This window comes from Natator depressus, chromosome 5 (genome assembly GCF_965152275.1).
Source record: "Natator depressus isolate rNatDep1 chromosome 5, rNatDep2.hap1, whole genome shotgun sequence".
Classification (NCBI taxonomy): domain Eukaryota; kingdom Metazoa; phylum Chordata; order Testudines; family Cheloniidae; genus Natator; species Natator depressus.
In genome coordinates, this window is record NC_134238.1 from 101,879,348 (window position 1) to 102,307,482 (window position 428,135).

Below are 428,135 nucleotides of genomic sequence, written 5' to 3' on the forward strand. Positions count from 1 at the left end.
ATCAGTATGCAGGATAAATGGTTTGCTTGGGTCAGCAAAAACTAGGACTCGAGCATGAGTTAGGCAAGTAATGATTTCTCGAAAAGCCCTTTCACATCTCTCATCCCACCGTGCAGTGATAACACCTTGGATCTTTCACAAAGTTTCTTCCTCAGGCGATCTTTCCAGTCCTCGGACACTGGTGAATCTCCAAAGTCAAACTTTGCTGGGTCTATTGTGGGAACTTGAGTTTCACACTGGGGTTTTACAATCGCCTCAGGCTCAAAGAAGTCTGCTATCTTTTGTCCTTGCTTCACAACAACATCACGACTCGTTTCATTAGCAATCAGTATAGTCACCCTTTCCTGGGCTTCAACAGGTAGAGTTATGACTCCACTGGGGACCAGCACTCCTTCAGGGAGCTCTCCTCCCATCGGCTGCTCTAACATTGCTAATGTCCATTTACTGCCTTTCAGACAGGTACTCATGACAAGCACTTCTTGCTCCGTCCTTGCAGGCACTACTAAGGGGGTCGTGCCCGCGTACTTCAGTGCCCCAAGCGGTAGCTCAGATGTGTCCCTTTTAGTGCTCTCAATTTTCCTATAGGCTTCAGCACAAAGCATATGGATCATCAGGGTATTCAGGTACTGGTCCCCAGCCCGCCTCCTGCAGTAATCCGTGAGTACCTTGAAGAGACTAGAGTTGGTCCCTATCAGCACAGACACATCAGAAGTCCCTTTAGGGTCAGGGCATATTAAGGCAGCTGTGTCTACCTCTTCTCTTACCCCAGCAACCTCCTCTGGGAATTCCAGGTGCACTATGACATACCCTTGGTAGGGGTATTCATCCATGCTGAGGCCACACAGGCCAAGGCCAGTCAGTGGCTGTATAGGCAGGTGCCTAAGCATCTGCTGGTAGAATGACTGAAATATAGTAGTCACTTGAGATCCAGTGTCAAGCACTGCTTTACACTCCACCCCTTCAATCCTCACCGTGACCTCTGCTCGAGGCCCTATCAGTCCTGCGGGGATCCCAGCTAGACAGTCTTTTCTGGGGGAATCTTCAAATCCTGCAGACCTGGGGGGTCCCCGTCCCCAGACCCTCTGGCAGCTACCGGATCTCTCCCAACTGATCCTCAGCTTTCCATACACTAAGGAGGGGTTTTCTTCATTACGGCACTTGGCAGCACTGTGTCCATCCTGACCACATCGGTAGCAGAAGAATTGACCTTTCCCCCTTCGCCTGGGTGGGATGGTGGCTCTAAGTGCGGGCTTCTCAATCGCCACAGTTTGAGGCTTCTTATTCCTGGAAGTCTTAACTTGGTCAACGGTACTTTGCAGCTCAGCTATCCGTTCCGTCAGGACCTGCATTTGTTGGGCAAGTTCCTCTCTGGTGCTCACCATCAGTACACTGGCCGCTTGCAGTGGTGTTGTGCTGGCTGGATCCGATGTTTGGGCTTCCCAAAATTCACTGGCAGCCTGCCTTTCTTCCTCCTCTCTGACCTCTTTTATCAGCTGGGAGTAACTTGGGGGATGTTCCCGTCGTTCTCTTAGCTGGAGATGAAGTAGAATCGGGTTCTGATACTGAGTTCCTCTTACAATTTGAGCCAGTCTGGTCTGATCCATCTGCTCAGCAGTCACTGCTCCCCTCATGACAGCTCTCTGAAGCAGTCTCTCCAGTCTCTGTATGTAGGCTGAAGCCTTCTCGCCCTTTTGTTGTTGGGAATTAAGGAACTTACAGTAGCTGTCTTCAGGGCCCTCTACGCTCCCAAAGTTGTGTTCAAGGGCCTCTAGGCAGTCCTTCACACTGACCCCAGGGTCAATGAGCTTCAGGGTGCGAATCACATCTAATGCTGGGCCACCAAGGCTCTCTATGAGGCATCTTCGCTTTTCTGCATCTGGTACGGCCCACTCTTGCAGCATTTCAGTGGTATGCTCTAACCAGGGTTCAAACTCCTCCTCCCCAGCAAATAATCTTAACTTACGACAAGAGTTTGACGCAGCATGGGACAGCACAACCTTTTCCAATGTTTGCCCCAGAGCTTTTGTCCAATCATCAGCCGAGGCTGCAGCCTCTGAGCTAGAAGCTGCTGAGCCAGGGCCCAACAAACCTGACAAATGAGCCATTATACAAACAGTAATTTCCTCAAAATATAAGCACAAACAAAAAAAAATATAAATTGTTTTCCAATCAATGTGGATCACTCAACAGGTGTTTGCGAGGGATACTGACCCAGGCATCCCGGACGAGCCCCCCAAAATGTAACCTTTCTGCCCGTCAGAGTTGGCAGCAACAAGGGCCGGGTTCAATATCTAGGGGATCCATTCCAATAACACAATGCAAACCAGCTTGAGCCCCCACCCAGTGACCTGGGACAAATATATACCACCCCCGCTGGGTGCCTCCAAGAGGCAATACTTCCCCTCTCGCAAGCACATAGTCTGAGTGTAGCAAAAAGCCTTTTAATAACAGAGAGAAACAATGTGGCATTATGTTGGGGAAACACCACCAACAGGATTCATAACACAATCCATGAGCAAAAAACCCACCCCAAGCAAATTGGGGCATGCCCCTTTCCCTTTGGTTCTTGAGTCCAGCAACCCCAAATCACCCAAAGTCCCAAAAGTCCAATGACCCAAAAGTCTCTGTCCCTGGTCAGGGCAGCCCCAGAGTTCGAAAGTTTATCTGCGGAGCTTTACCTCCCACCCTGGGTGGAGCTGGGACGGGGGTAAGAGGCACCTTACATGATCTGAAGCTGACCGCCCCACAGCTCCATAGGCCTTCGCTCCGCTCCGCTCCGCTCCGCCAGCCGCCCCACGAACTCCTTCGCTCCGCTCCGCTGCCCACAAGCAGCTCCCGCCGTCCCACGAACTGCTCCACCAGCCGGTCCACAAACTGCTCCGCATCCCACCAACAGCTCCCGCCGTCCTACAAACTGCTCCGCCAGCCTGTCCACAAGGCACTCCAGCCGTCCCACAAACTGCTCCACGGTATAGCTTCAGGCTCCCCCACTACTTAACACAATGCTCAGTGATTTCAGCTCTTAGTCAGTTCAGCTCTTTGGTGAATTCAGCTTGTAGTAGGGGAGCCTCAGTGCTGGTGCACTATTAGCCCAAAGTGAGCTCAGCAGCCTGTAACTAGACTTCTAATGAAATCAAAATTAGCTCTGATATTCCACAGTGGAGAGAGGAGGAAGCACAATTAGCATGTAAGGCCCTCACCAAGGGGTCCATGCCACCAAGTATTAATACTTGTCCCCAGCCTCTCTCAATTCACACAGTTTTGGAACCCATGACCCTTGCCTAGCGAGTGCTACTTAGTTGATGGTGAGTCCCTCCATCATAACAAAAGGCCAAGTACAGTTCCAAGCACAGTTCCCATAATCAGGGTAATAACAATTTATTCTTCCTGCCCCAATAACAGAGACACTGGGGATCCCACAGCAGCCAAAGTGACCATTTGGGCAGCTATGGCCTCAGTCTAGGCGGGGTGGGTGTGCCTATGCAAATGAGATCGGCCCCTGAAGTTTTTTTTTCCACAACTTGCCACACCTCACCACCAGATGTCAGGGTGGAGCTCATCCTGACACTGCTTACATTTGATTTTGAGAAACTCCATGAGGAATGAGGAATGTCTATGCTGAAGTCAAGCTAAAAAGGTAAGTCATTTTGTGACTCTGTCAAAGGAACAAGGATTTCATGTTTGACAACCCGATACTAATTTGAGGACATGACTGGGGATTTTGAAAGTCTAATACATTATGATTACTTCTGGGGGAATTCTGCGCCACTGCACAATGCAGAATTTTGCAAAAATTAATGGGTTTTTGCACAGAATTTCCTTCCCCCCCCCCCCAGAAATGGGCTGAAGTGCTACTGGCTGCCACTAGGGGCTGCTGGACCCGGCAGAGCACATAGAAGACACTGTCAGGGGGAGGGGGAGAGAGCTACAGGGTTTCTGGCAGCTGCGGTTCCCCACACGCCCTGAGGGAAGGAGGTGGCAGTGCGCAGGAAATGCCACACAAGCCTGGTACTGAGCATCAGGCTGTTTCTCCCTCTGGATCCTTGGGCCCTGAGGAGTAGGGGGGTGGGTGTCTGGGCTGGGTGTCCTGAAGCTGAGGCTTGGGTGGGAGGGGTGCAGGTATCTGCGCAAGGCGGGGCCCTTTGACTGGGCTCTGGGGGAGAGGGGTTGTGGGTGTCTGCCCCCCCATCTAGGCTCTGGGGGCAAGAGGGGCAGCAAAGCAGTAACTGGGTTTCTTTAACTCTCCTGGGGGTATTTTTGTGTGTGTCTGTATTGTTACAGACATACTTGCTGACAGGTATTTTGAAATAAATTACCAAAATAATTGAAACTGGCGTGATTATGTAGTGTTATTTTTGACAAATGTGCAGAATTTTAAAATGTTGTGCGCAGAATTTTTAATTTTTTGATGCAGTATTCCCCCAGGAGTATATGATGTTAGGTTACCTGCTGCTGTCAAGGTTATAGGATCTCACCAACGTGGGGTTCAATTGCCAGTGATTTGAGTTTTATTGAAGGGGATGGTTGTCACTCCACAATCAACAGGAGAGATTAGCAGGGGGTGGGGTGGGAGGATCACCTGGGTGATACTAGGTCTGGGTCAGTCAGATGTCCTTGGGGGAATGGGTAGAGAAGACACTGCCACAGCGTAGGGAGTTTGATTTGTGTGCCAAGATATCAGCTGGACTGAGCTGGGAGCTGCAGTGGAGGGGTTTGATCCAGAGAACAGGTGGACTCAAGAGGCAGGTGAAGACCAACCCAGCAGCAATGAGGATGATGGTTCAGCCAAAAGGAATCAGAACCCAACCCTCTATTACTTTGCAGCACACACAGCATCAATGACTGCAGTAAATGGTTAGTTCTTACTCCACAGGGAACAGAAAGGTTGGACAGGGGTTAATGGAACTATTAATTGGGTCAGAAAGCATTAATCTGTACATTTAGGCTGTGGAAAGAAGTTACTCACCTTGTGCAGTAATGATGGTTCTTAGAGATGTGTGTCCCTATGGGTGTTTCACTGTAGGTGTGTCTGCGTCCCTGCACAGCTGATCAGAGAATTTTGGAAGTACTGTTTGTTGGGCCCACACATTTGCTATCTCGCTTCATGCTGCACCATGAGGCTAGCCAGCGCACATGACCTAACCATCCTCAGTTCCTTCTCCACCACAGAGTCATAAAGAAGAACTCTGAAATAGAGGGGAGGAGGGAGGGTTGTGGAGCACCCATAGGGACACACATCTCGAAGAACCATTGTTACTGTACAAGGTGAGTAATTTTTTCTTCTTCTTCAAGTAATGTCCCTATGGGTGCTCCGGGATAAGTGACACCTGAGCAGTACCCCTCCTGGACAGCTGGGGCTTCGGAATTGGGTCAGTTACAGATGACAGTACTTTGGAGCCGAAAATGGCATCAGAGGCAGAGGCCCCAGTGATTGCGTAATATTCTGCAAAGGTGTGGGCTGATGCCCATGTTGCTGCTGTGTAGATCTCTGAGATAGGGACATCCTTAAAGAAGGTGACAGATGAGGAGATTGATCTTGTGGAATGTGTACAGATCGAATCTGGAGGGGTCATGTTCTGAATTTGGTAGCACTGCATGATGCAATTTGAGACCCACTTAGTGTCTTTGGACTCATATTGCTGAGACCTTGGATCTTTCCACCATAGAGAGGAAAAGTCTAGGTGACTTCCTAAAGGCTCTTCTCCTATCAAGGTAAAATGCTAGGGCTCTCCTAACATCTAAGGTGTGTAGCATAGTTTCCCTGTTATCTTGGTGAGGCTTGGGATAGAAGATTGGAAGGTGGATTGACTGATTCATGTGGAAAGGGGAGGCTACTTTAGGGATAAACTTTGGATGCGGCCTGAGAGTAACCTTGTTTGGAAAGGTTTCAGAGTAACAGCCGTGTTAGTCTGTATTCGCAAAAAGAAAAGGAGTACTTGTGGCACCTTAGAGACTAACCAATTTATTTGAGCATAAGCTTTTGTGAGCTACAGCATCCGATGAAGTGAGCTGTAGCTCACAAAAGCTTATGCTCAAATAAATTGGTTAGTCTCTAAGGTGCCACAGTACTCCTTTTCTTCTTGTTTGGAAAGAAAACTGTGTAGTGGGGATGCGTCATCAAAGCTGCTATCGCCCCTATTCTTCTTGCTGAGGTAATTGCTATCAGGGAGGCCGTTTTCATTGATAGGTTAATGAACAGGTGGCCATGGGTTCAAAGGAGGGGGCCTAGTCAGCCCTTTCAGAACCAGGTTTAGGTGCCACAAGGGGGTAGGACGTCGAGGCTGTGGGAAGATGTTTATTATACCCTTAAGGAACCTTTTAGTGGTTGGATGTGATAGTACTGAGTACCCCTCTATGGGCTGGTGAAACATTGTGATAGCTGCTAGATGGACCCTGAGAGAGCTTAGGGGTAACCCCAATTTTTAAGGGTCAGAGCATATTCCCAAATATGTGGAAGATGCTGATACTGGAGCGATTTGTTGGGACGTGCACCAAATCTGAAACCTGGATCATTTCTGCAGAAAGTAAGTCATGTGGAGGACCTTCGACTGTGTAATAGAACCTTTTGTAATTCCCTTGAGAATGAACTTTCTAGGTGCTGGAACCATGCTTTGAGGTAGAGAATCCCCAAGTTGGGATGTAGGGTACACCTTTTGTCTTGCAAGAGGAGATGGTTGGTTGGAAGGGAGATCAGGGTATATGTCGTAAGCTGTGTCAGGTAAGGGTACCAGGTCTGTCTCGGCCAAATAGGAGCAATCGTGAGCTCTGTACTTTTTTATTTTTAGCAGGACCTTCGGCAATAGAGGAAATGGGGGAAAGATGCAAAGAAGGTCCTTGTCCCAGGGGAGAAGAAGAGCCTCACCAACAGAGTGCTATCCCATCCCCGCCCTGGAGCAGTAGAATTGATACTTCTTGTTCTGGTAAGTGGCAAACAGGTCTGTGGACGATGTTCACCATCATGTGAACAAGTCGTGGACTATTGGTGGGTGCATTTCCCCCTCATGATCATATGTGAAAATAGGCAGCACAAAATGGAGGCTGGGGGAGGCTAAGCCTCCCCAAACTTCACACCGTGGGGTGGGTGGGGGCAGTGACAGGTTTGGAGCCCCCTGGAAAAATCTCCCCCCGCCACAGCCCTGGGGCTGGAGGAACTCTCGCTCCACGCCACAGCCCCAGAGCTTTTCTGGTCTGAGGGCTGCAGCCGGGGGAGTGAGCCTTGTAGGGGAAGAGGCAGAGTGGGGGTGGAACAAGGGCAGGGCCGTGGGGGAAGGAGCAGAACAGGGACAGGGCTGTGGGCGGAATGGGGGGTGGGGCCATGGGGGAAGGGGCAGAATGGGTTGGGGCCATGGGCAGGGCCACTGGCAGAAGGGGCAGAACAGGGGAGGGGCCCCAGGCTCAGAGCTCCAGCCAGGGTAGAGAGAGCTCCACTGTGCTCCCAGCCAATGCTGAGAGCTTGACCCTGACCGCGGCTGAGCTCTCAACCCCCGCCTCACCATGGTCCCAACTGAGCTCTCCACAACCATGGGGGTGCTGAGAGCAGTAAGCAGGGGTCTGGCCTTGGCCCGAAGAAGCAGGTCAGGGAGCTAGGGTCCCCAAGGGGAAGCTTCACTCACCGCCAGTTTGCGGGAATTTGCAACTGAGCTTGTACAATATTGAGTGCCCGGGACGTAAGCCACGGACAAGGTGACGTTGTGAAAGATGCACCAGTTCCATAGCCTCATTGCTTCCATACATAGGAAAAGTGACCTGGCCCCTTCCTGCCAGTTGATGTGGTACATGCAGGCAATGTTGTCTGTTCGGATCTTTGTATGTGATCCTGCTATCAGCTGGAGGAAATGGCCGCAGGCATTCCTGACTGCTCCCAGTTCAAGGAGATTGATGTGTAGAGAGATCTCCTCAGGTGATTATTTGCTTGGCGTTATGAGGCCGTTTAAATGTGTGCCCCATCCTATGAGTAGTACGTCAGTGGTAAGGAGCAACGATGGTGATGTCTGCAAGAAGGGGATCCCTTTGCATATATTGGCTGGGTTCTCCCACCAGTTCAAGGAGTTTTTGATCCTGATAGGTAGTGACAGGGGTTTGTCCGACTGTCTCTGTATAGTCTGTAAACTGAACTGAACCATAGTTGGAAGCATTGCATGTGGCGTCTGGCATGCGGTATCACAGCCGTGCCCACCACCATATGCCCCAGCACTTGGAGGCAGAGTCTGGCTGGTACATGAGGACTGCACTGAGCTGTGTCTATGAGTGAGACCAGGGATAGGAGCCTGTGTTGAGGTAGGAAGGCTTTGGCCTATACAGTGTCCAGGTTGGCTCTTATGAATTCCAGCCATTGCACTGGCATAAGGGTTGATTTCTGGGTGTTGATCTGGAGGCCCAGTTCTGTAAACAAATGTATCATGGTGTCGATGGCTCAATCAGCCTCCTGGAGCAACAGCGCTCTGAGGAGACAATCGTCCAGGTAAGGGTAGATCATTATCCCTTGTGAGCGTAAGTGAGCGGCTACCACAGAGAGAACTTTGGAAAATACTCTCTGGGCCTCTCAGGGTTCCCTCCCCACTCTGAACTCTGGAGAACAGATGTGGGGACCCTCATGAAAGACCCGCTAAGCTTATTTCTACCAGGTTAGGTTAAAAACTTCCCCAAGGCACAAATTCCCTTTCTTGTCCTTGGACGATATTGCTGCCACCACCAAGTGATTTAGACAAAAATTCAGGGAAGGGGCACTTGGAGCCCTATCCCCCCAAAATATCCCCCAAGCTCCTTCACTCCCTTTCTTGGAGAGGCTTGAGAATAATATACCAACCAATTGCCTTTAATATAAGTACAGACCAGACCCTTTATCTTTAGGACACTAAAATCAATCAGGTTCTTAAAAGAAGAACTTTATTATAAAGAAAAAAGTAAAAGAATCACACCTGCAAAATCAGGATGGAAGGTAACTTTACAGGGTAAATAAAAAGATTTAAAACGCAGAGGATTCCCTTCTGACTCTGCTTCCCAGTTACAAAACAGGAATGAAATTACCTCTTAGCATAGGGAAAATTCACAAGCTAAAACAAAAGATAATCTAACGCATTTCCTTGCCTTACTTACAATTTTTGTAATCTTAGAGGAATCATTTAAGGTATGTTTTCAGGAGATGTTTTACCTACCTGGTCTCGCCCTCCATCCGGAGAGGGAACAAAGAAAGAGAGCACAAACAACCCCGCCTCCGATTTGAAAGCATCTTCTTTCCTTATTGGTCCTTTTGGTCAGGTGCCAACCACGTTATTTGAGCTTCTTAACCCCTTACAGGTAAAGATTCAGTACAGCTGCTCAGGAGGGATTTTATGCTACCCTTAGCTGTATATTTATGACTGGACCAATGAGAGTCCGAAGGACTGTACTGGTAATGGTTCTGTCCCAGAGTGAATCTGAGAAATCATCTGTGAGTCGGTAGTATTGAAATATGAAAGTAGGCAGCCTTTAGGTCGAGGGCCAAAAACCAGTCTCCCTGTTCCAATCATTGAATGATTGTTGATAAGATGATCATCTTGAACTTCTGAGCTTTGAGGAACTTGTTGAGAGCTCTGAGGTCCAGAATGGGTCTCTAACCTCTCTTTCTTTTGGGTATTAGGAAGTAACAAGAATAGAACTCCTTGCCTCATAGATGATGAGTTACTGGTTCTATAGCGCTTAATTTCAGGAGTCAGTCTATCTCCTGTCGCAGTAAACTCTCGTGAGAAGGGTTCCTGAAGAGGGACGGGGAAGGGTGTTGTGGAGGAGGTAGAGAGGTGAACTGGATGGAGTACCCAGATTGGACAATCTCTAGGACCCATCTGTCTGACATTGCAGAATGCTGCCAAGTGGTGGCCAAATAGGTGCATGGTCATAGATAGTAGTGGGGAGTGGTCTTGTGGTGTCTCAATCTGACCATCAAAAGTGGTGCTTAGAGGCGGGGGCTGGGTTGAAGATTGTGGAATAAACGGCTTACGTTTTGGGAATTTTCCCCTTTTTCTTTGGGGCTCATAAATGGATCTGTGATGGGAATTAGGACAAATAAGGCCTGTGTTGGGATTGCGGGCTGAAAATCTCTTTTGTTCCAGTGTATAGATTCCCAGTGACCTGAGGGTGGCCCTAGAATCCTTCAAGGTGTGGAGGAAGGCATCTGTCTTCTCAACAAAGAGCCTCACACCCTCGAAGGGGAGGTCTTCCACCGTGGTCTGCACCTCCTTCTGGAATCCTGATAAGTGGAGCCAGGATGCCCATCTCATCACCACAGCCAGGGAGATGGATCTGGCTGCCCTGTCAGTGGCATCAAGGGCCGAGTGATGTTTTTGCCACTAGTTGACTCTCCCAAAAGATGCCTTGAAGGATTCTCACCCTTCCGGCCGCTTACCAGTAAAGTCATTCTGTTTATTGTAATTCGTGTAATCGTATTTGCTGTGAGAGCCTTGAGAATTTACAGCATCCAGGAATTGGGTGGCAGGTGGGAGAAAAGGAATTCTGATTCATTGGGGAGAACGTAATATTTCTTGTCTGCATGCTTGCACGTTGGGGCTACCGATGCCAGGATTTGCCACACTGTTGTAGCTGGGTCCCTCGTTGATTGGGAGGGTAATTTTTGAGGAGGTGGTGTGTGTCTTTGACCTCCTCCAGTATGTGGAGGGTATCTGCTACTCTTTTTGCCAGCTCCTGGAACAGATGAAAATTGTCTGACGTGGATGGGGGTAAGGGCATGACTGTTTTGTCTGGGGCAGAGGAGGATATGGCTTTAGGTGTTACGTCCTCCTCTGTGTCCCATTTTTGCTCCTCCATTTCCCGAGGCTCTGAGGCCCTCGATGCTGTGGCTGAAGGAGCGTGCCTGGAGGGTTGTCAGGCAATGCTTAAAGCTCACGAGGCAGGCTAGCAGTATGCTACCCAAGGGTCCCAGTATGGTTATTGCGGTGGCATAGCACCTGGTGGAGGTGCCCATGGATGGCTGTACCAAGATGGTGGTGGTGCCACCATCTGCTAGTACATTCCTGGGCCCTCTTAGTAGTGGGTTCCATATGGAGCTTGGAAGGAGTACTGTGAAACCTCCTCAGGCTCACTATCCGACCCCTGACTTGACAGTGGAGGGCCATGGCATGATTGCAGGGATATGCCCCTTGCCCAGCCAAGGCTCAGTGCCATGATCTCGGTACTGAGGGGTGGAGAACTGGGTGTCTCCGTCATGCCCAGGTCACTGGCCTGATGGAATTCCACCGATGCCAATTGTCGTGGTAGTGGTGCTGGGGAAGATGGAGACCTCATTTGTACCAATCTCTACGGTGCTGGGTGGGCTATTGTCACTGGCAGTACCGATGTGGATTCGCGTACTGGGAGCGTCTCCTTAGGGTGTTTGCCCTTATCTCTCAGTATTGAAGATTCGGTGCCCATGGCCAAAGGGTCTGTGGGCCCATCAGTGGCACCGGATACTGACCATCGCTGTGAGGCATGGGTACCAGATTGTGGTCCCAGTGCCAGCGGTGCTGAGGATACCGAGCTAGATGGTGATCGCTTACGGCTATTGCTGGGCTCAGTGAGGGGACTTCCCACTCTATTTTTTTACTTGTGGGAGGAGTCCTCAGTCTGTTTCGTTGACCCACTATTCTTCAAAGTTGAAGGCTGGGGGGAAGACTCATACCCACCGGACAGTTGAGGTCACAATACTGCCTCCATAAAGATGATTTTTTGGCAAAGCTCTCTGTCTTTGCAGGATCTTGGCTGGAGCTGCTGGAAGAGGGAGCACTTTTGTTGGATGTGGCCCCCTCCAAGGCAGCAGATGCACTTGGAATACTTGTCCGCAACTGGGATTGCCTCACTGCAAGTGCAGCTCTTCTTAAATACCGGAGAGCTGGGCATACCCTTGTCCAGGGGGGTGTCCCGTCCCCCCCAGCACCGGGGGTTGACAAAGGAATGAAATCCTTCCTTCCTTCTTTTTTTTAGGCAACAGCCAAATAAAAGTAGAATGAGGAAAAGAAAAAAAGAGGCTTCAAAGGAAGCTAAAAATCGAAGTTCTCCGATCAGAAGCACAGGGATGCAGACACACCTACAGGGAAGCACCCATAGGGACACTACTCAAAGGCTACGTCTTCACTACTCGCCGGATCAGCGGGTAGTGATCAATCTATCAGAGATCGATTTATCGCATCTTGTCTAGACGTGATAAGTCAATCTCTGAATCAACGCCAATACTCCACCTCGGCAGGAGGAGTAAGCGGAGTTGACGGAGGAGCCGCCATGGTCAGCTCGCCACCGTGAGGACTGCTAGGTAAGTCGAACTAAGATACTTCGACTTCAACTACGCAAATAGCGTAGCTGAAGTTGCATATCTTAGTTCGAACCCCCCGCCCCAGTGTAACCCAGGCCAAAGAAGAACACTGTATAACTGTTGGGGACTGTGCATTTGTAACTTCCTGTAGGGTTTCTCCCTGGTATTATCCCTTGATATGGACTGAGCACTTGCACTACTTCAACAGAATTATCGCTTTGTCGGGAGCACTGTCCATTTCTGGGCCTACTTCCGACCTCCCTGGGTCGCTGGGGTAGTTTCAGGTGGATGGGCTGGGACATGGGATCCCCTCACTCAACACCAGGGTCTCCTGCCTGCCAAATATAGTATTTTGTCCAAAAGAAGACAGCACCAACTTAGTTCAGATTGTTTTATAAGGTACTTTTCATCTGTCCAAGGAAGAGTGAAGTGGCCACACATTTCACTGTAACTGAAAATCATTCACTTTCAGAAATAGGTTTTCTGATGCTAGAACATACATACATGAAAAATATTTCAAAGGTTCCCAGAATCATATCATGGTTCCTAGGTTCTCGGTAAGTTCACTCAGGAAATTAAATTTTATACTAGTCAAGCCAAAGCCAAAGGGCAGCCTGTTGGATAAGTTATAGAATCATAGAAATGTAGGACCGGAAGGGAGATTGAGAGGTCATCTAGGCAAGTCCTCTGAAATGAAGCAGGACCAAGTATACCTAGACCAGGCCTGACGGGTGTTGTCTAATCTGTTCCAGTAATGAGGATTTCACAACCTCCCTTGGAAGCCTATTACACTGCTTAACTATCCTTGTAGCTAGAAAGTTTTTCCTAATATCTAACCAAAATCTTCCTTGCTGCAAATGCAGTAAATTTCTTGTCCTACTTTCAGTGGAAATGAAGAACAATCACTGTACTCTTTATAAAATACTTAAAGACTGTTATCAGGTTCCCTCTCAGTTTTCTTTGCTCAAGAAGTTTTATGTATGGTTTAACAAAATATTTCTAAGGTGCCTATAATTTTGGAATCTAGAAATTGTCTTGATAATTTTGGTAAACCTTAGTTTGGGAAGAGCTTTTACTCCCTGCTGCATAATCCTTTTGCTCTTCTCAAAACAGCTGTGAGTAGAGGACACATTGTGTAGTTCTTGGTGAGGGGAGGCTGTAGAGAGGTTAATCTAGTGTCTGTTTCAGTGGAGGCCTGTATAGCTGCAATGGGCAGTCTTCTCTTGGCACATTTCAGACACCACACAGTCTCAGCCTCCTAGTCATGGACCCAGACCTCTTATCTCCACTCACACTAGTGATCCCAATTTACTCACTTTACAGTTGTATAAGTGGCTACACAAGGTTAATGGTGATGGGAAATTAGACCAATGAAATTTTAAAGTTCAAGATTTGGTTCTTTCAAGGACTCTGTTTGTCAGGTATGCACATTGAAACACCTACCATATCTGTTGTATAGGTCTGATTCCTTCCTCCTGAGAATCCAGTCTTCGACAGCTGGACTCAGATCAGTTATTGCAAGATTGGGCTCCGTGTTCACTGGTGCATCTGAGGAAGCATGCAGCCTCTTTTCTATATCTGCCCCTGTGAGGGCACACATAGAAGGGACTGATATATCAATTATTCTGTGAAGATTTATTGAAAGAGACTCCTTCCAGTACTGCCCATCTCTAAAGAAGTATAGTATCATGACAATAGCTCAGAAACCACTTTGTCACTTACTGAAATTAGTGATGTAGCCTGAGACTCAGGAATGCATTTTTATAAATATAAATAAGTCTCAACAGCTTTTGTTGACCTCAGTACAGCCTTAATCACTATTGGCCATTCAGCATCCTAAAAAAGTCTCCCTAGCTGTGAAGGCATCTATAATTACTTATAATTGTTTCACAAACAACAAGTCTGTCTCTTTTTCACCCCCAACTGTGCTGGCAGTTCCTCTTGTTCACCATGACCCCTGCCCTAGGAACTAAAACACAAGTTGCATTCTTAACCCTCTGCTCTCTTCTGTGTACCATATCTTCTTCTGACTGGTCATTACTTTTTCCTGTAAGGTTAACTACCACGCTTATGCTGATATTCAGCTATACAGATCTTTCTCACCCCTTTAATGACACCCCCTGCTCACAGTGACCAAATAAATGTATAGTTTTGTCTCCACTTTCTTCAGATGCAGTAAGAGTCTCTAATATAGAGGTGATTCTTTAATACAAGAGTACAACTCAATCTCTTAAATTGCCTCCATTGTCCATAATCTTGGAGTTTATTCTTGACCCTGAACTTGCTTCTCCTACATCAGTAAATATACTGATAATTATTTCTTCATTAGCCATTTGTAATGCTGCTTTGCCTACATCTACTGGAACTCTCTTCCATATAAGTACCTACCATACATTTAGGCAAAACCAAAAGTCTCCTGGCTTTGACACTATGAATTCATACACTATGGATTCCCAAGTCCTGGCTCTCCAGAAACACAGAATGCTACTTCTCAACTTCTCATGTATATGAAACAATGCAAACATATAATTCCATCCTCAAAGAACCCTGTAGTAAGATGAGGCCCTGAAACATAAACCCTTGGTATCAGAGGCCCGGTATGAGGCCTGAGGCCTGAACCAAAGTAATGGTCAAGACTTTGCTGACATAAAGCAAAGTTAAGCTGTGAGCCACAGGCAGGCCTTGCTCACAGAAGTTGGCAAGAAGAAGGCTGCTAATTGGACGTATACACATATCTAAAGGGTATCAAGTACTAATAGGATAAACATATGCTAGGATGGTACCAGAACACTCCGATACTTGCACATTTCACACAGATAACAAGGAACAGGTTGACCCATCCTAAAGACAGGGGCAAAAGGGTAATATGCTGGATAGAGTTGTTTTGTTCGAACCAACATGTACAAGGTAAGAGGCGACACCTTACTGCGTAGAGAGCTTGTACCTTGCTATCTAGAGGGGTTGCACCTCGATAAGTCAGGAGTGATGTGTAACTTGTTTGTACCTGTGTAAGAATGCATCCCTGGGGCGGTGTCTTTGTCCAGCCGAGGGGGCAGTGAAGTGTCCCACCACTGACTGAGCTGTGTCCATTGTCAGGGAGCACATATGTACTAGCAGAACTGTAGACATCTAATCCGGGTAGCTAGAGACTGTGTTTCATTTGGCAATAAACCTGGCCAGGTGCCTTCGTACCTTATCGGAGTCTGTGGTCATTGGGGGTTCTCTCGGGGTTTACTGTGTAGCTATCTGCAGAGCCGGGGCAGCACACAGAGGGAACACGCCCATGCAGCCAACTGTTCTCAACACTGAACAGAGCAGAGCACCACACCGGTGACGTCTGACAACAAACCCTACTGACTTCTCTTCCATTTCACATTCCAATTTACAAACTGTACCAATATGATCGATCTCTCTCTCTCTCTCAATATAAAGGAACAGCCGCCCAAACTGATTTGCGGCCACCACCCCTTTCCAGTCCTGGCTTCCCTCAGCACAGTCCCAGTGATAAAAGAAACAGGCCAACTTCTTTCAGCCTAGCCCAGATTTTAAAAAAAAAAAGGAAAAAAAAGTTGAGTCTCAGCTTCCATCTGGCATATCTTCTCTGAGGAGCAAGGAAGTAAGTTTCAGAGATTTTCTTCCCTGACTCTAAAGTAGTTCTTTACTTCAGGAACCCTGCTCCCTAGTTCCCAACCAAACAGGAAGAGGAGAGATTTTGTCCATTCAGAATCCCTCACTGTAACAATCTCATCACTTCTTATGATTTTTCAGCTGAGGCAGCACAACTGTAGACTCTACCTCCCCACTGCATAATTGGCTCCAACTGTTTATTCCTTTCTCCAGGTTGACACCTCTCTCTGGAAGAGGCTTTACCTGTCCAACAAGTAAAAGGGTTCAACCTCTTCTAGGTTCAATTAGTGATAGGGTATATACATCCCAGTACCATCCCGCCTAATGCAGCGATCACTTGCCTCCCTTATGCAATTCCTACCATCTGCAACAGGCTTCTTATATCTTTCTCTTTCTGCCTTATCAGCTCTTCATCTCTTTTCAAGTATCTGCTGAAAACCCTTTTCTCCCCGCTTACCTACACTTCATTTCCCCTACTTCTGGCATCCTTACTGTCCCTGTTGTATATTTCTAATTCTATTTAGGTCAGTAAATATTAAATCCATAAAACTTGTGATACATCTGTCATAGGTGGAATATGATATGGAGTAAAGATTATTATCATCCTGGGTAGATACCAGCAGTGTGCTATTATCTAACTCAGAGTCCTGATGAGAGGGGCCTGGTTGCTTGTGAAACATGGAATGTGAAGGAGATTCATACTGGTGCTCTTGAAAGCATGTCAGCTGTAATCAGTGGAAGCAGGAAGCTTCAGGAAGGAAAGTTTGAAGTAAATATGATTTAGCCATTTGCAAAACAAAAAATGGACAAGCTCAAATGAGTAAAGGGGGAAAAGAGACCTAACTTTACAACAACTTGAGAGAGTAATTCTAGATGGATGGAACCAGCTAACTCCAAGCATAAAACCTTAATGGAACTATAGGATTGCTTTAGCTCCTGTGGTGTACTGAAATATCATGTCCTCCATCTCTGAGGTATTCTGTAAAAGATGGAACTAATTGCTGATGATTTGAGCTGAAAATGATTCATTGCCTCAATGAAAAGCTGCAGGGAGAGTGAAGATGTGGGTACAACTGCCATTCCTGAGGGACCATACAAAGACAAGGAGTGGGAAAGAGAAGCTGCTGAACCTACCCCTTTGCAGGATGATAAGGCAGGAGGAAGAATAGAAAGAGAAAGTCCCCAGAAGAGAGTTGAACCCCACACTGACCTGTGCCAACAGCTAGGAGGAATGCAAGTACTATCCCCCTTCTAGGGCTGCTCCCCACATTCTTTAGCAACAGACTGAATTCTGTAGCATAATTCCGAGTTTTATAATAAAATTCATAGAAAGGTCTTTAATAAAACAAACAAGATTTATTATTAATTTTAATATTTCCGACTTGTTTTTTCCTGCCACAGAATTCAGTACTGTCTACAAGAGAAAACAGGAACACTTACTGTAGAATTTCAGTCTGGTGTGCTGCAGAAAAACACAGAAGGAGCTGCTCCTATTTCTGTGATCTTAAACACACATATGTGTTTTGTATTACTGCTTATATGTTATGTGACTCTATACCAAGATCCAACTTGGATGCATACACCCAATGGAAGAGTGAAATCTGAATTTCCTGTTTGTAGCAAGGGATAAAAGTTATCAGGTATAGTTAGGAATAAAGGTGAAAAATAAGAATTAATGTTGTAATACTGGGCCAACAGGCCTCAGGCTTGTAAGATATTTAGCTTAGCCAAACAAGGCCTCAGGCCTAAAGAGAATCTCACATGAGTAGCTAACTGATAAGTGATCCTATATTAGTCACAGGAATAGAAGTGTTAACTGCTAATATTTAAGAAATACATATTGCAGTGTACCAGTTAAAGTCGTTTAGAGTATTTTGCAAACATAGGGTGTCTACAGTGTGCTAACCACAAGTTGTTATGGTGACTGGGTGATGTAAATGTTAAGAGTATAAAGGGAGATAATAAGAGTCTATGAAAACTGGAGCACCCAAAAAATAGTGCGTGATTCACAAAACTGGGTGACTGGGCAGCAAAATGGCAGATGAAATGCAATGTTGATAAATGCAAAGTAATGCACATTGGAAAACATAATCCCAACTATACATATAAAATGATGGGGGTCTAAATTAGCTGTTGCCACTCAAGAAAGAGATCTTGGAGTCATTGTGGATAGTTCTCTGAAAACATCCACTCAGTGTGCAGCAGCAGTCAAAAAAGCAAACAGAATGTTTGGAATTATTAAGACGGGGATAGATAATAAGACAGAAAATATCATGTTGCCTCTATATAAATCCATGGTATGCCCACATCTTGAATACTGTGTGCAGATGTGGTTGCCTCATCTCAAAAAAGGTATATTGGAATTGGAAAAGGTTCAGAAAAGGGCAACAGAAATGATTAGGAGTATGGAACGGCTGCCATGTGAGGAGAGATTAATATGACTAGGACTTTTCAGCTTGGAAAAGAGACGATAAAGGGGGGATATGCTAGAAGTCTATAAAATTGTGACTGCTGTGGAAAAAGTAAATAAGGAAGTGGTATTTACTCCTTCTCATAACACAAGAACTAGGGGTCACCAAATGAGATTAATAGGTAGCAGGTTTAAAACAAAAGGAAGTATTTTTTCACACAACGCACAGTCAACCTGTGAAACTCCTTGCCAGAGGACGTTGTGAAGGCCAAGACTATAATAGGATTAAAAAAGTAACTAGATAAGTTCATGAAGGATAGGTCCATCAGTGGCAATTAGCCAGGATGGGCAGGGATGGTGTCCCTAGCCTCTGTTTGCCAGAAGCTGGGAATGGGCGACAGGGGATGGATTACTTGATGATTACCTGTTCTGTACATTCCCTCTCAGGTACCTGGCATTGGCCACTGTCGGAAGACAGGATATTGGGCTAGAAGGACCTTTGGTCTGACCCAGTATGGCCGTTCTTATGGGTGTGGAAGTTCAAGTGAGAAAAAGGGGTTAAAGCCTTCCTAAATATGTATGAACCCATAGGGTGTCAGCATACCACATTATAAAAGTTCACACTTCACTCAAATACTTATCCATCCTATACTCATATAATCAATGTGTGATAAATAGATTTAAACTGCATAGGATTATAGATGAAATAGCATATGAATTGACCATAACCCCACATAATATGTTAAATGGATGATAAAATGAACTAACCTGGTTACACTGGTCCTAGGTCTGGATATCTAAAGCGCACTCCCAGCTACAGAATGCCACTGTTCCATGGGATGTGCCACCCTTATGTGGGGCTCTACAGCCCATCCCTGTTTGAATTTCCTAATTTTAATGCACATAGAATCTGAACCTTAATGCCATAACACTTTTTTTTGCTTTCATCCTTCCCGCCCTTTTTGTTTTAAAAGAGACAATTATGCAAGCATATAAATAAAATTTACTCCTGGACAACCAGAGGAAAAATAAGTAAGTAAAAAAAGTGTTCGGCAGCATAATAAATCCAGCTCTTAGTTGTGTTCTCTCTTCTAAAAACAAACAAAGACAAAAAAACACAAGCCAAAGAAACAACAAACCCACAAAAAAACAAAACACACCCCATACACAGGATAAAAGAAGTGTATTTTGTGCTAAATGCAAAAAATCAAAACAAATATATTTTTAATGCAATTTGTAAGTCTTACCACAGGAGAGTGATGTTGCATAAAGACCAAATCCTGGTCTCACTGAAGTTAAAGGCAGAATTCCCATCAATTTTAAACGAAACCAGGATGTGGCTCTTACAGCATAAAAACTACTAATGAAATATGAAACAAAGTGATAAGATACCGTTTGTTATACAGAGCCATGAGGGAAAGTATTTGTGACATGCCATGTCCAAGAAGGTGGTATGATATTTTAAGACCACAAGTAAAGATCATCCAACTATCAGATTAAATATAATTTATAAATTTAATTCCTTCATAGGCCTTGTGTTAGCTTTTTATATAGGGATGAATTTCACCCATCATCTTTTCAATATGTCAGTATATATTGAGTGTGACTTTTTGGAAAATAAATGTCAGATCATGGTAAACTTTTTCAGCCTATAATTAAACTGAGGTTAAAAAATTCCTGAAAAATGTAACTGTTTAAAAATATTTCAGATTAGGCATTTAGGCATATTTCCATAGAAAATATAGCTGAAAGTATATTATATTTAAGACAATTTTCTACATTTTGGAGGGGAGGAAATATATTATGCTTCTACCTGTGAAGAAGAGGCAATCATTTCATTTTTGGTTTCAGAGTAGCTGCTGTGTTAGTCTGTATTCGCAAAAAGAAAAGGAGTACTTTATAAATTTGTTAGTCTCTAAGGTGCCACATCCTTGTGGCAGTAAATGGAAAGATTAAGTTATAAGAAAGGTACATATTATAGTCCAGTAATATCAAACCCAGGATCTCCCTGTTGCTATTAGTTACATTTATCTTCAGGCACAGAATCATCAGCTGCATAAAACCTTTCAGTTGAGAAAAAATTGGAGCATAGATAAAGTATCACGTACCAACAATTATATTCCATGTTCTGAGTCCATTTGGAAGCTCAGCATAGCCATGAAATTAAATTTTAACCACATTAAAACTTTTCTATCATATGCAGAGGCTTTATCAGACAGATTTTTGTTGCCAGACTTCCTTCCACCACTTTAGAATTTTATATCTTTCCTATTCTATTTAGCATACACTAGCCTTTCTGACAAGTTATCTCCCGGTCTCCTTCTGCTACCTATTATTATGAGTCACACAAAAGGCATCAGCAGTGCCTCTTTGGTAGCTAGTACTTCATAATTTGTTTTTTTCAGATTTATTAAAGACCCTCCTAGCAAGCTGTCATGGTCAAAGTGAGTTTGAGGAGGAGCTCTCACTCCCTAGAAAATGCCTCATGCAGCTAGCAAAATATATTAGCCTCTCACAGCTAAACTCCGACCTTTTGCCTTCTCTTGGCAAAGGTGTTCTGAATTGAAAAATGAGAGTGTGAAAGATGGGTGGTCTGGCACCTTGTAACCAGATTGTTCTGGGCAGGTAGAACTCATTAGCCATGGTAGGCAGTCTACCTAGGAAAAGTGACTGATTTCAATTCAAGAAGGTCAGGGTTGACTGCCAGTTTGTAAAAATTGCACCAATCACACATGGGTTCTTGTCTTCAGGGAGTGTATCACTACATACGAGGGTGTCCCCTGTAAACAATGCACAACAGCTTTGCCTGATGGCTGTGGAAAGTGGGAAAAGGCTACCACATTCTGGGTACATGTAGTGAGAACTACATTTGGCTTCCGTGAACATGGGAACAATAATTGGGAAATCAAGAAGTAAAAGATGTTGAAAAGTAGTAAAGTGCCCACTGCCTGTATACAAGAGACAAAATGGAAAGGGAGTCAAAAATCCATGAACATAATATAATGAGTCGACATAACAGTTTGCACTTCCCAAGGTTGACAAAGAGTGTTTTGCAACATCAGCGCTGTTCATTAGCTTCATCATAGCTCTGAAATTTCCTCTTATATCATGTTTATAAGATCTTTGAAATTCAGAAACTAAATGTTGTGCTAAGTCTTCTGTGAAACAGACACCAGCTATACTATCGTCTGTGTTTGTGGCAAGAACACGATATATACCCCTATTTACTTCTATAACTGTCACAGAAAGCGATGCTCCATTCAAGCTTAAAAACCAACACATTGCTTTTCCCAGTGGGTGAATCTTGTCCAATTCCATATGCAAAGAGCGGTGCAGATGACTCATGAATTAATCTCAGAACATTAAATCCAGCTGCCCAAGCTACTTGCCCAAGGGCATTTTTCTGGTTCTCTCCAAACTCAAATGGTACAGTCAGGGCTGGTGTAACCATGAGGCAAACTAGGCAGCTGCCTAGGGCACCAAGATTTGGGGGCACCAAAAAGGGCTCCGGCAGGATGAGCGGCAATGAGCTCGCAGGTGGAAGGCGGCCGGGCGGAGTGGGGGTGGGCTTGGGGTCACCCCCCCCCATGCTGATCACTCTCCCCCCACTTCTCTCCCTGCAGGTGCCAGCCCCGTGCCGGGGGGGGAGGAAAGGCGGGGGGGGGCTGTGTGCTGGGGCGGGAGAAAGCGGAGGGAGGTTGAAGGGGGCTGCATGTCTGGCTGGGCGCTGTGAAGGGCGGGGTTGTGTGCCTGGCTGGGGGGGCTCTTTGTGTGCTGGGCTAGGCTTTGGGGGGGAGGTAGAGGACCAGCGGGCCAAGCCGGCCGAGGAGGGGGCTGTGGAGTGAGGCGGAGTGTGCTGGTTTGGGTTTTGGGGGTAGGTGGGAGGGACACAGTGTGCCTTGCCAGGCTCCGGGGAGAGGCACGGGGGTTGTGTGCCGGGGGGCTCTGGGGAGGGCTGTGTTCCGGGGAGAGTGTCGGGGGTGGGTGGGATAAGCGCACTGCTTCACTACGGTACAGAGTGGCAGTGACTTCATTTTTCTTGTCACGCGCAGCCATTACCCATTCTGACAGGCTGTTTATAATGCTAAGTTTACTAGTTTTTGGAGGTTGTCGACTGAGGATAACTATTTTTGTTGAGTTGTTTCAGATATAAGACTCTGGCAATTGCTGCTACATCATTTCGCTAATAATTTGTGTCAATTGGTCTGTGAGTCCGGGGGGAGGGGAGAATGGGGAAAGGGGAAGGGCGGCGCAAGGTGGAAGTTTCGCCTAGGGTGCAAAATATCCTTGCACTGGCCCTGGCAGTAATAACCACATCATTGACATTGGAACCCAAAGCAGACTGAGCAATTTCTTTCATTTTACTGAATATGAGTTTTGCAACTTCTTCCGGGCAAACAAGTTTGTTATCTGTTTCATACTGGAGTTTTCCATTCTTCTCAGTGACTGGACATTTGCTTTCTGCAATATATTTCTCAGCTTGTGGGTCACCAGAGCTTCTCCCAAGAATCTTCTTTACTTTCACTACTGTGTTTGCAATATTTCTTCCTCTACTTTGTTTTGCTGTCAAACCAACAACCTCTTTGTTTTTTGAGTAAGCAACAACAGCTGGCGTGACTCTATCACCTGCATCACTGGGAACCACATCTGCATGGCCATCCCCTGTATAACCTATGTGCCACAAAAGCATCTTCCAGATGACTCAGGAGGCATCAACATGGTTTTAGTAAATGGAAATCATGCCTCACCAATCTACTAGAATTCTTTGAGGGGGTCAACAAGCATGTGGACCAAGGGGATCCAGTGGATATAGAGTACTTAGATTTTCAGAAAGCCTTTGACAAGGTCCCTCACCAAAGGCTCTTATGCAAAGTAAGCTGTCACGGGTTAAGAGGGAAGGTGCTCTCATTGATTGGTAACCAGTTAAAAGATAGGAAACAAAGGGTAGGTATAACTGGTCAGTTTTCAGAATGGAGAGAGGTAAATCGTGGTGTCCCCCAGGGGTCTGTTCTGGGACCAGTCCTATTCAACATATTCATAAATGATCTGGAAAAAGGGATAAACAGTGAGATGGCAAAATTTGCAAATGATACAAAATTACTAAAGGTAGTTAAGACCCAGGTAGACTGCGAAGAACTACAAAAGGATCTCTCAAAACTGGGTGACTGGGCAACAAAATGGCAGATGAAATTTAATGCTGATAAATGCAAAGTAATGCCCATTGGAAAGCATAATCCCAACTATACATATAAAATGATGGGGTCTAATTTATCTGTTACCACTCAAGAAAGAGATCTTGGAGTCATTGTGGATAGTTCTCTGAAAACATCCACTCAGTGTGCAGAGGCAGTCAAAAAAGCTAACAGGATGCTGGGAATAATTAAGAAAGGGATAGATAATAGATCAGAAAATATCATGTTGCCTCTATATAAATCCATGGTACGCCCACCTCTTGAATACTGTGTGCAGATGTGGTCACCCCATCTCAAAAAAGATATATTGGAATTGGAAACGGTTCAGAAAAGGGCAACAAAAATTATTAGAGGGATGGAATGGCTTCCGTATGAGGAGAGATTAATCAGACTGTGACTTTTCAGCTTGGAAAAGAGATGGCTAAGGGGAGATATGATTGAGGTCTATAAAATCATGACTGGCATAGAGAAAATAAATAAGGAAGAGTTGTTTACCACTCTTAACACAAGAACTGAATGAAATGAAATGACCAAATGAAAATAGGCAGCAGATTTAAAACAAATCAAAGGAAGTATTTCTTCACACAACGCACAGTCAACCTGTGGAACTCCTTGCCAGAGGATGTTGTGAAGGCCAAGACCATAACAGGATTTTAAAAAGAACTAGATAAACTCATAGAGGATAGGTCCATCAATGGCTGTTAGCCAGGATGGGCAGGAATGGTGTCCCTAACCTCTGTTTGCCAGAAGCTGGGAATGAGCAACAGGGGATGGATCACTTGATGATTACCTGTTCCGTTCATTCCCTCTGGGGCACCTGGCACTGGCCACTGTTGGAAGACATGATACTGGGCTGGATGGACCTTTGGACTGACCCAGTCTGGCCACTCTTATGTTCTCCTCCAGCATTTATAATAGTGTTAAATGTAAAAAAGTTTTTTCAATTTATAAGGGGGGTCGCATTCAGATGCTTGCTATGTGAAAGGGGTCACCAGTACAAAAGTTTGAGAGCCACTGGCCTATCCCCATGATACATCATACCCTCTGTTGTTCACGTGACCAGGATACATCAATTTTTATGACAAAGTAAAAGTTTTGGGCTGTGTGAGAGAAGATATTTATTTCATATGAGTCTACCATGTAATGACATTTAGTGCCAGTCTAGTGATGTTTTCTATAGAGTTAATCTAGTTGCATTTTTATTTCTCTTTCTTACTTTGGTAGTTGCCAGTAGACGATATTTTTCCATTTAAGACCTATGTCCTTGGGTTTAGAGACTGGTGCTAGGAGCAGTTAATTAGAGAATTTCATGCACAGAATTTTTTCACGTGGTAATGTTTTTGCTGGCCTGGCAGCACAATACCTTTCAGCATGCATATGCTTTAGTTGTGCTGTGATTGGCATGTACTGGATTAAAATAGCATATACTTGCAATTTAAAAAAAAAAGGCCTGAATCTTTTAAATTAAAAATAAATGAGTTCTGGTTTTAAGAACATTTTAAAGAGAAATTCTTTACCAGATCTTGAACTCTGGTGTAGAGTTAACAACATCATAGTAAGAGTGAAGATTTTGTAATCTTTAGCCACTCTTACTTCAGAACTGGTTTAAGAAAAGAAACTATGATATGCACCAGGCAAAGACCCAAGGAGGAGAACTTGAATCTATCGTATTAGCTGGGAGTAATATTGTTGAATGCTCTTTTTATATAAAACAACAACAAATATTCAATTTGGTGTCAATTTATGAGCGGACAATGTAGAGAACGTGGGGTGAAAGTATGATCGTGGTTGCTGAAGCCAGTGAACAAATATGCTGCTACATTCAAAGCAAGCTGAAAGTATAGGGAAAGCCCTGCTAAAAGGGAGTTACAATAGTTGAGCCTTTTGATCATGGTCTGCTGTAACAGTTTTGTTAGGGGATAAATAAGGGTGCAGCTTGTTCTGTTTTTTAAATAAAAACTTAAACCACTTTCAAATAATGTCCAATCCATGGAGCATTATCAAACCATGTCCTTTTCCAAGGAAAAAAATTGGCCAAGAGTGATGCAATAATTCTCAAACTGTTTCTCTGCTTCTGAATGAGTCTTTGTCCATAAACTAGGACACTGAGAAAGAGAGTCTCTTCACAGCAAAGGCTTTTACCTAGCAGAAAGACTCCTACTTTTACAGAGTGCAGTACAAGGTGACTCTGAAGCATGAAACTGGCAATATTATCCAGGTATTCTTCCGGATTAGGGACTGAACTTTCAGGTGTCAAAAGTGATTGCAAATGATTGCAATATCTGAGCCTTTAAACAAAGGAGAGGGGAGAATATCTCACACAGAGCGGAGTGCCATTTATAGGAGGAAATATTATAGCTGCTAAATACAGTACATAAGAACATAAGAATGACCATACTGGGTCAGACCAAAGCTCCATCCAGCTCAGTATCCTGTCTACTGACAGTGGCCAATGCCAGGTGCCCCAGAGGGAGTGAACCTAACAGGTAATGATCTAGTGATCTCTCTCCTGCCATCCATCTCCACCCTCTGACAAACAGAGGCTAGGGACACCATTCCTTACCCATCCTGGCTAATTGCCATTAATGGACTTAACCTCCATGAATTTATCCAGTTCTCTTTTAAACCCTGTTACAGTCCTAGCCTTCACAGCCTCCTCAGGCAAGGAGTTGCACAGGTTGACTGTGCACTGAGTGAAGAAGAACTTCCTTTTCTTTGTTTTAAACCTGCTACCCATTAATTTCATTTGGTGGCCCCTAGTTCTTGTATTGTGGGAACAAGTAAATAACTTTTCCTTATTCACTTTCTCCACACCACTCATGATTTTATATACCTCTATCATATCCTCCCCTTAGTCTCCGCTTTTCCAAGCTGAAAAGTCCTAGCCTCTTTAATCTCTCCTGATATGGGACCCGTTCCAAATCCCTAATCATTTTAGTTGCCCTTTTCCAAACCTTTTCTAATGCCAGTATATCTTTTCTGAGATGAGGGGACCACATCTGTACGCAGTATTCAAGATGTGGGCGTACCATGGATTTATATAAGGGCAAAAAGATATTGTATGTCTTACTCTCTATCCCTTTTTTAATTATTCCTAACATCCCGTTTGCTTTTTTGACTGCTGCTGCACACTGCGTGGACGTCTTCAGAGAACTATCCACGATGATGCCAAGATCTTTCTCCTGATTAGCTGTAGCTAAATTAGTCCCCATCATATTGTATGTATAATTGGGGTTATTTTTTCCAATGTGCATTACTTTACATTTATCCACATTAAATTTCATTTGCCATTTTGTTGCCCAATCACTTAGTTTCGTGAGATCTTTTTGAAGTTCTTCACAGTCTGCTTTGGTCTCAACTATCTTGAGCAGTTTAGTATCATCTGCAAACTTTGCCACCTCGCTGTTTACCCCTTTCTCCAGATCATTTATGAATAGCTTGAATAGGATTGGTCCTAGGACTGACCCTTGGGGAACACCACTAGTTACCCCTCTCCATTCTGAAAATTTACCATTTATTCCTACTCTTTGTTCCCTGTCTTTTAACCAGTTCTCAATCCATTAAAGGATCTTCCCTCTTATCCCATGACAACTTAATTTACATAAGAGCCTTTGGCGAGGGACCTTGTCAAAGGCTTTCTGGAAATCTAAGTGCACTATGTTCACTGGATCCCCCTTGTCCACATGTTTGTTGACCCCCTCAAAGAACTCTAATAGATTAGTAAGACACGATCTCCCTTTACAGAAACCATGTTGACTTTTGTGCAACAATTTTATGTTCTTCTATGTGTCTGACAATTTTATTCTTTACTATTGTTTCAACTAATTTGCCCGGTACTGACGTTAGACTTACTGGTCTGTAATTGCCAGGATCACCTGTAGTGCCCTTCTTAAATATTGGCATTACTTTAGCTATCTTCCGGTCATTGGATACAGTAGCTGATTTAGAGGACAGGTTACAAACCATAGTTAATAGTTTCACAATTTCACATTTGAGTTCTTTCAGAACTCTTAGGTGAATGCCATCTGGTCCCGGTGACTTGTTACTGCTAAGTTTCTCAATTAATTCCAAAACCTCCTCTAGTGTCACTTCGATCTGTGACAATTCCTCAGATTTGTCACCTACAAAAGACAGCTCAGGTTTGGGAATCTCCCTAACATCCTCAGCCATGAAGACTGAAGTAAAGAATTCATTTAGTTTCTCTGCAATGACTTTATCGTCTTTAAGTGCTCCTTTTGTATCTCGATCTTTCAGGGGCCCCACTGGTTGTTTAGCAGGCTTCCTGCTTCTGATGTACTTAAAAAAAACATTTTGTTATTACCTTTTGAGTTTTTGGCTAGCTGTTCTTCAAACTCTTTTTTGACTTTTCTTATTACATTTTTACATTTAATTTGGCAGTGTTTATGCTCCTTTCTATTTACCTCATTAGGATTTGACTTCCACTTTTTAAAAGATGCCTTTTTATCTCTCACTGCTTCTTTTACATGGTTGTTAAGCCACAGTGGCTCTTTTTTAGTTCTTTTACTGTGTTTTTTAATTTGGGGTATACATTTAAGTTGAGCCTCTATTATGGTGTCTTTGAAAAGTGTCCACGCAGCTTGCAGGGATTTCACTCTTATCACTGTACCTTTTAATTTCTGTTTAACTAACCTCCTCATTTTTGCATAGTTCCCCTTTCTGAAATTAAATGCCACAGTGTTGGGCTGTTGAGGTGTTCTTCCCACCACAGGAATGTTAAATGTTATTATATTATGGTCACTATTTCCAAGCGGTCCTGTTATGGTTACCTCTTGGACCAGATCCTGCGCTCCACTCAAGACTAGATCGAGAGTTGCTTCTCCCCTTGTGGGTTCCTGTACCAGCTGCTCCAAGAAGCAGTCATTTAAAGTATCAAGAAATTTTGTCTTTGCATTTCATCCTGAGGTGACATGTACCCAGTCGATATGGGGATAACTGAAATCCTCCACTATTATTGAGTTCTTTCTTTTGATAGCCTCTCTAATCTCCCTTAGTATTTCATCGTCACTATCACTGTGCTGGTCAGGTGGTCGATAATAGATCCCTACTGTTATATTCTTATTAGATCAAGGAATTACTATCCATAGAGATTCTATGGAACATGTGGATTCATTTAAGATTTTTATTTCACTTGATTCTGCAGTTTCTTTCACATATAGTGCCACTCCCCCTTCTCCCCTGCATGACCTGTTCTGTCCTTCTGATATATTTTGTACCCCGGAATGATTGTGTCCCATTGATTGTCCTCTCTCCACCAGGTTTCTGTGATGCCTATTATATCAATATCCTCCTTTAACATGAGGCACTCTGGTTCACCCATCTTATTATTTAGACTTCTAGCATTTGTGTATAAGCAGTTCAAACACTTGTTACTGTTTATTTGTCTGCCCTTTTCTGATGTGTCAGATTCTTTATGTGAATGTTTCTCGTCTGATCTTGCCCATACTTTATCCTCTCCTTCTGACTAAAACCTAGAGAATCTCTATCAATAGACTCTCCTCTAAGAGAAGTCTCTGTCCGATCCACGTGCGCCTCTGCAGCAATCGGCTTTCCCCCATCTCTTAGTTTAAAAACTGCTCTACAACCTTTTTAATGTTAACTGCCAGCCGTCTGGATCCACTTTGGTTTAGGTGGAGCCCATCCTTCCTGTATAGGCTCCCCCTATACCAAAAGTTTGCCCAGTTCCTAATAAATCTAAACCCCCCCTCTCTACACCATTGTCTCATCCATGCATTGAGACTCTGAAGCTCTGCCTGCCTACCTGGCCCTGCGCGTGGAACTGGAAGCATTTCTGAGAATGCCACCATAGAGGTCCGGCATTTCATTCTCTTTCCTAGCAGCCTAAATTTGGCCTCCAGGACATCTCTCCTACCCTTTCCTATGTCATTGGTACCTACATGTACCACGACCACCAGCTCCTCCCCAGCACTACACATAAGTCTATCTAGATGCCTCAAGAGATCCGCAACATTCGCACCAGGCAGGCAAGTCACCATACGATTCTCCCAATCATCACAGACCCATCTATCTATGTTTCTAATGATCGAATCTCCCATTACTAACACCTGCCTTTTCCTAATGACTGGAGTTCCCTCCCACAGAGAGGTAACGTCAGTGCAAGATCCCCCAACATCATCTGGAAGGAGGGTCCCAACGATGGGAAGGTTTCCCTCTGTTCCCGTTGACTGCTCTCCTTCTCTGGGCTTTTCATCCTCCTTAACAGCGCAGGGGCTGTCCGACCAGAGGTGGGACAAATCTACAGTGTCTCGGAAAGCCTCATCAACATACCTCTCTGCCTTCCTTAGCTCCTCCAGTTCCGCCACCCTGGCCTCCAAAGCCTGTACACGGTCTCTGAGGGCCAGGAGCTCCTTGCACTGAATGCACACATACGCCACCCGCCCATAGGGCAGGTAATCAAACGTGCTACACTGAGTACAATAAACAGAATAGCCCCCACTTTGCTGCTGGGCTTCTGCCTGCATTTTCTCCTACAGTTACCTAGGTTAATGATAGGGTTTTTGTTTAAATCAAGGAGTTTTGATTATAGTTTAGTGTAAAGGTTTTAAAGAATGGCAAGTGTACCTCGCCCCCTTCCCACTCCCCTTCCACACTCCCTCTCCAACCTCCCTGTTAGCAGCCCCTGTTCGCAAAGCTCCCTGGTCACTTGCTCACTGCTTTATAAAGCCCTGGCCTCCTTGATAGCCCCGCCCCCTGATGAAGGCTCAGCCAATGAACACAGGCTTCTAGATTTCAAACCTTGCTTAGAAGCTGACAGCTTTGGGAGAGATTCCTGGTTCTGAGGAGCTGTTATATTAGCTGCTTACTACCGCATCTACTTGATATTATGGTGATAGGCACTTCAGAAATATTTACTGATATATTAGCCACCCTATCCCAGACTCTGAAAAAGCAGGAATCTGCACTTACAGGAAGTGTGTAAAAACACCACGTTGGGCTGTGGAGATCAAGGAGTAGTAAATAGATTTTATTTGCTCTACACAGTGTTTTTTGCTTTGGGAGGGAGAAATTGTCAAGCGGTGTGACAGCTATGACAGCACTCAGCCCACCGCTTCCTGCAGCTCCCATTGGCCAGGAACGGCAAACTGCAGCCACTGGGAGCTGCAGGGGGGCTGTGCCTGCGGACAGTCAATGTAAACAAAAAGTCTCACGGCCTGCCAGCGGATTACCCTGATGGGCCACGTGCCAAAGGTTGCCGAACTCTGGCATCGTGAGAGGTAAACATATGCACCAATGACCAAGTTGCTGCCCTGCAGATCTCTTGTATAGGGACCTAGGCCAGGAACGCAGCTGACAAGGCTTGTGCCCTTGTGGAATGTGCCATAAGAGTTGGGACTGGGACCTGGGCTAAGTTATAGTATGTGCAGATGCAGGATGTGATCCAGGAAGACATTCTTCGAGATGAGACCGGGAGTCCTTTCATCTGGTCTGCTACCACCAGAATAGTTGGTTTGACTTACTGAATGGTTTCGTGCGCTCGATGTAGAATGCTAGTGTTCTCCGAACATCCAGTGAGTGCAGCCTCTGCTCTTGGGTACTGGTGTGAGGCTTAAGATAGAAGACGGGTAGAAAAATGTCTTGACCAGTGTAGAATTGTGACACTACTTTGGGAAGGAAGGCTGGTGAGGCCTGAGCTGCACCTTGTCCTTGTGAAAGACTGTGTAGGGTGGACCAGAGATCAGAGCCTTTAATTCAGATGTCTGCCTGGCTGATGTGATGGCTACCAGGAAGGACCCCTTCCATGACAAATAGAGCAGGGAGCAAGTTGCCAGTGGTTCAAAAGGGGGCTCCAGGAGCCTGGTGAGGACCAGGTTAAGGTCCCTTGCAGGAACCGGTCGCCTAATCTGTGGATATAGGCATTCCAAGCCCTTGAGGAAACGGCCTACCATGGGATTAGCGAACATGGAGCATCCAGACGTTCCCGGGTGGAAGGCTGAGATACCAGAAAGGTGCACCTTGATGGATGTCGCAGCTAGGCCCTGCTGTTTGAGATGCAGAAGATACTCCAGGATGAGTGGTATGGATGCCTGGAGTGGAGGTGTGTTGCCGGGCACACAAGCAAGTGAATCTCTTCCACTTGGCTAGAATCGTAGCCCTGGTGGAAGGTTTCCTGCTGCCGAGTAGAACCTCTCTTACCAGCTCCAAACATAGGAGCTCCATGGGGTTTAACCATGAAGCTTCCAGGCCGTGAGGTGGAGGGACTGGAGGTCTGGGTGGTGGAGGCGACCGTGGTCCTGAGTGATCAGATCGGTTCAAAGTGGTAGCACGATCGGGGTGTCCACTGACAGCTCTAGAAGCGTGGTGTACCAATGTTGACGGGGGCCACGCTGGGGCCAGCAGAATCACCTCCACTTTGTCCCTGCAGATCTTGAGCAGCATCTTGTATATGAGTGGGACCAGTGGGAACACATACATGAGGCTGTCTCCCCAAGGTAGCAGAAACGCATCCATGATTGAATCCGGGCTGTGTTTCTGGGAGGAGCAGAACATTTGGGCACTTCCTGTTGCTCCAGGTGGTGAATAGGTCGACCTGGGGAAATCCCCACCTTTGGAAGATGGGGTGAAGAACATCTGGACAGACAGACCATTTGTGGTTGCAGAATGATCTGCTGAGGTGATCTGCCAGCTCGTTCTGCGCTCCTGGGAGATAGGACGCCTCCAGGTGAATGGAGTGGGCTATGCAGAACTCCCATAGCTGGAGGGCTTCTCAACATAGGGGGAAGGAATGGGCTCCACCCTGCTTGTTGATGTAGAAAATAGCAGTGGTTTTGTCCGTCATCACTGCCACGGTTTGTCCAGCTGGGACTGGAAAGTTTAGCATGCTAGTCGCACTGCTCTGAGTTCCCTGATATTGATATGAAAGGAGAGCTTGTCCTGTGACCACAGGCCCTTTGTTCAGAGATCTCCCAGGTGTGCCCCCAACCCAAATCTGACACGTCCATTACTAGGGACAAGGAGGATGGTGCGCTGTTGAAGGGGACACCTTCACATACCATCTGAGGTTGAGCAACCACTGTGGGACTCAAGTATGTGTCCTGGCACCATCACTACCGAGTCCAGCCTATCGCGCCCTGGTCGGTATATCTGTGCGAGCCACGCTTGAAGGGGTCTGAGCCTCATTCTCGCATGCCTGACTACATTCGTGCAGGCTGCCATGTGTCCCAGGAGACTCAGGCATCCCCTTGTGGTAGTGGTCAGGTACCGACTGAGGCTTTGAATAATGTCTGTCATGGCCTGGAAACGGGTCTCTGGCAGGAACGCCCTTGCCTGTACCAGGTCCAGCAGCACTCCGATGAATTCTACTCTTTGGGTCAGTGATAAGGTTGGCTCGTTCACGTTGGGGAGGAGTCCCAATCTCTGGAAAGTGGACCTGACCAATCATACATGAGACTCTGCATGCTCCCTGGTTTGGCCCCTGAGCAGCCAGTCGTCTAGGTGGGGGTATACCTGCACCTGCCTCCTCCGGAGGAAGGCTGCTACAACCAACATGCACTTGGTGAATACTCGGGGGGCTGTCGACAGACCAAATGGAAGGACTGTGAACTGATAGTGTTTGTGGTTGAGCACAAACCAGAGAAAAGATCTGTGTGCGGGTCAAATGGCTATGTGAAAGTACGCGTCTTCATATCGAGGACAGCATACCAGTCTTCTGGATCCAAGGAAGGGATGATTGTGCTAAGGGAGACCATGTGGAACTTCAACTTTACCATGAACTGGTTGAGTCCTCGCAGGTCTAGAATGGGTCTGAGACTCCCCCACTTTGCCTTAGGGGTAAGGAAGTATCAGGAGTAGAATCCCTTCTACTCTGAGGAACCTCCTCCACTGCTCCTATGGTGAGGAGCACCTGCACCTGCTGGATAAGGAGTTGTTCATGAGAGGGGTCCCTGAAGAGGGACAGGGAAGGGGGGTGGGAGGGTGGGGAGGAGCAGAATTGGAGAGAATATTCCACTTCTACCATGCGAAGAACCCAGCAGTTCGATGTTATTTGGGAACAAACACGTTAGAAGTGGGATAGAGGATTCAGAAAACATGGGTATGGATCCGATGGTGTGGTGGGTGCACCGTCCTTGGGCGCATCTTCAAAAGGCCTGTTCAGAGCCTGATGGAGGCTGAGATTGGCCATGACCTTGCCCTGAAGGGGATTGGAAGGTTTCTGCCTGCAATTCCTGCCCCTTCGTCTATAAAAGTCCTGCCTCAGCTGAGGAGGATATGAGCGTTGTTGTTGTGGTTGGGGCTTAAAGTGCTTGCGTTGGGTTGCTGACATATTCATTCCCAGCGACTTCACGGTCACTCTGGTGCCTTTCAAGCTGCGCAGCTTGGAGTCCGTCTGCTCCGAAAAGAGCCCTTTCACTCCAAGGGAGGGTCCTGCAGGGTTTGCTGCACTTCCGGGGGTAGCCCACGTGCTTGAAGCCATGATGTTCTCCTCATGGCTATGCCTGAGGAGAGGGTATGGGCAGCCGAATCTGCTGAGTCGAGAGACGCCTGCAGAGAGGTCCACGCTACCACCTTCCCTTCCTCTATGATGGAGGAGAATTCAGCCCTAGAGTCCGCAGGGATCAGTTCTTTGAGCTTGAACATGGAGGACCATGAATTGAAGTTATACCTACTGAGGATAGCTTTCTGGTTAGCTATCCTCAGCTGGAGGCCCCCGTGGCATAGACCTTTCTAGCAAATAGGTCCATCCGTTTTGACTCCTTAGATTTGGGGGCTGATCCTTGCTGTCCCTGACACTCTTTCTTGTTGAGTGCCGACACTGCCAGAGAGCATGGCTGCAGGTGTGAGAATAAGTGTTCATAGCCCTTGGAAGGGTCAAGGTATTTGCGCTCCACGTCCCTGGTGGTCGGCGGAATTGAGGCTGGGGTCTGCCATAGGATCTTTATATTGTTTTGAACAGTTTTGATCAAAGGCAGAGCTACCCGTGATGGACCTTTGGGAGTGAGAATATCCACCATGGGGTCCTCGGCCTCGACCACCTCCTCCGCTTGCAACCCCATGTTGCGGGCAATCTCCCTAAGGAGGTCCCTTATGGTCAATTGGAGGAGGGCCTGAAGCTGATGCCCCTGCCACAGCTTCATCAGGGGAAGAGGACGAGGTGGACAGAGGGTGTACTGGGTCCTCCTGCCCCTCCGGCTCCCTGACCTCCTCTTGGTCAGTGCACGTCCCTGTGGCGGTTACATCCTGGGACGCTGTAGCCTGACTCTGCAGCTGGTCCCGTGTTGGGGTCGCCTCAGCCATGACTGGAGCCTGAAGGGGAGGTTGGGACAGAGTGGCCTCGGATCCCCAAGGCATAGGCCTGTCCCTAGGAGAGTGGAGTAACTGGTCTTCTGAGACTACCAATCTCGACCCCGCCTTGAAAAGGTACCCTTAGCCTGATGGTAAGCCACTGCATCGGGGGTTGCCACTGTGGCTGCCAGGCCAGCAGCGCCCTCCTTTGTTGCCTCTCGGACCTATGTCGACTGCGCCTCGAGTAGTACAAGTCGGCATCAGAATCCGAGGAAGCAGATCCTGATCGCGAGGACCATGGGGGCACCAAGGGCCCATGCACCGACAACCAGTGCCATGAAGAAACAGGAGACCGGTGCCGGGATGATCTCACTGGGGTGACCGGTGCCCGGGATCCGGCGATGGGGACCAATAGCGGGTATCCAGTGCCGGCGATCAAGAATGAAGGCCCGGTGCCACAGGTCAGTGCTGATCCTCTGATGTCACCGTGGGTCGGTGATGGTCCTCTGCTGGCACTGGTGATTGGTGCCAGTCTGGCTTTGGTGCCAGGGAGGGAGAGCGTCATGTCGCCAGTGCTAGAGGGGCTCTTGTGTGGCTTGGTGCCAGGGAGCAGTGACACGGCGAAGGCGACTGAGAGCAGTGCCAGGTATGGTGCTGAGCCGGGGACTGCGAGTGCCGCATCATAGCGGGCTTGCCTCTAGACCAGTGATGTGCAATCTGCGGCCCACGGGCTGCACGCACCCCGTCAGGGTAATCTGCTGGTGGGCTGCCAGACAGTTTGTTTATATTTGCACGGCCGCCCGCAGCTCCCAGTGGCCGCAGTTCGCTGTACCCAACTAATGGAAGCTGCAGGAAGCAGTGCGGGCCACAGGGATGTGCTGGCCACCGCTATCCCTGGGTGCAGTGCCGGGGAGCACCAGTGCCAAGGGTCTCATGTGGTAGAGTCCTTCCTCAGCACCGTGTCACGTATGGATGCTGGAGCACTCCGTACACACGCACCTGGTGCCGGGTTCTGGCAGACTGCAGCCGGCTGTGGGTGGAAAGCGGGTTCCATTAACAGTTGTTTTAGTCGGAAATCACGCTACTTTTTGGTTCTTGGCTGAAAAGCCCTGCAGATTTTGCATCTTTCCATTTGGTGCGCTTCCCCCAGACACTTTAGACAACAGTTGTGGGGATTACTGAGGGGCATAGGTTTATTACAAGCACTGCAGGGCTTAAAGCCTTGGGCTCACAGGATGCCCCGGAGCCCAGCGGCGGGTTAGGGATTGGGGAGAGACCCTGCTCCCAACCTACTATCTAAACTATCTATACTAAATTAACTATAACACTAATTATAAACTCTAATGACTAACAGAAGAACACTAAGGGAGCACTTGCTGAGCAAGTGAGTACTGTTCCAATGGCCATCAGGGACGGTAAGAAGGAACTGAAGGGGGGTCGGGTCAGCAGGATCATATATTGAGCACCACGAAGGTGCCACTCCAGGGGGCTCCACAGCCATCCCGACCGGAGCTGCTAAGGGAAAACTTTCTGACAACCGTGCATGCAGCACGCACACAGCTGATCGGAATTGATATGAACAAGTACTCGAAGAAGAATAAAGGATAGTGACAGAGGCTTGTGGATAAAGAAATTAGTATGAAATTTGAGGATGAGGTTCTATGAAGGTTGAGCAACAACCAAACTGACCACAATAATATCAGTGAGGCTTAGGGGGAAATATCCAAATTTATTACAGAAAGTGCAGCTGTGTCCAAACCAATGGTGGGAAATTTCATGACACGGAAATGTGGTGTAGTCCAACGATGTGTAGGAGGCAATAAAGAATAACTAAATGTTTAAGCAATGGCAGAAAGTAAGAATGGTGGGAAGTTATGAGAAATGCAAGCTGGTAAAGAAGATAGCCAAAAGAGCAGTTGTGGTGTTACTCACATAATTTAGGGCTCTCACCCTCTACCCTCCCTGGGCCCGGGATTCCAATGGCCCTCTACAGGTTAGCAGGACCTTTTCCCAATGAACAAGCCTTCACACAGTGAACATCCTTAAACATGTACATGTATGTATTATCAATTAATCAGCAGAATCCACCCACCAAGCATCTAATGGTCACCACTCCCAGTAAAGCAGCCAGACATCTTCCGATGGCCAGTCAGGGTCACATCTCATCCAGCGCTCCAGCTTCTGCACAGTATGTGTTGTACCAATAAATTAAAAACCAGCAGGATCTTATTAAAGGGAAAAAGGCAAAATACCACATTTATTGTGAATACAGAAAGAATCATAGTAAGCAGTTAGTTACAGCTGTAACATTCCATTCAATCTCATCTTTATTCACTCATTCATTCATACAAACACACACACACACACACACAGGTTTATCATAGTAAGCAGTTAGTTATAGCTGTAACATTCCATTCAATCTCATCTTTATTCACTCATTCATTCATACAAACACACACACACACACACACAGGTTTATCATAATAAGCAGTTAGTTATAGCTGTAACATTCCATTCAATCTCATCTTTATTCACTCATTCATTCATACAAACACACACACACACACACACAGGTTTATCATAGTAAGCAGTTAGTTATAGCTATAACATTCCATTCAATCTCATATTTATTCACACATACACACACACACACACACACACACAGAGGTTCTGCAAGGTTGTCATCATAGTTACCAGCCTTAGAGTTGCTCATGCCAAGCCACTGGCCAGGTGGCCTGGACATGAGGAGGGAGCAGGGCCTTGTCAGATGCTCATCTGATGCTCCTGGAAGTTGGTTTGCAGAATCAGACCCCAAAGTTCTCACTTTTTAGAGTCTATTTTTATAGGAATTTCTTCCTATGCCAGTCTATGGGAATTGCTTCATCATGCTGTTGCTGAATCAATCAGCAGATAGCACATTCCTGACGGCTCCAAGAAGTTATCTTGTTCTTTGGTTCTCCCATTCTTGAGGCTGTTGGGTGGATTCCAGTCTGCCCTCCGGGGGTCCTCTGGTTATTTCCACTTGACGCCTTCTTCAGCCGATGGACACTGGATTCTTAGGCTGGCACCTCCCTGATCATTCAGTTGTTATCCACACCAAGCATCCGTCCACATACATCCTCTATCTCTATTTTAATCACAATTGTTAATACAACAAAAGGGCGGGGAGTCTCTGGGTGCTGTTTCTGTTGTTAGAGTATTGCTTTGAGTCTCTGTGAATTGCTTTGAGAACAGATTCTGTCTTAGAATGTACTAACACAATTAGCAGCTTGCAAGTTTCACACATAGAGGGAGAGAAACAGTACCAAAAACCAAGAGACCTCTTAATTAGTAATACCCTGGAATTTAAACTATGGGGAATCAAACTCATTTGTGATTTTAATACAGAACTTCTTTAATATGATCCAACATAATCCCCCTTTTGACACTAAGATTTATAATCGTCAGTGTCACTTTCTATGTAGCCAATTCAAGAGAAGGTACTGTGAGGCAATTTGAGTTTGTGATTCCAATTCATGCCACATACATGATCCTAGTGATGTATCTTTACTACAAGGTTCTGGGGCAACAGGCAAGGTGAGGCACACCCACTTTTGAGGAGTCCATTCGGTACAACCTCTAGTGTCCAATAGCTTCCCTCCCTCCCCAGCCCACTGGCTCGAGGTCCAGGGTAGCCAGAAGGATCCCACGTGTAATATGGGGAGTGGGCTAACCTTCAATACCTTTGCCTCCAGGGACTGTTGGTGTGCAATTTTGACAACAATTTCTCCCATTAACAAGTCTGGTTTTACAATACTGGAAACATATTGCATCCATTCATATTGATAAGTGTCAAACAATGATCTCTTTCTTTTTTAACAAATGCATCAAACCTTAATATTTCCCAATATGACCCAGAACATTTTGTGTTCCAAAGTAGCTAGTGCAAGTTTCTGCATTTCAGTGCATCCCATAGCTATGGCTGTGTAGTTTCCTATTTCTAATTTTTTTTTTCTTATGCATAAGCCATGTGGTAGTATTAAGCCATTGCCAAAGATTCCATCGGGCTTTTAGGTTACCCAGACCAATTTGGACCAAGTCTACGTTGGCATGTACTTGTTTTTGTGTCAGGCTGTCCTGTAGCTGGGACAGAGAGCTTAATTTATTTTTAATTACCTGCAGGTCTTTAGTTTTTTTTTTTTTTTTTTTTTTTAAAAAACACACAACGGTGCTAGCAACAAGACAAAACACAAGACAACACATAGAACACAAAACACAGTTTCTAGTAGATTCATAGTATTGGGTTGCTCTTCAGCTGGCATCAGCTTTTCCTGATTTTCTGAAAGACAAAAAGAACATGTTTCTACCCCTTTTGGGGTGGCAGATTATTGCTTAAAATATTTCTTTTACAAATACCCTTGCTGATTGCAGGCAAAACAGAGGAATTGCCCCCACATTTTCCTGTTTTTGTTCTATAGGCAGGCCAGGTTTCAATGGCTTTTATCTTTTAAGGGTTATGGGGAAATTATTCCACTATTTAGTCATTAAATCCCTGAGGTGGGGTACCTCAGTTTCCCTTCTTATACAGCAGACCAAGTTTATAATGTTTTTCCTGCTGTGTTAAGCTTTAAGTTTATTTACAGGTAATAGCTGAGAAGCATCATTACCATACAACCTTAAAGGGTTTTTCCAAAAATCATACAGACTATACATTGTTGCAGGGGTACTTATTATCATTAAATTTATTAAAATTATCTTGTAATCCCATGCCTTTTATTTAGACAATTTGTTTGCTGACCAGGTATGTCCTTTATCTGCAGCTCCTTTGTGCTGCTAATTCTTTCCTTCCTTTATCATTTAGGTAATTTGCATTTTCACAGAAGCTTCCTGCTTTTGGATTTAAAGCCATCAGCAGCTCACTAAAAGGGACACCATCAACTTTCACCAGAGTTTTGATTACTTTTAACTTCTGCTTCCAAAACACACAGCAATCTGAAAAAGAAAACCCAACCTATTGTGGCTCCCTTTGGAGCCCTAATAGCATTTTAATTAAGTAGCATGGTATGTTTGCATTTCTTTTGCCCCTTCTACAATATACCCTGCACATGTTCTGGGGCAAATGCACATTCCTTCCATAGTTTAACTTCTATAACATTATCCATATCAATTTTTACATAAGGTGTAACTATTTCTTTTTTTTTTGCTTACAGAGTTTTCATGTACCTTTATCAAAGTGACAGTCTGATTACTCAGAGCCATTTTAAGACTCAGTGTTTCTAACATTGCTTCTTTTTGTTTTGTGCACCTCACCCCTGCTGTTGCTTCAGAGGGCCACTGTCTTTTTTAAATTTCGTATTTATTTATTTTTTTTTACTACAGCTCTCATCTGCTATTTTGTTACAAAATCAAACAAACAAACAAAAACCAACCAACCAAACAAAAATAATCCAATTTTTTTTTCTATTCTCCAGATTTTGACTGCCCTGCTGCAGCCACAACTTAAAAACATTTTAAATTTTGTAAAGCATTGAGTTACCTTTTAAGGGTTAAATGCCAAATCCCAAAGCCAAACAGCACTAATTACCTGTGTCTAGCAAAAAGGTCTGTCAGTTTTGCAACTTTGAATTAAAGAGTCAAATGGATTTTTAGTGGCATTATTTAAAACAAAAACAAAACCAACTGGTCCTTAGAACTTTACATATTTACACACACACAGATAGATACATACACATTTTCTTTTCTTTAACATCCCTTCCACGTTGCTCTGTTTTTTTACATCTTACATTCCCTTTATACATTTGAGGCAGTTAAGTTCCAATAGAACCCCCTTATGTTCTTTTAGCAAATTTGACTAAATTGTCCAGTCAAATGATTTTAATCAGTTTCTTTTGCCTGGCTAATTTACAGACATTCCTTTGGAAAAGGGCCCATTTTTCCCTCAGAATGGCTGCAAAGAAACCAAGAATGCTCTTTCTCTAACACTTTTTTTTTCCTTTTTAACATTTTCACAAAGTTTAGCTGCTTAATTCCCTCCAGCCTCTGCAGAGTTAACTTTTTTTTTTTTTACTCTTTCTCTTTGTAATTATGCCTGGGGGTGCCATACATAGGACCTTCTCCCCCTTTACCTGCCTCCCTCCAGCCTCTGCAGAGTTAACTTTTTCACTCTTTTTGTATTCCTGGAGTGCCTCTTTCACTATTTTCAGCTGGCTTTGGGTATTTGTAGCCAGCACCTTCCAATTGTCTGCTCCCTTTTCCGTTTGTGCCTTTTCCTCTTTACATGAAGACAAGCGGAGGGAAGAATCCTTACATGCCTCCCACAACAACCAAATTGCTGCTGCATCTCTTTTGGCAGCACTAGAAGGTTTGTATATGAGGATATACTGAGCCAATCTATCCTCTAGGTCCGAAATAGTGCAGAGATCAGCTAGGGCTTGTTTAGTCCAAGGACTGTGCCCAAATTTTTGAAGGTTTTGTTTAAAAGGTGTAATTTCTTTAACAAAAGGTGAGGTTGGAGTTCCTTCTGACTCCATTCCTCCCTCTGGTATTGGCTTACCCTGTTTTCTTTTAAACATCTTAACATGGATATTTCAATCTCTTTGTCACTGCTGGTATTACTTAGCAAGTGACACAGCCTAGATTCTGAAATCATAGCTTAATCTATGCGTTTTTCCCCTGCTACCTTCCCGGAGGCCAGCAGGTCCCCTGCTACCTTCCCGGAGGCCAGCAGGTCTGGTTAACCTATTTCTCCCTGCTACCTTCTCGGAGGCCAGCCGGTCCGGTTAACCTGTTCTTCCCTGCTACCTTCTCGGAGGCCAGCAGGTCTGGTTTAATCTGTTTTCCCTGCTACCTTCTCGGAGGCCAGCAGGTCTAGTTTAATCTGTTCTTCCCTGCTACCTTCTCAGAGGCCAGCAGGTCCCCTGCTACCTTCTCGGAGGCCAGCAGGTCTGGTTTAATCTGTTTTTCCTGCTACCTTCTCGGAGGCCAGCAGGTCCCCTGCTACCTTCTCGGAGGCCAGCAGGTCTGGTTTAATCTGTTTTTCCTGCTACCTTCTCGGAGGCCAGCAGGTCCCCCGCTACCTTCTCGGAGGCCAGCAGGTCTGGTTAACCTAATAGAAATGCCTAGCTCACTAGAGCTGGCGGTGTGCACACCAATATTTACAATAACTGAGGTTTTTTACCAATATTCCCCCTTTCGCAATTCTCCACCAAAATGTTGTACCAATAAATTAAAAACCAGCAGGATCTTATTAAAGGGAAAAAGGCAAAATACCACATTTATTGTGAATACAGAAAGAATCATAGTAAGCAGTTAGTTACAGCTGTAACATTCCATTCAATCTCATCTTTATTCACTCATTCATTCATACAAACACACACACACACACACACAGGTTTATCATAGTAAGCAGTTAGTTATAGCTGTAACATTCCATTCAATCTCATCTTTATTCACTCATACAAACACACACACACACACACACAGAGGTTTATCATAGTAAGCAGTTAGTTATAGCTGTAACATTCCATTCAATCTCATCTTTATTCACTCATTCATTCATACAAACACACACACACACACACACAGGTTTATCATAGTAAGCAGTTAGTTATAGCTATAACATTCCATTCAATCTCATATTTATTCACACATTCACACACACACACACACACACACACACACAGAGGTTCTGCAAGGTTGTCATCATAGTTACCAGCCTTAGAGTTGCTCATGCCAAGCCACTGGCCAGGTGGCCTGGACATGAGGAGGGAGCAGGGCCTTGTCAGATGCTCATCTGATGCTCCTGGAAGTTGGTTTGCAGAATCAGACCCCAAAGTTCTCACTTTTTAGAGTCTATTTTTATAGGAATTTCTTCCTATGCCAGTCTATGGGAATTGCTTCATCATGCTGTTGCTGAATCAATCAGCAGATAGCACATTCCTGACGGCTCCAAGAAGTTATCTTGTTCTTTGGTTCTCCCATTCTTGAGGCTGTTGGGTGGATTCCAGTCTGCCCTCCGGGGGTCCTCTGGTTATTTCCACTTGACGCCTTCTTCAGCCGATGGACACTGGATTCTTAGGCTGGCACCTCCCTGATCATTCAGTTGTTATCCACACCAAGCATCCGTCCACATACATCCTCTATCTCTATTTTAATCACAATTGTTAATACAACAAAAGGGCGGGGAGTCTCTGGGTGCTGTTTCTGTTGTTAGAGTATTGCTTTGAGTCTCTGTGAATTGCTTTGAGAACAGATTCTGTCTTAGAATGTACTAACACAATTAGCAGCTTGCAAGTTTCACACATAGAGGGAGAGAAACAGTACCAAAAACCAAGAGACCTCTTAATTAGTAATACCCTGGAATTTAAACTATGGGGAATCAAACTCATTTGTGATTTTAATACAGAACTTCTTTAATATGATCCAACATATGGTCATGCAGGGGTTAAGATTTCTAGCAGCTTTGGTCTTGAGCTGTGTCCCGGAGTTAGGTTCCAATGGGCCTCTCTGCTGACCTTCATTATATAGTTAAAATGAGAGTCCTTATTTACACCTTAACCAACTATTTTAATCAAACATAACTATACAGTAATGCTAACCAATCATAGCACTTGTTGAGCTAAAACAATATTCCTAGCAACAGCACAACCTCATAATTTCTACTTATCAGCAAAAGCAACTTTTTACAAGAAATTAACACAGACATCCAGTAAGAAACTTGCAGAAACTCAAGGTTAGCTGTCCATTCTCCCTTCCATTCCCATCAACCTGCGATTTTACTGAATCTATCCCTGTTGGTAAGCTGCAGCTGATACGTCTCTATCTGTCTAAGCAAAGGCCACATGGCGGCGGGTATAATAGGCTGGGGAAGGCTGTGCCTCCCCAAACAGTCCCTTGTGGCTCTGCCTACGCTCTGCCCTGAGGCCCCCTCCTGCTTGCCCTTCCCCCTTGGCCCCAGCCCAGGGAGGCTGCTCCTCTTCCAGGGAACCTGCTGGGACTGGGGTTAGGGCAGCTGGGACTTGAAGTGCTCGAGGCTTGGGCTGCCCAGTGCTGGGGGAGGTCCTGGTGCTGGGGCTGCGCCACCCAGCGCTCCAGGGCTAGGGGCACTGGGGCCATGCAGCCCAGCACTCTGGGGCTGGGGGCGGGGCCACACACCGGCCACCAGCCCACCCAGTGCTCCAGGACTGGGGGGGTGGAGGGAGCATGCGCTACCCACCCTCGCCACCCACCCTCCTGCCTAGGGTTGCCAGGTGTCCTGGTTTTCAACCAGAATACCTGGTCAAAAAGGGGCCCTGGCAGCTCCAGTAAGCACCGCTGACTGGGCCGTTAAAAGTCTGGTTCGTGGCGCAGGTAGGCTCTCTACCCTGCTCTGCGAAACTCCTGAGAAGCTGCCCACATCTCCCTCTGGCTCCTAGGTGGAGGGATGGCCACGGGGGCTTTGCACGCTGCCCCTGCCCCCAGGAACCGCAGCCAATGGGAAATGAGGAAGCAGCGCCTGCAGGCACGGGCAGTGTGTAGAGCCACGTGGTCACGCCTCCATCTAGGAGCTGGAGAGAGATGTCGGCAGCTTGCCGGGAGCTGCCTGAGATAAGCACTGCCCAGAGACCACAACCCAAATCCCCTCCTGCACTCCAACCCCCTGCCCCAGCCCTGAGCCCCCTCCTTGTAGCCCATAGGATTATTTTGCTAGCTATTATATCCTACTAATCCAGCCAGCTGTATCAAATAATTTGTTTCTTTTTCTGAAATTAATCTATTTCATTCTTATATTTTATCAGTATTAATTCCTTGAATTTAGAATGTGTTGAGGCATGTGTTTCCTAATAATAAGTTTTACTGAAATGCTAAAATGCAAGAAGCCTACCGGTCTGTAAGATCCGGTAAGGTCTGCTATATAGCAAAAAGTATAATCAGTTAAGAATATGTCAGTATAAAAGCTGGCAACCTTTGGCACAGATAAGAATGGTCCCTGAACTTTGGGGAACCAAAGGGAGGAACTATCCACATCACTTAGCAGATTTATCCGGCATCTACAACCGGTTGGTAGCCGCAGGGTACACCACAACTTGGAGGTCACCAAGAGAGCCTAGGTTGGCAGTTTTGGAGTGAGATAATCCTTATTAATATATTTAGAAAATAAGTGTCATAATCCACTAACTAACCTATAGGAGAAGGGTACCCATACATTTCTTAGGGTACGGAAGTAAGCTAAGGGTACAGTAGGTTGGGCCTGAATTACATAGTCTCAGGATCCTATAAAATACCTTGTAAGGAAGAGTCAGAAGGTTCTTCTAGACTCTTGTAACTCCTGAAGCTTCATTTTCTTGGAGTGCTTTTTTCAGTTTTCCTATATTCTGTAGACTATCTTCTATCGTACTATCAGCTCAGCTTGTGTAGTATAGTATAACTACTCAACATTCCTAACTATTGGGGAAGCCAGCACCATCGTGTTTTCAGGCATGCCAGGAGTGAGGCTGGTCCTTCACCTCCTATTACAGCTCCTCAAGAAAGGGTGTGAGTATGTTAGGTTAAGGTACTTATAATAGAAATGTTACCACCAGGAGTTTTTGAATTCTTTTACTGTTTTGCAGTTATAAGTTTCATAGCATTTATTATTCTTATGTTAATTTCAATAAAGTTTTTAATCAATTTGGTATTGTCCTCAGTATATGTGTTCTTGCCAAGCACCCCGAGAGTCCCCTCCCAATATAGAACTCTCTGAGTTCTTGAACTCTGTAGTCTGAATTGGATAAGAACCTATAAATCTTCTGGTCAGATGCGATCAGTGGTAACCCATCAAATTCAGGAAAACATCCTGCACCCCAAACCCCGACCCCACCCCAGAGCCCATACCCCCAGACAGAGCCCTCACCCCCTCTCGCATCCCAACCCCCTACCTCAGCCCAGAGCCCCGTACTGCACCCCAATCCTCTCATCTCTGGCTCCATCCCAGAGCCCATACCCCCAGACGGAGCCCTCACCCCCTCTCGCATCCCAACCCCCTGCCCCAGCCCAGAGCCCCCTACTGCACCCCAAACCTCTCATCTCTGGCCCCACCCCAGAGCCTTCTCCTGCACCCCAAGCACCAGAGCTCACAGCCGGAGCCCTCACCCCCTCACCCGCACTGCCCAAACCCAGTGAAAATGAGTGAGTGAGTGAGGGTGGGGGAGAGCGATTGACGGAGGGAGGGGGGAATGGAGTGAGCTGGGGGCGTGGCCTCAGAGAAGGGGCGGGGCAGGGGCGGGGCAAGGGTGTTTGGTTTTCTGCAAATAGAAAGTTGGAACCCCTACGGCTGCCCGGTGTTCTGAGGCTGATCGCTCCAGGGCTGGAGGTGCTTGGGCGGCCCAGGGCTTGGCGGGGGCTTGCAGCCTTGGGGGTCTCTCAGCTTTGTCAGGGGAAAGGAGCAGGAGGGGCAGGGCCTCAAGTGGAAAGGGTGGGCCGGGCCGGAGGCTAGCCTTCCCGAGCCCATGTTTCACCCACCGCCATGCAAGGCAGAATTCCCTTGACTCTAGTTTTTGATTCCAACTTATGGTGGCTGAGCATACAAGGTGGTTGCAGTTTATGCTAAGTCCGTACATAAGATGGCTGTGCGAGTCAAATCCAGGCCTCTCGTTACAGTGGAAGCTAAGGGTCAGGCATTTAAAGCCTTTATATGCGTGTGACACCCTGTACCTCGGGGGAACACCCAGCACCCCCATGTTCATCCTTGTAAAATGATTGTGTGGTATCCAGTGAAAAATTTGTCCTGTCAGGTGTCTTTGGAAGGCTCATGATGCACTGAGCATGGTTGTTATAGGAATTGTTACAGTAATTTTATAGCTTATAATTTCATGTATATAGTTATGGGGATGAAAATGTATCCTCATGGCTTAAAGCAAGCCCAGGAAAAATCTCTCCAAGAACAGAGAGGCAGTTCACACCTCATCAGCGCAGGTATGGGACAAATCCAGCTCAGCCTCACAGGAACAAAGGACGCTGGCCTAGGCAGCAACAAAAGAATCTGTTAGACTCTCGAAGGAGTAACCCCCCTTCCTTTGGTCAGTTTGGAACTGTGATGAGGTAATGCTCATGTGACTCTGGGGGGGTGGGGGGCAAAGCCAAGAGGGAAGAAAGGACATGATAAAAGGGAGAGATGTTTGCCATGCTCTTCCTCTCTCTTCCACTGACGTCTACAGACACCACACCAACCGACTGAAGCACTGATCAAAGGAGAGAGCCTGGCTGAAGAGCAACCAGCCAGCCTGTGGTGAGAAGCATCTAAGTTTGTAAGGGCATTGGAAGTATTGAGATCAGCTTAGAATGCATTTTGCTTTTATTTCATTTGACCAAATCTGATTTATGTTTTGACTTAGAATCACTTAAAATCTATCTTTATAGTAATAAATCTGTTTGTTTATTCTACCTGAAACAGTGCGTTTGGTTTGAAGTGTGACAGAGACTCCCCTTGGGATAACAAGCCTGGTACATATCAATTTCTTTGTTAAATTATGAACTCATATAAGCTTACAGCGTCCAGCGGGCATAACTAGACACTGCAAGACAGAGGTTCCCAGAGTTGTGTCTGGAACCGGAGATATTGGCTAGTGTCATTCGGTTGCAAGTAGCTGGGAGCAGCTTACATGCCAGAGACTGTGCGTGAACAGCCCGGGAGTGGGGGTTCTCACAGCAGAGCAGGGTAAGGCTGGCTCCCAGAGACAGGGATTGGAGTGACCTAGCAGATCACTGGTCCAGATAACACCAGAGGGGAACGTCACAATGCGGTACTACTAACAGCTGCAACTGTTTTATGTGAGCAGAGCTCACTAAAGGTCCCAGTTATCTTGCCTGTGGAAAACAAAGATCAGGCCCCAGAAGCAGTTCTGGTCATTTGAGCAGCAGGTAGAGTAAAAGCAGTAGCTGGACCTAGCCACAGCAGGCAGAGCAAAGTGTCATCAGATTCACTCACAGAATTCACAGCTTCTAAACAGGAGGGCAGCAGACCAAATAGCAGAGTGAAACCAGTTGCGTGTACTACAGTGGGAGAAGGGGAATTCACAGCAGTTTAGTTTATGTTATGCCCAATTTACTGCATATTCCTTTTGTTGATATAAATAGCAAGAAATGTCTCCCTCTTTTTGGATTTTGCTGTACAAAACAGATCCTATACAGAGATCTTGTGTGTCTCTGATGTGTGGAGAAAACAGGAGTTCCATGTGGATTCTGGCTGACCTCTTCATTTACTCTCACACTACTCCTCCCCTTCCTGCCGTTACTCATACTGTGTTCCCGTTAGGGAGACAGTGTACTTATTACTAATATCTTCTATTTCTTAAGAAGAGCATCACTGCCAGTGAGTTATGTTAGCTAACTGTGACCAGAGTTCTAGGGTAGAGCCAGCTGTGGTCACTCAATTAGGATGAACTGCAAAGAATGGGGCAGACAGTCCCCATAAAGCTGGTGGATATTCCAATACGTAGATTTACCAAGACAGCATAAAACAGCTTCTTTATTACCTTACTGGATACTCATAAATCCAGACAACACAGTTCCTTTAAAGTGATCCAGCCTCAGGCCTCCATCCAGGTACCCACGTCAAATATGATGAAAATTTCTGTAAATCTTATTTCATCGTATAAAAGAAAAGGTTCTGCTAATCCCAAAGGATCGGACACATTACCTCCCAGGTTAACGAATGTTCAGATCTTACCCAAATACACGCTACAGCCAATTCTTATTAACTAAAATCTAAAGGTTTATTTATAAAAATAAAGAAAAGGTGAGAGTTCAAATTGGTTAAAGGAATCAATTACACACTAATGGCAAAGTTCTTGGCTCAGGCTTGTAGCAGTGATGGAATAAACTGCTGGCTTACATCAAGTCTCTGGAGTACAGCCACAGCTTGGATGGGTCATTCCGTTCTTTGTTCAGAGCTTCAGTTTGTAGCAAAGTTCCTCCAGAGGTAAGAAGCAGGATTGAAGACCAAATGGAGAAGATGCAGCTGCCTTTTATAGTCTCTTGCCATGTGGCCTGTGATTCCTTTGTTTCAAACACAAGCTGCCCAGCACATGGTTTAGAAGTCTTGGAGTTCTTTTAAGAGAAATGCCCCTGCATGCCTTGCTGAGTCATAAGGTGTATCTGCTTTCCCGCAATGGGTGAATTGTATAGCTGACGGTCCTTAATGGGCCATCAAGCAGACTAGGCAGTGCTGATGCCAAACTGTCTGGGGTGTTACCCAGAAGCATAGCACGAGTTTGAAATACAGACGTATCTATAACTCATAATACAAAGGTGATACAAACATATAAACAAGATTATCATATCTGGCAAATTATGACATCTTTGCAAATATCTTACATGGCATATCTGGCTGATTACTTTGTGGGCATTACCCCAGGAGCAAACATTTGAAATCCAGGGATAGAGCTGTCAAGGTTCCTTCCCCACTCTGAACTCTGGGGTACAGATGTGGGGACCTGCATGAAAGATCCCCTAAGCTTATTTTTACCAGCTTAGGTTAAAAACTTTCCCAAGGCACAAACTTTGCCTTGTCCTTGAATAGTATGCTGCCACCACCAAGTGATTTAGACAAAGAACAGGGAAAGGACCACTTGGAGTTCCTAGTTCCCCAAAATATTCCCCCAAGCCCTTACACGCCCTTTCCTGGGGAGGCTTGAGAATAAATAAGATGAGCACAAACCAGCCTTGGATTTTTAAGACCCAAAAAACCCAATCAGATTCTTAAAAATCAGAACTTTATTAGAAGAACAAAAAAAAGATAAGAGAACAACTCTGTAAGATCAGAATGGAAGATAATCTTATAGGCAGTCAGATTCAAAACATAGAGAATGCCTCTAGGCAAAACCTTAAGTTACAAAAAGACACAAAAACAGGAATACACATTTCCTCCAGCACAGCGAATTTACAAGCCAAAACAAAGAAAACCTAATGCATTTTCTAGCTAGATTACTTACTAACTTTACAGGAGTTGGAGGGCTTGCATCCTTGATCTGTTCTTGGCAAAGGTTTCACACAGACAGACAAAAGCTTTTTTCCTCCACTCCAGATTTGAAAGTATCATGTCCTCTCATTGGTCATTTTGGGTCAGGTGCCAGCGAGGTTACCTTAGCTTCTCAACCCTTTACAGGTGAAAAGATTTTGCCTCTGCCCAGGAGGGATTTTATAGCACTTTAAATACAAAAATGACACATGCATACAGATAGCATAATCATAACCAGCAAAACATAACCTTTTTATAGACACCTCACTAGACAACCTTTGTACAATATTTGCTGCAAATATATAACAGTGGTTGCAAAAATGATCTATATGGTCATATTTTAATCAGATAACGTCACACTAACAAAACAGAAAAAGCACCTGTGTGCTCTGTCCTTTTAGAGCTTTTTCCTTGTTTAAAAATCAGACTCTAAATCAGTGGTTCCCAAACTGGGGTTCGCGAAATGTATCAGGGGGTTCTCAGAAAAAATTCTGTAATGGTGGACAGAGCTATCGCTAGGGACCCCGGGCGTGCGGGGCAGCAGCTGGGACCTAGGTATGTGGGGCTGCAGCTGGAGCCCTGTAGCCATTGGGGCGGGCAGCTGGAGTCCCGTGGAGTGCAGGGTCGGCAGCCCAGGCACCGAGCACCACGGCAGGCAGGGTGGCAGCCGGGACCCTGTCCTTGGCAGACAGGGGAAGTTGGGCGGCATGAGAGGCAGAGTGGGAGGGGGAGCCATGCTGTATCTGGGGGGGCCATCCAGGCTAATTTGACCCTGGCCCCCGCACCCCCCTGATGGTGGAAGAAAAAGTATTTGCGCGCCAAATCAGCCGGAACCAAGGTCATTGTACCCAATGTGGCAGAAACGACTCAGTTAGTCCATACTCCGTCATTTTCTGTAGCGTGCTGTTTTGCTCCAATGAGACGTGAGTGAATCGTCTCATTTTCTAGTTTGTTCTTTGTTAGCGTTCTCAGTGTGTTATTTTTATTTGAACTGTTGTGCACCCAATATGGACTTGTGGCTGAAAACAGAAAGTGTAAAGACACGAGAAAACAAACGTTCGACATCAGCTAGCGTTTCGTCAAGTCCAAAGTGTGGAAAATGTCAATGATCATGATGGTCCTGGAAAGTTGCTTATGAAGAAGCAAAATAAGACAACGATTATATAAAAAATGGCTTTACATGCTGTGACAAAGTTCCTGCTCTGCCTTGGTGGGTCTTGTGCTTATTGGCGGATTTGCTCACTTTGGAGCTTCACGGCAGCCCTCGGCCTGGCCGTTTTTCTGAATTCACAGTCCAGGTCGACTCCTCCTGTGTCTGACCAGGACTTGGGAGGATTTGGGGGGAACCCGGGCCCGCCCTCTACTCCGGGTCCCAGCCCAGGGCCCCGTGGAATGCAGCTGTCTAGAGTGCCTCCTAGAACAGCTGTGCGACAGCTACAACTCCCTGGGCTACTTCCCCATGGCCTCCTCCCAACACCTTCTTTATCCTCACCATAGGACCTTCCTCCTGGTGTCTGATAATGCTTGTACACCTCAGGCCTCCAACAGTTCGAGTTCTCGCTCCTAGCGCCTCTTGCTCCCAGCTCCTCACATGCACACCACAAACTGAAGTGAGCTCCTTTTTTAAAAACCAGGTGCCCTGATTGGCCTGCCTTAATTGATTCTAGCAGCTTCTTGATTGGCTGCAGGTGTTCTAATCAGCCTGTCTTAATTGTCTCCAGAAGGTTCCTGATTGTTCTGGAACCTTCCCTGTTACCTTATCCAGGGAAAAGGGACCTACTTAGCCTGGGGCTAATATATCTGCCTTCTATTACTCTCCTGTAGCCATCTGGCCCGACCCTGTCACAATGCATTCATGGGCAGCGAGTTCTACGGGCCTGTGGTGCCTGGGCACCAGGAATGCCTGGTACCCAGGTACCACAGGCCCGGCTCCAGCACTGTTTGAAGCCGGGTCTCTCCCTTCGCCCCACCTTCCACCCCCGCCCCTGCCCCCCCGCTGCACATCCCCCAGGCCATTTAAAACAGCCCAGGGCCCCCACTCACCACTGGCAGCGCAGCAGAGCTGAGCAGCTTCCTGCCTGCTCACTCCACGTGGTTGCCAGCCCCTCCCTGTGGCCCCTAGGCAGAGTGGGTCTGTGTCCCACCCCAAACGCCCCTGCGGCCAATGGGAAGCTGCGGGGGCAGTGCCTGGGGGGTAGCAGCTCATGGAGACTTCCGGTCCGCCCTGCCTAGAAGCGCCAAGTAAGCGCTGCACCCCCCAATTCCCTCCCAGAGCCTGCACCCCCTCTCTCCACACCCCCTCCTGCCCCCAAACTCCCTCCCAGAGCCTGCAACCCCTCCCTCTGCACCCCCTCCCATCCCCAAATTCCCTCCCAGAGCCTGCACCCCTCACCCCTCCTGCACCCTAGCCCCTCCCCCAGCCTGGAGCCTGCACCCAGCACCCAAACTCCCTCCCAGAGCCTGCACCCCCACCCCCTTCCCACACACCCCCTCCTGCCCCCAAACTCCCTCCCAGAGCCTGCACCCCCACCCCCTTCCCACACACCCCCTCCTGCCCCCAAACTCCCTCCCAGAGCCTGCACCCCCACCCCCTTCCCACACACCCCCTCTTGCCCCCAAACTCCCTCCCAGAGCCTGCACCCCCACCCCCTTCCCACACACCCCCTCCTGCCCCCAAACTCCCTCCCAGAGCCTGCACCCCTCACCCCCTCCTACACCCCCACACCTTGCCCCAGCCCGGAGCCTACACCCAAACTTCGTTCCAGAGCCTGCACCCTCCCTCTGCACCCTCTCCCATCCCCAAACTACCTCCCAGAGCCTGCACCCCCATCCCCAGCCGAGAGCCTGCACCCATACTCTGCCCCAGAGCCTGCACCCCTCCCCCCTTCCTGCACACCCACGCCCTGCCCTAGTCCGGAGCCTGCACCCAAACTCTGTCCCAGAGCCTGCACCCCCACCAAAATTATTATGAAGAACAAGTTTAAGCTTTGTTATAGTTGTGCGTTGTTTGCCTGGACTGCTCATGACCCGAACGCTTGTGGGAGGAACTCTTTATTTGAGTTGGCTTCTTAAATACATACCTTCATGCTGGTTCATGTCTGGTACTCCTTGATGAAAAATGTAGGAGCCTTGTCCTATAACAGGCTTAACTGAAGTGATACGAGCTACAAAAGTGAAATCTTGGAAGACTGTTGCCATTTTCATAATGTAATGATAAATAATAATGTAATAATAAATAGTGTGCAATAAATGTGTCATAAAAAAAACCAAATTATTTCCAAGATCCCTGCTTCTATAATTTATGCTCAGGTAAGGGAGAAAATCCATGGAAATATTCATTTTTAGGAGGGGGTTTGCAAGATTTGATATTTTCATGAAAGGGGTTCGCAGGTTGTTAAAGTTTGGGAACCATTGTGTAACCCTTCTGCCCATCAGAGTTGGCAGCAACAAGGGCCGGGTTCAATATCTAGGGGATCCATTCCAATAACACAATGCAAACCGGCTCGAGCCCCCACCCAGTGACCTGGGACAAATATATACCACCCCCGCTGGGCGCCTCCAAGAGGCAATACTTCCCCTCTCGCAAGCACATAGTCTGAGTGTAGCAAAAAAGCCTTTTAATAACAGAGAGAAACAATGTGGCATTATGTTGGGGAAACACCACCAACAGGATTCATAACACAACCCATGAGCAAAAAAAACCCACCCCAAGCAAATTGGGGCATGCCCCTTTCCCTCGGGTTCTTGAGTCCCAGCACCCAAACGTCTCTTGAGTCCAGCAATCCACAAATCACCCAAAGTCCAAAAAGTCCAGCCCCAGAGTTCAAAAGTTCATCTGCATAGTGTTACTCCCCAGTCTGGCTAAAATGTGCCTGTGTGGGGGGAAAGGGGTAAGGGGCACCTTACGTGTCCTGAAGCTGACTGCCCCACAGGGCTCTGCTCCACCACGACCAGCTCCGCTCTGCACCGCTCGCCGTCTCACGAACAGCTCTGCTCAGCTCGCCGTCTCACGAACACACCGCTGTCTCACGAACGGCTCCACTCCACCACGACCGGCTCTGCTCTGCACCGCTCGCTGTCTCAAGAACAGCTCTGCTCAGCTCGCTGTCTCATGAATGGCTCCGCTCTGCACAGCTCGCCGTCTCACGAACACACCGCTGTCTCACAGACGGCTCCGCTCCACCACGACCGGCTCCACTCCGCACAGCTCGCCGTCTCACAAACACACCGCTGCACTCTAGATCTTCTGGCTCCCCACTACTTGACACAGTGCTCAGTGATTTCAGCTCGCAGTGATTTCAGCTCATAGTAGTGGGGGCCTTAGTGCTGGTGCACCTTAAGGCCAAAGTGAATGCAGCACAGTACCTGTAGCAAGACTCTTAATAGACCCCAAATTAGCTCTGACATTCCACAGTGGAGAGAGACAGAGGTGCAATTGGTGCTTCAGGCCCTCACAAAGGGGCCCACACCACCAGGTACTAATACCTGTCTCAAGTCTCTCTCCATTCACACAGTTTTGGAACCCATGACCCTTGCCTAGCGAGTGCTACTTAGTTGATGGTGAGTCCCTCCATCATAGCAAAAGGCCAAGTACAGTTCCCATAATCAGGGTAATAACAATTTATTCTTCCTGCCCCAATAACAGAGACACTGGGGATCCCACAGCAGCCGAAGTGACCATTTGGGCAGCTATGGCCTCAGTCTAGGCGGGGTGGGTGTGCCTATGCAAATGAGATCAGCCCCTAAAGTTTTTTTTTCCACAACTTGCCACACCTCACCACCAGATGTCAGGGTGGAGCTCACCCTGACACTGCTTACAATTGCTATATACTAAACCCCCAGTACCCGATTTACCATGGTGCCATGACGCCAGGCCCATGGTCCAAAGGGGGCCCAGCCCGCTCTTCTCCGCCCCCCCGCTCTCTCCTGTGGCGACAGAAGCTTGATGCTTCCGGTTCCTGCTGCAGCAGGGCAGGCTCTGCCACCAGCCAAGCTCCTTCCCCGCCTCTTCCCACAGCGTGCTTCCTTCCTTCCCCGCTCCCTCTCCCTGCCGCCGATCAGCTGTTTGCCGGAAGGAGGGAGGGAGAAGAGCAGAGCCTCAGTGTGCTCGCCGCTCCAGGGAGGAGGCGGAGAAGAGGCGGGGATGGGGCCTTGGAGAAGGGGCTGGAATCGGGGCATACCACCTCAAGCCCCCTGCCATGAGCACCCCACAACCCCAGCCCACACCCCCAGTCCTCTGCCCACCCTGACCCCTGCATCCCTCTCACACACCCCCAGCCCCCTGCCCTGACCCATGCACCCCCCTCACACCTCCCCAGCTCCCTGCCCTGACTTTTGCACCCCCCACACATACCAGCCCCCCCACACCCAATGCCCTGACTCCTGCACCCCCCACATATCCCCACCTGCATCCTGAGCACCAAACAGGAGCTCCTGCACACACACACACACACACACACACACACACATTCACACCTGCACACCTCACACCAAACAGAAGCTGCCCCAGGTAAGCGCTCCACACCCCAACCTCCTGAGCCCCCTCCCTCACTCTAGCTCCTGGCCAGACTCCGCACCTCAATGTTTTTTTTTTACAATATTTGGAAAGATCATTAAGTGTCCGTCGAGACCCTCCGTGATTTTCAAGTGGTCAGTGGAAAAATAAGTTAGACTACAAGAACAATCAAGGTACCACACTTTATTTTCATTTACTTACTATTACTTATAGGAGGAGGAGAAAGAAAAAAAGAATGAAAAACAGGGGCAGGGGGAGATAAGAGAGAATGTTCTTTTTCTTGGCCTGGTCCCAAGGAGGGGCCGCAAAAATGAAGCTGAGCACAGGGCCGGGGGGGCCCCACTAACTCTAAATCCACCACTGGCTGTCGCGTCACCTGGGTTGTAGATACTGTGTCAGCTGATCCCCACAGTCTCCAACCTACCTGGGCAGTACAGCAAACATGGCCCTGTGGGAGGAGGGGCAGCTCAGTGCAGAGAGAGACAAAGAGAATGGGCTAGAACCAGGTAGGTACCCACTTTATGTGGGCAGGGGTGGGGAGGATTCTGTTTACCCCCTCCCCAGCTCTGTTGCCCTTGCAGTTTACCCCAGCCCCTCCCTTGCTCCATGGACCAACCCTAGCTCCAGCCCCATGTGCTTTTGCCCTCAGCCCCTTTTACAATCATTTCCCAGGGGGGCACACAAATATGTTTGGCGCCAGGCCCACAAAAAGTTAATCCGGCCCTGTAAACCCCAAATCTTGTTTGAAACATAAACCCTTGTATCAGAGGCCCTGTATGAGGCCTAAGGCCTGAGCTAAAGTAATGGTCAAGACTTTGCTAACATAAAGCAAAGTTAAGCTGTGAGCCAGAGGCAGGCCCTGCTCACAGAACCTGGCAAGGAAAGGGCTGATGCTGCAAAAAGATACATACCTAAAAGGTACTGGACACTAGATATCAGAACACTCCAATACTTGCACATTCCACACACATAACAAGGAACAAGCTTACCCATCCTAAAGACAGGGGCAAAAGGGTAATATGATGGATAGAGTTGTTCGAACCAACATGTGCAAGGTGAGAGGCGGCACCTTTCTGCATAGAGGGGTTGTACCTTGTGTGACAGGGCAAGGCCAGATGGCTATAGAAAAGTAGTGGGAGATAGATATATTAGCTCCAGGCTAAACAAATCCCTGGTACCAGGATAAGTGAAATGGCAGCTGCTCCAGGTCAATTAAGACACCTGGGGCCAATTAAGAACTTTCCAGAAGGCAGGGAGAAGGCTGGGTTGATTGGGACACCTGAAGCCAATCAGGGGCTGGCTGAAATTAGTTAAAAGCCTCCCAGTTAGTCAGGTGGGTTTGCATGTCAGGAGCTGTGGGAGAAAGTTGTGTTGTTGGAGAGGCTGAGTAGTACACACCATATCAGGCACAAGGAAGGAGGCCCTGAGGTAAGGGTGAAGTGGAGCTTGAGGAAGTGAGGGCTGCTGTGGGGGAAGTAGCCCAGGGAATTGTACATGTTATGTTCCTGAAAGGTCAGCTACCATAGCTTATACTATTAGGGTCCCTGGGCTGGAGCCTGGAGTAGAGGGTAGGCCTGGGCTCCCCCCCACACCTTTGCCCCCTGATTAATCACTGAGACTGGGAGACAACAGAGACTGTGCAAGGAAGGATAACTTCTCCTCACCTCCCTCGCTGGCTTATGATGGAAATGGCTCAGACTGTGACCCTTGTCTCTAGAGAGAGAAGGGTTACGTGCAGGGTCACAGTGAGCCTCTGAGGCTAGCGAAATCTGCCAGGAAACGTGGTACCCGTGGAGGCAAGGACAGAGCTTTGTCACACTTGTTACATAGAGGGGTTGCACTTCAATAAGTTGAGTGATGTGTAACTTGTTTGTACCCGTGTATAAGAATGCACCCCTGGGGTGGTGTCTTTGCCCAGCCTAGGAGGCAGTGGAGTGTCCCGCCACTGACTGAGCTGTGTCCATTGTCAGGGAGCACATACGTACTAGCAGAACTGCAGACATCTAATCCAGGGAGCTAGAGACTGTTTTTCGTTTGGCAATAAACCTGGCCGGGTGCCTTCGTGCCTCATTGGAGTCTGTGGTCTTTGGTGGTTCTCTCGGGGTCTACTGTGTCAGCTATCTGCAGAGCCGGGGCAGCACACAGGGGGAACACACCCACGCAGCCTACTCTGATCAACATTGAATGGAGCAGAGCACCAAACCGGTGGCATCTGACAACACAGCTTAATGTTAAACAATAACAGGGTCATGCTAACACCTTTAACACTTTGGGCCCATATACTCCATCAAAATTAATACAAGAACTCCCTTGTTCAGGATCCTTTCCCTTCATGTCTGTGGTTTATGTATGGATCAAGCACAATCTGGCTCACAATAAGTAGGAAACAACTGTAATAACATTTGATATCTATTTTAGAGCTCAGAGAAATACACAAGCAGCTAGGCAGCATTATCTTTCGTATTTTTAAGAAGGAAGTATTCTTGGAATTGGAAGACTCTAGTACGATTGTTAGCATAGACATGATCACGTTGTGCAGGCCAAATCAATACAGTCATCAGCAATCTTTTCAAAGCTTATTAGTTGTAAAAGGCCAGATTCTATCCTCAGTTGTTCCCAGACAACACCTCTGAAATCGAGGAAGTTAAATAGGTGTTAATGAGGCCAAAAGTGTGCCCAAATGCTTTAAAGTGAGGACAGACTACAGTTTTGAATGGCATACAATGCAAGAAAAGAAGAGCTTTATTGCTCAGCAATAAATCAAACTCATTAATGACAGTTTGGAAGTATTGTATATCCTATGGAAACAAGAAAAGAAGCATGATAACAATGGATACTAGTTCTTAGAAAAACTGATCCTCAGAACTGCACATTCCAAGAAAAAAATGCATTGATAGATATGCCATGTCAGACTTTGTCTGCTTCAGGAAGCTGCTGTAAAACAGTCCCTAAAACCAAATATAATTACTAACTTCACCACTTTGAAAAAAACATTAAGTTGAAGAAATGTATCGGAGGAACTTTTGATGCCAACACTTCATTGTCACAGCCTAATTTGTATGTTTGCATTGAATTAGGAGTTAGACAATATTTAATCTGCACTCCTTAAAATCCATTGGGATTAGACCCGAAAGATCAGAGCCAAACCCACACTTAACATTTTGGTTCTAAGTGAGATCCAAAATCTAAAGATGCCTGTTTTCCAGGTCCAAGTGAGCTGGAATCCAAGCTGGTGGAAATTTTATGAGATCAGCTGTTCCAGATTTCTACCATCTGTAGGGTTGCCAACTGTCTAATCACACAAACCCAAATACCCAAGCCCCCACCCCACCCCTTCTCTGAGCCCTTTCACCAGGCTGGGGCAGGGGGTTGGACTGTGGGAGGGGGTGCAGTCTGAGCCTGGGGCAGGGGAGGGAGTTTGGGTGCTGGGGGAGCTCAGGGCTGGGTCAGAGGGTGTGGGAGGGAGTTTGGGGTGCTGGCTCCAGGAAGGGGCTGAGGGCTGGGACAGCGGCTTGGGGGGCAGGAGGGAGTGAGGGATGTGGGCTCTGGCCAGGAGGCGCTTACCTTGGGCAGCAGCGCAGCAGGGCTAAGGCAGGCTCCATGCACTGCTCCTGGAAGCGGCCAGCACGTCCCTGTGGCCCCCTAGGAGGAGGCTCCACATGTTGCCCGTGCCCACAAGTACTGCCCCCACAGCTCCCATTGGCTGCAGTTGCCAAGTGCAGCCAATGGGAGTTGCGGAATCGGCACTTGGGGCGCAGGTGGAGACTCCCTGTCCCACTCCAGGACCCAGGGACGTGCAGGCCACTTCTGGGAATAGTGCAGGGCCAGGGCAGGTAGGGAGCCTGCCTTGGCTCCACTGTGCCGCTGGACTTTAAGCGCCTAAAATCTCCCTGTTTTGCTTCAGTAGCCTCCAGGAGATGGAGCCTGATTCCAGGAGATTCCTGGCGAAACCGGGAGGGTTGGCAACCCTAACCATTTGTGGACCAGCTCTTCCACCAACATAAAGCTGGCAAGGCATCGGAATCAAATTGTCCATATTTAGATGCTGTATTTTTGTGCTTTAAGTTTTGATTTTTTGCACTTATTTTCCCTTTTTTTTTTCATAAAGTGGGTGGTGTGTTGGCCATGCTCCTGTTATATTACTCTTTCACCCACTGAAAGGCTGTGAATCAGGCCCTAAAACTGTTGCATAATCTTTGCAAAGTTTAACAGGCTACTCAAACTGCATTACTAGTATTGACCTTGTTTTCCTCATGTGTTTTTCTTTTTGTACTTCCTGGAAGAAAGCCTTATTTCTAGCAGTTGGCCCTGTGGGCCTTTAGAAAAGTGTCTGGCACTAGCAAAACACTGGGCATTTCTTTCCACCATTTGGGTAGATCTACAATAATTGGAATGTGGAAAAGGTTGCCCTGTTTTGATCATTTCCAAACCCCATAGAGTCCTCTTGCACAAAGGCTATTTAACTGGACTTTTGTGGATGTGTGGGAGTATGAATGCAGCAAGCACTCATGATTTCATCCTGTGAAAGGACTAGGTCCACATCCAACTTTTTTTCTTTTATGGTCTGGATCTCTGCCACATGTCCACCGAATAAATTGGCTGTAACTGAGCAATTTCTGAACCAAATTACTCCAGCCAAGGCATTAGCCAGCACAATAAGGTAAGCAAGGATAGGCTACAACAGGTTTCTCGAAGTGCTTCCCTTAAAATGGTTTTATCAGACAGCAAGTTTAGAAACTAAAAATGATTCTACAACTGGCTTTAAAATGATTTTGTTTTAAGATTATTTTTCACTCTGAATTTCTTTCCCATTTTTAATCTGTGGATTTACTAAAGATTAACTAACTGCAAGATAATTCAGCTGATCAAGACTGTGCTTCAGGTTGGTATAGGTTCTATGTAATCTACTGTTTAATTGTAATATTTAAAGGCTTACATCAAACCCAAAGGAGTTACTGATCACCTTTGCTAAATAGGATTTTTTCAACTTGAGTATAAACTGCTCCTCAATCTCATTTAGTGAAAAATGCCTGTCCCTTCTCATGAAGAGATTTAGTTATGAAGTTACCTTGGGTTTATATATAGACTGAAATAACATTTGGATCATGTTGCATTGGAAGTGAGTTCCAAGGCTTTTAAATTCTGCTTTAATATACAGTATTCTATGTTAGTTTACAATAGAAATACTATCATTTTGTGTGTCGGGGAAATGGGAGCAGCTGCTCAGGGCAAAGGAGAACTGTAGTGGGGATAAGGAAAGCTGCATAATCTGGATCTGTCTTGTCCCCCTCCTTAGATGTGCTCCTGCAGATGCAGCGAATGCATCAGGCAAATTTTTCTAACGCTCTCTTCTTCTGGGATGACCCCGTTGAAATCAGTCAGGGGATCTGTTCAGATTTATTTGGCTGCAAAATCGAACACTTAGGCAGCCCAAGTTAATCTTCTTTGCTCCCTTGATACTCAGCTTATGTTAATACAAACAGAACAGCAGAGGTGGTTTTACTGCTCCTGGAGCAAACTATGTATCAGACTTCCCACCCTAAGCAGTACATAGGTCTCTGGTTAAGGTAGTGTGTGTGTACATCATGGTCTCTCTGAGAGGATTCGGGGTGGGGTGGGGGGGGCGGAGGGGAGAAGGGGAGGAAAGAAGGAGGAGAAAATGGACAGGAAGAACAAAATAACAAGGAAAAAAAGTGTGACAGAAAATAGAAGGCCAAAAAAATTACACAGGAAAAGAGACACAAAATAGATACAGAGGCTAATAAAAGCCAGGAATAAGAGACAGAAAATAGAAAAATGCAGAGAAGGTGATAACTGCAGGGGGATGTCTTGGTGATAGTGGTGGGGAGATGGGGTTAAGAGTGTGCCCGTCAGTCTGTCTCAATGGGTCTGTGAGCAAATCCAGTTCCAAAATCCTTGTCATAATCAACAAGAGCTCCTTTTACTACAGTTGTAAAAATGTTTTTTGGGGAAAAGGCTTGGTTATTTATTCTACAAGGCCAACAAAAAATGAAGCTCCATCACACAAGCTTTCAGTTCCTCCAGATGCTTATTTAAACAAGGCTCACAACTCAATTAAACAAAAGTGCATGGATTTATAACAGTCTTTCAGTAATTAGGAGTAGTTTTTTCTCTTAGCAACAGCAGCAAATTTCCTAAGAAATTGTCCACTTTATATATTTACTTTTGAAAATTAGTTGCTGTCTCCTCAGGGAATACCTTTGGGTCCTAGTTTCTCACCATGGAGTCAGATGCTAACTTCTTTGACAGGGAGGTTGGGAAATATAAGTATCATGACTTTTTGAGTCCTGAATGGTGTGGGCCACTATTACAGTGGGGCTCCAAAACTAAGTTTGGGAGCCACTGTTCAATTGTATTAAAACATTTGGAACTATTCTAAGGGTAGCTCCAGTATGTTAGTGACTAAGGAGTATTGTTTTTGTAAATTTCTTCATTAGCACAAGCTAACAAGATTATTTGGAAATTCAGATGCAATGCAAATTTTAATCAAATGCATAAATTATGTGGAATGGTTTAATAATTTGGAAATGTGGGTGAATGTTATTGGTCACAAACATTGTTTTGCTCAAAAATGGCATGTATGACAGTCAAACATTCCCAGGAAAGTTTTCGGATCCTATTCCTTGCAGGCTAACACTGTATACCTCTCTGAAAGTGGAAATATTATTGCTGTGAAGACAAAATACACTGTGTCTTGAACCCCACTTTAGGAATTTAGAGGGGGCAACCCAAGATAGCAGTAGTGTATTGTAAACAAGTTTTAAATGAGTGTTTAACTGTACTATAATATCCTACTGGCTTCCATTATAATGTGATCACTAACAATGACAGTGCATAGTATGCAATTAACTAATTCCTCATATTTTCAGCTTTGAAAATTTTCAACTGCATTAATACAATTGAGTTAACTTAATCTGACTGAAAAGCCCCATAAACACACAGGCTAACATGTTTGAAGCAGACAGACAAGATGGGTGAGGTAATATCTTTTATTTGACCTACTTTTGTTGATCAAATAAAAGATAAGAACATAAGAATGGCTCTCCTGGGTCAGACCAAAGGTCCATCTAGCCCAGTATCCTGTCTTCCAACAGTGGCCAATACCAGGTGCCCCAGAGGGAATGAACAGAACAGGTAATCATCAAGTGATCCATGCCCTGTCGCCCATTCCCACCTTCTGGCAAACAGAGGCTAGAGACACCATCCCTGCCCAGGCTGGCTAATAGCCATTGATGGACCTATTCTCCATGAACTTATCTAGTTCTTGGCCCTCACAACATCCTCTGGCAATGAGTTCCACAGGTTGACTGTGTGCTGTGTGAAGAAATACTTCCTTTTATTTGTTTTAAACCTGCTGCCTATTAATTTCATTTGGTGACCCCTAGTTCTTGTGTTATGAGAAGTAGTACAAACCATTTCCTTATCTACTTTGTCCACACCAGTCATGATTTTATAGACCTCAATCATATCTCCCCTTAACCGTCTCTTTTACAAGCTGAAAAGTCCCAGTCTTATTATTTTCTTCTCATATGGAAGCCATCCCATCCGTTCAGATTTATTTGGCTGCAAGATTAAACACTTCAGTAGCCCAAGTTAATCTTTGCTCCCTTGATACTCAGCTTATATTAAAACAAACAAAACAGGGGCAGTTGGTTTTACTGCTCCTGGAACAGTAAAATACCCCTAATCATTTTTGTTGCCCTTTTCTGAACCTTTTCTAATCCCAGTATATCTCTTTTGAGATGGGGTGACTACATCTGCACACAGTGTTCAAGATGTGGGCATACCATGGATTTACATGGAGGAAATATAATATTTTCTGTCTTATTATCTATCCCTTTCTTAATTATTCCCAGCATTCTGTTCACTTTTTTGACTGCCGCTGCACATTGAGTGGATGTTTTCAGAGAATGATCCACAATGACTCCGAGATCTCTTTCTTGAGTGGTAACAGATAATTTATTTTATCTGTACTGTATCCATCATTTTATATGTATAGTTGGGATTATGCTTTCCAATGAGCATTACTTTGCATGTGTCAACACTGAATTTCATCTGCCATTTTGTTGCCCAGTCACCCAGTTTTGAGAGATCCTTTTGCAGCTCTTCGCAGTCTACGTGGGTTCAACTATCTTTAGTAATTTTGTATCATCTGCAAATTTTGCCACCTCACTGTTTACCCCTTTTTCCAGATCATTTATGAATATGTTGAATAGGACTGGTTCCAGAACAGACCCCTGGGGGACACCACGATTTACTTCTCTCCATTCTGAAAACTGACCAGTTATACCTACCCTTTGTTTCCTATCTTTTAACCAGTTACCAATCCACAAGAGCACCTTCCCTCTTATCCCATGGCAGCTTACTTTGCATAAGAGCCTTTGGTGAGGGACCTTGTCAAAGGCTTTCTGAAAATCTAAGTACACTATATCCACTGGATCCCTTGGTCCACATGCTTGTTGACCGCCTCAAAGAATTCTGGTAAATTGGTAAGGCATGATTTCCCTTTACTAAAACCATGTTGACTCTTCCTCAACAAAAAGAAAAGGAGTACTTGTGGCACCTTAGAGACTAACAAATTTATTTGAGCATAAGCTTTCGTGAGCTACAGCTCACTTCATCGGATGCATCCTCTGGCAAAGAGTTGCATCTGATGAAGTGAGCTGTAGCTCACAAAAGCTTATGCTCAAATAAATGTTAGTCTCTAAGGTGCCACAAGTACTCCTTTTCTTTTTGCAAAATACAGGCTAACACATCTGCTACTCTGAGTCCTCAACAAAGTATGTCTGACGCAATATTACAACATCCACCCTGTCTCTCTAATATCCTGGGAAAACTACAACTATACTGCATACGTAATTGAATCAGGGATGATTTGAGAGTCCTGACTGGCTTCATTGGAGTAGTTCCAGAGCATCGCCCGGTGACTCAGTGACAACTGGTGGTAGCTCTGGGATCCCCATCCTGGGTCTCCGGTTATGAAGGACACCGGTCATAGCATAGGTGCAGGCAGATGAAGCAGCCTTACCTGCCCCAGAGGTCTAGGCCAAAGTCACACAGCCCTATTCCCACCACGAGATATTGGTGCAGCACACAGGGAAACCAAGGCACACACAAAAAGAAAAGGAGTACTTGTGGCACCTTAGAGACTAACCAATTTATTTGAGCAATTGGTTAGTCTCTAAGGTGCCACAAGCACTCCTTTTCTTTTTGTGAATACAGACTAACACGGCTGTTACTCTGAAACAAGGCACACACAGTATTCATGCAAAAATATTAAAACTTACATTGGCTCAACAGTAAGACTCACATACAACACAACATGGGAAAATCCCCACTTAGTCACAATGTCCATGAAAGCAAAACACTGAAGTAGATCATGCAGAATCAACTTCAGATTATCAATTACATAAAACTGATGAGTTAAACCAGCAACCGGTCCCTCACCTGGAATAAGTAAGGTAGCCCTTCATCTTAAATTAATAAAAAAAATTAATCCAGTATGCAGATAGAATCACCACAACACAATCTTTCTTGCTTTTATGGCTGCAAAAATATCAATCAATTCTGTGAAGTCCAGCTGCTTGCCAACTGGACTTTCAACAGAGCTAAAGCACTCAAGCTCTACTGCGGCATTTGAGACTGTAAATATGTCCTTATGGGCATTAACTTGGAGAAAGAGGGTTCAGCTAAAGCCACAGAGCGATGAGGTGTTCAGCCCACACATCAAGAAAAGGTCAGTACGTGTCCGAGAAGCCAGTTAGCCTGCCTATTTGCACAGGGAGGGTGGGCTAGCCCTAATTAGGGATAAACAGGGGTGGGGAGTTAGATGGGCCCGGGACGGGGGAGCCCGGGCTCCAGGAATATTCAGGGCCGGGTCTCTCCCCCAGCCCCGCCTGGAGCGTCCCCCGGCTCCCGCCCGCCTGCGCGCCTCCCCCGGGCCCCAGAGCGTCCCGACCTGGTTGAAAGCGGGCGGCTGCCCTGCAGCTCCGCGCTGCTCTCCCTCGCCTGAGCTGCCGGCCGCTGCGGCTGCCCACGGCGAGGCTGCAGCAGGGGAGCAGCGTCGGCGGCAGGCTGAGGCAGCTGGCTGCTGCCGCCGCAGCTGAGGAGCGGGAGGGGGCACACGCATGATTGGCAGCCCTCTCCTCCCCAGCACCCACCGGGAGGCAACACCAAGGGGGCTTCCAGCTGGGAGACGTCGGGAGTGGACCGGACTCACCTGAGCAGCTGCTGGGGCTTGGGTGAGTGTCCGACCCTGTGATCCGCCCCCCCTCTCCCCCCCAGCCCACAGTCACCGCTCCTGTCCCATGCTGAGTAAGGGGCAGCCCCATCCCCCGTGAGACTACGGTGACAGGCAGCAGGGGAGGAAGCCACATGTAATGGCAGCTCCCTCCCCCCCAGCACCCACCCACCACAGGGGAGGCGAGGGAGGGGGCGCCTTCCTGGACCTGAGCAGCTGGGGCTTGGGTGAGTGTTGTGACACCCTCCCCTCCCCCCCCCCACCTCCACCACGCAGCCACCACTCCTGCCCCACCCTGGGCAAGGGGCAGCCCCATCCCCCACCCCCCAGTGAGGGGCAGCAGCAGGGGAAGAGGCCACATGTGATGGCAGCCTCCTCTCCCCCCCCCCCGCCCCGGCACCCACCATAGCGGGAGGTGAGGGGGCTTCCTGGACCTGAGAGGGGCAGTGACAGTGGTGTGAGGTGAGCGTGCTGCCGGGGTGGGGTAGGGGGGAAAATGGGGATTCCTCCTCCGGAGCTTGCTGCTGCCGGCGGGAGAGGGTTGGGGGGAGTTCTCCTCTCTGGCCCTAGCCCTGGGGCAGCCTGCCTGCACTTCAAGCTCGTCATCCCCAGCCCCATCCCACCACAAAGCCCATGCCCCTAGCCAGAGCTGTCACCCCCTGCACCGCAGCCCCAGCCCTGAGCCCCCTCCTGTACCCCTGCCCCAGCCCAGACCCCGCACACAAACTCTCTCCCAGAGCCTGTCCTCCGCACCCCTCCTCCTGCCCCAGCCTGTCCTCCGCACCCCAATTTCCTCCCAGAGCCTGTCCCCTGCACCCTAACTGCCTGCTCCAGCCCTGACCCCACACCCCAACTCTGCATTACCCTCTCACTCTCAGTCTCCAAGAAAAATGGGAAAAAGAACTTAGCCTTATCATGACAACAGAAACATGGGAGAATATCTGGCATAATGTGAAAGATTCTTCAAGTTCTTTATCCTTGCAATTCTTCCAGAACAAGATATTAAACAGGCACTAATGGATTCCAGAACATTTGCTGAAAGCTAGATTGGCAACATACTGAATGTTGAGATGCAAACAGTCCCAAGCCAATCTTTCACACATCCTCAATACCTGTCAAAAAAGTGCATGTGTTTTGGAACACCATATTCAGTGCTCTCTCAAACTTTAACTGTTGCTATCTTTCCTTCTCCAAGCTCATGTATTTTAGGAATGAATAGGTAATACCAAAAAGAAAAGGAGTACTTGTGGCACCTTAGAGACTAACCAATTTATTTGAGCATAAGCTTTTGTGAGCTACAGCTCACTTCATCGGATGCATTCAGTGGAAAATACAGTGAGGAAATTTATATACACACAGAACATGAAAAAATGGGTGTTTATCATGCATACTGTATGGAGAGTGATCACTTAAGATGAGCTATTACCAGCAGGAGAGTGGGGGGAGGGGGGAGAGAAAACCCTTTGTAGTGATAATCAAGGTGGGCCACTTCCAGCAGTTAACAAGAACGTCTGAGGAATGGGGGGGGAGGGGGGATTAAACAAGGGGAAATAGTTTTACTTTGTGTAATGACTCAACCACTCCCAGTCTCTATTCAAGCCTAAATTAATTGTATCCAGTTTGCAAATTAATTCCAATTCAGCAGTCTCTCGTTGGAGTCTGTTTCTGAAGTCTTTTTGTTGAAGAATTGCAACTTTTAGGTCTGTAATCGAGTGACCAGAGAGATTGAAGTGTTCTCCGACTGGTTTATGAATGTTATAATTCTTGACATCTGATTTGTGTCCATTTATTCTTTTACGTAGAGACTGTCCAGTTTGACCAATGTACATGGCAGAGGGGCACTGCTGGCACATGATGGCATATATCACATTGGTAGATGTGCAGGTGAACGAGCCTCTGATAGTGTGGCTGATGTGATTAGGCCCTATGATGGTGTCCCCTGAATAGATATGTGGGCACAGTTGGCAACGGGCTTTGTTGCAAGGATAGGTTCCTCGGTTAGTGGTTCTGTTGTGGGGTGAGTGCTGGTGAGTGGTATTTGCTTCAGGTTGGGGGGCTGTCTGTAAGCAAGGACTGGCCTGTCTCCCAAGATTTGTGAGAGCGATGGGTCGTCCTTCAGGATAGGTTGTAGATCCTTGATGATGCATTGGAGAGGTTTTAGTTGGGGGCTGAAGGTGATGGCTAGTGGCGTTCTGTTATTTTCTTTGTTGGGCCTGTCCTGTAGTAGGTGACTTCTGGGTACTCTTCTGGCTCTGTCAATCTGTTTCTTCTCTTCAGCAGGCGGGTATTGTAGTTGTAAGAATGCTTGATAGAGATCTTGTAGGTGTTTGTCTCTGTCTGAGGGGTTGGAGCAAATGCGCTTGTATCGTACAGCTTGGCTGTAGACAATGGATCGTGTGGTGTGGTCTCGGTGAAAGCTGGAGGCATGTAGGTAGGAATAGAGGTCAGTAGGTTTCGGTATAGGGTGGTGTTTATGTGACCATTGCTTATTAGCACTGTAGTGTCCAGGAAGTGGATCTCTTGTGTGGACTGGTCCACGCTGAGGTTGATGGTGGGATGGAAATTGTTGAAATCATGGTGGAATTCCTCAAGGGCTTCTTTTCCATGGGTCCAGATGATGAAGATGTCATCAATATAGCGCAAGTAGAGTAGGGACATTAGGGGACGAGAGCTGAGGAAGCGTTGTTCTAAGTCAGCCATAAAAATGTTGGCATACTGTGGGGCCATGCGGGTACCCATAGCAGTGCCGCTGATTTGAAGGTATACATTCTCCCCAAATGTGAAATAGTTATGGGTGAGGACAAAGTCACAAAGTTCAGCCACCAGGTTTGCCGTGACATTATCGGGGATAGTGTTCCTGACGGCTTGTAGTCCATCTTTGTGTGGAATGTTGATGTAGAGGGCTTCTACATCCATAGTGGCCAGGATGGTGTTTTCAGGAAGATCACCGATGGATTGTAGTTTCCTCAGGAAGTCAGTGGTGTCTTGAAGATAGCTGGGATTGCTGGTAGCGTAGGGCCTGAGGAGGGAGTCTACATAGCCAGATAATCCTGCTGTCAGGGTGCCAATGCCTGAGATGATGGGGCGCCCAGGATTTCCAGGTTTATGGATCTTGGGTATCAGATAGAATATCCCAGGTCGGGGTTCCAGGGGTGTGTCTGTGCGGATTTGTTCTTGTGCTTTTTCAGGGAGTTTCTTGAGCAAATGCTGTAGTTTCTTTTGGTAACCCTCAGTGGGATCAGAGGGTAATGGCTTGTAGAAAGTGGTGTTGGAGAGCTGCCGAGCAGCCTCTTGTTCATATTCCGACCTATTCATGATGACAACAGCACCTCCTTTGTCAGCCTTTTTGATTATGATGTCAGAGTTGTTTCTGAGGCTGTGGATGGCATTGTGTTCTGCACGGCTGAGGTTATGGGGCAAGTGATGCTGCTTTTCCACAATTTCAGCCCGTGCACGTTGGCGGAAGTACTCTATGTAGAAGTCCAATCTGTTGTTTTGACCTTCAGGAGGAGTCCACCTAGAATCCTTCTTTTTGTAGTGTTGGTAGGAAGGTCTCTGTGGATTAGTATGTTGTTCGGAGGTGTGTTGGAAATATTCCTTGAGTCGGAGACGTCAAAAATAGGATTCTAAGTCACCACAGAACTGTATCATGTTCGTGGGGGTGGAGGGACAGAAGGACAGGCCCCGAGATAGGACAGATTCTTCTGCTGGGCTAAGAGTATAGTTGGATAGATTAACAATATTGCTGGGTGGGTTAGGGAATCATTGCTGTGGCCTCTTGTAGTTAACATTAAGAAGTTGCAGTAAATTTTTAGTGGCCAAAAGAGTTAATTTGAGAAAACGGAAATCTGCAATTCCTCTCTCTCACACAGATTGGCTTAGCGAGCTCTCTTCTGTTGCAGCAATAGAAAAAATGACTTGGCCTAATAGAAATGCTTGGGAAAAAATGAGGATGTCTGGTCACACATGAACCTGCTGCATACTTTTGCAGTTTAGTATATATTAGTCCCTGATATTCCTAGGGTATGTTCTCATTTTATCTGTTTAGTCACTTTAATAATTGATACCTTGCACCACCACTATGGGTTCAGGGTTTGTTTTGTTTCAGGTTTTACAAATGAACATTGAATTTTGTTATTTATATGGTATTTCATTTAGTTTTGTTTATTTTATATACAAACAATATCACCTTGATCAATTGGGCCATCAGCCCTCACAGACAGAGCGCAATCACAACACCCTATTCGTGTTGTTGTAGCCAGTCCTTCAGCCACCCACTGGCCAAGCTGTCAGTGGCACTGGACAGCTGATTGGCATACCACAGCACAGCCCAGAACCCCTGAGCTCAAGCGATCTGCCAGCCTTAGCCTCCCAAGTAGCTGGGATTACAGGTGTGCGCCACAGCACCCAACACAAAAAATATCAATAAGGTTAAAAAAATGGAGCTTGAAAGTTCATGGGGATGTGGCCACATTGGATCTTGCCCATTCTGTCTTGTGATGAGGTTGCTTTGGACTTCTTCTTGGACACTTTATAAGGAAGCTGAGCTGATACATTCATTATCACCATCATCTTCATGCCAAATAGGAACATTTAAATTGTCATTGTTTACCTCTCCCGATTTTAGAAGTTGCAGACATGCTCCTCTCTTGTTCAGTAAGACTCTCTTTTAGTGCAGACAGTATACTTTCCAGGCACAGCATTTGCTGTTCTGGCCAATGCTGTGTAAGGCTTAACACTCATCAAGTGGTTTTATCTATCGATACACAATCCTTACCACTGGGGCAGGTAAGTAAGCATTATTTATCACCAATTTATATATAGGAAAATGAAACTAAGATCTGGATTTTGCCACTGAATCACATTACATACTTCGCTCTTCAGGAAACCACATTGGCTACAGCATTGTGGCCATGGATGCACTAAATCCTAAATAATCTCTTTCCTTCTGTACCTAGGACAAAAAGCCACCTAGGCTTGCTGATGTTGCATAGTAACAACTCTGGTAACCTGCCATTTTCACTTTTCAGCCCCAACAGACACTTCTGCTTTTTGGATGGCAGTATGGTTGATAGTTTCCAATATTACAGTTAATGAATGCCACGTCACCCCTTATCAACATGACACCATGCTTGGTGCCACCAGGGTGGTGCCAGCAGTATACTTCCCTATATACTGTGTGGGATGTTTTCAGTCTGACTCCTAAAACTGAATTTGAGTAATCTACTGCAATACTTCATGCTGGACTTCATGCTAGAATGCATGTCAGCTCTGATGTAATAGGCTCCATGGTAAGCACTGATCTCTCAGATTTTAATCCAGACAAGTTTGATTTTACTATTTAGTAGGGCTGTCGATTAATCACATTAACTAACTCATGCAATTAACTCAGAAAAATTAATTGTGATAAAAAAAATTAAATGTGATTAATCGCACTGTTAAACAATAGAATACCAATTGAAATTTATTAAATATTTTGGATGTTTTTCTACATTTTCAGATATATCAATTTCAATTACAACACAGAATACAAAGTATACAGTGATCATTTTATATTATTTTGATTACAAATATTTGCACTGTAAAAATGATAAAAAGTTTTTCAGTTCACCTCATACAAGTACTGTAGTGCAGTCTCTTTATCATGAAAGTTGAATTTACAAATGTAGAATTATGTACAAAAAAAATCTGCATTCAAAAATAAAACAATGTAAAACTTTAGAGCTTACAACTCCACTCAGTCCAACTTCTTGTTCATCCAACCGCTAAGAGAAACAAGTTTGTTTACATTTACAGGAGATAATGCTGTCCACTTCTTATTTACGTCACCTGAAAGTGAGAACAGGCGTTCACATGGCACGATTGTAGCTGGTGTCGCAAGATATTTACGTGCCAGATGCACTAAAGATTCATATGTCCTTTCATGCTTCAACCACCATTCCAGAGGACACGCGTCTATGCTGATGATGGGTTCTGCTCGATAACAATCCAAAGCAGTGCTGACCGATGCGTGTTCAACTTCATTATCTGAGTTAGATGCCACCAGCAGAAGGCTGATTTTCTTTTTTGGTGGTTTGGGTTCTGTAGTTTGCATATCAGTGTGTCGCTCTTTTAAGACTTCAAAAAGAAAGCATGCTCCGCACCTCGTCTCTCTCAGATTTTGGAAGGTACTTCAGATTCTTAAATCTTGGGTTGAGTGCTGTGACTATCTTTAGAAATTTCACATTGGTATCTTCTTTGCATTTTTATCAAATTTGCAGTAAAAGTGTTCTTAAAATGAATATGTGCTGGGTCATCATCTGAGACTGCTATCACATGCAATATATGGCAGAATGTGGGTAAAACAAAGCAGGAGACATACAATTCTCCCCCAAGGAGTTCAGTCACAAATTTAATTAACACATTTTTTTAACAAGCGTCATCAGCATGGAAGCGTTCCTCTGGAACGATGGCCGAATCATGAAGAGGCACATGAATCTTTAGCGCATCTGGCACTTAAATATCTTGAGTCACCAGCTACAACAGTAGAAAATATAAGCAAGCAACAATTTACTAAATTTACCCCAGCTTTATCTCAATTGTTAAGACTTGAGAAGTCAATATGTTAACAATCTTTGCAAAATAAAAACTGGTTCTAATCTCTAATGCAAAGTATTGTGACTGAACTATCATTTATATTTAGGACTAGAAGAGAGTTTCAAGACAGATTACCAGGATTTTCCAGTGTCTTCAACAATGATATTGCGCTCAAGATGCCAAAAGCCTTCTGAGGTGAAGATTAGAAAACGACAAATAAGATGTGGTAAAAAGAAACAGAAAAAATCAACTGCATCTCGGATACCAGTGGACCAGGAAACTACACGTAAATATCAAAACCTAAAGAAATCATCAAGTAAATGTGAAGGTAAGCTTTTCTTTACTATAACTAACGCGTGTGCCTGAGAGAGGTAATGTGCAAAGCAAAATTCAGGACTGAATTCAGTACTGAAATTTGGGCTGAATGGCCTCAGAAAACAGGCTGAGAAGGACATTCAGCACAGAAATACATAAGAACGGCCATACTGGCTCAGACCAAAGGTCCATCCAGCACAGTATCCTGTCTTCCAACAGTGGCCAATACCAGGTGCCCCAGAGCGAATGAACAGAACAGGTAATCATCAAGAGATCCATGCCCTGTCGCCCATTCCCACCTTCAGGCAAACAGAGGCTAGGGACACCATCACTGCCCATCCTGGCTAATAGCCATTGATGGACCTATCCTCCATGAACTTATCTAGTTCTTTTTTGAACCCTGTTATAGTCTTGGCCTTCACAACATCCTCTGGCAAAAAGTTCCACAGGTTGACTGTGTGAAGAAATACTTCATTTTGTTTGTTTTAAATCTGCTGCCTATTAATTTCATTTGGTGACTCCTAGTTCTTGTGTTATGAGAAGGAGTAAATAACACTTCCTTATTTACTTTCTCCATATCAGTCATGATTTTATAGACCTCAATCATATATGCTCCCTTAGTCGTCTCTTTTCCAAGCTGAAAAGTCCCAGTTGTATTAATCTCTCCTCATACCGAAGCCATTCCATACCCCAATCATTTTTGTTGCCCTTTTCTGAACCTTTTCCAATTCCAATATGTCTTTTTTGAGATGGGGCGATCACATCTGCACACAGTGTTCAAGATGTGGGCATGTTATGCTTATAAGAAGCACACGGGATCTTTTATAGGGGAAAAGGCAATATGCCGCGTTTATTGAAGATACAACAATTAGCATATACATTCAATCACCCCACGCACACACACAAACACACTGTCCCACCAGTCGATGTTACAGTTACCAGTCCAGAGTCTGGATCAACCTAGTGGCCAGCTAGGTTGATCACTGGTAGGGAGGAGCTGGGTTCCGTTGGTCACAACACGATGCTCTGGGGAAGTTTTGGCAGGATGAACCCAAAGTTTCACGGCAAGGCACCCTGTTTATATAGTGATTTTCCTTCACTGTGACCAATGCGTTTTGCACCATTATGCTGTAATCAACTGTAATTTGACGAGTGCTTGTTTTCTTAAATTGTCCTTCTCATTCTTTATCACAGCTATGTTGTCCCCATTGATAGGTGCCTGTCTCATCTTTAGAGTCGTCAATCTGCCCGCATCTGTTTCTGGTTCCTCCCTCGTACATCTGGCTCAGCGATGGCCTTCACACTTATCTCTTAACACACACATTCCTCATTCACACACAAAACAAAATTAATTTACACAGAACATTTTGAACAGGAACATCAAATTGCAACGCAAAAGAAAAACAATCCTTGTATTCTTTTACTTATTTTAAAATGCTAAACCTACAACAAATTGGTGTCCCTCTTAGGTCTGTTACTGCCTTTGAAATCAGCACAGACACAGATTCTGGCTGATGCATCTTTACCAAATGACCCATTAGGCCATTCCTTTCTGCCATTCAAAAAGGGTGGCTGGCAGAATATGATCAAATCATACACCAATGCATTTAATACATGTGTAACGATGCTGGCTTTGGTGGGACACAACTGAGAGTGCCAATTCAGGACAAATTGCTTAAAGCAGGGTAGTTACAGCCCAAAGCTGGGGTTTTTCTACCTCTAAGGCAAACCAAACCAGCCAGACACAGAGGACTTTGGTTTTACCCCACTGGCTAACCACAAGTCACACAAGCAATTCCGTTAGACACTCCAGTTTCCCAGTATCCCCACAAGTGCCACTCGTAATGGGGACAAATGGTTATGAAAACCAATACCCCTGTCATAAATATAAAGGGAAGGGTAACCACCTTTCTGTATACAGTGCTATAAAATCCCTCCTGGCCAGATGCAAAACCCTTTCACCTGTACAGGGTTAAGAAGCTAAGATAACCTCACTGGCACCTGACCCAAAATGACCAATGAGAGGACAAGATACTTTCAAATCTGGAGGGGGGGAACAAAGGGTTGGTCTGTCTGTGTGATGCTTTTGCCGGGAACAGATCAGGAATGCAGACTTACAACTCCTGTTAAGTTTGCTCAGATTTGTCCTCTAAAAAGAATGGCTCAGGTGTGGGAATCTCCCTTATTTCCTCTGCAGTGAAGACTGACTCAAAGAATTCATTTAGTTTCTCCGCAACTGCCTTATTGTCCTTCAGTGCTCCTTTAGATCTCGATCATCCAGTGGCCCCGCTGGTTGTTTAGCAGGCTTCCTGCTTCTGATGTACTTAGAATTTTTTTTAATTACTTTTTGAGTCTTTGGCTCGCTGTTCAAATTCTTTTTTTGGCTTTCCTAATCATATTTGTACACTTAATTTGCCAGAGTTTACGCTCCTATTTTCCTCCCTAGGATTTAACTTCCACTTTTTAAAGGATACCTTCTTGCCTCTCAGTACTACTTCTACTTTGTTTAGCCACGGTGGCTCTTTTTTAGTTATTTTACTGTGTTTTTTTAATTTGGGGTATACATTTAAGTTGAGCCTCTATTATGGTGTCTTTAAGAAGTTTCCATGCAGGTTGCAGGGATTTCACTTTTGGTGCTGTACCTTTTTAATTTTTGTTTAACTAACCTCCTCATTTTTGCATAGTTCACCTTTCTGAAATTAAATGCCGCCGTGTTGGGCTGTTGAGGTGTTCTTCCCACCACAGGAATGTTAAATGTAATTATATTATGGTCACTATTACCAAGCAGTCCAGCTATATTCACCTCTTGGACCAGATCCTATTTAAGTATCTGGAGCAGCCTAAAAATGACCGGTTCCAGCAACAAACATTTCCCAACACACACCAAAACAAAGCTCACTACTAAAACAACAAGTCTAAATGCACTTCCTGTCATATCAGTATCCTGAGACCTGTCCCAGAACCAAAAGTAGAACTTGAAATGTCTAGAGCAGGTCAATTCCTTGTGGGAAGAGAAGTGACGGAGGCAGGCACTCACCATATGCTTTCCTAGTCTGTTTATTCACTATGTGTGTACTCAGTTCCTGTTTACCCTAAACAAAGAGGGTAGAAGCATCAGCAAAGGTTCCCAGAAACAATTGTACCTTCACAACTCCAGCAAAAACAGAGGTTTCATTATAGTTAAATCAGTGTATAATTGGAGTAATGCCGTGGTGAATTCAACCCAGTATTCTCAGCACAATTCGTTAATTCCCACTGCATTTCTGGATCCCCTGAAAGCTTCCTGTTTCTACCCTGTTCCTTCAGTTGCCTTATGTTCTGGCCAGAGCACTGAAAAATCAATGTTACCTTATGGTACTCATTTACTCTTCATCTTGTGCTGGCTCTGAAGTTACATTTTGTCCAACTTAGTAACACCCCCTTCCTTCTGTATTCCAAAGCATTAAGTCAAGCCCAAGAAGATGCTGCTTAATTCACCCAACCTCGTATTCAATGCCATGGTCCCCCTACACATTAGATATCATTCTCCTGATGTCTCATGGCACAGGAGATCTATTCAGTATAGGGTATGATACAGGACAGATGAGACTTAGTGCCTCTGTCATAAAATGTCTGACTGTCTTGGGGCTGTGTTTAGTATAGACTCGGCCAGTATTGAGTAAACAAACATCTTACCTTAGTAGAGGGTGAGAAAATGCTAGCCACAGACCAGCTGTAAAATCAATAGAGCTCTAAGGTATGTACACAAACTCTTCACAGACCTCTACCCCTTTTTAGTTTGGGTTTTAATATTGGAAACCTATTTTAAAAACTACTTTCCCATTGATTAATGGGATTGGCCCCAGTATTTTCAATCAGTGCTTGCACTCTCCTTTCTGGACGTTATTCTCATTTGTCTGATGTGCTGAGTATCAATATACCCCAAAAGAAAGGTATGACGAGAGACTGAAAGAAGTGTGCATGTTGGACTTTGTTTAGAAATGTAATACATTTCTTTCCCCTGATGCTGGCTGTGTGTATGTCTCTTCATCCTTAATTGACCTTCAAGTCACCAAGGTGTGAAACTCTGAGGAGGGTAATCAAGTAAAGCACACGCTCTGTGAACTGTTCTGCCTTTTGAGCAGTTTCAGCCATACCTCTATGCTCTTGCCAGTTTCCAGTTTGACCTACTATATCATTGATGCCTCAGATTGAGGATAATCGGGTTTTCCTTGCCATGATCCATTGCATTCTGCTCCTTTCTCTCTTTAAAATAACTCTTTGATTCTAATACTTATTTGCAAAAAGAACAGGAGTACTTGTGGCACAAGTACGCCTGTTCTTTCTGTGGATACAGACTAACATGGCGGCTACTCTGAAACCTAACATCTATTTGTATCCTATTCCCAGGACTAGGGCTTCCTAGAATTCAAATACCTTTCCTTGTAGCACTTACCTAGGAAGATTTGGGATCTTTCACCAGTGGTGGTTGGTCCCCAAAATAAGTGCTGGAGTTGCAGGTAACACCCCAGGCCACTACTTTGCAGATGGATCTTATTTTCAAAGTGCAAAACTGGAGCACTAGGCTCAGGAGGCTACAGGGATGTGTTTTGCTGCAATGGGAAAATGGGAAGAAAGGATAGGTGGTCTCTCTTTCTAGCTCACCTCCTCTCTCTTTCAGAATGGAAAACTGGGACACTTCTCAGGGAAACACAAGGTGGAAGAAAATAGTTCTGTATCCCTCCTTGACACCTTTGCTGTTTTCTAAATCCAAACCTCTCCCTATCCAATCTAGCTCTTACTTTACTGTCTCTCACCCCAACACACCTGACCAGTTCACCCACACACTCATTCACCAACGGACTCCATTCCACCTTGGATTCAACCCTACTAATGCAACCTCTTTATGCCTCATGCTCCCCAAACTAGGGTGACCAGATGTCCCGATTTGATAGGGACAGTCCCAATTTTTGGGTCTTTTTCTTATATAGGCTCCTATTACCCCCCACCCCGTCCCAATTTTTCACATTTGCTGTCCAGTCACCTACCCAAATCCCATCAGCTTCCTGCAACACAGTTATCCACCAGCTCCTTGGGCCCTCAACCTTTGCACAGCTGACACTCGGAGGCTTAGGACACACACACAAACTTTCAGGACGAGAAACATTCTCCCACCTCCTTCCTGACACCCATCACAACCACCAGGCTCAGAGCCTTCCAACTACTTGTTTGCTTCGGAAAAGCTGGAACAGAGTAGGGTTGCCAACCCTCCAGGATTGTCCTGGAGCCTCCAGGAATGAAAGATCAACATTCAATTAAAGATTATGTCATGTGAGAAAAATCTCTAGGAATTTGTTCAACTAAAGTTGGCAACTATAGAGCAGACAGTCATGCTCTGTGCCTCCTCCCACTTTGCCCCTGCAACCTGTATGCTGCAGCACCAGGTGTCTCCCAACATACTCTGGGATAGCCTCTGGGATTGGAGTAGCTCCGGTATCTCCAGTAGCCCGCAATGGCTGCAGGTGGTTCTGCACCCTGAGGTACATCAGCCATTCTATACTGTTGTGTGACATTATTGGTGGGGCTTAGCCCCTACTGACAAGCCATTTCTGTCTTTTACTATTTCCTACAGGTGGTGAATTTAAAACTAAAGTTAGCATTGGGTTTGGTTTTGTCATTACAAAGGCCAAAAAGATGACTGAAGTATAGTCAAACCCAAAATCATAGCTGCCTGAGCCCACTCTGTTACATTCATGTTGCCTGTGGTTCTATTTTAAGACTTTGTTTAGTTTTTCCACTTTTCGGGGTTGCCATAGGAATATTCTGTTAGGTAACCTTTCTATTTTTCTGTGACCAGCAAAACTAACTGAAATTCATTTGTGACTAGCATACCAACACTATGACAGAAAGAAATGTTACATACTGACAAGGGACTCAAAAACGCTGCGTTTTGATTTAGACGAGTATGGTCATTGTAAAATATCAATTGAGGATTCACAATCCACTGAAGGTACAGTTTCTCTTTCTATATCAAAATAATATATATTGTCTAACGGGACACTTCCATGTATTTCCATGTACTTGCTTTCACTTACTCTGTATTATCAGTCAGCATTAGAAACATTTGATCCCACTAGTATGATGCTTTGGTAGTTACAGAACAAAAACAACTAGTACAGGCTTAAAGTAAGAACAGTATAATTTTAAATGAAAAGTAGATTATCTTGTTTATTGGCCACTAGAGTACAAGCATGTTTGTTTCTCCCCCCTCCACCTACTGGATTGCAATCATTTGGGAAGACTGCAGAGAGAAATAAAAGGAGATACATAAACTTTGATGTGCGGCTATATATAACTCCTTCCTGACCTGTGACTGGGCTTCTCTAATCAATGCACAAAAATGGCACCCCAGCTAGCATTCAAAGAATAGCTGCTAGACATTTTGGGGGAGGAAATGGTAAAGGGAGAAAATACAAATAATGATTGAGTTGAGCAGCCCCAATGCGTTGAAGGGAATGGAAGCACTGGTTGCGCTATGTGCGCCTCTAATGTGCTTCACAGGTTAAAAGCAGTAAATACTCAAGACTCCTTTTATTTTACCTTTTTCCTAGGGTAAAACAACCCTCTCCCTGAATGTTTATCCATTTTGAGGGGTTAAATATAGAGCTAAATGCTGCCCTCGTATTCCATGGACAGAGAGGAGCTTACAATCCTAGATCATGGCGGAGGAGGTGTGGAATGGGAATTTGACAGGGTTCCAGAATTGGGATGAGTTTGGGAGGAAGCTGTTCTTCGCTGTATGCCCTCCCCTCCTCAAACTGCAGATCTATACAGTGCAAGACACTGTAGACTTAGGGCCAGCACGTCACCTGGGGTAATTGAGCATAACTCCTCCCTCATGGGAGCTATGTCAATTTACTGCAGCTGAGGATCTGTATCTGATCCTACCTCTGTACAGCAGAAGGCCCCCATTGTTGGGGATCTAGAGGCAGCTGGCAGTTGAAGAATCAGCAATCCCTGCGTAGTTAGGGTTAAGTTGTGTCTCCTAGCTACAGCTCTACAATGTCTACTAGAGCTGCACCACCGCAACAGAAGCTCTAAGAGGCATCCAAGTTCACAGGAAGCAGACCTGCTGCACCATGATGGAGAAGGGAGCAGCATGTGCTCCCCTCCACACTGACCGGGTCTGCCATTGCAGAGAGAGGAGCCACAGACTTTTGGAGGGGCTGGTGCAAAGTTTGTAACTCTGAACAGCTGGAGGAGCACAGTGTTTGCAACTGTGGCCAGGCCCTGAGTGGGGAATGCAAGGTGGGGCACAAGCTACCTTCCTACCATTATACACTCACATAAGAGTTAGTCACAATTTGGCCCCTTATTACTAGACTGGTGCTTAAAACTCAGATTAGTCTCACACTGCACTACTGACCTCTATCTTCAAGGATTTATTCTGTTATAAAAGAAAATGAATAAATACAATTGTCATACTCTCCTCCTCCCCAATACAGATATCAGGACAAAAATGGTACACAACTCCATTTAGGTAGGCCTACACTTAAGGCAGCATATAGAGTACAGACACTGTATGCCCAGCTAGAACATCAGGGTAGATGGTGAGGCACTGCTTAAGCTAGTGGAGAAAGACCAGGACCTTAGGGTATACATGGCTGCCTACATGCCTAAGGAGGGCCTCCCACCTCTACATTACTTTTAGCAATGTAGTGTCCTACTGCCTCCCTGCTGCCAGAGCCCTTCCCCAGAGCCCTTCCCCACTGCAATGAAATGCTCCAGCAGTGGAGAAAGGCTGTGGCAAGGGGGAGGCAGTGGGAAAAGGCCAGCAGCTCCCTACTGCTGAGCCTTTCCCCCACTGCCTTTCCCCTGCCAGAGCCTTTCACTGCTGCATGCAGATACACACTGCAGCCTCGGCACAGCCTGCCTTTTCATTGTCCTGTGTAACTACACCTACTCTGCAAGTGGTTGATAAGGCCATTGTAAGTGTATATGAATTCAAAACCATGGTTAAGAATTAGAAGGAAATGAAGCCTGACTCCTATTGTTAGTGAATATTCCAGGAAAACTGAATGTAGAGTTTTTGCAGAATACTTTTTAAAAAATCTTCTTAGTTTGCATCCTATGTATGTTTAATTGCAAAAATATTCTTTATATTTTAGATATTGCATGGTTAGACATATTCACAAGCAACAAACTGAATAACTGTGGTAAGATTTTGGTTACTGTGGCCCTGAGAGCAAAACTATATTTGTTTATGTTAGAGTTTTGGTTTTGAAAAGGTTTTTGATGGACCTTTAAGGGAAATACAGCGGGTTAGTAATGCAACAAGAAGGTGTCGCTGATCTTAGAGATTCCTGTCTATCTTAAGGTTTTCTATAATGCTCATCAGTGTAGTAACAAAGCACTGCTAAGACTAACATTAATATTCAGAACATTAATAATATTTAGCACTTATATAGCACTATACAAATATTAGTTACCAAAACACGCTCGTTAGGTAAGGAAGTCCTTATTAAACCCACTTTATAGGTGGGCTAAGAGAGTTTGAATGATTTGTTTAATTCCAGCATTCAATGAGGCAGTGCTATATTTACAACAAGTTCTTGGCTTCCAAGCTCATGCTCAAGCTTCAAACATATTCAAAGGTGATATATAAATTAGACTCCCTTAGATCTACTTACACCAGAATACCAATGTGTATGGGAGTCTTAGGTGGTGTTACAAACATTTGGGCAGCTGGAAGAGGACGAAAAGTGAGGATTAAAGCAGGAGATGGCTTCCTTTAACTTACATCCTCCTATCATCTGCTTTTATTGCTACATTTCTCTCTCCTGGCCTGTAGGAATGTGAATTAGTCTTATGGCTTCCTTACATGCAGTTGAACTCATTGATGTGCAATTTGCACATCACTTCTGAATTTGGCCCATCGAGTGAAAGGGTATAACACAAGGATAAAGAACTTGAAATATCTTGCACATTACAGGGGATATCCTCCCAGGTTTCAAATTAGTATAATTTACCTGCTGAGGTACAACTAAATGGTGTACTTTATACCTTCTTCTTGCAGATTTAGTCCATCTAAATGCCATTATCTTTATTTAGATGTACTTGCATATAAATAGACTGTGCTAGAACGTGCCCCACAGTCTACCAAGGATTTTAGAGGGATTCCATGTAGTTAAAATACCCAGAAGGCTGACTCAGACATAATTCCTTCCAGGGGTCTCCCATAGAGTGCACACCAGCCAGTCAGAGGTTCATTGGATGGCACAAAGGATGAATTTGGTCCACTGACTCCAACTGGTTTTTAAAGAGTACAAAGCTCTCCAGAGCAACAACAAAAAAATCTCTTTAATTGCACTGACTTGTAGAACTTGTAAAGGTATGGGGATACTATGGGGACAGACATATTCTAAACAGAAAAAATACTGCCTGACCTGGTTGGACTTAGCCATACTCTATTTACTATAGGAATTCCTTTTAAAGAAAGAACTGTATTATTTGTGGGACCCCTATTTGGTAATTCCTGCAGCTGGCCTATCAACAACCCTCATTTCAGTCTACCATTTCATATAGATTGGTAGAAGGTATTCTTGGTTCATATCCTTTTTGCTTATGATCCTTATTTATTAGTTTTCCCAGTTTTTTAACCTAAACCGTGTTTTTGGTCTTGAGATGGCCAACAGAAATGGATATTTTTCACTTACTGTTAGAATTAGTTAAAACTTTGCACTGTCCTATTATTTCCCTCGATTTTATGCTGTTTAGAGAATGTCATTTCAAATAGGAGTCAATCCAACCATCCCATGAATGACTCAGAATCCATGGTGTACACATCATTCATTTTTATAAGGAGGATATAAAGCCATGGTTGTTATATATGCTTTTGGTAGCTCCCAAAGTACCTTACAAAGGTGGTCAATATCTGGAGTGCTTAGGCATGTTACTATTCTTGTGTCTATCAGTATACAGTGAAAACTGAATATTGCCTCTGCAGAAGATTTTCTAGTTATGTTTCAATTCACAAAAAGAGTCTGTATTTTAAATTTATACTTTAGCTCCAGTGGCCAGAAACGGAATTAAAAAACGTTGTAAAAATTTGGTGACCATGACCCAGCGATCAAAAAATAACTTTCTCCTATTGGGCAAGAATAAGAAACAACTGTACCTGAAGGTAAGTAGTAGTATATTTGCCCCTCATCTTTTCATCAAACCGTCTTTGCCTTTCTTCATCCTTTTTCAGTTTTCCCAATCCCTTTCTGCTCCCGTTAAAGGAAATCAGAGCTCAGCTGCTTATGCTGAGCTCTGGTGTTTGGATGCTGACAGCCTCCTATCTCTTTCACTGCTACTCTTGGTAATGTATTTTAAATCTCAGAGCACACTTATGTATATATGGCATGCTCTGAGATTTAGAATACAAAGTGCATACAAAGCATCGAGTAAGCTAGAAAGCAAATGTTAGTACTTCGTAGCACATCATTAGAGCCCAGTGTGGGAAGCTAGGTTCTAGCTTCCTGTAGAGAGGGAGAGATTGCTGCAACAGGAGGTGATGTGCAGGAAGAGAAGGGAGGAAAAGAGGCATAAGGTACTCCATGTGAAAGAGGACGGCTTGGGAGTGGAATTCTCTTCTCAGGACAAACTGGAGTTTCAATATTCAGACAGGAATATTGATCTAAGAAAAGAAACCACAGATCTGTGTGCTAACATGCTTTTAAATACTCTTACCCTGTGTAATTAGAATTTTTTGTTTTTGTTTTGTTTTGTTCTCCAAGCCATTGAGGGTTTGTCTAGATTAGGGAAAGCAATCAAGGTTTGGTTACCCTAGTGTTATAAGATAACAACTTTAACCTTGAGTTAACTGGTTCTGATTGACTCCAGGAGAATGTCTAAGATGGATCTCAACCAACTAAATTGAGGCAAAAAGGTGTCAACAGGTATGTATGCTATGGGAAACAGGATCGCTAACCCTGACTGCTTTTCTTAGTGTAGGCAAACCCTGTGTCACTTCCTCATGTTAAATTTGAAAAACCATTTTTTGTTTCTTTTTAATTTACAATTCACTTTCTATGGAAAGCATTTTGTGAGAGAATGAGTAAAGGCATTCCTATTAAAATACAGGAGAGCAAGCACTTAGAAGGGATTTACCTGATTCAGAGATTAAATGTCCACAATTTTTTTTGTCTGAAATGGGTACCACAGAATCTAGAAAGATTTGAACCTTGTGCTCCAACTGTGGTCACTGGTAAATGAACTGTTTTGAAGTTCCAGATCATAACTCAGCATTCCCTGACATGGTTCCAGCTTTCAATTAATATGTTTTAAGTTTCTCAAAACTGACAACCTTAGAAAGTCCATGGGCCCTATTCTCCTCCAGCAGGATATAAACATTTTCCTTGGGCTCAGTGGGCATAATTAGATCCCCATGGCTGTAACATACTATGGGAATATAATAAAAACATGATTCAGTCCCATCTATGCTGCAAGATGAACTATGTTTTGAACCAAGTTGAGGAACTCTCTTATTGTAACTGGTCTCCATCCAGTTCATTCTGCAGTATAGGTGGTCACTAAGTCTCTTAAAAATTCTTTAAATTTCCCATAAGAGGGATTGGAATAATTTTGTTTAGAATTAGTCAGGCATTGACGGTACAACCAATGGTTAATACAATTCAGAATAGGAAGGGAAACACCAATTTTGGTGGCTGTCTTCACAGGTCTTGAATCCAAATGGTAAGACAACGGAGGCTCATATGGTGAAAGAAGACGGCATGGAAGTGATTACAGGTGGAGCTCCTGACCCCAGGCAGGTATGTGGCCAGCCAAATATGTGTGGTGTGTGTACACACCTATGCAGTGGGTGGAACTGTACAAGGGGCACAACCCTGATGCTTCAATCCCATTTGCTACAAATGATATCATTTACATTTCACCAATTATCTGTACTCCTATTCTTTCTGATTTTTAACATTAAGTGAAAGAGTAATGATGTCTCACCTGTGAATTGGTGGTCATCTTCTAGGAGTGCATCCATCAGTTCAGAGTCAATCTTTAGGCTTAGACGAGAACAAAGAAGATACAGAGAACTTTCTCCACAGTTGTCATAAATATAAAGGGAAGGGTAACCACCTTTCTGTATACAGTGCTATAAAACCCCTCCTGGCCGGAGGCAAAATCCTTTCATCTGTACAGGGTTAAGAAGCTAAGATAACCTCGCTGGCACCTGACCAAAATGACCAATGAGGAGACAAGATACTTTCAAATCTGAAGTGGGTGGGGGGGAACAGAGGGTTCGTCTGTCTGTGTGATGCTTTTACTGGGAACAGATCAGGAATGCAGCCTTACAACTGTTAGTTAGTAAGTAATCTAGCTAGAAATGCGTTAGATTTCCTTTTGTTTAATGGCTGGTAAAATAAGCTGTGCTGGATGGAATGTATATTCCTGTTTTTGTGTCTTTTTGTAACTTAAGGTTTTGCCTAGAGGGATTCTCTAGGTTTTGAATCTGATTTCCCTGTAAGGTATTTACCATCCTGATTTTTACAGAGGTGATTCTTTTACCTTTTCTTTAATTAAAATTCTTCTTTTAAGAACCTGATTGATTTTTCATTGTTTCTTAAGATCCAAGGGTTTGAGTCTGTGTCCACCTGTACAAATTGGTGAGGATTTTTATCAAGTCTTCCCCAGGAAAGGGGGGGTGTAGGGCTTGGGGGGATATTTTGGGGGAAGATGTTTCCAAGTGGGCTCTTTCCCTGTTCTTTGTTAACACGCTTGGTGGTGGCAGCATACGGTTCAAGGACAAGGCAAAATTTGTACCTTGGGGAAGTTTTTAACCTAAGCTGGTAAGAATAAGCTTAGCAGGTCTTTCGTGCAGGTCCCCACATCTGTACCCTAGAGTTCAGAGTGGGGAAGGAACCTTGACAACAGTAATTCCAGAGGACTGCGGTTGGGCAAGCCCAGACATGTGAGCCAGCAGAGACTTCCAGTACAAAAGCTGAAGTCCACATCACAGCTGGAACAGAAAGAAGAAAAGGGAGGGGACTCTGGCCTGATGGATATACCTCTATGAGAAGACCAACTTACAGGGAAGGCAAAACTGTCCCATTCTCAAGAGCAGTGCACTCACCTGAAGTCAGAACTACTGGGAAATAACAAGCAGTAGACCCAGAAAAGGGAGGTTGACAGACACCAAACATAAACCAGAAATTCAGAATGAACTACTCCACTGCAAGACCTTGAGACTTAAATCTGTATCAGTAGAAGACTATGAAACAACATGGTAATGTCTTGTGAATGTATGAACAGGCAATTGGGTGTCAGCTTACCACATTTCAGTGTAGAAAGTCTCGTTTTAACTGGCCTGTAGGTAGAAATGGATAATGGATATTTTGTGGGCACACAAAAATACATTAGTATGATGGCTTTGGCATATTTTCTCTGAACAGACATCCTAATCCAGTGGAAAATGGAAGTTTCAGACAACTTAGTTTATTCTCAAAAGCATTTATATTATGGTAGCACCCTAAAGGCACAACCAGGTTAACTTAATGGTCTTCAAATTTAATTGACAAGGTGGTCTTTTATTGGACCAACTTCGATTGGCAAAAAAGACAAGCTTTTGAGCTACACAGTCCTTTTTCAGGTCTAGATAAATTTAAATGTCAGTCTCTCCACTTAAAGGCAATAAGTTTCAAACTGCATGGGTTCAGGTACAGAACTGATCCCAGAAAAGTTGGTCTGGAGAAATTGGAAAAAAACCAAGATGGACAGTTGCCATTTCTAACAAGTGAAGGAGCATGTCTCCTAAGCCAGAAAGGAGTGATAATTTTGACTCGATCTCTCTTGATCTTTCTGGTAACCTGAGAAAACAGAGGAACAGCAGGAAAGGTTGGTTGTGTTTTGTTTATTTCCTCCCCTCTATTTTAAGATGTTCCTGGGAGCACTTTCTCTTTCTAGGACAGAAGTCCTAGAAAATAGTTTCCTTTGCATTTCTGGAACAAATCTCTGAATCAGAGACAGAGTAAAAAGTGAAGTCCAAGGAGCAGAGGGTGAGAAAAATTTCCCTTTCTGAGAAGGACAAAGCTTTCAGAGGTCTGAAGTCTCTTTGACAATTTTAAGAGTTATCTATTACACTTTAATTTGCTTCTCCACTGGTGTAGATAAAGAAATGCCAGGTCAGGATGATCTTAGTCAGAGGGAACTGTTCCCAAGGGAACTACATGGGGTAAAACCAGGGCAGTTGGGATCTCATGGCATGTAGTATAGGGCCAGCCAATTCCAATAATACAGGGTGTCCAATCTGATAGTAGACCCCAGCCTCGCGAGAATGGAGGGTGTTTACAAGGATTGTCTTAAAGGAGTGGGGATGGGAAACCTGAGAGGACTCACTGGAACCAGAGCCTGGAATAGTATGCCATCAGACACTGTGTGTGGTTGGGGGAGGGAGATTGCCAAATCCATACCTGTGTGTTGCTCTTTGTCTTGCTCCTTCTCTTCTCAATGTTATAGTATCAAAAGCATTAAGGGAGGGGTAAGTCTGGCAGTGGTAGGTGTAGCATATGAGTCCCATCTGAGAAGGTGCACTCACTGATGCCGGTGGCATGGTCTTCACCTCTCTTAGAACATTGGCCTGAAATTAGCAGCTGGAGGCAGTTCTTGAAGGCAGCAGAGGAAGGAAGAGAAGGTAAGAAAAGAATAAGATGAAAAACAGAAAGGGTCTTGAGCAAAGAAATGGCCCTGAGGAAAAATGTTGCTGCTCTTAATGGTGGCAGAAGAGTGCTTTAGGTGTTTGGGCCTACCCAGCTCCAGTGCCTTGGATACCTGGCAGGAAAGTTTTTTCACCGCTATCTCTGTATTGTCCTAAAGGTGAGCAGGTCTTCCCTGAGGTTCAGACTCTGTACTGACAGACGCACTTCACCTGACAAAGGGAAAAATATTACATTTTTAAAAAATGAAATAAGTTAGCAGCATTTCCATTTTAACTTTTCATGGCAGATATCTTTTAGAAACACAGGCCTTACTATACATGCATCACTTTGTGTGTTTTTCGTAGTTGACTGAACAAGACAACCAGCTGTTCATCATGCATAACAACCAAGAAGATTCAGTTAGGTTTCAGTGTTATAAGGATCAGAACTACTACCTTCATGTGAATAAGGACTCCGTTGATCTATGCAAGATGGAAGAAACAGATGGTGATACAGGAAAAGACTTCTATTTCAAGGTGGCATATGTGTGATACATAGTTCCCTAGGCCTTGCAATGTCTCAAGTATGTACGAAGCCCCTAAAATGAGCCAACACAAAATAGAAATGAAGGGAGATTGAGATCATGTGGGGATCAAGTTCCTTAGTTTTGTATAAAGTTTTTCGATAGTCTCTGTTTCGAGATTCACTATTTTTAATGTCTGAGAGAGATCAGTTTGTGTTTTTAAATATACTGTACCTGAGTGACATATGTAACTTAAAGGGGGGATGGCTAGCAGTGTTTTAGAAAAAAGCAATTTCTTGGTAACTTTTTTTTCTTGACTTTATACTTTAAAGGAGGCTGATTTGGGAAGTGGGAAACACAACAGCAGAGACCCCAAGATAGGAAGCGAGAATCACAGAAAAGATATAAAATAGAAAACACTTATTACATTTTGTAATAAGAAAATTTGTTTCTTAAATGTCTCACATCAATTCACCTGAAAAACATGGAGAGAAATAATTATTCAGCAGCCACTACATGTACGTGAATATGTGTGCACTATGTACTTACTTTACTGAGGCTTTGCTGCAGTAGCCATTCTGCTCCCACCCTGGAGATCTGAAAAAAAAGAGCGTAAGGACAGAGGGCTAGTAGTTAAAGGCTAAGAGCAAAGCTATTCCACCTTCTTTACCACCCCCCAAGTAAACCCATTTGCATCTCCAAGCTGCTCCAGCCCCAATTCTTCATCTTTCCACCCCCCACCAAAAAAACCAACGGCATGGCCTGAGAATCCCACTGCATTAGCGGGAAGAAGGCAGATTGGACATCATGGAAGGATGTGCTCCTTGTGAACTTTGGTCTGGTCAACTCCTAACTCTGAATCCTAGAGGGAAATACAATAGAGAAGGAAATCTTTAGCTCAGGTACAGAACAAAGTACAAAACAGTACAAACAAAAATTGAAATAAGTGTCTGAATAAATGAAGTCAAAGAATAAACTCACGCTTCTTACCTTGGGCTTGCAGCAGGCCTTGTGCAGGACAGAGCCATCTGAAATAGGCAAAGGAACAAACCAAAAATATGAAATGGTTGATCTAGACATCAAGGCTCTGATTCTCCATTTCCCAGCACCTTACTTCATTATTTACCCATGTAAAGTGGGTGTAAAACACTACCATTTGATTTCATAACCTCTTAAACTCATTTTGCTCTGGTGTAAATGACTACACAACAGTGAACCAGGCCTTAAATATCAGACATTACACAACTACTCCAGGGTACTATACCTGGAACTGCAGGTTTGGTGAAACAATGCACAGGTCCCACAACATTTGCAGAGAGTGTTCTGTGTGGATATAGTACACTGTGTGCACCTGGAACAGGAAACCTAATGTGGACACTCAATTGTACTAGGCTAAGTTGCAACCAAGCAATTCTCTAGTAGGCTTCAAAGTTGCGTGAGACCATGCAAGAAGAGAAACAGAACTTAATTTTCACACATCGCCATGCATAATGCTACTGCTGGGCTAACATCTGTTATACTCTTTAAATAGTAAGAATGTGTGCAAAGTTGTGAAGAAACCTAACAACTTTTGCTGCTCAATAAACAAGAGATTCTGACATAACCCCTTCATTTTGACTAAAAATTCTTATGGATCCAGGTATTTGATCAGACACCATTTAAATCAGTAAAAGACAGCCATTGACTTCAATGTGCATTGCACTGGATCTTAATGATTTGAAATGTCCATTGGATGAAACACAGACTTGAGTGACTTTGATAAATAGTTCTGTTATGTTGCTCACCCATTAATTAAACTAAATGTCATTACACAACAGTATGTCACAATACGTTTATTTTGAGAAAGAGGGCAGGAGAACAAAGACCCTAATTCAGTTTGAATATTTGAAAAGTGCTTCCAAGTGCAGGTATTTTGGATTCATTCTGTGCTTTTGGAGCAGGGGTGGGCAACCTTTTTGGCCAGAGGGCCACATCGTGGTTGCAAAACTGTATGGAGGGCCAGGTAGGGAAGGCTGTGCCTCCCCACACAGCTTGGCCCCTGCCCTCTATCCACCCCCTCGACTTCCCACCCCCTGACTGCCTGCCTCAGAACCTCCAGCCTATCCAGCTCCCCCTGCTCCTTGTCCCCTGACTGCCCCCTCCTGCCCCTAACTGCCCCCACCCCAGGACCCCACCCCCTATCCAACCCCCCTCTCCCCCCAAGCCCCTTTCAGAATGCAGCCCTGCGAACATGGGCGGAGGACTCAGGAGGAGCAGGGGCAACTGCGCAGCCGGAGAGAAGCGGTGGTTTGTCCTTCAAAGCACTGCTTCTCTCTGGTCGGCTGCACGGCCGGCCGCTGCTCCTCTAGAGTCCGCCACCTGCGTTTGCAGCACTCCCATCACCCACACCTCCCACCTGCTCTCCTGAGGCTGTAGGTGAGCCTCCATCCCTGCTCTCCCCTGCCCCCACAGTGCAGCCCCCCCCCTCCCCTGTGGGGAGTGCACCAGTGCTGAGCTGCCCGAGTGCCTGGCCCTGGGGCCCCCTGTTGTTGGGGGACCTATGTCAGGGCACCTGTGTTTACGGATAAATCTGCCCCTGAGTTGTGCTGCCTGGCCAGAGCCAGCCACACTGCCATGCTGCCCGGCAGGAGCTTGCAGCCCCGCCACCCAGAGCGCTGATGGCACGGTGAGCTGAGGCTGCCAGGGAGGGCTGGGGGCTAGCCTCCCCGGCTGGGAGTTCAAGGGCCGGGTAGGATGGTCCTGGGGGCTGGATGTGTCCCATGGGCCATAGTTTGCCCACCTCTGCTCTAGATCCTGTTGTGCCACTGATTAAGATTAGCAATATGATGGTCCTATTCATGTAAAAAACACTCTCTCTAGTGGCTAAATTCCTGGAACTGATCCTTCACTGGTTTTAGGATGAAGCCGGTAGTGAGTTGAAGTCACTGGAAAGATTCTTCCTGACTTCTGTGGCCTTCGGACTGGGCCTGTAGTAAAAGTTTGAATTGTGGTGCCACATGTACAGTATATAGTTATTTTGCACTTGGATTGTTTACATGCACAGCTTCATTTTTTCACTCTCTCCTATTTCAAATTAGGGCTGTCAAACAATTAAAAAAATTAAACAATAGAATACCATTTATTTTAAATATTTTGGTTGTTTACTACATTTTCAAATATGTTAATTTCAGTTACAACACAGTGTACAGTGCTCAGTTTATATTTATTTTTATTACAAATATTTGCACTGTAAAAAAAATATTTTTCAATTCACCTCATACAAATATCATGAAAGTTGAACTTATAAATGTAGAATTATGTACAAAAAAAACCCTGCATTCAAAAATAAAACAATGTAAAATTTTAGAGCCTTCAAGTCCACTTGTCCTACTTCTTGGTCAGCCAATCACGCAGACAAACAAGGTTAATTACAATTTGCAGGAGATAATGCTGCCTGCTTCTTGTTTACAATGTCACCTGAAAGTGAGAACAGGTATTCGCATGGCACTGTTGTAGCTGGCGTTGCAAGATATTTACGTGCCAAATGTGCTAAAGATTCATATGTCCCTTCATGCTTCAACCACCATACCAGAGGACATACTTCCATGCTGCTGATGGGTTCTGCTTGATAATGATCCAAAGCAGTGTGGACTGACGTGTTCATTTTCATCATCTGAGTCAAATACCACCAGCAAAAGGTTGATTTTCTTTTTTGGTGGTTCGGGTTCTGTAGTTTCCACATCAGAGTGTTACTCTTTTAAGACTTCTCAAAGCATGCTCCACACCTCTTTCCTCTCAGATTTTGGGTGGCACTTCAGATTCTTAAACCTTGGGTATAGTGCTGTAGCTATTTTTAGAAATGTTACATTGGTACCTTGTTTGCATTTTGTCAAATCTGCTGTGAAAGTGTTCTTAAAACAAACAAACAGACTGCTAAAACATGAAATATATGCAGAATGCGGGTAAAACAGAGCAGGAGACATACAGTTCTCAGCCTCCCCCCCCCCCCACCAGGAGTACAGTCACAAATTTAATTGACGCATTATTTTTTAAACAAGCATCATCAGCATGGAAACATGTCCTCTGGAATGGTGGCTGAAGCATGAAACGGGCACACAAATGTTTAGCATATCTGGCATGTAAAAACCTTGCAACACTAGCTACAAAAGTGCCATTCCAATGTCTGTTCTCACTTTTAGATGATATTGTAAATAAGAAGAAGCAGGCAGCAGTATCTCCTGTCAATGTAAACAAACTTGTTTGTCTTATTTCAGAGTGGCAGCCGTGTTAGTCTGTATTCGCAAAAAGAAAAGGAGTACTTGTGGCACCTTAGAGACTAACCAATTTATTTGAGCATAAGCTTTCGTGAGCTACAGCTCACTTCATCGGATGCATTCAGTGGAAAAAAAACTGAATGCATCCGATGAAGTGAGCTGTAGCTCATGAAAGCTTATGCTCAAATAAATTGGTTAGTCTCTAAGGTGCCACAAGTACTCCTTTTCTTTTTGTTTGTCTTAGCGATTGACAGAATAAGAAGTAGGACTGAGTGGACTTGTAGTTTTTGTAGAAGTAGGACTGAGTGGTCTTTATAGTTTTACGCTTTTGTTTTTGAGTGCAGTTATGTAACCAAAAAAAATCTGCATTTGTAGGTTACACTTTCACAATAAAGAGATTGGACTTCAATACTTGTATGAGGTGAACTGAAAAATACTATTTCTTTTATCATTTTTACAGTGCATATATTTGTAATAAAAAATAATAATATAAAGTGAGCACTGTGCATTTTGTATTATAATTGAAGTCAATACTGAAAATGTAGAAAAACATCCAAAGTATTTTTAAAAATTTCAATTGGTATTCTATTGTTATAAGTGTAATTAATTGCAATTAATTTTTTTGAGTTAATCGTGTAAATTAACTGTGATTAATTGACAGCCCTACTTCAAATATTTAACAAAGGCCTTTTCTTTTTAAATCACATTTTATGTTTAAGGAAATAAACAAGTATAAAACACAGCATTGATAGTTCCTGTAAGGATTTAGATAGATATTGGTTTTGGACATTGTAATTTCACTTATAACCTTCCAGAAAACACAGAGCAAATGGTAAATTCATTAACATAATCTGTAAACAGAATTCATAGTAAAATAGGTGAATTGCTGAAATCTGATCTAATTTATGTATGTAAAAAATGTGAACCAACACTTTCAAAAGTGCCCAGTGATTCTGAGGGCCCAACTTGATTTACTTAGGGTCTGATTTTTCAGATGTGTTGAGGCAGAGCACATGTGAAAATCAGGTAGCTCAAGTTAGGCAACCAGAATTAATGGGAACTTTTGAAAATTTAAGCCCTAACATTTAGCAGTATGAAAAATATATATTTTATGCATTCAGTAGTTAAATAGAGATGTAAAATTTCGTATAATTCTGAAAATATTATTGGTAGACCTGTAACAATGTGATATACAACATTTTACTTTGCATGTACTATTACAAACAGATATTTGGTATAAAGTTTGTCATCTAAATCAAAGGTTTTTAATAAACTGGGCACCTTTCATAAGTGTATTGGAACTTCATTTTAAATGCAGGGCCATCCTTAGGATTTATGGGACCCTACGCAGTATTATTAAACTGGTGCCCCTATGCCCGACGGCAGCCCGGGCTCACAGCCCCGCAGGGGAGGGACGAGGCAGCAAAGGATTCCGAGCTGCCCGGCCCACCTCACAGCAGTGGAGAGTCACAGTTCCCTGTAGAGACCCCCGTATCCTCTCCCTCATGCAGAATGTGCAGCGCTGGCACATTCGGCTCTCTGAATACGGCCCCTGCCTAAGGAGACTGCAGTGCGCACTGGGTGGGCAGGAGCCGACCTGTTCTTACCTGCTGTCATAGGCAGTGGGTGAAGCTGCCGCTTTGGAGAGGCTAGCTCCCCAGCCCACCTGTGGCCCTGCCCATACTCCACCCCTGCTTTGCCCCAGGCCCTGCCCCCACTCTGCCCAGACCCCACCCTCTCTTCATTGTCTCCCTCCTCCTCGCCGATCACCCACTTCCAGTCCAATTCCTGAACCCAAATGAAGCAAATGACATTGGAAAAAAACACTCTTCTGCAATTTCTTTCTAAAGAAAACGGAGCATGTTTTCCACTGCATGCCAGAAGGTGAAGACTGGACATGCAGAACGTACCTAATTAAAAGCACTAAATTTGGGAATAAAAAATGTCAGTCACAGGTTTTTTTTATATGCCCTGAAGTTTGTCAGAAATTTATTTGCAAAAACTTTGTACTTAGGGCAAGTCAGCTGTCCTGCTGAATACAACATTAAATATTATGGAATACATGATGCAGCTCTTCTCTGTTTTACATTTTTTTAATAGGTATTTCTAAGCTGATTTTATATTTTAAATACTCTCTTAAGCCTTCATAAAGTAATCATTCCAGATTACTACATATTTAACTCACTGAGCCCTGGTCTACACTAGGACTTTAGGTCGAATTTAGCAGCATTAAATCGATGTAAACCTGCACCCGTCCACACGATGAAGCCCTTTATTTCGACTTAAAGGGCTCTTAAAATCGATTTCCTTACTCCACCCCTGACAAGCGGATTAGCGCTTAAATCGGCCTTGCCGGGTCGAATTTGGGGTACTGTGGACACAATTCGACGGTATTGGCCTCCGGGAGCTATCCCAGAGTGCTCCATTTTGACCGCTCTGGACAGCACTCTCAACTCAGATGCACTGGCCAGGTAGACAGGAAAAGAACCGCGAACTTTTGAATCTCATTTCCTGTTTGGCCAGCGTGGCAAGCTGCAGGTGACCATGCAGAGCTCATCAGCAGAGGTGACCATGATGGAGTCTCAGAATCGCAAAAGAGCTCCAGCATGGACCGAACGGGAGGTACGGGATCTGATCGCTGTATGGGGAGAGGAATCCGTGCTATCAGAACTCCGTTCCAGTTTTCGAAATGCCAAAACCTTTGTCAAGATCTCCCAGGGCATGAAGGACAGAGGCCATAACAGGGACCCGAAGCAGTGCCGCGTGAAACTGAAGGAGCTGAGGCAAGCCTACCAGAAAACCAGAGAGGCGAACGGCCGCTCCGGGTCAGAGCCCCAAACATGCCGCTTCTATGATGAGCTGCATGCCATTTTAGGGGGTTCAGCCACCACTACCCCAGCCGTGTTGTTTGACTCCTTCAATGGAGATGGAGGCAATACGGAAGCAGGTTTTGGGGATGAAGAAGATGATGATGAGGAGGAGGTTGTAGATAGCTCACAGCAAGCAAGCGGAGAAACTGGTTTTCCCGACAGCCAGGAACTGTTTCTCACCCTGGACCTGGAGCCAGTACCCCCTGAACCCACCCAAGGCTGCCTCCTGGACCCAGCAGGCGGAGAAGGGACCTCCGGTGAGTGTACCTTTTAAAATACTATACATGGTTTAAAAGCAAGCATGTGAAAGGATTACTCTGCCCTGGCATTCGCGGCTCTCCTGGATATACTCCCAAAGCCTTTGCAAAAGGTTTCTGGGGAGGGCAGACTTATTGCGTCCTTCATGGTAGGACACTATACCACTCCAGGCCAGTAACACGTACTCGGGAATCATTGTACAACAAAGCATTGCAGTGTATGTTTGCTGGCGTTCAAGCAACATCCGTTCATGTGTTATCCTCAGGAGAGTGAGATATAATCCATGGTCACCTGGTTGAAATAGGGTGCTTTTCTTCAGGGGACACTCAGAGGAGCCCATTCCTGCTGGGCTGTTTGCCTGCGGCTGAACAGAAATGTTCCCCGCTGTTAGCCACAGGGAGGGGGGAGGGTTGAGGGGGTAGCCACGCGGTGGGGGGAGGCAAAATGCGACCTTGTAACGAAAGCACATGTGCTATGTATGTAATGTTAACAGCAAGGTTTACCCTGAAAGAGTGTAGCCAGTGTTTTATAAAATGTGTCTTTTTAAATACCGCTGTCCCTTTTCTTTTCTCCACCAGCTGCATGTGTTTCAATGATCACAGGATCTTCTCCTTCCCAGAGGCTAGTGAAGATTAGAAAGAAAAAAAAACGCACTCGAGATGAAATGTTCTCCGAGCTCATGCTGTCCTCCCACACTGACAGAGCACAGACGAATGCGTGGAGGCAAATAATGTCAGACTGCAGGAAAGCACAAAATGACCAGGAGGAGAGGTGGCGGGCTGAAGAGAGTAAGTGGCGGGCTGAAGAGAGGGCTGAAGCTCGAATGTGGCGACAGTGTGATGAGAGGAGGCAGGATTCAATGCTGAGGCTGCTGGAGGACCAAACCAGTATGCTCCAGTGTATGGTTGAGCTGCAGCAAAGGCAGCTGGAGCACAGACTGCCACTACAGCCCCTGTGTAACCAACCGCCCTCCTCCCCAAGTTCCATAGCCTCCACACCCAGACGCCCAAGAACACGGTGGGGGGGCCACCGGCCAACCAGCCACTCCACCACAGAGGATTGCCCCAAAAAAAGAAGGCTGTCATTCAATAAATTTTAAAGTTGTAAACTTTTAAAGTGCTGTGTGGCATTTTCCTTCCCTCCTCCACCACCCCTCCTGGGCTACCTTCGTAGTCATCCCCCTATTTGTGTGATGAATGAATAAAGAATGCATGAATGTGAAGCAACAATGACTTTATTGCCTCTGCAAGAGGTGATCAAAGGGAGGAGGGGAGGGTGGTTAGCTTACAAGGAAGCAGAGTGAACCAAGGGGCGGGGGGTTTCATCAAGGAGAAACAAACAGAACTTTCACACCGTAGCCTGGCCAGTCATGAAACTGGTTTTCAAAGCCTCTCTGATGCGTACCGCACCCTCCTGTGCTCTTCTAACCGCCCTGGTGTCTGGCTGCGCATAACCAGCAGCCAGGCGATTTGCCTCAACCTCCCACCCCGCCATAAACGTCTCCCCCTTACTCTCACAGATATTGTGGAGCACACAGCAAGCAGTAATAACAGTGGGAATATTGGTTTCGCTGAGGTCTAAGCGAGTCAGTAAACTGCGCCAGCGCGCCTTTAAACGTCCAAATGCACATTCTACCACCATTCTGCACTTGCTCAGCCTGTAGTTGAACAGCTCCTGACTGCTGTCCAGGCTGCCTGTGTACGGCTTCATGAGCCATGGCATTAAGGGGTAGGCTGGGTCCCCAAGGATACATATAGGCATTTCAACATCACCAACAGTTATTTTCTGGTCTGGGAATAGAGTCCCTTCTTGAAGCTTTTGAAACAGACCAGAGTTCCTGAAGATGCGAGCGTCATGTACCTTTCCCGGCCATCCCACGTTGATGTTGGTGAAACGTCCCTTGTGATCCACCAGAGCTTGCAGCACTATTGAAAAGTACCCCTTGCGGTTTATGTACTCGCCGGCTTGGTGCTCCGGTGCCAAGATAGGGATATGGGTTCCGTCTATGGCCCCACCACAGTTAGGGAATCCCATTGCAGCAAAGCCATCCACTATGACCTGCACATTTCCCAAGGTCACTACCCTTGATATCAGCAGATCTTTGATTGTGTTGGCTACTTGCATCACAGCAGCCCCCACAGTAGATTTGCCCACTCCAAATTGATTCCCAACTGACCGGTAGCTGTCTGGCGTTGCAAGCTTCCACAGGGCTATCGCCACTCGTTTCTCAACTGTGAGGGCTGCTCTCATCTTGGTATTCATGCGCTTCAGGGCAGGGGAAAGCAAGTCACAAAGTTCCATGAAAGTGCCCTTACGCATGCGAAAGTTTCGCAGCCACTGGGAATCGTCCCAGACCTGCAACACTATGCGGTCCCACCAGTCTGTGCTTGTTTCCCGAGCCCAGAATCGGCGTTCCACAGCATGAACCTGCCCCATTAGCACCATTATGCATGCATTGGCAGGGCCCATGCTTTCAGAGAAATCTGTGTCCATGTCCTGATCACTCACGTGACCGCGCTGACGTCGCCTCCTCGCCCGGTAGCGCTTTGCCAGGTTCTGGTGCTGCATATACTGCTGGATAATGCGTGTGGTGTTTAATGTGCTCCTAATTGCCAAAGTGAGCTGAGTGGACTCCATGCTTGCCTTGGTATGGCGTCCGCACAGAAAAAAGGCGCGGAATGATTGTCTGCCGTTGCTCTGACGGAGGGAGGGGCGACTGACAACACGGCTTACAGGGTTGGCTTCAGGGAGCTAAAATCCACAAAGGGGGTGGCTTTACATCAAGGAGTAGTTCAGGCAGGACTTCACGGAGGGTTCCAATAAGAAATGGTGCACCTAAGTTATTGTTCTTATTGGAACAAGGAGGTTAGCCTGGCCTCTGATTGATACATGGCTAGATCTACCTCGCAGCACCTTCTCTGTGAGTGACTGCAGTGTGACCTAGAGGAATGAGTCCCCTAGACAGGGCAGGAGGCAAATGAGTACAAAACAAATCTGGTCTATTTCTTGTTTTGATCCACTCCATCTATCTTTTACATCTTTGGCTGGCAGCAGACGGTGCAGAAGGACTGCAAGCCATCCACATCTCATGGCTGCTCGGCAGAAGATGGCACAGTACGACTGCTAGCCATCCTCATCTCTTGCCTGCCTGGCAGAAGATGGCACAGTACGATTGCTAGCCATCGTCATCTCTTGCCTGCCCGGCAGAAGATGGCACAGTACGATTGCTAGCCATCGTCATCTCTTGCCTGCCCGGCAGAAGATGGTACAATACGACTGCTAGCAATCCGTATTGCCTGCCTGCTCACCATTAGACGGTTCAATACGACTGACTGCAGGACTAAAGAGAATGATCTGGTCAAGTCACCAAAAATTTAGTCCCTGCGCCCATGTCTGCCCAGGCGCTCCCAACCGACGTGGCCAGGAGCACCTCGGACATGACGAGGACGGCTACCAGTCATACTGCACCGTCTGCTGCCAGAAGGCAATGGGTTGCTGCTACTGTGTAGCAATGCCGTACCGCGTCTGCCAGCACCCAGGAGACATACGGTGACGGTTACCTGAGCGGGCTCCATGCTTGCGGTGGTATGGCGTCCGCACAGGTAACTCAGGAAAAAAGGCGCGAAACAATTGTCTGCCCTTGCCTTCACGGAGGGAGGGAGGGAACGGGGGCCGGACAATATGTACCCAGAACCACCCGCGACAATGTTTTAGCCCAATCAGAGTGCTCCATTGTGACTGCTCTGGACAGCACTCTCAACTCAGATGCACGATTGTTTGCCGTTGCTCTGACGCAGGGAGGGGCGACTGAGGACACGGCTTACAGGGTTGACTTCACGGAGGGTTCCAATAAGAAATGGTGCACCTAAGTTATTGTTCTTATTGGAACAAGGAGGTTAGCCTGGCCTCTGATTGATACATGGCTAGATCTACCTCGCTGCACCTTCTCTGTGAGTGACTGCAGTGTGACCTAGAGGAATGATTCCCCTAGACAGGGGAGGAGGCAAATGAGTACAAACAAATCTGGTCTATTTCTTGTTTTGATCCACTCCATCTATCTTTTACATCTTTGGCTGGCAGCAGACGGTGCAGAAGGACATATTGCCTGCCTGCTCACCATAAGACGGTTCAATAGGACTGAGTGCCGGACTTAAGAGAATGACCTGGTCAAGTCACTAAAAATTTAGTCCCTGCGCCCATGTCTGCCCAGGCGCTCCTGATCGACCTCACACAGGCGACCAGGAGTACCTCGGACATGACGAGGACGGCTACCAGTCGTATTGTACCGTCTGCTGCCACAAGGCAATGGGTTGCTGCTACTGTGTAGCAATGCCGTGCCGCGTCTGCCAGCACCCAGGAGACATACGGTGACGGTTACCTGAGCGGGCTCCATGCTTGCGGTGGTATGGCGTCCGCACAGGTAACTCAGGAAAAAAGGCGCGAAACAATTGTCTGCCCTTGCTTTCACGGAGGGAGGGAGGGAAGGGGGGGACTGACGATATGTACCCAGAACCACCCGCGACAATGTTTCAGCCCCATCAGGCATTGGGATCTCAACCCAGAATTCCAATGGGCAGCGGAGACTGCGGGAACTGTGGGATAGCTACCCACAGTGCAACGCTCCAGAAGTCGACTCTAGCCTCGGTACTGTGGAAGCACTCCGCCGAGTTAATGCACTTAATGCACTTCTGTGGGGACACACACACTCGAATATATAAAACAGATTTCTAAAAAACCGACTTCTATAAATTCGACCTTATTCCGTAGTGTAGACATACCCTGAAACAACGACATTATTTTAAATTAATGAGTTACAGAGGTTTAGTGTATTCATAACAATGTTCATTACTTTTAGAAAAAGGGAACACTAATTTACTTTGTGTGATCTCCATAAAAATAGACGTTTATGAAATTTCACCAACTTTAAAAAATATGTTTCCAAAGATTTTTAGACATAACAAAGGATTTTATATCTTACTAAGGTACTGATTTTGCTAGACGGTTCTCTTAAAACTAGTTAATCAAATAATCAGAAGTAAAGAAAGGGAAAACTCATTTGTCCAGCTATCTGGTAGGAAAGGGGTGTTGTCCCTTTAAGGGCTCTCTTCAAGGATTTTTGAGAGATGTGATTTATCATCTTCAGCAACACACTAATGAAATATTTTTAAAGCAAGTTTTAAACTAAGGTCCTGTAGACTAACATGTTCTCAGTAAATATTAGAGTAATGCACAACTGTTTTTGTCAGTAAATTCAGAAACTGACAGTATATACCTGAAAAAAGAAAAGGAGTACTTGTGGCACCTTAGAGACTAACCAATTTATTTGAGCATGAGCTTTCGTGAGCTACAGCTCACTTCATCGGATGCATACTGTGGAAACTGCAGAAGACATTATATACACAGAAACCATGAAACAATACCTCCTTCCACCCCACTCTCCTGCTGGTAAAGGCCAAAAATAAAACAATGTAAAACTGTAGAGCCTACAACTCCACTCAGTCCTGCTTCTTGTTCAGCCAATCGTTCAGACATACAAGTTTGTTTACATTTGCAGAAGATAATGCCACCCGCTTCTTGTTTACAAAGTCACCTGAAAGTGAAAATGGGCGTTTGTATGGCACTGTTGTAGCAGGCATTGCAAGATACTTACGTGCCAGATATGCTAAAGATTCATATGTCCCTTTGCTTCAACCACCACTCCAGAGGACGTGTCCATGCTGATGATGGGTTCTGCTCGATAATGATCCAAAGCAGGGCAGACCAAAGCATGTTCGTTTTCATCATCTGAGTCAGATGCCGCCAACAGAAGGTCGATTTTCTTTTTTGGTGGTTCGGGTTCTGTAGTTCCCACATGAGAGTGTTGCTCTTATACAGGGCCGGCCTTAAGAGACATGGCACTCTGGGCAAACTTGTATTTTGGCAGCCCCACCCCCATCACTCCTGACCCCCACAGGCTCCCTGGGCTTTCCCGGCCACATCACCTCTGGGCCCCACTGCCTCCCCCAGTGTTTAATTTGTATTGAAAGAGATGCCAGAGCTCAGCCCCAGCATAAATTAAGCACTGGCAGGGTGTCCTGATACTGGCGGGTGCTGGCTGGGCGCCCAACTCTGAAGGCAACTCCACCGCCAGCAGCAGCGCAGAAGTAAGGGTGGCATGGTATATAGCAGGGGTGGGAAAACTACGGCCTGTGGGCCGGATCCAGCCTGCGAGCTGTTTTATGCCGGCCAGCGAGCTCCCGCTGGAGAGTGGGGTCAGAGGCTGCACCAAAAGGTGCAGCCCTGCTCCGGCCGGGGTGCTGGGTCGAGGCCGCACCACCCAGCTTGGCCCCGCTCCAGCACTCTAGCCAGGGCACAGGATCGGGGCTGCACCATGTAGCTCCCAGAAGCTGCGGCGTAGCCCCGGTCCGGATCCTACGTGCTCTAATGGTCCCCTCTGGTGCTCCAACGGGAGCTACAGGGGCAGTGCCTGCGGATGGGGCAGCGTGCAGAGCCACCTGGCCGTGCCTCCGCATAGGAGCTGGAGAAGGGCCATACCACTGCTTCTGGGAGCTGCTTGAGGTAAGCACCATTCGGAGCCTGCACCCCTGAGCCTCTCCCCAAACCCGATCCCACTCCCGCTCTCCAAACCCCTTGATCCCAGCCCGGAGCACCCTCCTGCACCCCAAACCTCTCATCCCCAGCCCCACTCCAGAGCCCACACCCCCAGCTGGAACCTGCACCCCTTCCCCCACCCCTGCCCCAGCCTTGATCCCCCTCTCCCACCTCCGAACCTCTTGGTCCCAGCCCAGAGCACCCTCCTACACCCCAAACTCCTCATCCCCAGGTCCTCCCCAGAGCCCGCACCCGCAACGAGAGTGCTCACCCCCTCCCACACCCCAACCCCAATTTTGTGAGGATTCATGGCCCGTCATACAATTTCTATTCCCCAATGTGGCCCTGGGCCAAAAAGTTTGCCCACTCCTTGTATATAGTGTACTGCCAACCTTACTTCTGTGCTGCAGGCTTGTGGTGCCTGGTGCTCGGCTTGTGGCTCAAGACGAGCTTCGCACTGTCACAGGAGCTGCATCTTGCCAGAGCCCACGGCCCTCCTGCAGCCATCTGACCACTCCTGGCTCACTGGGGTGGATTTTCAGGGGTGGGAGGAAACTTTAACCATGATTCCAGGGACTATTTAGGCACCTGAAAACTCTAGGGCTTTAGCAGATAATTTAGGAATTAGCTGATGGGAACAATCTAACTGTTATATAAAGAGAGAAAAAATATATACAAACTCCAATTAAAGCCACGTTTAAAGTTTATATGTAAATTTAGAACAATCAGGAGATAATACAGCAAGATATTCCTGATCCCAAACCTTGAGGTATCAATTCTGGAGCTTTAACACAGATATCAGAAACACGTTTGATACTTTGTATACTATCTTTAGTAGCAATAAATACAATCTGCTTACTTTCTCTAACAGGCATATGAAGGTTTAATGTATCTGGCACGTAAATACCTTGCAATGCCGGCTACAAAAGTGCCATGCAAACGTCTGTTCTCACTTTCAGGTGACATTGTAAATAAGAAGCAGGCAGCATTATCTCCATAAATGTAAACAAACTTGTTTCTCTTAGCAATTGGCTGCACAAGAAATAGGACTGAGTGGACTTGTAGGCTCTAAAGTTTTACATTGTTTTGGTTTTGAGTGCAGTTTATATACATATAAAATATATATTTGAGTGCAGTTTATATACATACATATATATATATATATATATATATAAAAATCTACATTTGTAAGTTGCGCTTTCACGATAAAGAGATTGCACTACAGTACTTGTCTGAGGTGAACTGAAAAATACTATTTTCTCATTTTTACAGTGCAAACAATTGTAATAATAATATAAAGTGAGCACTGTACACTTTGTATTCTGTGTTGTAATTGAAATTAAAATATCTGAAAATGTAGAAAAACATCCAAAATATTTAATAAATTTCAATTGGTATTCTATTGTTTAACAGTGCGATTAAAACTGTGATTAATTGCTATTAATTTTTTAATCACGATTCATTTTTCAGTTAATCGTGTGCATTAACTGCGATTGATAGTCCCTTGTTCATATTTCTAAAAAATACAGAATATAATGTAAGCACATTCCATTGTATAAAGCACTGAATTCTGCACATCCATGTGTAACACCTATTACAAAATCCGTCGTCAACAGAAAAAATGACTAAATCATGTATTTATGAAAGAAAACAATGCACAGTAGAAATAAGTTATTCCAATAATGTTACAAAATCATCATCTAATATACCTAGTGAAATAAATCAGGTAATACTGTACATGTGAGTTGTGTATATGGTTACAGGGATGGTCAATATGGCTAATGAATAGGTTTTCCTTCACAGGTATCAAAATTCTGGCCCACTGGCTGGGTACATTCTACTTGATCAGTTTAAAATTGTATTGTAATTCAGCCCACCAGCAAGTGCCACAAACAACACTAGCACTTCAGTGCTTTGCATGTACCGGCTGGCTACAAAGTGAAAGTTACTAGGATTTTATTACTCTAGTCAGGTTCTCTAAATAGCATGCTGTAAGGCAAATTCTGTTTTCAGAGCAAATGCACTCAAGAACTGTTGAGGAAAGCTGACTAAAATGCTGGTTAATGTCCCTCTTCAGCTGTTCCATTGGTAAGTGCACTTCTGCTGTCTTGCAGACACCAAACATGAGGGAGGGGTTGGAAAAAAGGGACTCAAAAATGCAGGAGAGAAAAATGTAAATAATCTGACAAAATTGAGTGAAAAGGGGAACATGTGAAGAGAGAGGACAGAAACTGAGCAGTCATCAAGAACAAATGCGGAGAGGATGAAGTACAAGCAAGGATTGAATGAAGGGGAGAGGATTCTCAAATTTATTATCTGTGTTCTCAAAGGCAGCCTCAGGAGGTGTGTCTGTGTGGATTTGTTCTTGTGCTTTTTCAGGTCCGCACAGACACACCCCTGGAACCCCGACCTGGGGTATTCTATCTGCTACCCAAGATCCACAAACCTGGAAATCCTGGACGCCCCATCATCTCAGGCATTGGCACCCTGACAGCAGGATTGTCTGGCTATGTAGACTCCCTCCTCAGGCCCTACGCTACCAGCACTCCCAGCTGTCTTCGAGACACCACTGACTTCCTGAGGAAACTACAATCCATCGGTGATCTTCCTGAAAACGCCATCCTGGCCACTACGGATATAGAAGCTCTACACCAACATTCCACACAAAGATGGACTACAAGCCGTCAGGAACACTATCCCCGATAATGTCACGGCAAACCTGGTGGCTGAACTTTGTGACTTTGTCCTCACCCATAACTATTTCACATTTGGGGAGAATGTATACCTTCAAATCAGTGGCACTGCTATGGGTACCCGCATGGCCCCACAGTATGCCAACATTTTTATGGCTGACTTAGAACAATGCTTCCTCAGCTCTCGTCCCCTAATGTCCCTACTCTACTTGCGCTATATTGATGACATCATCATCTGGACCCATGGAAAAGCAGCCCTTCAGGAATTCCACCATGATTTCAACAATTTCCATCCCACCATCAACCTCAGCGTGGACCAGTCCACACAAGAGATCCACTTCCTGGACACTACAGTGCTAATAAGCAATGGTCACATAAACACCACCCTATACCGAAACCTACTGACCTCTATTCCTACCTACATGCCTCCAGCTTTCACCCAGACCACACCACACGATCCATTGTCTACAGCCAAGCTGTACGATACAACCGCATTTGCTCCAACCCCTCAGACAAACGCCTAAAGATCTCTATCAAGCATTCTTACAACTACAATACAGGGGAGTTTGAGTGGGAGTTCTGTTGGAGGAGAAGGTATTTGTATTTGTATTTGGTTTTGTAGTATTTGTATGTGTAGGGGCTTTGTGCTGGGAGAGAAGCTGAGCCCTGATTAGGGGGTGGGGCTTCTCTGACTAGGGGTCCTAAAAGGTAGCCAGCCAGTCAGGCAGCGGCACAGGAGTTAGCAAACAGAGCTGTAAACAGTGGAGTTTGAGTGGGAGTTTGAAAGGGGAGTTTGTCTTGTGGTGCTTGTTTGGGGTGTGTTCTTTTTTTTCTGTGGGTGGTGGTGTTTTGGGTGTGGTTTGTGTTTCCCAGATTAATAGGATTTAGGTGGGAAGGCTATGACAGATACAGAGGCAGCAGTGGGAGTGACCCACGTCGTGGAAGACACAATGAGGATGACTGGATGTGGAAGCTGTGGTATGTACATGATCCTGGAGGGGGCACCTGGTAAGTTTTGTCTGTATGAAATGCCGTCTGATAGAGCTGATGGAGGAAAAGATCCGAGGTTTGGAGATGCAGGTGGAAAGTCTAGTAGAGTTTAGGAAGAGGTTTGAGCAGATTATGGAGCAAAGACATGAGGTATCTGAAGGGAAAAGCTCAGACTTGCAGATGGAAGCAGGACTGGGGAATTCTGAGGGGAGACTGGGTGAGGAAAGTGGTCAGTGGAAGCATGTGACTAAAAGAACCAGGCAGAGGAAAAGACGGGCTAGTGAAGGAGAAATAGAGCTCAAGAATAGGTTTGCAGAATTGGAAAATGAAGAAGGAGCTCAGCAGGTAGTCACTGAAGGTGGAAGGACAAGGAAGAAGAGAAGAGCGGCTAGTCCTATAGGAAAAGGGCAAGAGTCAATGGAGACTACACCAAATATGAGCCCCAGGAGGATACAGGATGGGTTAAAGAGGATTACAAGGGAGAATAGGAATGGAAAGAACTTGCAGCCAGAGGGAACAGGGGATAGACTGGAGAATAGCACCGTCACCAGGAAAAGGCAGGTCTATGTGATTGGGGACTCTTTACTGAGAAGAATAGATAGGCCTGTAACCAGAGCTGATCGAGAGAATAGGAGGGTGTGCTGTCTTCCAGGTGCTAAGATATGGGATGTAGACCTGAGGTTGAAAAGGATTCTAAAGGGAGCAGGAAAGAATCCCCTAATTATCCTTCATGTGGGAACAAATGATATGGCTAGATTCTCGCTGGAAAGTATTAAGGGAGACTATGCTAGGCTGGGGAAGACGCTTAAGGAAATCGAGGCTCAGGTGATCTTTAGTGGGATTCTGCCTGTTCCTAGAGAAGGGCAACAAAGGTGTGACAAGATTATGACTATCAACAGATGGCTTAGGCAGTGGTGCTATAAGGAGGGCTCTGGGATGTATGGCCACTGGGAGGCGTTCATGGATAGAGGACAGTTCTCGCGGGATGGACTTCATCTGAGTAGGGAAGGAAATAGACTTCTAGGATGGAGGCTGGCACAACTGATTAAGAGAGCTCTAAACTAGAAATTTGGGGGAGATGGTTGGGAGATGTCCAGGTAATCTCCACGCCAGATTTTAGCATTGACAGGGAAAAAAACTAAGTAAGAGAGGATACAGCCGTGGGTAGGAGGAAGGGCAGTGTAGATATCAGTCTAATAGGTTATACTGGCTGTAGAATGACCGTGCCTAATAGGGTACAGAATGTGAGTGAGGCCAAACAGCAAAAATTAAGATGTTTGTACACCAATGCAAGGAGCCTAGGTAACAAAATGGAGGAACTAGAGCTACTGGTGCAGGAAGTGAAACCAGATATTATAGGGATAACAGAAACAAGGTGGAATAGTAGTCATGACTGGACTATAGGTATTGAAGGGTATGTGCTGTTTAGGAAAGACCGAAATAAAGGTAAAGGTGGTGGAGCAGCATTGTATATCAATGATGAGGTAGAATGTAAAGAAATAAGAAGCGATGAAATGGATATGACTGAGTCTGTCTGGGCAAAAATTAAATTGGGGAAGAAAACTATTAGAGCCTCCCCTGGGATAGTGCTTGGGGTGTGCTATAGACCGCCGGGATCTAATTTGGATATGGATAGAGCCCTTTTTAATGTTTTTAATAAAGTAAATACTAATGGAAACTGTGTGATCATGGGAGACTTTAACTTCCCAGATATAGACTGGAGGACGAGTGCTAGTAATAATAATAGGGCTCAGATTTTCCTAGATGTAATAGCTGATGGATTCCTTCATCAAGTAGTTGATGAACCGACTAGAGGGGATGCCATTTTAGATTTGGTTTTGGTGAGTAGTGAGGACCTCATAGAAGAAATGGTTGTAGGGGATAATCTTGGCTCAAGTGATCATGAGTTAATTCAGTTCACACTGAACAGAAGGATTAACAAAAATAAATCTGCAACTAGGGTTTTTTATTTCAAAAGGGCTGACTTTCAAAAATTAAGGAAATTAGTTAGGGAAGTGGATTGGACTGAAGAATTTATGGATCTAAAGGTAGAGGAGGCCTGGGATTATTTTAAATCAAAGCTGCAGAAGCTATCGGAAGACTGCATCCCAAGAAAGGGGGAAAAAATTCATAGGCAGGAGCTGTAGACCAAGCTGGATGAGCAAGCATCTCGGAGAGGTGATTAAGAAAAAGCCGAAAGCATACAGGGAGTGGAAGAAGGGAGGGATCAGCAAGGAAAGCTACCTTATTGAGGTCAGAACATGTAGGGATAAAGTGAGACAGGCTAAAAGTCAAGTAGAGTTGGACCTTGCAAAGGGACTTAAAACCAATAGTAAAAGGTTCTATAGCCACATAAATAAGAAGAAAACAAAAGAAAGAAGAAGTGGGACCGCTAAACACTGAGGATGGAGTGGAGGTCAAGGATAATCTAAGCATGGCCCAATATCTAAACAAATACTTTGCCTCAGTCTTTAATAAGACTAAAGAGGAGCTTAGGGATAATGGTAGCATGACAAATGGGAATGAGGATATGGAGGTAGATATTACCATATCTGAGGTAGAAGAGAAACTCAAACAGCTTAATGGGACTAAATCGGGGGGCCTAGATAATCTTCATCCAAGAATGTTAAAGGAATTGGCACATGAAATTGCAAGCCCATTAGCAAGAATTTTTAATGAATCTGTGAACTCAGGGGTCGTACCGTATGATTGCAGAATTGCTAACATAGTTCCTATTTTTAAGAAAGGGAAAAAAAGTGATCCAGGTAAATATAGGCCTGTTAGTTTGACATCTGTAGTATGCAAGGTCTTGGAAAAAAAATTTTGAAGGAGAAGGTAGTTAAGGACATTGAAGTCAATGGTAAATGGGACAAAATACAACATGGTTTTACAAACGGTAGATTGTGCCAAACCAACCTGAGCTCCTTCTTTGAGAAAGTAACAGATATTTTAGACAAAGGAAATGCAGTGGATCTAATTTACCTAGATTTCAGTAAGGCATTTGATACTGTGCCACATGGGGAATTAGTTAAATTGGATAAGATGGGGATCAACAGAAAAATTGAAAGGTGGATAAGGAATTCGTTAAAGGGGAGACTACAACGGGTCCTACTGAAAGGTGAACTGTCAGGCTGGAGGGAGGTTACCAGTGGAGTTCCTCAAGGATTGGTTTTGGGACCAATCTTTTTATTACTGACCTCAGCACAAAAAGTGGGAGTGTGCTAATAAAGTTTGCAGATGATATAAAGCTGGGAGGTATTGCCAATTTAGAGAAGGACAGGGATATCCTACAGGAGGATCTGGATGACCTTGTAAACTGGAGTAATAGTAATAGGATGAAATTTAATAGTGAGAAGTGTAAGGTCATGCATTTAGGGATTAATAACAAGAATTTTAGTTATAAGCTAGGGACGCATCAATTAGAAGTAACGGAGGAGGAAAAGGACCTTGGAGTATTGGTTGATCATAGGATGACAATGAGCTGCCAATGTGATATGGCCATGAAAAAAGCTAATGTGGTCTTGGGATGCATCAGGAGAGGTATTTCCAGTAGGGATAAGGAGGTTTTAGTACCGTTATACAAGGCACTGGTGAGACCTCACCTGGAATACTGTGTGCAGTTCTGGTCTCCCATGTTTAAGAAGGATGAATTCAAACTGGAACAGGTACAGAGAAGGGCTACTAGGATGATCCGAGGAATGGAAAACTTGTCTTATGAAAGGAGACTCAAGGAGCTTGGCTTGTTTAGCCTAACTAAAAGAAGGTTGAGGGGAGATATGATTGCTCTCTATAAATATATCAGAGGGATAAATACCGGAGAGGGAGAGGAATTATTTAAGCTCAGTACCAATGTGGACACAAGAACAAATGGATATAAACTGGCCACCAGGAAATTTAGACTAGAAATTAGACGAAGGTTTCTAACCATCATAGGAGTGAGGTTTTGGAATAGCCTTCCAAGGGAAGCAGGAGGGGCAAAAGATCTATCTGGCTTTAAGATTAAACTCGATAAGTTTATGGAGGAGATGGTATGATGGGATAACATGGTTTTGGTAATTAAATATTCATGGTAAATAGGCCCAATGGCCTGTGATGGGATATTAGATGGGGTGGGATCTGAGTTACCAAGGAAAGAATTATCTGTAGTATCTGGTTGATGAATCTTGCCCATATGCTCAGGGTTTAGCTGATCGCCATATTTGGGGTCGGGAAGGAATTTTCCTCCAGGGCAGATTGGAAGAGGCCCTGGAGGTTTTTCGTCTTCATCCGTAGCATGGGGCACGGGTCACTTGCTGGAGGATTCTCGGCTCCTTGAAGTCTTTAAACTATGATTTGAGGACTTCAATAGCACAGATATAGGTGTGAGGGTTTTTGCAGGAGTGGAGAGTGAAATTCTGTGGCCTGTGTTGTGCAGGAGGTCAGACTAGATCATAATGGTCCCTTCTGACCTAAATATCTATGAATCTATGACTGCTAAATTGGAATTAATTTGCAAACTGGATACAATTAACTCAGGCTTGAATAGAGACTGGGAGTGGATGAGTCATTTCACAAAGTAAAACTATTCCCCCCCCCCGCCCCCCGTTCCTCAGACGTTCTTGTTAACTGCTGGAAATGGCCCACCTTTATCACTACAAAAGGTTTTCTTCCCCCCGCCCCCGCTCTCCTGCTGGTAATAGCTCATCTTAAGTGATCACTCTCCTTACAGTGTGTATGATAACACCCATTTTTTCATGTTCTGTGTGTATATAAATCTCCTCACTGTATTTTCCACTGAATGCATCCGATGAAGTGAGCTGTAGCTCATGAAAGCTTATGCTCAAATAAATTGGTTAGTCTCTGTCAAAGTCAGATTCAGGACTCACATAATTTGTCAGACCACTCTGTTTATTAGCAAAGCGCTTTGCCAATGCACCCAGATGTGAGCCCCTCTCCGAGACTAAAGATAACTTAATTTATACAGCTAAGCCAAAGCCAATTTAACATAAGAGACAAAAGGAAGCAGAAACTGACAAATATACATACATATCTTATTTGCATACTAACGTTTACCAATCTCCTAGCTCAGTAGGAGCTCTAAGTTAATTAGTTTGAGGACCCATTGTCTCACACGCCTTAATGTTTCTCTTCCTGACAACTATATTTCAACAAACCCTTCAAGTAGCATTTCTTTAATGAATTATAATTTCAATATAATTCATTCTATTTTCACATCTCTGAGGTGCCACTAGTACTCCTTTTCTTTTTGCAAATACAGACTAACACGGCTGCTACTCTGAAACCTATTGGTAGAAAGTTACTAACACAGCTTCCTGCTCTGAGTTGCTTTTTTGCTTCACTTTCAGCTGTGACTTCTAAATGTCAACCAGTTCTACATCAACAGGGATCTACAACTGAAATGTATAGTATTTGAGAAGACTATGGACCCTGATATCTGGACTAAGAGTTCAAAATGGAACCTTTCAACGTGAAAGTCATTGAAAAGGAAATGTTATATATCATATACATTTATCTACTAATAATAGTATTGTGCAAGTATAGAACGCTTTTCATTCAAAGACATCTTCACAAACAATTAGGCAAGCCTCACTACACTGAGGCAAGCATTAGCACCCTTTATAGATACAGAAACTCAGGCACAGAGAGATTAAGCTACTTGCCCAAAGTCACACATGAGTAAATGGTTTCAGAGTAGCAGCCGTGTTAGTCTGTATTCGCAAAAAGAAAAGGAGTACTTGTGGCACCTTCGAGACTAACAAATTTATTAGAGCATAAGCTTTCGTGAGCTACAGCTCACTTCATCCGATGAACATGGCTGCTCCTCTGAAATCTAATAAATTTGTTAGTCTCTAAGGTGCCACAAGTGCTCCTTTTCTTTTTATGAGTAAATGGCAATCAGTAACAGAACCCAGAATTCCTGATACCCAGTCCTGTCCCAATTACTAGAGAATACTTCTTCCCTGTATCTGAGTCTTTCAGAACACTTATGTTAATGTAATAACTGCCTAATAAAGTAAAAATAAGGGCTAACATTGGCATCCTGATCCTATAACTTCTGTTTTAGACATGTTCTCAGGAGAACATGATCTCATCTCTCTGCTAAGAAGCAGATTTCAAGATGTCACAATCTCAGTTTCTTTCAGTACAAGTGATTGTTCCAACGATACATAACTGCTTCTTACCAGCAGAGTGTCAAAATTCAATGACTCTGGTAAAGAAGAAGGACTGGAGGCATTGCAGGGGCTGGCCAGTAAACATTTATATGGCACTGAAAAGAGCTTGAAGTTAAAATTAATGTCAGTGTCAACCAGAACAGTTGCCAGGGCCAGCTCTAGGATTTTTGCTGCCCCAAGCAAAAATATTTTTGGCTGCCCCCGTGTTTTTCTCGTGCCCCCCTGCCCCCGGCTCCTCCTCAACTCTGCCCCTACCCCAGATCCCTGCCTTCTCCCCCACACGTGCTGCATTTCCCCCCACCCATTGCTTCCTGCGGCTCCCCCCCGCAACCCCCAGTCCTAGCTCACCTCCGCTCCGCCTGCTCCCCTGAACATGCCACCGCTCTACTTCTTCCCCCTCCTTCTCAGGCGAGGGAGAGGCAGCACGTGCAGGGGAGCAGGTGGAGCGGAGGTGGGGGGGGGGGGAGTGCAGGAAATAACGGGGGGGTTAGAGGAACCGCTCCCCGCCCCAGCTCGCCTCCGCTCCACCACGCCGCCTCCCCCCCAGGCTTGCTGCGCCAAACAGCTGTTTTGCGCGCACCAAGTCGGGGGCGGGGGGAGAGAGAAGCGGAGTGGCGGTGGCATGCTCAGGGGAGCAGGCGGAGGCGGAGCGGAGGCAAGCTGGGATGGCGGGAGAACATTTCTAGGGGTGGCAGGGCGCTGGAAAGCCACCCCTAGAAATGTGCTGCCCCAAGCACCTGCTTGTTTTGCTGGTGCCTAGAGCTGGCCCTGATGGTTGCTCAATAATTTTGGCAACTAGATCTCACAAAAAGGTAATGTGTACACAGTACAAAAATCAATGCCTGTAGCATGAGTTAAATAAATACAATATATTTAGGGTCCGATGAAGCCCGTGTTCAGCAGTGAATCCGCAGCCACACAAAAGAAAGTGATGAGGTGCACAGTTGATGGCTGCCATTCTGCCTTCTGCTACAATAAAGTAAGGCTGGTTGGGTTGCCACATTTAGGAAGAACATTAAGAATTCCGGAATGGGAGGAAGAGAAGAGGTCATCCCAAGGAGGAAAAATCCATCTGGTGCAGAGGAAAATGCTAGGCTGGAAGGAAGAATCCATTCAAAAGGGACTGAAGTTTTGGGCTGGACTAAACTGTTTAGTTTAACTTCACTCTGGTCTCATGGGACAGCTGAAAAGAGTCCTGGATTGTCTTCTTTTTCATTCCATGTGTTCTGTACTATTTATGTCCAATGTAGTGTTATCTTTCTCTGTAGAAAGATTTTAAAATACTTATTCATACATAATACATAAAATACTTATTTCAACAACAGTTGCTGTACCATCCAGAGTCATGTACATGCATCCTCCAGTTCTCATCATGTTTTTTCATGATTTACAGCTTCCCCACATTTCCCTGGATATACACTGTACTTCAAAGTACACTGGCTGGATGAAGAAATGCCACAGTCAATGAGTTATTCCATAGCCTGAGAATTGTGAAAGAAGAATGTGGTTGCAGGCATGATTTTATAGACAATTATGTTGTTATAACACACTGTAATAATAATAATACACAACATTTTTGGAGCACCTCATAGGGTCAAATCTCTGTAGAATTATTAAATATTAATCCTCACAACACTCTTGTGAGGTCAGTAGGTAAATATTACTATCTTCATTTTAAAAATGGGGTGACTGAGGCAGAAAAGTGAAGTGACTTGCCCAAGGCCAAACAATAAATCACTGGCAGAGCTAGGATTAGAACTCATGCCCTCACAAGCAGAGCTCATTTCTCCAGTACTGTAGTAAAATCTGCTGCAGTATTTCTAATATCCATACGCTATCCTTTTGACTTTGAATAATACTCTGGAATAAGGAAATTACAACTGTTACAGCTTTTATTGCCATCAGGAAAAATAGCTTTTTAGGATTTTGGGCTATTTTGAGCTACTCTAGGTATAAAACAGATACTGAGACTTACCTACATGAAGATAATATTTTGACAGAACAGTAAAAACCGCACACAGAACTTGTATGATAGCTAGATAAGGAAATATTTCATGGCCTTTCTTACCAATGGTCTAGTCATTCTGATATTATAGAAATAAAAATCATGAAAATAGCCTAATAACAATTGTCATACTCATGCTGGGAAAATGTACAGTTCTAAATTCTCCAGAACAGATACTGACATTTTGGAATTAATGTGGGCATGCTTTACACTATAGTTATCACTTCTCTAATAATACTAATGAATAATAAAGCTAATGCATATCCAGATAGTCACTGACACCAAAAAACACAGATATAATAGATCAAATTCATACCTGGAGTAAGTCCATTGTTAGGCCCCATAACACATTAATAGTACATTACGTCACTACATTACTTAGATTTGGCCATCACAAGCGACTAGTTATGCACTAAAATGATAATTTGCAAGTGATTTACGTTAAAGTAATTTTATTGCAAAGTTTATTGGGTACATTATTTGAGTACAGACAAAGGCCATTTATTTGGAGGGAGATAGATGGGGCAGAGAAAAGCTATAAACCTGGAAGAAATAAAAGTAGGTAGATATTTCTCTGCTGAATTACAAAGCTCAGATCTTGAGTGAAATCCTGGCCCTATTGGAATTAGTGAGTTTTGCCATAGACTTCAATGGGGCCAGAATTTCACCCCTCAACTAGCATTAGGATACTACTGCATTTTGTGCTACTCCTGCTCTTATCCAAGTAGGAGAACATTTTAGACGTAGTAGTATCTCCTACTAAACAAAATGCAGAGGTAAATCACAGGTACCTAAGATTAAAAAAAAAAAAAAAAAAAAAGTTTAGGAAATACTACCGGTCTCTGTACCAAATGCTTGGTCCATTTGGTAAGGAGTGGGGCTGGGCTAGGGGAAGAAAAGTGTGTCTGTGCTATTTTTCCACTCACCTGATCCTGGTCCAGGCTGGGGGTATGCTTTGCCCCAACTGTATCTTAGAGAAGCTTTACGGGTTTCAGAGTAGCAGCCGTGTTAGTCTGTATCCGCAAAAAGAAAAGGAGTACTTGTGGCACCTTAGAGACTAACAAATTTACTTGAGCATAAGCTTTCGTGAGCTACAGCTCACTTCATCGGATGCATGCAGTGGAAAATAAAGTGGGGAGATTTTATATACACAGAGAACATGAAACAATGGGTGTTACCATACACACTGTAACGAGAGTGATCAGGTAAGGTGAGCTATTACCAGCAGGAGAGCGGGGGCGGAGGGGAGGAGGGGACCTTTTGTAGTGATAATCAAGGTGGGCCATTTCCAGCAGTTGACAAACGTGTGAGAAACGGGGGTGGGTAGGGGGAATAAACATGGGGAAATAGTTTTATTTTGTTTCAGAGTAGCAGCCATGGTAGTCTGTATCCGTAAAAAGAAAAGGGATGAAGTGAGCTGTAGCTCACGAAAACTTATACTCTAATAAATTTGTTAGTCTCTAAGGTGCCACAAGTACTCCTTTAGTTTTATTTTGTGTAATGACACATTCAATCCCAGTCTTTATTCAAGCCTAAATTAATTGTATCCAGTTTGCAAATTAATCCCGATTCCAAAAACAGACTCCAACGAGAGACTGCTGAATTGGAATTAATTTGCAAACTGGATACAATTAATTTAGGCTTGAATAAAGACTGGGAGTGGATGTGTCATTACATAAAGTAAAACTATTTCCCCATGTTAATTCCCCCCCTCCCCCACTGTTCCTCACACGTTCTTGTCAACTGCTGGAAATGGCCTACCTTGATTATCACTACAAAAGGTTCCCCCTGCCCCCGCTCTCCTGCTGGTAATAGCTCACCTTACCTGATCACTCTTGTTACAGTGTGTATGGTAACACCCATTGTTTCATGTTCTCTGTGTATATAAAATCTCCCCACTGTATTTTCCACTGCATGCATCCAATGAAGTGAGCTGTAGCTCATGAAAGCTTATGCTCAAATAAATTGGTTAGTCTCTAAGGTGCCACAAGTACTCCTTTTCTTTTTGCAGAAGCTTTGTGGTTACCCTCAATTATGCCACTAGGAAGGGTCTGTAAAGGACCATTCCACTGGCTAGGGATTGTATGGATTCATGTGTAGGATGGGGATCTTGGTTAGAGTCCCCTGTTGTTTGCATCAGTCTGTCACACAGCAATGGGAGAGAAAAAATCATTTTAAAGATAGGAAAATGTAATTGTAAAACCACAAAATTTGGGAGAAGGAAGTCAGGGGCAGAGGCAAAATCTGAAAGTGCTTTTGACACATTTGAAATTGACTAGATTTCAAGTAGATTTGTCCCTTAATCTGAAATATGATTAGGGTTGTCAACACTTCAGGATTGACCTGGCGTTTTTAAAGATTAATCTTTAATTAAAGATTATGTTATATGATGAAACCTCCAGGAATATGTCCAACCAAAACTGACAATCCTAAATATGATCTAACAGGCTGAAAATGTAATCTAGGAACAGCATAATGCCTGTCAGTGGTTATATGTGATTTAGGAATGTAATTACCAGACAATATACAGTAACTTTTTATGTAGCATCTGCATTCTTTCATATAGTGTACCAACACTTTACAGTGATAGATAGAATACAAAGAGAATGATTTACAGTACTGAGAATGCAGTGATTCTCATGCAAGTTTAAACTAGTGTAAATGGTGGATTCTCTGTAACTTGAAGTCTTTAAATCATGATTTGAGGACTTCAGTAATTCAGCCAGAGGTTACAGGTCTATTACAGGAGTGGGTTGGTGATGTTCTGTGGTCTGCAATGTTAAGAGTAGATGATCATGAGGGTCCCTTCTGGACTTACAGTCTATGAGCCGGCAGAAGGGGAAAACGATGTATGGAGATGAAAAAAAAGAAAAAAAAATGATGAAAGTTAAAAGCAGACAATGATGCAAATATGCTTTCCTGTTTTATGGATTAACTATGGGGAGACAAGACATGTAGTACACAGTTCTGTGGGAAGAGTGAAGAGCAACAAAAGAAAAAGGAGAATGGGCATTTCATGAAATGTCATCTTACCTTTCAGCCTTTCCATTTTACGATTATATATAAGATAGAGATTCAGAAGTGCCTGGCTAAATTTCTCTCCGATATCTCAGGAGGAAGAATTGATGTGTAACTGAGAACTTGAGTTGATCTTTAAGTTTTCTTGATCTAGAAGAAAATCTATAATTATGCAAACCCACCTGTAAAAAATGGATTTTAGTGTACGTCTGTCTGAGGGCACACTGTGAAGATGTTTTATAGCAGGTGGATGAGCGAATATATGTGTATAGAAGAAAACTCAAAAGCTGAGCTGAGCTGCACACTAGGCATTCCTTCCTCTCACTCTTCATTGAAGAAAAATGGAAAACAAATTAAACACAAAAAGGGGAGCAGGAAGTAGGAAGGCAACGCACATACCACTCATCACAGTAGGTTGATTAATGTTAGTGTGTATTAAGGGATCAGCTTTCCAAAATGGAGAACTTGCTTCAGTGAGTTCTTTAAGTAGGAGGCAGTTCTTAGGAAGTTTTCTTCCTCATCCCACCTGTGTCATGTGACTTGGCAGCTGGGTTGGGCATATAAGAAGCCAATAAGGAAAAAAGAAATGCATCGTGTACTAAGATTAATAAGAGAGAGCCTGTTGCCCTTAAATATGAAAACAATTTCTGCTCTGTGAGCCAAGCGTTTGAATGAGTAGAGACAGATAAGCAGTGCTTACCTTCCAAGAAAGCCCAGATGATTGATCATTAGATAGTACTATAAATTCACACCTGATAAAAACATTAAATTAAGTATACAAATGAATTTTACCATCAGCAACATTATAACCTATGCAAATTATATATGGATGAACCAGTTTGGGCCAGATAGAACCAGTTCATATTTTTGTCTCTACCCATATTACAAAAACATCAAAGCACTCAGTCTTGATTCTGAGTTACATAACTTCAGGTTTCAGAGTAATAGCCGTGTTAGTCTGTATTCGCAAAAAGAAAAGGAGTACTTGTGGCACCTTAGAGACTAACCAATTTATTTGAGCATAAGCTTTCGGGAGCTACAACTCACTTCATCGGATGCAAATGTGCCATTCAAAGAATACGTTTTTCTTTGGCTGAAGATATTCTGTGATTTTAATTCCAGTCAGCCTCAGAAAGCAAGGATTCTTCAAAGCTGTCAACATGTTCTGTAATTTTGGATTTACAGAGGGTTGGAAGTAGGAAAGGGTGTAACAGGAATTGTTTTTCATGTACTGTCTGTTATTCCAAGTTTCAGCAACAATCAATCCAAATGTTTTCTCTCATTTCTGAGAAATACTCAGAGCCTCTATGGTTTTTCCATTAACTGGCTTCCTTATTGCCAAAACTGTAATATTTGTTTGCTAGCCAAATTTGACACAGACACAGGAACACACACTCTCAGGACCTGCCTCAGACTACTTGTACTACTTCTTGTTGACTAGTCAAGTGTATCTTGATACTCATGACTAGGTAGCTCCACAGTGTATTACTTTGCCCACCTCACCACAGATCTGCAGCAGCTGAGCGGGAAATAGACAGTTCTGCCTGCTGCTCTACTAAGCTTAGAGCCTCCAAGGCTGCTGGACCCATACTATTGAGTAGAATGCTACACAGAAAAGGCCTAAGTTTCAGAGGTGCTGAACTCCTACAGTTCCTATTGACTTTAATTTGCATAAACCCATAAACTCTAAGCAAACCATATATGTTAGTATTTGTTCATGAACTGAAGCCAGCTATACCTGCTTTGCACCAATCATGGAGTCCCACCATACCAGGGGACTCTTCAGCTGGTTGTTAAAAGCCAGCACTATAGGACCTTAGGGCTGCCAAAGCAGTGCAAAGGGGCTAGAGTGGGTCTCTGGACTGAGCCTAAAGTTTGAGGCCTAGAGCACATAGTGACTTTTAAACTCATCTGATGCTTATATATGCTACATGATAATACTCTGTAAAATGGATTACTTTAGTAATAATATAACACTTTGCACTTCTACAACACCTTTTGTGTAAAGATCTCAAAACACTTTACCAATGTTAATGCATGAAGCCTCCTAACTCTTCTGTAGGTAAGTATGTTATGGTTTCTCTTCAGAGCAGTGTGGCCTAATAAATAGAGCACTGGACTGGGATTTAGGAAATCTAGGTTCTGCTCCTGGCTCTGCCACTGGCCTGATGGGTGACATTGCACAGGTCACATCACTTCTGTGCCTCAGTTTCCCCATCTGTGAAATGGGTCTAGGGATACTTACCTTCTTTGTAAAGTGCTTTGACCTATGCAAAGGAAAAAAGTGTTACATAAGAGTTAGGTATTATTATATTGTTATTATTTTAATTTGCCAATGGGGAAACTCAAGCATAGGGTCACAAAGGATGCCTGTGGCTAATATTTCCTTTAAAAAAAATCATTATATTCGTGAACTGTACAATTAGCATAAAACATTTTATTCCACATGGCCGAATACCCTAGAATCCAAAGAGGACTTTGATGCATCAAGACAGGTTAGCTTAAGCCTGTGTTAACATACCCTGAATTTATTTTGTGCTAGTATGGAAATGTAAAATATATTCTAGCATGTAGTGAGGTGGAGTGGCCTCCCTCCGAGCAGAAGAGTGAGGGACCACTACATTCCCCCTGGTGAGCGGAGCTAAATCCACCCTGACTCACTGGAAGTCCTGGGGTGGGACAGGAAGTACAAAAGGAGAGCCCCGGAGCTCAGTTGGGGCTGGAGCACCAGAGGGAGCAGATGGCTCTTCCAGGAAGCTGGGATCTCAACAGGATCCCGGACTAGGGGTTTCGAGTGGAGCTGTGTCCTGCAGCCAGAGGAGACAGATGAGTGTCTCAAGGATCTGCCAGGACCGCCGTCAGATGAATGCTCTGAGGAGCTGTGGGGACTGCTGGCGGCCGAGTACCCTGAGAAGACAGAGAACCTTTGGACTACAGAGCCCTAAACCCAGACTGTGGTAGGATGTAGCCCAAGGGAACCAGACTCTGGCCCGGTTCTGCTGCTGGAGTGTGAGTCAGCATGTTGCGGTGGGATTCCCCAATGACCCAGTGGTGGAACATTCCACCACTATTAGGGCCCTGGGCTGGGACCTGGTGGAGTCAGGAGGGGTCCCTTACCACTGTTCCCTCTAAACTGTGCACATGTGCGCGCGCACACAGATCCTAAACCCTGCGCACACAGCAAAACACCGCACGCACAAAAATTTACCCAGAAGAAATGCAAAAATTAGAGGGAACACTGCCCCTTACCCCTGCCACTCCACACCTGGGGTGGCAGCCTCCCCACCTTTAGGCCCAGAAGCCTGTGTTTATCAGCCATCCACTAGAGTAAGAACTTCCATCTGTTTGGTGTCCCGCCCTGCCTGAGGGTCTGGTCCCCTAGACTCCTTTGCTACTCTGCCCTGACTGCAGGCCAGAGCTATAGACTGTTTGTGCTCTGCCCCGCCTAGGGGGCTCGAGCTCCCTTATAGACTGTTAAGTACTGTTGGCTCCAGCCAGAAAGTGCTGGGCTATAGACCGGGGTCCCCAACGCAGTGCCCACAGGCGCAATGGCGCCCACCGGGGCAGTTGTGTGCACCTGCAGGACACCGTGCTGCCGAAATGCCGCTGCGGAGCACGGCCGATGGAGAAACACCAGCTGAAATGCCACCGAGAAACAGCACCACTTCTCGATGGCATTTCGGCGGCGACACTTCTTTCTGCTGCTGCTTCTTGGTGGCATTTCGGCGGCGGGGCGTTTGGCGCCCACCACAGTCTTTTGGGAATAGGAATGTGCTATTCCCACAGAAAGGTTGGGGACCACTGCTATAGTCGGTTTGTGGCCTCCCTCCCCACATGAGAGTGAGGGACCACGACATAACAATTATCCTGTTTACAATCCATGGACAAGATTCTCTGCTGTTCCCAGGACCTGCACAGCAGACGATGGACACAGTTGTGGCTTGACACTACTCTAACATGTGCTGGCTGGTAAGAGCCCCCAAAAGGAGCCTGTCTTCCAGCAGAAAATGGTTGAACCACAGTAATACTCCGCCACACCCCTTTCTGCCAGCAGCTACTTGGAGGGTGGCATACAAGATGGCTATGGCAGCACTGTGCCAGCTGAGAGCTCCTCCATGCTGAGGTAAATTCTTAGCTCTGATCTGGCCAGTTTATGGTCCCCATTCACCATCTGAGGAAACTGAAAGAACTGTACAGGGGGAGAGAATCAGGCCCTATTTTCCCAGATAGCAGTTTAACTTCTTTAATAGAATTGTTCATACACTAACTTTGAAACTTGTAACATACTAATATATGTAATATTGTAAAAAATGAAAGGACAATAATCTACCAGAACAGAAAGTACATTTTCAATGTTTGTTTCCTTATCTTCTCCAATCTGCAAACCCAATTTCTTAAACTTCCATGTCCTTTAAGCTTTGTTATTGTCCTTTAAACACAGAAATTTCCTCCCAAAACTTTACAAATAGGTGAGAGAAGTATTGGTTTTGGATTACTTCCTCACAGCTCTCAATTAAGTCAATACAGAGGGTCTATTTGTTGATCTTTCTTCTCCTCCAACACATAAAAACCCAACTTTGGCAACAGATTGTTCTTCTGGTCAATACTACGAAGAAATGAATAAAAAGAGAAAAACAAGCAGCAAGGAGGCCAGAGGATAGAGTTATTATGAGAAAATAAAGTACATTTTCCATTTGGTTTTGGTTAGCAGTAAATGTGGCATACAATATGTACTATATTAGGTGGTGAAAGCCTTACTTCTTGCTGAAGCTTGAATTGTTTGCCACCATCAATTATAGTAACTGCTCAGGGGAATTAAATGCATGTTATTGTTCTTACTTTGACGTTTGATTTAAAAAGTAAAACTCTTGAAGAAAGTACTACTTCTTAATAAAAATATATTAAAATAAGGAACTTTTATATTGGCCTAAGCAGAAAGAAAAAACAGGGCAGGTAAATGAATGATTAAGAAGTAACGGATGATGATGGGGTGTAATGGGTTAGGAACCGGGGGTTGTGTAAATATAAAAACGAGCAGTGGGAACTTACACTTGTTTCTTGTCTTAAAATCTCTCGACTGCTCGACGATGCCTTTCTAGAGGACCCGGAGGCCCTGGACAGCGTTGCATCAAGCAGCGAAGATGAACTGGGCCCACCTTGTTTTTGCTCAACGCCGATACAAATTGTTGAAGAGGACTCCGAGGATGACGGCTATGAGGAGGCTTGGCATGGAACTAACTGAGCCAGTGCCACATCGTGAGCATAAAAAAGTTATGCAGACTATTGTACGCGTTGCTGTTTATGCTGTCCTTAATCACTGCCTTAGGAAATAGCTTTCTGAAGATTGTGAGAGCTGTGTCATAGATACACCAGCCCAACAGCACCATGACTGTGAGACTTGGACTTCAGTGGATATAAACTGCAAGCTCCAGGGCCTGCGTGCTGAGCTGTGTTTGGAAAGCTTATTTAACACTATTATTGCCGTAGGTTATGCTATGCAATGTCTTTGCCTCACCCAAGAACATTTGGCGCAAGGGGTGACTTTGATAAATGCTGTGCAATTCAATGGAGACCCTGACCGTGTTTTAAAGAAAATGACCAAATGGGAAGATGCCTGCTTACAGAGTTATATTGACTGTCTAGTCTGCACAAAAAGTTACAGAACCCTGCTTAAGAAAAAGACTATTTGTAAGAAATCTAAAAGTATTAAGTTAGAGAATGGTGAGGGGACAAACATGCAATATAAAACTTGGTAGCTGTAAATTAAAAAAAAAAGAACTATTGAAAAGGGCTTTGTGACTATCTGTGTTTCTGTCAGAAGGCCTTCGGCCCTTAAGTGAGCTAAAAGTTTAATGAAGCATCTTGGTTTGTTTTCAAGGAGCTGTATGTCTTTTAAATAAAAAATAAATTGTGAGAACCTAGCTCTTGTGTTTTTGTGTAAAAGAGACCCATTTACAGCAAAAAGCTGAAATGTATGTTGTGGGAGGGGAAAATATTCCTAAAAATGTGTTTACAATAAAACAAACAAACAAAAAACAAACCAGGGATGGTTCAGACATGTGTTTGAGTACAATAGAGCCAACTTATCCTGTTGAACTGAATGGTTTTAACCACACCCCCACTGAATAGCCAGGGTGACTGTGATTACTCAACCTTGTTGCCATAGGGTTAAATTTGATGGGTGTGGACCCACAGAAAGGGAGGTGGGTGGGTGAGGATGGTGAGTTCTGATTAATATGAAATGAAAAAAAACCTCAGGAATTCGCAGATGCTATTGGACAATTTAAATAGAACCCCAGGAGTTGGTGGAAAGCTACTGGACAGTTTAAATCCGACCCAGAAGTTGGTTGAATGCTATGGGTCACTCTTTCTAGAAAACACCCCCCACCCCAAACTTTAAACATGAAAGAAACATGTTTAAAAAAAAAAAAAGCCCCAAGACATTCATTGATATCTTCAAAGGGCCCCCACTGCAAGGCTGTGGTATTGCAATCACGCAAAAACAACTCCAGTTCCTCAGTGGCCACCACCACACCAAGCCCTGAGAAAACTGTGAGTGAAAATGTCCACATTCACAAACCTGGAGCACAAGCTCTAGGGGTTGTGAATAAAAAACCAAGGACTGACAAACCATTCTCCCAGCACCATAAGCTCGTCACGAGTTCCCCCATATTCTAGTATTTGGGAAAAGAATGATGCTTCATTCAGAAAACTGATGGATGCTGTATCCTCGGGGGTTCTAAAAGAACAGTATTCTAAAAAGATTTGGGGAAAATATGACGCTTCGTTCAGAAAATTGGTGGTTGCTGTATCCTCAGGGGGTCTAAAAGAAAGGAGGACTGGAAACCACATCAAAAATGCAAAAGGTCTGGCGGGTGACTTTTTGAAATATACTTCAATTTTTCCAAAAGGTGGCTCTGAGCAGGGGTGACTAGCTGTGGAAAGGGGCCTGGGTAAAAAGGGCAACCTCAAGGATACACATCAGCTCAGGTGTAAACAAAAGGCGGGGACAGCTCTTGGGGGATAAACAGACAGCTGCCAAAAAGTTCCAGGCCAGGGTTGCTGTAAAAATTTTTTAAAAGGCTAAAGAGGTTATGAGGAAAAAAACCAAAACGAGATGCCCCCTACTGGAGGCTCTCAAACTGGCTCGTCTGAAAATGGGGAGCCGGAACCCAACTCTCACACAGAGTCTGATTTAGAAAATTCCCCAGAGGGCTCTCTAGATGGGTCCCCGTCTACTCCTGATGACCCTCACACAGGCCCCTCAGAGTCTGACTCTCAAATAGCCTCTGATGTAGAAGATGCTGCTGATGGTCCCATAGAGGAACCCCCAAGTAACCCTGAAAATGCAGAGGTGTATATGGAGAGAGCGAGAAGTTGGCAACGTGACTTACCTAGATTTGGGGGGGGGGGGGTCGGTGTATTGTGAGGAATTTCGTTTTGTCAATCTTGAGCGAATAAATTCAGCTCAGCAGGTTGTTGAAGCCATACACAGGGGGATAGTGTTACTTCTCGATGACGTTAATGGTAGGGTAGGCCCTGAGGATTATGTTCGGTTATGTTTAGAGAGCTGAAATTTAACTAACCCTTTGTTTTCAGTCAGAACAACTAGGGATGAACTGTCTGCTGAGGATTTCTTATATCAGACCTCAAAGCTGCTACAGAGCAAGAGAGAGCTGCATGTTGATGGGACGTTGCACCTCGTTGTGACAGTTGTAAAAAAAACAGAGGTGGGGGCGCGCGCGTAGAGTTTTAAATTCTATCCTCAGCAGTCAAATCACCCATAAAAAGAGACCATGTTTATTAGACCTGACTTACACCGGTACCAATCTATGTTTTGCGGGTGGACTCTTGGCCGTTATGTCCGACCGTAAACCTACGGACGCGGAATTGTTAGCGGGGGTGAGAAAGCTGCATGAGAAACTGGGGCAGTCAGATCAAAAAAAGGTTATGCTCAGTGATGTAGCAACGTTTGAACACATTTATGAGTCAACATACAGGTGGTGCTGTATGCTATGAAAGGCAGAGGGGTTTTTTTTACCCCAGTGTACCCCAAGACTTTTTTCATCTTGTTGCACAATGAGCATTACTATGGGGTTCTGGATGTGAAAAAGTTGTTTGGTGTGAAAAACTGTGAGTTTTGCCACACAGTGTACAGTCACAACCACTCTTGCAGGTATCGTTGCTGCCTCTGTTTGAGCATAACGTGCTCGCACAGCATGGGTGTGCAGCTGAGGTGTCCTAGCTGTAGACTGTATTGTTGGTCCAAAGAGTGTTTAGACAGGCACGTCGACTGTGCATCGAAAAAACAAGTCAAATGCCTGTCTAAAATGTTGTGCGATGAGTGTCAGTCTTATGTGGACAAGTGGCACAGGTGTAAAGGGAGGCGCTGTAAGCAGTGTCAAGGTTTGATCGCTGGTGATGTAGACAGCCACCTCTGTTTTGTAGACAGCATTAGAAAGCCCGAATCATCAGAAAAGTATATTTTTTATGATTTTGAATGCACGCAGAAGACTGGGTTGCACATGCCCAATTAAATTTTTGCTTGCTATGTCCCTAAAGCCAGAAAAATCCTGGGAATTTAAGGGTGACGAGTGTCTTTCTATGTTTGTTAAGACCTTTATTGGCAAAGAGTTCTGGGACTACACGTTCCTAGCACACAATTCCAAAGGTTATGATGCGTAATTCATCGTTAGACAGTTACTGAAGGAAAAGATGTGCACAGAACTAATCACTCAGGATAGTAAACTAATGTGTTTGGAAGTTAAGGCCCTGGGCATTTGTTTTATAGACTTTAAACTTCTTGCCCATAAAGTTTAGCAAGCTCCCACAGGCGATAGGGTTTCAAGGGTGCAAGGGATATTTTCCACATTTTTTTAACACTTTAGAAAATCAAAATTATGTGGGGCCTATGCCCAGTGTGGAGCACTGTGGTGTGGAAAGTATGATGCCCAGGTAGAAAGCAGAGTTTCTCAACTGGTATCGGGACCACAGATACGAGATGTTTGACTTGCAGAAAGAGCTTGCGTATTACTGTCAGCAGGATGTAAAAATTTTGAGACAGGCTTGTATCCTATACAGAAAAGAGATTATGAAAATGACAGAGATGGGAGATATAGTAGAGAAAGAACCTGATAAAACTGAGTATAGATCCATTCCCGTACATAATGCTGGCATCTGTCTGCATGGCTATGTACAGGTTTATGTTTTTGGAGCCTAAAACGGTAGCTCTTCTCCCTCCAGACAACTATCACAGGCAGAAAAAGAGATATTCGACCCCATCTATTCAGCGGCTGTTGTATACCTCTCACAAAGAAAATATACAAATACAGCATGCTTTACAGGGTGGGGAACTACAGGTAAGCCCCTACTTTTTAGACGGTTATGCCAATGTTAACAGGGTATGCAAGTTGAGTTTAACGGGTGTTTTTTCCACGGCTGTATCACCTGTTATTGTGAAAAAGCACAAAATCCTATGACGGGGACAACTTTAGGGTTTCTTTATTACAAGATGCAGCTCAAGACAGACTATCTGAAAAGACTTGGTTTTGTAGTGAGGACTCTCTGGGAGCACGAGTGGAAGGTGATGTAAGAAACAGACAGGGAGCTTGCAGATTTTTTTAAACAGAGCCCAGTTGCCCCAGCCTCTCATACCTAGGGATGCTCTTTTTGGTGGGGAGGACAAATGCTATCCGTCTGTATTAAAAACCTAACCCTGGGGAAGAAATCCACTATTATGATTTTACCAGCCTGTATCCTTTCGTAAAAAAAACAAAGAATACACTATCAGATACCCCGATATAGTTTATGACAAATTTGGACCCCTTGCAAATTCTGGAATTGCAAAAGTTAAAGTGTACCCCCCCGCAAGGCCTCTTTTTCCCATTGTTACCTGTCAGAGTGGATGGCAAGCTTATGTTCCCGCTATACCGAAACTGTGCAGAAACCGAGCAGCGGGAGACATGCACCCATACTGACAAGGAAAGGGCTATCCTGGGGACTTGGTGCACGGTGGAATTGAACATGGCCATAGCGAAGGGGTATGCAGTGGCTAAAATCTATGAAATCTGGCATTTTAATGAAAAATCTGATGAACTCTTTTCAGAGTACATAAAATTACACCTCCGCCAGAAACAAGACAGGGTATCCCAGCTGGTGCACAGACGAAGAAAAACAAAATAAGTACGTCAACAATTTCTACCAGAAAGACGGCATGGGTTTATGCCAACACAAGTTCAGGTCGAACCCTGCTAAACTCCAAAATCGATAAACTGTTTTTAAATTATCTGTGGGGTAAATTTGGCCAAAGAACAAACATACCCAACACCAGCATCGTGAGAGACCCTGACGAACTCTTTCAGTACCTGTTTCCCCCCCAATTACGAGGCTTCATCCTGCGAGTTTATCGATGATGAAACCACGTGTGTGTCTTGGAAGCACGCAAAAGACCGTTATTCTGTCTCTGGCAATACCAACATCTTCATAGCCTGTTTCACCACCGCTTATGCCCGCTTAGAACTATACAACCTCTTAGACAGGTTGCAAGAGCGGTGCCTGTACCACGACACTGACTCGGTGATATTTGTGAAAAGGGAGTGTGACTGGAATCCCCCTCTGGGGAATTATTTAGGGGACCTCACGAGTGAGATTCCCACCAGATCAACACATCACCGAGTTTGTGTTGGCAGGCCCGAAAACATACGGGTATAAGCTGTCAGGAGGAAAGGCCTGTATGAAAGTCAAAGCAAACTGTGAAAAGATCAACTTTGACAGTTTGAAAGATCTAGTCCTGGACTATTGCACGGGCCTGCGAGAAAACACCTCAAAAAAAGATAGAGGTGCAGCAGCCCTCTATCGAAAGGAACAAAAATCAGTGGCAAAGAGAGGCAAAAACCCTTAAGAAAACAGAGTCGTTTACAACAAGAGGGTCCTAAGAGAAGGGTTTAAAACCCTGCCCTATGGCTTTTAAAAATGGATACGAGGTGGAAACATCCCTTTTCTGCAATTCTCGCGGGGCCTAGCAACTGCGGGAAAAGTTACTTTATAAAAAATGTGTTGGATAATGCCAAACAAACACTGTTATGCTTGAGAATATTGTGTGGTGTTACAGTTGTTGGCAACCTCTGTATAAAGAACTACTCTGTAAATATCCCTTTATCAATTTTGCGGAGGGGCTGCCTGATGCTTTTGACGATGACTGTTTGTTTCCTACCAATAAAGTTAATATGATTATCATAGACGATCTGATGAACTCTGCTTGTGAAAGTGAAGAAATCAAGAAAGCCTTTACCAAGTACGTGCATCACAGAAACCTGAGCATTATGTATATAGTTCAAAACATATTTTGTCAGGGAAAAAAGTCGCACAATTAACCTGAACACGAAGCACATGGTTCTGTTAAAAAACTCCAGGGATAAATTACAAATTGCTATGCTCACTCGGCAAATGTACCCCGGCAAAGCTCAATTCTTTCTAGAAGCTTTTGAGGATGCTACCAAAAGACCTTATGGCTACCTGGTGGTGGATTTAAATGCTTCCACACCAGAAGCTTATAGACTAAGAACTGATCTTTTCCCTCCAGACTGGCCAGCGGTTTATACTTTGAAAAGAACAACAGCTGGGTATAAAAAGAGATGAATTATTGGCAGGCCCCTTTTTAACAGCCGGGGTTGCTGACCGAAAACATGTCTAGCTGCGTGAAGAGAAACCTGGTCCTTTTAAAATTACTTAGCAAATCGTCCCCACAGCAAAGGAGGGCTATACTCTGTTCGGCCTCTGACGATTTAGTAAGCAGGAAGGCTTATTGGGTGGTGCAGTCTCCATCCTCTGTTGAGACTGTTAAGTAGTCATCTTTCCCCACTTGCTCTCCTGAGGCTTTGTTTACTTTGCATGTACATGTACTTTTCTTAGTCCTTGGTCATACCTTACTTTGGAGACACATTCAAGCAGGCAGAACTACATTCCTTTGTCTGGAACAGGTGTCGCTTTCCAACACATACTTAATATTTTGTACACACCTTATACATACACCAAAAAATGATTTTCAGGACAAGCGTGTTACCAGTTTGTAGATGATACCTTACATGACACCTTTTAGATACAGATTATGGCAACAGAGTGTTAGGAGTAGTGAGTATGTCAGGCCTGTCAAGAGTTGCTGACACAGAATAGTGAACCACCAATGGGCCTCCATGTCACAGCTGCACAACACAGTTTGAATCTTACCTAAAAAGATGGAGGAACCAGGAAGGTTTCACCATGATTAGCTGACATGATGCTGAATACAACTTCTCTTTGTCTATGTTGACCACAAAGATATTCATTGTGCTGTCTAATTCAGCTATTTTTAAATAGGATAAAAACCATGTCTAAAGTACACAAGGGATTTTTAGGGCACAATAGCTGGTGAACATGTAATATGGCATATTGCAGCAATTCCAAAACTGTATTGGTTCATGTGCTGTCACCTTAAATAAATTTATGTTTGAAGTACCATATGCAATTTTTTTTGTACACATTTGTGTTACACCTCAATAGGTTTAAATTAAGGATTTCTGATCTCTATAGTAAAATAAATGAATATGAAAGCCTAAAATGTTCCATTATAACATCCTTTCAAAAACATCTTATGTTTTCAGACAGTGAATCAAAAGGAAATACAATGAAGTAGCCATTATTATTATTATTATTAATGTCTTGTGTTATTCAAATTATAAGAAATAATTAAATATGTCAAATGATATCTTGTTATATTCTTGGAATGCTGCTAAACTAATGTCAATGGCTTGACTTTTTGATTTGTCTAATTTAAATTCAAAGTTTCTGCTAATTCTATGTGGATTCTTATTGAACCTGAGCCAAAGTTCATATTGTTACAAAAACATTAAATATCTTGGAGAACGAACAACCAAAAAAACAAAACAAAAAAGAATGATGTACTTGCTTCACAGCACGTTGTTAATTTATGTCAGGTGAGATATTTGTGAGATTCAGCTGAAGATCCAATTCTTTATGGAGTTTCATCCTATACTTGTTTTAATAGTGATCAGGACAAACAAACCAGTCTTGCATAGTATGTAGCACTAAGGGCACCAAAAATTTCAAAGCTCTATTGATATCAGGGCAAACTCCTCTCTCCTTCTCAGCCAAAAGGTCACTGAGCTCTACTTTGTTGAGTTTGACCTTGAATCCACCATCACATGATAGTTCAATAAATTCTTCCTTTTCCTTTGCTGAAAAGCCATCTGACAATCTTCTATTGAAAATGGGTCCCTGACCCAATTCTCACTTGCTATGCTGTTGGGAAAGTATTCATTAAACTTGGTGATCAAATTCAGGCAATGATCTCTATGTCAGCAACGAGGTCAGGATGAATTTTCAATTAGGACATTTTCCAAGGTAGGGAGTGATTGGCAATTTCCCTTTTCTCTTTCTTGTGCTATAAAAAAAGGTTACTTACCTGCACGGTAACTGTTATATACTGACCACATATATATATTTTCCACTCTTGATGTGCGTGCACCCAGCCACTCAAGCTGGTGACTTTTGGTTGGCAGTATCTAATAGGATGGCACATGTGTCCTCGTGCCTTCAACCAAGGGCTGCTTCATCTGACTCTCAGTTCCTTTGCCACCAAAATCTTACTTATAATACTTTCTAGTAGATGGAATATATATGTGGACAATACATCTCAAAAAACAACAACAATTACTGTACTGGTAAGTAATCCTTTCTTTCTCCTTCAAGTGACTGTCCACATATATATTCCATTCTTTGTACTCCCAACCAGTACCCAGGATGAAGGTGGGGATGAAAAGTCTATTTCAACAGTGACTGAAGAACTATCTTTCCAAAGTTTGCACTGGCTCTGGAGGCTTCCATGGAGGCATAATGTTTAGTGAATGTATAACCATGTAGCATCTCTACAAAAGTTCTGTATGGGAACATTACTCCGCCATGGATGTGGCCTGAGCTCTAGTTGCATTTGCAATAAATTCTTGATGATGGTGTATCATTAGCTAAGTCATAACAAATTCTGCTGCAGAAAGATCCAACTGGATATTTTCTGGGCTGAGACAGGATGACCCTTCATTTTTTCTGCACAAGCCACAAAGAGACTTGAAAAAACTCTAAAATGTTTTGTTCTGTCCAAGTATAAGGAGAGCATCCTATGGATATCCAGTGAGTCCTGCTTTTCTTCATCTTTGTAAGCATACAGTTTCAGAAAAAAAAATATCAGAAGATGTATGACTTGATTTAGGTGGAATTTTGAGACCATCTTTGACAGGAATTTTGAATGAGGCTGTGTCATAAATATAAAGGGAAGGGTAACCACCTTTCTGTATTCAGTGCTATAAAATCCCTCCTGGCTAGAGGCAAAACCCTTTCACTTGTTAAGGGTTAAGAAGCTAAGGTAACTCCGCTGGCACCTGACCCAAAATGGCCAGTGAGGGGACAAGTTTCTTTCAAATCTGGAGGGGGGGGGAAACAAAGGTTTTGGTCTGTCTGTGTGATGCTTTTGCTGGGAACAGATCAGGAATGCAGACTTACTTACTAGCTTAAACAGGAGTTGTAAGTAATTTAGCTAGAAAATGCGTTAGAGTTCCTTTTGTTTAATGGCTGGTAAAATAAACTATGCTGGATGGAATGTATATTCCTGTTTTTGTGTCTTTTTGTAACTTAAGGTTTTGCCTAGAGGCAAATGTTTTGAATCTGATTAACCTGTAAGGTATTTACCATCCTGATTTTACAGAGATGATTCTTTTACCTTTTCTTTAATTAAAATTCTTCTTTTAAGAACCTGATTGATTTTTCATTGTTCTTAAGATTCAAGGGTTTGGGTCTGTTCACCTGTACAAATTGGTGAGGACTTTTATCAAGCCTTCCGCAGGAAAGGGGGTGTAGGGCTTAGGAGGGTATTTTGGGGGAAGATGTCTCCAAGTGGGCTCTTTCCTGTTCTTTGTTTAAAACGCTTGGTGGTGGCAGCATACAGTTCAAGGACAAGGCAAAGTTTGTACCTTGGGGAAGTTTTTAACCTAAGCTGGTAAGAATAAGCTTAGGGGGTCTTTCATGCAGGTCCCCACATCTGTACCCTAGAGTTCAGAGTGGGGAAGGAACCTTGACAGGCTGTAATGAGGTCTGGTCCTTATAGAAGACCATATATGGAGGTCCTGCCATCAGGGCATCCAGTAAGGCATAGAAGAGTAAGCATAAGGGGATGGAGGCCAATGTGGAGGACCAAGGACGTATGTCCTTAGTAAGGGACTTGTGCCTGTGGTGGTACGATTCAGCTCTAGAGTCTTGTCCAAGGGTAAGAGGGGGGGGACAAAAATCTGGATCCCTGAAATCTAGGCAGAGAAGCCTCAACTGGATCAGTACTGCACCACTTATGAGGTAATTTTTCAGCTGATATACAGTGTTCAGTTCTCACAGGTGTCCAAGGAACCCTTCTTGTGTGTTCAGTTATCCTTATACTCCAAAAACACAGAGGTTTTAGGGCTTCAAGATGGAGCTCAGCACCTCTTTTCCACAGAAGTTTTGTGGTACTTCTTTCCTCTGTTAGAGGCAGAATATTTCAGCAAAAGACCAGATGAAGAAGTCACTGTCAGACTACTTCTGGAGGAGGCATGCTGCAACAGTTGGGAAGTGGGCGGCCAGACCTAGCAGTCAGAGCCAAGGTCCACAGTCATGAGCCAGAGTCAAGGATCAACTGAATCAGGACACCAGGATGTCAGAAGCAGGAGACAAATTGGAGATCAGAACAATGAGTCGGGAACCAGAGGCAGGTCAGGATACCAGGAGGTCAGAGGGAGGAGAAAACTGAAGGTCAAGAACCACATGTCTGATGCCAGGAGTCTAGCTGACTTGGGATGCCAGAAGATCAAGCTGAGGAACCAGGAATGGATAGTAGGTAGCAGGAGTGGGTAGCAGAAAGCACAAGGCATGCAGTTCAAAGCAGGGTGGAGCCCAGTTGTTCAGACAGCTTCCTGTTCCTGCTGTTGGCTTAAGTAGGGCCAGCTGTCCAATCAGCCACTCTGGAACTCTGCCAGTTGGACTTCAGGGGCAGACCCTGACAATGGAGCTGGGCTTTGTGGCTGCCAGGTGGAGGGTTGGCTGCTCCCATGAACCTTGCAAAACTGTATTTGAGACACATACTCCAACTGGTCAGTCCCAGGCTGGCCAGGATCAGAGGCTGAGAGTATTGACCTCTCCATGAGGTGTATCTTGAGTCACGACTCTCTAGATATTTGAGTCTACTCAGAGAAGGATTTGCATACAGCACATCTGTCAGTGATTCCAAAGCATATTCCAAAGCAGATGAGGCACCTCATCTGCCTGTAATTTAGTTGCATAACTATCCTGCACGATGGGAAGTTCCTGAAGCCTGGGAATTTATGCACAGCCACTTGATACCATACCACCACTTGAGGAGTCAAGCAAAAGAAAACACAGTCTCCAATCCCCCCCCCCCAAAAAACCCTGTCAAAAATACAAAAATAACTAGCATCCTAACATTCCCATGCCTCACTCCATATCCCTGCCTCTACCTTCTGTGATGTGTCTCCAAGGAGATGCAGTGCAGAATCTAGCCCTTAGATTTTATTACACTGGTTGTTTTCTACTAAAATCACCCAGCAGGGTCCTAAAATGCCTTAATAGTATCTGAAATGGATATTAGATTTCTACAATCTATTCAATAACCCTTAGGAAACTTTTTTAAACACCATTCTTCTTATCTCAAGTGGCTTCCTTATATATTAGGATACAAAGCAAGTTTTCTAAAGTCACAAGGTAAACAATAAGAGAAAAGGACTATTAAGGTCAAAGCTCACAATTATTGTCTTACAAATCCTTCCACCTTAGTTCAAGTCCCTGCCCATATAAAAGGTGCACAGATGTCTGAGTACTGTTTTATTAATTACAGTCTGGCCTATATAACTTTTCACTCTCACTTTTTTATCTTCTGTAGAACCTTGGGTTACATTTATCAGAGAAGCTCCAGGATCCTTTTTACAAAACATTCCCTGCTTTATAGATTTGTTATCTCTGATGACTGGTTTGTAATTAGCACAAAAATTCCTGAGAGCGCCTGGCATGTGGACTGTGAAGAGAGGTTCTGAAGATAGATTATATATAGGACTGATTCAAAGCCCCATTCAAGTCAATTGGAGTCTTTTCATTTACTTTAATTGGCTTTGGCTCAAGCCCTAAGGTAACTAAGGGTACATCTACATGGCAAGCAGAAACCTGTATCAGTGAGTCTCAGAGCCAGGGTCGACATACATGTACTCGTGGGGCTGATGCTATAGCACTAAAAAGAGCTGTGTAGATATTCAGGCTTGTGTTCCAAATCCTAGGGACGGGATGGGCTTCACAGCCTAAGCCTGAATGTCTAAGCAGCTATTTTTAGTCCCACAGTGTGAGCCCAAGTCTGTAGATCTGGGTCTGCTGCCACAGGTTTCTGTTTGCCATGCAGGTGTACCTAAAGGGTCCAGTCCTGAAGCTCTTACTCAACCAAAACTCCTACTTAAGTCAGGAGACAGAGGTTTTAGGGCTTTGAACCAAAAGGTAATTCAAAAGAATACTGATTTACACCCTGTGCATCTCCATAGAGATTGCAGATAGTGTAGATCAGACCTAAATTGAGCCAAATATGTTCAGAAAGAAGCAAGAAAGAAAATGTTTTCGTTCCCAGAGAAAAAATAAATAACTTAAGATTAGGAGGAAAAAGGGAGAGGAAGAGAATTATTTGGAGAATATGTGGTTTCTGAAATATAGTTACAGTCTGACCATCCAGATGTGTTAGTGTGCGTGCGTGCGCGCACGCACGCACGCGTGGATTTTGGAGAAGTACCCTTTTTGCTGAAACTCAAGATAAGTGCCCCTGTTAATTTACAAGGCTTCTCCCCCCACAACATTTGTTTTGCAAAAGGTGATGAACTTGAGTTTGATTTTCTATTTTCCAAAGAATTTAAAAAAAAAAAAAAAAAAAAAAGAGGGTGGCTTGTCACATAGAGGATTGATATGCTCCCATGACTGAGATGATTAGATACACGGTAACTTTACAGTGGAATTATACCTGGCCTATACCCGCTACTTCAGAGGAAGGCAATGCCTCCTGCAGTTTGCTTAGCCACTTGTGTAATACTATATCATGAAGGTAGAGGGGGAATATCTTTCTGTCTCCTAACAGACATTTAATTTATATCTGAAAGTTAAGACTTGCAAGGCCTCAGAATTTTGATCCTAGCTTGAGTAATTGCAGATGTCCCTCTTATTCACACATGTGATATGCAGTAGATTGGTGTCTCTATGTGTCTTGTTTATGGCGTTTGGGTTACACTGTGGTATAGCAAAAAAGGAAATTTTACAAATTTAAAATATGAAGTATCACAGCCTCTCAAAAGGCAAGGCAGAAATGTTCTTGCTGGACTAATGTTTCATTTGTTTGCCCTATGCTTTTTTTTTTTTTTTTTTTTAGTTACCTGCAAATACTTATCTGCCTCAGTCACATAAAAATTCTCACTAGATTAGTATTTCACTGTTTTATACTATATTTTTCTCTCTCAGTAAGTCAGCTGTTTTTTTCTTCTGGTTGATGGGCCAAAGTATAACAAAAAAAAACACACAAGTGAACACACATAGTGTCTGTCTCACCTTTTATATGATTGTGCCAGGCTTGCAATAGGAGCAGACTCTGATCCATCTTCTATTAACATCAATGGAAAGACACATTTTGTCCAGTGGTAAAAAAAATTAACACCTAGTACTCCCAGCCTTCACAATATCCTGTGACATGGGCTAAAATTTACATACACATATATGCACAAACACATTGGAGTAGATTCTCCCCTGCATCTGAGCTCTCCTTAACATAGAATGGGGGACTTCAGAGTCAGTCACTACTCCCTGAATCTGGGGTTTGATCTACTCTAACTTACCCCAAAGGCTGAAGTACCTAAGGATTTATTTTTGTGGAGAGTTTCCCTCCTTCAGAGGAATTCTTCGCTTGCTGTTTGTGGCCAGGATCCAGACCATTTATGCTATCTGAATGGTACAAAGGGATTAAATGGTAACAGAGAATCTGTCTTAAGTGCAAATCTCAACACAAATCCAGCAGTTGCTATCCATCACAGTATACACACAATATAACAGGGGTGGCAAACTGTGGCTCGTGAGCCGCATGCGGCTCTTTTACAGTTAAAGTGTGGCCCCCTCCCATTCTCTGCCTACCAGACTGGAGGGGGAGAGCTCAGGGCTTCTGCCCTGCGGTGGGGTGGTGAGACTAGGGGTTCTGCCAGAGACAACTGGTGCCTGCTGAGAGCGGGGGGCACAATTTAAAGGTTTGGACCCCCCCCACATCTTCAGTCATGTCCCCCAGACTCCCCCCTTACCCTCAGTGGCCCCTCACACCTGGGAGCTGCAGATAGCTCTCTGTGGAGAGGCAGTGGGAAACAGCTGGGAGCTGCAGGGAGGGGCTGCTGCTTTAGCTTGGCAGGGAGAGGCAGCAGCAAAAGCAGTGGCTGTCACTGCCATTTACCATTGCCTCTCCCCACAGCCACAGCTCCCAGCTTGCTGCTCCAGCAGCTGCTGTGCAGGGAGGCATCTGGGCAGCACCATGTGATCAAGCAGGGCTAGCAAACCCTGGCAAAAATCTGGAGGGGCACATGACCCCCTTACCTCCCCAGGTTGTCTCTGGCTGCTGTCCAACGGGGAGGGGGGTCTTGGGACTTGAGCTGAGCAGTGCATGCCTGCCAAGTTTCAGGGCTTCAGCAGGAGCAAGGCTTCAGCCCCAAACCCCAACAGGTACCTCCCTCAGGACTGAAGCCTCAAGACCCTCCTCCCTGAAAGGCTGAAGCCCCGACCCCTGGCAGACACATCCTGCAGGGCTGAAGCCCCAAGACCGCCATCCCCTCAAGGCTGAAGCCACAGCAGGCGTGCCCTGGCTTCCAAAATTCTGAAGATTGTCATATGTGGCTCAGAGGGTAGTAAATTTGGCCACTCCTGCAATATAATATCCATTGTTAGGTTGCTAAAAGGCTTCTGTTAAAAGAGGGGAAGGATTTATGATGTTTGTTTGTTATTACTATTAGGGAGGACTAGAATTATTCTAGCTTTAATTGCAAGTAAATTCATTAAAAAATTGTAAGATACAGCAACTTAAAAATAAGCCCTTCTTTGAATTTTTTAAAATATTGTCTTATTTTCTCATCCTTCTCTGAAAGATGTTAATTATCCACACACCCAAATTCCTGCATTGCCAAATGAATATAAACATTTATGCATGCAATATTTTTGAAGAATTTAGAAAATAGTTATTAGTCTTATTCACCATTAGTGACTGGGGCATTGATCACCAAAATCACCATTTCAAATGTTCAATCTCAAAAGTTAGCACTTTGAGCAGCCCTGGCACCAGATACTAGTTGTAGAAGGGAAGTCCTGGACAGGCACTTGCAGAGCTATTAAAGTTTAAACCACGTGGAAGACTTTGTATATTGTCACAAAGAATTTAAAAAACAGACGTAAAGAATATATTTGAAGTCCAACAGTAGCTTGATTTTTAGGTATAATAATCTTGGCAGTGTCCCTTTTAATTAAAGCAAAGACATTTAAACCTGTACTACTGGTCACTTGCTAATTGTAGACACCTGTCCTAATGATCAATGAACTCTCAAGACCTCGTCCGTCATTGCCTTATGGCCCTTATTCCTCTAGAGGAGGGGACTTTCTGCTGAGCACAAAGCCAGCTCTGTGTCCCCTGCTCACAACAGAAGCCCTACTGCAGGGAATGTTTCAGGACATCCCCACACCCTGACTCTTCTGTTCTATTGCAATGTCCATAAAAGCTACAGCAGTGGGGTGGTGGATGAGGGGGCTTAAGGCTGACCTAGTCTGGACTGAGGGGCAAAGTGGTGGCTGGCCCCAATCAGTCATTTAATTGAAACACATTTTTTAATGCAATGTATTCTTACATTATGAACAACAGTTCCTAATAAAACGATAAGACATACTAGTAAGGAAAATAGAAATACTGCCTTGGGACTTGTGAGGTGCATGTGTTAACCAAGTGAGCCCGGAACTCTCGCCTTCCTGGTGTACATGTGTAGAATATTTTTAACATAACTAATATATGGATTTGCCTCTCTTATTTGATGAGGTCTCAAACGTGCACTGTTGTGGGCTATAAATGTCCAATTGTCAAACCAGAATGTTTCTTGTAGTGGATTCTCTATTACTTGAAATTCCTAAATCAGAACTGGATGTCTTTCTAAAAGATATGCTCTATTCTCATCACACATTATTCAGCTTCATACAGGAATGAATGGGTAAAATTCTATGGCCTGTGTTATACAGGAGGTCAGACTAGGTAATAACAATGGCTCTTTCTGACCATAACCTACATCTGCCCTGATTTAGATAATCAGTGTCCCTAGTCAGACTCTTGTCATTGGGCCTGATCCTGGAAACATATGTAATTTTACTCATGTGAGTAGTCCAGTTGAAATCAATGTGAATGCTCTCATGAGTTGTTATTATTAATTAGGTTACTTATATGTTTGTGGGATTTAGTCCTTTGTTAGTATTCATCCTTTTCCTTATGATTGCTTCAGTGCATGGAAGGTGAATAGCAATGTATGAGTGACAAATTAGTTGTGGCTGAGATTGCAGTTCCATTGTAAACTCTTGTTTTCTGAGGTTTCTGACTGTGAAAAAACAATTATTTCTGGCCTTGGTACACAAAGTCTCACCTGTAAATGATTTTTTCAATTCTTTTTAACAAATGGTCCAGCCATTGGGAATGTGTATTTCTAGCAGATTCAGAGTTGTTTTTTTTGCTTGCGTAACTCAAAAATAGCTGTGTTTTAGAAAAACCTAATTTGGCAAGCAAATGATCCTTACTGAGGACTAATCACTTCATGTATTAGGAATATACATTTAAACAACAAAAATATAATTGCTTGAAAAACTACAGTGTGCATTTCACTGTTTTTTCAGTTCTTAGCCAAATGAAATGAAAACTGCATTTAATATCAACGCAGAAACAGGAGATCTGATTTTTAGATGAATCAGTAAACAATTGAGGCCATTTCTCTGACAGCTACAAACTAAAGTCTTGGTTCTACAAGGGACCCTACCTATGAGCATTACCTCAGTCCTATTTGGACTGAGCTTCAGCCAGTTAGCTCTCATCCATGCCACAATCTCCTTTAGACACTGAGCTAGACGATAATCAGGACTGGCTGGATCAGGAGAGAGACACATAGACCTGAGTGTCATCATCCTACTGAAAACACTGCAGCCCATATCTTTAAACTAACCCTCCTAACAACTTCAATTACACATTGAACAGGAGAGAAGCCAAGATGAGTTCCTGCAGGAACTCCAAATAATAGCGCTCCAAATTAAGGTGAACAACCTCCACATATTACCACCCCAGAACGGTACTATCCATTACTGCAGTCTGCAGGTGAATTCACAACCTCTCATGAGCAAAGGTGTTGAAGGCTGCTGACAGATCTAACAGCATCAACATGGACACCTAATTTTATGCATGTGTTTAATGTTAATCCCACAGATTTCAGTGCACAAATATGTAAATCTTTTCAGGATCTAAATTAACAAAACTGCAACAGGTGAACAGATGAACATGTTGGGATTCTCTTAGGAAACGCTGTTGTAGTTACAGTATCTGTTACTTTGACTGGCTGATTTTGGCTTCAGGTCTAAATCATGGTGGACCCCTTCTCTTCAGGGCCTCACACCAGTTATCCTGGTTTCAGACTGAGATTAACAGGAATCCATTCCCTTATCTATACTAGATACCTACCCCATTCTCTTAAAGATGCCTTTGTTTAATTACCGGAGACAGTTAAAAATAAGACAGTTAAAAATTAATGCTGGATAGAGCTACTATACATATAACTTGAATATCCAGTGCTGATTTTTATAAATTCTTTCTTTGGTACTCCAGACAGATTAATATTTAGGATATCTGTGACAAATTCTTCTTTCAGTGCACAATCAGAACAAACAAGTTTTTGTGTATACAAACTACACAATTTGTGCTGGCATATCTAAGTTTTAGATGGCGGACATAAATTTAGATACCAGGTTGAGGCCACTTTGAAAATATGGCCCTTAATGTGCATGAAATTAGCTATATTAGGGGGGGCAAAAAAGATTTGTGTACTATCACTAGATCTCCATCCCAGGGTTCATGAAAAAACGGTTACCTACCTTCTCGTAACTGTTGTTCTTTGAGATGTGCTGCTCATATTCATTCCAATTACGTGTGTGCACACCATATGCACTGTCACTGGAAGGTTTTTCCCCTAGCAGTACCCGTTGGGTCGGCTGTGGAGCCCCCGGGAGTCATGCCTTCATGACACCGCATGTTGGGTCCTGCCAACCTGCTGGCTCCCTAGTTCCTTCTTGCCAGATTACTCTGATGGGCGGGGGGGGAAGTGGTTGGATTTGGAATGGATATGAGCAACACAACTCGAAAAAAACAACAGTTACGAGAAGGTAGGTAACCATTTTTTCTTCAAGTGCTTGCTCATATCTATTCCAATTAGGGGATTCCCAAGCCTTACCTAGGAGGTAGGATCGGAGTTCATGGAATCGCTGATTGACGTATTGCTCTGCTGAATGCTGCATCGTCCCTGGCATGCTGGGTGATAACATAATGGGAAGTGAAGGTGTGGACCGAGGACCACATTGCTGCCCTAACAGATCTCCTGGATCGGGACCTAGGCCAGGAAGGTCACCGAAGATGCCTGAGCTCTGGTGGAATGCGCTGTCAGAACGGGGGCAGGGACCTTTGCTAGGTCGTAACATGCCCAGATATAGGACCTGATCCACGATGATATCCTTTGGGTGGACACTGGGAGGCCCTTCATCCTGTCCACCACTGTGACAAACAGCTGGTACAAACTTGCGAAACAGCTTAGTTCGTTCAATATAAAAGGCCAGTGCATGCCAAATGTCCAGGGAGTGGAGCCTCTGCTCATAGCTATTGGCATGAGGCTTCGGGAAAAAAACCTGGAAGGAATATTTCTTGGTTGGCGTGGAAGTTCCTCCCCACCTTCGGGAGGAACGCTGAGTGAGCCTGAAGTTGCACCTTGTCCTTGTAAAAGATGGTATAGGGAGGGTCGGATATGTGGGCCTTGAGCTCAGACACCCTCCTGGATGAAGTTATCATGACCAGAAAAGCCACCTTATAAGACAGATAGAGTAGTGAGCATGTCGGTAGGGGCTCGAATAGAGGCCCCATCAGTCTAGAGAGTACCAGGTTAAGGTCCCAAGCTGGGGTGGGCTGCCGGATTTGAGGATATAGTCTGTCTAACCCTTTAAGAAACAGTCACATCATCGGATTAGCAAAGACGGAGCGGCCATGTTCTCCTGGGTGAAAAGCCAAGACAGCGGCCAAGTGAACCTTTATCAACGAGTGTGACAAGCTCTGCTGTGTCAATTTTAGCAGGTAGTCCAAGATAAAGGGAACAGACAATTGTGTCAGAGGGATATGGCTCTGCGAGCATCAAATCACAATTTTTTTCCACTTGGCTAAGTAGCTAGCTCTGGTCGATGGTGGAGAGACTTGAGATTGGGATGCTGGAGATGGCCATGATGTTGAGTAATAAAGGCCTGAAACTAACAGCTGGGGGATTGGACTATCCAGTGATAGCTCCAGTAGCATGGTGTACCAATTACTTGTGGGGGGATTCTGAGTATCTGCAGAATTCATCTGCCTCACATAATTTTGTATTTTGCCACATAAAAAACATTTTGCCTAAGAAGTGATGCAGTTCCACCTTTTGCCCACCAGAGGCTGCTGTGGTGTCAGAACAGCCAACTGCGTTCATGCCGGCTGTTCTAGCAACACAGCGGCCACTGGTGGGCAAAAGGCCAAACTGCAGCACTTCTTAAGCAAAATGTTTAAGCGGGAAAATACAAAACTCTATGGCCAGAAGTAGAGTTCATCACAGCATCCTGCCCACAGAGCCAGGTTAGGACAGAGTTGGGCACACAGTGCTGCTGGAGTATGTGTGTCACAGACCAGGGTTCAGACTGGCTAGTGGGGGGGTGGTGGTGGTGGTGGGGGAATAGACTGGAGCATGGACTCAGGAGCTAGTGGCGTGACAGCGTTGAGCCTGGGGATGGGGGGTGCAGAGACCCATGGGGATGAGGGGTGCGGGGATAGGGGCAGATGTGCCTGACTGAATGGGAGAGAGCTGGGGTCAGCCGGGGTCTGCCTGGGGGAGGCTTCCCAAACACCATAACAATCTCCCCCCCCCCCCACAAAGAAAAACCTCCCACACACACCCAACACCCTCCAGCTTCACTCCTAGGCTCCTTCGCTCTTCCGTTACCCCTGATTCCCCAAGCCTTTGCACTGCTTCTGACAGATGCAGGAAATACAGTTCTGTATTGTAATTTAAATGAATTACACAAAGTTCTGTATTAATATGTCTAGTAAGGAATCTATTTAAAAAAAAATCTGATTTTTATTTGATCTGTATTGTTACAGACATACAATTATTTTGGTAATTTATTTCAAAATATCTGTCAGCAAGTAACTGGCATGATTATATTGTTATTTTGACAAATGCAATATGCCGAATTTTGCAGACTTTTCAATTATTGTGTGCAGAATTTTTAATTTTTTGCCGCACAATTCCCCCAAGAGTAACCAATGCTGATGTGGCCAGGCTGGTGCCACCAAGATCACGGAGGCTCTGTCACTCCGGATCTTGAGGAGGACCTTGTGAACGAGCGGAATAGGAGGGAACGTGTAGAAGAGGTGGTCCTTCCATGGAAGAAGAAATGCATCTTCCAGTGAACCCAGGCTGTGGTTTAAGAAGGAGCAGAATCACATGAACTTCCTGTTGTCCTTGTGGCGAACAAGTTGATCTGGGGAACTCCCCACCAGTGGAAGATATTATTTATTACGTCCGGGAGAATGGACCACTCATGATTGTGAAAAGACCTGCTGAGATGGTCCACTAGCTTGTTCTGAGATCTAGGGAGATAGGATGCTTCCAGGAGTATCGAGTGTTATATGTATAACTCCCAGAGATTGAGGGCTTCCTGAAATAGGGGAGAGGAGCGTGCTCCCCCTGTCTGCTGATATAAAACATCACTGTTGTATTGTCTGTCAGGACTGATATGAATTTGCCCTGCAGGTGAGGCCAAAAGATCTGACACGCCAGATGAACCACTCTCAGCTCCCTGATGTTGATGTGAAGCAGCACCTCCTCTGGAAACCAGAGGCCTTGAGTTCTGTGCTCTCCGAGGTGTGCCTCCCACCCCATGGTTGAGGCATCGGTGGCCAGACATAATGAGGGGCAAGGTTTGGAGAAGGCACCCCTGCACACACCATGTGAGGGTCGAGCCACCACCGAAGAGACTCGAGAACCCACGGTGGAAGAATGACTACTTTGTCTAGGCTCTCTCTGCTTGGTCGATACACAGATGCTAGCCAAGCCTGGAAAGGTCTGAGTCTTGCATATTGCACCACATATGTGCAAGATGCCATGTGACCCAGGAATTTCAAGCAACTCCTTGCCGTGGTTGTAGGGAATCGTCTGAGGTCTTGTATGATGTCGTGACTGGCCTGAAAGCAGGACTGAGGTAGGAAAGCTCTTGCCTGTCTTGAGTCTAGCTCCACCCCATGAACTCCATTCTCTGATTAGAGGCGAGTGTTGACTTTTGAATGTTTAGGAGGAGTCAATGAGTCGAAGATGGATCTTATCAGACTGATCTGTTGATTCACTTGTGTCCTGGATTGGCCCTTCACTAGCCAGTTGTCAAGGTATGGAAATACCTGAACCTGCCTTTTCCGCAGGAAGGCAGTCATGACTCACATACATTTGGTGAACACCCTAGGTGCCAATGACAGGCTGAACAGTAGCATTGTGAATTGGTAATGAGTGCCTCCCACTACAAACCTTAGGAAGTGCCTGTGGGGCAGAATTATGGAAATGTGGACACATGCGTCCTTCAAGTTGAGAGGGGCATACCAATCTCCTGGATCCAGGGATGGGATAATAGCGGCCAAAGAGACCATGCAAAACTTTAGTTTCTTCATGAGGTTGTTGAGGTTGCGCAGGTCCAAGATGGGACTGAGGCCCTCCTTTGCTTTTGGTATTAGGAAATACCGGGAGTAAAACCCCTTGCCCCTGAGCTCCAGCGGAACCTCCTTCACAGCTCCTACTGATAGGAGGGTTTGTACCTCCTGCGTAAGGAGTTGCTTGTGAGAAGGGCCCCTGAAGAGGGATGGGGAAGGGAGGTGAGGGGGGCTGAAGAGAATTGGAGAGAGTATCCCATTTCTACCCAACGGTCTGAGTTAATTTGGGACCATGCCCAGTAGAAATGGAATAGATGTGCCGAAAAGGGGAAAGAAGGATCCAGTTGACTGGTTGGTATGTCGCCCTCGGGTGCATCCTCAAAAGGTCTGCCTAGGGCCTGGTGCCTAAACGACGCAGATCCCCAGTTGTTCGGCATTTGGGGTTGGTGACAGCGGTTCTGATTTCTGGGTCGTTTGCAATTATGGTCCTGTCGGGGCTGGCTCTGGTATGGCCGTGGCGTGTGAGGAGGCCTAAATTGTCTATGCTGGGTGGCCGGAGTGTGCAGCCCCAGCAATCCTAGAGTGGCTCGGGAGTCTTTTAAGCTATGGCGTTTCAAGTCCATCATTTCTGAGATTAGTGTAGCGCCCTCGAATGGGAGATCCTGGATTGTCTGTTGGATCTCCCCGGGGAGGCCCCAGGCATACAGCCAGGAGCAATGGCGCATCACGATAGCCAAGGACATGGGGCACATTGCAGAGTCTGCTGAGTCCAGCACGTCTTACAGTGATATTCTGGCAACTGTCTTACCCTCATCCACCAGGACCGAGAATTCAGAGTTAGTGTCCACTGGGACAAGGTCCAAGGATTTGGACACTGCGTCCCATGATTTAAAGTTATATCTGCTAAGGATCACCTACTGGTTTACAAGGCGAAGCTGGAGCCCTCCGGTGGAGTATATCTTCCTCCCGAAGAGGTCCAGCTTCTTTGTGTCCTTAGCTCTAGAGGTAGGCCACTGCTGACCTTGCCTCTCAGAAGAATGGCCATACTGGGTCAGAATGGCCAAAGGTCCATCCAGCCCAGTATCCTGTCTACCGACAGTGGCCAATGCCAGGTGCCCCAGATGGAGTGAACCTAACAGGTAATGATCAAGTGATCTGCCTCCTGCCATCCAGCTCAACCCTCTGACAAACAGAGGCTAGGGACACCATTCCTTACCCATCCTGGCTAATAGCCATTTATGGACTTAACCTCCATGAATTTATCCAGTTCTCTTTTAAACCCTGTTACAGTCCTAGCCTTCACAACCTCCTCAGGCAAGGAGTTCCACAGGTTGACTGTGTGCTGTGTGAAGAACTTCCTCTTATTTGTTTTAAACCTGCTACCCATTAATTTCATTTGGTGGCCCCTAGTTCTTGTATTATGGGAACAAGTAAATAACTTTTCCTTCTTCACTTTCTCCACACCACTCATGATTTTATATACCTCTATCATATACCCCCCTTAGTCTCCTCTTTTCCAAGCTGAAAAGTCCTAGCCTCTTTAATCTCTCCTCATATGGGACCCGTTCCAAACCCCTAATCAATTAAGTTGCCCTTTTCCAAACCTTTTCTAATGCCAGTTTATCTTTTTTGAGATGAGGGGACCACATCTGTATGCAGTATTCAAGATGTGGGCGTACCATGGATTTATAAGGGCAAAAAGATATCACATGTCTTACTCTCGATCCCTTTTTTAATTATTCCTAACATCCCATTTGCTTTTTTGACTGCTGTTGCACACTGCGTGGACATCTCCAGAGAACTATCCACGATGACTCCAAGATCTTTCTCCTGAATAGTTGTAGCTAAATTAGTCCCCATCATATTGTATGTTTAATTGGGGTTATTTTTTCCAATGTGCATTACTTTACATTTATCCACATTAAATTTCATTTGCCATTTTGTTGCCCAATCACTTAGTTTTGTGAGATCTTTTTGAAGTTCTTCACAGTCTGCTTTGGTCTTAACTTCCCTCTCGTTAACAGCCACTACCACCAGTGAGTCGGGGGGGTGGGGGGTGGAGAGAGGGGTGAACAAATATTTGTTCACCCTTTGAGGGAATGAACTATTTCCTCTTGACCCCCTTAGCTGTAGGGGCTAGAGAGGCCGGCATTTGCCAGAAGGTCTTTGTATTCTCCTGAATAATTTTAAATCAGGGGAAGAGCCACCCGGGTAGGCCCCGTGGGGGACAAAATGTCCACCATTGGGTCTCACACCTTGGTGACCTCTTCCATCTGTATCCCCAGATTCTGAGCGACCTGCCTCAGGAGTTCAAGGTGGGCTCTACTGTCAGGAGGAGGCAGCCCCAAGGAGGTTCCTGACATTGCCTCGTCTGGTGACGATGACAAGGAGCCCTGAGCCAGGGAGGGTCCGTCCTGCCCATCCAGCTCTTCAAACTGCTATGGCTCCACCCCCAAATCAGTGTCCACCTCGGTGCCAGTTGCGGTACTGATCATTGTGCTGGTCACAGTGCCTTCTGCAGCGCTGGTTGTAGTGCCCATGCTGGGTGCAGTGCCAGGCCTGGTGCCGTTCCTGGGCACAGTACCAGGCACGGTACCGGTGGTAGTCACACTAGCAGTGGCTGATGCCCGAGAGGGGTCCCTGGTCCTGGACACAGTCCTTACCTTGGATGTGACAGAAAAGGAGCACCAGGAGACGGACCCCTGGGACTGATGGTATGGCCCACTGGGTCCAGAAGGGCCACTGTGCCAGCATGTGGGCTGGTACCTGCCCTTGTGTTGGCCACAGAACTGGAGGGAAGGTCTGCGTCATCTCCGCAGTCTGTGAGTGCCGACGGCTACGGTGTCAGCTCCTCTGGGACACAGAGGAGTCTACCACAGATTCGGACTCCAAGGAGTCCGAGCATGGAGACCACAGCAATGCCATGCCCAACGGCTGCCGGGAATATGGAGGTCGGCACCGAGTCATAGCAGGCTTGCCCTTGGACTGCACCAGTGGTCTCTGTGGTGCCTTGGGCATCAGGGCCAGTGAACTCTCATGCTGGTTGGGAGAGTGCAGACTGGTCAGGGCTATATGGTTTCAGGCACCTCGAAAGTCTCCAGTGTGGAAGGAATGTCCAAGTCTTCCACCTGGGTCTTCTCTGGTGGCACTGGACTCAATGACCCCTGCTAGGGGCCCCGAGTCGACAGTGCTGGCTGTTGAGCCAGAGGGGAGAGGTGGCCTGGCAGAAGTCACACTCCCTAGCAGAGGGTGGCTCCCGTTCTGTTGCTCGAGAGGGGGAGCGCCACCTGTCAGTCTTCCTGTACTTCTTCCTTAGCACAGGTGACCATGATTGGTGCCGCGATTGCTCCCATACAGCAGACTTCAGTGCCAGGGAGTGCTGGTGCCAAGGGTCTCTGACCCCAGAGCCCTTCTGGTGCCACATCCTGTATTGAAGCCGGTGCGCTGCACACTGATGCCAAGGAGCCTGGTGCCATGTCCATGAGGCTCAACTCAGACTGAGGGCACAGAGCTGCTTCCATTAGCAGCAGCTTCAATCTATGGTCCCTTTCTTTTGTGTGTGGGGGCAAAAACTCCTGCAGAACTTGCTCCTGTCCGTTTGGTGGGACTCCCCCATGCACTTTAGACAAGCCATGTGTGGGTCTCCCTTAGGCACAGTCTTTTGGCAAACCCCACATGGTTTAAATCCCGGGGTCCGAGGCATACCCCGGGCCCAGGAGAGGGAAGAGGAAACGGGGTTGGGGGGAGAACCCCCAGTAACCCAAGTTCAAATACCTAAACTAACTGTAAAATTTTACAACTCTCTCTTCAACTATTTACAGAAACTATGCTAGAGGATCGCTCATGAAGACGAGAGACTAAATGTTCCAACTGTCACTGGCTGTAAGAAGGAACTGGAGAGGCAGCGGGTCGGCAGGGCCCTATATGTGGTGCCATGAAGATGTGTCTCTGGGGGCTTCACAGCCTACCTGGCGGGTACTGCTAGGGGAAAAAACCTTCTGGCACACACCTAATTGGAATCGATATGAGAAAGCACTCAAAGAAGAATCTGAGTTTCTGAGAGGTGAAGGTAACAATGTAGACACAGTGTATCTTGTTTAATGTGGCCATTTAAATGATTATTTTCTTATTTACCTTTTTCTTAAAGAGATTTCAGCAAAGATGGTAAATAAAGTAGGTGGTTCTTTGCCTCACTGGCAGTGGGAATGATTGCAGGAGATTCTTGTTAAGTAGAAGAAAAGGGTATTGGAACAAATCTACTTCAGCCCACCCTACGGCAGCTCTTACATGTCCTGGAGAAATAGGTAAGACTGGCACTGGATGTCAGTATTACCCAGATAATTATAGTTACATTAATGTTTCTACTATAAATCTGTTTTTGGAGGTTTATTATTTTGCAATAAAGATTCATACTGAACTTAAATTTTCCACATTGTTTCAGGAGAAAAAAAAAGTGTTTTTAATATTTAAAAAATACTTTAGCAAGGACTTGATGATGTTAACAGGAGTGTTTCCACTGACTACAATGGGAACTAAACTAGGTCCCAAGTTATTTTAGAAACAGAAATGAGAGTAAAAACCTCTTTAATGAGTTGCTCTATGCAATTTTGCAGGCTCTAGGACTCTAATCTAAACTAGACATTTGGAGTAATATTTTAAAACAATTGAAAGATGGATGCTCAGAAGATAGTGTGATGCTGGCAGAAGAGATTCCTGCTCTTGCCAAGGCTTTAGGCCTCAGTTGAGCACTGACAAATTCATTGCTAGAAACCAGTCTGTTTCACCTGTTTGTTAGTATGATTAAGATGGTAGTTTAACATATAACAGTGTGTTTAGTGTTTAAACTTTATGAAATGCTTGTAATTTGCTACATGCATTACTTTCACTTACAATTTCTTTATCACATGTTATAAGGTACTATTTAAGTTTTTGTTTTGTAACTTTAAAAAAAAGTTTGCACTGAAACTGAACCCAGTCAGGAGGGATTGTCTTCTGCCCATCAAGATGGCCTATCAAAACTAAATGGGCCATTGTAGGACATCACAATACAAAGACTTCGTTAATTGCCCCTTATTCCTATGAAGGGACTACATGCAAAAGGGCTCATCCCATCAGCTTGAATTCTGGAAAAAGTAAATAAAAACAGCTGATAAGAAAATGTTTAATTTCTTCTGCTATTTGGACTTTTATAGGGCCGAGCTACAAAAGAGAAGAAGTACCCTGGGTTAACTTGGGTAAGAGACATTCAGAATTGACAGATTACTAAAACTGTCATCTTTTGGATGACTGTAACTCATTTGTATACATATACTTGCCTGATTTAACCCTGTAATAACTCTCATTTTTTTTTCCTTAGGTCTGAGGTTAGCAACCACTGTTGTGAGCCACTCCAGACAGCATGACAGGTAGTTATTACGCATGCCCAGTAAATAGTAAAATTGGATGTAGGGTTCTGTTACCCCCCCAAGTATAAAACTGTTAAAATTAAAGATGACCTATAGATTTGCTAGTCGTGCAGATTCAGTAGGATTGTTTCATTGGTTGGAGGATTTTTATCAAATCTTAAATCAAGATGGATGCTTTAGAAATGCTCCACTGATTTTAAATTAGCTTTTCTATCAAATCTTGATTCTGATGCAATACTAATTCTCAATTGAAACTAATAGAAGATTTCTCTCACATACAACCTAACTTAAGCAATGAGTCCTGTGGCACCTTATAGGCTAACATGTATTGGAGCATAAGCTTTCGTGGGTGAATACCCACTTTGTCGGATGCATGTAGTGGAAATTTCCAGAGGCAGGTATAAATATGCAAGCAAGAATCAGGCTAGGGATAATGAGGTTAGTTCAATCAGGGAGGATGAGGCCCTCTTCTAGCAGCTGAGGTGTGAACACCAAGGGAGGAGAAACTGCTTTTGTAGTTGGCTAGCCATTCACAGTCTTTGTTTAATCCTGAGCTGGTGGTGTCAAATTTGCAAATGAACTGAAGCTCAGCAGTTTCTCTTTGAAGTCTGGTCCTGAAGTTTTTTTGCTGCAGGATTTAGGATTCACTGGAAAAGTTCCTGCAAAACCAATGGAGGATTTGACTCACAATACTTTTAACAACTTTACATGAGCTGCTTCCAGTAGCTAACACTTCAGAATAAGGTATGTAATCCTCACAATACATTCAACCAGTAGTGCAATGCTGCCACAGCAATGGTGAAGGTTCCTGCCTGGGCCCCATCAGCTATCAGTTCTGTTCTGAAGGAAGAGATGCAGTATCTGAACAAAAATTTTACTGTGCAAATATCACATATTCAGACTGGTATAAAATATGTATTTTAAAAGAAATTATCCTTAAAAGTCAACACTAACATTCTCTCTACATCCTATAAATGTAGAGTATGAATAATACACTAAATGCTTTGTCACAATAGCTCAATGTTTAGTTTCAATAGGGCTCCATTTATTAATTAGTATTGCTATTTAGTTATTTATTTGCAAACCTATAAACACTTTACAGAATTACAAACTACTGTGAAAAAGTGGCCAATGTTCACATGGTGGGTCCTTTGCTTTTCTTGCAGGGGTGGGTGGGGTGGGACTAAGAAACCTCCCTTTTCCCCTACTCTTGGGTGCCAAAGGCCCCGCTAGTGGCCCAGGAAGGTGGTAGAGGAGGGAAGCAAGGGAGGGGTCTGGATTTGTTCCTCACTCTGAGTCCCAGCCCCTCTTAACCCCTGCAGGTTTCTTACCCTCTTCCTCCTTGGGTGGGGTTACCTTCAGTCCTTAGATGCAGAGGGGAGGGAGTCTCCCTTACTTAGGTTCTCTGGTCTTTCAACTCTCACAACACCACTCCAATCTTCTCTCCTTCCTCCTCCTCCCCTGAATGCCTGAAGCAGGGGGTTTTTATTAGGTTCCTGACAGGGCCTTAATTGACTACAGGTGCTCCGATTAACCTGTAGCAACCCTCCCTAGTCTACAGGGAACCATGCCTTAATTAGCCTAGGGCTTATATATTTCCCCTCGACCATTCTACCACTGCTCCTTGGCCCTCCTGTATCACACTACATATTAAAATTCACTTTAACTCTCAAAAAAAAATGCAGCCACATGTGGGAAACAAGATAGCGATATCCTTAATTTCACCCAACTGAGTGATATGCTAATTATGTATTTTATGACCAAACCATGACCTAGACAAGAAAAATGCACAAAGTGCCAGGAAACTTCATGAGCTTCAACTGGCAGAGTTTTGCACAAATCATTCTGTTGTGGAGAGAAAGATGTAAGAGTAGCTGTGAGGAAATCAGGACATTCACAGAGGGTAGATGTGTTTCCTCAGAAGCCCAGTGCCCTAGTGCTATTCCCTGGATCAGCCCCCCTCCCACACACCATGACAAGGTTCTGAGGGCAGAGTATAATTTTCAATAACATAATGCAGACAGTACTATCCTTTACAGGGAAATCCTTGTAGATTTGGAGGGTAATGATATTGTGGAGAGTGCTTCTCCCTTGGCCCCGCCTCCTCCCTGCTATACCACTTTAAAAAACTTAGGAACTCCAAATGTACAGGAGTTGCTTACAGATGTATCTGTGAGTTAGAGAAAGGAGGGCTTCATGGAGCTAAAGCTCAAACATATCCTCCCCTCACCACTGACAACAAAAGTCCGATTTCTGTACTTGAAGCCGGGCGAATGAACTGACCCTTAATGACTCTTAACCCCTAAACTTAATGTTACTTCCATCTATTTCTTAAGTGGTTATTAACAGATCTTTAAATGGATGACCTTATTTTTCTATAATAGGCTGTTATGTATAGAAAATGTTTATCTATACTATAATTAACTATACTATAATTACTATAATCAACACAATGATTTTACTCACAAGTTAGGCCTCTTGATATAAGGGAATCATCTAAAGGATCTATGTGCCATTACATTTGTAAATAAATCTTGAAAGAAAATACAGCACCGCACATGTGTAAACAGGACTGGGGCCACAGAATGTATCTGAATGCTAAAATAAAATGATTAAAATCTTGGATAGGCTTCTGAGTTATCACAATGCAATCAGGTTTGTTTATTTCTTGTAATATGTTTTTCAGTGATACCTTCATTGTAGTAAATAGTGCCAGAGACCATTAAAAATTAAGCAAATGGGTCTTAACAACCATACACAGATAAGAAACTGCTATTTTCTGAGCTATTAGTCAATTTTAAGATTGACACCTAAAAAACTAAAATTGACATCCTTATTCACTCTACAGTTAATTAAGTGATTTTTAAAAGAAATGAAAAGCACACTTGGTTAAATTAATTCTTAGTGTAACTCCAATGAAATTAATGTACACAAGGGAATAATTTGGCAATTTGACTCAGTTTTAGTTAAACGTTTATTAAATGATAGTGCCCTTATTTTATGTCTCCCTATCTTTGTGCATTGTCTGATACAACTACTGCATCTTGTTTTAGGCTTGGTCTACACTAGCAACTTACGTTGGCATAACTATGTTTCTCAGGGGTGTGGAAAATCCACACCCATGAGCCACAGTTATACTGAGCTAACCCCCGGTGTAGACAGGGCTTCTCCCGTCAACCTAGCTACCGCCTCTCATGGAGGTGGAGTACCTACAGCGACAGAAAAAGCTCTCCTGTTGGTGTAGGTAGCTGGTGCAGCTGGGCCGCTGGAGCACTGTAAGTGTAGACCAGCCCTTAGTTTAGGGTTCTCCTTACTTTCACTGAGTAGCACCTTGTTCCTTGGTAGTCCACTTGATTTCAACCTAAGTAAGGGTGGCAGAATCTGGCTCATAGACTATAATCTTTGCAAGACAGGAACTGTGTCTCACTGTATGTTTATATAGCCTCTTGTTACTACTTTGTTATTCAAAAGCAGTCACTTCTCTATTCCCTGGGCCCTTACTTAAGGGCAGCTCTTCTCACTCCATTCACTGTCATTCTGAACGGCATGGAATCAACTCGCTCCAACATTTCAGCCCTTCTTGTCTCAATAGCAGCAGAGAGGAAAAGTATATTGTTCCATGTATATCCATTATATATACAGCTGCAGGAGGACACATGTAATGGTGGCTTCTCTTCACAGGTACATCAAAAATATGGAAGGACCACAGGACCAGATGATTGTCAAAACCAGGACCCCTACCATAGTTCTCCTCACGTGATGCAAGAAACAGTCAGCTCTACGTAAGTAACACACAAGTATTATTACAAATGCTTGGTGCATCTCTGCAACAAGTGTTTACTTTTACTAGGCTTGATTCTGATCTCTCTTAAACCAGTGTAAATTAAGATTAACTTCAATGTAGTCAAAGGGCCTGATCATTCACTCACGTCAGTTTTACACTGGTGTAAGTACATTGGTTTCAAGGGTGTTAAGTATCTGCCAATGTAAACATTTTTGTACAAAATTTAGCTGCTGAGCAGTTCTGTGCACATGCCAGTGGATTTTAGGTTTATTTTTTTGGGGGGGGGCAGTTTCCCACAGAAAGGAAGGGGGGGAAGCAAAAAAACCCTAAAATACACCAGAATGTTTGCAGTGGCTCTCAGACCTACATCTTGTTTGAAAAAAAATCTTTACATCCCTTATAAAGATTTTGTCCCCCTCTCCCTCTCTCTTCCCCCAAAGCTCCCTTATAATTGTCCCCCTTCTCTACAATGGCTCCATGTTCTACCTCAACAGCTCACAATTTCTCCTTTTGCTCTTTCCTTCTGTTAACCCTGTGTCCTCTTAGGCCTCCATCCTTCTATCTCTCCACTCGTGTCCCCAGGGCTCATCTATGGCTTCTTTTGTCTGCTCCCATGACTCTGCACATTTTCTCCATCTCTCCCTCTGTCTAATCCCTCAGTGTCTGTCCCCAGCGTTACCGAGAAGAGAGTAGAGGCTCCTGCTTGGTGTGAGTCTGTCTGGTTATATGCTCTCCCCAGCTGCTCTCACAGGCCTGTAGCTAGGCAAACAAAAATGGAGAGTCTGTGAGATGCTGTAGTGAGGCAATTATTATTTAAATCAGGGATCCTTTCTTGGGAAATTGTAAGATAGGAAGTACAATTTCCTACATTTTTGAAGATTTCAGAAAAAGTTTTAGACACAAATCAAACGACAACAAATTACATTTACTTAACATTCTAGATTAACTTGCCATTGGCAAATTATAGACGATTAAGACACCAATAAGAGTGCACCAAAACCCCTGTGCTCCAGAAGCACTCATGCTGTTCTTAGCAGTCAAAATGTTACATAGAGAGAAAGAGGAAGAATATAACTGAGGAAAACACAATATGTTTGAAATTTGTTTTAAGTGTTTAAAATAAATTTGTTCAGTAAAATACAGAAAAATCAAGCATTTGTGTACACACACACACTCTCTCTCTCTCTCTCTCTCAAAAACCAGCCTATACTTTTCTTAGTAGGTAATGCAAACACAGTAGCACCGTGCCCACCTTCCACCCATATTCACATATTCCAAAGCCCCCATTTTCCCACAAAAAGTTACCATAAGCCCAAATGCTTGATTTTTTAATATTTTACAATACAACTTTCTTTTAAATACTTAAAACAAATTTCAAACGTATTGTGTCTTCCTCCACTTGACATTTTTCTTCTCTCTTTTCCCTGCGTCTGTGTTTCCTACACCTAGGCTTCCTCATTCTCCCACAGTCCCACCCACGGGCACCGACTTTCCAAAGTGCCAGGGGGTGCTCAACCCACAGCTCTGCCCCAGGCCCCACCCCCACTTCACCCCTTCCCCCAAGGCCCCACCCTGCCCCGCTTCTTCCCTCTCATTTCCACCCCCTCCCCTGAGCGCGCCGCATCCTCGCTCCTCCCCTCCTGAACTCCGCAAAACAGCTGATCGCGGCGGGCGGGAGGCACGGGGAGGGAGGTGGAGGTGCTGATCTACAGGGCCCGCTGGCAGGTGGGAGGCGCTGGGGGGGGAGGGCTGTTGGGGGGCTGCCAGTGGGTGCTCAGCACCCACCATTTTTTCCTTGTGGGTGCTCCAGCCCCAGAGCACCCACAGAGTCGGCCTATGTTCCCACCAGTCCAGTCATCTTTTGTTCCTCATAGATCCTCTGGTTTCCCAGTCTAATCAATCCTGTCTCAAACTAATTGTTTGCTGCCACGAGCCCCACCATCTCTTGTCATCCATCTCCAAAGTTTCTGCTCCAATCCGTCCTCTGCCCCTACATATCTCTTCCTAGTCCACCTTAAACACTTAACATTAAAAAAGTTGCAGAGCAGTTTTTAAACTAAGAGATGGGGGAAAGCCAATTGCTGCAGAGGAGCATGTGGATCAGTCAGAGATTTCTCTTAAAGGAGAGTCTATTGGTTTTAGTCAGGAGGAGAGGATGGAAGAGGATAAAGTATGGGCCAGATCAGACGAGAAACTTTCACATAAAAAAGAATCTGACACATCAGAAAAGGGCAGACAAATAAACAGTGACAAGTTTTTAAAGTGCTTGTACACAAATGCTAGAAGTCTAAATAATAAGATGGGTGAACTAGAGTGCCTTGTGTTAAAGGAAGATATGGATATAATAGGCATCAGAGAAACCTGGTGGAGTGAGGACAATCAATGGGACACAAACATTCCAGGGTACAAAATATATCGGAAGGACAGAACAGATCGTATGTGGGGGGAGTGGCACTATATGTGAAAGAAACTGTAGAATCAAATGAAGTAAAACTCTTAAATAAATCCACATGTTCCATAGAATCTCCATGGATAGTAATTCCATGCTCTAATAAGAATATAATAGTAGGGATCTATTATCGACCACCTGACCAGGACAGTGATAGTGACGATGAAATGCTAAGGGAGATTAGAGAGGCTATCAAAATAAAGAACTCAATAATAGTGGGGGATTTCAATTATCCCCATATTAACTGCGTACATTTCAGCTCAGGATGAAATGCAGAGACAAAATTTCTAGATACTTTAAATGACTGCTTCTTGGAGCAGCTGGTACAGGAACCCACAAGGGGAGAGGCAATTCTCGATCTAGTCCTGAGTGGAGCGTAAGATCTGGTCCAAGAGGTAACTATAACAGGACCGCCTGGAAATAGTGACCATAATATAATAACATTTAACATAGCTGTGGTGCCCACCAGCCCAACACTGTGGCATTTAATTTCAGAAAGGGGAACTATGCAAAAATGAGGAAGTTAGTAAAACAGAAATTAAAAGGTACAGTGATAAGAGTGAAATCCCTGCAAGCTGCATGAACGCTTTTCAAAGACACCATAATAGAGGCTCAACTTAAATGTATACCCCAAATTAAAAAACACAGTAAAAGAAGTAAAAAAGAGCCACTGTGACTTAACAACCATGTAAAAGAAGCAGTGAGAGATAAAAAGGCATCTTTTAAAAAGTGGAAGTCAAATCCTGGTTAGGTAAATAGAAAGGAGCATAAACACTGCCAAATTAAGTGTAAAAATGTAATAAGAAAAGTCAAAAAAAGAGTTTGAAGAACAGCTAGCCAAAAACTCAAAAGCTAATAACAAAATGTTTTTTAAGTACATCAGAAGCAGGAAGCCTGCTAAACAACCAGTGGGGCCCCTGGATAATCAAGATAGAAAAGGAACACTTAAAGACAACAAAGTCATTGCAGAGAAACTAAATGAATTCTTTGTTTCAGTCTTCACGGCTGAGGATGTTAGGGAGATTCCCAAACCTGAGCTGTCTTTTGTAGGTGACAAATCTGAGGAATTGTCACAGATTGAAGTGACACTAGAGGAGGTTTTGGAATTAATTGAGAAACTTAGCAGTAACAAGTCACCGGGACCAGATGGCATTCACCCAAGACTTCTGAAAGAACTCAAATGTGAAATTGCAGAACTATGGTTTGTAACCTGTCCTTTAAATCAGCTACTGTACCGAATGACTGGAAGATAGCTAATGTAATGCCAATATTTAAAAAAGGCTCTAGAGGCGATCCCTGCAATTTCAGACAGGTAAGTCTAATGTCAGTTCCGGGCAAATTAGCTGAAACAATAGTAAAGAATAAAATTGTCAGACACACAGAAGAACATAAATTGCTGGGCAAAAGTCAACATGGTTTCTGTAAAGGGAAATCATGTCTTACTAATCTATTAGAGTTCTTTGAAGGGGTCAACAAACATGTGGACAAGAGGGATCCAGTGGACATAGTGTACTTAGATTTCCAGAAAGCCTTTGACAAGGTCCCTCACTAAAGGCTCTTATGTAAATTAAGTTGTCATGGGATAAGAGGGAAGATCCTTTCATAGACTGAGAACTGGTTAAAAGATAGTCAACAAAGGTTAGGAATAAATGGTAAATTTTCAGAATGGAGAGGGGTAACTAGTGGTGTTCCCCAAGGGTCAAATCCTAGGGCCAATCCTATTCAACCTATTCATAAATGATCTGGAGAAAAGGGTAAACAGTGAGGTGGCAAAGTCTGCAGATGATATTAAACTGCTCAAGACAGTTGAGACCAAAGCAGACTGTGAAGAACTTCAAAAAGATCTCACAAAACTAAGTGATTGGGCAACAAAATGGCAAATGAAATTTAATGTGGATAAATGTAAAGTAATGCACATTGGAAAAAATAACCCCAACAATGAATACAATATGATGGGGACTAATTTAGCTACAACTGATTAGGAAAGAGATCTTGGAGTCATCGTGGATAGTTCTCTGAAGACGTCCACGCAGTGTGCAACAGCAGTCAAAAAAGCAAACGGGATGTAAGGAATCATTAAAAAAGGGATAGAGAGTAAGACATACAATATCTTTTTGCGTTTATATAAATCCATGGTACGCCCACATCTTGAATACTGCATACAGATGTGGTCTCCTCATCTCAAAAAGGATATACTGGCAGTAGAAAAGGTTCAGAGAAGGGCAACTAAAATGATTAGGGGTTTGGAACGGGTCCCATATGAGGAGAGATTAAAAAGACTAGGACTTTTCAGCTTGGAAAAGATAAGGGGGGTATATGATAGAGGTATATAAAATCATGAGTGGTGTGGAGAAAGTGAATAAGGAAAAGTTATTTACTTGTTCCCATAATATAAGAACTAGGGGCCACCAAATGACATTAATGAGCAACAGGTTTAAAACAAAGAAAAGGAAGTTCTTCTTCACACAGCGTACAGTCAACCTGTGGAACTCCTTGCCTGAGGAGGTTGTGAAGGCTAGGACTGTAACAGGGTTTAAAAGAGAACTAGATAAATTCATGGAGGTTAAGTCCATAAATGGCTATTAGCCAGGATGGGTAAGGAATGGTGTCCCTAGCCTTTGTTTGTCAGAGGGTGGAGATGGATGGCAGGAGAGAGATCACTTGATCGTTACCTGTTAGGTTCACTCCATCTGGGGCACCTGGCATTGGCCACTGTCGGTAGACAGGATACTGGGCTAGATGGACCTTTGGTCAGACCCAGTATGGCCATTCTTATGTTCACCTTTTGCTTTTGCTTCAGTCCCCAATATATCCTGTACTCCAATTTTTTCCTTCATCAGTACATCATTTGCCAATGAGCACCCACCAGCCCCATCAAGACATTCTGTCCCTAATTAGCTCCCTTCTTCCATTAAACTCCCAAATCAACTGTCTCTTCTCATCTCCCCTCACAGACTCCCAATAAAATCTCTTTACCACTCTTCATCTTCCCTTCCAATGGTTTCTTTCCTTGCATCTAAATCCATCCTGTCACACTAAATCCATCAAGCAATATTCCACACAACAGTCCAATTCATTGTCTGTGAATGACAATTCAGAGATCTGATCCTCCCATCCAGCAACCCTGATACCAACAAACTGATCCTCTATCCCCAACACGTCTGACCAGCCAATGGATCCCCAAGCATGATCTCCGAGCAAATGAATCCTCTGTCACCAGTCTTTCCAGAAAAACTGATCCTATGTTCCCCTCAGGAGCAGACTGATCCTGTGATCTCCACAAAGGTTTTCCTCAGAATACTGACCCTGTTTCCAACCAACCTAGCTGTTTCACCCTCCTGTTTACCTTCAGGATTCTTTTCCCTCTAATCCGGAGGAGAGAGACACTTATTCCTGGCAGGAGGCAAGCAGTAGCTTCAGGAGGACACAGGGCTGTAACCTGCAGAAAAAGAAAATGATGTGGAGGTGTTATACTGGGACTCTGTTGCATCACACTCCTGGACTGGACTGCTTCTAAGGGTTAGGATGAGAGAATGGTGGCTGTATCTCTTTTTGGTCATGTCATAAATATAAAGGGAAGGGTAAACCCCTTTAAAATCCCTCCTGGCCAGAGGAAATCTCCTCTCACCTGTAAAGGGTTAAGAAGCTAAAGGTAACCTCGCTGGCACCTGACCAAAATGACCAATGAGGAAACAAGATACTTTAAAAAGCTGGGAGGAGGGAGAGAAACAAAGGGTATGTGTGTCTGTCTATATTCTGTCTTTGCTGGGGATAGACCAGGAATGAAGCCTTAGAACTTTTAGTAAGTAATCTAGCTAGGTATGTGTTAGATTATGATTTCTTTAAATGGCTGAGAAAAGAATTGTGCTGAATAGAATAACTATTTCTGTCTGTGTATCTTTTTTGTAACTTAAGGTTTTTGCCTAGAGGGGTTCTCTATGTTTTGAATCTAATTACCCTGTAAGGTATTTACCATCCTGATTTTACAGGGGGGATTTTTTTTTTTATTTCTATTTACTTCTATTTCTATTAAAAGTCTTTTTGTAAGAAAACTGAATGCCTTTTCATTGTTCTCAGATCCAAGGGTTTGGGTCTGTAGTCACCTATGCAAATTGGTGAGGCTTTTTATCCAACATTTCCCTGGAAAAGGGGGGGGTGGTTGTTCATCGTTCTTAAGATCCAAGGGTCTGGGTCTGTAGTCACCTAGGCAAATTGGTGAGGCTTTTTACCAAACCTTGCCCAGGAAGTGGGGTGCAAGGTTTTGGGAAGTATTCTGGGGGGAAAGACGTGTCCAAACAGCTCTTCCCCAGTAACCAGTATTTGTTTGGTGGTGGTAGCGGCCAATCCAAGGACAAAAGGGTGGAATATTTTGTACCTTGGGGAAGTTTTGACCTAAGCTGGTAAAGATAAGCTTAGGAGGTTTTTCATGCAGGTCCCCACATCTGTACCCTAGAGTTCAGAGTGGGGGAGGAACCTTGACAGGTCATAACTATTAAAACAACTGTTCCTACAGTACTTCCACCCTTTACTTCTGGCCTCTCTAGTAAAGAAAACCTGTTACCTGACATGTGGTAGTGTTAATGGGGACTGTAGCAGGATGGTCACCCGCTCCTGCCTGGATGGGCTTAAAACAGCCCTGGGAGAGGGCTTGGGTATGGGAAAAGCTGGGCTGATTGGGGCGTGGCCATAACTGAGGCTACCTCCCAAACAGACCAAAGCTGGCCCTTATAAAAGGGCTGTGGGCCAGGTACTGAGAGAGTCTCCTCTAGCTGTAGAGGGAGATGGGCCTGGCTGCTGGGGAGTGTACTATAGCACCTGAGGTGGAGCAGGGTTGGGGGGAAGGCTAGAGGAGCTGGGGAGCTCTGGCCTGGAAACCCCCCAGGCTGCAGGCCTAGTAGAAGGCTAAATATGTACTGGGGTTGCAGGGGGCAGCCCAAGGGGTAGGCCAGGGCAGCAGATCCAAACCCCCCCTTGCCTATGATAAGTGGCATTTACACTGCAGTTGGTGCCAGGGAATGGGGGCTAGTTGAGGACTGGCAGTGGCCAGAGACTGAAGTGAGGTGGGGATAGAGGGTAGGGGTTCCCTGGGGAGGGGAGACCCAAATCTGTGGGGTACTTCAGGGGGCAGCACCCTGGGTAAAGGGGCACTGTGGTCCGGGAGGGACATGGGGGGAGCCAGTGGCAGCGGGACGCTGGCCTGCAGATGGTGCTCTGGAGGCTGGAAGAGCTACTTCCCAAGGATGACCAGAAGGAGGTGCTGCACTGCAGGGGTGAGTCCTGACTGTTACAGGGACCCCCCAGAAAGCTAGAGCTTGATGTGCCTAATGCTTGGACCATGTACGCTGTAGTGGGGTCAGTTACTGAATTATATAATCATAAGCCTTTTCCTCTGTGTGATGTCATAATCATTTTAGAGATGAAGGCAAGGGGCTGACTTTCAGAAGTATAGGCACTAGCAGCTCCCAATTATTTCAACTGCAGTTGCAGGTGTTCAGCATTTTTGTAAATCAGGTCCTATGTTACTTGGTCAAGGCCACAGTGGGAGTCCGGTTAGAACTGGAATTAGACATGCAGGAATGTTTGCTTTCATTCCAATGTAAGAGTGCCATAAAAACATCTTTAACACCTGAATCCTATCATAGCCTATTAATTTCTGAGCGCAATCCCCAAATTTTATCACACAGAGTACAAGTAAAGCTGCTCTGAGTCCCTGTAGAACATATGGACCTCAGTGCTTCTATAGTGAACAATATCACAAAATTCTGTATCCTGTTGAATCCAGGTGCCAGATACATTTTTATTGTGCATTGGGCCAGGATACACTAGGGTCCAGATTTGTGAAGTAGGAGCAGCTAGTTCTTTACTTAGCTTTCCAGTGAAGCAGGAGAGGCTTGCTCTTTATTTAAATTGTTCTCTTTGGAGCTTTGGGCCCAAAATTTGGCAAGCTGGATCTAGGTGCCAGAATCCTCTTTCTTCTATGCTGTTGTGCTGAGATGAGTCAGGATCTAGATCTTCCCTGTATAACGAGCAGTTAGACTTGTTTTGTGTTTAGTCAGTGGGATTTGTGGGTTCGGGGCACAAAGCTGGCTAACTCCAGGTTTTTGCGGCACTGGGTCCAGATTTAGTGGTGATCTCAACTGTTTTATCTGTTCTTTGTCTCTGTGATAACGTTGGAGGGTTTGGGTCCACCAGACTCTGGAAGGATCCAGGCATCAGGTCTGCGTGTCTGAGGTATGGTTTAGTCGTGCCTTGCAGGGGTCTGGAGGAGTTTGGTGTTAGTGTCACGAGGCAACAATTGTTTTCTGTGCTGCTAGCACAGCTTTGGGTGCAGGATCCGTGTAGGCCCAGCCCTTACCTCCTTCCTTTAACAATGAAGCTGAGATGCACCCTAACAGGTCTAGGTCCCCCGGACCGAGACAAGTCCCAGGCTCCGAGCGCCCCACAACGCGGAGTCTGCTCCCGCCGTGACAAGGCAAAAGACTCGCTCTTCCCCTTCCCCGCGGAGATGGTTGCAGATCTGCCCTTACACCTCGTCACCGCGCGAACCCTCAGCCCGTCAGACCCAGGGCGGAAAAAGGGGGCCGGCTGGGGGCGGGGCGTAAGGCGGGGCCCTGCGGGTGGCGAAGACGGAGGGGGGGGGAGCCAGTCCTGTCTCCTCGATGTTGTTGTTGTGGTCTCTTTAAGGCAGCTGGGCGGGGGGGAGAGGGAGCGGGAGACTCTCGCGATATCAGCCTTGGCGCCGTGACCTCCATGTGAGAGCGGCAGCTGCTGGTAAACACTCCCCGGGGCTCGGACATGGCTCCCGGCGGTGCCCGTTAGACCTGGCCGCGGCGCTTCGCTCAGGGCGCTTCTGCTCATTGTGCTGCACCAGGGAGCTCGCGGCCTCGCGTAAACGTCGCTGCGGGCGCACTCGGACCGGCGGGGGCGGGGGTCTGGTCTCCTCGCCCCTGTGAGCGAGGCCGCCGGCCCGGGAGGCTCGGGCTGCTCCGCGGGTTTACCATCCTGCCCCACTGAGCCAAAACAAAGAAGCGGCAGAGGCGCTCACGCCCCCGGAGAGCGGGCGGGAGCCGCGACCGGCAGCCTCCCGAGCGGTGGGCGGCCGCGCACCATGTGGATCCAGGTCCGCACCATAGACGGCACCGAGACCCAGACCATCGACGACCTGAGTCGCCTCACCAAGATAGAGTGCCTGCGGGAGAAGATCCAGGAGAGCTTCCGAGTGAGCCCCGAGCGGCAGCGCCTCTTCTACCGGGGCAAGCAGGTGAGGCGGGAGCGCCCCCGAAGCTGCCGCCACCCCCCGCGCTCTTTGTGCTCCCCGGAGCGGCGCTCCAGGCTGCCCGGCCATGCGAGCCGCTGGCTGCGGCTTTTGTTTACTCGCTCTTGCTGGGCCTAGGGCAACGTGAGGGGCAGGAGCAGCCCGGCTCCCCCTTCCTGCGGCGCTGCTGAGCAAGGGACCAGGCGGCGCCCCCGGCCAGTGCCCCGGAGGAAAGGGTGTCGGACCGACTCCTTTGTGTTTGCTTTCCCAGCTGGACAGCCTCGCGCCTCCCCCCCCTGCCGTGCTCGGGGATGGGAGGAGACGCGGCGGCTCCTCCAGGCTTCCCCCTTGGTGTCCCCGTTGGCTTCAGCAGGGGAGGCGCCTCCCCCGGCTGTGTGTAAAAGCGGCTTCCAGGGCGGAGCGCCGCTTTCAGGCCCCGCACGTGTGTATGTGGCGTGGGGAGGGGGGCCGGGGGCGTGTGCCTGAAGCGAGGGGGGTTCTCGCCTCCCCGGCCTCGCGCCAAGGATTAACGGTTTTGTGGAACTATTGGGCCTGGTTACGAACCCTCCCCTCTCCGGGGGGAAGCGGGGGCAGCTCTGCAGAATGGGGGGGGGAGGGCGGGCGCACGTGACTAGACCACGTGGGGGCGGGGGGCTCCAAGATATCGCCTCTTACCCGCCTTGGCTTTAGCTTCACTTACAGAAACCGAATAAGCCTGAGCATAGCTTGCCCCAGCAGGACTTTTGCACCCTGTTTGCGTTAGCCCTTCTTGTCCCCCACACCCCGAAATTGCCCACAGTTGGGGCTTCTCCAATGGGAGAGCTACCACAGACAATGTACCAGTGCCTACTGGTGTCAGACAAGTTGCATCAGCTGTCCCTGGATTGAACTGTGCTTAAACATCTTTGTGTGGGCTATGCTGTGGACACAGTGGTACCTAGCATTGCTCTAGCCAAAGAGGATCTCTCCGTGTCTGTGCCTATAGCTGTAGATGCTTTCATCATCATATAGACATAGGGTAGTGGCAAATGAGGCATGCAGAATGCTGCAAGAGTAGTAGAGGAAGGGCATAAAAGGCAAAAGGAAAGGGAGGTTGGATGTGATAGCACCAGAGATGCACACTTCAGTGTGATTGAATCTCCTTTTTTTAATAGGAAGAGTGATCTGGGCTACCACTGGATGCAGTGTGGCTCTAACCAGTATGGCCAGGTTATCTGTCTCTAAGATTAAACCTTAAATTTAACAGATTGGATATATATTGGTGTGAATAATAGAAGCAGTCACAAGGAATGGGATTTAATATTAGTCATCAACAGGTGACCACTAACATAAGTTTTTCTGTATCTAGTGCTCCGTGGAGTGAGGAAATGTCTGTGAAAGATGCTATAGAAAGATTGCAATTCCTATGGCATGAGTGTTAATCTGGAAGTTTAAAATTTTACTTGAGGATTAAAGTTATAATAATTGTGAAGCTAGAAGCTGAAGCAGAGTTTTGAGCAGTTAAAAGTGGGCAGAGTTGGTGTCAGTTTGACCTTTCAGTCACATTGATGTCAGTACATCTACGCACTTCCTGAAGGGGAGATTGGGGTCTGGCTTGTTAATTGCAGGGACACAAGGTTGGTTAGAGCTTAGTCACTGCTTTTGTTTCCACCTTGATTCTTTCTCTTCTCCCCCCCCCCCCCCCAAAAAAAAAAAAAAAAAAAAAGAGATGAAAAGAATCTTCTGTGGCTAAGGTGACATTCTGGCTGACTTAAGCTTGGGTTACTTTCCTTGTAAGACACAGGAGTGGAAGTTGCAAATTTTTTTTATTGAATGTACGAACTAATTTGAGCTCAAACAAATAGATTCTGGTTCTGAACGCCTTTCCTGCTGGAAGTTAGTTTGTCAGCTGTGCATGTGGAACTGAAGATTGAAGAGATTTTTATCCCCTAAAGTGTGTACTGTCGAACATGAGGATGTACTGTGCTCAGTTAGAGTTAGTATCTCTTCACTTGATTTTAGCAGAAATGAATGAGTGCATCCGCATTCTGAAAGAAACTAGTTCATTACTCCTTGAGACACACATTCTCGGGATAGGTTTCAGAGTAACAGCCGTGTTAGTCTGTATTCGCAAAAAGAAAAGGAGTACTTGTGGCACCTTAGACTAACCAATTTATTTGAGCATAAGCTTTCGTGAGCTACAGCTCACTTCATTGGGATAAACTTCCCAATGCTACTGCAGTTCAGGCACATACACTACCATAAGCTTAGCTATTGTAGCTTCTTGACATCTCATTTCCCTTTTGGGCAAGAGCATTAGACCTTTGAGATGTGTAGTAACATAGGGAGTAAAATTAAGCAGGGGACTGACCCTGTATGCAGCTAAAGTTTCACACTAAAACATTTGTGTAGAAACATGAATTTTTACTGCATTCAGGATTGTACAGAAGGACATGTGGCAGTATTCATGGTTGCAGTCTGTCACTTGTGGCTCACTTTATAAAGGCTCTCGGCAATGTGAAAGAGTTAGGATTCCTTAAATTAGATTAATCTGGGAAATATGTCAAGATATTTAGGAAGTCTGTAGTTTCTGCAGACTTGCCTTGTTCTTCCTTAGTTGCTAACTTCCTGTTTTATGAAGTCTTAAGACTTTTTAAAAGCTAGTCCCTTTGTGCCCCCTTTTAGAAAAGAACCTGAATGAGAGTAAAATTTTTCCTGCTTGTTTAACTGTAAATGTTAGGCCTGTAAAGTCTTGTGTTTCTGGTTTTATTGGAGGACTTCTGTGAGGTCTCAGATGTTTATGGTGAGCTTTCTCTGGTTAATTGACAAGGTTGGGGTGTAAAATCATGAAAGGCCCCCTTAATCCAAAATCTGAAAGGGGGCAGGGAGGAGAACAAGCTTTGAACAATGAGTAATCCTTTCCTTTTGATTACTGAATTTTTACCCTGGGCTCATGATGTCACCATTTTACTTATCCCTGTCAGTTTTTCATCAAAGACAGATCTGAGCTGCTCATGTAAACAGAAAAAAAATTGAAAACCTTTTCAGGCTAGCTTTTTACATAAAAGCCCAGCTTTGGATATTTAAGTAATACTGTTAGGGCTGTATGTTTTAAACAGCTGCTTTCCCAGAGAAGGCAACGTCGTCTAATTTCTCTGTATAGGACATGTAAATGTACCCTTCAAGGTCATATATGTAGGAGGAATGTAGCATGACAGTTTTCCCTGCAGAAGCAACTCAAAATCCCTACAGTTATGTTTTGAGTCTGTGGAGGTTGGCCATGGCCACTTATTACAGGTCTCTGTAGCTAGCAAGCAATTCAGAAACTGTATTGCAAGAAACATTATCTGAGACTCCTCCCTTTCTGTGGTGAAGTATTCCAGTAGTCTTTTTTTAAAATCACTTGGAGTGACATGGGTAATCTTGTACTTTAAAAGGCATAAATTGCTTCTTTGCTTTAAACAGTAAGATATGCCATATTTGACAAAAAGCTATTTGATTTGTATAGAATGGTTGATTAAGATTCCCCAAATCCTTCTTTTAGTAAACTGGTTGTGGCCTGTGTGTACACTGAAGTTTATTTAGATAATTATTGTAACTAAGAGCATGTACTGCAAAAATGCTAAATGTATTTTACAGGAAATGGCAAAATGCTTATATACCCAAGTAAAAGTTTTTGTAAGGGAAGTAAAGGAGATCTTGGTTTGAGTAGACTTACTCTACACACTTTTTTAGAACTAAATACAGTAAACTATTTGCAAAGAACCAAACTCTAATCATTGTGGGATCCCTAGCTTCAGTTACTTTTCTGGAAAAACAAGCAGTAAAAAATGTTGAGGTTTAAGCTTGAAAACTTGCCACAAAACTTAAACTTAAACTGATCCACAAGTCTGCATAGGAATTCAAACAAATTCCTGCTGCAAAGTTGGGTTTGTACAACTGAAACTTACATGGTATCCTACTTTAACAGTTTTTACTTCAGATCACAAAATACGAAAGTTACTTCAGAATGAGAGATTGGTTTGGGGATATGGAATTGTCAGGTTCTTGGTTAAAATCTTATCTAGGCTGGAAACTAACTTGTATCTATCTCACTGTTGCATGAGGAGTTTGGCTCATGAGAGGTTAGTGGATATCTGTCCATATTACAGAAACAACCAGCAAAACTGGCATCCTTCCTGGCAATCTTATTAGTGGTCAGATATAGAAGGGAGTTGCAGTCTAAACTGTCCTTTTACACCTCTCCAGTACAGGATTGAGGCAGGTAGTGTGGCAGCATAGGAAACTGTGCATACTACTGTGGCAATGGTTTTCAAACTTTTTTCTGGCGATGCAGTTGAAGAAAATTGTTGATGCCAGCGACCCAATGGAGCTGGGGATGAGGGGTTTGGGGTGTGGGAGGGGCACAGGGCTGGGGCAGAGGGATGGGGAGTGGGGGTGAAGGCTGCAGGGTAGGGCTGGGAATGAGGGGTTCAGGGTATGGGAGGGGGCTCTGGGCTGGGGTGTCGGAGGGACGCAGGCTTTGGGGTGGGGCCTAGATGAGGGGTTTGGGGGTGCAGGAGGGGGCTCTGGTTTGGGGGGCTCAGGGCTGGGACAGGAGATTGGGGTGCAGGTTTACTTTGGATGGCTCCCGGTTAGCAGCATAGTGGGGGTGCTAAGGCAGGCTTCCTGCATATCTTGGCATCAGACTGTGCTGCGCCCTGGAAGCAGCCAGTAGTAGGTCAGGCTCCTAGGTGGAGGTGTGCATGTGGCTCTTGCCCATAGCCCCCCGCCTAGGAGCTGGACCTGATGCTGGCCGCTTCCGGGGACAACACAGTGTCAGAATAGGTAGGAACTGGCCTGTGTTAGCCATGCAGCACCGTTGACGGGACTTTTAATGGCCCAATCAGCAGCTGACCAGAGCCACCACACCATGGTACCGGGTCGCAACCCACAGTTTGAAAACCGCTGTGCTATGGGATTTGGTGTTTTTGATCAGGACTATAGAATGGAAAAAAATTACAATAAAGTTCAGTTCATAACACTTTCAAAGGAAAGTATTCCAAATGTAAGGCAAGACTGTGTCTTAATGATTCTGCAGATGCCTACATGCTGTCATTGCTGCTTTGTGGCTCATAACTGTCTCAGCTTCATTCTGATGCTGCTTGAGATCGCAACCTATTGGGTGTTAGTGAAACCATCAACCATGGCAACTTAACCTTGCTGCCATATTGGGGGGGGGGGGTAGGGAGTGGTGGGAAGAACTACACTAGGCCTTGACTTCACTAGGCAGAAAGGCGTGCTAATGCATCAGCTAATATATAACTAATGAGGTAAAATCCTAGCGGGGCAAGGCAGCTCATAGTTAATGAGTTAGAGGTGAGGTTAAAACTAAAGCTCCCTCATAATCTTTGCTCCTGAAAATTAGCAGGTAGAGTTAAAATGGAGACATGGATAGGCTCAGGGCACAAGAGTATATAATCTGTGATCCAGACCCTCCTCTTCTGCTCTCTATACACCCACCTAACCTTCTCATTACACCTCTGGCTAAAAAATAAGGCTGCTTCTTCTTCCAGGCAGCCTGGGTTCTATCAGCAGGAGCATGGAGAGTACGGGATAGACTGTCTCCCTGCTCTCAATTTTGTTGCCTGGCACCACCGCAACCCCTTGGTGCCAGAAAGAACAGTTCTAGGGAAAGTTGTGCTTAGCCCCTGCTGTGCTGTGCTGGAACATGTGCTATGCAGACAAGTTCTCCTGAGATGCTGTCTGTCAAACTCTAACAAGTCTACTGAGCATTTGCGAACAAATTTTCCAGACTCATGACTTGGGTGAATTTTCATGGACAGCATAAACTTCTTCCTTTCCAACTTCCAGTCCTTGCTCCAAACCATGGATGGGCTAGAGCTTCTGAATGAAACAGTTGTGAGAACTATTGTGTTTTCCCCTAATTTTATTTTTGGAAATTACTTGACCATTTTAGCTGAAACTTTAATTTTTTTTTTTGGCCTCAGGCGGAGAGCCAGCATGGGGAAACTTCAGGTTAAGTAGTTAAAATTTAGTTTTTTTTAAGCAACTGAAAACAGGATCTTAAAATGGGAAGTATTTGCCAACTATAACCATAGGTAGCACTATCTGCTCCAGCTATAATTTGTTAGATTGTGGTAGTGTGACACTGAATACCTTTGTTGCAAGAGCGCAGAAGTCCAGCTGGATTAGTACTGTACTACAGTATACTTGAAACAAGATTGACAGTGAGCTAATGCTGAGGTTAATGGCCATTTAGGTAGGACAATAGGTTCAAGCTATGCAATTCAGTGGGGGTTACAACGAAAAATCAGTTGCTTCTATGTTAACAAATAACTCTCCAATCAAAATGCAACCTATTTCTCTTGGAAATTGGCCAAACCTTTCTGAAATGTAATTATCCTTGGTGGTATTTGGCATCAGTCTCTATAGGTACCTGAAAATATACTTTGTAAGACACACACATAATATAATAGACACTTGGGCTCTAAGAGTAAAATGTCTGGTAGATGAGAACTTAAGCATGTGGAAAATGTAATGAACATGCCTAATACACTACAAGTACTATTTGTGCTGCAGTTGAAGCTGAGCTGCAGATTTTTATAAGACCATTACCATGAGGGTTTAATAATGAACATTCTTTAGGGGCTGCAATTTGATGAACAGTCAACTCTTAATCACTTTGCTTGCACAGTACTAGGTTTTAGGAAGAAATGTCAATTGTCTCTGAAACATACAATCGGACTTTAAAGTTGCTTTTTAAATAAGTATCCAAACCTAGTCTGCCCTAGCTAATAAGTTAAATCTAGAACAAACTTATGGGGGTTGCATGGCTCAGTACTGGTAAGTGGATGGTAAGTCTTGTTTCTAGGTCACTGAATTTGGGTCCAGGTTGGTGGTGGTCAGATGTTGCTTTCTCAGAGCTTCTAGAGTGTAGTCGCCACTTGCTTCTCCACTGTGAATGCTGCTCTCATTCTGGTGTCTGGGGAAAGCTTGGCGCACAGATCCAGAAATATGGCTTTTCATATCCAAAAGTTCTGCAGCCACTGCTCATCCCTTCATTATGGTGTGATCCCACCAGTCAGTGCTCCTTTCTCAGGCTCAGAAGCAGCATTCCACCGTATGCAACCGCTCTGAACAGCGCCAGTCCCCTGGAATTGTTTTGCTGTGTCGCTCAGCAGGCTGTCCTCGGAGAAATTGTCATGTCTCCCATTGTTGTGATTCTTCCTGTGATCTGCAAATATAGGAGAATCGTGCGTCCTGTGTTTGCAGCATTCCTGAGAATTGTGTTTAGGTCTGTGGGCTCTGTGCCTCAGTCAGATGGGAGACAGCAAAAATGCTGTGGGAGTTAGTGGATTTTTAAAAAAAACCCTCAAATATGGGATATGGATGGCATTATGGGATGGAGAACATTGCATGCTGGGAACTTGAGCTTCCAGAGATCCCTGGGTCAGTCACTTCTTTCTAACACATTCCAAAATCTTCTCAAAAGACATTGTACTGGAGTGCAGCATGGTGGCACACTAGGATACCTACCCATGGTGCCACCACACTTGGCATCAACACATCTTCTGTGAAAGAAACCGTACACCCCAGCTTATATCACTTACACCTTGGATCAGAGCTCTGCTTAACACACAACTTGTAGCATAGATATGTCCTAAGTCAGTGGGAGATAAAGATGCTCTGCAAGGTGCAGAGTTCCTGTAAGATAATTATTTTGCTTCTGGGCTACGGTTTTTGAGTGACTTAGTCACCTATGTACAATAGCTCAATGGCTTTCTTCACTTTGTGTACACTGTTAAATTAATATTTAAAGAAAAGCAGGCACTCTAGTCTAAAACAGGCACTCCAGGTTGGATAAAGTGAGTTTAGGTCACAATTTTATTTAATCTTTAAAATATCCAAAATGATGTGATGTCAACCAGATTTGGCCAGTGCAGGGTTTCCTGTACAGAAGCTCTGATGCAGTGCGATCCTTTTGTCCTTGGGCTGTTGCTAGCCATTACTTACTGAAACCACTTTCAGTTTTGTACGGTTAATACCATATGTCTTGGAGCACAAACACTTCTCTGGTTTCTAATGCAATAAAAACCAACAGAAGATCCGTGAGAATTTTGAAGCTTTATCTCAATTTTCACAGACATGTATAGGGCTCTATCAAATTCACGGTTCATTTTGGTCAATTTCAGTCATAGGATTTTTAAAATTTAATGATTTCAGCTATTTATATCTGAAATTTCATGGTATTGTAATTATAGGGGTCCTGATCCAAAAGAGTTGTGGGTGGGGTTGCAAGGTTATTGTAGAGGGGGTTGCAGTACTGTTGCCCTTCTGGGCTGCTGGTGGTGGTGGTGGTGCTGTCTTCAGAGCTGGGCAGCTGGAGAGTGGCAGCTGCCGGCTGGGATCCCAGCTCTGAAGGTAGAGCTGCCACCAGCAGTGCAGAAGTAAGGATGGTGTGGTATGGTATTGGCACCCTTACTTCTGTGCTACTGCCTGCAGAGCTGGGCCCTCAGTCAGCAGCTGCCAATCTCTGGCCACCCAGCTCTGAAGGCAGCAGTGCAGAAGTAAGGGTGGCATGGTATGGTATTGCTACCCTTACTTCTGCACTGCTGCTGGTGGGGTGCTGCTTTCAGAGCTGGGTGCCCAGCCAACAGCCGCCACCTCTCTCTGTCAGCCCAGCTCTGAAAATAGTGCAGGGATAAGGGTGGCAAAACCCTGATCCACTTAAAATAAGTCTGTAACCCTCCCTCCCCCCTCAGCTCCCTTTTGCGTCAGGATCCCCAATTTGAGAAATGCTGGTTTTCCCCCTGTGAAATCTGTATAGTATAGGGCAAAAGCACACACAAGACAAGCTTTCCCAGGGGGAGACCAGATTTCACAGTCCATGATGCATTTTTCATGGCTGTGTGTTTGGTAGGGCAGTGTCACAATTATTAAGCGGGGAGGGAAGACTTAATACACTTAAACCATGTTAAAGTTGGGACCTGGTTGTCAAAAGCCTGATGTGTTAAAGATTAACTGTCTTGATTAACTGTCTGGAGCTGTATCTCTTATAACTTAAAGCATGGAATGCCATCCAATTATGGCTGATTAATTGCAGTTAACTTGTGTGATTAACTCAAATTAATAGCAATTAAAAAAATCACTTAATCCCAGCTTTAATCATGCTGTTAAACAATAGAATACCAATTGCAATTTATTAAACATTTTTGGATGCTTTTCTACATTTTCAAATAGATTGATTTCAGTTACAACACTTAATACAAAGTGTACAGTTCTCACTTTATATTTGCATTAAAAATGTGTGTACTATAATGATATAGTATTTTTTCAGTTCACCTCATACACGTTCTGTAGTGCATTCTCTTTATGGTGAAAGTGCAATTTAGAAATGGCTTTTCTTTGGGTGGGGTGGGAGTTACATAACTGCACTCAAATGCAAAACTTCAGAGCCTACAAGTATGCTCAGTCCTACTTCTTGTTCAGCCAATCGCTAAGGCAAACAAACTTATTTACATTTTTGGGGGATAATGCTGCCCGCTTCTTACTTAAAATCTCACCTGAAAGTGAGAACAGGCATTCGCACTTTGGTAGCTGTTATTACAAGGTATTTACGTGCCAGATATGCTAAACATTTGTATGCCCCTTCATGCTTCAGCACTACAGTACTTGTAATGGGGGAATTGAAAAATACCTTTTTTTACAGTACAAATATTTGTAATATAAAGTGAGCACTGTACACTTTGTATTCTGTATAATTTAAATCAATATATTTGAAAATGTAGAAAACATCTGAATTTTTAAATCATTGGTTAACAGCATGATAAATCACACTATTAATCACTTAATTTTTTTTAATCACTTGACAACCCTATATCCAATATTAATCAAATACTATGCTTTCTGTTAATCTTAATGCAGTTGGTTTGTTTAATCATCTACTGTTCTTAGTCCTTATAGCTAACAGACACACACAACCATGCTAATATGCATATGTGTAAATTGCTTTGCAGCACTACTTTGCTAGTGGTGCCACTGACTACTGGCAGAGGAAGCAGTAACATATACTGGAATTGTAAAGATGGGAGTTGCCTTTTTCTCGCCATTATTCCTTAAGTTTATGATAGGGGCATACATTAGTGGCCTACTTGTGAATTACAGTCCTCTTGATTTTTAGTATCCTATGGAATAGCGCTAATCAAATTGTGTTTTGAATGGCTAGTTCTGTGACACTTTCTAGGGGTACGTAAGGTTGTGCGGCACCTTGCTACCACCTTCCCTTAGCATGAGGATGTCAAGTCTGTGCCTGTCGGGTCAGCTCCCTGACTGCACTAGCTATAAGCAACACAAGCATTCTCTCAGCCTACTCTGGCTCCACTGTGCCTTTGCAGGTTAGCAGTAGATGCACTCCAACCCCCAAGTCTTCCAGGTGTGCCACTGCCTCCTCTTCTCCCCCCCCCCCCCCGAGTGGCGACACACTCAGAATATATAGATCCTCTGCTCTGAAAGGAACGGTACACCAGTAGTAAGCTTACTACTTACACCTTGGATCACAGATCTGCTTAACACACAGCATTTAGATTTGTTTATTACAAAAACAAGAATACAGTGGAGTTGCATCTTACGCAGGGGTTAGGTTCTAAAGTCAGCGTGTAAGGCGAAAATAGTGTATAGTCAAAGAGTCGAAGAATGAAAGAATAAAAGGGAGACTACTTGAACATAGTTATGCGCAAACTGTAGTGCTGCAGGGTGGCCAGGAGCATTGTCTATGATCAGCAACACTTTAAAGTCAAGTCCTGTCTCTTCGAGGTACTGCTTGACCTCCGGAATGAAACACTTGTGGAACCAATCCAGAAATAATGCTGCTGTCACCAAGCCTTTTTACTTGATTGCCAGAACACAGGCAGGAGATTTTTTTGTTCTTGCCTTTTAGGGCACAGGGATTTGCAGCCTTGTAGAGCAAGCCCAATTTTATTAAATGCCCAGCCGCATTGCCACAAAACACAGTCTTTAGCTGCTTTGAAGCCAGGGGTTTGTCTTTCTGATTTGAAAATGTAAGTGCAGTTGGGCATTTTTTTTTTTTCCAGGAGAGCCCAGTCTTGTCAGCATTAAAAACTTGTTCTGGAAGATAGCCCTTTTCTTCTATGATTTTCTTTAATTGTTCGGGGTAGGCTTTTGCTGTCTCTTCATTGGCAGATGCAGCTTCACCAGTAGTCTGCACGTTTTTGAGGTTGAAGCAGTTCCTAAAACTCCCTCCTTCTTCGGCAGGAGGTTTGAACAGCGCATAGTGCCTATCTATAGGCACATGTTTACGATTCATGTCTTCCAGCCATAAGTTTAATGCCTTTTCAGTCTTCACTAAAGTCTTATCACACATCTGGCTCGTCACCTCAGCAGTTATTGGTGCACTTGATGCCACGGCTTGATGGATTTCTCTCTCTCGGGTCTTGATGGCATGGATGCTGGATTCGTTGAGGCCATATTTACGCACCACGTTGGACATACTGTCTCTAAGTCCAACACAGCCAGTTTTTCCTCCAGCGTTGGAACAGATCACCTGGTGCTCAACTGAAGAAACAGCGAAGTAGTTGGCTTGCGTTTAGGGACCATGTTGTATGAAATATATATCTTTAAACACTAGAATCACATTCAGTGCGGTGAGATGCTCACCGGATCTGCAGGCAGCAATCGATCTAGCGGGGGTTGATTTATTGCGTCGAGTAGACACTATAAATTGACCCCCCCACCCCCCGAGCACTCTCCTGTCGACTCCTGTACAGTACTCCACTGCTGTGAGTTATTTTTTTGCTGAGCATGTATAGTTGAATTCTTGTAAGTTAAATGTGCATATTATGCGACTCTACTGTAAAATATTCTCAACTAAAAATAAAGGAAACAAATGTTTACATGTAAAAGAAAAAACACATACTAGAGCCCAGATTTAACTAACAAGGTGCCATCTCATCTAATAAGGCACTGCTTACCCAAAATCCTTCGCCGCATTTTTTCAACCAGGATGACTGGCAGACCCTCCTTTTGTAAGACAAAGCCTGCTTGAAGAATGCTAGGGTGTCACTGCACCCCTAAATATATTAGATCAATCCTTTTTTAACCTGTAAATGGCATTTTCCTCCTCTCCTCCCACTGTTCACCTCTTTCTGTTAATATTGCATCCTGAAGTGCCTGCAATCTCTTCATTAACATTTGACTCCGTATGCAAATAGATTATTATAAGACCTATAATACACAATAGTTGGTCAGGGAGATAAGTCTCCTATCTCTTGTCTGGAGGAACCTGTTTTAAGGCATGTCATTTCTGGGTGACTTCACTTTAACTTCAAGTCTGTAAGTATGTAATTTCTAGTCTAGATATACATATTTTTACAAAGATTTTGACCATTGTAATACAGGCTTTCATTAGATAGCAGTTCGTCAAAGGTTTCAGAGTAGCAGCCGTGTTAGTCTGTATTTGCAAAAAGAAAAGGAGTACTTGTGGCACCTTAGTCTAACAAATTTTATTTGAGCATAAGCTTTACTGAGCTACAGCTCACTTCATCAGATGCATTCATCAAAGAATGTCATGTGAGATGTATATACCAGACCCAGGGGATTCCTGTAATATTTATACCCCTACCATGCCCTCTGCCTGTTGGCATCAAGATGTCCTTGGGTCACACAGGCTGTTCTGGTTATTCAGAATATGAACTGTTCTCTGTGAAAGTGTTTCCTGATGAGTGTTAACTCCTTTCTTGATATCAGTTTCTCTTGTTTATGATCACTGCTTCTGTTTGTCCAGAAATATCTCTTGATAAACACCATAAAACAATTTCAGGGTTTTTATACGTTAGTAACATGACTGGCTGAATTAACCCTCAAAGTCCTTAAAGGGGAAACTTCCTGGGTTCCCTTTACAGATCTTCCTCCAGACTATTCAAATGGAGGCAGGGACCTCCCACGCAATGAGTCTTTGATCCTTCAACAGCTGCAACTCCCTTGGGATCTGCAGGAGTCTAGGTTCATCTCAGAAACCCTGGGCTTCCATGCCATATGGGGTGTTGGCTTTTTCCTTTCCCTGGTTTCCTGGTAATATGGTTCCAGTGAAGCTGTGCTACAAAACTCTTCCATCAAGGAGGATCCTGGGGATAGTCTTTGGACCAAAGCTATTCCTTCTCTTTCCTTCCAAGGAGTCCTAGTTTTTGAGTGTATAAAATCTGGATAGAATAAGAAATCTGTTTTTGACCTACTGTTAGAAAAATTTACTGAAGAAACAAGCAGTTCTGTTCCCTTCTGTACAATCACTCTAGTATCGGAGCACCTGAAGCTAGTGGTAGTGAGCTTCTCTAGAGTTCTTGAAAGGGCATTTAAAAAGTGATCAGATTTTGAGATTCAGACTTTGTACAGATTTCCAAGCGTATTATATTGTAGTCAGGGTGGAGCAATTTAAATCCAGGTGATTCAGGTAATTTTAAAAGTTCCATCGTAGCTTGAAATTATGTTTACAACTTTAGACTAGTTCCCCATATAATTTTAGATACCCACTGGTAACATGGAAAAGAATCTCAATTTTCCAAAACTGTCATGAGCTGAACAACATCTAATTACTTCTGGGAGAAACCTACTTCCATATATCCAAAATCAAGTGTTCATTCTTGTGTGAAGTGGCATGTGATAAACCCCCACATGCTAGAAAATGACCCGTCATACACTAACATCTAATTGTAGTTGAGTTCTCAGGCTTGAACATTTCAATAGCTTCAGCTGTTGAACATGAATTCCTTCTCTAGAATCAAGTTCTGTTTCTACTAGTTCCTATATTTGAAGGAACTCCTCAGCAAACCTTTCAGAATATTGTTAGCTTATAGCAAATGATCAGCATCCTCTTTTTAATTTAACTATTTGTTTCTCTCTAAGTACCTCACCATATTAGTCGCCCGTGAATTAAACAGTGTTTCAATCTTAACCTACGACCAAGAAGCAGGCTTGCGGTTTAACTAACGAGCATGTGTCTGTGCCTCTCCTGTGGTCATTTTTATTCTAGCATGGAGTTACAAGTTCTTGGTTACCTAAAAATTTGTTTCAGGATTAATCTTCAAAAGCATTCCACTTTCTTACTTGAGACATGAAAAATATACAGCTGTATTTGGTAGGTGCAAAGTGGCTGTTGCAAAAGAAGTTAATCATGTAGGCTCTGATCCCACAAATGGGTTCATGGAGGTCTCACTGGTATCAGTGGGACTTTGTGCCATCTCAGGGGCTCACCCACATACATTACATCACCGGACCAAGGGCAGGGAATAGATAATGTGATTTGTTTCCCTTAAAAGTCTTTAGGCAGTAACTTCTGGAATATATATACAGAAAGCCATGCATACTGTGACAAAATTCCTCCTCTGCCTTGGTGGGTCCTGCGCTTATTGGCTGATTTTTCTCCCCTCAGTGTGGCCACTTTCATGGCTCAAATCTGCCATTCACTCAGTTAGTCTCATCACTGGCCAGTGTGGGGGGGGAAAGGAAGAACAACAATCCCTGCAGTCTCTGCTGATCTAGTGGATCAGGGAACAGGCCAGAGACCTTCCCCTCTGGTGGAACCCACAGTCCAGTTCAACTCCTCCGGTATCAAGTAGGGAGTTGGGGGGGATAGAGGGATGGGGGGAACCCAGGCCTGCCCTCTACTCCAGGTTCCAGCCCAGGGCCCTGTGGATTGCAGCTGTCTACAGTGGCTCCTGTAACAGCTGCGTGACAGCTACAACTCCCTGGGCTACTTCCCCATGGCCTCCTCCCAACACCTTCTTTATTCTCACCACAGTACCTTCCTCCTGATGTCTGATAATGCTTGTACTTCTCAGTCTTCCAGTAGTACGCCTTCTCATTCTCAGCTTCTTGCGCCTAGCTCCTCACATGCACCACAAACTGAAGTGAGCTCCTTTTAAAACCCAGGTGCCCTGATTAGCCTTCCTGAATTGATTCTAGCCGCTTCTGCTTGGCTGCAGGTGTTCTAATCAGCCTGTCTGCCTTAGTTGTTTCCAGAAAGTTCCTGATGGTTCTGGAACCATCCGTTACCTTACCCAAGGAAAAGGGATCTAATTAACCTGGGGCTAATATATCTGCCTTCTATCACTCTCCTGTAGCGCCCGCCCACTTTCCGGATCCCAATAGGATTACTCTCCTGTAGCCATCTGGCCTGACCCTGTCACAATACCTACACTAATTTTCTTTCAAAACTTTCTCAGCTATATTAGCTGTATTCCATCACAAAACTAGTCCCACATGTATCTTATTTTTTTATTAGCGATTGCAGTTGATATCGCTAGTCACTTATATTAATGTATTACAGATAAACGGCTCCCTTCTTGGAAGTTATTGTAGTACATACAGTTAGACTTGTGAATGCTGTGCTACCTGTCTATATTCATATGCATGTAGTTCTGAAGATGGTTAAGGTCTGTCTATATGACGGATATTTATACCGATGTAATGACACTGGTTGTATATTGATTCAGCACTGGAGGTTTTCACTAGCATAGATATCCATTAAGCAACACTATTATAAATATTTCAAGTGTAGTCCGGTTCAGTCTCATCCTTTTTAAAATACTTCAAGGTGCCTAGCCACAGTAATTCAGTTGGAGAACTGGCTAAATCATGTTAATGATAGGATAGGCCCATAGAACTTACTTGGTTTAGATGGATATATTAAATGATGCTCCTTAATAGGAAACCATGTAAATAGAAAGTCTGTAGATAATTAGGAAGGCAGATCGCTAATGTGAATGTCTCTTGCTTTTTAAGAGACAAAATGAGAAGGGAAGAACTAGTAACATATAAACAAAAATCTGAAAGAAAGCTTTAAAGAAATCAGTGCTAAATGACTTTATGCACCTTAACTTTGGTACAATTTATAAAATCTCTGCAGATATATTAACTTTCACAAAATACAGCTTGACTGTGCTAACTAGTTGCCTGACAACTCTGAAGAGCTCTGAGTAAGCTCAAACTTCTCTCTCACCAGCAGAAGTTGATTCAATAAAAGATACTACCTCACCCACCTTGTCTGTCAGTCTGAGGCAGTAGTGGCAGTCATATGTAAAAAGAATTCTAACAGAGTACTACTGATCCCTAAGTCCTACCCCATGCTGCACAAATTTCTTAAAATTGGGCAGTTGGCTTTCATGTACCACCTTCCCTCCAGCCAGGCATCTCAGGGCTGACATTCTTATGAGTCATAAAAATCAGTATGGACAAGGATTTTCTTTAAATTTAATATAGTTTAGCATCTGGAAACTCAACCACCATGGAACCAGGTGCTCTCCAGATCACCAGCGAGTGTTTTACAGAAAACAGCTCAGGATCCTCAGTCCTTTGTAAACCAAATCTAATGTGCTTTTTGGGACTTGTGTTTCACTTGAATGGTTAAGAGCTTCTGGCTCTCTCAGGATACTTGCCTCTGTCTCATGCTGTTGTATGCTCTGACTTCAGCTCCTAACTGTCTACATAGGGCATCTATGATTTGAACTAAAATTATACAAATCTTGAGCAATTTGTGGGCTGCGGTAAGAGCATTGTGGTACTGAATGAGACTCTTTGAGTGAGTCCAGAAGGCATCTGCCACACACTGCCTGTCTTGCTGAATGCAGTTTGGTTTTTGGTGCTCCCCTCCCACGAGAGAAGGTATTGAAGGAAACTAAATGTTTCCTAGTACCAAGCGCACAGTATCAGGTGGCTGCCACTAAGCTGGTGGTGTTCAATACCTAACCTGTAGGCTGGATCTGATCCACTTAATGTGTTATGAGCCATGTGATAGATTCAGCAGAATCTGGGCTTTTGGAAGAAGGTGGTTGACTTGGCATACCAATGGACCAGAATTCTACAGCTGCTATTTTTCACTAGAATTGAAGCACCAGAAGTCTTTCCCTTTCCTTTCAGCTAAAAGACATTTGGAACTACACTGCTGCACAGTAACCAGAAGGGTGAGGTAGCTTGATTGAGGTGCAAGACAGTTTTGGAGGGGGAAAAAGATTACAGTACTAGAACCCTGCAGATACAGAGGAAACACTTTATAACTTCAGAAATGTTGTACTAAAATTTCATTTGTTTTAAAATTTTCCATGACTTGTTTTAATGTCTAGTACTTGCAGCATAAAATTCTTACTACTATATAATTTTTAGAGGACAGACCAACACTGGAACTGCTTGGAACTGAATAATGTGGTATAGTTGTAGCTGTGTCAGTCCCAGAATATTAGCAAGATAAAGTGGGTGAGATAATCTTTTATTGGACTGTATCTCCACTGCTACAGTGATCAACACCTCCCATAACACACCTTTCAAGATCCATGGATCCTACACATGCCTATCACAACATTTGGTGTACCTCATCTCGTGCACTAAACACTCCAATAACTATGTGGATGAAACCAGACAATCTGACTACACTTTTGAATGAACTCACATGGGAAAATAAGATGAAAACACCTTATCGCCTCTGGATGAATGCTTCTTACAAAGTGATCGTTCTATCACACTATCCTGTCCTCAAAAGAAACCTGCACACACTTTCAAAAGATGAGCCTGGGAGCTTAAATTCATTACTCTGCAAGACACTACAAATCATGGACTGAACACGGACAGTGGATTTATGGCTTATTACAACAATCTGTAACCCACTAGCCCCTACTTTTTGCCCTAGGACTGCAGACTTTGCCCTTTTAACTGCCCACTGGATGTTGAACGGTGCCTTTGCAATATATGTTAACTATTTATGCTAAACAATCTGTTTCATCTTGCATTTTGCTGTGTATTTGGGAGTACCTTTCCCAGATCTGAAGAAGAGCTCTCTGTGGCTTGAAAGTTTGTCTCTCTCACCAACAGAAGTTTGTCCAAAGATGATATCTCCCCCACTTTGTCTCTCAAAACTGAATAAAGAATTTCAGAAATATTAAGTAAAATCCTTCTAAGGGGACACAACTTCAGCTGAATCATGAACAGCACTTTTAGAGTGCTTTTAATTAAGCAAGCCCTGTTTAAAAAAACTTGGAATAAATGAAACCAGTGTGGTGCTACTATTCTTTTTTTCTTAAAACTTAAGATTACTACTTGAACTGAAACTGAATTAAACACCTTGAATTTTCCTTTAGACATCTGAGGAAAATTGCTTTTTAATAGGAAGTATTACTGTACATAATGGAAGTAACATTACTGAAACTTATGAAGTGGCTTACTTTCAGTTAAAGGGTTATCTTTTCAAAGCTGTATTGAACACACTTATTACAAGGAAAGTTGATGCAGTTTGTGGCTGTAAAAGCAGTCACTTGGAATGACAAGCAGTGCCTTGCTTTTTGCTGAATTCTAGTTGAACTGAATTTTGGTAATGTAACTAGCTCAGTGAACACTCAGATGGGTTTATTTTCCTGAGCCAGAGTAACAAGCTATTTTGAATCCTAGCTAGTTTTACTGTTTAGGTAGATTAAAGTAAAAGTAATATTAGCTGAAGATATAGTAACTCTGACAGATCTCAAGGGGTTTAAATAATTTTCCAATATGCAACATCTATTACAGGATTAAGAATCAGTGTGGATCTTTGTTTACTCAGTACAGTCTGCTAAGAAATCACTTGTTGAGGCGCTTTGGGTAGAGGAGGAATACAGCAGGATGACTTTTAAATTACCAATTTTAATCATGCCTTAAATTGGCAAGCGGGAAACCATAATGTAGATAATTCACTTCTAATTTTGTTTTTGTGCTCCAGTTCTTTCCCTAATGAGTTGATTTGTCATTTGGTTATTAAAACACTAGAACATTAAATTTGGTACTACTTTTTGCTAACCAGGGGACACATTAGCTATACCTTTGTTTAAGCAATTAAAGCTTAAAATATATTTAGTCAAATTTAATTTTTAGTTTAGAAAATGGTTAACTTTTCTCATGACTTGTATCATTTAGGTAGAAAATTTTTAAATGCACAAGAATGGCTTTTTATTAAATAAAACTACCTTAAATGTGCTGGACACAAAGTTATTGAAACGTGTCGCATTTAAAACTAAACAACAAAACATTATCTGTAGTCTCTCCTTTTTTGATTGCAATGTCTTTCAAGACATTTTACTAGTAGATATCATCCTCACACTTTGTTTTCCCCTTCCAATCCATGAATTGGAATAAAAATAAGCTTTTTTTTCCAACTCCCAGTTGGTTTCTCACCTTTGTATGAGCTTGTCATTGAATTGAACTAGTTGAATAAATTGAAAGGAAACATGTTCTGCACCAGCAGGAGAGATTACTGTTGTCAAAAACTGGTTTAAAACTGCAATAAACTCTGTTTCCCAGGTATTTAACTACCGTCTTCCACCAATTCCATGCTTTGACTTTAATTAAAACTTTGACAGTAAATTGATTAAATAAAAACAGTGAATTGAAATGACTAATACATTATAGTAGGGCTGTCAAGGGATTTAAAAAAAAAAATCTGTAATTGCACGATTAAATCATGCTGTTAAACAATAGAATACCATATATTTAAATATGTTTGGCTATTTTCTACACTTTCAAATATATTTCAATTACAACACAATAGGAATAGTACAGTGCTTGCTATATTTCTGATTACAAATATTTGCAGTGTAAAAAACAAGGAGAAATTGTATTTTTCAATTCAGCTAATACAAATACTGTAGTGCAATCTTTATCATGAAAGTTGAACTTACAAATGTAGAATTATATACAAAAAATAACTTATTTTTAATGCAATGTAAAACTTTTTAGAGCTTGCAAGCCCACTCAGTCCTATTACTTGTTCAGCCAATCTCTCAGACAAATAAGTTTGTTTACATTTGCAGGAGATAATGCTGCCTGCTTCTTGTTCAGTGTCACCTGAAAGTGAGAACAGGCATTCACACAGCAGTGTTGTAGTCGGTGTTGCAAGATATTTACATACCAGATGTGCTAAAGGTTCATGTATCGCTTCAGCCACCATACCAGAGGCCATGCGTCCATGCTGATTACCGGTTCTGCTCGAGAACCATCCAAAGCAGTGCGGAACGATGCATATTCATTTAATCCTGAGTCAAATGCCGCTAGCAGAGGGTTGATTTTCTTTTTTGGTGGTTCGGGTTCTGTAATTTCTGCATCAGTGTTGCTCTTCTAAGACTTCTGAAAGCATGCTCTACAACTTGTCCCTCTCAGATTTTTGGAAGGCACTTCAGATTCTTAAACCTTGGGTTGAGTGCTGTAGCTATCTTTAGAAACTCACATTGGTACCTTTTGCTTTTTGTCAGATCTGCGGTGAAAGTCTTCTTAAAACAAACATAGACTGCTATAACATGAAATATATGCAGAATGCGGGTAAAACAGAGTCAAGACATACATATTCTCCCCCAAGGAGTTCAGTCACAAATTTAATTAATGCATTATTTCTTCTTCGAGTGCTTGATCATATCCATTCCAGTTAGGTGTGTGCGTGCGCAGTGTGTACGGCTGTTGGAAACTCTTCCCTAGCAGCTACCCATCAGGCCGGCTGTGGAGCCCTTTGAAGTGGGGCCGGTATGGCGCTCTATATACGCCCCCACCATTCATTTCCTTCTTACTACCAGTGACGGTTGTTGGAACAGTGGTCTCTTGCTTACAAGTGTCCCACTAATCCCTGGCTCTTCTGCTAATCTCTGTATATAGTTACCCATTGTTAGTTAATAGTTCTTAGTTAGTTGTAGTCTTTAGTGGTTGCGGGGGCTTCCCCTCCGACAGGTGCCCCGTGGGGCATGCCATCCCAGGGCTTCAAACCCTGTAGTTCCTGCGCTAAGCCTATGCCCACGGGCGACACCCCCCCACAACTCTCCGGTGTCTGTTTAGAAGCCCATCATTGGACAAGTGCAAGGTCTGCAAGGTTTTCAAGCCTTGCACCAGGAAAGAGAGGGACATTTGCCTAAACCAACTCCTTTTTGGAGTCAGCTCCTGTCCACAGCAGAACCCGGCCCTGAGCCACCTCGGTGCGGAGCGCTCCTCCTGCGGTGCTGTCTGCAGTGCTGAGAGAGGACTTGGCACACCAACCCAGGAGCCGCCAGTTCCCCAGGCCACAGAAGTCTTCTCCCCGGCACCGCTCTCAGTCACTGGCTGTCCATAAGAAACAGGCCAAGGGGAAGTCGTGTGTGTCCCCCCCCCCCGCAGCAGCCTGCCACGGACACTACACCCCTGGAAGGGGACGGTGCAGGGAATGGGCCTATGGCCGACAGACCCTCAGGCCGGGCATAATTGTCATGGGCTCCTGTCTCCCCAAGAAGCCCTGCTCTCCTGGACTCGCTGTGGCTGCATGTGGGGGAAGTTATGATGTCCTCCACTCTGGACGCCTTTGAAGCCGCTAGGGGGCTTATGGAGATGACTGCACCCAAATCTCCAACTACGTGGCCTCCACTCCCTCAAGGCACAGCACTGTCCAGAGGCAAGCCTGCCATGTTCATCCCATTTGCCCCCTGCTCTGGGTCCCGGCACCGCTCCTGTGCCCCGCACCGGTCTGACTTGCGACTCCAGTCTGACTCGCGGCACTGGTCTCACAGCCCCGACCATCGGAGCCACTCCCGCTCGAGGTGATCGTCGGTGGATTGGTTGTGGTCCTGCTAGAGGTCCAGGTCCCACTCTGTGACCTCGCAGCACCGCTCTCAGCACCTGCCTCAGCCTGCACCTTCCAGTGTTGCTGCCTGCTCCCAGCACTGCTCTACATCACAGCACCACTCCACATCCTGCTGTCGCTCCCTGCAGCGGCACCACCCTGCACAGTGCCACCGCTCAACATCAAAACCCCCGTTACCCCTCACAGCATCCAATCCAGTCCATTGGAGGAGGATGCCTTTCTGGTGCAGTCTCACACTGCTTCCCCTTGGTCGTCCTGCTCGAGATCCCCCTCCCTCCAATCAGGCAGGGCATCATGGGCGTCTGAGGCACCCAGATCAGGGCCAGGGAGCCTAAGGCAGGACTATTTAGCACCCCAGTGGCAATTCTGGATGCCTTGGGCATATCATCAGGCCCAGGGTGCCCCCCTTCGCCTTCACATTTGGGATCTTCGCCTCTCAGAGGCAACCTTCAGCCACTCACCCCAGGACCCTTCACAAAACCCAGACCCAGCCCCGCATCCGCCTGTGGAGGCTACCCCCAGTGGCCATAAGGACCTGGTCTTTGAGGATCCAGAGGCCACCATGGAACCGGTCTTGCCAGTGGCTTCCTTTTTTGCCATCCCCTGATGAGGCGGTGGAGGCACTTCCATGTCTGGACCACCACCTGTGGACTACAGGGCCCTGCAGGAACTCCTCCGACGGGTGGCCCTCAATATGAACCTCCAGATGAAGGAAGTGGTCAAAGAGGAGGACCCTATGGTGGACATCCTGGCACCAGAGGGGCCCCCCTGGGGTGGCCTTACCCCTTATAAAGACTATTCAGTCCAACTCCAGAACTATTTGGCAAACACCTGCCTCCATTCCCCCTACGGCCAAGGGGGCTGAGCATAAATACTTTGTTCCCACTAATGGATATGAGTGTCTCTTCACCCACCCTCCCCCATGCTCTCTTGTGGTAGAGGCGGTGAATGAAAGAGAGACAAGGTCAGCAGGCCCCCACGCCCAAATCAAGAGATGCTAAACTGCTTGATTTGTTTGGAAGGGAATTTTACTCCACAGGGCATGTCTCTCTCTGTCTCTCTCTCTCGCTAATCAACTTGCAATCCTGAGTAGATAAAACTATAACTTGTGGTCCTTGATCTTTAAATTTAAAGAGCGTCTCCCCTTTGAGTCACGAGCAGAGTTGGGGGGGCCATTGCTGAAGAGGGATAAGCTGTTGTCTGGACTTCCCTCCAAGGCTCCCTGGATGCCAGGGACTCGGCAGCACGTACTCTGGCATCCAGGATTGCAGTGAGGCACAATGCTTGGCTCCAGTCCTCTGGTCTTCCCCTGGAAGTTCAGCAGACCATACAGGACCTTCCCTTTGATGGCCAGGGCCAATTTGCTGTACAAACAAATCCAGACTGCATAGCCTAAAGGACTCCCGGAACACACAGTCCCTCGGCATGCACATTCCGGCGACCCAAAGGAAGCCCTTTAAACCGCAGACCACCCAGCAGCGGTCTTTTTTCCCCCCTAGGCCTAGGCAGGACTTCTCCCATAAGAGAAGCAGATACAGTTGACGCAAGCTGTCGCGTCTTCCCTCTGGGCAGGGCCAGGGGCAATCCAAACCCTTCCCTAGACCCAGGATATGAAGGATGCTTATTTTCACATATCTATCACCCTGGCTCACAGACAGTTCCTCAGTTTGTGGTGAACAAGGTGCATTATCAGTTCACAGCCCTCCCATTCAGGCTGTGCACAGCACCTCGCATCTTCACCAAATGCATGGCGGTTGTAGCAGTTTTTCTCTGCCGCCAACACGTGCATATCTACCCATACCTGGACGACTGGCTCCTTCGAGGCCACTCCAGTCAGCAGGTAGAATCACAGGTGCAAATAGACGTGTTCAAATGATTAGGTATCCTTCTCCATGTCGTCAAATCCGTGCTGACCCCCAGCTCAAAGGATAGAGTTCATCAGAGCAGTTCTGGATGCAACTCAAGCAAGAGCGGTCCTGCCAGAGACTAGTCAACTGGCCTTCTCACAGATAATCTGCACCCTTTGCAGCTTCCCCACCACCACGGCAAGGCAGTGTCTCGGGCTGCTAGGCCATATGGCATCCTGCACTTACGTGGTTCAACACACCAGGTTACCACTCAGGCCCTTGCAAGCGTGGCTTGCATCTGTGTATTGCTCAGGCCATGACAGCCTAGACATGGTGCTGACCATCCCTCACACACCTTCGATTTCCTACAGTGGTGGCTGGATCCCTGCACTGTGGGCGCCACAGTTCCATTTCACCCACCCCAACCCACTTGACTTTGGTCACAGACGTGTCCACATTGGGCTGGGGAGCACATCTCGAAAACCTGACAGCTCAGGGCTTATGGCAGGTAGAGGAACTGGCTCTACGTATCAACATCAAAGAACTCTGGGCAAGCCGCCTCACTTGCAGGGCCACTGCATAGCGGTATTGATGGACCATACCACTGCCATGTTTTTATGTAAACAGGCAAGGCAGAGCCTGATCTGTCAGGAAGCCCTCCTACTGTGGGAATTTCGTCTAGCCCACTCCATCCTTCTCCAGGCCTCATGCCTGTTGGGCGTTCAGAACGTGCTGGCAGACAGCCTGAGCAGACGTTTCCTCACTCACGAGTGGTCGATTCACCCTGATATCATCCATTCCATCTTCTGCAGTTGGGGGTTTCCCTGAATCGACCTGTTTGCCACACAGGCCAACAAGAAGTGCCCAACCTTTTGCTCCTTCAGGAGCCACAGTCCAGGCTTGATCACATATGCATTCATGATTCCATAGGCCGATCAGCTGCTATATGCCTTCCTGCTATTCCTGCTTATCTGCAAGGTGCTTCTCAAAGTCCACAGGGACAAGGTGGATGTCATTCTGGTGGCCCCAGCTTGGCCTCACCAGTGCTGGTACCCGCCCCTCATGGATTTGTTGGTCCAGTCACCGATATGGCTACCTCTCACTCCCGACCTCATTACACAGAACCATGGTCGCCTCCTTCACCCAGACCTTCAGTCTCTTCATCCCATGGTCTGGAGAATCTATGGCTGAACCAGGAAGATCTCGCCTGTTTGGATCCGGTGAGACAGGTGCTTCTGTAGAGCGGCAAGCCATCTACTAGAGCCACATACAGGGTGAAATGGAAGTGGTTCTCTAGCTGGTGCACCCAAAGGCAGGTGCTCCCGTTCCAGGCTCCCATCCCTTGTATCCTGTACTATCTTCTGTACCTGAAAGACTAGCGTCTGGCATTTGGTGTTCTCAAGGTCCGCCTCGTGGCCATCTCGGCTTTTCACCCAGGCAATTCCAGGCGTTTGGTGTTCGCACACCCCATCATGGGATGTTTCCTGTAAGGAAAAGATACATTTCTCTTCTCTCCTCCCCCTAACCCCCCCATGAAGTCCCATCCCGGCCTGGGACCTTAACCTGGTCCTCTCCCGCCTCCTGGGCCTTCCCTTCAAGCTGTTAGCCACCAGAAAGGCAGTCTTCCAAGAGAAGCAGAGGAATGAACAAGAAGCAATCACCTCAGCACGACGCGTGTTTGAACTATTGTAGGAGCAGGATTTTATATTTGTACTATAAGAATTAATGTATGTCTTGATTTCATCCTGCTAGCCCTCCCCATTTGAATAGCAGAAAGGAATGACCCTCTGGTTCTATGAGATTGTTTTCCCATATGCATTACAATTAGGACCTGTTATAAAGTTTAGTTAATAAGAGACAGGATTTTTTATTGTGTTGTTAATTAGATTAAAGGAATGTCGAAGGCCTGAACACAATATAAACTGTTTCTGACCACAAGATTTAGTGATATTTAATTTCTGTCTTCTCTGTGAGAGACACTGTGAATGGGGAATGCATGCATCGGGAAAAGATAAGGGGTGAAGGCCATTGTTCTAGCCAGATGGTCAAGGAAGGAGGAGTGAAGAGACTTCATGACACCAGAAAATCATCAATGCGCATCCATAATGGAGGAAGGGCAGATTGACCCTCAGGGGAAGGCTGGCACCCCTAAAATTAAAGACAATTGATTAAATTGAAACCAGGACAGGATGACCCTCTCAAAGGTGTTTTGAAATGTTAACACCAATCAAAGAGTAACCGGTCAGAAACTGATTCAGCAAAATCCATAGACTTCAACAGAGGAAAAAAAAACTATAAGAAGAGGGTGCTTGGCCATGAGACTTTGGGTTCGCCTTGCCACACTCCAGGAGTATCGGATCGTGACCAACAGAGCCCTGCTCCCCTCTGCGACCAATCTGGCCGGCCACTAGATTGATCCAGACTCTGGACCGGTAACTATAAACATCAACTGGCAGGACTGTGTGTGTGATGTATTTACAATAAACACGGCATTTTGCCTTATCCCTCTTATAAGATCCTATTGGTATTTATTTTATTAGTGTAACACTACGGGCCCTCACTTCCTGAGCCTCTGTACACTATCTTTCATAAAGACCAGGTACAGCTTAGAGCAGACCTCATCCAGCTTTCCTCCCCAAGGTGGTGTCCTGTTTCCATATTAGCCAGGACATCTTCCTACCAGTCTTCTATCCAAAACCACACAACAGCCCTCACGAACAACAGCTGCACTTGCTGGATGTCAGGAGAGCACTCACCTTCTATATCAACTTCACGAGTCCGTTCCGCAAAACAACCCAGTTGTTCATTGCTATGGCGGAGCGGATGAAAGGTTTGCCAGTCTCTTCCCAGCGGATCTCCTCCCGGATTATGGCATGTATCTGTGCTTGTTATGACTTGACGAAGGTTCCTCCTCCTGCCATCACACCTCACTCCACGAGGGTGCAGGCCTCGTCAACAGCCTTCATGGCCCATGTACCTCTCCAGGAGATCTGCAGGGCTGCAACATGGTCTTCAGTGCATACTTTCACATCGCACTATGCCATTGTCCCACAATCTAGGGACGATGCTGCCTTCGGCAGAGCGGTACTTCGGTCAGCAATACGTTGACTCCGACCCCACCTCGGAGCTAAGGCTTGGAAGTCACCTAACTGGAATTGATATGAGCAAGCACACAAAGAAGAAAAAACAGTTACTCGCCCTTTTTGTAACTGTTGTTCTTTGAGATGTGTTGCTCATATCTATTTCATTCCCCCCATCTTCCCCTCTGTTGGAGTAGCCGGCAAGAAGGAACTGAAGGGGGGTTGGGCCAGCAGGGTCGTATATAGAGTGCCATACCAGCGCCACTCCAGGGGGCTCCACAGCTGGCCCAACAGGTAGCTGCTAGGGAAAAGTTTCCAATAGCCATGCACGCAGCATGCGCACACACCTAACTGGAATAGATATGAGTAACACACCTCGAAGAACAAGTTACAAAAAAGGTGAGTAACTTTTTTTTTTTTCTCCCCTAACAAGCATCTTTAGCATGGAAGCATGTCCTCTGGAATGGTGGCCGAAGCATGAAGGGGCTTAAGAACGTTTAGGAGATCTGGCACGTAAATACCTTGCCATACCGGCTACAACAGTGCTATGTGAACGTCTGTTCTTGCTTTCAGATGACATAAATAAAAAGTGGGCAGCATTATCTCCGGTAAATGTAAAACTTGTTTTAGTGATTGGGTGGACTTGTAGGCTCTAAATTTTTTTGCGTTTTGTATTTTAGTGCAGTTATGTAACACAAAAAATAGACATTGGTAAGTTGCACTTTCATGATAGAGATTGCACAACAGTATTTGTATGAGGTGAATTGAAAAATACTTTTTACAGTGCAAACATTTGTAATAAAAATATTAAGTGAGCAGTGTACGTTTTGTATTTTGTGTTTGTAATAGAAATCAATATATTTTAACAGTAGGAACACATCCAAAAATATGTAATAAATTTCATTTGTTCTATTTAACAGTGCGATTAATCATGATTAATTTTTTGAGTTAATCACATGAGTTAACTGCGATTAATCGGCAGCCCTAGGTTATAGTAACCATTAGGCTTTAATGTAGATTGTCAATTTGAGATTTAGTTCAGGTAGGTTTATTTAGCTAATTAAAATAGAGATTTAAAAAAGAATCGCTTTATTCACCCTGTCAAGGTTCCTCCCCCACTCTGAACTCTAGGGTACAGATGTGGGGACCTGCATGAAAAACCTCCTAAGCTTATCTTTACCAGCTTAGGTCAAAACTTCCCCAAGGTACAAAATATTCCACCCCTTTGTCCTTGGATTGGCCGCTACCACCACCAAACAAATACTGGTTACTGGGGAAGAGCTGTTTGGACACGTCTTTTCCCCCCAAAATACTTCCCAAAACCTTGCACCCCACTTTCTGGACAAGGTTTGGTAAAAAGCCTCACCAATTTGCCTAGGTGACTACAGACCCAGACCCTTGGATCCTAAGAACAATGAACAATCCTCCCAACACTTGCACCCCCCCTTTTCCAGGGAAATGTTGGATAAAAAGCCTCACCAATTTGCATAGGTGACCACAGACCCAAACTCTTGGATCTGAGAACAATGAAAAAGCATTCAGTTTTCTTACAAGAAGACTTTTAATAGAAATAGAAGTAATTAGAAATAAGAAATCCCCCCTGTAAAATCAGGATGGTAGATACCTTACAGGGTAATTAGATTCAAAACATAGAGAACCCCTCTAGGCAAAACCTTAAGTTACAAAAAAGATACACAGACAGAAATAGTTATTCTATTCAGCACAATTCTTTTCTCAGCCATTTAAAGAAATCATAATCTAACACGTACCTAGCTAGATTACTTACTAAAAGTTCTAAGACTCCATTCCTAATCTATCCCCGGCAAAGACAGAATATAGACAGAGACACAGACCCTTTGTTTCTCTCCCTCCTCCCAGCTTTTGAAAGTATCTTGTCTCCTCATTGGTCATTTTGGTCAAGTGCCAGCGAGGTTACCTTTAGCTTCTTAACCCTTTACAGGTGAGAGGAGATTTCCTCTGGCCAGGAGGGATTTTAAAGGGGTTTACCCTTCCCTTTTATATTTATGACACACACTGAACTACAAACAACCCCCTCCCCCTTCAAAAAAAACCCAACTATTTGGGAATATGAGGAAATTCAGTCTAAACATTAAGTAGTTTGCTTTTTCCTGTTCTGCTCCTCTTTATAACCACTTAACTCCTGTTTCCACAGCTATGTCCATGCTACTCTCCCTGGTGCTCTAATAGCAAGACTTAAGGCTCATCTGAACTTGAGTTGAATAAAAACTAAACATACAAGAAATCCTTTGTGAGGAATAAGGACGAAGACATACAGTTGCCATTGTTATCACTCTTTTATATCTATTAGTACTAGTGATCAGAAGTAGTTCATTACTTTTACCTAGTCTGTGTGGAGGGGGAGGAGAGTAGCAGGAATGCTGGCTCAAAAGGGCAGTGATGGCTTTTTTGGGTGCTAATGCCAGTCATGCTCCTGATCTGCCGCTCATAGATTAGTTGACTTTTCTCTCTGGGAAACAGAGTGACTGACCCTGGCAACAGTCTACAAAACTAATCCTGGATAGTTTGAGAACTTCTTGTGGCCCAGAAAAATAACTAGATAAAGGCTTCTTGTCTGCGACAAAAAACACTAGCTAACTGGCTCAAAGTGCAAGTGTGCTAACTCTCTGATAAAACTTTCTATCTACTTTGCCATAGTGCTTTAGGACTTTTATCTTCAGATTTTTTTTGTGGGGGAGAAAAGGGGGTAAACAATTTTGGTTCACTAAAGTTGACACACATACGTGGGAGAATGTTCAAATATAAAGGAAAGTTATCTTTACACATTTCCGGTCACTCTTTGACTATATTGATAACCCTTAAGAGGGGAATATGGTTCCCCCTAAGGAAGGGCAGTGAAGCTAAAAAAGTTTGATACATTTAACTCCATAGCCTGGGCAGGTGGAGACATGGCACCTAAGAATCATTTAACATTCTGTACCATGAAGCTGTTGTATAGCAATTCTGCAGTTTTGCAGGGTATAGCTTGCAGGCTGTTGCTCTAGCTGGCAAATATTGTTAACCTCATTTACTTCTAGTACTGGCTCACAGAAATTTAGAACTACTTTTAGCTAGTTACTCGAGCTATAAAATTATCCTTGTCCAAGAGATGGTGTGGTCAGAAGTAGTAGATATGGCAAGTGGAAGAAGTCTGCTTACCCCCCTGAGGAAATTGAATCCATTGCAGGGTGCCTAGAAATACAGATGCCTTTCTGTCTTAACAGGTGCATTCAGTTTAACATGCTCTTATACTTTGGCTCACCATTGGGGGCGGGGAGGGGAAGATTCTTCGAGAGAATTCATTACATCTTAACCATTTAGTTCAATATACATCTTCCTTGGGCATGGCTACACTGGAAACTTCAGAGCACTGTTGCAGGAGTGCTTCCACGGCAGTGCTTTGAAGTGTGAGTGTGGTAGTGTGTGAGTGCTGGGAGAGAGCACTCCCAGCGCTCCTGGTAATCCACCTCCACGAGGGAATTAACTCCGAGCACTGGGAGCGCGGCTCCCCATGCTCAGAGCCTGTTTATAATAGCGCTTTAAAGCGCTCTGACTTGTTGCACTCGGGTGTGATTTTTCACACCCTTGAGCCAGCAAGTTAGAGCGCTATAAAATGTAAGTGTAGCCAAGCCCTTTATCTTGGAAAGCACTTAGAAACAGAAACTTACCAACTTAGTTATAGCAGCCACTGTAGCTATTCACTGAAACATTTGCAGTGAGTTTTGACCCACTGTCTCCATCTCCCCTTGCCTTTGTGTCTTTTGAAATGCTAATAAAGACTTCAGGAAAGGAAGAATCCTCTAAAGGGTAAATCTAATGTGGAACCTCACCTGTAAGGAAGCCTTTACCTCAGGGGTTCTCAAACTGTAGGTTGGGACCTCTCAGGGGGTTGCGAGGTTATTACATGGTGGGTTGCGAGCTGCCAGCTTCCACCCCAAACCCCGCTTTGCCTCCAGCATTTATAATGGTGGTAAATATTTTTAAAAAATGTTTTTAATTTCTAAAGGGGGTTGCACTCAGACTTGCTGTGTGAAAGGGGTCACCAGTACAAAAGTTTGAGAACCACTGCTTTACACCAAAGAACAGTTCAACTTTCTACTGAAGTTCATCAATCACAGAAATGTAGGGCTGGAAGGGACCTTGAGAGGTCATCGTGTCCAGCCCCCTATGCTGAGACAAGACCAAATATACTTAGACCATATCCTCTTCATAATAGCCCTTAACGCATTTGTAGACTATTATCAGATCTTCTGTCATCTTTTCTCAAGATTAAACATACTAAGTTTGTTTTACTTTCCTCATAGTCAGGTTTTTCTAAACCTTTAATTGTGGTTGCTCTCCTCTGGACTCTCCAATTTATCTACATTTTTCCTAAAGTGATACCCAGAACTGGGACCCAGTACTCCAGCTGAGGCCTCACTCCTGTTAACATACCACAGAATATTAGCCTTTTTTGCACTTACATCACATCGTTGACTCGCATTTAGTTTGTGATCCATTATAACTCCTACATCCTTTTTAGCAGGACCTACCACCTAGTCATTTATTCCTCTGTTTGTAGTAGTGCATTTGATTGCCCCCCCTCCCCCGCCCCCCTCCTTAAGTGTAGAACTTTGCATTTGTCATTGTTGAATTTTATCTTGTTCACGTCAGGCCAATTCTCTTCCAATTGATCAAGACTGTTCTGAATTGTAATCCTGTCCTCTAAAGCGCTTGCAACTCCTCAGCTTAATGTCGTCCACAAATGTTATAAGTATACTCTCCAGTCCATTATCCAAGTCCATTAATGAAAATACTAAATAATACTAGACCCAGGACAGACCCTTGCGGGATCCCACTAGATACACACTCCCAATTTGACAGTAAACCATGAATGATAACGCTGAGCGTGGTCTTTTTCAACCAGTTGTACTAGTAATTTCATCTAGACCATGCTTCCCTAGCTTGAGATTGTCATGTAGGACTATAGTAAGGCTTTTTTAATAAAGTCAAGAAATGGTGCGTCTACTGCTTCCCCATATCCTCTAGGCCAATAGCGCTGTTAAAGAAGGAAATTAGATTGATTTGGCATGATTTGTTTGTGGTAAATCCATGCTGGCTATTCCTTAAAATGCTATTACCCTGTAGAAGCTTAAATTTGTTTAATAATTTGTTCCAGTATCTATCCAGGTTCAAAGTTAGGCTGAATGGTTTATAATTCCTAGGTCTTCTTTGTTCTCTTTTTTTTAAAAGACAGGTTCTGTGTTTGCACTTCTCCAGTCCTTTGGGACCTCACCCATCCTCCATGAATTCTCAAAGATAATTATGGTTCCAAGATTGCTTCAGTTAGTTCCTTAAGTACCATAGGGTGAATTTCTCAGACTCTGCAGATTTGAATACATTAACTTACTCCCCCCCCCCCCACTTGAGTTTCTTCCCCTTTGTTGTTAATAGTAATTGTGCTAAGCATCTACTCACAACTTCATTTTGTAAAGAAAAATGAGGCAAAATAGGCATTAAACATCTCTTTTCTTGATATTCATTACTGGCTCTCCTTCCCTGCTAAGTAGAGGACTACACTTTCTTCGTCTTTCTCTTAATGTATTTATAGACGCTCCTCTTATTGCCTTTTATGTCCCTTAGTAGGTGTAACTAATTTTGTGTCTTAAGGCTTGTCTACACTACAAATTAGGTTGACTTAAGTTAGGTCGACTTACAGCCACTGCAGCAATTATATTGGCTGTTGGTGTCCACATTACCCTCTCCTGCCAGTGGTGTACGTCCTTGCTAGGGGCACTTCCTGCGACTGAAGTGAGGCACTGAGAGCTGCAGGGGCTCAAAGCCACTATTGGAAGACAGGATACTGGGCTAGATGGATCATTGGTCTGATCCAGTATGGGCGTTCTTGTATTCTTATGGAAATCTTCTTCCCTCGCTTTTCTTTGCATGGAAGGAAAGAATACTGATCCCACTGTTGTTTGGTCTTCCAGCATTTCGTATGCTCATACAAGATTACATTTCTGATATAGGATAAGTTTTTTTTTTTTATTTCTCTGACTCACTGGGAGTAGTCCAATGAGGGCAGTGTCCTAAGCCCCGCTTGTCTTAGGACCCTGTGAGACAGGCAGTTCCCCCTGCCCGCCAGGCCAGCCCCCCACCTCTGCGGGGGAGCTGCGTAGGGCCCCAGAATAACTAGGGACGTCCCTGGCCTAGAGAGTCAGCATTGTGTATGCCCAGTGGTGCCTATGGAACTTTTTTAACTTGAAGACTTAGATGCTGAGTTTAGGTGCCTACAGGGCTGGGTGGGAGTTTTGTGGATTGCAGTAGAGCCTAAAACTGGGATTTAGGCATCTAAATCTAAGCTTTAGGCACTTAAATGCCTTTGTAGCTCGGGGGCCATAGTTCCTAACTGGCGAGTTAACAAGACTCGCTTGCTAAATAAACCCATATGTTTAACCACTTCTGGTCTTAAAGAAACCTGGAGTAGCAAGCTTTCTTTTCTAAGCCCAACTTGTGGGTGCTCTTGATACAGATGAGTTCTTTACTAGAACCCCGAAGGCCTAATATATGTCATTGCATTCTTTCTCTAATTGTAATCTCTCACAAAAAGTATTTGTTTGTTTTTGTTTCAAAAGGTAAACAATTTTTTTTTCCAATTACATTTTTACCCCTTTTTTGGCTGTCTGGATATTTTAGAAAACTGTGATAGTGAAAGATTATTTAAGTCTAAAATATTGACTTGCTGCTTTGAAAAGATTGGGAAAGTGTGAATTACACGCAATAGAATGGTTGTCAGTAAGACTTCATTTCCCCACACTTAACTACACTGTCTCCGATACTGTTATGTGGTTATGGTCTGCATTCTGAGTAGGAAATAACTGGAGTATACCAGATTTAAAAAATTTATTAAAGCTAATGTTAAAATTATATAATGAACAGACACTTTTCTCAACCTGTGTATCTGGGTATAGTGCTAGATTATCCACAAATACAAAGTTTGTTTTTAAAAGTCATATGATACATATAGTACATAATCAGCAATAACTCAAATTTAGGTGAATACATTTTAAGAGTACAGTTTAGTATCCAAGTATTCGGGTACATCACTCATGAAAAGTTGTAAGGAGACTTGGTTGTGGAATGCAAAATATATCAATGAGTGAAGATTGTCCCTCATGCGGGAAGGCCCAAATCCTGCCAAGATGCACAAGTATAGTTTTTATGCCTGTGAGTAATCTCATTGGATGAAATCTTGGTCCCGTTGAAGCTGTTCACTTCTAGCAAGAAAACTATAAAACGAATGACCACATAGAAGTCATTTAATTAGTATTTTAAAAAATGCTTTACCATTTTCTATTCCATGGAATTTATTGTGTTAAGAGGAAATTTTAGCAACATTTCTTAAAATGGAGCTTTGTAAAATAAAATCTACTTTTTTGACAGCTGGAAGATGGACATACTTTATTCGATTACAATGTTGGACTAAATGACATAGTTCAGCTTTTGATACGGACTGAGTCTGATGCTCCTACCAGTTCCTTGACTAATAAGGATGGAGAAGTCAACCCGTGTGCTGTTGCCAACTGTAAGAACAAAGTCAAGAGAACAACAGGGAGTGGATCGCCCAATCAGCCATCTACATCTGCTCGGTCATTTCTCATTGATCCTGGCATTGGATTGTATAAGGTATTTGCAAGTTTTGAAATCCTCTTGTTTTGTATTTCTAGGTTCAGTTCTATAGCTTATATAGACCCAGATCCTTGAAACACTCTTATGTGCTTAATGTTAAATTTGAAGTCAATGGGTCTATGCTCATGTTTAAGGTTAAGCATGTGTATAAGTATTAGGAGAATCAGGGCCAGTAGTACTGTCTGGATTGTTTTAATTAGAGGTTTAATTTAGAGATTTATCTAAAGTATTTGGGTAAAAATGATGATCATGTGCTTCAATTAAAAATATCTGCTACAGCACCCGGGTACAGCAGGTAACTTCATTATGATGGGATTTAGGTGTTTAGTTTATGATGTCTAAGGCTCTGATCAATATACTGAAGGCACATTCTTAAGGTAAGACATGTGTAAGTACCTTGCTGAACTGGGCCTAAAATAATAAGCCGTCTTACAAAAAAAGTGTTTAGATTTAAATTTGCACAGTAAGAGGTCAAATGTATTATTTAAAAACTTGGTCTTTTTTCTCCTCATCTGGGCAGATCTAGTCTTGTTACAATGTAGATGGAAAAACTAGAAGTTACAGATTTCATGGTAGGCAGCCACTTTTCTGCTTTGTCCAGCTTCGGTCTACCTTGTGAGAAGTTTGAGAGCAGTCCTGTGTACAGGGTAGTGTTCAAGGCAATAGAAGAAAAGTGTTACATGTACCCGAGCTGAGTCTTACAGTTTGAGTTGCAAGTTGGAGAAACGTCTTCATGAAGCTCACTCTCTTGATATGAAGTCACTTTAATATGTCCTAGAAGTGGTTGTTACAATATCAGTGTAACAGACGGGAGATACTTTTTTTGGTCATACATCACTTGCACTGTCCAACAACATCCCATACAATTGGCATTACTACACCACCTATTAGGAAGCAAGGAGGCAAAAAACCTGTCAGCTACATCTGATGTAAACGACACCAGCTTTCCCACTTCCTATCCACTAATTTCCTTCCTTCCTTTCACTAGAAGCATAAAGCCTGTTCTTCAGCCCCTGTGCTCCCTTTTCACCTTTCATTAGGGCTGTGTCTACCCTACGCAGCTTTTAACGGCATGTCTGTGTTACAGCCGTGCTGCTAAAAGGGGCACAGCATAGCTGCTGTTTGTCAGCTCTCCTGCTGACAAAAAACTTCCACCCCCGCTGTTCACACTGGCACTTGTCATCGGCAGAACTTTTGTCTTTCAGAGTTGTTTAAACCCCCCCCCCCCCCGACAAAAGTTTTGTTGTTCAGTTGCCAGTGTAGACATAGCCAAGAAAAAGACAAAGGAAGATACCACAAATCAGAACATAGAAAAGATGGATTTCTCGAAGAGAAGTGCTAAAATAGGCACTTATCAATAGCCTTAAGAAATTGAGGTAGGGGCTTTAGAAAATAAAATAACTTAAACTCCTTTTTTTTAGAGTGAAAAGGAGAAGGCAAATTATCCTTCTTCTTGCCCAGAAAGGGACCACCTGATTGCTACATCTGCCTCAGTGAACCATCTGCAGGGAGGCAGTTAGAAAATTCTGCCATCACGATGTTGTTGAGGACTGCCGATCTTCTGTAAGATTGCCTTAAAGCACTTCAATTTTAGGATATACAGAAAAGTATTTAATATGTGGATACAGGTGTTGTATTCCTTGCAGTTTCTAGATGTCAGGTGCATTCTGTTGACTAGGGATCCTTCCCTAAACACTCCAATTAGATGGTGGTTATAAGATTTTATTCGAGCCAAAAATATAATTTAAAAAAATCCTGCTCAAGGGAAACCAGTGGAAAGGAATGTAAACTATGACATGCTTAGGTATAAGATGGCAAAAAGTATTTTTGTGTGTCTAGCTACTTGCTTTGTAAACATTGAGAAATACTTTACCTAGAAGTAGGAAGCCTGCAAGAGAATCATTGGATCTGCTAGACTGTCGGGTCATAAAGGGATAAATTGTAGAGGATTAAAAACATTGCAGAGAAGCTGAACTCATTGCATCAGTCTCTACAACAGAGGATGTGTAGATGGCTGTTGTTCTCAGGTGACTAAAAAGAAGGTGCTCTCAGAAACTGTAGTATCCAAAGACAAGGTGTTATAAGCAAAGTGATGATTTAATTTGCAGCAAGTCACCAGGACCAAATGCTCAAGAGTTCTGAAGGACCTTAAGAATGAAGTAGCTTAGCTGCTAACAAAAATATACCTGTCATTAAAATCAGCAACTTTGCTGGAGGGCTTTTTAAAGTGCTAGGCGTGATGTTGAAAATTCCAGATCAGTGAACCTAACATCATTACCAGGTATAGTAGTTGAAATAATGTAAAACAGTTATTAAACACTTAGATTAAATATCATAGGGATAAACCAGTGTTACTTCTATACCTCTAACTGAATTCTTGAAGGAGGCAATAAAGATATAATTTACTTGGACTTTCCATGAACCTTTGGCAAAAATCCTTTTATAAGACTTTACGAAGGAAACTGAGTAGTTATTCTTTGAGTGATATCACTGTGGGTGTTCCACTGTAGGTGCAGCAGTGCCCCCTGCACCTGGGATTAGAGATCTTCACTAGCTGTGCCTGTTGGACTGCACATGTGCACCTCCCCTCTCTCATGGTGTGCGTGGGATGTGTATGTACAGTGCTGTGTGGTCCAGCCACCTCCAGTTCTTTCTCTACTGCCTTTGGCCTGGGACGGAATCCACTAGCAGAGCCTGCTTCTCCTATTCCCTCAAATATAGTGCCATACCTGATAGTATAGCTAGTTTTTCTTCATTCTCCTTCTAGCTGTATAAACATTTTTTTGTTAACTTTTTTCTTTACAGTTCTCCTAGATTAGGTTTCTGTTTTTCCCACTTCCCAACTGGAAGCCTTTTCCCCTTCACTCTTATGCCCAGCTCTCCTGGGTTTAAGAAGTTCTTCTCATGCCGGGCTACCTTCTTGATAACGGATGGCCAGCCACAGTGTATCTGCTGTCTGGGAGAGGGACATGTCCCTCAAAAGTGATCCCACTGCCTCGACCTGAAACCCAGAGCCAGAACCTTAGATTGAAACCTCTCATGGAGAAATCACTACTTCTGGCATCAGACCTGGACTCTTCCACAGAGAGGCCCTCATGCTCTGCCAGGTCATTTGTTGGCCCCTACTCTTCCACGCCCCGTCAAGAGAGTCCTCCTGTGAGCGTGCGGATGACAAGAAATTGGCTTCTTCCTCCTCCTCCTCCTCCTCTCGCTCTGAGGCGCAGCCCACCAGAACACTTTCCCCAGCTAGGTTGGTGGCTTCAACCTCATTTGACAGGGGACATGGCCCCAGGGCTCGTCTAAGTATCTCTGATGCTGACTTAAAGAAACTGTCTAAAGACCCTATCCAGGCAGAGTGTCAGCCCTCAGTGCTGTTTCCCAGTTTTGAGGACTGAGGCGGCTCACTTACAGGAGCTACAGGACTAATTCCATTTCTGGCACCAATGAAGCCATCAGCACCGAGCAAGTCTTTGGCACCAGCTAAATCTGTGGTGTCATCTTCTGAAACTTCAGGAACATAGACCCTCTCTTCAGCACTGGGCATTACAACAGCACCTATGATGCTCCTTCCTCCTTCACAAGACTCTTTAGATAGCCTAAAGACCTTCTGGTATCTGACACTCCTGAGTCTCCCCTTCTTTGACTGGACCTCCTCCCGCTTCTACCCTCCTCTCTAGACTCTCAACATTCTTCCCTCTCTCCGCAGAGGATGGCACCTCACTTCCCCAGTGAGGAGGAGGATGAGGGCTCCATTGTTCCCTCTACTATTGGACAAATTGCACCTGGTTATCATCACTATATGACCCCCAATCCTGTCAGGGACTACCATGGATGCAGCCACATGTGCCACTCCACCAAACTGGCCATATTGGGACCCGTGGGCTATTTATGGGGCACAATTCAGGAACCCTCCCAGAGATTAAAGCTGGAGACCTACTGCTCTCCCTTCTCCATTGGTGTCTTACCCTCAGGAAGTTGAGCCGCCACCAGTACCAACTGAGGAGGAAGATCAGGAAAAGCAGGCATCTCCAAATTTACATTTTTCTTCCTCCTCACCTGATAAGGCGGTTAGGTCTCCACCCCCTACATCTGCTGATGACTTCAGGCACTTTCAAGATCTGTTCCATAGGATTGCAGACTCCCTACACATGCTGCTGGAGGAAGTCAAAGTCCGGTAGCATAAACTGCTGGATATCCTCCACGCATCCTCTTCTGCAAAGATCACGCTACCAATCAGTGAAGCTCTTCTCGAACCTGCAAAGGTTCTGTGTCAGACCCCGGCTTCCATCCCTCTTACCTGCAAACACGCTGACAGAAAAATATTACATTCCAGCAAAGGATACTAAATGTTTATTTTCGCATCCCACCCCAAATTCTTTGGTAAGTGTGACGAAGGAGAGAGCAACTTTACCAATCTCGAGCTAGTCATCCAGACAGACTGGAAATGCCTGGACCTCTTTGGATGCAAGACGTACTCTTCAGTCACTCTACAGTTGAGGATTTCAAATTATGAAGCTCTCATGGCCAAGTATAATCTGAACTACTTGAAATTGGAAAAACTTGGCCATGATTTACCAGAGTCCAAAAAGGAGCAATTCTAATCCTTGATAGTGGAGGGATACCACCTAGCCCGTACGGCCCTACAAGCCTCATTAGACTCTCCAATCACCGATTCATTGCGACTGCTATGGTCATGAGATTCTCATCATGGCTACACCTATCAGGCTTTCCTATGGAGGTACAAACCACAGTATATGACTTACCATTCAAAGGCCAGAAACTATTCTGGGAGCACACAGAACTCATTGCAATCCCTCAAAGACACCCAGGCTACACTTTGTTCTCTCAGGAAAAACACGCCAGAACCAAAGAGACGCTTGGGGAAGTACCAACTCCACTGGTGATCCCGAACCCCTCAGTGACATTGACACCCAATGACGTTGACAAAAACCTCCTACTAAATGTAACCAACCCGCTTCTGAAGGGGCTACATCTCACTCACCCAGCATCAGAGCAACTATTTTGAACGTGTGGTTGAGGCCCTGAGACGCCTTCCCTTGTTCAAGTCCTCTCCACCATCTCTGATGTTCCAACAGTTTCGCAACTGATTAGCTCCGTTTTTCCCGTCTTGGAGTCTATTCACCTCATCACATGGGAGTAGCCACATTTGTGGTCAGACATGCAAGACTGACATGCGATGTCTTCAAGTATGGCTTCATTCTGTATACCTCCGCCACAAACACAAACTTTTATCCATGCCAAGGTGAGTCAAGGATTCACTACTGTGATGGAAACAGCCCAACAACATCCTACCAATATCACCAACTATGATCCTAACCACCGATGTCTCCCTAATTGGTTGGGGAATGCATCTACACAAACATAGTGCAGAGCAGATGGTCTTCAACCGAATCCACCTTACACATCAACCTCTTAGAGCTACAAGTGGTCCGCAATACCTGCTGACATTTCCTATCTCTGTCCATCACCACTCTTACGGTATACTGCTTGAGAAATCTTGCCTTCATGTTTTGTATCAACAGGCAGGGAGGAGTGAGGTCCCACATGTTATGCATGGAGACAATCAAACTGTGTGCAACTGGTTTATCCAGAACAGCATCTCTGTTTCAGCTGTGTACTTTCTGGGACACCAGAATACCACTGCAGACACACAAAGCAGGACATTCTCACACGATCACAAGTGGGAGGTGGATATGCGAGCATATTCAACCAATGGGGCCATCCCACCGTAGATCTTTTTGCCATTCAACACAACTCCTGCTGCCCTCAATTCCGTTCCAGAGCGCGATTGGGGCGCGGATTGCTGCGGGACGCATTCCTCATAACATGGGATACACCTCTCCTATATGCCTTCCCTCCCTTCCCCCTCCTATTCCAAGTACTTTGCAAAATACAGATGGACTGAGCGCAGGTCATACCAATAGCTCCAACCTGGCCACGACAAGTCTGGTATACTTAACTTCCGCACGTGATGGTATGCTGACTGACTTCTCTCCACCTAACACTGTGGCTCTTCTCACAGGACTTGGGACACATTCTCCATCCCAATCCAGATGCTCCCACTCAAAGCCTGGCTCCTCTTCTGGTGTCAGGAAATTAACCTTCTCAGATGCAGTCAACAGATACTTTTGAATAGCAGGTGTGACACAACCCCCCCCCCCCCACACACACAAATGGATGAGATTTTTACTGCTGGTGCACCTCGCACCCAGTTGATGCAGCACACTTATTCTTGACTACATTCTACATCTTAAGCAGTCACAGTTGGCCAGTAGCTCTATTAGGGTACAGTTGGCGGCAATCCCTTCTTTTCACTCCTTCATTGATAGTCACTCCATCTTCACATACCCGCTCATGAAGCACTACTTGAAGGGTACTGAAAATCTCTTATTCTCATGTGAGAGACCCTACCCCGGCCTGGAACCTAGCCTAGTCCTGCGTTCTTTGTCGAGACCAGTGTGTCTCAAATGCGGCCACGGTGGCTGCATGTGGTCAACAGGGGCTTTTCTTGCAGCCACAGCCTGCCAGGCAGTGGATTGGGGGGAGGGTGGGGCAGCAAGAAGTGGTTGGGCCCTACCCCCATTTTGAGCCACAAACGTTGGAGGAGCAGACAGCCATTGTGAGTTCCCCACCTTCTGGGGGGTGGTTAGGCTCAGGCCTCTAGCTTCAGTCCTGGTGTGGCGGGCAGCAGGCTCTGGCCACAAGGCGGCGGGCTCTGACCATAGGCTCTGACAGTAGGGTTTCAGGCTTTGGCCGCACAGCGGCGGGCCCCATTCTCTGGCCACTGGGCTTCAGGCTACAGCTGCTGGGCTTTGGGCTCACACCCCCTCCCTGTTATCACCCCTGGCCCCCGCTGCCCTTCACCCATTCACCCCACCACCCCCTGGCCTCCACTGCCTCCCTATCCACCTTCCCATCCAAGGATTAGTTTGTCCCCCAGATTGCCAGGGCTGAGTAAATCTGCTGTGAAAAGTGATATTTGCATGTTGGTTAATATCACTTTTCACTGCCTCTCAGCTAGCTAACAAGTCTCTGCTTTGAAAAGTGATATTAACAAACATACAAATATCACTTTTCACAGAAGCAGACTTACTAGCTAGCAAGTCTTTTTTTTAAAAAAGAAAAAAAGCAAGGCCCTGCAACCAGAAAAGCAAAAGAAATAACAAAGATAACATGCAAAGCACCTTATTTATTTGTTTCTATTCCGTTTAGGTCCAGTAAAGAATAGAAACAACTGTATGTCGTTGAGTCTGCAAAACACCCCTACATAAATAGATTACTGTGATTGGACATGTATATGTACATATGTATTTGTTTTTCTTAAAGTTAACTATTTTAGGAAAAATTTTCAAAGCGGCCACCAGCAAGCGACCACCAGCAAAACATTTTGTTGTGAGAACCCTAGGTCTAGGCCCCCCATTTGAACCAGTGGCAACCTGTTCTTACATATACCTACCAATGAAAACGGCCTTTCTTGTTGCCATCACCTCTGCTAGATGGGGAGGGGCAAAATCACTGCCCTCATGGCATCCACCATAAGTGTTTTATAAAGACTATAAAGAAGTGGCAAAGAGTCCTGTGGCACCTTATAGACCACGAAAGCTTATGCTCCAATACATCTGTTAGTCTATAAGGTGCTACAGGACTCTTAGTCTGGATCTGTAAAAGCGGCAAACATGGCTACCCTTCTGATACGTAAGACAGTTATGCTACGCCCACACTCAAGATTCTTACCTAAGGTCCCAACGTCTTTCCGTCTCAAACAACCGATACATCTCCCCCCTTTTTTTCCCCCTGAAGCCTCACAGTAATCACAGAAGTAATCAACAGGAGGCAGTGCTACACACCCGAGATGTGTGGCACACAGCCTTCTGCTTGGACAGGACTAAACCCTTACGGAGATCACCATGATTATTTCTCTCCACCACCGAAAGATCCAGAGGCACTGCTTTATCTAAACTGCTTTATCTAAACAATCCCTCGCTAAATGGATCTCATTGTGTGTTTATCTTACGAGTTCTACGAGAGACAGCCTACCACAATCAGAACACATTCCACACAATTGCTATCTGCCTTGATTGCCTTCCTTAATAATGTCCCCAGGGATGACATTTGTAAGGTTGCCACATGGGCACTGACAGATACTTTCTCCCAGCATTCTATTGTTATGCCCGAGGTCGCAATGAACACACTCTTCGGACATGCTGTCCTATCTACAGTTGAGCACCTTAGTTACTTCACAGCGCACTACTGCTCCCCTTTCCTTCGGAGCCGAAAACATAAGCTCTGCGGCAGAGAAGGAACTGGGGAGCGGTCTGACTGCACAGTGCTATACGTACATCCCGCACACAGTGCAAGAGAGGGGAGGTGCTCATGTGGTCTGATAGGCACTGCTAGTGAAGATCTGAGATCCCAGTTGCAGGGGATGCTGCTGCACCTACAGCCGAGCATCCATAGGGGGACACATCTCTAGTAACCTCAGTTACTGCACAGGGTGAGTAACCCTCTCTCACAGGTTGAGAGGCTACCATTTTGTCATGGGTTAGAAACTGACAGAGAAAACAAAACAGAAATAAATGATCAGTCTTAATAGTGAGGTGTCCAAAAGATTCTTTCTAGGACTGGTATGCTTTATTACATCTCTTAATGATGGCACATTAATTGTTAATGAGGCAACGATTTGCAGGTGGGATGTGTTTGGTCATGACTAGAGAATGAGAAACTCCAGAAGGACCTAACAACAAAGCTGAGTGGCTGGGCAGCATGTTGGCAAATGAAATTCACTGTAGACTGGTGAAGTTTTCCACACTGGAAGGAGAAAATTGAACTGCTAATAAGGATTGATGGGTTCTGAGTTTGCTGTAGCCATTCATGGAAAAGACGTGTGTGTCACTGTGTACTGCTGCTGAATGAAAACAGTAACTCCGTGAGCGACAGTGATCAAAAATGCAAACAAGATGTTGCAGTTTGCTATAAAATGGATAAAAAAATCACTGAAAATATGCCATTATTACCGTAGCACCTCTGGGCCCTAGTCATGGACCCAGGACACCACTATGCTAGGCACTGGGTATGCGCTCAACTAGAATTTTGTATTCCATTCTGTTCTTCCATCTCAAAAGAAACCTAGCAGCAGTGGTAAAAGTCTAGAGAAGATGAGCAAAAAATATTAGCAGGATGGAAATCTTCCCTATGAAGAGAGGTGAAAAGGATTAGGGTTGTTTAGTTGAGAGTGAGCACCAAGTGCTCCTATTCTTTCTTATAATACAAGAGTGAGACACCCAACAAAATTTAAAAGGCAGCACTGAAAATGAGTAGGGGAAATATTTTACTGTCCATCACACTGACTGGTGATCTCACTGTATGAAACTGTTAGCTAGACAGAGAGCTTAGTAAGTATGAAAGAGTTCACTGAGTGCTAGAGCACCTCCTTGTGGCCAAGTATGGTGTAGCAACTCTCTCCTCATCTTGCATCCCTCAGTTGATTGTTGGTCTGGTGATCTCTTTCCATTGCTTGGCCCTTGAGCCAGGTAATTATGTAGTCCACACAAATAAACAGTCCAGACACCGTCACCAAAAAGTCGTCAGCTGCACCCTTTTCTCAGGGCTCTCTGTTGGTCCCTTTTTCAGAGGCTTCATGCCATTTTCTCTTGTGGCTGGTAGGGGAACCCAGGCCTTCCCTCCATACTGGGTTCCTATAACCAACATCCACAGTCTGCTCAGTCCAACTCTTTGCTGCTGTTTACCTGGACTTCTTCCTATCCAGGTTTTCTCAGGCCTTCTCTCCCAAAACCTCTCTAGATGCACACTTGCTTCAGGGCTAGGACTGAGGGCCCTCCCCTGGAATCACCTAATAAAATCCGAGCATTGAAGTATGAACAAAATCCCACTTCTGCTTACCTGTGGGGTGGTCTTACGTTTGTCTCAAATAAATGACTCATAAGGCTCCCTCCCTGGGAGTTGCTGTTCTTTTATCAGGGCTTCCCATGAGAGCCGGCTTCACTCTGGTGACTGCCAGCTTCCCCTGCTCATATGAGGATCCCAGAGCTTGGTCGCCCTACTCTCAAATTCTGCAAGTAACTACAGACTTCGTTCTGCTCTAATCTTGTCAGTATAATCACCACCCAACCCCTTTCCAGCTGGGCATCCATCTCCAATTAAGTCTGGCTGTCCCTCCAAGTGCAGCTAGGTAATATAGTTGGTCTTTCAGGCCCACATTAACTCTTTCATCACCTGTGTGGAATATGCACCCTATCACAGTAAAATTCTAAAATATTTATACATGCTTTTAGAATAATAAGAGGGTAAAATTTTCTAAGTGCTATAAACATTTAACGCTGAGACCTTAACTTGGAAGAACAAGTTTGAAGGAAACTTCTCCATAATAATGATTGCATAATTGTCCATTATAGTGGATTTGTATCTTATGAAACATCTGGTACTGACCAGTGTCTGATTAGTCATGCAATTCTATATCGCTTCTCCAATCTACTGTATTGGATCCCTACCTCAAGATTTATAACAGTCATGCTTCCATCAGTTTGCATTTTTGCTGGTGAGTAGCTCTCAACAATGCTCCAGCAGATTGGGTTGTTATCTATTTCTCAGTTTTGGCGAGTCCTTTTTACATGTTGTTGCAATCCTCTTCCTGTAGTATCAGGTCCCTTTTAACAGGGTGATAAGAGGTTCTCAATTTTGCCACTTTGGCTTTGTACCCACTATTCATTTCGTTGTGAGAGCACATGTGGCATGGAACTTCAAAGGTGGTCCTCCCTGGCCTGTGTGGCGAGGTCTCTTTAACTCTAAGAGAGGGGTGGGCAAACTTTTTGGCCCAAGAGCCAGATCTGGGTATGGAAATTGTATGGCGGGCCATGAATGCTCACTAAATTGGGTGTTGGGGTGTGGGAGGGGATGAGGGCTCTGGCTGGGGAAGCAGGCTCTGGGGTGGGGCCAGAAATAATGAGTTCCGGGTGTGGGAGGAGGCTCCGGGCTGGGGCAGGTGGTGGGGGTGGGGGTGCAGGAGGGTGCTCTGGGCTGGGACTGAGAGGTTCAGAGGGTGGAAGAGGCATCGGGGCTGAGGCAGGGGGTTGGGGTGTGCTAGGGGGTCAGGGGTGCAGGCTCCAGGCAGCGCTTACCTCAAGCAGCTCCCCGAAGAAGCGGCATGTTTCCCCTCCAGCTCCTATGTGGAGGCGCAGTCAGGCAGCTCTGCGCGCTGCCCCGTCCGCAGGTGCCACCCCTGCAGCTCCCATTGGCCATGGTTCCCAGCCCATGGGAGCTGCGGGGACGGTGTTTGGGGAGGGGGCAGCGGGTGGAGCCTCCTGGCTGTCCCTATGTGCAGGAGCCAGAGCGGGGACATGCTACTCCTTCCTGAAGCCCGTGGAGCCACAGCACGCACATGGTGGAGCAAGCCCCAGACCCTGCTTCCCACCGAGAGTGCTGGAGCGGGATGAGCCCTGGATTAAAATGTCTGAAGGGCCTGATGTGGTCCCCAGACCGTAGTTTGCCCACCCCCGCTCTAAGAGGTACTTTGGGCATGCCATCTGCATTCCTCATGCATGCTAGTACCGTTGGGTGACCTGTTCTTTTTGGAGTTCAAAGACTCTTTAGATCCAGGAAAAAGAGTTCTAGAGTGTCTTTCTTTTGGCATTTCCTGATAATTTTGGAAAACATTTCTACTGGTCTTGAATCTTTATTGCTGTCAAATTATCTTGTCTCAATTTTTAAAATCAAATAAATTCTACTTAATTATTTTAGAACATTCAATAAACTTTTGTATTTTTATGTTTACAATATTGGCAATAATAAAAGCTCCTTTATTCTTGGTACAACTGTATGCCCACAGCTTGAATTGCCATGATATCTATTCTGAAATACGGGATTATCTAATCAGTATTTACCTGAATATTCCAGTGCTGTGTTACACACTTCGTTGCTTTTTTCATATATAGGCTTGGAAGGATTAGGTATCGGTAAATGTCAATTTTACTATATGCATACAAAAACCCCTGCCATTAATATTAATATACAGATACGCAAAGTAAGAAAGATGCTGCTTGAGAGCTTATTATCGTGATTTAATGCTATTTACTTTGCATATTTTGACATGTGATGTTGATAATTTGTATTATAGAGCTTTAATTTTTTTCTCAATTTCTCCTGTTAAATAATTATCAGATTTTTCCCCCTCCCCATAATTTCTCACAACTGTGAAAATGTAAATTGATACAAATAGAAGAATAATGCTTAAAAATAAACATTGATATTATCCATCACAATTATTATAAAAATTGAATTCTGGCAAGACTATAGATGTAGTATTTATTGCAAGCTTGGCTCTGCTATTGAAATCTCCTTCAGTTTGTGGTTTATTTCTTCAGATTAAAACCAATGATTTTGTTAGTTCCTGATTACTGTAGACTAAATTCGCTAACGTTGTCCGCATGGGGTATGCCAGTGTAAATGGTCCACTGTGATTAAGGATCATGGTTGTTTTTTTGTTTTTTTTTTAATTTTTTTAAAGGGCCACATTTGCATTAGCAAGTGGCAAAGGAGGAGAGTGGACACAAGAGGTCAGCATAGCAACTAAAGTGAGCAGAACAGGCCCAAAAAAATGGGAGGTAGCCAGAACAGCTGTTGTGTGGTGCTTCTATAGGTTTAAGATGCATGCTCTGGCTAGAACCTCATAGAGTTCTGTTGTAAATTGAAGTCGCCCTTCCACCAGCCTCCCCTAGTGTAATTCTGGACAAGGGCAGTATCCTGTCTGGGGCGTGAAGTACTTTGTTAGTACAGGCTAGATCACATCATGCAACTTTCTATTCCTTGCACCATCTTTGCAAAATTTGACCCTGTACACTGCTTATTGTGCTTTTTTAGGTCTCTTAAACAAGTATTTTACTTGTGCATATTTCTTAAATTGCTTTATTGCCATGGCTCTTCACATATTAACAATTAGAGTGACGCAGGAATTTGCTTCTCTTCCCTGCAGCTGTTAAATCCTTCTAATATCAGGTTCAGATGTGGTAAGAAATACAGTGGAATTTGTTCTGTTCCCTCTTGCTGATTATGTATGTTACCTGATAAATGCATGTACCTTTCTTTGACTTTTGAAGTCATGGCAGAACATTTTCTTCCATGATTTTTTGCTCTGTATTCATAGCTACTCAGTGAGCTTGCAGTGGTGGTTACATTTGTCTGAAAAAACTAGAGGCCTTTTCACGTCTCATTTAATATTCAGTTACCATGGAAACTTGCTGATACTGAACTGCATACCACTGCAGCTGGAGTGTAGAGACATCGCTAATGGTTCGTGTCTTACAGGCTTATTATCAGTCTTCAGAGTGCAACGGAAATAATAAAATTGCTCACCTGAGTGTTGCAGAGCAGAGGTAACACAATGGAGTGAAGTAGGTCATAGCATTGCAGATTAGTGAAAGGGGCAAACGTAGGCCCATTTACATAACTAATGAAGTCAGTTTTACCACTGTCCTTAAGAGGTGTGGGGATCTTACTCATACCTTTTCCTGTTCTCACCCTTTTTCTTATCCAAATTTTTAAAATTGGGGTAATTTTATTTCTATTAGTTTTATATGATATATTTTCTTTTTCTAGTGGTCTTAATTTCTAACAGCTGCTCCTCTTCTTTGTGTACCTGTAACTTCGTAACATTTAGGAAATCTTAAATATTTATGAATTTTAATACCCTTAAGAAGAGACACATAATGGACTCGAAATTACTTGAATTTCACTGATATTTTTAATTGTCTCAGGTGGATGTCATCCCTCAAACAAAGGTAATCTGTACATGAAAAATTGATCAAATACCTTTAACTGGTAAATTATGTATGTGATGTTGCACTCCATATGTTTATGGAAATGTGCTTCGGAGTTCAGAGTAGCAGCCGTGTTAGTCTGTATCCGCATAAAGAAAAGGAGTACTTGTGGCACCTTAGAGACTAACAAATTTATTTGAGCATAAGCTTTCGTGAGCTACAGCTCACCGATGAAGCGAGCTGTAGCTCACGAAAGCTTATGCTCAAATAAATTTGTTAGTCTCTAAGGTGCCACAAGTACTCCTTTTCTTTATGCTTAGTGTAAATATAATGTAGCTGGAATATGCTTTATGAAAAGGTCTCTTGTAGGGTATCATAACTCTGAGGTCCTATTGTAATTATGCAAAGTGTGGGCCATTAATGGTGGGTTAAAATCTTGATGGCATCCACTGACTAGGACAATTGGCTGTAGGTGGTTTATTTACCTGCAAGTCGTCTTGTGGACATTGGGGGGCCAGCCTGTGGGTAATAAAGAATGAGGTCTCACAGGACATGTGACCATGTCACCTGATACTGGAATCTATTTTAAGCCTGGTACTTTTTCCATTTAGAAGGAGGGGTGGGAACCTAGAGAGACAAAGGATTCCCGCCTTATGCAAAAGATATATAAGTGGGTGGAACAGAACAAGGGGGGGCCAGTTATGAGAAATCCCCTAGTTACCACCTGAGCTGGAACAAGGACAGTACCAGGGGAAAGGATTGGGCCCGGACTAGGAAGGAGTTTGGTCTGTGAAAGAAGCTTATTGGAATATCTCTAAGGGTGAGATTTACCTGTATTCAGTTTCTTAAATGTATTAGGCTTAGACTTATGTGTTTTTGGTTTTTAACTTGGTAACTTACTTTGTTCTGTCTGTTATTACTTGAAGCCACTTAAATTCTACTTTTTATTCTTAATAAAATCACTGTTCATTATTGAACCCAGAGTAAGTGATTTGATACCTGGGGGAGCAAACAGCTGTGCATATCTCTCCATCGGTGTAGCAGAGGGCGGACAGTTCATGAATTTACCCTGTATAAGCTTTATGGATTTATTTGGGGTTTGGATCCCACTGGGAACTGAGTGTCTGGGTGCTGGAGACAGGACTACCTACTGAGTAGTTTTCAGTTAAAGCCTGCAGCTTTGGAGATGTGGTTCAAACCCTGGGTCTGTGTTGCAGCAGGCTTGCATGTCTGGCTCAACAAGACAGGGTTCTGAAGCCCCAAGCTGACAGGGAAAACGGGCTCAGAGGTAGTTTCAGCATGTCAGGTGACAGTCCCAAGGGGATCTCTGTGGCCGAACCTATCACAATGTAGATCCCTGAATTTAGATTCTACACAAAATATACGTTCAGCACAGATCAGAAAAGGAAGATTTTGTGCTATTACACAAATTGACTCTCTCTTCTTCCTCACCACAGAAATTGAAATAGCATCCAAATCTTACCACTTCTTGCCTGTGCAACTTGCATTTCTATGATCCAACTTTTTCTTTCTGGCTACATACCTAAAACCTTTCTTTGGGTCTTCATCACACCTCTTGATTACTGTAACCAGCACCACCACCTCCTCACAGGCCATCCTAATAGCTATGTAACTTCCTTCAATCCATACAAAATGCAGCTGCTAAGATCATCTTCCTTGCATGTGAATCTGACCATCTCACTCCTTCTTTGGATCCCTGCACTGGCTTACCCATCTTCATTGCATCAAGTGCATGCTTTTTGTGATTGCTTTCAGGGGCCTATATAACTGTCCCTTCTTATTTATTTCCTCTTGTCTTGTGAGATCACTTCCCATCCTCTGTGGTGCCAATCTGTGTTTGTCTGCTTATCCCACAATTGTCTCCCTGCTTTCTTCAATACATTTTGTGCATGGAATGCCCTTCCGTAGCTGTCCCACAAAGCCATTATACTTTTTAAAAATCTTTTGTAAGTAGTTACCTTTTCTGCAGTTTCCACAAGAGGTGAGCTAAGGCTGGGATTCTCCCTTCCACACAGAAGGTGGGCTGAGTCACCCTTGCCTTCCATCTCCCTCTCCTCCAAACCCAGTGGAGGTTGTGCAGGTGTAGGGCACAGAGTTCCCTCTAAGCTGTGCGGGCACACAGCAGGCTATCAAGGACTGCACAGGCTGGGAGAGGCGCTGCTTCCCCGGCCCTGGAGCTTCCCTGGCCCCAGAGGGGAGAGACGCTGCTGCCCTGGGCTGCTGTGGCAGGGAGAGACTGGGAGGGCTGGGCAGCCTGCACCCTAGAGCCTGCACTCCCAGCCAGAACCCCTACCCTAAACCTCTGCCCTGGCCCTGAGCCCCCTCCTACTCCCCCAAATCCCTCATCCCTAGCCCCACCCCAGAGCCCACACCCCAACTCTCTGCCTTAGCCCTGAGTCCCCTCCCAAACCCCTTGGTCCCACCCCCGCCACACATCACCTCCATATTGGTGCACATAACAAAATTCATTCCACACATGGACGTAAAAAATTAGAGGGAACATTGGTGGGGGCTACTTTGAGACAGAGGAATGTGTTTGGGACTCTCACTGTCTTCCTTATCTTTTTGCTGATTTTTTTTTTTTTTTTTTTTAAACCTGGAAAATTTCTACAATCTGGAACTATATTACAACTTCCATGGAATCCTCTCATAGAGAATTCCAGGAGTAGCTGCAGTCGGGTAATCTGTGGTACTGTCATTCCCTCACAGCTTGGTTGTCAGGAAGATGAAAGTGGGGAAGTGCACTATAATGCAGACTCGGAGTGATGTAGAAAGGTTGCCTCCATAGCTACCTCTCCATGTGTTTTTAAAATCAGGACCTAAGCCATCTACTGATCTTTTATTTATCTCATGTAAGAACTATTGAATGTTGGAGGAGAGTGGAACCTGGGAATTTACATTATAGAAAGATGAGGGTTAAATCGTAGAAGATGGTTGGGAGTGAGAGAAGAGAAAGGGGACTAGTGATCTATTAACTTATTTATTTGAACTCCAAAACCATGTAACTACTATGATAGATACCTGTTCTCACCATGGTCTTCTGTATTTTGTGTCTTTATCCTCCATTCTTCATCTGTTATGCTCTTTACAGTAGGATCTATACCTTCGTTTGTGCTTGCAAAGTACTTAAATTCTCTCACATCTGAAATAATGGTAGTAATTACTACCACTACAAAAATTTTTTTGCACCTTTCTTATATAAACAGGTTGTTTGCATAGGTTCAGAAAGATTACTCTTTGAGGCAGTATTGTTGAGTGGGTAGTTAAGGGCTGTTTCTGTCATTGCTTGTTAGCTTCAGTGTCCCTACTTGTAAAATGGGGATAATATCCACTTCGAGATTTTTTTTTTAATTTTTTTTTTTGGAAAGGGGAGGGAAATCTTTTATATAAGGAATGTATTATTACAGAAGAAGAAAGGGGTGTAAGTGTAGTTTCTTTTTAAAAAGTTTTTTGGCAAGATAACTAAAACTAAAGCCCTGGAAAGCATCTGTTAAAGTATTAATAGTTGATGTGGGCCCAGCAGGAACAAAAAGCCACATCTTAGAAATTTGTTTTAAATAACTAGAACCTGGTCTGAGCAGTAGTAGAATGTACTTTTAATTTGGTAGTATATATTTCTCCTTTATTTGTCATTTCTTCTTTTGGTACAGCTCCATTCTATCAGACTGCTACAATATTTCTATGCTCAGAGTATAGAGTGGATGGAGGTGTTACAGTATTAAGAGTGATAGTTTTTTGTAGATACGGTTTTGAATCCAGGTTCATGTTTCAAATATCTGTACTTATTTGTTCAGAAATCAAGTTTAAAAAAAAAACAATCTAACCCTAAGTAACTGATGTCTTCTACGTAAGTGGTCTTGTAACTTTAATCATAGAGAAAACATTGCACTGTCAAAGTAACATTTTTAGTCAACAGAAGAACTTAGGCAAACTATCTACTTTAAGTGAAGTGTATTATGGAATAGCCTAGTTGCCTGGTGGTGGTGCAATTTCTGAGCTGTTGTACTTCATTTCCAGGTTCAAGTTGACAGAAGCTAGGAATGTTGTTGTGACCAGAGTTGTGTTTCTGAGGGCAAGTCTACCCTACAGTGCTACATTGGCACAGCTGCATTGATACAGTTGTGCTGCTGTAAACACACGATGCCGACAGTGCTCTCCGGTTGGCATAATAGCTTCCGCCTCTGGTGGAGGTGAAATAATGTCGGCGGGAGAGTGTTTCCTGCTGACATAGTACTGGTGTGGACAGCGCTTAGGTTGATGTAACTTATAGGGAGAGGGAGGTGTCTTTTTTTCACACCCCAAGTGACATACATTACATGGACTTAAGCGGTAGTGTAGACCAGCCGTTAGAGGTGTAAGATGCATGGAAATTTCAGTCTTGGTTAGCTGTGGTAATAGCTTTGGTAGGTTTGGAGAGCCTTTTGTTCTGCTCTTGGCTGGAGGAATCGGGGGCAGTGCAGGATTAAAGAAAACATTTGGGGAAAAATAACTATTCCAATATTGAGGAACTGTTGAAGTAAAAAAACTCTGTAGGTTGTGAGCTAATATTCTGAGTTCCTGCCCTTGGGAAGGCAGCTCCTAAAGGCATAAATCTTGATTGGGAACAATATTGTGGAGGAGAACGATAGATTACTATTCTAATTTATCTTATAGAAACCTAACAGTAGTTTTTGTTTACTTATAAAGGATATTCATGTTAAGTATTATTACAGCTGAGTCAAATATTAAAATTAAAAAAATGTATTTTGTGCTTTTAGGATATATATTTTTAAATTTAGTGGATGCATGAATATTGTTTTGTTACACAAACTGAGAGCACAGGTTAGCTCAGAATGACCAAGTTATTTAGCCAGTTGTTCTCTTCCCCATTTAACCTGATTTTTAGGAAATAAACGTTAACTCCTTGTTAAACTTTTATTTTTAGATAAATGAATTGGTGGATGCCCGTGATGTCAGCATTGGAGCCTGGTTTGAAGCTCACATAGAAAATGTAACCCGAGCAACAAAAGGACATAAGAATGGTAAAGCTCAAGCAAAAAGTGGCAATACTTACAGAAGGACTAATGGAAACTTAAGCCAAGATCATTCTAGAGAGAATACAAATAATTTGGACAGTGCACCTTCAACATCTTATTCAGACTGTATGGACACTGAAGATGCTATTTATCATATCAAGTATGATGAGTAAGTGCTCCTGATATTGTTATGAGGACACAATGTGAATTTATTTGGTTTGTGTAAACCAAGAATATTGTTGAAGAAACTTGGATCCTAGAGAGAGCAAGTTCAAAATTACAACCAAAAAGCGGTATTAAGAAGCCATAATACATTTCTTTTGGATGTAATGATTAATCGGGGTGTGACAATTTTTTTCTTACTCCTGAATTCCTATGAAATATTTAACTTTTATGGCTCACCTTTATGAAACTTAAAACCCTCCCCTTAACAAGGAAGTGACATTAAAAATCAGATTTGCTGTATCTGTTTTGCTGCATAAGATATGAGTATAAGTAAAGCATAACTTTTTAAAATTTATATTACTCCCATTGAAGTCCAAATGGAGAGACAAAACTCTCATGGGAGCAAAATCTGGTGCTTGAATTGGATGAATCTGACTCAAGGGTAATATTGATACACAGAGTTACCAGTCTGCCTTTCATGTAAATCTTTATAGCCAATGCCCCAATTGAGGGATTGAAAGCAATTCCATAATTTCAGTGTGGAATGAGAATATTGGGTGAAGAAATAAAGATTCAAACCTGCAATGAATGTGCCAGTGCAGACTCCTGTGTCAGAGTCCCATAAAGTTTAATGGGATTTCACAACACAGAAGTCCTCACTGGTGCATCAGCTTACAGAATTGGGACCAAGAAAATAAAAGCATCCTTCTGTTTAAACAGACTTTTAGCAACTAAAGGAATAATGTTGAATATTCCGTTACATTGCTGAGACTAAAATACATGGTGCTTTTGTGTTTTGAGTCTTCATAGTAGAGGATGATGCATGTACCCTTGTACAGGAGTATAAATGAGGTATATCTTGCTGAGGGTAAATTAATTATAATATGTTCTTTATCAGAGTTTAAAAAGAAACTTTAAATCAGCACTGTCTGTTAAATTTTAAGTTTATTTTTCCAATATAATACAATAAAACAATTATTAATAGGAGAAGTAAAAATTGATTTGCTATTTGTTGGGGACCTGAACATAACTTCTTTTAACTACTCCTGATAGCTGGGTTTTTTAATGTGCTCATGCTTGAGGATCATACAAGTTTGGTCTTTGTGCACCATCTGTTAGTTTTTTACATATGCATCTATATAAGCAAGTCATGTATCCTTATATGTAAAATACAATTTCCCCCCCCAATATAATAATAAAATATCAGTAAAATTAAGAAGTTACAAGAAAATCCTGCAAAGTACCTTAAAAGCCCTCGATATAATTAAAATATCACTATAGTATGACAGAAGTGAATCATTCTGTGATTTTAAAGATCCAGTTTTAAGACTGACCTTTTTAAGGTAGAACAGAGTTGTTTAAAGGAGAGATGGTGGCACAAGAAAAAGCATAAAAAAATTTGTGGAAATGGCTTTTGTGACCAATGGAAGGAAATTGTTTAATCCGCTCAGCTATTGTCAATTCGTATAAGTCAGAGAATTACTGGAGAGGTGAAGCAACCCTGGAGTTAGAAGGTATAGGATGCATGATGTCACTTGCGCAGACATAAAACAAACAGTTTCAATTCTGTTCCTCTATTGTCTGTACCTTAAGGTTTAGCTGGGCATTTCTAGCAGGCGGAGACAATCAACTTTTTTGGCTTCCTTTAATATGATCTGCAGCAGGTTTGTATTCTTAGCTAGTGACCATCATAACTGCATTGTTTTCTTTTTTTTAACTGTCTGAAATTGCCTGGAAGTCATGATTACCTACTTTCACTGGAATGAACTTGCTAAATATTTAAAGTGTGAGCTTCTGAGAAAACAGTTATTCTGAGGCTGTCTGGAAAGCAAGATCTCTGCATTTTTCAGTTAGTAGTGAGAGCTTCAGATATAAAGTTATCCCCTGGCAGACAAAACAGCTAGCTAGCAATCAGGATGAGTGGTGCAAATCCACCAAGGTCCAACTTTAATCAAATGATGTGGTCTTATTCTTCTGTGTGGAAAAACACAGAGCATTTTAAGTAATTAGAGAGTTTAGTAAGATTTCTGTTCCTCTTTAAATGACAGCTTCTTCTGAATCTAGACAAACCACAGATTGTGTCCACATGTATCTTTATTATTTATTTGCATTGTGGTAGCACCTATTAGCCCAGGTATGGACTAGGTTCCTGTTGTGCTAGGTGGACTGTACAAACACATAACAAAAATGTCCCTCTCTCAAAGACCTTTATTAAAGACAAATTTGAAATATTGTGCAAATGCCACCACTATCCAAGAGTAAATCCCTATAGAAGAAATAAAAAGCAGCACTCAGTATTTTTCCAAGAATTGTTATATCAGCCTCCATCCTTTTTAGCAGAACAGTCAAACAAATGAAATTTGTAGGAAAAAATTACACAGTCTGACAGTGTTGTATCAGAGGGTATATCTTCACACTAATTGAACTTGCCTTAAAATATAAATGGAGTTAGCACAGTCATATCCATCTCCCAGTGGATAGTCTTTTGAGGCACGTGAAAGTCTCACCGTTAGACACCATTGAAAATTAGTTTTATCTTGCCAATAACTTTCTCCAAGTGCGCATCAGCTGTTCTGTTAGGCCAGTACTCCTGGTCTCTCAGCCTTCTTTTCATACTTTTGAGGTAGACTCAAGATCCCTCTTATCTTCCTCCATCCCAATTGATTGTCAGCTCCCACATTTCTCTCAGCAGGGACCATTATATATATAATTATATATATAACTTTATGAAAAGATTAACAATTGAAGTGCTTCACTAAAAACACTTTCTCTTACTCACTCTCTAGATGTCCTCCTATCAAACCAGAAATGTTTATTCCTGTGCTCTTTCAAGTCATTGAGGCTTAGAACAACAAATATATAAGCACAGGGTGGGTTCTAATGGAACAGTGGGAACACTACAGGTAAGGAAACTAATTTTACCTTTCTCCTATGTGGGTACCCACTGTTCCATTAGTCTAGTACTGATGGGAAATAGCAAGCAGTAATAAAAATCCTGCAAGAAAAATTGGGGAGGGGGAGGAGAATAGACATGAGAACCAAAACAAAATTTTATCTACCAACCCACTTTTTTTCTTTTTTAAAGGATTTATTGCAGAACACAGAATTGAAACTAGAAGGCCCTTTATTCAAAAAGTGTGCCAGATGAGGCCAAAAATACTACCTTGTGTGAACCAAGTAAAGGAAGTTGGCTTAAGACCATGTTAGCTGCAAGGCAGTTTTTATTTTATGGTCCTGCTGTACCCTTGAAGTAGCCATTGCACCTGGCCAAATGAGCCCTGTCTGCCCCTGGGGGTCTTCAGTAGACAAAATATTTTCTGGGTGGAAAATATTAGCTGTGTACTCTGTCCCAATATAAAATGAGCATTATCATTATTTGTGTGTTTGTAGTGTCTAGCAGCTCTAGTCAGGGACCAGGACCCTTTTGTGCTAGGCACTGTTAATTTGTTTTGAGTTAATCACGCGGTTAAACAATAATAGAATACCAATTTAAATGTATTATAATATAAATATTTTTGGATTTTTTTACATTTTCAAATATTGGTTTGTTACAACACAATACAAAGTGTACAATCCTTACTTCATATTTTTATTGTGAATATTTACACTCTAAAAAAGATAAGCAAAAGGAATAGTATTTTTCAAGTCACCTCATACAAGTGCTATTGTGTAATCTTTCTTCTTACGTTGCAATTTACAATGGCAGATTTTTTTTTTAAACTGCACTCAAAAGTAAAACAATAAAAACTTTAGAGCCTACGAGTCCACTCAGTTCTCCTTCTTGGTCAGCCAAATGCTAAGACAGATAAGTTTGTTTACATTTATGGGAAAAAGAAAAGGAGTACTTGTGGCACCTTAGAGACTAACCAATTTATTTGAGCATGAGCTTTCATGAGCTACAGCTCACTTCATCGGATGCATACTGTGGAAATTGCAGAATACATTATTATATACACAGACACCATGAAACAATACCTCCTCCCACCCCACTCTCCTGCTGGTAATAGCTTATCTAAAGTGATCATCAAGATGGGCCATTTCCAGCACAAATCCAGGTTTTCTCACCTTCCGTCCCCCCACAGACAAACTCACTCTCTTGCTGGTAATAGCCCATAGAATTATAACATTCATAAGCCAGTCGGAGAACACTTCAATCTCTCTGGTCACGCAATCAGAGACATGAAGGTCGCTATCTTACAACAAAAAAACTTCAAATCCAGAGTCCAGCGAGAAACTACTGAATTGGAATTCATTTGCAAATTGGATACTATTAATTTAGGCTTAAATAGAGACTGGGAGTGGCTAAGTCATTATGCAAGGTAGCCTATTTCCCCTTGTTTTTTCCTCCTCCCCCCCCCCCCCCCCCCCGGCCTTCTGGTTAAACTTGGATTTATGCTGGAAGTGGGCCACCTTGATTGTCATGCACATTGTGGGGAGAGTGGTCAGTTTGGATGAGCTATTGCCAGCAGGAGAGTGAGTTTGTGTGTGTGTGTGTGGGGGGGGGTGGTTAAAAAACCTGGATTTGTGCTGGAAATGGCCCACCTTGATTTTCATGCACGTTGTAAGGAGAGTGGTCACTTTGGATAGGCTATTACCAGCAGGAGAGTGAGTTTGTGTGTGTATGGGGGTGGGGGGGGGTGAGAAAACCTGTATTTGTGCTGGAAATGGCCCACCTTGATTTTCATGCACGTTGTAAGGAGAGTTTGTGTGTGTGGTTTTTGGAGAGGGGTGAGAGAACCTGGATTCCTGCAGGAAATGGCCCACCTTGATGATCACTTTAGATAAGCTATTACCAGCAGGAGAATGGGGTGGGAGGAGGTATTATTTCATGGTGTCTGTGTATATAATAATGTATTCTGCAATTTCCACAGTATGCATCCGATGAAGTGAGCTGTAGCTCACGAAAGCTCATGCTCAAATAAATTGGTTAGTCTCTAAGGTGCCACAAGTACTCCTTTTCTTTTTGCGAATACAGACTAACACGGCTGTTACTCTGAAACCTGACATTTATGGGAGATGCTGCTGCTTGCTTCTTATTTACAGTGTCACTTGAAAGTGAGAACAGACATTCACATGGTACTGTTATAGCCAGTGTTGCACGGTATTTATGTGCTGGATATGCTAAACATTTGTGGGCTTCGATCACCATTCCAGAGGGTGTGCTTCCATGCTGATGACTGATTCTGCTCTATAATGATCCACAGCAGTGGGGACTGACATGTTCATTTTCATCATCTGAGTCAGATGCCACCAACAGAAATTTTCATTTTTCTTTTTTGGTGGTTCAGGTTCAGTAGTTTCTGCATCACAGTGTTGCTCTTAAGACTTCTGACAACATGTTCCACACCTCGTCCCTCTTCAGATTTTGGAAGGTACCTTCAGATTCTTAAACCTTGGGTCAAGTGCTGTAGCTATCATTAGAAATCTCACATTAGTACCTTTTTTGCGTTTTGTCAAGTCTGCAGTGAAAGCGTTCTTAAATCGAGAAACATTTATCATTTATCTGGGTCATCATTCGAGACTGCTATAACATGAAATTTATGGCAGAATGCGGGTAAAACCACAGAGCAGGAGACATACAATTCCCCCGCCAAAGGGTTCAGTCACAGATTTAGTTAACACTTTTTTTAATGCGTGTCATCCACATGGAAGCATGTCCTGTGGAATGGTGGCTGAAGCATGAACAGACTTATGAGAGTTTTTAGCATATCTGATACATAAATATCTTGCAACTTTGGCTACAACAGTGCCGTGTGAATGCCCGTTTTCACTCTCAGGTGACACCGTAAATAAGAAGCAGGCAGCATTATCTCACATAAATGTAAACAAACATGTTTGTCTTAGCATTTGGCTGACCAAGAAGTAGGACTGAGTGGACTTGTAGGCTCTAAAGTTTTTATTTTTGAGTGCAGTTTTAAAAAAAAAAAATCTACATTTGTAAATTGCAGTTTCACAAGAAAGATGCACTCTAGCACTTGGACAAGTTGACTTGAAAAATACTGTTTGTTTTATCTTTTTTACAGTGCAAATATTTGTAATAAAAACAATGTAAAGTGAGCAGTGTACACTGTGTTGTAATTGAAATCAATATATTTGAAAATTCAGGAAAAACATCCAAAATATTTTAAAGAAATGGTATTCTATTGTTTAACAGTGTGATTAAAACGGCAGTTAATTGTGATTATTTTTAATCTCATGATTAATCAAATTAATTTTAATTGACAGCCCTAAATTATACTACCTTGATCAGATATCAATCGTGCAACTGTTTCTTTAGGTTGTGGGACAGAGTATAAGGAAAAGGATTGATCCAAGTGAAAAGCCATATTCCCCTTAAGAACAAACGCAGGAAGTGGCATAAAGACTATCCTGTCAAGGAAAATGGTAGATAAGGGCTTTTTGATTAGTGTCCCAAGTTTGCCCACTCTTCTAGCTGAAGAGACTGCTAAGAGGAAAACCATCTTGACACGGATGCTTCTCCCATTGGCTCAGAGAGAGGGTTAGCGGGGATTGGCAATACAAAGTTGAGGTTCCTGAGTAGTGGATGGGGTAGATGTCTTTGAGAAACTTACTTATCAAATCTGGAAATGTACAGCTGAAGCAGTATGTTGGAATTTGATTAGTGAGACCTCAAAGTTTCCAGAGCTGAAACTTGCACTTTCTGATAAATTGGACTTGGAGCCAAACCAAAGTAATCTTGAAATTTCTCCTAGATCTCTTTAGTGAAGAGATGTAGGAAATGTACCTTCTTTCCCACATAACAGTGGGACTGTTCCCCAAATCCTCTGTAAACTTACTTAATTGATGTGTTTCTGGTTTTAATAAGAAATCTAGATTCTGGGAATAATCCTTATAAAGGAGGTGAGACCACTCAGGTTCCAGGCAGTATGTCTCAAATTGTGCAAAGATCTGTTAGTAAGATTGCTTTGGTGAGTGAAATCTCCAGAAGGATCCATGGTTGATGAGACTTCTTCAGATGTCTATTTAGGAACCACAGACCTCTAGGTCAGTATGAATGATGATTGTCTTTACTTGGCACTAGTCATCTTGGCAGTCAGAAAAGGGCGGGGGAGGCATGAGCCAGACATCATGTCCAGGAGAATGACAATATGCCTTCTCTGCAGACCTTGGGGTGTGGGGGGAGATGGCCTGGGACCCCGTTGGTGCTGGGTAGGGGGAGGGTTGGCAGGACTGGCAGGGGCTTCCTACCTGGCACCGCGTGTCCCTGCAGCTCCGAGGCGGCAGAGGCGGGGCCAAGGGGCTTCTTGTGCTGCTCCCGCCACAACCACCAGCTGCACAGCTCTGATTGGCTGGGACCTGAAGCCAATGGGAGCTGCCAGCACGGGCAGCTCCGAGTCCTTTGGCCCCTCTGCCTAGGAGCTGCAGGGCCTTGCCAGTGGCAGCCAGGGAGCCCCCCACCCCAAGGTAAGTGCCCCTCTGTCCACTCCAACCTCCTGCCCCTAGTCCTGAACCCCTTCCTACACACCCAAACTGCCGCTGCTGCAGAAGTAACGGGAAGTCACGGAATCTGTGATTTCCGTGATCTCCATGACAGACTCGCAGCCTTACTTATGAACTCCAGTACCTGTATACAATAGTACAGCTTGAACTCTCCTGTTAATAGCATTTTTCTGGGTTCAATCAGTAAGGGCTTTGTCTATACGAACATTTAGATCATGGCAAGTTGTGGTGTAAATCTACCCTGCACTAGCCTCCTGTGCACTGTGTGTGTGTGTTGGGGGGACACCCTGCTGCCACCACTCAGTAAATGTTCCATAGTGCACTTTGATTTGCTCCCTTTCAAAGTGGGATAGACGAGCCCTAGGAGCCCACATTCTGCATTATTTAGAGAAAAATGAATTAGATTTTTTACCAAATCCTCCTGTTTGAATGAATGAATTTTTTTTCTTTTGCTCCTCTTTCTTGCCCAATTTATTGAGGGGTGAGCGAAGCATGACTTTGCAGAAGCCTCTAAAGAGAAGGAAGAGTCAGCTATGTCTTTTTTAGATCAGTGATTCTAAACCTTTTTGGGCTCAGGATCCATTTGTAAATGTTTATGGCCTGTTGTGACCCAGTAAACAGTTTGGGGGTGCAGCCCCTAGGGTGGGTCCTACCTACGGGGAGGGGAGGGGAGTTGGTTGCTGCCTGGCATTCACCCCACAGTTGCAGCTCCTGTGCTGTGGGACTGGCTGGACTTGGCTCTCTGCTTTGGGCATTGCAACCTCAGGGGTTGCAGTGCCAGTCAGGTTTGGCCCTGCCCCCCCGACTGGATCAAATTTATCTGAGTGGAGTTTTGACCTGGCTCAGGGAGTACAGTGCCACTCACTCAAATTTGGCTTACCTGGACTCCTGTCATCATGAAGCTGGGCCAAACCTAAGTGGCTCTGGGACACCGGAGGTTGCAGTGCCTGGATCAGGGAAGCGAGCCCAGCCAGCCCTGTGGGACAGGACCCACAGGAGCTGCCACGTAATCCTCTGAAACATTGTGTTGACCCAGTTTTGGGTCCCAACCCAGAGGTTGGGAAACCTTGTTTTAGATTACCATGATGGTGAATGGCTGAACTGGTAAAGAGGAACAGATCCAAAGGGTTGGGTTTGTGGGGGGTGATGTCTCTGCCTGTGGTTGGTGAAAAAGATACTTGTAAGTCCAAATTCATATAATGGCGGACAGACCAAGAACCAGAATTCCTTTCCATTTTGGTAGTGTTAATGTGAAGTAATAGCACATTTAACATTTATTTTTAAAAAGGAAATGATTAAGAAAAACGTTAGTTAGGTCTGTGGTAAGATACTGTAGAATACACCCTTAATTTAGAAGTTGCAAAGATCTTTAATTTTTGAAGATATGCTGTAATGTTGTTGTTCAGTTAGGTGTGTTACACATTTCTGATTGTGTATTTAAAAACTCTTTTTAAAAAAAAAATTGTAATGAGCTTGGGTTTTGTTTAAATTACAAATATGGGGAAAATTAAATAGGAGTTGTAACAACTTGAGTCTTAGGACTGACATTATATATCGTTGTAGCAAAAATAAGTCCTGACGTCCTATTTTGGTTCCACTATGTGAATTTAGAGTCTTCTCTTCTGTTACATCAGCTTCTGGTGGTGGATGGGAAAAGGATTAAAGGATGCTCTGGAATTCCCTGGTACCAGGAAAAGATTTTTGTATAGTGACATAGGGTTAATACATTTCTCTGTATCACATGTTAGGAATGCTCAAATACCGCCTGTGGCCAAGGAAGACTGGAAACTTTCTTTATAGGCAACCAGGGCTTTGGAGCTGTGCTCCAGCTCCAGGCAAAACCTGCCGCTCCAGAGCTGCTCCATGCTCCAGCTCTGGGCTCCACCCCAAAGCCCCATGGGCAACTGATTGCTAAGAAAGGTTTCCATAGAGATGTGAGACCACATGAGAATTTTGCTATGTTAGTATTAAGATTTAAAATTAGAAGTAGGTTCAGTAAGGATACAGCTAAAAAAGAAAAGGTTTCTTTTTGCAATATCTGTTAATCATTATTCCTTTTTTGTCTTTCTCCTTTTTAAATATTATATGCTTAAGTTTATAACTTAAAAAAACCCATACTGGAGCCCTTTGTGAATATAATTTCTAAAGAACTTTTGTAGCTTGTGGTTACTATATCAGATTTTCTAGAGCTGCGGTAAACCAAACTTAGTGGTACAACTAAGGGTATGTATACCTGAAATTAAACTTCCATGACCAGCCCATATCAGCTGATTTGTGTGTGTGTGTGGGGGGGGCGCTCAGTCTACAAGGCTGTTTAATTATAGTTCAGACTTGGGCTGGCGCTGGGCTCTGGGACTCTTCCCTGCTCGTGTAGTCCCATGGTTCAGGCTGGAGCTCAAGACCAAACATCTACACTGCAATTAAACAGCCTTGTATCTCGAGCCCTATAAGCCTGAGTCAGCTGACGCAGCCAGCCACAGGTGTTTAATTGCAGAGTGAATGTACTCTAAGAGCAGAATTTAGCCCATTGTCAATTTATTTACTTATGGGGGAATTTTGTGCCACTGTGCATGCACAGAATTTGTCCCCCGCAGATTTCTTTGCTTCCCTGCAGAAAAATGACTTTCTGATTGGGAAGTAAAGGGAAGCCACAAGACCGGTCATGCAGCCCTCCCCAGCAGTATGTTTTTGGTGCCCAAGGCAGCTGGCAGAGGTATAAATCGCTGTGGAGTGGGTGGTGGGAGTGGGGAAGACCTAGCTGGTGACTACCACCGTTCGCTGGGCTCAGCTTAGTCCTGGCTGGGCTGGGGAGGACGGGACTTCCTCTCTCCGTGCATAGCATCCGGGCTTATGTCAGACCCACCCCCAGATTTCTCCCCCAGCTATAGGGAGCTCTGCAAACTCTTCCCCCGGTGCTTCCTGCATCGACCGAGCCTCACACCCCCCCACCCACACCCAGAACCCCCCTGGTGAGCCCCACTCCCACTGCACCTGGACCACCCCAACAAGCCACCTGCACCTGGATCCCCATTGTACTGAGCACCAACCAGCTGCACCTGGATCCCCACTGCACTGAACCCCCCACATCCAGACCCAGTAATCTCCCACCTCTGTGCAGCCAGTGGCCTGTGCACCCAAATGCTATGCTGGAGTCTCCACATTTATTTGACAAATAAAATTTGAAAAAATATTGTGTGCAGAATTTTTTTAATTTTTTGGTGCAGAATGCTCTCAGGAGTATGTATTATATAGGTAGGAAATCTGCTGAAGAGCACACAACTTCAGTTTTCTCCTGTAGGTTATGACAGAAGCTTTAAAAAGAAGAAAGGCAATAAAGAAGAAAATACCTTTTACTAGCCTCATTTGAGTCTATGAATAGTTCTAGTATTAGGATTCTGTTAGTCTACTTTCTTTAGTGAAAATAATTAAGAAAATTTTGTAATGTTTTCATAGTTTCGGTGTTCTCAAAAGATTTTCTTTTGTTCCTTTGTATATCTGCTCATTTACACTGCCCTACATTTTTTCTTTTCCTAACGCTGTAGTGGCATATTTTACCACAGTAATTGAGGTCTAGATTTTATAGTCTTGTGTTTAGAGGTGTATAAATAAGCTGAATTTTTTTTTAAAAAGTAAAGCCAGATAAAAATAGGCATACAGTCTGAGGTCTGATCGAAACCTGAAATGGGTATGATTTGTTTTATCCTTTCTCTTCCTACTTCTTCTGTTTTTTGTTTTTTGTTTTTCTGGGGAAGGAGATTTTTGAGGGATAGGATAGGGAACTTACTGGTTGGTAGAATTCCATCATTCTTCATATTAGAAGTCAGACTTTACTATAGAAGTACAAATTATTATTATTATTTATTATTATTCTCAATAATTAGCCCTGTGCCTGATAGTATTTTCAGAAGCAGGCCTTTGGGATTGTAAACCTCAATGCAGCTGAAATTTTTTTGGCCCTATGGGAGGCAGATCTATTTAATAGACCCACCTTTTATAAAACTAGAGCAATCCACTGCTAAAAAGTTGCATAATAATTTGGGAGGTGGCAAATGGAAATAACCTTTTTCTTCTGCAGTACGCATCACTGGTCTTGTTTTAATTTTATCCCAACCCTTGCCTACACAACAAACGAGTTAATCTACCTTGAACACATGAAAGTGGATTGATTTCACATGTCCATTCCACTGTAGGTGTTTGTGTGCTCTAGTGCACAGTTGTTGGAGAATTTTCACCCTTAACAATACCCATTTGCTGTCTTGCACACACTATGCAGGCATAAAAGGCAGAGCTGCCCCAGTGCCCCCTCAGTTCCTTCCTACCGCCCGTAATGATTGTTGGAACTCCTGGTCCTTGCTTCTGCAGGTGTTTACTTGTTACGTGTAAACAGTACCTTATATAGTTTAGTTTAGTTTAAAAATAATTTGTGGTTGTGGTGGTTTTTGGTTTATGTAGTTCTGCTATCCAGTTTGGGTACTAGCCCCGGTGTCAGATATATTTTGTGGTCTCTGCGTTTAAAACGCTGTCACTCTTGTGGCATGGCAGTGCTTAATAGTGACCCTCACCGCAGCTGCCTTAAGAGCTTGGGGAGGCTCATGTAAGTGACAAGTGTGGCATTTGTAAGGGGGGGGAGAGGAGGAGACAAAGCAATCAGATTAAAAAGTCTGTTGATGGAGGAGTTGCTACGGCCTCCATCTGAGCCCTCTATCTTGGTCCAAATACTGACCAACTCAGCATTAGTCAGTAGCACACTACTGCAGTCTTCAAGGAGGAAGCATTCCCAAAAGTGCACATTCCCAGAGCCCAGCGTGGGCCTGCTGAGACTGGCTCCCGAAGCATCTCCTCCTGCCACAGTACTGTCGAGTATGTTCCCAGTACCGTCTACTCCTGAGGCATTTGAGGCTGCAAGAGAATTGAGGTTGTTACCATCACCAGGGGTTCTAGAGACTCTTGGCACTGGTGCCTGAGGTGTGTCTCCTGCGCCATCACCTCCATACTAAGTAGCTCCATCGGATGTGGCTATCAGGGTGCCAGATAGGTCGAGACCATCTCGGGGAAAGCCATAGATGATCTCTCTGGCTCACCTTTCTTCAGAGACTGCCTTCTTTACTGGTACCAACGTGTACGGTACCACCTTGGTCTCAGCAATAAAGTTCTTACTCATCACACACTGAAGTGGATTCCTATGTATCCCAACCTAGCCAGTCCCATCAGGAGGAATGGCCACCCTGATTTCTGCCTCAGTACCAGTAGGGAGGGATTGTTGGGCTATGCATAGTTGGGGACTTGGGCTGTGCCAGTGGCCCTTTTGGAATCCATGGGCTCCCCCATCAAACAAGAGCATCCCCACAACCATCTCAGCCAACTCCATCTACTGGGAGTCAGGAGCATTGTCTCTGCAACCACCATAGCATTAGTACCAAGCAGAGTCAGGGTCTCTCACACAATCAGCCAGAAGAGGAGCAGGAACTGGACCTGCTCTTAGTACTGGTAGCACCCTCTTCCTCATCCCCAGATGAACCTATTTCTTCACCTCGGGACAATTTTAGGACTCATTAGGAGGAGTTGAGGAGAATGGCTATGGCCCTAGATATCCAACCAGAGGAGGTCAAGGAAAGATCTCTCAAACTGGTGGACATTTTGACATCTGCAGCTCCAGCTTGAATAGCTCTACTGATTAATTGAGTCTGTCTTACAATCTACCAGAGTCCTCTGGCAGACTCCAGCTTCCCTGCCTCCAACTCCAAAAATAGTGGAGAGATGTGGTGGTGGTGGTAGCATTCCTCTGGAGGTTGTGTCACTGGTGGTGGTCAGCATTCACATAATCTGATCCACCTTTGACATGCTAGGCCTCCTGATCAAATCAGACAAGTCAGTCATGTCTCCAGTGTAGAAAATAGAATTTATTGGTATGGTCCTGGATTTGACAGATGCCAGGGCTTTACGGCTTTAGACAAGATTTTGTACAATTCAAAGCCTTATTCTGGATTTGAAGGCTTATCCTCTCACCGTGGTGAGAAGCTGTTTAAGGGGATGGGGCACGTGGCAGTGTGTACTTATGTGGTCCAGTACACCAGACTGAGCCTGGGGCTCCATCAGGACTGAGTGGCAGAGGTATATTCTCCAAGAAAGAACCACATAGACATGTTAGTGCACATATCAAGTCACATCTTACCCTCTCTAGATGGGTGGACACATCTGCTCAGTGTATGCAAGGGAGTTACTTTTGCCCCACCTCAGCACTCTTGCCTTTGTCACAGATGCCTCAGACATGGGGTTGGGGGCTCATCTGGGACACTTGCAGACATAGGGTCTCTGGTCACCCCAAGATCTCAGTCTACACACAAATATCCGGGAGCTGTGGGCCATCTGTTTAGCTTGCATGGAGTTCCTTTCTCAACACCAATACATCCATTTGCCTGATGTGATCGACAATATAATTGCTGTGTTTTATGTAAACGAGCAGGGAGAAGCCTGGTCCTCACTGCTCTGTTGGGAAGCAATCCTGTCTGTATATTTCTGAAAGTGACCCATGGCCTGGGGGTTCAAAATACCCTGGCAGATTACCTGAGCAGGTTGTTTTTCAGTCATCACAAATGGTCCTGTCACTCAGACATAGGAACATCCATTTTCCAGTTCTGGGCAGCTCCCCAAGTGGAGTTGTTTGCAACAAGGAATAACACAACACCCTAGGTTTGCTGACAGATGCGTTTTTATTACTGTGGTCAGAAGGGCTGCTGTATGCTTCTCTCCTCCCCCCACGTTCCTCTTCTGCCCAGAGTTCTGTGCAAGAATGGATCTATACAGAGGATTTAAGGAGAGTATGTTCTTATACTAAGTAGTTGGCTCCTCCAAAAGCCTGAGCACACTCTATGCCCGTGCCATTTTACTGTAGCTATCTTTCAAATAGATATCACTACATTACTCCTGCTAAATAGGTATTGCCCAATTTAAAGGAATGGAGCTCATTAGAAGTATTTACAGTACAATTCTAGTGTGGTGTATGTCTGTGCTGGAATAATATAATTCCACCACTTAGAGGAAAATAAGATTGATTGCTTGTGAAAACCTAGCAATTCACGTGTCTCCTTAAAATAACTTAAAAAAAATAATGGGGTTTTATTAAAAAATGGAAAAACTCTGTGATTTAATAGATCTTTAATTCTTCAGGAAGCCTTTTTTATAATATTGCAATCCTTACTACATGGTTGGTGAGAGAAATTCTTAAATATGGTACTGTGTAGTTTTTTAGATTTTTATCATTTACTAAAGTGCTAATCACTAAAATAAAAGGAGAAATAGTTTTAAAACTATCAGCCATTTTATATGATAGGGAGTCCAAGAAACATTCTTTCTGTGATTAGTGGTGTTTATTTGCTTGTCTCTGGAATTTGTCTACTTACTGTTTGTTTGAACAAATGTATACTTTTTTTCCTATGCCATCTTCATCTTGCATAATTTTGTTGGTAAATGCTGTACACGTAGGGCTGGATTTTCAAAAACGGTGTTGCCATTGAAGTCAAGGGGAATTTCCCCATTGACTTTAATGGGGGTAGAGTTAGACTAGTATCTTGAAAATCCCATTTCTAATCTTTGTTTCTTTTCATTGTGGGAATGTTTGGGCATTTTGCTATTGACCCTAGTAGGAGGAAGACTGGGACAGGTTAATACTCAGATTTGAAATTTTTTTAGCATCTTTCTAGCAAAAACCTTACATAAACATGATTCTTTGTGGTTTTGATTAAAACTGTTTTTCAAATCTGAGGTAGTCAGGACTGTAGTCAGAGAACAGGCAAAAATGTCAAAATAACAGAAATCCTATTTTCAAAAGTAATTTAGGAGTCCAAAACACTTTTGAAAATGGGGCTCAGGCTCTTAAGTCAGTTGAGGCACTTTTTAAAATTTTACCCTTTGATTCATTTCATATAATAGTGGAAGTACTAATTTGTAACTTTTTTCCCCCCCAAGGTATCCAGAGAATGGTATAGTAGAAATGGGTGCCAATAATCTTCGACCACGAGCAAGAACCATTTTGAAGTGGAGTGAACTCAATGTGGGTGATATGGTGATGGTTAACTACAATGTAGAGACTCCAGAAGAGAGAGGATTCTGGTTTGATGCAGAAATTACCTCTCTGAGGGAAATCTCAAGGACTAACAAAGAAGTTCATGCCAAAATTCTTCTGGGGTAAGATTATATTGACCAGTTTTGAAAGCATGCAGGATGCAGGAAAAAAAAAAATCAGAGCTTTCAGTTTTGGCCATTACATTTCATTAGATTAAAAATTTAACTTTCCGTTTTACCTCTGTATCTGTCTGGATCCTGGAATTACTTGAATTTTTTAGCAGATGGAAACTTTTTAGGATCAATGCATTTAGAATGTGGTTGTCTTCTCTTGTGCCCCTCCTGCCATGTTTTTTTTGTTTGTGGGGTTTTTTTCTATTGGTTGATTGAATTGCCAGGGCTAATCTTATTGCGTGATCTGTTATCTGTGATCCCATTGGATCAGACTAGTAACATGTTTTCCTTCAATACTACCAAGGCTGAAGCATCTATTTTCAGTGGATATTTTTTTCAGGCCCTTTGGGAATTTCCAGATCCTAATGGGTGACAGTTATCTTTGGCACTCTAGACAGACTTCTCAGTCTGCTAGTAGAATGTTTGGGGCCAGATGGTTCGTAGGTTAATGGTGGAATGGAAGAAAACAAATTCTTTGAGATTTCTATATAGACAAATTCAGCTATTTCACTGAGTCTTATACAAGGTGCTTGAGGACAGCTCTTCAGAGGCTGAATTTACTTCAAGTCTGTAGTACAGAATTTTGAGGTACGCAATGAGATTGCCTTTTTCCCCCCTCTGTCATTTTCTCTTAGTGCTATAATTGAGGATATCTGAGTTCTATGTTGACTTCATGGTGAATTTTGGGCAGATAAGCATCCTTTCCTTCACCCTAGAGTATTTTTGCTAACAAGTCTGCTTCAGCATTTAGCAATGAAGGCTGTAAAGCCTTTGGAATACATTTAGAACAATTTTCTCAACACAGGACTCTTCATGTGAATCAAAGTTACATATTTTAATCTGGATATAGAAATTTCTCTGTTTCAATAGTCCTTCATAGTATGCCTATTTAATGTAAATATCCTTGATCTTAAATTTGAAGTATTATCTATCTGTTTCAAAATCTTCCCCTCTTGGATGTGCTAACCAAGACAGTCAAATAACTTACTTTCTTGTCCATTTTATTAGGAGATAAAAGGTTATTACCTTCAGTATCTTCTGCTGAACTATAACTTAATGGGCAGAAATCTATGATTTGTAGACATGGCCAAAATCTAGTTTGATGCTAACTATATTCTCTGTATAGTTCTCAATTATAGTGCTTCAAGTGATTGTCCACATAGATTCTGCTTTTGGTGCACATGGATTACATGTGTGTGTGTGATCTGATTATTTTTGGGTAGCAGCGTTCATTAGGGCCACACCGGTGCCCTGGATGGTCTCATGCCCTCCACCGAGAACATAAAGGGCGGAGTAGTCCCAGCAACCCTATAGGTCCTTCTTACTACCCATTGCTGGAAATTGCAACCCTTGGCAGTATCCACTTTTCTTGCACACTGTGCCTTTCACTTTAGATTTTAGGACTAGTTGATTAGTTAGTTTTAGTTCATAAACTAAATTTCCTTTTGCATGTTGGCATATATATTTTTTTAAAAATAGTTGTTTAGGTCAATTAAGTATCATTTAGCTTTGACAGCCCTCTGTATAAGGGTTCTAGGATCATAGCAGAGGCTGAGTTACCAATCTACAACAGCTGTTACTTGTGTGACTCCACTATGCCTGTAAATGATGGGCACTCTTAGTGTTTCATTTGCCTTGTGGAAGAACACATTATGCATTATTCCTTTTCCAAGCGTACCTGGAATGTGAGAGAGATGAAACTGAAACTCTTCCTGCCAGAGAAGTTGTTGATGCAGACCTCCTCGGATCACATACCTCTGGCATGTTTTGCCTTGCTGTGTAGACAAGCTCTTAATTTAGCAGTCGTCTTTGAAGCAGGAGTTCTCTCTCTTCCCCACATTATTTCCAGCAGTAAGATGACAGAAAGAGTAGAGAGCAAGTACAAGGCCAAAAAATGCACTAATTGTTCTTCCGTATTTTCAGCCCTGAATAGAGCAGTTCTGCTTGTTTTGCCATCCACAGGAGTAGGATGAGGCCTCAGTTTTATGAGGAAAGGCGAATCCTCCTACAGCAATCCAGAGGATTTCTTGTATCCACTCCCAGCTGTCATGCAGTTAAGGTCTGTGGTGAGTTGGTTGAGCAGAGCGTGGAAACTTGCATTTTTTTTTCTGGAAACAGTCGCCATAGGATTTTTAGACAATGCCACAGCAACACGTGATCAATAGAGTAAAATAACTAGTCCTATGACTTTATAAACCCAGCTAATATTCCCTCTTTAGCAGAGTGAACAATCACTTGCTTAATGACTTCTTCAGGTGGCATTTAAAGCAGAAGTTGTTCTTCTACAGAATGCCTTATTCAGCAGCTTGCTTCCAGCTTGGTGGTGGTGATAATTTCCAGGGGCTGAATGTCTTTACAACCTTCCCCCACATGATCTCCATATCCATTTATTCCATAGACCCAGACCCACTCTTCAGGAATCCCATAAGACTATTAAAATGGCCATATCTCTAAGAAAACAAGTGGGCTACTTACTTTCAATCCCTATTATTTAATGAATTGTTGAGTGGGTATTATTCTTTTAGACACTTCTCCAAACAAGTATTGAGTCTGTGCTTAATACAATACATAATTTCAGTGAGTGACGGTCCTTGTATAATAAATATGAGATGTATTTGTGGGCTTTTTGTTTATTTGCTTTTGATTTGTGGTGTTTTTTCCCAATATTTCAAGTGTTTGTTTCCATCTACAAGTTACCCTTCTTTGGGGATTTATGTTGTATCATTGCCAATTCGTATTTGTAACAGTAGTCCATAAAATTAATTTAGTTCTTCTTACTCTTTTCTGTTTTGAATATTTTGAGGGCAGCACAACTTCTTCTCACTTATATATTAAGATTCTTTAGGAAATCTTTACTTAGTTACCGTCTTGAAAGCTAAGTGTGATGTCCTTTGTGGAAATGCTTTTCGAGAACTATCTTATATTAGACAGGTAACTGAATTAATGGCATTTTCTTTACTTCTTCATTTCTTTAATTTCTAACAGACAGAACATTCCTGACAACAAGTGCTTGGATTCCATCTAAAAGTGCACAGGAATTGTCAATCAAAAAACAAGTGATAGTGGTAATAACAATACCACTATAAATATAGTTGATCCAGAATTATTCCAGAGTATTTCATAGAATCTCTATATAGGATGACTTCATCCATCTCTTAGGAAAAATGTGGTATTCTTGGCTAGAATTTTAAAATTAAGATGCTCAGGACTGTGGGCTACTGTTGTGTATACAAATTGAATAATTACACGTCCAAAAAGATTAGGTGGGTAGCTAACTAGTAATTTGCACGTACATTTATCTTCTTTGTACGCACAGTAGAAATAACAAGATGTGCCAGTGGAGGTGTACTTTTCTGCATAGCTGTTTTTGCACTGACATCAGACCTCTACTTTTTGAATATTTGATCCCAATATTACGCAGTATTTTTTGGGGAAAGGAAGTGAAAATATCAGTTGATAGTACAGGCTATATTTTAGGGCTGTTGAGCGATTAATTGCTGTGTTAATCATTTTAAATATTTTTGGATGTTTATTACATTTTCAAATATATTAATTTCAGTTACAACACAGAATTACAAAGTGTACAGTGCTCGCTTTATATTTTTTGATTACAAGTATTTGCACTGTAAACAAAAAAATTGTATTTTTTTAATTCACCTCATACAAGTTCTGTAGTGCAATCTCTTTATCATGAAAGTTGAACTTACAAATGTAGAATTATGTCCAAAAAAACCCTGCATTCAAAAATAAAACAATGTAAAACTTTAGTGCCTACAAGTCCACTCGTCCTACTTCTTGGTCAGCCAATCACGCAGACAAACAAGGTTGGTTACAATTTTCAGGAGATAATGCTGCCCGCTTCTTGTTTACAATGTCACCTGAAAGTAAGAACAGGCGTTAGTATGGCACTGTTGTAGCTGGCGTTGCAAGATATTTACATGCCAAATGCTCTGAAGATTCATATATCCCTTCATGCTTCAACCACCATTCCAGAGGACATGCTTCCATGCTGATGATGGGTTCTGCTTGATAACAATCCGAAGTAGTGTGGACTGATGCATGTTCATTTTCATCGTCTGAGTCAGATGCCACCAGCAGAAGATTAATTTTCTTTTTTGGTGGTTTGGGTTCTGTAGTTTCCGCATCAGTGTGTTGCTCTTTTAAGACTTCTCAAAGCATGCTGCACACCTTGTCCCTCTCAGATTTTTGGACGGCACTTCAGATTCTTAAACCTTGGGTTGGGTGCTGTAGCTATTTTTAGAAATCTCACATCGGTACCTTCTTTGCGTTTTGTCAAATCTGCTATGAAAGTGTTCTTAAAACGAAAATGTGCTGGGTCATCATCCAAGACTGCTAAGCTAACATGAAATTATATGCAGAATGCAGGTAAAACAGAGCAGGAGACATACAATTCTTCCCCGAAGGAGTACAGTCACAAATTTAATTGACACATTTTTTTAACAAGCTTCATCAGCATGGAAGCATGTCCTTTGGAATGGTGGCCAAAGCATGGAAGGGGCATACGAATGTTTAGCATATCTGGCATGTAAATACCTTGCAACTCTGACTACAAAAGTGCCATGCAAAAGCCTGTTCTCACTTTCAGGTGACACTGTAGAAAAGAAGCAGGCAGCAGTATCTCCTGTCAATGTAAACAAACTTGTTTATCATACCGATTGACAGAATAAGAAGTAGGACTGAGTGGACTTGTAGACTTTAAAGTTTTACACTGTGTTGTTTTTGAGTGCAGTTATGTAACCAAAAAAAAATCTGCCTTTGTAAGTTTCACTTTCACGATAAAGAGATTGCACTTCAGTACTTTTATGAGGTGAATTGAAAACTACTATTTCTTTTGTTTATCATTTTTACGGTGCATATATTTGTAATAAAAATAATATAAAGTGAGCACTGTACATTTTGTATTCTCTGTAATTGAAATCAATATTGAAAATATAGAAAAACATCCAAAAATATTTATTAAATTTCAATTGGCATTCTATTGTTAGAAGTGCGTCTAATCGCCATTAATTTTTTTGAGTTAATTGCATGAGTTAACTGCAATTGACAGCCCTACTGTATTTTGATAGTATGGAAATAAACAAGTATTTAGAGTTCAAATAGGGCTGTCATTTTGAAGAAAAAAAAACCACCAGGATCTTTAATATCTTTGTGGTCCCTCCTGAGATCATGTAAGGGTGCTGCTATCCTGACCCCCTTCAGTTCCTTCTTCCACCCACAGTCTGAGTTAGAATGCCCTGTAGCATTTTCCTCTGCCCTTTTTGGACAGTCACCTAGTCAGCATCTATTGCTCTGTAAACAGTTGGCAATTACTACCCTGTACTTCAGTTTTCCTTTAAAATTTAATTTTTGTTCTGTTTTTATTCTTTCTTAGTTGGTGGTGCTGGGCACCAAGGGTACGCAGCACTTTCTAAGCTTCAAGCACTATCTATCACATGGGGCTTCTTTTCCCAATAGTACCGCGGACCCCCCCACCCCTCCCACACTTTTTTTATGTTGTGCCTTGGTGAGGGGGACACTAAAGAGAGATGTGCATCTGCCTATCCTTCGGCAAGCATATGCAGATTTCCAGGGATTTGCACCTCAAATAGCACCTTATGGAGCAAACGATGAGGCCTGCCTCGGCAGCGGTCCTAGCTCCCAATCGTCTTGTTAGCACTCATTCAACCACTGCCCCCTTCCACAGCTTCACTCAGGCCTCTGGACTCTGATTCCTTTCCAAGAAGGAGAGGCCAATCCTCCTCTGATGTTCCTCTCAAGGGGATCCATAAGACTGACTGAGGCCATTCTAGCTCCAAGAGAGGTTCATTGTTATCCTTGAAAAGGGCTTTCCTACAACATTGTGACTCACTACGTACCTAAGGTAGAGCTGAACCATCCACCTCTGTCTCCCCGGTGCTCAGGTGAGAAGATCCAGGTACTATACTGTGGAACAGTCCATGCAACTGCCTTCGAGTCCAGTACTGACAGACATTGTTTCAGTGACGTTAATCTCTCTACATATCAACCCGTAGGCATACATGGTGGCAAGGGACCTGCTGTACCTGTCTGACCCCAGTTTGCCCTTAGTACGAGAGTTTACTGGTCCCTTGGTGCCACCTGTTGCTCCTGGTCAATTGACCACTTTGGCACCTAGGCAGTCACTGACCTTAGTATGGGCTAAGAGACAATTTAAGGGCTCCACCTCAGCACAGTCCGCTGTGCAGCCTCGCTCCTCAGTACTGGGACACACTTCCATTCTGGCGTGGATGCTCTAAACTTTGGTGCTTATTGCTTTGGTACCAGGGAATTGTTACAGTTTATTCCTCAGCATTGACTATGAAGCTTGTTTGTGGTACCTTATTTGGATGTGAGACCTTTTATGTCTCATGGACTGTTTGGGCACAGATCACCGTGCATAGTCAGTACTGACTTGTCTCTATCCTGCTGGGTGCGAGACAAATCGGATCATCCAGTAGCTCCACCAGGTTGCGCACCACCTAGGCTGACTCAAAATTCCGAGGCCCCCTTCAAGATGAGGGCTGTCTAGCTCCTCACCATCCCCAGCTAGGTGCACTAGGTCCAGTAAGTCATCCAGACTACTCTGGATGGGGACCGTCAGTACTGTGATTAGTACTGATCATATTGTAAGAACAGATCAGCATGGCCTGACACCTTTTGTCTCCCTGTGCCCTACTCCCTTCTCTGTTGGTCTCTGAGGGACTCCCCAGGGATTACACAATCTGCCAGGTTGTGGTCTCCACCTCATTCAAAAAGTCGCTGGACCTTGGTGATGAGCTGAGCTACTGCACAAGAATACCTATAAGCTACTGGATAGCCTTCAGGGGGCAATCCCAGGAAGAGTAGCCCTTTTAATTAGTGAGGTCCTTTTGGAACCAGAAAAGGTCCTGTTGAACACACCAGCTTTGTTCGCTCACGCAGACAAGCACTCCCATGTCCCTGCATGTGGATTAGTGTGTTTTTATTCTCATTTGGGTCTGAAGTCCCTGGTGGTTATGGTTGCCAACAAGACATTGAGGCAGGGGAGAAACAAGTCTGCCCCCAAAGAGAGCCCAAATGACTGGACATCTTGGGCAGAAAAATGTATTCCACTTTCTGTCTCCAGATTTTGTAGCTAATCTGCAAGTGCTGGGAAGCTTTGTCAAAATAATCAGAGAAACTTCCTGAAGACACAGTGGAAGACTTCAAGGCTTAATGGTAGAGGGCCATATGGCCAGCAAAAAGTCTTTTGGTCTGCACTGGATGTGGTGGATTGTTCCTCCAGTATTATGGCCTGTGTTATAATAATAATGAAAAAAGTCATGGCTATATAATTCTGATATAGCACCCGACGTAAAACAGACTATAGAGGACCACCTTTTCATGGTGTTTTTTTTTAGTCTTGGACAAAAATAAGTTAGATTAATTTAAAGACTCCCAGGCAACTGTCTAATCCTTAGGTGTAAATGCCCCTGAGCCCAAGAGATGACAGACTTTTGCCTTAGTGGTATCCATAGGGTTGGCTGTGGTGTCCTCTGGAGTGCCGCACGCATGCCTCATGCATGCCATGGTATATCAAGCACTGCTGGCCCTTTGCCCTCTCAGTTCCTTCTTACCACCCGCGGTGGTTAGTTGGAGCGCCTCTCTCCCTTGCCTTGCGATTTTCTCACCTTGTTAAGAGCCATTCAGCCTTAGGGCTTTGTACATAGTTTTAATTGTTCTCGATAGTTATTGTCGTAGTTAGAGTCCCCAGTGGGACTTTGCCCCAGGTGGGGCATGACCCAGTCCCCCGGGTTCAAGCACTGCACCGACTGTAATAGGCCTATGCCTGTTAGCGGTCTCCATGGCTGTTGTCTCAAGTACTTGGACGAATCACCCACCAAAGAGAAGAGTTTGTAAAAACTTTCGGCCACAAACTCAGAAGGAGCAGGATATCGAACTCTGAGCCCTTCTAATGGAGTCGGCCCTTCACCCGATGTTCGAGCCCTCCCACCAAGAATCGGCGAGCACCTCAGCATCGGTGTGTTGTGCACCACCAGCACTGGGCTCTGCCTGGCACCGATCAACATCTCTGGCGCCTAAGAAGGCGGCGCAGAAGCACAGCTCCCCAGCACTGGGCAAAAAGGCCCAAGGGTCTTCGGGCAAGGGACCTAGTTCAGCCCGTCCAGCCACTCCGGAGCTGCGAATGCGAGCCTCTGCTGTTGGGGCTCTGAGCCCCTCAAAAGGTCTGTCACCGACTCAAAGGAGTGGTATGGGACCGAAACCCTTGCTGGCACCTTCCCAGGCCTCCCCGGCCCGGAGAGAGTAGAGGCCTCCATCGGTGCCCTTGAGGTAGCAGGATGCGGCAAAGGCTCCCCAGGAAGGCAAGCCAGCCGCCGTGACTCCTGGGGGAGATAGCTGACGATCCTCTGATAAAAAGACGGCACTCCCCACCCAAGTGACGCAGTTCCCCAAATCCACAGCCCTGATCATCTGGGGCTCACCCCGGTCACTGGCACTGCAATTGTGGTCACCGCCACTCAGGCGATTCACCTAGAGATCAACGTCTGGTCTCCATATTACTAGCACCGCTCGCCCGCCTACTGGTCGGCTTCCTGTCGAAGATCCCCATTGCTTACCACATGAGAACAATCTCCATTCAGGCTCTGGACTCCTGGGCGCCAGTACCATTCGCCCCAGTACCAACACTGCTCATCCTGCTCCGATCACCGTTTCCGACTGCAACCGTTAGCAGGCACACCCAGTCATTGACGGCTCCTCTGTGGTCACCGGAAGGGGACTCCTCCAGCACAGAGGGCCGGTTTAGCCACTTGCCCAGGTCCCACAAGTGCGATTGGAGCCCTGACACCACATCGACTGTGACGGTGCAGCAGTGGCATCAAAGCAAGTGGCCTTATTGGGGTTCATGGTGAATGACAGTCATGGCAATGCCCCCTTCCCAGCAATCGGCTGCTGCCTCAGAGCAACAGCAGGCGGCATCGGGTGCATTAACAGCACTGGGCTCAGTGCATGCAGATCGCTCGGAGGTTGGGATAGAGGAAACAGAACCCAGCCCTAAATCTCCCCTCCCTGGTGGTGGCTGAAGCTCCGGAACCTCCTCCGGTAACCCAGTCATCCTTGTCCTTGGACAAGGGAGTCTCCGGTCTTTCAAGAGCCAGACCACCAGATGAATCAATTCTGAAGCACTTAGATGAGAGGAAAGTGATCAGGAACAGTCAGCATGGATTCACCAAGGGCAAGTCGTGCCTGACAAAACTATTTGCCTTCTATGACGAGATAACTGGTTCTGTGGATGAAGGGAAAGCAGTGGACGTGGTGTTCCTTGACTTTAGCAAAGCTTTTGACACTGTCTCCCACAGTATTCTTGTCGGCAAGTTGAAGTATGGGCGGGATGAATGCACTATAAGGTGGGTAGATAATCGGCTAGATCGTCGGGCTCAACGGGTAGTGATCAATGGCTCCATGTCTAGTTGGCAGCCAGTATCAAACGGAGTGCTCCAAGGGTTGGTCCTGGGGCCGGTTTTGTTCAATAACTTCATTAATGATCTGGAGGATGGTGTGGATTGCACCCTCAGCAAGTTTGCAGACGACACTAAACTGGGAGGAGTGGTAGATACACTGGAGGGTAGGGATAGGATAGAGACCTAGACAAATTAGAGGATTGAGCCAAAAGAAATCTGATGAGGTTCAACAAGGACAAGTGCAGAGTCCTGCACTTAGGACAGAAGAATCCAATGCACCGCTACAGACTAGGGACCGAATGGCTAGGCAGAAGTTCTGCAGAGAAGGACCTAGGGGTTACAGTGGACGAGAAGCTGGATATGGGTCAACAGTGTGCCCTTGTAGCCGAGAAGGCCAATGGCATTTTGGGCTGTATAAGTAGGGGCATTGCCTGCAGATTGAGGGACGTGATCGTTCCCCTCTATTCAGCATTGGTGAGGCCTCATCTGGAGTACTGTGTCCAGTTTTGGGGCCCACACTACAAGAAGGATGTGGAGAAATTGGGGAGAGTCCAGCGGAGGGCAACAAAAATGATTAGGGGACTGGAACACATGACTTACGAGGAGAGGCTGAGGGAACTGGGATTGTTTAGTCTACAGAAGAGAAGAATGAGGGGAGATTTGATAGCTGCTTTCAACTACCTTGAAAGGTGGTTCCAAAGAGGATGGATCTAGACTATTCTCAGTGGTAGCGGATGACAGGACAAGGAGTAATGGTCTCAAGTTGCAGTGGGGGAGATTTAGGTTGGATATTAGGAAAAACTTTTTCACTAGGAGGGTGGTGAAACACTGGAATGCGTTACCTAGGGAGGTGGTGGAATCTCCTTCCTTAGAAGTTTTTAAGGTCAGGCTTGACAAAGCCCTGGCTGGGATGATTTAATGGGGGATAGGTCCTGCTTTGAGCAGGGGGTTGGACTAGATGACCTCCTGAGGTCCCTTCCAACCCTGATATTCTATGATTCTATGACTTCAGGGAGCATCAGGCTCTGCTCCAAAGAGTGGCAGAAAATCTGGGCTTGGAAGTGGAGGAAATGGCAGAGCAGAGGGACTCCTCTCAGTTTCTACCCCTGCCCGCGTTGCTTTGCCATCCCATGTAGGGGTCTTCAAGTTCGCCAAAGCCCTATGGCACACCCTCTCGTCCATCCCTCCCACTTCCAACAGGACAGAGGAAAAAATGCTTGTTCTGGCCAAAGGGTAAGAGTATCTGTATACCCACCCTCCCCTGGGCTCGTTGGTCGTCTCTGCTGCCAGTGAAAAAGATAAGCAACTCCATTTCTCCTGTACCCCCAAGAATAAAGAGGCCAAAAGACTGCATCTCTTTGGGAGAAAGACTTAGTTGATTGCCAACCTGCAATTCCAGGTGACAAACCACCAAGCCCTCTTGGGCAGGTACAGTTTCAACTATGCAAGTTCCTGGAGTCTTTGCCACAGGGATTAGCCCAGAAATTCAGCATCTTGGTGGAGGAGGGCACAGCGGCAGCCAGGTGTTCTCTGCAAATGGCCTGGGATGAGGTGGACTGTGTGGCTTGGGCAGTCGCGTCTTCTGTGGTCATGAGTAAGACTACATTTTAGTCACAGGTATTTTTAGTAAAAGTCCATGGACAGGTCATGGGCATTAAACAAAAATTCAAGGCCCGTGACCTGTTCATGACTTTTACTAATAATACCCCTGACTAACACTGGGGGGGGGGGGGGCGCTCAGGGTGCCACAGGTGCTGGGGAGGGGAGTGTAGTGGCCCAGAGGGGCACGGGGGGGGGGGTGCTGGGGGCTGGGCAGGCTCCTTACCCAGCTCCTGGAAAGCAGTGGCCCTAGCTCCACGTGCTGCCTCCGCTCCACCCCACCCGAGCCCTGGTTCTGCAGCTCCCATTGGCTGGAAACCATGGCCAATGGGAGCTGCAGGGGCAGTACCTGGTTGCCAGCAGAGGCAGCATGTGGAGCTCGGGGAGCTGAGGGAGAGGAGCCCTCCCCGGTAAGCCGAGGCCCTCAGACCCCCTCCCCAACTCCTGCGGCTGCTGGGGGGCTCTGAGACTGACCCAGCAGCAGCCAGTGTGACTGCCCCGGGGGCTGCCCGAGCTACTTAGGTGGCTCCTGGGCTAGCCACGTGGGGCTGCTGCAGAAGTCATGGAAAGTCACAGAATCCGTGACCTCCATGACAAAGACGGATCCTTAGTTATGAGGCATAGCTCCTGGCTCCAGGTAGCAGGCCTCTCGCAGGACATGCAGACCGCAAGCCAAGACCTTCCTTTTGATGGGGTGGGTCTTCTCTCGGAGCAGACAGATGCCAGATTGCATGGCGTGAAGGATAGCAATGCCACCCTTCGCTCATTGGGCATACATATGCCACAGTCTGCTTGGAAGCTCTTCCAGCTGCCCCCACCACCAAGGCCTTGGCAGCCCTGCCAGAGTGCCTCAAGAAGAAGGGACAATAGCTTCAGCTGGCATCGCACTTCTTCATCCCTCTCATCTGCGCAGCCTGGGCCTGCCAAACACCTTGGGGGCTAGAAGCGTGCATTTTAAGGGTGCACTCAAGAGCAATTCCCCAGTAATTTCCCCAGATCCTTCTTGCCTTTTCCTGGACTGTCTCAGCCCTTTCCATTTGGCTCGGTTAAGGGTAACCTCGTACCACTGGGTCCTGGATAGAGTATTCCGGGGCTATACCCTGCAATGCACGGCTGCTCCTCCCTCCCACTCCCCCTCTTCCCTGTCCCTCTTCAGGGACCCTTCTCACAAGCAACTCCTCATTCAGGAGGCTGAAAAGCCCCTGTGCCTGGGGGCGGTGGGGGAGGTTCCTTGGGGCATGCCTGGAAGAGGATTCTGTACTCCCGTTATTTCCTAATCCCAAAGGCCAAAGCGGTCCTAAGACCCATCTTGGACTTGCATTGCCTCAACAAGTTGAAGTTCCGCATGGTTTCCCTGGTCTCCATTATCCCTTTCCTGGATCCGGGAGACAGGTACGCCTCTTTCAACTTGAAGGATGCTTATTTGCATGTCTCCATATTCCTGGTGCCCAGGCGCTTCCTCAGTTTCATAGCGGGAGGACACCATTTCCAGTTCATGGCACTCCCTTTTGGCCTATCTTCGTCCCCAAGGATGTTCACCAGGTGCATGGCGCCAGTGGCGGCTTACCTCAGACAGCAGAGGGTCCACCTGTTCCCGTACCTCAGTGACTGGCTCATCAAGGGCAAGTGTCCAGGGCAGGTGCAAAGAAGCTTCAATCCGGTGTGTTCTACCTGCATCAACCTGAGCCTGTTGTTAAACACAGAAAAGTCTGTTAACGCCAGTCCAACTCTAGTTTATTGGAGCGGTTCTCAACTCCACGCGGGCCAGGACCTTCTTTCCGGAAGCGTGGCTTCAGGCCATGGCGGACTTGATCTCCCACAGAAAAAGCCACCAACTTACCACAGCCCACACATGTTTGCGACTGATGGGCCACATGACCGCGTGCATGTACGTGGTCAGCCATGCCCGGCTTCATCTGAGGCCTCTGCAAATGTGACTAGCCTTGGTTTAAATTCCCAGCAGGAACCCCCTAGGCTGAGTGCTCCTGGTCCCGAGCCATGTCCTACTGTCTTTGGACTGGTGGTGGAAAGGCAAGATGGTGCAAGTCCTGATGGACAATACTGCTGCGATGTAGTACGTCAACCCGCAGGGCAGCACCAGGTCTTCGGCCCTTCGTCAGGAAGCGCTCAGCCTCTAGGACTTGTGTGCGACATGCCATCACCTGGTAGCTGCCCATCTGCCCGGAACCAAGAACGTTCTTGCGGATAGCTTCAGCAGGACCTTCTCATCTTGCCATGAGTGGTTGCTCCATCCAGAAGTGGTCAGTCTAATCTTCCACACGTGGGGAACTCTCCGGGTGGACCTGTTCACATCCTGGTAGAACAGAAAGTGCCATGTGTTCTGCTCTCTGCAGGGCAGGGACAAGGGCTCCCTGTCTGACGCCTTCCTGATCCTGTTGTCAGGAGTGCTGATGTACACCTTCCCACCAGTGCCGTTAATCGACAAGGTCCTGCTAAAGGTGAAGCAAGACAAAGCAACTGTCATCCTCATAGCTGCAGTGTGGCCTTGTCAACACTGGTTTGGTACGCTGCTGTGTCTGTTGGCAGCCACCCCCCTGCAGCTGCCTCTTCGGCCAGATCTGCTGTCCCAGGGCCACGTCAATCTGCTGCACCTGAACTTTGCAGCACTACACTTGTCAGCCTGGCTGTTGCTAAGTGGCTAAGTAGCTAAGCCTGACTAAGTGGGGATGAACGATGGTGTTGTGTTGATGTCCATCAGGTCCTGCTGGGCAGCAGGAAACACTCCACCAGAGCTACCTATGTGGCAAAGTGGAGTGGATTCACGTTTTGGGCCTTGGATCGTCACATCTGTGCAGCAGAGGCCCCACTGCAAGACATCCTGGACTATTTGCTGCACCTTAAGCTCCAGGGCCTGTCACTGTCTTAGGTCAAGGTGCACCTGGTGGCCATTTCGGCATTCCCTTTCAAGGCTGGTCAGTCTTTGCCCATCCCATGACAGTGGGTTCCTGGAAGGCCTGGAGTGCCTTTATCTGCATGGCAGGGATCCGGTTTCCACTTGGGACCTGAGTCTTGTGCTGTCAAGGCTCTTGGGTCCCCACTTCAAGCCCCTGGCTTCCTGTTTCTCTCCTGGAAGGTGGTCGTCTTAGTCGCTATTACTTCGGCTCGTAGGGTGTCCGAGATCAGGGCACTCACATCAGAGCCACCTTATACAATCTTCTATAAAGACAAGGTCCAGCTGAGTCTGCACCCAGCCTTTCTACCCAAGGTTGTCTCCCATACTGGTTAAGACATATACTTGCTGGTCCTTTGTCCAAAGCCTCTCACAACAGATGCATACCCTGGACGTCAGATGGGCCCTGGCCTTCTACATAGATAGAATGAAGCCATTCCGTAAGTCTACACAGTTGTTTGTTGTGTGGTTGCAGACAGGATGAAGAGTGGCCTGGTGTCTGCCCAGAGGATAGCATCATGGATCACAGCTTGCATCTGCTGCTGTTACGAGCTGGCGAAGGTGACCCTGCCGGCGATCGTGATGGCTCACTTGTTTGTTAATTGAGCAAGGTGGCACTTATGGTTGTATTTACTTTGTCAAGGAGAATTTCTGAACTGGAGAGAGCTATCAACTGAAAATTAATTCTATGCCTATTGCAAGGATAAGGTAGTCTTATGAATTTACCCAGACTTATTTTCACTATTTCTTAGGTGTAGGGAATGCTGCTGCTTTTTGGCCCCCATAAGAATTACATAAAAAGAAAATGTAAATAAGCTTGGTCGTTAAAAATCACTAATTTTAAAAAGACAATAGGGTTCAGGAGGATATCCCATTGGTTTTATTGGTTTTAACCCTGCAAACACTTACAAATGTGCTTACGTTTATTCATGTGAGTAGTCCTATTGAAGTCAACCACTGAAGTGTTCAGAGTTAAGCATGTGCGCAAGTGTTATGCAATGATGTGTTTATTTTCACCTTTAAAAAGTATTTGATGGGTTAGTATTAAATTTTGATAACCTTTTTTATTTCCACTTAAGGAAAACAGTAGAAAAAAAAATTCTGATTGTTAATTTTTAAAGTACAGGAGACTCATACCACTGCGTGGAAGGGACTCCTGTCTGGGAGCGTGACCAGCTGCCAGTGAGCCTGGTGCCCGCCCCAATGGGCAGGCTGGGGGCAGTACAGCCATGCCGGAGGAGCTGCCCAGTCTTGGCGCTGGCTCCTGCGAGCAGTTGCTTTTGCCTCTGAGGTTCCTGATAGAGGCCTGCAGCTCCGCTGATATCCACTCTATATCCACGGATATAAATTTTGTATCTGCACAGGGCTCTGATATTCATTGTTGTATGAACTATAGGTAGTTACTTTGTTAGAAATCGTATCCTGTTTCCTTTATATATTTTCAAGTACACCAGAAACCAGAGAGCACATAAGTGTTGACAGATAAGTGGTTTGACGTGAGTTCTTTAGTTTGTGACTGACTGCACTGCTGATTATCATCAGATTAATTTACTTGTTACAATGTTGAGATGAGCTATACAAGACTCTTCAGAACCCTTAGAAGAAAATAACTTTCAGTTTCACCATAGACTAAGTGCTCTCTCCTAAGGTTTCTTTAAGAAACCACCTATTACTATATAGCCATGTTAGATTTTTTTTTTGTAACACATGACTACAGCAATTTTTTAGATTGAAATTTTACCGATCATCATGCAATAAAATCATTGAATAACAAATATGTCCGTTAAAATGTTGTCAAGTTATTCACACTAAATCATGTTGATTGTTTTTAGCTAAATAATTCAAACAGGCAAAAGTCCACTTTTTAAAGAGAACTGGGCAGAGGAGTCTGGCTGTAAAGCTTGTGCAAATGTTTGAAGTCCTTCCCAATGTCCTCGTTAGCCGCTTTTCAGTATCATGTAAGCATATATACTAGGGTCTGCAAACTGAGTATTTTGAGTTTACTGCATAACTCATTGCGTTCACGTTTTTGTGGCACAAGGAGATCTTAACTGAGTACTAAAGATCCTTAAATGATTACATTCTAGTGAATAAAATACAATGTAATCTCTTAATATACAATTTGATTCTAGAATACTTTTAAAATTCTGGGCCATAGTCTAACCTTGCAGACACTTGCCAAAGGGGTCCTTTTGGAGAAAAAAGTTTGGAAACCATTGTACTAGGCAATTTTTGTTTGTAGGTTGTCTAAAATATAGGTTAGGCTAAGGTTTTAGTTTTACCTATAACTGGAATAGCAACTAGATAGTGATTACATCTTACCTTAAACTTTACGTTGCCGATGCATTATCTTTTTTTATGTTTGTTTGATCTTATTTTCCTTTTAGGTTCTTAGACTTCTTACTCAAGATTAGAATACACCCAAAAATGACGTTCAATGAATGTGGTAAAGATAAGGGTGATATTTTCTTTTTATTTTGGGAACTGTATTCCTGGATAACTGTAAAGATTGTTTAGCAGTAATAGCATGGTTTGAGCAGTCTACCAACTATTTTCATGGAATAAGTCATTCTCTGGCCAATTTACACAGTACAAAAGAGAGGCTAGTTAATATTAATAGTAATTTATATTATAGTATTACTTGGGAGCCCTAGTCATGGACCAGCACCCCGTTGTGTTAGGCACTGTACTACATACACAGAATAAAAAGACTGCCCTTGCCCCTAAGAGTTTACAATCTAAGTATAAGACAAGAAACAACTTGAGGATACAGACAAACAAGATGTAGGTGTACAAGGAAACTGTGAAACAGTATTGGTCAGTAAGCATGATAGGTAATGATCTCCAAGCACTAGCAGCCCAGCTGTTGTCAAGTGAGGGGGGACATGGTCAAAGTAAGGAGCTAGGAGAAAGATCTTTGTAGCAGCATCATTAATGGGGCGAGATTATATTTGTCAGTCAGAGAAAAGGATGTTGCAGTAATCAGCATGCAACATGAGATCCTGAACGAGAGTTTGAGCTGTATGAAGGGATAGGAAGGGCCTTATCTTAGAATTGTTATGCAGAAAGAATCAACAAGATTTAGTTATAGCCTGGGCATGAGGACTACAGAGAGGTCTGAATGGAAGATGAGGCCTAGGTTACAGGTCTGAGTGACAGGCTGGGTAGTACTGTTGTCCATAGAGATTGAGATGGAAGGTAGAGAAGGAAGCCTGGGAAGGGAAGATTGAGCTCTGTTTTAGCCATGCTGGTCTTTAGTTGATGGCTAGACATCCATGAGATGTCACAGCAACAGGCTGTTCGTTATAGTTATATACTATACAGGGAGACAAGCTTGGTAAAGAGCAGAAATGTTCACTCATCCTGTTAGCGATATGTCTGGTTTCCAAAAATTCTTAAAATATTCCTCGTCCATTCCATTTCTAAATTGACTTTGGATATGGAAGAATTGTAGGACCAAGCTTTTAAAAGGAGCATCAACTCAGCATTAAATTTTGAAGATGTAAATGAGACTGCTGGGTATCTAACTAGTTGACGTGCAATATCAAAGTAGTAAGATATCTAAATGTTATAACTTGGGCCTGTGTTTAATTTTTCTCCCCAAATGGTGGCTGTTTACAAAAAACAAACAAACAAAAAAAAACTGCAAAAAAACCCCACCCCTGGCTGATAATGTCTTTTAAGGTGATGATACTACGGAGAATAAAACAGAACGGTGGATTTTTGCTTATACATTTCATTCCTGAAGGATTACTCACTTCATTTTGGTCCATTCATGCCCATGCCTTCTCCTGGGTTGTGGCATTTAATATAACAAACACTTAGTTTTCAAGCCGTATTTTGATTTACTATAGAGCAGTTGCACTTTTCATTTCAAGACAGATGAAATAATAATTAGTAAAATTAAGCTTCAGATTTCAAGCACTTTCTGAAAGCCCTTCTGCACTTTGCAGGGATCAGGAACATTTTATTTCATCCAGACTATTTTTACATGAATGTAAAAATAAAAAAAAATGCATACCCTGTTTGGCTCTTGCCAGTATATATATATTTGAACTTTATTACAGTACAAAGTAGATTTTGTATAAATTAATAAATCATTTGTGTCACAGATTTGCTAATAACACATAACCAACAATGACTGATCTCTTATCTTGTATGAATTTCACACTTCTGGCCTTTGGTGTTTCTTTGCTGACCTTGAGGAAGCTCTCTGACAGTAACTATAGCAACTGCCAAAGTAATTTAGTTTGTTGTAGCGAACATAGGTCTAAATGTGGTTTCATTGCCAGAAGGCCTATAAATTGAAATTTCATAGTAAACTGTGATCGGGAGATTTTCCTTTTTTATTGTGATCCAGTTTGTTTATATCCTTCACATGTATTTATTTGTTTAGAATAGTAGAATTTTTACTGTGTTGATTCAGCAGTTTTACTTCAAGTTATCATGCCTGTAGAAGTAATTTTTTATTGGAACATGAAGTGGTAAAAAAAAAAAAAAAAAATTTTGGGATGTGATAATTGTGACTAAATCTCCTGAACGACAATGAAAACCAGCAGAGTTTTTGCATTGCAGTAGCTGATATCTAGCAGCAGCTAATATTTCTCTATGTAGCATGAACCTGACCTTCCACACACCAAAGATAATGGCCACAGGTGGAGTTTCTAGTCAACTTGTGTTTGGCAAGTCTCCTTGCGGCCTGAAGGTATAAATGGAGAGTGCGGAGAGTACTAGCACGTTTCTCTGTGTGACTGACCTGCTGCAGTGGATAAACTGCCATTAGCATTTCTTTCGTGTGGCCTGGGTCGCTGTCTAGGAACTCAATTCAATTTTATAATTCTATGTTCATTTTTTAACTTTCCATAAAATAAATGGCATGTACTGTATATACAGTATAGTAAATGATGAAAGGAAGCAAAATAGAAAGTGATATGGATATCATCTTGATTTTAAGCAATATGTGAAACTGAGGAATGAGAGAGTTGTTTAATGTTTGCCTTTTTTTTTTAAGAATATTTTGTGACAGAATTATATGAATACGCATTTTCATTGTGTACATTAATCACAAATTTCTAAGCAAGTTGACCGTATAGCCCGATAACTCTTTAATCTGTTGCTTTTACAGAAGTGATATCCTTTCAGGGATAACTAGCTGAGCAGAGTTCTTCTACTTTGGTAGGACTAAAGCATTTAAAAAGTCTGCGTTTACCAGTGTACCAATGACAGCCATTGATTGTATTTGTTTGCAACTAATATTACGCATAATAGGACATTTTAAATACAAAATTTCCAGTAATTTAAACAGAATATTCTTTCAAGGTAAATTTATTTCAAAAATTATGCCAACGCTATCTTCAGTATGACTATATTCCAGTAATTTCTATTGCAATAATAAATAAATTGTCTGTATTTATGAATTATCCAGAAGGGAACAACCCTATCAATTCAAAGTACAGCTCTGTTTTCTGTGTTGACATTACTATTGTTCTTTGAGATGTGATGCAGGTGTATATTCCATGACTTGCCCTCTGCATTGTAGTCTGTACTTCTGCCTTTTGGTGCGAAGGAACTGAGGAGGGCTGGGGTGGCTCTATCCTTATATGGCCAGGGGAGGGGCTGTTGCTGCAGGGCATGAGCATCGCCCTGCATGTACTGCTAGGTAAAGCTCTTCAGCTCTAGTATGCAGGGCATGCACACCCATGTAGAGTACATGTCTGTATCACATTTAAAAGAAGAACAGCTACAGGTAGTTAACAGATTCCCCCCCTCCCCTCCCCCATTCCACACAGTTTATATAAACTTCCTGCCACTACTATCCTTTTGGTCACTCACCCAAACAAAGCTGAGTAGAATATTTATTAGGAGCTAACTCCACTGGCACCTACTTTCACCATTGAAGTGACTTTCCTGTTTTTGTAACTGCAGCTCTTATTACAGTGCTGTCATGAAAGTACCACAAGGAGATTTACATGCTCTCTAAAGATACAGATGGCACAAATCACTACTATATATGGTAATACAAGGTTCTATTCATTAGTGAGCACAGACTTACATAGGGTGGTGTTTTCTTCCTCTCATCTTGTTTAAAAGCTATACACAAGACACCTGTCTGGTGTGACTGCTTTTTCTTTAATATTCTCTAAATTTCTGGAGACTACAGAATATAATGAAGATGATATATCAATTCTTTGCAGTGATTATATTCTATCACCAGAGAAGAACATACAGATTCTTTTAATTGGATGCTGTTTTATTAGTGATACTACTCTTTGAATGATCTCTCACTCACACTTGCCAAAGTATAAAAATTGCCCAGAATTGCCCTCATAAACAAGAAGTAAGACTATTAAACCCACCAGTTAGTAAATTTGACTGCTTGTTCAAGAGCTGCACCAGGAGTAGTCTCTGGAGCACTTCTTTTGGAAGCAGTATTGCCCCATTTCACTGGGCCTGGTCAGACATTATGACTGACAGATGGATGTGGGAGATGAGAACTGGAAGTGACTTTCCTTACCCCTTCCCCATTGCTCTGCCCTGTCCCTCTTTCACAAGACCTTTTACAAACCAAACAAGAGGCTTTGTTGTGCTATTTAGGAGCCATAGAGGAGATTTCTCAGGAATACAGGCTCGGCAAGACCAAGATAGCCCTGGAGGAAGTCCTCTCCCTGGTCTCTCAGTTAGGATTCCAGATGAACTACAATGCCACATCATCCTGGCCAGTAGAATTTACTGGGGCCCTATTTGACTTAGTCAGCATGAGCATATCTGCTAGAGGATAGAGTCAGGTTCCTTCAGTCACTCATACATGACATAAGGATGAAACTTTCCACAATCGTTTGCATGTGTCTGGGATTACTAGAACACATGTATGTATATATGTGTGACATTGTTTGCCAGACTTTGCCTGTGGTGATTATGATGCTGGCTAATTACAGTGTATTCCTCCATCCAAATATCATATGAACAGATTTGTGTCTCTCCTGTTCCAAGACCTGTGAGAACTTACGTGGTGGCTGCAACCCTTTAATGTGAGGAAGGGTCTTTTTCAAGCTCCTTCCTCGTAATGACACCTGTTTTATTGGTGCTTCAGGAAAAGGTTGGGTTGACCACCTGAATCACCTCCAAATACAAGGGTTTATGAGTCTCTGGACAACCTGAGGTTACACATTAACATCCTAGAGCAGAAGACCATCAGGTTAGCCTGCATAACATTCCTGCTTGTTTTGTGGAACGCTGTAGTGCAGATTCTGCTGGACAATATGCCAGGAATGCACTATATCAAATAATGGGGGATACCATCAAGCTATGGAAATATCACTGCTGACACAGGGTGATACCACCGGGTCTTCGTTCACCAGGGATCAGGAAAGACCTTGCTGACTTCTAGAGCAGAAAAATGGTAACTAACCATGAGTGGTTGCTGTGGAAATCCATATCAGATACAGTATTCTAACAATGGGGGACCCCATCCATAAATTTGTTTGCCATGGTAGAGAATGCCAAATGCAAGGCTGTCTGCTCCAGGGGAGGCATGAGCCTACAATCTCTGCCAGATGCTTTTCTTTGGTGATCTCGAGTCCTCCTATGCCTTTCCACCCGTCCCCCTCACCCGCAGAATAATATCCAAGATTAGACAGGACAAAGCTACTGTTACCATGTGGCTGGATACCTATCATAGGTCTATCACCCACACACCTTCCCTTTTGCTCAGACAACAGTGACTCAGAACCAGGGTCAGATACTGCATCCAGACCTGCAGTCACTGCACCCGATGGCCTGGATGCTATCTGGATGAGCATTGCTGACAGGGAGTGCTCCCAATGGGTGCAAGAGACCACTGAATGCATCCGATCAAATGAGCTGTAGCTCATGAAAGCTTATGCTCACATTTGTTAGTCTCTAAGGTGCCACAAGTCCTCCTTTTCTTTTTGTGGATACAGACTAACACGGCTGCTACTCTGAAACCTGTCCTTATACAGGGCAGGAAGGCTTCTAGTAGAAATGCCAATTCTTCAGAATGGAAAATGTTTTTCATATGGGCAGCCCAAAATAATGTGAGTCCAGTTAAAGCCCAGATTTCAAACATTGTGGCCTGTGTGTTGCTCCTGAAAGAGGGTACTGCAGGACTGGCATTTAGCTCTCTCTAAGTTCACCTGGCAGCAGGTGATCACATTCAGGTTTCTTACATGCTACAGAATCAAGTTTAATGAAGGGCCTTTTTCATGCCTGCTTCCCACTTAGAGATCTGACTCCCACCTGGCACTTTTATTTGATTCTTCTGTGGTTTATTGAGTCTGCTATTGAGTCTGCCTGCGAACAATTGCAGTGTTGTTTATACCACCTTACTATAATGCCAGCATGGAATCATAGAATATCAGGGTTGGAAGGGACCTCAGGAGGTCATCTAGTCCAACCCCCTGCTCAAAGCAGGACCAATCCCCAATTTTTGCCCCAAATGGCCCCCTCAAGGATTGAACTCACAACCCTGGGTTTAGCAGGCCAATGCTCAAATCACTGAGCTATCCCTTCCCCCAGAGAATCAGCAAGCCTATATGCCACTGTACATGTAATTTCACAGGGACAAAGTGGTGATGAGACTGCAATCCAAGTTCATCCCCAAGGGAGTCTTGGAATTCCATCTACATCAGTCTTCATGTTACCAGTTGTCTTCCTGAAACCACAGTCTTCCCCAAGAGAAATACTTCACTTTCTGGCCATCTCCAGAGGTAAATTTATATCCTTGACAAGGATCTCTTCCTCTCTCTTTTTGGCCATGTTGAATGTATCAAAAATCCAAGCAACTTCTTCCTCAAGGGAGGATGGGCTCCACCTAAACCAAAATGGAATCAGATTGCTGGCATGTAAAATTAAAAAGGGTGTAGAGGAGTTTTTAAACTAAGGGCTGGGGCAAAGCTGACGGGTGAAAGATCACATGGGTCAGACAGACATTCCCTTAGGGGGATGATCTATTAACAGGATTCTCTGTATCCTGGTAAAGAGGAAATGATAGAAATTGATAAAATACGGGAAGAAAGTGAAGAGACACAGTCAAATAAGAGTCCCATTCAATTAACTCACATGAAGGTAGACAATTAAAAAATTAAATTTTATGGGTGCATGTATACGAATGCTAGAAGTCTAAATATTAAGATGGGTGAACTTGAGTGCCTGGTATTAAATGAGGATATTGATATAATAGGCATCACAGAAATTAGTGCTGTTCAACATATTCATTAATTATCTGGAAAAAGGGATAAACAGTGAGGTGGCAAAGTCTGGAGATTATACAAGATTACTCAGAATAGTTAAATCCAAAGAAGACTGTGAAGAGTTACAAAGGGATCTCACAGAACTGGGTGACTGGGCGACAGAATGGCGGATGAAATGCAGTGTTGATGAATGCAAAGTAATGCATGTTGGCAAACATATAATCCCAACTATACAAACAAAATTGAGGGCTGTTACCACTCAAGAGCGAGATCTTGGAGTCATCATGGATAATTCTCAGAAAACAGCTCAGTGTGCCACGGCAGTCAAAAAAGCTAACAGAATATTCGGAACCATTAGGAAGTATAATGAGTAAGGATAAGATTAGGTCATGGATTCTGTGACTTTCAGAGACTTCTGTGACATTTTCTGCTTAGCTGTCAGCCAGCGAAGGCCCGAAGTGCACAGCTGCTGGGGCTGCAGTGGGGACCCCTGGAGCTCCCAGCTGCGGCAGCAGGTGCTGGACACCCCACCCCTTTATTCCTCTAGTGGGGCTGGGGCTCTCATCCCTCCTTTCCCACTTGCACTTAAGTCATCTCCCTTTCAGGCCTCCCCCTCTACCCCCAGTTATTTTTACTAAAAGTCACAGACATGTCATGGGTTTCCATGAATTTTTGTTTATTGCCCACAGCCTGCCCATGACTTTTACTAAAAATAACTGACAAAATCTATGGTATGCCCACATCGTGAATACTGCATATAGTTCTAGTGCCGCCATCTCAAAAAGATATATAAAAGGTACAGAGAAGGGCAACAAAAATGATTAATGATATTGAATATCTTCCATATAAGGAGAGGGTGAAAATAGTGGGACTATTCAGTTTAGAAAAGAGATGACTAAGGATAGAGGTGTGTAAAATCATGAACGGTGTGGAGAAAGCAAATAAGGAATTTATTTACCCCTTTACGTAACACGAGAACCAGGAGTCACCCATGAAATTAATAGGCAGCAGATTTAAAACAAATAGGGAAGTATTTCTTCACACAACACACTGTCAACCTCTGGAGCTTGTTGCCAGGAGATGTTGTGGAGATCAAAACTATTTGGATTCAAAAAGAATTAGGTAAATTCATGGAGAATAGGTCCATCAGTGGCTATTAGCCAAGATGGTCATGGATGTAACCCCATGGTCTTGGTGGCCCTAGGCCTCTGACTGCTGGATGCTGGGACGGATCGTTTGATGATTGCCCTGTTCTATTAATTCCCTTTGAAGGATCTGACAATGGCCGCTGTCAGAAGATCAGATACTGGGCTAGATGGACCATTGGTCTGACCCAGTATGACCATTCTTATGTTCTAATAGAAGGTTAATGTTTACTGGACTATTTGGACCTCTTCTCCTTTCTCCCATCACCTAGGAACCCTGCTGTCCTATTAATAACAGTTTTCATACAGATACATTCACTGTTGTAGACCTTATTTGTGGTTTAGATATGCTCATTCCACCACAATAGAGGCAGGTTTCCTTCCCTCCCCCCCAAACCTAACCTCAGTCTGAGAAATCTGGGATTCGTTTTCGTTCGTGCAAATACTGGAGGTAGGTCAAACGCTTCCATTAAACCTCTGGGGCTTGGGTCAAAGCACTTTCACCTTCGGGCCAGAGGTTCTGCTTCTGGTAGTGTAATTAGAGCACTAACTCAGCGCTATCAACTCATCCATTGTAGTCCTAGCTTTACGTTCTACCTGAAGGATCATCTCTTTCCCTGTGCTATATTACCACAACTATAGTCGGCAGGGGCACCTGAGCTGGATCCCACTCACTATAAAAGAGGTTCTCTGTCAGGGATGTGAAACTTTCTCTCCTCTTGGTCTGAAATAGCCTGAATTTAGTGACCTTAATTGGGATGCTGCAAAAGAGTGTGTGTGTGTGTGAGAGAGAGAGAGAGAAAAAGAGTTGCTGTGTGTGTGTGTGTGTGTGTGTGTGTGTGTGTGTGTGCCTGCTGAAATGATTACATAGATGCTGCTAGGATTTTATTGTATCACTAATGACTTACTAGGGCACCTAGATCCTTGGGAAAGCTTCTCTTATTTTAAATCTAAATACATAAAAATGTTTAAAAAAAATGGGGGGCAGCAATGAGAGAAATCTTTCTCCCTCTAAGGGAATCAGCTTCCAGGTCGTTATTTCTTTTCCAAATGAAGCTACCCACTGAGCTGCTTCTCTCTGATTGTTGTACTGCATTATGGTGATGAGTAAATGGACTAAATGGTATGTTACAAGGTGTTCCATGTGCATGGAGACCTTCTGAGGAGCCACAAAATTGGAGCTCTGCTACAATTACAGGTGAGACGACACATATGCGCATTTAACTTATGCAGATTCAACTATACGCGTTCGGCAGAAAAAATAAAAAATAACAAGATACCTGTAAATAGTGCAGGTGATTCCACCCACCATTCCACTCAATGAGTGTATGCCCTGGAGTGAGCGTGAGATGGACAACATGAATCTGCTGTTCCCTCAGTCGGACTCAGTTCCCGCATACCTCTCATAGTGTGATCATCTCGCCGCACTGACTGTGATTCTAGTGTTTAAAGATACGTATTTTTCGTACAACATGGTCCCTAAGCGCAAGCCAACTACTTCATCTGGTGCTCAGCCGAAGAAACAGCGATCTGTTCTAACGCTGGAGGAAAAACTGGCTGTGTTGGACTTATTGGGAGATGGTATGTCGGTCTCCAACATGGTGTGTAAATATGGCCACAACGAATCTAGCATCCATGCCATCAGGATTCGAGAGAGAGAAATTTGTCAAGCCGTGGTATTAAGTGCTCCAATAACTGCTAAGGTGATGAGCCAGGTGCGTGATAAGACTTTAGTGAAGACTGAAGAGGCATTAAACTTATGGCTGGAAGACATGAACCGTAAACATGTGCCTATCAATGGCAACACGTTGTGAGAAAAGGCTCTTAGCCTCTACGTGCTGTTCAAACCTCCCACCAAAGAGGGACAGGCTTCTGATGAGAAGGAATTCAAAGCCAGCCAAGGTTGGCTTAACAGTTTTAGGAACCGCTTCAACCTTAAAAACGTGTAGACTACTGGGGAAGCTGCTTCTGCCAATGAAGAGGCAGCAAAAGCCTACCCCGAACAATTAAAGAAAATCATAGAAGAAAAGGGCTATCTTCCGGAACAAGTTTTTAATGCTGACGAGACTGGAAAAAAATGCCCAACTGCACTTACATTTTGAAATCAGAAAGACAAGCCCCTGGCTTCAAAGCAGCTAAAGACCGTGTGACTGTGTTGTTTTGTGGCAATGTGGCTGGGCATTTAATAAAGCCGGGCTTGCTCTACAAGGCTGCAAATCCCCATGCCCTAAAAGGCAAGAACAAAAATTGCCTGCGTTCTGGCAATCAAATAAAAAGGCTTGGGTGACGGCAGCATTATTTCTGGATTGGTTCCACAAGTGTTTCATTCTGGAGGTCAGGCGGTACCTCGAAGAGGAAAGGACTTGGCTTTAAAGTGTTGCTGATCATAGACAATGCTCCTGGCCACCCTGCGGCACTCCAGTTTGTGCATAATGACGTTGAAGTCGTCTTTCTCCCCCCCCCCCCCCAATAGCACCTCCATCCTGCAACCTCTTGACCAAGGCGTGATTCCCTGTTTCAAGGCCACGTACACGAGGCTTACGTTCTACAGATACGTAGCGTTATGGATGCCGATCCCAGTCTTAATGTGATGGAGTGTTGGAAGTCCTTCACCATTGCCGATTGCATCACTTATATTAAACAGACAGTGGATGCAGTCAAGCCTGAAACAGTCAATGCATGTTGGCGAAACCTATGGAAAGAATGGTGTGAATGATTTTAAGGGTTTCCCGACCATTGACAAAGAAGTGAAAGGCATTCTTCAGGTGGCCAGGCAAGTGGGTGGTGATAGCTTTGTTGACATCCTTGAGGAAGAAATTAAAGAATTAATTGAGAGCCATAGAGAAACACTGACTAACGAAAAGTTAGAGGAACTAATAAAATCGTCTACAGAAGCCGAAGATGATGACGAAGAACAGGAAGAGCCAGCAAGTTGGAATCAGAAAATTTATGAAGTAGTGTTCCAAGCAGCGAAATACTTGAATGATTTAACTTCCGAGTACGGTCCCCCTATGGAACGAAGCCTCAAAAAATCACATGTAGTATTATGGACGATTTGAGACCTTATCAAGAAATGTTTGAGCAGCTCAAGAGACAACAGTGACAGTTGCCGATCACCATGTTTTTCAAGGAAAAACAACCAGCAGCAGATGAGCGTACACAATCAACTTCTTGAGCTGAACCAGAGCCAACCACTTCGTCTACGACTCGCTCTTCGTCACCCAAGCTCTCCGTCACCTCTGTCTCCTGGAGTGACATCAAGCCCTGATGGCCCCCTTTATTTACCCCCTGTAATTAAAAATACAGTACTGTAAAATTATATTTTGCATATGTACTCTTTGTTAGATACTGTACATTACTGTATACATATTACTGTACAGGGTTGTATACACAAAACCATGTACAGTATACTGTATTTTATGGGCGATTTAAGGGATTTTCAAGGGTAATTTTGACTATACGCGATTTTCGCCTTACGCGCTGACTTTAGAACCTAATCCCCGTGTAAGATGCGACTTCCACTGTACCTTTGCTGTGGCACTTTCAGCCTGGTTCAGTAGAACTCTACAAAACCCCCTTTTAATCCTAGACTGGAAGCCTCTCCTTGTTTCCTCATAGCAATTACTTTCAGGCAGGAGAGTTTTTGAACTGGGAGTTTTTTCAATTAAAAAACCCATTTTCAATTCTTCCTTGAAAAGATGGTACTTAATCCATTTCCTGATCTTGTACAAAACCAAAAATGAACAGAATTCAAATAAAATCCATCTGTTTCATTCCTCTTTTTTTTCCCCCTACACTTAAGCATCAGTAAGAAAAGCAATGTCACACTTTTGGCATGAAATGGGCTTTAAAATCTGTCTATGCCAGTGATGAAAGTCCTCTACTATTGTTTGTTTTTCATAGAAGGTCTCAAACAGTGTTTCAGTGCCTCAGTCTTCAGTCTCTATTTGGCTCAGATTGAATGTATACCAGACATGCAAAATAGCCACTGAGATGCCTCCTGGAAGCATTAAAGTTACTCTGCAAAAGGTTCTTCAGAGTTTTGGACAGAGAACCATAAAACTTTATACTTTGACACTTGCAGTGCGGCTTCTTGAAATTTGCAATTCCTTTCCTAAACACTATCATAATGATTTTTTTCTCCGTCATTGAGCTTTTGGTATTTTGGGCTTCATTCAAGCTAAACCATGCAATCAAATACAATTGAAATGCATAAAACTATATGAATACATACATTGTCCATTGCTATGAATTCCTCTAGAAAAATGTCATGTTGTATTTGTTTCTTTTGCTCCACAGGAAGTAGAAACAGTAAGAGATAATTCCTATAGGTAATGTCTAGCCAGTGTATGAGAGAGAAAATTTAGTTTCCTTTCATGGAAAGGACCTTCTCATGTCTGGATAGACTCTCCTTACACACATCACAATGTTCTTGATTAAAAGGTGGTGTTCTTTTAATTCTAATAATCCTGTCTACAGTGTTGTTAAAATTTTCTACCAGGTTGTTTGTGTAGTTTCATTTTGGATGCCCTCTTCTGGGGTCAGAATATGGTGCTGCAGCAGTCCAACAGAGGGAGTTTAAATTCTGATGGGGATAGGGAGCACAGATTTCCTCCACAGTGATGGAATGAGCAGGTCTAATATAAAGTCATGTCCAGATCAGTGGATGCCCTCAATAATGAGAAATAAAAATTACAATTAGGAAACTAATTTGCCTTCTTGGGTATAATAGCTTGATCCTGTAACCACTTAATAGCTGTAGCCCACTGAAGTCAATGGGACTGTGCTAAGTAGTAAGTACTTGCAGGATTTGGCTCTAAATTGGTAATACTGTGAACAATTCCTAATTTAGTTTTATATTGTAAAATTGAAAGTGGCAAGAGATCCACAAATAGCAGCTGAAAAGACAACTTGGCACAGTGAGGGACTAAAGTTTTCTGTCAGTCACCCGTCGCAGTTAAAATCAGTTGGGAGAGCGGGAGGAAAATTAAGTGGAGTAGGGGGTATGAGATTAAAATCTTTATCTTTACTCATTAGTGGCCTCCATCACCCATTTAATATGAATGTTTTGTTCTTTGAAGTACTAGCTGTGCACCATTGGGAGTTTGTGCACTGTAACACCTGTCAAAAAAAGTCCCTCTGTGGTCAAGGGTGTAAGAATATGTACTATATAATATGTACTAGAATATTGTATCTGTTCTTGCTGGATTTGGGGCCTTAGTTTTCTGAAACATTTAGAAATCCAAGAAAGTCAGCGTTAAAGTGAAACTTAAAAGAAAGCTGAACATTTAGACACTGAAAACGTTTGAAAGGATTTTTGTACAATGAGAATTTAAACTATTTACCATATTATTTTTTCTTTCTGTTTAAGTTCAATAGTGCATATTATAACACAGTTAGAAGTCACTATTCATTGTCATTGCTAACAGTATATTGCCAATAAGAATTCTTTTAGGTTTGCTATAATGTATAGTGCCTCTTGAGTGTTTTGCATTTTGTCTGGTCTGCCATTGCTAGCTTTTGATTTTGTCTGGTCTGCTGTTGCTAACTTTGGAGATCAAAACAGTATTTTAATGTTTGAGAAACAACTTAAAAAAAATACTTTCAATGAATGAACTATCAGTTGGTGCCTTTGATATTTGCACTAGCTGATCTGCAATATGATAATACTCCTTAGCTTGTTATTTAATTTACCTTGTGCTGATGTAAATTATTTATTGTTTTGGCTTTGTTAAAAGTTATATCGTTATGTTGAATTTTTATTGTCAGTTTAGACCAAATTATTCAGTGCTGCATGTAATGGTTGTGACGGCTTAAAATGAGCAATAAGTAAATACAGCTACAGTCCAAAATTCTATGGATTTTAAAAATCAAAACTGGCACTGATTATTAGCTATAGCTCTTCCTCAAGGTTTATCAATTACAGCAACAGGAATCAAAGAAACAAAGTTAAATATACTTTTCTTTTCCCCCCCCCCCCCTCCAGAGGCCCAGAAGACGTAATAAATGATTGCAAAATCCTTTTTATAGAAGAAATGTACAAGATTGAAAAGCCCGGAGCTTATCCACTGACATTTGGTGATGGAGATTTCAAAAGTATGCTTCTTTCATTATATGTTTGAGAATGGTATTTAAACATGTGAATATGTAATTTTAAAAATCATAGTTGTTAAGAATGATACAACAATGTAGATTCAATAATTTTAATGAAAGTGTGTTTTATATGTTGTCAATAATATAGTAATTATTAGACAGCCCTTTGACTCTGTTGCCACTTTTTTGTTGAGCCATGCATTATATGGAACTACTGAGAAATGGATATTTGATGTAATATATCTGCATATTAAATCATCAGTTCAAAATGTTACAAGCAGGGAAATAGGGAACAACCACTGATAGCCCTTAGATGATTCCTAGTGGACCGGTATCCAAATCACAAAAACTACCATCACAATTGGCATCTTTGTTTATATTCTGAGCAGAGGCCAAGGATTGAATGGGCCTATTGTGTGAGCTACAGTTCAGCCCTGACATCCTCTAAGGGTGAAAGAACATTAGCAGGTAGTCTGAGGAAGCTTACATGGGCACTGCTTGTGTTGTACTTATTCTGTGAATAAACAGAGGACTTCAGTCTCCAGGGCCATCACTTGGCCACCTGTAATCTTCCTGGCACTAAATACCCCTTACCAGAAAAGACACTGGCTTCTTATCTCAAAGCTTGAAACAAAGTTTCACCCAAAATCAAAATTTCTACCCAAATGAAAAAGGTATTGATAAAATGGTGTTTCTAATGGAAATGTGAATGAGAGGCAGAGGACATCATCATTAGTGGATGCTGCTGAATTATGTTTGTCAGAGTTGTGACAAAAAGCAGCCACATTTTGGGGTCCTTTGCACAGCTGTTCTTTTATGCAAGAGACAATGTGCCCACTGTTTCTTTGTCCCTTTCACAGTACACTACAGTGTTAGATATCACTGTTTTAAAAAAGCAAATTTCCTTTCCTACTCTTAACTTTTATAAATGAAAGGATTTAAAATAATTTACGTTTTACTTCTTATGCTATGGGTTTTTTCATTTTTCTCAAGATTGGCAAATGAAAATGTTTGGGGATTGGTCCTGCTTTGAGCAGGGGGTTGGACTAGATGACCTCCTGAGGTCCCTTCCAACCCTGATATTCTATGATTCTATGAAAATACAGTCACTTTCACTTTTGTTCATAGTTAATTTCTAGTCAGTTTCATTTTAAGATTATTTTTATGCAACAGAAAATATTTAAAAAAAATATTTTCATTGTGAACTGACAATTTGAGGAACAATTTTATGGTGCCCCCAAAACTGCACATGTAAAATTAAGTTATATTTGCTTTGCATTTGTTCACCTAATTATTTGTTTTACGAGTATAGTTGCAGGTTTTGTAGAACAGTTTTGAGGCCATGGGAAATGTGACACACATTTAACTCAGTGACATTATACCTACTGCTGTGCAGTGAAATAAATTAACATTAGTGTATCTGCTGAATTAATTCTTAATTTATCACAGTCTTTAGCATATATAATCATCAGATGAGCTTATAATCCTTTTGCGCAATACAAATTGCTAATCTGGATGCCAACTTTATATTCTTCTCCCACAGCCACTTCCGTACTTTTTTTCATGCTGCCCCCCATGTGTTTGTTCCTCTCAAGACCATCTCAGAACAAAGTTCCTCAAGCTCTTTTATAAAGCTATAGCGCTAAACATATGAAAATTATTAATAACTTAAAAATGTTAACCACCAAGACTCCAGTGCTAGCTTCCCATGTGGCCCATATAACACTCTTGTCATCCTAAATTCAAACAATCCCTCTTGTTCCTCTGTTCTTTATATTGTAAGCTTTTCTGGACAGGGAATCTCTCTCTTTGTTCTGTGAATCACCATGCACATCTATTGAGCTATATAAATAAGTAATAATAAAGTATACTTCCTCCATACGTAACCCTCTAGCTTCCACCTGCACTTGAACATTGCCAGTTAAACATGTATAGCTAAATGCTGTTTGATGCTTGCACCCATATGTATGCTCAGAAGAGCCATGACCTTAGGTAACCTAATAGGCAGCAGATTCAGGCCCCAAAATCCAGAAAGGGGCTATCCCACATGTGTTCCATGAAATGAATTAAATTTGATGTTCTGGAGACAGTGTCAAGGAATGTATTCCTTATGTGTTACTATATATACATCCAGACCAGCCACAGTCCCTATCCTTTCCAAAAGTGATAATGTAGAGAGCAGAAATATTCTTCTCAAGCTGCACAGTTAATTCTACTTTTGATAGAAAACCAAAGAATGCCAGAATTTTTCCATTTAATAGATGCTTATTAAATTTTCCCTGACACATTTATTAAGTATCAAAATAAAAATTCTGTGCTGAAAAAAGTCTTGTGCATGAAAGTCCTATAATAGAAATCTGAAACTTACCTACCAAAAAAGAGGAATAAAACTGTTAATAATAGGAGGATTCACACTGTCTCAAACATTTCCACAAAATCCTAAAAAAACAGATGTTGTCAGATGGCCATCCTGGGGCCAGGATGGCTGATCAGGGAGAGTCCACCCCTTTGAGACTAGATAAAATTATGGACTGGCTAAAACTTTTGGTCATGATGTCCATTCTCTTGGAATTTGTATCACAAGATATAACTGAGATCAAACATATTACTAGTACGCATCAAGCTAATTTGCAAAGCTTGGCATCAAGACTATGGGGAAGCTGCTAATAGACTCTCCTTGCTAGAAGACACGGTGAGTACCATGAATATAATCTTAAAGCAACAGGAAATGGCTATTAAAGCACTGTAGGAGAAGGTTAATGATCTGGAAGGAAGATCAAGGAGAAACAATCGGAGAATGGTGGGTCTTCCAGAGGAGATGGAAAAAGGGAGGCCTCTGGAATTTTTATCCACCATGCTGCTAGGGCTTTTGTGTCTTCCCCCGGATCAGAATGTAGATATTGAGAGAGCCCACACCTCTCTTGCACCAAAACCCCCTCCAAATGCGAAGGCCCAGGCCTTAACTGTAAGATGTTTAAAATATAGTATTAAGGAACTCATTCTTTAAAAAGCCCATGAACTCAAAAATCTAACATGGAAAGGAAAAGCTGATGATTTTTCCATATTACACGAAAAATGTGGTGGGAAAGACGGCTAAATTCAATAGATCAAGAACCTTAGACAAAAGGTTGGGTTAGACTACTTTCCTTCCTTCCCTAATAGTTTGAAAGTTAAAAAGGAGGGTAAGATGCTTAGCTTTTTAATAGCAGAGAAAGTTGAAAAGTGTCGGATCTCACTACTGCAGAAGACCCCCACAGAAGGTAGAGATGGGACACAGTAAATTTGCTTTAATGTATTCAGTCACTATGGTGTTGGAATTTAGCTCTTAAGTTTGGCAACACTGTAAGAAGTTAGCACATCTGCTTTACTTGCATTTACCCTACACCACTGCCCCCTTCATAATTCTCATGTACCGGAACCACATCCATCTTTGGGATCCTGACACCAAGCAAATCACTTAACTGGACCTGGAGACTTTTTGCACTCTTGAAATGGCAAAGTTCAATAGAGAAGTGTGACTTTGTTTTCTGTCTGAGGCACTATCAGTCCTGATACCTTCTCTAGCACCCTCAGCTCAGCCCTCTTTTTCATCTTCTTCCCCATCCCCTCCATCAATTATTTTACTTTGTTTCATCCCCATTTAGTTTCCCAGATTTTGAGTTTATAGTAAACCTGGAAATACTCAATCCATTTGTCCTAAATATACACTTTTATAAAACATACCACATCTAAACAATGTAATGAAGATTTCAGTTTAATGATGTATCCTTTCAGTCCCCCAGCTGTGTGGAGTTCGCCCCAGCACTACAGTGCAAGGACACCAAAATGAGAATTGCCCTCTTAGTGGAGAAGCACATGGCGATCGCTGTGTGGAAGCTGGTGACTCCAGACTGCTACCCATTGGTCGCAAATCAGTTTGGAGTCAGGAAGTACACTGTTGAGGCAGAGTCAATGCAAGTGTGAGAGGACAGTAACTCTTGGCAATGTGCGTGAAATAGTGGATGGCTTTGCAGCAGTGGGATTCCCTAATTGTGGAGGGGCAATAGATAGCACGCATATTCCCATTTTGGCCACAGAGCATCTTGTGGTGGAGTACATCAATAGAAAGGGATACTTCCCTATGGTGTGCAGGCGCTTGAGTATCACCATAGGCATTTCACTGACATCAACGCGGGTGGTTTGGGAAGGTACGTGACACGCGCATCTTAAGGAATACTGGCTTGTACAGAAAGCTGCAAGCAGGGACTTTATTTCCAGACCAGAAGATTCCAGTAGGGGATGTTGAAATGCCCATAGTGATTCTGGGAGACCCAGCGTACTCCTTTCTCCCATGGCACAGGAAGCCTTACCCGGCAAACCTGGACAGCAGCAAGGAGTGCTTCAACAACAGGCTGAGCAGGTGCAGAATGACTGTGGAATGTGCCTTTCGCAGATTAAAAGCGTGCTGGCACTGCCTTTATGGCAGATTAGGCCTGACTGAGGAAAACATTCCCATGGTCATAGCAGCCTGCTGCACACTCCATAATATTTATGAGTCTAAGGCTATGTCTACACTACGAAATTAGGTCGAATTTTTAGAATTTGGTTTTGTAGAAAGCGTTTTTATACAGTCGATTGTGCGTGTCTCTACACAAATGGTCTTACTACATTTATCCAGCATTTAGTCGGCGGTGTGCGTCCACAGTACTGAGGGAACCGTCGACTTTCGGAGTGTTGCACTGTGGGTATCCCACAGTTCCCACCGTCTCCGCCGCCCATTTGAATTCTGGGTAGAAATCCCAATGCCTGATGGGGCAAAAACATTGTTGTGGGAGGTTCTGGGTACAAATCATCAGGCCCCCCTTCCCTGCCTCCCTCCCTCCCTCCCTCCGTGAAAGCAATGGCAGACAACCGTTTTGTGCCTTTTTTCCTGGGTTACCTGAGCAGACGCCATACCACGGCAAGCGTGGAGCCCGCTCAGCTCACCGTCACCGTATGTCTCCTGGGTGTTGGCAGACGCGGTACTGCATTGCTACACAGCAGCCGCTCATTGCCTTTTGGCAGCAGACAGTGCAGTATGACTGGTAGGTATCGTCGACGTACTCCAGGGTGCTCTTTTAACCGACCTCGGAGAGGTCAGGGGCCCTTGGGCAAACATGGGAGTGACTCAGCCAGGTCATTACCCTTTTAAGTTTCATCTCATGGCGATTCAGTCCTGCCGGCAGTCCTACTGCATCGTCTTTTAATGAGCAGCCAGGAGACAACGATGGCCAGCAGTCATACTGCACAGTCTGCTGCCCGCAAGATATATAAAGATAGATGAAGTGGATCAAAACAAGAATAGACCAGATTTGTGTTGTTTTTATTTTCTCCTCCCTCCCTCCATGAAATCAACAGCCTGCTAAACCCAGGTTTTGAGTTCTATCCTTGAGGGGGCCATTCTGTTTTTCCTTTGATGCAAAGCCACCCCCTTTGTTGATTTTAATTCCCTGAAAGCCATGTTGTCAGTCGCCCCTCCCACCATCAGAGCAATGGCAGACAATCGTTTCGCGCCTTTTTTCAGCGCAGACTCCATAGCACTGGGAACATGGAGCCCGCTCAGATCACCGCGGCAAGTATGAGCATTGTAAACGCTGCGCGCATTATCCATCAGGATATGCAGGACTAAAACCTGCAAGAAAAGCGAAACCAGCTGAGGAAGTGGCTACTGCAGCGTGGTGATGAGGACATGGACATAGACTTCTCACAAAGTACGGACCCCTGCAATGTGCACATCCGGGTGTCAATTGGGCAGGTTCATGGCATGGAACACGATTCTGGGCCTGGGAAACAAGCACAGAGTGGTGGGACCGCATAGTATTGCAAGTCTGGCATGATTCCCAGTGGCTGCGAAACTTTCTCATGCGTAGGGGCACTTTTATGGACCTTTGTGACTTGCTTTCCCCTGCCCTGAAGCGCAAGAATACCAAGATGAGAGCAGCCCTCACACAACTCTGCAAACAGCCTAAACATGGTGAGTTCTGCCCGGGTGGGGTGTAGGTGATGTTTTCAGGGGATCAGTGAAGGCAAATAGGGACAATATTGTAAATTCTGCCACCATTTTCCACAGGCCAGGCAATGGTTATCGAAGCTGATATCTGACTCCTGAGGGTAAGCAGGGATGCAGGGGTGCATCTACTGCACGTTTGCAGGTTCAGACCCAATCCGTATGCTGCTCACCTGTGTGCCACTTTGGTCCCTACACAAGTGATTGCCGAGTGGTGCTGGAAAGTTTCCTACAATGGGGGAAGGAACAAAGCAGCTCTGCCAAGGAACCTTTGGCAGAGGATCGGCGAGTACCTCCAGGAAAGATTCCTAGAGATCTCTGGAGGATTCCTGTGAAATCTTGGTGTGCATTAACACACTGTTCCATCACACTGCTTAGCTTCACTGTGGAATGGGGAGCACACTCAAACACAGCTAGTCTTGTGCATTTCTATCTCTTCACCCACTTCTACAATATACAGAGGAAAGGGCAGCTGTACCTCATACTGAGCAGCATCAACTCAAAAAGATCACTTATGAGGGCTCTCATCGTCTGCATCATGTGCGCCAGAGACAGACCACTGGGATTGGCTAGATCCCTCCAGAATGTATTTCTCTTAACCCTTCCAAAGAGATCTCCAATACTTTAGTTTTAAATGCCTTGCTGGCTTCATTAAACTTCCACCACTTGGTTTTCTGTACTGCTTTGGACTGTTTTCTTCTCATGAATGATATGTACCCATAGTCAAGAACCAGCATTCTGTGCTGAGTTACAATGCTTTCTCTGGGAATGACCTTACAGATTTTGATGTTCTTCAGCTCAGTTCAGTTTATTAGGAAACAGTTCATCTGTGCCCCTATGCTACCACTTTTAAAGGTAATCATTTTTCTTCCTTAGTGAAAAAAAGTATTCACTGTCAAATCATATATCTGAGCATACTGTTACCTTTCCTTGTTCCTGTGTCCATATCCACAACTGCCATTGTACCTTTTGAAGCTTTACCTTCTCTCTCATGTGACCATTACGGTTGGCACTAGTGATGACTCTTTCATTCTTTATCACTTTCTGTATAATAGTGTCTGTTTTCCCACTTGTGATGCGTATGAACATATAACTTTTAGGGGGACATTTTCAAGAGCTAGCTTAACCAAAGTCACCTTGTGTCTTATCCTCTCCACATCCACTACACATTCCCACATTACTTTGTCTAAAACTGTACCAACTATTTCTCATATTAGATATGTCACACTATAGTAGCTTATAGCCTTCCCCAATATCTTTTGCCTTTGCTCCTTTCCATTTGGTTTCTTGAATTCAGGCAATCTGTACTTTCCTTTTCATTAATGTTTGAAGCAGCCCCTCACATTTCCCAGTTAATGTCTGTGTTCCAAGACGCCAGTCTTATTTTTTGGATTCCCATCTTTGATCGTATCTGTCCAGAATGGTTTATGTAAAAATGATCCTGCATTTAACCAAATGAAAATGAAACTTTAAGTTCCTCTTTATTTGATCTTGTAAAAAAAAATTTCCCCCCTAGAGTTCCATTAAAGTTGACTGTGGCTAAAGTTTGCAATTTTGTTCATGTTCTTCTGCAGAAACTTTTTTGGTCTAATCCTGCAAAGACTTATACATGAATATCTTTTCTCATGTGAGCAGTTCCATCAGATTGGATAAGGTTACTCACAGGAGTGGTTACTCACTGAAGTCTTCATGGAATAAGGGAATTAGTCCATTGTCCTGTAATAAGCTCCATGTGGGCAGACTCTCTTTGAAATCAGTGGAGCTTGTCATGGATGTAGGAATTGAGGCCTTTTTTGATGGAGTAAAATTAAAATATCTTTTTGCTTTTTCATCACCATCCTGATGGCAAGGGGATTGAGAAGATTTTGTGCCTGGGCTGGTAAATGGTAATGACTATTTTGCAAGTCTGTCATACAAGACCACAAATTGACATGGCATTAGTATTATATATGTAACATTATTATATATGTAGTTTTGTAAATAAATGGTTCTCAATAGTTACCATTATGCCTGACTTTTTTTTTTTTTTAAAAACAGACAGTAGGAAAGTTCCTGCACTCACAGCATTACAGTACATTTTCCCCTTCACCTTTTCCCTCCCTATAATGGCATATTTATGAATCTGAAATCAATTCTCTGAGGCTTAATGTTTTCTAATTTATCTTCACAGGAAAGAGTGGCCCTGAGTGCAAGCACTGTAGGGCAGACCCAGATACGGAATGTCGCTTTTGCTCCTGCTATTTGTGTGGTGGAAAACAGGATGCTCACATGCAACTTCTGTGCGATGAATGTAATATGGCCTACCATATATACTGCCTGAATCCACCTTTAAGCAAGATACCAGAAGATGAGGACTGGTAAATATAAAAGGATGATACTTTATGCAAAATTCATGCGGGTCTTTAGTCGTGCCTAAAGAGAGCGACCCCCCAAAATTAGACTTTTTTGCAGAAATGTATGCTCTTTTGCTTCTTCGTAGATGTGTATCTCACACTACTAACATATCTGGGATTTTGTCATCCTTTATTGACAAGTTTCCCTAAGAACAAAAATTGGCGCTCAAAAGAGATTAGCTCTGAAGGTCAGCTCTTAGCAAAGCATTCTCTCCAGGCTGTCCTAGAAATCTCGGCTACACCATCTCATTCAGTGTTCACTGCAGTAACTTACCAGATGTTCTCAAGGGATACCTAAATAGGTCCAAGCCACTATGGGGATCTGCCTTTTTGAAGGTTCAGATCCTTTTAGTTCAAAAACTAATGAATATGTTTGCTCCCTTAAAGGACTCCAGAGCAGTATTTTAGTCTCTTGGACTATATGTGTAATAGCAGAGAGAGCCCTTTGGGTTCTAAAAGCAACCTCAATAAAGACTGAAAGACATATCAGTATTCCAGTGACTCTCCTTCTCTGCCACGCCCAAAAGAAGAGATCTTTTTTTCTCTCTGTCAGCTCCATTTCTTCCTCAAACAAGCAGCAGGCTTGATGAGCATGTTGGGAGCCCCAGCATAACACTAAGAGCCCTACTTAGTGTTTCTTCAGTTTGGCAACCATCTATCCCTATTCTCCCAGCCTTGAACTGAGTATTAGTTCATACTTTTAGGCCCAGGAGGTAATTTCCACAGGATATGGAATTCAGTTCACGTCCTTCCCACACCCCACTCACCTTTCCTGTCCTCCTTCATGGACTTCTGTCATGAGAGACTCTTAAGAGAGAAAGTTCTTCAAGAGTATGAAGACAATGGTTTGGTGCCACTATTAGAGGGCAGTCCATTTCCACTCCAAGATTAAGTGGATAAGAGTGCATACATATAAGATATCAGATGGCAGGCCTAAAACCCTGTAGAGTGGATAGCGCTCATTCTATTAGAGCTAAGGTACCCTGCTCAGCCTTATTTAGGAACATTGCCGTACTGGAGAATTGGAAAGACACCACCTGGAACTCCATTCATATCTTTGTAAAACATCAATCCTTGGACTTGGACAGTCCAGATATGATGCCAATTTTGGCCAAGTATTGCAATCCCTATTCAATTAGGACTCCTCAGACCCTCTACCAGTCTTATGGAGGCTGCTTCTTAGTCACCAGAAGTGGGATCCACACGGACAATACATAAAGAAGAAAAACAAGTTACTCACCTTGTCAATAACTAGTTTTTCAATATAGTTTGGGTGTTTGGATCCTGCCTTCCTCTGCTCTACTCTGGAGTCCTATGTATCTTTGGAACTCTGGACTGGAGGGGAACTGAGTGGCAATCGGGACCATTAGGCGATATATTCCCTCAGATGGGACATCTAGGGCATATTTACAGCTCCCCAGACACTCCTGGCCAAAAGATTCTGAACTTACACCCGTACCAGAAGTGGGATCCACATGTACAAAACATCTAGAATAACCACAGTGACTGATGAGGTATATAACTTTTCTTCCATTTTAAAATTTAACTTTGTTTTGTTTGCAGTATAGGCGTATGCGTTCTGAGCTTTATTCATAAAGGTAGATGAACTGTTCTGGCCAGGAAAGCCAGTGCCATGGAATGGCACAGCTATGGCCTTGCTGCTTGTCCATTTCTTGTAGGTTATGTAGCAGTGCTAATCATATGAGGTCCTTGCACTCACTTTTGTGTAAAGGGTTGCAGTTCTGCAATGTAATGCCGCTGCACAGAAATGTAAAAGAAGCGTTCTTCCTTTTCTCTTCCTGCCTTGCATACTAATTTAGGTTCATGGCAGAGTTTGACCCTTAGTTGAATACCAGATATTTGTTTGTTTTAAAAGTAGAAAATTGTCCATTTTAAATTTTAATAATTTAAACTTGGCAGCCCCCAGTTCCACCCCACAGTTTGGGAAATACTGATAAGGCATTTTCATACAGATCAGAACCAGTCTATTTATATGATAAACAGTATTTAATATTCCATACAAAGCTCAGTTAAGGAAACATTAAGATTGCTTGGTTAAGCAATCTTAAAGCAGGAAATGCCATAGTTAAAGCTGCATGCACACTTCCAAATTTGCCTTATTGTGAATATGCATTATTCCACAGTCCTTTTTATTGCATACTACTTTTCAAATAATAGAACGTAACTTCATACAGATTTGGGATAACCTTAGATACGGATGGCTACCTCTGTTTTTTCATTCCTTACTTACACTAATTTCACTGTCCTAGTGAAGTACTTTATTGACTTTAGTGTGAAATACTGGCCCCATTTAATAGGAGTCTTGCTATTGACTTCAATTCCACCAGAATTTCACCCTTAAACTTCTTGTAATAGTTTGTCTGTCACCATCCATGAACTCTTTACATTTTATTTTTTAACTAGCAGCACAGCCTGTCTTGTGTGTAATTCAAGGAATAAGTCAATTGACTAAGAAATTAACTGTTCATACATACATAGCACAACCTTCTTAAGCTGCTCACTGTAAAAATGTTGCCAAAAATGCAGGACAAAATGTGCTGTATATGCATAACAAGAGATGTTAGAAGACTCCTAACTAGGTCAAATCCACACCCATTTTCCATGGAACACTCAAAGGTATTTCTGATTAAGGGGCTTGATCCTACAAGATGCTGAGCACTCTGGCCCTGATGCAGCAAAGCACTTTAACATTCGGTTAGCTTTAAGCAAATGAGTAGTCCTTCTGCCTAATTTCAGCAATTTCCAGTTGAATGGGACTGTTGATGCTAAAGTACCGTGCTTTGGATCAGGGCCAGAGTGCTCAGCATATTACTAGATCTTGCCCAAAGAGAAATATTTCTACGTCAAATGTGAAAACTTTCAAATCCTTGCTCTTTTGCTGTATGATCTTGGGAAATGAACTTACCATCTTTGTACCTCAGTATATATGTGACACTTCCTGGGGGTACCCAGGGTTGTGAGACATCTCACTACCACCTGTCATTAGTGTGAGGAAGCCTTTTCTGTGCCTGCCAGGGTCAGCTCCCTCACAAGCACTCTCCTCTCAGCCTAGGCAGGCTCTGCGGTCCTCTGCAAGTTCGCCATAGGCTCTTCCCCAGGCCCTCTGAGCATCTCTTTTAGAGTGTCCAGGCCCAATCCGTTGAATACTCACACAGTTCCCAAAGAAGTAGTATACTTCTGATTACCAGCTTCACCTAAGATCACCACTGCACACAGCAGTTAGGTAAGTTTATAGTAAAACCAAGAAGTATATTTAACAAAATACAGAGATTCAAATGAGAGCAAGTAGAAATATTTGGTAACAACTGATTACATGTAAAATGAAATTATAACCTGCTTTCTAGAGCCTAGAGTTAACTAACAAGACATTTTCCTATCTAATGAAGTTTAGCTTACCAAAGTCTTTCTCCCAACATTTAACAGCCAGCTTGGCTGTGACCCTCTCTTCATAAGACAGGTACGCTGTCAGCTTGTCCTTTAGGTGACGGATGCAGAATCTTTCTCTTTACCTCCAGTTATAGTTCCAACATTCCTTTGTCTTTGTTCATAAACAGGACACCCCCATTACTTGTTCTTCCTGTGGGGAACCTCCTTGTAGTTTTCACAATTTCCTGATTAGTATTTTGCTTAGTCTGTAAATAGACAACCATTGTGAAGTACACAATACTCAATTTACCTATAGCCAGGCAGATGTCTTCTGCCTGAAAGCAACTTATTAACACTTCCAGGTAACCAGCCCTAATTCACAGGCATTAAGAACATAATTTTCACTATATATACATAACTTCTTGCATATTATCCGTACATACATTTCTCAGTGATTGCGATGACCAGTATGACACAGGCTTTCAGCAAAAACCTTAAATGCCACTCTTTGGCAAACTATTATGTAGATACCAGATCCAGGGGATCCCAGTAATCCTTATGCGCTCTTGTGCCCTCTTCCAGTTGGCATAAAGAGATTCCTGTTTCATAACATAATAGGTTTGTTATAATATATACCTCATAAGTATGTTGTCAGTTTTTCTTACAGTGTGGTTGGCAGCCTCTTATTCTTATTATTTTTAGTCAGCCATGCAGAACTCACACAGCTAAAGTCTAATCTGGCTCATGCCTCACTGTTCAGTAAGATCCAATGTCAAGGTCAAAATCAGAGCCTTGAGTTACACCTGTATATCCATATTGAAGACAATGAGATGGCACAAATTTGAATTGGAGGTGGAATTAGGAGTTACTTTTTAGTTAGAACTCTGCTTGAATGTATACTTTAAGTATTTTGAGAATTTAGGAGGAAAAGTACAGTATAAATGCAAAGCATTATTATCAGTTATATTACACTGGAATTGTTTGAGGTTGGCAAAACCTTGAAAATATGGATTAATCAACACCATTCTGGCTACAGTAAATATGTTGCCATTAGGTTAAGTGATTTAAAAATCTGTCAACTTTTTTTTTAAGGTACTGTCCTTCCTGCAAAAATGATTCTAATGAAGTTGTAAAGGCTGGGGAAAAGCTCAAGCAGAGTAAAAAGAAAGCAAAGATGCCATCTGCCAGTACTGAGAGTCAGCGAGACTGGGGCAAGGTAAAGTGTATTTCAAGAATAAATATAACTCTGTGTGTGTGTGCGTGTGTCATATCTGTGACTATACATATAAATTAACTGTGCAAAGTTCAGTACTAAATTTACACATCATGCAATCTTCAGTGGAGTTGCACAGTATGTAAACCAATGCTGAATTTTTCCCATCGTCTCCAAAAGTTAAAACAGTCAAAATCCGTTTTTTAAAGTTGACTGGAGACAAGGATTATAAATAAAAACTAGAATTTACATAAAATTGATTGAAAAAATGTATATAAAACATTTTTATAATAATAGTCAGAGATCCTTGTGTCTGCATCAACTTTGAAAAGAAACTTTAAATATAATAAAATTAGTTTCTTCTCTCTGATATGTTGGTAGGGTATGGCTTGTGTTGGTCGTACTAAGGAATGCACTATTGTTCCTTCTAACCACTATGGACCTATACCTGGCGTTCCTGTTGGAACAACCTGGAAATTCAGAGTTCAGGTATGTTGCTTTAGAATTCTCTATTGGGTATAGATTGGGTACAAGAATGGTTTTGGTATTGATTGCTGTCATTTTCAGTAGAATAAAGTACAGTGGGCACAATTAAGAGTTCATTCTGGGTTTAGAGCTACTACTAGTTGTAGTCATCAGTACTATACTTAAAATGGGGAATAGCACTGGAATTGGTAATATCTCCAAAACACAAATGAACTTTTGAAGTACACCCACTGTAATTAGGATTCATTTTCAGTCTTTCATGTCAAGATCCTGAATGGAACACTCAGTGTGCTATCGGGTTAGACTTTAGAAAACGTTTAATGGCTTTATCACAAAGTGGCACAAATCTTTCTCAGGTGAGACATAACTGATACCAGTACCTTCAGTTGTTGTTTCCTCTTTTCCCCTGCCTCATCTGACATTGAGAAATACTAAGACTAATCAACATAATTGATTTTTGTTTTTCTAGTTAGGAAAGTGGTCATTTTTTATTTTCAAAACTGGCTAATTCTTTTTCTCCTGCTTTGACTCTACTGATTTGGACAGAAATAATAATAATTATCCAATCCATCTTAATAGAGGATAACTCCTTTTTTGAGGGTGGAGGGGCTGGCTTGGAGAATGAAGACATCTGAAAGCCCCTCCTTCTGGCATGTTTGCTGAACTGACTGTCCTCCCATTATCTCTTCCTACAAAGAGGAGACCAGATATTTCCTTTTCTAAGTTGAATGAAGTTTGTTTAGCAAGGGACACTTTTTTTTTTTACTAATGGAAAACAAGTTTCTCTTGTATTTTTTTAGAGGAATTTTATATTTTGGAATGGTATATGGGTCTTGGGGCAAATTTCCATGGCATCAGAAATTTTCTCTTGTGCTGATCACTTAGCGGCAATGTTCTCGTTTCCTCACCTACTCATTCAGCCACCAGTTTAGCTGCTTCTTACTTAGCTGCAGAACAGATTAAGGACTCTCTTGGTGGTTCAGCAAAGTGGGTTTGACACCTGACACTAGTTTGTCTTCCTTTTAGAATCATCGTTTGCGTCTGGAACTTGCTAGCTTTGTATTTTTGCTAGAAGGTTGTTTGGAATCACATGGGAGATGGTAACAGAGTAGTTGGAAACAGAAGTTATGGTCCTTCCAGAGTCCCTGAAAACCAACAAAAGGATGAACTTGAGTTCCAGCTCCAATTTCCCAGATTGCAGAGATCCGTCAAATTGTCCTCCAAAGTTAAGTCCAGAGCTCTGGTGCTAAAATAAAATAAAATAAAATATAAAAATCAGATAAAAGCAGTTATTCTCCTTGAAGGAATCCCATCGCAACAAAGGGAAGAAAGCGTAAATCTAATAAGAAAATAGCTCCTAAAATTCAGAAACACAAGCATTCATCTTAAATGTTGACCTTCTCAGAGGATTTGTAAACTATTCAGAACATATTGACTGTATTTGTGTTTTTACAGCGACTGGCACAGAGGACCCTAATATAATTGAGGCCTCTGGTGTTACTGTAGTACAAATAATAACGAGGAAGGATCTGTACTCAAAATGTAGGAAGGGCTCTTTTTTCGTTCAGAAGCCTTCGAGATGATACTGCAGTAGATGATTAACTTCATAGGTTTACTCCTTAATATTTGAGTGCCTAATCTGTTAAATCAATGTCTTCTGCATCATGCAGACACATTCCACTTAGCTGCATGGATTTGAAGAGATATAATAACAAAAAGCTACTTTGTCCAAGTGATAAACATCCTGTTGTTTTCCAATAACTAATTTAGGACTATAGAATATACCAAAATATGGGGGAAATTCAGTGCATGGAGCAGAACAAAAATGCTTAAATTTAAATCATCCAATATTGCCCTAATCCTGTATTTCTTGTAGGATGGATTTTAGCTAGAGCAACTGAAGATGCTTTGTAAACATGCTTCTACTCTTCCCAGTATTTGAGGAGTGGACAAGACAAAGTTGAGCTCTTCACATCCCTATTGTGAGACATTTCTCCGAGTTTCAAACCTTCTTAACCCAAAAGCCTGTTGGAGACTGAATTTGGTTCTAGACTCTTAGGCCATGTCTACACTATGAAATTAGGTCGAATTTATAGAAGTCGTTTTTGTAGAAAGCGTTTTTATGCAGTCGATTGTGTGTGTCCCCACACAAATGCTCTAAGTGCATTTAGTCAGCAGAGTGCGTCCACAGTACCGAGGCAACCGGCGACTTCCGGTGCATTGCACTGTGAGTAGCTATCCCACGGTTCCCGCAGTCTCCGCCACCCATTTGAATTCTGGGTAGAAATCCCAGTGCCTGATGGGGCAAAAACATTGTTGCGGGTGATTCTGGGTACAAATCATCAGGCCCCCCCCTTTCCCTCTCTCCCTCCGTGAAAGCAAAGGCAGACAATTGTTTCGCGCCTTTTTTCCTGGGTTACCCGAGCAGACGCCATACCACGGCAAGCGTGGAGCCCGCTCAGCTCACCGTCACCATATGTCTCCTGGGTGTTGGCAGACGCGGTACTGCATTGCTACACAGCAGCCGCTCGTTGCCTTTTGGCAGCAGACAGTGCAGTATGACTGGTAGCCATCGTCGACGTACTCCAGGGTGCTCCTTTAACTGACCTCGGAGAGGTCATGGGCACTTGGGCAAACATGGGAGTGACTCAGCCAGGTCATTACCCTTTTAAGTTTCATCTCATGGCGATTCAGTCCTGCCAGCTGTCCTACTGCACCGTCTTTTAATGAGCAGCCAGGAGACGACGATGGCCAGCAGTCATACTGCACGGTCTGCTGCCAGCAGGATGTATAAAGATAGATGAAGTGGATCAAAACAAGAAATAGACCAGATTTGTGTTATTCATTTTCTCCTCCCTTCTTCTGTGAAATCAACGGCCTGCTAAGCCCAGGGTTTTGAGTTCTATCCTTGAGGGGGCCATTCTGTTTCTCCTTGATGCAAAGCCACCCCCTTTGTTGATTTTAATTCCCCGTAAGCCAACCCTGTAAGCTGTGTTGTCAGTAGCCTCTCCCTCCGTCAGAGCAACGGTAGACAATCGTTTCGCGCCCTTTTCCATGGATTGCCCGAGCAGACGCCATAGCACAGCAAGCATGGAGCCCGTTCAGCTCACCGCAGCAGTTATGACCATTGTAAACACCTCGCGCATTATAATGCAGTTTATGCAGAACCAGCACCTGAAAAACCAGGCGAGGAGGTGACGGAAGCGCAGCGATGAGGACATGAACACAGATTTCTGTTCTGTAAAACCGCGGTCCCCAGCAATTTGGAGATCATGGTGTTCCTGGGGCAGGCTCATGCCGTGGAATGCCAATTTTGGGCCTGGGAAACGAGCACAGACTGGTGGGGCCGCATAGTGTTGCAGGTTTGGGATGATTCCCAGTGGCTCCAAAACTTTCGCATGCGTAAGAGCACTTTTATGGACCTTTGTGACTTGCTTTCCCCTGCCCTGAAGTGCAAGAATACCAAGATGAGAGCAGCCCTCATAGTTGAGAAGCAAGGGTCGATAGCCCTGTGGAAGCTTGCACCGCCAGACAGCTACCGGTCAGTCAAAATCAGTTTGGAGTGGGCAAATCTACTGTGGGGGTTGCTGTGATGCAAGTAGCCAATGCAATCATTGAGCTGCTGCTATCAAAGGTAGTGACTCTGGGAAATGTGCAGGTCATAGTGGATGGCTTTGCTGCAATGGGATTCCCTAACTGGTGGGGCCATAGACGGAACCCATATCCCTGTCTTGGCACCGGACCACCAGGGCAGCCAGTACATAAACCGCAAGGGGTACTTTTCAATGGTGCTGCAAGCACTGGTGGATCACATGGGACGTTTCACCACCATCAACGTGGGGTGGCCGGGAAAGGTACATGACGCTCGCATCTTCAGGAACTCTGGTCTGTTTCAAAAACTGCAGGAAGGGACTTTATTCCCAGACCAGAAAATAACCATTGGGGATGTTGAAATGCCTATAGTTATCCTTGGGGACCCAGCCTACCCCTTAATGCCGTGGTTTATGAAGCCATACACAGACAGCCTGGACAGTAATCAGGAGCTGTTCAGCTATAGGCTGAGCAAGTGCCGAATGGTGGTAGAATGTGCATTTGGGCGTTTAAAAGCGCGCTGGCGCAGTTTACTGACTCAATTAGACCTCAGCGAAACCAATATTCCCATTGTTATTACTGCTTGCTGTGCACTCCACAATATCTGTGAGATTAAGGGGGAGACGTTTATGGCTGTGTGGGAGGTTGAGGCAAATCGCCTGGCTGCTGATTATGCGCAGCCAGACACCAGGGCGGTTAGAAGAGTACAGGAGGGTGCAGTGCGCATCAGAGAAGCTTTGAAAAGCAGTTTCATGACTGGCCAGGCTACGGTGTGAAAGTTCTGTTTGTTTCTCCTTGGTGGAACCCCCTCCCCTCCCCTCCGTTCCCCTCCCCCCCAGTTTCACTCTACTTTCCAGTAAGGTAAGCACCCTCCCCTCCCCTCCCCCCTTCGATCACCGCTTGCAGAGGCAATAGAGTAATTGTTGCTTCTTCATTCATGCATTCTTTATTTATTCATCACATAAATAGGGGGATAACTGCCAAGGTAGCCCCGGGGGGTGGTGGAGGAGGGAAGCACCGGGTGGGGTGGTGAAGGAGGGAAGGACAAGGCCACACAGCACTTTAAAACTTACTGAATGCAAGCCTCCTTTTGTTTGGGCACTCCTCTGGGGTGGAGTGGCTGGGTGGCCAGAGGCCCCTCACCGCGTTCTTGGGCGTCTGGGTGAGGAGGCTATGGAACTTGGGGAGGAGGGCAGTTGGTTACACAGGGGCTGTAGCGGCAGTCTTTTCTCCTGCTGCCTTTCCTGCAGCTCAACCATACGCTGGAGCATATGAGTTTGATCCCACAGGAGCCCCAGCGTTGCCGCATGCCTTCTCTGATCTGCCTGCCGCCACCTCTCCTCACGTTCATCAGCCACTTTCCTGTACTCTGCTATTGTGTCCCTCCCCACATTCTGCTGAGCTCTGTCAGTCCCGGACGACTGCATGAGCTCAGAGAACATTTAATCGCACGTGCGTTTTTTTGCCTCCTTGTCGGAGATAGCCCTTTGGGACGGAGGAGGGAGGCTTGAAACATTTGCAGCTGCTGGAGGAAAAAAAGGGAGTGAAGTATTTTAAAAGACACATTTTACAGAAGAATGGCTATACTCTTTCACGGTGAACAACACTATTCACATTACATAGCACATGTGATTTTGGTACAAGGTCGCATTTTGCATCTTCTATTGAGTGCCTGCGGCTTTGGTGTTAGAGATCACGCACGCAATGACAGGCAACAGAATTCAGCTTTTAGGTGGCCATGGTAAGCCATAGTCTTTCGGCCTCTGCAACCTTCACAACAGCAGCGCCCTCCTCTCCCATACCAAGCAAAGCACATTGAGTTGGCCATTTAGTGCTGCAATTTTCCCGTTAACGTGCAGCAGCAGAAACCAAACTAACCCCCCCCGTCCCATCCAGTTCTCTGGGATGATCACTTTACCCCTCCCTCCACCACATGGCTGGTATCAGGGAAGATCCCTGCTAGTCAAATGCAAACAGCTCAGCGCCAATGACCTCCCTCCCTGCTGCGTGGCTAACTGCAGGGAGGATTTCTTTTCAGGCACAGGCAAACAGCCCAGCAGGAACGGGCACCTCTGAATGTCCACTTACTGAAACCACCCTATTTCAACCAGGTGAGCATGAATGATATCTCTTTCCTGAGGGTAATACAGAGAGATAAAGAACGGATGTTGTTTGAATGCCAGCAAACACCAGGACCGTACGCTGCAATGCTTTGTTCCGCAATGATTCCCGATTACGTGCTACTGGCCTGGCGTGGTAAAGTGTCCTACCATGGAGGACGGAATAAGGCTGCCCTCCCCAGAAACCTTTTGCAAAGGCTTTGGGAGTACATCCAGGAGAGCTTTATGGAGATGTCCCTGGAGGATTTCCGCTCCATCCCCAGACACGTTAACAGACTTTTCCAGTCGCTGTACTGGCTGTGAATGCCAGGGCAAATTAATCATTAAACACGCTTGCTTTTAAACGATGTATAATATTTACAAAGGTACACTCACCAGAGGTCCCTTCTCCGCCTTCAGGGTCTGGGAGCCCGCCTTGGGTGGGTTCGGGGGGTACTGGCTCCAGGTCCAGGATGAGAAACAGATCCTGGCTGTTGGGGAAACCAGTTTCTCAGCTTCCTTGCTGTGAGCTATCTACAACCTCTTTCTCATTATCGTCTTCCTCGCCCCAAAACCCGCTTCCGTGTTGCCTGCCACTTCTTGGATGGAGTCAAAGCACAGGGTTGGGGTAGTGGTGGCTGCACCCCCTAGAATGGCATGCAGCTCATCATAAAAGCGGCATGTCTGGGGCTCTGAACTGGAGCGGCCATTTGCCTCTCTGGTTTTTTGGTAGGCTTGCCTGAGCTCCTTAATTTTCACGCGGCACTGCTGCGGGTCCCTGTTATAGCCTTTGTCCTTCATGCCATTGGAGACTTTTTCAAATATTTTGGCATTTTGTCTTTTTGAACGAAGTTCTGCCAGCACGGATTCGTCTCCCCATACAGCGATCAGAAACCGTACTTCCCGTTCGGTCCATGCTGGAGCTCTTTTTCGATTCTGGGACTGCATGGTCTCCTGTGATGATGAGCTCGCCTGGCCAAACAGGAAATGAGATTCAAATGGAAATGAGTAGCTGTACTAACCATGAATGCATCCCAAGTCCTCAGGGCTACTTAATCATTAAAAAACACTTGCTTTTATAACGTGTATTATATTTTAAAAGGTACATTCACCAGAGGTCCCTTCTCTGGCTTCGTTGGGTTGGGAGGGTATTTCAGTCAGGGTGAGCAAAAGATCCTGGCTGTCGTGGAGAATGGTGTGCTGTGTGCTCTTCTCAAGTTCGTCCTCCTCCTCCTCATCTTCCTCATCCGCAAAATTCTCAGGCATGGCGGAGAGTACCCCATCATCGGAGTCCACGGACAGGGGTGGGGGGGCGGCCCCCCCCCAGAAATGCATGCAGCTCAGCGTAGAAGCGGCATGTCTGGGGCTCTGTCCCAGCGCGTCCGTTTGATTCTTTGGTTTTCTGGTACGCTTGTCTGAGCTCCTTAAGTTTCACACGGCACTGTGTTGCATCCTTGCTGTAGCCTCTGTCCCTCATGGCCTTGGAGATTTTTTGAAATGTTTTGGCATTTCGTCTTTTGGAACGTAGTTCTGATAGCATGGATTCCTCTCCCCATACAGCGATCAGATCCAGTACCTCCCATTCGGTTCATGCTGGAGCTCTCTTTCGATTCTGGGACTGCAGGATCACCTGTGCTGATGAGCTCTGCATGGTCACCTGTGCTGATGAGCTCGCCTGGCCAAACAGGAAATGAGATTCAAATGTTCCCGGGGCTTTTCCTGTACACGTGGCCAATGCATCCGAGCTCAGAGTGCTGTCCAGAGCGTCACAATGGTGCACTGTGGGATGGCTCTCGGAGGCCAATACCTTCGAATTGCGTCCACACTAACCCTAATTTGAAACAGCGATGTTGATTTTAGCTCTAATCCCCTCGTTTGGGTGGAGTACAGAAATCTGTTTTAAGAACTCTTTATGTCGAAAAAAATGGCTTTGTTGTGTGGAGGGCTGCAGAGTTAATTCGATGTAACGCTTCTAAATCTGACATAAACTCGTAGTGTAGACCAGGCCTTACAAAATCACAGTTTGAGCATCTACAGTGTGTAAGAGAGCGCCTATTATCTCGCGTTTCCTTTTAGAAGATATTTAGATAATATGCTTTTTATTAGTGAAATATATACCTTTTATGCACAGCCACAAACCTGCAAAAAATTCTAGGCACCAAGAATAGGGATTTATCCTAAATACAAATTATCTACCTTTAATTATTTGCTGTACAGACAAGTAAAGTGTTTTGTAAAAGGAAGAACAAATCCAGGGTAACATAACCTACTTTCTTGGTGGAGTCAAGGATCTTTTGCCCTGATTTTTCACTCCATTGCACTGATTTTATACTGATGTCAATAGAGTTACACCAGCATAAAACTAATGTAAGAGGGTTAAATCAAGCTCTTATGCCACATTTAGGAACATGATCTGTTTTACAAATTCTGTTTTGAAAAAAGAGAACTTACAGTTGAGAATATTGTTTGTGTTGTGCGCACGGAATTTTCATAGATTACAAGAGCAGAAGGGATCATTTTGATGATCTGATTTGATCTCTGGTATAACACAGGCCGCACGACATCCACAAAATAATTCCTAGAGGATATCATTTAGAAAAACATCCAGTCTTGATTTTAAAATTGTTAATGATGGAGAATCCACTACATCCCTTGATAAATTGTTCTTATGGTTAATAGCTATCACCATGTCTGAATTTGTTTAGCTTCAATTTCCAGCCACTGGATTGTGTCATACCTTTCTCTGCTATATTGAAGAGCCAGTTATTAAATATTTGTTCCCCATGTAGATACTTATAGACTGGAATCAAGTCAACCCTTAACCTTCTGTTTGTTAAGCTTAACTAGATTGAGCTCGTGGAATCTGTCACTATACATCATGTTTTCTAATCTTCTCATCCTTCTCGTGGTTCTTCTCTGAACTTTCTCCAGTTTATCAGCATCCTCCTTGAATTGTGGACACCAGAGCAACATTCTCCCAGTGCCAAAAACAGAGAAGTAATATCCTCTCTACTGCTATTCAGGATTCCCCTGTTTATGCATCCCAGGATCACATTAGCTCTGTGTCACACTGGGAGCTCCTGTTCAACTGATTTTTTCTCCCAGGGCCCCCAAATCTTTTTCAGAGTCACTGCTTCCCAGGATAAAGTCCCATCCTGTAAGTATGGCCTGCGTTCTTTGTTCCAAGATGTACATATTTACATTTAGCTGTGTTAAAATACATATTGTTTGTTTGCACCCAGTTTACCAAGCAATTCAGATCTCTCTGACTCAGTCCTTTATCTGCTTCATTATTTACCACTCCCCCAATTTTGTGTCATCTTCAAACATTATCAAGGATGATTTTGTTTTTTTCCTAGGTTATTGATGAAACACACCCACTCAGTGATGATTCCCTATTTACAGTTACATTTTGAGCCCTATCAGTTAGCCAATTTTTAATCCATTTAATATGTGCAATATTAATTTTATATTCTCGTTTTTAATCAAAATATTGTGCTGTACCAAGTTCAAACACCTTACAGAAATTTAAGTATATTACATCAACCCTATTACCTTTATCAACCAAACCTGTAATCTCATAAAAAAAATTAATTAAAGCTATTTACCATTTACTTATATGTTCTCTGAAAATTCATTCAGTACTCAGTGTAACCTGTTAGTTTAGGAAGGATTCAGTGTATTAATCATAATAAAGAGGTTGAATTCCTTTTTAAGGGCAAAAGTCAACCTTAACTATGCAGTTGTGACAGTTCCTCTGTGGTAGCAGTGAGGCAGTTGAATTCTAGTCTAGTTCTACAGACCCTTCCTGACTGTGACACTGAGGTGAGCTGTACCATAGACACAGCCATCTGAGAATGACAAAGTTAAGTAATTTCTGTTTAGTCTAAAATTACGCTGTGGCTCTCCATCTCTTTGTATTTTTCACAAAAATACTTGTTGCATTTGAGTAACCACTTAAAACTTTTGTTAGAAAAACTGTAATTTCCATTATAGAATGTTTTGTGATATTTTGACAGACTTTCAGACTATCAGAGTTCTGCATTTAGGACGGAAGAATCCCATGCACTGCTACAGACTAGGGACCAAATGGCTAGGCAGCAGTTCTGCAGAAAAGGACCTAGGGGTTACAGTGGACAAGAAGCTGGATATGAGTCAACAGTGTGCCCTTGTTGCCATGAAGACTAACGGCATTTTTGGCTGTATAAGTAGAAGCATTGCCAGCAGATCGAGGGACGTGATCATTCCTCTCTATTCAACGTTGGTGAGGCCTCATCTGGAGTACTGTGTCCAGTTTTGGGCCCCACACTACAAGAAGGATGTGGAAAAATTGGGGAGAGTCCAGCGGAGGGCAACAAAAATGATTAGGGGACTGGAACACATGACTTATGAGGAGTGGCTGAGGGAACTGGGATTGTTTAATCTGCAGAAGATAAGAATGAGGGGGGATTTGAGAGCTGCTTTCAACTACCTAAAGGGGGTTCCAAAGAAGATGGATCTAGACTGTTCTCAGTGGTAGCAGATGACAGAACAAGGATTAATGGTCTCAAGTTGCAGTGTGGGAAGTTTAGGTTGGATATTAGGAAAAACTTTTTCATTAGGAGGGTTGTGAAGCACTGGAATGCGTTACCTAGGGAGGTGGTGGAATCTTCTTCCTTTGAGGTTTTTAAGGCTTGACAAAGCCCTGGCTGGGATGATTTAGTTGGGGATTGGTCCTGCTTTGAGCAGGGGGTTGGACTAGATGACCTCCTGAGGTCCCTTCCAACCCTGATATTCTATGATCATCATGTCCTATTCAAAACACACATTTATGAAGAGAATGAAAATAAGTAGTTCAAAGTCCAATTGTATTCTGAAAAGTTGATCTATAAAAATGGAATTGCAGAGTTCTGTGTTTAATATCTCTCGTTGACTTCCAGATCAAATATTCTCAAGTTATAAATAAAAAAACAACTTTTCTAAGGGTATGTCTATACTATGAAATTAGGTCAATTTTATAGAAGTCGATCTTTAGAAAGCGATTTTGTACAGTCGATTGTGTATGTCCCCACTAAGTGCAGTAGGTTGGCGGAGTGCGTTCTTAATACCGTGGCTAGCATCGACTCAAATAACTAACTATGAAATCCAATGGCAAATTGTATGACTTTATTCCTCCACTAGTGGCAAGTCCACATAGAAAATTCTTCTAAAGCTACCAGTTACTTCATTGGCTCCAGTGGTGAAGGACTGTGCTATGGAGCTAAAAATCCTAACCCTGCTGATAACCCCACATGATTCCACAGGATGAAATTTAAGTTTTTTCAAGTTTTAAGTTTTTAAAAAACATATAAAATAACATTATTTTAACATAGTTTATTAGACGTTAAGGTTGAAAAGTCAAATACTCAGAAGTTAGTAAATGCCCATGCAACTGTTGATGTGGTCTGTAGGACCCCTGTTTTGTGCTTCATTTTTGCAGAAGTTGAAAAAGTGTGGAGAATAAGGAAGGGAACTGCAGGAAGAAAAAGAACAATCTCATATTTAAAGGCATTTAGTGCTACTCTGGAAAACTGGATTTTATCCCTGCCTTTGCCACAGAGTTCCTATTGAAAGCTGGGCAAGTCACGTAAACCAAAATTTTCACAAGTGAGCATTGTGTGTTCCTCATTTTCTGGGTACTCAGGCTGAGGTACTCATTCCTGGGGTGAGATTTGCAAAAGTGCTGTGCACTGACAAAAGCAACTGAGGTCAATTGGAGCAGAGCTCTAAATATACAAAGTGCTAAGTACTCTGCTAGCTCAGACTAATGGCTTCTCAAGTTGTGAAACTAACAGTTGACAATTTTGGCCTTAAAATCTGTGCCTCAGTTCCTCATGGGTAAAATGAGGATAATAAAACCACCTCAACACACAGGGTGTTGTGAAGAAAAATTTCATAAATATTTGTAAAGACCAAGATGATATCAAGAGTACCATAGAAAAACCCCAAGGAAATTAATAATTTTTCTTCTAGTGATGGTCCCTATTGTATTCCACTATGGGTTACATGTGTGCAGCATGTGTCCAGAGCGGGAAAATTTGAAAATAACATCCAACCACCTCACATGTTCCTCCTCACTGCTGCATGATCCAGGTCGGAACCTGTTGCTTCGTCTTCACCACCCGGAGAGTCAACTGCTCAGAGAAGTTAATCTCCTGATCCCTTCTCAAGATATATGTTCCCTCCAGCAGCACCAATGATACCGTCTCTGGAACAGGAATCAGCTTTCTCATGGGGAGACTCTGATCAAGAGGAGCCTTTGGTTCCTTACCCCTGCTTGGGGTTCTAGGGGTGTGTCTGTGCAGATTTGCTCTTGTGCTTTTTCAGGGAGTTTCTTGCACAGATGGTGTAGTTTCCGCACAGACACACCCCTAGAACCCCGAGCAGGGGTATTCTATCTGCTACCCAAGATCCATAAACCTGGAAATCCTGGACGCCCCATCATCTCAGGCATTGGCACCCTGACAGCAGGATTGTCTGGCTATGTAGACTCCCTCCTCAGGCCCTACGCTACCAGCACTCCTAGCTGTCTTTGAGACACCACTGACTTCCTGAGGAAACTACAATCCATCGGTGATCTTCCTGAAAACACCATCCTAGCCACTATGGATGTAGAAGCCCTCTACACCAACATTCCACACACAGATGGACTACAAGCCGTCAGAAACAGTATCCCCGATAATGTCACGGCAAACCTGGTGGCTGAACTTTGTGACTTTGTCCTCACCCATAACTATTTCACATTTGGGGAGAATGTATACCTTCAAATCAGCGGCACTGCTATGGGTACCCGCATGGCCCCACAGTATGCCAACATTTTTATGGCTGACTTAGAACAACGCTTCCTCAGCTCTCGTCCCCTAATGCCCCTAATCTACATGCGCTACATTGATGACATCATCATCTGGACCCATGGAAAAGAAGCCCTTGAGGAATTCCACCATGATTTCAACAATTTCCATCCCACCATCAACCTCAGCCTGGACCAGTCCATACAAGAGATCCACTTCCTGGACACTACAGTACTAATAAGCGATGGTCACATAAACATCACCCTATACCAGAAACCTACTGACTGCTATACTTACCTACATGTCTCCAGCTTTCATCCAGACCCCACCACACAATCCATTGTCTACAGCCAAGCTCTATGATACAACCACATTTGCTCCAACCCCTCAGACAGAGATAAACACCTACAAAATCTCTATCAAGCGTTCTTACAACTACAGTACCCACCTGCAGAAGTGAAGAAACAGATTGACAGAGCCAGAAGAGTACCCAGAAGTCACCTACTACAGGACAGGCCCAACAAAGAAAGTAACAGAATGCCACTAGCCGTCACGTTCAGTCCCCAACTAAAACCTCTCCAATGCATCATCATGGATCTACAACGTATCCTGAAGGACGACCCATCACTCTCACAGATCTTGGGAGATAGGCCAGTCCTTGATTATAGACAGCCCCCCAACCTGAAGCAAATACTCACCAGCAACCACACGCCATACAACAAAAGCACTAACCCAGGAAGCTATCCTTGCAACAAAGCCCCTTGCCAACTGTGTCCACATATCTATTCAGGGGACACCATCATAGGGCCTAATCACATCAGCCACCCTATCAGAGGCTCGTTCACCTGCACATCTACCAATGTGATATATGCCATCATGTGCCATCAATGCCCCTCTGCCATATACATTGGCCAGACCAGACAGTCTCTACGCAAAAGAATAAATGGACACAAATCAGACGTCAAGAATTATAACATTCAAAAACCAGTTGGAGAACACTTCAGTCTCCCTGGTCACTCGATTACAGACCTAAAAGTCGCAATATTACGACAAAAAAACTTCAGAAACAGACTCCAAGGAGAGACTGCTGAATTGGAATTAATTTGCAAACTGGATACAATTAACTTAGGCTTGAATAAAGACTGGGAGTGGATGTGTCATTACACAAAGTAAAACTATTTCCCCATGTTTATTTTTCCCCCCTACCGTTCCTCACACGTTTTTGTCAACTGCTAGAAATGGCCCATCTTGATTATCACTACAGAAGGTTTCCCCCTCCCCCCTCCTACTGGTAATAGCTCAACTTAACTGATCACTCTCGTTATAGTGTGCATGATAACATCCATTGTTTCATGTTGTCTGTGTGTGTGTGTGTATATATATATATATACACATCTATATATCTATCTTCCTACTGTATTTTCCACTGCAAGCCTCCGATGAAGTGGGTTTTAGCCCATGAAAGCTTATGCTTAAATAAATTTGTTAGTCTCTAAGGTGCCACAAGTACTCCTGTTCTTTTTACGGATACAGACTAAGACGGCTGCTACTGTGAAACGTGCCCCCACGAGGAAGATCCATCGACAGTCATCTAGGCCTAGACCCATGGCTCAGCAATTTTTGTATCCAAGGCCCTTCAAACCACCAGGCAAAAGGCAAAGGGTTCAAAGGACCCATTTCCCTACATCTGAGGCAACAGGCTTGGTATCCCAATCTCAGTGACAATGTGCTATTTTTTAATGGGACCTTGAGGCTGTGAGTCCCTAAGTCCAACATCGCCTGACCTTCACATGCCATTTGGAGGTTGTCTAGCACTGTTTCTCAACACCTAGAGTGCATTAACCACAGACCAGTGGGTGCTGAATGACATCCACTTTGGCTGTGCGATCAAGTTTGCATCTCTACCTCCTCTTCTTGATTGAGAAGTGATAGAACATGTCCCTCCTCAGTACCAAGAGAGTGACTTTTACTCAACTTATTTCCTTATACCCAAAAAAGAAGGGTGCATGGAGACCAATTCTCAACCTGTGCCACCTCAACCGCTTCGTTTGCAAACTCAAGTTTTATATGGTCACACTGGCCTCTCTAATAGCATCCCTGGAGAAGGACATGTGATTTACAGTTCTCGATATGAAGAATGCCAACTTTCACGTATATATTCATCCCACCCACAGACATTTCCTCAAATTTGTAGTAGGCCCAGACCATTTCAGTACAGATTACTTCCCTTTGGCCTAGCGACCGCCCCCATGGTCTTCACCAAAGTATTTGCTGTACTGGCAGCTCACGTCAGACACCTCGGTCTCATTGTCTTCCCCTACCTTGACAACTGGCTCCTTGTTGCCAACTCACAATAGGAGGCCCATATGTTAACTCTTAATGATGCTATACCTCCTCTCTTCCCTGAAAAATCTGTTCTGACACCCAGGAAGTCCCTGGACTTCATTGGCGCCACCCTGGATTTGGTCACTGCAAGAGCTTACTTCCCCAAAGGCAGTTTCAGACCATGAACAGCATTATAGCCCAGATCACAAACAGCCCTTGAGTACCAATTAAGACTTGCCTTTCTCTCTCCTGGGGCATTTGGTCTCCAGCACTCAGATCACTCCTTTCACAAGACTTTACCTTTGTTGCCTCCAAGCATGGCTTGAGTCAGTATACTCTCCAAACTGCCACCCCATGAGCTTCTGCTATCAACTGTCGAAACCCTATCCCTCCATGGGGTAAGAGCTCATTGTAGTGACTATGGCATTGCTTTAGGAGATAGCTGCTTTACAGATATGAAGGAGGGACATGTGCAGCTCCGTTCACACCTTTAGAAGACACTTTGACCTAGTCCAGTGCTCCTCTGCTCATGCCTCCTTTGGAACACCTGTCCTTTGCACAGACCTCCCTGTCTGTATTTCAGTATCTACCCTCCTTCCTCTCTTCTTTGGATCTTCTTTTATCTACAGTGGAGAAGGAATTGGAGAGGCAGTTGGTCCGCCCTCCCCTTTATCCCCTGGATCAGAGGCACAGGGTGATCCAGGAAGCATGCATGGAAACAACGCACACTACTTTCAAATTCTCTGGCTCCTGACACATTTTGCACATATGGAACCCACAGTGGAATACAGATAGGGACCACACATCTTGAAGAACCTGAAGTTACAGGTAAGTAACCTCCTCTTCTGTATTCAGTTCAGAGTTTTGATGATATGTGGTGAATAAAGTATGGGGGCCACACATTCAATTTTGAGGATAAAAACAAACATTGAATTTCTATTCAGTGAGCACTATCCATCCTGTGCACTGAAAGAGGAAGATAGCCTCTGAAATAAATAGTACATGATCGTGCAATTAAAGATTGTATTACAGTGCATATGTATAATGGTATTGAATTAAGGTTGTAACTGGCATACTTAATTCTGACATTTGCTACCTTTTCAGTACTTGGCTTTTCAGCCTCTGTGGTTTTTTAATGTAGTTTTTAAATGTAATTTTATAGATCTAAATCAGGTATGAAACAATCAGCAATTAAAAGATGGCTAAAATGCAACGCTTAAATTTCCTTAAGTAAATGGTAAATATTTTCTTGGGTGCGTAATCCACCAAGCCTTCAGGTTTGTGCCCATTTATGGTACAATTTAACAACCATTTTAGTTAGAAAGTTTTTCCTAATATCTAACCTAAATCTCCGTTTCTGCAGATTAAGCCCATTACTACTTATCCTAACTTTAGTGAACATGGAGAGCAATCAGTTGTCGTCTTTATAACAGCCCTTAACGTATGTAAAAGCTGTTATCAGGTCCTCCTTCAGTAATCTTTTCTCAAGCATAAACATGCCAATTTTTAGCCTTTCTCATAGGTCAGGTTTTCTAAATCCTATATTTATTTTTTGCTCTCCTCTGGACTCTCTCCAATTTGTCCACATCTTTCCTAAAATGTGGTGCCCAGAATTGGATGCAGTATGTGAGCTGAGACCTCCACAGTGCCAAATAGAGTTATAGAATCACAGAACTGGAAGGGACCTCGAGAGGTCATCTAGTCCAGTTCCCTACACTCATATCAGGACTAAGTATTATCTAGATCATCCCTGACGGGTGTTTGTCCAACCTGCTCTTAAAAATCCCCAGTGATGGAGATTCCACAACCTCCCTAGGCAATTTATTCCAGTGTTTAACCACTGACAGTTAGGAAGTTTTTCCTAATGTTCAACCTAAAACTCCCTTGCTGTAATTTAAGCCCATTGCTTCTTGTCCTATCCTCAGAGGTTAAGAAGAGCAGTTTCTCTCCCTCCTCCTTGTAACAACCTTTTATGTACTTGAAAACTGTTATCGTGTCCCCTCTCAGTCTTTTCTTCTCCAGGTTAAACAAACCCAGTGTTTTCAATCTTGCCTCATAGGTCATGTTTTCTAGACCTCTAATCATTTTTGTTGCTCTTCTCTGGACTTTCTCCAGTTTGTCCACATCTTTCCTGAAATGTGGCACCCAGAACTGGGCACAATACTCCAGTTGAGGCCTAATCAGTGTGGAGTTGAGCGGAAGAAATACTTCTCATGTCTTGCTTACAATACTCCTGCTAATACATCCCAGAACGATGTTTGCTTTTTTTTTTTTTTTTTGCAACAGCGTTACACTGTTGACTCATATTTAGCTTGTGATCCACTATGACCCCCAGATCCCTTTCCCCAGTACTCCTTCCTAGGCAGTCGTTTCCCATTTTGTATGTGTGCAACTGATTGTTCCTTCCTAAGTGGAGTACTTTGCATTTGTCCTTATTGAATTTAATCCTATTTACTTCAGACCATTTCTCCAGTTTTTCCAGATCCTTTAGAATATTAATCTTATCCTCCACGGCACTTACAACCCCTCCCAGCTTGGTATTGTCCGCGGACTTTATAGGTGTACTCTCTATGCCATTATCTAAATCATTGATGAAGATATTGAACAGAACTGGACCCAGAACTGATCCCTGCGGGACCCCACTCGTTATGCCCTTCCAGCATGATTGTGAACCGCTGATAACTACTCTCTGGGAATGATTTTCCAACCAGTTATGCATCCACCTTATAGTAGCTCCATCTAGGTTGTATTTCCGTAGTTTTTTTTATGAGAAGGTCATGTGAGACAGTATCAATATCCTTACTAAAGTCAAGATATACCACATTTACTACTTCCCCCCCATCCACAAGGCTTGTTACCCTGTCAAAGGAGGCTATCAGGTTGGTTTGACACTATTTGTTCTTGACAAATCCATGCTGACTGTTATTTATCACCTTATTATCTTCTAGGTGTTTGGAAATTGATTGCTTAATTATTTCCTCCATTATCTTTCCGGGTACAGAAGTTAAGCTGACTGATCTGTAGTTCCCTGGGTTGTCTTTATTTCCCTTTTTATAGATGAACACTATATTTGCCCTTTTCCAGTCTTCTGGAATGTCTCCCGTCTTCCATGACTTTTCAAAGATAATTTCTAATGGCTCAGATATCTCCTCAGTCAGCTCCTTGCGTATTCTAGGATGCATTTCATCAGGCCATGGTGATCTGAAGACATCTAACTTGTCTAAGTAATTTTTGATTTGTTCTTTCCTTATTTTAGACTCTGATCCTACCTCATTTTCACTGGCATTCACTATGTTAGATGTCCAATCGCCACCAACCTTCTTGGTGAAAACCGAAACAAAGAATTCATTAAGCCCCTCTACCATTTCCACATTTTCTGTTATTGTCTTTCCCCCCTCGTTGAGTAACGGGCCTACTCTGTCCTTGGTCTTCCTCTTGCTTCTAATGTATTTGTATAATGCTTTTTTGTTTCCTTTTATTGTCTCTAGCTAGTTTGATCTCGTTTTGTGCGTTGGCTTTTCTAATTTTGTCCCTACATAACTGTGTAATTTGTAATTTTGGCTGAGTTTCCACTTTTTGTAGGACTCTTTTTTTGAGTTTTAAATCATTGAAGGTCTCCTGGTTGAGCCAGGGTGGTCTCTTGACATACTTCCTTTCTTTCCTACGCAGTGGGATAGTTTGCTCTTGTGCCTTTAATAATGTCTCTTTGAAAAACTGCCAGTTGTCTTCAATTGAGAAAGATGAATTTATAGAAGCTCCTCTTATTGGGTGTAGTTCATTTTGTGTCTTAACCTGTCTGCTTTTGTCCCTATGTGCTTGTGTTGTTCTTTTTCAGTGACCTTTAGCACTTTGTTCATGTTTCTGTTTTTTATAGGATTCCTTTTTGATTAAAGAGTTCCTCTTGGAGCCACATTGACCTCTTATTATCTTGCCTTTGCATTGGAATAGCTTGCTGTTATGCCTTTATATTGTCTGTTTGTGAATTGCCAGCTCTCTTGAACTCATTTTTCCCTTAGATTTTCTTTATAGGACCTCTCTGATTTTGTTAAAAGTGTTTTTTTTTGAAGTCCATTGTCCTTATTCTGCTGCTCTAGTTCCTTTCTTTCCTTAGAATCATGAAATCTGTCATGATCCCTGTCACCCAAAGTGCCTTCCACCTTAAAATTCACAAGAAATTCTTCTGTGTTGGTCAGAATCAAGTCTACAATGGCTGTCCTCCTGGTTACCTCCTACACTTTCTGAAACAAAAGTTTTTCCTCAATACATTCCAAGAACTTATTGGAAAGTGTGTGTTTTGCTGTGTTACTTTTCCAGCAGATGTCTAGAATTACTGCCAAGGCTTGTGTTTTGGATATTTCTGTTGTTTGTTCTAGAAATGCCTCCATCTCCTTTTCCTGATTTGGTAGTCTATAGTAACCCGTTATCTTGACCTCACTCCTATTTTTGCCTATTTTATCTTTACCCAGAGATTTTCAACCGGTCTGTTTCTCACCTCCTTCTGGACCTCAGAATAAATGTATATGTTTTTGATGTTTAATGCAACACCACTTCTCTTTTTTTCTCAGCCTGTTCTTCCTGAACAAGTTATACCCCTCTATACCAATATTTCATTCGAGATTTATCCCAAGTCCCTGTGATGCCAATTATGTCATAATTTAGCTTATTTATAAATACTTCCAGTTCTTGTTCTTGTTTATTCCCCATACTCTTTGCATTTGTGTATAGACATCCTAAGATATTGAGCAGATTCCCTCACTGATCTCACTCTTGCTCCTGTGACCCTATTGTAATTTTCCATGTTCCCCCTGCCCCAATATCTAACTGTCCATTAGGGTTGTTTTTCCTACGCTTACTCGTGGGCTTTTGTCACTTCCAACCTTTGAACTAAGTTTAAAGCCCTCCTCAGTAGGTTGGCAGGTTGGTATATGAAGATCCTTTCCCCCTTATTGGTCAGTTGGACCCCATCTCTTCCTAGCAGTCCTTCCTAGAACAGCTACCTGTGGTTGAGGTAGCCAAAGCCTTCCCACTGATGCCATCTATGCAGCCATTCATTCATCTCCATGATATGTCTCTCTACTTTGACCCTTAATCTCAACTGGGTGGATGGATGAGAACACAACCTGTGTCTCCGACTCCTTCATCCTCAATCCCAGAGTCCTGTATTCACTGCTGATCTGCTCAGGATTATACCTGGTAGCATTCTTAGTGCCCATGTGGATGAGCAGCATGGGATAGGGTCAGGGGGATGAATTAGTCTTGGCAACCTTTTTGTGACATCTCTGATATTGGCTCCAGGCAGACAGCACACCTCTGGGATGCTATATCAGATTGGCAGATGGATGTCTGTCTCCCTCAGAAGGGAATTCCCGACCACCAGCACCCTGTGCTTTCTTCTCTGGGGTGTGGTGAAGGTGAGCTTCCCAGTCTTGGGAGAAGATGGCTCCTCCTCCTTAGCTATTGGGGTTTGCTCCTTACCTCCTATGGCCAGTACTGCATACTGGTTCTTGACCATGATGGATGGGGGACCTGCATGGGGGTGAAGCACTGTCTGCTGCCCGAGGTGACCAGCAACCAATCTCCTCCCTGTAGAGGTGCCAATTCTCCTTCCTCCTCTAGTGATGCTGTAGTCATCTGAAGTTGGTTAGTATTCTCTGTCCCAGGTGTTCCCATGTATGCCCTGTCAATGAAGTGCTCATGCTCCTAGATGCTACCCAGATGAGTCACTTCTACCTGCTGCTCACCTACCTGAGGGACTCCCAGAAGACACCCAACACACTAGTGGGTTCTCCCGCCAGGCCATGTTCCGAGCAAGTCAAGACAGGGCCAGGGTGGAAGCCTCCAGAGTCAAGATGCCTGTCTGGCAGTGGCCCCAATAGTTACAGGCAGAGTTAGAGCTAGCTAGCAATGGTGTTGGTGACACATTATTTCTGTCCAGTTGTGGGCTCTTCCGTATAGAGTAGCTGCAGGTTAGGGTTCTGTGGTTTTCCTTTCCTTATCTCCCTACTGTCCTTTTGCTGGCAAACTCAACTAGCTAATTGCCTTAGTCTCACCAGCCACATGTCTTACCAGTCATTGGGAGCCTGCATGCTTTTTAAAGCTGGGTCCCACATACAGCTGGAATGGGTGATTCAATCCCCTCACTCAGCCACCTCTAATCACTGCTCAGTGAATTGGGCCCTAGACCAGAGGTGGGCAAACTATGGCCCGCGGGACTGTCCTGCCTGGCCCTTGAGCTCCCGGCTGGGGAGGCTAGCCCCCGGCCCCTCCCCCGCAGCCTCAGCTCACCATGCTGCCAGCGCAGAAGGGGGCTGCACTGTGGGAGCAGGGGAGAGCAGGAAGGGAGGCTCACCAGCAGCCACAGGGGACAGGTGGCAAGAGCACGGCGAACGCGGGTGGATGACTCAGGAGGAGCACCAGGCCACCAGAGAGAAGCGGCGCTTTGAAAGGGAAGCCGCCGCATCTCTCCGGCTGTGTGGCTGCCCCTGCTCCTTCTGAGTCCTCCGCCCATGTTCACAGGGCCACATTCTGAAAGGAAGCTTTAGAGGGAGGCCTGTTGGGGTGGGGGTGTGGATAGGGGTCAGGGAGTGGGGGATTGGATAGGGGTGGGGTCCCGGGGGGGGGCACTTAGGGGAAGGGGGTCCCAGGAGGGGGTGGTCAGGGGACAAGGAGTGGCGGGGGGGTGGATGGGTTGGGGATTCTGAGGGGGGCAGTTAGGGGGCGGGAAGTGGGAGGGGGCGGATAGGGTTAGGGTTTGGGGAGGCACAGCCGTCTCTACCCAGTCCCCCATACAGTTTTGGAACCCCGATGTGGCCCTCAGGGCAAAATGTTTGCTCACCCCAGACTGCCTTTGTGACTTTGTTCCTCCTAAAAGTACATAAAATCCTCTCTTTCTTAGGCAGTTTCATATTAACCTTTTATGCAGACTGCCTCTTCACATAGAATTATACTTCGTTAAACAATAAATGAATTGTTAAAAATTAATATAGTTGACCAGTTGCTTCAAGAAGTTATCTTAAAGATTTCCTCTATTAATTTTATTACCCAAGGTGAGTGAAGCAGGCGTTCACAGACCCCATGTTGGTGGAATCCATGGACGCAGTAATGATGGAGCTTATTCACTTGTGCTGGCTGGAGGATTTGAAGATGAAGTGGTATGTTTTTATCCAAACCAATGTAAAGATTTTTGTTTTATGAATGTTAGAGTTAAGTTCATTGCTGCTCCTAAAGTTAACCCTCATAAACAAGGTGTGAGCTCACAGAATAATAAAAATTAACTATTATTTAACTTATTTGTTTTAATTTAAACAAAAATATGTTTAAAAAAAATCTATCCTTAAAGTATATGGTTATTGATGACAGAAGACAACTTCGTGTTCTAATGTAAAGTACTTTAATTACAGCTGAATTTTAGTTTACTCACAAATGCTAATTGTTAATATTCTTATATAGTCTGGATTTATTATCGGCATGTAAAATCTGATGAGCCTGTGACAGTGGGCTTTGGAAATGATGCATTTTAGATCCTGCACTGACCATCATGTTTATTGCTCCCAAGTTAATGAAACTGGTTGTCCAGCCGATAATCTTGAACTTTTGGCAGTGATGCCTGTAAAATCACCACAGATCTTAATTTTAGTGAGGCTAGGATAAAAGATACAAGGTCTGATCCTGAGATGTGCAGAAGGTCCTCGTCTCCCATTGATTTAACTGAGAGCTGAGGGCCCTCAGTACTACACAGGAAAATGTTATCACTTTGGATCATCGTGCTCAAAAAAAGATGTTGGGAAATTTCTACATTGGTGACCAATGCATATCAACATCTAAATAGAGTAAATATGAAGTATTAGTCTTGTTTGTCCTTTCTTTTCCTGAGCCTGACCAAGATAAGTGTGTGAATAGATTGTTTTCCGTAATCAAAATAATGTTTACACAGGGTACCCCCCTCCTGCAGTTCTATGCCATCAGGTGGAATTCTGAATCATGCAACAGGTGAACATAAAGCAGTAAGCACCCTGTTTTTTTTAAAAAAAACATAGGCAGCTGTTAATTGCAGGGGAAAAGGCATTAGACAAGGAAATGAAATAAACATCCTAAATAGCATCAGAATGTTATGTATTCTTTGCCAACAGCGCTTACCCAGCTGCTGCCGCTGCGGGAGTTTGCCTCCGAAGGCATCAATGTGTCTCTGTTGGAGAAGTCACATGAGGAGGTACTTGGTGTTGGAACATTACTACATCCCTGGAGTCAACCCCAACCCAAGCCCCAGGGCACATGGCCATGGCATCCTATTGAGTCAGCTGCTATATGGTCAAAGCTGGGTAGCTGGGGGATGCTGTTACTTCTGTTCTTTATTTTTGGCAGTGGTATTGATGTTTTGAAGCCTTGGTATCCCCGGCCCTATCCCCAAACTGAGGGTGTGGCCAGGTGCTACTGCAGATACTGATACTCAAGTAAAGTCATACTCTTGTGGGCTTTATATTTTGGAGCAGAGAGGGAGAAGGGAGGGGAAGAAATATTGCAGCTGCTATTCTCAAATGTTTGTATGGCTGCCCGACTTGGTGCCTTTAGGCTTAATTCCTGTAGCTCTTTAATTAAGAATACAGAGGGAAAAAAATCTTATTTAGGCGCATGTTTAGTAATAATGGTAATTTTCCCTTCAGTAACTGCTCGCTGGCATCAACCTACACAAACCAACTTTCTGTGGATTTCTAGATGACTTCCACCTTCCCATTTTTCTTGGAGAGGGTTAAAGCAGAAAGCTCTCTAACACACACAGAAAAATTCAAACTCCTTTCTTGTCACTCTTCTACATACATCAACCGTTCCCCCACAAAACATTTCCTTAAAAATTGGTGTAGAGGCTTGGACTCCTACCCCAGCCAGTTCACTAAACAGGACCAAGGAAAGGGGGATTAAGAATCCAACAAGACTTATCACTTGAGCATAGTTACTTGTGTGTAAGTGTTTGCAAAATTGAGTGATAAATTAATATTAGAGGCTATTTTATGGCTTGTGTTTATAGTGTTTTTCAAATGGTTTCTACTTACCTTCAAGATTCTTCTCCACACTCTCCTTGTGGGTATGAGCAACTGCTTATCACATGAGTGAGATTTGTCTTGCAAAAACTTGTTGCAGGAAGGGGAAATTACCCTTTGGCTTTCCGTTCTTATCCTTTTATGCTGCACAACTGAAAGTGCCCAATTTGCAAGCAAACAAACAAACAAACGTGTGTAACTGTGGTCACATAAATCCAGTTGAGTTTAGTGAATGAAGTTACTCAGTTGCATCAATGCGGGACCAGATTCCAAATTTAGAAAGGGATTCCATCCATTGCAAAATGAGCAGTAAGCTGAAACTTAACAGTCTTGCTACTTCTGCTGAATTTCCGTGAAGTTACATGCATCTAAAGTGTTTGTATATTAATATTTTTCTTGTGATTGTCTATCCTCATAATTTAATGGAAAGGAGTTGCTTTAGTTATCCAATTTAAGATGCACTAATTCTAGGTTCCTCTGATTCAGATTGTTGGATTTGTTAAAAATGAGAATCTTTCAGTCCTGTTCTTGATATTTTAAGGGCTCTAGAACACTAGAAATCATTGAAGAAATCATTGCAGAATTTTTTTTTATGAATTTGAGCAGTCTAAGGCCATGTCTACACTAAAAGGAAAAGTCGATCTAAGCTACGTAATTTGAGTTACGTGAATAACGTAATTCAAACCGACATAGCTTAGATCTACTTACCGTGGGGTCCACACTACGCAATGTCGACGGGAGACACTCTCCCGTTGACTCCCCTTACTTGTCTCGATCTGATGGAGTACAGGAGTCGATGGGAGGGCGATCTGCAGTCGATTTAGCGGGTCTTCACTAGACCTGCTAAATTGACCACTAATGCATCGATCGTTGCTCATCGATTCCCGGTAAGTGTAGACAAACCCTAAGAACTACGTTCTTTATGGACCAGTGTTTGTCAGGAGCCAATGTGACCGATTTTAGACATTCCTAATTACTGTGAAGTTTGGGATCAGAATCTTCATGATTTATTCCTTTTTGAAGCATCTGTGTATCCAATTCAAACTATTAAAGAAGATTCAAAATTCTCTCCTTTGAGATGCCAAATTGTCAATCTGTAGTTTTTGCAGTCAGTCTTTGTGACTTCATTGAAAGTTTAAATACTTTTTGAGTTAGGATTAAAACTGATGTTTGCTTCCTCTCAGTGAATGGACTTGAAGGTGTATTCTTCAGATGGTTTGAGGAAGTATTAATCAAGGTGGTTAACTTAAGTACTGATTCTGTGTCAATAGTTTAATCTGAATGAATGTTGTTTTTTCCTCAAGTGTCCTCTGCTTATTTCCATTTGTGGGATTGGCAGTTCCCATTGTTGAGTTACAGAATCTTCTGAAGAGCGGTGTTCATTGAGGTCAGTTATCCCTCCCTCTGCCTCCTCGGTGGGCAATTCTCAGGTTATTGGAGGAATGCACCCAACTGCTCCTGGGTTCCTTCTTAACTGCCAAAGGTTCAGTGAGCTCATTTCACACACGGTGTCCTCAGTTCATTCCTTGTCAGTTTTTTCTTTTCTTCTGCCTTCTCAGGGCTATTTTTATTTTAGTTAGATTCTCAGTTAATTAACACAGGTTTCTTAATTTAAGAACAAAATAGAAATGATACCCATTTGTCATGTGTCATCTGGACCCACATGGAGCAGGAGGGCTGCCACACCCTGCTGATGGGAAGCTCTTCAAGTCCCAGAAACTAAGTCTGACAATGTGTAAGTCCATCATTGACTTTAGAGATTCGCTAAGCAAGTGACTCTACTTCCAGATCATGAAGCATTCAGGTCCATGGTCTTAACCTGACTGACAAAGCCCGGTACTGAGATTCCAGCACAGTAGATACAGCAACTAGGTCCCTGGATCTGTCCAGGTCAACCTAATCCAGCACTGAAATTCCAGCATTGTTGATATGACACCAAAGCCCCAGGGTGTGACTGGGTAGAGCTAATCCAGCGCAGAGGTTCTGGCACAATCAGCATGTTGCTGAGGTCCGGAATCCCTGTAGGTAGACCCAGTTCATTGCTGAGGTCCTGAAACTGTTGACATGCTGCCACGGTTCTGGCACCATCAGTTTCAGAGAATCAGAAGTAGTTTGGTGCCCACTGTAAGAGGCACTAGGGCCCCAGATCCCTCTAGGTCAGCCAAGTCAATTGCCTAGGATCTGGCACCATAGAATGTGGTGAAGTACTTGATGAAGTCATCGGGTACCCCCTTTGTACATGGCATTAACATCCCCACAACAGTCTGAATCATGCAAGTCCAGTTCTAAGGATTTGGCACTATTGGCTGGTGTACCACTTGTTTGAAGTGATCTAGCACAAGTGTAAGTGGTGTTTGATCTCTGGATCCATCTGGATTGACAGTCTGGTGTTGAGGATCTGGCACAATTGACTCTGATGAAACACTTGCATGAAATGATTCGGTGAACAGTGTAAGCAGTGTTGGATTAAGAGTCACTCAACAGATGGGTCTAACAAATATTTTTTAAGACCAAACACTCAGCGAGTAGTGATCAGTTACTCACAAGAGGGAAGTTGATCAGGATGGTCTCATTACAGTCACCTCCAGCACTGGACAGCTTCAATCTTCCTTTGTTACACAAACTCATTTATAACTTTTTGTTGTCTTTTCTTATACATATGTATTATTAGTGTCTCATTTCCATATTAACTCTCCTCCCCCAGCAGCCTTAGTGTTAGTTCAAATCAGTCTTCTAGCTTTTTAGTTACTTTATCTTTTCTTATTTGAGCATAAGCTTTCGTGCGTAAAAAAACCCACTTCTTCAGATGCATGGAGTGAAAATTACAGATGCAGACATAAATATACTGACACATGAAGAGAAGGGAGTTACCTCACAAGTGGAGAACCAGTGTTGACAGGGCCAATTCGATCAGGGTGGATGTAGTCCACTCCCAAACAATTCCAGGAGAGGCGAAGATGCTTCTGTAATGAGCCAGTCTCTATTCAAGCCCAAATTAATGGTGTTAAATTTGCAAATGAATTTTAGTTCTGCTGTTTCTCTTTGAAGTCTGTTTCTGAAATTTTTTTGTTCAAGTATAGCTACTTTCAAATCTGTTATGGAATGTCCAAGAAGATTGAAGTGTTCTCCCACTGGCTTTTGTATGTTACCATTCCTGATGTCCGATTTGTGTCCATTTATTCTTTTACGTAGGGACTGTCTGTGTACATGGCAGAAGGGCATTGCTAGCACATGATGGCATATATAACATTAGTACACGTGCAGGTGAATGAACCTCTGATGGTGTGGCTGATGTGGTTGGGTCCTCTGATGGTGTCACTAGAGTAAATATGGGGACAGAGTGGGCAACAAGGTTTGCTACAGGGATTAGGTCCTGGGTTAGCGTTTCTGTGGTGTGGTGTGTAGTTGCTGGTGAGTATTTGCTTCAGGTTGGGGGGCTGACTGTAAGCGAGGACTGGCCTGTCTCCGAAGGTCTGGGAGAGTGAGGGATCATTTTCCAGGATAGGTTGTAGATCGTTGATAATGTGCTGGAGAGGTTTTAGCTGGGGGCCATACGTGATGGCCAGTAGTGTTCTGTTATTTTCCTTGTGGGGCCTGTCCTGTAGTAGGTGATTTCTGGGTACCTGTCTCACTCTGTCGATCTGTTTCCTCACTTCCCCAGCCCAGTGCTGAGATCCTGCACCACAGGTTCAGAAGAATCACATGCAATGAGGCTCTGTGTCAAGCATAAGTGATTAAAGATCCCCAGATCTGTCTAAATAGATTGAGGGTGGTGCTGAGAACTGGACACCATTGACTCTTCATTTTTAGAGATGGTATAGCCCCATGATCCTTGGGAGTATACTGAATCAGCATCCTTACATCTGTGTCTCCTTTTCTGGAATCTTTCCAGTGTCAGACACTTAGTTTGTGTAATTTCAGTAGTCAAGTGATACCTACCTGTGGTTAATTCCCAGGATCTGCAGAGATAGTCAACTGAGGCAATAGGTAGACATTCCTTCTGTGGGAGTTCCTCCATGAAATCAGTAGAACTGTTCACTTTTCCAGGCCAGGGTTCTGAGAAGAAACTGAAGTGCCTTTTGTCATCTCTGAAACACGTCACCTAACCAAGGTATCCTTGAATGCAGACACCTTCATCACTGAAACCTTGGAAGCCCATTCTTAGGCCTAGTTTGAGGACAATTTGGTAGCTAGTGGGTTTCATTCAGTGCCACACTCCTTATTGATTCAAAAAATAACTAAGACTTTGACTTTGAAACTACCTGAAGCCATTACTGCCTGGAAACATCAAGATTCCAAACATCAGTGTCCGTGCTTTGTTTATGAAGACGGGCCGTAATGAGGTTTCCTTGAGTCCACTGCACGAGCATCTGCTGATGCTGGATCACTGGATCTTCTTATTCTCCTATTTATGTGCAATCAACTGTACATTGAGATTTCCTAAAGCAACACTTTAAAGTTTTAAAAAAGGACAGCCAATCCTGCGAGCACCGTGTCTTGGCCCTGAAAGTCTATTAGTGGACTGAGCCTTTTGGTGCCACGTTTCTGATGCTTTAGTCCTGGAACTTATCCTGCTGTAGTGCCAGAAAGACTTCGGATTTTCCTCCTCTGTTTAAGCCTAGTAGGCAATCTGCTTCAAATTTTTGGTGTTAAGTGCTGTTCCTTGGCCGCAAAGCACATGAAAAATCGCTCCTACCTTTAAGGTGACATTGGCATTAAATTGCTTCTTTTCTGAGGATAATTTGCAGCTCTATGTCATGTCCTGACATTGTCTGTTTCAGACATCAGGACATTCATGTCTGCATCTAGACTTTGATCCACAAACCGGTTCCTTACAGTGTAATTGGGTTATACCTTTATTCAAACTGCATCTGTAGCCTCCATAAGACTGATTACTAAGGTACCATCCGTTCTTGACATTATTTACACTTGAGCCAAAGTGTGTCCAGGCAGATTCTTTGGAAGGTCTTTCTACAACAGCACAAATATCTTAGATCGCTGTGTGGCATTATGTATATGCAAGGGGAGGTACCATCCATTCTTGACCTTATTTATACTTGAGCTAAAGTGTGTCCAGGCAGATTCTTTGGAAGGTCTTTCTACAACAGCACAAATATCTTAGATCGCTGTCTGGCATTATGTATATGCAAGGGGAGTAGGTCCTGATTAATCCATTTATTACCATTGAGAACATCCATCATCTCCGGTTCTGCTTCAGGGTCAGACGAGACTTACTGTGATGGGCAATGTCGCAGGGCGACAACTCACTGGTGCAGTGCCTCCTGTCGGTCATCCTGGGAATTAGCTCTTCCAGCCAGGAGTGCCCTCTGCTGGCTGATGTCTCGCCTGCCACTGGCCTCCGTGTCCCTCCCAGACCCCGGTGCCCTTTACCCAGGGGTTCTGCCCACCACAGCAACCCACAGTCTGGGTCTCCCCACTCAGGGGAACCCCCAACCCTCTATCCCCACCTTACCTCAGTGGCGACTGCCAGTCATCATCTAGCCCCCAACCTCTAGGGCAGACTGCAGTTTGTAAACCATTCATCATCGGCAAGGAGGTTGCATCATCAGCTGCCTCTGTCTGTCTAGAGGCTGCCCCTTTGCAGCCCCAGTACCCTTTTGTAGGCCTTTGACAAGGCCTGCAGTTTGGGACTTTGCTAGGCTGGAGCTCCCAGCTCCCTCTGCCCTTCCTCAGCACTGCTTCACCCTAGGTACCTTCCTCAGCTTCCCAGGCAGCCTGGTCCTTCCGTCTCTAGAGCCAGAGCCAGAGTGTGTCAGCTTCTGGTCCACTGCCCTCTTATAAGGGCCAGCTGGGCCCTGATTAAGCTGACTACAGCTATGGCTGTTTTCCTAATCAGCCTAGCTTTCCCTCTCTGCAGCCCTTTCTAGGGCTGCTTTATCCCCTTCAGGCAGGAGCGGTGTGACCAACCCGCTACAGGCAGACTCCCCTTTTTGGGACAGAAAACAGGAATTCCTCTGCGTGCTCCCCGATTCTGTTGGTTAAGATCTGTAAGCTGGTCAGTCAGGATGGAGGCCAGGTATGAATACTTCTAACCAGGTCTTGGCAGTTTTGACTTGAGACATCTTAGGTCTGATGTTAGCATCACTTTCAAGTTTAGTGGATCTCTTCCTTAAGGTTGATGTAGAAATCGCCATCTGAGCCTGAATCTTCTTGGATTGATGCACTGATTTCTTGATTGCTGAGATGCTTGATGACGTTTTTCAGATGTCTAGTGGATTCTGTCGAGAAGCAGAAACTCTTGACCAAACAAACCTTTCTTGCTTTTAATGTTGTCATGTATTATGCTTTGAACATTAAGAACAATTTTTGAGTTATCTCAGGCTGCATGGGTTGTGATATCAGCTGCCATCCTTACATGTTCAGGACAACAGTCCCTGTAAACCTTATAATAACCAAGTTTATGGAATGGTTGCTCCATGTACCACTAGGGTTGATAGAGGTAATGACTTTGTCTTGATGGCTGCACCAAAGAAAATAAAGATTTGCTTCATATCAATACACTTGGCTGTGCTGTGGGTGCCATGAGAAGGACGCATTCATTTAACTACTGTGTAGGTTTTCCTCCTGTGCATGCATCTCTTTTGCTTTGGCATCGGTCTTGTATCACAAAGCTTGTGGGACTTCTGGCCTGCTAATGCTCAGAGTATCATCTGTACCATAAACCTGTGAAAAAGTCATTCCTCAGAGCCGTAGTTACATCCCACAAATTTAGTGAGATAAAAACCGAATGGCCAGTCCTTTATAAATTGTACTCCATATGCCAAATGTGATTTCCTCATCCCCATTTCTAGTCTAAAGTCATCTCTGTTTATATCTCATACAGGCCACTAACCTGTCTGTATTTCCCCAAGTCTCTTGGACACTCTTATGATGTCTCACTAGGTGTTTACATACCTGGAGATATCAAAACATGTTCAAATAATCTGAAGGTAGCATCCATTCTATGCCTTTGATTTACCATTTTCATAGATTTTGTAAAGCTGTTCTTTGAAGCTCTGTAGATATTTTAAGCAGAAATATGTCCCTTGCTAAGATCTGATCTGGGAGAGGGAAATTGCAATCTAATCTGTCTTGAGCTGCCATCCAGAGTTGATGCTTGTATTGGCAGTTTTGCAGTCCTTATTCACTTAAAACCCCTTCGTTCACTTTCATAGGTGCCTGCCAGTCTCCTGCAAATGGGACTGTGCAGAGGCCACTCACAGAAGAGAGATTACTTACTGGTAACTGTTGTTCTTCAATAGTGTCACCTCTGCATATTCATGCTCTCCACCCACCTTTCCCACTTGTTTAAAGTCTTGGATCAACAAGCCTGAAATTAGGGAAGGAACTTGTCAGTGGTTGGGGCCATTTCCCTTTTTATACCTTCATATTACTCCATGAGGAAAGGGAGAGGGGTGAGCAAATTAATTCAAATGGAAATTGCTCTCTTGGCGATTTTGCAGGTCAATGCCAGGGGACACCAATCCCACAAGTGAGACCATGTAGAGGACACTCTTGAAGAGCAAGTTTACAGTAAGTAACCTCTCTTCATGGATGATTACAAACAGCTTGCGCACTTCCTTTCTTTAGGGGAAAAAATTAGCTCCTCATAGATTCCACAAGAAAGAGGGAGATTTGTTCTTTGTTTGTCTTTTGCTGTCTTATGGATGTTTCATATTTAAATGGGGAAACTAGTTTGAGGATTCGAAAGTTTGGTTTGATGATTTTTTTAGGTCTCTCAAAACACTAGCTGGCCAAATTTCAGGGCTTCTATTTGTCTTGATCCTCCTTGACCTCACCTACCATATCTGTGCAGATTATTCAAATCTGTCTTTCCACTCCTGACTTGTTGACATCCATCCGTCCTACATCTAAACTTGTCTATCTGACATCTACCTTTGAATGTCTAATCATCAGCATAAATTTACAAGGAGAAAAACTGAATTTTTCTCTTCTGTTGACCACCCTCTTTTTCTATCACAGTCAACAATATGGTTATCCACCTTGTCACCTAAGCCTATAATCTGGCCCTTCACCTTTGACATGTGGGGCATATCTAAATCCTGCCATTTTTAGGATCCATCCTTTCTATCCTTACAAGTGTCTAAAACTCTCAGGCTGTCAGCATTTACAGTCTCACTACTGCAACATCCTCCTCTCCAACCTCCCTAACACATTGCTTTCTTCCAGTCCATACAAAATGTTGGCAATAAAATCATCTTGCTTTCCTCTTGTTTTGATGAAATCTTCCCCATATCTGAATTCCGCCTCTGGCTCCTCGTGTGCATAAGAATGGCCATACTGCGTCAGACCAATGGTTCATGTAGCCCAGTATCCTGACAATGGCTAATGCTAGGTGTTTCAGAGGGAATGAACAGAACAAGCAAAGAGTGTTGCATCCCCTGTCATCCATTCCTGGCTTCTGGCAGTCGGAGGCTAGGGACACTCAGAGCATGGGCTTGCATTCCTGACCATGTTGGCTAATAGCTACTGATGAACATATGATCCATGAATTTATCTAATATTCTTTTTTAGCCCCTTTATAGTTTTGGCCTTCACAATATCCCTTAGTAACAGTGTGTTGTGTGAAGAAGTACTTCCTTTTGTTTGTTTTAAACCTCCTGCCTATTAATTTCTCTGGGTGACCCCTGGTTCTTGAGTTATGTGAAGGAATAAATAGCACTTCCTTATTCACTTTCTCCACCCCATTCAGGATTTTATAAACCTTTATCATATTGTGCCCCGTCCCCCCTTAGTTGTCCCTTTTCCAAGATGAAAAGTCCCTTTTTAAGCTCTCCTCATATGGAAGCTCTTCCTTACCCCTAACCATTTTTGTTGCCCTTCTTTTAGCCTTTTCCATTTCTAATATATCTTTTTTGAGATGGGGCAACGAGAATTGCACACAGTATTGAAGGTATGGGCATACCATGAATTTATATAGTGGCATTGTGATATTTTCTGTCTTATTATCTATCCCTTTTCCAGTGGTTCCTAACATTATGTTCGCTTTTTTGACTGCCGTGGCACATTGAGTGGATGTTTTCATGGGACTATCCACAATGACTCCCAAGATCTCTTTCTTGAGTGGTAATAGTGAATTTAGAGCCCATCATTTTGTATGTATAGTTAGGATTATGTTTTCCAATGTGCATTACTTGGCAGATGAAATTCAATGTTGATAAATGCAATTTTCTTACCCAGTCACCTGTTTTTTGAGATCCCTTTGTAACTCTTCGCAGTCTGCTTTGGACTTACAGTCTTGAGTAATTTTGTATCATCTGCAAATTTTGCCTCCTCACTGTTTACCCCTTTTTCCAGATTGCTTATGAATATGTTGAAAAGCACTGGTCCCAGTACAGATCCCTAGGGAACACCACTATTTACCTCTCTCCATTCTGAAAACTGACCATTTATTCCTGCTCTTTGTTTCCTATCTTTTAACCAGTTACTGATCCATGAGAGGACCTTCCCTCTTATCCTATGACTGCTTACTTTGCTTAAGAGCCTTTGGTGAGGGACCTTGTGAAAGGCTTTCTGAAGGTCCAAGTACATTGTGTGCACTGGATTGCCATTGTCCACATGTTTGTTGACCCCCCTCAAAGAATTCTAATAGGTTGGTGAGGCGTGATTTCCCTTTACAAAAGCCATGTTGACTGTTTCCCAACAAATCGTGTTCATCTGTGTGCCTGATAATTCTGTTCGTTACTATAGTTTCAACCAATTTGCCTGGTACTGAAGTTAGGCTTACTAGCCTGTAATTGCCAGGTTCGCCTCCGTAGCCTTTTGTAAAAAGTGGGGTCATATTAGCTATCGTCCAGCCATCTGGAACAGAAGTTGATTTAAGTGATAGGTTACCTACCACATTCAGTAGTTCTGCAATTTCATAGTTTTTAGTTCCTTCAGAACTCTTGGGTGAATACCATCTGGTCCTGGTGACTTATTACTGTTTAATGTATGAGTTTGTTCCAGAACTTCCTTACTGACACCTGAATTTGGGACAGTTCCTCAGATATGTCCTCTAAAAAGAACGGCTCAGGTGTGGGAATCTCCCTTACATCCTCTGCAGTGAAGACTGATGAAAAGAATTCATTTAGGTTCTGCGCAATGGTCTTATCATCCTTGAGTGCTCCTTTAGCACCTTGATTGTCCAATGGCCCCATGATTGTTTGGCAGGCTTCCTGCTTCTGATGTATTTTTAAAAAATTACTGTTAGTTTTTCAGTCTTTAGCTAATTGCTCTTCAAATTCTTTTTGGGGCCTGCCTAATTACATTTTTACACTTGACTTGCTAGAGGTTATGCTCCTTTCTGTTTTCCTCAGTAGGATTTAATTTCCAAATTTCCAAAAGATATCTTTTTGCTTTTAACCATTTTGTTGTTTAGCCATTGTGGTACTTTTTTCACCCTCTCACTATGTTTTTTAATTTCAGGTGTACATTTAATTGAGCCTCTATTGTGATGTTTTAAAGAGGTTCCTTGCAGCTTGCCATTATTTCACTATTGTGACTCTATCTTATAATTGTCATTTGATGCAACTGCATCGAATTCAAGCTTTTTTCCCCGCAGTCTTCAGAGCCCTGCCTAACTCTGTTCCATCCTACTTACTTGTCTTATTTTGTGTGACTCCCTGTCACCTTTGTTCCACCAGTGAGGTCTGTCCCACGTGCCCATTTCTCAGCTTGTTGCATAAATATCTCCTTGCCTTCTTCCACAGTGCTCTTATGCATGGAATGCCCTTCCTGAGTTCATTCACAAGGTGCCTTCCTCTGTACGCTTGAGTCCCTCCTGAAGAATGTCAGCGGCCAGACCAGCTCAGCTGCTGGCCTGCTCCCTGACTACTTTTGCTGCTAGACATCCAGAGAGCTAACAGCACTGCCTTGGAATTCACGTAGGTAGCCACAGCACCTGATTGGCTGCTGATTTAGCAGCCCTGCTTATAAGACTGGCACCCACAGACAATCAATGGCTGCTCAATGTGTACCATGTCCAGAGCTGCGCTTGCCTGCTCCTTCCAGCCCTTGTTCCAATCCCTGCTCTGCCCTGCTCTATCCTGCTTCCAGCCTGTCCTACTGCCTTGTTCCCATCCTGTTTCAGCTTTGTTTTCATACCAGCTCTTGCTCGTGCTCCAGCCTCTGTTCCCAACCATGGCTTCTGACTTTGATCCTCAGCTCTGCTTTTTGCTTATGACTTTGGGTTACCCTCTGGTTCTGGTATTCAGCTTCTGTCCTTCTGGTATTGACCCCCGGTTCATTCCTGGACTCTGTCCCTCTAGACCAGGTTCTAACTCAGGGGTTCTCAAACTGGGGATCGGGACCCCTCAGGGGGTCGCAAGCTGTCAGCCTCCACCCCAAACCCCGCTTTGCCTCTAGCATTTATAATGGTGTTAAATATATAAACAAGTGTTTTTAATTTATAAGAGGGAGTCGCACTCAGAGGCTTGCTGTGTGAAAGGGTTCACCAGTACAATAGTTTGAGAAACGCTGATCTGACTTGTAGGTTGAACTATCATTTGAACCATTAATCCTGACTGCCCACAGCCTGGGTCACAAAGAGTCACTTCTGTTGTGTGGAATCTAGCTGACATATTGACAAAGTACACCATTTAAAAAAAAATATTAACTTTACATTGCCAATACTAACAAGCCCTGCCTTGACTGCTCTACTTCTATATTGCACACTTTCCCCTTAAGCTCTCTGTCTTTAGATGGTGAACTCCTCAGGTCAAGTACTTTGCCATATTTGCTGTTTGGAGAATGCCTAGCACATTGTGGGTGCTACCAAAATCAAAGAAATTTCAATTTCAGGGAAAAGTTAGTCAAAAGTTTACTGCCACATGTAATCATTATATTATTTATTTTTTTGCTTCTAGATGTATGTGTATGTTTATGCTTGTCATCCCTTTTCCACAATGCTGACTTACCATAAGCCAGCAACTTCTTGTGAACAAAATAAGTCTGGATTTTGTAGATTGTTCAGAAGAGCACTGATTAATATCTATCTCTCAATTCTGGTAATGAATATTTGCTCTAAGTATTAGGAAAGTTTAAGGATAAATCTACTTCCACTTTTTTGGTGTGGAAGTTCATGAATATCAAATAGTGGCTATGTTTTCCCATCAGATAGACAGTGCTTTCATCGTCTAACATTATGCTGCATGCAGAGCAGGAGGTCTGTTACTGTCAGTAAATGGGGATGCCAACAGGCTCCAGCAAATGTTATACATTAACAAGGTGATCCAGACTTGCTGGTCTGGATCATTTGAAATGTAGAATTATCAGTTTTCTTTTTAGAAAAGCACTCCATTTATGAAATAGATATTTGAACTGAAAAAGATGTTGAAGGGGATAGTTATAGTGTCTTTCTGAAAATGGCACGTCTATATTTTTATTACATGGTTTATTTGTTAAAGGGGCTCCAAACCAGCACCCCTGAACTTTAGGGAAGTTAGATCCAAATTCTGATCTTGAACTTTTGGGGAAGGATAGGACATAAGGAATCAAAATTGTTGAATTGCTTGGATTCATGTGAAAACTGATTCCAGTTTTAGCGATGTGATGGCTCCTCTTTAAAACAACTTCCAGTCAGAAAAATAAGAAAAATCTCAAGGAGAGCGCAATCTACAGTTGTCTACTTCTTTCACTTAAGCTATGTCTACACTGCGCACCTTACAATGATGTGGCTGTGCTGCTGCAGCTGCGCCATTGTAAGGTCACTGTGTAGACATTCTTTATCACCAGATGAGAGCTCTCCCAGCAACAAAATAAAACCACCTCCAACGAGGGGTGGTCACTTCATCCCCAGGAGTGCGGTTCCCACCGGCAAAGTGCTGTCCACACCAGCACTTTTCATTGTTACAACATTTGTCCTTCAGGCATGTGGTTTTTTTCACACCCCTGAGTGACCAAAGTTTTGACGATGAAAATGACAGTGTAGACAAAGCCTTAGTCAACGTTTTCAGAATTTATTGTCACCTCCTCACCAGCCAATAATCATTTTCCTGTTCTGAAGCCTTCGTTTTAGCTGAATGTGTCCAATCTTTTGTATGCAGTGTTGTAACTGTGTCAGCCTCAGGCTATTTGCGGGACAAGGTGGGTGATATCTTTTATTGGACCAACTTCTGTTGGTGTGAGACACAATCTTTTGAGTTTACACAGAGCTCTTCTTCAGGTTCCCATTCCTTATGCTAGGTGGAAATCTTGGGCTTGATTCACCACTTTCTTGCTAGTGTAAAACTGGTGAATCTGGTTTGTGTATTGAACCTAAGAAGGCTGGTAGAACCAAGTTTTTGTTCTAGATTAGGTCTGAGTTTTTGTTAGGAAATCTGTTACTCGGCTTTGGTAATCAAGAAGAATATTTTAAAATTACCTCTACTAGATTCTGCTTATTTATCTAGTTCTGTGTCTAGATTAAAGACCAAACTGAAATTTGGGCAAACTATACAAGAGAAAAATTGGAGGGAGTAACAAGAAAGAGTCTAACATCTGAATCTTGGAGAGTTAAAAAGTAAAAGAATCAAAATTAGGTATATAACAGGAACAAGATTGAAATAATAAGGTTTGATTTAATATATGCCATGATATAGTAAGAGATAATCAGATCATCTGAAGTTCTGAATGCCTCTCATAAGGTGCTGGTACCTTCAGTTCCCAATTCAGTAAGGGTTGTGCGAGCTTATTCTTCACTGAACCTGTTCAGCATCTCACAGGATTGTGCCCAAATTAAGACAATTCAGAATTTATGTGGTGCAGAGGTGAATTGAATTTAAAATGTGTGTTATATCTTATAATCAGGACAACTAAGTGGTAACTTTACAGAGACAATATAAGGGGAGAGAGAGAGAAGGCTTAAAGAGAAGAGAGGGAGATGCCAAAAAGAACTTAGAGTCAGTGGCAGAAAGTGCTACTTGAAGAAAGCCGTTTCAAGCACTGGAAAATAAGACTGTCCAATATTTTTGGTCCTATTAGAGTACATCCAGAATACATAATATAGAAAATACATTTTCTATATTAGGACTTCAGGCCTCCCACCCACAGATTTGTAATGTAAAACTGCTAGAGAGCTCCCTTTTGACATCTGTCGTCTTCAGAATCTTTTCTTCTTCTTCTTCGAATAGTGTCCCTATGGGTGCTCCATTCTAGGCATCTTTGGATCCCTGCTCCTCAGATTGGAGTTGTGGTAGCAGTGTCCATTTGGTCTGCACATGCAGTCTCCCTGTCTCATACTCTACTCTGTTGCTATATAGCACTGTGCATGCAAACTGCTCTCAGTTCCTTCTCAACTGCCTTTGGCTTGAGATGGAGCCTTAAGCAGAGTTCATTACATAGATTTTTCTTAGTGTTTTTTCTTACTAGTTTTTCCTTAGTAGTAATAGTATTTCAGTTAGTGCTAATACTTTATTCTGTTTTCATTAAAAAAAAAAATTATTTCGCTTTCAGAATAGTTATCTCCTTAGCATAAATTAGATTTCCCTAGCTCTTTCAATTCAGGAAGTGAACCCTGAAAGGAGTATACCTGGCTCCCATGGGTTTAAACATTGCCTCTCCTGTTCGGAAGCCATTCCTGTCAGCAATGGCCATTCTTGCTGCATTCGCTGCCTAAGAGAGGCACAAATGCATGTTATGTCTTAAATTAAAATCCAGAACCAAAGAGCTGTGAGCTGAAATTAAGGCGGCTCATGATCGAAAGCTCACTCCAACAAGCCCCAGGGCCCGGGACCTCCCCTGGACAGCGGTCCCTGTTGAGACCATTGCCATCAATATTGTCTGATCAAAACTCTTCAGTGACTTCAAAGAGGAAATCCTTAGATTCCTCTCAGAAAGTCTCGAAAAAGCAGGCCACAAGTTCCCCAGGCAGGGAATTGGCCAAGAGAAAGAGGACCCGTTAGTCAATAACCTCACTACTGACTGACCCGTGACTAGGTACCTATGAGTTTGCAGGATCCTCCCGATACCACTGGTAAGCCCAAAGACTCTTAAGTGGGCAGGATAGGGCAGAATGGTACCCTCAGGGGAAAGGAGCGGCAAAGAAAGACCCAGCTCCTCTAAAACGGTACCTATGGAGTCTTGTAGACAATTGGTATCTACTATGCTCACACTGCAAAAGGCTACAGCAACGCCTGTTGGCCATTCCTCAGAATGCAGAGGGCCTGAAGTACTGACAGCTGTGTCCACTTCAACGGTGCCTACTCAGCTGGCCTCAACGATACTGATGGCTGTTCTGGTACCACAGGAATTTCGGTTCCTCAAAGACTTGATGGTATTGGAGACAGATTCCTGAATCACCCTTAGTAGGCACTGACATACTGCAGTATGGGTTATGCCCGGATGTCCATGACTGCTCCACCCCTGTCAAGTGACAAGGAAGAGGATGGGGATGAGCTATACTCAGTGTCTCTCCAGGGGTCTCCATTACAACACCAGGGAGCTAGCCAGGTAGAAACTCATGTGCCTTCAGTCTACCACCAGAGTAGAAGAGACCGACCTAGTTGGTATGGACACTACTGGATACTCCCATCCCTGCCCTTTCCACCACCTCAGTGGCCAAATTGGGACCCATGGGTGGCATATGGACAACAATTTTTGAGGGCCTCTAGCTTACCCAAAGAGTTAAAGGAAGGTGATCTCCTGCAGCTTCAATAGTCAGACCTCCTGATCCTCAAGAGGAGACCTTTGACGAACAGAAGGAGAGACTAGACAAGGAAGCCACTCCTGTGACCAACATTTTCTCGTCTCCTGATAAGTCAGTTATGCCTCCCCCACCAACTGTGGCAGACAACTTCAAACAATTTTAGGATCTCTTTAAGAGGGTACCGGATTCTCTGCAAAACCCGCTTGAGGAAGTCAGTGTCAAAGCACAAACTGCTTGACATCCTACAGATGTCATCAGCAAAGATGGCACTCCCCATCAATGAGCGCTGCTTGATTTGGTGAAAACTGTATGGCAGACACCAGACACGATACCTACCCCCAACATGCAAAATGGCAGACAAAAAATATTATGTGTCCTCTAAAGTAGGGGGCTTTTTATTTTCTCATCCCCTAGTTCACTGGTCGTTGACACGGTTAATGAACATGGCAGACTGTACTATGCTAAAACGACACCATACAATAAGGACTGAAAATGACTGGATTTATTTGAGCGTAAATAATATTCTTCAATAAATATTCTACATTTTAGGATCGCTAATTATCAAGCCCTAATGGCAAAATAAAACCATACCAATTAATTGAAATTAAATACCTTTATTGAACACATCCCTTTGGATGAGAGAGAGGAATTCCAGGCTATCGTTGCTGAGGGTCAGCTCCTTGCGAGGACAGCAATGCAGGCTTCTCTGGTTGCTGTCGATAGAGTTGCATTTTCCAACTTCACAGCAGTTGTTATGAAGAGAACATCTTGGCGTCATCTCTGCGGCTTTCTGAAGAAGGTACACATCATGGTGGAGGACCTCCCTTTTGAGAGATCTAAATTGTTTGCAGAAAGAATGGAAGAATCACTCCACACATGGAAAGATTCTAGGGCTACATTATATTCTCTGGGTGTTTATACTCCTGTCCAGAAAAGAAGACTCAGTAAGTACCAGACGGCACAGAGATCCCGGCCTACTCACTTTCCTTCTCCCCAGAGACATTAGGATCCTCAAAGGAAGAGGCAGAGATTACAAAAACAGAGACTAACTGCTCCCCAGTTATTGACATTGCACCCTTTTACATCCAATTTTGATGTGTTGTTCGAGGCCTCAAGTTACCTCTTGCAGTCTCATTTGCTCAAACAATCCAAACATCTCCACCAATTTGGTACTGTCTTACTCCTTTTTATCAAAACTGGAAGCATTATAACCTCAGACAAGTGGATACTAGAGATTATCTCCAAGGGATATTCAATCCACTTCACCTTCCTCCCTGCCTCTCTTCAGGGACCTTTCTCACAAGCATTGTAACACGAAGAAATGTACCACCTCCTAAAACTAGGTGCCAGAGAACCTGTTTCCACCCAACACAGAGGGAAGGGTTTCTATTTCAAATACTTTCTGATACAGAAAAAGAACGGCAGTTAGAGACCCATTCTGGATTTAAGGGCACTCGACAGTTTCAATACAATACAATAAAATACAATACAGTGTTTCAAGACGGTTACCTTGGCAGCAATAATCCCATCTCTGGACCAAGGGGACTGGTTCTCAGCCCTCAGCCTACAAGATGCTTACTTTCATAACACAAACCACCCATCATACAGGAGGTTCCTAAGATTCACTCTGTGTCAAGATCATTTCCAATACAAAGTGCTCCCATTTGGTCTATCATCAGCACTTAGGGTATTCTTGAAAGTCCTTTCTGTGGTAGCAGCACATCCTCACAAACAAGGCATCATGATATTTCCATATCTAGATGATTGCTAGCTCAAAGTACATACATTCACCTACACCTTGAGAGAGACACGAAAAACTATAGATCTATTCCTACAACTAGGTCTATAACTAAATACCCAAAAGTCCACTGCAACAGCTGGAATTCATAGGAACCTGCTTAGATGCAATAGAGGTCAAAGCCTTTGTCCCATCACATTGTTCAACATCTTAGCCAGCTTAATCTTGACAGTTCAGGCCAATCTGCGGATTTCAGCCAGAACCTGTCTGCAACTACTGGGGCACATGGCAGGTGGGCACCTTTGTAATAAAGCATACAAGACTACACATGCATTGTCTTCAAGGGTGGCTCAAAATGGTATATATCCCGAGAAGACACAATTTAAACAAACTTCTGTCAGTTTCCTCAAGAGTCAAAAACTCTCTCAACTGGTGGGCAGATCCTCACAAGCGATGTACAGGAGTCCCCTTCACTCAGTCAACCCTGTCGTTGACGATGGATGACATCCCTAATGGGATGGGCAGCCCACTTGGACACCGACACCTATACCATTCAGGGCAAATGGTCCCCTCTCGAATCCACGCTACGTATCAACTTACTAGAGCTCAGAGTAGTCAAGAATGCATGACACTCTTCCTACCAATGATCAAAGGCAAACGTAAAGATTATGACAGACAACATTGCATGCATGTTCTATATAAACTGCCAGGGAGGAGCAAGATCACATTCCCTATGTGCCAAGGCAGTGGAACATATGGAACTGATGCATTTGTTACCAGATCAGTATCTCAGCAAGTTTATGTCCTGAGCATACAGAACACTATGGCGGATATTCTCAGCAGAAAAGTTTCCAAGATTACGAATGGGAAGTAGACAATACTATCCTTCACAACATATTCATATGTTGGGGAACTCCAAAGATAGACCTGATCACCCCACCCAAGAACAAGAAATGCTCTCAATTCTGCTCCAGAGAATGCCTGGGTCACCATTCTCTTGGAGATGCTTTTCTCCCCAGATGGAACAGACATGTGTTATATGCATTTTCACCAATTCCACTAATATCCAAAATGATATTAAAGATAAAGAAAGAAAAGGCCAGAGTTGTTGTTATAGTTCCAGTGTGGCCAAGACAGACTTGGTTTCCATACCTTTTTCAGCTGGCGGTCTGTCCACCATTTACTCTCCACCCTGTTCCTCTTCTTTCTCAAGATTTGGGCCAGATCCGTCACCCAAATCTGCAAGTTCTCCTGCTCAAAGCATGGCTCCTCAATAGTTCCAAAACTTAGAAATGAACTGTTCTGAGGATGTGAAGGAAGTACTGTTACATAGCAGAAAAATAATAACTTGTCACACATACAAGAAATAACTGGGGTTTTTTTTTTTTTAAATCTGCTAATTGTGACATTTCATAGATACTTACAGAAATGTCATTCAGCTTGCTCACAAAAATCCATTGTTTTTAAAAATGTGGTCAATAGCACCAAATCATTCTTCCTGCTTAAACCATAGAGCTCTTAAATTGTATTTACCAATTCTTTATCAGCTTGTCAATAAAATTCATTCAGATTTCACAGAATGGTAGGGTTAAATTCACTGAAGTTTGGAAACTGCTTTGAGATCCTTGGATAGAAGGTGATATATCAGTGCAAAATATTACTGTTTAAAAAATTGAGAATATGATTCCTCTCCAAATGCATTTTTAATTGATAATACATTACTACATTTAAAATTTAGTTGATATTCTCCTTTTTAAAAATTCAAGTATATTAGAAGCTCTTTGAGATACAATCTAGGACAACGTTTTCCATCAGCCAAACAAAAGACCAAGTTAGAATACTAAAATAACCTACGCAACAAAATGGTCTAATCTGTAGTTGAAAAGATATTTTGCTTTCTTTTCAAACAAGACATGCTTTTTATATCTTTAAATAGTTTTTGTGCATCTACTGGATATTAAATACAAGAAGTTACAATTATTATTATATATTATTTTGGGCATCCCAAAGTGTGTTAAGGATAGTACAGAAACAAGTAAAGACACATCCCCTGCCTTGAAGATCCTTTGAGCTAAATTCAGACATGAAACTACAACTTAGGGTGATAAACTAAAGATAGGAAAGGGGAGAAGTAGGACGAGAGGGGTAATAGTAGGATTATGCAGTTATTCAATTAAGGCATGTATAAAACTTTTGGTTTCACTGATTTGTGTTATTAAAAATGCTTTTGGAGAGGAATCATATACTGTACTTAAAAAAGTGAATGCAAATAAAATAAATGTCTCCATTCGTATAATAGTGAGTTCATAACACCTATCTGACGATGTGTATGAAAAACTTCTCTTACAGCGGTAAATATAACTAGAGCTGCATTTTAGTAATGTTCTAGTTAATGAAGTTCTGTTTACCAATCCCAGCCCAGTATGGGCTGGATCCTACAAGGTGCTGAGTGTTCTGGCCTTGATCCAGCAGTGCCTTTTTGCACATTCTTAACATTAAGCACAAGTGTCATTGAATTATAGTTAAGAAAATGCTTAAGTGCGCCACTGGATCAGGGCCAGTGTGCTCAGTACCTTGCAGAATAGAACCCTGTTTATCAGTGATGGTAATACATATTTTGAAAATATGATTTCCTACTAAACTAAACTTTCATTGTTCTATCTTAATAACACTATAATTATGATCAGTGTATGCTCCCCACCCTCCACAGTTTTTAGAAGCTAAGGGTTTAGTAGTCAAAGGTCTGACGATCATAGAACCAGTAGCTTTGTGTTAGTATAATTTCTAGAAGGAGAGTCATGTAGGAACAGAGCACAAATTCATAGTTGTGTGTTAGGGAAATGTTCTTGTTTGAGAAACAGAACCAATGAAGCACTGGTGTTTTCAGTTCAGATGCTTTAATTTGGAATGTTAAAACAGAGGATAATCTTCTCCCACAGGATCGAGGCGATGAATTCACTTACACTGGGAGTGGTGGTAGAGATCTTTCTGGTAATAAAAGGATTGGAGAACATTCATTTGATCAAACATTAACACACATGAACAGGTAAGTTTTTTGAAGTATAAATTAAATTAAGGTCTTTCAAAGAACAATACTGTTAGATTCCATTAATTTAAAACTAATTTTTGATATGTTCCTTTTATCTCATAAAACCCTTGTAAATGATGGTACCTCTGGCTATCCACTGGCATTTTATCCATGTCCTGTTATATTGATTTAAAACAGTAATTGTAGCTGAATAAAACACATTGCTGTATATAGGTTGAGCTGGTAGCTATGCCTTTGGTTAATCTTGCTTAACACTTTCCACTATAAGAGCCTGTTTTCAGTGGCATAACTTTGCGAAACTTTGAGTGTTCATGCTGAAATTTTCCATGCCAAGTGTCTGGCTAAGGCAGACTTAGTTATTTAGCTAAAATGGTTAACCATTTGCAAGAAATAAGTTAGGGGGAATATGTTTTACCCAGGTTAAAAAAAAAAAATGTGATCTGTTTCACTGAAGTGCTAGTGCATCCATGCATTGGAGCAGTGCATGAAATTAGGGGTTGTCCTGATGTCAAGGATATTTCTTTTGCTGTCCCCGTGAAAATCTGCCTAATTTTTGTCAAGTTATAAGCCTCTGAAAAATTGCAGTTCAGACATGCGCAGTAAAGGCTTCGTAAAGTTTGGCAGCCATATTCTCTGAAGATTCTGCTTGCAGTGGGCATGTTTCATCATCGTCACAACTCCTAGATGCTGACCAGACTGCGCATGCATTATTCCCATAGATCGACTGAGCATAGTGCAGTGCAGAGTTGCAAAGACCGAGTAGGACTTTTCCTGCAATCTCTCCTTCTGGCAGCACAGTTCCACTGTAATGCCAGGCATCAGAACTGAGAGATGGGAGACTCCCATACTCTCAGTGCTCCACCTGCTGGTGCCCAAGCAGTGATGAAGAAGAGAAGGAACAGCCTCACTTGAATACAGAGGGATGTGAAAGGGGGCAACAAGAACTAAGGTGGGAGTGTTGAGAACATAGGGACAGAGACAGGCTTGGGTGACAGTGTTAGTGGAGTTTTGCACGGGCAGCCTTAATGCAGGCATTTCTTATTATTTGCATCCTTGACTTTGTAACCTTACTGTTCTTTTAATGTAGTTTTTTGTGTTTAATTGTTACATAGTTCCTGTAGATATAAAACACAGTTTTGTCTCAGATGAGGATATAAGTAATCTGGATAAAAGGTAGTAGATACGTTTTATGATTTAGTGCATTAATGTTTTTGCAGTCTAGTGCTGGACCTCGGTCATGTCATTGTTCAAAATTAATTTTTCGATCTTTGCTATAGCAGACATGGCATTCAGCCTTCTTATTAGAGGAAGCCACTCAGTGAGTGGGCATGAATTGAAGCATTTCCCCACCTTTCAAGCATGAGTCTACGGCTGTCTTAAAGTGGTCCCTCAAAAAGAGCTGTGGTTGCTTTATTTGTCACCTTTATTTCTAGTTATCAGATGATTTGGTTGCAAGACTAGTATAAATAACAGCACTTCAAAGATGCTATGTGGTTGGGGGTTTTGTTGTACTCACAGAATTCCTTAGAATTCACAACCGTTCTCTACCTTGTTTACATAGGATTCCAGGCAACATGATAATGCTTTCCCCAACCAGCATAGGATAAAAAGGCGCATCAGTGCCCTGTCAGTTGATTTTCATTCGCAAGCAGCAGAACAGATCTGTTATAGCTCTCCTGAGCTATTTCATTAAATGCTTTCACTTGTTGTTTAACTGCACCTTTTCACATTAGCTTTTTCATATCTCCACCAAAACTCAATGTGAAGGATCTCTGTCATTTAAGCAGTACATGCAGAAACATTTATTTTTGCATTGAAGAAGAAAGAGAAGCCTACTGTGATTTTAACAAAAAACATTTCTGCTTTTTGATGATTCATCAGTTTTTCGACTGTACAGGAATGCATTTAAATGGTCAGCCCTTACCCCTGGACTCTTCACTAAAGCGATGATGATCCAGATATTTTCATAAAGAGGGAATTTCATCTATCTGTGTGTTGCTAGTCGGTGTTCATATAGGTAGATTTCTTTTAAGTATTCCGGGTTGCCAAACTGAAGTATTGCAATTTTTCACAGAACATGGCTGCATTTTTATTATGTGCAGAAGAAAGTCAAATAACATATTACCAATTTTTGGGACAAGATTAGGCAGAGTTATTCAGGAAAGGTGATCAGTATCCAATCCTGTACTTAGCCTGTATATGAATAAATGACATCTTATACTGACCTAAAGTCACTGAGAAGCTTCATTTTGCATCTCCTCAAAAGGCATCTTCTGAATTTAATAAGGTAGTAGTTCACATGGGAAATTCCACCATATTCCTTTTCTGAGTGTTAACCTGACTCCTCTGGTGATTAAACATAAGGGACCAAATTTTCAGAACAAGAAGACTTATCTAATTTGCCTAATGCATGAATCTGAACAGCCACCGTTTGATCACAAACTTTCTGTATGCACAGCAGTGCATGATTTTTTTGCACATAGACCTTAGTACTCTTTTTTAAAACTTGGCCTCAAGAATTTGATATAGTTCAGCTACAGTGGCTTGCAATTATGACAGATAGTAGTCTTCATGGTTAGGGTCCACTTAGATGATGATAATAATGATAATAATTAATAATTAATGAACAGGCTGCTAATAGGTTACAAACTATTTAAAAAAAAAAAGATATTCCAAGTGAGTTGTGCTCTTCAACATTAACCTCATACTATGACAATTGATACAGTTTTGTCACAGTAAAATAATGCATAATTAATGGCACAGGCAAAGTAAAAAATATATAATTTCTCACTATGGTCACAGCAATGTTATGGACTCTGTTGCCATTCATTAACAATTCATTAGTTTGCTTTGATCTAGTCCTCTTTGAAATGAGACTTCACCAAAGCAAACTAACAAAGTGTTAATGCATAGCCGCTGATCAAACCAAATAAATAAACTGTGAATGCGTGGCCAAGAAGTCCTGGGCAAACATCTATTAGTAAACTTTGTTAGAGTTCAGACAGTGATGAATTCTTTCCCGGAAAACTAGTTTATTTTCTATAGGTTCTCACCCTGAGATAATGAAAAATTTTCAAAGCATTATTCATTGGGTACATTTGCACAGAAAAAAAAAACAACCCATGGCAGCGAGTTGCAGAGCCTGGGTCAACTGACTTGGGTGGTACAGAGCTAAAAATAGCAGTACAGACATTCCCGCTTGGTCTGGAGCCTGAGCTCTGACAGCCAGTAGGTGGTTAGTGGCCTAATCTTAAAATTGTTATTGCTCACACAGTACTTATTCTTTGGCAGTTTCACAGGCAAAGTAAAGTAATGCTTTAGCTATTGAGATCTGTTGGACAATTATTGCATACCTTTTCCAGATACCACTGTTTGGCTGGTTTTATATCTTCACACGTGTTTATTGGCTAAAATACTAATTCCTGTATACAGTTTACTTTTTCCCATACTTTTTATTTTTGTAAAGATGACACTTTAGAAAACCTGATAACCTGAAATGATGTGGAAGGAAGAAGAGGGAGATATAAACTTTGCCTTAGCTGATGCTGGTCATTTAGATTTTATCATTCCTGCCACATTTTTTGAGAAATAACTACTCTAAGATACGAATAATCAGCTTTTTGCATGGCGTCATGTTTTGCCTGTTAGCATCCCTAAGGTTTTCTACTTGAACACTTAAAACAAAATTCCACGTGGTTCCATTTTTTTTCCCTGTCATGCATGGCAGAGCTGTTACTGATACGGATGCTAGAAAACTCCTATTGTCACTTCTGGCCCCAGTCCACTTTCTTGGGGAAGACTTTACTAGAAATCTGGTTATCTATCCCTTTGCTAGTTGGTGAAAGCATAATCTGGCAAGGCAAATAAAGTGTGACCTAATCACATTCATGCTGAGCATTATATTTTATGATGCATTATATTACATGAAGACTTTTTAATATGTTTTTAGGGCACTGGCCCTAAACTGTGATGCTCCACTGGATGATAAAAATGGAGCAGAGTCTAAGAATTGGAGAGCTGGTAAGCCAGTTCGAGTGGTGCGCAGTTCTAAAGGACGAAGGATCAGCAAATATGCCCCTGAGGAAGGCAATAGATATGATGGCATTTATAAGGTACACAGTCTTCTGCTACCTACTTTATTGCATTTTAAGAGGAAAATGCTGTTTAGATTCTTAGTGTTTCATAGCTTTTATTATTACATTGGAAGAAAGTGATCATGATGTCTTAGTAAAGATTATGTAGCTTAGCTTATTCTGTATTGAAGACCATTTGAAATGAAAGTATTCAAAGCAACAGTAACAGAACATAGTCCATAACAAGGATATATCAATCTGAGTAGATAAGCTGTCTTTACAAACATGGACAGAACCAAACTGATCCCTGGGAATCCATTGATTTTAACGCCACGCCTCCCAAAAAAATCTTTCACACGCTTCTTAAAATCCTAGCATCTACCATAAGGATGTATATCACTGAACATACTGTTCTACATTTATTGAAACAGCCATTTGACAGTGGAGGGAAGAGAAGATTTAAAACTGTAGTGTATATAATATGATTCAAGTCTGCTTTGTTCTCCTTGATCTATATACAGTATGACTATTTATGTGTATTTGATGGTTTATGGTAAAATAATGAAAATCCAGTGAAGTGAGAACATTCAACTTCTGGCAGGATTTGCTTGAATTTGATTTGGGGACCTAGTATGACACAATTTTATAAGCTGTTGGAGAAAATGCATAAACTCGTACTGGAACTGTTGTGATTTAGGTGGTGAAATATTGGCCAGAAATTGGAAAATGTGGATTCTTAGTTTGGCGTTATCTTCTGAGAAGAGATGACGTTGAACCTGCGCCTTGGACCTCAGAAGGAATAGAACGGTCAAAGAAATTGGGTCTGAATGTACAGGTTAGAATCTAAATTCACAAACTTGTTTCAATGTTTTAATCAAATAAGTTGAGTCTAACTTAAATTCTAATTGTAAAAAAGTTAGTTAAATTCCATCCCCATTCTTCACATACTCATTGTGGTAGGGCCTAAGGTCACAAAATATTTAAGATTTCCAGCAGTTTAGAAAACATTGCAATATTTAGGCAAAGCAGGATGAATTATGGCTGGAGCTTTGGGCCTGAATTACCTTGCTTTTGTGTGTTTGTCACTCTTTGAGAGCCCAATAGGACAACTATTACTCACTTTGAATAGTACTCATATGAGTTGTTTCATGGTTACTAAATGGAGCTGTAAATGTATCTTCCCTGATAACTTTGAAAAAATATGTACCTGTGTCTGTTATTTTTCCCAACTTTGTACCCAGTGACTGTGGAGCTCCCACAGAGAGGCCAATCTCTCAGCATTGCAGAACCTCTGAGCAACTGGAAACTCATTTCACATGAGTTCCCCCCTCCCCACCCCCCGAGTAGCTTTGCCAACTCCCTGTTCTGGAGCTGGGAAGATTCAAGGCAGTATTGCCTTTCTCTACAGGCCAACCTTTTCCTTGGATGGATTACCTTGCCACAGAATCAGCATCTTCAGCTTTAAGTCTGTGGTTTGTGGAGTTTGGAAGGCCATGGATATCTTTCACTGGATTGGTTCCTTTTACATCAAGCTTCATCAGATCTTTATGACTGAATTACAATTCCCTAAAAATAGATGTTACACATGTAACTTCATTTTCTTGCTTATGTGAGTCCTTTGAAATTATTTCAATGTGTAGGTTTTGTGGTTGAAGTTTTCTTTGGAAATGGACATCCCCATATTCCAGCAGGTTTTGTTTTATCTTTAAAAAAATAAATCTTTGTTTTTCTGTTTAGTATCCAGAAGGTTATCTGGAAGCCATGGCTAGTAAAGAGAAGAAAGATAAGGTTAAAAAGCAAACTGTGAAACAGGAGCCAACCAGACAGAGCAATGGAAACCAGAAAAGGTCAATTGATAATGGTATGTCTTTTTATTTTTTTGAGATTAGGTAGAGTTCTATCAAGTTGTATATATTTAAAGTCAATAATATGAAAACTGTTAAGAAAACAGGAAGTCATTTGGTATGAGAATGTGAAACAAGAAAAAATGTTAGTGAAGCAAGTATTCAACTAAATGTAAAGGAAAGGTTTGTTCTCATAGGATCCTGTTCAGTGCTGGGAAGGGGAAAAAGGATAAAACTGTATGAGAAAAGAAAATACTGTATGATTTTTCTCTCCATTCCTAACACTTTTTCTATTTTTTCAGAAAGAAAAAATGAACAGTCTTATGTGTAGCCTTGTGCTGCAGTCCAGAATAAAGCTGAACAATAGGAAGAATTTATTACAGTTTTTCACAAATAAGATTCCTGTTTATTGTGTTACCTTCTTAACAGTTCAAACTAACACTCTGCTCTTATTGTATCTGCTGATAATATTTTTCAGTAGGTATAGAGGAGCCTAAAAAGACACCCAAAACCATGAGAATGGGAGATGGAGGGAAAGGAGAGGCTTTCCAGCTAACCCAGCAACAGCAGTGGCTGATAAGAGAAGACTGTCTGAACCAGAAACTGTGGGATGAAGTGCTTGCTTCACTTAAGGAAGGACCAGTATGTTTGCAGCTTGCTTATATTATTCTGCATTTTTATGCCAGCGGGAATTTTAGCCTACGTAGATTGAGAGATTTTATTAACTCTCGTCTCATACTTGAAACACTAATGCTAATGAAAAAAAAGATTTATTTATGATTTTGCAAAAAAAAAAAAAAAAAAAAAAAAAAAAAGCCCAAACAGTAGTAATACAGTTGCTATCTATGTCGTCTTTTACATTGTGAATATATGTCCTCTGGTGTGATGTGGGCATGAGAAATAAGACATAAAAAGAAAGATAATGCTTCTCAGTAATACTGTCTTTACTTAAAGTAATAGACAGGAAATTTAATTTTGTGCTCTAACTCAAGAAGGAGATGGTAGAGAAACGCTGGGAAGGCCAGATGTGGATAGTCATATCAAAAGGTTCAGATACCAAGTTAGTTTAAAAAGCACACACATTATCCTGAGAGATAAAAACATACACTACCGCACATAAAGATAGTTTAAGGGCCCAATCCTGCAGCTGTTAGTTGGGGGCAAACCCTATTCACATGACTGGGGGCAGCCAGATCAGTCCCTAGGAAAGCAAGGGTGTATGTAAAACACAGTGTACAGTATATGTACATAAAATGTTAAGGAAACAACAATGGATAGTCCAAGGTGGAGGAGACAAAACCTCAATATAAAAATTCCAAAGACCGTATATTCCTTCAAAAGGGTAAGTGCAATAAAACCTCCTCCCTGCCCAAAATATATTATATGTGAACATTAATTAATCTTCATGACACTCTGGGTGGTAGTTATTTTACCCAATTTACAGATGGAGAAACCAAAGCACAGAGAGTGTAAAGCTGAAGGTCAAAAATCAAGTCATGAAAAACTAAGAAATATTATGCCTTCCCCAGAACAACTCTCTGCCTCTCCAATTACAGATTCTTTAAATATTAAAAATACCAACATGCTTGGCTGTAATACTATATGAGTAGCTGGTGATAGTCCATGGATAAGTGAGTTTTATATCATCCTCAGTAGTAGTTTCTCCCCACCTTCTCATTCACCTTTGCCCTCTTCTCTTCCTCCCCCCTTTCCTCCTCATAACTCTTTGCATCTTATTTTTTCTTTTTCCCCTCTCTACCTCTGCTTTTTCCCATCCCAGCCTCCCTTTTTCTTTCCATCTCACCTCCCTCTTCATATCTCTCCCTCTTTGGCCTCCTTATTATTCTCTGAGCTGCAGTCATGAGAGGATAAGATGAGCACAACTGAGTAGATATGGCTGATGTAATGTCCAGTAGAGGACAATATTTAGGGGAATAGACACCCAAAGCAAATGTTTTGGTAGTAATTAGTTGATTATGTAAATCACTTTGATTTGAATGTGTAGATTGATGAAGAAGTAGTAGTATATATATATTTATCCTAGAGAGGAAAAAAAAACCCTACTGTTAATAGAGTACACAAACACTTTGCAGGGCCATTGCTCCAACAGCCAGCTCTCAGCAACTATGTTAAATGCCTGCATCAGTATTTGGTACCAATCAGTCCACAGTATCTATACTTGTCTTCTTCAGGAAAGTCTAAACTCCTTATGATCGCCTGTAACTAGCTGGTCCTTCCAGACACACAGAGGGAACGGGGAGAACAAAAAACACTAGCAAAACTCTAAAGAAAAGGGACTTCAGAAAAATCCAAAGCAGGAAAATAGGATGCCTAAAAATGAACACCATAAAAATTCCATTTATTTGGGAAGTAGCAGGACCAATTTACTTCTTATTAACAGGAATTCTCTGAAAGTAGAAGCACCTGTAGTTCCCTGTTCTTCCACTTAAGATACCTCTCCACTACACTGCTGCTAGACTAGTAGCTATAAGGGAGTGGAGATAAAGTTATGAGCCATTTTCTTGTGTTCCCTCCAAGACATATGTATTAACTTTTTTTAAATGACCGGAGAGGTATAAATCCTAAAGTTATACATAACACAAGGGTATAGTGACATGTATGTGTAACAATAGAAAATACTAGCTTTGGGAAATCCAGTTACTGGGAAGTAGTTTTCCTCTAGAGTCCTACCTGTAATTTTGACACTACCTGATACTATATACATTTCCATACAGCTCCCACTAATGTTAATAGGAGTCAGCTAGATCGCTGCACTGCAAATGGACCTCTTGACCACTAACGCATACTGATGTCCATCATTTTCACTTGTACTGTATATATGGTTCAGTTTGAATCAAACAATTCTGATATTTAAAAAATATTTTAAAGGTCTATATTTTGTGTAATCATAATTCCAGTTTTACTTTTATATGGAGTGACGAGCTCTTGAGCAACTAAAATATCAGAGTTAGAATCTGCATAAGGCCTACTATGCTTCTAAAATACCCAGTACAAATTTGCCCTGTCCTGATGGGTTGCTTTGGGAAGACTGAGACATAAGGATGAACGTTTACATTTGCAGAGTGGTCTTTTCATTTGTTTTTGCAGCATAGAGCAGTAGTTCTCAAACTTTTGTACTGGTGGCCCCTTTCACATAGGAAGCCTCTGAGTGTGACCTCCCTTTATAAATTAAAAACACTTTTTTATACATTTAACACCATTATAAATGCTGGAGGCAAATCGGGATTTGGGGTGGAGACTGACAGCTTGCGATCCCCCATGTAATACCCTCACGACCCCCTGAAGGATCCTGACCCCCAATTTGAGAACCCCTGGCATAGAGGAAAGTGATTAAACTAGCCACAGTCCTTGTGTGAGTACAATAGCAGGTGCAGAGGTGACTTGCTCCAAGAAAGGGTTAGGTGCTTTGTTCCCCTCTGTTAAGAGAAGTAGAGATCACTTTTCTAGAATACTGCACATCTATGACAAAGGCAACTTCAGAAGGGAAGAATGATCACTTGATACAGGTACATAACTTCCCATGTTTTCTGACCCCTGCTGAGAATCCCTAGGTCTTACTGTTTTAACAAACATAAATGTGGAACTAGTAGTTTTTCATAACCTTGGTTCTCTGGATTCTCAGGAGGACTTGGAGAAGCCGGAAATTTAGCATGGCCATGGACCAGATTCCTGGCCACTCCCTCAGGTTGTATTTGTCATGGGTATGAAGGATTGAGGAAGACTGAACCCAACCAAATATCCAAAATCTTGAATTTAAAGCCAATTGAAAAAACAATGGTATAACAAGTTCAGTGTTTATTATTTATTATTAATGTGCTTAGCATTGTTCTTCCCTAAGAAGTCTACAAGCTAAGAAGAAATGGTAAACAACAGTTGAGTCATGTAAACATGAGGTGAGCAGAATATAGAAATAGATAACATTGACACAAGTTGAGTGCATGGCTATATTAGAGACAATATTTCTGCAGGCATGGGAGCAATACCAGTGGGCTTTTTGGAAGAAATGTGCAATTCAGACTGTCTGATATGAAAAAAGGAAGCTAGAATATAAACAAGCCAACTATGCTTACCTACAAAATCAAGCTGTCATGTAATCATATTTGGAGAAGTGTGTGTGGATTTTCCAACTCTTGGCACTTGTGCAAAATTATTAATCAGCACTAACTCGGGAACTCCTGGCCTGCTTAGAACCCAAGGCTTAGGAAAAGAATAACGTTTATGTAAAATATGGATTAACCTAGAAGCTGTCATGAGAAAGGGCTGGTCTTTGTGCTTTTTCCAAAGACTTATGGGGCCCAATTCTATTCTCAGTTACTTTGGATTTACAGCTGTGAAAAATGAAAGCAAAATTTGGCTCACCAGGTTTAAATTTGTACATATTTTAAGTAAGTGTGATTACTACAGTAGTTGGGCAAATGATTTGCCCCTGTTAAAAACTGCATTAGCTACAGTAATTTTAGACAGTCCGCACAAGGGTATTATTCATTCTTATATGTTTGCTATGTTCATGGATGTGCCCTTAGTAGAACGTTCTCATCCCATTTTTTTTTCCTTTGCCCTACACTAGAATTTTCTGAAGAAACTGGAACAATCCTTTATGTGTGTCTGCTGCCAGGAGCTGGTTTACCAGCCAGTGACAACAGAGTGCCTCCATAATGTCTGCAAAGTAAGTACAAACTCTGTCCTGCTCTGGGTTGAGTTTCTGGCACTGAGGCACCAGTCAACTGAGCCAGTCTATATTTTAGCAAGACAATAATTATACCAAGCATTCTGACCAAGGAATGCAACAAGTTTGCTCCCAATTTGGTGTGATTATGGTTTATTTTAATTGAGTAATCTGTATTTTCTTCCATTTTATATTTTTTTTAAAAATAGAAATGCATTAGTTTTACCTTTTTATTTATTTATTTATTTATTTATTTTTTAATTTTAAACAGATGTGTTAAACTTCACTTAGTGTCGCTCCATTGAAATCAATGGAATTAAGCTAGGGACTGACTTGGTCCAATAGCTAGACTTTGGCACAGTAACACAGAGCTCATTTCATCTATTTAGGAAAGACCACAGCATATCAAATTCTAGAACAAATGATTAGATAAAACAACGCAATACAACTTATATTGGTTCACTACCTGAGTAAGTTGTGTCTTAACACTATTTGCTGGGCACCCATTGGGACATTATATTAAATTTGCAGATTTCAGCGCCAGAAGGAACCATTGTGATATCTAATCTGACCTCCTGTATAACACAGGGCATAGAATTTCCCCCAAATAATTCCTAGACTAATGCATATCTTTTAGAAAAAATCCAATCTTGATTAAAATTTTCTGGTGACAGAGAATCCACCATGACCCTTGTTAAATTGTTCCAGTGGTTAATCACCTCAGTGTTAAAAATGTACATCTTATTTCCAGTCTGAATTTGTCTAGCTTCAACTTCCAGTCATTGGATCATGTTATATCTTTCTCTGGTAGATTGAAGAGCCCATTTATCAAGTAGAGGCTTATAGACTGTAATCAAGTCAGCCCTTAACCTTCCCTTTGTTAAGCTAAGTTGAGCTGCTTGAGTCTATCGCCATAAGACTTCATATTTTCAGACTTGAAGACTTGGATACCAGACAGTTTATGGAATCCAATGTTTACTAGAATCAGTAAAGACTTTGCGCGCGCGCACACACACACACAGAAAGAGAGAGTGCATTTGTGTGTAGGGATGTGTATACACACACACACACACACACACACACTAAACTGTACATGTCACATCTGCTTCTGTTATCTCAGTTATCTCTGTTTTATGCATTTTCTCTGCCAATATGTTTTTACATATTAACTATATGGTCACAGTTCAAGGGATGTGCGTGCCTGAGAATAGCTTTGCCATTGTATTGGAGGTATATTGATTTACTACTTCCGTAGAAGAACAACAATTTGGTTTAACTGTACTTGGATCATTATATCTTCCAAGTACAAAATCTAACCATAGAAGTTTAATTTTTAAGACTAGTGTTAGCACCTCATACAACACAAATCACTCATTTATTAAAAAAAGAAAAGGAGTACTTGTGGCACCTTAGAGACTAACGAATTTATTTGAGCATAAGCTTTCGTGAGCTACAGCTCACTTCATCGGATGCATTCAGTGGAAAATACAGTGGTGAGATTTATATACACAGAGAACATGAAACAATGGGTGTTACCATACACACTGTAACGAGAGTGATCAGGTAAGGTGAGCTATTACCAGCAGGAGAGCAGGGGGGAAAAAACCTTTTGTAGTGATAATCAAGGTGGGCCATTTCCAGCAGTTGACAAGAATGTCTGAGGAACAGTCGTGGGGAGGGGAATAAACATGGGGAAATAGTTTTACTTTGTGTAATGACTCATCCACTCCCAGTCTTTATTCAAGCCTAAGTTAATTGTATCCAGTTTTCAAATTAATTCCAATTCAGCAGTCTCTCATTGGAGTCTGTTTTTGAAGTTTTTTTGTTGAAGAATTGCCACTTTTAGGTCTGTGATCGAGTGACCAAAGAGATTGAAGTGTTCTCCGACTGGTTTTTGAATGTTACAATTCTTGATGTCTGATTTGTGTCCTTTTATTCTTTTACGTAGAGACTGTCCAGTTTGGCCAATGTACATGGCAGAGGGGTATTGCTGGCACATGATGACATATATCACATTGGTAGACCCACTAACCCAGGAACCTATCCTTGCAGCAAAGCCCGTTGCCAGCTGTGTCCACATATCTATTCAGGGGACACCATCATATGGCCTAATCACATCAGCCACACTATCAGAGGCTCGTTCCCCTGCACATCTACCAATGTGATATATGCCATCATGTGCCAGCAATGCCCCTCTGCCATGTACATTGGCCAAACTGGACAATTAGAGGGAACACTGGCCAGGACTATCATGATGGGGTGAATAAACAGAAGTAAGGGAGTGGGAAAAAACAAGGGAAAGAGAGGAAGGGAATGAAGAATGCTGGATAGATGGTGAGGATCCAAGAGGGTAAGGATAATGAGGGTGGCAACAGAATGACCACCAGGAAGAAAACAGTGTTCAGAGTTCAAATTGTAAAGAATTGTCTGTTGTTATAACTGCTGCCCAGGAGCTGAGGTTCTCCTTGCCCCTGCTGCTGCTCTTAGCTAAGTCCAAGCTGTTCCCAGAGGCTCTGTTCCATGAGATTCTGCTCTGCCTTCTCCACCCACGTGCCTAGGGAAGGACAAAAAGGGGCACTTGGAGACCTGGGGACAACAGAGAAGGGAATGGGATATTTATTTGTAAATGTCTGATAAAGATTTTGTGGAATACCATGTATATGAATATTCTACACATCCCCCTTGAGGATTGACTATTGGGATCTTTCATAAAGATGGAGTAGATGTGGATTGCATGTTTTTGGTTTTGTTTAGTGCTTACTCCATCAGACATTTGCCTTGGGTTCTTTTCTCTTATATACAATTAGTAAGCTTAATTTATTTATGTAGCATGTGCATAGTAAGCTTAATAAAAATAAGTTTTTAAAAAATATTTAAATAATTTTTTTTTTTTAGTAGAAAGGAAGAATTAGGGAAGAATTTGCAAAGCCCTAGCAAGTTCATAAAAGTTTAGATATAAACTACAACTGCATATTCAGAGTCATAGCTTGAAATGAAATGCTGGAATGTTTGAGAAGTTTAGCAGGAATGCTAGAAAGAATCTGCAGACGGAGCTCTCCTACCCACAGAGAGGCGGGGGGAAGTGGAGTCCTTCACTGGTGACACTGTACTTTCATTCATGCCAAACTTACTGCTTGTACTGTAGCCAAGAACAGAGTTCTTTGTTGTCTTCCTCTGTGTAATGGCAAAAATGTGTATCAGAAGACTTAGTAATAGCTTAGTAACAGTTCTAGCTATGCTGAGCACTACGTTTGCTCTCTAGTAGTTGCTTAGCTAGTTTTTCAGCACAAAGCAAAAACCGTAATTTTTCTTTCCTTGCATTTCTTAGAGCTGTTTACAGCGCTCCTTCCGAGCTGAAGTCTTCACCTGCCCTGCCTGCCGCTATGACCTTGGGAAGGGCTACACGATGGTTCCCAACAAGATACTGCAGACACTACTTGACCAGTTCTTCCCTGGTTACAGCAAAGGACGATGATATGTTCAGCTCCTACCTGACTTCTCCCAGTGACTTTATAGACAATAAAGGAGAATAAACATGGGAAATTCAACAGTGGACCAGCCAACTCGATGGGACTCAACATATTGTCACATTCTGAAGCAGCTAACTCTCTTCCCCCTACAGCCATCTCTTTTGTGTAGTGAGAACTCAAATTCTCAGCTCTCTTTCACCATCAAAGGTAGTTTTGGCCAGTTGACAACTAGTTTTTAAAACAGAAAAACAAAAGCCTCAGCTCTGACTGGTCAGCTGTAGCTGATGCTTAAATTGTTTGTTTTTTGTAACTACCTCAGGACAGAGGAAGATAATTTGTGGGGATTAAAGAAAGTTCGGTGAAGTTTAGCTACACACTGCCTCCTGAATATTAGTTGTGCCTGGTCCAGGCAGTTTGATTTACAAAAAAACAAAACAAAACAAAAAAGCAGCACTTAAACCAGTTTGATTAAAGAACAAAAAATTCTGTGGTGTGCATAATCCTTTTTTCTTTTTTTCCCATTATGCTGCATTTTTTTTCTTCTTCTTTTTTTTTTTTCCCTCAAGAACAGGCTGATTTTTAGTCTATTTTTGTGAGCTTCATTGTGCTTTTTCTCGTATCTTATGCAAGTTGACTACTAATGACTAATGAGAACAATATGAATGCATTGTTGCTACATTAGTGTAAAGTGATCTGTGTTTTTTGCACTTAAGGAGGGTATTCAAGACACTCTAGTTGTGTAAAAAAGAATTCATATGAAACAAGCCACTTTTGTATTAGTTAAAACTGTATGCTTTTAGTAGAACTTGTATCAGTGGCAATACATCTACACAGCATTGAAGGCAGTGCTAGCTTGGAGAGGGTTCAAATCGCTTCATATTGTGATCTGAAATTTTATATACAGTATATTCCCCCAAAATATACATTAAATATTTTATGATTCAGAAAAAGTTGCTAATTTTTGTTGCTTTGTATTGTAACAACCATGTAGCCTAGATCATATTTAACAAACAAGTACTTTTTTGTGGTAAATGTTTTCTTCAATTGGGTTTTATACTTAAAATGGGGTATTATATGACCTTCCATTTCAAAAGTTGGTAATGAGGATAAATAGTGAATATATTCGGCCACAGTCTGCTTTAAGGATAGAAGAATCTATTCAATCTTAATCTGTTCTTGGTACGTTTAACAGATATCTAATGGTCTCAGCATGTAATCTAAGGTTTGCGCTAGTGGGGAGTTTTTACTCTTAGAGATTTCAGACCAAGGGGATTTAAAATAAACCCAAACCCTACTTTGATTGGGGTTTTCTTTTTATACCTTAGCAGCAATGAGTTCAGGCGTTTAACATGTTTGCTTACCAGAGTCATAACAGAAGAAATATAAATGTGAGAGAGCACTCAGTTTATCGTATGAAAAGTGGAGGAGAAACAAATCACCTAACCCTTCTATTCTTAGTCTTGGTATAGGTATCTGACAAGCTTGGAATAGCATTACTTTTAACTTTCAGCAGGAAAGTAGTAATATGTTTGACCTTTTATCTGTTAAAGCCTTCTGTCTAAAGTAACATTTCTCTTTCATTCCAGGAGATAGAATTTCCACTGCAAGTTTACTAATGCAAAATGTACAGGCACCAATGTTAGATATCCCGACCCACTCTCACTGCCCAAAAGGCTTCTGTTGAGCAAAAATTTAAGGAAATAGGATAATTCTCCCTTTGGCTTTTTCCTGTACTTAACACAGAATGAAATTGGTTCCAATGTCATCCTTCAAACAGACCTGTGAACATTGAGGCTCAGACTTTCAAAGAAACCTTAGACCGTTAGATGCCCAAATTCCTTTGATATTGACTGAGTTTCTTTCTTTAGGTTCTTTGAAAATGGTAGCCTGACTATTCTTCTGGTTAAAACCTTGACTGATTTCTAATATATTTTCATTGTAGACAGCATGCCCACTATAGTGAAGCAGCCTACGATAGCTTGACATGTGCAAGATGCACGCACTGAATTCTGCACTATTTCCAAGTGATATTTAGGTCCTGTAAAGTCTTTATGGTACCTTTTATGATAGCCTTACCTGTTTGATAATTAGTAGCAATTAACACTCATTTGACAGTCATAACAGAGATTCAGAGACTAACGTTAACATACTCAAAGACTGAGTAATAATATACCATTTTAATATTAAAATCTTCTCAAAGCCATAAAACTTTTCAATGGAGAAAGAGAAATTTTCAGTAATAGTCTGACTTCTTAACTGTAGCTTGTTACCATTGTTCCTAAAGCTTTTCCTGAATGTTCATATTGTGCCTCAAATTTAGATGTATAAGGTGAACAATACTTCTTCAACTCTGAAGTGTTTTAAACTTAATCTCAATCTGAAATTGTGCATCGTGCCAAAGCACTTAATATTATGTTCCAAGTTAGGCTTAAACTGTTTGTGTGTAAATGCCAGTGATTTCAAATAAGAACCACACAGAATCCAGGTCTATAAATAATTGGAGTGCCTAACAATGTTCAGCAAAAAGCAGTTCTTAAATTTCAATTTAACATTTATTTTCCTAATTCAGAATAGTGTAGGGTTTCATTAGCACTTCTCCCATTATCATCAATTCAGTGTAGTGGCTGGTTTAAGGGAGCACATACCTTACAACGCCAGGCCTAGGAAGTTCTGCCGTTTAATTAGTTTTGGCACCAGCAGTTAGCAGGAGGCGAACCTACCACTAAAATTGTTAACGTGGTACATTTCTGATGTTTTTATAAGATTGACTGTGGGAGGAAATCACGCCAAGAACACCCATGTCTTGTGTCCATATTGGACAGAACAAAGCCCACTTGATCGGAAGAAACAGTGACGCACTCAGCGTGACAAGGCCTCTTCAAGAAGGGCGGTGCAGCAACTGAACAAGGCCCTTTAGAGCTGGAGTTTGCTTTCAACCATAGTTACAGGCCAATGTGCCGTGGCATTTCATGTGCTTTTTATAATAATTAAACATGATTTCATTTTGGTGCAAGTGGCTTTTGCAGCAACTAACTTTGGAATTAAGAGTTCGAATTTTCAGACACCCACTTCTAATGTGTCAGGCTGTCAGCAGAGAAGCACCTGCGAGACTGATTTTGGTGTCTCTGGATTTAATAAATGCAGAAACTGTTTGACTATTTAATAGGAATTTCTTAATGTGCCACTTAGTTTTAGCAACACGTACTCCTTAGTGGCAATAAAACCTAGAACTGAATTTACTCACATTTTACACAACATATTCTTTCTATTTCAATTGTCAACACCAAAATAACCCCTGCAAGGTTGGTGCAACAGCCAGAGCTTTTAGTTATGTGCCTCTTGTAGAGACACTGTTCAAGTGCAACTGACGGTTTCCATACAACTGTTTGCTTCTATTCCAGTAACAGTTAGAGTTGTCAGCCCTACTGTGCTCTGCAACGTGCAGACACTTGGCAAAAGTCTCTGTCCTCAACTTTGCAACGTAAGTAAGCTCTATCATCATTTAGAGGCACTATTAGGAAGGCTTAAACGTCTTTACTGGTTGCTGTTACAAGAGACGTACTCAATTAGATGTTAATGTATCAAAGGTATAACTTACGGTGTTTTCCAAATTATAACACTGCAATCCAATTCTTGCAAAAGTAATGGAATAATGGAACTACTAATGCACCTTTTGATATTGAGGATCAGCTTTAGTAAACCAGTTCAGAAAAGATGCAGTTGGCTGTACAGCCTAAGATGATGGTGGATGTCTGGAGCTCATGCATGGGCCAAACGGACACTACCACTGAAAAATCTCCCATCAAAGGCAAGAAGGGTTGCATGGGCACCCGCTGTGGAGCACCAATAGCTATACTACTTGAAGAACTATGGGTAAGCTGTTTTCATAAGAATCTATATAGATTAAGGATCCATAATTACAATTTAGTAATCACTAGTACTCAAATACCTAGGAAAGCTGAAATTTTCCTGTGGTTTGCAAGTCACCCCTTTCTATTCTTTGCCCTCAGCTGGGCTCTCCAAATATTCTCCACATTTTCCCAACATTTAATATTCCAATTTCCTCTCCCTGTGTCTTACTCAGGCATCTGTAAACCTTTCCCTTGATCCCACAGATTTCTGTAGCTGGTGTGGTACAGGCATTCCTTCTGTGAATCCAACATCCAGACCTTCCGTTTCAGCACTCTTCCACTTCACCCTCTTATACTGTTAGGCTGCCAGAGAAGCCATGATTCTTCACTTCTGCAGAAGTTGATGAGATTTACAAAGTGAAAGCATTGCACACCTTTTATGGCAAGCACAGTGGATTGCTGTTGGTTGGAAGGTAAGGGAGGCACTCACAGGAGGGGAGGGGAAGAGAAAGGGTCCCTGCTCCTGTCTTCTGTCTTAGCTAAGCAATACCTTTCTTTCACTGCCACCATGTGCCCTTAATTCTCTGTGAGGAAAGTACTGGCTTAACGAACTGTGTGGAGGCAGGAAGCCACAATCATGAGGCCTGTAGACATGTCTAAAAACAAGGACAATGGGTTTAGAGACTGGAACAAGTCCTGAGATAGGGATATTGCCACCGTTTGAGGACAGACTGTCACCTTGTAAATTGCCTAAGTTGCCTTAGCTCATACTTGGTCCCACCAATGGGTTGCTAACTCTGACTGAAGCTATCCTGGGACATTTTTTTCCCCAACATGACAATGTCATTTTCTTAAAATATCCTATTAAAATCTCCCAGATTGCTTTCAATAGTCACCGGGAGATCAGTGCCGACTCCAGGAGACTCCCAGCCAACCCTGGAGGGTTGACAACCCTAGTTAACCTACTTGAAAAGTTCTGGCTTTCTGTGAATTGCTGGGTGGGGGAGAAGGAGCCGAGGAATGTTGCATGCTGAGAATGTAGGAAGTAACCTGAAGAATCAAGTTGAAATGGATGGAAATGAAACATCATTTTTCTCCCTGTCACAGCAAAATGGGAACTCCCACGTAATAACTTAAGTTTTATCTGCAGTGAGGATTCAGACCAGTTACATCCATTAGTGCCCAGCCATAGCTGTTGCTGCAGTGATGCAATTCCTAGTGCAGACAGACAAAGACACTGCTTTCACCTGTGGGGTTCGTGCCTGCTTCAAATGGTGCAGTGGTGCAATCTACAGTAGAGTGTTTTCATCAGGGCAGTTTCTTAAGTGGCTGTGAGTAGGTTTTTTTTCCCTGAAGCAGACAAGGCCTGAGTTATAGCTCTTCTTTACTAACTATGTTAATTTTAGTAAGAGCCAATTCTATTATTCTTGTTGGAAAAAGATGATTCTGAAATTTAACAGAGCTGAGTTCCCCCTTAATGGACTTGTGGGAACATCTTCCCTTGCTGTTCACATGGGAGCAGCTGTTGCAGTTTGCTAGCAGTCATTTCCTTTCTTCAGCCTCTCCCTCCTGGCAAACACCAGCCCCCAAAAAAAAAAAAAAGTGGGTGGGGAGGTCATTTTCCAAAAATCCAAACAGGCGCTGTACTTACCCACTTCCTTTGCTAAGCAGTGGCATTTAAAAAACCCGCTGCTCCGGTCACTACAGTGACCACTGGCCAAGTTTTTGCATATAGTCCTATACAACCTCTCCCATTATTCCATGGAAAGTATTTGCCGCACTGTGAATGAAACCACTCCTCTTACCAGTAAACTTTAAACTCACAGCTGTCTGAGTGAACTGTGGCTTAGTATTAGTTAGGTAAATCTTGTCTATAATGTAAGTAGATGGCATATTTTTCTCCATCCTGTGTGCCAGACATGCTGGGCCTCTTGTTTTGAGGCAGCACCTTGCTGGCAGCAGTGTTACATGAAAAAGGTATCTATTTGCATTGATTCAGCTTTGCTCATTAAAACAGTTAGGGTACTGCAGATCAGGAGTGAGGTACTGTGGCAGAGTTGGGTGGGGAAGCCTGTACAGCTCATGTATGCACTATGCAGAACTCTACCTACTGCGGTCACTCTTACTGCTATAGATAAGACGTTTCATCCAGTTTGCTTACAGAGGGGGGCAAGTGTTGCAATTTGCATTTTGTACCCTGGAGATTTGAGACTATTTTCATTTTACAAATCGTGTACTGAATTTAAATACAGTAAAACTTATACCACTTAAAGCAAACATTTTCAGTGCTATGTAAATTATAAGTCTGAAATTTAGAAACAACATTTGTGTTAGAGGCATTTAAAAATAAAGTTCCCCCTGAGCCGCAATTCTAGCATCACCACTGGAGGGTTATAAATAATAATTTGCTTCATGGTGGATGGGATGGTGCAGAGTTTTTTTGTAAAGATGCTTGGGCATATATAAGTAATTCACTTATTTAGAATTCCTTGGTTATTTTCTTTTATCTTGAATACATGCAGATAATATAGAATTTCTTTTTAGCTAAGTTAGTTGCAAAGCTTGTATTTCTGCAGTGTTTCATTTGTGTATTTGAATACAAAAATCAAGAAATGCAAAATAGTCCCCACAGTACCATTAACTTCTCCACTGAAGATCAAGTTTCACATTTCAGGAGGAACAATAAGAATGCTGCCTGTATGCAACGTGGCCAAGTTGGCAGTACAATAGAAGCAAGTTTTACATTTCTTGATTTCAAATATGCAACCTGAGCACTGCATTACTATAGGTAAGAAACTAGTAGTTAAAGCACAGTACAAAAAGTAAGTATTTCTGGATTCTATTCCCTGTTGTGCCACAGACTCATTTCCATTTGAGAGATGCACTTAACTCCCTGTCTACTTCACAGGAGTGTTAGATGCTTAATACTTGTAAAACTACTAGAAAGCCTAAAAAATTCAAGTGGTGGAATCTATTTAGCTTGGATTTTCCAAAGACTCCTTGAAGCAATGACCAAGTTTGGAAAGTTTCAGCACAAAGGGACAATCTGAAAAAACAGAGTAAATAGAGTTGAAATACACCTTTTCATTAGGGCTGTCAAGTGATGAAAATTAATTACGATTAATTGTGCGATTTAAAAATTAAAAGCACTGTTAATAATAGAATACCATGTATTTAAATATTTTTGGATGTTTTCTACATTTTCAAATGTATTGATTTAAATTATAACAGGAGTACAAAGTATACCATGCTCACTTTATATTTTTTTGATAACAAATATTTGCACTGTAAAAAAAAAAAATAGTACTTTTCAATTCACCTAATACAAGCACTGTAGTGCAATCTCTTTATCAAGAAAGTTGAACTTACAAATGTAGAATTATGTACCAACCCCCCCCCCCCCGCATTCTAAAACAAAACAATGTAAAACTTTAGAGCCTACAAGTCCAATCAGTCCTACTTCCTGTTCAGTCAATCGCAAGGAGAAACAAGTTTGTTTACATTTGCAGAAGATAATGCTGATGACTGGTTCTGCTCAATAATTATCCAAAGCAGTGCGGACTGATGCATGTTCATTTTTGGCATCTGACTCAGATGCCATCAGCAGAAGGTTGATTTTCTTCTTTGGTGGTTCAGGTTCTGTAGTTTCTGCATCAGAATGTTGCTCTTTTAAGAATTCTGAAAGCATGAACCACATCTCATACTTCTCAGATCTTGGAAGGCACTTCAGATGCTTAAAGCTTGGGTTGAGTGCTGTAGCTATCTTTAGAAATTCCACATTGGTATCTTCTTTGCATTGTGTCAAATGTGCAGTGAAAGTGTTCTTAAAACAAACAAACGTGTTATAACAAGACTGCTATAACATGAAATATATGGCAGAATGCGGGTAAAAAAGATCAGGAGACATACAATTCTCCCTCGAGTTCAGTCACAAATGTAATTAATGCATTATTTTTTTTAAACGAGCATCATCAGCATGAAGAGGCATATGAATCTTTAGCGCATCTGGCACATAAATATCTTGCGACACCCAGCTTCAACAGTGCTATGTGAACCCCTGTTCTCTTTTTCAGGTGACATTGTAATTGAGAAGTGGGCTGCATTATCTATTGTAAATATAAACAAATGTCTTTCTCTTTGCGATTGGCTGAACAAGAAGTAGGACTGAGTGGACTTGTAGGTTGTAAAGTTTTACATCATTTTGTTTTTGAGTGTAGTTACGTAACAAAAAAACCTACATTTGTAAGTTGAATTTTCATGATAAAGAGATTGCACTACAGTACTTGTATGAGGTGAACTGAAAAATACCATCATTTTTACAGTGTAACCATTTGTAATACAAATATAAAGTGAGCACTGTACACTTTGTATTCTTTATTGTAATTGAAATCTATACATTTGAAAATGTAGAACATCCAAAAATAATTTAATACATGTCAATTGGTATGCTATTTAAAAATGCGATTAATCACATTTTTTTAAATCACAATTAATAATTGAGTTAATCGTGTGAGTTAACTGTGATGAGTGAAAAGTAGGGCTGTTGATTAATCTACAGTAACCTGATCATTACAACCACCGCACTTTCATTGCACTAAGATGTACAATAGTGACTTCAAAATGTAAATTCACCTCTTGGCACTTCACATCCCCATGGAATATATTATGGAGTTACCATTTTAGACAAGTTGAAATATTTTTAAAGGAAGGCAGTCTATATTGATAACCTAACCTATGTATATTGGCACTATAATAGCAAAGAAATCTAGGTTCAATTGCAGGACTCTATCCTCTACATTGAACTACCACTATTCACATTGGATCTTCCTACAGTTGACATAAAGGCATCCTTAAAAACAAGTTAGTATTTGCAAATATGGCTGGCTAGCTATTTTCCTATTCTAGACATGGCTAGAGAGAACAGCTTATACTAGTTTGGAGGAAATAACGATATAGAGAATATGGTGCCTCACCCATTGAGAATAATCCGTCTCCATGGCTTAATTCCAAATAATTAGCACATGTCTATCTGGTTGTAGTTCTACTCATGAGCTGGAGTGACTCCAGCATTTTGGTTTCTACAGTTGGCTACTGTACAATTGAATATAAAGTGCTAGGAGCTCTGATTCAGGAGGAGGGGGTGAGAATTATAAGCACCATTTTTTCTATTTTCCTATTAAAGATTAACTAACAACATTTCCAGAACACAGTTTCTGGGGATCCTTTCCATCATCAACAGAATACCTTGCCCTAATATTTTGTGGAAAAAGGGGCATCTCCCTAACTAAAATGGAAATTCAATTGTAAAGAGAGCTCAGCTCTTTCATAGATCCGCACCCAGAAGTCCAAAGCCAGGAAGTGATCTCACTTTCAGGTAATGGCGGCCAAAGTTGATGTGCATTTTTTTTTCATTTAAAAAATCATCACTCCAGTGGTTAGAGAAGCTAACAATGCATTAATAAGTAGAGTGAAGTGCTTCTGGGCTGTGTCAAACAACTAAACATCTGTGCACAAAAAGCAGCAGCCCCAAATTCAGAGGGTGGATGCAAGATTGAAATCCGATGGGGATTCTGCACGCTTCTATTATAAGAATAATCCCTTTGCCCACTGAAGTCACACCTAGTTTGGCTTCAGTGGTTTTATAGTTTGGGATACATCTTTGCACACTACTCTGAGACTAGGGAATCTATGGAGACATTTCAGAGCAAGAGCAGACTAACTTGTAAAAGGGATAGTGAGTAAAAGTTGAGGTCTAAGATACAGGATGGAGACCCTTTAGCAGATCTAGTGTCTATTGTAAGACATTTCAAGTGAAGGTTATTTTTAGTTCTGCTGTCATTTTTAGTTTTTCATAGTTTCATGTTGAGGTGAAACTAGCTCAGTTATAGCACCTAATCACATCTTCCAGTGGGGGAAAAAATCTGGAAAAAAATTTATTTTGCACCTCAAAAGTATGTTTTATTTGAATGTCACATTGTAAAGGGACTAAGATTAAAAAAGCTTTCCTTCCTCCCCCCCTCAGTCTTTCTTTAGCTGTAATGTTTCATTTGCCAGATACAAGTAATTATATGTACGACCCAGTGTAACATGATTTTATAGAGGGCACTGAAATTGTGAAAATGCTCCCAAACACTGATCTTTTAATGTTTTGGGTTTTTTTTTTTAAAAAGGAAGCTTGCAAGGATGGAATAAATTTTACAAGTAACTTGAGTCAATTTTAGTCAGTCAGTGTCATTCCAGCCTTGCAATTGACTATTTGTACAGTTCATTCTGTGGAAATGCCATGAAACTCAATACTTTGCCATTTTGTCATGATTTTTTTTTTTTTTTTTTTTTTAAAGATTACACAAGGCCCTAATTATATGGCTCCCATCACCATAGTACCCAAGGAATAGTTCAGGTTGCAACTCTTCAGCACCTACATAAAAGCTTGATTTTAATTTATTTAAGGGATATACTAGTGTGTGACTTTTCATTATGAAAGACCTGAGGAGAGGAACGGGACTGAAAGAAGGCACTTTCATTAAAGGTAGGAAGGCACAGAAGTTAAGTAAATTACTTTGTGATACTACCAAAAAACCCATCAAACAGATTTGACAGCAGCTTTCACTTCTTGTAGGATCTACATCTCTACTGGCATTTTTACAACTCAATACCAAAGAAAAATTAGATTGGGAAACGCCAGACCCCCCAAAAAGCCATTCTTAAAACTCAAGTGGACTTTATTAGAATACAAGCATTGACAGGTAAAAAACAAAAATACCACAGTTTAATATTAAACAATTACCACCACCACGGTCAGTGGTAACAGATTAAGTACATTAATAACAAAATCTACTGCCTTTACTTATACAAAATGTAAACAATTACTGTGGCAGTTAATATTTAATGATTACTGTCATGTGAAATACCTGGAATAAAAATTATTCATCTTTCCTTACAACCTTGAAAAATTCTATATTAATAGTTAAAGCCCTTACCGCACAAAGAGGAGGTCATCACTCTGAACAGAAGAAGACAAAAGGAGCTGTAACTGTTTTAGATACTGAGGCACTGAATCAACTCAATATAGTGATTGTATTTACATTTTAACTGAGCAGTGGTTCAATTAACAGTATGGAGATTACAAAAATATACATAGTATATAAATCCCCTCGTCGGTGCAGGGAAAAGAACGCCATCGTGGTGGATTGAAATGCAGTGGTAAGGTATGAATCCAGCCACCTGGAAATAAAGGGATAAGACCTAGGAGGAGGCTCTCTTCTGTTCAGAAACAGGAGATTCATAGACTTCCATTGGTGGGCAGGTACAAACCAGATGCTGATCTCCATAGATGTCATCGATTCGAGCAATTGTGGGCCAAAATTTGCTTTCAGGCTTCACAAATGGCTAAATACAGAAAACGTGTTTAGAATTGGTGAGGTGCCATCCATTAGCTCAGCGTCTACCCAGGACGCACTAGCATCATTTAGGTATCAAAACATAAGGGTCTGCCTACTCCTTTGAAAGACTCCAGAGTGCCCTATAGCAGTATCAGCTTGCATTCCTCATCTCAGAAGGGCCTCAGATGATGACAGTAAAGCAAACAACTTCCCCCTCCCCATCAATCAGCATCTTGTCAGAAGCTAAACAGTTCTTTGCGATGGAGTCTGTGTAGTGCCGAACTCCGATCTTTTATTAGGGATCCTAGCACTACTGTAATACAGATAACCTTGCACAGAAGGAATGGAACTGAGGGGATTCCTACCTAGCTTCTCTCAGGGGCCAGGGTAAGGTAGGTAGAGAGCAAGTTTGGCAGAATGCAGAAGTCAAACAGTACCCATCTCCCTGTTTGGTGAAAGGAAAATAGTACCCAATTTGCTATAGATCATATCTAAACCATTAAATGAAAGTATGTAAATGGGATGATTATTTTATTAGATTAGTTGGTCTTACTAAAATGTTCTCCATTTCTAGGCTCAAGAGATACTGCCAGCAACAGACTACCAACCAACCAAGAACAGAGCCACATTTACCTTTTGTCACAAACTAATGAACATTGGTAATTAAGAGGTGCTAAGATTAAATAGCTACTTACTAGTGGGAAAGCTGCTACTTCTCTGGAATAAGGACGATCCCAGTTAGGGGATGTAATGCAAGTCAGAGTGTGTGGCGACATCTACAACAGAATAAAAGCTAGTTAAAACATGCAGGAGAATAGGATTCAATGAAATATTTCAGTCTGCCAACCCTCACAAATCCATATATTGCTGATACAACATGTTTTCCTTCAATAGTTCAGATTAGTGCTCAGGGGATCTCTCTTGCGGCTACAGCATGTTTAATTAACAAAATGAAAGACTGATTTAAAAAAGGGAAATGGACTGAAATGATTCAGAATATCCATATATAATTTTTTTTCAGCTTTGCTGTAGGTATTATTTCAGAGATGAAAATAAAATAGGAAAGTGGAGAGAGGATGGAGCATGAGGCAGCTGGTTATAGTTGTGGCCATGAATTTTTGTTCCTTCTGCCTTGCTAGAGTTCTGAATACAAGAACAGTAGCAGTAATCTGATTCTTCTCCACCCTGTAACTTTGGTGTTGGGCAACTGTATTCCTCATCACTATACAAGTTCCAACCCATTTGGCTTGGGGGTGGAGGGGCGGACTTCAAGCTGCACCGAGTCTTTTTCACGTCTTAACAGCTCCGTGCAGCTCAAAAGCTGCTCTTTCACCAACCAGAGCTGATCCATAGGGGATATTACCTTGTGTCTCATCTCCTGGAACCAATGTGGTTACAACCCCAATACAAAGAAAAAATAAATCAGGTATTTAAAAACCCAGTGCAACATTAGAGAAGGTGCAGTGAACTTGAAACACAGAATGAGTTTCCAAAGATGAGTTACAAGTAGTTTTGGGTATTACATGTGCTCAAGTGCCTCTTCCAATTTTTATGTTTTTACAAACAAGTTTTGGGGTTGGTTCCCTCTTCTGAATAAGTCAGTGTCATTCACCCATTACTAGGTAAAAGACCAAGAAAATACAAACATGAAAAACTAAAATTATATAAACACTGTTCACAAACTTTTCAGAATTTTTTTCTCCGGTCTATCAGATAGTCACCATAGACAGGACTTCTGACTAGGTCAAGTCTAAAAGATTTCAGGGAAAAGCATTTAAGTTGGGGGAACCCCCTGAACGCCCCAAAGATCTGTGAAATTTAGACCAATATTCACTCAAATTTGCACATCAATGAAAGTTTTATTCCTTAGCTGTTTCATATTCTCATTTGCACACAATAAGTTTCCTACAGTACTGAAAATTTCCGAAAGGAAACCTTTAGTAGCACTACAAATAAGATGACTTCAAACAGCAGCAATGGAGACACTAGCGTTGTGAAGTTGGTCTGCATGTCAACTCACCTTTAACGGATTAACCGTGTAGTCCATTCTGCCTTCCTCTATTTCAGCAATTTCTTGACGAATGTTGATCATTGCATCACAGAATCTGTCCAGCTCTGCCTTGTCTTCAGATTCTGTTGGTTCAATCATAAGGGTCCCTGCCACTGGCCAGGACATTGTTGGAGCATGGAAGCCTGCATAAAAAGCAATCACATCACTGGATAGCTTGTGAGCTACTAAAGTATTAACCAGCAACTGATGTGCTTGGTTTTCATAAAAGCTGAAAAAGCAAGTTTCTTAATTACAGCTGCTTTACATAGACCTTCACTTGTTAGAGTCAACAGACTTCCCCAGCAGCCAGACAGACAGAGAGAGAGAAAAAGTCTCTTCGCCTCCCCATGTACCCCATTTCCACAGAGTGGGGAAGGGTGGACATGGTTCAGGAGGAGAGCTTTCAGTGAGTGCCTTAAAGAGACAGCGGACAGGCATCTCCCAAAACTTCCCCAGCAGTCAGCACACAGTGTCTGTCTCTCGCACACACCTCCCAACACAGTTGTTGTTACTTCTTGGTACTTCCTGCAATGCACATATACTCTCTGTAATTTTATTCTTTCAAAGTGCTGTTATTTTAGTTTTTTTGACTGGTCTATGCATTTCATAATTTTTATTGCTCTCTTACATTTAAACTTAATTCTTTGAGTAGCGAGTTCTAAAATGCCTAATTTGTCCTGGCTAGAGTAATTACCCCTATTGGTAACTTTTAAAAAAATATATATATTACAGTAAAAGCTGTTTTATCAGGCACGTTGGAGGAATGCGGGGTGCCGGTAAGTGAAAAATGCTGGTTAACTAAGAGGGAGGGAGTTTGGGTGCAGGAGCGAGCTCGGGGAAGCGGGCTGGGGCATGGGATCCGGGGGGGGGGGGGGTGCTCACCTCAGGCAGCTCCTATCCTGGTTGCTCGTAGGCGGAGGCACAGCAGACAAACTCTGCCTCCGCCTGCAGATGCTGCTCCCACAGCTCCCATTGGCTGTGGTTCCCAGCCAATGGGAGCTGAAGAGCTAGTGGTCAGGGCAGCGCGGAGCCACCTGCTGTGCTTCTGCCTAGGGGCAGCCAGGACAGGTCGCTGCTTGTGGGGAGCCACCCCAGCTGAGCGCCCCCTGGATCCTGCACCCCGACCTGTTGTCCCAAGCCCCATCCTGCATCCAAACTCCCTCCCAGAGCCCACGCTCCCACCGGCCCCACACCAACCAGACTATAAACTGGAATTTCAATGAAGATCAGAAATGCCAGTTTATAGAGCTTTATCCGGAACTTCACCAACCGGAAAACAGCTTTTACTTTATCTAGGTTTTCTGTTGCTACTGGTGGTGCACATTCACACATTACTTTGGTGCCCATAACAAAATTTATTCCGCACATGGCTGGAAAAAATTAGAGGGAACATTGGTGCAGACATGGGACATCTAGGGAAAGGAAGATAGCAGCACTGTAGGAAGGATAGGGTGAGGTAAAGGGAGTAGGCTAGTAACTGTCCTGTTGACTCTATTTTTAAGTAAGCCAGGTCTATAAGCCACCCTGGAAGAAGCTCAACTGGAACCTCTACCAATCAGATGGATCCACATCATAAATACTGAAGCCATTACCTAACTATTTTTAAATGGTATGATGTGCCCTCTCCTGGACAGAAGCAGATCACTACAGAGAGCAGGGAGGATTTTCTCTCTGATTTTAGGATTATTTATTTTATTGAGACTCTCTTACTGGATAGCATTTTAGTGACAGCTGCCCATGTTAACTTAGGAATATAACAGTTGCTATAGAGGATCAATCCAGTGATAGCGGTCCATGTAGTCCAGTATCCTGTCTGACAGTAGCCAGTTGTGGATGCTTCAGGAAGGTGCAAGAAATTGCATAATGGCTAATTAAGGAATACTTTGCTCGCAGTGGAAGTTTCTTCCTAACCTCCAACAATGGCTGACCTATGCCATGAAGCATAAGAAAATTTAACAATGTAAGGATTTAAACTATTTAACATAACTATAGATTCTCTCATTTTCCATTCAGATGTTTAATTTTGTTTGAATCCCACAAAGTTCTTGGACTAAGCCAGATCGTCAGATCCTGTCTGCATGTGCCTTGCACAGCCCAGGAGGGGGTTGCAAAGTTAACATTAAGTCCCTTTTGCTCTTGCCTGGTGCAACAAAGAACAGCATCTGTGCTGGATGCCCATAGCCCCAAGGCATCATTCCAGTATCTGGAGATTGTCCAAACACAGTGGATTATGAGGGTGGTGGTATAAGCCACTATGTTGCTACAGGTTTCAGAGTGGCAGCTGTGTTGTTCTTTTTGCTGATACAGACTAAGGAGTACTTGTGGCACCTTAGAGACTAAATTTATTTGGGCATAAGCTTTCGTGGGCTAATGGATTTGTGTCCATTTATTATTTTGCGTAGAGACTGTCCGGTTTGGCCAATGTACATGGCAGAGGGGAATTGCTGGCGTTTGATGGCATATATCACATTGGTAGATGTGCAGGGGAACGAGCCCTTGATGGTGTGGCTGATGTGATTAGGTCCTATGATGGTGCTAATAAGTGATGGTGACGACATCCCTACACCGGAAACCTACTGACCACTATACTTACCTACATGCCTCCAACTTTCATCCAAACCACATCACAGGATCCATTGTCTACAGCCAAGCTCTAAGATACAACCACATTTGCTCCAACCCCTCAGACAGAGACAAACACCTAAAGGATCTCTGTCAAGAGTTCTTAAACCTACAATACCCACCTACTGAAGTGACAAAACAGATTGACACAGCCAGAAGAGTACCCAGAAGTCACCTACTACAGGACAGGCCCAACAAAGAAAGTAACAGAACGCCACTAGCCATCACCTTCAACCCCCAACTAAAACCTCTCCAGCGCATCATCCAGGATCTACAACCTATCCTGAAGGACAATCCCTCACTTTCACAGATCTTGGGAGACAGGTCAGTCCTTGCTTACAGACAGCCCCCCAACCTGAAGCAGATATTCACCAGCAACCACAGACCACACAACAAAAACACTAACCCAGCAATGCCCCTCTGCCACGTACATTGGCCAAACCGGACAGTCTCTACGCAAAAGAATAAATGGACACAAATCAGACGTCAAGAATTATAACCTTCAAAAACCAGTCGGAGAACACTTCAACCTCCCTGGACACTCGATTACAGACCTAAAAGTAGCAATTCTCCAACAAAAAAAACTTCAAAACCAGACTCTAACGAGAAACTGTAGAACTGGAATTAATTTGCAAATTGGACACCATTAAATTAGGCTTGAATAAAGACTGGGAGTGGATGAGTCATTACACAAACTAAAAAATAATTTCCTCATGCTAATTTTTCCCCTACTGTTACTCACACCTTCTTGTCAACTGTTTGAAATGGGCCATCCTGATCATCACTACAGAAGTTTTTTTTCTCCTGCTGACAATAGCCCACCTTAATTGATTAGTCTCAGAGTTGGTATGGCAACACCCATTTTTTCATGTTCTCTGTGTGTGTGTATAATCTTCCTACTCTCTTTTCCACTGCATGTATCCGATGAAGTGGGTTTTAGCCCACGAAAGCTTATGCCCAAATAAATTTGTTGGTCTCTAAGGTGCCACAAGTACTCCTCGGTCTTTATGTTGCTACAGAACACTAGAGGACTAGAATATTTCTGTAGCCCTTGAAGGTAGGGTTTAAGAAATTCTAGTCTTTACTGTGGTAAATGACATGGTTTTTTTGGACTCTCTCACCATAGTCCTGAAGCCTCTTTGCAACATCCACAGCTTCTACATTTGCTGTTTTCTTGAAGGGTCTGGCATCCAAAATAAATTCATGAGCTACATAACCTGTAAGTGAACAAAGGTTACATACTGATCTCACTTGTTGAAGAACAGAGCAGAACTGCAGATTGGCCTCAATTTTAATACCACATTTCTGTTCCACTGGCTTGGTGGAGAACTCATCTATCTCCAGGATGTGCAAGGACTCTCCAGTTGGAGACTATAGTTTCACAAGTGCACATTTAAGAGACTACGTGAACTACAAGTGTATTTGAATACTTATTTGCCCTCCCCATCTCTCTCCATTGCCACACTTTTAAATGGTTACTTTTAAAAACTAATTTCCATGGTACACATACAGAAACAACACTTTGTGTTGGAGCGCATTAGATTTAGCCAGAGCACAATCAGACAAATGCTCAAAGCAGCTTCTCTTATATGTGAGCATATCCTCCCAAGATATATTCTTATTATCTACATGCCTTTCCTCCTGTACAATTTAGGTTAAGTACATTTTCAGACCTGTCCAGTAATGCAGCAGTACTGTACTGCCACATGATGATTAGTGTTTGGGTCACTAGCTCCCCAGATCAGCAGGTCCTGAGAAAGGAGCATGCTCAAATTGTGCAAGAAAACAGTAGCTCATTTTTTTGAATGACCCCCTCTGACCAATGTTGAGAGTTGCTAATGGGCTGAGGAAGAAAACTGTATTCAGCCTTGCCAGAAAAGCAGGATTAATATCATCTCAGGCCCTTGGGTGAGTAACAAGGGAAAGATCATGGATTCTCCAGAGGAAAATACTTTCTTCCAGGCTTTTTATGCAGGCGTGACCCGAGAGACCCAAATACATTGCCATCACCACTCCAGATGAATAGGGTTACTCTTGAATAGAAGATTGAACATTTCACTTCTGAACCTTTCAAAAACTTGAGATTTAGCTTTGTATTTCTGTGAACTAAGGTTCTAATTTTTAAAATACTGTCAGCAACTTTAATCAATCTTTACTTGCTTTAAAGTAAAGTATTTACATATCTACACACCAAGGTTGAAGAGTATATGGAATGCATTTTGGATATTTTTAATGCCATTCAATTGAAACAGGGAAGAGGCAGTCCTCAAAATAAGATCTTTCTTCTACTGACTTGAAACTTGCAATCTGATATTCTTCATAAATTTCTGCCCTGCCTTAAGGGGGATCAAAAGAGGGGGTAGGCAACAGCTGAACCATTCCCCAAAGGGGTTACATTTCATAACAAAAATGTTAGGGAACTGAAACAGATCTGGATTAGTCTCCTAAACCATTCATGCATCACTGCAGGCATTTTTTAGGGTGGTAATATGGGGTATTGAACAAGAAATCATTTAAACTGCTCTTTGCTTACTGTGTTTCATATTATATTGAATTACTACAGTCTCACCTCAATGACGTACTATTTAAGTTTTTTTCCCACTATTTAAATTAAAATAAGACTTACTTGCCAATTTGATGAGAACAATCTTTGGTTCAAAGACAGGCAGAAGACTCATTTTACAACTTTTAACATCGTTGCAACTAGTTACCAAAAGTGCACTTTTCACCTCTGCCAATACCTTAGCTTCATTTTGGCTCCTGTCTAGGATTAGCACTAAATATTTCCCTCTGCCTAGTTATTTGCCTGTGTATGCACTGTTTTACAATATGTGCTGGGACTGAAAACCCTCACATCAGTTTAAAGCAAACACCGCATCTACAATCCAAAGTGCTGTAGGAGATGCTGGGAGAAACTAGAATGTCAGGAGACAAAGTAAGCTCAATACTTGCCTCTTGCCCCTCTGAAAAGGACTTTGTAGTGTTTCTCTAGTCTTTTTGCCATGTAGTTAGCATTTAATATAGCAATCTCGGAAGCGTGTTTAAGACCCTTTCCACCCATCATCTGAAAAGAGCAAAAACACTATAGTAACACAGGTCTGAAACAACCTCTTACCCATAAACAGTGAACATATTCTCATAGCTGAACACGTCAGTTCATAAACTCACTGACACACAAGGCATTTCCTGTTTCACCTACCCCTCTTTTGGAAGGGCTGAACCCAAGATTCACAAAAAGCTAGGATGCTTTTCAGTTATTAGTGTGGGCAGCTCTAGCACCACACTCAGATAATACTTAGTTTTCTTTCACATTAAATTGACAAAAACAGACTGGGCACGTTCCTTCATATGAAGGAATTTTGGTAGACAGACAAAGATTTGTTTTCTGTTTAGCAAACAGGCTAATGCACAAAACAAGGAACTTTCCACAGCCCTTAAATAGCGTTAAAATGTGTAGAAGAGGGTTGCTTGGTGTGACACAGGGTCAAATGCACCCCTGGATTTCCAAAATGCTGTTCACAGCCTCTCTCACTTCACTTGGAGGAGCAGCCCATGGAGGCTTCTGGTTTATTATCTATGCTCAGTATGAAAGAGCAGGGAGATGCCTAGACTTAAAATAATATGCTCCAGTGTGAATATTTCAAAATTGGAATCAGCTTACAATACCAAGGATCATTACACATCTTTAGGATAAAGATGGGGATTAGGCTTATCTTAAACTTGAGGATCTGAGGCACATTTTTAATAGTGTTTACCAAATAAGTGTCAAATTAGCCCATGAATCTAACCACGTGTCAACAGGTTCATCAGTACATTTCACAGTGTTCCAAAGTATTTAAATACAGACAAACACTAAAGCCAAGTTCTCATGTGCCTTAGCCCAAACTAATCAGATTTGATTGTCTCCTGAAGAAAGATGTTTCAGGAAAGTTGCATTTACTAGCTGTGGAGTGTTTCTGACATTTTTGAACCCAATACTGCAGCATACTGAGACAAAGTAGGTAAGAAATTCTGTAAATAAGAAATTAATTTACTATTGCCAAGAAGCTCCCTGAAGAACATGAAAACCGGATGATTCTGAGAAACAGTGGGAGGACAAACGTCTTTCTTGGATACAGTCTAATTATACACATGGTTATAACTCTGGCCTCAAGAAATATTAAAAGGCAACAAACAAGGACGTTAAACAAGTTGCATATGTTCACTTATGGCAACAGTTCATTGTACTGCCCTCACTATCTATAGAAGCAGCACCCCCAAAGATAGCAAGGATCTCAACATGAAATTTATTCCTGAAATCTGCTCTAGGACTTTTAACAGAGGCACTGGTTGTTTTGTTTATGGTGTGCACGTCTTCTTGGGGGAAAACTGCATTAAACAGCCTTTTAACATTCTACTTGCCAAGGTGAAATAATTTTTTTCCTTTGACATGTGAGTAAAGTATAACTCCTTGAGGTGAAGGGCAAGTAATCTGATTTTGTACTTGGGCTGGAAAGTTTTCCTGGGCATTTTGCAAGACTGCCATATGCTATATCTGAAATTAGAACGTGAGAATCAATGCCACCATTTTCAGTGACCTTGTGAACCCATTTGAAAGTGTGAATGTTGGATAGGTCTAAAATACTCAATTTCACCTTCCCAAATGTAGAAATGCCACACTGGGAAAAATAAACAGATTCTTAACTGATGCTGGGGGAAAAAAATCCACACACCTTGATATAGGCCCATGAAATGGGCAATATAGCACTGGAGCCCCAAGGGGCAGCGCTGATTGTACCCAAAGGGCACGCATCCTTATCAAGCTGTAGTGCAAGGACAGGATGGCTAGGCAGGTAGGGCACCAGATGATTCTTCCTGAAACACAGATACACTGATTTTAAAACAAACACATAGCTGTATCATTTTGGCTAGCTTCAGAAGAGGATTCCCACTTCTTTTTTAATCTATCAGGAACAAATACCCAAGTACAGAAATCCACTCTAACCATTTCCATACCAGTCTACGCTTCCTTTATCATTCACTCCAAATAGAATCAATTGTTGTGGTGAGTTTTACAAGAGGGACACTAGTCCATTAAAGATTAGACTGAAGACAGCTTACTTCAAAAATAAATCTGAGCTGGTAATCTAGTGAGAGGTTCCATATTGAATTGCCAGTTACTTACCCATGCCTATTTACTGTTGCAAATGTAAGTCCAACACACATCCTTTCTTTCCTGGCTTGGTTATAAAAAACTGTCTTGCACAGATCTGAGCACAGATTATCAAGACTACAGTATGCAAAATTGTGCTGTTCCCCATGCTACTCCATTATTGCAGTGGTTTTCCTTATCCTATCTGTTTTGCCTATGGGGTGTAAATATAATCAGGACCAAATGTTTAATACCCTTCATATTGCAAGAAGTCAACAGGTTTAACAAGCAGGATGATCGTCTACACACACTTGCTTACACAGTACACATTTCCCAGGTGGAGCACGGCCTAGGTTTTCATTAGTTGCAAACTAAACACCAGGTCATTGCCCATGTTATTCTAGAATGATGGAATTCTCCCCCTTCACCATCTCTGTAGACTGGTATTTCCCAACCTGAGGAACGTTACACTAGTCATTGGGGATGGGTGAAAGGAGAAGAAATGTAGAACAGAGATGCAGTAAGGGATGGGGTAGGTTTAGGGTTAGAAGAAAGACTGGGAAAGCTGTACAACTCCAGATGTGCACCCACAATCAACTTTATATAGCAGCTGTGGGTAAAGTATCCAGTTTCTCCTTGAAAGCCACCAGCCTTTCCTCCCTAAGTAGGCCCTTTAATGCAGCTGACCACGGCTGCAACTTGCATAGGCAGACTCCAGGATCAATTTCAGCCCACCTGCACAAGCTTCTCTTCCCTACTGCTGGGACATTCCTTATAGCTAGTCAAGTAGTCACCAGTAAAAGACTCCCACCTACCCAGAGCAGCATGTAGCCTTCTAGGGAGTGAGAGAAAACAAAACAAACAATGAAGTGAATAAGAAGTCTACAAAAGAAACTTCCAGGATACTGGATTGTGCAAGGAGACTATGGGAGCTTCCATCACAAAGAGATGGAGAACCACTATCACAATGAGGCAGATTTGTTAGCACCATTCAACTAAAAATGAACTTCTGATATGCCTGGCTCCAAAGTCACGAAGGGGTGGTTGCTTGTCAAGACTCTAGTGCACTGGCTGAGGGATATGTGAGCAGAGTAGTGATATCAAGACGACAATACAATGGTATTCAAATGCCAGTCTTAAGTGCCTTAGAATAGAAACATACACAACTCCTCCCAAAACAAAGCCTCTCCCAATCAGTGCTAGTGGCCCTTACTCTCAATAGAATTATTATGTACAACTAGGGTCTCTTCTCCTCCAAAGTAAATTTAAGAGCTAGAGCCTGATACTCACACTCCGATTGGGCCCATTCCAGGTCCTCCTCCTCCATGGGGAATGCAAAAGGTTTTGTGAAGGTTTAAATGAGAGACATCAGATCCATAGTCTCCAGGGCGACACAGACCCACCTGTCGGAGAATCACCACCAAAAGTTCAAATGCTGTCTCGGAAAATATATTTTTCATATACAAATGGATCTCATCACTGCGATTTGACACTCTAGGAGAAGTCACCATTGTAGAAAGTTGCATCTGTTAATCACCTATCAACATGCTTTAGTGTCATTTCTTCAATTTGTGCTGGTTTTCTATGCAAAAATTAGTCTAAAATTATTAGATTAATTTTGTTTTCCTTTACAAGGTCATATCCATTAAATATAGGAAGGTTTAGCATCTTTTACAAATGTTAAATTCTTAACTAAATGTGTAAAAGAAAGACACCTAGATCAGATAAAGGACTTTAAACTTAAAATTAAATTTATTATTCTGGCCTTCCAGATACTTTTTATAAACATCTTTGAGACAAATAAGAACATTACGAATAATTCTACTCACTAGACTTCTGGTCCTTCAGCATGCAGCCTGTTTTAAATTATATTTGTGACATATAGCAATTTCCTGCATATCTTTGGGAAACCTTAGTGAACTAAGTTTAAGTATCTTTGGGGTCCATTGTTTTAAGTTAATGGTTTTGTATGATTGTGTTCTACTCCATGGGGGAGGGATACCACAACTCTATCAGGAACTAAAAACAATAGGTGGTGATTAAGACAAACCAGCCAGATTGAAGCCCTTTCTGAGAGGTATCACCTCCTGGGAAACCTTGCATATACTAGTTCAAACTGGATTCCCAGAGCTAACAGACAAAGAAATGACTTTTGGATAAAAAGCTTGAGTTTTAACTTTCTCATGGCCTTCCTTTTGATCCAACAAGTAGACAGGACCGTCCAAGAGGGAACAATACTTGCAGAAGTGATGGAAGGACTTGACCTGTGAGGGCCCCATAAGACTGATGGGTAACCTCTGGTAAGCTTTTTTGCATGTATGTAGGTTCTTTTATTGTTTTGAATGTGTTCTCTCTCCAATACTTTCACCTTAATAAATGTGCTTGCTTATAAAGAGCTGTGTGATAACTTGTAACTGCAGGCAATGATGCTGTTCACAGCCTCTGAAGAGAAAGCAAAGCTGGGCTGTTTAGGCAGCCTGGCTTTCTGGAAATATCACATGTAAGGCAGGGAACTGTGCACCCTTGAAAACTCTGGGTCAGGAAGGAGAGAGATGCTCATCTCTGCCATGAACGGTGACAATATTTTTTACCATCCAATTTCTACTGGTGTTTTTGGTAACCTCAGTTTCTTTCCAAACATTTATGGTATATCAGTCTTACGGTGAAGCTGTGGTAAAGTTGAAAACGTGAGAACTGACATTTGTTGTTTCTCTGGACGTTACCACCATTTAATAGTTAAAATCTGTTTAACAGATGCACACCTGGGCATTCATGTTTGCACCATCTAGGTAAACCTGGCCTCCATGTTTGTGAATCAGGTCACACACATCACTGATATTCTCTTCAAACACACCATTGGTGGAAGGGTACGTGATCATGATAGCTGCCAAGTTATCTTTGTGCTTATCCACCTTTAAAAAAGGAGGGAATATAGACGGTCACTGGAGGGTCACAAATTTCTCTTCAGCAAAAACCTTTATAAAAATCAAGTAGTTACTGTCACCACCACAAGTGTTTTACATGCTGAAAACAAGTTTACCCATCTCATCCCGCAAAGTCATAACTGCCAATCACCCTCCCTGGCACATGATTTTGGTGCTAAGTTTTAGACTTTGGGGAAATTTAATGATCTCTAAGTCAAAAAATGTGTATGCATTTCTATCATGACAAATGTCTGGTTACTTAAGTGAAAGCTGTTGAGCTCTACTTTTCCTTCAGAAGCATCTATGTAGAGATGTCTGTTCTTCACCAAGACTAATTTAAATCAACGATAGTGAGGGAAAAGTAGTATGAAAAATGGTTACTTGTCTGTACAGTAATGGCCATTTGAAATATATGGCACACACGTCCATTCCACCACACAAGTATGTGTGCACTCAATGCAGTAGAGTCAGAGACTTTGCCGGCAGTACCGTGAGGCAGCACATGTGCCCCTACCATCCTTGTGTGTGGAGCCAAGGGCATAAAAAGGGGCATGGCATCTTTCACACAAATGTCTAACTAATACCCACAATACCAGGGAAGGTGGGACAGTTGTGGAATGTATATGTGCACTATACATCTCAAAGAACAACAACAGTTACTATGCACTACTACAAAGACGTAAACAGGTGGGTTTTTTCCCCCACCCCCTTTGAGTGATTATTCACAGATACATTCCACTGCAGGTGATTCACGAGCAGTTTCCTTACAGGTGATAGGACTTGAAAAGAGACTGACTTTCCAAAGATGGTATTGCCCTGGGAAGCTTGAGTGATAGTGCAGTGTCTGAAAAAGATATGTACCAACGACCATGTTATTGCTGCTTTGCAAATGTCCACTGTCGGTTTGTTACTCAAGAAGGCTGATGAAGTGTAATGAACCCTAGTGGAATGGGCTCTTATTCTCTGAGGAGAGGAAACCTTGATACAGTCAGAAATCCAGTGAGATGTATGCTGGGCTGTAACTGGTTGCCCTTTCATCAAATATCCTAAACTTTTTGTAGCCTCATCTGAAACATTTTGTTGCTGTCCAGATAAGGATAGAGCCCTCCAAATGGCCAGAGTATGAAGCTTCTCTTCAGTTTTGCTAGAATGAGGTTTTGTTTTTGTTTTGTTTTGTTTGGGGGCGGAGGGGAGAACACCATTGGAATATGAATGTTCTGAGGTGAAATGCAGATACAACCTTAGACATAAGCTTCAGGTGTGGCCCAAGAAAAACAGGACAAAACTAAATCCAGGCCCCATGAGGGTACTTGATCAGAGACTGGAAAGTACATACGAATAAGACCCGTTAAAAGTTCTCAGTAAGACCATATTAAAGGCAAAATAGCCAAGTATGCCAATGGAAAGGCAGTTTTGGGCACCACATTTTAAGAAAAATGTGGACAAACTGGAGGGAACCCGACTTATAAGAAAGGTTAAAAAATTACAGGTTTCAGAGTAACAGCCGTGTTAGTCTGTATTCGTAAAAAGAAAAAAGAAAAGGAGTACTTGTGGCACCTTAGAGACTAACCAGTTTATTTGAGCATGAGCTTTCGTGAGCTACAGCTCACTTCATCAGATGCATAGCATATCGTGGAAACTGCAGAAGACATTATATACACACAGAGACCATGAAACAAAACTTCCTCCCACCCCACTCTCCTGCTGGTAACAGCTTATCTAAAGTGATCATCAAGGAGGGCCATTTCCAGCACTAATCCAGGTTTTCTCACCCCCCCCCTTCCCCACACACACACCCCTCCAAAAACCACACACACAAACTCACTCTGCCAGCAGGAGAGTGAGTTTGTGTGTGTGGTTTTTGGAGGGGGGTGTGTGTGTGGGGAGGGGGGGGTGAGAAAACCTGGATTAGTGCTGGAAATGACCCACCTTGATTATCATGCGCATTATAAAGAGAGGTTTCAAAGAGGGATGGGCTATTACCAGCAGGAGAGTGAGTTTGTATGTGTGTCTGTGGGGGGGGGAGGGGAAGGGTGAGAAAACCTGGATTTGTGCTGGAAATGGCCCTCCTTGATGATCACTTTAGATAAGCTGTTACCAGCAGGAGAGTGGGGTGGGAGGAAGTTTTTTTTCATGGTCTCTGTGTGTATATAATGTCTTCTGCAGTTTCCACGATATGCTATGCATCCGATGAAGTGAGCTGTAGCTCACGAAAGCTCATGCTCAAATAAACTGGTTAGTCTCTAAGGTGCCACAAGTACTCCTTTTCTTTTTTGTTAAAAAATTAGGCATGCTTACTCTTGAGAAAACATGACTGAGCAGGGACCCGATAACAGTCTTCAAATGTATTATGGGCTGTTATAAAGAGGATGATGATCAATGGTTTTCCATGTCCATTGAAGGTAGGACAAGTAGCAAGAGGCTTAATTTGCAGCAAGGGAGATTTAAGTTAAATATTAGAAAAAAAAATTAATTCTAGGGATAAGTTATGGAATAGGCTTCCAAGAGAGGCTGTGAAATCCCCTTCACAGAAGATTTTTTAAAAACAGGTTAGACATACACCTGCCAGGGATGGTCTAGGTATATTTGGTGCTGCCTTAGTGCAGGGGGCTGGACTAGATAACCGCTCAAGATCCCTTCCAGCCCTATACTTCTGTGAGCTCTAAGGCAGAAATCCCTGTTTCTTTGTCCTCAGAGAATGAGGTACAGATAGGACATTTGTCTCTCACACATCCCTTGCCTAAACAAATGAGGCAACTCTTGTGCCTATCAGTGACATGGATAATAGTCCTGAATGTGGTACATTTTTTCAATCCAGGAGATTTCTGCATGGCAATCTCCCCTCCCCCAACACCCCACACCACCCTACACACACCCACACCCACAAAGAGCTATTAACAAACTAAACTGAAGTGAACTACAACTATACACAGGAGAAAATCTCCTTCAAAGCTAACTGAGGCTCAAGACTGGTGGGGAGCCCCAACTCTTTCCAAAGGTAGTAAGAAGGAACTGAGAGGAAGGTGGCGACCATGCCCTTTTTGTGCCCTCCGTTCTGCACACAAGGATAGCGGGGCACATGTGCTGCTGGCAAAAATCTCTACCTCGAATGCTTGGGCATGCGCACATCTACAGTGGAACGTACATGTGCACAATCACTTGAATGAGAAACGTAAGTTTAATCACATTTGAGATATTTTAAACAAGCTGCATTCATTGGTTAACAAAATTGGTCTTTCACATTTTCTAGGAAATTGGCTGTCTGTCTTTTTTTCCCTTCAATGGCAATGATAATTTTAATACCTAACAGCTCCAAAATATATTTTAAATATATTCTGCTACTTGAGCTTCATCTGCAGCCAATCTATTCAGAGATGCAGAGGCAGTTGCCTAGCAACATCTTACCCAGCTGTGGAACTGCTCTTCAGTAGATGAAGGTTAAAGTGCAGCTACAAATGTTTGAGAATCACATGAATATGCTTCATTCACTTCCGATACTGAACGGGGGGGAGGGGGGGGAGACCCAACAACTCTGCCATGAAAGAAGCTACAATGTACACTCTTTCAACCATTTCTACACAAAGGATCCCCAAATTTAAAGAGGGCTTGAAAGTTTAATGGCTTGTTTCTCAGATAGCAAGAAAAGGAAGAATGATTTATTCTTCTTTTAAAGCAGGTATCCATTATTTATTTGCACTATTTTCCTTCATAACAGAAAATCTGATACAGCTGCTAACAATCCATTACCCAGAGGGAAAGAGGAAAGTTCCCACCCCCCAAAATAAACAGCAGATGTGACACTCACCATTGCCTTTAGATGGGCAATATCAATGTTTCCATTTTTATCCACCTCCACTGGCTGAATCTTCATGCCTGCCATCTGGGCACTTGCTGGGTTGGTACCATGAGCAGATTTAGGAATAAGACAAACCTGAGTGGGGAGAAATGTAAGTTCTAATTACACTGACCAACCATGAAATCCCAATGCAGTAAAACCCATCAAAAGGTGCATTTCATTATCAGACCTCCAGAAAAGGTACAAACAGAAGTACTACCTGTATTAAAATAATTCAAACACAATTTTCATACAACAAAATGTTTACATAAAATTGTAGCATCCAAAACCCATTTTCATATTAACTGTTCATTTACTGAGTATTCCTCACACTTGAGGGCCACTTTTGAAGAACACTTCCATTATAAGTTTCTACTTGCATGTGGTTTGTATTTCATCTCAGAAGGAATGATTTATTACACACTAATTTTGAGATAGTCAAATATCTATACACACAAACAAACACAAACACACACACACACAAAACCTGGAGTGAACATATCCTAATTTCAGTTTCGTCTGAAGATTGAAAAGCTCTCCACTGTACCTCCCAACTCTCGCTTCCTAGTCACTTCTACATTTGATCTCTGGATGCAAGATAGAGCTTCTAAAGAATCATGGTATCTGAATGTAACAGAGAAATCTTTGGAAAACTGCTCATACTGACAATAAAACTCAATTAAAAAAAATGCAAGCTAGGAATAATTTGAAGATTAAATTACCTACACTGAAAGTGTTTTCATCTCTTGTTACTGAATGTACACGAGCATAGTAAAACTCAGCTGCTTTTACACATTTATGAATTTAGTTGACAAATTTGTTGGTGGAGTTTTACTAAAACTCCACCACTTTGTAGAAGAATTAGACAAAAACATTTTTCAAATTCATTACCAACATCAGGGGTAGGCGAACATTTTGGCCTGAGGGCCACATCTGGGAATAGAAATTGAATGGCAGGCCATGAATGCTCACAAAATTGGGGTTGGGGTGTGGAAGGGGGTGAGGGCTCTGGTTGGGGGTGTGGGCTCTGGGATGGGGCCAGAAATGAGGAGTGCAGGGTGTGGGAGGGGGCTTCGGGCTAGGGTGGAGGAATGGAATGCGGGGTGGGGGGAAGGGCTCTGGCTGGGGGGGTACAGGCTCTGGGGTGGGGCTGAGGAGTTTGGGGTGTAGGAGGGTGCTCTGGGATGGGACCAAGGGGTTCAGAGGGTGGGAGGGAGAATCGGGGCTGGGGCAAGGGTACGGGAAGGGGTGCAGGCTCTGTCTGGGGGTGCAGGCTCTGGGGTGGTGCTGGGGATGAGAGCTTTGGGGTACAGGAGGGTGCTCTGGGCTGGGATCGAGGGATTTGGAGAGCGAGAGGGGGATAAGGGCTGGGTAGGAGGTTGGAGCATGGGGAGAAGCTCAGGGGTTCAGGTACCTCAAACAGCTCCTGGAAGCAGCGGCATGTCCCTTCTCCGGCTCCTACATGGAGGCGTGATCAGGCAGCTCTGCACACTGCCCTGTCTGCAGGCACCACCCCTACAGCTTCCATTGGAGCAAGTAGGAGCCGGAGCGGGGCCATGCCGTGGCTTCTGGGAGCCCCGTGGTGCAGCCCCCAACCCTGCATCCTGGCTGGCACACTGGAGCGGGGCCATGCTGCAGCTTCCGGGAGCCATGTGGTGCGCACCCTGACCCTGCTCCCCAGCCGGAGTGGGGCAAGCCCCAGACCCTGCTCCTCAGTGGGAGCTCGCAGGCCGGCTTAAAATAGCTCCGGCCCACAGGTCGTAGTTTGCCCACCTCAACCAACATCCACTGATGCTGCATTAGTATTCTCTGCAAATCATGAAACCAAGTCTTCTTTTATACACAGTGATGCCCCTCTTGTAAACCTCAACTCTGGATTAAACATTTTAAGTTTATAATTAAAATGAGTATGTAAATAAAGCTACTTAATTTAAATTGAGTTGAAGTAGCTTATAATGAAGTGCCTTACAGTCAACAAGTAACATGCTTTCAAATTAAATGAAGTGCTGCAATATTTAAGATTTCTGCTTTTACACCATATAATTACAAAACAAATGTTCATAAAAATATCCAATTTTTAACAAGTGAAATCAGAAAAACTTAATAAAAATAGAATCTACTATGGCACCAAGATAACTGCCCTGTTTGCAGCGACATATAAAATGTTAATTTAACATCTCCACAGGTGTACTGAAAAGAATGTGAGGGGGCCAATTCTCCACTGGATTGCACTTTATATAGTCATTTGCAATTGTGCTGCATAATTACAGAGTGGGTACAGAATGTTACATTTTGGCCGGGTAGTGTTTTACAACCACTTGGTGTAAAGTGCAAATGACTAGATGGATGGCTGCTTGCACCTCTCACAATACTTTCCCCACAAGGGGGCACCAAATCAAAAGGAGGCTTAGTCTGAAGAGAGCTTTTGGTCAGGGTTCATTTGCTTTCATATTCAGCCACTGCAAAAAGCCAGATACCCCATGCCTGTGCATATCACATTTGAACTTTAGGACAGCCATAGATAACAAGATACAGTGCCAGCTTTTACAGAAACTGGGAAAGAGACCAAGCGCACCAGATTATGTAGAAAGAACAAAACTTGTGTGTACGTTTAAGTGAAATGCCTATCTTAGGCTCGCTGGAGAAATATAAGCATTGAAGTACCTTTATATAAAAAAAGAAAATGTGAGACTGACACTGCTGTGTAACAAGTTTCAAAGAAGCCCAAGTGTTAATTTCAATTGACAAAGTTTTCTAATCTTAACAAACTCTTCCTTCCTCATCCTCCTAAAGTTTGTAAGAACATGTAGTAGGCATCCTGCGGCCAGGGAGCTGACCCTGACAACCTGTCTCTTCTCCTCTTGAACTCTGTTCTACCCTTGAAAGCCTGCCACGGGCTACCTTTGAATATTGAACTCCACACAGATTGTACCTAGCTGCTTTCCAGACACAGAAAGAAAAAAAATTTTATCCCTCACTGAGGGATCCATTATCAAGTAACAAGAACATTAACATTACTTTACAATGGTCTGACTTAAACTCATGGAAATCCTAAGAAAGAAAAGAAGTAGGTGAATATTCTGTCCAACCAAGACCAAAGACAATTTTTGCTGTCAAGTTATCACTGCCCCAAAACAGCAATTCTGCATTAAAGCTATCACACTATGAACTGCATCATGGACTGAGCTATACCAAGTGAAAAAACATTAGTATATTCCACAATGTAATGTACTACCAGAGTCATCTTATTTCAAAACTATTTTGATTTCACTAATACTTGGCACCTGCTGATCTGAATAACTTTAGAAAGGAAGCTCCTTCAAAAGGCTGTCTGCACAATTATCATCCTTCCTGGATACTTATGAGCACAGTGGAAGTCAGAGATACAGAGAACTGGCTTGGGTATATTCTCTAATAGAAAGCAGGCCAGAAGAAAAGAAAGGAGAGCAGAAAAAAAGCAACGGATAACAGCAAGATAGCAATTTTAACTTCAGCTCCTGTTGAGTAAGTTCTCTTGTAAATAAAACCTGAAACTGCAGTACATGATTGTCTCCTCTGGGGACATGCTGATATTAGATCTATCCATGCTGATATTAGATTTATCAGCTGCCTTCAGTACCACTGGTCATGAGGCACAGTTCACTCACTTGCAAGCCTGAACAATAGATGACTGACTATTGCTCTGTGGTGATTTCATTGTTTTATCTAGGAAGATCCCAGAGGGTAGCCGTTGGCTCTGTGGGCTCTCTAGCATGGGATTCCACCTTACCACCCCTCCTGTTGGAGGTTGGGCTAGTTAGGCATGAGTTGAAATGTTTTCAAATATGATTATACTGTTCTCTCCATGTCATCTCACTCAGTCTGTATGATTACTATATCAGTGCATGGTAGCAATTGAGGCCTGGAGGAGAGTGAGCTGGCTGAGGCTCCATTTGGGGGTTTCTGAGGTGATTGGTTAGGATGGGGAAACTGCCACAGGGTAAAGCAAGGACTGAGGGCACATCTGCTGTCAGTCAAATTCACAATGGTGGGGGTAGGAAAGTGTCTTGTTAGACTTCCAGCTGCTCTTAGAAGTCATAGCATACAGCAGGGGTCGGCAACCTTTCAGAAGTGGTGTGCCAAGTCTTCATTTATTCACTCTAATTTAAGGTTTTGCGTGCCAGTAATACAGTTTAGCATTTTTAGAAGGTCTCTTTCTATAAGTTTATAATATATAACTAAACTATTGTTGTATGTAAAGTAAATAAGGTTTTTAAAATGTTTAAGAAGCTTCATTTAAAAAATTAAATTAAAATACAGAGACCCCCGGACCGGTGGCCAGGACCCAGGCAGCGTGAGTGCCACTGAAAATCAGCTCGCCTGCCGCCTTTGGCACACGTGCCATAGGTTGCCTACCCCTGGTATACAGTTTCTCAGCCTGTGGATTAAGACTAAGTTCAAGGTCCACCTGCCGCTTCTGTTATGGCTCGATACGAGGGAAGTCCCCAAAAATGTTCTATTTTAAGATGGGGTCACAGTATGGAAAAGGCTGAGAACCACAGATACCTTAGGAATGAGCAGGACAGCTTTTTCTGCCCTCATCTACATCTGGTCAGGCAGTTGCAACCCTCTCAGATGTGGACTTCATTACCACCATCCTGTCTTTTGTCTACTGAAAAATCTATACTACCCAATGAAGTTCATACCTGATGCTATAGACAGACATGACATTCCCTCCAAAACGAACCAGACGTTACAATTTTTTTTTTCAATCTGTTCAGAGAATGATGCTACCCTTTACTGCCTGTTCTAGTCGGTAGCATAATGGTTAAATACAATGAGAAAATGTTCTTCTAGAGGCCTGCTACGTTGGTTAAGCTGTTTTTTCATGTTCTTCCATGTGCACCTTAGGAAATCTGAGGTACCATTGTAACTTGCTTATTATTAGGATTTATTTTACAGATAAATAATTGCCCACTATTTAAAGCAAAAGGTATTTTCCTTAAGAAGTACGGATTTTTCGCTCTATGAAAGAAACATTATTATATCAATTTAAGGGTGTATGTTGACAGGAAGGAATTCATTTGGGGGTAGATTACATTTATGTTATATTATCAAGCTTTAGAATGCTCAATTTCAGTAGTGTTAGGACAGTAAGGCTAACAAGTTGTGTTCCAGGAATCTGGTAGTTTCAGATTGAGGACATACAGCTATTAATCCACTCCCGTCCTGTGCCCCCCTTCACTCCTGACCCTGGCCTCCCGTACCCCCCTTCACCCCAACACCTGCCCTCCCCTCCTGCACCTCCTTTCTCCCTTAACTCCTGCAGTCCCCTCCCGGACCCCCCTTCACCCCAACACCTGCCCTCCCCTCCCCCCTAACTCCTGCAGTCCCCTCCCGCACCCCTCTTCCCCCCTAACCCCTGCACTCCCTTGTGGTACTGGCCCCATGAACCCCCTCCAGGCACTTGGTGCCACTCCAGGCACTTGGTGCAGCCGAGCTCCTGCCTCCACTACGCTGCTGTGTGTAGTGTGCAGCCCTTCCTCCTTCTGCCCTTTCCACCAGCCAGGGCACTTAGAGGCCTGTCGCTGCATTCCTCGCACCAAGGAGAGCCTGCTCCGGCTAGGGTCACAGGACCGTGATCCTGCGGGGAGGTGGGGCCCTGAGCACCCTGGGCTCTGGCAGGATGCTGCTGTGCCTGATCCCGCAAGGGGAGCGAGGGGAGAACCTGATGCTGCTGGACCCAATCCTGTGCTCCGCCTTTGGGTGGCCTATATAAGAGGTTTGGGGAGCCTAAGCCTCCCCAAAAAAGGCTGGCCATGCAGGAGAGCAAATGCTATGGATACAGCATAGATCACCTCCCTTTGGAGGTGTGCCGGCCCACTGCCTCTGCGGCGGAGAGGGGTCGGCCTGTGGGGAGAGGAAGAATGGGGGCAGGGCCACGGTCTGGCTCCTCCCATTTCTAGGGAGCTTTCAGCGCTCGCATGTAAGCCTCTCTAAAAACGGAAGACTCATGCACCGCTTATGGTGCCCCCATTATTGCAGCCAGGGCGGCTCGGGGCTGTGGGCAGCTGCCCCACTCGCCCCGCCCTAGTTACGGCCCTGGTCAAACCTGACCTTACCTTTGGTACTTATATGGCTTCTATTCTTGTAGTATTTGATCAATACATCAAATAATTGAGGGACTGTCACCACAACACTGCGAGGTAGAGAAGTGCTGTTACCCTTTGTTCTATATAGGGAACTAAGGCACAGCCTAAGTGACTTGGCCAGGGTCACATATGAAGTCTTTGGCAGAGCAAGCACTCTAGGTTTCCCAAATCTCAGGCTACCAACCTAACCACTGGACCATTCTTCCTCGAGAACATATTCTCCAAACCATTTGCTCCACAAAGTCATGTCTCAGATACATTTTCACACTTACATTTCTCTGACGTTCTCCTTTTGCATTTAAGTAAGCCTTGATTGCAGTCAATCCAGCATATTCACCCTGGGCCCCACTGCAAGAACACAAAGCCCCTTATAAATGTCCATGTAGTACTGTATGTCACATTTAAACCATTCTTGCTCAAGCCATTCTTGGTGGGTTTGAGCAAGTTTAAGTAGTTTATAAAGAACAAATACAATCTATGATTTAAGCTGCACATGCATAGGAGATACAAGACAAGTGCACACAGTTTATCAAGCGTACTGGGTGAAACATATTATAGTGACGTCACTAGCTTATATTCTATCAGCACTAGGACTGCAACAACGTTGTAGGTATTGAACAGATCCCCCATTTCTAACCACATAATATTAATTTAACTAGCAAAATAAATAAATAAATAAATACAGCTAGTAGAGAGATGCTGTTCCATCAAGAATAGAAGGCCTGGATAAAGCATTACAACATAACAGACATCCAACAACTGGAATACCTTTATAGTCATTTAAAGAGGCAGAAGACATCATTTCAGTATATTTGGCATGAAATGAGTGATTATAGTTCCACTACATAGGATCATAACAGTACTCACTGACTACTACAGTAAAACCCTAGAGATTCTCTAGCCTCATAAAACCTTGCATATTAATGAAGAGCATTTTCAACAAGAATTTAAGTTATGTAGCTGCTGGCTTCTCCAACACTATTCAAAATAGCACTATTCCAAGAGCTTTGCTGATGTGCTTTTCAGAACTTCCTCAACATACCTAGTTCCCAAAAGCCCAAACCCGTGGCTGTGGGCTCTGCCCTATTCCCTGCATGGCAGCTTGTTGCACTATTAGACAGTAAAATCAGCCCAGAGTGATTTTGTCAGTGGACAGAAATTAAGGGATGTTATACTTCAGTGCTCAGCTCAGGTAGGTTGTAAGGAATTAAAACACTTCATATTACTCAATCAATGCCTCCACCCAACTGAGGGAAGAATCACATCCAACTAGCTTCTCAGAAGGGATGGTTATAGGCCATTGTGTGGCATTTGGAATGGGGGACCAAATGCTCATCAAGATCACCTGTGAAGTGAAAAGAAATGTTCATGGATCTTCTAAACACTGAGAAAGAATTCACCATAGCGTGTATGCCTGATGTTACACCTTAATTTCAATGAACAAAGTATTCGGGTGTGTCTGACATTACTTACCTTTAAGAGGAGAGGGCCAGTTTGAGTGGCAAGTCAACCTTTGTCTTTGTTTATTTTAGATCATTTGGGGGCCCCAATTTAAGTCTCTCTCTCTATGTATACTTTACTGATTCTAGAAAGAGCCTTCCTCCTGCTAATGCTATCTGGAATGATAGCAGCATGGAGGCAGTATTTGCTTGAGAACATGGCTGATTCAAAGAGCAACAGTGATCATGGGGCTGAGGGAAAACAGGATAAAGCACTCCAAGTAGGCCCCAAAGAAATCCAAAGAGGTTCAGGAAAGGGGTAGGATAGTACACCTGGAGCGATCAGCTGGCCAGTACACCCCTGTCACTGTGCTCCCCTGCTCTCATTCCACCAAAGCAACACAATCACCCCTGTGCTCACCTCTAGTTATTGCCAGCAGGGCAGATTAAATGGCTCACCAACCCCTCAAAGATGAGATTTGGCAAACCACCCTTGCCCGCTTGAAAAGGGGATGGTGAGATTCGTTTAGCCCTGTATGATAGAGTCTCTCCCAAGCACCACCAGCACCCCACAGATTTCTCTGTTTGAAGCAGTACTTGTCTAGCCAAAGGCTGCCTCATTCATGTGACAAGCTCTACCTTGAAAATGGAGAAGAGCATTAAAAACAAAGAAGAGACTCCAAACATCAAAGTGAACTTGAAAGGGGTGAGGGAAGGACAAGATTGGTCTGTCACTCATCCTGACCCTCAAACTTTTAGAAGAAAACATTGCCAGATTAAGATTCTCTAACATTACTACCACAATCAAGCCTCAATGCCCCAGTCTTGCATTCAGGCAGTACAGCTGCAGAAGAAGCTAACCTTTAGATCCCCTCTAATCAGGGATGCCCACAGCCACACTCACAGTACATATCATTGGCAGTGGTGAGGAGCAGCAGCCCTGGCAATTCCCCTGCCCACTCAGGTTTGGCCTTCCATCAAGATGGGGTGGAGGGGGTACACAATTGAGTGAGTGATATAATGAACTGGTACATGGGGGCTGCAACACTGCTCAGGTTGTCCCCACAGCCCCTGTCATGATGGAGGTCCAGTGGGGCCAGACCTGAGTGGATAGTGCTTCTCCTTGATGCTGCCATAGGGCCAGATCCTTCACTATGGCTCTCTTCAGGAGACCTCACCCCATTTCCAGCAGCTTTTCCACCCTCTTAGGAATTCAGAGTGACAGTGCCTGGGCGGGACCAGCTGAAAGACGGGGGCGGAGTATGGCACAGACTCCGCAGGAGACGTGCTAGGGCCAGCGGCTGAAGCAGAGATGCCTCCACAGGGATGGATGGTGTGTACCATGTCAAAGATGTCTGGGAGCACCCTTGCCTCCAATCCTTTGACAGCAAACCATTTTCTAGAAGCAGAGATTAATTTTTTGTTAAGCCACGTCAGGGAGTGGATGTCTAGTGAAGAGCCCCTACCTGTTTGGTTGGAAGGAGATTTTGTCATAGCCTGTGATCTCACACAGATCCCTCTCGAGCTCCCTGAAAAGTTGCTGGTACCCTTGAGCCTGGTCTAGAGGCACAAAGGGATGGATATTAGCAAATTCTTTCCATGTGATAGGCTAAAGGTGGGGAGAAAAAAAAAGAAAAATACTGAGCTATAACAAGAGATTGAGTTTGTAAACAATGTGTTTGGTGTAAAAAGGGTTAATGGTGAGGGAGAAGACCAGAGATACTTAGGGCTCTGAGTAATGACTTTCTGCTGTTAATCAGAGTTTAGAGGCTCAAATTAAGTGGTGCTGATATAGTGTTTTACTCCCAGAACGTCATAGGCAAGCACTGAATGGGGCTCCATTGTGCCAGGCACTGCACAAACAAGTAGCCGACAGTCTTCACCCCAAAGAATTTATAATCCAAACAAACAGCGTGGGGAAAAGGAATATAATAGAGTGAGCTATGCAACAGAAACAAATGTCATGTTAGTTTCACAATTTACTGGGGGGCAGGGAGGGTTAATTAGGAGGGGATAAGCTAAATGGAAGGAGAAGGGATGGGGGCAGAGCAGGGAGAAGAGGGTAAGAGGAGAAGATGTGGAGTGCAGCCAAGGTAAAGAGACTGAGGGAGGGGAAGGAAGAGGGTTGGAACAAACAGCTAATCAGCACAAGGCGGAGAAAGTCCAGTCAAAACTAGAGAAAATTCTCTGAATGCCTGAAGTGCCCTGCTTTGGCTGCAGCTACTCCTACCAGCAGGAGTTTCTGGCTGGTTTCATTGACTGGTTTCAGAAATTGAACTGAAAGGAGACTATCCTGTCATATGGTGACCAGGTAACAAATAGGAGATTTGGATTATTTTTATTTATTATTATTATTGAGTGCTTTCATTACAGTCGTGTCTAAAGACCCCAATCAGGACCAAGATCCATTGTGCTGGGCACTATACAAACAGTACAGACAGACCCTTCCTCAGAGAGCTAAAAAAAAATCCAATTCTTTAATTCCACCCATGTTATTAACACCATATTCATAACATTTTAGGGTAGGATTTTCAAGAGGCCTTAAGAAGTGTTAGGTGCCCAAATGCTATGGAAATTCAATAGGAGTTGGATACTTAACTCTTAAGCATCTTTGAAATTCCCAAACATAAAATCAGTAAGCAGGTAGAAATATGTTCAATTTAAACAAGACATAAGTTGTCATCTTTACCTTCTCCCCACCCCAACAAAATTACTTGGAATGGAATTTTTAAAAAAATCCCTCAGTGTTGGCTCAACTCTGCTCCAATTGAAAATCCCACCCAAAAACATTGAAGTTTAGGTTGTTTAAGACAATAAAATTCAATGTTTACATGTACAATAATAGGGACTAACACATTTATTTGGGCATAAGCTTTTGTGGGTAAAAAACCCACTTCTTCATGCATCTGAAGAATGCGAAATAACTCTGTTAGTCTTTAAGGTGCCACCGGACTCCTCGTTGTTTTTGTGGATACAGACTAACACGGCTACCCCTCTGATACTTAATAATAGGGACTGTGTCTGTTTGGCTGATTAGACAGTTTACTCTGGGCTGGTCTCAAACAAGGAATAATTCTGTCAGATGAACTTACTGCAAGTTCAGATGAACTATTAAGCTTCATTGTGCAGGATCCCTAAAAAATAATAAGAATGTATTCAGTCACTATTCCTTCAAAGAGAGACTAATCACCTGATTTTATTTATTTTTTAAGGAAATACCTACCAACGGAATCATGCTGTGAACAAGGGAAATATCTTTGTTTTCTAATCTTTTCATATACCGGACAATATTCGTTTCAGAGTGATAGCTGGAGGGAAACAAAATGTAGTGTTAGGGCAAGCAGTTTAACCCATACAGAAGTGCTCCACTACAGGAGCTGACAAAGACTGCACAATGGATAACAGCCATTTTCTTTTTGTATTTAATTTTAGTCTTTCATAAATAAGATATGCAGACAAGTAGCTAATAATACACCAGTATTTCCTGGCTAGCCAGTCAGACCAGAATATTTAGTTCTGATTAAAAGAATTTAGTACATCTCTCTTACTGCCATTAGAAATATACCATCACCATGAATGAAATTGTTCAAATCTTCCGACAAGACGAAGTCTTCAAATATTACTCCTGGGGGAATTCTGCACCAAAAAATTAAAAAATTCTGCACACAATATTTTAAAATTTTGCAAAATTCTGCAAATGCTATTTGTCACAACACCAAGATATAATCATGCCAGTTTGAATTATTTTGGTAATTTATTTCAAAATACCGGTCAGCAAGTATGTCCGTAACAACACAGACACATACAAAAATTCCCCCAGAGAGTTAAAGAAATCCCTATGACAACCCAGTTCCTGCTTCTCTGCCCCCTCCCCTGCAGAGCACAGCCAGGGGGTCAGACACTCAGACCCCTCTTCTCCCTCACCCCCGCTCCCAAGCCTAGCCACTCAGACCGCCTCTCCCCCAGAGGCCAGCTGCAAGGACCCCCCAGCCCAGACACTCACATACCCTACCCTCCTAGAGCCCAGGGATCCAGAGGGAGAAACAGCCTGATGCTGGGTCCCGGGCTTGCATGTGCCACCTCCTTCCTTCAGGGGGTGCTGTGAACCCTCCAGTTCCCTCCCCCTCCCCCAGCCTTGTCTTCTATTTGTGAGCTGGGCTCTGCCAGGTACAGGAGCCCCTAGTGGCAGCCAGCAGCACTTCAGCCCATTTCTGTGGGGGAAAAAAGGAAATTCTGTCTGTACCACATTAATTTCTGCAAAATTCTGCATTGCGCAGTGGTGCAGAATTCCCCCAGGAGTAATTAAATATGAAAATAAGAAGTGTGCTTGTTTGGTAGACAAACACAAGATGGACACAAACATCTATGGAAACCAAGCTGGTACGAACACATGCATTTTGTCCACAAAAGGACAAAAATATATTGTTTAGCTTGGTTCAGACCAGAGCAAGAAGGGTTTGAACAACGCTTCCAAAAAAAAAAATAAAATTTAGTCACTTGTATCTTCCTCCAAAAAATAGACGTTTAGTATTGAAGTGCTATCTCAGGATGAACACTGGAATATAAGTAAATGGATGCTATAAGGCAGGGGTGGGCAAACTACGACCCAGCCCACGAGCCATTTTAAGCTGGCCCATGAGCCGCACCATGCAGCTTGGCCCTGCTCCGGCCACGGTGCGGGGGCCACACCACGTGACTCGGCCACGCTCCAGCCAGGGCACAGGGTCGGGGGCCTCTCTGGCGCTCCAGCCAGGGTGCAGGGTCAGGGGCCATACCACGCCACTCCCGGAAGCCGCAGCATGGCCCCACTCTGGCTCCTATCCACCCCAATGGGAGTTGCTGGGGTGGTGTCTGTGGACGGCGCAGCATGCAGTGCTGCCTGGCCACACCTCTGCATAGGAGCCGGAGAAGGGACATGCCGCTGCTTCCAGGAGCCACTTGAGATAAGCGCTGCTCAGAGCCTGCACGCCCTGAGCCTCTCCCCACGCCCCAACCCCCTGCCCCAGCCCTGATCCCCCTCCTGTTCTCCAAACCCCTCGATCCCAGGCCGGAGTACCCTCCTGCACCCAAAACCTCTCATCCCCAGCCCCACCCCAGAGTCTGCACCCCTGATCCCCCTCCCACCCTCTGAACCCTAGCCCAGAGCACCCTCCTACACCCCAAACTCCTCATCCCCAGCCCCACTCCAGAGCCTGCACCCCCTCCCCAATTTTGTGAGCATTCATGGCCCACCATACAATTTCTATTCCCCGATGTGGCGCTCTGGACAAAAAGTTTTCCCACCCCTGCTATAAGGTGACAATCTTCAGTACAACCTTCTCAGAGTACAAAAGAGGGAAGGGGCAGGGGCAGGAAATGTGCCAAATCTCTATACAAACTGAAAATCTGCAGTGAGAATAAACTTCACAAACCTGTTGAATACTTGATGTGTCAAGAATTTGGAAGTCCTCTTAAATGCCGTACTCAGAATGCCCCTGGTTTCTTCTCCCATACTCTCAGCAACCAATTCCTTTGACAAGTAGAGAAATATTAAGTGATTAAATAAGACATCTTCACAGAAAAAGAATTAAATTTCTTCTCTCAACAAGTTATGCAGTTATCAGAGTCAGCTGAAATACACTGCCATCTTATTACCAATATTGACAGGTTCTTTGAAGCACGTACTTTTATCAACGTACATTCTTGTAAAGCATCCATAACACTTCTGGCATTATATAAAATAAAAAATTTACAGAAGCCTCACTAATTCACACTAGAGGAGCACTATTGCTAATTACCAAGTACTGTGGGTGGAGTCAGTGTGACATACTTCCTGCAGGCCACTGAGGGATTACTGCCAAACCTGAGGTTTCAATCCCAAAAATAATTAGTGCCCTGAAACACAGGATGTCCAGGTTAAACAAGAGGATTAAGCGGCATACTCCCAGAGCATGGCATTACCCGGTAACGCTCATCCTGATCTCTTCAGTAAAGAGAAATCTGAAATTACCATTGTATTGTGCACTGACAATGTGTTCAATCCTGTACAACATACAAAATACAGACAGTCCCTGCCTCAGAGAGCTCACTATCTAAGCTAAAGTAGCAGAGTTCACAGGAGGAATGAGGAAGTCAAAACAATTGAGTGACTAGGTTTTTTTATTAATATTCTTGACCTGAATATAGTTTAATACATTTTTGTAGCTCTCTGAAGTACAGTAACACGTCTAAATATTTCTAAATTATCTATATTGTACTTACAGATGAAGATTCACACCCAAAAATCCACAACAAGTCATCCAGGTCTCTCTCAGTTACAGTTTCATCAAGTGACACTCCAATCTATGGAGGGGAAAAAAGTAGCAGCAGTTACTCATAGTTCCCAAAACCAGGAATTACATTACATATGTTGTGTTTTTGCACATCACAATATACGATCTTCATTCCATTTTAAGTACCTGAACCATTAATATTTCATTTACAAATCACTTCAGTTCCTAAAACTACAATATAATTAAGTTATATTTGTATTATTTCTTGCTTATTTTATTCTCCTTTTTCTTCCTAAACCATCCCGGGTTCACTTTACGGTTTCAGGGCTTGAGACTGCTATCCTGAATTTAAAAAATAATTGGATTACATATTTAATTCTATTATGGCTATGCAGTTACATTGTATACGTCACAAAGGGGACATGGCTTCATTAGGCTTGGTGTTCCTACTGAGCATGTTGAATGATTTGCAATCAACTTCTGTTTATAATTATCTTTAAATATGGCTACAACAAAAATAGCTGGAGTTTGGAACTTATTTATATAGTACCCACATCATGTGAGTGATAGGTTTTAAGAGTCTCTCCACGAAGTCCCCAATAAGTATAGCAAGTTCCCACCACTGGTGGGGGAAAAAAAACAGTATTAGAAAGACATGAAGCAAAAGACCCAGGAATTTTGGAAAAATTAATTAATATTCAGTATGCTGCCAAGCAATTCCATGTTTTTATATACCATTTTAAAGTATTTTATGGAAAAAATTGTGGAGTAACATATCTGACCTGGTTAGAAAGACAACTTCTTTAAAAAAAGCTTTTTCCGTTCTTCATAGCCATCATACTACTTAATGACCGAAAACGCTCAATGCACAAAAACCATGCTGTAAGATTTTGTGAAAGGTTCTGTGACTTACTGTGCCATCACTATAAATCCGAAAGTTTATCTGCCGCTGACTTGCCCTGTCAAAGACCTCCTTGACTGCACAGCCACACTGGATCTTCAAGGTATCAAAGAACAGGTCATGCTGCAATGTGTGACCTGCTTGCTTAAGACCTAAAGGAAATAAGTTAATTCCATATATTCCATGCTTCATTGGTTCCCTCTTCCCACCCTCCACATCTGCCTCTTACGTAAGTACTATTTTAACAAGCAGCATTATACTGAATGCATGGGACAGTAAAATCTAGCAGCATTTCTACTGAAGTGCAATTCTGCATGTAATATTTCATGACTGAGCTTTCTGTATAATGCACATAGATGCTAAGAGAACTGTTGCTGAACAAGACATTATTAAATTCAATATAAGAGATAGGTCTTTGTATTTGCTCCCCCACTGTCAATATAAAAAAAATGTAGACAAATCTTTACATAAATACACCTCTACCCTGACATAACACGACCCGATATAACACAAATTCGGATAAAACACGATAAAGCAGCGCTCTGGGGCGCGGGGCTGCACGCTCCGGCAGATCAGCGTGTCAGGCTCCAACACGCTGCTCTGAGTGGCATGTTAAGGGTGCTGGGCCGGGGCGGAGGGGTTGGATAAGGGGCAGAGGATCTCGGGGGGCAGTCAGGGGTCGGGGGGGGTTGGATGGTTCAGAGGTTCTGGGGGTGAGGTGGTCAGGGGATGGGGGTGTTGGATAGGGCGTGGGAATCTCAGCTTTCCTCCTCCTCCGTATAATCAGATTAACACTGCACGGGTTCCGTTCCATGAGCTGCTATCACTGATTCAGAGACAGGGGACTGCAGCACGGCAAGCTGGCAGCGCTTCCCCGACTTCCCCACCTCGCTCTCTGGCTCAGACACTAACACCCGTACTTTCGAGGCCGGGGAGGGAGGCTGCACTGGCTGCGACTAATGAGCCTCCCTCGCCCCCTCCCCTTTACAGCAGCTGCTTATCTGCTGCTGCCTGACACTCAGCGGGGCTCCGGGAACCACATCTGTCCCCAGCAGTGGTGGCGGCAGTGAAGCCAGCAGGCTGGTGGCAGAGCACGAGCCGATCCCACCACCGCGCTGCCCTGCGCCATGGCCGATCACAGCAACTGCTGCGAGCCTGCAGCCCCACGGTGAGCGGCGCAGCCCGGCCACGAGAACGGCCCCAGCAGCTCCGTGACACCCAGAGCTCCCTGCTAGCCCGGCCCGGGGCACCGCACACCTGCTGTCACCCCCAAGAGGCGCCCACAGAAAATGCTTTTGCTCAAGGCCAAAAGTAAGTTCGATATAACGTGGTTTCACCTACAACACAGTAAGATTTTTTGGCTCCCGAGGACCACGTTATATCGGGGTAGAAGTGTATAAAGATGCAAGTATTCCTGGAGTTTGGCTTGGAACAGGAGAATTCCAAAAGCTTAGACCCTTCCTGTGATCGCGCAAGTCTTAAGAGTAGGGACGGGCTGCAAGTGCAGAGCATTTTACCTTGTTGCTCTAGCACCAGCACAGCTCTTTCTGTATTAGCAGCGGTAACAGCTCTTGTGTAAGGTGGCAGTCATAATTTTACCACAGGATTATCTAAATTTGATCAGAACAGCTCTAGACCACATGGCGCTAAGAATGTTAATGGGCAGCCTACCCTAGTACTCCTACTGGTCCAGCACAGGTGAAGCTGTCCCATACACAACAGCAGCAGAAACTATTACAACCTATTGATTGCTAATAGGAAGAGCTAGCATTCACTTTCTGAGATCACAGGGAGCAAGAGAGAGAGCAAGAGAGAGAGCTCTCTTCTACAGAGAGCAAGGCCAGTCAAGCAAGATGAGCAGAACCTTGTTGGGAGAGAGTGATCTGAGCCCTCCAGTATTTTATAGACAGCTGGGCCATCAGGGGCAATTGGACAACTGTGATCAATTCATAGGGTGCATGCTCTTATTACGAGTTGAAATCTTCTGCCAACATCAGTTACAGAAGGGTTAGTTATGACCTTCTAAATGCCTACATCAATAGCAATAGTTGCACTAGACATATACAGCCAATATAGAATCATAGACTTTAAGGTCAGAAGGGACCATTATGATCATCTAGTCTGACCTCCTGCATAATGCAGGCCACGAAATCTCACCCACCAACTCTGTAACAAACCCCTAACTTATGTCTGAGCTATTGAAGTCCTCAAATCGTGGTTTAAAGACTTCAAGGTGCAGAGAATCCTCCAGCAAGTGACCCATGCCCCACGCTGCAGAGGAAGGAGAAAAACCCCCAGGGCCTCTGCCAACTTGCCCTGGGGGAAAATTCCTTCCCGACCCCAAATATGGCGATCAGCTAAACCCTGAGCATGTGGGCAAGACTCATCAGCCAGACACCCAGGAAAGAATTTTCTGTAGTAACTCAAATCCCACTCCAGGCCATTGGGCATATCTACCGCTAATAGTTGAAGATCAATTAATCCCATCATATCATCTCCTCCATAAAAACTTATTGAGCTTAGTCTTGAAGCCAGATAGGTCTTTTGCCCCCACTGCTTCCCTTGGAAGGCTGTTCCAGAACTTCACTCCTCTGATGGTTAGAAACCTTCGTCTAATTTCAAGTCTAAACTTTCTGATGGCCAGTTTATATCCATTTGTTCTTTTGTCCACGTTGGTACTGAGCTGAAATAATTCTTCTCCCTCCGTGGTATTTATCCCTCTGACATATTTATAGATAGCAATCATATCTCCTCTCAGCCTTCTTTTGGTTAGGCTAAACAAGCCAAGCTCTTTGAGTCTCCTTTCATAAGACAGGTTTTCCATTCCTCGGATCATCCTAGTAGCCCTTCTCTGTACCTGTTCCAGTTTGAATTCATCCTTCTTAAACATGGGAGACCAGAACTGCATATTCCAGATGAGGTCTCACCAGTGCCTTGTATAACGGTACTAACACCTCCTTATCTCCACTGGAAATACCTCGCCTGATGCATCCCAAGACTGCATTAGCTTTTTTCATGGCTATATCACATTGACAGCTCACAGTCATCCTGTGATCAACCAATACTCCGAGGTCCTTCTCCTCCTCTGTTACTTCCAAGTGATGCGTCCCCAGTTTATAACAAAACTTCTTGTTATTAATCCCTAAATGCATGACCTTGCACTTTTAACTATTAAATTTCATCCTATTACTATTACTCCAGTTTACAAGGTCGTCCAGATCTTCCTGTATGATATCCCGGTCCTTCTCTGTATTGGCAATACCTCCCAGCTGTGTGTCATCCGCAAACTTTATTAGCACATTCCCGTTTTTTGTGCCAAGGTCAGTAATAAAAAGATTATCTCCTAAATGCAGACATTCTACAGAAACAGAACTGCAGATTTTTGGATGAGATTCAAATAAAAAAATATTTCAATATCCTTTTGATTTGACAATCAAGAAGTTTCCTGTTGTTCTTAATAATCAGAGTACAAGTCATGTTCATAATGCAGTCAGCCAATACATTTTGGGATTTCAGTGTTTATAGCAGTGCGGTGTTCTATATAATTTGATTACATTGAACAGCCTTCACTTCAGCTAATCTAATCTATTCAATCTGTAAATTTAAACTATATTTTAGTCAACTCATTGAGTTTTCTCATCCAGTATAGATTAATGAAATGGGCAGGTAATAGTAGGAAAGCATAAGCCTTTCAAGAAGTTCTGCAGATATTGCTAAAACTCCCTGTAGATTTCTATTTGAGAGACAGCATGGTATAGTTACTAAAGCACAATATTGGTAGTTGGGAGACCAGGATTTGAGTCTTGGCTCTATTAATGGCTAGCAAATCAAACCTCTGTGCCTCAGCTTCCCAATCTAAAACCAAAATGATAATATTTGCATATGTACATCATAGTGGTACTGTTGGGCTTAATACATACCTTTGTATACAAAACACTAAATATTATTATTATAATGACCCGGTGGCGTACACTCAGTGCAGAAATTTTGGATTTCTTCTGCTACTTAAAACCGTTGGTGGGCAAAAAATGGAAGGTCAGCGTTTTTAAGAGGTGTGAAGATGTAAGATCTACCCCTTTATAATTTCTAAATACTCACCTTCAGCTAAGATTAGAGTGGCATTGTGCACCCTTCTTGCAATGTGCTTTAATCCATTCGAACCATGATAGACTCCATACATGGCAGCCATGTTAGCCAGAAGCGCCTAAAATGTCCAAACATATTTTAGGAACAATCACTTAAGGTTGATTGCTGGCAGTTTAGTATAACTAGCTTCTTTAGTGTCCCAAGGCAACAATATAACCACAATATTAAAAAAAGCTATCAATAAAAGGTAAACTCTGAGTTCTAGGTAATCTACAAAGTTAAGAGATAGGAAAGCTACATATCTTTTTCTTAGTAAATTATGCATTTACAAACATTTTAAATAGTAACATTGTTCATGAATTCAAGATCCTTTGGTGTTTAAGTGGTTCAGTGACTGAAAAAAAATAATACTGTGACTTGTAAGCTTAATCTTTGTAGCCAGCCATACGTATAAAAGTTCTGCAGATATTGCTAAAACTCCCTGTAGATTTCTATTTGAGAGACAACATGGTATAGTTACTAAAGCACAATATTGGTAGTTGGGAGACCAGGATTTGAGCCTTGGCTCTATTAATGGCTAGCAAGTCAAATCTCTGTTCCTCAGTTTCCCCAATATAAAACCAAAAGGGTTATACTTGCACATGTACATCACAGTGGTACTGTTGGGCTTAGTTAATATCTTTATATATAAAACACTAAATATTATTATAATGACCCCGGTGGCGTATACTCAGTGCAGGAAAATAGTGTTGTTCTAGTCGTGTCAGTCCCAGCATATCAGAGAGAGAAAAGGTGTGTGAGGTAATATCTTTTATTAGGCCAACTTCTGTTGGAGAGACGCTTTCGAGCTTGTCTCTCTCTCCAACAGAAGCTGGTCCAATAAAAAAAAAAAATTACCTCATCCACCTTGTCTCTCTAATATATATGTATAGGGAAGGTGGGCATTAGTGCAACTCCGTTTAAAAGATGATACCCATCCTGTGGAAAGCGGGATACATAGTCATCAGGTACGTGTATTCCAATATGCGGATCACGTCACCTCTTTCGGGATTCCTCGTAAGGGATGATGTGAGTAATGCAAGTGCCTGACATTCTGTATTGGCTCTATCTCCTTTGCTACATTACTGTATTTGTGATGGTTTGTTTCGTTAATAAAGTTTATAACATTACTAATCAGAGAACACACAATGGATTGTTTCTCACGTGCTCATTGAGGCCCTCATTCTAAGGACAACCTCACCACTGTAGTTGATCTGGAGGCAGAATCCTCTCAGACCACTAGATGGTAGATAAAATTAAATATACCCTTATACATCACACCACATCTTCCAATAGTCTCTGTATCCTGGGTAGAATGCTTGAGTTTTTGGTTTGAATCTCACAAGCCCCTAAATATAACTTTCAACAGAATCATTGTTTAAGGTCTGTGCTCAAGAGAATGAACTGTTTTCTACCATAACATCTCTAATGAGTGCTAAAGATTTAAAACTCTCAATATCTAGTATTAATCTAAAAAGAGAAATTGTGGCAAAACACATTAAGAGCATGAATACAACCTGCATAAGGACCAAGTGTTTTTTCAATACATCTAATTATAAAGATGTTTGTCATAATCACAGCTGCGAAAAGTACCAAAGAAGTTCTCAAAATCTCATGCAAAAAGTTATTACTTTGTTCCTGGGCACTTCTCAACCTACAAATTTCATTTATCATTCCATTTTGATTTGAAAATAGCTATTTTATAATAGTAAGAATTTAATAGCTATTTGCACATCACAAACCTATAAAGTTCACATTTTCACTGTTTGAATTCTGAAATTACTTCTGCACAAATACAAAGCGGAACTCTTCATTCTGAACTGCTAAAATTCTACTTCTCCAAAAAGGGACCATCCAGTTTATAGGAACTCAGCACAACTCAGTGGAGTTCCCCCTCCATGACAAGTGGCTGCAAGATTAACTTTTTGAATGAAAACAGATCATTAAGATGATCCTCTTTTTCCAAGCAAAAATTCCAAGTTTCACGGGATTGAAAATTCACTCACACACACAGATTTTTGACATAGAGGTCACCTGTGCTGTACAGATGTTGCTGGTGGCCTTGTCCCTTCTAATATGCTGCTCTCGAGTTTGCAATGCAAGCCGATATACTTCCTTTCCATTTGCATCTCTGGACCATAAAAGAAAATATTTTTTTGTTAGTTTACATTGATACAGGCTCTGCATTAACTGAACTGCTAGGCTTAGTTTGCTAACTTGAAGCTAACTGGTGGAATTTCTTTGGGGTGAAGAACTGTGATAGATAACCATTCTGAGTAAAGTAAAAAGTGACCCAAACCTTAGCCTATCCCTGAACAGATGTTCATGTTAAGAAAACAAACACTTAAAAGAACACTAAAGGGAACCAGATCTGTCCACTTCCTTTTCACTACCCCTCAAATGACAGATACTTTGGATTGGGAATTCCCCCCCCCCCCTTTTTTTTTTTTATAAAAACAATAGTCAGTAGAAGGTTCTGAAATATCCAAAACTTCTATTTTTATCCAAATCACATCTGTCAAGAGCCTCTGTCTCTAGGGGAAGTTTAGAGAATCTAGCTAGTCTTCTCTAATCTTGTACAGTAAAAATAAAAATAATAAATAATAATAATAATTCAAAAAAATCATATTTTACTGGTTTTATAGTTGTATGAAAGCACTGGTGTTTATCAAGGGCTACAAAAATTTTCCACTGATTTTTAAATTGAACACTCCCAGGGGCAGAGTTCAGACACTGCAAGAAAGAAGGAACACTCTGCATATGTAATACCTGCTACCTTAAAAAAGTACTGCTTAATACATGTAATATTAGTTGAGTAATCCATTGATACTAGCACAAGATGATGTTAAGTGTCCGTACCAATCCATCAATCTGTGCAGCTCAGTTAATTCCTCAAAGAATTCCTAATATTTAAAGACTTTCAGAACTAGAGAGGAAAATTTGACAGCAACAATCTTGTATACAATGAAATGTTTCAGAACAGGTTTCAGAGCACCAGCCGTGTTAGTCTGTATTCGCAAAAAGAAAAAGGAGTACTTGTGGCACCTTAGAGACTGACCAATTTATTTGAGCATAGGCTTTCGTGAGCTACAGCTCACTTCATCGGATGCATACTGTGGAAACTTCAAATCCGGACTCCAGCGAGAAACTGTTGAATTGGAATTCATTTGCAAATTGGATACAATTAACTTAGGCTTGAATAGAGACTGGGAGTGGCTAAGTCATTATGCAAGGTAACCTATTTCCCCTTGTTTTTTCCTACCCCCCCCCCCCCCGACGTTCTTGTTAAACCCTGGATTTGTGCTGGAAATGGCCCACCTTGATTATCACACACATTGTAAGGAGAGTGATCGCTTTAGATAAGCTATTACCAGCAGGAGAGTGGGGTGGGGGGAGGTATTTTTTCATGCTTTGTGTGTATAAAAAGATCTTCTACACTTTCCACAGTATGCATCCGATGAAGTGAGCTGTAGCTCACGAAAGCTTATGCTCAAATAAATTGGTTAGTCTCTAAGGTGCCACAAGTACTCCTTTTCTTGTTTCAGAACAGACATTTCTAAGACTTCAGGGAACTCAGTAAACTAAACTATTCACAAACAGTATTTTCTCAGCTGCTGTATGGTGTCCAAGATAAAGACAATTGAATCCTGCAATTGTCCTAGAGTTCCAACGACACAGCTTGGTTCCTTCATCAATTAAAAGGCCTCCACCAAACAAAACAAAAACAATTTGAAGGTCATAGCATAAATTGCCTTTGGGAAATACTTTAGTTTTGACCGTAGCTTTATATTTTAATGTTTTTTCCCCCAAATGTTCTGGTGACACTGTGTGAGATGAGAACACACTTAAAATGTAAGGCATACCCTAAGGCACATAGCTTTAGTAAATAAAATGAACATTCTTTCCCCCTGAGATACACAACTCTTTAAACTGATCAGAGTTTGAAATAAGCATGCTAGGATATGCCACAAGCTTGATTCATGATTCTGAAGTCTAATGCCAAGTATGACAGGGTGTACTGGGCCCTTTGATGCCCCCTGTTGGAGGCCTTGCAGTCCTACTACAACCTACCCCCGAAAATGGAGCAGTAAAGGTCAATCCTCCTGCTCTGCCTAGAAAGTCTGCAAGGAAGCAGCCAATCAAAGCCCAGCAGGCTCAGTTAAAAGGAACTGCAGTGCAGGGCTTAAGTAGATCATTTCCTGGCAGTGGCCAGAGTTACAAAGAATATGCTCCTTGCTGGAGCTCCAGAGTGAACCAGAAGATGGGTTCTGCCCTGAGGTAAGGGTGAAGTGGAAGGGGCTATGTGGGAAGTGTCCCAGGGAATAGCAGTAGCAATTATTAAAGGAAGCAGCATGTGGCTGCTATTTGTAGGGTCCTTGGGTCAGGACCCAGAGTAGTTGGTGGGCCCAGGTTACCCCCTCCCCTGCCACTGGCAGAGTGGCCAAATCCCCAAAGAGGGGACAAGTGTTGTTTAGAAGCCCAAAAAGGGGCTAGAATTTAAAGGGCTCAAGGATGGAGCTGAAGACCCTAGAAAGGGCCAATCATTTGTTGAACTTTGTTACTCTCCTGGAAGGGGACTCAGTGTGAGAGAGGTGACCTGGCTGGACAGCTTGGTCAGTGAGAACCTCTGAGAACAAAGTCTCCCGTGATGAAGCCCTGGGGCCAGGGGTGAAAGTGAGCCGGTACGGCCTACCGGTAAGAACCCGCACCGGCCCATACCCAGCCCGCATTAAAGTGTTGCCGTGGCAGCCCTTTAATGTCCCTGCCCCTTTTGCCTCCCCTGTCGGCGGCCCTGCCAGTAGGGTCCATCCCAGCAGGGCCCGCCGACAGGGGAGGCAAAAGGGGCAGGGACATTAAAGGGCTGCTGCAGCAGTGCTTTAAGGATGGCCCTTTGACGCCGCGGCGCTTTAATGTTGCTGCGCCCACCCCGTCGGCGGGGCCGCAGCAAAGGACCCTGCGGTGCTTTAACGTTCCTGACCCTTTTGCCTGCCTCCCCCGCCCCCCCCCTCCCGGCTGCCGACGGGCAGCAGCGGCATCCGGAGCCCTGGGCCCTTTAAATCAACACGGGAGCCCCGGGCCAGCTGGACTGCAAGGGCTGGCTGGGGGATGCTGACCCCCCCCAAAGTCCCGCCCCTTCCACCTGAGGCCCTGCCCCTTCCAGGGGCCAGAGCCGCCCCGCCCCGTACCGGTAAGTGGCCTCAGTTACTTTCACCCCTGCCTGGGGCACTGCTCCATAACAGGGCAGGGATGGACTTAAAGCTAGCCCAGAAGGGGCTGAGAACTGAGCCCAGAGACAGGACTATAGACACCAACAAGGGAAGAGCAATAGTCCTTGTTGGACCTTCCTTACCCTGGAAGGGGTTCCTTCATGTGTTTGTGTGAGACTTGGGCCAAAGGGCTGAGCCACTGAAGACCTGCCTGATGAGGGTGACGGGGAAGCAGGAAAAGGAATGAGTGCAGGATTATACATGGCCCAACAGGAGGTGCTCATAAGAGGTGAGTGAACTCAGTCACACCAAGCATATTGTTCTTTGGGATAAATGTGAGAAGCAGTGTTTTAAAAAAAAAAAAAAAAATTCATAAACATGCTAGTGGTAAGGGGTCAGTTCTGGGGCCGGTTTTGTTCAACATCTTTATTAATGATCTGGATGATGGGATACGTTGCACCCTCAGCAAGTTCACAGATGACACTAAGCTAGGGCAGAGGTAAGATATGCTGGAGGGTAGGGATAGTGTCCAGAGTGACCTAGACAAATTGGAGGATTGGGCCAAAGGAAATCTGATGAGGTTCAACAAGGACAAGTGCAGAGTCCTGCACTTAGGATGGGGACCGACTGACTAAGCAGGAGTTCTGCGGAAAAGGACCTGGAGATTACAGTGGATGAGAAGCTGGATAGGAGTCAGCAGTGTGCCCTTCTTGCCAAGGAGGCTAACAGCATACTGGGCTGCATTAGTAGAAGCACTGCCAGCAGATCGAGGTGATTATTCCCCTGTATTTGGCACTGGTGAGGCCACATCTAGAGTACTGTGTCCAGTTTTGGGCCCCCCACTACAGAAGGGATGTGGACAAATTGGAGAGAGTCCAGCAGAGGACAATGAAAATGATCAGGGGGCTGGGGAACATGACTTACGAGGAGAGGCTGAGGGAACTGGGCTTGATTCTTCTGCAGAAGAGAAGAGCGAGGGGGGATTTGATAGCAGCCTTCAACTACCTGAAAGGGGGTTCCAAAGAGGATGGAGCTCAGCTGTTCTCAGTGGTGGCAGATGACCAAACAAGGAGCAATGGTCTCAAGTTGCAGTGGGGGAGGTCTAAGTTGGATATTGGGAAACACTATTTCACTACGAGGATGGTGAAGCACTGGAATGGGTTACCTAGGGAGGTGGTGGAATCTCCATCCTTAGAGGTTTTTAAGGCCTGGCTTGACAAAGCCCTGGCTGGGATGATTTAGTTGGTGTTGGTCCTACTTCGAGCAAGGGGTTGGACTAGATGACCTCCTGAGGTCTCTTCCAACCCTAATCTTCTATGACTCTAAGTACATTAAAACTTATTAATTTTACAAGTTATATTGTTTCAGAAGCATGTGTAGCGTTTGTTGTTCCAATATGGACAATTTGTAACTGACAGTTATAGTGTACTCCATTAAGCGTGTTCTCAATATTTCAAAACTATACTATACTGGGTATAAAATGGGTATTTTGTTCAGTGTTCCCACCCCTCCAATCATTAAGGTTTTCCCCACCTTCAGTGCATTATGTAGTTCGTTTCCTTCTCTTAAATTTCTTGATACTTTAACAGGTTTTCAGGAAGCAGACAGAAAATTCAGAAGTTTATCTGAACTTTTACTGACATTCACTCCTCACTACCATAAACATTTTAAAGTCTGGTAAGCTCAGAATTAGTAAAGTAAGTGAAATACTGCTAATTCAGATGGCCTGGATGTCCCACAAAGTGAGATGCCCCTTCAGTGGGGGGAACAGGACCCATGAGGACAGCTCTCCTGGCCACTGTTGTTGTTGTGTTTTTTTTTTTTTTTTTAAATCATTATTGGACTTTTAAATTATTGCCCGAAAGGCTCACTTCTTTAACAGAAATGAACTTCTGCTCCTGAATTCTCACAGTGGAGAATTTCATTCTCTTAAGTCTTCTCTGTAAACAGTGTTTTACTTTACCCAAATATTTTTTTTGTTGATTATAATCTTGGGGAAAATTTCAACCATGCTTCATTCTCCTAATTTATGAGAAGGATAGTGGAATAGTTAGGACACTGGACTGGGGGTCCCAGGTTTAGTTCCTCTATAGAGCTGTGTGACCTTGGGCATGTCAGTCTGTGTCACAGCTCACCATATATAAAATGAAGATAATTGTGCTTTCTCTACCTGAAAGAGGTGTTGTAAGGATAAGTTTATTAAAGATTACAAGATGCTTAGATACTATGATTTGGGGGGGCCATATCAGACATTTCCAGCTGAGAAATTATGGAAAAATGTCCCAACTTTACCTTGTAACTCCAACCATTCTCCCAGGCATCATTCTCACCAGGTTTTCTTTGACTGCAAAGAAGGCAGCATGTGGTCCCCCATAACAGAGTGGTACCCCAAACCTCTGGGAGTTACCCAGAGCAACATCCACCCCAAACTCTCCTGGAGGCCTCAAAATACACAGAGCCAAGAGGTCAGTAGCACAGCAGACAAGAGTCTGAAAACATAAGAGCATAGAGTTGTTAGCCTCTTCTCTGAAAGCACACACATAGTATAGATTTGGGGAACCAAGATTCTACTTCTAACTGTTCTATAGCATTCATGTGACACTGAAGCATAAAAGTAGTCTTTGCTCTGTACGTCCTCTATAAAGACAATTGCAATGCCTACAGTTATAGCCAAGTTAAATGTCAGACATAGTCCGGGGGGAGGAGAGACACTGCGATAGTACTTTATCTTACCCCATTTTGGTGGGCTCTGTCAACTAGTTCAGTGAAGTCTTCCACCTTCCCCTCGGTATCTGGGTACTGAAATAGCACTCCACTGACCTCCTTACCACTGAAATCCATCTCATGGGGCAATTTCAGCTCAATGACAACGCTACTGTAACTGCAAAGCAAGAGATATGGAACGCAAAAGTTACTGAAGCCATTTCATACTTTGGGATAACTTTTAACAGATTTGACTTCACTGATTTAGGGAATATTTTCTTGAAAGTATAGCTGATTGAACATGCTTCACACTGCTACACAGTTAAGGAAGTGTGAGCATCTATGGTGGTGAAAGCTATATTGTGCCATAAAAATAGCATGTGATCATGAAAGTAAAGATCATATTGCATATGCAGAAGGGAGCAGAATTAACTTATATTTTGCATTTCCTAACTTCGGAGGGCTTGGCTTTGCAACCTCTATTTACAATCTCTTAATAAAGGATTTTTGTATATAACTATGAATTTATTAAGTTTGTTTCACTAAACCTTATTGATTTCCTTCAAAGTAATGCATCATTTGCTAGGTAAGAGAATATTCAAATGGAGTTCAATGCTCAGATGTGCACAGGTATGTTAACAGCGTAGACAGGGGAAATATATTCTTGTTTCTATACTTTTACCTCAATTTTAAAAATTGTGAATGAGTTCATGTCTGTTTATTTGGAAGATAAGTTGGTTACAAACAAGGTTGCATGATACAAAATTACTGTATTTGCTTTATACATGGACTAATGAAATATTGAACCAGCAAGACGTTTAGCTGCAGCTGAACGTGGTAGAACTTTAGGTATCCATTACTGGAAATGGATCTAATCAGTTAGTTCAGCCCCTGAACGGGATACGAAAGAAAGATATTTTACAAGGTTTGCATGAATTATTCTAGGGAAAATCCTCAGTATCATGAAGTACTTACAGTATCGTCAAAGTCAGTCCCAAACTAGCTACTGTAGATTCTCATACATTTCCCAAAGCACACCTAGTTACCAATATAATCAGTGTCCTGTACACAAAGGGGAGCCAGATACTTGTAATATTCAATTTTTGATCAATGTAGAATGAGAGGTGATGGGATGGGACAATATTTCATGTGTCTGTTTGTGCTACTTATTAAGCAAGATGGAGATCAGCATTACTTTGCTCTAGTTTGGACTACTGCTATCGTTTGAGGGTGGCATCGGACATCAACATAGAACTTTCTCCTCTTGTTGTGCCTGTTTAAAAGAAGGGGGAAAAAAAGGTTAAGTGGATCAGGGAACAAACTAAAACTCAAGAACAGTCTACAATGGAATAGTTGCTTCTCTCACCCACATACACATATTTATTAGAATATATATTTCACACCGAGAACATTGAGTTCTGAAAAATGTAATTCATAAACAAGGTAAGAAGTATTATATACAGTTAACTTTGCTTGTGGAAAATACTAGACTAGCATGCCATAAGACTGATTCACTGTGAGGTACAGTGTCATTTTTAGTCCACTGAACGATTCAGACCCACATAAGGAAATAAAGCAAAACACTTCACAATTCTTTGAGTCTAAATTAACCATCCATTTAAGTGTGTTACCTGTGACATAGTTGCATAGCCTCTGCTGCAGCAGTCCCCTCGTCCAGTAAAGATGCATTGGCCACATCCATTCCTGTGATGTCACATACCATAGTCTGGTAATTTAACAGGCTCTCCAGTCTACCCTGGGAAACTTCAGGTTGGTAAGGGGTATACTGGGTAACCCTGTTAGATAAAACACATTTCATATATCGGGTCCCTAGCACTTCTTTGCAAATGGATTTAAACATAAGTATTTCCACACACACACTTTTACATGAATATAAACAGGGAAATCTCTTCAAAAGCACACTACTGTGTGTTTTAGTAGTTCTGTGCTCTTAATACCCTCCTGGAAATTGAGAACATTTATCCTGCCAAAATTAATTTTGGTTCTTTACCTGGCAAATAGATTTGTTTTTTCTCATTTTGAACAGAAGTTAAGTTACTGTTTTTGAGATCATGAAATTATTAGAATATTTATCTGTAATTACAGAGGCAAAGAAGCTTACACTTCGAGTTGGGTCAACAGAACTTAATTCTCAACAACTGAAGGGTGGAGAAAGTCTATCTGGTCATAAAATATTTAGATCTAATACAACTTCAACATCTTGGTATTGTGCTTTTAACTGATCTGTTTTTAGAAATCTGATGTTTGCAGCCAATGCATTATTGAAACTGTCAAGACATTTAAAAATCTAAGCCTAAGATACTTATGTCTGACTACATAACTTTATGAAGTATACAAGTGCACAAACTGTTAGTGCCTTCTTCTGAGGATAGAGGGCTCAATTCTGCAAGACTGTAAGCATTCTCAGCCCCAATAGGAGTTGAGGGCACTCAGACTTCCCAGAATCAAGCCCACAGACTGCCACTTTCGAAATGTGGCATATCATATGCTCCAGATATTAAAATAAATTTTGCTGGTGGGCAGCAGTAAAACTGACATCAGATCAATTTTATTCTGCTGCAACTTGGAGAAACTCTGCGTAACAGAGGAATATTCAGATGTGAAGCTTAAGTAGAAGCAGAGTAGCAGAAACACCACCATGGTAGCAGCCAGGAGGCCTGGGACAGTGTAAAGCAGCAGAGACCCAAAATAGCAGCCAGGAGGCTGTGGGGCAGGAGGGAAAGAACAGCAGGATCAATGCTCTTCTTCCCTTCCAGCAGTGGGAAGACTCAAATTTATCAGACACCTACAATCCAGAGATTGATATGAAAACTGGAGCTGCTGAGCAGGGAAAACACACTAGTAGGAAACCAAATCCCACTCCATTCTCCCCGCAATTGGAGAGAATGGTAGTTTGCTTCTCACCTGTGCGCTGTCCCTCACCATTGAAGCCCTTATGTACAATTTTCAAAAGCGCTTTTGTGACTTAGGAGCCCAAGTCCCATTTTCAAGAGATACTTAAGCACTTAGGGGGCTAAATCCATAAAGGAGACTTAAGACTCAGCATTGCAATGCCTGACATTTAGGTGCCTGTCACACAGTGGAATCCCTGAGTTAGGTGCCCAGTCTCTCTACACATGCATGTTGAGGGACAGGAGCCTAAGAATAGTGCTAACTGAAGCCAGGACATGGATGTAAAAAAATCAGAGGGAGGGACACCTCTCCCCACCACCGCAGGCCCACGCTGTGGCTGGGCTGAGGGAGGGGTGCCTCTCCCCACCGCAGCCCTGAGCCCCTGCACGGGGCTTAATAGGCAGCTGGGCAGTCGCGCAGCTTAGAGGGAATTTAGGTGTCCACCATTCAGGTGAACATTCTACCAATAAAACCCTTTTTGCCAATTAACTGAAGCTAGTTTTATCTGCTTTGAAAACCTCATAGTTTTCATTCATTTTAATGCTTTTGTTATGGGATTACTTGATATGACAAAGAAGTTGCTGCTATAATTAACATAAGTGCTGTTTCCAATCCAAATCATCCTTTCCCAGTTGTTCATGACTTTTGTTAAACTAATTCTCTTTAGTTCCCCCCCCCCCCCCCCATGACTAGCCTCAACTTTAAGATAACATTATGGTTTGAGCACAATCATTTCAGCTGTATGACTTACAGATGAGTGCCAAAAAAATACTTCCTCATATGTTTGGGTGAGAAGTTGTGCAAGTATAATTCAGATGGTGGAAGCTAGAAATTCTGACCTTGGTTGATTTAATCTACCATGAAATTAGATGAGTGGTTTTTAAGTTTACTCATTTTAAGGCAACCCCCACCCCCCATGTATGCATAAATTGCAAAACTTTACTATCTCCTTAATGGCTACTTCAAAGTTATAATGGTTCAGAATACTGGGGTGCTATGAAGAAATTGGCTCTGTAATAAACTTCTCATTGAGGCAGCTGGTACCCAGCTCATTCAGTTTCACATCAAGGAATTTACCAATCCACTGGCAATTGTCAGTCTTTTTTAATGGAAGAAATCCCACTCAAAACCCCCCTAGTGTTTAAATGCAAAATAAGGGTTGAAAAGTCAACTAGAGTTAAGTCTACACGCTCAGCCTTAATGGTAAGCCCTTAAAATATAGTCTCTTGAAAATCAAAATTCGTCAAGTACAATAAATTATGATGGGGAACACATAACTGACTGGAATCTCATGTAGCCTTACATACTGTAAATTACATCACAGTATGTAACCTTCAGGATTGGTTTGATCTTGAAGTCTCAATAAGATCCACAAAATAAGTCAAGTGTGGGTAGGGGGAAATCTATTCGGTAGTTTTAATACTATTTATGTTTGAAGTTGTACAATCCAGGATTTGAGACACTCCAGAGATTACACTGCAAAAGGAATATGCACCAAGAGAAAGATTAAGATTCCTCCCCGAACAAAGATGCAGCACTGCTGAGGACTCTGCTGCATTTTTTACCACATTTTTGACTGATGCAGTCAGTCTCTGTAGGCACCAAAAATACACCACACAACGCACCAGAAAGAGATGCGGTTATTGTACAACTTCTCCCTTCTAAATTAAAATCCTGGAAAAAGTCTATATTGTTAAACTAAGTTTCCCTTCTTCAGGAACTCAAAAGGAGTTAAACAGATTCACAATTTAAAAACCTTTTCAGAGTATTTATCAAAACTGAATTCTGATGGAAACTTAGTTTAAAGCAACCATGAAGAAAAAATTGGGGCTAGGGAGGGGGATATGGGGGTTTTTAAGCAGTTTTCTTTGGTTTTCCTAGTAGCCTGAATAAGGTGGGGGGGACGGAGGGGGAGAAGATCTATATACCATTGTTTGCCTCTCACAGTAAGCTAGAGAGTTTCATGGACAGAAAAAACACTATACTAAAGAAACCACAATTATATTGAAAAAGTAACCACTCTCTTGTTTCCATAGGATACTTCAATGTATTGAAGTGGAGATAAATAGGATGAGATAAAAGTTACAATGAAAGGTTCAGAATATGCAACTCTAAACAGATGTCAAGCAAGCTGAAGGTATTTTTCAGTGTCCCAACACACAATAGAAAGCAAATAGTTTCAAGGAAACAGTTAAACATTTTTCCATTTAGAATGTTGTCTGATGATGATTTTCGTATTAGACATTTGCTCCGTTGAACATACAACCTGTGCTAAAGTTTCTCCATAAGGAATTTATTATCTTAGGGCTTCCCAATTCTGCTCCCTGCTGCTATGGTTTACAATAAGGTTTGATGCATGTGACAGACAATATTGCAGAACTGGACATAATCACTAATACAGCTCAGCTTAGCGATATCCATGTTATGACTTTGAATTGCAAAAATATTTACAACGGAAATTTTTTTAATCAGGTCTGTGAAGGAGACAAAGTTTATACACACCACAAAAGTCAAGGAAGTATGGCCCTCCATGTTAGTACAGAAGTTATCATTCATGAAGTTCAACAGTTCTCCTGTCTGTAGTATAACCACTTATTCTATGCTGAGCTTGTTTTAACACAGGTCATTTTGAAAGCTAGTTCACCCTAGAAGATGGCTAGAGACACTGCCAAAATCCTGGATTTGAACAATTCTAATTTCAAATTATTAGTTCAAATAAAGTGGCTTTTTTTTTTTGTGGTCCAGGGCACCAGATTTGTCTGAATTTCCCTGAAATCTGTTTTGTACTAACAAGGCAGATATTTGAAGTTTATATACATCAATTTTGTCATAGCAGATAAAATAGGGTTCCTACTAAAGGAACTTTGGCTTAGTAGTAGATCTGCATAATAGCAACTACAATAAATCAAATGAAAAGGAATAATTAGCATAATGACAAGGAACACAAATAGCCTCTTGTGGAAATAAATTGGAGGAAAACATATGGCCGTCACTCGCTCTCTTTTCTGATCAAAGGGAGTTTCTACAAATTAACATTCCCAAACTGATTTCAGCAGTCTGGCTGTGATTTAAAGGAAGCAGTCCGAGTGGCAAGGAGATGCTTTTTTTACTTAAACAAGCCAGTATGTTCTAGAGCTGTCTGGAGGCATGTGCTATGAAAGTTCAGTACTTTCTCTTAAAGAAATGATACAAAGACGTCTACGTTAAAACTAGAAGTAGTATGTGTAATGAATATTGACTTTTTTACTCTGCTTCTCTATGCTTTGTTTTTCTGTCACTGGGCTTAGACTTGTTCATCTGTATGAATATAAGCTTTAAGACGTGGTTGAAAGTTCTGAAGGTGCACTCTAAGGGTATGTGTCTACACAGCAAAGAAAAACCCATGGCTGGTCCGTGCCAGGCAACTCGGGCTTGTGGGGCTTGCGCTACGAGACTGTTTCATTGCTATGTAGACTTCCAGGCTCTGAGACCCTCCCACCCCGCACGTTTTATTTTGCTGGGCAGACATATCCTATGCATGCCTCACAAGAAACAAGCTTAAAAGAATTGTGAAGTAGCAGTAACTATCCCCTGAAGCGGGGCAGGCAGACATTGGCAGAAAACATGGGTTTCCTAGTCAAAGGTTGGGCTACTGACCAAAAGAACTGGCTTAGAAAGTAGTGGAAATCAGAATGTTTCAAAGACAGGTATATTTTATTTTGTTAACAATGAATTTGAGTCCTTATTACAACTCTGAAAATGTTTATTGCTTCCAAAGCCAACTCTTTTGGTTCTACTTTGCCTCAAATTAGATCTCTGCTGGGAAGTATTGATGAAATGGCAGATCCCACAAAGACACAGAAAACTCTATTCTCTAAAAGTACAGAACAATTTATTGTATTTATGAAAGCCTTTTAAATAGTTTATGTATATACTTATGGATGTTTATTACAAGGTCTAAGAACTTATCTAGAGAGTTTTCATTTAGTGCTACTGTATTTTGTTTTCAAATGGTTAGAGAAATGGCAGTTAAGCTGATTTGCCCAGCATCTGTATGATTTCTTGAATCATAGGACTGGAAGGGACCTCGAGGTCATCCAGTCCATTCCCCTGCACTCACTTGAAGGCTTATATGAAGTCTGATTCTTGAGAATACAGCAAGCCTTAGGAAGACTGTCCAAGAGTATACTTTCTATAGTCTTGCTTTTTCTAGTCTGTATCACTGAACATTATGTGCCCAAGAATTACTATTTCCAGTCAAGGATCAGAGCTAATTGTTTTCTTCCCTGTTGGTTTATATTAACCTTTTAATATAAGGGACCTTGAAATTTGAGAATCCAATCTCATGTACCACCAGGGCCAGAAATATACACTATCTACCACTACATGGATTCCCAGCGATACACAGCATTTTGAAATCTTAACAGGTAAATAAAAAGTCACAGCACCTTTAAAAATGAGGATATTAAAGTTACCAGAACCCTACCACCCCTACCAGGCTTTGTGACAATATCTTCATGAGCCACAAGGTGTGAGATATTCTGCTTTATAATAGAAAGCCAAGACTCCCAGTATTTAAATTTATTATTTGAATTATCTGGCTTTTTTCATTTTGAGTAATAGGTGTTTACTATTAAATAAAATCAAGATTGTGGCAATAAGTGTTCTGTGTAATATAGACAGCAATATTTGTCTACATAAATTAAGGCATAAAGACACCATGAAGAATGCCTCTCTGAGAAACACATGCAGAATATTCTCAGTATTACAGACACAATTATGTTGAACTTTAACGTTGCAGAGTCAAACGCTCAAATGTTCAGAAGTGCCAGATTTAAGTTAACCTGTGCAACCTTCATTCTTCCCCCTTGTGCATATGCATGATGATACAGTCTTTAATTATATGGTTGCATACTATATTTTTCCTTTCAGTGGTTAAAAAAAACTACACTGGTCCTGAAATATTTTTATGGGTCCATCTGAAGCTCTATTGAGGATCCCCACTTGGTTGAACCCTATTTTGGCCTCAATCAACAGTGCCTTCCCAACCCGTGTAAACTAAACAGGGATTTTTACTGCACATCCATAACCTAATGTTGCTGTGCACTAAGCACAGCAGCCATCAACATGCAGAGCTCATGAAAAGAGAGCTTTGTTCCCCGCACCCCCAAAAACCACTTAAGTTGCTTTTAAAAACAAGTTACGCAACTATACTCAGCATAGTATCACATGAATTGTGATAACATACTGGATTTCAAGAGTTCCTAAGTGACTTTGGAGCCCAATTTCAGTTGGGACTAAGGCCCTTTGAAAATTTTACCCTTTTGCTTGTGCGTTTTCCCTGAGTATGCACTCTTGCTGACTTCAACCTCATGTAGATGCTTTTTGTTTGTTTTTAAATGAGCCTTATTCTTATAAAGTGCAGTTTTGTAGCTGAAGTGCACAAAAGTCCAACAACTCAAAGTCTCTAATATACTGTGATATAGACAATGAGTATTACTCTAAATACTAACATAAAAGATGAACAAGATTAAGTCTAGACTTGTTGTAAACTTATTTATGAAGCCAAATATTCTTTGGTGATTAGTTTACATTCATGTCACATCACGGGAATTAATTAGCTCTGTTTCTAGGGAAACAGCTCAATGCAATGATAATGTGAAGACTATCAGGAATCATGTGCACATAAGTGTGTGGTGTTTACACAGTTCTGCTCTGCTGTAAAGTTTACACCATACTACAGGGTTTTGAGGCAGGTAACATTGAATACCCAGAGAGTAGAAGCTTTTTTTTTATTTTTTTAAAAAAAAGGAAAAACAAAATAAAGGAAAAATACTGATTAGCCAATGCTGGATAAACTGCCAATATTTTGCAGTGACCCCAACAGGAAAAGTCTTGTCCGGATTTTAGAGAGCTGAGCTGCTATAAATCCATTATTGTACACCAAGACTAAATGGGGTTTTCAAAAATAGCAGGCCACTTGGTTCTGTGTCCAGACCTCAAGAGCTTGCCATGCTAATACCATAAAATAGAATGTCCTCTCAATGATAAAATGAAACCTACCCCCCCCCCACACAGACACTTTCCTATGAAATGTGTTTAGAGTGAAAGTGTCATTAGAGCTTGCCAGCAGCCTGTAACTATGTATGATTCCTATGTAACTGGAGAAAAAGGAAAATCAAGTAATTGATATAGCGTATATCCTGAAAAAAATTGAACCAGCTTTTCCCTAATGGAGTTGCCTGGTAGAAACTCCATCATTTAGAATGGATTGGAGCTTACAACCTTAAGACTCTCATTGCTTACTAACTTTGGCTGCCCCCTCTCTGCCCCAAAAAAGCAAGCCTCCTTTTGGACTGAAAATTCTCATCTTGTCTCAATTTTTTTGTTTTTAAATAAGATTAATTTCTGAAGCAGATTGATCAAGGTGACTTTTTGAAGAGTCTGAAAGATGTTGTGTTTTCTGTACTCAAACAAGCACTTTTCTGGAAACTAACTCAAACAGCTGCTATTTATAAGAACTAATGCATAGCCTTCTGACCATTTTTATTTAAAAATAATTAAGCTGTTTAGTCTTTCATTGTGAAACAAAGTTGTTCATCATTGTCTTGATAAGTCACCTTGTTCTGAGACTCCTATAGAGATGCTTATTTTCCTAGCAGATCTAACTTCCCTGGAAGACTGTTCTCTAGCAAATCTTCTAAAAACAGACAATATTCCCATCTGAAAAACATTCTGATAAATGAAAATCCCTAATCCCTTCCCCCTCACTTTCTCACAGTGCCACACCCAATTATTTTAACAGAAGACAATGCATTGGCCATATGTCTCAAACTGAGATGTACGCACGTAAAGTGAACAATTCCTTTCTACCCTAACCCACTTTCCAGGGCCATGCTATATTTCAATATAAAAAATCATCCTGAAGTGTGCATATCTTCTGTATTAGGGTACTCAAAAGCTGGGAAGGAAAGAGCTGCTATTGTCAGGGTGCATAACTGAGCAGAAAAGGTAAGCACAGCCTCATGGGAAATACTAGGCTCAGTGGCATAGCTGGGGGGGGGCAGCAGCCACTCCCCCACTGAACACAAGTGGTGCCTTTTTAATTTTTTGGCGCCTTTTTTAATTTTTACTCACCCAGCAGTGCGCCGGGTCTTCAGCAGCGGGTCCGGCACTGCGGCGGCCTTCACTCTCTCCGGGGGCCTTCAGTGCCACTGAGGACCTGGGGCGCCGCCAGGTACGTACAAACAGCTGGCACTTTTTTTTTATGTCCGCCCTCCCTGTTCGCTCCACCTAGCTACAGCACTGGCTAGGCTATGAAACATGGGGCTGCAATATTTCAGCTCCTAGCATTTAAAATTCAAGACTTGCTAGGGAAGTTTGATTTCTTAAAACCATAAATTTTGCAGAGATTTATAATGGCGCTTTTTGCGCTCTCCAGCATAAAACATAATCCTAGGACTCAAAATCTTACGCTCTACAAATCTACGCTCTACAAATCAAGCTCAGAACTTAGTTACCAGTGCTTTTTATAGTGATTAGTTTAACTGTGCTTATAGTCTACTTTTTTTTTAAAATTGCAAGCACTGTCTTTACCTTTTTAAAACTTTTCTTTTATTTAAGACAAAGCTGATTTAGAGGTGAAGACTTAAGCTGAGGTCTTCACTTTTGCACAGAGGGGAGGAGAGAATATCTATGGCAGAGGTCCCCAAACTGTGTGTGTGGGGCACCCCCTAGGGAGGTGCAGAGGAAAGTTCAGGGGGCATGATGGGGCCCAGGCCAGGCCCCATGGCGGGTGGAGAGAGAGTGCCAGCCATTCCCACTCTACGACCAGCTCTGCTCCGGCCCTGCCCCCACAGCTCCACACCCAGACCTGCAGCTCCGCTCCCAGACCCAGCCTCAGCCACCTTATACCTGGCCACATCCCTCACCCCCAAGCCACAGCCCTGCTCCCAGCCCCAGCAGCAGGGGTTGCAGACAGGTAAGGAGGGGGTGAAATCCTGAAAAGTTTGGGGACCATTGATCTAGGAATAAGGGATTTCAGATGTGCATATGGAGGGTGAGTCAGAATATTGGATGTCTTCAGTCTTTGTGCAGAGTGGGTGGAGATATGGAGGCAACAATTACAATTGGCATTAGAACATTAACATGCCAATGTTTTTCCATATTTTAATTTTGCATGTTAAATATTCTGTCCAAATTTGTGGTTAGGGAATATTTAACATTTTGACCATGCTGTCTTCATCAAGAAATGTCTTTAAAGAGGTAAAGGGCCATGACTGTCACTGTAGTGAAGCACATGGTATAAAGATAATCCAAGAAATAACTAAAGGAAACTTATCCTCTTCAGATTCTTGGAAAATGATAAATCAAAAGTTCTAGTTTGACAGTACTCTAAGGCCTTCCACATAGGAGCATTGCTGTTGCATGAGCTCTGAGAATAAACTGAATGAGACACTCAGTGCATTCAAAAATTCTTAACAGTGGGTAAACTTCATTTATTCATCTACTTCAGTGACTGGTAAACTAAGAGAAGCATCCAAATTCTGACTATGCATTCAAGACATCTAAGCTTCTTTTTTTGAAAAACTGAGCTAGAGAAATCTAATGGGGGAAGGGCTAAAGATTTCTGCAGCTTTCTACTTCCTTCCAGTCAGTAAATAACCATCATTGTTTCTCATGATAGTCAGAATATCCACCTGGAACTGCAGATGCCAGTGAGAATAAGTATTTTGAACCTCAAAGCTTAAATTTTGGGCAGAACATAGTTATTTTAGTCTGGGGTCTTGCTTTACATTTTTCTCAAAGTAATTGAAGTTATGAATGTTTCCATTCATGTCAAAGTATGGGTTCAGTGAACAAGAGGTGTGAACTTTCCATTCATAAAATTCATCTTGAGCAGGGTGACCAGATAGCAAGTGTGAAATGGGGACAAGGGGAGTGGGGTAATAGGCATCTATATAAGAAAAAGCTCCAAATATCAGGACTGTCCGTATGAAATCAAGACATCTGGTCACCCTAATCTTAAGTAACCATATCTCTTTAATGCCACCTGTTTAGCTAATACTCTGCATTAGGCACCAGATCTTTCAAACTATGGAGATGCTCTATTCGTGAAAGTGTAAGCTACAATACCTTTCTACTGCCACATTATGGATTAAACTCCTGCTAAAGTCAGGATCAATATTTTTTTAAGATTCCCTTAATCAAGTTTCAATCTGACCAGCACATCATCTGTATCAAGAATGGGAACGTCTTGGCAAACAGCATTATTATATATCTGTCTATGCATCACACTTAGAAACATTTCATATATATTGTTCTTTTTATATGTTTGTAATCAGGAAGCAATGTACATTACCATCCTGCATTCTCCAACAAATTCCGCACAATCGCCTGAGGTACTGAGGAGTTGTAATAACCCATGCCCATGTAGGACCTCCAGATTTTGTTCTTGCTTGCAATATTGTGTAGAGTTTCAAGGATTTCATTTTCACCTGATTGAAAAGAAAATGTTATAGCATAAAATGTTATACAGGAACAAATGTTAATAGTTTTGACTAAACTGCCTTGCTTGACTCTGTGTAGAAATGGGCAGCTGTCAACAGTTTTAGAACAAACTAAGGGAAGAGACAGTAGTAAGTGAGGTATTAATCTAGTAAAATATTTAGGGAGAATAAGTCTACAAGATCAAAATATTTTCCAAAAAGCAACAGATTTGAGTAACGCTGACATTAACTTCCGTTTCTCCCCCTCCGCCCTTATAGGTTGCCTTTGTGAATAGCTACATCCCACTGATCTCTTAACATGAAAGATTTAGTTGTAGGAAACTATTCTTTTCTTGCTTTAGTCTTACAATACTAACACAGTGTAAGTTATTTAAATAAAAGTAAATGCCACTACCAAAGGATAAACCATTACCTAAATCTTCATTAGATTCCAAACACTTTCCATACTACAGAGGGAGAATGTTGGGGATTTTCACACCCCACATGCTTTCTGGGGCAGTTGTGTATGCATGAATACAGGCCCTCTAGGAAGGGATCTTTACTCACCTGAAACTGGCAGAATCAACAGCTAGATGAAGCTGTGCATCATTCATAATTAAGGTTTAGTGAAGAGGTCATAAATAGATCTCAAACTTTCCCAGCTTCCTACCCAGGAAGATTGATGTCAGGTGCCTAAACATCAGAGGCCAGAATGCTAAGGAACTTTATATTACTGGGAATAAGGTAAAATATAATGCCATGTGCAGTAGTAATATAAAAGATTTCTCCCCTCAATTCTGATGCAGTTTATTCCAGAAGGAATTATAGGATACAAGACAGGGCAAATCAGGTCAGTTTCGTAGTAGAATAGGCTTTAGAATGGACCTCTCCACCTACGTGAAATCTTACAGGGCCATTGGCAGAAGACACCTTGACCAGTGAGAGTTGCACAACAGGATAACGAAAATGTTTAAGTTATGGTGCAGATGAGTAATGGTTTCCCCCCACCACCACTATTGTATTCGTAAAGTCACATTCACTGCAACTGGTTCCCAGAGATTAATGGCTTGAGGGATACTACTTGCCTCTGCTTGGAAAGTTGTTTTCCCAACTACTTCAGACTAGATTGATCAAATCTGAATGGGATGGGCCACTGCCATGGTGGCATGTCTGTAATTGGAATTTTCACATAAGGTGGCATGTCATGGTGTCTTCTGTTTTACATGGCTATAGCCAAGGGGAAATTTATGTGCAGGAAGTGTAGCATTTGTTCAATGCAGTCACAGAATGTGGTGGCCTGGATATCAGCCCATGACAGTGTTTGTAATGACTAGAGGTTGCCCTCAAAACATCAACTCTTTTCACAGATCAAGCTATATGATACTTGACTACCATACTAACTGCCCTGCATTGTATCTGAACTGGTGATCAAGTGTCATTTTCCCCCCCCCCATCACTACCACTACCTTGAGGGGTCCCTTTCTTGCAAGTACCCTCTTAAAGTGTATGGGTTTATCCAGCCCTGAGTCATGTTTCCTTTCTGATAAAGGAAGGGAGGGATAGCTCAGTGGTTTGAGCATTGGCCTGCTAAACCCAGGATTGTGAGTTCAATGCTTGAGGGGGCCATTTAGGGATCTGGGGCAAAAATTGGGGATTGGTCCTGCTTTGAACAGGGGGTTGGACTAGATGATCTCCTGAGGTCCCTTCCAACCCTGATATTCTATGATTCTAAGAAGAGAGCAACTCAAACTTTAAAGCCAGAAGGGATCATTGTGATCACCTAGTCTGACTTCCTGCACATTGCAAGCCACTGAACTTCATCCACCCACTCCTATACTTGGCCCATAATCACTGGCTGAGTTACTGAAGTCCTCCAATCAGGATTTAAAGACCTCAAGGTACAGAGAATCCACCTTTTTTCTCTAGTTCAAACTAACAAGTGACCCATGCTCCATGCTGGAGAAAGAGGCCCAAAAAACAAAAACCACCCAAGGTCTCTCCCCATCTGACCTGGGGTGGGGAGAATTCCTTCTTGACACCAAATATAGTTATCAATTAGACCCCGAGCATGTGGGCAAGATGCACACACCCCCACCCCAGCCACCTTGGAAAGAATTTTCTGTAGTAACTCAGAACCCTCCCCATCTAGCCCATCATTGGCCATTGGAGGTATTTACTTCTACCAGTCACAGGTAAGCTATGTGCCATTATAGGCAACCTCATCACACCATCTCTTTCCATAAATTTAGGAAGTTGAGTCTTGAAACAAGTTAGGTTTTTTGCCCCCACTGCTCCCCTTGGGAGGTTGTTCCAGAATTTCACTCCTCTGATGGTTAGAAATCTTCATCTAATTTCAAGCCTAAACTTGTTGATGGCCAGTTTAAATCCATTTGTTCTTGTGCCATCATTGACCCTTAATGTAAATAACTTCTCTGCCTCTCCAGTGTTAATCCCTCTAAAGTATTTAGAGACCAATCATATCTCCTGTCACCCTTTGTTTGGTTAGGCTAAACAAGCCAAGCTCCTTAAATCTTCTCTCATAAAAGAGAGGTTCTCCATTCCTGTGATCATCCTAGTAGCTCTTCTCTGCACTTAGTCCAGTTTGAATTCATCTTTCTTAAACATGGGAGACCAGAATTGCATACAGTATTCCAGATGAGGTCTTACCAGTGCCTTATATAATGGTATTAACACTTCCCTGTTTCTACTGGAAATACCTCGCCCGATGCATCCTAGAACTGCATTAGCTTTTTTCATGGCCACACCACATTCATGGCTCAATCATCCTGTGATCAACCAATCCATCCAGATCTTTCTCCTCTGTCACTTCTGATATGTCCCCAGCTTATAAAGAAAATTCTTGTTGTTAGTCTCTAAGTGCACTCTGCACTATTAAATTTCTATTATTCCAGTTTTCAAAATCCTCCAGATCTTCTTGTACAATATCCCAGGCCTCCTCCATATTGGCAATACCTCCCAACTTTGTGTCATCCGCAAACTTTATTAATGCACTCCCGCATTTGTTACCAAGGTTATTAATGAAAACGTTAAATAAGATGGGTCCCAAAACTGATCCCTGAGGAACTCCTCCTTTAATAAACTCCCCCAGCCTGACAGTTCACCTTTCAGTATGACCCATTGTAGTCTCCCTTTTAACCAGTTCCTTACCCACATTTCAATTCTCATATTAATCCTCATCTTCAATTTAATAAATTTCCCATGTGGAACTGTATCAAATACCTTACTGAAATCCAGGTAGATAAATCCTGGTTATGCAGTATATCCAATTTTTAGATAAAGGAAATCTTCTCAAAGAAAGATCAGGTTGGTCTGGCACGATCAACCCTTTGTAAAACCATGTTGTAATTTATCCTAATTTCTCTCTATGGTCTAACTACTTTCTCTTTCAAAATTTGTTCCAAGACCCTGAATACAATTTAGGTCAAGCTAAGGGGTCCTGGAGTTTCCTGGATCATTGCTAATATAGTAGCAGTTTTAAAGAAGGTCTGGGGGACAATTTGCCAGTCAGAAGTAACAGCCCCCAAGTTGACAGATTCATTAAAAATCCTTGCCATTGGTCTTGCAATTTCATGTGCCAGTTCATTTAATATTCTTGGATGGAGATTATCTGGGCCCCCTGACTTGGTCCCATTAAGCTGTTTGAGTTTGACTTCTACCTCAAATGTAGTAATTTCTACTTCTATATCTTCCTTCCTATTAGCCACCCTGAAGCTACCCTTAAGTTCCTCATTAACTTTATTAAAACCAGAGGCAAAGTATTCCTTTGTGTTGGGCCATGCCTAGATTATCTTTAATCACTACTCCATCCTCAGTGTTTAGCAGTTCCACTTTTTTCATTGTTTTCTTTTTATTATATATGGCAGAAGTGGCCAAACCACAACTCTTCTACAGTTAAAGTGCAGCTCGCAGAGCCGCCCACATTTCTCCACCCCCCCCATGCCCATTCTCCACCTACCAGACTGAGGGATGGGAGCTTGCGGCTTCTGCCCTGCAGCAGGGTGGTGGGGCTAGGGACTTCTCAGAGCTTCAGTCCTGCAGGATGTGCTTTCAGCAGGGCTGAAGCCCTGAGCCCCAGCTCACAAACTTCTGACAATTGTCTTATTCGGCTCAGAGGTTAAGTAAGCTTCGCCACCCGTTATAGAACTAAAGAAACTTTACTATTGCAAGGTCCAGTTCTGCTTGGCTTTTGGCAGTTCTCACTTTTTCCTCTATGCTTTCTGACCTCCAAGAGGTAGCTTTCCTGGCTGATCCATCCCATCTTCCATTCCTTGTAGGCTCTCTCTTAACCCATTTGAGAAGCTTGGTCTGCAATCTTTCCCTAGGAATTTTTTCCCCCTTGCTTAAGGTGCAGGCTTCAGATAGCTTCTGCAACTTTGACAAAGTAATTCCAAGCCTCTTCCACATTCAGATCCTTCAGTCCAGTCTACTTCCCGTAATTCTTCCAGGTCTGCCCTTTTGACATCATGGACCCTATTTGCAGATGTATTTTTATTTATCCTTCCATTTTGTTTAAACCAAATTATATCATGATCATTCAAACCAAGGTTGTGCTCTACAACCATTTCTTCTATGTGGTGCTAGTTACTTGCTACTATTAGATCTAAAATGGCATCACCTCTTGTTGGTTCAGTGACTATTTGGTGAAGAACTCCATCAGCTAGGAATATCTGGGCCCTACCATTATTAGTAGCATTTGTCCTCAAATCTATATTTGTGAAATTGAAGTCTGTTGGAAATTGTGGGATTATTTCATTAAAAATACTGAAGAGGTTTCTATTCATATCAAAATCTGATTCTGGCAGTCTGTAGCAGACTTCCAACCAGTATCCCAGTGGAACCTCTGTTTGATTCAAAAATCACTCTGGGGAAGAAAACTAACAGATTTGGTTTTATCTATTCCATCACTTCTAACTTCTTTAGAATCTACCTCATCATTGACGCTGTGATTTAATCATGGGTATTTTTAGCAAAAGTCATGGTCATCTTAGTAGTTTCTGCTTGGCTTCCCCCTGATTCCTTGCTCAATTAGGTAGTTATTCTGCTACCAATATCACCTCCCTGACCATTACTGTCAGTGGTCTTGGCATTATCTTTTCTCTTGGATGACCATTCTCCTAGTTTCTGATGTTCCTTTCTCCATTGCTGTATCCTCTTACTTGATTTTCCTCCTGCTCAGTATTTAGAAGCAGGAATGATGATTACATGAGCATCTCTCAGCTGTGTTCCCTGAATTCCTAGTTTTAAAGCTCTTTGGCACAACTGATTAAATCTCCATCCCAGGAGTCTATTTCCCTCCTAATCAGGTAGAGTCCATCCCATGAGAACGGTCCTCTGTCCGTGAATGCCTCTCAATGGTTGAGCATCTCATATCTCTCCTTTATAGTACCATTGCCTAAGCCATCTGTTTGAGCATCATAATTGTGTCTTCCCTTCACTCTCCTCTTCCAGGGACAGGTTGAATCCCAATGATTGAATTCCTGAACTTCCATTTCTTTATGCATCATCCACAGCCTGGTAGATTCTGGCTGGAATGCATCAAGGGAGACTATCAGTATTATTTGTTCCCACATGAAGAACAAAATCAGTAGATTGTCTCCTGCTCCCATTAGGATCCTCTTCAGACTCAGATCTACATCCTGTATCTTGGCTCTGGGCAACCAGCAAGCACTTCTGTTCCCCAAATCCACTCTAGCAACAGGCCTCTATGTAATTGAAGACTCCCTACTAAGAAGAACAGATGGGCTGCTTGCCTGCCCTTCTGAGTAGGGAGTCCCCAATTACACAGACCTTACTCTTCCTGGTTTTTGGTGCAAGTCTCCAGCCATCCCCATTCTTGTCTTCTGTTTTCACTAAGAATTCAAGTGTCAATATTGTAGCTCTTACACTACAGACTATTTTTTAGGAGAAACCACCCACAAATTGTCAAAATCCCTAAAAGTTTTCTTCCCAGCTCTCAGTCTTCAGCTTCTCCACTCCACCTCTCAATTTCTCATGCCGTTATGTCTTGTCAATTTTTTTATGGCATATCAAGAACTGTCTGGCTTCAGATGCTGCTACTGCCTTAGTATCCCTTCTTCCACAGTTAATCAGACTTCATAATGTGGGTGTTTACATAATAGTTCTCCCCCTTCTAGAAGTCTGGTTTATTAGCAAAATTCAAACACCACAGTTCTTCCACTCAGCCTTCTTTTGGATCACAATCCTGGTTGCAGAGTTCTCATGTCTGTTCCTGCTGAAGCTTCACTCCTAGCAAACTTGCTCCCCGTAGTCTTCTGCTTCAGAACTAAGGAGAGCTTCAGTATAAAGTTCAAAAAACGCTGCTTTTTTCCTGGCAACCCAGTTGAAGAAAATTGATGCTGGTGATGAGGGGTTTGGGGTGTGGGAGTGGCTCAGAGCTGGGGCAGATGGTTGGGGTGCAGGGGGTGAGGGCTGTGGGGTGGGGCTGGGAATGAGGGGTTCAAGGTGTGGGAGGTGGCTCAGGGCTGGGGCAGAGGGTTGGGGTTGCAGGCTCTGGGGTGGGGCCAGGGATGAGGGGTTTGTGGTGCAGGAAGGGGCTCCAGTATAGGGGGCACTCAGGGCTGGGGCAGGGGATTGGAGAGCAGGGTTGGGGCACAGGCTTACTTAGGCAGCTCCCAGTCAGCAGCGCAGCAGGGGTGCTAAGGCAGGCTTCCTGTCTGTCCTGGCACCATGGGCCACATTGCGCCCCGGAAGCAGCCAGCAGCAGGTCTGGCTCCTAGGCGGAGGCGTGCAAGCCAATGGGAACTGGCCAATGGGAGTGCAGAGCTTGGGGTGGAGGCAGCATGCGGAGCCTTGGAGCCCCCCCCCCAACCCGTCTAGGAGTCGGAACTGCTGCTGGCTGCTTCTGGGGCATAGCACTGTGTCAGAACAGGTAAGGACTAGCCGGCCTTAGCCAGGCAACACCACCGACCGGACTTTTAACGGTTCGGTCAGCACCACGACCCCATCCCTTACGTTCCATAACCCAGTACTGGGTCACGACCTGCAGTTTTAAAGCTATTGGTATAAAGCAGCTCAGAAAGACCACCTGCTCCTTGAGTCACTACCCTGACTGGACTCAGGCTCCAGTTCTTTTATATCCTGCAGCAAGCCTGATTCCTAGTCAGATGTTCCCATTATATGGTCCTGAACTGAAAGGTAAACTAGTTGCAGGTGAGGCTGAAACCTAACCTCTCAATGTGCCAGCTCACCCTGTGAATGGCAAATACTGAATTTAAGAGATAAATAAGGTTACTGCAGTAGTTTAAAAAATTTAAATTTATATAATGGAGTTTTTAAACTTAAGGAGTCAGAGAATTTCCAGTTTGCTACCCCCGAGTGCTGCCAAATCCAGGGACCTTGTTGCAGAATAGGGGTCCAATTTGCCCCTGAATACACAGGCCTTAAACAAATTGAACTCCTGCATATTACTGGTCTCTGAAGACAGGCAGTATGAACAAGACTAGTGACACTGGTCACAATATACAACATTTGTATGTATTATTTATTCATATTGTAAACACTCTGGTTTTAGATCACAAATTTAATTATTTTTAACTTTTCCCCTCCAGGTTGTGAAATAAGAAAGCATCATACCAAACTGGGCAAAATAAAATTGATAAATGAATACAGATTAAGAAACACGTGGAAGTCAGCCATCACACTCAATCTCCTGCTGCCAGTTTTCTAGGGCAGCACAGATTAAATGCTTAATCTTCACTTTCTTCGCTGAAAATAGTCCAGTAATCCCTCACATACCTTAGCTGACAAATCTTTTCTTGCTGAATAAATAAGTGCAGTTGACCTTGTTTTTTTTTAATTCAGTGTATAACATTATCAGAGGCAATACTACTCACAGAAGAGAACACTGCAGATTCTGCCAAGAGTTCAATGTTAACGTTTACAGATTTCACAACTTCTTCAACAAACAAGTTGCTGCTTTTTAGCAGAAAGAGCCCCCACTGCTACCTTGCAGTATGTAAATTTCCAATTTTTTCCCACTCTTCCCCTCTGTCTCTCACAGACACACACACACATGCATGCATCCACCTGCTCATACACCCACACACACTTACTATGATGCTTTCTAGAAGCTATAAGACAGTTTAGTTCTGTGTGATCTATGTTTCTTTCACAGCTTTGCTTAGATGACCTGATTTTACTTGTTTGACACCCACTAATCTATGTAAGATGGCAGTCTGAAACCAGAGCTCTGCATCTTTCCACTCCCATCCCACACAGTTCTATTTATCTGAATTTTGTTCTCCCACTTTGTCACTAAGGAACAGGTAACACACATATCTTAGATGACAGATCATGCTAGAACACTCTCACAATATGTCAATAACAATGCCCAGTTCTGGAATGTTTTAAATGAACAGGCCCCAGTCCATGCAAATATAGTTCCGGGTTCATTTAATCAATAACACTGGAGTGGCAAAGCCCTCTGTCCATCTTGGATGGAGAAGCACCAGAGTAGGCAGGGAAGGGCCCTGCTGGCAGTAAAGATGTGGCCACTGGTCAAATGACACTGAAAGGCAGGGACAGAGGACAGCAGTAATACATCACAGAACAGACAGCAGAAGAGTGACAATTGTAGCTGCTCACAGCATGGATCTGAGGTTGAGCCATAACCAAAATCAAATGCCAACTAATTTAATCTGTTTTGGTGAATATATAACACTCATATCACTCCTGTGATGCAATGACAATCACACACACCTCAGTGGAATTATACCACCTTAATTCACAATTAATTTATACCAAGTCAAATAATGTTTTATTGGTTAGTAGTTAAAACTTCCTAGACCTGGTCCCTCACCCACTAAACACTGACAGAAGAGAAATACTGCACAGAACAAACAAAAAGGTAAAGAGTGTTCAATTTTTATTTATTTATTTTTACTTAATGGATATGGAACATCACAGGTGCCAGGAGGAGAGAGGGAACTGTCAAGGACATCTTGTGTACCCTGAATTCTGGTTGGGAAGGGAAGCCAGTGCCAGCATCTTTTTCTTCTGGAAAGAATCTCTATTCTTTTATAATAAAGATCAATGACATTTCCTTCCCCCTCTTCTGTCCACCCATTGCCCCTATCTACACTAAGGCCATGTGCCATCAATACTATGAACACTTTACTAGTATGGGAATACCAGGATACTATACCAGAAAAGCTCTCCGAGCATTGATGCAACTTATATTGGCAAAGCTGGGCTTTTACCTGTATACCTTATTCCACTCGCCCAAAGTGAAAGAGCTATAATTGTAAAAGTGCAGGTTTGCTGATACAACTGCATCACCAGGGACTTCCGTCAGCACAGTTATATTGGTTAGGGAAGGGACCATATCTCTCACCACCCCGACCTAGCTATTCTAACAAAAGCCTATCGTGTGGATGTCGCCTATGAAATTTAGAACTTCTATCTCACTTCTAGAGTACTTTCACTGATGATAACAGTGGAAGCTATAATGCAGACAAGTCTTCTGCATCTTTGCTACTGCCACTTCTAACTTGGGCTTGAAAGTGTACTTCACATTTAACCACAGGTGCCCAAAGCCACATATCCCTCCAGAGCCATACCCACTCCCCTACACCCATTTCCTCATTAGGAGATCATCTTTATTGCTGGATCAGTTACACTTAGCTAATATCAAGGCCTTGTCTACACATGAAAGTTTTATCAGTTATACGGATATAAACTCCTGTGTTAACACTCTTACTGCAGTATGAGTGGCTTTTTTCAGGTTAGTTTAAACCCTTTGCTAAGTAAAAAAGCTAAATATAAAGCACCACTCATATTAGAATAAGTGTTCACATGGGCGGGGGGGTAGTTATACTGGTATAATTATATTGGCTTAAATTCACATTCTTATTCTGAAAAAAACAAAACAAAAAACCTCCCACACAGACAAAGTCCAAGAACATATACCACTACCACAATCTTAAATAAGGCAGAAGTTGAAAGCACTCAATTCCTGCTTATTCTGGGTGAGTGGATATAATTTAAATGTGTATCCAACCCAAACTTTGACTTCAGTTGGACTTGAGCACATGCTTGAGTTCTTTCCTGAACTGATCTCTATTCTCTGGAATAAAAATATTCTATGTATATATTTTAAAAGCCCTGTTACACAGAAACCATTGATCTATTCCCAAAAGTCAAGTTAGGAAAGGGTTAGCTATTTAAATTTACCAGGTTTAACAAAAAAACACTAGTAGAGATTGCTTGCCCCACTCCCACATAAAATGTGAAAATGCTGTGTATGTTTTTTGAATTGTTGGGAAAAGGAATTTTTTAAAAGAGTTTATCTAACATGTTTTAAATAAAGTGTAATTCTCAAACAAACGTGACTTTCCCTTTAATCTATAAGTGTGGAAATAATATACATACGTACCACATTTCTATAAGAAATTCTGCTTGAGAGCTAGAAAGACAACCTTCCCTACATTGGATAGGAGGCAAGTTTGATCCAGCTCTTCTGGGTACAAGATGTTCAGTACAAAGTCACACATTTTTAGACAGCTTTCTAGTAGATCTTTAAACAAATATAGTCTTCCACCAGCAATACAAAAGGAAGACATGGAATAGACATGGAATGCTTGCCACATTCCAAAAGTGTGCAAATTTGAATACTGCCCAATCATAACACAAGGGGGGGAGGGGCGGGAAGGGAAGCAGGACAAAAAAGTGGCAATGCATAACTGGAAAAAGCTATTTCTGAATTCCATGTGAGGCCTGGATCAAAACAGTAATTCAAACAATGGGAAATAAGAACAACATAGAAGGCATAAATGAAAATTTTGTGCTCTAATGAACTGGAGAATATATGCAGATATGTTTGAAGGAGATGGGATTAACTGAGGAAAAGAATGGCAACTTTAACATGGGTCTTTTGCAGAGCTCCTCAAATTCTGATTTTCAATTAACATAGTAGTTACTATTTCCTCCAAATCACATTTTATTGTTTCCTCATCCCAGAGAGGACACATTCAGTGCATTTGGGTACAAAGTTAAAGAACATCTAGACTTTTTTTTAATATGTAAACATGCTGACATATTGGGTTTGTTACTCATATGTTTAAACCACACAATTAGAACAAGGAATAAATTACACAACCAAAATCCCCTTCTGCTTCCCAGTTTGGCTTTTGGAGTGCTTGAAATTTCCAGTTCCCAAGCATAAACTTAAACTAAATCTGAACTGTCTAGGTTTTTAAGGGTCACTGTTTAACAAAAAGTAGCATGCAATAGTCAATTGTATTCCTCTAAAGTTTATTTTTCAAGTATCTCTTTTTCAGTATAATAGAAAAGATAAAATAGAGTAACAGCTGGATCAGTCTCCAGTTAACTAAATGGGATGTTAGCAAAGGAGATCTTATGAAGAAAATATTTCCAACAGTTACCTGCCTGCCTCAGACAGCGAGTAGAAAGTAGTTAGGATAGAAAGTCACTGACTCATGCTAGTGATTGGGAGACCCATGATAAATTAATTATACAAATTAGCATGTGAGCACATTATAGAAAGGATAATGCATCAAAATGCACTTTAGTTTATTTTGACAACAGTACTTTAGTGTTTAATTATTTATGATCACTTACAATGTATCAGTAAATACTGTAGCATATTCAGTAAGTCTTAGCAGATGCTGTAATGAAGTTTTCTATTACTATTAAGTCTTTGAGAAGTGGGGAGAGACTGCCTTGTATGTGAGTTATTTTAAGAAGTGTACATTAGTGAAGTTCTACTTCAGTTCACTTACAGTTTTAAAATGATCTGACAAGTTTGATGAAAACACCATTTACAAATATGCTTTGACTTTTAATAGAGACATTCCAATCCTAGAATATACTGTCTAGCTAGGTCACCATTAGGGAGATATTAAATTATCCCTACTTATGCAAATCATGAAGATAGTGAGGAGGAGGAATTTAAGATCACCCCCACTCTTTTTGAGAGGCGGGAAAAAGTTATTTAAAAGTAAAATACACCAATGCATCAAAGATTTAAATAAAATATTTGAAATAATAAAGACTTTTCATCATATTGTGTTATTCCTGGCTAGAAGTAGTTTTTTCAGGTTATAGTTTTCCTAGCTGTTCATTCTGGCTGCTGCTTCTGTTTTGTGATGTCATCTCAAACTAACCAGATTGAACTGGCCAGGAACCTTAAAGAAGCTGAGGGGCCTGAAGTTCACACTCAAATTACAATTTGCTGATGAGCAATATTAAAAGGGAGCAAGAGGAATCAAAATAATTTGTCCTATTTGCTAATATGTTAAACACTAACATAAGCTAAAAGAGGATACTAATGTAGTGATTTTCAGAATGCTAGGCACCTCTTAAGCTTTATGTTTCAGTGCAATTATTTAGTCAATAAGACTTCTAAAATGTTTTTTGGCACCAGTGTGTTTTCCAGGAAGATATTGGCAAGCACATTTATTATGGTCTTTATGTACTAATGTAATTGTATATTTTTAAAATGTTCCCTCTAATTAAATGTTTGAGACCTCCTTAGTTTTAAGGAACTGAAATCCACAAGTTCCCCCAGCATACTAACAGCACCTGTAGGCTTGGATTTACGACAAGAATAATTTGCTAAACTATACTAGTGCCCATTAGTACTATTATAGTTGAGATTCAGGATACTATCAAAAGTAACCTCTATTCCCAAGTTAAATCCCATTTTCTGATGACTAATTCAACTAGAAAAAAAATTCTGCTGGGTAGAAATACTGCAAACAGGTTTTCATCAAAATAGGTTCTACATTTATTAAAGTACAAAAGGAGCACCTTTGTTTCTCATGATGTGCTGAATTTTGATGCCAGTTTTAAAATTTATGCACATCATTGATCCATACACTGGGATCAATTAATTTTTTTTAAAAAAAATCAGACTAAACTTAAAAACATAAGTAGTTATTTTATCTATGGTACAGAAGCTGTCTAGCCCTTTTTAGTATTTTATTTAAAGATGCAAATTCTGAGCAACAGGCCTCAAAGTGTCACTCAGCATAGGAGGTAACAATTTTAGAGGTGCAGTTTGCCTGTAACTTGTACTAGGGTGACTCAGATTTATGAACAGCAATTTTCAATACATATTACAGTGCTTTCAGGGCATGCCACGGTTGACTGCACTTTAGTTAACTCAAAACACATCTTCAGGTAGTCTCATCCTGTCCTAAAAGTTTTTTTGTTTCAAATGTGAAAACAACAGCTAATTTTATGCAGCCAACATACTGCTACAACTAGGCACAACATCACAGATTGAAGAGCAATACAGTATAGTACTGGCATGATTGTTTTTGCTTCTTTGTGATAAGTCCTGTTGCTTTTTACTTGAAATGGGTGGGTTTTCTGTTACAGTTTTTACACAATTTTAGTCATTAGACTAATTACTGGGATACAGAAAAGCAAAACCGTAACTCCTCGGCTGAGCTATTTTAATGCAGATTAATTAGACCAGAAGCAAGGGGGGCAAGGAGGGGGAGATTTTACACAAAGCTCCTACTGGCGTCCAGCGTGAAATGGTCACTTACAAATATGGTCATCCATCTCCAGAGGCCTTCTCAGGCGGATGCTGGCAGGGACGGTTCTATCAATCAGCTCATCGATACTCTGAAAAAGGACATCCATGTAAGTACCGCGCGTTCCCCGGCAGCTTTCTGTTTGATAGCTTGCACTAACGCGCACACAAACTTTAAAAGAGTCTCTCCTCTTCACAGTCTCTCATCACATCTCTCAGTGGGACCTTTGTTGAGACCCGTTTCGTTGTTACCGGAGTCTCGGCGACTCCCCACTTCTTGCTCTTGTGCACCTCGCTCCGGAACTTCCCGGCGGGCGGAGGGTGAGGCAGAGACGGGAGGACGCGACGGGGAAGTGGTTTTAGGGGGATGCAAAGATGCACGAGAGGGTAGGAGAGGGGGAGGGAAAGCGAGCAGGAAAACACGGGGGGCACCAGACTGAGGAGCAGCGGGGGGGGGGGGGGGGGGAAGATGGGGGCAGAGCGGGCAGCACAGACTGGGACTTACCGCCAGACCCACACTTCGCAGCATTTCCCGCTTCTCTTTGTCCCGGGGCCCGATATGCCGCTGGGAGAAGTCATCGTGCCGGGGCAGGAGCTGCTCGATGTACCGGGAGGACTCGGAAGCGGCGGCGCTGGTGTTGGGGGCGCTGCCCCCCGCCGCCGCCGCCGCGCTCTGCTGCCCCCGCCACCCCCATCTGCCCGGCGGCTTCTTCCCCGCCAGGGCGGCCCCCCGGCCCACGAGCCGCCCCCACCAGCGGGCACAGGTCTGCATGCTGCTGCCGCCGCACCCGGCCAACTCCCCAGCCCGCCAGCCAGCCAGCCGCACCTGCCGGGCACTTTGTGGGGAGGCCCCGAGGCGCCCCCACCCCCAGACCCCGCGCCAATGGTAGCCCGAGGGGAGGGGCCGCCTGGCCCCGCCCCACACAACCCGGCCCGCCGGGCCACCTGCCGGTGTGCTCACTGCCACCGACAGGGCAAGTTTCCCTTCGGCCCCGCGGCCCTTTCCAGCCGCCCAGACCCGCTTCTCCATCCCCAGCCCCGCTCAGCCCTCTTCCCACCCGCAGAGCCCTTCCCCAGTCCCCCTTCTCCATCCCCAGCCCCCCTCAGCCCTCTTCCCACCCGCAGAGCCCTTCCCCAGCCCCCCTTCTCCATCCCCAGCCCCCCTCAGCCCCCTTCCCACCCCCAGAGCCTTTCCTCAGTCCCCCTTCTCCATCCCCAGCCCCCTTCCCACCCTCAGAGCCCCTTCCTCAGTCCCCCTTCTCCATCCCCAGCCTCCTTCCCACTCACAGAGCCCCTTCCTCAGTCCTCCTTCTCCACCCCCCAGCCCCCTTCCCACCCACAGAGCCCCTTCCTCAGTCCCCCTTCTCTACCCCCAGCCCCCTTCCCACCCGCAGAGCCCCTTCCTCAGTCCCCCTTCTCCATCCACAGATCCCCTCAGCCCCCTTCCCACGCACAGAGCCCCTTCCCCAGTCCCCTCTCTCCATCCCCAGCCCCCCTCAGCCCCCTTCCCACCTGCAGACCCCTTCCCCAGTCCCACTTCTCCATCCCCAGTCACCTCAGCCGCCTTCTCACCCGCAGACCCCTTCCCCAGTCCCCCTTCTCCATCTCCAGCCCCCCCTCAGCTCCCTTCCCACCCGCAGACCCCTTCCCCAGTCCCCCTTCTCCATCTCCAGCCCCCTTCCCACCCGCAGACCCCTTCTCCATCCCCAGATCCCCTCAGCCCCCTTCCCCCCTGCAGAGCCCCTTCCTCAGTCCCCCTTCTCCATCCCCAGTCCCCTCAGCCCCCTTCCCACCTGCAGAGCCCCATCCCCAGTCCCCTTCTCCATCCCCAGCCCCCCTCAGCCCCATTCCCATCCACAGAGCCCCTTCCCCAGTCCCCCTTCTTCATCTCCAGCACCCCCTTCCCATCAGCTCTTCCCCAGTCTCCCTTCTCCATCCCCAGTCCTCTCAGCCCCCTTCCCACCCACAGAGCCCCTTCCCCAGTCCCCCTTCTCCATCTCCAGCCCCCCCTCAGCTCCCTTCCCACCCGCAGACCCCTTCCCCAGTCCCCCTTCTCCATCTCCAGCCCCCTTCCCACCCGCAGACCCCTTCTCCATCCCCAGATCCCCTCAGCCCCCTTCCCCCTGCAGAGCCCCTTCCTCAGTCCCCCTTCTCCATCCCCAGTCCCCTCAGCCCCCTTCCCACCTGCAGAGCCCCATCCCCAGTCCCCTTCTCCATCCCCAGCCCCCCTCAGCCCCATTCCCATCCACAGAGCCCCTTCCCCAGTCCCCCTTCTTCATCTCCAGCACCCCCTTCCCATCAGCTCTTCCCCAGTCTCCCTTCTCCATCCCCAGTCCTCTCAGCCCCCTTCCCACCCACAGAGCCCCTTCCCCAGTCCCCCTTCTCTATCCCCAGACCCCCTCAGCCCCCTTCCCACCTGCAGAGCCCCTTCCCCAGTCCCCCTTCTCCATCCCCAGACCCCCTCAGCCCCCTTCCCACCCACAGAGCCCCTTCCCCAGTCCTCCTTCTCCATCCCCAGACCCCCAATAGCCCCCTTCCCACCCGCAGAGCCCCTTCCCCAGTCCACCTTCTTCATCCCCAGACCCCCTCACCTCCATCCTCCCCAAAAACACTCCCCTCCCAGACCCCCTCATCCCTATCAACCCCACTCCCTCCCTATTCCCTGATCCTCTCATCCCCCTCTACTGTCCATCCCACTCCCATACCTCATCCGTCATCCTTCTCCCCATCCCCAGATCCCCCTCCTGACCCTCAGACCTTCCTCATCCCCAACCCCAGTCAACCCCCAGCCCTCTCCATCCCCACTCCTAGCCCTCCCCTCATCATCCTCAGCTAGGGTGACCAGATGTCCCATTTTTAAAGGGACAGTCCCGTTTTTTGGGACTTTTCTTATATTGGCGCCTATCACCCCCCACCCCCATCCTATATTTTCATAGTTGCTATCTGGTAACCCTATCCTCAGCCCCCCTCACCACTCCTGCTCCCTCATCCCTATCGACCCATATCCTGAGTAACCCCACTTCCCCTGCACTTATGGTCCCCATCTCCCATCTTTCCTCTTCTAGCTCCTCAGTCCAGGCTCTTACTGGACTCTCTCTAGCTTTGCCTTCTGCCTTCCAGCCCCTCCACCCCCATGATCCGCCCTTCCACTGCCCCGCATTAAGCCCTCACCCTACAGCTCCTTTTCTCCTCATGTTTCCACTGCCCCTCATCCTTCAGTTCTAGATCTCCCTACCCCAGCCTCCCCTGTTCCCCTGCTCTCACCCCTCTCCCTCTCAAGCAACTCAAAAGTTTCAGGTCTATTTCAATAATTATATTGGCATGACAAAGCACGGAAGTATTGGCAAGCATAACACATCAAGTGTCTGTCACCATTTACATAATATCCTCTTGTGAACACATCACCATGCCGAAGTGTAAGCTAAATTCAGATCTGAAAGAGGGGGAAATAGTGGCTGAAGATTAACAGTAACAATATGTTGTACTTCTGTAGCACACTTTTTGTTCCCCTCCTCTGCACCCCAAACTATTAAGAGGATGCTGCTACTGTATTTGATTTACAGCCAGCAACTTTGATGGGAAGGTTTATATAAGTGCCAAATACAGTTACTGTTCAACTGCAGTTCTGTTCAGGAACTAGCATCTGAAGAATAAAAGTTTTGTTTTTTTTTAAAAAAGTGCTGCTTTTTCATAGTAGTGAAATAATATCAGCCATAAATATAATATTTTTATCAGAAAATCCTCATTGTCTAAATTCAGGTAATGTTTGGCTATTTAGGTGTCCATTATTAGAATATCTGACTGCCTACCAAGAAATTGAAAAAGACTTATCCCCCACACTCAACATCCATCATCTGTATGAACCTCTCCCCCCCCAAAAAAAAACTGCTCTTGTCTCAAACCCTTTATGATCTGAATAAATTCTGACCTATTCCATTTAAGAAGATGAAATTCTGCTGTATTTGTAAACTTATCTTTTCCATTCTGTAGGCATGGTACAGATTTTGACAATTCTATTCGTAAAGTATACTTACCAGAATTGCAAGTGATTTTCTTTAACCTAAAAAGGTAGTTAGGCTATACAATCTTGTATGTGTTTGATTATTAGCATTTGAGATACTGGCATATAGCCAGTTGTGGGAGCAGGGAGGAGTGGAGGAAAAAGATAAAAGAAATTCACTGTAAACTAAATGCCTATGAACAGATTCTCAATTGGTATAAATTAGCATAACTCCACTGACTTCAGTGGAGCTATGCTCTTTTACGTCAGCTGAGAATCTGGCCCTTAGGTCTCTAATTTTGTCTTCTATCTCTAAGGAAACCTTTAGTTTTAATCTTTATTTTTATTTTATTTCATCTAGTAATTGGGGATTCCCCTCCTTCTCATCCTTACTGCAGAAAGCAGCAGCAAGCTTTAATGTAAGTAAACTGGAACATGGATATCTGTCTCACAAGCATAAGAGAGCAGTTATTTCTTTGATGTCAGAACTCTGTGTTTGCCAGCACATCTTTCAAAGATGCTCCCAGAATGCAGCATTACATGATATATCTAATTGTATCATAAATGGTAATTGCACCCTGATAGAAAAACTTGTAGTGATTCTCCTTCTTTAGAGCTCTCACCAGGCAAAATAATCAGCCTTTGAGTTCATGCAACCCCCATATTGTGGTGGTGCAGTGGAGTGGCTTATCTATGGTACACATCAGTCTGCTGTGCAAGGGCATAAAGAAAACAAAGAACCCTGCATGCCTGGGAATTGCAGAGTTGAGTTGGAATGGTGAATTCTTGTAAATTTCCTGTTAGGGATCCACTACATGCTTGTAGTAACTCCCCTAAATGGGCCACAGTGGGTAGCATATTCACTCCAACTTGTCTGGACACCTAAAATGCAGGAGAAGTTTCTGAAGATTGCCTTATGTAGTAGGTCTGACCAACAATCAGGGCTGAAAGGGCTCACTCAAACCCATATGTCTGCATTTATTTATATCAATCTGCAAACTCCATTTTGTTTTTGGGAGGGCCATTTTGACTGTAAAACTCTTCTTTGCCTGCACCTTAGCTCCACAGAATACATAATGAACTGAAAAAGAGGGTCAGGAGGGATAAATTCTTACACTTAGCAGAAGGTTACCCAGGGAGGGTCATTAAACTTTGATGCAAACACCCTTTGACAAAGAACTGTCTATTGCCCAGGGAAACCTGTTCTACCAGGTGGGCTAGTGACCAAGCAACAGATCATCTGATAGGGTGCTTTGATCAGTTGATGGGGGTTTGAGGCTGATCAGGGAAGTCACCAGACAGGACTGGAAGTTATAAAAGGAAAAGGTTTGCTGAGTAGCTCTTGCTCACTGACTAGAACAAGAAGATTGAGAGATAGGAAGGAAGGAAGGAAGGAAGGAAGGAATAAATAAATAAATAAATAAATAAATAAATAAATTAAATTAAATAAGGGAGGCAAGAGGATGGGATGCAGCAGAATCCTGGACTCCCTGAACAGATTCCCAATTCCCAAAGGACTTTTGGAGTGGTGAGGAAACTGAGGCAGGGATTTGCATGCAAATTTTGTCTGCAAATAAATTGGTTAGTCTCTAAGGTGCCACAAGTACTCCTTTTAATTTTGTCTCCCTCCATTGATCTGTATCTCTCTTGTGTTGTCTATGAGTAAAGTGGAATTGGTTTGGAATTCTTTTGCAAAGTCTGTGTGTTCTTGCTTAAACAGTCCGGTGTCCCTGAAAGTTAAACTAAAAACCAGCATAAACCAGATGGAGCTCTGGGGAGAGTGTGCTTGAGCAACTAGGGCACTTGGGGCGGGGGGGAGGAATCAGCACTGGTGCTGGGGACCTAGGGTAGTTTAACCACAGGATCCCATTCCTGGAAGTGTTAACAGACAGTCTATGCCCTAGAAATATGGCCAAAGACTGCGGAAGCCTGCTGAGACCTAGGGGAGCTCAGAAGCGTGCTGGATCCAGGTTTTGGATCCAAGCACAGCAGCCTGCTCCAACAGAGGAAGCTTGACCAGATCTACAACAGTGGGGTTTAGTTGTTCTGTTTTTTAACATGATTTATAATTCTCTTATTATACTTCATTATAATAGGTTAGTTCTCTTTCAAAATTGTCAGCCAGAGAAATGCTTTGGATAGGGTTTCCAACTTTCTAATTGCACAAAACCAAACAGCCTTGCCCCATCCCACCCCACCCCTTCTCTGAGGCCCCGCCTGCACTCACTCCATCCCCCCTCCTGCCATCGCTCGCTCTCCCCTGCCCTCACTCACTTTCACTGGGCTGGGGGTTGGGGTAAGGCCTCCGACTGGGGGTGTGGGCTCTGGGATGGGGCCAGAAATGAGGGATTCAGGGTGCAGAATGGGGCTCCAGGCTGGGGCAGGGAGTTGGGGTGCAGGAGGGGGTGTGGGCTTTGGCTGGGGGTGTAGGCTCTGGGGTGCAGGAGAGGGCTCAGAGCTGGGAAAGGGGGTTGGGGTACAGGCTCTGGGAGGGAGTTAGGGTGTGGGAGGAGGTTCCAATCTGGGGCAGGGGGTTGGGGTGCAGGAGGGGGATTGGGGCACAGGCTCCAGCTGGGTGGCACTTACCGGTCAGCAGTGCAGTGGGGCTTAGGCATGCTCCATGTAGCTCCCGGAAGCGGTCGGCATGTCCCTGCGGCCCCTAGGCAGAGGGGCCAGGGGGCTGTGCGTGCTGCCCCTAGGCTCTCATTGGTCATGGTTCCAGGCCAATGGGAGCTGCAGAGCCTGTGCTGGGGGTGGGGGCAGTGCGTGGAGCTTCCCTGATCGCCCCTCTGCCTATGGGCCACAGGGACATACTGACCACTTCCGGGAGCTGCATGGAGGCAGGGCAGGCAGGAGGGAGTGCTGACTGGAACCGCCAGGATCCCTTTTTGGCTGGGCATTCCAGTTGAAAACCGGATGCCTGGCAACTCTACTCAGCAGGCTATAGTTTGCCAAAAGCAGATGGAGAATTTCCCCTCCTGGCTTTTTCTCTCTTGGGCTTTGGAGACCTGACCTCCCGCTCCTTTGCTTCTTCACTTGGTAAAAATCAGGATTCATCAAGCAGGAGAAACAGTTGCCTGGCTGAGGAGTTTATCAGGTCACAACCTTTCCTGATAGTAAACGGAGCAGTACCAGCACCTGATGGGAGAAGAATTATCCAAGCTGCTTTTGTAATCAGCAGGAAGACTAAGTGTCAGAAGCAAAACAGAGTAAATCTATTGATCAGTTACAGTTATCGATCATATAACTCTCATGTTTTTAAGTAGTCTGGCTGTGATGGTGTCTCCTGCTTACTACCTAATCTATTCAGGTTTCAGAGTAACAGCCGTGCTAGTCTGTATTTGCAAAAAGAAAAGGAGTACTTGTGGCACCTTAGAGACTAACCAATTTATTTGAGCATAAGCTTTCGTGAGCTACAGCTCACTTCATTGAATGCATCCCATGAAGTGAGCTGTAGCTCACGAAAGCTTATGCTCAAATAAATTGGTTAGTCTCCAAGGTGCCACAAGTACTCCTTTTCTTTTTGCTAATCTATTCAGTTACCTCCCCTTTCCCTTTCTTTCACTTCCAATGGCCAATCCATAGCTGCCAAGTTTTTTCCTGTTCCATGTGTTCCTGTTCTCATGCACTCATGAGAAAATGTCACTGATTTTTCCCCCTCAGAGTTCTCCTGCCATCCCCCACCATCAATGAGAGTATATGTATGGGGAGTAGTAGGGTATTGCTGGTGGGGGATAGGGGAACTTGGGGTAAATCCTCTCATTCTGCCCCTCTCCTTATTAGCCTCATCAGTATCATCCCCCATTCTTTTCACCCCACTCCATCCCAACTCTCCCAGGGGCTCTTGGTACCTCCTCTACCTCTCAAGGGGCTTCGCACTAGCAAGCCAGCAGGGGAACAAATGGATGGGAGGCACAGAGGCTGCCTGAAATTGGGTGCAAAAGTAGAGATCAACAGGAGCAAGTGCAGTTATTTGCATGCAGACCAGCTGAATGAAGGAGATCTCTAGAGCCAGGCTGCTGGAAGTTGTGACAGGGCTGCCAAATACATTAAATAGGTGACACCTGATAGCCCTGCCAAGCTCCTAAACCTACAAAACTGCTGACAACAGCAAGGTTTGAGAGACTGTTACTGGGCCATATGCTCCCGAAGTCCTGCCTCTGTAGGGAAGCAGAGCGCTTAGCTAGTCCCCTCCCCTTGTTGCTGCTGAGTTTCTCTCTTGGAGAACACTGGGGCTTTTTAAAAGGCCTGCCCCCCACTTCCCAGGAAATTCTGTGTAAGACACCAGCCTACATGCTAATAAGGCCAGATGCCTCTATAGTCCTACATTAGGGAGGTATTAATGATATCAAACTGACTACAGTACCCTTACCTTCCTGCTTGATTTTAATAGATGTGCAGGACATAGGTCCCACAAACAAAGAGCAGCCTCAAGCACCCTTAGCTCATCAAAGAGTTTAGTAAATGACACTGGTTGAAACTCAACTAAAGTAAACATGACGTGTCCTCTTCAGGCACAGTTCTGCTCCCCTGAAAGTAATGTAGTCTGAATATCTGCAAAAAAAAAAAAAAAAGAAGATAAAAAATGCCTCACAATGAAAAATATGCAATTTCATTCCAAACTGTCCAGTGCCAGGAACAGTTTCACTGGAGGATACTCTGCAGAAGTGAGGGTGAAAAATAAACAATAAGGATTAAAACTGCTGTATGTGGTCCACACTGTTTTGAATAGTTTACTGGAAACAGTTTACAAGAAAATAAATTTCTTGAAACGATAATAAAAAGGTTTCCTATAAATGAATAATATCAATTCCTTCACTGTAGTAAAAATTAACATAGAACTTTGCATTTCTATAGAGTCTTCCACCAAACGATAACAAAGCACTTTATAAACATTTAAAAACCGAAACCTCACAGCACTTCTCTGAGGCAGTATTATCGTTATTTTATGGATAGGGCATCCTGAGGCACCACAAATTGAAGTGGTTTGCCTAGGGGGAAACACAAAGTTTATGGCAGAGCTAAGAATAGAACCAATATTTCTGGAGTCACATGCCTGAATCACAGATCATCCTTCCCCATTCCCCTGGTTTTTGGGGGAGCAAAACGAAACAGGCTACTTTATAGAAAATGTTTCAGTTGGAGTCTTCAAACCAGACAAATTCCTTGGTTCTACATTCTCCCTCCCAAACTGTATAATCCCACCACTGCAATCTAGTCTGTTTTTACAGTTACCATGGGTGTTTAGTTACAAAATGCCTACCCTCATTAGTCCGATATTTTTTTACCTGTTTACAAACCCCTGGTTATTTTTTTAAACACAAAATGTAACAATATCCACACTCTAGACTAGGGGTGGGAAAGCTTTTTGGCCTGAAGGCCACATCGGGGTTGCAAAACTGTAAGGAGGGCCGGGTAGGGAAGGCTGTGTCTCCCCAAACAGCCTAGCCCCTGCCCGCTATCTGCCCCCTCCCACTTTCCACCCCCGACTGCCTCCCTCAGAACCTCCACCCCATCCAACTGCCCCCTGCTCCTTGTCCCCTGACTGCCCCCCGTGACTCCCGGCCCTCTTACCATGCCGCTCAGAGCAGCATGTCTGGCAGCCACGCTGCCTGGCTGGAGCCAGACATGCTGCCCTGCAGGAGCACGCAGCCCTGCTACCCGCGTAACGGCATGGCTGCGGGGGACGGGGAGCAGCAGGGGAGGGGCCTCCCTGGCCAGGACCGGGCAGGACGGTCCCACAGGCCGTCGTTTGCCCACCTCTGCTCTAGACTGTAGTTCTACAGTTCCCTGATTTTCTTTGCATAATGACAGGTTTCAGAGTAACAGCCGTGTTAGTCTGTATTCGCAAAAAGAAAAGGAGTACTTGTGGCACCTTAGAGATTAACCAATTTATTTGAGCATAAGCTTTCGTGAGCTACAGCTTCATCGGATGAAGTGAGCTGTACCTCACGAAAGCTTATGCTCAAATAAATTGGTTAGTCTCTAAGGTGCCACAAGTACTCCTTTTCTTTTTGATTTTCTTTGTTTTTGAATAGTGTTAAAGGGGGTAGGGGGGAGCAATTGACCCCTCTTGACTAGCACAGTGATTTGGTTAAAATTAGTTTAAAAATCAATTTGCAAATTCATGTCACCAAAATTAACCACAATAAGGGAAGTGGTGGGTCACTCTTAGAGGATACAATACTGTTTCTTTGTGGTGAGTGAAAACTCTATTTCATTTGAATAATGTGTTTCAAAATCTCTCTATATATCATGGATGTAACAATAGTATGCTATTCTAGGCCAGTCACATTAGACTCCTTCCCTCTCTAATTTATTGTTCCTCATAGCTATAAATAGCAGTCATAAGAGCAAGGAAATTAAAACAATTATTCTTAAAGAGCCTGAGTGGTCTAGTGGAGTGATCCGTAGAACTGGGATAATACCTGCCTCACAGGGCTGTGTGAGAATTGATTTGATAATATTTGTACTGTGCTCTGAACATGAAAAACACTGTATGTGAGGAGTTACTATTAGTATTGGAGAGGAGATGTATCAATTTAAGTCCACCACCTTTTTCCAAGATACTGTTCAGGCTATCCCAGCTTTTTTTCAAACACTCTTTCAATGATCCAGTGGCTGAGTGCACTCTCTCCGACTTGCTGCGCACAATCGATGGTTTGGTGTCCAGCTCTAAATACAGAAAAATCACTTCTTTGGTCTGAAGCAGGGGTGGCCAACCTGTGGCTTTGGAGCCACATGCAGCTCTTCAAAAGTTAATGTGCAGTTCCTTGTATAGGCACCAACTCTAGGGCTGGAGCTACAGGCGCCAACTTTCCAGTGTGCTCACTGCTCAACCCCTGGTTCTGCCACAGGCCCTGCCCCCACTCCACCCCTTCCTGCCCCCTCCCCATAGCCTGCAATGCCCTTGCTTCTCCCCCTCCCCCACAGAGCCTCCTGCATGCCAGGAAACAGCTGATTGGGAGGTGCAGGGAGGGAGGGGGAGGTGCTGATTGGCAGGGCTACCAGTGGGTGGGAGGCGCTGGGAGTGGGGTGGGGGAGCTGATGGGTGGAGCGGCTGCTGACATATTACTGTGGCTCTTTGGCAATGTACATTATTAAATTCTGGCTCCTTCTCAGGCTCAGGTTGGCCACCCTTGGTCTGAAGTCTAATGCTGATGTTTGAGCCCATAAATCCATCTAAAAGATAGGCAGTTAAAGTTTGGATTTTGATGCCCTGGGAAACTTTGTGATGCAAGTTTCTCCGAATTCTGTCTGGAATCTTCCTACATTATTCTAATTAGTTAGTTACAGAATGCATGCATGAGCTTGTGCTTTTTGTATTTTGGATCTTTCAATAATTATTCAGCCGGCAGACCTTTAAAACAAACTTTATCCTAAGTGCTTTCATCTCACTGGGGCTTTGCAGGAACTATGAGACATACAGAATATCAACTCCCTTCTTTGGAGCCCAACTCAAAATGCCTGCCTACAGACTGCCTCTAAATGTCTTTCAACAGTTTCCCCAGTCATCAGTTCACCTCCTCATTCTTGCATTCCCCCACTCTAATCAGACATGTAATTGAGGAGTTCCCCTACTATGACAACTCTTGATGTCACCTCTAGATTATTTGAGGGTGGTAAAGACCATTTGTATCTACTCAAACAATTTGCATTGTTAAATTGCAGCATTTCCTGCGCGCTTGTTTTAATCCTGTAAAATATTGCTAGAAGGTTTATCTTCTGATTTTGGATTCAGACAGCATCCTCTTCCCTAGACTCTAAAACATGCTTATTATTTAAAAAGCTATGTAGGTACATAGGTGACCTAGCTATAGTTTTGAGAAATATTTGTCAAGTCCCCTCCACAGAAATATAAATGGATAATGTCCTGAGACATTGCATTCCACATTCCTTATGAAAATATGCTTATGATATGAATATGACATAACTGAGATATATTTTATGCCAGATGGCTCATGTGAGATATCATTGGAAAGGTTATGATTTACTGAATGCAATTATCCAATTTGTATGCCTGTATCATTTCTGTATCTGAAGATAGGAACATTGACTATGTATCTTTATTTCAACTATGCTACTGTGGGTGACGCCCACTGGTAACACTTCAGGTACAACAACGGAAAAGCCAGACAGGGCGGATGGCCCATCAGCAAGAGACAATGGACTGTAAAAGAGCTTAGTCTTCCTGTGAACATGTGGGTCAGCCTGTGAAGAATGGCTACAGGGGCCCTATAGAGGCATTTTACCATGTCACCCGATACGGGAACCCGTCTTGAATTCTGTACTTTTCCACGAGAAGCTGGAGGGTGGGAGTCAAACTAGGAAACAAAGGACTCCCGTCTTATGCAAATCCTATTTAAGGGTGGGGAGTGAGGTAATCCTGGTTGTCAGTTCTCCCCTGCTACTCCACCCAAGATGACTGCTGGAAACAACTAAGACTGAACTGGGGGAAAGAGCTGGACCCAGGCTGGAAGGGCATCTGACCTGTGAAGAAGATTATCAGAATCACATTTAGGGTGAGAACTTACATGTAATTAGTTTCCTTAGTGTATTAAGCTTAGTTTGCATGCTCTGTTTTATTTTCTTAGTAATCTGCCTTGTTCTGTCTGCTACCTCCTTAACTACTTAAAATAGACCTGTTATAGTTAATACATTTATTTCTGGTTTACAATATAACCCAGTTTATGTGATTTCTTATTCCTGAAGTTGTGCATACCCTCCTCCATATTGAGGGAGGAGGCAAATTTCATATAATTTTGGGTTTGTAGTCAAAGAGGGGTGGACATCTGGGTGCTGTGGCAAGCCCCTTAAGCTGAGCCTTCTCAGAGTGGATCTCTGTCTCTCTGTGCAGCTGGGTGTGGCCCTGCCTGTGTGCTTGGCTGGAAAAGGCTGGGGAGCCTAGCCCAGCAAGACCAGGTAAAAGGGGGCCTAGGCTGGCAGAACAGCCTGCCTCAGCGGCGTCCCAGCACACCAAGTGACATCCCAGGGGGTCCAACCCATCACAGGTACTCCTGTTAAAAATGGGAAGGTCTTGGTACAGATTCACCCGTGTCTATTCTGGCTTCTGAAGAGTAGGACAGAGGCTCCTGCAATGGCAAGTCCTCGGGAGAAAGAGGAAAGGCTCCAGCAGCTGAAAATGGCTACCTTGTACACTGCTAAGAAAAGTGCAGAAGTCAGCACTTCAGTGACTTGGCCGGGGTATGTGCTGAATCAGAATATCCCCAAAACAACGCCCAAAGGGAGGGTTTTGTTTTTGTTTTTTAACAGAACTTTAACCTAAGAGGCAGGACATGCACAGTACCACCTGCCCTTCTTTGGGGTGAATCCTTCCTTGGATGCATGGGCACAGAGAGATGTAGTGTACTTTTATAGCTGGGGTGAATCTAGCCCAGTGTTGAAGATTCTTCAGACTTTCTTGCAGCCTTACTTTTATAATGGCTACTGCTTCCAGGTAGAAGGTTTTTCCCACCGCCAAGTCTTATAAACAAGTGGCAAGGGTGAATTAACAAATTCTGGTTTTTTTAAATGTATTTACAGTACAGATGATTGTTAGCAAATAAAAGATCTTAACCCTTAGAAAATAAAAAGCACACCATAACGTTGTTACTGGATCTTGTCTTATTGCTACATATTAATTTTGAGAGGTCACTGCCTAAACACACAAACAGCTTATTTTCTCATAAAATATTCAAGCTCTATCCTGAGTCTCCACACTGTCTGTTTTAAGTACTGTGAAAATCCCATTACATAAATAAGTAATTTGAACATTTACATAATACGGTATACCAGGCAAGATGTGTGTCATCTTTCTGTGTTTACCACTTCACAGGAAGTGGCATCACATTGTATTTCTGTCATCAGGAGCTGGTAGCAAATTTTAGTACTGGGGGAAAAAATTATTTCCCAAAGTTCCCTTAGCACGAAATCTGTATCTCCCCTTTCCCCCCAGCACATATACAAGTACTTAGACTGTGGGCTGTATTCCCCCTTCTGTTGTGTTCCTTTTACACCATGCTGGCAGTATAGTGGGGCCATAAAGCCAGTGGAAAATCATTCCCAGGGAAGAGTCCCTGAATTCCCTGGATAGAACAGAATGGC

At 43.3% G+C, this 428,135-nt stretch overlaps 4 protein-coding genes and 2 long non-coding RNA genes across 13 annotated transcripts; 2 read left to right on the forward strand and 4 right to left on the reverse strand.

Moving 5' to 3' along the window:
- Positions 1–20,990: 20,990 nt before the first annotated feature.
- LOC141987963 (heat shock 70 kDa protein 14-like) lies at positions 20,991–23,004 on the reverse strand. The gene is given in 3 exon segments (XM_074953793.1): positions 20,991–21,578; positions 21,580–21,752; positions 22,608–23,004. Coding segments are annotated over 3 exon segments (1,158 nt in total).
- A 36,847-nt stretch (positions 23,005–59,851) lies between these two features.
- On the forward strand, positions 59,852–89,735 carry LOC141988258 (uncharacterized). Of its 6 annotated transcripts, XM_074954100.1 has the most exons (9): positions 59,852–59,893; positions 60,070–60,115; positions 72,177–72,398; positions 78,252–78,374; positions 80,533–80,580; positions 82,432–82,547; positions 84,088–84,180; positions 87,420–87,590; positions 87,910–89,735. In XM_074954100.1, the coding sequence occupies exons 3-9, from the start codon at positions 72,230–72,232 to the stop codon at positions 87,988–87,990; spliced, it is 801 nt and encodes a 266-aa protein (XP_074810201.1). In that variant the 5' UTR covers positions 59,852–59,893; positions 60,070–60,115; positions 72,177–72,229; the 3' UTR covers positions 87,991–89,735. The 6 variants fall into 6 exon arrangements, with proteins under 6 accessions (XP_074810201.1, XP_074810199.1, XP_074810202.1 ...); XM_074954098.1 differs by lacking the exon at positions 60,070–60,115; XM_074954101.1 differs by lacking the exons at positions 59,852–59,893; positions 60,070–60,115 and adding exons at positions 64,859–64,990; positions 86,988–87,050 and having other exon boundaries at positions 87,420–89,735.
- LOC141988259 (uncharacterized) lies at positions 75,464–87,284 on the reverse strand. Of its 2 annotated transcripts, XR_012639715.1 has the most exons (5): positions 87,188–87,284; positions 86,830–87,021; positions 85,693–85,727; positions 84,368–84,426; positions 75,464–75,477 (listed from the first exon to the last, which is right to left on the reverse strand). It is a non-coding gene; the product is annotated as an uncharacterized LOC141988259 (long non-coding RNA). The 2 variants fall into 2 exon arrangements; XR_012639714.1 differs by lacking the exon at positions 87,188–87,284 and having other exon boundaries at positions 86,830–87,063.
- A 22,549-nt stretch (positions 89,736–112,284) lies between the features above and the next one.
- Positions 112,285–161,656, reverse strand: LOC141988261 (uncharacterized). The gene is made up of 3 exons (XR_012639716.1): positions 161,492–161,656; positions 158,483–158,575; positions 112,285–112,667 (listed from the first exon to the last, which is right to left on the reverse strand). It is a non-coding gene; the product is annotated as an uncharacterized LOC141988261 (long non-coding RNA).
- A 214-nt stretch (positions 161,657–161,870) lies between these two features.
- Positions 161,871–334,530, forward strand: UHRF2 (ubiquitin like with PHD and ring finger domains 2). 2 transcript variants are annotated; one of them, XM_074953331.1, is made up of 16 exons: positions 161,871–162,397; positions 196,360–196,602; positions 215,341–215,600; positions 231,023–231,241; positions 261,601–261,710; positions 269,903–270,089; positions 274,605–274,728; positions 275,107–275,214; positions 297,082–297,186; positions 319,373–319,479; positions 323,432–323,594; positions 324,253–324,390; positions 325,293–325,416; positions 325,878–326,041; positions 329,988–330,086; positions 333,415–334,530. In XM_074953331.1, exons 1-16 carry the CDS (start codon positions 162,245–162,247, stop codon positions 333,559–333,561), a joined length of 2,451 nt encoding a protein of 816 aa, XP_074809432.1. In that variant the 5' UTR covers positions 161,871–162,244; the 3' UTR covers positions 333,562–334,530. The 2 variants fall into 2 exon arrangements, with proteins under 2 accessions (XP_074809432.1, XP_074809433.1); XM_074953332.1 differs by lacking the exon at positions 231,023–231,241.
- Positions 334,531–344,118: 9,588 nt separating this feature from the next.
- On the reverse strand, positions 344,119–414,803 carry GLDC (glycine decarboxylase). Its single transcript, XM_074953330.1, has 25 exons — positions 414,537–414,803; positions 414,045–414,123; positions 400,362–400,497; positions 389,740–389,904; positions 389,304–389,381; positions 388,139–388,286; positions 387,698–387,894; positions 382,233–382,329; positions 380,172–380,277; positions 376,086–376,225; positions 375,162–375,242; positions 374,333–374,430; positions 372,145–372,229; positions 372,014–372,055; positions 370,388–370,530; positions 367,755–367,830; positions 361,322–361,447; positions 357,355–357,504; positions 355,883–355,995; positions 354,174–354,315; positions 352,414–352,525; positions 350,583–350,678; positions 346,810–346,982; positions 345,485–345,565; positions 344,119–344,796 (listed from the first exon to the last, which is right to left on the reverse strand). The coding sequence occupies exons 1-25, from the start codon at positions 414,801–414,803 to the stop codon at positions 344,653–344,655; spliced, it is 3,075 nt and encodes a 1,024-aa protein (XP_074809431.1). The 3' UTR covers positions 344,119–344,652.
- Between the last annotated feature and the right edge of the window lie 13,332 nt (positions 414,804–428,135).

Coding starts and splice junctions, on each gene's coding strand:
- UHRF2 (XM_074953331.1), top strand. CDS start 162,245: ATGTGGATCCAGGTCCGCACCATAGACGGCACCGAGACCCAGACCATC. Junction 162,398..196,359: donor TCTTCTACCGGGGCAAGCAG/GTGAGGCGGGAG, acceptor CTTTTTTGACAG/CTGGAAGATGGACATACTTT. Junction 323,595..324,252: donor GATATGATGGCATTTATAAG/GTACACAGTCTT, acceptor GTTGTGATTTAG/GTGGTGAAATATTGGCCAGA.
- LOC141988258 (XM_074954096.1), top strand. CDS start 64,960: ATGAGGTGTTCAGCCCACACATCAAGAAAAG. Junction 78,375..80,532: donor GGATTCACAATCCACTGAAG/GTACAGTTTCTC, acceptor TTTATATTTTAG/ATATTGCATGGTTAGACATA. Junction 84,181..87,419: donor GAGCTCCTGACCCCAGGCAG/GTATGTGGCCAG, acceptor TGTTTTTCGTAG/TTGACTGAACAAGACAACCA.
- GLDC (XM_074953330.1), bottom strand. CDS start 414,803: ATGCAGACCTGTGCCCGCTGGTGGGGGCGGCTCGTGGGCCGGGGGGCC. Junction 352,526..354,173: donor TTTCATGGGCCTATATCAAG/GTGTGTGGATTT, acceptor TGCTCTTTTCAG/ATGATGGGTGGAAAGGGTCT. Junction 350,679..352,413: donor CCTTTTCAGAGGGGCAAGAG/GCAAGTATTGAG, acceptor GTTCACTTACAG/GTTATGTAGCTCATGAATTT.